General features: G+C 42.8%; 30 protein-coding genes across 46 annotated transcripts in view; 23 read left to right on the top strand and 7 right to left on the bottom strand.

The window, feature by feature from the left end:
* Positions 1-4,320: 4,320 nt before the first annotated feature.
* On the top strand, positions 4,321-47,608 carry actn1 (actinin, alpha 1). Of its 5 annotated transcripts, none has more exons than XM_079286350.1 (22): positions 4,321-4,751; positions 24,254-24,368; positions 25,146-25,265; positions 27,638-27,724; positions 27,996-28,083; positions 31,500-31,578; positions 31,799-31,880; positions 34,184-34,269; positions 37,626-37,718; positions 38,276-38,506; positions 38,750-38,897; positions 39,138-39,288; positions 39,783-39,891; positions 40,268-40,408; positions 40,865-41,047; positions 41,871-42,005; positions 42,388-42,567; positions 43,119-43,265; positions 45,603-45,683; positions 45,983-46,048; positions 46,356-46,514; positions 47,032-47,608. In XM_079286350.1, exons 1-22 carry the CDS (start codon positions 4,641-4,643, stop codon positions 47,188-47,190), a joined length of 2,751 nt encoding a protein of 916 aa, XP_079142476.1. In that variant the 5' UTR covers positions 4,321-4,640; the 3' UTR covers positions 47,191-47,608. The 5 variants fall into 5 exon arrangements, with proteins under 5 accessions (XP_079142476.1, XP_079142475.1, XP_079142473.1 ...); XM_079286349.1 differs by lacking the exon at positions 34,184-34,269 and adding an exon at positions 32,691-32,776; XM_079286347.1 differs by lacking the exons at positions 34,184-34,269; positions 45,603-45,683 and adding an exon at positions 32,691-32,776.
* A 1,104-nt stretch (positions 47,609-48,712) lies between these two features.
* Positions 48,713-53,043, top strand: cox16 (cytochrome c oxidase assembly factor COX16). The gene is made up of 4 exons (XM_079286364.1): positions 48,713-48,848; positions 50,408-50,485; positions 52,082-52,150; positions 52,567-53,043. Exons 1-4 carry the CDS (start codon positions 48,789-48,791, stop codon positions 52,678-52,680), a joined length of 321 nt encoding a protein of 106 aa, XP_079142490.1. The 5' UTR covers positions 48,713-48,788; the 3' UTR covers positions 52,681-53,043.
* Positions 53,044-61,465: 8,422 nt separating this feature from the next.
* Positions 61,466-152,040, top strand: slc8a3 (solute carrier family 8 member 3). Of its 2 annotated transcripts, XM_079286718.1 has the most exons (9): positions 61,466-61,555; positions 67,246-69,113; positions 120,972-121,078; positions 139,237-139,350; positions 145,442-145,459; positions 147,227-147,351; positions 147,727-147,826; positions 149,730-149,999; positions 150,836-152,040. In XM_079286718.1, the coding sequence occupies exons 2-9, from the start codon at positions 67,333-67,335 to the stop codon at positions 151,210-151,212; spliced, it is 2,892 nt and encodes a 963-aa protein (XP_079142844.1). In that variant the 5' UTR covers positions 61,466-61,555; positions 67,246-67,332; the 3' UTR covers positions 151,213-152,040. The 2 variants fall into 2 exon arrangements, with proteins under 2 accessions (XP_079142844.1, XP_079142845.1); XM_079286719.1 differs by lacking the exon at positions 139,237-139,350.
* A 5,061-nt stretch (positions 152,041-157,101) lies between these two features.
* Positions 157,102-169,773, top strand: map3k9 (mitogen-activated protein kinase kinase kinase 9; the record flags this gene model as incomplete). The annotated part of the gene is made up of 11 exons (XM_079286391.1): positions 157,102-157,492; positions 158,732-159,145; positions 162,547-162,727; positions 164,733-164,881; positions 165,222-165,397; positions 165,515-165,755; positions 167,200-167,322; positions 167,507-167,651; positions 167,860-167,972; positions 168,375-169,133; positions 169,322-169,773. 11 exons carry the CDS (start codon positions 157,102-157,104, stop codon positions 169,771-169,773), a joined length of 3,144 nt encoding a protein of 1,047 aa, XP_079142517.1.
* Positions 169,774-172,916: 3,143 nt separating this feature from the next.
* ttc9 (tetratricopeptide repeat domain 9) lies at positions 172,917-177,072 on the bottom strand. Its single transcript, XM_079286310.1, has 3 exons — positions 176,511-177,072; positions 175,951-176,133; positions 172,917-173,845 (listed from the first exon to the last, which is right to left on the bottom strand). Exons 1-3 carry the CDS (start codon positions 176,989-176,991, stop codon positions 173,763-173,765), a joined length of 747 nt encoding a protein of 248 aa, XP_079142436.1. The 5' UTR covers positions 176,992-177,072; the 3' UTR covers positions 172,917-173,762.
* A 1,656-nt stretch (positions 177,073-178,728) lies between these two features.
* med6 (mediator complex subunit 6) lies at positions 178,729-181,988 on the top strand. Its single transcript, XM_079286492.1, has 8 exons — positions 178,729-178,757; positions 179,383-179,542; positions 179,797-179,888; positions 180,211-180,293; positions 180,405-180,513; positions 180,714-180,829; positions 180,966-180,993; positions 181,313-181,988. The coding sequence occupies exons 1-8, from the start codon at positions 178,736-178,738 to the stop codon at positions 181,441-181,443; spliced, it is 741 nt and encodes a 246-aa protein (XP_079142618.1). The 5' UTR covers positions 178,729-178,735; the 3' UTR covers positions 181,444-181,988.
* A 996-nt stretch (positions 181,989-182,984) lies between these two features.
* Positions 182,985-211,671, top strand: pcnx1 (pecanex 1). 2 transcript variants are annotated; one of them, XM_079286573.1, is made up of 36 exons: positions 182,985-183,247; positions 184,652-184,866; positions 186,890-186,995; positions 188,267-188,303; positions 189,142-189,207; positions 189,313-191,043; positions 192,819-192,948; positions 194,523-194,716; positions 196,448-196,541; positions 197,129-197,186; positions 197,665-197,882; positions 198,204-198,357; positions 198,552-198,584; positions 199,585-199,756; positions 200,693-200,803; positions 201,017-201,108; positions 202,304-202,413; positions 202,766-202,871; positions 203,037-203,129; positions 203,442-203,592; positions 203,830-203,971; positions 204,567-204,744; positions 204,857-204,965; positions 205,330-205,459; positions 205,556-205,614; positions 205,842-206,057; positions 207,130-207,383; positions 207,470-207,700; positions 207,915-208,015; positions 208,301-208,451; positions 208,551-208,781; positions 208,873-209,147; positions 209,311-209,489; positions 209,896-210,317; positions 210,933-211,073; positions 211,331-211,671. In XM_079286573.1, the coding sequence occupies exons 1-36, from the start codon at positions 183,095-183,097 to the stop codon at positions 211,469-211,471; spliced, it is 6,984 nt and encodes a 2,327-aa protein (XP_079142699.1). In that variant the 5' UTR covers positions 182,985-183,094; the 3' UTR covers positions 211,472-211,671. The 2 variants fall into 2 exon arrangements, with proteins under 2 accessions (XP_079142699.1, XP_079142698.1); XM_079286572.1 differs by having other exon boundaries at positions 197,650-197,882.
* Positions 211,672-213,770: 2,099 nt separating this feature from the next.
* lgmn (legumain) lies at positions 213,771-222,170 on the top strand. Its single transcript, XM_079286257.1, has 14 exons — positions 213,771-213,901; positions 214,223-214,374; positions 214,508-214,605; positions 217,487-217,568; positions 217,687-217,769; positions 217,875-217,950; positions 218,353-218,415; positions 218,648-218,714; positions 219,258-219,376; positions 220,329-220,418; positions 220,546-220,755; positions 220,870-221,040; positions 221,407-221,474; positions 221,660-222,170. Exons 2-14 carry the CDS (start codon positions 214,234-214,236, stop codon positions 221,700-221,702), a joined length of 1,311 nt encoding a protein of 436 aa, XP_079142383.1. The 5' UTR covers positions 213,771-213,901; positions 214,223-214,233; the 3' UTR covers positions 221,703-222,170.
* Positions 222,171-223,799: 1,629 nt separating this feature from the next.
* On the top strand, positions 223,800-228,585 carry chp1 (calcineurin-like EF-hand protein 1). Its single transcript, XM_079286689.1, has 7 exons — positions 223,800-224,172; positions 224,499-224,571; positions 225,439-225,519; positions 226,090-226,217; positions 226,350-226,411; positions 227,062-227,184; positions 227,709-228,585. Exons 1-7 carry the CDS (start codon positions 224,106-224,108, stop codon positions 227,760-227,762), a joined length of 588 nt encoding a protein of 195 aa, XP_079142815.1. The 5' UTR covers positions 223,800-224,105; the 3' UTR covers positions 227,763-228,585.
* A 5,971-nt stretch (positions 228,586-234,556) lies between these two features.
* On the bottom strand, positions 234,557-236,830 carry oip5 (opa interacting protein 5). Its single transcript, XM_079286447.1, has 5 exons — positions 236,581-236,830; positions 236,279-236,345; positions 235,788-235,910; positions 235,491-235,572; positions 234,557-235,012 (listed from the first exon to the last, which is right to left on the bottom strand). The coding sequence occupies exons 1-5, from the start codon at positions 236,741-236,743 to the stop codon at positions 234,920-234,922; spliced, it is 528 nt and encodes a 175-aa protein (XP_079142573.1). The 5' UTR covers positions 236,744-236,830; the 3' UTR covers positions 234,557-234,919.
* Positions 236,831-237,176: 346 nt separating this feature from the next.
* Positions 237,177-240,773, top strand: nusap1 (nucleolar and spindle associated protein 1). Its single transcript, XM_079286898.1, has 12 exons — positions 237,177-237,364; positions 237,548-237,616; positions 237,730-237,945; positions 238,147-238,327; positions 238,476-238,559; positions 238,702-238,814; positions 238,924-238,974; positions 239,050-239,222; positions 239,466-239,629; positions 239,726-239,842; positions 239,922-240,027; positions 240,118-240,773. Exons 1-12 carry the CDS (start codon positions 237,245-237,247, stop codon positions 240,203-240,205), a joined length of 1,482 nt encoding a protein of 493 aa, XP_079143024.1. The 5' UTR covers positions 237,177-237,244; the 3' UTR covers positions 240,206-240,773.
* Positions 240,774-240,888: 115 nt separating this feature from the next.
* On the bottom strand, positions 240,889-243,602 carry ndufaf1 (NADH:ubiquinone oxidoreductase complex assembly factor 1). The gene is made up of 5 exons (XM_079286899.1): positions 243,382-243,602; positions 242,218-242,757; positions 241,493-241,678; positions 241,223-241,297; positions 240,889-241,066 (listed from the first exon to the last, which is right to left on the bottom strand). The coding sequence occupies exons 2-5, from the start codon at positions 242,728-242,730 to the stop codon at positions 240,926-240,928; spliced, it is 915 nt and encodes a 304-aa protein (XP_079143025.1). The 5' UTR covers positions 242,731-242,757; positions 243,382-243,602; the 3' UTR covers positions 240,889-240,925.
* A 280-nt stretch (positions 243,603-243,882) lies between these two features.
* Positions 243,883-252,175, top strand: rtf1 (RTF1 homolog, Paf1/RNA polymerase II complex component). The gene is made up of 18 exons (XM_079286676.1): positions 243,883-244,023; positions 245,665-245,775; positions 245,877-246,027; positions 246,726-246,927; positions 247,086-247,203; positions 247,470-247,581; positions 247,666-247,804; positions 247,897-248,074; positions 248,227-248,309; positions 248,408-248,495; positions 248,649-248,756; positions 248,849-248,926; positions 249,044-249,165; positions 249,456-249,513; positions 250,031-250,111; positions 250,226-250,327; positions 250,562-250,676; positions 251,168-252,175. The coding sequence occupies exons 1-18, from the start codon at positions 243,940-243,942 to the stop codon at positions 251,272-251,274; spliced, it is 2,037 nt and encodes a 678-aa protein (XP_079142802.1). The 5' UTR covers positions 243,883-243,939; the 3' UTR covers positions 251,275-252,175.
* A 1,427-nt stretch (positions 252,176-253,602) lies between these two features.
* On the top strand, positions 253,603-258,647 carry golga5 (golgin A5). Of its 3 annotated transcripts, none has more exons than XR_013772718.1 (13): positions 253,603-253,745; positions 254,330-254,992; positions 255,270-255,536; positions 255,625-255,844; positions 255,935-256,058; positions 256,158-256,361; positions 256,492-256,662; positions 256,896-257,024; positions 257,186-257,284; positions 257,425-257,624; positions 257,900-257,999; positions 258,120-258,183; positions 258,254-258,322. XR_013772718.1 is itself a non-coding variant. In XM_079287155.1 (13 exons), the coding sequence occupies exons 2-13, from the start codon at positions 254,338-254,340 to the stop codon at positions 258,332-258,334; spliced, it is 2,283 nt and encodes a 760-aa protein (XP_079143281.1). In that variant the 5' UTR covers positions 253,603-253,745; positions 254,330-254,337; the 3' UTR covers positions 258,335-258,647. The 3 variants fall into 3 exon arrangements, 2 of the variants coding, with proteins under 2 accessions (XP_079143281.1, XP_079143280.1); XM_079287155.1 differs by having other exon boundaries at positions 255,324-255,536; positions 257,402-257,624; positions 258,254-258,647; XM_079287154.1 differs by having other exon boundaries at positions 257,402-257,624; positions 258,254-258,647.
* A 743-nt stretch (positions 258,648-259,390) lies between these two features.
* trip11 (thyroid hormone receptor interactor 11) lies at positions 259,391-277,297 on the top strand. Of its 3 annotated transcripts, XM_079286515.1 has the most exons (22): positions 259,391-259,515; positions 259,781-259,930; positions 262,291-262,367; positions 262,600-262,710; positions 263,339-263,641; positions 264,145-264,213; positions 264,438-264,603; positions 264,809-265,135; positions 265,314-265,354; positions 265,449-265,547; positions 265,817-266,020; positions 266,585-269,614; positions 270,073-270,213; positions 270,474-270,667; positions 271,237-271,400; positions 271,542-271,645; positions 271,812-271,911; positions 273,093-273,174; positions 273,439-273,553; positions 274,376-274,498; positions 275,634-275,778; positions 275,872-277,297. In XM_079286515.1, the coding sequence occupies exons 2-22, from the start codon at positions 259,792-259,794 to the stop codon at positions 276,084-276,086; spliced, it is 5,949 nt and encodes a 1,982-aa protein (XP_079142641.1). In that variant the 5' UTR covers positions 259,391-259,515; positions 259,781-259,791; the 3' UTR covers positions 276,087-277,297. The 3 variants fall into 3 exon arrangements, with proteins under 3 accessions (XP_079142641.1, XP_079142640.1, XP_079142642.1); XM_079286514.1 differs by having other exon boundaries at positions 275,634-277,297; XM_079286516.1 differs by lacking the exons at positions 259,391-259,515; positions 259,781-259,930; positions 262,291-262,367; ... (1 more) ...; positions 263,339-263,641; positions 264,145-264,213 and having other exon boundaries at positions 264,480-264,559; positions 275,634-277,297.
* Positions 277,298-277,672: 375 nt separating this feature from the next.
* On the top strand, positions 277,673-288,306 carry fbln5 (fibulin 5). Its single transcript, XM_079286211.1, has 11 exons — positions 277,673-277,944; positions 278,100-278,154; positions 278,356-278,404; positions 278,583-278,852; positions 282,859-282,981; positions 284,106-284,222; positions 284,346-284,462; positions 284,980-285,102; positions 285,597-285,723; positions 285,825-286,020; positions 287,617-288,306. Exons 1-11 carry the CDS (start codon positions 277,901-277,903, stop codon positions 287,776-287,778), a joined length of 1,383 nt encoding a protein of 460 aa, XP_079142337.1. The 5' UTR covers positions 277,673-277,900; the 3' UTR covers positions 287,779-288,306.
* Positions 288,307-290,297: 1,991 nt separating this feature from the next.
* tc2n (tandem C2 domains, nuclear) lies at positions 290,298-301,147 on the top strand (the record flags this gene model as incomplete). The annotated part of the gene is made up of 11 exons (XM_079286958.1): positions 290,298-290,364; positions 290,455-290,649; positions 291,682-291,852; positions 292,465-292,544; positions 294,193-294,262; positions 294,951-295,051; positions 295,787-295,903; positions 296,140-296,331; positions 298,776-298,890; positions 299,714-299,913; positions 300,113-301,147. The coding sequence occupies 11 exons, from the start codon at positions 290,298-290,300 to the stop codon at positions 300,221-300,223; spliced, it is 1,419 nt and encodes a 472-aa protein (XP_079143084.1). The 3' UTR covers positions 300,224-301,147.
* Positions 301,148-303,945: 2,798 nt separating this feature from the next.
* On the top strand, positions 303,946-308,744 carry plek2 (pleckstrin 2). Its single transcript, XM_079286303.1, has 9 exons — positions 303,946-304,000; positions 304,089-304,253; positions 304,951-305,135; positions 305,254-305,345; positions 306,244-306,431; positions 306,597-306,698; positions 307,195-307,278; positions 307,518-307,596; positions 308,212-308,744. The coding sequence occupies exons 1-9, from the start codon at positions 303,947-303,949 to the stop codon at positions 308,337-308,339; spliced, it is 1,077 nt and encodes a 358-aa protein (XP_079142429.1). The 5' UTR covers position 303,946; the 3' UTR covers positions 308,340-308,744.
* Positions 308,745-309,785: 1,041 nt separating this feature from the next.
* Positions 309,786-313,781, bottom strand: LOC306790786 (galectin-related protein B). The gene is made up of 4 exons (XM_079287281.1): positions 313,703-313,781; positions 313,306-313,391; positions 311,480-311,660; positions 309,786-310,422 (listed from the first exon to the last, which is right to left on the bottom strand). Exons 1-4 carry the CDS (start codon positions 313,727-313,729, stop codon positions 310,279-310,281), a joined length of 438 nt encoding a protein of 145 aa, XP_079143407.1. The 5' UTR covers positions 313,730-313,781; the 3' UTR covers positions 309,786-310,278.
* Positions 313,782-314,223: 442 nt separating this feature from the next.
* On the top strand, positions 314,224-337,052 carry zfyve26 (zinc finger, FYVE domain containing 26). Its single transcript, XM_079287016.1, has 43 exons — positions 314,224-314,300; positions 315,221-315,508; positions 315,649-315,724; positions 315,990-316,076; positions 316,271-316,420; positions 316,632-316,971; positions 318,509-318,633; positions 318,829-318,993; positions 319,079-319,167; positions 319,255-319,406; positions 319,502-319,708; positions 320,515-321,123; positions 321,325-321,489; positions 321,625-321,770; positions 321,989-322,229; positions 322,442-322,705; positions 322,890-323,009; positions 323,177-323,347; positions 323,468-323,701; positions 324,003-324,108; positions 324,461-325,305; positions 325,758-325,957; positions 326,275-326,379; positions 326,492-326,614; positions 326,879-327,055; positions 327,838-328,087; positions 328,428-328,529; positions 328,716-328,903; positions 329,090-329,229; positions 329,407-329,435; positions 329,637-329,773; positions 330,029-330,249; positions 330,928-331,075; positions 331,419-331,628; positions 331,785-332,000; positions 332,376-332,573; positions 332,982-333,062; positions 333,143-333,270; positions 333,422-333,587; positions 334,096-334,155; positions 334,337-334,519; positions 334,687-334,737; positions 334,922-337,052. Exons 2-43 carry the CDS (start codon positions 315,318-315,320, stop codon positions 335,132-335,134), a joined length of 7,809 nt encoding a protein of 2,602 aa, XP_079143142.1. The 5' UTR covers positions 314,224-314,300; positions 315,221-315,317; the 3' UTR covers positions 335,135-337,052.
* A 600-nt stretch (positions 337,053-337,652) lies between these two features.
* Positions 337,653-343,820, bottom strand: rdh12 (retinol dehydrogenase 12). Its single transcript, XM_079287250.1, has 7 exons — positions 343,699-343,820; positions 342,948-343,066; positions 341,704-341,859; positions 341,491-341,595; positions 341,160-341,369; positions 339,908-340,097; positions 337,653-338,542 (listed from the first exon to the last, which is right to left on the bottom strand). The coding sequence occupies exons 1-7, from the start codon at positions 343,773-343,775 to the stop codon at positions 338,440-338,442; spliced, it is 960 nt and encodes a 319-aa protein (XP_079143376.1). The 5' UTR covers positions 343,776-343,820; the 3' UTR covers positions 337,653-338,439.
* Positions 343,821-344,565: 745 nt separating this feature from the next.
* vti1b (vesicle transport through interaction with t-SNAREs 1B) lies at positions 344,566-349,730 on the top strand. The gene is made up of 6 exons (XM_079287270.1): positions 344,566-344,781; positions 344,883-344,941; positions 346,861-347,058; positions 347,457-347,630; positions 347,910-347,971; positions 348,627-349,730. Exons 1-6 carry the CDS (start codon positions 344,685-344,687, stop codon positions 348,718-348,720), a joined length of 684 nt encoding a protein of 227 aa, XP_079143396.1. The 5' UTR covers positions 344,566-344,684; the 3' UTR covers positions 348,721-349,730.
* A 719-nt stretch (positions 349,731-350,449) lies between these two features.
* arg2 (arginase 2) lies at positions 350,450-356,957 on the bottom strand. Its single transcript, XM_079286530.1, has 8 exons — positions 356,735-356,957; positions 356,565-356,637; positions 353,107-353,281; positions 352,616-352,775; positions 351,961-352,055; positions 351,749-351,853; positions 351,456-351,592; positions 350,450-351,336 (listed from the first exon to the last, which is right to left on the bottom strand). Exons 1-8 carry the CDS (start codon positions 356,846-356,848, stop codon positions 351,146-351,148), a joined length of 1,050 nt encoding a protein of 349 aa, XP_079142656.1. The 5' UTR covers positions 356,849-356,957; the 3' UTR covers positions 350,450-351,145.
* A 2,639-nt stretch (positions 356,958-359,596) lies between these two features.
* On the top strand, positions 359,597-369,837 carry rbm25a (RNA binding motif protein 25a). Of its 2 annotated transcripts, none has more exons than XM_079286643.1 (18): positions 359,597-359,915; positions 360,025-360,148; positions 360,631-360,680; positions 360,936-361,103; positions 361,492-361,549; positions 361,772-361,932; positions 362,028-362,222; positions 362,327-362,407; positions 365,711-365,979; positions 366,415-366,526; positions 366,658-366,747; positions 366,879-366,952; positions 367,030-367,180; positions 367,502-367,913; positions 368,004-368,308; positions 368,481-368,579; positions 368,739-368,786; positions 369,376-369,837. In XM_079286643.1, the coding sequence occupies exons 1-18, from the start codon at positions 359,913-359,915 to the stop codon at positions 369,466-369,468; spliced, it is 2,493 nt and encodes an 830-aa protein (XP_079142769.1). In that variant the 5' UTR covers positions 359,597-359,912; the 3' UTR covers positions 369,469-369,837. The 2 variants fall into 2 exon arrangements, with proteins under 2 accessions (XP_079142769.1, XP_079142768.1); XM_079286642.1 differs by having other exon boundaries at positions 362,324-362,407.
* Positions 369,838-370,723: 886 nt separating this feature from the next.
* slc39a9 (solute carrier family 39 member 9) lies at positions 370,724-377,088 on the top strand. Its single transcript, XM_079286247.1, has 7 exons — positions 370,724-371,261; positions 371,479-371,587; positions 372,791-372,994; positions 373,269-373,343; positions 373,702-373,787; positions 374,072-374,206; positions 374,403-377,088. The coding sequence occupies exons 1-7, from the start codon at positions 371,166-371,168 to the stop codon at positions 374,625-374,627; spliced, it is 930 nt and encodes a 309-aa protein (XP_079142373.1). The 5' UTR covers positions 370,724-371,165; the 3' UTR covers positions 374,628-377,088.
* A 982-nt stretch (positions 377,089-378,070) lies between these two features.
* Positions 378,071-391,487, top strand: plekhd1 (pleckstrin homology domain containing, family D (with coiled-coil domains) member 1; the record flags this gene model as incomplete). The annotated part of the gene is given in 14 exon segments (XM_079286033.1): positions 378,071-378,225; positions 379,092-379,185; positions 379,393-379,482; positions 379,874-379,950; positions 380,522-380,613; positions 380,697-380,749; positions 381,337-381,431; positions 381,532-381,625; positions 382,136-382,338; positions 384,569-384,701; positions 385,501-385,645; positions 386,791-386,934; positions 390,816-390,919; positions 390,921-391,487. Coding segments are annotated over 14 exon segments (1,566 nt in total). The 3' UTR covers positions 391,008-391,487.
* Positions 391,488-404,119: 12,632 nt separating this feature from the next.
* ccdc177 (coiled-coil domain containing 177) lies at positions 404,120-433,076 on the bottom strand. 2 transcript variants are annotated; one of them, XM_079286655.1, is made up of 2 exons: positions 433,046-433,076; positions 404,120-406,733 (listed from the first exon to the last, which is right to left on the bottom strand). In XM_079286655.1, the coding sequence occupies exon 2, from the start codon at positions 406,719-406,721 to the stop codon at positions 404,193-404,195; it is 2,529 nt and encodes an 842-aa protein (XP_079142781.1). In that variant the 5' UTR covers positions 406,722-406,733; positions 433,046-433,076; the 3' UTR covers positions 404,120-404,192. The 2 variants fall into 2 exon arrangements, with proteins under 2 accessions (XP_079142781.1, XP_079142782.1); XM_079286656.1 differs by lacking the exon at positions 433,046-433,076 and adding an exon at positions 407,491-407,545.
* Positions 417,929-455,987, top strand: smoc1 (SPARC related modular calcium binding 1; the record flags this gene model as incomplete). Of its 4 annotated transcripts, none has more annotated exons than XM_079286659.1 (15): positions 417,929-418,030; positions 430,154-430,319; positions 430,885-430,968; positions 432,748-432,860; positions 433,062-433,161; positions 435,052-435,102; positions 435,622-435,669; positions 438,641-438,697; positions 439,126-439,206; positions 444,017-444,209; positions 446,045-446,127; positions 448,768-448,873; positions 449,498-449,742; positions 450,601-450,654; positions 454,630-455,987. In XM_079286659.1, the coding sequence occupies 15 exons, from the start codon at positions 417,929-417,931 to the stop codon at positions 454,644-454,646; spliced, it is 1,500 nt and encodes a 499-aa protein (XP_079142785.1). In that variant the 3' UTR covers positions 454,647-455,987. The 4 variants fall into 4 exon arrangements, with proteins under 4 accessions (XP_079142785.1, XP_079142784.1, XP_079142787.1 ...); XM_079286658.1 differs by having other exon boundaries at positions 438,608-438,697; XM_079286661.1 differs by lacking the exon at positions 435,052-435,102.
* Positions 455,988-462,357: 6,370 nt separating this feature from the next.
* Positions 462,358-467,033, top strand: slc2a1c (solute carrier family 2 member 1c; the record flags this gene model as incomplete). The annotated part of the gene is made up of 10 exons (XM_079286446.1): positions 462,358-462,460; positions 462,816-462,914; positions 463,694-463,854; positions 463,932-464,172; positions 464,624-464,786; positions 465,023-465,207; positions 465,501-465,602; positions 465,793-465,894; positions 466,180-466,383; positions 466,854-467,033. The coding sequence occupies exons 1-10, from the start codon at positions 462,446-462,448 to the stop codon at positions 467,031-467,033; spliced, it is 1,452 nt and encodes a 483-aa protein (XP_079142572.1). The 5' UTR covers positions 462,358-462,445.
* Positions 467,034-512,619: 45,586 nt separating this feature from the next.
* tmem39b (transmembrane protein 39B) overlaps positions 512,620-513,140 on the top strand; it is a 5,052-nt gene continuing 4,531 nt past the window's right edge. For both annotated transcript variants that reach the window (XM_079286701.1, XM_079286700.1), the window contains exon 1: positions 512,620-512,777. The gene's annotated coding sequence lies outside the window, so the exon portion shown is untranslated. The remainder of the gene's footprint in view (positions 512,778-513,140) is intronic.

Raw genomic sequence — 513,140 nt, 5'->3', positions numbered from 1 at the left:
ACCCAGCGCCTACATTACCCATAATGCCTTTAAACTTGTAGTTTTCAGCGCCAAGCCATGCTGACTCAAGTGACATCACTTGAGGCCATTTTTAAGATTTCAATCAGCTTCCTCCGTGGCCACAAAAGGCTTTCTATGCCTTTTTTTTTTTTACATATTCAATAGCACTGTAGAGGCTGCTAACTGACTTTTAATACTTAAAATCTGTGGAGGTTCCCTTAAAGTTTTGAACTCCAGATTTCAGGGGCTTGAGGTCAGATCCTGTGTTTGACTCCAGCCCTCCCCCACTGCTGCATCATATTCAAAAAAAGGAGCAAAACTCTCCTTTTAGACTGAGTCCTCACATTCTTTATCCCGTGCCTACAGTATGCTCCCTTTGGCCCCAGATGGTGTTTGACCACAAACCCAAACACACGTACGACTCAATGGGATTATCCTGTTTGTTCTGCAGTATCCCATACATGGTTTAGCTTCAACAGCAATTCCCCACCCTACATGACTGGAATACCTTGGGAACTTGCCAGAGACCAGACAGAGCCCAGTGTACCGGCTCTTCACATGACCTGTGTGCCTCAGAACGAAGGCCCAGAAGTTTCTTTGCACCACTGACTCTTCACAAGACAGTCTGGGATTCTGCTGAATAGTATCGTGTTGACGTCAACGAGCTGGACCGGGGAGAAATTACTCCGGTCTCCCCAAACCAAACTGCAGCTCTGGAGTGTGCCACCGGAATAATTATACACATTTCAGTGGCTAATTATAATGAGTTAATTGATGCGTTACATCAGCCACCATTTGCAGTGTTGCGAGGAAGAGACTCTTATCAGCTGGCCAAGTAGAACTCATGTTGCTGCTCCGTGGGTTGGACCTCTTTTTAGATTTCAGTGCGGTGTGCTGGCTGCGTTTAACTGACAGAATGGAAAAAACTCATTAGCAATTTAAATCCCAAAGTAACAATTAAAAGCTTTTTTTTAGCCACGCTAGAGGCATGGCTCGATATGGCAATCGGTTACTGACGTATCTCAACAACTATTTCATGAATCGACACGACATGGTGTCCACATTGACTTTGGAGATCCTCTGAGTTTTCATCCGGTGCAGCCAGCAGCAGGTTGACATTTGTGGTTTTCAGTGAAATGTCTGAGCTGTTGTATGTATCGCTTACTTTCACGTTCCCCTCTGGATGAATTGTAATAACTTGTGATCTCTTAAGTACTCCAACATTTTAGTGTTGTGCTGTGGTTGGGAACTCGCAGACGGATTTAAAAGATTGAAGCAGCAGGGGCCGAGATATCCTGACTTTTAGTCCCTTATATGGTCAAGCCCCCAAAACACTGAATCCTACATGTAAATAAACTCAATGGTGTCTTTTATTGGCTCCTAAATGCCCCATTCTTTCAAACCCCACACCTCCAGCTTTCAGTTACAAATGTCAAATCTCGAGTTCAAGCCCAGTTTTAAACTTGTTGATGTCATCGAGGTTATTTTAAAAATAAAAATCGATTGAAAGCTTCATCAGAGCAACAAGTATTAACCTTATTCTTTCACCTGAACTAAGGCGATTTACCACAACAACTGTTTTTCAGCTTTTAAAGAAACTGTTATTAAGTTTTAGGCGAGAAAGTAACCATTTAGAATATCCGATCAGTTTATCGAAAATAAAGCCTGGAAATTGACGCGGATATTTTTGGAGCTGTGAGTAGCTGGCTGTGTGAAGAAGAAAGGGTCAGGTCACACAGGTCAGCGCTGCATGTTTAATACCCTAAAACCCCGTAAAGCTTCCGCATTCAGAAGTGGGATATTCACTGTCGTATTTCATGTCGTAGAACAAAATGTTGAAATCTCCTAAGCTTGTGTTAAGCCACAGAAATGCTGACTCATTTATGTGTTTCAGGACTCATTCCTGCAGCACTATTTTATGAGCAAACACCTAAACTAATGACATTCCCATAAACCTCAGTTGTGCTCGGTTTAGTGCTAATTAGCCAATGTTAGCATGCTGTCATACCAAACTGAGATGGTTAACATGGTGACCATTGCTATTGAACTCAAAGCACGGCTGTGCCTGAGTGCAGCAGGAGAGTATCTAGTATTTGCTCCCCGGCTCAATATCCTCTCAGTATGACGCATTCAGGAGACCTTTCAAAGTGTTTTATGTTCTCAGCATGTTGCTCCTTCCCCCGGGCAAATGTTCAATATGTTGAAATCACACTCAGCTTATAACCTACTGACATACTTCTCAATATGCCCTCAAATTTGCAGGCAAGACTTTTCTTGACTTCAGCGATATCTCCACAGTGATTCAACAGATATTTACCTTTCAAAATGCATTTCAATCGACCGTCTCCCTTCGGTCTTTTGTGATTTGAACCCTCACTGATCACTTCCATTGTTATTTATATCGAGAGACACACATGCCCTGGGAGGATGATCCTATACAGCTGCTAACATGGCTTTAGACTCATGGTTCCAATGTTTTTTGCAAATCCATTTATAAGCTAATTAAATCATTCATTATTTAAAGACACAATAATGAAATGGAACTACTAATTGGCACATATAATGAACATTGTATAATCTTTGAGCTAATAGTTTAATTTAAATGTAAAGTTGAATCACTTTGTTTTTCAAACGACTGTAGCTTAATTAGCGAATGGAGAGAAAAAAAATAAAGTGTATAATTACCTCCAGACTCCATTACGAACCCGCTGCAGTCAGCTCCTTTTGGTTTTCTTCTGTGCCTGACTTTCATCACCACCACCAGGCTGCCGTTGGGACCTGGGGTGGGTGATGAGCTGGCAGTCGGCTCCCGGTCCGTGACATCACTTTCCCAAACATTCACCCTTGGAAGTTTGTCCATATATGGAAGAGCGCTCCACTTTCTCCGGACTGCCGGGGCTATCCCGTGTGTCTTTCCTGCTCTGTGTGAGTGTGTGTCAGACTGTGAATATGTGTGTGTGACAGACAGAGAGGGAGAGAGTCGGTTTACCTTACAAGGCAGACAGACCTGGCATTCCCTTCACATGTTTGCAGGAGCCTCGTTGACTTACCTTTCTTTTCTGAATGACTGGGAGTGTGTTGTGTGCAGTGCAAATGCTGTATTTCACAAAGGATGTGAAGAGCTCAATAATGGCCTGTATACATATAGAAATCAGTGGTGGAGGAAGTACTTCCATCATTGACTGAAGTACAAAAAGCAATGCCACTCAGGAAAAATAATCTGTTAGAAGTAGTTCAATATTTCAAAGTATTTACAGAAATATACTTAAAGGTACAGTGTGTAGCATTTTCGGGGATCTACAGGCAGAAATGTAATATAATCACCTGAAAATAAGAATCGTGTTTTCGTTAAAATGAGCCATTTATACCGACATATGGAACTGTTCCTCTTCACAGCACGGCCAAACCAAACACTGGCCTTTTGTGTTTTTCGTGTTTTCGTGTGGGCCACCGTAGTTCTCCTACTCGTTTGAAACTTGGAAGAAGTTTCAGTTGGTTGCAATCTGCAACCTCACCACTAGATGCTGCCGAATCCTACACCTCCTCCTACTGCACCTTTAAAGTACAAGTATTGGTTCGGCAGAATGGTCCTTTCTAAAGAGTTTTATTATGACATATAGCATATCTGTGAAATGTTATTCCTGATTCTTCAACCCGTAAGTATAATATTGATGTTGTTTAACTATGTAGTGCTGGATAGTTTCATCACAGTATTTATGTAAAGTACTTGTACTTTACTTGAATACATTTTCTGCAACTTCTACTCCACTACATTTCAGATTACTCCAGTACCTTTATTTTATAGCTGTAGTTACTTGCAATATGTTTCGATTAATGGTACAAAATACAACAATATAACAAATGTATGATGTAATATTTTAGATTCAGACAAAACTTCACTTCACGCAGCAGATGAAGGTATATCGGCTTAAGCAAAGTACACATTGATGCGTCAATAATTGTAATCCATAAATATAGCCTGGTATACGTTACTCTCAACAGTAACCTACAGTACCTGAGTAAATGTCATTTTTACTAAAGTAAAGAACAACTCCTCAACTTAAAAAAACACCAAACATGAACATTATTTTTCTTTTAGTTTGTTCTTAAAAACTTTAAGAGATTTACTTACACCGCGTAAGTAACGCGTTACAGTATCCGCAAACAGTCGGATCAACCTAAGAGGCAACCTTGGATATTAAGCCTGCGCACTGACAGCCGAACCAGCCAATCCACGCACGGGAGGCGGTTCATGTGCGCCCGCGCGGCGTCCAATCAGATCCCTCGGTCGGTTATCGATTCAATTTGTCTGAAGCAAAGTTGTTGCGTCCGTCGCTCCTCTCCGCTAGAACCTGCTTACCCACCGCGGAGCACTGCTGCTGGGCGAGAACGAGAGCAGATAGAGAGAGAAAAGAGGCCGAGTTGGAGGGTGAGAGAGCGAGAAAGAGAGCGAGAAAGAGAGCGAGAGGCCGGGGGTGGACCGTTAATTTCATCCACACCGTCTTGAATGCGTGGCGGAGAGTAGACCGAGCTGATATACCGCTGCAGAACATCTCCGCGCCGAGGACCGGGTGGACACAGCTTAAAACAGAAGCAGAGAGCGTCTATATATATATATTATATTAAAGCTTTAGAGATACATGTATAACATGGAGCAGTATGATGATGACGAAATAGATTACATGCACCAGGAAGATGCCTGGGATCGGGATCTCCTCCTGGATCCTGCATGGGAGAAGCAGCAGAGAAAGGTGAGACTGACTTCCTTCTACCTCCGGTGTAAAGGTGCGGAAGTGCGGCTGTTGCTTGCGATGCTGATATCAACGATGGAGCTGATTCATATTATTATCACACATTGATAACGAGTGATCACTTTGGCCGCAGATTGATGAGTTCAGAGGCAGCAAACCGACTGGTTCTTTGCTTTAATTATTAAGCTCATTATCGCTTTGGTGATCACCTGTTGGGGTTTCTCCGCTACTTTTTATCTGGTGAGCTCAAAAACTTTTTCTCGCACTCATATCCTGTGTTGCGTTATGAAATATCATGCAGCAGGAGGGACAGAGGAGAATAAAGGGGGGTGTAAAAAAAAAAAAAAAGAGGGGGTCAGAAAAACGATTAGAAACTGGACTGGACGCCCACCTTTTCCAGCGCAACAGATGTCAGCCATGCGCTTGACTGCATATGGTGTGGGACTGGCCCCTCCTGTCATCTGGCTCATGATGCGACGTGGATTAGGCCATGCTTCGCAACCGGGGGATTGGTGTGTGTGAGGAGGGAGGGAGGAGGGGGTTAAACCCACAATAACTCATTTTAAGTCTGCTTTATTTGGCTGTTTTGGCGCATTTACGCACGGAGTCTGCATGAATGTTTAATGTGTGTTTTTAATTTGGGAGGTTGTTTGATGTATCATGGCCACAGTCTGGAAGTTAGTTGATTGTTCTTTAATCTCTGAACATATTGCCGCGTTCATTTCCCCCACTGGATGAATACCAGCTCCATAACCCGGCGCGCCAACGGGTCATCTTTACAACAAAGCGCTGAAGGACATCCATACATTGTCTTTAACGAGCCCAGATCACCTACACGCGCCCAACAGCTGCTGCTCTTTTTGTGTGTTCCCAGACAGAGTATGAATGGTCTGTTTCGAGAAAGGGGTGTTGCTTTTTCCCCTCCCTTGCTCCCCAAACGTCTGTCCTGCGCTTTTGAAAAAGAAAAAAAAACGGTGAAGAAAAGCGCTGTGGAATCTGAGTATGCGCTGCGGTTTGGGCTGGGCTTTCATGGGAGCAAGCGTGCCCAAAAATGGTAATAATCGGCCCCTCTCGCTGCCGTTGGAAAACTCCCCCCACAAGTTTCTCCCTTTGCTCTGCAAGCTCTCAGCTCCTAGTTTCCTGGATTATGTCATCGGCAGGCTGCTACCGGTCGAAGGCGAACTGAAAGGAAATAGAGGGAAAGGTATGCAGCGCTGATGTCAGGTGTGGACAGCAGGCAGGGCTGGGCAGTGCCTTCAACTCTTCATGCTGTGAAGAGAAAAGTGTGCACGTGACACCTGATAGTTTAGCTCACACTTCCCCTCCACAGACCTTCCGCCATGAGTGAAATACTTTCCTCTGATGACCCCCATTGATCTCACCATCCTGCAGAGAGCGGGGGATGTTTTATTCATCCGTTTCTCTCCACAGAGAGCAGCGATAAGTGTTTATGTTGAGATCTGACTCGACAACACATTCAGAGTCTGAGAGGGAAGACACACACACACACACACACACACACAGGGCCAGTGGAGCTGCACACACACACTCGTCCATATTCCTCCAAGCGTCAGCAATCAGCTTCTTGCTGCTGATGAGCAGATAACCTCGAAGCTTTTTCATGTTTGCTGATTGTTTCCAATCGAGAAACGAATAATTATGTCGATATTTCAAATTCTGACGTGTTTAAATGAATCAACCAGCTTCTTTGAGGCGCTTCCTTCGAGTCTGTTGGCTCAGTCATCTTCTGTGTGTGTGTTGCTTTACTTGTAGCCTTCAGACTATTAGTTTGTTTGTCAAGAAGCAACGGCAAATATTTGATGACCAAAGCAAACCTGTTTTAACCAAGACATGAACTAGACTGTCAAAGAATGAAAATAACGGGGAAAAAAGAAACTAACCGAGAAGTACAAATTGCACAGGTGAGGACTTTTTGCTTGGCTCCATTTTGCAATTCACTTTGACGCCCGCAAACCCGGCATGTCAGAGGGTGTTTAAAATATTTAGAGTCTTGTGCAAGTCTTAACCTGACCCCCAGGCATAAAGGCGCTGGCATCCTCTTATCTTGGAATCTGAATGTCTTTGCAGATCCAGGTGTCTCGGGTACACGCCGCCAGATGTTACTTCAAGCTGCAGCTCACACATAGTTCCACCGAAAAACAAACGGGATTTTGTTTCTGTATTAGTCACATCACACCTCTGTTAAACAAGCACACATGTCGTCGCTATACATTTCTTTCTGTTTTCATCGCTGGAAGGTGGAGTTCAGGTGTTAGCTGCTGTGGCTAATTTGTCCAGGTTTGTCCTTATAAGGATAAAAGCTGCAGTACCTTCGATCAGGCCCTGCCTGTAAACCTCCCACTTCCCAACACACACCCACATTCCCCTGCTCAGACTGTGCGAGTCAGGTCACAGATAACATCTACTTGCTCCTCATCAGCCTGATCATTTGTTTTTGTCCGCCTTTTCGTGCCTTTGAGTCTCAAATGACTCAGTTGTGACAGACGTGGACCAGACCTCTTTTCTGAGTAGAGAGAAAAAGAAAAAAAAAGAAGCAATGTTGTGAAATAACGGAGTCAATTAAGGTCTGGCCGTTGAGCAGAAGTGTGTTGATCAATACATTCCAAGGAATCGTGGCGCAAGACTAGAGAGGGCTGTACAGGAACTTGTCTTTTTGTGTGACTGATGAGCAGCCTTGTCAACGCTTGACACTCCCCACTTTGACTAATCAGCGCTCCCTTTGGGCGAGGCCGTCTCTGGCCGCATGCGTCCAAACTGAGCATCCCGAGTGACCGACATCTAAAGTGAGAAAATACCACTTACTGCGTCTGCGTACATATTCATATCCAGGAAGGAAGACAAACTGTTCAGAACCTTTTAACGACTCAACGCGTGAACGAGTGTGTGACTGCAGCTGTTCACTGAATTGCATAATAGGATGTGTAATGTCAGCCCTGGCCACCTCACAAAATGCTTCCCGTCATCAGATTCCTCTGTTCCCATGATGCACCTTGTGCAGCTCTCTCTTAACAAAAGAAGAAGAGCGTCAGAGCGGCTTTGACAAAGCAGAGAATGTGGAAAGAGTGAATCTCCCCTCTGTCTGTCTGTCTGTCTGTCTGTCTCTGTGGCAGGTGGCTCTGCTCTCCACACTGATGAAGGCGTTATGTGCTGAAATGTTGCTTCTTTTCACTACATAAAACACGAGCGTGTGGAAGAGTGTCACCCCCCCCCCCCCCCCCCCTCCGCCCCATTTTCAATGAACTGTCTGGCTGTTTGTCATGTGATGTTTTCCATTATTATCTTGAGCCTCACTTTATTGAATTTAAGTCACTAAAATTGAATCTTGGACATGTATTTATGATAAAAGCAGTTTAGTGATCTGCAGGTCATCAGTTCAGATCTCCTGGGCAGAAAACACTTCCTCTTCCCTAATTTGCTGAAAACCCCCCTGACAATATTCAGAGATGTTTCTGTTCAATATTAGTTACAGTTTTGAAAAGACATCCTCAGTTTTAAGAGTTTAAACGGTGAAAACTTGGTGGTTCTAAAAACCCAAGACTTTCACCCAGGAGACAGCTGTACGTGTCCCGTGTGAAACATCAAAGTCAATGTTGATTTAATTGTAACACGTAACTTAGACAATCTTTTCCGAAACCTAACCAAGTAGTTTGTTGCCTACTGATCGCCCGTGTTGCTGGACATTTGTAGGAAAACGTATTTCGGAATAACAAAATAATTTTTGGTGCGATATCGTAGAAACCTTTAGTACGAGCATACGTTGCTGGCTGTGACCTTTATAGTCAACGTACAATGTCTAACTCTCGACAGGAGAGGCAATGAGCGTATTTAAAAAAAAAAAAAGTCAACTTATTCCTTTAAGGAAAAGCGAGAAGGTGAAGCAGCCTTGTGTCTCAGATGCCTCCTCTGTCTGAGCAAAAGACGCTTCAGGGAAATGGGAAACTTTCTGTCGGTGTCTCGGCCGGAGACGACTCGGTATTCATTTCTCACTCTTAGTCATCTGTCAGGGCGGCTGATGTCTGTGAAATAGTAAGAAGTAAGCAAACTGAAATATCTTAATAGAAGTCTCGAGTGCTGATAATCCGGTGTCCGCTCGCTGTCGTGGTTAACACAGCCGGGCTATAAATCCCAACAGGAGCTCCCTGGCGAAGCGATCATCCTGCCCCGGTCACGCTGTCAGGGCCCCGTCTCCTTTGTCCTGATTGATGGGGTCACGGGCTGACACCACAGCTGAGAGGGCCCAGGAGCATCCAGCCATCCACTCGTCCCATCGGAGGAAGTTTTATGCTTTTACTCACAGCTCAGCCAGGGGGGATTAGAGTTGGAGTCCAACGATTTCAAATTCAGCAATCGCACAATCAAGATGCAGATTGTCTTAAATCAGCATTTAGTTCACGCCGTTGTGGACTTACACTGGCTTATGAAAGTTTGTAATCGCCGATAAATGTTCATGTTTTGGATGGAAATGTATTATGTTGTTAAACATGGAAGCCAAGTAAACTTTAAGACTAAATAACACCAATCAGCACTGAGCATTTTAACATGATGAATGAAGGATAAGCCCATCATCAAGACTCACATTTAATGGCTGATGAAAATGGGGTGACCGGAGCACTTGAACGGGTTTTCCTTGCTACATTGGTCCCAGTTGGGATTCGAACCTGAGTCCAGCTCACTTTTCTAACCACTTCTTCCCTCATCCTATCCCTTCTTCGTTTTCTGTCGGTCAATAATTCAACCCTGCCTGAACACGACCGGGGTTCCGATGGCGCACGTTTCATTACTAACCGAAACATCTTGTTATGCGCGGCTCGTGAGAAGCTTTCAATCGGGAGGAAACCGCCTGCTCTTTGTAGCCTGAAGCTCCTGGCTTGATGTATGGAGTGTCAGAAGATACTGACCTGCGTCGAATGACTCTTACCTTACACGACTCCACGTCTCAGAGAGGGATAATGTCCTCCGCTGAGGTTTTCTAGTTTGAGAGCTGGTGGCAGCGTTTACTCAAGAAAAGTCAATGGGAAGGCAGCTTAGGATTTCCCAAAACACTTATCCTACAGGTTGTTTTTCATCTTGAGCAATTCAATAGTCGAGTGCAACAAGTTTCACATCCATGACACAAGTTTTCATTCTTGTTCTCTTTGAGTATTGGTAAACTGCATCTCCTCAGAGTTTTGCGCCACAACTCTTTTTTTGGGTTTAAATACTTGTTTCAGTGCCAATGACTGAGGAAGCAAGTCGCAGCTGTAACCTTATTAATGTCCGGAGAGCGAAGGTTGAACTCCTCCGCATTTTCCTGCTGAAGTTGCAGTTCTGAACAGCTTCCCCTTCTATTTGTTTGGGGAAGGTGAAAGCTAATTCTTCCTCGTCAAGCTGCACAAAGCATCTGTTTTTTTCTTTTTTAGAATTCACGGTTTGAAAAGTCATTTACCAGGCTCTTATCTGAACAGCTCCCAAATGCCAGGGCCCCGATGCAAATTCTTGCATAGCTTATTTTCTCAGGCTCGAGCTCCAAATTTAGAAACGTATACAGAAATCAGCCCCCAGTTATAGGTCATTAAAGCAGGCCAATAGTGCGACGCAATTTACAGCATTTTTGTCCGGGGTTTGGATACGTTTGACTGCGTTGCATCATCATCTCATAATGAACAATTAATCCTGCACACGCTGGAGCTTTAAAGTTGCTTGGTGGCAGATTTGAGACTCCAGAAGGGGAGTTGTTTTTGGATTCCACATCCACAATGGGATTTGGGGTCAAGGTGCATTTCCTGTGGAGCAGCAAAAAAAACAACCTGCTTAATAATGCTCGAACATGTCTGGAACCGCTACACACTTATGGTCACATGTCTTCAATCGCATACGACCCAGAGGGGGTTTATAGACTGATCTGTCTGCATGTTCCCAAGGAACTTTCCTGCACCACATGGGAAGGATGTAGCCGGGTCTTTCCTCCGCTAATGCTATGAATCAAGCCACATGCATGCTCGAGTGCATGCTCGAGTGCATGCGCTCGCTGCGAAGCCCGGAGGGGGGGCTCGCTCTGTAGTCGGAGGGTCTATGAACATGCGAGTGTATTAGCTCTAAGCCTGCTCACAGGAGCAGCTGCGGCGCGTCTCATGTAGGTTTGAGTAAAAGGATACGGGCAGGCAACAGGCACAGCTTTCCATTCAGTAGCTGTGTGGGTGGAGCTCTGAGGAGAGGGAGAGGAGGCAGCGAGTGGAAGAAGAGGTTCAGAAAGAGGAGCGTTCAGGTCTCTGCACAAAGAGAGCGTGTTCAGGAGGCCATCCTTTGTCACGTTGTCAACCGGGAGTCAATAATTCATCATCGCCGAGCTATCAAATGACTCTTTACTCTAAAGTTGCTTCAGGGTGTTTCCCTCCTGCAACATACCTGCTCTGGTAACAATGTAATCCATTACTCTAGCATGTTAAAAGTAATGACATCACTTTACTAATAGCCCAGTCAACAGAAACCTAAGGCATCCATACCAGTCTGTATTTCATTCTTTATGCTAAGCTAACCTGCTGCTGGCTGCGGCTTCATATTCAACGAACAGATATGAGTGTTGTTTTTATGATCTAAATCTCTGCGAGAAAGCAATTAAGCCCATTTCCCAAACATCAAAGGAAAAAGAAAACAAGACGTTATGTTTGAACAAGAAGTGATGCCAACGTTTGGACGTATTTATTTAGTGTCCGTCAGCGAGCGAGGACTTTTTAAAAGTGGAAACCTGTGAGATCAGAATCCAAACTGTTTCTTGTATTTTCTCTTGATGAAGTTTGTCTTCTCTTTGCCGTGGTGGTCGTCACCGCCCACACTAATTGCCCAGCTCTTCTTCTGCTGTTTATCCAAAATCAGCCGCTGCTTATGCCGGAAACTTATCAACGCATCACTTCCCATGCGGCACAGGAGTCCCGTCCCCTCCGGACAAGTTAAGTCGACTCTTGGAGAGTGGAACTGTGAGAGCTTTCATGACACGTGGACTAAGTGGAGGTTAAAACGCTGTCATGTAAATTAGTGAAAAACATTAAGACCTGTAAAAACAAAAGTACTAAAAATGTTTCCTATGCCAGAGATAGTTCCTCTCTCATCAGTTTCCCCCACTCTTCCCTTTCTTTTTGCTCTTTCTCTCCATCTCTCTGCCCCCCCGTCTGCACAATGTGACTGAGTGGGCGGCGATGGATGCAAGGGGAAAAGTGTTTTCCTTGCTTCAGCGTTGAAATCTCCCTCCAGCCTTATCAGGAAGCCGCCTGTCTTCCACTGCGCAGTGTGGTGCGTCACTATTATTTGCTCAGTGTGCAATAAATAGGCAATTGCAGCCTTTGAACAATGAAGACAGGATGGTTCTTGGGGGGCTTTATTTACACTGCAGGCAATTAAGTCAAATTCAGAGGGAGTTGCATTCAATGTGGTGAATCAGCCTTCCTAGGTGGCCAATGTTGCCGGCAAGGAGTGAGTAGAAGGACGATTATCTGTGTTGGCGAGTCCTTGAGTCCTTGTGTTCGGATGGACTCCGAGGCCAGAGGCCATTTGTTCTGCTGCGCTCTTCCACTTTTCTAAAGTGGGACAAGTATTGAACGTCTGACTTTCAATCAGAGGCTGTTATCGATCGCCCGATTCCGTCTGCGCTCATGATCAGTTGGAGTTTGACTCCCTGAAGGCAAGTTGCATCGCGTGCCAATGGCTCCGTGCTGTTTGTGAGACGGCCCGCACAGTTCAACTCTGCAGAAGATGCTGACCTACATCTCTTTTCCTTTGCACTACTTTGTTTCATAGCTGCAGGATTAGTCTGCACGCTCCCGACGTCACTTGATTTGCGACGGTAAAGGACAGCGTGAAGTGCTCGTGGCAGATCTCGTTACAAGTTGTAACAGACACCTCCCCCCTCGGTCCGCCCCCGGCCCTGGTGACCCGGCACAAGGTGCAGAGCCGGCCTGCTGCTTGTTGTGGTGGAGAGCCCTTGGCAGAGCGGCGGGGTGGCCGAGTGGTTTGAGCTGTGTGAAGTGCTGGCAGGTGCTGCAGCTGGTGGACGGACACAAACTGAAGGGGTAAAAACTGCAGCAATGCCAAAGCAGCCAGTTTAGCCGCTCGTTTGTAGCTGTGGTTCACTCAGAAAGGCTGCGATGAGCTCGACAGAGAGATCTTCTTCATGACTTTTCCCAAGAGCTTCCTTCTCGCAAGTTTTTTTTTTTCTAGCAGGAAGTAGGAACACCATGATGATTCTGTGAAACAAATTTCGCGTTGAGGTCAGAGGAAGTAAAGTGGCCACGGTACCTCGTGATGACGGTTTCAGTTGATGTGACACCTGGACGCTCGTCTCGCCTGAAAACCGACTTTCATGTGACGTTTATTTGCTGAACTGAAAATGTTACCGCTTCTCTCTTTGACTCGCATGTGGAACTGATGATCGGGAAGATGAATATTTTTTTGGGTGTTTGGATCCCCACGTATAAGCGATTCTGAGGCCAAAGCAACAATCCCCAAAAGGTGCTCAGCTCACATGGGCTTACAAGGCACGGCAGACATGACGAGCTGGAGCAACAACATAATGATGGAGAGAGAGAACGAATACAATACACCTCCTCAGACAAAGTCCAACAATGTCACCGCAAATATGAAAAACAATCCATTTTCTACATTTGAGCTACAAAACATAACTTAGGCCGTCAACACATCAAACATAAAACGCCCTCCTACGCTGTTGGTAACCATTTCACACAAACTGATGTGAAACACTTTGTCTGTAAACAGACTGCCAGAGACGAGATGCCACGACCGGAGTACTTTGATATAGAAAACGTAGAATATCTTTTCAGTTATTTTATGGACGCCATCAGAATTAATTATCTTTTTCCATAATACAGGAAGTGTATTTGTTTTTTATTGCTTCTGTGCTCCTGATAATATCTATCCTGGTGGCTGGACATGTAGCACATGCGCTAACAGTTGGTACACTCGGTGTGTAAATGTGTTGAAAGCGTGCTTTGTTCCAGGGCAGCGTCGCTCCTCCCAGCTCGGCATTTCTCTCGAGTCAGGTGACGGTCAGCAGTGAAAAAATGCATCACACAACCACTGCGGGCAAACCGAGCTGGAGCTGACTCATGACTACTGTGTTATGACTCCGGTGAATATGCCACTGTACTTCCCGTCATACTGTTTAGATTGGCATCTGACTGTTGCATGACTCAGGAGTTACGGCTGTGCTGAGTCGCTTTATTCCAGTTAAGGGAAAAAATAAATCCTCTCTCTTTGTTTTATGCAGATCCATCTGTCCATCTTTTTAAATAAGGTTCTGTTGTCAAGTTTCATTTATTATTACATCTAATAAACAACTTTCTAATCGACATGCTGTCTTTAGAATTTACTTTACTTCATTTCCCTTGCTGCCAACAATCTACATTGGGTGGATAATATTGAAGTAGAACTTCAGGTCTATATAGTGCGCCATGTTTGTTCAGGACCATAAAGCTGAGCTGGAGTGTCGGTTTGGACAGAGAACAGGGCTCTCTACAGACTGGCCTTTGTGCAGCGGGACACTCGCGCTTTAAGCCGGTGAAGCGAGGAGATGCATGCTCACACTGGACTTTTAGATGACTTGTTCCTTGATGCCTGGGCTCCATTTGAATAATATCTGCACATGGATTTGCATCCAATTTGTGTGGCGTAAGATCAGCAAAAGTGCTTCATCTTCTTATCAACCTGTGTCATGTTCAGTTCGACATTTGCCACCAAATAAGGAAGCTTAACGGAGGAGATAAAACGTCGCTGAAGCTCGAAAATCCTCAGATGTGAGAAAAATAAAATGAAGAGTGCTTTGTTTTCAGTGGTGGTGGATTCCTTGAAATGAAGTAATACTACAATGTAAAAAGTATTATCAAAATGTACTCGCAGCTAACAGCGCTAACAGTGCAAACGGTGCTGACAGAGCTAACAGTGGTTTCCTGAGGGGGAACTGGAGGTTTGTGCTACCGTGTCGTCGGCGCTGCCGCCGTGAGCGGAGACGGCGTTATTTGCGCGTAACCGCTGTTTGAGAGCTGTTACATACAAAACAAACAGTATGATCAGTTTAAAATATATGATTCATTGTAATAGATTTAGGATAGTAAAGTAATATTTGCTTCAGTTAACGCATCAATAATGTAATCTATAATAATATAACACTCTAAAAGGGGATATTATGCATAACATGTACTTTAAATATTTAAGTAAATGTATTTAGTTACACACACACCTGGAAATACCACCATCACATCCTATTGAAAACCCAAACACGGTGGATATTTGAGTCAGCGGCCGTTTCAGAATGCTTTTAGTCAGATTACTTGAACTACAGATCCTTGAGTTCCACCAAACACTCCCTTGAAAGTCGTTGAATTTAAGCTCCGTGCGAGCTCTCACCGTCACAGACGTTTTCGTGGTAGTAAACTTGTGATGCGTGGTGTGTGTGTGTGTGTGTGTGAGAGCGCTTGGGGAGCCGTGTTCGTGGGTTTTTAAGAGCCAAGCTGTTTGTTTGCGGGTCTCCGGGCTTGTGTTGGTTGTCATAGCAACCGCCCAGTGTTGGGTGCTCTGCGGCATTTTCACAGACGAGCCTCTCTTTGTCAAATGAACTCTGCTGAGGAAAGAGCTACTACCACGCTTTGACTTCTCATTGCAACACACACACACACACACACATGAACATGCATCAAGGCCACGAGAGAGTAAATATCAGTGCACTGGTAACAATGGCTGCTATTCTTTGTCAATCTGCACTTTTTGGCCGTCTCGCATGCTCCGTCAGCACGAGCTCCAACTGTGGAGAGTGTGTCTGCGCGCACGTGTGCAGGTGCACGTGATGGAAGTGCATTTGCTGCATGCAGACAAGCTATACGTGTGTGTCTGTTAGCATATTTTATTCTCTGTGTTCACACTCCGGGGTGTGTGTGTGTGTGTGTGTGTGTGTGTGTGTGTGTGTGTGTGTGTGTGTGTGTGTGTGTGTGTGTGTGTGTGTGTGTGTGCGTGTGCGTGTGCGTGCGTGCGCTGAAGCAGCAGCCAAGGCGATAGATAAGTGTAATGGGATGGCTGTGCTGAGTCGGCAGTTTGCAGTAACAGCCTGTTTGAGTGCCTAGTTGGGTGGATGCTGCACCTGAGAGACTGTCTCACTCCATCATGACTGCAAGCTGGAGGAAAGAACGCTTCCACGTCTCTGGTGGGACTGTGGGTGTGTGTGGGTCCACGTCTCTGGTGGGTATGAGGCGTCTGGTCTGAACTGAGATGAGGGCAACAACAATGCAAGAAAGAAAACAATGTCAACAGCGTCATCAATTCAGCCATTTTTTTGTGAATGAAATTGAAAATTCTAGATATTTTGTTTCCAATTTGGTTAATATTAAATGTCGAGTCGGTGTGACATATTTGCTGTAGTTGGAAACCTTGAGATCAAATGAAAGTCCTACGGGTTTGAAAAGTCCTCGAGTTGTTTACAGGGCCGCCAAAACGTTCTGCGAGGTTCAGTAATTAATGAAGCATCTTACGACACTGATGATGAAGTCGCCACCCATAAATACTCTAGAAAAGCTTGGCCACCTCTTTAGGCTTGTGTTGTTTTTTCTTTTTCTTTTTTACAGTTCCTGTTTTTTTTTTATAGCTGATGCTTTGAGCAGTTTTTCAGAATTAGAAACTCTCTAATATAAACTACAGTTTAAAAAAGAAAAAGGTATATTTTTGTTTCATATCGACTCGAATATCTAGAAAGTTCATCCAAATTCGTGGTGGACACTGAGAGAAACATAAAAGCGAGCGAGACGTCCAGCTGAGCAACTCTGAATAAGGTGAGCCATAATTATACTGATGGTGTCAGTTCAACAAACCCGACCAGCTGCAGTGAGCCAGTACAACGGTCTGTCCTACACACACACACACACTCTAACACATTGGCCTGGCAGCCTCTTCTACTGTTTTTGGAGCCAGAGAAGTAAGTGTGTGTGTAGTCAGGCTGTACTCTCCAGTGAGCTTTAGAGGAAGGAGACGGAGGGGGATGAACAATGACCTTTGACTCTTTCAGCGCACTCTCCTTGCTAGTTGGCAGGTCCTCAGACTCCTGTCCTTCCTGTGAGAGAGAGAGACACACACACACAGAGAGATGGAGAGACAGAGAGAGAGAGAGAGACATTTCCCCTTCATCCCTCCAGCAGGTTGAGGAGGCAGAAAGGTCACATTGTTGTGTCCATGACTCACTCTGAGCAGGGTGGATGGAGCGGTGGTGTTTTTAGTGCAGCGGCGTCGTGCTGTTCGGGCTCGAGGTGTAAACCGCTACATGTTGGGTTGTCTCCGTGGACGTCGGTCGATCTCCTTGCGTTTGCCTGTCTCAGGGCCACACGTTTATTCCCCCAAAAATACCATTGAAAGATATAGAATATTCTGGTTTATTGCAACATCGGCCATCATTTTTCATCGCTTACGAAAATATTGAATGACGACAAACTCCATCAGGGCAAGAAACATGAGCGGCGAAACGATCGGGCCGGTTGTAAACAAGCCGGCTGCGTAGGCAGATTATCTAAACCACTTTATTATGAGGAAAACTGAAAGCAAAAAGCATATTTATTACAGCTGGTGATGTGGTGGGTTTAATCTTAGTATGACTGATAGGAGTGATGGATGAAAATACAAAAACTGGGTATACAATGCATTATTTCTGTCCGCTGTGAGCCACCGTAGGAGGTGATTCGTAGAAGCCTCATTCCATTGTTTCAGCAATGCATCAGTTTGTGGTCGGAAAAGAAAAAGCGTGCACAGCCAAATGGCAGTTTTGCGCCCGGTTGTTACCCGTTTTATGTGATGCTATATTATGATTTAGTCTCTGTCAGAAAATTGCACGACAAAACTCATTTGCGTCCTCACGAAACAGGCGATGGATGGAAACGTGGTGATGCAGTGACGACTTTGGCTGTCTTTCGCTGAACCAGACTAGAAGACTACATTGTTAATGCAAGAAGCATATTTGTACCATCTCTCTTCAACTCCTGCACAACAGAGTTTCATGAAATCGGCTGGTTCTCCGAAAGTCAGTTCTGTTGAGACGGTTTGCAGTCGATTGCTCAGATTCACATGTCAGAGTTCACAGAAATAAGTGCTTATTTGCAAATAAAAAGTGTAAATATATGATATATAAGCTTAATAATGCTGGGAAAACACTGCCTCAGAAATATCTATTATGTACAGTAGTTGTTATACCCTCTCAGACTTTGCATCATGCCTCATGCTCTCTCGCCTCCCACTCAACTGCTGCGGTGGAATTTGCTTTTGGAGTCTCTGCTTGCCAGATGCACGGAGCCTGAGCACAGCGGTCTGCAGAGCATCCAGACAGCAGCTCACGTCCGCCCCGTCCACCGAGCGTCGTCTCTCTGAACTGAAGGAAGCAGAATCCTCTCCTCTTCAGTCCGCCAGACTTTCAGTTTCAATTCTGATTCCCCCTCTCGGTTCTTTTTATGGATGACAGTTCATATTTATTTTAGGATGTTACACATCTCTATATCAGCCGACACAGCTGTCAGAAATGCGAGCATCATCCCATCTTTTTTTTTTCCAACACCTGCACTTCTCTATCTTGTTTTGGAAGTTTTTGTTTATGTACCAAGTTGAGGCGTCACAAATCAAGTTATTCTGGCTCAGTCACGTTGCGGTAGGCGAATTTTAAGATTTACTTATTGTCATGGCAACACTGACAAACTCCAGATGACGAGTGGTATGTAGGTTGGACGCGTTGGATAACAAATGTGTATTCTGTGCTGCTTGGTTACAATTCTTCATATTCATATATTAGCTCCCCCCTCCCTCCAGGAGGGCCATTCTATATCATGAACGCGATCCATCATACATCAGGAAATCATCTGGGAGTCTGAGAGGGAGGAAGGTGCCGTAGCTGTTAGCTGCTCTGTTTTCCTGGCACCACGAAACTCTTTCCACCGGCACTTTTTCTGGCCCCCACGATCCCGAGTGAGACGAAGGCAGCCGAAATAGACCTAACAGCCGAGGAACGGCAATCTCAGAGGTCCGTTTCCCTCCTCAACTCATCCAGACAAGTTTTCGATCTTGCTCGAGCTGTGGGCGTCGTTAGGATTTAACGTTAGGATTTTATTTTCCGAGCTGAGGTTGATTAATGGAGTGGGGTGGAGGAGGAGGAGGAGGAGGAGGCTGGGAGCTGAGTGAGAGGTGGGGGAAAGGAACAGGAGTTTTAACAGAAGAAAACTATGTGATTGGTTTAAGGCTCCTTCTATGTGTCAGGAAGCTGTTTTCATTGTCATTTATTCAGATTAGGTGGTTCAGTACATGCAGAGGAAGTTTACTTTACCTATTTTTAATCTGTGTAATAACTTGTGCCGACAGTCTATGTTTAATTTCACGATTAGTTCACTTTCTAGCTATATCTTGGGTTCTTAAACGTGTCACATGTCATGGTGGTAAATCTGTTTATTTAATCTCTATCAGAACCACAGCAATACAAAAACAAGCTGCTTTCCATTTAAAACAGAAAATCTAGAATATATGATACAAAATAACATAAATATTAAGTATACAGTGTATAAAAGATGTCACTGACGTATAAGCTTATCCACAGCACTATTAGCACTTCTGGTCTGTGCAAAGCTGACAATCAAAGCAACCTAGCAGCATCTCTAAATATCACCAATGCACATTTCATAAGTTGTTTGTTCAATATGTACAAAAACAACGTGTTTGTGTGCAGTTTTTAAGCTCAGCTAACTGACTGCTGGCTCTAACTTCATATTCGGCACGCAGACATGGGTGGCGATGGGCGGTATCTCATCGAACTCTGCAAGAAAATGAATAAGTGTATTTCCCCAGAAATGTTGAACTATTCCTTTAACTATATTGATCATTAAATAATACCAAACAACTACAAGTTTCAGCTTCTCAAATGTTAAGACTTCTTGTGTTTTCTATTATTGCATATTAAATATTTGGGTTTTGGATCCATCACCGTGGCCTCGAGAACATTGTGATGGGAATTTAATAAACTAAATGGTATAATGACGATGTGTTAATAAATACGTTATGGCAGTCTGAAAAACCTGTCCATAGAAATGCAGGGAAATCCACTCGTTGTCTCTTCAGGTAGTTTGTTTGCTGAGCTTTGCGTCCGGTAGTTGCCATGGGAGAAATGCCGCCATAATGACTCTGACTGGCAACTTTCCCTAAACTTGAAGCAGAGCAGATTCCTCTGCCTCTTGACCCCCCCCTCGTTTTTACAGCCCGCCTCGGCTCTGGGAGGCTGAGGCGAGTGAAGGAGGAGGCAGACGAGAGCAGAGGGGCTCTCAACATTTACGACCCTCCGGCTCCTCCCGCAGACAGTCAGTCAGTCGTGCTTTCACTTTGCGCCGTGAGGAGACGTGTTGTCCTGAAGCCCAAACAGACTGTGTTTACGTCACAGCTATGAGAATGACTCTCACTGGCACGTTGTTGACGAGCAGGAACTGGTCTCCGGGACTCTGGAGCAGACATTTTAACAGCTTACAGAGATTCACAGCACATACGGCTCAGACACAAATTGTACGCGGAGAACACGATCACATAGAGCTCACAGGGATCGTACGGCACACACAGTAAAGTACTGTATTTATACAACAAAGAGTCTGTAAGCTGCTCTGATGCTTTCGAAAACACCTGCACACAATCGAACAGCTGTTCGTGATGTGCATCACATCCTGGTGTCTGTTTTGCCGTTTTAAAACTGGGTTCCGTTCTTTTATAGTTGATCCAAGACGATATGTAGACGTTTAGTGGCAGTCCCCTTAAGAGCAGTTACGAAACTGCCATTTTTCACCCACCTCTGAACACTTCTACAGACAGAAATCTATTGGAAAAGAGGCAGAGAGATGGATTTCTCCACCAACGGCGGCAATGCAGCTTCGAGACAACTTGGAAAAACACTCACTTGTGCTCTTAATAGGAGAGTCCTTTTATATCGCTAATACAAACCCACAATACTCACTTAATGCTGATTTAAATATCAACATCTGCATCTGACACATTGAACAGCTGTAGACTTTTTAATCCGACACACCTTCTTCATCCAAATAGAGGAGGAGGTCCTGGTTCCAAGAGTTTATAAACTTAAATTATTGATGTGATATGAATGGGAGTTTAATTGGGAGGTTCGAGAGAAGACGTTTCACTCTGTTGGAGTTATTGGAACTCCAAACACACTGATTGTAGTCTTCAGTCTTTAGAATACAGTAACGAAAGAAATTAAAATACGACCCCGATGTGATCTTTCGGGTCATCATCTCTAGGTGTAGATGTTGATATTGTGTTAAATACGTTTACATCATTTGTTTTAAATCTGAAGTTTGTCAAAAGTCATTCCTGGAAGTTGAGGAAATTCCGAAATTGTACAGAAGTAGATAATCTGTCCGATTTTAAAATAATAAACATCTTAAATGCAATAATCCTCACAGGTGATCGTTGCTTACACTTTATCTGATGATACTGTCAGCGTACATGATGACGAAGCGTCACTACATGTTTGTGATGATGCTACACATCTTGCCACCTTTGGCTGTAAATACTTTGGCCCTACACACACGGCACGGCAGCAGCTTAATTGGAGCGATGGCAACCGATGACGACACAACTCTCAGGGGGTCGTTTTTCTCTGGTAGCTCCTTCAGCCGTTCATCACAACAATTATGTTGTGCTGAGTTAGAAAGGGAAACTAGAGTCATGTGTAAAAGACTTGCCCAGTGGTCCTGTCGTCACTGTCCTTGTCCATCCCAAGCTAGTCATTAGCGAATGCTAAAAATATATTGCAAGTCTGTATTCCAGGCTTCTGGTTTAAGTGTGTCCCAGTGCATCTGCTCGGGAAAGCAGCAAGAAGACCAAACTATCTTTAAACTAACAATCCTGTGGGACCATATTTCTCATGCGAGTAGGCATCGCCTCAAAATGTAACACCTACCATGATTAACAATAAGAGTTTTTAAAGTCATGTTATGATCTTGAATTCAAAAAAATCAAATATAAGACATTTTGGCATATTTAACTCTACTTGGGGTAACTTTGCTGGCAGGAAAGTTAACTTCCCCAAATCAGATAAAAGAACCAAAACTCTTCTTCTTTTATTTTTATATATTCACACTTTTTTGCACAAAATGTGTAGATTTCTAGATTTAGTGAGATTAGACTGATCATGCATTAATCTGCCGCTGCAACCAGTGGACCGGTGTCTCAGCGTTGTGACCTGCCAAGAGCCCCAGAACACCTGAAGGGCCTGTGGGTGTTGACCAAAACACAGCCAGTGGGTCATGTGACGGTGCAGGTGGCTGCCAGCCTGCACTGTGAGCTGCTGCCAAACTCCACAGTGACCCAGAGAGTCAGAGGAACTCGCAGGAGGGCCGGCTAATTCTTGTCAGGAGGAGGCCTGTCGCCCAGCCCCAGAGCAGCCAAACTTGCCCTCCTTCCAGCACATTTAACAAGCTAACATTCCTTCTGTGAACTTTTAGTCGTTTTCACAACTGTGCTCTTTCTGGGTTGACTCAAAGCCTTGCTCATTTTATCTACTTAAGACACTATTGTATAACAGCGTCTCTTTGGCTGTGTGCGTCTTACTGATTACGTGGGAACAGGATATCAGTATATTAAAGGTCAGTTACCCCTTGCTGCCATTTGCAAAACTCCCGTCCAGCACTTTGAGTTCCCCTTCTGTCATTCCTTGCAGGTGTTTGTGTGAAGTTACGTGGTGGGAAAGTGAACCATAAAAGGGAAGGGAAAGAAAAGGGTGCTGACACTTGTCAAAAAATGACATCCTGGATAACAAAAAAAAAAAGCTTCAACAATGTGAGAACGTGAACCTGCAGAGCCAGCAAACATCCTTAACGTAACACTTTGACTAAATTATAGAGTATCCACGTTAGCTGCTGACACCACAGACCTGCCTCAACAGTTTAAAATGGTTGGCAAGCCTCTCGTCTATTGATTAGGATTAATTGAAATATCTTAGTGCTTGTTGGAGCTTGACTTATATCATGACTGAACTCGGAGGAATACAGTGTCTTATAGTCTGGGGGCGTGTGTCTGCCCGTTGCACATAAATCCTCAGAGCTGGTCTTTTTCTGTCAGTTCTACCCTTGGAGATAAAACACCATATAATCTGCCCTTCTCCCTCCACTTCTTTCACAGTATCCTTTGGCTTTTTCATTGGCTGAAACTCCCACCGCATGCCAGCAAACTCGCACACATCTGAAAAACCGGCTCTCGAGTTTATTGATAGCCGTGTAAACCTCACGCCACTCCGTTCTCAGAGTGATCTCATCGCGGAAGTTCCACGAGTGCTCCAAACCAGCTCACCAGTGACTTTTAAGTGGCTTTTGTTCCCTCGTCCGTAGAAGGCAGGCCAGCGAAGGACAGTGCAGGCTTTCATAAACGCCTGGCTCTGCTCCTGCAGGTCCTCCTTCAGCTCTCTGGTGGAAACATGGTGGTTGCCATTTAGGGCCCTGGGTGTAATTAACCCAGGGAACTCATAAAGAAGTGTTCACAGCGGGGTGCATGGCGGGCCCACTCCTCATTTCCAGCTCCTGTTGGGCGGCTGAGATCCTGCTCCAGATGTTTTCCGTTAGCGTGTTTGCATGCCAGCGATGCCAGAGAGTCCAAGGCCTGCTACACCTACTGTATACAGTACACAATGCTCCAGTGTGCCGCGCCTGTGCAGTACGTAAGCTTGTTAGCATCACAGGGAAAGGTTCTCATGAAGGGGTGGTAGTGTGTGAAGGAAACTCATTTATCAGTCAGCAGGTCTGGTTCAGCTACAAAAAACACACGTATGGAGATTACAGACCGCTTAAACACAGATTTATTAGCAGCATTTTGGATGGATTATTATGAAATCTTCTACAGACATTCATGGTTCTCAGAGGATAGACCTTACCGACATTGGTGATCCACTCACTCTTCATCTATCAAGATGTAGACATTTGTAGTTTTGATTGAAATATCTGAGGTTGGATTGCAATTAAATGTGGTTCAGACGTTCATGTCTCCCTCACAATGAGTTGCAATAACTTTAATCGCTTCACTTTTCCTCGAGCGCCATCGTCAGAGTTTTACTTTGTACAATGCTTTGGTTTGGTTTACGGCTAATTAGCAATGCTATCATGCTAGCACGCTAAACTAAGATGGTGAACATGGTAAACGTTAGACCTGATAAACATTAGCATTGACAATGTGAGCATGTTGCTATGCTAGCATTAGCATTTAGCCTACAGCCTCACAGAGCCAGGGGGAGCGTTTCGTGAAACAAGTGACACGTCGCTAAGCATGTTCGCTGACGCACAGAGCAGGTTAGCACGACTTCATTGGGAAAAAGTAAAACAATCTGATGTTGGCTTGTTTGCATCGCGTCCAGTTAGGAAGAAGAGGTGTTAGAGCATGTGATTATGTGTGTAGAAGTGTGACTGATGATGTTGTTCTCGCTCTCTTCCATCTTCCAGACGTTTACAGCTTGGTGTAACTCTCACCTGAGGAAAGCAGGAACACAGATCGATAACATCGAGGAGGACTTCCGGGATGGACTGAAACTCATGCTGCTGCTCGAGGTCATCTCAGGTAAACAGCGGTTTACTGAACAGGATTACCTGACTGCAGACAGTTTGGACCGACCGCACTGTCGCATGTTGAGTTTAGATGTAAGGATCAGACTTAAAGGAAGAGTTTGACATTTTTAGGGACACATGCTTACTTGCTTTCTTGCTGAAAGTAAAAAAACAAGATTGATACGACTCTCAGTAAAAAGTTAGAAGATCTTTATATATTCATACGTGTGCAATCTTTACAGTCAAGAGTGATTTTATATGACGGGCAGAGTTAGATAGTTTCCCTAAATCACAAATGATTGGAGAAATGAAAATACACGCGTCAGATTTAAAGATGTGTGCTCACATTTTTTACAACCAACAGCCGGTTAGCTTAGCTTAGCACAAAGACTGGAAACGGGGGTAAACACCTAGCATGGCTCTCCAAAGGTAAAAGAGATATGCCTTCCAGCACCTTTAAAACTCACCAACATGTTATATCTAATCCACAAATGAGACAAATTTAAGAGTGGCTTCTCAGCTTACTCTCGGCAAGAAAGCGAGTAAGAGTATTACCCAAAACGTCACGCAATTGATTTAAAACAATAAGTAAAGTCACGGAATGTTGAAACACTTTTAGTTGTTGTGAGGAAACCTGTGCTCCAGAAGAGCTTTCAACCCCATGCGTATGGCCCTGGCACGATTTCTCTTCAATTCTATGTTTTGTTCATTCCAGGACAAATAATAATTTATTTCAAATGAGAAACCAAACATTTCCGTCTTCCTCGATCTGTCGTGTTTTCCCGTCTAGGCGAACGCTTGGCCAAACCAGAGAGAGGCAAGATGAGAGTCCACAAGATCTCCAACGTGAACAAAGCACTCGACTTCATCATCAGCAAAGGAGTGAAGCTGGTGTCGATCGGAGCCGAGGGTGAGTGATGCCGCATCTCCGTCTTATAACGACGTTTAAGCCAGAGCATGAAGGTCGGGTATTTCTCACAAAGTCCCCTGACCTTCTCCAAATCTGTTTACCTCTCAGATTGTCACCTATTGGTTTTAATTAGACCATCAGCCAAATCAATGGCTACTATTCTGCCTGTTATGGCTAATGTAGTCTGTCTCCCTCTCTCTCTCTCTCTCTCGTTACCATGGCAGTGCCGCTGGCTGCTGTGCAGTTTAATGAGATCCTTATTCCAGAGTGTTCCGGCGGAGGTTGTGCTTCGCACTGCATTTTCTGAGTGGATCTCAGGATCAGCAATCCCCTCAGGGGCTGAGGCTGCTCATTGTTTGGCCCGAATAACTTGGGGATGTCCTCCCGTCGGAGAGTAAACAACTCTTTAGCAGAGTAAACGCTCACTCTCTCACTATCCATCTCCCTCTTTCACAACCACACACACCCCTCTGGCGTTTTCTGGAATTGACGGAGTTTGCACACGTGTGTTGTGAACTTAAACTTCAAAATGTGTCCACTAAAAACAAACAATATTTAAAGGCTCTTAAAAGGTCACATCAGTCAATATACATATTCTTCTACTTACCCCTCGTTGTATTATGCCGTTCAGATATTGTAGGTTTTGAGATATTCTTCTCGAGAAGAAACAATATCCCGGTTGCTCTGGATCATACATAAACCTTACTGTCGACGGTTCCTGCTGGAACTACTTTTTACAGAAAGAATAGTCCTCATTCAAACTGTTGACAAATGTAATTTCCCCCCCTGTGAACGCCCGTTGTATTGGGATGGCAACAGAGATTTCATAAAACCCAAACTCTCTGCATGGCCAGACTCCACTAGGGGTAATTGCGAAAAATACGTTATGTTGAAATTTTTGGTGAACTAACCCTTTAAAGAATATGATCCCCTTGTAAATGAATCAAATCCATGTTAAACACACCTAAAAGGTTCACCTCTGACCTCTGTAACCCCAATGTTCAACCCTTTCTCCTCTCCATCAGAAGCTTTCTCTGTGTCTTTCACTGTCTCACACAAACATGTTGAAATAAGTACATTTTTCATGAACAAACCCTAAACTGTAACTGCAAAAACAATCTGCTGACTAGTGCTTAATCCTGCTACATCTTCATGAAACGTGGATCGATAAAATAACGATTTCACATATTTTACCTCACGGTTCTCCCCCTGTTTGAACGCCCACACGCCACAAATATCTATCGATCAAGTCAATGTTGTCTGTTATTAAAGGTACTACGAGGAAGTGTTAACTGGTTGTAAAACGGTCTCAATTTAATGCCGACGCCTCAATACGATGTACGTAAGTGAAAGAGCCCATCAGCGAGAAGATCCGGCTGCGCTGCCGCCCTCGACCTGCACTCGGATGCTCCAGCAAGAGGAGGAGAGCTCGGGAGCAGCAGCGTCTCCTCCTCCAACCAGAGCTTTGCCTCATTGCTCCGCAATTTAAAACGATATTATTTACTTTGATCATTTGATCATCAAACCATTTGCCCATTTTAGACATTTAATTGAGGCAAAGTTCTTATAAGATAATCCTTTTATTAGTCTTGTTTTCAGAAAACAAAACTATTTTGGCTCCAAAAAGGACAAAACGTTTTCGATAAGATGGAGATTTGTTTTGCAGTGCACAGAGGCCGGTATAAAAGCTCCTAAACCAGACCGGCATTCCAGTCCCAGTTTGTCCGTCACAGTCGGGCGGCGGTGGAGCTCGTGCCCTGCTCCTTATTGGATTACAGGGAGAAACAAATGATTATTCAAGGAGGTCAAACAGGGTAACCTGTTGAGAGGGGTTTTCATTGTCGACAAAAAGGGCTGGACAGAGGCACTTCATTCACAGCCACCAACTGATTGACAGCCCCACAAGCCCAGGCTGTAATTATTGAACTAAATCGTCACAAGTTTCCTTCATTAGAGCTTCAGTGTTTCAGCTTTAAGAAGTACTGTGAGCTAATCTGAGCCTGTATGGGAAATAATATGATTGCAGGATATCATGTTGGGTTTCCTGACCTGAAAGGCCTGGGAAAGGTGTTCAAAAAAACACAGCATACCGTTTTAAAATGCATAGCAGTCATTTAAAAAAGATGCCCGACAGTCATTTGCTCTCCAAAGGTTGTTCCGTGGCCATTTTCGAGCATCGGCACGGACAAAATTCTTTCAACTTTCAACCATACTTGGCCCAGTTTTAACACATCTAGACAGCTTTTTACCTTGAAATGACCAAATCAATGCTTCTAGACATGTCGAGAAAGATGTGAAAAATATAGCTTATGAGTGGATGCTAAATATGTAAATCCTGAAATATAATTGTTATTGCTTTGCCCTTCTTTCAGAGATCGTAGATGGCAACGCTAAGATGACCCTGGGAATGATCTGGACCATAATCCTCCGCTTCGCCATTCAAGACATTTCTGTGGAAGGTGTGTGTGTGTGTGTGTGTGGGGGAACATTTCCACACGCTTCTTGTCCATTCACTTTATTGAAAAGAACTGCTCGCTGTCGTAATTTGCCAGACACCTCTCGGTATCCACTGGAAACAAGAGAGCACGAAACACCCGAGCAATCGCACATGCTTCCCATTCACCTCACCTCCACTTAATCCACCGCTAAACAGGGATTAGTCGAGAGTTGGACAAGTAAAAGCCTGAGAGTTTCTTGAACTTCACAATGATCCCTTCTCCCCAACCGCAGAGACATCTGCCAAAGAGGGCCTCCTGTTGTGGTGCCAGAGGAAGACTGCGCCCTACAAGAATGTCAACGTCCAAAACTTTCACATCAGGTGAGGAACACGCCGTAAAAAAAGGTGTTTTACTCAAATACCGAGATGTAGTTACAGGAAATCAGATGACGCAGAGTCCCGGTGTCAAGCAGGGAAAATTAGGCCGAAATAATGTGAAAGAGCAGTGGTGCTATCATCTCGCCTAAAGACAGGTTTGGTGTAAATTTGGTTCTTCACTTTGGTTAATTTTTTTTATTTGGCTCTTAAAAGATTAACACTGCCAAATTGTATCCGAGCCAGGGCTTCTAAACAAAAGTAAACCGGCCACAAGAGTTTTTGGTTCCTTGTCGTCCCTCAAGTTTAGAGATTTTGCTGAAATCCAGTTATACTGTAACTTAAGCTAAGCAGTTAGTAAGAGTTGGGACGTTGCCCACGCAATCTTTGCAGCAGTGTTCTCTCGCCGGTGTTCATGAAGAAGACGCGAGGAAAGAGTTGAATGAGAGCTCGACTGTGGTTTGTCCTCAGGTCATTGTTGTTCTCGGTTCAGGTCACTTCACATGTGAAGTTTGCAAAAGGTCAGAGGTCATAAACAATGGCATTAAAATACATTGACATAGGGTGTAAAAAAAAAATAGAAAGTCGGTCATAAAATCTGCTTGTAAAGCAGTAGTGAGTAAATAACACAGTTATAACCAGGCGGCAACCTCCGGGTCTGAAAATGAAGCCAATGCCTTAAACTTGCATTCTCTCTAATGGCCGTCGGGGGGAAATGACTCTACTTCTCACTTGATTTATTCCCTCAGTAAACATTGTAAACACGGGTTTATGGTCTCAATCTCTCGTTTGAAGTCTTCTTCAATACAGCATGATGTTCATTTAGTAAATGATGTTCCTATTTAGAGTACAATAGAGCATAAAGCAGAGTATGTTTTAGGGCGGGGCTACCTTGTGATTGACAGGTCGCTACTACAGCGTTATCAGGTCTGGGAGTTGTGTTTTTGTCTCAGAACTTTAACTTTTTCACAGCGTGTTTTCAGTTCATGCAAGTTAGTTGTAACCTTTCGGGCGCCTAAAGAAGTGTTATTTAACGATCTGTACTTGGCTCCACCCTCTCGTGTCAAAAAACAAGATGGCGACGACGAAAATACCAAACCCAAGGTTTTAAAGGCGGAGTCCACAAACCGATAGGTGACGTCACAGTGACCACGTTCACTTCTTATATAGTGGACTCGGATGAGTATTCTAACAATTTGATCAACTCAGCGCTTCTCCCTTCTGTATGTGGAGTTTTGTGAAATCTGTGTAAATTCACTGAAACATTTTTACCATCTGGTTTTGGTTTGATTCCAGAACCTGCATTTTCTAGCATCTTGCTGCAGTTACTTGGTGTCACCTGAGTTTAAATGGTTTGTTTTCATCCAGCCAAAGAAAACAGACTTAAAAAGAGAGCCTACAGAGCTTGAATAAGAAAGTGCTTCAAGACCACTATTCTGCACTGGGGCACTAGGAGCGCTCTCTCAACACTGCAGTAGTATGTAGGTTTGGAGTATGAATCCTGCAACTATCTCTTCAGCACACTGCTTTGTAAATTCAATAACATTGTTCTAAGAAATACATTTTAAGCACACCAGGATCACATAAACATATCTGATGCTGAACAGATGGGAACTAAAAGCAGACAGATTTAACAGAGAACAGACCGGCAGACATGCTCTCATAAACCAAACCGACGGAGAGGGAGAGGATGTGCCAGGAATCAACCAATGTGTTTGAAATTATATCAAACTGCAGAAAGAGTTAGCGTCCTCTCCTAGCATCCTGGTTCCATCCGTCTGTCCCTGACACGAGTGGGTTCGTTTAGGTCCACGTCACAGGATGCCTTCGCGCGTGTTGAATTAGTGAACGCAGACCACTGTGATCCTCAGATGTGGATGAAAGGCGAATAGAAAGGTGGAGGGAGGTTATTCCAGGAGAAGGTAAAGGGAGAGGCCCGATGATCCCGGAGCAGGGCCCTTTGATGTGGTTTCTCTGTGAGAGACGATAGCTGAACATGAGATGAGAGGCAGACGAGAGAGTACTGCTGCTTCAGGTACGCGACGAGTCGCCTTGTAAAAGCCGCTCTGGTACGTTACGGGCACTTAGTATCGCAGGTAATACATAAAATTACCCATCTCGCTAATTTGTTACCCTGCGAGCAGAGAGCAGCAGTAAATCATCCAGAAGTCTTCTAGTGGGATTGCACTGCACCATCCCATCATACTGCATTCATACAGCGTGGCAACGTTCAATGCACCTCAGAGGGCCAAACTAAAGATGCGTCTTCCAGCCAAGTGAACACATGATCATTGATTACAGGATGAAGATGTGATTCAACTCTAGCAATTTAGCCGCTTTGCACTTTTAAGTACTTTATTTATTGCGTCAGTGCATCTTTTTAAGCTGCATGTCCGCAGATGGAAATCTTAAAGCTGCTCGAACAACAGTTTTTATATTAACAACAGATTAAATCACTGTGTGTGATGTGAAAGTTGTCCCGACTCTGCAGTTCCTCTTAACTCAAACTAGTTTAGCTCTTTTGGTTTCGATGGTGCAAAACTTCAGTGTTTGGGTTCAGTCTCACCGCTCACAATGGGGCTTTTGTATGATTCCTTGTGGAGAAACTCAAGTTTGTCGATTAAATCAACGAATCGATTCAATGACAAAATCGTCTGAGTGTTCGTCGAGGACAGCCTGAGCACAAATGCTTCACTGAACACTACCTGCTAGCACCAAACGGGCAGGTTTCGGCAGCTAGTTCCCTCAGGAATTGGTAGAGGCTGAAACAGAGCTCAGACGAGAGTGAAATATAACGCTAATGGAACGCCAACGCTGTTTGTTTTGTCATATCAACTTCATAAGCTTTGGTTATCAGTGTTGTGGCCACAAAAAAAAGCACTTTTGGCAAAATAGAGCTCATGATAGCGAATGAAAGCCTTCATGTCGAACACGTACATGGTAAAAACATAAATAAATGAATAAACTTGAAAGGCTTGGTGAAAATGCTGCAGCATTCTGTAGAACTTCATCTTTAAGTCAAAGTGAGACCGCTTGCCGAGAAAATTATTCTGTAAAAGTAAAGCAGAACCAAAAGTGCCATGTCTGTTCAGTGTATCAGAGTAACCGAGCAGGGATTTATTGTTCTCTGAACTTGTTCCAGAATCTGTCCCTCTGATGCTAAATATAATGACTACTATTAACAATTATGTCCTTGAAAGTCACCCGATGGGTCCCCACTTTCTGTTTTCTTCACAGAGGCTTCGACGACAGAGGCTGCTGGGAGGATGAGGGTGTGTTACATGAAGCGAATTAGGGAGTCCGATGGAGGGGAATGGTCTCCATCAAAGATTAAAGTCAAATTCCAGGTTTTTTTTTTCTTCAGCTTGTTATGTTTCACCTCACTTTCACCCTCATCTCTCAACTGCTTCTCTCTGTTTCAGCTGGAAAGATGGTTTGGGTTTCTGTGCACTCATTCATCGACACCGTCCGGAGCTCATTGACTATGGAAAACTGCGCAAGGTGAGCGAGCGTTGTCTGACATTAATGTGACGAGAGAAGAACATGAACCTCACACATTAAAGTTCAACATATTTCAAATGTTTCTGTGCAAAATAGACATAAGCACAGAGTGAAAGGAGACGAGAAAAATGAAATTCTCATGATCAAAGCACATGAAGCATTCGTTGTACGTTCTCAAAAAAAATAAATTGTCACGGTCTTGATGGTCTGCTGTTGTTAGGACGACCCCATGACCAACCTGAACACGGCCTTCGACGTGGCAGAGAAGTACCTGGACATCCCCAAGATGTTGGACGCAGAAGGTGAGCAGGCGGGGAGGGAAATAGTGAAATGATGATGAGGAGGACCGACTTTTTCCTGTGTTCGAAGACCAAAATATTCTCTCTCGGAAGTCTGAAAGTGACATAGACGGCGTCTGCACCACCCCTGTTTTTATAACTTCCTGATTAACCGGCGATTAACCGTCTGCAGAGGTGTGGAAAAACTCCAACTGTTTTCTTCACATTCCTTTACAAGGATACTGCTGAATCGCAGCCAGTTGCCTCTGTGCTGGCAGCGTTGAGAGTCAAAGCGCTTTTAGAAAAGAGACGATGGGAGAACCAAAAAGGACCAAAACCAGGGTGAAGTTCTGAACAGCGAGATGGACTCGTCCTTTTCCATCTCCTGTTTTTTTGCAGCCGGCTTATTGATCTCCAGGGACCAATGTCTCTGAGAGAATTTATTTTGGCCTTAACGCTCAGACGCGCAGCTGTGCACACAGGAGGAGTCACGGATCCTCTTTTCTATTGAAAGTGAAATATGCTCTACGCTCTACAAATACGTCAGACATCCGTCGTGAATCCTCAGATGTGGTTTCTGTTTACTTATTTCTGCACCTGTAGACGTCTAAAATCTGTGTGTGTTGCTGTTTTTAAGACTGCCGTTTAAATCAAATCCTCCCTGTTCAGCACATCTGGACAGTGACACCACATGTTTTTCTTTCCACTCTGGATGTTGTCCATGTGGAGAGCTGAACCCCAGCTCTGCTTCCTGTTTCTTCATCATTCTGTGCTCTGTTTAACAACCTCACCTCCACCCTCCGTCCCCTCCCTGACCTCCTCTCTTCCCCGCAGACATCGTGGGCACTGCCCGTCCGGACGAGAAGGCCATCATGACCTACGTCTCTAGCTTCTACCACGCCTTCTCAGGCGCCCAGAAGGTATCCTGGATGCAGCGTCTCCTTCCTCTTCCTCCCTCCTTTCTACGTCCGCGTGTTTCTCCTAACAGTGCCCCTCTCTCTCTGCAGTGCACAGCGCCCCTCCCCCCCTGCAGGGGTCACTCGCCTTCACTTTCCGCATGGTTCACGCCACCAAAATGCATGATGGGAAGACAACTCTGTTCTCAGAGGCAATGAGCATCTCCAGTCTACCTCGTTGGTTGCGGCGCCGCAGGTCGGCAAATTCGCCCCTAATTAGGGATTTGGTTCCGCTTAATAGAAGCCGAGCGGGGGCGGGAGGCGCGGCGAAGTTGGTCTGATAAATGATGATTGCCGGTGATAAAAGCCACAGTTGCTGACGGAGAGAAACAAATTAGCCTGAAGTGTTGCATGGTGGGGGGAGACATAACCGTTTAGAAGGATGCTTATGTTCAGGCGTGAGAGTGACTGCTTAAATGGAGGGTGGAGGAATGAATGAAATTTAAACTGGCACTTCAAAAGCGAGCAGCAAGCTGTCTTTTGATTTGAATGGATACGCGCTGTCTGTTTCCTCGTTTCTCCGGGAGATGGAGTTGTCGTATGGGACTTTTCCCTGTTGGGTAATGAATGATTGTCCGTGAGTTTGATCGCTACCTTGAGGCACAACGGGGTCTGTGGGATTGTGCTGCGCCTCCTCTCAGACAGTCGGGGAGGAGCAGAGCATCAAAATGCTCAAGTTACATCAGAGTCGGGTTCATTTGAGAGGCCCGGCAGCAGAGAGGGCGCTTCAACACAGCTGTGTTTAAGCAACTCTGGATCGAAAAAAAAGAAAATGTCTGTGTTTATAAGTGGAGAGCGTGGGGTGGCGGAGTCTGCCTCACTGAGAGCAGTGAGACCACAGCTGGACTCTGAGAGGTGACCAGGCTGCTTCTTTAAATAAAACTTGACCCAGAAAGATAAAGTTGAGAAGGTTCCTCCCTCCATGCAAAGTTAACGTCTCAAACTTTAACTTTGCTCTCTGTTTGACTGCCTTTATCCTCCATATTTTACAGTTATCGGCAGATATTTGATACCAGATCTCTGGCTGTATTTCTGGATGATCAGCTCGAGGCATTCTGCTTCAATGTGTTGATTCATTTAAACTGCATGTTGAGCTGAGCCAGAGCTTTCCAGACACTTTATTTTCACTTCGTCCGCTCGCTTCCCACATCAAATTCAGTCATTTTCAGGTAGAAGTGAGATTTCCCTACAAACAAACCAACTTGAAGACAACCTTCTAGGTGGACTTGAGATGACTTAAGCTCCGGCTGTTGCCTCCTCTAGTGATTGCGCCCCCTGCTGGCCCTTTTTTGTCTCAGCACTCTTTTACTCTTGTGCATTTTTCTCTCTTCTCTGTCCTCTCTCCCCTTCCTCCCTCTGTTCCCTGGGCAGATATCATTAGCACCTTGAGGCCAGATGAGAAAGCCGTCATGACTTATGTGTCGTGTTACTACCACGCGTTCTCAGGCAAGCAGAAGGTGAGAAATGAAATGGAAAAGGACTTCTCCAAACAATAACTGGATACCTGCCAAAGTGCCTGGCAGAGAATTAAGTCATTTTTGCCGACGTTCGTTTGTTGGCAGCTTACGCGTGACTCTAAAACACCGAATGACACCAAAAAAACCGACAATATGAGCAATTGCAATACCTTTTTAAGAAAGTCAAAAATGTTGGACCAACATTTATCAGGTGCACACAAACACGACTCCATATGAATGATGATGTTCCTCCGTATGTTCACATAGGTAACACATTATATTGTGTGCCTTGAGTTGCTATGATTTCATACATTTTTGTTACAGTGGGCGGGAAACCAAACCCTCAGTTATTCAGCGCCTCCTTATCTGCCCTCTCTCAGCAGCGTATTGATCCTCTAACCTTTCCGCGCTGCCAGCATGAAGTTCTTACGTTCCCGGTGGAATACATCCTGCCAAAGACGAGCCAAATCCGCTAGAGATCTCTGCGGAGAATAATAGAGACGTATCACACACACACAGGATATCCGCTACGCCTTCTGTACTTAAAATCTTTATTAGGATCCACTTCTTAATGGAGCTGTTGAACCTCCCGAGGAGCAGGAGTCCGGAAACCACTGCAGGCTGGCACAGAGTTTCACAGCGCTGGCATGGATCTCGCATAGAAACAGCGACTCCTCTTCCGTCTAACACCTCACATTTTCCCCTCCAGGGCAGAATTTACCCACAAACACCTTCACTCTTACGTTTCCTTGTTGGCCAGACTTGGACATGAAAATCCTAACTTTGCCTTCTAAAAAAAAAAATGAAGTGTTTTAGTTGCATTACATTAAAAGTAACCTTAAAGCTGCTCTCTGATAGGATTTGTTTTGCCCATGTTGTCTTTACAGTTTGTCTAAGCTGCCCCCAGGTGGCAAACAAATCTGTTATTGCAGGTTTTAGTGCATAAATAAAACGTAAGAGAAATTACTTTTTAACTTTATCTGTGACACACAGATCAAGTCAGGAGATGTGTCACTTCTGTCGTCCGTCTTGGTTTGGATTGTAGAGTCAAAATTTGCGAAAGAAGTACATTTTACTGTGCAGTTGACAGAACTGAAAGTAATTTGAAAATAGATTTTAAAAAACGAAACATATTGATGATGCATGAGAGAATCAGACGAGCGCTGCCGTCGGTCCACTTCGTCTTCACCGATCAACTGTCATGGTTTTTTTTCCCCCTTGATCAATCCGTCCACTGTCCTCTGTCCTCCACCTCTGATGTCAGGACAAAGTTATTTCTTGAAGGAGGTCGTGGCTGTCTGTGAACAGAACCAGCGTGCAAACATTTGCTCACAGAAGCACGACCTGCACATCCCGGCTCTCCTTTTAAGGCAGCTCGCCCGCCGCTCCTGTTGGAGGCCCCCGCAGCATTTCTCCCGCCGAGCCAAGTTTCCCCCGTGATCCTTCGACAAAAGCAGACTGGAAGCAGTCCTCTGTGGGGAAAGCCAGTCTCTGAGTTATGAGATGGGGTGGGTGGGGGGGGGGGGGGATTCAAGCCCGTACGCTCTAAAAGGACACCACCGTGAGGTTATACCCCCTTTTTAGTCAATTAAACTCCTTGTCAAGCTTTCTTCTTTTAGAGGGAAATCGATAATGGTGCAGTCTGGGTTGATTCATGACAAGTTGCTCGTGGATTTAATTGGATTTTAACTTCAGCGCTTTGAAATACTGCAGGAAAGTTTTACATCGAGCTGAATATGCAACTTTTCCCGAGCTCAAATCCTCCAGACTTTGTGCATGTTTTGCTTAAATTTCTCTATTTTTCTTTCCTCTGCTGCTGTTCTCAATGAACCTTCCTGACCACATCTACTCGTCTTGAACCCAACGGGTTAACGGGCTACATGTTGTCATGGAAACTCTGCCTCGCTCATGCATTGCCAGGCCAGTGATGAGGACCGACAGGCCAATGTTAAGGAGGTGTTGTGTCATGGATGAGTCCGTCCTTATCCCCACGGGGAAGCATTTTTATTCTCGGAGGAGCCTCGCTCTCCTGCTGTATGCCCACCGGCTCTCTGTACGTAGGCTGAGAGGCTGAAGCAACACACTGCACTCTATGAAAAGACTGCGGCGCCCCTTCACCTGACAACAGGTACAACGTGACACGATCAGTCCTTGTCATCGGATGATTCACCTTAAGACATTTAGGTGACGTTCACACAGTCCCAGACAGGTTTACAGAGATAACAGAGTTTTTACTTGCTTGCAGCGTCGTTGCTGAACCATTGCGTCATTTACAAAATGACTCCTGTGGGAAATCTCTTGCGCTTGTGCAGGCAGTGCAGATGGATGGATGCAGTTATAATTACGGAACTGAATGTAAATGTAAAAACAATGTCCTGCGTTGAATGTTTAGTGAAAGTACAGAAGTACGAGCAGCAAAATGTACATGAAGTACCAGAAATAAAAGTCCTGTTACTGATATATGTTTTATTTGATATGACATTTTTAGATCCTTTATTCTGATGGATAAATGGATGAATAGCATTTTGCTGTAGCAGGTCAAAGGAGCTGCTGCTTCATATACAGCTGGTTCGGTCAAGCTGGCGGTCGAATCCCCTCACAGGGTCTCAAGTAAAATCACACGAGTTGTGAGATGATTGAATCAGTAGGAAAGAAGTTTTACACTTCTGTAGTTCTTTGGAAATGTCAGCTTTAGCGTTTTACTTCTTTGAGCGATACAATGTAAATTAAATCGAAGTATCTAAGAAGATAGACTTCTGAAACCTGACAATCAGCCCGAACTAGACGGTAATATATTTATATTTTTGCCGTCACAAGCCATAAAGTTTGGGAGGCTGTCGTGGCAATTTTGTAATCCCACTCTGACGACAAGGAACGCGACAAAAGTCTCTTCCAGTGTTATTAATGCTCAGAACATGTTCGGGTTCTAATATGTACACCGATGAGAAGCCGTTCTCTCTCTTTATGCTGTGGCTTGGTCCTCTCCCTCTGATGATCGAGGCTGCTTCTTTAAGTTCGTATCCTTCATGCCTTTTGTTCTCGTGGGCTCATTGTAACTCAAAGGTCAGGATCTTCTGGTGACATCCAGGTGGGCAACCGGGCCAAGATTCAGTCAAAGGTTTCATAGCACAGGATTCAGCACGTTTAAGCACAAGGGACGTAATCTCCCTCACAAGCTGTTCTAATCATTAGATTATGTGTTTTAAACATAAAAGATCTAAAAAGTAAATACAGCCGTCATATAAAACTAAAAACGACAATATTTAAATCTGAAGTAGAAGTATAAAGTGGAAAGCCCAGAACAGAAAGTGCCTTCACTCAGCTCTGCGTCTCACACCGTTTCCCTCGTCTTCCAGGCAGAGACGGCGGCCAACAGGATCTGCAAGGTGCTGGCGGTCAACCAAGAGAATGAGCAGCTGATGGAGGACTATGAGAAGCTGGCCAGTGATGTGAGCTGATGTCTGCAAACATGAGACTGTTTGTGTGATGTGTTTATCCAAAATAAATTAGCTGATATATCTTTATCGGATTTTTAAAAACGCCTCAAAACCTCATATTGGTCAGGCTTTATTATTCTGACGGTAGTTTTGTGATTCTAAAAAGTTTAAGATGGAAAATGGTCAGCAGCATTAAAAATAACATATTTTAAATGAGATACAACTTGCAAAAACACAAGTATGATCCTTTTTTGATTCAGACATAAAATGTTACATTTGGTTGCGAGAAATGAACAGCAAACCAATTCTCTCAATCTGTCTTCTTTTTCCCCTCGTTTCACACATTGATTACATCCACTACACATCATACACACATCACTACACATCATACACACATCACTACACATCATACACACATCATATATTTCCCCTTTTCCTTTTATCTGCACGGTTCTCCTTTGCATCTACCTCTTCTTTCCCTTGACTGGTACATGTTTTTCCTCCATCCCCGCTCTCTTATTCTCACCCTTCAACACACACACACACACACACCACCATCAACACCCCAGCTGTTGGAGTGGATCCGTCGCACCATCCCCTGGCTGGAGAACCGCATGCCCGAGAACACCATGCAGGCCATGCAGCAGAAGCTGGAGGACTTCAGAGATTACCGCCGCCTCCACAAGCCGCCCAAAGTGCAGGAGAAGTGCCAGCTGGAGATCAACTTCAACACCCTGCAGACCAAGCTGAGGCTCAGCAACAGGCCCGCCTTCATGCCCTCTGAGGGGAAGATGGTCTCGGTAGGTTCCATCCAATTTAAAGCTACCTTAATCAATATGTTGATGTGTATACAAGCAGCTGTTTCCTGCTGCTCCCAAGTGGCCAAAAAATCTGTTGAAGCAGGTTGAACAGCGATCGTATGACGTATTAAAATGCACAGCATGAACTTGCACAACAAAAAGTGAGAGAACAGATAAAAACACCAACAGGAAGGTTGATTTTTGGGTTCCGCTCATGATTGTTTCTCCTTTGCCTGGTTGCAGGACATTAACAATGGGTGGGGAAATCTAGAGGGAGCCGAGAAGGGCTATGAAGAGTGGCTCCTCAATGAGATTCGCAGGCTGGAAAGACTCGACCACCTGGCGGAGAAATTCCGGCAGAAAGCAGCCATCCATGAAGCTTGGACTGAAGGTACTGAGAGGAGAAATACTCACTGTCTGGATATAAAGATCCGGCTCCTGTGTTTTAGCCTCATGTGCCTCAACCTGGCTGCTAAACGCCACAACAAAGTCAAATGGAAATAAAAGCCTTTATGTAATTGTCCTTTTTGTTTTAGTGTCACGAAACCAGCATTATAAACGGGTAAATGTCATTGATGATTGGATTGAGATGCATCTTTTTAGCTTTACTTTTTGATGTCTCCCCCTGCAGGTAAAGAGGAAATGCTGCAAAAGCACGACTACGAGACGGCCTCTCTGTCGGACATTAAGGCGCTGCTGAAGAAACACGAGGCCTTCGAGAGCGACCTGGCTGCCCATCAGGACCGAGTGGAGCAGATCGCTGCCATCGCTCAGGAGTTAAAGTAAGCTGTGATAAACAGGAGCCGGCTTTATGGTGAAAAGATTGCGCCGCTGCCTTCTGTTGATAAATACAAGATGAAATAGAGTGAGTTAGGTTGAGGTCTGTTCTTCCGTGGTTGATTGGTTGTGTCGATCTTAAATGGTTTTCAGTCAATTATTATCTTTAGAATTTTCCTCGTAAACATCAAAAGTCACTCTTGATCTCCGGTTCACTTGATTTGCAGATGTAAATGATGAAACACTGCAAAAGTGAAACACACACCTGATGAGTGACTCAAATAAATCCTTTAGGGGCTTATGGAAATGTTTAACACCATAAAAACAAAAGGCAAACAAAGACACAGCGGCATCATAAAGGCATTCAAGTGCATCGAAGAAAGACACCGGCAGAAAACAAGCAACGCTGAAGTAAATGAAGTGAATGATGTGAATGGAAGCCGAGGTGATGCAGGTAATGATTATGAATCTTTTGTTCCCTCGTCTGTTTGTGCTCCAGTGAGCTGGACTACTACGACTCCCCCAGTGTAAACGCTCGCTGCCAGCGGATCTGTGACCAGTGGGACGCACTGGGAGCTATGACCCAGAAACGCAGCGAGGCTTTGCAGGTGGGAATAAATTAGCTGCTGAGTTTCTAACATCTAAAATCACTTTGTTATCCCTGTTTTTAAGTTCCTTCTTGGTGCTGGTTAGAGCAGAAATAACAACACATTCTGAGATGAACGTGTTCTCCCTCACAGGGAGAGGCTGCGAGGAGATTTGAATTTCAGGATTTGCTTTTGCCTTGAAAATCCTTTTTAAGTTTGGAGATTTGCGATTTTCTTTTATTTGTGAAAATGCAGTGTGACGCTAAATCCATCCGTTTGTGCCCCAGCTCTCTGGAAGATCATGAATAAAAATGAATTTCACCCACAAACACTTTTGAAGGTCCTCTTTTAAAGCCTGTGAGTTTGTGTGGTAACCTTGTGTTTTTACGCTCGACAGAGAACTGAGAAGCTGCTTGAAACCATTGACCAACTGTACCTTGAGTTTGCCAAAAGAGCGGCTCCATTCAACAACTGGATGGAGGGCGCCATGGAGGACCTGCAGGATACCTTTATCGTCCACACCATCGAGGAAATCCAGGTGATAACAGAAAGGACTCGCAGGGACCCCAAGCCGGCCAGCCGTTTCTCCCCGTTTCCAGTTTATGCTAAGCTAAGCTAACAAATGACCATAAAGAAAAGCTCCAGTAAATGTTTGAACAGCACCAAACTGAAGATTTAAATGATACATGAGCTTAGTCTCTATTCCAAAACGTCCAGAAAATCGCTGTAATTATTATCTGGGCACAATATCCATACTGTACCATATAACCCGTTCCGGTGTCCTTGTGATCTCTGGCACCGGATGTTGCAATAAGAGCAGAAACTAGACTCTCCCTCCCTCATGTTCCAGTTAATGTTTTCAAAAAGCACTCGTACGTTAAAGTTCGGAAGACGGAGGAAGTAAATTGCTCTTTTAGAGAGAGAAAAAAAGCCTTTATTGTTGATTTTGTGGTTTAAATTTTCATTTCCTGTGTTTGTGTGCGTTGTGCCTCAGGGGCTAAGCACAGCCCACGAGCAGTTCAAAGCCACGCTGCCAGAGGCCGACAAAGAGCGCCAGGCCATCCTGGGCATCCACAATGAGATTGCCAAAATTGTGCAAACCTATCATGTGAATATGGCTGGCACCAACCCCTACACCACCATCGACCCACAGGAGGTGAACGCCAAATGGGACAAGGTAATTACAATCAGTCATGAGCAAGGAAAGACTCACTTCACGATGGTTTTTAATCTTAATTTATCCGAAGAAGATCTAATGCAGCAGTTTCGAGTCTGCATGTTGCAGACAGTTCTTTGGTTTGTTTGCCAAAAACATGACTGATATTGATTTTCTCATCGAACTCTCGGCAACAATAAGCGTATTTCACTAATATGCTTTACCGTAAGATCTTACAGCCTTTAAAGGGGACACATCATGAAAAAAACAAACATCTGCGTATTTCCACTCAAAGCTTGAGATCTACTTTTGCAAAGGTGCACGGTATGTTTTTTGCAAGCCAATCGGAGCAGACGGGGCTTTTTTTTTAAGGAGGGTGCCTTAAAGAGACAGGCGGTAAAACAGAGAGTGAATACAGGTATATTCAGACACAGTCTGAGAAAAAGAGCGTTTTTGAATATCAAAGCATATAAACATGTTCTAGTAGAAACCCGAAATACAGGTGGGAACATAAAAATGTCCCCTTTAATAATTTTTCACCGACCTATTGTATTATTAAAGGCAGCTGTCTCTGTCGTGAGTTGAAGCCACTCTGGTCTATGTCCGGTCTTACAGTTACATTAAACGAGGCTCGCTGCTCCAATCACACCTGTTTCTGCCAGCCCAAACCTGGCTACAATAACGGCACAAGAGTTTTGTTTTCATTTTTAAAACTTTAGCAACATCCTGTTTTACTGTGGAGAGAATTTCAGTGAATGCATCGTCCTAGTTTCAGTCCGCCCTCTTCATTAAAAGTCACATTGATAACACGTTTGGGTTTTTTCATGACTCTGCCTTGCTGTAGGTCCGGCAGCTGGTGCCTCAGCGCGACCAGGCTCTGATTGAGGAACACGCACGGCAGCAGAACAACGAGCGTCTGCGCCGACAGTTTGCCAACCAGGCCAATGCCATCGGGCCGTGGATCCAGGCCAAGATGGAGGTCAGTGTGAGCGGAGCCGACGGTCAAATGACCAGGTTAAGAGGTCACAGTGAGTCAGTGCAGCCTGTGTGTGACTTAGTTAGTTTGGAAGTATCAGTGCATTTTTGTGCTGACTTATCTAAGTTTAAAGTAATGTGCTCACCGATCAAAATATAATATTTACGTGAATGCAATTCTTTTAAACACATGCGAAAACAAGGCTGTTAATAGTCAAAGTGGCATCACAGGATTTGCACTCCATGTAACATGCAGCATACAAGTCAAACACCGTCATTAGATATGATAAGAATATGTCTCTGACAGGTAAAGAGGTCAATCTTATCGTGTCCTCCACTTTGCAATGACTCATTCTTACTAAATAATCTGTATTCGTCTCTTGCAGGAAATCGGCCGCATCTCAATGGTGATGCACGGCACCCTGGAGGACCAGCTGACACACCTACGCCAGTACGAGAAGAGCATCGTCGACTACAAGCCAAAGATCGACCAGCTGGAGGGAGACCACCAGCTCATTCAGGAAGCCCTCATCTTTGACAACAAGCACACCAACTACACCATGGAGGTAAAGAGCTGGAGCCAAGCTTTAAATATATCGCCGGACATTTGAGATTGTTGTTGGTCTGTTTGACCTCCCATAAGGTACTTCTTAAATATGAATACATTTACATTGAACTGTTTGTGTGAATGTGAGCCCATTCAAGGGACATTAGTAGAAGTTTTAACCATTTAGCCTCCACTGTAGCTGCCCATTTTTTGCTCGGAGTTTCATGTCAGGTGTTACATCTGAATAATTGTTAATTTTCTCCCGAAACAAGATGAAAATGCACTTAATATCAAATGATCATTTCTAATTTTTACGAATGATCTGAGCTTCTGAGCACAATGTTTCCAGGTCCATCCTTGTAGCTGCATTAGTACCAGGATTGTTATTGTTGACTAAAACCAAAATGTTATTAGTTAATTGAAACAAAATAAGAATTATATTCTTTAAGAAAGTCTAAACTGAAAAACATTTTATTTCCAGCCTGTGTTTGACCCAGAACCAATGCCTCTGAGACTCTTTCACTATCCGTCTCTTCCTTGAACTTCCTGTTGCCTCTCACTCCTCTGCAGCACATCCGCGTGGGCTGGGAGCAGCTACTCACCACCATCGCCCGCACCATCAACGAAATCGAGAACCAGGTCTTGACGCGAGACGCCAAGGGCATCACCCAGGAGCAGCTGAACGAGTACCGGGCTTCCTTCAACCACTTCGACAGGGTCAGTACTCGTCACGGTGCAGACACAAAGCAGCAGGCGGGTGAGAGGTGCTGCAGGTCCTATGCTGCTCATTTACACAAAAAAGGTTTCGTGTTATCATAAGAATAGTTGGACATTTGGGAAATACGTTTATTTGCGTTCTTGCTGGGAGTTGGATAAGCAGATCGATCACATCTGTCTGGTACATATAAAGTTAAAGCCAGCAGGTTGTTGGCTTAGCTTAACTTTAAACAGCCAGCCTGGCTCCGTCTGTCCAAAGGTATCAAAGCCGACTTATCAGCACCTCCAAAACTCAGTAATTAACACGTTGTATTTTGTTTCTTTAGTCGTACAAAAACCAACGTGTAAAAACATACATTTTCCATGTTACGGGGGTTTTGTGCCAAAACTATTTCCTGGTCGTGAGCAGTGACTTCCTGGAGTCTGCTGATTTATCAGTGAGCCCTTTGAGTGCCAAGTGTTAAGCTGAACTGACCGTCTGCTGGCTCTGGCTTCATATTTTAGCGCACAGGTATGAGAGTGGCGTCAATCTTCTCATCTAACTCTCAGCACGTAAGTTTATTTCCCAAAATATTGGACTTAAATGGGTTTGTCTCTTATGTATTTAGACTGCATCAACAAAGCAAAAGACGTTCAGGTGAGAATACATCAGTTTGTCGTGTCGTGCTGCCAGACCAATCCTTTAACGACCCTTCAACCGGAAAACATGGAGTGTACAGTTTGAGTGTGTGATGCATCAGGCTGTGTATCGACCTTACTGCTTGGTTGAAAAGGGACTTTCAGTTCGGTGACACAACATTCATCTTTAAAAGCTCGGGGGGGCTTTCAGGCAGATCAAGGAAAGTGGCAGCCAGAATCAGCCTCGTGCACCAGAGAAAATCTTTTTATTGTGTAATACAAGAAGGTTGGCATTAAATGAAATGAAAACAGAGCAGGTAAAATAGGAATGGAGAATCTGTCCATTGAAGGCTGTCTCGATACAACCTGCTTTCTTTACCCCCCCCGCCTCCAGAACATAGTGTTTACACTGGGGCTCACCGTGTCAGAAACAGCACCAATTATGGTGGAGTTTTTATTTAGCTCCTCCTCCTCCTCCTCCTCCTCACCCCAGCTCCCCTGCTGACTCCACCATTACCTCATGCATTTTTCCAGAGCTGGCCTATTGTTAATCAATACCTGAGGTTGCGGATCGGAGCCCACAGGAAGCCGACCGTGGACCTGAACTTGTGCCTTTGTTTCATATTTCATGAGGCTTAATGCTTCCCTCTCCAAGGCTTTCAGCGTGACATGTGATGGTTGGTTGGCGTGAGGGGGAAGGTGTGTCGAGCTGCAGCACCAGACTAATCCGATGCATTGATTAGAAAAAGGAGTGATTTTTTACTTTAGCTTGATGGGGAAAACATTTAGTCTGTGCTATATTGGTTTATAGTCAGTGGCTGTGCTGAAACAATGGTTCAATTCATCAGTTGGTCCATCAATTAGAAAACAAATCAATTTTGAGTTTGTCAAGCAAATGAATCAAACATTTGTTTATTTTAGCTTCTCAAATTCTAGGATTGGCTGTTTGTCACCTTAGTGCAGCTTGAATACCTCTGGGTTTTGCGCAAAGCAAGTTATTTGAACACGTCTCAGCTTCCAGGGAGCTGGGACTGTTTTCTCACATTTTATAGATTAAACAATGAGTCGAATAATCAGGAAGATAATCAACAGATGTATCCACAGTGAGAATAAAACGCACAAAATAACGCCTTAACTTTTACTATTTGCTGACATCTTATAGGCCGTACAATTAAGAAATAAACTGAGAAAACAATCGGTCGATCAAATGATGAGGAAAATAATAACTGTCTGTGTCTTTATATTTCCGTGATAAGAGTATGTGGTGAAATGAATTGTACATGTTAAATGAAGCATTTTGCATTGATGCTGTACACAAAAAGGTAAAGAGATGTGATGTTCAGTGCGCGTACCATCGGCGGTATGAATCACCTCACCACGGGGCCCCGTAGTCTGCCTGCCACACTGCACATTAACTCCTCTGAATGCCCTCGCCCAGCATGGCAGCACTGCTGCCACCGTGTGTTAACCTGCCACATCCTAATGAATATGCACTGTGTTCTCTGTCTTCTATCTTCATGCATGGCCCTCTCCCTTCACCCCCCTCACCCTTCATCCCCCTCACCTCCTTTTACCCTCACGTGCATGGTGCACTCCCTCCCCAAACACCACCTCACCTACCTCCCCCGTCACTGACACCGCTGTATGTGTTGCTGCATGGCCTGTGGCCCCCCCCCCCCGACACCTCTCCTCGCCTGGCACTGGCCTCCCACACCCCAGGACCACTCGGGCACTCTGGGTGCGGAGGAGTTCAAGGCCTGCCTGATCAGCCTGGGCTTCGATATCGCCAACGATGCACAGGTACTTCATCGTAGCCACGACCCCGCTGTCAGAGATTTAACTGGTTTCTTTCTTTTTTTTTTGTACTGTCCCCCCCTGTACTTCCTATTCTCCCTCTCTTCCCACCTTTACTCTTCATCCCTCCTGTCGAAATTTCCATTTTGATTTCCCACACATTGCGACGTCCACGTTGTGGATTATCGCGGCTTTCCTCCTTAATTCTACTCTTTGTTCATCCTATTCTCTTCCGCTCATTTCCCTCCGCTATCCCTGCCACTCTACATCTTCCTCTTCCTCTTTGTCCATCGCTGACCTTGTAGAAGAGATCAGGAATCATGGACGCCGAAGACTTCAAAACCTGCCTTATCTCCGTTGGTTACAACCTGGTAAAGCCATGAGCGCTCCTCGAGTATGAAAGTTTGTTTGTGTGTGATTAAAGAGAGCAGTTGGAAACGGTAATGGATAGACGGAACCTTGATTGTTTTTAGATTTTATTTTAGATTTTGATGGATGTTTTTTTTTCCCATAGAGCTCCATAATAAATGGAATATGTTACAGAATAAATTATGGATAATTTAAATGAATTTAAAACTCACTTGTGTGATATGTATGTTTTACTCTGTATGTAGGATATATGCCCTTTGCTGTGTGTTGTTGTGACTGAGCGTCACAGTTCCTCTCTGTTGCCACCAGGGTGAGAACGAGTTCTCCCGCATCATGAGCATAGTGGATCCCAACCGGATGGGCATGGTCACCTTCCAGGCCTTCATCGACTTCATGTCCCGCGAGACGGCCGACACGGACACTGCCGACCAAGTCATGGCCTCCTTCAAAGTCCTGGCGGGGGACAAGGTACAGCCGTGTGTTGTAGTGGAAATTCCTAGATTCAGCTCCATGACCACCAGAAAAAAATGAGATCTTAAAGCCAGTGAACTCTTCAGCTACCAAATTATTCATTAAGTCATTGATATCCTACAAAAATGTATTTCCGACCACTAGAAAGAAATAAGAACCCAATTATACATTCTTGATGTTACACATCCATCAGAAATGGAGCCGCGTGGACATCTCATTGCACTCGTTTCCTTGTTACCTTGAAATATCGAAGTCTCTTTGGCTTGCTAGATGTTTGAAATATGTTGAAAGTGGCTGAAAGCTGCAGACACATAACAGAGTCTTTTGAATTCCATGTCCACGTATAAATATTCACGTATCAAAAGGAATTCTAAATCCAGACACTTGCTTTTTATATTAAACTCATTTTATTTCCCTACGTTCTCACCATCTGCTCCATCTGCATATAGAATGTATTGATTGCATAAAGCTGCTATTCTAACGTGACAATTTAATTTTTCTCATCCTTTGACAGAACTACATTTTAGCCGACGAGCTGCTCCGGGAGCTGCCTCCAGACCAGGCGGAGTACTGCATGGCCCGCATGGCCCCCTACACCGGCCCCGACGCTGTGCCCGGAGCCCTCGACTACATGTCGTTCTCTACCGCTCTGTACGGAGAGAGCGACCTCTGAACACTGTCAGTCGTCCTGACTCGGGACCACCAGCCTACCTGCTCTGATCACCGCCTGCCCCTTCACCAAACTCCTGTCCTACTACGCTCATTTTTTGTATGTCTCTGGCCTTATCTTTTTGTCATTGTCCTCTGTCTCCTCCTCCTCTTCCTCCTCCCCCCACCTCTCCAGCCTCCTCACTGCTCCCTCACACTCTGTCTCCGTTGTATTTGCTTCCCACGCAATGCAGCAGCTCTCCAGGTTTACAAAGAGGGAGAGAGAAAAAAAATGTTTTCTGTTTTTATTTTCTTGTCATTGTTTTACTTCATAAAATGAATAAAGTTAACATATTTTATTATACTGAACAAAAAAAAAGGTATTTTTCTTCACCCGATTGAAAATAAGATACAAAAATTGTAATAAAGAAAAAATTGCTCTACTTTCTTTTCTTATTCTCTGTATACTACAGGGATCACTTGTGGTTTTAATGGATGTGCTTTGACAGTTTGTGCATTTAGCTGACTCTGAAAAGTAAATGCCTATATCATAAAACTGTAGGCAGTATGTGTATATCCCTATGTCCCTGGAGAAGCAAGCAAGCAAGAACAGAACCCACACATTAAAATGATTATGGTGGCCAAAATACTCCCACATGAAGTTAGTTATAACCTGCGTGATGTGGACTTGAGGAAACTAGAACCCGGAGTATCGCGGTGGTGGTGTGTTTTATTCCTTCCGAGTTAAATCTGTGGGGACATTTTCTTCAGTCCGGGACTTAATTCTGTTCAGGAGTTTATGATTATGTGAGTCAGGATTTGGTATGTGGTAACATACCACTGTCTTTTTCATTTTCTGCAGTCCAGATACGCAACATTACTTTACACTTTTTACCTTTTTCTTTTTTCTTTTCTTTTTTTAAACTTTGGACTGTAGAAAATGTCTCATAGAAAAACAAGACTAACTTTGGGCCCCTCAAACAAATCTGAAATTAATTAAGTACAAAAAACTAATTGTCACATTAAGAGCCTGTGGTATGGGGGTCTCCTCACCAGAGGCAGTTTCCTACTTTGCTCAGTTGGTTATCCAGCCTTGGTTCCGCCCTTAAAGGTAGTTCACGCACACACAAGTGCTGCAAGGCTCTACTCGGACAAATTAAGTGGAAACACCTGACTCGGTCAGCAGGAGTGTGGACTGAAACCTGCGGCTGCAGAGATGGTAGGGACATATTAAAAATGTTGTATGTCATGTGAAATAGTCGGCAGAGGTTTACAGTGTATGTGCTCGCAGAAAAACGTTAATGTATAAAGTTGAAGATGCAATTGTTCAAGAGACACGGCAAGTAACGAGGAGAAGACACAACGAACCGTGTGAAAAGAAAGCATCACAAGGAGAAATCCAACAATGAGAGGAGTTTTGATATTTATTAATATTTTCTGGTATTTCTTTCTTTAAAAAAACAAAATGCATTTCCCATCACTGAGACCGACACACGCACGGGAACCTTCGATCGCGTCTTCACAACTCTACGGACAATTTAGTGCGTCGGACCGATTCAGGAAGCGCGTCCTGGCGTTGACCTGCTCATCTGTAAAATGGACTTCTAGCTGGAAAGAAGAGTCATGTTTAGCCTAAAGGCGTTGCAGAAAAACAAAACAGTCAAATATGGAGTCCCTATGCTTGTAAGTATCTTATATTCTACGTTTCAGCATCTCTACTAGCGTTTTATAAGCTTGTTAGCTGACACTTGCTAGCAATGTAACAGTTTCGTAATATATAACGCGCTGTCAAACGTCAAGGCGGCTTATTTTGTCCTTTTCCTGTTATTGAAGTAAAAATGATCCGTACAGTTAATTTATTTTGTACTTTTTAAATCCTTGTTTCAAAGCACAATGTGTCACTAGCTAAGTTAACTGTTAGTGCTGTTCCTCACCTCATCATAACCAGCTTTTAGTATTGCAAATATTGATTGTCTTGTTTTAATGGAAGTTTAAGAGTATGTGCTAAAGGGTAACGTTAAAGTAGAGGTTACCCAAACTGATAAGCACCAGGATTTATTTGTTGTGGCAACCTGTGCATGTTTAATAGCTTCAAAGCAATAGGAAGTTGTCCATACACACGTTCAACTCCAACGGTTGCTGTCAAATATTCATAACAATCCTCCACGACGCTGAAGTTGACAATTTTGAGCGACCGATTCTCTGTGTTTTGGCACAACTTATTGTTAGGAAAGGGTTGTAGACACCCTAGGTAAAAAAAACACTTTTAGATTTGTGAAAGGAATACAATTTCACAGCGTTTTCTCCTCCCTGACAACAATAGATGAGGTCTATCCTACGAACCTAAACATGTGCACTGGTCAAACCTGAACTTTATAATCAAGTAGACTCAAATAAAAAGAAGAAACATTCCTTTATTAGTCCCACGGTGGGGAAATTCTTCTCTGCATTTGACCCATCCATGTATATATAGGGAGCAGTGGGCTGCCAATGACAGGCGCCCGGGGAGCAGTTAGGGGTACGGTGTCTTGCTCAGGGACACTTCGACACAGGACACGGTGCAGCCGAGGATCGAGCCGGTGACCTTTCGGTTGGCGGACAACCCTCTCTACGCAGTAAGCCACGGTCGCCCCCCCCCCCCCCCCCCTAACTCATTAAAACACAGTTTCTGATTTCTAAAACCTTTATTCCACTCGTGAAAACCCTCCAAACCTTTACCGCGTCAGACCAGGTGTTTGTCAGACCTTGACTAGATTAACGAACAGAAGCTAAAAACTGATTAAATCAAAGTCTCAGAATTGAGATTGCACTTGTTATCTTCGGTAAAATAAAGGTTTCACAAATCTGAAAGTGTTCTTTAAACAGCATGAAGGCTTTATCAAAGACGTCGAACACTCCTTTATAACAAGTGGTGCAAAAGGAATCGGTTGCTCAAACTAGCCAATAAAACAACCGTCATTTTTGTAGATTTTGTTTTTTTTGATGGGTAATTTTTTTTTCTGTACGGTAAATTGTGCTGCTGTTAAATTGTGCTGCATATATTTGAGCTAAATAATCTTTTTCTTGGATAAATAATGCTTGAATGACAATTTAGTAAAAAGTTCTCATGTTTAACTGGGCACTAGTGTTACTGTGTCTCCTTACAAACGTCTTTGAATCAAGTGCTCTGCAATGCCCAAACATCAGTCACCGAAGTATTTTGGATTAAATGAACTCACCATATGTGCTCAATCTTTTTTCAGTTGCTCGTAGTTGGAGGTTCCTTCGGCCTGCGGGAGTTTACACAAATCCGATATGATGCCCAGAGGATCAGAAAAAGGGTTTGTAGTAAATTAACTCTTACGTTACACATATTTGATGGAGAGTTTCTGTTGACTAATGTGACGGTAGATTAAGTTTCTCCCATTTCCACCATCACAAGAAACCAGTGGACACTCACTACTTCAGTGGTCAAAGGACACGGACTCTGTCCAGCCGGTGTGCAATGACTCCTCCCAGTGGTTACACACATAGTTGCACGTGAGGATCACGATTTTATCCGAGAGGAAAATGTAAAAATAGCACTCATAGAGATGTTTGGGACTGCTGGGATTTCAAAGAGCTATGTGGTTTATTTTGGGTTATCCATCATCAGAATTAGATGCATTGTCTATCCATCATTTAACACACTGCAGGCACACAGCACTGACGGGCTTTTCTAATGCATTTAGTGAGAACAAGCTCAAATAATTCATGAAATGACAGACACAATGCATTAGAATGACAGAAGACCAGCCCTTGATGAGAAGGCATCGCAATCTGATGAGCTGGCTGCGAGGGGAAGTGGCTGTTTTGTGCTATTTCACTCTGACAAACGCCGATGCACGTCATGTGGGTGGGAGCATCTTTTCTTATTACTGTCCATGTGAGGCAGCACTAGACTGTGGCTGACGGCGGTGGAGGGAGGCAGCGTGCCGCTGGCAGCGTGCCTGTGCGGCTGCCCCCACACGGCACGCTCTCTTGTGACGGGCGGCCTGCGGCGGACCGAGCCTCTCTCCTCTCAGACCCCGTGGAGCAAAGATTCAACTCGGCCCAGCGTGTGTGTGTGTGCACATGCAATTGAATGCATGCAATATCTAAACAGTTGTCAGAATGCACATGATTAAAACCACTCTTGCGCGTCTTACTTGGAGCTGTTGTCAGACGATTCCATTATTTTGTTCTCAAATATATTCACCCGTTTAAATCATTAAAAGCGCTGTCTAAGGGTTAAGTCACTGTATGATCCAATTAGTATATTCTCTTCAACGATGTAATTTAGCCTGGAGGAAGAGATGAACTTCAAGGCCTTTTGTCCTCCCTGTCCAGGTTTGGATGCTCCCAGTTTGTTTTTGAGGTTCAGTCTTGTGGCAGTTGAAGAAAAGCTAATAACGCCTCCATAGCCGGTATCGCACTAATGACTAAGCTATAAATTCCCCCGTCTGAAGGCTGCAAAGTATTCTATATATTATTTATTTGCTGTAGTAATGTAGGTCTAATTAAAAATCAATCATGGAATTATGAAACTCATCAGTTACCCGAGTAACTGCGGCATTATTGCTGTGAAATATTAGAACTCATTAAAAGTAATGATTCAGAATGGGATTCATTTCAGTCCTATTCTCGGGCAAAATCAATTTGAATTGCAAAACCCAGATAGCACCATCGGACTCTCTCCCCCAAAACCCTTTGACACATCATTTCTTCAATTCAACTCAATTTATACATTAAAGAAATGATACATGAAGAAGAGGAGGGGGAGAAGATGCTTCAGTCGAAAGCTGCAACGACACAAACCCCTCAAACAGTTTTATTATTCTTTAATTCACACAGTGAATGCGTGACTTTCTATCAGAAAGCTCTGTATCGTAACAGTTCTTCTCCTCGCTCTCTCTCAGCTGGATCCTTCACTGGAGGCCAAAGTGGACGTCCAGAAGCAGTCAGTCATGCTGGAGGAGGAGTACGAGGTAAGGAGACAGAAGGCCGGACGCCCTGAGGGAGAGTAGGTGAAGAAGACACCCGATCGTTTAAAGACAGGGGAACTGCACACAGTCTCTGCTGGATGTTGGAGTGTCTGTTTCAGAAAGTTCTACTCCGACTCAGTTCTACTAATCCAACGTCAGAAAGATTAAGATGTTCCTCAATCTGAGGAGGCGTACTGGCTGCTTAATGCTTACCTCCTTTCCCTGTGTGACCACACAGATGGTCCGAGTTCTCTACATCTGGACATTTCAGAGCATGTCTTGTGTTCATGTTTTCAGAGTTGGGGGAGGGAAACAAAACCTCCTGTAGAGTTTAATCTTTGTCTGGTCCAACATTGAATTGTTGCCATCCTGACGTGTAAAGCTCATCTCCTGCTGTTGCATTTCTGTCCTTTCTGCAGAAGATGAAGCAGGTGAATATGGAGGAGTGGAAGAACATCCGTGGTCCTCGTCCCTGGGAGGACTCCAAGGAGTACCAGGAGCAGCAGCGCACCAGGCAGAATAAACAGGACTGAGGACCAGGCCCGGCAGGTGGAGCGGACTGAACGCACACCGCAGCAGGGCGGAGCAGAAAATAAAGGGGCGGAGTCTCGTGGCGATGCCGCCGCTGAGACCCAATAAGCCCCGTCGCTGCAGCTTCATGGGCACGGATCCTCGACTCGCGTGGTCTTGGTTTGCGTTGAACTTTGCTCATTGTTCGTAACAAGTTGCGGGCCCTTCTGGTTCTAACGCATTCAGAACTACAAGTGGTTAAAATGACAGCACATTGAGCCCAAAACCTTCATATAGGTTCAAGGATGCATTGATCTCTATTGTGTTGTACACGGAAAATATGTCTGTGTATGATCTCCATGTCTCAATAAATTATGTTCCATTGATCCAAATTGTTACTTTTACCTTTTTTATTGAGTTTCTGAGAAAAGCTCGTAGTCTTTGTTTACACCAGTGTTGCATTGATTTACCAGTTGAGAGTATAAAAGAATAAATAACACAACAGTCCAGCCTCTCCTCAGGCTTTATAGGCCTCGACAGTAATCTGTTTCTCTGACAGTTATTATTTTGCAACGCGGTGGATTTATTACGTTTATAATGGAAATGGTATTACCTTTTTGCTTTGCTTTTTTTTTTTTTGGTTCGACAAAGCAAAAGAACATGATTTTTGCTGCAAGTCTTGTACGTGTAAGTAATGTGTGTGTGACTGACAGATAATGTATGTGCTGCCTCGCCTCGTTCACATTGGGAAATAGGACGTGATGAATATTCTTCAGGTGGAGCGGTCTGTATGAAAGTGTCCTGGGATACATTTTCCGTAATCACATTTTGTTTTATGTTTTTTGAGTCACTTTAATACCCGCTGTTTCTCAGGAATTGACGGGACACAAACAGCTCGTATGTGAGGATTATTCTATTTTTGTGGTGATGGAAATGTTCCTGCTTTGTCGTCGTGGTTAAAGAGTTTCAGGCCGAGCTGCCATGAAGCAGCCTCTAATCCACCAAACAAAGTTAATCAAGTAATTTGTCGCAGAATCGGCTGATCACGTCTAACCTTTTGTCGTTCTGTGTTGATAGAAACGTGTGGTGTGTGTGCTGTTTATGAAGAGGCCACTCTAAAGTTAGTCGTCACATGTTGGTGCATCTGTACTCTTAGAGGTCAATCACACACTGATCCACAGGCCTGCCCCCGGGCTGTTTGTGATTAGATTGGTACTGTCTGAAAATCAAAACTGCAGCCAAGACACTGCTGTTTGTAACTGGGGGAAGTAGAAATCCTGAAGCTGCATTCCAAATGGCATACTTTTTACTTTGAGTAAGTGCTGCAGCTGCCCTCACAAAGTACATACTGTAGCATGCAGTATGCATTCAACAAACTACCTCCTCAGAACATGGTACCTTGAACTTTGACTCTCTTCCTCGTATATCTGCTGCAGCCGTAGTAGAACATCTTGGTATTTTTGACATACTATGTGTTGTGCAGGCTGGTCCAACAAACAGCCAGGAGAGAGGATGTGGCTTCTGTCAGCTGCAGTGGTTGGACTTCTAGATAATACCCAAACACTCATCTGCTCTCAAAGGGACTATTTCTTTGGTATAAAGTAGTTCCAATGAAAACGGTTGACAAGGTGGATGTTTATTTCTCTTTTGATGATTTGAGTGAACTGACCATTACGCTAGTTTTTCCATATTCTGCAGAGGATTAGGTGTGTAGAATTAGCTTATATGATAGCTGTGTATTAAACTATCAACTAGCGTAACCTCCCTAGTTGTGCAAAGCAATACCGCCTCACGGCTTCCCCATGGAGCCTGCTTCAAATCAAGCATGTGGAGGAGACTTTAGAGCGCTGAAGCAGATATGTTGCAGCGCACTGCGGTTCTTTTATGGCGATGCAGCACGGGTGTAGTCGTCGGAGGCCAAAATGGGTCAGTCCGGGGGGCTTCGCTATCGTAAGAGAGCTGTCGGGATGCACGATGAGCTCTAATTTGAGGAAGGTCCAACCCCTTCACGTGCTGCTAAATCTTTAATTTGAAAATGCAAGAAAACGCCATAAAATATTCATTGGACACGGCTAAGAAAAGATGAAATAAAATTCAATATTTACTACTGCGTTCTACGAACGGGAGAGCTAATGAGCTCTTGGAAACAAGAACCATGTAGCCGGTTGAAACGCTGACTCACGACAATAATCCCTTGCATTTTTTTCCAGGGCCCCCTTCTAGCTCGGGGGCCCCTGAATCAGTCCGATTTTCACTTCTATTTTGCGGCCCTGCGGTCGGTTTTACATATGCCGCCAGATCATCACAGCTCTGATGTGGAAACACTCGGCAGAAGAACCAGTCAGCTCTCAGTCTTTTTGGCCGTTGATGAATGAAAAGTTCTTCCTCCCGAACAAACTCTCTCACACACTCCAGATGAAGATGAATTACCACTGATGAGGAAGATTACAGACATGATTCCATGAGAGAAATACAAAATCTTTAATTCTGTGAATGGACGGAGGATCCCCCAGTGAACCCTGACATTTATTTCCTGAATTGTTCCTTTTGTAAACCTCTGGTTTGAGTGTTGCAGTTGGTTGTCAACTCCCACTGTACAAGTGTTCCCTGTTTGTAGTAGCTCTCTTGGTCCGTACACAGTGTGAGGCACAACATGATCGAGTAACTTGTGTGTTGTCAGTTATTTAGCACTGTACACCAATTAGTTGATTAACTTCACCGTCAAGTTTGATACTACACCCAATCTGTTTGATCATTTGGAATAATGTATTAATTGCTGCTTCCAGCTCCACATATCTGCTGCTCTCTTCTGTTTAGATCATTGTAAATGGAATATCTTTGGTTTTTAAACTCTTAGTGAAGTTGAAGACATTGGAATTTGGGGAGTTGTGATGGTCATTTTTCGACATTATCTAAAATGTTATAGACTATAATGATTCATTGGGTAAACTAATTGAGATAGATGATAAAGAAAGAATCCTTCGGTGCAGGTCTGATGTACAGTAGGTGTGTATTTCCTGTGTCAGTCCGCTGTCAGATGAAGCTGTGGTCACTGACGCTTTAACCTTCACGACATCTACTGACTCACAAAGAGCTGCACAAAGAAACAACAAAAAATAGAAATTCTTCTGCATGGAGGGAGGGAGGTGAGCGGGGAAATGGCCTCTGTGCTTTTTTTCTCTCTCTCTCTCTCTCGCTCTCTCTCTCTCTCTCTCTCTCTCTCTCTCTCTCTCTTTCATTTAATGTCTATAAATAGACAGACGCTTGGCAGCTGAGGGGTAGTCCACGCAGAACAAACGCACCCCCTGGCTGTTTCACTTCATTCCCCACATAATGAGCCATACGGAACGCGCACAGATCGCCGCCGTCACTTCCACTTTCCCCAGGACCGAGGCAGGGGCCACACGTTGCCATGGAGACGTGGCTGTTGGGCAGTGCCCCCCCCCCCCCCCCTTCGAGCTGACCCCTCCGCCTCGATCCCTGTCTCATCCACGTCTTCCCCTACTTTCTGACTCTCTCCCCTCCTTCCTCTCGTTCATTCAGCACCATAAGGCACGGGGGAGATGAGGTGATGAGCGCGGAGTCCAGTGTGCTACACTCGTCTTCTGCGTGCCTCTGATGTAATGGAGTCAGTGCGGGTATCCCTCTCTCGCGCATCTTCCTCGGCGAATATATTCCGGCCCAGTGAACCACTGAATGCTCAGCTCCAATGGCTGCAGCTGCAGAAGGGGCACTCTCCATCGACGGGCGATGCTATATGTGTGCAAACACTGGTCTCTATGGATCTCATTTGAGCTGCAGTGTGAAAGCCTCGCACCTATCTGCATTGCACTCTGGATATCTGTAGCGTGTCAGGGTTTTATTTGAGGGGAGGATTTATGAGTGCAGGGTAGTCGAGGTTATTTGGCGTTATATGAAGAGCACCCAGCTCTTCTTCTCACATGATTATGCCTGTATGTCTATGATGGGATGACAGTGTTTGGCTGGATACAACAAGTATTGTTTTCACCTCGTGAGTCTGTTTGAGTGTTTTTATATGTCGGTCTGTGTGTGACAGTGTAGCAACCGCGCAATCCCGACACTTTACAGGTGTGTTGTTGAGATCACAATGAAGTTGGAAGATGTGTGTGGTCGGAAGGAGCGCGCTTGGCCTGGATTTGGCGCGTTGGTTGGTCTGATCCCATCTCCAGATTGTCTGTAGTTATTAATGCAGCGGCTCCCGGCCTTTCTGGCTTGTGGTCCTGTAAAGTGAAGCAACTACTTGCTTGACTTGTCTTGCTCGGGCTATTTGATCTTAAGGAGTGATGAGGTAAACATGGTCAATATTACAAAAGAAGTCAGAAAAAGTGCGTGTGAAGTTGCCGGGTTGGAAGTGTGGATTTTGCTCCCTTTGCCCGATGGTGTGATCGCATCGCAAGATGGTCCGTTTGTTTACGAGATAAAAGGAATCTCCTCTAATGCGATGCATGTTTTTCCAGAAACAATGTCCTAGTTTACACTAAAGAAATTGTCCCTCTGAAATCTGTTGACGGCGTGTCATGGGGATTACTCAGAGCATTGTTGCTCCCCAACTCATCCAAGCTGTGCCGAGGGGTCGTAAGTCGACATGGATTTGTATAAACGGGTTTACAGACACAAGACTATTGCTCCAGAGTAACGGGGGGCACCTTTTGAAAAGACTTTTTGCTTTTGAGAATTGTGAGCTTCACAAATGAAATGCCATTCACCTGCATCACAATGTCTCCAAACTTGGGCAAATAAAACCAAAACCCATGTGCATGACCAGACAGCATTGAACTTGCTGTGTCCCTACACACTCCATGCGTCGTTTAAAGTGAGTCCTCAAGGGGCGGTTGGTGCGTTGCTCTGTGTCTGACCCCCACCAACACACCGCCCTCTAAACACACGCACTCAGCGGTGATAGGAAGTGGCCCTCCGGCTTTGAGGTCTTTAGATCCTGATGCGAGGTGACGCTTTACCGTTCTCATTTCACAGCTTCACTGTTCATCACTGACCGTCATCAGCGGACGTCGCCCAGGGTTGGTGTCAGTGTTAAGTCCCCCGATGACCCCCCCCCCCCCTCTCCCCTCTTTCTCTCACCAGCCGGGCCCAATGTGTCACCGCCTTGCCTTTACTCCACTGAAGTTGTTGCAACTCCAGCCTACAAATTATCAGCATGTGCAGAGTGCCGAGCGCAGCGGTGAGAGACAAAATGCAAATCACAAAGTGCAAGAGCAGCACTATTCTCTTGCGCTGTGCTGCATCGTTCCCTGCTCCAGATTCACTGCCGCATGCCAGACGTTTTGATGAAACGGATCTAGAGAGGCCGCCGTCATGTGAGCTGTGGCGAGAACAGGAAAGGAGGGAAATACAGGAAGGAGAGGTGACGTTGCTCTGCTCCCAGAGGTTCAATGCAACCAGTCTGTTCCAGGGCTACGGCCATCAAGCCGCCCGCCCTTGTAAGTGCCGCTGCTCTCAGTGGGAAGCACAAGCAGGCCTGGTGTGTTGATTACGAGTATAATCCATTAATCATCACTGAACGCTTGGAGGACTTTGATGAGAGAGGCCAGAGCAGGCATTGAATTCCAATCATGTGATGCATGCCGGCTGCAGGTAGACTGCAAGAGCTGGCGTGCACCAGTCTGTCCTGTGTGTTTCACCGCCTCCACCCTTTCTGCTGCAGATAAGAAAACTTCATTAAAACATCCAACCATATTCTCCATTCTAATTCCAGCATCACATCGAGAGGGAGTGGAGGACGGAGGACCGGGGTGGTGGGGGCCGCCTGACCAGATCGGTCCGTCTCCTCCCTCCCGTCCATTTTGGGAAGCATTTTGTTTTTGAATTTCATATTTGAATTTAACAAGCATGGAAATCTGAACACGCTAATACGATTCTGTACCACAGTGCCGGACTATGTAATTAAAATGGGATCCAATTGATTTTTTCTCTCTCCTGCTTTGCATACAGGCTCCATCCTTAAAGGGAAGGGACTCTGCGTACTGCAATAAGATGTCTGCTCCGAGTCTATCCATGTTGTTTCTGCGTGGATTCATGATGATTCATTATTGATGAATCGCTAATCAGTTTTAAATATTTTACATATTTGACTTACAGTTTGGTTTGCCCTGTGACTTTTAGGACTTACTTCCACGAAGCGTCAGGCTTGTATGATCCTGTAATCGGAGGTGGAGCAGTGTCAACATCCTCCCGTCTCTGGGGCTTTGTGTGTCTGGTCAGCAGCGGTTATGGGTGATGGTGCTGCATCAAGGACTGTGAGCCCAGTGAAGCTTATTATCTACTGGCTAGTAATGCATCTAACTGGGGAAGGAAGATCATTGGGTTGTGCAATGCAACTGCAAGAAGAGAGATGATAGCTGTGTATCAAATCTCACGCTAGTTTTAATTAATTTTTGCTTTTAGGACGTACTGCAGCTGCCCCTTACAAGTACGTACTGTTGCATAGGTGGTGTCTGTCAATGAGCTGCCATCAGGCTGTCTGTCAGTCTGTGTTCACTCTGCTCAGTCAATGAGATGTATCTTCTGCTGCACTGAGGATTGTGGGTCAGAACAGCTAGAAAAGCTGACTTTCATACTGCAAAGTGCGACCGGATGCAGTATTCTTTCATCCTGGTGGTTATACTGCATTTGACATACTACGTATTGGGACAGTAAATACTTACTCATGCATACAAATTATACTAAATAGTATGGTAGTATGGGTTTGGGAACACACCCAAAGAAAGACGGGAGGGGAAGTGTGTTCAGTGACTCTGACTCTGGGGTTTAAAGGAATAGTTTGACATTTTGGGAAATACTAATTTGCTTACAGTTAGCTTAGCTTAGCACAAAAACTGGAAACTGGAGACAGGGCATTTTTGCACATTAAACAAACAAGATATAACGCGTCACTAAGTACATTTAGAGGTGCTAAAGGGTGTGTTTTGGACAGAGCCATGCTAGCTGTTACCCCATGTTTTAAGTCTTTGTGCTAAGCTAAGCTAACTGGCGACTGGCTCAGTTATTTAATGGACAAACTAGAGAGTGGTATCTTCTCATAACTCTGAGCCAGAAAACAAATGAGTGCATTTCTCAAAAATTGTCTTTTAAGTTTAGAGTGTGTGGCATTGAGGGGGAACAATTGGTAGAAATTGAATATTATAGTCGTATCTTTTTTTAAGTGTATAATCACAAAATAAGAACCCTTGTGTTTCCATTACCTAATGAGATGTTTAGACCTACGTACGATGTGGGTCCCCTTCATGGAGCATGCCGCCGTGTTTCTTCGGAGCTCATCCTACATGCTTGGCACTCGGGAGAAGTTTCAGTTGGTTGCAATGTGCAATCTCACCGCTAGATGCCGCCAAATCCTACACACTGCACCTTTTTTGACGATGAATTGCAACGCTCAGCCTTCTACTTCTCATCTTTGTAGCATGATCAAGTTTTGCACCACAGCTTAGCTTCATGTGTCACATTTCTAACACTTGAAAGAGAGCTAACGTGGTGAATTGACACTCGTGTCAGTGTTACGTTGATATTATATTGGTGTTGTAAAATATGTCATAACTTCTTGAATGCATGCTCATAGATTCCTGAGCTTGTGACTTTGCAGATGGTTGTGTGTCTGTGCATACACATATACATTTAATACAAATGTAATACAATATCATGCTTCTTCAAGCTGCAAACATGTTTTTTCTGCTGCCATTTTATATAAAGCCATTTTTCTCATCTATTGTGTGTTTGGTATTTGTGGCTTGTGGCCAGAATAAAGGTCAGCTGTCGCTCGATTTTGTGTCATATATTAGCAGCACGTGACCAAAAGGGCAGACTCACTCACTCAGTTTGTAGAGGTAAATAAGTGGCTGATACTTCAACAAGAAGCTTTTCCTGCTTCCTCCTCCGTACTTCTCCCTCCCGTTGTGAGCCCTCGGCATGGTGGGCTGTGGACCTGGGTGATAATCATGCTTTGTGGTGCAGGTTTCTTCTCTCAGCCTGTGGTGACGTAGATGCGCGCCGGTCGGTGTGACTTTTAAAGAGGGATGGGGGGGCGCGCAACCATTTCACGCATCCACCGCGTGAGAATTAGCCCCTACAAATATGAATAATTATCTGCGAGGATGACAATGTGTGGATAAAGCTCGTCTCCAGCAATCAGCTCCAGAAACGGACTCGGCGCAGAGGAGAGACGCGCCGTGCTCATTCCGATGGTGCGCAAAGTCCAGATGACAGCCTGGGTAACTTAAACGCACAGCCTGAGTGCGTTTCTAATGTAAGACGGTGGTTAATACTAATCGCAGCGGTCCGTTTCTGTAGAGAAGACAGCCGGGAATAAGGAGCTTCACGGCGGTGCCGATCTACAAGAGCGACATCATCACAGATTTCCTACGCTGTCGCAGCGGAGCGAGGGAGAGGAGGAGAGCGCTGATTCACGGCTTGCAGGAGGAGGGAGAGCCGTGCGGGACGGGCTCGGAAGATCCTTCTAAGATCTTAAAATACCGACATCCCCCCCCCCCCCCCCCCTCCTCCGCCTCCTCCTCCCTCGTCATTGACAGCTCTGCGACCCGGTCAATCCGTCAGACAGGGAGGATCTGGGGAGGAGGGCGCCAAGGCAGGAGAGGACGAAAGGCGATCACCTCTGGCCGGTTTGATCCAATCCCCAAAACTGAGCGAGGCTGGGGACCTGCCTCTCCGTGCATGAGGACGACACAGTGGCTCCACCGGGGTTTTTTTTTTTTTTGGTCCGAGGAGCACGTTTGACTCAAGAGATCCAAACAGCGATGTTACGCTGATACTGTTGAGAGAGGGCGATCTGAACGGCGAAACAGCCATAAAGGGGGCAGACAGGAGCTATTTCGCAGTTTCTACATAAAAGTCCCCGGAATACAAATCCAGGTAGGTTACAATGGATAACGCATGATGCAAACTCAGTGATGTTTCAATGACCAGTGTGCTACTGAGTGATTAAACCATCGTTGATAAACAGCAAGGCACAGACGGGCACCTCTAGTTTCATACATGACAGCTTGTAGAAACCACGTTAGATGCAACGCTGCACATTCACTCGATAAGTGATGTGGTGTGATGCGGTCCGGCACTCCGGAGCGCTTCATCTTGCCCGGGTTTTTAACCCGCCGATATGCTCCTCAGCACCGCGCAGAGATGATCCATTGCACCGGGGCTGCGATGGATTCGTGATGCCGTCTAATGGGTGTGCCAGTAGATTAATTGGCGTCTGTCAAAGCAAGTATCGGACAGCGGTTGTTACAGTCCTGCTGCTGTTTGGCTGAACACCTGGATATCCAGGTTTTTTTTTAAATGTATGACTCTTTAGCTTGTGTTGTATTGTTGGCTTCTTCTACACGACCCACCTCTGTTATGAGTTGATGGTGTTTCCTGAGGTCAGCAATGGGCATTAGTTTCAGAGAGGAGGGAATAAAGCCTTTCATATCATCTGTGCATCGTGCCACGTATAGGCCTGCGCGCACCCTATAAGTTCGGGCCTCTGGGTGCTCCAGCAGGGGATTCCCCCCTCAGGTACCGACATAGGTGTAGTGCAGCGAGCCTGCCTTCTGATGATTCATCAGCAACAGCTGAGGCTCTCCGTGTGTCTGCTGAGTCCATGTTTACGCACGTCTCAAATAGCCTCCTTAAACAAGACCCTCTTCCCAAAATAGGGAAAGCGACCTGAGAGCAGAGCAGCAGCTCTCTCCTCTCAGCAAATTGTCTCACCCACAATGCATGTGTGCATCAGTCAGGGGATTTAAACAGGGTAATCACTTAAAGATGCACGAAATCAAATATAAATATTGAATCTATTTAAATCCACTATTTTTGAGGTCAAGTATTATTTCATCAATTAGTTCATCGTTTGATCCATGACATTTCAGGAAATCATGAAAAATGCACACACACACAGAAAGGAAAAAAAAATCACAATGCTAAATTAATAGTATCATAGAGTCAGCACATACAATATGTTATTCTTTTTAATACTTTTTGGCGGCAGCTGAACAGTCTTGATTCGACGTCAGTCCTCCTCTACATTCACAATGTGAAATACAATCCGTAAAACGGTAATTAGTATGCAAATTGTTTTGTGTGGCTCCTAATTTCGGGGTCACAGCTGTAATGTTGGTACACAAAGAGAAATGGAATCGTTCACTCTGCAGCAGACAATACACTTTGTGCTGACAGAAAATCAATATTGAAAATGCAAAATCCTTGCGGGGTCATACACCTGAACCGTCTGAGAGCTTGAATGTAATCATTTTAATGAGCTCTACATTATTGCCTCAGACCATGTAGCTGTGTGTCTTAAATGGGTTCTCAAACTAACCAATCAAATCAATGCATCCATATTGCCAGCATTTGTTTTGCAAGATTAAGATTTTGTTAAAGGGACACTTGTGAAGTCCAGTTTCCTCGTCAAAGAGACTGTACGTCCTGTGACAACAGTAGATGTCGTCTGTGCTTCTGGAGATGTGTCGTGGACATTTACCGGTCAGAGATAGACCAATGCACCACATTATGGAGGTGCGTTATGGGAATTGTTTCCAGCACTTTCAGAGCGTCGATGGAATAAGACCCCATTTACAACTGACATTGACATGCGCTCTGTGTGTCTGCAGAAGGAAAAAACACGGTAATTTAAGGTCTAAATGCACGCAGGACACATTGTGGTCAGAATGTGATCGATTGGCCACATCACATCTGGACATCTCTGGTGTTACTGCAACATAACCTCATCCTTAAAAGAAAATCCACCCAGTAGGTTCAAAGGTCACCAAACTCCACCTCTTCCAGCTAGCTTAAGCTACCTGGCAAAAGCTACATGTAGTAGCAGTACCTGGGAGAGGACACTTACTAAAGGAATACTTCTGCCCCAAAAAGACCATATTTACATCAATTATTCATTCCGTGTCACCTTGTACACAAACAAAAGACAACGTACTACTTAGAATAGCGCAAATATCTTGCGTGTGTTTTGGGAGATGGGCAAAATATGGTTTCCAATAATCTTTCTGAGCGTGACGTCATTCAGCTGGTGAAGTGCATACGTCTGATAGTAAAAGGCAGGCGGTAGTTAGCAGCAGCCGTCCGCTGTCACTGTGACTTTTATGTCTAATTCTCTGTGTCGCTCTGCTAGTTTGCTCTTGGATTTATGGCCATTTTGTTGCGCCTCTGTTTATCCAGGGTGGGCTGACTGAGCACATTCACTCTGTTTCATCACTTTCCTCCTTCCATACTCTTATAACACACATTCACACATACAGTAGAGACACCAGAGTCTCCGGCTGTCTGCATAAAAGCTACCGTGAAGCATTGAAAGGACGACACATTTCAGCTCATTTGAAGCTGCTGCAATCAGTATTTTTGTCTTTACAATGGATCTCATCACGATACCTGTTTGGGAAAGAGGTTGTTTTTGTCGTGATGAAACCACAGACAATTCATGTTTTAGATTTCTGGTCTGCAGCTTTGCTGTTTTGGTTCACTCTCCCGGCTCTCATAGCGTTGTCTTCCACTGCAGCAGACACCTGTTTTTCAAGCCAACAAAACGACACTACACTACATTCCCAGCACCAACCCAAAGGCCAAAGTTAGCCAGCTCGCTAGCCGGTGAACATAATGTAGCATTTAGCAGCTAAAGAGGCGGATATTTCCCTCAGTAGATGGCGGAGACCAAAACAGAGTTAATAATGGATTTACAGTCAATCATGTTGACAGAAACACGACTCCAAATGAATGCTGATGTTGCTTTGTGCTGGATGTGTAAACATAGATGCTTGTTTGCCATTACAGTAAGATTGTCATATCAACAATGGAGTAATCTTGAATCATGTTGCTTTTTTAAACGATTAGTTTGAAATCGTGAGACTGATCCAGATTACAAATGATGATATAATCGTTGTAAGTGTAAAATGTGTGAGTTGATTTTGACTCGACGCTTTGGATTTAGGATGCTCTTCCTCTTGTATATCACCTTATAATTAAATGGACAGTCATTCAATCATTGCCGTCCCTGCGTTGTAACATACTGAGAGTCTCTCTAGCCTTTAAATTCTGGATGCTCCGTCTGTTTCTGCCTCATTGCAGTTTCTGCCCATCCACCCCGGCGAGCCACCATGCAATAAAAAAGACAGGGCGAAGCCAGCAGGTCAGCAGTGCTGCTCTGATTCTAAAACAGGAAGAGGCCTTTCCTTCAGCCTCCTTTAAAAACGTATCCCTGCTTTCACTTTTCCAGTGCAGGTCATTGTCAGCACAGTTGAAAGAGGTGAATGACTGTAATCTGAGCATTGCACGCATTTTCTCTCCTCCTAAAAGTTCTCTCTTGTAGGTGAGTTTCTGTGTTCAACTTTAAGACCGATACAAAAGTCCGAACAACTGCAAAATCCATAGTTTTCAGAATCAACTTTTCTCTCATTGAAGTTATAACTTTGCCACTCAATTATTTCCCCGTTGTTTGTGTTTGTGCTCAGCGCTGTCGGTTCTCACAGGGATTGCATTGCTGGCTCCTGTCCATAGAAATGGCTCTGCTGATTCAGTGAAATTTAAAGTTCCTTGTCTCCCGCTTCTGCTGCCGTTTGCTGTCAACCCTCTTTCCCTCCTCCAGATCAGCGTGCTGCTCTGCAATCAACATCTTTTTTTTTTTACATCTGAGAAATTTCATTTCAGGCTGAGATATCCTGCATTTATAAGTTTTATAACCCTTAAAAAAGCACTTCTGGAAAGCCATATCTTTCTGAATGTTATTGAGGTTATGATCCCTTATTAAAAGACATTATAATAATACTGATAGTGGTGCAATTATTTCTATCTACGAACCATTACATTTGAAATATCTGGAATAATTTATTCCAGACTGTATTAATAGGTTTTGCTAAAGCCGGAGTTTGAACTTAAGATGTTGATAGAAACTGACAGTTTTTTTTGCAGACATTATGTGTGTTGTCACTGCTCAGGTTCCAGAGAGAATATTTGGCTTTTAAATTGGTGTGAGTGCTTCAAATATGCCAGCTCCTGTTTGAGTATCCGCACTTCCATTGAAAGATTTGTCAGCTGTCCAAACTGGCCAGTGGTCCGTCTGGAAGATGGATATGACTTCCAAAAGTATCACCTCGGAGTTCAAGTTGGAGTTATTTTAAAAGTGTTCAGATCCAGTGTACTGCACACGACTTAAATCAAATAAGAAATCTGCATTTCACAGCATAACATATGCCATTTAATGGATGTTTTTATCCAAAGTGCCTTTAAGTGCCATGAGTTCAAACTGTACACGTTTTAGTGTGGGCGGCCCCAGAGGTAATCAGCCCTTTAACCAGGAATCAGAACACAAAAATGCACTTTAAGGTAGAAAATGTAGAAACATTCAAACTACATTTAGCTCAACAAAAGCAAAGGGAAACAAGTGTGACTGAAGAGCTAATTGTGATTCAGACGAGACTCAGGCTTTCTCAGGGGCCCTAAAGGTGTGGTGAAGGCTGCAGAAGGGCCCCACCCGTCCTTCTCAACCGCAGAATAAGCACTGAGAAAAGAGCCTTTATCATGAATCCCATGTGTTATGTCTTCAAACTAGCTCACATCTTCTAAGTTTTGGCTGGTTCACTTTTCTTCTTGCTCTCATTGCCTGTGGCCTCAGCATCAAAATCATTTTCATATCCTATCTCATAAGAGCTGAAGAGGTGCACAAGATGCTTAGCGCGAGCTTTTATGAATTCGGACAAAGTCTGCATTGTTATTGTAACGCTGCTCTCTCTTGCGGAAGTGGTAAGTGTGCATTCGGAGCTCAGTATATAATGAATTTGGACGGGACATCTGTACCCTTTGTTTCGGTTTGCCTCTTGACGGTCTCCTGCCTCCCCTCTGCTGTTTTTTTGCCAATGCGACATTTCGGACAGTGCTTAGTTTGGCAACATTGCACGCTTGCTGAGCGAGCTGTTTGGTTCAGAGCTGTGTATTACCCCCGAGATCTCAGACAATCACGCTCAAATCCACATTATCGAGCGCACATATCCACATCAAAAACTGACTTTATGATTAGAAATGAGTCCACAGGCTATGATTTCATTCAACTAATGCTATCTACATTGTTCACATAGAGGGTTACAGATCTAAAAATCTCATGAATTCCTAAGCATGGAGAAGTATTTTCCAGCCTGCCTCTCATAAATAACATAAGGGTCTCATGACTGCTGTTTGTAAAGAAAGAGGGAGAAACTCATTGAAGTTGTACAGAGGCATAGTGGGATCGTTTGAATTCTTGCTTCAAAATCGGTGTGTTTTTCCACGTGAAATGCAAGCACACACTCTTGTATTAATACTGCACCTCAAACTTGGGATTTAAAACAATGTGAAAGTAGGTTTGATAACTCGTCCATTATGTGATACAGTAATTACTGAGTTATTATGATTAATACATAAGTAAAAAGATGCAAACCAACATGAAGCAATTGTGTTACCATCGTTCTCCCTGTCTGAAAGTTGTGTCTATCATCTGAGAGTAAACTCTTTGTGTCTTTTAAAAAGTAAATATAAACAGTATAACATCAATACCATCTCTGTTGTTTCTCTGTTGTGTTCAGGTGGTGGGTGGAGAAAAAGCACAGCCCAGTGCTGGATCCCAGGGGGACTGTCAGTGTGGTAAGGACCCTTGAGACGAAGGAGGGTGCATGGAGGGTTCAAGGCCTGTAAAGCCGGGGTCGTCAGTCTGCCTCTGGTTGGGGCTGGTCTCTGTGGCTGTAGCCTTCCTTTGTACAGAGGCCCGGACCACTCCGAGCCCTCTGCTAACCCCCAGCAATGGCACCTGCCCGGGAAACTCCAAGTGTAAACCGGGGATCATCCTGCCCATCTGGTATCCCGAGGATCCCTCCATGGGAGACAAGATCGCACGGGTCATTGTGTATTTTGTTGCCATGATCTACATGTTTCTCGGAGTGTCCATCATTGCCGACCGCTTCATGGCGGCCATTGAGGTCATCACCTCCCAAGAGAGGGAACTTGTCATCAAAAGGCCCAATGGGGAAACAATCACCACCACGATTCGGGTGTGGAATGAAACGGTCTCGAACCTCACCCTCATGGCCTTGGGGTCGTCCGCCCCTGAGATTCTGCTCTCTTTGATTGAGGTTTGTGGACATGGATTCAAATCTGGCGTCCTCGGGCCCGCCACAATCGTCGGCAGTGCAGCCTTCAATATGTTTGTCATCATTGGCCTCTGTGTGTCTGTCATTCCCCAAGGAGAGGTACGCAAGATCAAACACCTCAGAGTGTTCTTTGTCACTGCGGGCTGGAGCATCTTTGCTTACATCTGGCTCTACATGATTCTGGCTGTGTTTTCTCCCAACGTAGTCCAGGTCTGGGAGGGTCTAGTCACACTGGCCTTCTTCCCCATATGTGTATTCCTTGCGTGGATAGCAGACAGACGACTGCTCTTCTACAAGTTCATGCACAAGAAGTATCGCACCGACAAACACAGAGGCGTCATCATCGAGACGGAGGGAGAACGCTCCAAGGGGATTGAGATGGACGGCAAGATGGTCAACTCTCACTTCATGGACGGAGGAGCGACAAGCAATCTTATTGGTCTGATCGAGAGCAAAGAGGTGGACGAGTCCCGGCGCGACATGATCCGCATCTTGAAAGACCTGAAGCAGAAGCACCCTGAGAAAGAGTTGGATCAGCTGGTCGAGATGGCCAACTACTACGCTCTCTCGCACCAGCAAAAGAGCCGTGCCTTCTACCGCATCCAAGCTACACGCATGATGACAGGCGCTGGAAACATCCTGAAGAAACACGTCGCAGAGCAGGCGAAGAGGAGCGTCAGCGTGCAGGAGGTGCACGTGGAGGAGCCAGACGAGTACGTGTCTCGAATTGCATTTGAGCCTGCCGTCTACCAGTGCCTCGAGAACTGTGGCGCCGCCATTCTGAGCATCACCAGAAAGGGTGGCGACATCAACAAGACGATCTACGTGGATTATAAGACGGAGGACGGCTCGGCTAACGCCGGGGCAGACTACGAGTTCTCAGAGGGTACAGTCGTGTTCAAACCGGGAGAGATGATCAGGGAGATAAACATTGGCATCATAGACGACGACATCTTTGAAGAGGACGAGCACTTTTTCGTGCGGCTCAGTAATCTGCGTGTCCTGGAGACGGAGGACGAGGTGCTGTCCCCCAACAGTCTCCCGTACCCAAATGCCATGCTGGGCTTCCCCACTGTGGCCACCGTGACCATTCTGGACGACGATCATTCGGGCATCTTCACCTTTGAGAGCAACTCGGTGCACGTCAGTGAGAGCATGGGTATTATGGAAGTGAAGGTGCTGAGGACTTCTGGAGCAAGGGGGACGGTCATTGTGCCTTATCGCAGCTTGGAAGGACTCGCCAAAGGAGGAGGGGAGGACTTTGAAGACACCTACGGAGAGCTTGAATTCAAAAACGACGAGACTTGGTAAGACAGCTTCTCTTTTCTTTTTTTCTTCCTCACGTGTCGATTTTTAATCAACCAAGGTTATTGCATAAGTAATACGTTATTTTCTTTGCATGATTGTTTTTGCATCCCATTGATTGTATTTCATTTTTTAATTGCACTTTGATGGTAATAAACCTGTCGAGAAACGATCGCTACAGTATATAAGATATGAACGCTAGCGTCAAGGCTATTCAGCAATCTGACAGACTTGCTCCTTATGCAGGGTTTTGCTTTTGATACAAAGATCTCGTCTTCTTTGGCTCTTGACATCATTTAATTTAGAACATACTTTGGTAACCTATTCATGTGCTATTTGCACTCATCACTGTGAATTTTAAACGCTTCTTTCCTTCACATGGTTAGACGGCGTACCCTCTCATCCCCTTGTTTTCCTGTCGAGAGATTTTGCTCTCATCAGAGCGCTTTGGTAGCAGCTCTGTGTGCGTCGCATGCAATAGGGATTCAACTTTGGGATTTGTCACACAACTGTGGAAACAGGAAGTCCTTAAGTAACACCTCCTTGCATCTGTAATCCCTGCCGCTTTTGTTTTGTGGGACTCTGAATTTTTGCTCTTTTTCTTGTCGTTGTTTCTGTGTCGTGTCTGCTCCAATTGAAAGAAAGCAGCATGGAAGAATAGGAGCAGCGTAGCAAAGAGAGCGAGAACATTACAACAACACAGGTCAAAGGCCAGGCTCAGTCCCATGTAATAATCAGTACATGGCAGTCTTTTACTGGAGATTTGATTCCTTGTGGGTGCAGTCGTGTTGACACAGCTTTGGTAGTAAGCGTCTATGAGAGTAATAGGGATGTTTCATGTGCATTGCGCTTGTTATGCAGCCTTGCCAGCTGTACCATCTGTGTACAAAACCGCACTACAAAACACAGGCTTACAACGGAGTGGGCATATTTGGCACAGTTGCAAAAACAGCTTCATACTGTATTGTAGCACCAAATAGCAACGGGGCCGTGTATTGAATGACACTACAGCTTTTTGTCCCGTGCATGTAAGGCAGTGCTCTGGGATACTGGAATGTGTGCCTGAGAAATATTGATTTGTTTATTTCACAGCTTGCATCCGCTTGCATCTCACACATTGGTCTGCAGGCACTGAATCAAAGTGACATGCCTCTGTGACATTCTCTTCCCCCACCAATCGGACCCTCTCAGCCGTGCTGTGGCTCACTGGCGGGGTCCGTGCTCCGGGGGGGTGCGGGTTCCTGAGGCAGCCCAGGAGACCGGCGGCAGGGAGAATGAGTGTCGGGGTGATCAGCATGCTCTTGGGGTCCGCTGAGCTCTCAGGGTTTTGCTTGATTTATGTGAGGGATTCTTTATGGGCCAGGCCTGAAGGCTGCCAGGGGAGTAGAGGGGAGAGATGTGGAGACGGACTGTTATTGTGAGACTGCGGTGATGTTGTTGGCATTGTGAGGGAACGCTGGTCTATCGATCTGCTCATTGTGTTGCGCATCGTGCTGCGAGTTCGATGTTCTTACAGTGCAGCACCGCTCACATGCTGTGAGCTGACGCATGCTCGCGGTGATCTGGGAGAAGAATCTGACTTCATGGTCAAATAGTTATCGCTTCAGAAAGTCTCAATAAAACCGGAAGAACTGCAGTTAAAGAGATCTGGGAGACGAATGTGACTTCATGTGGCAATTAATAATTCAATAATTGCCTCAGAACATTCAATGGAAATGTTTTGAAAAATGTTAAAGCTGAATTGATAACATCAGCAATCAATCAATCAGAATGCATGTCGAAATAATAAGTGCTCTAAAAGGAAACTCCTCGTCAAACTCTCTGCAAGAAAGCAAATCTGTGTATTTCCCAAAATATCAAACGACTCCTTTAAACCAACTCAAACCAGCAGCAGTATGGGGTAGACTTAGGCTGGGTATCATCTATATCCTTCTATAAACAAACCTCTCTCATGCATAACGGAGGTTAAAGGCCGATGGTCGTACTGTGTGCTCTTTGCTCCTTTTTAAGCAAAAGAACTGAACTCATGTTGTCTTTAAATCAGTTGTAAATGTAAACACTGACATTTTCAGAGGCCGTCTGAAGAAGAGGCCGTCTGCTTACAAATAATATGATGACTGAATAATAAGTGTCAGAATCACCGCTTGTAGAATAAATGTCAAGGAGATGGTCTCGTTGACGTACGGTGTATGCACACTGACACGCAGGGGGCACCAACGAGCAAGATGTGGAGGGAACCGCAGAGAGAAGACGTATTGTGGATATTAAGCTAAACTCACACCGTCAGCTCTGATTAATGCACTAACTACAGAGTAATGATAGATATTTCTAAACATACAGGACATTATTCAGCAGTAAGCAGTTCAAACAATGGAAATTGTTCATATGCATGAACACGCTCGGGTAGTAATATGAAAATCTTTCCATCCCCCTTCAGAGGCTTCTGGATCTTTTTGTAGAAACGGCAGACTGCTGTTACAGAACTCCCAACAAATCTCCAGAAATTTCCATAATTACACTCTGATAGTGATGAATTTGATTCTGTGTGCATCCATAAAGAAGACAAAGAGGAGCGGTGGCAGTGACAGCTTCATCCAGAAGCACACTAGAAGATTCATGAGAACATTTCCACACACAAAACAAAAGGGATGAATGTTTAGAATATTCGCTAAAAGGCATAATTACAATGATGTTTCTTCCGCTGCCTTGAAAGCTCTCCTCAGGGTCGTTTTCCTGCTCGCGACATGAAAAAATACAGAATTTATTTGCCTCCATTGTTTTCACATTCATATTCCAACTGAACTTGACAATGGAAATGTTGTGTTTATTTCCATTTTGCATAAATGTTGAAGTAACAGAAGGATTCCCTCCTTGGCACACGGTTGAAGCAGTTCTGCTTCCTGCTGCTAATTCAGCGATAATTGTGACGGCTAAATGAGAGCAGGGTGTCTAAAGGGCAAGGCTTCTCTCTCATTAGACCACGTAATGCTTCAGCTCTCATGCTCTTCCTTTTCTCTCGCCATGTTTTACGAGGCATTGACTCTCAATCTCCTTTGACACACTTTGGGCCCATTGTTATCAACCAGAGTGGACATTTATTACAGTTTTAATCTGGAGCTCTGGAATACATCACTCCAATACTTGGCCAGACAATAGTTCTCAGCACGAAGCATGACGTTTAATAGTTTCCTTGGTGGCACTGCCTCTGCTCTGAGCTAACGGATATGAACCTCATCCCGCTTCTTAAATCGACACTCAGTGCCGGTCAAAACTATGCAGGGACACAAGTTGCAGAGTACTTACTTGTGCTGGTTTGGACCGCTATTTCTCTGTGGTCGTTTTTTTTTTCTGGGGACAATTACTTGATTTCTATCGCTTAATGTGTCAATTATTCTTTTGGTTAACTTATTGTTTTAGAACATCAAAATGTCAGAAAACAGTGAAAAATGCTCCTAATAATTTCCCACAGCTCAAGGTGATGTATTCAAATAGCTATAACATATTTAATTTACAATAAAACTGTCAAAAACGGCAAATTCCTACATCTGAGAGGCTGAATTAAATGATGAATTGATGATCAAAATCGTTGCTGTTTATTTTTCGGTCAATCAACTAATTGATTGATCGACTTGTGCTATCAGCGCAACATGAGTGATTGATTTGAAGACATTTTTTAAGGTTTCAGGTTTTGCAAATATCCAGTATTTGGTTTGTGTGAAAGAGTACTGAGGCTACAATTATGACTTATGAACAGCTATTCTGACAATTGTTTTGGGTTATTAAAAAAAAGAAGGCAAGACTATCTGGTTGCAGCTTGCTGGTTTCCTTGGTCCACTGTGGTTGTAAACTGAATGTCCCGGGGACTGTTGTTTGGACAAAATGAGACACATTAAGTCGTCATCGTGGACATTTCTAACATTTTACAGAAAAAAAAGATGAATCTAGAAAATAGTCAACAGATTAATCAGTAACAGAAATTATTGTTAGTCGCAGCCTAAAACGTCACCACTAAATAAACATTTTTAACCCTTCTTTGACCTTTTATAGAGAGACCCTTTGAAGGGGTCCCGACCCCCCACGTTGGTAACCACAGATATAGAGCCAGTTTGCTTCTGAGAATATTAAACGGCTTGAGGTTGCCGGCTGCTGTTTCCTTTGACCCGGAGAAGATAACACAGCTGCTAGGTGGAGAAGCTCCATCCCTGGAGACGCGGGTGTTTAACTAGGCGCTGATGGATTCATAAACAAATGAGTGGTGTGCAGCGGACAGACCGGAATCTGCTAAAGTAATTGCCACTGTGGTCACGCCTGTACGAGCATGACTCTCCTGTGCTTGTAAACCTGCCTTGTGTTTTTATAAATAGCATCACGCAGGGGGTTGCATTCTGCTCATGATGCACGGATTTACCCTTTCCTCTGCTATCTGTGCCTCCTCCAGCTCACACAGCCCTCATCCCGACCTTTTGCCTGAATATCTCTTGAATGTATAGCTGTCACCCCTCTGGACGTCATGACTGACGGAGCACATGACCACACTGGTCCTCATCCTGCTGACCGCTCAGCTTTTCCCCCCGCCAGCACTTACCCCCCCCCCCCCCCCCACACCCCTGCAGCCAGGACCATCTCAAGCTCAGCTAATCCTATTCAACGCTGCACTTGTTTTATTCATGCGAGCCTCGTACTTTCTGTTCTCTCAATAATTGGAACGCGTGTCTGTTATTTTTTACTGTGCCTCAGGGTGCTTTTGTTTTCTTTTTTTGTTTTGTCGTATTTCTGTATTTGCTTAATTACAGTTTACGTCAAGTTAAAAGTAAACCAGGGCTTGTAAACAAAAGTCAAACGGACTCACATGTGGCTCTTTTTTTGGACAGTTTTGTGATGCGATCAGGTCTGAGGTTTTGAGAGACAATTTAATTAAAAACCAAATTATTCCAGTTGTCTCAACTTAAGAAAAGCGTGACGTAATGATTTGGTGACTTGTAGACGTCTTTGTTAAAACCTGGCAAAATATGGTCTACAAGTGAACACTTTGCTGACGTCTATGTTAGATATTAACACAGTACACAGGCACAGCGGTGCACTTCGATTAATGCTGACATCAGCGTGCAAATTAGCATTAAACACAAAGTACAGCTCAACAAATCCATGAGATGGTGCACAATAAAGCCACAATTGTGGAGACTCTTCAGCGATTAGACCACATTGTGATGTAGTCATATTTGGGGGGGGGGGGGGGGTAGTAATGGTTACCACGGTTACTACAGGAATCCGATGGAGAGGAAAAGAGTTAAAGCGCATTAGCTAAACATCTGGATGATGGGATGTGGAGCGGGACTTCGGATCAGCGGAACCTTGAGCACTGAACAGTTTTTATTTTAAGTTTGACAGCCACGATATGATTGGCCCCTGGAGATTGTGGCAAAATCTGATTGGTTTAAGTTCGTAAAAGCATCCTTAGTAGGAATTACTGGCTGTAAAATGGCATGAAATAGCTTTCCGTACCACGAACGTCTTTCACGTCAGACCAGTCTGATATCACACTGAAAAACACAGGTCCTAACACACTCATTGTGGCTTTTGCACTTTAGCTCCATGCTTACAAATATTGTACAGAAATACATCCACCTCCACACACACACACACACACACACACACACACACACTAACTCACACACCTGGGTTGAGTGGCAATAAAAATGCTGGCCCTGCGTTTGTTCCTCCCAGTCGGGGGAATGCAATTAAGTGAAAGCTTATTTATAGCAGGATTCAGTGCAGGGCGTGTCGCCAGCTCCGAGCCTCCCCCCCGAGTGTTTGTGTGTAAATCTGACTGAGGATCGTATTTTCAGGCTTCCCAAACTTTTGACAGTGTCTCCAGCCTAATAGAGTTAAGGTGGAGGTAAGTGCATCAGTTTGACCCACTGGACTGTCAAAGTGTTTTGCAACAATGTTTTAACAAATAAACACGTCAGAGTTTTATCATTCAGTTTTATTCTGAAGAACAGATGGCGTGGGGCCTGTTCCTACACGATGAGTGATCGAGCAAACTGTAAACACTTTTGTTTGTTAACTGAGTTATTTTAAGTGAATTATTTAAAATGGTTATACTTTCACAGACTGGATCCTCCAGAGACACTGAATGTTGCATTTTAGGGATTTTTTCCCCAAAATACATATGCATCAGCATTTAAAACATTCAAAACTGTATTCAGCTCCAGAGGATACTTCTGTTCATTTTCTGAAGATTTGAACCCTATTTTCTTCATTTTGACCTGCTGATTGATTATTAGCTCTAATGCGAAACACAAACAAAACCCGGATCCTCCCAGAATTCATATTGAACACTGAACCAACTGCAGGGTAAAGGGAGCTGCTTCCAGCCTGGAACCCCGAGTGGTATTCGATGCGTTTCTTTAATTAGTGTGAGCTGGTTTGTGAGTAGACGGCTCAAGTACTCTGATGCCGCCTTCAGTCATATCAGATGTGCTGTAAATAGGAACTGCCCGCTGGGAAAAAGCTTTCATGTTGTCCTCCTGGAGGTGACGAGTAGGATAATGTGGGAACTTTTTATTGGCTGCGATGTCGACGGCTTGACGTCACGAGTTGTGGAAGTGTGTCAACAAAAAGAGTGAACCAAGAAAAGGAAGTCAGGGTCATCACATTTTTAAACAGAAGGCTTGTAGTACAAACTGGAGGTGTGGTGTTTGGAGGACACGGGTGCTTATCAGGCAGCAGATGCTTTCGAGTTGCATTGTGGGAAATGTAGGATTTAGCATTGTGGGAGCTCTTCCATACAAGGGAACTAACACCGAAAAACACACCAGAGCAGCGACGAAGTGCTCGTCCCCCAACACTTCTTCTTCAAGTCGCTTGTTTTATCTGATCAACAGTCCAAAACCTAAAGCTTCTGTTTGTTTTTGCTTTGTTTCACTCAGTGAATTTCATTTTGTTTTCAGTTGACTTTTTTTTACATTTGGCAAAAAGGAGCAGATCTTTTAGTATTTTTTCCAATAAATAACCTAAACCATCAAATCGACTATCAAAATAGTTGCAGATTATTTGTCTGTCAATAACCTCAACCTAATAATCAACTAATAGTCTCTAGGGGTGGGGGGAAACAATCGATACAGCATAGTATCGCGATATTTTGCGTGGCGATATTATATCGATACACAGATGCCAAGTATCGATATTTTATTATATAAACTATTAAAAAAAAAAAAAAAATCAAGTGCTTTTTCAGTCCACTAGATGGCGCTGAGTTGTTTTCTGGTGAGGTTAGCAGAGGTGCCGGGTCTGCGTGCGTGATTGGTAGGAAGTTGGTCGAAACAAAGATGGAGACATCAGAGAAAGAACTCAGATAAAACATGTTGTTGACACAGTTTTCCTTTGGGGACATAATTTGAAGTTGAAAAAAGTAATAAATCGCAATATATGTTATCACAATTCTCAGAATATCGCAGTATCGCAAAAGTATCGCGATAATATCGAAGTATCGCGATAATATCGTATCGCGAGATCTCTGGCGATTCCCACCCCTAATAGTCTCCGCTCTAATCGGGCATCTCTCTACGACCTGCGTCTCCGCGCAGCAGTTCGCTCTGTTTGCACGTAGTTTTGGATGCACATGAAAGAGATGAAGAGCGGTGCGTTCAATACAGGTCGCCGCTCTCATTTCATCTCTGCCTGCCGAGGGGTGGACGGTCTGGGGTGCCGGTGGAGGCGCCCCTCGCTGCCCCTGCACCTACAGCCAGCATCTGCATACTTTGATGAAGGTCAGTGCCGCTCCACAGCACCTTCCACCATGCACAGTGCAGCAGCATCCAGACTAGAAATCAATACAGCTCACAGCGAGAGGAGCTAAGGTTGCACCGAAATGCACAGCGAGTGGGGTTTTAAAGGAGACGAGAGAAGCTGTCGGCTTTATTTATTTATTTTTAAACCTGCCGTCGTCTTATTTTTCATGCCTGAAACAATACTAGAAAAGCATATGAGATTGTGTTTGCTAATGTTCAAATGTAGAACGTGGGAATTCGGCCAACAGCACTTGATGTCTGACCGATATACAAAATGCTCCACTGAGCAACCCTGAAGGCTGAGAGTCAGTAAAGCTGAATGTATGAATTCGAATGAGGATCTTTAAAAAAATTGAATAAAAAATGAAAGTCTGCTTACTTTTCTATGAAATGATAATCTTCATCCTCCCCTATGGTGGTGCACTCTGGTGCTCACTGCCTGTCATTCAAACAGCATGATGGCACTGTGCCACCTTCTCCGTATGGTTACTGGTTGTGACACGCTTCTCTTTTTCTTTGTTGACAGAAATTGCATCTGCAACAGTTTTGAAGAATGATCGTCCGCGTAGCTCATTTATCAAGCAACAATGTGAAATATTTGCCGGTTCCAGCTTCTCAAATGTGAGGATTTCCAGCCTTTCTTGCCGATTTGATGTCATTGAATTAGAAATGAATGATCTAGTATCACGTGCGATTCAACGATCTTCATAATCAATTGACCATTTAAGTCATTTATCAATCACAAATGTTTTGTAGTTCCAGCAAATGTGGAGATTTTCTGCTTTTCATGAAGAAAAAGCATTTTCAACCTTTTATGTTTTGAGAACCTTTGTTTGAGAATTCTTTTCCATTTTTTTGTGCACCCAACAATTACATATATTCAATTAATTCAATTCAAAGTCATACAAGACCAAGAGAATAAGTAAATCATTTCATTTAAGAAGCTGCAACAATTGACTAATTGGTTAATCAAGTTCATTCAGCTGATTCAGCTCTGGATTAATCGATGATGAAAGTGGTTGTTAGTCGCAGCACTGATTTGTTACCTTGAACTCATTGTTTTCTGAATCGGTAACAAAGTAATCATTAGCATGTGCCTTCATTTGTGATTATTGTATGTTCCTTCATATGACTGAAAGGCTAAGAAAAGGAGGGATGGAAGAGATGTTCTTCTAACCTTTGTCCATCCTCTAGATAGAAAATACTTCTCTGTTTTTGTCAGTCCTGTCTAGTCCATCACTGTTCTCATCTGGTCCAGTCAGTCAGTCGGTCAGTGACACACACATTAGTGCTGTGAACCCCTGACAGAGCTTCAGCTGACACCCTCCTCTATTTGCCATTTGACTCCAGACAAGTGCTGTCCCGTCATCAGTTGGTGCATCCGTGCAGATTTCTAGCATTTAAGGATTTCTTTTTTGTGGAATTGACAAAACCGTGTGTTTCCAAGTCCAAGAAGACAGCGGCTCCTCGCGTAGTTCAGCTGTATATCACAAAGGTTTTTTTCTTCTTTTTTTCCTCCCGTCTTTGATTCCCAGGCTTGTAGCAGCCTCCTCTCTCCAGCTCTGCAGTGGGGGGTGTTCTTTCTGTCGAAACAGCCTGAACCGATTCTCGCTGTCGTTTCATTCCAGTTTTACTCTGTACACTCTCCAAAGTCCCAGGGCCGCTCCTCTCCTCTCCGTGTGTCAGGCCAGACCAGCAGCTCAGGGGACCTCCTTTAGGGGGGGGGGGGGGGGGGGGCTCACTTCTCCATGTTTTTCCCAGGGTGCTGCAGCAAAAATGCGCCAGAATGCATCAGTAGTTCCTCACTACTCTTCTCTATCCTCTTCCTGCACGTCACCCCCACCCTTCATCCCTTTTCCCATGCCTCCTCCTCCTCCTCCTCCTCCTCCTCCTCCTCCTTTGTTTCTCAGTATTTTCCTGTTGGGGCAGCAGCTCTGTGGTGCAAAAGCAGGCATGGATCTTAACGTTCATGTATCAGCTGTTTTCAAAAATCGCTTGATTTGTGTTTCAGAGCTAAATTAACTGAGGCAGCGGCTCTGGCTTTGCAAGGACTTTTACAGAGCCAGCAACATTTCTGAGATGATCTTACTTTTATTTGCAATGTGGCTTTCTATATTTAGATGCGATGTCTGGTTTCAGATATCCATATCATGGATTCTTTGTATTTGCTGAGCAACATCTCCCGTCCTAGAAGCCGGTTGCTGATTAGTGGCGTTCATGGCGCTTTGGTGAGATTGTGTGATGGTTGGTGTGTCTTAGAGAGATAGAAGATGAATCTCAGTGCAGAAAGACTCGTAATCAGTCGATGGAAATCCTTATTTTGCATCCCTCGACTTCTTCTTTTTCTCAGTCTGTCTCGACTTTGCTTCCCCCAGCGGAAATTCCGATCTCCGAGGCACAAGCTAGACAAAGTCTCTCCCCGGTGCCGCGAGGACACAGTTGAAGACAGGCTGCATGCTTGACACATATCGGATGCTTATGTGTATATATGTGTGTGTGTGTGTGTGTGTGTGTGTGTGTTATTTCTCCCTGATGCATCTGTGCCGGTGGGAGAAAAGGTTTCACCCAGGAGAGGAAATGGATCTTTTGTGTTCCTGCTAATCCTCCCTGTTGATACTCGAGTGGCAGATTTATTAGGCGACTTAGTGTACTCTCTCTGCAGCAGCGCGAGAGTCACTCTCCGGGCATTCCGTGCTCTCATATTTACATCAAACTGGAAATGCTGGGTGCATAAGGAGGGGTCCTTTCATGCAGAGTGTGCCACATCCCTTAAGAGGTTGAGAAATGAATGTGGTAATAGCGCAGCAATCCCTCCCCATTTGCACTCACAGCGGGGGGAGTGCTGTCTGATAACTTCCAGCCCTGAGGGGTTTTTGGCAGACAGCACAATACAAATAGTGGCAGGAGACGTTGAGCACGGGATGATGTTCATGGCATCTTGACAGGAAGACGTAAGCAGAAGCCACAGGGCGGCGTAAACAAGCTGAGGTTAAAGGTCAGCCGAGAGCTCTGCAGAACAGGAGGAGGATGCCCAAATCCCGGAAACTATTCTTGTCTTATGCTGCGTTCACACCGGTCGCGTTGATTTTTTGACGCGCGTCGAGATTACATACAAAGTCTATGCACAGACGCGATGAGACTGGCGCGCCTCGATTTTGTGATCCCGCGGCGCGTTGGACGCGTTATTGCAGTGTGGTGGACGCGGTGGACGCGTTGGACGCCGCAAAATCGCCAACGCGCGAGTTGAAATTTTTCAACTTCAGCGACATAATCGCGTGACGCTGTGGCGCGATAGCCTATCAGCGTTGAGTTGCTCCCCCTGTCGTCACTGGCTTCCTGCCGTTGTTGAATCAGGAAATAAATCCTGTCGCCGTCTGTGTTCACCCAGAGCGCTACGATACCTCATATCAACAGAGACCGGACCAAACTATGTGTATGCATGTGTGTGTGTAAACCATACGGTACAAACAATAAATAGACGCTGCCGTATTTACGTCTACGTGACGTTATTGAGTGCTGGTGGAGCTGCTACGATGTTAGCATAGCCTAGCACCGATCCATCAGAGCTCCATTGATAAGACCAGTAACCTACAAATCGGTATCATTACGTAGTTATTTCGGAGTCCCTTTTTGTCGGAGAAGACAAGTACAAATCGGCATCATTACGTAGTTATTTCGGAGTCCCTTTTTGTCGGAGAAGACAAGTACAAATCGGCATCATTACGTAGTTATTTCGGAGTCCCTTTTTGTCGGTTTATTGCCGTTGAATCACAGCCAAATCAGTTTATTTTGTGTTCCTACAGCTGTAGTAAACAGCGACCGGTGGCTTGCTAGACACAGTGAATACAGCTCGATACAATCCACGGAGCTCCTCTGAACAATATTATGAACCAGACATGACGGCGTTTGGCATTCCGACGTTTGAGGGACTTCCACAACACGTACAGAGCAGAAATTGTCCTTATTCCTCCGGTTGACGGCGGAAAACAATGGCGGCCAGATCGAGGCTTCCAGGACGATAAACCACGCCCCCTCTCCGGCGCTTCGAGATTTTGCGGCGTCTGGTGTGAACACGACCGGCGGCGCGTTGGACGCTTTTTTGCAGTGCGTTGGACGCTTTTTTGCAGTGCGTCAAAAAATCAACGCGACCGGTGTGAACGCAGCATTATGCTGCGTTCACACCGGTCGCGTTGATTTTTTGACGCGCGTCGAGATTAGATACAAAGTCTATGCACAGACGCGATGAGACTGGCCCGCCTCGATTTTGCGATCCCGCGGCGCGTTGGACGCGTTATTGCAGTGCGGTGGACGCGGTGGACGCGGTGGACGCGTTGGACGCCGCAAAATCGCCAACGCGCGAGTTGAAATTTTTCAACTTCAGCGACATAATCGCGTGACGCTGTGGCGCGATAGCCTATCAGCGTTGAGTTGCTCCCCCTGTCGTCACTGGCTTCCTGCCGTTGTTGAATCAGGAAATAAATCCTGTCGCCGTCTGTGTTCACCCAGAGCGCTACGATACCTCATATCAATAGAGACCGGACCAAACTATGTGTATGCATGTGTGTGTGTAAACCATACGGTACAAACAATAAATAGACGCTGCCGTATTTACGTCTACGTGACGTTATTGAGTGCTGGTGGAGCTGCTACGATGTTAGCATAGCCTAGCACCGATCCATCAGAGCTCCATTGAGAAGACCAGTAACCTACAAATCGGTATCATTACGTAGTTATTTCGGAGTCCCTTTTTGTCGGAGAAGACAAGTACAAATCGGCATCATTACGTAGTTATTTCGGAGTCCCTTTTTGTCGGAGAAGACAAGTACAAATCGGCATCATTATGTAGTTATTTCGGAGTCCCTTTTTGTCGGTTTATTGCTGTTGAATCACAGCCAAATCAGTTTATTTTGTGTTCCTACAGCTGTAGTAAACAGCGACCGGTGGCTTGCTAGACAGTGAATACAGCTCGATACAATCCACGGAGCTCCTCTGAACAATATTATGAACCAGACATGACGGCGTTTGGCATTCCGATGTTTGAGGGACTTCCACAACACGTACAAAGCAGCAATTGTCCTTATTCCTGTCATGGTTGACGGCGGAAAACAATGGCGGCCAGATCGAGGCTTCCAGGACGATAAACCACGCCCCCTCTCCGCGCTACGAGATTTTGCAGCGACCGGTGTGAACACGACCGGCGGCGCGTTGGACGCTTTTTTGCAGTGCGTTGGACGCTTTTTTGCAGTGCGTCTAAAAATCAACGCGACCGGTGTGAACGCAGCATTAGCCTTCGCTTTGATCAATATATTTAGTTGGATTTCTATTCTTGTCCTTGCAGAGTTCTGACGTCTCCTTTGTCTCTTGGGATGGGAGGCTTTTTGAAATTCCCTCTGGGTTTCTTGTCTCACCTGTGGAGTTTATATTTATGCACCTCTCTTGTTTTATGTATTTTTAGCCTTCGTTCCCAAAATCTAAACTCTGAAGTTTTTATCTGCTTCACCTGCCCCAGGTGGAAGACATCTCCGTTTGTATGTGTTCGGGTTTGAAGGTTTTTTATGTTCAATGCAGGGATCAGGTCCACATTCAACAGCGCTTGAATCTTCAGTGTATATCTCTGGAGATAAAATGTCTCTTTGTTCCCCCGTCTGTTGTGCTTCTTATTGACTTCTTATGGTTTTGTCATTTTGTTTTCCACCTTCCATCTTTAAGTCTATTCTCTCTTTCCTTTTGTTTTTTGTTTTATTTTATTTAGTCTCGGGATCCTTATTGTGTTAAAACAAATAAATATAATAATGCAAGTTTATCAACCTTTTTCCAATTGAAATCAATGTGTTTCAAGAATTTTCTAGAAAGTTTTGTATCTTTTATAAAAGAAAAAAGTCTATGGCAAACAAACCATTGATTTGCAGCCCTTCAAAATAGTTTGACTTCTTTCATAAACAAAGGGTTTTTATTAAGCTGCACTGATCAATATTTATGGGTCAATGGACTTCGTGCAAAGTGAAAGTGTGCACTCATAGTTATGACCGCACAGAGAATAATCACCCGACTCTGCAGTTCTCCACAGCTCCATGAAGAGTTTTAGCATTTTTCGGCAGACAGCTTTTTCAGTGAAACATCTCAAAAATTCCACTATATGCTACCAGTTCAGCACCAAACAACAGACAGACAAAGTAAGTAGCTCGCTGGTGAACACAGTGGGGTGATTGGCAACGAACAGATATTTTTCTCAGGAGTTGGTGGAGACCAAAACAGAGACATTGGACTCGTGTGTCCAGATGTGTGCGTCCAAGTGGCCAAAACAATCATCTAATGCAGCTAAGGACTCAAGAAGCCTTTAGTGTGAATATCACATCTGTATATGTGGGTTGGTGGTTGTGACTTTAGCTGTCAATAACTATTAAGTGACAGATTCTGGTACATTTATTGCACATTGTCAATGCAGTGGTTTTGATCTGGACCCATGCTAGCTGTCGGCCAACCTCGGCCCCGCGTGGATGTGAGAAGGCCAGATATGCCAGAGGCCTGGTGATGGAGGTGGAGGGTGGGTAGGGGGGCCATGTAGGGTCAGTTTGGCAAAGAAATGTGCCCATGCTGCCCCTCTGGGGTCCTAGAGATGGGTAGAGCTGTCATGTTGAGGGAGCTGGCGAAAGATGAAGAGGTTGCGCTGCTTGGATCACAGCTCTGCCAAGGCCTCCGGGACCTCTTTCTCTTTACAACACTCAACCTAATCTCCACCGCTATCGCCCCTTTCATTTCCCTCTCCTTTTCTTCTTTTCATGTTCTTCTGCCTCTTATCGTGTCGGGGGCCCTTGTTCCTGGCTCGCTTTCGCTCTTTCACGTTTCTTTCCTCTTGGTTTTATCTCTCCCAGCCTATTTTCAAGCAACCTTTCTCCGATATTTTTCCATTCGTTCTCTTTTCTCTCCATCCTCCTTCCCTTAATCTCAGTCTTTTCATTTGAATGGTTCTAATATCATTTCATTTCTTTTCACCCCACCACTGTTCATATTTATTATTTAAACCCTCTGCAGTGCATCCGTATGTGCCTTCCCCTCTTTGTAGATGTTGGCCTACTTCTGTCTCAACCTGTAATTGTGATTTGGATTGAGAACTCTGAACTGACGTCCCTCAGAGTGCCACAGCGGCGGAGGCGTCAAACCTGTTCCAACTGGTTATGTTCACGTAACGGAGTGCATCGTGATCACAGTAACATGCATATTCTGCTGAATATTGTATGGTTGACACTGATGTATCTGGAGTATTTTCAAGTTGCAGCTGTGTATGGATTAATATTCATTACGGAGTAATCTGTGTTTATATTTTTTCCAATTCATTCTTTGATTGTTTGTCTTTGAAATGTCAGAAAAAAACGTTTCCATAGCCCAAGGTGACGTCTTAAAATGAGTTTCTCAATGATATACTGGATAACAGAGCAAGCAGCACATTTTAAAAACAGGAATTGCTTAAATGATTAATCACAGGGCTATTTAATTCTATTTAATTGCAATTTGTCTGAAATAATAACAAGTTTGTACTTGTAGTAGTTATAAACAAGATAAGATTCAACCAAAGCTGTCAGTCAGAGAAAAGTGAACTGCAAAGTAAACTTGGCTGGTATTACATCGATTTTTTACGTCTCGTATTTTCTGTCTTCTCATAAAATGTAAAAAAGGAAATTAAGCTGCTGACGCGTGACGTGCCAGGACAAAGCCCAGGTAGTGCAGGCTGTTCCCATCATGCATTCTTTTTTAGCCGCATATATTTATATAGGATAAAACCGTTCTACCCGTCAGACCAATGTCAAAGGAAATGAGAGGGTGTCCTCAAGATGTGAACTCCCGAAAAAACATTTGCCTCCCTGCCGCAGTTGTGGAACCTGTCATGTTAGATTTCATCCAACTCCGTGTAGCAGCGCTCTTCAGCGTTCCGCCGACCGAGGCTGCAACAGGACAGCGGGGGGGAGGAGGAGGAGGAGGAGGAGGAGGAGGAGGAGGAGGAGGAGGCGAAATGAAACATGCGGGGAGCGAGAGGAGATGGGAGACGGATAAAGAAGGAGGGAGACAGCTGAAGAGGGAGAGGAGACGGAGATGGTGAGGCAGAGAGGAACAGACAGCATCAGAGGGAAGAAGGTGCAAAAAGATAATGATGGAGACGCAACGTGAGTCTGAAAAAAACAGACGGAGAGAAAAGAAATGAATGTGGAAAGTGTGTTGAAAGAGAGGAAAACGTAGACCGGGACAGACGGGAGAAAATGAGAGGAAAAGAGCGAGTGAGACGGATAAAGAAAGGTAGAAACAAGTGGAAGCGAATCGGTGAATAAAGTATCAGAAAGAAAATGAGAACCGAGCCCCCCAGGCTTCTGTGCAGCTATCGTTGGCAGATTTGATGAGGCTTAACCAGGTGTGGAGAAGAGGAGGAAGGAAGGAAGGAAGGGATGGCTAGATGGGATTCAATTTCCTCACGACAAGCATTGATTATAGGAGCCAAGGCTGTGAAAACCTCCAGTCGTAGAGATAAGAGAAGGAAGTCAGGCCAGATCTATGAGAAATCACAAAGATAATGTGTGGGAGATTGTTTGAAACAAACTGAAAACAGATAAACAACACTGAACACCAGACTGATGCGTGTTTATTCTGTACCTTCTGTCAAACAGACTATAATAATATATCCTCTCTTCACCGACTCTAATATCTTGACTCGTGGAACTTTAAAACAAATTTGAGCACTTTATATGACATCAGTATCTTAATAAAGCCTTCGGTAACATTACAACACATATTTACGGTGGCCCTGAGACACGTGCAAATAGACAAAACTCAAACAAAGCAAAGCTAACATGACGCAACACGTCCACAGCATTTAGGAAAAGAAACGCTGCAAGTAGCGGCGACGACGACGGAAGCTAAAAAGTGATGAATTTCCATCCATCCACCACCTAAACTCCATGGCTTCATCTCCCATCACCCTAAACTGCATGCTGGCCGTGTCTCCTCCTCTCAATATATCCTTGCTGATTACACGCTTGCACAAAGAAACAGCTGTTTTTAAGGTTGACATTTTTATCCACAACACGTCGCTGCAGCGTCGCAACACGTCGCTTTTTACCAGTTTGACGAAGACCCCTGGGGATACGTGCAACATCAAAGGGCCATTCACACTGTAGATCTGTTAGCATTAGCTTAGCATTTTTTTCTAACAAACTTTGTTCGTTTGAGAGCCTGTGACTTCAGGCATTAGTTCGGCAATTTTGAAAATTGCTTATTCGCTTTCTGGCAGTCAGTTGGATGAGAAGATCGGCATCGCTCTCATGTGTGTCTGTTAAATTTGAAGCTACAGAGCCAGCAGACGTTAGCTTAGCTTAGCTTAGCTTGACACAAAGACTGGAAACAGGGAAAGATGACATAATCCTCCAGCACCTTGGTTATTGTATGGATGAAACAACCAAGATATAACATGTTAATAAATATTGAGGTTTTTTGGTGCTGGTGGATTTTGTTACCCTTGGACTGAGCCAGGCTAGCTGTTTCCCCCTGTTTCCTTTCTTTATGCTAAGCTAAGTTAACCAGCTGCTGGCTGTAGCTTCATATTCAATCGACCGATGTTACCAAACGTCTCATCGAACTCTGCAGCAGAAAGCAAAGCAGAGTATTTCCAAAAGTGATCTATTGCTTTTAAAGTAAAAATCTATTTTGAAGTTGTCAACGCCTTCGTTCTCAATAATGTCTTTATAGATTAACTATAACAAATACAACTTCAGGACTTTATGAGTAGATGGTCATTCACTTTCTAAACAGCAAACTGAACCGAGTCCTATCCTGCTTTATTGTAATGATGCTTATTTTATTCTGTGCAAAATGGACATTTTAAACTCACGATGCAAATAGACTTCAAACTCGATATGTAATAAGTCTGAATACAAAATAGTTTTTGAAATAAATCTGAGAGATATTTGAATGGCTATTATTCAGGGATCCAATTTCTGCTTTATGATCGTGAGAGAGACGGACAGGAAAGAGAGGAGCCGACATGCAGCAAGGAGCTGGACTCAAACCGGCGCCGTTGCGGCGAGCGCTCGGCCTAATTGATACGAGCTCTAGTGAGCTACCGCGGCGCCCTGTCGGGGATCATATTTGAGAAAAACAAATTGTTATTTCACTTCTAGATAAAAACTGCAATTTCTCTTCTGACTTATAGATGTTGAAGATGAAAGTGAGCAGAAACGCAGGCATCTCTCGCTTCCAACATGTTGAGGAGGGGGGGGGCACGTCCCCCGCCCCTCCTTCATCCTTCATGTTCCCCCCCCGCTCTGGTTTGCGAGTTTCAATCCTCTGAGATGTTTAAAAGAGCTTGTTTTGAAGCCTGCGTTGTTTTTCATCTATCCTCTTGTGAAACTCCGTCCTTTGATGTTTCCACATCCTCAAAATTGCTCTAATTCCCTTTGCCACTATTTATGAAACTGTTAATTGAACAATTACTCCAGTGTCGACCTGTCAAAATTAGCAGTTGTGACGCTGTACTGTTTATTTTTTCCGACCCTAAGTTTAAAGGGATCTGGAACCTCATTTGAGCAAACAACCAAGCGGACTCTGACGCGGTAATTTGGCCTCAAGATGAAGGCAGAAGCAGACACTTTTAATCTTATGAAGTTTGAAGTTTGGCCTGTTTCTGAGTCAGCCCTGATTAAAGATGGAGTGCAAGTCTTTGTGTGTGTGTGTGTGTGTGTGTGTGTGTGTGTGTGTGTGTGTGTGTGTGTGTGTGTGTGTGTGTGTGTGTGTGTGTGTGTGTGTGTGTGTGTGTGTGTGTGTGAGAGGAGACAGCTGAAGGTGGAGGTGCTCCTCCGTTGATGGGTCCTGGTTAAACATGGAATATCTTGTCTTCAGGAAGCAGCACACTGCAGCCCCGGCTAATGGGAATCTGCTGCCTGTCATCTATGGCCGGGCCATTTCATCAGAATGTCAATAAGGGGGGGGGGGGGGGGAGTAGTATAGAATTTCTGTTGCCTACTGATGAATGCAGCAATGGAGGAAGCAAAAAGGAGAACAGAACAAATGTGGTGCCCGAAGGGGAGGGAAGGCCAGCTCCGACTTGGGGGAGATATAGATTGATGAAGGATTGTTCGCCGGGAATGAGATTTCATAAGAAGCTGTAGATTTTCTCCCTCCAGCTGCAGATATGAAACAGAATTGTGTCACAAGAGCAGTAATACAACCCCCCCGCACACACACACACACACACACACCTGATGTTTACCATTCAGCCGCACCGCCGGGGCTCGGCCACGGAGGAGACTCAGACGTTTACTGGGTGTGTGCGTGTAGCTGATGGGGCTTATGACTAATAGATGAAAGCCTGAAAGAACTGCAGCTGAATAATTGTGGTCTTATGTAATGATAATTGCGGCCCATGAATAGGGATTCACCTTTGGCAGAGCGCAGACTCCATTTCCACGCCGTGTCCTCCCGATGTAAAGCTGAACAAACGGTTTCCGAAAGAGATCTTTCTGGCTAGACTCTCCGAGTCTCCTTCAACTCCTCTTCATGTCTCTCTCTGGCCGTCTTCATGTCTTTCAGAGGTTTTTTTCTTTTGGTCTGTCTCGGTCTTTGTCACAGACAGACACACACACACACACACACACAGTAGTGACAGTTTCAAAGCAGCGTCTTGTGGAGGAGCCGGTATTGAACAGGAGCCTCGGTGAGATTGGTTGCTTTAATTGCTGTCGGAGGAAAGATGGGAGTGGCAGTGAGCTGGAACAGCTGAAAGGTTTCCTTCCAAAACATCGTTTTGTAAAAAAAAAAAAAAGTCTCGCCAACCTGAAACTCACATGCAAAGCTTGAAAGCACAGGAGGAACGACTCCAAACTTCAGCATTAAATGGTTGATTCACCCAGAATATGATATATTTTCTCACATTTGAGAGAAATCTAAAGGCCTTTACACACAAATCAGCATCATCGTGCTTTTTGTAATCATTTTGCAGCAGGAGATTTCACGTCTTGTTTTTTGGCCTCTCTTCAGCCGCAGCAGGGCGGTCGTGTGTGACCGGACGCCTGACGGGTCACTGGGTCTTTACCCATCATGCCCCACTTTCTGGAGCTGCTTGGCTGTGTGGCAGGGATGCTCCTCCCAGCACTCACTTTCTCGCCAAAACAATAGCAGAGACGGGGCCTTGATGAATGTCTGGTTCATAACATTGATGTGACTGAGGGACGGGGGCCGGGGGGGGGGGGGGGGGGGTAATGATTTAATCATCATATAATGGATGGAGGACATCGTTCAGGCCTGGATTAGTGCAGGTGTTTGCCACCCCAAGAATACTCGGGCTGATGAATCTCATTGTCAGCGCTGAAAGTGATGGTGTGGTTTAATCCTCTCTCTGAACTGCAAACACAAGCTATTTTTGAAGTGTCAACGATTCATTTCCAGCAGCAGATGCATGAGAATTAGCTCAAGTATTCATTTGTGGAAGCGTTTTGCTTTTGATTTTTGCTCGTATACACTCGACTCAAGATTTTTATTTGTTTCTTTCTGTGGCTGCTGCGAGTAGCGATTCTTTTCATCATTGATTCATCTGCCCGGTATTTTCTCATTTACCGGTAATTGATTGATTGTTTCGGAAATGTCAAGCAGTAGTGGAAAAATGCCCATCACAGATTCAGAGAGCAGGAGGTGATGTCTCTAAAGGTCTTGTTTTGTCTGATCGACAGTCTCAAACACAAATACATTCAATGATATGCAACAGAGAAAACGTCCCTTTTGAGATGCTGAAACCTGAAAATACTTGACACATTTGCTTGAAAAATGATAAACAAACACATACCCGATTAATGGACTCATCATTTTTACTGTCTCAGTTGGGATGGAGTTGGGTAAGCTAAGCTAATCTAAGAAGGGCTGTTAAAAAGAAAGCAAAGAAAGGATCCACATGAAAACTAACTGTGTTGAATTTCAATCAATTTATTAAAGGTTGAGATTAAAGATCGTATCTCTTTTCCAATAGTGCATCTGAAACCAAAACACAAACACCTTATGAGGCCAAACGTGCAGAAAGAGTTCGTTGCAGCCCTGTTAAACATACTAATTCAAGTCCCAAATGAATGAATGCAGTCTGCATTTGCGAGCAGGTATAATATAAACAACATAAACTCATCATTATTTTTGACATTCACACTTTTCAAAGATATTATACCATCCACAAATCGGGATGATTTCCTTCTCATTTGAGGCATCCTGCAAAAAAAATAAACAGTACAGTATAACATGCACTCTTTCTTTCTCTGAACACCCACTCGCTCTCCATCTCACGCAGAAAAAAAGAAGAAGAAAATAAACATGTGAGACTCCCAGTCAATTCTCACGGGCCTCAGAGTCGTTTTGGATAAGAAATGAAGGGAAAATTAAAGTGCTCTTTGTCTGAGAGTCCGGTCTTTGAGCGAGGCTATTATTGGAGAGCTCAACAAAAGGGAAGGAACGACAGGGAAGCGCTCGCGGGACTCTCGAGCCTCTTGATTTGGTTTGGAGACGGGCTTGTGTGACAGAGTGGGAAACACTGGGAGAGACGGAGAGATAAAGATAAATACGTGATGTGATAGATGCACACAGAGAGAAAAAACATGCTGGTTTGGTACGAGCTTCTCAGCTTGAGGTTTCCATGCCAAATCAGGTATTTTTAGACCGTCTGCGCATAAAATCTAAGCATCTATTTTCTTTCTTTTTGTCAGTCTGTCACGATGTCAGCCAAGCTGCCTGCGCCGTTCGCAGGCTGTGAAACAGTCTGAATGAACAGCTTTATTCTTTAGGAGGAGACGAGCTGTGTCCTACAAGTACCGAGATGGCCTGAGAGTGTCCATGTCCGCGCCTACTGCCGTGGCAGCGTTTTACAGACGGGAGAAGTCACTTTGGGATGAGTAGTAAAATGTGTAGACGGGTGGCCATGTGAGAACGCCTTTGGGAGGCCGTCCTAAGCCTTTGCTGGCCACAGGTTGGTGATGGGGATTTTGTTCATATACTGCAGGCAAGGCTACATCACAGAACACAGTGTTTTTCTTTGTACAGTCGGGGGGGATTTCATATTCTGATGTAATGTCCCCTCTGGGGGCCACGATGGAGGGGTCCTGAGGTCTCGGGCAACTATGACTGCGCTTGTCAGATTGTGTTTCTGAGCTGAAGATGTGTTTGACGTGGTTCATTTCTGTGCTGATTCAGCCGGAAGCTGATCATTTAGCTGCTCACACGACTGATCAGTGTTGATTTGATCATCTCACCCTGTTAGCCTTGTTAGCTAACTACCTAAGATCAACATTTATATTTTCTCCTCATCACCTGATTCACTAATATATCTAGATATTTGCAGTACCAAATACTCACCACCTGTGTGGCGAAAGGTGGCTTCTAAAACTTTGTATTTGGCTCTTTAACAGAAAACAGCAACTTGGACTAACAGCAGTTAGAACGGATCCTAAAAGTGAACTGAAGTTACTGCACAACAAAAGGTATCCAAGCACAAAGAAACGCCTGCAGCATGATCCTATTCTTTGCCATTGATCTGAATGTTCAGTGTATTCTGTAAACACATGAATTCCTTGTCGCTTATTAGGAAAGTCCAGATTGTTTTCAACAAACTGAACGTACAGATCAACAGCAGAGAAGTGGATTTACGCTGCAGAAGTGGTTTCTATGGACGTTTCAACGCTTTATTTGCTGCAGAACTTGGTCTCCTTTTGAAATCGGTTGCACCGACTGTGAACCTATAAGACTACAGTTGCCGAACTCCCATAAAAAACAAGCTACGAACTTTTCAAGCCTAAAATGGGTGAATGTCCGACGCACAAGAGATTGTTGTGAGCAAGTCATGAAAAGACCAAAACCAGCAATGTGTTGGTCCGTCTCACAATAGCTTTAAGTCTGCTCAGTGGTTCTTTCTTCATGGCTCACAAATATAAAGTTTATTTTGTTTAAATAGGCTTGGTTCTTTCTCAAAACAGCTGAGCACTGTAGTTTTGAGAAACTTTCACTCAAACAGGAGTCAATTGTGCATTTCTCGGGGACTAGTCTCTGCTTGCTATTGAGTTTTTACTGCAGCAGGATGGTGTATGAGGGATGGAGTCAGCAAACAGTGAAGGAACATGTCAAAAGTGTGGTTCATTGATGTGCTTCTCATAATTTTTCGACGATGAAACTGTACATTTTATCATATCTGTGTTGTTGTTTTTTGTTTGACAGTAAAACAAAATAAGTAGAATATCGCTAGACGTTTCCTTTAATGGGTTTCTTTCCCATTAAATGATCTGACAAAGCCACAAAATGGTAAACAAAGCATGACTCAAACCACATCACAACAGTTATTTCGAGGCTTTTTATATTTAGGCAGTGGACCTCCAGGATGGCAGCGGCACAGCAGCTGTTGCGAGGGAATCTGTGATGAAACTGCCAACTTTCTATAAAGCGAGTGTGTGTAAATATAGGCTGTGTGTGAGGGAAAAAAAAAAGTGTGTACAGTAGACACTGTTATTATTTTGGGGAATGCACATGCAGAACAGCACCTGTAGTGAATGTTAGCGTTTGTATGAAAGCCCTCGCTTTTGTTTTTTATATTACTTGAGCCCCGGCGAGTGTTTTGGTGGCTGCTCTTTCACCACAGCTCCAAATGTCAGCGGGATGGATCGCATGATTTCAGTAACAGTACCCTTCCCGCGCAGCCTTTCCCTCCACGCGCCCTCGCGGCCCCCAGGCGGCGTCCTGATGGAAGTCGATGTGATGTGGTCCCTGGCCGCGAGGAGTGGCGCTGCTAAAACGGATGAAACCGGCTCTAAGAGGCCCTTGTTTCCTGCCTGCCAGGCGCTTATAGAGATGGATGGAGGGCAGCACATCACGAGCAGCACATGAGGAGATTACTGATGAAGTTGTGGAGGGGAAGAGCAGCAGCCTCAGCACCCTCATCCTCAGCAGAGCCAGCAAGGCCTCTTTGGAGGGCTGACGATGGGATTTATTAATAAGCGTTGGAAGAAAATAAGACGAACAAAACGCAGGTGAGGGCTGGGAGGAGGGAATTAGACCACAATGAGAAGAGAGGAGCAGAAAGAGGAGGATAGTGTGATGCATGCTGGTTGTGGGGAGCGCCTCTGCTCTGCCCCTCCAGGAAGTCGTACCGCTTCTCCTCTCCCATCTGAAGGAGGCTACGTCGCCATGGCAACCACGGAGAAACCCGCGCCCGTCTGCCGGCCTGCCGGGCTGTACGTGTGCGTGCATGAATGTGTTCGGCTGATCGCCGTTGCGTGTGTGCGCCTCGGCCTAATGCGTCACTGTCATTCGGTCGGCGTGTGGGTAAATGTGTGTTTTTATTTGGGTTTTGCTGTATGAGCGCCAAGTGCAGTCATGCGTGTGCGAGAGTGTGTACACACACACACACACAGAGCCTCACATTCACAGTTTGTACTGCAGGCTTTATTTTTAGCACGTGGCACTTTTATAATCAGGGTGACACTGGGGGGAAATAAAAGGAAGGAAAAAAAACATCTCCTGCATTTTCTTTACTCTATCTGCTGCTTTCACGCTCTGTTTTTCCTCCTCTACATTTTCCTTCTCTTGCTTTCTATCTCTCCTCTGTTATGTTTTCTTGTTTCCACACCTGTCTTTTATCCTCTCCGGTCTCTGCCTCTTCTCCCCGTTGCTCCCTGCCTCATTATATATTTGACTCCACATCCTCTCTTCCCTTTCGCTGCTCCTCTCCTCGTGCATTTCTGTCCGTTCCCTCACCAGTCATCTGTCTTCCTCTTTTCTATTTTTTTCTAGCCTCACCTCTATCTCCCTCTTCGCTGTGACGCTCTGCAGCCATGGCAGCGAAAGAAAGAGACGGAAAGAGGGAGGGCAGAAATACAGAGGAGGGAAATATGTAAAAGAATGGTGGGAGAAAGAATGAGAAGGAACATTCGGAGCAGAGAAAAGGCAGAGAGAGATAAGGGATAAGAGGTTGAAACACAGGAAGGGAAAGCGGGATGTGAAGAGTGCACAAGAGACCGAAACCCACAGCTCCTCTCTCCTGAAGAGGACACCAGGGATCCTCTCAGACAGGCTTCCTTGCTGCTTTTAAAGACCCAGATCCCCAAGTGGGCTGTGCTCCACGCTCTCGCTCAGCCCCTCGTTTTCTTCTTCTTCTTCTTCTGTCTTGGCCCATTCTTCAAGGCAATTTGAGAACAGATGACATGTCAGGATTACTGAGTGGTATCAGTGCAGAGTGGGCTCTTGGAATCCCCGCAGCCAAGGCGGTGGGAACAACCCACTCGGCCTTTCTCCCTTTTACATTCAGCAAAATCACAGCTTCGCTTGTAAAAGGCCCCTCCGCGGATTAACGTCAGGCTTCGCTCTGGAAACAGCCGACACTTGCTGCGCAGTGTAGCCGAGGTGTGTTTGATGTGATCGAGTGCTACACAGGCTGAATGCCACATCTGAGGAGTCATCAGAAAGGAAATGGTTTCTACTGTATGTACAGCATCCTTCGTACCTTCTGTGGAAAATCGCTTGCACTATCAGCTCCAATTACTTTAGCTTGACACACAGTGGTGCCAGTATCTCGCATGAAGTAACTCACACACTGTAGCTGGGGAAACACTGTAAGCAGCTGCTGATGTGCAGCATAACAGCTAAACTGCATACCAGTTGCATTTGGTAATGAAAGATCTCTTCACAAGCGATGGGGAGAGAGGTCTGCGCTGCTTGGACAGAGTTGCTGTGGGTCTAGTCTGTCTGTGATCTCAAGTGTCTGCGTTTTGATCCTTGAGTTGAAGAATCGAGCTGGCAATATTCTACATACCGGTAGTTGTTACAGTCAGCATATCCCATAAAAAGACCACAACCAGCCATGCGGAAATCCACCACTTGATTCTTTCTGACTTCCCCAGCCGGTCTGTGTTTCCACTGAAGATGTACTGAGTCACAAATGTATAATGTCATCTTTTAAAAAGGCTCAGTCATTTTTAAAAACAGCCGGGCACTGTAGTTTTCAGTGAACGTTACCCAAACAGGAGTAAATGCTGAATTTGTTGGGGACAATTTCCATCCGCGGATTAACATTGAATTAATTACCGGTAGTTCTCTCACAGTATTTATTATCAGCAGGACGGTGAACTGTATGTGGAATTGTTTCAAAATAAAGAGCGGTGTACCAGATATTGTTTGCTAAATAGTTTCCCACTTCTCATAAAATGTGACTTACTGTTCTTTCTAAAGTCTTTCACTTGATTTTAAAGTAACTACATTGAATGAAATTTATTCTGTAATTTCTAGAAATTCTTGAACAATGTTGTGCTGCATGTGCACCTTGCAACCACAACTGATGACCGGCTTCCTACAGGCTGGACATACCTGGGAAAACAGACATTAAATATCCTCCTGTGTCTGCGTGTGCTTTGTCCAGCACCTCACAGTTCTCAGACAGAAATGTGTCGGTGCCTCAGGGAGCACGTTTCACTTCACTTCTTCAAAGGCTGTGAGGTCAAACGCTGCCAGGCGCAGAGGGAATCCTCCGCTGTGCCTGCCGACCCCCACACAGCACAGTATCTGCAAGATGAGCAGTATGATGGACCTGAGAAAACAACCTTTACCCAATTCATAAATACGGTTCTCAACACAGCGGCCTCGACTTTTAGAGCGGTTAAAGGTTATCGGCAATGGAAACAATGGTTGACACAGAACACAGCTCGAGATATTTAATATATAAAAATATGAATAGGCAATGACACCAGCCATACAACCTGCTTATATCATACACTTTCATAACAGTTTAACATGTTATTTACACATGTTTGTGTCCATATCTAATACACGGGGCACAACGTGTTAATTACTAGACGTTAAGCTACAAGCTAAGCTCACCGCCTCCTGCCTGCAGCTCCATGATGTACTTAACTCGCAGACATGAGAGAGGTATCAATCCTCTCATCGCACTCCGGGCAAGAAAGCAAATATTATTATTATTATAAACCAAAATGTATTACGTGGAACTACACACTTCCACATTTGATGTATTATCTAAATTAGTGAAATTATAAAAATAGAACATACAGCCATTGCATATGAATGAATCTAAGTTTGAAGCAAGTTTAGCTCATCGTAGCAATGCTGTTGAGATACAAACATACCTTTTTCAATCGTAGTTTGGTCCACATTTATCTTCGCCGTCTTCTTACATATCAAGTCATTTCAGTTGTGCCTCATGAAGCGCAGGAACACTTTGAATGTAGATCCTGCAGAGAGTCCTGTTGTGCACTGGGCCTTTAGGGAGGTAAATAACATGTGTTCTGCTCCTTTGAACATGAATTCATTTTTCTGTTTTTGAGTAAATTCAGTTAAGCTGGTTTAAAACCGCAGCCGGTGTTGTAATTGCCAAACTTCAGCATCGCTGCCTCGGAAACCTGCCTCTTTCAATGTACTTGGATACAATGTACAAACCTTGCATGCATGTCCCAAGCTCTCCAATCTGATACGATGGAAAACGATCTCAGGTCAATCAGGAAATTACATCTGGCACCCATCCAGGGATCACCATGGCAGGCGTGGACAAAGCAGTGTGGGTGGTATCGTTGATCTTGGATGACAGAGCGAGGCAGCAGAGCGACGACCTATCGTGCTGTTGTTGATACAGCTTTCTTTGGTAACGCCGGTCCTGCTCTGGCTTCTGTTGTACACAGTTATTTCATCGGGCTCAGTCATTGTGTGAAGCCGGGTTTGATGTTCGAGGGAAACCGCCAGTGAGCGAGCGTCATGGTGGGACCGCTCTGCTGCTCCACAGCGACGTTTGGTCACAGCAGACGGGGGGTTGTGTTTGTTTACATGCACAGGAGATTGAAACATTACTCATATGTGAGTTGAGTTTGCATTGTGAAAAGCCACGTGAAATGCATCAATGTGTGTGTGTGTGTGTGTGCAGGTGTTGTGCAGCTCAGCCGTGTCTTTTTGGGGGGGACTGACAGCCACAGCGAGGGTTTTCCAGTGGTTGTAGTTTGGAGCCTGACAGCTCAGTGACACATCATTACATATTGCTCAAGGCAATGCAAGCTGCAGTGACCTTTTATGCTGCTGCTGAGTTCCCTGCACATGTGTTCTTGTGTTCATGTGTGTGTGTGTGTGTGTGGGATATTGCTGTATGTGCTTATGTGCATCATGTGTTATGTACTATCTACTCTTTAATTAACTTTCTAGGTTCATGCCTCCTCTGACATTCACCACTGTTTTGGTGGTGTGTATTATGAATGGTTTGTGCACACACACCTACACACACACACACACACACACACTGTATATTTCCGAAGCAACTAAATCCTGAAGCCTTCTTGCCCTCCTTCACTTCCTTTACTTCTGTTTCTCTTCGTACTGCAATTCAAAGATGCACATGTGGCTTTACGAGGTGTAACATACAGTATCACTCGATTATTATGTTAATAACTGACAGATTCTTACCACAGTAGGCTGTCTGTCTTCTCTTTAACACAAAACTACACGACTAGCTCGACTAAAGATGGGTGACAAATTAAAATGTCTTGAGCTACCACGAGAACAGCTTCAGTGCTCTTTGTCAGAGATTTGACACCAATGTTCCAAAAGATATTCCCTGTTTTGATGATGGTGGTGGAAAGCGGTGTCTAACATATTAGTACAAAATCTTCAAGGTATCCCAAAAATAAAATGTTTTCAAAGTAATTTACAGTTCATACTTTCCTCTTGATCCCAAATCCAGGTCAGTTTAGCCTGCTCAGCTTTTTTTACACATGTCACGTGATGCTCATAGCTGTTTGTCATCCTGTGTCACTCTTTTTTCTCACTGTATACTGTCGAATAAGAGAAAAAAGGCAGACAACATTTACATTTTTAATTACAAAGGTGGGTCATGACAGGCAGTGGAGGAAGAGGAGAAATGAGACGGTGAACAAGTCCCTTGATGAGGTGAGAGGGAAGGAAGGGATTAAGGGAGAGAGGCAGGTGTGTTAGAGCTGCAACCAGTGATCATTTCCATTATTGATTAATCTGTCTGAAAGAATCCAAAATCATTCACTACAGTTCTTAAGTACAAATTCCAGGTACACATACTTGATTTGAGTACTTCCATTTTCAGCCCAGTCGCCAGGGAAGAAACGTTTTGCATTGTACATTTCTGCAAACCACGGATACGTTGAATGGATGCGTTTTTGTAGCGAGCGACATAGTATATAAAGTAACCTTTATTGAAAGTTATGTTGTATAATAACGAATATAACAAGCAATAAAGCCCCCTCGAGGCCGGTGTGAAGGGTGGTGGAAACAAACTTCTGTTTGTGTCCCGTGAGAAAACGAAAGTAGACGTTGACTTTACGCTTGGTATAGAACATTACACACAACAGTCTGCTAAGGCCGGTTATTTATTTACGCTAGTTACGTTACATTACTACGTTGTTATTTGAACACAAACCATGTCATATTTTACTAACCTTAACCAATTTGTTTTGTTGCCGAGACCTAACCAGTTGTTTCACAACGTGAACCACGAGGCTGATATGAAACATATGAAACGTATTCCTGTGGATTACAAGAACGTTAAATGCCAACTTTTTTTCTGGCGACCGGGTTGTGATTCTACAGTAAACTACATTTCACAGAGAAATAATGGACTTTATAATCCACTACATTATCTGACAGATAATACTTAGTAGTTACTTTGAAGGTCACGATTTATACAGAAAAATCTGGTCAATTTATAAAATATGATGTAAAAAAAGCTTAAACTATTGAACAGAATAGTCTGAATAGAATAATCCAGATGGCCTTTTTTATTCTAGTGGAGTATTTCTTGGTGTTGCTACTTTTACATGAGTAAAAACTTTCAATATGAATACATGAATAAAAACTATCAGTATTTTAATCGATGTAATATTGAAAAAAAACATTCGGAAATATGGAAAATCTCCATCACAAGTTCCAAAGCAAGGTGACATCTCTGAATTGCATGTTTTGTCCAACCAAACATCAAAAATCCAAAATTATTAATTGTACAATGATGTAAGAAATTACTCACATTGAATAAACTGGAACAGTGGAATATTTGGCTTGATAAATTACTTATTATTATTATCATTCATAAATGATTTATTGTCCTTCAATCAATCAGCCAATCAACTAATCATTTCAGCAGGATGGATAGAATGAATGTACAGAATAGAAGGACAGAGGGAGCGGAAGACATGAAGAAGATGGAGGAAGAGGAAATACAACAGCAAAGATGGGAGGGGGAGGGATACTCTATCAGACTAAAAGGATACTGGGTGTGTGTGTGTGTGTGTGTGTGTGTGAGCATGTGTGTGAGGTTGAGGGGGTTTGAGGAGGGACTATGTGACACATACCATCAGCCAGGATCCAGCAAAAGCAAATGAAGTACATGTCATCCCTCCCGCTTCCTGCGTTATGCTAATGAGCCTTCTGATGCTGCTGCTCCTCTCTGACTTCATGTAGTGAATGAGAGCACACACACACACACACAAGAGTAAAAAGGTGTGCGAGTACATGCACGTGTATACTGGCAAAGATATATGTGTGCGCACACACATGTTGGCCTAAGCGGACAGTCTTATATAATCCTGCATGCACACGTTTCGCATGGTTGCACAGAGTTTGGGCAAAAGCAACAGCAGCCCACCTCCACCCCCACCGCTTCAGTCAGTTTTTATTTGGAAATGTCTCCACGTCCGATGATCAGATACGCACTCCATTACTCATGTTTGTTCATAGAAAAGTCAGTGGCGGTGACATTATCCACCTCCTCCTCTTCCTTCTCCTGCTCTTTACCATTTTGCTGTTGGTCACATGACATTGTGTCACTCTCTGAGTCAGGATGTGCAGTCCAGAGCCAGATTTGTTGCTGGTCGGAGGCCAAAAAAAAGAAGAAAGAAACGATGCTGTTGCTTACTGTGATGCGTAACTTTAGCAGCAGGAAAAAGTAAAAAAACACAATATATTTACACTGTACAATATGATTAATCTATAATATGTACATGCTTTCCCTGAATTCACCTTGCCCACTGTACTTCTTCAATTAGTTTCCAATGATTTGTTACATTTTCCAGGGTGATCTTCAACAGCTTTCTGTGAAAACGGTATGTGACATGTTAGTGGAGTGAGCAGTAGTAAGGGAAATAGCAGACGAGAGTGGAGAATTCATTTTGCCGATTGATTCGGTGCTATCAGTGGTTATCGCTACCGTTCTTGTGCCTCGGATGGGCCGATGTAAATTTGAAGCACTCAACTTTAGGTTTAGCCATCAAAACTGCTTTGTTTGGGTTTAGATTTGGGTTTGGGTTGAAATAATGACTCTGCGTTTGTTACATCACTTAAGTATGTGGCGTTTGTTAAGTGTGTCGGTTTTTGAACAAAACTACGGTAAAATAAGTCAATGTTGACTTTTGGGTTTCACATGAGACACGAACAGTGAACTCCTGGGTGAATGTCCAGCTGACTCACTTCTCTGCTCCCGTCATAATTACTACAGCCACGACAGGCCGGCATCAGTGTTTCTCCATGTATTCGTGGGCAGGAAACTCGGTGCATTGGCCGTACTTGTTGACTCTTAGGTGGGTGGGAGGCCAGTGAGCCTGTACTATAACTCTTCCTGGTTGGTCGCGTCGCCTCCACAGAGGCTGGTTGGGGAGCATGAGCCTCTGCAGCCCGTTACATCCTCCTGGTCAAAGCTCCCCACTGTTGCGTGAAGAGAAGCAGCTGGTACACACGACTCTGCCTAACCTCCTCAGGACAATGTGGAGAGTTAGCGGTGACGAGGACTGAGGCGAATTGGCCGAACCAGATAGGGAGAAAAACGGGGGTAAAAATAAAGGTTTTAAGGTTGATTTTCCTTTGAAAGTAGAGCAATCACTCCTTTTATAAAGTGCATGGATAGACTTGAGGAGTCATAAAGTGGGTGAGCCAGATAGCAATAAAAGATGAAATGTTGGACAATTTGCAACATGAACTGTGGCATTTAGAAAGTTAAGACAGTCACAAGGAAGTTACTTCAGAATACTGACGATGTGTACTGTGCGCACACCCAGAATTACTTGTAAAGCGCTTTCACATACATTCACGCCCGACATTTGATCCAGACTTCATGAAGGCGCTACTGTGCGTGAGATGCCGTTCTGTTGGTGGTTTCATGGAGGCCAGCGATTAGAGTGCTGGTGTGGTCATGGGGGTTTGCTCAGATCTTGGTCGTGTGGGCAGTAGCGTTTGTTCAGCTGTCAGAGGGAAGCTCCCAGTGAACGTTCATTCATATCTCGTCGGTCATATTAACAATTTATGCCAGGGCATTTTTATTTTTATTTTGCTTTCTCAGGCAGAAAAAGGTTGACATGAATATTGACGATAGGAAATGTGCTGTGTGTCTGTGTGCACTAGAGAGAGAGAGAGAGAGAGAATTACCAGGCTTGTTTGAATGAACGAGTGGAGTCGTCCTGCTGAAACGTGTGTGGATGTGCAGCGTTGTGTGAATGGAGCCGGCTGAACCTGCATCGCAGCGGGAAGTAGAGAGAGCGGAGACCAGGCCCGGCCAATCGCTGTGTCTTACAGCCAACATATGGACGCTTTGGACAGCTCGTCAATCACAACCAGGGCTGTACTTAAAGGTTTACCTCAATATCTAAAATACTATTAACCCACAAAAAGAGTGATGCAAAGGATAGATTTGGCTTCACAAATGTTGTCATTGTTCCTCTATTTTATATTTAAAAAATGGGGCTTGTATGTCAGCAAGATTTTACAAAAAATAAATTTAAAATGAGCCTCTCTGATACCTTAACTCAAATATGAGCTTTCGATATTGTTTATAAAGATATATGTGTATAAATGACAATAACATGATGCAAAATAACTTGATCTACCGTTTCAAAACAAACCACATTCATGACTTGACCCCATGTAATTGTCATTAATTGTCATATATTTACCTCATGCTAATTCCTCAGATGTTGCTAAGCTATTTCTTCGGTGTGTAGTTTGGGTAGAAGGTTTGAGTAAACAGACTGATTATAGTGTTACAATCATAGACGATGTAAGAAGTCTATGATTCTATGAAATCTATGTCTCGCGGCCTTCCTGTGCGGGAGACAGACAGACAACTCGAATGGTGAACTAACTAATGACGCCTGGCTGGAATTGAATGAACGAGGGTCCGTGACGTGTGCGACGAGTAGAAAATCCAAGCGGCCGCTGCATGCCAGACTGATATAACAGGCAGGCAGTCTGTGTACCTCCCCGGCAGATTGGAAGAGGAGGAGGAGGTTTGGATGTGTGAACAGCTGGTGACTGAACAAAGAGGGGCTTTGGGATGATGGGAAGGAAACCGTGTAGAGAGGAAGAGATGAGAATTCAGGAGCACAACGCAGTAGCCTCGAGACCAAAGTCTAACATTCTTATGTCGTCCCTTTTAAGTTTATTTTCATGAGAACCGCTGGTCGGATTCAGAGAAAAGGTGCATTCTTTCCCACACTCTTTCTCCAGGCTCCTGCATATTTCATGGCAGTATTGTTATTGAGTTGATACCAGTTAGTAAAGCAAAAAAAACAAAAAATCCTCACTTCTTTCTCTGACGTTTGCGCGGGTCAGGACGGGTTGGGACTCTAAATTGCAAATGCCTGCCTGTGTTAGTTCTGTGCTGCACAATCTATCTGAAATTCCCACCTGCTTCTTAGTCTATGAAAAGGATCAAGCGTGCAAAGAATTGCATTTGTACTTGTGACGTGCTGTTGGGTTTTTCATATCTAATATGACATTGTTTTAGTTGCCTGACGCATATACTTTAACCGTGATGCAACTGTAATGTCTGAGTATTGTAGGAATGATTCATTAACATCCAGTTTGTGGTTCTGTACTGTGTAGTGGTGCTACGTCAGCATGCTGACATCGTCACAATGACGATAGAAACATGCAGATCTTTAATGTTTCCCACGTTCACCATCTTAAGGCCTTCACATACTAAGTCTGTGTCTTTCGTATGCAGTTTTAAAATCCGTCGTCCAATAAAAAAAAACGCTCTGCACAGAAACTTACACGCTGAGTCTGATGCGTTTAATTATTCTATTTGTTGCCAAAATGTGCTAATTTGACCGCAAGCTGCTCTGCAATCACCTGCCACAATCTATCTTTGAATTCTGACGGAGGTAAGTGCTCTCGGCCCTGCTCAAGAGCACTTCAACAGCGACTCCTCGGGTTGCAAAAATGATGCTTATGTAGAAGTCGCTGAGAAAACCTCCAAGAGTATTACTTCAAGAATAATTGCCTTTTAAATGTAGTCAATGGTTGTTTACATTCTGAATAGAAAAATGTAATGGGTGTGACGGGTGTCATACATAATAGCAGCTTTAAATAGTCTGTTCAAGAATTCTAGTCAAGTCTAGGTTTGTCTTACGATTTCAGTGACAAAACCCAAATACCCCCCCCCCCCCCCCCCACCGTTCCACCTCTGTGTTCGGCCCAGTCGGTACACCTAGGGGGGGGCTGTGAACAGGTGTTGTTGCCCCTGTCAGGGGCCGCACTTGAAGGAGATAACGGGAATGAAATTGGCATGGAAATGACTGGGAAATCAGGTCAGCATCATCAACTCACACACACAAGCATAGCTGCACACCTCCAAGAGTGTCTAAATATAGCGATGTCACCGACGGGGGGGGGGGGGGGGGGGTGGACAGGAAAATAAAGTAAATGCAAGCAGAAGCATTTGCTGAAGTAGAGGATGTGATGAGCGCAAGGGTGGCCTGGAGAGAGACAGATATGGAGGTAGAAGATACACATAAAATGAGAGAGTGGAGGATGAGGAGTTGATGGGGAAAATGAGGCAGGGGATGAGGACGGAAAAGGAGAAGCTAACTGGACGAGGCAAACCATATCCCCCATGATTGTTCCTGCCACACCTTGTTAAGGCGTCCCGCTGTGATCTCCCCACCCCGCCTCTTTCCTCGGGTGCTGACACACTGTGTTCCTGACAACCGCAGTAGGGGGGACATGGGGAAAAGCAGAGGAACAATCGGCTGCAGGAGGCTGCGCCGCATTGTTCTGGCTGAATTACACGGTCACGCAGGGTGGGCAAAGAAAGGAACTCGGTGAACAAGAGAGGAAGGAAGACGACACATACTGTAAAGACGGATTAGCTCAAACAGTAGGGGGGGGGGTGAATATGAAACAGAGTCAGACGGTATTTGCGAAAACTTCTTAGAGTTTGCTTTAACTTGCCCAATGTGTGGGAGGACGCTCAAATATTATGAGAATACATTTATGCAGAAAAGAGAAACATGAAGCTGTAACTGAAAGAAAAAGAGGCTGACAACATTACGTTCCCATACAACTAAACTGCATTCTCAATTCGGTTTCGAGGGAAACTCTCTCCCAGATCTCGGTTGTGGGTTTAAACACAGGATTAATGTCATGAATTGAATCAAAACCACCAAAATCAGCATTTAAAAACTTCTATACAATCTGACCTTTTTCTTTTGCCTCCGGAGAAGTCGCCCCCTGACGGCCACTAGAAAGAATGTAAATTTAAGGCAATACAATGATGCGGTTTTTATTTTGTATTTCACCGTATCCTCACAGTTCCCTCCGATGTAGCCTTGTAGAAACGCAAACAGCTATGTACAAATGTGACTGTTAGATAGACATGGGTCATGGGAAAGATGCGGGGATAGTGAGATGGAGATGGGGAAACGGAGGCGAATGAAAGCAAAAGATCAGCCAGGCATCTTCATTGAATAGGCATGTACAGCTGTAGAGCCTGTCCTCAGGAGGTTTTCAACAAATGTCACAGTGAATGAGGAGAGTGATGGAGGACGGGATCGATCGTTTTACCTCCCACTGGTTCTTCCACCTCTCCTGCCATCCGTGCATTCCCTTTCTGTACCAGAGGACTTAAATGCTCCTCGACTGTGAAGCCAAAACGCCATCTGACTGACTGACTGACTGGCCAGATGATCTCGGTCTCCCCTCTTTCCCTCAGGCAGGGAGAGCAGCATGAGACCTCTCCCGGAACATAATATTGAGAGCGAGAAAGTGTAACGTTTGTAGCTTAAGTTGCATAACAGACGTGCTTATTTTAACCCAAACCATGATCTACGTTAACCAAAACCTTCTGCGCCAAGATACTATGCAAAGCTTCTGCAAAAGCAGCAAAATATGACGAGTAGATATAAGGTCACGTTGCTTATTACTTACAAATTGCTAAACTTCTGGCTGAAGTTATTTCTAGTCTAGTATAAAAATGATAAAAATGCAGAAATGTGCATGTTTTTGATGAAATAAACCACTACTAAATAGACCTATTTGAGTGTATCGGACGCACGTTTTCTTATTTAAAGATTATAATGCACCCTTTGCTCAGAGGAGACAATGCTCATGTGATTTATTTTGTCCAGAGGCCGATGGATCTCAATGGTGAAGTGAATTATTACTAATTTGACATGGCGTCATGATAAGCCGTGATGATATCGGTAGCTTTATCAGCCCACGCAGCTCATTATTATTTTAATCAGCCGGTAACGCTGATGTCTGTCAACCGCTCACACCTGCTGATAATGTTAAGCTACGAGGCCCCAGCCTTCCCTAAAGAGGTAAAATCCCACAAAATCTCCTCCGCGCGGTCTGTGCTTAGTGGAGGGATTGTATTGCACCAGCGTCCAATCCGACATCCTGCACCGTTAGCTAACGGTAATGAGGATTCGGGAGGTCGGATGATGGCAACGCGCTCCATGGGATGGAATTAGCGCTGAGCATTTCAACTTTCCCTGTGAGGCAGTGGCCCTTTTATCCCGTCGTTATTGGCGCAGACAATGATGTGGTTCATCTTAAAACAACACAGCGGAGGGCCAGGAGGGAGGGCGGAGCCGTCCAATAATCTCATCAGAGACCAGAGGACATACACTGTGATGGAGGAGAGTTCCTCCCTTACATGTCGAATCATCACTGTGTGTGTGTGTGTGTGTGTGTGTGTGTGTGTGTGTGTGTGTGTGTGTGTGTGTGTGAGCAAGCTGGGAATACACCATGCAGCCATGTTTCCTCTGCCTGTGTGTGTGTGTGTGTGTCAGATAGCATCCTGTGTAATGTGTCGGGGGAGCTGTCAGATGTGCAGTGTACATGTAAGGTGGAAGTGTGAAGGGAATTGAAGATGTGTTGGCGCACAAACTTTTGGCCGTGATGCCCTGAAGGGAAGCCGGAGATCAGGATTGGGGCAAATATACAGACGAAATAACCAGGAGACATATTCTCGATTCCAGAACAGTGTTCATGTGTGTACAGGTCCATTCACATCTTTACCTTTGTTATGGGTGTACACTATGAATAGCTGGGAGGTTTTCATGCCTCCGAGCTGGCAGCCGTTGTGGCCGGAGGCGTTATGTTTTCGGGTTGTTCGTGCGTCTGTCCGTCCGTCCCATTCCCGTTAACGCGATATCTCAGGAACGCCTTGAGGGAAATTTCTGCAACTTTGGCACAAACATCCACTTAGACTCAAGGATGCACTTGGTCGATTTTGGTGGTCATAAGTCACTGTGACCTCACAAAACACATTTTTGGCCAGAACTCAATATTTAATTTGCTAATTGTGACAATTTCACACTAATGTCTAATAGGATAAAATGATGAGGGACATTTTGGATAGAAATGGATAAAAATGACAACTTAACTAGTTGTCAGAGGCATACCTATCCTAGTTTGTTAATGGTACCTACAACAACGTTTTCTGACTACAGAGGCCTTTATAACTCTATAAAAACCTTCTGCTTCTTCATAGAAATGGCAAAAAACATGACCCTGACGTTCAAATTCTTTAGCTTTGCACCTCACAAGTCAAAAGTCAAAGTTTAAGAATAATGTTCAGAGTTGGAACAAACTCATACAACATACATTATATATGTGACACTAGCACACTGTGGATATTGTAAGATAATGAGTAAATGTATGGGAAAGGTTTAAGAGGTTAAACTGCACAACCTCTCATGCACTCTCCCTCTTGGAAAATAGTCTTTGCTGCCTTTTTCGCTTAGCTTCCAACATCATTTCTTTTCTTCCTGCGGGTTCATGTATCAGCACCTACTGGGACAAGAATATATATAATATGGAGGAAGATTGATTCAGAGAAGGTGAACCTTGTTGTTAACACCCCATTCCTCCACCCAATCCTCTACCCTGCCGACCCAACAGTCAATCTTGCACCTGCTCGCCACACTGGACTACAGTTGAAGGAGTGGACAGCAGGGCCGTAAATTAATGATAAGCAGGAGTTCACAACCTTTGTTTTTGGCAAGCAGCCCTGTGTGGAGGCCAGAACATTCCTCTGACCCCAATAACTACAGAGGAGATGTTTAGGTTGAGCCTTTACTCTACATGCAGCGTTTTAATCCTCCATAGGGCAGATAGGAAGCCGCTCTCATAAGCCGGTCAGTGGGAATTCATTGGCAAGCCGTGTGACGTTTATAGCGCTTCTATGCAGCCCAAAGGCCATCGGAAGATGCTCCACAGTCATTTCTGTGTAATTAGGAATGAATCAAGGGACCCATTTTAACATCAGAAGACACTACATCGGTTGCCAGCCCGCAGGTTGGGCAACTGGGATGTACTGTAGAGAAGTGCAGGGTAAAACCCAGCCGGAGGCGTGATATGTTTGTGTGTCGCGGAGCATTGTGTCGGAATTTCATGGTGTGTTTTCCAGTGTCTGTGTCAGTGTGTGCTAATGTGTGTGGCTGTATTATGTGTGTATATATGTAGCCATTAAATGTCAGAGAAGTCGAGGTCTCTGGCTGACACACACACACACAGCCCCCTCCAGAGAAAATCCATGTCCCTGACTATTTTTAGAGCTGCCTCTTCCTTATGCCACCACTTCTCTCTATCAGTGATGCCTTTCTGTCTCTGCAGCAAATCAAATGCACCCCCCATCGCCAACCAATCACGGACACAAATACACACACATTGACCCACACTTCCTATACAGTTCTTGTAAGGACCCTGACTGACATGATGCATTTCCCAAATGTGGTTCCCAACCTTTTTTCCCTGTGATTTGATACAAAACAATGTTCTGCATGATTTATGTCGTGATTTTCTCCTGCCAGATCGTTTTTATCATTATTTGAGGCCTGCAGAGGTAAAACTATACAATATTTCACAAGATTAGAAAAATATGTCTGTAAAATGAGCACAATTTTCCATATCAGAATTTTTGTTTCTCATCATGTCCGACCATTGGAATCATATTGAGAAAACGCATTCAGAATCATATTCATCCCTCAACCCTTGTGATGGTCCTGAACCCCAAGAGGGAAACCACTGACCTTTCGCTATCATTATATAACGTCTGTAATAATACCACGTTGAATCGGAAAATTGGGTCTGAACATTATGTTGCCAAGCGAATGGTGCACATATTTGATTTTTGGCGAACAATTCGCCAACATTACATTTGACTATAAGCAAGAAAATGTAGGTTTAGTTACCTTATACAATGGACTTTGGCAGAAGTGAGGCAACCATGTTTGTTTGGTTTTCAGGCATTGGGTTGGCATTGAGAGTCAGATATTTCAGAACTTAAAATTAGTTTGTTGTTGACATTAATGCTAATTAGTCGGCAGCCGGTAATTAACGAGGACCTGTCGCAGGCCTTTGAACAATCACCAACCCAAAATATACTCACTCGAAATCCTCGCTTTCCAAAATGTCCTCAGTCTCAAGGTCTAAAACCCAAATGGTCCTCACAGAGATGGCAGTGTAATGGCTCACATGCGTACAGTGACACACTCCGACCCCTCCCCCACACCCGCTCCTTCCACTGTAACCGCTAAATGTGGTGACATCCACAGAATGCACAAAAAGACATAACGCACAGGAACATTTGCACCAACTCACACATACTCGCGCTCATGAATGTGCTCTCTGTTGCTTAATTAGAGACTCGCTGAGGCGTGACACAGGGTTGTTGTTTTTTTCCCCCGTATTCGTTTCCCTCCTACGCTCCTGTCTGCAAATGCAGAACTAATCAAAGCATGTGTAGTAACACTAATGTGCATAGCAGAAGAAGGGCTGCCTAATGCGTGGAACATGGTCTGTGGGTGGGTCAGCTGCCTGCATCCACTGCAGAGCAAAGAAAAAAAGCCTCAGAGAGCCAAACGGTACAGACGGATGAAGAGATGAAGTGATAGTAAGCTCTAAATTAGACAGAATAGGTAGTAAATATGCATTTTATTACAATGACAGGGAGACCAAGTCATCACAGAGAAGAATTTGAGGTTTTAAACTCATTGTTTTTATCTTTAATTTTTTTTAAATCCTGAATTATAGACCCGGTCACACCATGAAGGGGCACAGCGAAGTTCATCGGAGAGTCCTCGCGAAATAGGTGGTGCTAGCAGCTTTGTGACATATGGACCACTTTCATGGCTAGTCGGTGACTTGCTGTAGCAAGCGACCTAAGAGCTAACATGCTAGCAAGCCCGTATCGTGCTTGTCAGCTCACGGTTTACTCCTGCCTGGTATTTTCATTCAATTTAATTCAACCCAGTGGCCCAGAAAGAAATGTTGGCATTGTACGTTTCTGCAAACCACATTAACACGTTGAATGTTCCAAATGACCAAACATACATTTAAAAAAAATACGTTTCATATCAGCTACGTATCACACTTGAAATGATTGATTAGGTTTCGGCAACAAAACTACTTTAGGTTTAGATTTGAGAAAAAAACATCATGATTTGTGTTTAATAAACAATAACTTAACAATGTAACGTAACCAGCTGAACTTGCATAAATAGACAACAACCGCCTTTAGCGGAATGTTATACGTAAGTGTAACAACGTTACGTAACAAGCGTTACGTCAACGATTTCTTTTGGTTTCACACGGGACATGAACAGCAAAGTCCTGGGTGAAAGTCCTGTCTTTGTTTGACCCGTCCATCCAACCTGATACCATGCCACTTGCTCTGCACGTCACTCGTTGTATTACATCCGTGGTTTGCAGAAACCTACAAGGCCAACAGCTCTTCCTGGTGACTGGGCTGTTTCATTCACACTGTGAATTGTCATCAGTGTCTTCTTGCAGCAGGAGGCACAACCTTGTGTGGACAGACAATCTGGGTGAAAATGTGAACCTCTTTGGCAAAATCTGTCTATGTTTTGTGATAAAGTCGCAATAAAGTGTTTATCTGTAGCCGACCCTGCGCTGCGCTGTGACCTCCCTGGAGAGGAGGTGAAAAGAGTATTTCTGCACAGGCATCAATAATGTATCACATATGGCCCCCGTGGACTGTAACATGACCTTTTATGTTTGCTTTGTAAACTGTGGTTTGTGCAGTGGAGGTCAAACATCTTGGTCCAGTGCTGTTTTATGGACATTTATGGTCCATTTCAATGAAGAATTGTGGTCCAGAATGAAGAATGAGACAATATTTTACTTTTTATCCGGTCCGACAATTTTAATGCTAACCGCAACAGTGTGGTGACGTGATTCTCAATCGAGTGGAATTGAGGCTCAATGGCCTTCAAGTCTGTATTCCAACAAAACAAAACGGCAGCTCATTGAACTGATTACGACACCTTCAACCAGAAAAAAAGTAATTCATTTGTGAAACCAGCCACCGTACCGTTTCGGTGGAGTGAACCTCTTCAGCCATGGTGGAACATGATGTTTGAGCATTTCTATATCTTAATATGTATATATATATATATATATATATATATATATATATATATATATATACGGGGGGTGTGTGATTTAGGAGCAGAAGGCTGTAGACTTTAGACCTGCAGCCACATAAACAAAGAAATAAAGTTCTGAAGAAAATTAGCCGCCGCCATGTTGAGAGCCGTGTGGAGGCAATCCCTAAATCATAGATATACCCTGAAGTTTTTAAAAAGTAAATTCCCACCCAATAAAGAATTAAAAAGGTTGTCCTAACAGAACCTCCAACTGTCCGTGTCGAACACGACACCCAGAGCCAGCTTTCTATTTCTGGAGCTTCAACAGTTTGCTTGTTTCTATGCAAGACAAGAAGGCTGATGCTTTTTTATTATTTCAGAGCACGTAATATCTCTGATGTACTGTTCCCTGATGCAAAGGGGAGCTTGTCGTTCTCCCCAGTCATTCATATGTGATGGTGTTTGTCATTTGGCTGCAGGCGGTTTGACTTGGCCGGCTCCGGCTCTCTAAGCTGTCACAGACCCACGTCCGACATCCAGAATAGCCCTCGTGCATTTCTTGCCCTCGGCCCAACCATACCCCCCCCCCCCCCCCCCCCCGACTGCATCCTCTATCCTCCATTACTTCCCTTCTCTTCTTCCTTTCCCTCTCTTGTCGCCCCCTATCAGACACTTTCATCTCTGAGTGTTTTATTGCATTGTGTCCTTGTAGAGGAGGACCTTTGGGCCCGCTCCAGACATCCAAAAAAATATAGCTCACTTCCCCCCCCCCCTCGCTTCCTGCTCGCCTTGCTCTTGGCTCAGAAAATATGGAGCATGGCTGTCTGTTTTTTCAATTGCTCCCACGTCCTCTCCCTTACCTTTGACTGTCCTCTCCATTTTTTTCGTCTTTAGCTTTTGTCTTTTTCTCCTTCAGCACTGGCAGTCAGTATGTTTTTAAGGAGACAGTGTTGCAAGGGTGCATGACAAGTGAAACCGACCAACTCCACTGCTCCTCCCCCCCAAAGCCAGGCCTCTGTTTAGATCACTGACAGTCTCCTGTCTCTCCAGAAAGTACATTTTATTCTGTAAAACCTCTGTTTTTGGGGTTCGAAAACGCCGCTTAAATCATGAAAAATGAAATCTCATGTCTTGTAGCAAATACGTCCCATCTGATATGAAATACGTTGATTCACACAACAACAATTCAAGAAGGTCACAGTAAGAATTTTGGGCATAAAGTAGAGAATCACAGAGCCCAGAGAAACCAGGAATCCAGAGGACATGGGGGACACGGCTGAAAACGCTGCTGACACTTACAAAGCTAACTGCTGGTCATTTACATCATTGATTAATCATTCAAGTTTGACTTACTCAATTGTTTGATCTATAAAAGGACATCAAATAACAATAAAAAGAAAAATTACAAACAAACTGCTTGTTTTGTCCAGAAAAGATTCAATCATGCTATAAAGAAGAGAAAAGCAGTAAATCCTCATATTTAACAAGCTCGAATGAATGAAATGTTGCTCGATAAATTACTTAAAAGATTACTTTATAGTTCACACAAAACACAGCATGCCAATTGGGGGCTTGTGATCACTGCTCAACATGGTTTTTCTGTCCAAATGAAGTCATGAAGACATCCTCAGCCTCCCTTTGTGGTTCACTGTGTTCTCCGCCTTTGGGGTGAAAGGGATGTCCCTGCTGTAAAAGGAGAGAGTTACAGTTGCAGCACAAAGCCCTTTCTCTCCTGTTATTGGTGTGTTTGGACATTGGGTTTAAGGGCTGGAGCAGCAGCGTGTTATCTGAAGGGACACAGGAAGCGAGCTGCCGCTGTGTGATCTCCTGCATGCTCGTCCCTTCCTCCGCCTGCATCAGCTGCTGTGGTTGATGTGTGTGCGTGGCTTTGTCGGGGGAAGTGTGCAGATGGAGTAATATACTGTGTGTCAGCAGACACAGTTAAACCTGTTGGGTCTCTTTACTCCCTCCAGGGACAGTTTCATTGCCCTGTTCAGCTCTGTGCAGCCGAATAGAAAAGAAATTAATGGAAATGGTTAAAGTGTTTTTTTTGTGTTTTTTTTTTTACCAAAAGTGGTCGCGTGTCATCATGTTGTCGCATTTAGAGAGGCAGCCCGGCTGGTGGAAGGGTTTTTTGTGTCCATGGCAACGACTAGGAGAGAGCGAGAGCAGCCAATGGGAGCGGGCCCCTTCGATATTCGAGTCCTGAGAATGTGAGGGATCAGGGAGGTGTCTTGTCACCGAGGGGCACATTCGATCACGCTCCTCCTCCCCTTAACGCGCTGTAACCCGACCCAGCTGAACCACTAGGTGAGCTCAATGAGGGATTTTGCAGGTTGGGTATAGGCCCGCGAGGCTGTACCTCGAAGAAGGTGAGAGGGCTGAGGAGGGACAGCTGCAGTCCTACCTTGGAATTGGGACAATGTGCCGCCTTGTCCAGCTCCCCATGATTCCTCTCAGCAGCAGTATTAATAAACCTGGCCGGATCCTCATCATGAGTTACACGTCCGTCAGTCGCAGGAGCGTGCACCTCACCGCGAGGCTTCACCTTTCCATCTGGTTTGTGTGTGTGTGTGTCTTGTTATAACCCTGATGAGACATCCACCGCCTGTGTCCTCTACCTGATATTGTAGAGTCATATAATATTCTATTGATCATTCTGCTGCCGTGACCCCTCACCCTTCCTCCAGAGTCAAATACGGCTCTGTGTCCCCTTGAGCTCTCGTGATTTAAGGGTCGATTGCTCCGAAGCCGCTGACAGTAAATAATGGTGGACGAGGTGAATGGGACTTCAACCACTGGTTTCCAACTGGTTGTTTTGAAGCCAGCAGACAGCACAGTAGATATAGTGAACCCAGAGTGGACCTCAATGAAGGGCTAATGATTATTTTCATTGTCAGTTGTCAGAAATGGCAAGTCCAGAATATGTTTTATGTAAAGCTCTTTGAGTTGTCCTGTAAGAATAAACTTAGGAATTAGATCTATATATTGGACGGTTCTGCACCTCATGATTATATACTATACTTATACACAATACTAAATGTGTTTTAATTCTAATCTTACCATAACCATATTATATTTGGGACAACGTGTCAGCGTACACTCGTAACATGCACAGTGTCTTTTCAAAATAAATGTCTGTGTTCACAGGAAGCTTACAGTGTCTGCTCGGTACATGCATACGGTCTCTTTTCAAAAGAAACTTCCAATGTGGCTTTACTTAGTTTAGGTTTACGCGCACGACAAAAATACTTGTTTAGGCAACAACAGCACTTAGTTAGAAAAAGATTTTGGTTTGGGTTAAAATGAGTCCATTTGTAAATGCAAAATAACGTTACTTTGTGTCAAGTCTGTGTTTGTTTGACGCATCCATCCAACGTGGACTTTCTCGCTGTTAATGTCAGCTGCTCTGACGGTCTATTGTTGATGCGTTTTTTTCATTAATGATTTATATATTTCAAAATGATTGGTAATTCATTTTAAACGACCTGATTGTTTCAGCATTAGGTCAATGGATGAATGTCAGTCAGGAAATGAATGTGTCTTTCTATGTCAGTGATAATAATGTCCAGTAGAAAATCACGTAATACCTCCATACATATTTAATGAAAGTTTGGATGGTTTGGTTATGTAACTCTCTGAATGCACAGACTTACAGAGAGTGAGATAATCCAAAATATGAAGATTAAAACACTCGATTTTACGGTAATCGCTAACATTTTTGATGAACTTGATCTTGCTTGCAAAGCAGCTCCACGCCTGCTGTTTTATTAATTTCAACTTCACTTTTTGCCACCATCAAGTGAATGTTTGCTATTTAGTTAAGTTAATGTTAATGTCACCAATGAATCATCATTAACAGCAACTCAAAGTCTGTCTTCCATTTGTATTATTCCTAAATCACCATGACTCCCATCTGTCGCCTGCTCCGATTGGACAGCAGATATAAAACAAGAGTGATTGTGAATTTATTAATTTCTTCAAAGTCTGGGCGCAGAAACGTCCCACAAATCAATCGATCTCGATCTCTCTCTCTCTCTAAAAAAACCCCCCTGCTTCCAAAAATTGCTTCCGATGTGATCGCACTCTTCATGAGCTGCTCAAGGACACTTCAGCAGGGAGGACGTTTGCCAAAACGAGGCCTTGAATTTGGGTGCTCTGGATGAAGGACGGTCTCTTTCGGCACAAGGCCACCCCGCCGCTTCAGCGAGATTGAACATAACAAGGTGTACTTCCATCAGGGCTTGTATGTTGGTACATTTAGGAATGCAGTGCGTGTATATCTCTTATTTGATCTTTCTGGGTTGAGTGTCCAAACTGGGACTCACTTTGGCAGACATGTACAATTCAAGCTAAATCTGGCACCGCTGCACTTACTCTCATGCTTTTGCCTCAAACGACTCGCAATCACAGCTATTGCATCTGGCTCAAGCTTAAAATGTGCAAGTGGCCAAGTGGAGAGTTTTTGTGTGATTGCGTGACTCATTTTGGTTTGGTTTATGTAATATTGATGCCTGACTTCAGCGGGCCGGTCGCCATTTGGAAGGGGATTTTACTTCCTTGTTTATAAAAGTTTTAGCTCTTTGTCAGCTGGTCAAGTATGCTTTGATTGGTTTGCCTCGCTGGGTGAAAAGAAATATCGGAGACGAGGATGAGGGGAGGACGGGACATGTACCCTTGTGGGTATTAAATCTGATGTGACTTTGTCTTCGGATTGGCAAGAAATCATTGACAAATGTGTTTACTGGCTTTTTTCTGTGATTGCTGGGGAAAAGCAATAATCAGGACGATAATGAGCGAGGCCCATAATCCCTGCGCTTGGTGACAGAAACCAGGCCTGCTTAATTAAGGCACTGATTTCCCATGAGGCACTGGGGCCTTTTTCCCCCTTGTCCTCTTCCCGTCTTCATTGGCTTGACGTTATTCAGGATTTTGAGTGGAGGCGTTGCGATGATCTGTCTAGGCTGAAATAGTGGTTTCAAACCTTGGTTTTTGATGATTTTCACTCGCGTTTCGCGTCACGTTTTCTCGTCTGTGATTCATTTGCTTGCCTCTGTGCCTCTGTCTTCCTAAATTTTCCTGAAAAAGAAGACTTTGCAGAGTGAAAGCTGAGCGGTTCGAGGGTCAGTCCGCACTGACGGAGAAGGGGAGATTGGATATCACACACATCGCATATCACTTTCTGTTGATGTGGTACTCCACCACAGCGGTTTCACACTTCTAGTGGTTACACAGTATTATTTAGTGTTTGTGGAATGAGAGCCAGAGCGGAGAGCAGAAACAGTAAATCTGCTGTCGAAGAAGAGGCATTGGAGAGTGGAGAGGAGGCGGGCAGCGAGAGCAAATACCAGCCGCAGTGTGGTTTTTGGCCGCAGAACTGAGGGAGAAAGAAACACTCTGCATCTGCCTCTCCATCTCTCTCGGGCTCCCTGCACCGCCTCCACTTTCATGTCTCACTCCCTTCACAGTGTTCACCTCTTCTTTCCCCTCCTCCATCTGCTTTGGACTCGGGGAAGGCAGAGGCCGCTGCCTGCAGGCGGCCCAGTGCGGCGGAGGTGTGAACCCTCTAATCGCCTGTCATTACCCAGTGGCACTTCCCACACTAATACTCAACTTAAGGGTGCTATATCTAGCATGTTGGCATCAATAAATCATTATCACATTAAGTTTGACACATTAGTGTAATTCAATTTCACAAATGAGATCACTGGTGAGAAGATTGACATACTTCATTGGTTTTTTTCCTGCAGGCCGGGTTCTGTGGGATTTTTCTAGTATTGGATTTTTCCACATCAGAAAGGGAGATTGCTTTTTGCCACAAAATATTGTAGTTTCATCAATATGTCCGCTTAATGTGTTGAATTTCATATTCTTATCATTTACCCTTCAAAGCAAGTACATTTACCAGAAAGGAAGAGACGAGAAGGAATGAATCGAGAAGTAATAATTAAAGCTTCTCAAAAAATGCAACACACAGCATCCACACAGGAGCAGTTTGGGAAATACGCTATATTGACTTTCTTGCAGCGAGTCGACTGAGACGATGGGTACCACTCTGGTGTCTCAGTGTTAAGTACGGAGCTGATCCAAAGGGATGATTTGGTTAGCATAGCTTAGCATAAAGACTGGAAGCAGGGGGAAAGAGTTAGCCTGGCTCTGTCCATGTACTGTAATGCCTGCATTGTCGCCTGCGCGTCAAGGGAAACCTATTTTCTCCTGGATTATGTTTGTTTCAGACATTTTACAAGTGAGTTTCCAATCAATGCCCACGTAGGGACGAGATCTGAGTGATCGGGGGGGGGGGGGTCAAACTAACACAGAACTTTCACCCAGGAGACCGCTGTTTGTGTCTCCTGTTAAACGAAAAGTCAATGTTGACTCTTATAATTCTGGTCCATAACATACCCTTTTTTGAGCCAAGCCTCGATGTTTTGACTAAAACATAACAGAGTCATTTTGTTGCCTAAAAACGACGTCATTTTCTTACATTTTTGTTATGTTTAGTTTCAATTTACAACATTGACCATGTGTATAAAACTGACAATACAAAATTACACGTTTACAGTTTAGTTGTATGTGATGGTGATTTTTTTAGTCGACAGGGTTGCTCATCCACAGTTCCCTCTTTACTCCAGAGCGGTCATGTTTGGCCCGGCTCCTGAAAGCGTTACACCTGTGAACCAATGTCACAGCAGCTCAGGGACAAAGTTACCGTAAACATATCAGAACACTGTGAATAAAAACAGCGGAGACGTGTAAGCATGCAAACATATACCTGTGAGTCAGTGTGTGTGTGTGTGTGTGTGTGTACACGAGAACGCCATCTGTAACGCACTGTCACACCCTCTGTGTCTTTCCTGCCAACACACCACAGTGTGACCATTTAAATGACGCCACCATCCACTGCACCAGCAGCAGGACAATCCCTGTAAACACTGCACTGTGATTTGTGTGCACAGCAGGTGTTTGATTGTATCACTTTCATTCTATACACACACACACACACACACATGCACACACACGCTCCTGTTTCGTTCAGAGTGGCTTTTTGCAGCTTCCACAGCGGCTGATGCCAGATGTTTGAGATAAATGGATGAATTATTGATTGCCATGAACAAATGTAAATGCTGCTGAATGTTCCCCTCACGTGTGTGGCAGTAATTGGTGTGTGTGTGTGTGTGTCTCTTTGTAAGAGGTTATGTGTATGAACAGTATTTCTTTAGCGGTCGCGTGTGTGTTTGGGTCGTCATTTTTGTCCGCTGTGAATCTGGGAAAAAAGGGTCAACTTTGTAAAATATGGATGTATTAAAAGCATACAGAACATACCATTCGAGTGAGGATGTGGTGGATTTTCTGTTGGTCACATTTGACCACAGAAACAATCAAAATCACGATGAAGACTGATCATCTCTTACTTATCTTTTCTCCCTTCCTGTTCCGCTAACTATTACATTAGCAGTGGCATAAGGTACGGCGGGCCCCAGTGCACGCTATTATGAGGGGCCCCTTAATCACTTACTGCCTCTTGGGTGGTTGAAAGGCACGACTGCTTGCTCGGTTTGCAGGTGTGCTCAGCTTGTCAGTCTCGACAGATTTTACGCCAAAACATACTGTTAGCCCGAACTAGTTGACTTTACTAGAAAACCGCGTGGAAACCCGTTGCCTCAAACCATTTGACTTTTTACAAACGGAGGAACTAAACAGATCTAGTTGTGTTAACATAGAACCTTAATGAATGCAGTAGACAAATTTAAGATTAGTAATCTTTACTAAAAAATCATTAGTTCACTTGAATTATTTATTTTCTTTAGTGTAAGTTTAATGAAATAACTATTTTAAGTTCAACATACATAAGCATATATAAACAAATCACTAATATAACATTATTTATTGCTACTTAAGACCATTAGTTTATTTAAGTAATGTCTTTAATTTTAATTAAATTAATTATACTATTTGATTTTGAGATTTAATGTATTGTTTCAAGAAAATTGTACAGAAGGAAAGAAATTAAACAACACATTTGAATGTTCCAATGTGTTTTATTTTTTCAAAACTGCATTGTAACAAGAAATTGCAACTTGTCGAGAGAAGAAACCCATTGGTCGTCAGACGCCACCGCTTTATATCATTGATGCTGAAGGGTGCCTCGGTATCGGATGCGTGACAGTCGCGACTTGGGATGGGAACGGGCTACACACCCTGTGCTCTTCACACCCTGTGGGGCCCAAAAGCTCTTTGCAGTCCAAAAACATCCCAACCACAGCAAAATAATAAGAAAAGAGAGAATACAGGCAGAGGGCAGAGTCTCTGCAAATACAGACACAACGACACACAATACTGCAAACAATACCTTAAGTAGCATACAATAAGGTGATTATATTTTGTTTTTATGGTTTGCTGTGCTGCCCTAAATTGGCCAAATACATTCCATGATTGCAGGTTTAAAGAGGGTGTGCAACAAAATGGTAGGCCGTCAGTTTTAATCAAATTAGCACACAGCAAAAACAAAACTGCACACTGCACAAAAAGGGAAAAGGGCAGCTTTATTTCCCCCTCAGGTTAATCGGCCATGTTGGTAAGCACGTGGCTGCTTGGTGGTGCAGTCATTTACAAGGAGACGTGTGTTGTCTCCGTGCCTGCATGCATGTCAAGCCTTCGCGCTGTACCCAACCACAGCCAGGCGGCGTGTCTTTGCCAGATCCCACTTGTCCATTAGACTCCAGTGCTTCCTCCTCTCTCATTTCTGGTGAAAAAAAACAAGGCGCCCTTCCAGCACTGCAGATATCTCGCCCAGCAATCTGAGGAAAGCCCTGCCGGTGGGATATGAAGAGAGAGAAAGAGAGACAGATTGTTCTGCTGTCTGTAGTGTGCTAACAGGATCTTATAGTCGCATGATTCACATCCACAACTACATGTACTCCGGCCATGAAAAGGGATTTAACTATGCATTACTGCAGCGAAAGAAATGCGTTTTAATTCCTCTAGAGATGCTCGGATTAAATGTTTTATACACATGGTGTGTGCAGTGTTTGTGCATGACAGTGTATGACAGCAGACAGTTTGTGATGTGTGTGTGTGTGTGTGTGTGTGTGTGTGTGTGTGTGTGTGTGTGTGTCAGGGCTTTGACTGGCACAAGCCGCGCTATATGTCACGGTGCTGGAAGCACATCAGCGGGACGTCAGAGAACGAGCTGCCTTTTGACTCGATACGTGATACACGACCAGCTATCCATTATGAATGCTGCAGTGCCACTTATTTTATGAGCTGAACCCCTGCTTTCCAAATACTCTCCCTAAATAACATGCGTAGAAATTGGGTTTTTGCTTGGATGAGGAGGAAAAGAGTCCTCCCATGAGATGTCAGACACGTAACAAAGTATGTCATCCCTATTTCAGGGCTAGCTGCGCCGCTGTCGACTATTGTTGACTCGTCTGCTGCTTGCAGGGAATGCTTTCTGAGGCCTAAGCGAGCGGGTGCAGCGAGTGTCATGGCTTGTCTTGAGCATTGTCGGTTTGTTGTCCTTTGCACGAGTCCAATTGAATTCAACGCGGCTATTCCTCGAGGAGTTCCCCCTGCGATATGGCGAGGCGCGGAGACATATGGGTACCTACTGACCACTTAACTGCCTGCACTCGGTCAATAACTCTTTAAAAAGATCAATTAGGGCGATCAGTGGCGAGAGCGCCGCCGGGGCTGAGGTGCCATATTGAGCTGTTTCTGTGAGATGATGTCACACGCAGCTCTTTCCCAGAGAAAATGCCTCACCCCTCCAGACATTTGACTTCATTAAAGGGGTGTTCTCCTCAAACCGGAGCAATAAACTCAGCAATAAGCTGCTTCTCTCTTATCTGCCTCGTCTGTGCCTCGAGAGGCGGGGAGTCCTCGCAGTGTCCAGCCAGCCGTCTCATTGAAAGTGTTCTCACTGAAACATCGAGCCATAAAAATCGATTTAGACAGCGACAGTTTCTTTCATTTATCGTCCGCTCACCTTTTTGCCCTTGTGAAATGTCCGTTTACACATTTTACAACCTGATTGATTACATGCTGCTGTTTTCAGTCCATTGTGTTCTTTTATCCTCACTGCCATCGAGTGCTTTTTCGCCCTCCGTGATAAATGCGGTTGTCATGATGCCCGCGGCAGCCAGTGAGCTCAGGCGGTGACGGACAGGCCCGGTCCACGGCAAGCTGACCTTTCACCTCCTAACCTTTCTTCCATGCTGATTATTAATCCTACTTACAGTGCACTTCCTGTGTCCCTCCATCGCAAATTAACCTTTCTCTTATTGTCTCTCCCTTTCCCCCCTTCCTGTCCTTCTCTGTCCCTCTCCTTTCAACACCCCCTTCCTGCCCCCCCCCCCCCCTCCTGTTATTCCTCCTGCAGCAAACTCATTCACGTGAAAATTATTGACGATGAGGAGTATGAGAAAAACAAGAACTTCTTCCTGGAGCTGGCCGAGCCTCGCATGGTAGACATGAGTCTGCAGAAAGGTGCGGTAACTGAACCCGTTTCTTCTTCTCTGATCACTTTCTCTGTCTCTCGCTCTCACACGTCAGTGTCTTTCCTCTCGCTGTTAGTAGCCTCCGTCCCTCCCCAGGCCTCTTTGTCTCATCTCTCTCCACTTCTTTTACCTGAACTTTCACTCTGCTGTATCCACCACCGCCTCCCTCTACTTCCACACACACCGCCGTGCGCCCGAGGACTCTCCGTCTCACCGCCACGCTTTCGCATTACACCGAAAACGTAAACCACAAACGCTCCATCACCATCACGATGACAGTCTCCCCAGACGACGTCTTCATCTGCATAAAAAGAGAACAGGGAGTCTAGGAGCTGCTATCATTTACCATCTCCACGGAGCAAGCACAGCCATTATTATGTGAAGACACGTTTTACCTAAATGCAGAGTCTAGGAGCTATTTTTAAGTATGCGCCTGCTTGGGTGGAAAATACAAGCAGATTGCTGTTGGTGAAATGAGATTATTGATTTACTTTTCCGTGTAGCTCACAGGACTGTTTGAAAGTCTAACTTTCTGAACAAGCTCCTTTTCCTGATGGTATCTTGCGCGGCTCACATTGAGGTCATGTATTGTTACGGTTGTATTCCACTGCACACCGAGCTTGTCTTTAGGCGTCTTTTTTTGCTGCAAGGTGGATATAGAAATAAAAAAGTAGGACGCGGAGGTATTCAAATCAGAGTAAGTTTTCATCATAAGTTTTGTTTGTTTTCTTGTTGTTGCTAATGTCTGCTGAAAGACGCCAACAGGCTTTTTGCGCACCGTTATCTAATGCGGTGTTATCTAATGCGGTGTTATCTAACCGTGCTCAAGGCCGGGGGACGGGAGAGGCTCACGGGCTGGTGCGGAGGGTGCAGAATGTTATTGGGTCTGGCAACGCTGTCTGAGTCGCGCCCTGTGTTCTCAGAGTAAGAGTCATGATGAAGAGGAGTTACTATGCAGGTGTTTATGAGTGACAGCTGCATCACTCCAAACACCCCTCTGCTGCTCTATGATGCTTCTCGGTTTTCTTTTTTTTTAAATTTTCTTCCTGCTTCGGTGCAGATTTTTCCCACACACACACACACTGGTAAACACACACGAAGGCTATTTTTAGCTGTTTGTAATATCAGTGAACTCGGATGTCAAACTGAGTTGTTCTCTGAACAGGAGCTAAACTAAATGTCTACAACGTAACATTGAATGTCAACGAATGCATATGTACTCAGACAAATGCACAATTGCATTCAAAATGTCTTATGATGTTGGTTGCCATCTTCATGAACTATTTATTTCAAACAACAACACGTAACCTTAAAGCAAAGGCTGTTCCTCTTGTTTTCAGTGTTTGTGCTAAACTCAAAGACTGTGGTGGACGTACTCACCGTGACGTCAGCCATTGGTTTTTTGGCCTTTTGTCATCTTGGCCGTCGCCATCTTGTTCATTTGCAACCAGAAGTGATACACAGGGTGGAGCTACGTACAACGCTTTAGGTGACCTAAAATCTTTCATGAACTGAAAACACGCTGTGAAAGGATTAAAGTTGTAAGACGAGAACCAGGACAACTCCCAGACCGGACAACATCGTTATAGTGACCTGTCAATCAGAAGGTAGCCCCGCCCTAAAGCACACCCTGCTTTATCTATTTTACTCTTAATGGGAATATAATTTACGAAATGAACATCATTCTGTTTTGAAGGAGACTTGAAACTGGCGATTGAGAACATAAACTCATGTTTACAATGTTTACTGAGGGAATAAATCAAATGAGACGTATGGTGATTTTCTCATAGACTTCTATACAATCAGACTTCTTTTTGCAATTAGAGGAGTCGCCCCCTGCTGGTCAACAGAAAGAATGCTAGTTTAAGGCTCTTCCAAATTGGCTTCGCCTTTCAGACCCCCGGTGGCTGCTGCCTTGACAAACTAAGCTACATAAGCTGTCTGCTAGCTGGAGCCTCATATTTAACATTCAGATTTGAGAATGTAAGTGTGTTCTGGATTCTTCCAGGAGGAGATTTTCCTGCCCTTGTGAGAACATATATCCAGTGGTTACTGGTTGATTAGGCCTGCAGTCTCACCCGAGTAACCCCGAAAATCCTCCAGAAATATTTTTCAGTCCACATTTAACGAGTGAAACAGTCACTCACAAAAAAAAGAAAAAGAAAAAAAGAACCATACAATGAAAACACACATGCCATTCTTCATTCCAGGCAGCCGTCGCAGGTTTCTGCAGCGGGATTGTTGAGTTCAGTGCACCGAACACGAGTCAGGATTGTTACAGACAGAATAGGTGTAGAGGAAGCGTAGGAAGAGAGCGGTATCTGCTCCGACGGAGGGAGAGATGGAGATAGGTAACGACGGCTGGAGCTAAGGATGACACATGCCAATGGCCAGGTTTAGTCTGAAGAGATCAAAAACAAAGCTTCTTTGTTGAGGTCATACCCTGACCGGGAAAAGAAAGTGAAGCCTTGTGTGTGTGTGTGTGTGTGTGTGTGTTATTTCTGGCTCCAGGAGCTCAGAGCATCCTGGGATTCCTGCATATGTAGACGTAACAAACATACGGAACACTGGATTTCAAACTACATCCAGTTGAGGTTGTTTTTCTCTGTCATCATGGAGCGGGACACAGTGAAGCACCTTTGCACCCGTTTCCTTGTCGGCGTATTTGTGCATATTTATTGCACAATCTGATCAGAATGTTTCTCATTCTGATACCAGAAAGATGACAACAGAACTGTGCCGCTAATGAAAGTGCAGACAGTGTTGACGATGAGTAATATGTGGACTTTCTTCTTTTAATGCAGGAGGTAATGAATGTTTGATCAAGGGTAATAAATGTGTGATCCATACTTGATGAGGAGGTAATGAAAAAGCTTTTCTGCATTATTTCACAAGCAGGATCATCTTTTATGAATGTGCTCGTGCTGATGAAATTGCTTGAATTCAAAATGATAGAAAAGGCAAGCCGGTGTTTAGCAGAGGGGTTAAATATATTCTCCTGTTGCCACAGTAGGTGCTGCTGGATCGCAGCGATGTGAATGATATGATCATTTCTCACTTTTCATATATAATGTGGCGATTATATTGTTGTTCATAACCGCTGATGGGGGGCTGATTGGGTTTGTTTTTCTCCTTATTAAAGCCGGAGTGGAGGAGCAGAATTGATGAATATTCGATGAGTCTTTGTTTTATTTGGCTTTTCTTTTCTTATTCAACAGCCTTGCTCCGTTTTCCGTCGCAGCCTTTCGCAGCAAAAGACTTGTTTTTTTTTACAGATTATTTCTCTATTATAGATGACCGAAATAGAAGCACCAAAATAATTCTCAGATCTCACTTTAACTCTCTGATGTTTTTTTTATGTATTACAAGCAGTTGCATCACTTTTTGTAACTTTTTACAGATTTGTTGGGATGCTGATAGCAGAAGCTGGCAGATGTGAGCGGGTCCTAAGGCGACAGGTCTGACTTTGGACAGTGTGTGAGTAATGAAAGCAATCAAGCCAACAGTCACCCCGACCTGTCAGTCTGGAGTTGTTTACTGCCGGCTCCAGCTATGCCCTTCTCTAACATACTGAAGTGGTCAATACCATTAGCACCTCTGGTGAGGTGGCCACTCAACTACTGCTGCTGCTGCTGCTGCTGCAACACATCACTGCAGAGCCAGAGTGAGAGGCACTTCCAAGTCTGCACATGGCAGTACAGGACTTTATTCTGTCCCTGCCATGATGAGTTTGAAGAGTTGTATTCAAGCGGTGAGACATTTCTTTGATTATTTTGGTTCATTTGGGCAGGTGCCCACATTTCCACTCTCACTTGACATCAGTCAGCTAAACGAAGACCCGCTTTCCACCAAAATGAACACGTATACACATTTTTCTTTTCAAACAACGAAAAGACAGACACAAATAATCGATAGACTCCTTTCTCAGTATGCCATTCGCTGGTGGGTCACGTTCGTCGTCACAAATGACCCCAGAGAACAGAATGTTGCAGTGGTTACTTCTTTTTTTTTTATCTCATTCAGTTTGTCTTTCAAACTCTCAAACTAGAGTTGGTGGTTGTTGGAACAGTATAGAGGCCAGCAAAAAACGATTTTGATGAGTTATATTTTGTTTCTGTTGAGTTTGAGTCGTGTGTTTTACTCTCAGCGGAGTCTGTGAGGAGCACATATAACGGCGGTTTCTTTTCATATCTAACTCGGTGACTAAAAGGGTTTATTTAAACTAAACCAGAGTCATTCTTAGAAAAGCGGAAAGACTTCCGACGTGCGTCACATAGCATCACGACGGAAAAGGGGTGAAAATTAGCGTGTCCTCCCGGGTGTCATGTTTCCGTCACTGCAGATGGAGGTGATAAATACCTGTGACCACTGCAGAGTCATTTGACCCCTCGCTAAGCCCCGCCCCGAGCTGTCAGAGCTACCGAGGAGCCCACACTATCACCAACTGCACTCCCTGAAGAAATATTATAATATACACGACAATATGTCTTTGACCCTGATTGGACAACTATCATAAAAAGATTCACAAAACCCAAAAGGATTCACTTGATAACAGTGTAATAGTATAATAGTATGTCAGGACAAACCACAAATCCTCACATCTGAGAAGCTGAACGAAGTGAACGTTTGGCATTTCTGCTCGGTGCTGAATGACCCGGTACTTATTTTTGTAGTTTGTTCTGAGTAAGGGATATTAAGCAGAATAGGATGCAGTAAATAAATGATGAGTCTTCTTCCTGAGGCTGAATATTCTCATGGCAAGGTCTGAAGTACACACACTTGTGCTGAAAACGTGTCAAGAATGGACAGAATGCGGAAAAAAAAGAGGAGAGGGAGGAACGAGTGTCTAAAGCAAAAAGTGTGCTACAAAGCAGTCGTTGGCAGCATCACCATTCTTGTACGGCGGTGCGTTAACATCGCGTTGCGAGGCCTCGTGCACCGCAGTGTGTTTCTATCCGCGCGTGCATATGAAACTGAACGAGAAGCAACGTGACAGTGAGAATTCTGGAAGTGTTTTATTAACACGTGCGCGTGTCCACATGTGTCAGTGTGTTAGCGCATGCGTGCGTGGCTGTAGGATTAATGCCCCCCCCCCCGCGGTAATCCGTCCCCCACCCTGCCACTTTCCATTCAAATCATGCCTAGCGTGGGGAAATGTGCCACCCGTCAGCCTCCTTGCTCAGAGTGAGCTTTCGTGGCATCTAAGGGCACTTCACATGCTGTTGTTTGAGCTTGACTGGGTCCTCACAGTCCTCATCTCTCTCTCTCTCTCACACACACACACACACACACACACACACACACACACACACACACACACACACACACATATATCCATTACCTCCAAATGAGCTGTGAGTCATATTGTGGAGGGATGGTGAGCCAAAGCAACTCTGAACTCCAGTAGATGAAGTTTGTATGGATCACTTCAGACTTCATTGAAAACAAACTCTAAAGGCCTTTACACGGCGGGGGTGTTTTTTACTTTTCTTTGTGTGATTAATTCGCACGTCAATATATCTTTTCAAATTGTAGTTTCTGGCATGTATACTTCCACATGGAATGCAAATTCAGGACTGTTCTGAAGAAGGTTGATTTTTCTGAGATTTTGCGCCAGGAGGCATCAACCAATCACATCGCGCAGAAGGGATTGAGTTGCGTCGAAGAGCGCTGCAGGATTGAGTCCTAAATCCTGAAATGAGTCAGCATTTTTGCAGTTCTGTTTCCCTCATCTCGAAGAAAATGGGTTTTTATGAATGGGTTTTTTTTGTTAGAAGCCTGAAATAAGGTCTGTGGTTAACAAGCTTAAAAGATTTTAATGAGTAAATGCCCCACGCAAATTTTGTAAGCTTCTACATGTCTTAAGAAAGGCGGTTGCTAACAAGTGGCTAAATGAGATTTCTAAACTTGACCACGCCGACGAGTCCAGCTCACTGTGTTTATACTCGCGCTCATGTGACCGTGGTGTAGGTCATTACATTACAGTTATTTAGCAGTCGCTTTTATCCAAAGCGACTTACAGTTCAGATTCTATCATACCGTAGGCTCAGCTACGGGAGCAATTTATATAGTTCATATATAGCCTAATGTTAGCTTTTTACTTCTGGCGATTGCCTTCATGATTCAAAAAACATAAAAGTGGTGTTCATTTGTGAAGATTATCTTGCTGAACAAAATGTAACGGAATCATAAATGTTTATCTGCCACAAAGCTTATTTTCTGCAATGACCCAAAACCCAGATCAACTCCTTCTGTTCTTACCTTTCACAATAAAAGCCCAGACATATGATATTTACAAGCGACTATTTCTTCGAATTGTATATTCGTAGCGTTCCCGGTGTGTAAAGGCCTTTGATCTGAAATGCTCCTGTAGAAATAGAACAGGTATTGGACCAGGTTTGTAACATTGTAAATGATTTTAGACCAAAATGACTTTCAATCATTTAGAGACACAACTGCAGACCTAAAATTTCAAAACACAACAATCTAAAAACTTCTTCTTAGACACCTTTCCGTACTCTCAGATCCTCTTGTGCTCTTCAACTCACCTCCTGAACGCCTGACTACCATCATGGGGAACCTTTAGCTGCTCTGCTCCCTGTCTTCACCTTCACATCCCTTCTTAAAATATGTCTCCAGTGGCTACGACTACACCGAGCATTGATAAAGATATCATAGTCATTAATATATTATTGTAAATTACCGTTTTGTTTGATTTTATGATGTCTTGATACATTGCTGCTTCATTTGAACTGTGCCTGTAAGGCGTCCTTGAGTGCCTTGAAAGGCACCTATAAATAAAACACATTATTATGAATAGAAGTAGCTGCTGCTATTGTTGGAATAAAGCAGAAGTCGTAGTTGTAGAGCAGCGGTAGCGGTGTTGGCAGCTATTCAGCCCCGTGATAATTATCCAAATGGAAAAGTTATTTCTCACAGCTCATAAACATATGCAACCTGTGACTATGGGGGTTTTAAATAACGGTTGACAACCTGTTGCTACTGTTGAGATTAAATTATTTCTGCACTGCGTCTAGGTGTGATTTTATGAAGCGTCTCTTCTTGTTTATGTTATGTTGCATGAGTACGTGTGTCTTTGTGTAGAGCAGGAGCTTCGCATGTAACACCATTATTAAATATTGATTACATTTTAAAGCAGCAGCGTCCCTCTGAGGTTCAGTTTACAATCACATGAAACCTGAAGTAACCACTTGAGGATTCACGCGAGCCTCCGCACCAACCTCTTTTAACTCTTTAGCTTGTGAATAAAGTCGGTCTTCTGCGTCGTGACGGAACCAGGCGAACACAGTACCACGGCTGAACTTAGAGTTTCCCAGCATGAACTTAGAGTTCAGTCCATTGCCTTTCACCGAGGTCACGGGCTGCATATATCGCTCTGACTCAGTGAGTTTCGTGAACCTGCCTTTTGTGTTAAAAGTCAAGCTTATCATCCCTTTGTTAGCAGTCAACCCGGATTTGACCTCAAATGAATCTCTTCCTTTCGGCGTTGTCTCCGTGTTTAAGGGGAAAGTGTGATTTGCTTCCTCAGAACAGTGAAACGGAGAGCTAGAGGCGGCGCAGGATTAGCTCCATGAGAAATGAAAGGCAGCGTCCACCACTGTTCATAGTACGACTCTGAAAATAAAGCTTTCGTGCTTCATCGTAAAACCTAAAATGTGCGATAAAGTGTTTAAAATGAATTTGTTGGTTTTGTCGACAAATTTGCTGTCTGGAACTTTGTCTTTATTTTTAAATCACACGATATCAAAATTACAAAAACAATGTCACATGGGTGTGTAGAGCAGGTCGTCCTGTTGCCACAAGTTTGGCAGCTCAATCCCCGGCTCCTCGAACCATAACTCTCCTGGAGATCCACTTGATGGGAATGTCTGTTTTAGCTAATCTTGTGATTTAAACATAAGAAAAATCAGGAACATCATCATATTGATACGAACATCCTGTAAATCCAATATGGCTGATTGTTTTTGGCCAACAGGATGATTAGAGCTGCAAAGATCAGTCAGAAAATAGGTTACCTGATTAACAAAAAACGAATCAGAAACTATTTTGATAATTATTTATAATTTTTTTAAATGCAAAATCAAATATTCTCAGTGTGTGTCCACATTGTAATGGGCATTTTTTAGACATTTTATGAGAATAGCCACTTTAACCGCTCTGAAAATGATACCTCAGTGTACACCTTATCATATTGCCTACAGTACACCAATAGGTTTGCTCGTTAATTTAAATCTGTCGTCCGGCAACAAAACTCTGTGACCATCAATAAATTTAAGATTTTTGGTCAGATTTATCCCTGATGTAATCTTTTACCTCGTTAAGATTCTTTCCATCCAGATTATAATCTACAGGCTTTGTGGGGTCGAACACACTCCCCTCGCCTCTGGGGATCTCACGTCTGTTCAAAAGGCTCAAGTGCTCAATCCCGAGGCTGGAGGAACTCTAAATGACTGGTATTGAATCAATTAGCTGCCTAATTGGGCTGAGATAAAGAGCCCATTTTCTTATCGCCAGCCCACCAGTCATTACAGATGGCACTGGGGATCTCCCAGTGGGTCATAGTGAAGCCGCCGATGGTTTTGGCAATCTCACTGTAATCCAAGTAGGAGGTCGTGTGTACTGTATGTGAAGTATACAGAAGTATACACTGGAAAACATCAACAACAACAGTGGAATCAATCGTTTGTCACTAACTTCAATTTTTTACAAATTTCAAGAAAGTTACATTTAAAAATTCTAGTTTTTGTTGTCAGATCACTTCAGAAGTTATGAACATAAATTGACTGAATGAGTTGAATGAATGCTGTAATTTTAATCAACTGATCGAATTGAGTTTCTAAAGGCACATGACCAGCCATCGGCAGACTTCCCAGCATGCATTGTTTGAGTGTAAAAACTCTGAAGCCACAATTCTTTATTGATTGAAACTTGCTGATTAATACATAACACACATAGGTTAAGAAGTGTCATGGTTGTTTCTTTTAACAATAATAAAAACAACCATGATGACGGTTAGTATTTAGCTCGTTTTGTATTTGCTGATAACTGATAACTGCATTCAATACATCAAATGCGCCGATAAAAATAAAGTTAAAAAGAATGAAGTCCGGTATCTGTGGCTGTCGCAGGACTTTAACAAGCACCGGCTCATTGATGTTGGTTATGATTAAGATTTTCTGGCTTGATTAAGCTGCTTATGAATGCTACTTTCATTGTTAAAGAGTTGCCAAAACTGGGCTGATTTTATTTGGTTCGATCCTTTTTGTAAATCTTGCCAACTCGTGCTGGTTACTCCAATGTTACCGACCCCAGCTTTAAGGCAGCAGGAAAAAACATACTGCTTTCAGCTTCAAACATTTACAGTGCAGAAATGTCGAGGCAGCAAAGGACAACACAACAGACCGTGAATTAGATTGTTCAGCATCATTTTGACCTCAGTCAGTTTGTCTGGAGGACAGGACGGGCGGTCTGGAGGACAATGTCTACTTTAGCTTTTGCAGAAACGCTATCCCTCCTTTTTTGTGTTTTTATGTTCTGACTCTGATTAAAAACCGAAACCTCGACTGTAGCAGCCGTTGTGCTGTATAAGGGTGGGTGGGGTTGGATTACACTGCCGTTTGCTTGATTGTACAGTGGAACCTCCCACAGCAATACCGGCATGTAAGGACACATCTGTTACCCTGAGTCCCCTGGGAAAGGTATGCAGAGTGAGTATTTGTACCATTTGAACAGACAGGCAGAGAAGGAGCTGCTGCAATCTTCTCAAGGACAGATAGGAAGCGATAATCTGAAAATATGTGGATTAAAAGCCATTTGCAGATCGAACGACACATTCTACGTGGGTCTGAATTCAATTGAATTCAGTCGGGCTTGTTTAATGAGGGCTTATACCTTCGTATGCATCGTTGGCACAATGGAACCTCCCACAAAGCAGTTCATTATTACCTAAACTAATGACACACAGGAGCCAGTAATCTGCTAATACCTGCCGTTTTAACTATCTCCTGGTGCTTGTACCATCGGGTTTTCCAGAGGCTCGCCGAGCTTTGCCCTCGTTTGGGCAACAGAAGCGGTGAAAGCTCGGTGAGTGAGCGATGGGGAACAGCTGTTGCTCCCTGCAGGAGCCGCAACCCCGCCGCCTGTTGGCAGACGATTCAGGGACGTGACCCTGAAGACCTCGCTCTCGTTTTGTAAGCATGGCTCAGTTTAGGAAGAGCAGAAGAAGAGGATGGTGGATGGATGGTGACAGTGGGTTGACTTTGAAAACTTCAGAAGATATCGAGATAGTTAAGCAACATTTTACGCTGCAGCCAAAAGTGTCCATGTTCATTTTCCCCCTCACATGACACAGATATCATGCTTTCCTACATGCCGTCATGTTTTCAGTTTGCTGTGGACCAAGTAGATATGAAACCGATCCTAGAGGTGAGCAATAGTTTGACATTTTGGGACAAACAAAAAACGCAAGTCTCTGAGCTTCACAAGCATCTACATCGGAGCTACCACAGCGGCATTAGCCAAAAATACGACTTTTGAAGACATTTAATGACATTTCAAATTCTGAAATTTTAATTGAAGTATCCGCAGTAAGCCTGTTAGAAGAGACGGGAGGAGCAGGCTCGTAGCCTATCACATGCTCGCAAAGACACAAATTGATGAAAAGCCAACTGTGCTAACTGTACTTACTGTGTACCGCCGTGTTGCTGTGACGTCGGCTTTGTTTATGGCGGTGACTCCAATGCGCTTTCCGTGTTGGAGGATGTTGTTTATCATAGTTTCAGAGTACAATGGGTTGCAGCACATTTCTGTCACGTCCTGGAGTCTGCTGGTTGCTTGTTTTCCAGTCTTTATGCTATGCTAAGCTAAGTTAGCTGGTTGCTTTCAGCCATTTATTGCCACATTCGTTAGCAGGGAGAACAACGGATAAAACAATGTACCAGAGCAAAAGCAAGATAACACACAGAATTTTAGGTGGACATCTAAATTTAGTCAAAACAGAAGAACATACCATGAAATTAAGTTTAAAACAAGCTGCAGGTGGGGAAAAATGCCTCATTGTGGCTTCGTCTGCGTGTTTGTCTTTTGATCGTTGACTTGGTTCAAATTGGTGTCAGATTTGACTTGAGATATGAATGAACATAAACAGTGCGTTCATTTCATGATTGTGAACCACAATTTGGAGTTAGCATATAAACACACTGATGCTATTCCCTATGCAAGAACTGGATTTAAGCAAAGATTATTATGTAACCGTAAAATGTGCCCCGAGGACTCTGAGTCACAGGTGACCTGCGGGATTCAGTCAGTGAGCCTGAGATGTGGTTACAGGTTTGTTTGCGTATGTGAGTCTGTGTTTGAGAATTGCAAAATCTAACAGGGGACATGTGTAAATGTCTGCAGACAAACACATCTGACTTTCACTGTATGCTTTTCTTTGACCTCTTATCTTTCTCAGTCCAGTCAAAGCCTACGTGTTGCACTGGGTTTGGAATTGGTGGTAAGGGATATCGGCAGACGGGTGTTCACCTTCCCGCCTGCTCCGCCAGCCGTGGCACAAATGTCACGACTCAGAGGGCCTTCGGTTGCCTCAGTACCACGGAGAAATCACACTGGCACGGATGAATGGATTTAATTCAAATGGGAGCCCGGCGCTATTCATGCATTCGCAGACCCCGACTTCATTAAAGCTCCACTTCTTTCTGAGGTCACGAGGAGGAATGTCAGAGGCAGGGTGGGACATGATAATGAAGGTTATGAAGTGTTAATGCACTTTCTACATTACTGGACTTCCTTTGATTGAAAGAAATAGTCATTTAAAAGTTGGGAAGTTGAGTTATTAAAGTTGTGAGAGTAGAAGAAGACACCGGCATGTCTTTACAGCGCAGGCAAACAAACTCCATCCACTTTAATAAAGATGTCCGTCAACAATTGTCCCGTTTCCCGTCTGCTGTGGCCTGCTATCAGGTGGTTTTCTCCACGATGGCAGGAGAGAGTTGGTTAGCTTGCTGAGGATTTGGAGGTGTGAAGCTCACAGCTCAACTCTTGTTTCATTACTCCCTCCAATATTCAAAATGGATTCGCTTTACGAGATATATGCTGAAAATGACCTTTTTTTGTGGATACATTCCTGATGAACGATTGCAGTTAGCACTAACCCCGCGGTCATAAGTGCATTGCGTTTCCTGTAGCGTCTTCACAATAAAAGTCACTTTTGTTGTGTTTTGCCACAGCAGCAGTAAGATGTTCCGTTGTTGGCATTTGCAAGGAATTATTACAGCTCTGTTGTGGTGTAAAGAAAAGTGCACTTTAAGACCGATGTCTGACATCAATAAGATAAAGTTTTGCTGGATTACATGCTTACTTTCCTGTGGAGGCTATTTGAATCCAACACAAGAATGGCAATAAATAATGCATTTACATTAAATGGCTATTGCAGAAAGAATATCCTGAAAAATTGTTTCAAAAACTGGTTTTGATTTCATAAATATATCATGAATTTTGTGTTTAACCTTCAAAAAAGTTTTTTTTACTATAACTTATAACCTCAACTATATTATGTGTGTTGGGCAGCACTAGTTTTGCAGTATCATTCCATACAGAGAAGATATCGAGGATGCTTTTCCCCCTTTGCTGGCGCTGAGCTTCCTGTCAGAGCAGCATTGATTGTATCAACATGCAATTAAATGGTAATTCAGTGATGCGGTGTTATTGTGGGAAGCAGTGCATGAGCGGCCCCTTTCATTATCCCTGATTGTGATTATAACGTCGACGTGCGTCTTTATCTTTATGTGCATTGTTTGCCCAACTTTCCATGAATCAAGCCTGCGGTGTGTACGTACAGCACCGCCTGCTAAGTGTGGAGGTCAGAGCTGACTTTCTCTGCTGTGATTGCTGTGGCGTTGTACAGTAGTTAGTGTGGGATGTGCGACGACGTGTTGGTGATTTACTGTGTGTGTAGTCTTTCTTCAAGGACAGAGCCTTAAGGCAGGGCTACTTCAGCCGCCTCTGCTGCTGCATTCTTATCCACATCTTGCTGGTGTTGTCGGCTGATAGGAGGGCTTACAGGGGCAGCTGTGCACAGGGAATGGCATTAGAAAGGTTGCCGTGTTGTTGTTAAATTAGAGTCATCCCTCTGCCACGGTGATGCTGCTTTTAAACAAATACGTTTCATTCCTTCCGCCTCTTTCCGTCCCAGATTGGGGTCACAGTTGAGGGACGGGCACCGTTGCTCAGCAAGTGACACAGGCGTTGACGCCTTCGGCGCATCTCCCCGCCACCGGCGGCCTCGTCGTGGCTGCGGAGTCACAGATTGTTGTCTGGTAACGGTTACCATGGATGCCACGCTCTTGTCAGGGGCTTAAGTGTGATGGATTTAAATTGAACTGTTGAATTTGGAGCCGTGAGAGGCCGAGAGGGAAAGTGGGGGAGGCGGGAGCGACAGAAATAGTCTGAGCATAAAAAAAAAAGAAAAAGACGGAGAGGTGGAGAGAGAGACAGACACAGTCAACCAAAGAGACAATGAGCCACAGATAGAGAAGAGGAGGGAGATGGGGGAGGGGGAGGGAGTCGCTCTTAAAGCCCTCGTCATCTGTGACGAGGAGCTGGAAGAGCGGTAATTGTTCCTGAGAGGTGTGTGGGGGCTGCTCTCAGCACGGAGATATGGATGAGCTGCGCTGCTGCCTGCCGTGCCGGTGGCACGCCACAGTGTCAGGAGCGTCTTAACGCACGGGTGAGGGCCAGCCTTCTATGTGGGCTCTCATTAATGTCGATGTCGGTAATGACCTTCTCAAATTCCCCGAGTCTAACTTTGCTCCACAATGACACACCTCATGCTCTAAAGAGGTGCAAGTCAGGTGCTTTGCATTTTTCTCACAGCGGTGAAAGTCCATCTCTTTGATGCCGAACAGCTCCCTGTGATGATCTGATTTATTTGGACCAGAATAGATTGTTGCTGGGTGGCTCAGCAGTCGCCTCAGATGTGTGAATGGGAGTGTTTGTCCATGTTGCTGTGAACAGCCATGGATGGATAACTGAATGGGAGGCCAGAGCCTCAGTTTGACGTGACTGTTAGCATTTCACAGAGCTCAGTTAAAATGAGTGATGTCCTGATCACATTTGTCAAACAAAACAGGATTCCATGCAAGCCTCATATCCCACAAATCCTTTGTTCGTGAAGACACTTTTAATCCTGGATAGGAGTGGCGGACTCCAATGAAACTAATGTATCGAGAGGTAATGTGGAGCTGTTCTTCTATAAATGGGTCGCCATTTTCTTCATCCATATGCCCAAATAGTGCACAACTAACATTCCCATCAGCCTTAGCTGTACTTTGTGTTTAGTGCTAACATGCTAAATTACAATGGTAAACAAACATTATCCTGCTTCCATCAACACGTTAGCATTGTCCGTGTGAGCATGTTTGCATGCTGATGTTAGCATTTAGCTCTGTTTGGGTGTGTTGCTCCTTTGTAGGAGGGGCGAAGGGCATTCGTCTGTGCCAGGAGCTTGTTGCCTCATAATCCGTCCATATGACAGCACTAAGTGGGTAAAAGGATGAATGAATGAGTTGATTGCCCTTTTTTTTTTAGAGAACAGTCACATGAAGGTCATTGTTCAATATTTCCAGAATAAACCGCAGATGGTTACGTTTTGGTTATTATTGTGTCAACAAAAGACTTGCATGACTGAATCATTTGTTTTAATTTTGTGTTAATTCTGGAGGATGTCCCATTTAGGAACAAGATTCTTTAAATACACATGATTAAATATTCATACGCAGGCTGTCTCATACCCACAGGGCCAGACATGAAAGTATTAACAAAAAAAAGTTACTTCCACTGCTGCTCTCTGTGGAAAATGGATAATATTGTTGAAGTTATTAATGTTGCGTATGATAAGTGGATATTGAGGGCTTCAGAAGGATCCTTGGGGCTCCGCCTCTGTGAGAAGCCAGTGAGACGGCTCGGCTGAGCGGGGCAGTTAATCAGGGCTCAGGGTTACATCAGTGATGTCAGCACGGTGGGCAACGGCCGAGAGACGCTTCCCTCCTTTGTGAACTCAGCACAGCGTCTCCAGAGAGCCAACCTGCATGTTTACTTGCGTGTCTGTGCGTGTCTGTATTCACAAATATAAGAAGATATATGAGAAAAATAAAACTGTAAGACAAGTGTAAAAAAAAGCTTCTACAATAAGGACATTCTTACTCGTGAAGCGTTGAAGAACTTTGGGGGAACAATTTCTTTCTGTCAAACAGTTAGACATTGGATTAAAGTTCGTGGAAGTCCTCACAAGTATAGTGATGCTAATAGTCAGTGGAGGATGTAGTATTCAGATCCTTCACTTAAAGGGAACATTTGACACTTTTTATGTTGATGTCTAATCAGTGTTGATGGTAAATGTAGTCAATTGAAGCAATACATTCTGCAGTGCGTGCTATATTGACAGAGAAAGCTGAGTTCTCCTGCTTGGGAGCTGGGCCGACAGTACCTTCATGTACCAGGATGCATTGCTGCACACAGGCCTCCCAGACTCCCCCACCAGCCACATCCTCCTGCTCATCCTGCCTCGCCCTCTCTCCCAACACACTGTAGAATATATCCTCGTCCATAACGTCCTCTGCCCTCATATGTTGGGATGCCATTTTCGCAGCTGTGATAGTTTGCAACACAAGCAAAAAGAACACAGAAGTTCTGGGGTTTTTTAGCGGCATCTAGAGCATGCACCCCCAGAGGCAGAGACCAGAAATGCAAGCTGAAAAAGCACCTGTACTTCTTCCTTGCGTCCAACTACGTCACTGTCACGTCAAATGACGACGCTGGATTCAGGTTTGGACATCCACATAAAAGGTGGCGAATGTTCCCTTGAAGTAAAAGAACCACGACAAAAATACATGCCGGGGCTGCATTTATGTACAAGTTTAAAATAATGTTTCACTCTCGTCCCTGTCTTCATATTTAACGTTTGAAATCATTAACATTCAATAAAAGTTGGATGTGACTCTGTCAAACTGTGGTAATGATGTAATGAAAGTCAGTATGTAGTCAATTTTAGGGGAAATCAAGAAAATGTAGATGTAAATCTAGAATATTGCCTCATCTTTTATGAACCGCTCATGTGTTTTGAATGAAAAATCTCAATATGCAAACTAACCGCAGCAGTATTTAAGATTAGTTCCTAATTTCTTTCCACCACTGCTAAATGAGGTGAGTAAGCAGTGAACTTGCGAACTGTGTAAATACGTGTCTTTATTTTGTTTGTGTGTGTTCACTGAGTTGTGCGTTTGTGTGTGAGGCTCGGTCTGATGACATTATCAGGGTTGGTAATCTGCTTTGTAATTGCCTGCTGCTGACACGGCAGTGAGGCTGATATGGCTGCAGAATAAACAGACCGTTAACAAGTAGAGGGAGCTCGTCTCCGCTTGATCCGCACGGCACAGCGTGACATCTGGACTGGACGAATCACAGAGAGAGGAGGAGAGAGATGCATAAAAAACAGCAATGTGGAGGCAGAGAGAAGAGGGGAGTACCGGTAACGCTTGTGAAAGATGGAGAGAGATGTGGGAAAAGGAAACTAGGGCCGGTGGAGAGATCTAGAAAGTTTTTGTGTGAAGTTTCCCTCATTTGTTTTTTTACTCCATGTCAAAATATAATCATTCCACCAACTGCTGCTGTAAATGTATTTTTTTAATCACTCTGCTTTCTACAACCCTTTGTCAAATTACACAAATTAAACCAATTGCTTTGAAACAGGAGCGAATTCGCAAAATAACAAGCAACCACCGACGCGCATGCATCCACACGTTCATGCATTCCCACAGACACAACCTCACAAACACTTGACGTCCGTGACAAATTTCAGCCTCCTCGGGCGAAAAACTGTGGCCGCCAAAGGGTGGGGACATTTTTGGTGGACGGACCAACCGACAGAGCGAGACCGCAGCTAAAACAACAAACACATTGCATGCCTTTCTATTCGTTCATTGTGTATCTGCGTGTGCTGTGAAGGAAGTCTCTTTCCTGAAGATTCCATGTAAAACATGGAACAAATACATACAGTACAGAGAAGGAATGCCACTAGCCAGTCTGACAGATTTTCCAGTGTAAAATATTGCCAAAATGATGACATTTTGCTAACTCTGGCTCATGTTTCACTCTCTGCTCGCACCAGAGATGAGAAATGTGCAACTCTCGTCTCTGTTGAGAGATGGGTTGCACATGCCCACTACCTATCTGGCAGAATGTACGGATCGGGGAGCGAGTGACATATTTTGTTGTTGTTGTTCCAGTGTAGCATTAATGAGCTGATAAATGAGTCGACCACCCAGTCAACCAAAGATGATGAACTTACTGAAATGTTCACACGTCAGTAATTGATTTGGGAATAACTAGTTCTTCTTCTACTTCTGAAATTTGATCGACCAAACAACTCATTGATTAATCCAGAAATAAATCTGCAGATTAATTAAAACAATTGTTAATTGCAGTATTAGCTGACAAGCAGAACATTCATCTGACATATCTTGGAGGTAATTCTTTTGGGACAATTTGAGGACAATAAATTGCCATAAAACAGAAGTGAACAGCACAGGAAAGTTTCAGGTATTGTTTAATGCTGATATTTTTGGTGCATTTTATGTTATTAATAATTTGACAGCAGATAGATGACAGGGGAGAGAGACACACACATTCGGGAATGAAACAGGAAACAACACAAAATAGAGGAATGAGTGGAGAAGTGGAAGGATATGTGAGAGATAGTGGCAAACAGAGACGGGGAGAGATAAAAGAAATGAGACAGAGGCTGGGAGAGGATAAAGGGAGAGATTCAGAGTGAAACAAAAGGCCGTGGAGGGAGAACCACCAGAGATTCAGGGAGACACAGCGAGAGGAACGAGACTCTGGTTAATAGGAGAACTGTCCCATGTGAAATGAAGCATATGGGCCGATTAGGAGCGTCTCTTGTGAGTCCAGAGGCCGGCTGTCTGGGGTTTCTATGCTTTCCTAAACCAGCCGTCATCAGAGATACAGATTACACCAAATATGGAACCTCATGGTGAAATGATTTGTTTTGGTCTTTCTTAAAGTAACAGTTTATTTTGGGAAATATGCGTCATTACTTTCTTACAGAGACTTTGATGAGAAGAACAATAACAAGCTCACGTCTGCACTGTAAATATGGAACGACAGGCAGCGTCCAAAGACCGAAATTGGGGGAAACGGCCAGCTTGGCTTCTTCCAAAGGTAACAAAACGTACACTTTTCACTATGTTACATCTTGTTTGTTTAATCCGGAATAAAAAGTGGTGCTTTCACAAGGGGTTATGTGGGGAAATTGGCCAGCGCAGGGTCATTCTTGCTCGCTGTTTCCCTGTTTTCAGTGTTTGTGCTAAGGTAAGCGAACTGACTGTAGCTTCATATATAACGGAGAGACATATAAAGGGTATCAATCTTTTCATTGGACTCTTAGCACAGCAGAAAGTAAGTTTTCCCAAAAATAACAAATTATTCCTTTAACTTAGAGGCCAAAAACAGAGAGAACAGCAGCAGAAAAGGCCTGAAAGAGAGGAGATGCACCGTGTGATCGTATTAGGAAACAAGTATTTAAAAGATCTGTCTGTCGTGTTCTGAAACATCACAAAGTCATTTTTAAAGGTACTTTACTGAGAATAAGAAAGGCTAGAAGGGATCCAGCTTTAGCTCCGTTTGTTCTGAAAGAAACAGATCTTATCCTGCTTTGTGCTGTAAACGTAGCACTCAGTCACATTATATAAAAATAAAGTGTTGTGACTGGTAGGAGCTGCCAATTTTCTTGGCAATGGTTGTATTTGTTTACAGTAATCACCCTAATATCTCAAGACGAATGTGTCAGAGATTTATTGATGTCAAAGTGCTACACGTAGTGACTTTAATTAGCTCAGCAAGATTAAAAACATGACTTTTCATCCGTGAAAGACGTCCATCAGGATGCTCGAGCGAAATCATCCAGCGTTCAGTTAAATCATCAGTTCATTCAGTCTGGCAGCGCTGCCTCGGAAGATAAAGTATGGCGTGTACTTAGCATTTTGACTCCTTCCGATTCCATGCCGTCAGAAACATGGATAGAGCATAACAAGATGATGGACGTGTTACACAGCCTGCATATTGAAAGATAATAAAGGCAGCTGAAGCATTCGTCTTTGTCATCTCGTTTCTCTCCGACGTGTGTGTGTGTGTGTGTGTGTGTGTGTGTGTGCGTGTGTGTTTGGTGCGAGTTGAGTCGCGGTGCAGACCGGCGACGCCTGAACCGTTATTGTTTAACACATCACTCTGAGCTGCAGGAAACACTCTGATTGGACACAGTCTGGGTGCCAATATGTCTGTAGGTGGATGTAGAGCCTGTGTATAAATATCCTCATGCATTTATGTGTGTGTGCACATTGTGGACAGTGATGACTTGTCATTGGTACAGTAGATTATGTCTTTGTAATGAAGCTCCATGATTGGACAGTTGAAGGAAACCGAGAGACATCAGCCGTCCCTCCACGTCTACATGTCTGTACCTCTCCCATCCATTCAGTACTACATGCATAAGTCAGTTCTTCCCTTTCCTCATTTAAAAATCTACAATTCCTTTCATCCCCCTCACAATCCATCTGTCCATCCTTTCATCCCTCTATCCTCCTATCCATTAATTCATGAATTCCTCTACTCCTCTACACCTTTTCTGTCATATTCCTTGCTTTGGTTGTGGCCATAGACTGTATATAAGAAGTGGACGTAGTCACCGTGACATCACCTATTGGTTTGTGGACAGCCATTTTGAAGCCTTGAGTTCGGCATTTTGGGCATCGCCATCTTGACTTTTTGCATACCCTGCTTTATGGTCTATATGACTCTGAATGAGACCATACTTTACTAAATGAACATCATTTTGTATTAGAGAAGACTTGAAACGAGCGATTGAGACCATAAACTCATGTCTACGATGTTTATTATGGTAATAAATCAAGAGAGAAGTAGGGTTTTCTCATACACTTCCATACAATCAGACTTCGTTTTGCAACTATGGACGTCACCCCCTGCTGGTCAACAGAAACAATGCAGGTTTAAGGCACTTCCGACTTGGCTTCACTTTTCAGACCTGGAGATCCTTGAGCAAAAAACTGAACCAAAACTCTTAGAAATAAAGGTGCTAACTAGAACCATACAGGGTTCTTTTAACACCTATGCTTTTAACAATCATTAAAGAACTCTTTCTTCCAAAAGGGTTCTTTGGATTTAAAGGGTTCTTATTAATGGAACCCGCAGTCTTACAAAGAACCCTTTCTTCAGAAGCAAATGGTTCTGGATAGAACCCCAGCCCTTCAGGAGGAACCCTTTTGGAACCCTTATTCCTAAGAGTGTACTGTCCACTGTAGCTCTGCTGCCAAACATGTGTGAAGCTCTTGTCCAGAGCTCTATGACAGACGCCATTCCTCCATAACTCAGATTCCTTCTTTACCTCATGACGTTATTACTCCATCCCCTTCGATTCATCCTCTCCTTCCTCCACCAATATCTGCATCCTCCCCTCTCTCAATCAATCATCCATCCATGTTGCTATTCTTCTTTCCCTCCATAAATCCATTTATCATCGCGCCACTCTCCATCCCTCCACATCCCATCCCGTCTTCAATATTCCTCCTGTATTCTTGCTTCCTCTATATCTCTTCTGCTCTCATGTTTCCGACAATTCCCCCCTGTCAGTCCATTCCTCTATCAATCCATAAATCCATTCACAAATTCATCATTCATCTTTCCTGCATCCCTCCATTACTTTTGCCATCCTTTCCATCCATTCCTTTTCTGCTTTGTCCACCAATCCATCCATCAGCCCGTTGCTCCATCTCTCCAGAAATCCATTCTTCAATTTATGCCTTCACATTTCCTGCATCCACCAGATTCTCCATTCTTCTGCACCTCTTACACCCATCTTTCCATCAATTCCTCCTTTCAAAATGTCACTCATCAATACCTGCATCTCTGTCCTTCCTTAACTCCTCACATCTACCGTTCTTTTCCGCCCTCTTTCCCTTGTTGCAATCTCCACAATCTCATCCTTTCATATACCGTCCATATTCCTCCTCTCCTTCCCCCACCAATCCCTCCATCCCCATATATTTCTATCCCTCTATCGCTCCATAAATCCATGAAGCCATCTCCTCATTCCTTCCTTCCTGCATCCACCAGATTCTCCCTTCTTCTGTACCTCTCTCCTCGCGTCACGAACACATGCAGCTCCAGGCGTAGGCCCAGATCCACCTCCGGGCCTCTCCAAAAACCAGAATAGCCCTGAAAAGTCAAATGATGCTTCTGTCTTAATGAGCTGTGGAGAGAGAAGGCGTACATTAGCGGCTGTATTGACGCTGTGACTCAGAGCCCGGCTGTGTGTGTGTGTGTGTGTGTGTGTGTGTGTGTGTGTGTGTGTGTGTGTGTGTGTGTGTGTGTGTGTGTGTGTGTGTGTGTGTGTGTGTGTGTGTGTGTGTGTGTGTGTGTGTGTGTGTGTGTGTGTGTGTGTGTGGTGAGAGAGCCAGCAAAGGACTCGCTCTTTCGTAACGAGACAGATCTGATTTGGCCGAGTGCGCAGGAGAACACGCTGATGATGACAACGGTTAAACACAGACACCCCCCCCCCCCCACACACACACTCTCACACACACATGCGGGCTTCCACCCCTCCAATTACATCCCTTTGGTTAATCTTCCCTATCGCAATTGTACTGCTGGCAAAATGACAACCTTCTGGGCTGTGAGCGTGATCGGTATTATGAGTCTGCTTTTGAAAACACCTCTGTTTGTGCGTTTCTTTATCAGCATCTTATGTGTTGTGTGTGTGTGTGTGTGTGCAACTGTTGTTTTTCTGTTGCGCTGTTATTAGTTCATTAATCGTTTCGTGATTTGATTCAAATTCAAGATTAACGGTACCCTGTGGAGTTGACTTGTACTCGGTTATGTTTACGTTCTACATTCGGTCCCCTTGAGGCTCAACAAACATGTCAAATGCGTTTCCTTCCTCTTAATTTAGCAAAGACTGACTTTTGGAGGCACACTGCTACATGTCTTAGCGTATAATGCTGCATACAGACAGACAACAGCACTGCACACAGTATTTGTGAGTATAAACCAGTATATCTTGTAGGTGCTTGTGGGGTTTGACTTTGTCTGCTGCTGTTTTTTGCGTTTCATATGTATTTATCTGAATGCGTGTGTGTTTGCCGCCCCCTCACCGGCCTTTACTAAATGACACACTGTTATCACTGACTGGGGTACGGCCACTCAGACTCACCACAGCTGGGTTTTACGCCACACTTGGCTCCAGATCAGCACGGCTCGGCTAGTACTAATGATAATGAAGCAAGTCGCCCACCGCAATTAATGCACTTAGCTACTTATGATGATTAACTGTGGACTGCATTGGATTGAGGAAGTTGATAAGCTGCCTCCGAACACAAACAGGTTAATTAGTATCTTCTCTCGGGTTGAAAGAGGTTTCAGAAGGAGTTCGTGGAAGAAGTGAACAGCTTCATTTTGCCCTTCAAAGCCTCTGATCCCTTCAAGAGTGTGAACATTTGTCCTGGTTCTATGCATGTAAGGAGACATTATGATGAAGACGTCAAAAGGAAGAGTTGTCAATGTGACTCTCTGGAGGCTGAAACGCACAGGAAGGCTTTCTCCTCTCTCTTCATCCACTTATGACGCATCCTGTCATGTAATTATCTGCCTCGCTGGATGACTTGTTGAGCCTCCTTTTATTCTTAATCATGTCATTTCGTTACGGTTTACACTTTGCCGAAGGCGTCTGAGCACGATGTGCTGTGTCACTGATCGGCTCTGCAGCTACAGCATGCAGATGAACAATCAGGCAGAGCCGTAAGCAAAGTGCTGAGAAAGGGGGCGAGTGCTGAGAAAGGGGGCGTGGTAATCCTGAGCATCTGCATGAGGCACCTTCATCATCAGCGTAGTTTGTGATACATGCTCTGGCTGTTTGTGGTTGGTTGTAACTGGATGATTAGCTGCCTCGTCCCTGAAGGATTCTACCAGAATACCAGATCTGACTGAGTGAGGGAATAGAAATGTGTTTCCTCGCTGAAGTGCATCTTTTATTCACAACCTCAGACTGTGTAGCTCAATACCACATGCAATGTCTTAACATGCTTCTAATCTCTAAGATGACAAGAAGATCTTCTTAAAACCCCTGAGGACATGAGAAAAACTGTTAGAAACCTCACAGGGGGAATTCAAAATGAAAGTGAAGAAACCCTAAACTCAACAGTGGGACGATAAGAAAGAATGGAATTTTAAAAAGTCCAATAATAATGTAGCAAGTCTAATATCAGAAATAGGATAAAAACAGAAAATAATTGGGGAATGGTTGAATATACAACAGCATGAAATCTCCCCAGATACTAAATACATAAAATAAAATAAACTCTTCATCATCCTCAGCCCCGCCATACTGGCTCACCATTTATATCCCACCAACTTTTATATTTCAATGTTTGTAAAGAAGAATAAGAATATTTGTTTCATGCACAGCAGCAATCTGGAGGACATGCAGACAAATCTTACCATTTACACAGGCGTTAAAAATATTTCATTTTATAGAAGCAGGAACCAGAAAACAGCAACTGTAAATGTCAGTTCACTAATTCTCGTCAGATAATTTCATCTTCTAAATCTCTCAAATCTTTTCAATTATTCATTGTTGAGTTTGGAAATTATTTATCTATTTATTTATTGCTTCTGACTTTTAGGGTTAACTTTATTCAAATACAAGCATTATGTCTTTTTTTCTTTTTGTATTATGATAAGGATGCAATGCATGGGAATTCTAAGTTTTATATTATTATTGATAAAAGAGCTCAACACTATATCATGCTAGTTAAATTAGGGTTAATTAGGGTGTCATCTGACAGCAGCTGGGAGTAATAAAGTTGTGAGTTAATGTGCTCATCGCTGGAGATCATGATGCAAAATATCCTGCCATTTTTTTAAAATTAGTATTTCTAACGCACATTTTTCCCCTGAATAAACCTCGATTGTGCCTTTGTGGTCATAAAAAGATAGAAAATACCACATTCCTTCCGCTCCCTCAGCCAAGTGAATAATCAGTGCTGTATATATTACACCTCAGGGTCAATACCCAGCCATTCTCTGAGGTCATTACATTTCTCTCCGCCTTTCGTCCTTATGCAAGTTTCTTCCATTTCCGCTGCTCATCCTCTTTCTGTTTTCTCCATGCCTTCCTCCCTCCTCCTCCTCCTCCCTCCTCCTCCTCCTCCTCCTCCTCCTCCCTCTCTTCTCTCCCCCACAGCCCTGTTGTTAGCGGACGGTAAGCTGCCCATAAGCATCTCCACTAACCATCTTCTCTCTGTGTGTGTGCTGTGGTTTAAACATCAGCCCTGAATTTCAGGGTCTCGGTTGCATGACGTGAAATCTCAGAGGACGACAGTTTAGATGGTTTATTTTGCTGCCGATTAAGATTTTGAGTCATTCCTTAGAGAGGTTTGATATACCGGTAAATAAACTGCATGCCGGCGCTGTTATCCTCCTCTACTGTCACCGTAACAAACAACGCGCTCTTTTGCTGCTCTCTCCCGCACTTAATGATGGATTTTCACGCTAATCAGCAGATTTAATTAATCATGAATCCATAAATCATGTTCTCCAGTCAAGAGGAAGGTACAAACACCTGATAACCGTCAAGATAAAAAACCTGCAGGTCCAAAATTAGAAATTTAATTACCTTTGTGAGATTGTGTTATTATAATTTTTTCTCCTTCCTTGTCAAGGAATTTGTGTCACGTAGATGGCGCAGCGCGGAGCAGGGGAATGGCTGGATAATACATTTTTAAACAAAAGAAGTCCTGTCAGGACTTGAGCGTGAACACTGTGTTGGGTGTGTAATTGATTTAGCTTGCTCATGCACTGGTATATTATGCATGCCTCTGCATGTGTGTGTGTGTGCTTGGGGACACTCCCTCCTATCAAGGGGACCGGTCTGTGATCTTTAATGGCAACGTTAATATTTGATGGTAAGCGTGTTGTCAGCAAAGAGCAGCAGGCTGGGACTCTGGGCTCGTATAAGAGATGACAAGGTCTCTGCACCAGGTGGCTCAGTGGGGGTGTCACACACACGGAGCGGGACGAGAGGCCCTTTGGATGCACAGACGCTGCTTCTTGATAGAGTTTGACAGCACAGAATTGATGTTGTGGCGCTCTTTGTAGTGTGCGGTGCACTCAGTAGCTCTGTGAACCATTGTGGCTTCCTTCTACAGCAGAGCCACCCAGGACACGTCCGAGAGGCAGATAGAGGGACTGATCAGGTCTTAAAGAGGACTGACGTTGAATGGAAGGCCTTGAAAGTACTTGATTTGTAACTGTTGCTTCAGCTCCGTCCTACAGTCGGCACTTTACATCCTTGTTGTGAAACCTTATGATGAAGATTTTGTGTTGATATAGCATTTTTAAAGTGTCATTTCACCCAAATCACAAGAAGTAGTGGCACAAAAGTGCATTCGTGACCTTTGAAATAGTCCACTTACTGTTTCTTTTCCTGGAGCGTGTAACCACAGTTTGCTCAGTTGTCCTGGAGATGGATCGGTTGACATGAAAGCTCAACAGCTGCTCAGATTTTATGGATGATTCCCGTCAGCAGAGCCAATGCTCATGACAACGGAGCAAACTCCACTCGCTGATGAAGACAGTGTGATAGAGTAGAAGGCTCCCGGGGAAAAAACTCGCAAGTGGACCTTGAGTTGGGATTGTTTTATCGTACTGCAAAAAAATATTTTCTGACTCACACCCAGTAGTAGTCATGCAGACATATCAGAACATAACAGAACAAGGCAACCGACAGACATGACTGCAGATAATACTCCGTGTAAAACAAATCTTGTCTCTCCGTTAAAGCCTGAAGTTTATAAAGGCTGAATACATTGAAATTGATACCAGTGAGGCAACCCTCTGATGTTTTGTTTGTATGCTGCGAAGTGCAACGCAACATGCTAATCAGCTGAGCGTCCTCTTATTTTCATTGCCATCTTTCCCGCTGTGATTCCTTTTTTCATTTTTGCTCCCTCTTGCCCTCTGCGCTCAGATGTGACAGACAGGAAGATGACATCAGACGAGGAGGAAGCCAGGCGGATCGCAGAGATGGGAAAACCGGTGCTGGGGGAACACTCCAAGCTGGAAGTCATTATTGAGGAATCATACGAGTTTAAGGTGGGAAGGGTTGCTCGTCAAACGCAGCTCGATATGCCTGATTATTGCTGCTTGCACGAGTGTGTTCTATACAGTCCAAACAGATAACAGATACATATTTCTAATTTTAGCAGTTGCTCTTTAGAGGCCTACCAGACCACAGTGATGCGTTTCTGGAGATGTGGTTCATATGCATCCTCTAACCTCCCCAACCAAACGATATACCCACCATACTTGTTTCTGGCGTGTGGTTTAATCATGCATCAAACGGAGGTTTCTGCTGCCTGGGACTTGATGCCACTGCCATCATGTGGCGAAGCTCACGTATTCCTTTTGTTGAAGCAGCTTCTGAACATAGATTACAGATGGATTTCATTCTTGTATTGTTTCACACAGAGCACAGTGGACAAGCTGATCAAGAAGACCAACCTGGCACTGGTGGTGGGAACCAACTCCTGGAGAGACCAGTTCATGGAGGCCATTACAGTCAGTGCAGGTACTGTAGACGCGCCGTGTTTCCTGGAGGGCTGCACACAAATACACTGGACATCATGGTCCCTCACTGCTCCCTCACATAAACAGCTTGTTGGTTTTAGTCATCGCTCATTTTTTAACATTTGAATACAAGTCAGATGATCATCTAAAAGGGCTCCCTGGTTGGATAGTTTTACGGCACATGGTCAGAGTGTCCTGTCAGATTATTTACACGTTTTCAAATAATGTTTATATTTTTGTGAATATTGCCAACATGAGGATTGGCCACTGTTACCGTGTGCAACATGTGAAAATTATTCTATTTCATTTATTTATTCGATTTATTCTACATTTTTGTAGACTGCATTTATTCATCATTGAATTCAGTGTTTAACCTTTGCCTGATATTTAATATAGGTGATGTGTATTTTTGCTTTTAATATCCCACAGTCTAATTTGGAGACTCCTTAAAGGGGACGTGTTATGCAAAACTTGTGCACATATATCTGGGTATCTAAAGTACCAACGAACAATCATTCAACAAGCCATTCAGATTCCTCTCCCCTTCTTATGTCACGAGTAGGTTCATTAGAATATACCACTCACGGCTTGAGAAATTATTACATATTTTTCTGGCAAACCAGTCAGAGCAAACTGGGCTTTTTCATGGGTGGGTCTTAAAGAGACAGGCGCTAAAATTGAGCTTTTCAGACAGAGGGAGAATACAGGTGTATTCAGATAGACAGTATGGAAAAATACTGGGGGTTTTTTACATTAAAGTACGTGAACATGTTCACCCAAAATACAAGTATGTCTGAAATATTAAATCCAGCGGTGCTCTTTATTTTTTCATGATCCACCCGTGGCTGAAAAATGCATGCGGCTCACATGGCCTGACACTTTGAATCAGCACCGTGTCCCTCCTGTCCGACTGAGTGTCCTGTGAGCTGCTGGGACACAGAGGACGCCCTGAAATAGGTCCCAAATCTATGCTACATGCTAATTCTATACAGTAAACTATTATCATAGATACTGTTTTAGCAGTCAGTGTATACATACGTGCAGCGTCACACATTAATCACACTGCAACTGTGACTGCCAATTATGTTTTCCTGAGATTTAATACTTCTTTCCCGGTGCTTAGTCATCACTTCCCACTTTTTACCATCTGTAAGCAGCTCTTCCATTTCCTTTGTGCAGTGCATTGTGGGACTATTGTGTCCATCGACAGCGCTCTCTTAAATCAACCTTATTTATTATAGAATGCTGTCGGCCTTGAGTACACTTCATTGTGTCACTTCTCCAGTGTGAACACACGACAAACTGAACAATGTATCTTGGATTTTGTTTTACCCATAAAGTCGGTTAACAGAGCGATGTTTGGGAAATCATCTCATGGACTCTGCATTATTAAATGAGGTAGAAATATTATGTACGGGGTAAACTGCAGTCTGCAACCTACTAACTGAAGCAAAAGTAAAGCATATGTACAGGCCGTGTACATTGTTTTTGTCCTTTCTTTTCTTATTATATACACAACAGTAACCTCAGGCTGAAATGACGTGGCGTCAAAAATAAGTCAATGTGCCATTTTAAGAGAATGTTGTTCTCTCCCCTCCCCCTCTCTGTCACCCCTTATCTCCTTTATCCATCCTTATTCTCGCCAACGTTGTCCAACTCTGGCTCTTTATCCTCCTCCTCTTTGTGCTTCATCATCTGTCTTTATTGTTTCTTTCCCTGTCCTATTCTCATCTTCTATCTCGTTTCTTCTTCTTCTTTTTTTGCTCTCTCCCTCGTCTCTTAATATTGACTTCCCCTCTTTCACCCCTCTCCCAAATATTCTGCTATGTCTTCATCCTTTCTGCTGCTTCACTCTCTCCTGTCCTCCCATTACACTTCAATCTATCTCGCCTTCCCCCAAGCAGATGAGGATGAAGAGGACACAGGGGAAGAAAGGCTGCCGTCCTGTTTCGACTACGTCATGCACTTCCTCACCGTCTTCTGGAAGGTGTTGTTCGCCTGCGTTCCTCCCACAGACTACCTGAACGGCTGGGCCTGTTTCATCGTCTCCATCACCATCACCGGCCTGCTCACGGCCGTCATCGGCGACCTGGCGTCTCACTTCGGCTGCACCATTGGCCTCAAGGACTCAGTCACTGCTGTGGTGTTTGTGGCACTTGGTACATCTGTCCCAGGTGAACAAATGATGACTTCTCTTTGTCAATATACAGTTTGTAATGTGAACATCTGTCCTCTGAAGTTTTGTATATTTATGTCAGTTGATGGATTGTAAGATTCTTTCATAGTTTGAGGGAAATCTGTGGCTTCGTGAGCTTTTGAGAATCTTTTCAAACATGCTTTGTCATCAAGATGGCTGATATTCTTATTGCCTCCAAACTGACATTTTCACCCGACAGAAACAATATGTCGCCAAAAACTTTGACTCTGTCAGCATATTTGTTATTAAAGGTCCTGTGTGCAGCATTCATAAATCATCACTGCGTCACTTCATTTTAAAAATAGAAAATATATATATGAACATTATAAACAAACAAAACCAATACAGAGAAGATTGCCAGCCTCCACTGGCCTCAATTTATATTTTGAGTGACAGGCAAGAGGATTTGGCAAGAAATTGAAGATTTGCTTCCAGCATGTTTATCTTATTCAGGAAACTGAAAGGTCTCGGGGGAATGAGGTGAAAGGTCACAAGGAATTGTGGGAGCTGTAGTCTTCATTTCTTTAAACACTGACAGACAGAACTAGACAGCACTAACGATAACATTTGTCTTGATGGAATTCTACAATGAATTAGACAAGACCATTGTGGTGTTTAACGGCCTTGAAACACTGTTTTTGAATCAGCTGTGAACGATGTATATTCAGATATATGAAGTTTCATCATATGGTTATTTTAGATGAGACATTTCTGGGCTTTTTTTTAGTTTTGTTTATACTTCCCTCTGTGGTTCAAAGTAGGCAGGACAACGTTTGATTCAAAATATGATGACATCTCGCTCTCTCTCTGCAGACACCTTTGCCAGTAAGGTATCAGCAGTCCAGGACACCTACGCAGACGCCTCCATCGGGAATGTGACCGGCAGCAACGTCGTCAACGTCTTCCTGGGAATCGGCTTGGCATGGTCGGTGGCGGCCATCTACTGGCACATGAAGGGGAAGCCGTTCGTGGTGGAAGCCGGCTCTCTGGCCTTCTCTGTCACTCTCTTCACCATCTTCGCCTTCCTGGCCATCTCGGTGCTGCTTTACCGGCGCCGGGCCCACATCGGAGGAGAGCTGGGCGGGCCCCGGGGACACAGACTGGCCACGTCCGCCTTCCTTTTCGGCCTCTGGTTCCTTTACATCCTCTTCTCCAGTCTGGAGGCCTACTGTCATATAGAGGGCTTCTAAACAGAAAAAGACAAACATACAGGGGTTCAAAGTACAACTTCAGAGGTAAAAGAGTGAATTCTCACTGGAATTTGGGTCAGTCTTGTATGGTATAAAAGGACAGGAGAGGTAGACCCAGGGTTTTCCCAGACGCCTCCCTTCCTTCCTCTCTCTCTGTCTCTCTCTCTCTCTCTCTCTCTCTCTCTCACAACCCCTTCTGTAAGGATGCTTGGAGGTGAGTATCCTGCCCTCTAGTGCCGACAGCTAAAGAAGAGCCGTCCTGAGCCTGTGCGAGTGTGCTTACAGTTGGGATTGGGTTTCCACCGAGTCCAGAAGATGCCGATGTCGGAGTGGTCCTGCGTTCCACTGGAAGAGACTGCAGTCTAATACCCGGAGAGAGCTGAGTTAATCAGAGGCCTATATTTTTCTCAACATCTGACGAGAAACGACTTTTTAAAAAAAGTATTTTGGGGATAAAACAAAAAAATAATAAACACACACACACACACACAAAGAGGGAATAAAATAACTATTTTCTGATCTACGTTAAGGAACAGCAAAGTATTATATCGTAAATGGGAATATGTTGTTGAGTGACAGTGGGATGGAGTCATCGTATTTATTTTTATTTGCATACTTTCCTAAGGAGCACTGTAGAGTTATCAGAAATCACACAAAGAGGAAGAAGAAGAGGAGGAGGAGCGACGGTATACTGGCAGACGCATCACACTTCAAACAGGCGAGGTGGACACGGTCAAACTGCCCTGGACATCACCTCCGTACTCTATACGTATCTATATATAATATATTTCCATGTTTTCTGTATATTTTGAATATTTGTTTAAATGTTGTCACCTTCTGCTCTAACAGAGGATTGCTGTGGGGGGGGGGGGGGGGGGGTAAAACTGTATACTGGAACGATGTCTTCACATTTCTAAGAGTTATGTATCTTGCCTAGGTAAAAGTATGACATTGTATTTTATTTATTTACTGATATCTTGCGCTCACTCGAGTTTTCACCTTTTCAATCAGAAAAAAAAGAAGAAAAAAAAACCCTGTGTTGCTGCAGAGGTAAATTCAGAGGTATTTTTGTACTCTTCCTTCCATGCACTTTGCTGTATAGTTCTATTTATGGAGACTTCTACTTGTACACGTGCAAAAGGCCAATATTAAAGGTGTCACTATGGACTGAACAGAGTGCCTGTGGAGGGAGAGGCGTTGGCTGCAGCCGCCCACACTGACGAGCTCTTCGCTCAACTCAAGAGTTTCTTCCTAAAATGGTGCATCACCATAAAGCTGCATTAATAGATGTTTGGCCGCTTGGGGGCAGCTGAAACCTTATGGACCGGCATCACATCAATGTGTCAGGCGCCTTGATGTTTTGTGCCGGTGAGGTCCATAGAAACCTGAAGTCCTGATGCTGCTAGCTGTTGTTTCGCTAGCCTCTGTATCTCAGCACAAAATGTAGGGTTTCTCTCATCTGTATGTCTGAAAAAGGTTAATCATGTTCCTGGGTTCCACTTCTTGAAAATACATAGATGAGTGTCTACAAAGACACTTCACGATACCTTCAAACTAAACAATTCATTCGTTACAGAAGGCTATTGCCCCGACAAACATTTTCCTAACTTTCTGCCATAACCATGACAACCAACACTATCTTATAATGTCGTTTTTCCGACTATTTAGCTGTAATTTCTGCCGTCAAAAATCTGCTAACTTTAACCATTCGAGGTCAATGCTCAACCTCAACCATCTCGCGAGAGTTTCGCAAATCAAGGGTTATCTCGACAAAGCCGTTGGGTGCTTTCTGACGACTATTGTTACAGCTAGCCGTTGGTCTCGCCTGCGGACGACAGCCTCATTCTGTCGACCTGGTGACATTTAACCTGCAATGGTCCGAGGTTTACGGAAGCATGTTAAATGCCACTGAAAACTGATTTATACTTTTTATTGTTATTATTGTTTACCATAATTTCCTTGTGCTTATTTACACAGCCAGTAGACACACGTCAGCGTTAGCATTTATTTGGAGTCGTGTTTTTTAAAACCTGATGAATGTTCGTCCAAATATCTGTCTCTTCAGCTGCTAAATGCTCCACTTTGGTCACAAGCTGGACGCTATCTTTGATTGATGTTTGGTGCTGTGAAGGTAGCGTAAACTGATAAAAAAAAATACTTTTTGGAACTGAGGGGAACTGCAGACTTTGGGGTTTTTCAATTAGTGCAGCTTTAACAAAGAAAAATCTTAATTTTCTTGACATTACATAAAATCAAGGATGGTTCCTATTTCAGATGTGTAGGTGTTTTGTTGGCAGCACTTCAAAGAAAATGACTCAAATTTGGCTTCACGATTTTCCGTAACAACTTGCTCATTGTGTAAAGAGTGGGTGTCAGTGCTGCTCATTTTGGATTGAAACTCTTCAGTGAAGAAGCAGGTGTGGGTGTCAGAGCAGCAGATAGCTCCAGGATGAATATGAAAGTAGCCTGACACTGAATGCTGTTTAACACACGACTGGTGCTTTTTTTTTTAACAACAAGAGTAAAAAAACAAAACACAAATTACACTTTTAAAACTCCCAAGAAGCAGCAGAAAAATATGTTTATAACGTAATTTGAATAAAAGTGTATGTTAGTATATAGTAAATCGATTCTTGGCTGATTTAAAAATCACCCAAGAGATTACCAAAGAGGTGTGATGAAACATCTGTTTAAAAAAATGAAATAAAATCAAAAGTAAACAACAACAAAAAAGAGTGACAGTAAGTGGCAGTAACACTGTATTTCCACGAGGGGGATGTCAATCTCCAGTCCCTGTGGTCATCCCGTCTTCTATTTCTCTACAGCACTCTTCCTCCTCCTCTTCCTCCTCAGTGTTCTTCCTTTGTGGTGGGCAGTGTTGTAAATACGTCTCGTGGCTGAATCGGATGCCCTTTTCCTGGCCGTGGACCACACCTGCTCACCCCACTCCGTCTCTATCTCTCTACCATAAACACACACACACACACACACACATTAAGAGTGGAGTGAGGGGTCTACTGCTGCACAAGAGGGAGGACACGAGGCTGACTGTCCCATTCAGAGGCAACACAAAACCCACATTATGTACATCATGTTCAGTGTTTTCATAGACACAGCATAGGTGTACGGGGGGGGGGGGGGGGCATGTCAACACGACTCACATCTCATCCACAGAACAGGATATCTGCAGTCGCTTCATCTGAGCCAGTGTCAGTGGAAGTGTGACGTTTTTATTCTCTTCTTTTTGGGGCTCACTGTATGTTTGCCCTTTCCCTTGTTCAAATCCTAAAATATTTTCAATCTCGAGTTCAGCAGGTATTCATGATGTCAAGGAATTGCCAGTGTTCTTAGTTTTATCTTCGCCTTTAGCGGCTATTTGTATATTTCATTTGGTTGTATTTTTTTTATCTGTCGGGGATTTGTTGAGCTGAACGTCAACCAGTGTGTGATTGTGTGCTGTGCAGGTCGCCAGGCTGTGCGTCCTCTTCGCACTCGTGTGTGTGTCTGTGGATGTGTGTGTGTGTGTGTATGTGTGTGTGTGTGCATGCACAGGTGGGGTTGTTTTTCACAGGGGCTCTAAATTGGTTCTGTCATTGTGTCTTAAAAATACATGTCTTAATTCCGTAAAAGATGAAAAATATTTATCATTCACGTCATCTCTCGAGGCACCAGTCTACCTTTTCCTTTTGTTTCTCAGCCTGCGGGGTAGAAGTGAAATATCACCGTGTAGGAATTGGACTAATGAAGTTGTGAAACAGTGATGAAAGCTTAATTGATCGGGTGAATACTGTTCTTTTTAACTTCTTTGTTTTTTATGTCCTACAATGAGATGTCAAAATTTTGAAAAAGCAAATTTCCAAAGCTGACGGTGTTTTGAGATCAACCCGTTCTGTTTCTTCTGGAATAAAAGCAGCTTTCTGGTTCACCAGCAAACTCTAGTTGCACTCACTAAAATCTAAAAACTATTAATCGTATCGTCACTGTCCACAAATTATCTTTTCAGGAATGAATAATAGTTTTTTTTTGAGATTATATGTTTCAAAAGGTTTCCACAAACAAACCAAAATCCTCAAAACTCACGATAAAAGTAAAACAAATCTCCAAAAAAGGATGTTATTTGGAGTTTCACAAAACAATGGGTTGCATCAGTGCATGCTGTTATTTAATTATGTGACAGTGAAAAAGCACAAGCCTGTCATCCCAAACTGGTCACATGGAGGTGTGGATTTCTTTTTGTGATACACGGTTCCTGGCATGGATTAAATGAAATATGTTTATTTGGAAATGGCACGTTTAATTTAGCTTTTCCCATCCAATCCAGACACTAAGTGAAACAAGTATTTTGTCCCATTAAAAACACATTGTTCTCGTTTTGTAGATGCTCTTAGTTAATTTCTGTGAAACCACTTCTCTGTCTTTTATCTCATAACTTTATATCAATGCTCTCCATATCTGTTGGTTGCACTTCACTGCATATCTTAAATAAATTGAATTGAATATCTGCATCAAAATCCATGGTCCTGTAAGCTGCAGAAAAGTAACAGCGAGGTTTTTGTTCAAATCTGAAGTTTATTCTGGGATTTCCACATAAAAGCTCAAATAATTATCAAAGGGTCCTGTCTATCTCACTTTAATACACTCTGTCTTTCTCTCACCCTCACAAGATATAGCCTTAAAAATGCCCTCCATTGTGCCCGATATCTAACAAAAAAGCTTGATCTTAGAAGAAAAAAATCAAAATGCAGAAAAAAGCTGTCACATGTATGGAAGAACATCTCCATACAGAAGAACATTTTCCCAAATACATCCTTTTTTTATTTGCCACCTCTGTGTGACTACTCTGATGATATCCCGTATCTATAAATACAAACCCTAAAAGTGCAAAATCCTCATGAAATGTGTCAGGAAGTGGACTGCAGTTGAGTCTCGGTTGTATTCGTCACTCGTGCTCTTTGGCTCATTGATCCCTTTTTGCAGACCAAACACTGAAACACTGTTATTGCATCTCCACTGTTCGTACAGGACAGGCTTACCTGGACTGTCCTCAAAGCTCAAAGTATATTCCTGATGTCTCACATCACATTTAGGGTTTATTTCCTTGTGTTGTTTCTCACGGACAGGATGGAATTTAATCAAGTCAAAAAAAGAAATTTGAGAATCTCTGAATCCTTTTTAAGAATCTGTTTCTAACAGGAGGCACACACACACCTGAATCTGTCATCACATCACTGAAGTAGTTGGGATTGTTCATTTGACTGTTTGTTATGTTGACTGTTTTTTACTCCTTTCTATGGATTCTGTTTTTATTTCAGGGAATTATGCATGGAATTTAACATTAGTTGAGTATTTTGTTATGTTTTGGTCATTTTTGGTTTTTGAGGGGGGGGGGGGGGGTGTCAATAACTAAATAAAGGAGACAATTTGAAGAAAAGAAAACGCTTCCTTGTGTGTGTTTAATTGGCGTGCAGCCGGCTCGCGCTGTGAGGAGAAAGGGGCACCAGCGTTTGACGCTGGAGAGGGCGGGAGCTAAACTGTTGCTGACGTGTCCGTGCACCAATAGGAAGCCGGGGATGACTCGCACGTTGGTACAATTGGCTTAAAAATAAAGACGACTGCGTCCGATGGGTTGCAGCGATGATTGGGTGAAGGATTGTGCATTGGAAATCATCAAGCTGGAGCTGCGTGTTTGTTAGCAGCCAGCGGCGACTGAAAGACAGACAATGCTGCAGAATGGTGCCTCTAGTTTCCTGCAGTGTTTGGGTGCGGGATTAGCCGCTACTTAGCTTTGTGTGTGTGTGCGTGTGTGCAGACGCTGGGCGCCCCAGAGCTGCCAGCCGCGTCAGGTGGATGCGCCTGCAGTGATCCAGGTCGCCCCTATGGATCGCGTCCATGGATGTCTTCAAACCCGCTTTGGACAACAGTTTGAGTCCCAAGGCGTGCGTTTCCTCGTCGGAAGAAGCAGAGGCAGATGTTTTTCGCTGGCCGAGACCGGATGATGGCATCAGCGCCGAGCCGGATGCGGCACCCGCAGCGCCGGGCTTCTGGACGGCCGTGTTCGACTACGAGGCGACTGCGGACGACGAGCTCAGCCTGCGGACGGGGGACCTGGTGGAGGTCCTGTCCAAAGACTCCCTGGTGTCCGGAGACGAGGGCTGGTGGACCGGTATGATAGCAGACCGGGTTGGCATTTTCCCATCCAATTATGTGAGCAACGGGAACGGGATACCGGAGGAAATACGGGACACCTCGGAGCAGCAGTACTCACTGCCTCCTCTGCACCGTGAGTATCCCATTGTGCTAAACTAACACCGAGCACAGGGCTGCTGCTGCTGCTGCTGCTGCTGTGTGTCTCCCCCCCCTTGTCTTCTGTCAGAGGGCCAGAGACGCAAACCCACGTTGAGAGTGCTGTGTCATGGTCGGCGCAGTGCACTCTGGTTGGCCTAGAAACAGGCTGGCCCGGGCATCCTCACAGCTTCTGGGCCGTTATTCATCACACTGCCTGTCAAACCCAACAGCCAGCTGTGATGCACCCCACCTCAAATTGCAAAGCACAATGTTGGCTCCATCCTCAGCAGAAGGATCATCTAACTGGACATGCAAGTCCCGTGCGTGCAATATTACCATTAGATGTTGTATAAAGCTATTATTAGGCTCTCTAAGGAAATACACTGGCGTGGTATGCATGCAATGTCACGGTGACTGGTGGTGTTTGCACCAAGATTGTGCTGCAAGAGAGAAAACGCTCCTGCAGCTAAATGTGCAGCCAACGCTTCAGACAGATCCAGTAAGCAGAATCCAAAGCAAATAAAACGCACTGCACTGTGGGATCGAAAGTGAGAACACTTTGGTGCCAGCTGTGTGCAAAAGGATGCTCTTCAGCAACAAAACCCAGCCACAGATGATTACAAATCTCATGTCGGCTTGAACAGGCAAATAAAAGTTGCATTTTCAGGTTGAACGCCATTTGTTTTGTCGGACCACACACCGCCTCAGCTGTCTTTGTTGGCTTTCATCTCCTCGTACTCTGCAGCAGCTGGCCTCTTTTCACATCCCGTCCCACCTGAAATATTCATCAAGGTCAGTCTGCTTAGTCGACTGTTAGGAATCCACAATATTGGAGTTTAAAGCCGCATACAGGCTGCTGTTCACAGCATCACACACACCTTTTCATTTAAACTCTTTCTTTCTTCCATCCTTCTCCGTCCCAGCCAGACTTTAAGGACCGATGCTGTAATGCTCCTGTAATAGCAGGAGGGGTAGTTCCACCACATCCTGTATTTGGGGCAGCGGGGTGGCTGAGTGAACGCATCCTTAAGCTGAATGACCTGGTTTTGAGGTCCTTGTTGGCAAACATTTGCCTTCCTCAAGAGTAAAACCGTGACCGACACTGACTATTTAATGTCATTGGAAAGGCGTGTGCAAAAAAAAATGTAACTGCCTTATGAAGACCAATGTTGAGTGATGAGATTGTAGTTGTTTTGTCTCTAAATCTTTGTCTTATTCCTGCATCCCTCCTCAGTCCTGGAGATTGATTTCTCGGAGCTGACCCTGGAGGAAATCATCGGCGTGGGCGGTTTTGGGAAAGTCTACCGCGCAGTGTGGCAGGGCTCAGAGGTGGCGGTGAAGGCGGCACGGCGGGACCCCGACGAGGACCCGGAGCAGACTCTGGAGAGCGTGCGTCAGGAGGCCAAACTCTTCGCCATGCTCAACCATCCCAACATCATGGGTCTGCTGGGGGTGTGTCTGCTGGAGCCCAACCTGTGTCTGGTCATGGAGTACGCCCGGGGCGGCCCCCTCAACCGGGCCCTCGCTGGGAAACGCATCCCTCCGTGCACGCTGGTGGACTGGGCAGTGCAGATCGCCCGGGGCATACTGTACCTCCACAGCCAGGCCATCGTCCCCATTATTCACCGGGACCTCAAGTCTAGCAACAGTAAGATTCCCTCTCTCTTGCCATCCCATGGTTGTTTCTGCTTTCTTTTGAGAATTTCTCCCAAAATTACGCATGATTTTAGAGCCAACAGAACATAAATGAGCTCCAATTTTGATTATTTTAATAAGAATTGTTTGTAAGGTTTGGTGATTTAGTGACGTCTTCACGTTGCTTATTTTGTCTGACCAACAGTCCAAAACTCAAATATTTAAAGTTTACAATTATATAAAACAGGCAAGAGTGATATTCCCTCACATTTGAGAAGCTGGAACGAGAGAATGTTTCACATTTGTTTTTCTTTAGAATTGGCTTAAAATAATAAATCACTGCTCATAACAGTTCTTACAAATTATGACATCTTTTTTTTATTATTATAGGTTTTTAGTCGGAACCATCTTTGAAACACCACTGTGGGTTCTAGCAGCTTCTGTAACAACCAATGTTTTTGTCAAATGATAGGCTCCACTAACGACTGATCAATATGAATGAGACTTGTTATTTACAGCACTAGTCCTTTGTGTCCTTCGTGTGTTTTTTGCATAGTTTCAGGGTGAAACTTTCATCAACTTGATGGGGAATCAAGACATTGCAGTATCATCAGGCTTGTGGTAAAACCGACAGTATCCTGTAATATAATTATGGATACTCGTGTTTCATCCATGCTTTCTGGTACACGCTGTGATTTGGAAAAGAGAGCAGAAAAGCAAAAGGAGTTTGCATGTATGTTTGTGGAGCAGTTGTAATCTTGCATTTTACCCAACTGGATCCCCTAAATCCCAAGCCTATTACTGAGGATTTGTCCAGCGCTCGGCCCCAGCCTCCTCCCTATTGGTGGCTCCGACTGTACACACAACCAGCTTCTTGACTGCCATTGGCCCTTTCTCTGACCATCAGCTCAGGCGCTTCATTTCCAATAGGCTGCTTTAAAGTGTTAAGTCAGGCTAACCAGTTGCCATCCTGGGCTCTCAGGGGAAAACCCATGCCCTCTTCACCGCACAGGGCAGTGCATCATGCCAGTCCACTCTTTTACTTTTAATCCTTGCAAGGGTCTAATCCAGAGTTTTTCTTACCTATGCGATCACATTTAGGTTCTAAGAAGCAGTTTTTATGTGACTAAAACCAGTCTGTTGTTCTTTTCGAGGGGTTTTCTAGAGCAAAGAAATCATGAGGTTCCCTTCGAGGTCCCCTTTTGTAAAGATATATTTAACAGTGTTGAGACAAAGTCTGGAAATGGGGAGAACCATTAAATGTGGTACACTTGTCCCCCACAAAATAACTTCTAATAACGTTGGTGATCCACTGATTTTTCAGCTGTCATTTATCAGGTCCAACACTTTGTTCCATCAACAAATATCTGCAAAACTATTTTTCATGTAGTTTTTAAACATTCCAGTCAGCCTGAGATATATTTAGTGCTAATTAGCAAATGTTAGCATGCTAACTAAGATGAAAACCATCATCAACATCAGCATGTTGGCTTAGTCATTGGAAGCATGTTGGCGTGCCATCATAAGCTTTCATCTCAAAGCATCCCGGTGCTGAAGTACAGCATCATGGTGCAGCTAGCACGGCTGTAGACTGTATTGATTTCACTGTTTATGCAATACACCGAATATAAAAGCCTGCTTGTACACCACATCTTAGTGTTTAATTTTCCACTCCTCCTGGTGAACCAGCGGCGGTGGAGGTGCACCAGAGACCGCTCAGACAGGAGACTGAGAGTCGGCTTCTTGTTTCTGTATCGCATGGCTTTTATCAATTAACTCCAATGGTAGAGGTGAATATGTCCGATTCTGTTGCTCCATAGCCACCAAATAACAAATTTGACCCATTTAGTACAAGCTACATATCTTCAGAACAGTCTGACACTGAAACAGGATTTTTCAGACAGACATGTCCGGGGGAAATTGACTGTTCGAGACCTTTCTCTGTCTCAGCAACACAATCTCGTGTGATCTGGCAACTAACGTTTGCGAACGCCCAAGCTAACTCATTTTGGTCATGCTAAATATGGCTGTTGGCTGTGTAAATATCTAATGTTAGCAAAAGAAAATCTGAATACATTATGCAAATATAACCCGATCTGCTTTTATCCATCCACACGACGTTCACAACTTTCCAAAGGAGGTGTGGGGGGATGAGGAGGCGAGGTGAACACGCCATGACCACGCCCACTTAGGAGACAGGAAGTGTAAATACCAATTCAAACCATTGGCGGAGCTTGTAAAGCGTTTGTATATAGAGCATCTGTGGGTGTACTCTCTACACCTTTCCCTGACTTTAATTAATGTGACCGATATGTGACACCAGAGCATGGACATTATTCTTTCCATGAAAAAATCTTTTGGCAGCATCCAACAAACTCTACTTTTGCTGACGTGAACGTGTAAAACGCTAAATCTTGCAGCAAACCGAATTGTAATTAATGCTTCAAAAACAAAAGGTGTGATGGCACCGAAACACTTCTTTTATTTTTATTTGTAAAAATGTATCAGTAATTTGTCATTTAGCAGTCTTAATCACTTAATCCACAACAGTTTAGTTTGGTTTGTACCTTCAACCTTTCAACTATCTCTGCTGCCGCCCTCTCACACAACATGCCCTGTCGTAGACGCTCTTATCTAAAGCACTGTGCATTACAGTGAGTGCATATGTTTTGCCTCGGGGGGGAATCAGCCGTGTTTGTCTCATGTTCTGCCTCCTGAGCTGCACAGGAGCAGGATTTACTTAAGCCACACGTCTGGGTTTGGGTTTCTTTAGAAAGTGCCTCTGTAGCATCGGAGCAGCAGATGAAGGGGCGCTTGATGTGCACCGCAGCCTGCAGACACACCCTCGCCACTGGGCACAGCCACAGCAGATGGCCTGGCATTGTGGATCTGAATGGGGGAGAGAGAGAGAGAGCGAGAGAGCATGTGGTTAGGAGGAGCGCTGGTTTGTGCACAGTGGGTTGTTTTTTAGAGCCTATCAGAGCAGATGGGTGTGTCACAACAAGCTATTCCTGTAGTTTAACTGTCGTATTGGTGTTTGTTTGAAATGTCCTGTTACTCAGCAAGATCATTAGCATTGATCAAGGCCTGTTTTTTTCTTCTTTCTGCTGTTGTAGTGGCTCACTCTCTTCATTTCTCTTTTTCTCTACTCTGCTTTCATCCTTCCAATCCTTTCATCGTGGCCTCCCACCAACCGCACCCTGTTTTTGTTCATCCACCATGTTTTTGCGTTCCCCCATGCGTTGTGTTTTACCTTCCCCAACGTTACAATCCTTGTGATGGTGACCTGAAACCTTTTTACTTTACCGTCAACCCACCTGCCAACCTGCATCCCCCCCCACCACCACATCCTCCCAACCCTCCAAACAACATCCCCACATCATCCTCCCGCTCCACCGTCCCCGACCACCTCAGTCCTGATCCTTGAGAGGGTTGAGATGGAAGACCTCAGCAACAAGACTCTGAAGATCACAGACTTTGGGCTGGCCCGGGAGTGGCACCGCACCACCAAGATGAGCGCCGCCGGCACCTACGCCTGGATGGCTCCCGAAGTCATCCGCTCATCTACGTTCTCCAAGGGTAGCGACGTTTGGAGGTGGGCAGAGGAAGAGAAACAAACTGCACCAGGTGGTAGAACTGGTCTGAGAAATGTCAGACCACAGAGAGAAGCAGTTTATTCACCCGGCACAGGGAAAAGTTCAGCAGTTGCTGTAGTAACAAAGCACAGATGAGGCTAAAGAGTACATGTAACTATAAATATGCATTCAACATTGACTTTATCCGTGCAGCACGAAAGTTCATCTTGTGTAGATTTATGTCAACACAGTCTGATATAGCGCTGCATGTTTCAATTCATCTTTTTCTTTTCTATTTGAAGATTTAAAGATTTTTATTTACATTAAAAGCAGTGAAATGCAGGTTGGCATACTCTTGAGTCTGCTAAACGGGCTAGTATGCAATAAAGAAATCAAGAGTAAAGATGAGAATGAGGAAAATAAATATAAAGGAAAATTTCAAGATGTCACAATGTAACATCTAACGGTTGAGCTGTATGTTGGCTACGTAAAGGTGCTCTTTGAGTTGATCCAAAAGAGCAATTATCGAAATAGTTTGATTCATTTCATAATAATAAAAGTCATCTTTTGAGCAAAAATGCCAAAACATTTAATGCCTTTAGCTTCTCAAATGTGAGACTTTCTCTAACATTGTATAAATCTTTGGGGTTTGGACTGCTGGGAGTCCTAAACAATCAATTTAACGACCTCACCCTGGACTCTGAGAAACTGTGACCTTTCTATGGAACCAACGATTCATTGATTCGATTGAGAATACCAGCAGGTTAATAGATAACGTCAATAATAATGTCTCGGCTCGAGCTGCAGGTTGAACCTGCTTTAGAACACTGGAGCTAATTGGCTTTTGCGCTGTATGTGAACCTCATGATGTTTGGCAACTTTTGAAATACGTGTTTGGTGTTTGGTGTTATGAGACAGTTTGCTTCAATCCCATGTGTCATTACTCTCACTTTTCCTCTCTGACAATCTGTTGTCTTCACACATGCGGTGGCATTAACCGGCCAGCTCAGCTCCTCCTGGCTGAATGTGGGGTTTCCCTCGTGAACGGGATCAAAGTGTGATCAGTGAGGGAGAGAAGAAAGGCAGCATTCATTACAACAGGAATGATAAGAAGACTGATGTCTTTGGTAGTTACTCCGTCTCCCTGATCAATGCTTTTACCAAGGATGAATTTCATAGCGGTTTTGTTATTTCGGTTATAAAACTGTAATTAATGGCGCTGTTAGATTGCTGCTAGCTTAGTACAGGGGCCTCCCTTTGTGCGCTGCGAGCAGTTTTTTGACCGCAGTGAAAATGTTGTTTTTGAAAGGCTTAACGCCATTAAATATGGATTGAACCAGAATATTTCACGAGATAAAAACATTTTGGAAATGATGAAATCTATCTTTTTTTTTTTTTTTTCCAATACATTTTGAGTTTTGGACTTTACAACGCTCTGGAGTTATTGGAAATGTCTGGAACAAAAATCCAGAATTAACAAAGTGAATAGACGGTCTGAAAGGTTAATTTCTTCAAATGCTCCCACTTACAGTATTTCCAGGTATTATTTGATCCCTGTCTGATGGTCAGTTGGGTTTATTGATTGATAACAGGACCAGTGACTCACTAGGTAACTAACAACAAATCCATAACTCTTATCTTAACACACTTCTTTCTGGTCTGTTTGATTTGTTACAGGTCTTTGTCTCACAGTGCATCAGTGTGTGGTTTTGGCAATAGTCTCACGGATCTGTTAGCCGCTGCGCTACTCCGTTGAGATTTTCTTATTTTGACCTTTTCTGTCTCGCCTTGGTATTTACATGAGTGAAAATAGTGCCCTTCTAATCCCCTTTTGACATTTCTTTTCAAACGCCGTGCTTCGCTGTAGACTCGCACGATATTTCATCAAACATCCTGCTTGACATTCATATATTCACCCACGCATTTATTTTCAGAACCAGATGTTAAAATAGTATTTCTAAGTATTTACAGATTAATTCAGCACCTATATTTATGTTTTTCTCCCTTTTTTTTTTAACGGTAAAGTTTTGGCGTGCTGTTGTGGGAGCTGCTGACGGGAGAAGTTCCCTTCCGTGGTATCGATAGTCTTGCAGTGGCTTATGGCGTGGCAATGAACAAGCTGGCTTTGCCCATTCCCTTGACCTGTCCTGAGCCCTTCGCACGTCTTCTGGGAGGTAAGAGACACGAAGTACTTTTATGCTCAAAGCCAAGAATCCTCCTCCAAATAAGATGAAATTATTTGAACTGTGTCCAAACATTTTGTACCGGAGAGCCACGGGCAAACATAAGTGTCTGTTTATGTGCCAGAAAGATACCGTTGAACATTTATTATTAAAGTAGTAAAGAAAAGTTTGTTAAACAACTGCAGCTAGAAAAGCCTCTGAATTCTAGCCGAGTAGCATCGTATAAACAGAATATTCGATCACTTTCTGGAGCCATTTGAAGGTCCAAAATACATTTTTGCTGAGGCAAATTTGGCTCAAGGTTTAGAGACTGTTTCATCATGTGCCACAGAATGCTGGAGCTCAGACCCTCACTCCCGGCCGCAGTTCCCTTTAATTCTGGACCAGCTGACGGCCATCGAGGAGTCCGGCTTTTTTGAGATGCCAGCAGAGTCCTTCCACTCTCTGCAGGATGACTGGAAACTGGAGATCCAGGAGATGTTTGATCAGCTTAGGACCAAGGAGAAGGTAAAGATGAAACATTCTCCACTGACATACATGGTGGAATATATTTGAATTGGGACATTTAAGGTTGGGAGTTCATTGCAGCGGTTTCACAGGTTCCATCGATTTTTGTTCCCTCAGGAGCTGCGATCGTGGGAGGAGGAGCTGACCCAAGCCGCGCTGCAGCAGAAATGCCAGGAGGAGGCGTTGAGGAGGCGCGAGCAGGAACTGGCCGAGCGGGAGATCCACATCCTGGAGCGAGAGCTCAACATCATCATTCACCAGCTCTACCAGGAGAAGCCCCACGTGGAGAGCCGGCAGGGCAAGTTCCGCCGCAACCGCCTTAAACTCAAGGATGGGAACAGGATCAGCTTACCTTCAGGTACTGCAGACAAACTGCAGTGTATGTCAACAGTGTGCACAACATATCATCTGGAATATTGGTCATCATAATTATCAAGAGTTTTTGAATTGTATAGACGTAAGCTATAGAGGCCATTACCTACTTGTACATCATCTTCAAATTAATACTTTTTATCTCATAAACATGTCACACCCACCTCCAGCTTGAGTTGAACTTCTTTTATCGGCACCCATACCTCAAATAGTGTGATGTCATCAATATCAAGGAAACTGTCAATCAAACATTGTGATATTTGAGCTTGTTGGTGTTGCCAAGCCTCATCCCAACAGCTCACTTAATTTGATGAGCTTTCTGTCCAGCGTGTAGGCTGATCAGGTGACTGTCAATTGTAAAATACACAAAACAATGTAGATACTGTGAATGCAGGCAATTTGTCATTGTAGATGGGAAATTGACCTTTAGCTAAGCCCCGCCCCCCTGCTGCTACTCCTTCAAGCTGTCAGAGCTGCCATGGAGCCCATACGGTCAATAACTTCACTCCCTGAATAAATGTTGTCTAATATTTGGCAAAACTGAAAAAAACGATTTCAGAGAGAAGCAGATAGAAGGGTCTACAATAAACATATGACGGATATGTCCAGGATATCAAACTGATGTAGCAAAAACAGGTTAAAAAGACAACGCTAGAAGCTAAAGCCTAGTATAGATCAGTTAACCACCACATCACCTGGCAATCAGGACGGAAGACAATACAGTTAAAGAACAAACTGTTCCAGTAAAGTGAGGTCTTTATTCACTGTTTCACCACCATGTCTATACATTCAGGAGCTAGCATAGCATGCAAGTGTTTTCGCTAGTTTCTGACGTGCTAACATACTCGGCTAATGTTAGCTCCACAGCTTCTTTGTTTTAGAACAGCGTGACAGTTGAGGAGGATCTGACTGCACCAATAACATGGCACTGCCTCCAGTCTCCTTCCAACCTCTCCGGTCAACGAGTATCTCTCGAACACAACGTTTAACCGTGACTGTCTTCAAACTATGCCATTGCTTGAGTCTATGGAGCAGATCCGGATCCGATGCTACGCTATGATTGGCCAGTCTGAGTTCGAGGGGCGGGTCAATGGGAAATTGGATAGCAGATTAAAAAAGGCTGGTTAGCCAACACTAGAGCACAACAGAAATGTTGATGAACGTGTTTAACGTCAGTACTGTATTTAGGCGTGTGATTAATGTTTAGCTCTGCTGTACCATCATTGCTTTGGTGTGGTGTTGCTGTGACTTCCCTGCGTTGAGGATATCTGCCAAAATTTGAACGAATATAATAATATAATATATGCAATTTGCTTATTGTTATTTAACTAGAAAGTTAAATACAGCATCTTTAGATATTGTTGTTGTTCGATTTTCATTGCATCATATTCCTTATTTAATGTGTTGTGTTTTTTTTAATCCTTATTTAGATTTTCAGCACAAAATCACAGTGCAGGCGTCTCCCTCACACGATCGGCAGAGGAGTTTGCTCAGCAGCGGCTCCAGTCCACCGAGCAGCCCGCCGATGCTGTCCCGCCTGAGAGCCATCCAACGTAAGCACCGTCACTGTCCTGTGTTTCAAATTGTATTTGATTTAATTGATAGTTATTTCCGTGGAGCACAGAATTTGTGTATTCTCCAATGATGTCTCAATTAACGTGGTTTTCTCCATTCAGTTATTCGTTACATTTAATGTTTGCCCTTGATATCCGTTCTCATAATGTTTTATTATTCCAGTCACTCCAAGGGAGGGATACACAGCCCGGGGTCGCAACACAGGTTTCCATCAGGATGAGGAAGACGAGGGTGAGAGGAAGGGCTCCAGGGAAAAGGGCAGAACCCGCGGGTGTGGCCTGTACAGGGAGCACAGCGCTGATGCCACGTGAGTCCAGAAATAGTCCCACTTTCTCCAGATAACCGTAATGTTTTCAGTTCATGTTTTTATGCCTCTGCGTCGATGACAGCTGTAGCAGGAGGCATCGTGTTTTCAGGTTGTCCGTCTGTCTGTTTGTCTGTACGTCATCCCGTCAGGCTGTATGTTTATTTGTAAACTACAAAAACATCTGTTTTCCATCCTTTTAACCTGACAGTGTGAAGCCTCCCCATGAAGGCAGCAGGCAGCGGTCCTGCAGCGCCCCAAACCTTCGCAGATCCCCGAGACACAGTCCAGCAGTGCCCGGAGTGCCGAGCCTTGTGGAGATGGGTAAGCAGGGCCGTCTCCCTCTGTCTGACATACAGTTTGCACACTCCACCTGATGACACAGCTGCAGTCCAAAGGTTAACGCAGTGGCTGACTGGCTGGGAAAACATGGAAGGAGGAAGCGAGAGATAGATAGTTCGCTCACACACGCCTCTTAGTGGTTGACCAAAGCTCACAGATGTGCATGTTTGTGGCTGTGTAAACAGGCTGATCCCGAAAAAGCATCATGCACACTCGGCAAAACAAACTTGGATACGGAATTCAGGCCTTAAGATTTTCGTGGCTTGTCCACTGTGTAATATTAACAACATTCTCTCTGTGAATATATCTACAAATACTGGTTTCCTATGTATCGGCTTCAGTTTCCATGCTTTTATAAGACAATATGAATGATCCTGTTGACAGAAAATGAAGACTGCTGCTTCACGACTGAGCCAGGAGCAGCACCTGATCAGTCCTACCTCTGCATCCCCTTCCACAAGGAGGGCCACACGGCGGCGGCGGCGGCTGCTGCTGCTGACGGTGATGGAGATGAGTACTGCCCCAGCGGCCAGGTTCCAGGAACACCACCATGCAGGAAGAGTCCCGGTGGGGGCCGGCGGTCTGAGCTTGTCCTGCTGGGCTGTGGCGCTCTGCTGGCAGCCGTCGGACTGGGCTGCAACCTGCTGACTCTGGCCCAACCGGAGGAGAGCATCAAATCAAGATGGGAAGGTTTCTTCCACAGAACAGGGGGCCAGAGGCGGAGCACCAGCCCCCCGACTCGCAGACTGTTCCGGCGGGAAAGCCCGCTGAAACCTTCGGCGCCCTCGCTGCCCGAGCGAGGCTTGCCCTCCTCTTATACCCTGCTGTCCTTATCATCGGTGTCCGACTGCAACTCCACCCGCTCACTGCTGCGCTCTGACAGCGAGGAGCTGTTGGTCTGCCGCCCTGCCTCACCGCTCAGACGGCATCCGGCCGTCCGAACCCCGATCAACCCGCTGGTCAACATCCACCTCGAGAGCTTCAAGCGTAACCCCCGCCAGTCTCTCACGCCCACACATGTACCGTCTGTCCCCAGTTCCGCACGCAGCCTGCGTCGAACACCATCAGACGGCGCCATCAAGAAGAGCTGCCCTTCTTATAATCTGGAACCATTGCCAGAAAGAACAGCATTAGAGAACGCAGGTAAAGTCTGGCGTCTTTTATTAAATTCTAACATGTGCAGTCATAGGAGTGTTTATGTGACATTCAGTTCCCTCATAGGACAACCTCAATCATACAGTTGATAATAACCAAACTAAATATTGGTCTAACCCAAAAATGTTCTGTCTGGAAATATTGTGATTCTTCTCTCTTCCTCTTCACAACAACAGGCTTCAGAGGTTTAAAAGAAGACTGTCCAGAGGTCCCCCGGCTCCCCGATCCGAATCTTGTGTTCCCTCCGACTCCCCGTCGTCGCTGTGCTCCCGAACGCCCCAAAACCCTTGACTTTGTGGCCCGGCCTCGGCCGTCACCACGGGCGCACTGCGATAGGTTTTGGGCGGACGCGAGGCCCAGGGGAAACGGACAAAACCTGGGTAACGGCGAGTCCCCCGCCCACACCTCCAGCACAGAGACTCCTCCGACTGTGGAGTTTGGTAGGGACCCGGCGGTCCTGCCCACCCCCATGGAGGCCCCGACGCCCTACTCCCCCCGAAAGAAGGAAAACCTGTTGGATCGGCTGGATGAGGTACAGTGCCGGGATGGAACCGTACCACTCTGCAGACCGGAGATCAGCTTTCCCAAAGACTCCCCTTACCGCTGCAGACCTGGATTCTGGTCCTAACTCTGCCCCATACAGCCCTTCACCGGTCCAACACAAGGAGGGGACTGTCCCTGCTGTTGGCCTTTGGATTCTCACAGCTCTGGGTCAATTAGCAGTGACGGAATGAATCTGTTCTAGCTTTCATCAGGACTCAGTGGGGGTGGCTCACCTGTCCACATCTACAGTAGTGCTGTTAAATTACAGAAAGTAATTTACTGTGAATATTTTATCTCACACTTATTGCAATTTGTGATAATAATTCTCAAATTTGGCCTCTAAGAGAAGTATTTTAACCAGGTTTTGCAGGTGACAGAATGTTCTTGATTTCTCTCACTTACACAGAAACCGTTCAAAATGATTTATTTAGGAATAAGCTAACGACTGGCTTCATGGCAGAACGGCATCGACAGTTTCACAAAGCTTTGCATACTTTTATTTTTTATTTCAAGCTTCAGTTCCTGATTGTGCATTCAATGAAGTGCACTTTTGGAAAGCGTCACGAATGTAAAGCTTCAGGTTTCTTCCGTCGTCAAAAGAACTCCGTCTCTGATTATCCGTAACTTCTCGGTAAAACGCATCTTGTTATTTGAACTCTTATGTATAGTTCGCTCTCCTGTGCCGGCGGCTGATGGATTTCGAGTACCTGTCATCACCAGTCACTTGTACACAGCAATATCCCAGGAGATGGAGACGGGGGATGTTGTTGTATAATATGAGCGCCTCCTTTAACCCGCCATGTCAGTACAATAATGTCTGACACCGTGAACTTTACTATAAAGAAGAATGTCACTTGCTGCATCGAGTTTGAACTGGGACAGGAAGTTACAACCAAATCTATGAGAGCGTTAAATTCCCCGTTGAGTCCGTTCTTTGTTTGTGACCCTGTCGGAGCAGCGTGTTTGGATCCCGAGCCACCAGTTGAGAAACATTTCTCCCAAACTAAAAAGGGAAGGTTGTGTTTGTAACTCTGTCAATGGTCTGCCTCATAAGTTGTGGATGAAGATAGAATGAGGGATGTAACGTATGAAAGCAACAAACTGTTGAATGGCACACAGGTGACGCAGGCCCTGGTGGCTTGTGGAAGTTCATTCCTGATTATTTATATTTATTTAATTGTATTTATTGATTCATTATTTTGTATTTATTATTGGATTGATCTTATTTATTTTTATAATTCATTGCATTTGCCTTGATTTTTGACACTTGTTCATGTCTATGAATGTTCTGAGCGTTAAATGTGGCTTCAAACGAGATGGAGCCACATTTGACTTGCTTCATGTTGATTTGTCAGTTTCACGCATTTAAAATAAACAGGTTGTTGTTTAACATCTTTAACAAGGGTGCGACTAGTTTCAGTTCTACTAGAGAACTAAAGCTGACACGATGAGTTGCTGAATCAATATTATGAAGCGAAAATATCAAACATTCCCGATTTCCACTGTTTTTGTTCATGTTTTCTCTATTTTTCAGACCGTTATCCTGAGAAAACAAGCAATTTGATGACGACACAAGCTTACGTGAATTGTGACGGGCAATTTTTAATTGAGAAAATAATCAACAGATTAGTTAATAATTAAAATAATCATTAGTTGTCGCTCCAAATACAAAAAAAACATCAATCAAATCAAAAAAGTGATTTAACTGAGCCGAATGCATTAAAACTGGTCTCCGCTCATTTTTGGTTTCTGCATTTGACTTGTTTGTCTGGACTAGACTGGGATTGTTTGAAGGGAATTCACAATACTGGAGGAATTTCCGGAAGTGCCAACTTACTGATGCAGTCACCGGTGGGAAATCCCACCTGTCCACTGTCAAATATGTCAGGAGCGAATTAATGATCAATTATTAGAAAATACAAACATGACTCGTCTTCATGCCTGTTTCTCTCTTTTCATTTTCAAGTGTTAAGTGGCCTCTCAGCCTGGCGGACGGCATCCTCTGAGATTTGATCCGTCCTTATTCCCGAGAGTGACCCGATGTACGTGTAAACGCGAATGCTTTTTTTATTTTATTTTTCTCCTCTGAGGACTGTGCAGAATGTGAACATGCTCGATGTACAAACCCAGTATTTCAACCGAGCGTGCTAGTTGAAACAAAGCTTTCTTGTCCGAGGTGTAGCCAAGGTGTCGTTATCTGTCTGAAATGTTACCACGAATAAGCTGATCTTACTGTTGCTGATGGACATTGTTCAAGTTGGGAATAATACTGTTCTTGACTGACTTGTATTTGCACTGGAACACACTGATTTGAGTAAAATCATAGTAAACAATCCAACTGGGTCACCTTTACTTTTATAAAGCTCTGTTTCCTCGTTGAATTAATGTGTATGAAACCTATATTTTTATAACATCAATGAATCACAAGAGAGAGCGACGTCTCCTATGAAAGAGGTCTTTCCCAGCGACGAACCAATCACCTGACTCCCGTGTTAAAGCATCTTTCAGCTCATTGTTTTGCTTTACCGGCCCGAAACTTTCCTGTTTTGGTTCGCGCTCACTGCTCTCATTGAGTTGTTTGTCACAGGCAGCAGTTTTCAGAAGAAAAGAAAGCTACAAATGTCTCTGTACGCTACTTTCCCAGCACAGTGTAGCATTTATCAGCTAAGGAGCGGCATAATTAACCTCAGGCGTTAGTGGAGACCAGCAACAGTTTGTTTTTATTATGCGTTCGCGTGAGATTTCAGTCACGGGGCCAAGCAGAAAGATAGTTACCCGGCGTTTTGAAGAACCGTGTCGGTTGTTTAACAAGACTTACTGCTGTCCTGGTGGTACTTCCAGAATCCTCAAAGACTCTTCTAACCATCTGGATGGATTTTTATATCTGTTCTGTTTCCTATCCAGGGAACTAACGCACATTGGAGAAGTTTCCCTTATGGGCTTTCTGACATAAAGGGTTTATTTTAACCCAAACCGCAATCTTTTCCAAAACCTAACCAAGGAGGTTTGATGGCTAAAATGAAGGAGATTTCTGGAAAAACAAGCAGATGGTCCTGTTTTCATACCTGCTCTAGACACAGTTACTTCTGCATTGTGCCGCCACGCTTCATTGTGTCATTTTCTTGTAACTCGAGCCTCACCATGGCAGCTACCGAAGGTGAAAGGGCACAAAAATCATTTCAGTCGCTTTTGGTTCACTTATTTATTTACACATGTCGCCTTTCGGGAACATAGGAAATCCACTGCTTCATCACAACAACAAAAAGTACGTCAATCAATAAAGACATTTATTACACGCAGACCTTTACAATAAACATACAGTATTTATTGATACAGTAATGCTGTGAATGAAGTGCTTTGTTTTGGCATCAATAAACACAAATCGCTTGTCTCTCCATTATATTTTTCATGATTTATAGAAAGTAGCCTATTTACATGTTGTGATATGTCTCTTACGTTCATACTGCAATTAGCACCCATGTGCTCTTGATGTTCTTGCCCACAGCTAGAAACCTACTTCATGAAAGCACCTTTACTTCAGATATAATCGAGAGTATTAAAAAAAAAAGTCTCTTTTGTTGTACTTTCAAAGTCAAAGTGTGTAGGTGGTTGTTACTCATTTACTCTGTGCCATTCAAGAGACATCTTGTGCGAGGGCACGCGCTAATTGGCAGTTACACTCGCCTGCAGACATGCTGGACTCACTCTGTGGAACTTGTTGCTCCTGTCTCTATCACAAGTGTTGGCCTGTATGTGCAATGTTTGGACTGGCAGTGCATCAGTTTGTAATGGTTTAAAAAAAAATGCTTGGGATGGATTCATACTCGATCAATTTGGCGGTTCGGAGACAGACACTCAGCATCAGGTGCGCAAAAAAAAAGAAAAAAGAAAATGCTTCAAGCACACAACAATGAAGTTCAATCACAAAACTGGCAAACTGGATGTTGTGCAAGGCAAAAGCAAACAAATATCTTTTCACACCAAGACCTCTGACTCATGGTGTGTAAGGTCTGGGTGGCACAGAATTGGGCTGAAATTAGTGACGGGTGAGAAGTCATCAGACAGCCAGAGTCCTTATGTCGCCTCTTTCTTTTCCCTTTGGGCATTCCGGCGAATCTTCATCTCTGTCAACTGGATGTAGCGGATGGCGTTGGTGTCTGGAAAAACAAAGACAGGAAAAGGCTGATTTATTTCCCGCTCCGACAGGAAATGGCGCATCAATTTGCACATAAATCCTCCATAAAGTGGACTCAGTGTGACATAGTAAAGTGGATGCAGGAAATAACATTTGGAAATGTTTTTTCAGGAACTACGACTAAACATGTTTTTGTTTCCAGATACAAGGCCATGCTTTTTCTTCTAATTTATCCGGCGTGTTTTACATGGCAATATGTATTTAAAATAACCAACATGCAGTGACTGTCATGGGACTTAATCAGGGTTTCTTTGATCATTTAAAAAACACATACATGTAATAGAGACCAAATCACAACGATATTTATTTTATAATAATCGAATGGGACACTGTGAGGGAGACCAGCAAGAAGCTAAGTTTGCTTTGTTGTGTTTCTCATAGCTAAGGTTCCTGAAATGAGGCCTTGGGACCGCTGCAGGTCCCCGACAGGTTTCCAGGAGGTTCCCAGAATATTATAACTTCTTTAATTTCTCTCCCTCGATGTTACAGTAGAAGAAGAGCATAATAAGTAACCCTGGGGAGTTTTTGGCCGCTTGTAGTGATATATGGTTACAAGCACGCAGATGACGCAATGTGCATACCTGCCAATGGTCTCACTTCATTCCACTGTTGTTCGGGTGGCAGTGACATGCAAAGAAGCGTAGCAATGTACAAAGAAAGGCAGGGAAGAAGCAGACTGCAAGCTACACAAGAACGTAAACAGTGCAGATGGATCAGCTCCGTAAATGATCTTTGAAGAGAGAAATGCATTCAACACCGTTTTTTCAGACCTCAAAGATTCACACAATGTGTTTTGGTGAGTAAGACTGAAAGCAAACATGCATTTTGTTTGTTGACAACAAAACTCCACAGGGCGTCTTTAATAAGAGGTTCCAGTGTCACGGCTGCAAACAGCTCTTAATATTCTCTGAACATCATTTTTCCTGCCAGTCACCAGCTTTGCGATTCCTCTCCTGTCCTGCAGTGGTGCCAAGTGTTTCCCACCGTCAGTCGTCACCTGACTTCCACACCCACCTGCACACCTGTTTCCAATCCCCTAATTAGCTCTCCAGCATATTTGGGCACAAAACCAATGTCCCCCCATTGGCCTTAAACCCTGAACCCTCAGGGACCTAACTGACGTCACCTGTTAAATGTTTGAGTGTGTGGCTTGAAATGGTATAAATACGAATGGGTCTGCACTTTGCTGCGACAAATCCTGTTACCATACCACCATCATAAAATGTCATGTATAATTTATTTCATATTTTTTACTTCCTTATTTGAACGTCTTCCAGGCTTTTGCTTTATGAGATGAGCGGTAACTGTTAAATAATCGATTTGTTTTTGTCAAAACAGCTTGAATGACAAAATGAAATGGTTGATGAATAAATCAGTGTATTATCGTCTCTGCTTTAATGTGTTTTTATGTTCCATCTTTAACTCTTGATGTTTCTAAGTAAATGTAATATGCCAGGCTTACCACCCATGTGCCGTCTTCTTTGTTTATCTTTTTATCTTACATTTCCGGCTTCCATGCTTCCACTGGTAACCCTGTGTTTAAGGTCATATTGCTATGAATTGTGGGTAATTCCCTGAGGCAAAGTGTTCATAAATAATGGCTGAATTCCATTTATCTGCTTCAGTTTCATGGTTCTGGTATTAGGCATGCCGGCTCACTGACATCTCTTCTTTTCCTACTACGACAAATTAAAATGTCTACTGTGAAAAGGGCCTGTGCATTATATTGAAGCTTCATTTGTATTATGACATTGCTGGATTGTTGTCCCTTAAGCGGCATTTTAATGTTGTCGTCAGGTTGTGCTAATTCGAACAACTTGATATACTGTTTGGGAGTTTAATCTACAACAATGCATGTTTTTTTTGTTGATCCTATATTTTTGTGTAAAATCCTAATATATAAAGTGACCAGTAACTATAGCTGTAAATAAATTCAGTGGAGTAAGAGGTACAGTATTCCACTCTGAAATGTAATGAAGGAGAAGGTGGCCGCAAACCAAATCAAATCCCCAGGTATGCACGTTTGTTATTAAGAACACCACCATTGAGACGGCACTCAGTCCTGACCTGATGGTTCCTGTTTGTGTGACTCCTTCAGGTAGTGCAGGGCCTTCTGGAACTCTCCTAGGTGGTAGTAGGCCACACCGGATCGGTACAGAGCCTTGAAGTTCTTCCCTTCCTTGTAAAGCACCTTCAGACAGTATTCCTTCACTCGCTCGTAGTTCACCAGCTCCATTTGCAGCAGGCAGGCTGGCGTGGGGACAGAAGAAAAGACGGGAGGAGTGAAACAGTTACTGATAATAATGCACGAGCCAATGTTTGCATTTCATACAACAGAAGTGCTGCTGTGTGTTCTGTCAGGCAGCAAGCAAAGAAGGGTTCTTTGGTTAATTCTTGAATGTATAACAAATATAACAACTGAATTTGCTGAGGGGTGAATAAATATACCATCAATATCAAGTGGATATCAAAGGAAAGTGAGGCGGATAGTGGGGTAAGCCTGAGAATGACTCATACTCATCATGAATCATTCATGAGCAGGACTATTCCCAGACTCTTTCTCTGTTGAAAATACAGCAGATACGAGTGTGTGTGTGTGTCTGCGTGCGTGTGTGCGTGCGTCTTACCGGCCAAGCTGTTGTAACACTCCAGCTCTGCGTTCTCCATGTCTCCCTTCTGCTCATCCGTCAGCGTGGTGGACTTGCTCATGGTTGGCAGGAGGGGGGACGGGGGCTTGGAGCCGGTGTCCGGATCCCCCAGCACCCTGCACAGCCCCTTGATCTCCAGCAGAGCGCGGTGATACTTGCCGATCGCCTCTCGGTACTTCTTATCCTTGTAGCACTGGGTGCCTTGGCACTTGAAGTCCAGCGCCCGTCTCACGACGTCGGCTGGCTCGTTGAGCGACGGTTGTTTGAGCATGGACCCACCATGATGCCGCTGCTGCTGGAGCTGCTGCTGGTACCTGGCATCTTTGGTCCGGCTGCTGCTGCTGCTGCTGCTGCTGCTGCTGCTGCTGGGAGGCTGAGCGCAGTGCTGCAGCCTCGGGGAGCCGCCGCTGTTGTCGGTGCGGCCGCCTCTGCCGTCGTGCCCGGCCTGGATCACGCTCATTGTCGTCGATTTTATTTTAAAGCTGCCCTGGCGCCCGGCCGTTAAATTAGCTGAGGACTCTGGAAGCTCTTCTTCACTGCATCCTCTCGGCCGCGGCTACGTCTTCTCTGTGCTCAACCCTTGCGCGATGCGCGCTCCTCCGTTGCAGCCTGTCCTCGTATTTTTTTTTCTCCCCTCCGACGAGCCGATTGGTCGATAAATCTAAGCCAGTGGTCCTATGAGGGTCCTCCAGCAGGAAGAGGAGAGGGATTGATTTCATTATCAGTTTATTTGGAGATAATTCCATCATCAGTTTGTTTGCAACTGGACCCAATATCTCATTATTCTAAACAAGATTGACACTGTTTTCTTTGTGGATAATTGGAAATTCCAATCAGCCTTATTTGTTCTGAATTGACAGAAATCACATTTTTATCACAGAGTTATTATTTTTTAATTCATAATTATTTTCAGTGAAATAAGATTTGCTTAATATAACTTAATATATTTTATGTTCCTTATCTTGTGTTTTGTATCGGTTTGTATTCATTATAGCCAAACAAAGGCCAAATAAAACCTTTTTTTTATCGGATAATGTAATTATGAACAATGGCTAATTTTATCAGATTTCTCTGAGCCATCTATGGAGTTCCTTTTGAAATGACAATATTTCATCCCCCTCAAACTAAATACGATCTACAGTAAGAGGGGGACCGTGAATAACAACCCCCCTCCTTCCTTACACTTAAATATCCCTTTCAGTCTCTCGCCCTTATCGCAAATCGGAGGAATGCAGTCATCTCCACAAGATGAATCAGATCATCCAGCCTGTCGTCTCTCGCTCGAGCAGCCCGCAGCCCGCAGCCCGCCTCACCCAGACTGCTCGCATTCTGCGCACCCGCTTTGAACACACTCGTGACAGACTCCAGCCCTAACAACAGGCTATGATGTCATTCAAACCGGGGTTTATTCGGGGTAATGTCGTTATGGGTCTATATTATGAAGAGGGGAGCAAGGTGATGAGTACGGCCGTCCCTTTTGCCCTGACAAAAGAGCTTTTCATGTCGACTGCCATTTGATCAACAACACTCTGTCTGTGTGTGTGTGTGTGTGTGTGTGTGTGTGTGTGTGTGTCTGTGTGTGTGTGTGTGTGTGTAGTTCGTGTATTCACCATGCTTAAATCCATCTGTCCTGTCACAGTCACAGGGCAGTAAACTCAGCTGTCTGGGTGTGTCTCTGGAATTTCAGCTCTCTGGAGCAAATGCTGCTGATCAGAAATAAAGACCACGAACCATGAAAGCTGTTACATTTGACTGATTGCGTAATGCTCAAACTGATGCTTGTTGTTGCAATATCACACGCCTTTAATTGGAATATATGCAGTTGTTGTCGTGTATGCACTCATGCACAAATCCTTTTCTACGTCTCTGACACAATTTAATTTAAGGGTGTTTTTTTTAAATAAAAGTTCAAATACAATATTGCTAAATTAGGCAAAAAAACTACAAATCATTCAGATTAATGATGAGATGTTTGCGTGTAGCCCATGGGGGTATACAATAATAATATAATAATAAACAAATAATAATAACAACAGTAGTGTTTCTTTCTAAATCATGTTCTTGTTCATTGAAATTAATTAAGGACGCTTTATTCGTGCCCTTTTATTCCAATTTAACCAATTAAAACGTTGAGACGACGTCATCAAACTACGACCGGAAGCATAACAGAAGACGTCTTTTTTGTGAGACAGTTTGTTTACATCATGGCGGCGTTGGATTTCAAAGGTAGCTAAAATCAGCGGTTTATTATTTGTCAGTTATCTTTGCAGTAGTGATATTTAATATAGAAGCAATATTCTGTTGAGATATGCTGCTGCGTAGATCTACTGATGGCAGGTTCCAACTATATGTGTTCGTGCTAGAAGCTAACTTTAGCAACCATTAGCATCTCCTCCGCTTTTATTAGCATGTCGGCTAACTTAGCTAATGTTGACTGTCAACAATAACTGTCACTACAGCTTTTTAGTTCAGATAACTGGGAACGTTACTCGAGGGTTCAGCCGTTATTAGATATCATAAGCAACATAAAGATAACACAAAAATTCACAAAACAAAATATTTTATATCCTGAAGATCCACCTAAAGAAATGTGTTGGTGATTAAGCTCTTCTGAGATGCTTACTCAGGTCTTACAGTCCTGATGGCAAGTTCCTGATCGAAGCTGTGATTCATTATCCTCTTTATGTACACATGATGATGTGTATAACATTAGTGCCTGCTCCGTCCATGCCTTAAAAGTGCTCCGCAAAATCCTGATATCATTTTGAACCTCACATATAACCAATGTAAAAAGATTGGACTGCCCTCAGCTGAGGACGTTAGTTAAATTTTTTTTTGGTTCAATTTGCAGACAACCTTCTTGGGATTTCCTGGGTGGACAGCGGCTGGGTCCCGATTCTTAACCCTGGAAATGTACTGGACTACTTCTCTGAGAGAAGTAACCCCTTCTATGACCGAACCTGTAATAATGAGGTCGTGAAGATGCAGCGGCTTACTCTGGAGCATCTGAAGTAAGTTTATATCACACACAGTGCAATTTGGTGCTATAAATACATTTGAATTAAAGGAATAAAGTGTCACATTGATCTAGAGTGTTGATACTGAATGCATTGTAAGAGTCATGCAAATAGACAACACCAACACAGATATTGCAGTTATTAACACTTGATCTGTTTTAACGGTCAGAGAAATATTCACTACAGAGCTGCTAGTTGTCGTGATGAGTGTCAATAAAAAAAGCTAACATTGTTTGTCTTATTGTCAGTCAGATGGTGGGAGTGGAGTACATTCTTCTTCACGCTCAGGAGCCAATTCTTTATATAATCCGGAAACAACAGAGACAGTCGGCAACACAAGGTGAGCACTGCTCACTGAGCAGTGTAGCGTCTGATTGCTACTGATGCTCTACAAAGTGCATGTATATTACTGTTTGATAATGATACATTTACTCATAAGCAGCCTGATGAATTGGAGTATCGATGATGCAGTTGACCACACGTGTCCTCCCTATCATTATTATCCAGCAGCAGAGTTCATATGTTTTTAATTGAAATGCCAGATTTGTGATTATATGAGTTAATACTCATGGCTGTCACACAAAAAATACACACAATTGTTTATTTTAGGCTCTTTTTTTAGGATATTATTGCCACTTCCACTTTATGTTTTCATCTTCCAGTGATTCCTTTGGCTGACTACTACATCATAGCAGGAGTGGTGTATCAGGCACCAGATCTGGGAACAGTAATCAGCTCCAGAGCGGTGAGACTTTATAGTTTGATCCTCTTAAATACACTTGGAGCAGAGTATTATAAATGTTGTTTCTGGTAGATTTATATAACACAAAAATCCTGTCACATGAATCTGTTTTAGCTGTCTGCTTCCCATGGAATCCAGTCTGCTTTTGACGAGGCCATGTCATATTGTCGCTATCACCCATCCAAAGGATACTGGTGGCACTTCAAGGACCAGGAGGAGACAGGTTCAGTTTTTTGCAGTTCATTTAAATGTACATTTGACACATTGTTGTGGTAGTGTTATTCAAAGTGAGATAGTTCCTGGAAAGCAACAGGTAGTGAAGACTACAAGAGCCAAAGTTGTGGTGTCCTGCAATCCCACGGTCTTAATAGTAGTTTAAGCTGAGCAAAAGCTGATTAACTTCTTTTTTAAATTTTTTTTTAGAAAAAAACAAACCCAAGTCGAAGAAGAAAGAGGAACCGAGTTCCCTGTTTCAGAGGCACCGTGTTGACACGCTCCTTTTAGACCTCAGGTCAAAGTTTCCACCAACATTCTACCAGGTACATGTTACATCGACACACAACACTTATTCATGTCAAACGTTCGCCATCTTTTCTTTAGAAGCATCCGGTCATACAAGTCTTTTTCACATTATTGTGATTGCCTCTAATAATGTTTTTCTTTCTGTGATTTCAGCCCAAGCCTGGTGAGAAGCCAATTCCAGGTAAGACCTTAAAATAGTTTAATTATATTCACATCCTGAAGTTACTTAAAAAATAAACGCTGATAGAGCTGTAAATTAGGTTATATTATATGGTTTTCCATTTTTATTTAGTGGCATTTTGTGGCATTTTCGCTTGTGGTGGTATTATTATTAACCTTAAGTTTATGTATAACCATCAGTTTAACATTGTCTCAACATTCAGAAATTTCAACATGTGACATCTAAATTTCAAAGTCGAGATTCAGATTTTGATGATGTTGTGAAGATATATCCACAAACTCCACAACTTTTCCTGTGATCGTGTGCTCTTGTATCGCAGTTGAGGTGAAGAAAGAGCCCGAACCCCCCGCAGAAGCTGTTAAACAAGAGGAAAGGGAACCAGCCACAAAGTCCTCCGCCCCAGCTCCGCCAAGCAAACCGCCTCCTGAGAAGAGAGCAAGGCTGCAGTGAGAAGAACAGTTATGCTTCTCACACTCTTGGAAGATGGAGCAAGGAAACGTAGGGTCCTACAGCACTAACCAGCTTGGGAGTATTTCTGTTCCCTTGTCAAATTTGAAGATCGTCTGCCCCTCTGCTCATTCGATCAGTTTACAGGAGGCTAAGAATGAACTGGCACAAAATAATGCCAGTTGCTTGTCTCCGTGCCAGTACTACTTTTACATCGTAACCTAAGTCTTGTGCACGTGATCAGTTTGGCATCATGGACATTTTCGGCAGCTGTGCTACAAACAGGGCTTAACTGCTTGATGTCAGCAGACATTTAGCAGTATTCACAGAGGATGAGGGTTTTTTGATGATGAGCCGACATCAGCATCAGTGTCGGTTTACTGTCGACGTCAGCATAATATTTGTGTTGTAATCATTTCAGAGGACAGTTTAGTTCCCAGTGTGCTTTACAGGGTGATGTGTCAGAATGCGTCATCTCATCTGTAAAGCACAAAGCTTCTTGACTTCAGCACCTCTCTCTAGTTACAAATACTTTCATCTGTTTTTTTGTAAGGACTATTTTGTCTGTGTTTTTGTATTAAAATGTATCAGCTACTGTATGGTTTGGGTTTTGATTGTTGACAAGAAATAATCTTGGGTCTCGCTTGATCAGTGTTCTGAACAGTATCTATTTCTCTCTCTGTCTTTATCTATCTATATGTACACATTTCAGAGGCAAATATTGTACCTTTTACACCACTACATGTGTCTGACAGCTGGAGTTACTGGTTAATTTACAGATAAAGATTTTACATTAAAAGCATATAAAACACAATGCATTGTAAATAATTAATGCAGTGATTACCAACCTTTTAAACTGGTGACCCCTTTAAGAGAAGATCAGTGTCCAGTTGAGACCCTTGGCACTTTTTTTTAGATGTCTGAGTTGTTTGCAGGTCCACAAATTACGCTCAGATGGTTTCTTTCAAGGTCCAAAGACACAATTATCAGTATTTCACAAAAAGGTAAAGATTAGGGAATAAAACAAACAAAAACAAATGTGTGACTTTATTTTGCCTTTTAGGACCTTTCAGTATCAAACTACCAACCCGTGTTATGTTTATTTAGCTGTATTTGTAATTCCTGAGTGCTTCCATTACGGGTGGTTTTGGTTTATCACAAAAATTAGCAGCAAGTGAGAGAAAATGTGAGAATGTGTCCAGCAGGTGTTGCCATTTGGTCCGAGCTCCTAATTGCCCGATGATGCATTTGATTTCATGCATTTGTCTTTCTAGTCACTCAGGACATACTATTATTTCACCAATGGGAAAGAAAGAGGGCAACAAAAGATTTAAAGCACAAATCAAGGTGTATTATTTTATTTAGCTCCCATGCGTACTACCCGTAGGCTGTTGCGACTATCGCTACTACGTATTACGGAGGCCACGAAGAAGAAGTTTCTCGCAGGGCGTGGTGGGATAGCAGTCTCCTCACAGTGGAGGACTGAGAACAGTGCCCCAGCTGGCTGGCTAGCAGCAGAAGAAGAAGATGGCTGCAGAGGGGATTCTCAGGCCAGTGTCTGAAAACAACAGAGCACCGTTTGTCATGTTCAGCGACGACTAGCCAGCGTGTCACCCGGTTCCGCCCGTATATTCGTCGGAGGGGACAAGACAACATGGGGTCGCAGACTCTACAGATCCTGAGGCAGGGGGTCTGGGCTTCAGTCACAGGCGGATGGTACTACGACCCCGATCAAAACACATTCGTCAACGCTTTGCATCTCTACATCTGGCTGTTTCTGCTATGTTTCCCCTTCACACTTTACATGGTGAGCCGTGCTGCGTTTGTTTGTTTTAACCCCTTTATAATCCCGTTGTTTATGTTTTTTTTGTCTTGACTGTTGACACCGTTAAGGTTAGCTGCCACGGGGATACTAACGGGTCGGTCCCTGTCTATTATCTGGAGCGGAGACAATGTAACGTCTCACAGAACTTAACGAAACGCCACGGAAAATGTCCACGACACTCAAAAACGTTTCGTAAAACTAAAGAACGTTGACGTAGTTACACGCAGATAAAACCTTATTTTGCATGACACAAATAATAATAATCTGTAAATGGCTGCCCCCCCCCCCCCCTGAAGTGAACCACCACATAGATGGGACCAGAATGCGCTTTTGTGTTTATTTCTGTGGTGCAGTTCAGATCCGTGAGGATATGATTAGTGGATTCCACTGTGTCGGGCTGTAATCAGTGAATTTAATTCCCCCCCCCCCCTCTTGTATCTCGTTGTTTTCCTCCTGTCGGTGGTGATTTGCGGTATCACCAGTTTGTAGGAGCTCCCAGCTGTGAACTGCGAAGAGCACCAGCTGACCAGGATGTAACAGTAATCTGGCAACTTCAATGTCCAAGAAGCAGACTCCATTGACTGGCTGCTGTTTGCTCACTTCATTTGTCACAAGGTGTCTTTGTTTTTGTTTTAAAGGCACTGCTTTGTGTTTACTTTTGCACAGCAGTAGCTCGCCCTCTAAACTGTTTCAGGACCTGACACCTCCACATACGTTATACTCTACTTGTGCCTGTTATTTATGGGCTGTTTGTCCAAATAGTTCAGACTCCAGTACAAGTTGTAATGGCAGTAAAATCATTGTGTTTTTAACACAGCTTTTTTTATTTTATTTACTCAGGTCAGGAAGTGGTTGTTTGCTACGCCTGCTAACTTCTATATTGAGAAGCTAGTGTTTCAAAAAAGGTTTGTGGTTTCCGTTCTATTCCTGGAGTGGAAATGTGCTGGTCAGCTCTGTGGTTTATGTCGAGCCACAGATCTGAGTGGTGCTTCACAGATGCAAGCGGTGGGATGTCTCAAGGACAGCAGAGCTGCAGCTCAGGCACCTTGCGGTAAACACACAGGTGTCTCCTTCCTGGGCAGCTTCACAACTCGAAAGAGACATTTCAAAGATGATTGAATGCTGTAGTTTTTTTCTTAACATGCTGGCGTCATAAATAATTGGCTTAATGGTCGCGATAATGCATTCAATCATTCTCTCAGCTGTGGTTCGGGGAGCTAACCTGGATGCAGTAGTTGGTTACAGTTCCAAGATTATGAATCCTGTCCGCGCTTGATCTGTCTGCTGAGAGGAATCATTTAAGAGTAATATACAGTCAGTGTCATCCTATTCTTTCTACATTATCAGATACCTTAAATTAACTTCTACTTATTTTTCTAATGCCAGGCACTGCAACCAAGCATGGCGATAGTGGGAATCTACTGTGGCGTTATTGCTGCCATGTTCCTGCTGCTGAAGACGGTGAATTTCCGCCTCCACCATGCCCTGGATGAGGGGGAGGTGGTGGAGCACCAGGCCAAGGAGAGTCGGGGCAGCAGAGGTGGCACCGAGGGGGCGAACGATGTCGGCGTCACCCGTCGGCAGGACAGCAACGGCCCGGGGTAAGTTCATGTCTCGCTCGGCCCCAATGGGGGACGCGATCTCTGGCGACGTCGGACAAAGATGCTCCAGGAGTGTGACTAAGCTGCTCGGATGATGAGGCAGAAACAATTAAGGCTGTGTAGGAGTTTTGTGAATTAGCTGGAAGATGTCATGCTTCCTGACCAATGATGGCGAGGAGTCACATGGAGTTATTTAAAGGCGATGTCATCTGGAGCTGAGGTGAAAGGTCTGGTGCTCCAGTGGTGAAAAGACACCGGTTAAATAAATCACTTCAGAGGCTTCCAGATAGAGCCAATCGAGCTCAGCTGTAACGGCAGAAAGGATTGCTACTGTTCCCCGTTATTTAGTAGAATCACCTGCAGAAAGGGAGAGAGAGGTATTAAAGACAACATGCATGCTTAATCACCAGTGCATCCTGTGGGGAGTTTACTTCCAAAGGATTCAGTTATTCCCTTGTTCAGTTACTTTTAGATTTTAAAGAATGTGTGCTTTTTAGTGTGTTGTTGATGAAGCATACTTGAAGGTGCCCTGTGGAGTTTTCTTGGAAACAGTATTTCTTTTAACATTCAGTGTTAATGTTGCATTGTGGGATGTTTACGTGTGTTTCCAAAATGCAGTATTTCACTAGAAATAGTAAGCAGTTTCAGGTATTGTTGGTTTCGTACTACGGTTTCAAACATACTAAAAAAACATCTTGAAAACTGGATAAGATGTTAGATTGTTGAATTCCAGACGCAGCCATTGTTTGTGTCTTTAAGGCCTAACAAACATGTCGATGCGAATGCATTTCCTCCTCGATAAAACACTTTCAAAGCCAATTTTTTTTGTTTTTAAGATGTTTAAAACCTGCATGGTTTACATTCAGGTTTACTCATCACGTCACCCACATTTATGTCTGGGCCCACTCACAGAGCATCCCTCCATTTAACTTCATTTCAGTTGTAACCCAGGATGCAGCTGGCTTTTCATATATTCTCACTTTTTTTTATGCTCCGCTCCGATGCTATGGCACATCCGTTGTTGGAGTGCTATTCATGTGTCGTATGTATAGACGCATGAATACCGGCTCATAAAGTATCATGATAGAACTTGTCATACCTCTTATGCCACCGCTTCTTTTGGAGAGCAAATGATCCGACTCGATTTTGGATCATCTTACTGCTTACATTGATATCTCTAAAAACACTGAGTATCCTCAAAGCACAAACATTTCCATGAGTAACCCATGTGTTTTTAGAGTGTGTTGACAGTGAAATATGTGCTAAATGATGCTGTGATTGGGGACATTAATGAGCTCATAAGTATGAGGGTTATTAGAAAAGCCAGTGAGGTTCCGGCGTTTTACTGCCGGAGATGTGACTCATGTTCACATTCCAGAGGGAGTGCTTAGCGGGACGCTGAGAGAAGGGAAAGGCAGCGAGAAGAGTGAGACCTCCCGACCACAGGGGCAGTTCCAGCTTTGCCCACACAGCTGGAGTTACATTCCGGGTTGCTTGAGTTTACAGTAGAGCAGCCGAGCTGAAGTTGATTAAGGTGTTTCTTTTGCACCACCGCCCACCCGTGTTCCCCTCACTGGTCCCTTTTAGTCTCCGCTCATCCGCTCTGTGCGCTGTCGTTCATCACTTGTTTGTGTTGTGGTTTGACCCGTTATGAAATGTTTTTGGCAAATAGAAATGATTTATAGACCATCGCTGGCAAGTTGCTTGTTTCGACATACCGAACGGTTATACAAGCACGGCCGGGACAAAAATAGGCCGGGACAAAAAATCTACATGGATGCTTTCGTCTGTTTTTGCTCCTTCAGTTGATTTTCAAAACCATAACAGATGTAAAATACAGGCCTGTTTAATAAAGTTACATGATAGGTTCAGCTCTAAATTGAGTCAGGTGTGAGCCAACTGTACGTCATCCGAACAAGATGAATTGCACTCTTCAGTCTGTGCCGTCCATTCAGATTTAAGGGAGGGGGTCCGCTGTGCCTGTACTGGTAATACCAATGTATACGTGTGTGTGTGTGTACAGGGACCCTGGTGGGGGTATTGAGATGTCAGACTTCATCAGGCAAGAGACTCCACCAGTGGACTGCAGCTCCAGGAACTCCTATATTGGGTTGGAGTCTAACCAGCAGGTAAGCGGAGCACTGATCTGCTGCGTACCGAATACTGGGCTGAATATAAGATGATTGTGATTACAAGACCCACTGCTCTGCTCCTTCTTTTTACGGAAGAGGAGATAAATATACATGCATTGGTGACTAAATGGACAATCAATACTCTTCAAACATAATCAACGGATGAATACATATTTAAAAAATAATAACTACTATATAGTACACTATGTTTACTGTCCACCATTTTATTTGAGTGTCCAAATTCAGAGTATGCACTTTACTGCCCTCAAAAAAGTCCCTCAGTGAAATGAAGAAGTATCCTTGGCGTGTAGCGATCCTGCAATGCTTTGAATTGTGGGGTTGTTGATGTACAAATTGCAGTTGTACGACACCGCAGCACGCTGTCGTAGAGGGAGTTAATGACTGTCAACAAGGGAGACGAACCGTCTTTTGGAATACGATGTCGGCCCCAATTAAGCAGAACAAACATATACTTTGTGATTGAAACACACGGAATTTAGAGTCCTAAAGTAGTAATTTAGTGTCAGACGTACATACATACTATTGTGTTTGCATTTAACGACAATTGTGTGTTCGTGTCAAACTGAACTACGTCTGACTCGTATGAAGCCAAAAGGAGCAGTTTATTCACAAAATGTGATTAAATAATCAGTAAACGACTGCGACACGCTACAGGGAACAAACTTTAATCTTCCCACAAACAAGCGTCATCTGCTGAGTCCTGACTGCTTTCAAACCTCCTCCTGTTGTACTGTGTTTACTGTAACCCATCCAAGATGCACAAAAACAGGCCAACGCAAGGAGTCCAAGTGCAAGTTTAAGATTGGCTTTTGTTATTGCTGGACAAGAGGAAGTAGCTGCTTGTGTGTGTGTGTGTGTGTGTAGAGGGACCTTTTCATTAGGTATGATCCTCACGTAGCTTGCCGTCAGCTGATATCTCCATAAATATTCAAAGTTATTTTGCCGTTTTGTTCTGTGAGATATATTTAACCTCTGAATCCCCGCGGGTGCTGTGCTCTACGTCCTTGAGTCGCCAATCAGCCCGCATGTTCTGCTCAGCTGCTGTGTACCGACTGTGGAGGGGACGCCAAAACGTTTCTTTGCGATGTCAGCGAAGAAGCGCCGGCTGTTTGCATTACATAGGCTGCGTCTTCTTTTGGATGTTGTGTTCTCGAATGATCACACGTCTCTGATGGACATTTAACTCCAGAAAGTAGCTTTTGATATCCTGACAAAAGGCTTGACTTATCTTCTTACGCACATTTCAGATTGCATCCACCCATGGAAGAGCAACAGGAGCTAAAGGTGACTATGATTATCTTCTCATGTTTACTAAAATCACTGTCCTTTCTGTCCGTGTAAGAACTTGTTACAAACATGTTACTTTGGTTCTACGGTCTTCTTTGTGACCCTGTGATGCATCTTCGTTTCTGCGGGATCACCACATCCCTGACCACGATCACCTCGGCTGCACGGGAGATGTGGTCTGACTCAGCGTTACTGTGACAGTCACACTTATATGAGGCAGCGTCAGACAGCAACTGTAATAACCAGCATGGGAGTCATTTTTCAGGAACTCCTTATTGGAAAGCTGAGAAGAAGACAATAAATCCACCTGCAGCTTTGCTATTGGGTCCAATGTACTGTGTTTGAGTGAGGCGGCTGTGTGTCGTCTGAATAATTCAGCGAGTCTGTTCGATGGCATTCTAATTAGCCGGCCGTTTGGGATGACAGGAAGCGGTTGTGAAGTGGGGACAATGGCTCTGCTGGGGTTTTGCTTTTTAATCTTCTTCCCTTGAAGGATTCCGTCCGCTCAGACTGTCCATCACAAACTCCCAGGAGGTATCGCCGAAGAAAGACTCGCAGGATTTAAGGAGCAGTGATTGCAAAAAACAGTTACATCTTTCTTCAAACGTTATCTTCAGGGAATCTATTCAGACGAGGTCGTGATATTTGGGTGTTCCAGGTATACAACTTGTAGCACCTCCCAGAAGAAGTGATTGTGAGAATAATGCAGGGCTTTCTATTTCTTTATCCTCCTTTGACGCCAGTTATGTGTGGCTGCCCAGGGTTAGTGGTTGTGAATGTATAAATAATTGATTCAACTTGTCATCTCTTAATTGCTTTCTTCCCATCTTCGCAGGAGATGTGGGAAAGACTTCAGATGACATCAGTTTGACTCTTGTCGAGAGCTGCAGCCACGATCATGGTAAACACGCATGGCATTCGCATACAAACAAAAACCTTTCTCGTGGTACTGGCTGTGGCATTTCAACATCGTCCTCGAATGTTTCTGTTCTTTGTGTCCGTTCAGATCTGCTGTCAGACACAAAGATGTACTGCCTTGTTCCCAATGACTCCTTCGCGTCCATGCAGCCGTCAACCTCCTTGTGTCCTTCGGAGCTGTCCAGGGAGCCTGCTGATCTCTGTAATTCTGCTGCTTATCACTTCAGCCTGTCGCACTCCTCCTGTGACACAGAGGTGACCACTCATGCGTCAATGCAATCTCAGAGCTATAGGAAGGAGCTCCGTTCTCGGGGCCTGCCCCGGACCTCTAGCTCGGCGGGTTCTGCTTTCCCTGACCCGTGTCTACCAGACTTCACTCTGTACCCTCCACCCAGGAGAGGTGGCCTTGACCCTGTGTGTGAGCTGGAGGCCGCCAGACCTCACAGGCCAGGGGTGTGTGGCAGAGACGGGGCGGAGCGGCTGTACCAGCAGGACCAAGCTGTGGCCTCCGCCTCGGGAATCGAGTGTTATAGGCACAAAGAACCACGCAGAGTAGCCCGCTCAGCCTCCAGGGAGGCCGGGGAGGGTAGCTCAGGACTCTACCAGGTGGAGGTGGGTGGTGGTGGGAAAGGTTCTGTTGGAGGAGGAAAGTCCCAGGGAGGGGAGCGCAGTGCTGATAGCCTGAGGAGTTTGAGTACTCGCAGTAGTGGCTCCACTGAGAGCTACTGCAGTGGCACAGACAGGGACACCAACAGCACGATCAGCAGTTTTCACAGTGAACAGACCAGCTCGACCCATGTGGAGAGTCTGCTCTCACTTTCAGGGGATGAGCGCGTACGGGACAGAGGAGATGCCGCATCTGCACCCGCAGACGGTAGGACTTCAAGCCTCGGCAGCAGTAGCTCTCGAGGTCTGAGCAACCTCCCCTCGAGGGAGGCCAATAAAAACCCTCACGCCAACGAGCTGACCGCTAAACAACCTGCTGACACGCCGTCGTCTGCAACCCAGGAGCTGGCGGAACCTGGCAGGTGCCAGGAAGAACCTGGCATCAGGACCAATGCTGACGGCTCGACAGGTATAGCTGCCCCCGAGCAGGAGCAGGTGAAAGGCGACGGTCAGCCAGAGTCAGCCACCATTGTTCAGAGGACTTCCTCCCTGTCAACAGGGCGCAGTGGACGCCGGCGGACTGGCAAGAAAAGGGCCAGCAGCTTTGATGCCAGCCGTCACCGGGACTATATGTCCTTGCGTGGCATGGCCAAGCCTTGTAGTGCTGTGTTTACTGGGGGTGGAGAGGAGGACTCCAGTGACCAGAGTGAACTCAGTTGTGCCTCCAGTCTCCACTCTACCCAGCACCTAAGCACAGACAGCTCGTCGAGCGCCACTTCCCGCTCCTGCCACTCATCAGAGGGCTGCTACAGGGCCCTGAAAGCCAAGCACACTGCAGCCAATGCAGCCGCGTCCTCCTCCAAAGGAAAAGCCGCGGCAGCGTCCGAGGCAGGGGTGCGAACCGAAGGGAAGCGGCGCAACTCCCGCCGTACCCCCAGCACGGGCAATGCCAGAACGCATGCCAGAGTGTTGAGCTTGGACAGTGGCACGGCCGCCTGCCTTAATGATCCCAGCCGCCTCGGAGCTCCGGCGGGGCCCCGGCCCCTTACCACCTCCAAGTCGGACCTGGAAGCCAAAGAAGGGGAAGTCCTAGATGCGGCATCCCTGCTGGGTCGGGCCTCCCAGCTGGAGTCAGTGACCCGCTCCAGAAACAGTCTGCCCAATCAGGCAGCTTTCACTGAGCCTCAGGATGCCGCTGCTGCTTCCCTGCGGGGTACGTACCACACACAGCGCTCTGACATACTGTACACATTGCATTCTGTCTGCTTTACTAGTAGCGTTTGATGACAAGTCCACATTACAGGTCTTCTCTGAAATGTATCACAAGAAATGTTTAACCCAAATCCACATTTAAAAGGCCCGATTACTACACTTGACATGCACTCTATTTTGTGAATTATCAGCAGAACTGCATCGTACTGAAATGGCTCCAGACAGAATACAGTCACTATTAGCCTACGTTTGATATTTGTGCTTGCTTTGCAGATTCAGATTGTTTAAAGTGGTAACTGGATGATGCTTGTGTATGGAACATACTTAAACTTGAAACCATATATCCTGCTCACTTTACTGGAAAGCTGCTTTCTGACCTATCACCAGGAGCATATGCAGAGAACTGCCGAAATTGAGTGTTTTGGGTGTAGTCCCCCAGACATTAGGCTTGCTTTATTATTGTGTGTGAGAGATGTTGTCTGCCTCTCTCATTCAATGTAACCATGGTGAGTTTCCATGGAGTGACAATTCTGACCTAAGTGTAGTCTTCCTTTGTGTAGATCACTATTAGCATGACGGCACAGTGTGCTCTTTGTGCTGAGGTTAGACAAACGGCAGCTCTCTTATTAGTGTCATACACACCGAGTCACACATCGACACTTCTTCCCCCACATTCTTCGTTTCTTGGGTCTTGTTCTTTGGCTCCTGTGTATTGTGGACATTTTACACGACGTTGGTTGTTTCTTAGCTTTCTAGAGTTTGCACCTCCTGGGATATACAGTGTGAGAGGCAGGATATGCCCGGGCATGCCAACTGTTGGTCGGAAAGATTTCATAATTAGTGATTCTTGCTGTCTGGATGTGTGGTTTATAGAGACAGGTGGTAAAACGGAGCGTTGATTAACGCTATATTCACATAGACGGTATGAGAAAGATCATTTCTATTTTGTACATTGAAGCATTTTGTTTTCTTTGTTTGTGCTACTGTTAGCATGTGTTTTAGCATGTCACAGACAGACCTTTAAATTGCTAAATGAAATTAGAACTTCTTCTGCATTCGCTCCCGTTCCCACGAGCTCTCGTCCAGTTTGCCCAATGGTCATGTCATTAAAACAAGACGATGCAACTTTTGATGAAGACCTTCCACTGTGGCTGCAAGTCGGCATGATGGTCAGTGCTAAAATGTCTGAAAGTAACATAGTTATTAGGTCAGCAGACTGACTCAGCAGTTATTGAGCAATATCTCTTTAATGGTTGCTAACATTAGGCACCATGAGCTACTGGTCATACCAGACCATGTACAGCGTTAGCAGCAAAACCCCCAGTGTGCAATGAATTGAGTGAGGCTGTGTTTTATCACGTTGTGAATTCAACGTTTGATTTGAAAGAGGAATGTGTTATTTCATCATTCAGAAGTTACATTGTCTTGCTGTGAAGCAACTGACTCAAGAGGATCTTTGGGAAATGAAGTGTTTCATTGTCGTTTATTCACCACTTGTGGCCTCAGCACGTCCCGTGCCAGCGTTGTTCTGTCTACCGTGTTGTAGTGGATGTCTTGTTCTTAAATGGTTGCTCTCATTCCGGAAGACAACTCTTCCATTGGTCATCCAAAGTTCAAGCAGCAGGTTTTGTAATTGTTGTTGCTTTGTTTTTTTAAATGTACCTGAAATCCAGCATAAACTATGCAAGTATCACCTCATACTAGTGTCCACATTAAGCTCTCAAAAAAGGAAACGCATCCAAGCTGATTGGCCAATGATGTCTCTCACCATGACAGCCCCGGGGAGCGAGGAGACGGTCATATTTCGCCGTGAACGTAGCACATTTCGTCGGCAGGCTGTGCGGCGGCGACACAACGCAGGGAGTAACCCCACCCCACCCGCCTCTCTCATTGGATCTCCTCTCAGGTAGGCCGCGCATGGAGCAGCGACTCGTTGCTGTCGCTGTGTTGCCTGGTACGAGCATGCTACCAGGTGGCCGCTCTCTCTCCCGTCCCACATCAACACCAATGTGCGTCTGCTGCAGTGCATGCCATCAAGCAAGATGACATCTGTCATGGGATGGGTGTCTCCGCTCTGCATGCGATGTCTCTCGTCCTCTTTTTCTCAAGACTCTTGTCATCCTGTTATAATGTGCTCTCTAATCTTTTAAGTTCCACATTTTGAGCATGGATCAAAAAAAATAAAAAATGAAGTCCTTTTAAAGCCTGACTAATCTACTTGACTGACGTGCCGTCTCTCTCGGTGGATGAGACACGTAGACGTCCCAACGGTATCGCATTGCTTTGCCCTTTTGAGAGACTTCTCCAAGGAGAGAGTTGAAGATGTCAATCCATTTTAAAACTCGAGGGTTTAAGTCTGTCCCCACCAACTGTTTATCTTGTTTTTAACTTGCTCATAGCCCTACTTATAACACCTTCTAAACCAGTTTTGCATACGGAGAATTTGAAAGGAGAGTTTGACTAAATTAGACTTTTTGTTTTGTGCATCTGCCTCACTGCACTGTGTTAGTGTTGGGCGTGTGTCCCTTCCTGTCCAATTAGCAAAGAATAAAACCCGTCAGAGATGCATCTCAAATAACCGACTGCATTACCGTTTCTAAAGCAGCGGTTTCGGCGCTGTTAACGTTACAACGAACGCGTAAAAGCTGAATGTTCATGTTCCACGTGTGCTGTGGATATACTGTACATCAGCTCCTGGGGTCCGTAGAAGTCTTTAAGTTCTGTTGTACAACTGCCAACAGCTGTTCCCCTCTAGCCAAGACGCTGTATTTTCCTGCAGCTATCTCGCATGGTCACATTTAGAAATGCAGAGCCGAGAAAAATGTTAAGCAAGGAAAACAAGTGTGCAGCCGGCCAGCAGTCAATAAACCTCCAAATTTAAGATCGTTCCCGCCTCCACCTTCCTCTGTCCCTTCACTCCAAAACACTCTTTTGACTTTCTTAATGTTGCACCGGACATCTTAGGCTTTGTCAAATAGTTTTGTCACTTTATGATTCATTGCGATATTATTAATTTGAATAATCATACAACTAAATCATCTACAAGTGGTGTAGTTAATCAGCATTGCTGAGGATTGTCTACAGCTTTATAGCTTTTAGAAGTCTTAGAAAAGGCTTTTGAAAACATCAAATATACACGCTTTTATCACAAAGACGTCCATAGCTGGTGCCATGATGGAGGTCCACCTGCAGTGTGAATGTGGAACATGAAAAAGAAAAATAAGCTTGTGTTGTGACCACTAACTGATCAAATCAGGTGTAAAATATTCTATATTTGTGGTTAAACATTCTTTCGACCCCAAACTCAACACCTGGTGAAGGCCATTTTTGCCCTTGACTTGGGGACCTCCACTATGACGAGCAGCATCTGCATCACATCACCTGAAATCCCTCTGTTCCCGATACCGCTGTATATCAACAGAACCCCTCTGGCCTCCATCACTTCTCATTTCCTCCCCTTCTCCCTTCTCCTCCCAACAGTCTTCAGGAGGCTCTCAGCCAGGCCTCCCAGCCTTCTGCTTCCCAGGTGAAAAGTCAGCCATCCAGAACCCCGTCCCAGGTGACCGTGCTGAGCGCAAGCGCCTCCCTGCTGGCCAGGAATGGAAGCACACACCTGGAGGGTTCTCAGGACAAGGCCTCAACGGTTGGCGCTACCAGCTTGCAGGATGACTTGGGTAGGGAGCGCACAAGGACAGCCGGGATGTTAAGATAAAGGAATTTCTGATGGAAGAGAGTTGGATTGGTGGTTTGTGGGGAGGTGGATCTGGATGACAGATTTTTCGGGGGGGTTTCTGCTGTATTGTCCTGGTTTAATTGAAAGTGGCAGCGAGCACGGCTCCAAATATTCGACAATATCGGGTCCACAGAAGTGGCAAGGACCGAAGAAACAAAGGTCTTTTCTGTTTATTGGGTTTTGCCCTCAATAAACCAAAAAAAGACTCTTTATTTGTGAGTGTCGGTGGTTTGTTTCTTCTTTTATTGTTCTGGTTTTCGGTGCTTTGGTTAGAAAGGTTGGCTTGGATGGTTTGGGATTGCTTGAAGAAAGCTGGTCACGGATGTGACTGTTGCAGTCAGTCACAGCAGAGCACCATTATCCTCGGCCGTTGGATTGACGCAATCGGTGAAAGCCGGGGCGCAATTATCCGTGCTCCATTTATCACGGTCTGTGATATTGTCTGTCGCCAATACTTGACCTCACTTGGATGTTACCCACATGGCTGACAACGGAGTGTTATGGACTGCTGTCGCTGCCTATACATTAACATGTTTCAATGATTGTTTAAAAAGGAAAGATGGTTTTGTAAGGGCTGTTTTCCGTCCGTCCTCTGAAACGGTGGTCAATCAATTCCTGCTCCTTCTCATAATTTGACCCGGAGCAGATGGCTGTTATGAGAAACTCGGTGGTCTGAGTGTCTGTGCTTGTGATATCGGAGCAATAATAATTCTTGTCTAATTTCATATGAGGTCACTACTTTGACAATATCTGAATATATGTTACAAACCTGATGTCAGACGTGAACACACGTGTTCAGTAGCATAAAGAAAATGATGTAGACGTTGATGATTTGATGAGGAAAAAAATGCATTGCACAAATTTAACTGTCCTCATCAGATTTCCTTGAACAAATATATTTTTGATCCCGAAGCACATTTCAAAGCTTCAATCGATTCGTCGTAGTTAATTTTCAGTTGCGCGGTCGTCATTCAAAATAAGAATGTGCTTGATTTCTACTTGCGCTCTTGTCATATGTGTTGATTCACACTGAATTAATTTGGTTCATACTTCATGTATCAGCCTCATTCCAGCTCATCTTTCCTCTCATTATCATTCAGCATCGTTAACAAGCAAACTATTAAAAACAGGAACGGCACACAGAGTTGGGATTTGCAATTGAGTTTTCATTAACCTGAGCAGGAGCCGCGTTACCAAGGCAACTTTTCTATACTCCTCCTGGACTGGTGGGTGTTAATCATGCAGTATTTTAGGAATGTATTTAAGGTATTTCTTGCAATACCCATAAGATGAATAGATTGGAAATAACATTGCAAGATAAGCTCTATTCAACCCGGCAAAGGCTGTTAAAGTATGTTTGTTGTCATGGTTGTATGAGCTATAGAGGTACTACATCTATATCCTGCTTTCATTCCTCATCGCAGGATAAAGTACATAAAGCTCCACTGAAGCAACAGGAGAACATCGGGAACAACCCGACTGCTGTGAAGGAAATGACAGACTTGCTTAAAGCCCCTTTGGGAGGAAACACATTCGCTCAATGATCCCATCAGCTCAGATGAACACGGAAATGACCAAAGTCCCGGGAACAAGGGGCCGTGTAGTGCAATGAAATTATTCCCACAGACAAAGTCACTCTTTGCTTCTCTCTTGTTGTCGTCTCGTTTTCCAGGAAAGCTCACGCCCTCCTTGTATGAGGCCGGCGGGTGTGACATGTCCCTGGTCAATTTTGAACCTGCAACCAGACGAGCCTCCAATAACATATGGTGAGTGTCGAATTGATAATTCATCGAATTGTTTTCGTGGGATTTCAAATGAAATTTTTCTTACAATTTAGCTGTCTCCACAAAATGTAATCTGACTTCTGTATTGACTGGGAACAGATGACTGAATTGCTGATGCATGGCATTTTGTGTGGAGATAGTGACCAAGCATTCTCGGACTTCTGCCTTTTTAATTTGAGAAATGTCTTGTTTTTTTAAAATTATACAAGTGCAACATGAGTCATTTGTGGATTTGGAGACCATAGTTCATGTTTAAATGATGCTTGGTCAACGTGTTTTTAAATGTGCTCTATAAAAAGATATTTCATCATATCTTGTGCAGTAGTCGACCTGCTCTTTGGTGTTGCATATTTTGCCATTCTTTGTGCAGTCACTCCTCCACTGGCTCCTTTGGTGTCAACATGGCTCTAGCTTTTAAAAACAACATAACCGTACAGTACAAAAGCCAAGCAAATAGCCCATTGGCTATTTAGTTTGAGGTCACCGGGAAATGACTCATGATTTAATACAGTAAGTGCAGCAGATGCTTTTCTCTCATCGCCGTGCTCATTTTGTCTAATGCCCTGCAGGGACACCGACTCCCACCTCTCCAGTTCTACCTCAGTTCGCTTCTACCCTCATGACCTGGTGAGTACCCAACAGTTTTCCTGCTGTGCTGGCTGTTACTCCCCTCTCCCTCTTTCGGCCCTTTTCTTGTTACCTCAGTCCCAAGACATCATCTCATTACACCAATTTTGAAATCGCTGCCAGTTGGCTCCTGAACAAGATTTTGAAAATGTTTTATTGGATTTCAAAACCCTTTACAGTCTGGCACGTCCCTACTTCTTTGATGTGCTTGTTCTATATGAGCAAGAAAGGTGTCTTGCTCATCTGTTGCTGGCTTTTTAACCGTTCTGTAACAAGAATCCAGATGGCTGGGAGTGGGTGTGGTGGTGTTGTCAAACACTCTCAGTGGTATTTAGAGAAAACTGTTAACTGTATTAACTATCTTTTGAGACATCTGTGTAATGTTCTTATTTAAAATCACATTTGCAAAATACGTTGAGTTGTATCAACGCAGCATGAATAGGTTTTACTGACCGTGAGACAGATCTCCCTCCCTCAGATCCGTCTGAACCGTCTGCTGACGATGGACCCAGAGCTGCTGGAGCAGCAGGATGGAGATCTGAGCCCAGAGCTCCAGGACGCACCGCTGGGACAAGAGGACCCCGCAGCAACAGCTGCCGCCGGCAAAGCCAGGCAGTACTACCGCTTGTGGCTTCTGCCCTTCCTGTGGGTCGGCCTGCACTTTGACCGGCTCACCCTGCTGGCACTATTTGACAGGTAAGAAAAGTCATCGAATCGAACCTGAGACACTATAACCAACAAAAATCCTAAAGTCTAAAGATGTCACAATACAACCAAAATGTTTTTGTTGTGGAATACCACAAGGTTCCACCCTGGGCCCTATTTGTATATATTATTCATATATGTGTGTCGATATATACATTTATGTATATATATTTTTTACGTTCATGTATCTTTTTTTATTTCTCTTGATGTTTATTAAACCTGGTTTGGGTATTACGCATTAGAGCAGTTGAGTCTTCTATGCAGGAGCTGTTGAATGCACTCTTTGGCTGACTTCTCCCCGTTGCGCTCCAGGAACCGTGAGGTTTTAGAGAACGTGCTGGCCGTACTGCTGGCTGTTCTGGTGGCCTTCCTGGGTTCAGTGCTGCTGGTCCATGGCTTCTTCACTGACATCTGGGTCTTTCAGTTCTGCCTCGTCATTGCAAGTTGCCAGTATTCCTTACTGAAGGTGAATACTTGAGTTAACAGCGCGTTGTGGTTGGACTTGACCTGAAAAAGTGAAACAAAGAACCATTGTTACAATTGATGCTCCAAAATGATTTGATGCTTAACTTACCGGTACTCTGAACTATTCGTAATAAAGTAGTAATACTTGTAATACTTAAGCAGAGAATTCACGTCTTTCTCTTTCTTTATTGACAGAGTGTTCAACCAGACTCCTCTTCCCCTCGACATGTAAGTAATTATAACTCATAAATCATCCATGTATCCACATTTTGGGGAGTTTTGGGCTTAAAGGTGATGCTTATATATTCTGAGTGATGGTTATTGAAGTCCTGGATAGGGTTCACACAGTGAACAACCAAAGGTCAGAAGTTTAATGTAAATAAATAAATAAATGGCTCTTAGACAACAGAAAATGGTTTAATGGTGGAAGACAAATAGAGAATCAATTTCCTTTCATCTATAATATGACCTGTGGTTGTTATTCAGTATTTTTTCTGTTTCTGGTTCTTGAAAACGACGTTGTTTTCCCCCTGCGAGTCTGTGTGTTCCTCCCTCCCTTGCGTCAGTAGCCTGCTCTGAAACGGCGTCTTTTATTAATGCAGCTCCTTCTGCTGCAGGCACACGCTTTAAATAGCCGGCCAGAGTTTAGACCACACTCTCTCGCTCTTTGTCTGTACCTCCCTTCCTCTCCCTCTCTCCCCCCCCCCCCCCCTTCACCTTTTCTTTTCACCTCATCTCACCTCGTGGACTTCTGCCCTTCCGTTTTTCGCGACATCGTCGACACATTTTGATCAAACACGGCCTATTCAATCTGATTGTTGGTGCGTTGACTCCCTTCGGTGAAGAAGCAGGACAACTCGTAGCCTCTCGGGTTGAAACCTGCTCACTGCAGACGCACATTCTCTCTCTTGTGAAACCTAACACTTGATGCTATTTCTGTTTATACCTGTGTCACTGTCCCCATGGCTCATATGACACAGATACTAACTGAATTCTTTCTCGTTGGAATGATTATTTATTTCAGTTTTGAAATTAGTTTTATTTGTTCTACGCTTTTATCCACAATTTTATCACAATAGCTCAAGTTTTCAATATTGTTTAGGGCATGGCTTCCTATTTAAAATGTACAAGGCTGCCTGTTCTGAATACTGTAGCTGTGCGGGACTGTAATGGGAAAGCCCGGCTCCTATAATGAAACATTTGTATCATCATACCCATGTCCCTGCAGGGCCATAATCGTATCATCGCATACAGCCGGCCTGTCTACTTCTGCCTGTGCTGTGGCCTCATTTGGTTGCTCCACCATGGCAGTCTGCGGACCACTTCATCCCGCTTCACCCTGTACGGAGTCGCACTCACCAACTCCCTGGTGCTCGCGTCTGCCAGGGACCTTGTCATTGGTAAGTACACACCCCTGTGGCATTAATCGACAGTAATATTACTAATAACAACAACCTTCGTTGGTATGGCTTTATTTCAGAAAAGCCATACATAACAGAATAAATAACATAAAATAACACAAATGTTTAGGACGATACAAGAAGTTAAAAGTGAGTTGGGGCTGCTGGCAGAGTTTAAGGTTTGGGTTCATATGCGCACAAATGTATGCTAGAGCGAGACTGTGACGTGCCTTAGAAGTGATGAGGAAAAACTTCAAATCAATTCTAAAATAAAACATGCAGCCAATGCAAACAGGTAGGTGAACAGAGAGTTACAATAATTCATTCTGGAAAAGATAAAAGCATGACTAATTTCATAGATGATATGGAATTATTATTTAAAAATGTAAACGATACGAAGTAGCTGTAGTACATCAACACGACAATCAATCATCGTTATCAGAATAAAAATAACTCGTACATTTCTGGTATTTGGCCGAATCACAGTTTAAACATGGCTGGAGATTTGTTGTTCCATATTTTCTGGCTATCAGTAAAAAGTAGGAAATGTTTTAAAAACACACAGAAATAAAATGATACAGGAGAGAATTCACTGCTGCACTTTCATTGATTCCCCGACACCGGAGACAGATTGAGCTGTACCGAGATGAGGCACGCATCCACCAAAACGCCTCAATCTCTCTTCTGGAAGCAATGTTTATTTGTTTCGAGAGTAATAAAGCCACCTTTCATCAAACAACAATCAACATTAATTGCTGCGGGTTGCCTTGGAGAAATGCCAATGTGCACCAATATGAACAAGTGATATCTGTAGCTGACAGTCAGAGATGCAGAACAATAAACGTCATTGTCAGCTGCGTTGTCGAAAGGAAAACTGCAATTTTAAGATGGAAAACGTGTAAACGAATCGGTGTTTAATTCTCTGTCTCCCTGCAGTCTTCACTCTGTGTTTTCCCATCATCTTCTTCGTGGGGCTGCTGCCACAAGTCAACACGTTCGTCATGTATATCTTTGAGCAGCTGGACATCCATGTGTTCGGGGGCAATGGTGAGCGACTTGTAGATGCACAACTTCATTGCAGGGGTGACTTTAACCTCTGCAGAATGAGACAACAGACACTCACACACCCTTGCCTTCATATATTATGATATGGAAAGCTTCATTAGAGGCTGGAGTGCTGATTTGCATTCTGCCTGGCCTGGTGCCTGTCTGGTTGAGTGGCCTCATTGCTGACATCCTTCTCTGTGCTCTCTGCTGCAGCCTCCACAAGCCTTCTGTCAGCGCTGTACAGCATCCTGCGCAGCATCGTCACCATCGCTCTTCTCTATGGCTTCTGCTACGGAGCTCTGAAGGTGAGAGCAAAGCCAACCAAGCATCTAAATCTAATCTAGATGCAATGAAATCAGCTGGAGAGCATCTAACTCTCATCTAAAATGAGAAATGAGAACTCCAGTCTGAATGTACTTTAAAACGATGTCCTCTACAGCTAGTAAAAAGTACTGTATTTTAACCACCACTTTCAAATGAGACCTCAAATTATAGCAGCAAAAAAACTGTTGGTGTTTAAAGACTGTGATAGAGATGTGTCTCAGTATTACTGCTTTATTGATGCAGTAGAAACCTAATATTCTTGGCAAAGAATATATATTATAATATAACTTTGCTTGCTGTTTTGGAGCGCTTCCAACTGTTTGTTACTAAACACATTGCAGAGCCCTTATCTAAAACCAGCGGCATCTGCCAACCAGCAACAGCTGAATTAATTCAAATGTCTGTATTGCTCAGCTGTTCAAACTGTAATATATTAAAAGGCATTTTAAACTCACTCTTTCAGTGCTTGTGCACATACATTTGGGTATCTGGAGTGCTGACCAACCCACAATATGAAATAAGAAAACCCAGTCAGTTTTTTGTGGGCTGTCTAGATCACAAAACATGTGATTCAACAATATATTCAGATCTGGCTCATGAGAATATACAGATCCCCTTATCTGAGTATGTCCACCCACGGCTGGAGAACTACCTTTGCAAAGGTGCGCCATATTTTTCTCACAAGCCAATCAGAGCAGACTGGGCTTTTTCGACACGGGAGCTTAAAGAGACAGGCGCTAAAACAGAGCGTTTCAGACAAAGAGAGAATACAGATTCATTCTGACAGACCGTACGAGATAAATATTGTGGTTTTTTTAAACATCAAACGTAAGCAAGTTCCAGTAGAAACACAAAATACAAGTATGAACTTCAAAATGAGCATAGCATGCCCCCTTTAATGTTCACTGTTTCCCAACAAATAATAAATAAGAACAAGAGTCGACGTCATGCTATCAGATCTGTGAGGCTGTATTTAGGCACAGTGGTGCGTTAAGCTAAATGCAAACATCAGCATGCTAACATGCTCACAATGCTAACATGCTGATGTGTATCAGTTAATGTTTACCATGTTCACCATTTTAGTTTAAACTCCTACATCTATTGGAGTTTGTGGAAAAATAGACAATATTGATATTTTTTAAATATATTAAAAGGTTGTGGTTTTCTGTGTTTTAGGAGACCTGGGAGCCTCACCACATGCCTGTGTTGTTCTCTGTGTTCTGCGGCCTCTTGGTGGCAGTGTCTTACCACCTGAGCCGGCAGAGCGGCGACCCTTCGGTCCTCATGTAAGTCCAAGTTCAAATATTTGCCTGTGTGTTAAAATTCTGGCACTGATGGCCATGGGTGGTGAACTCACCCATCTGGCACAAAAGCAGGCAAAAACAGATCATCAAAAGTATTTTCCATGAACCACTTGACCGACATCTGCTCAAAAGAAATCTGTGACTTTTCTACGCACACATATGCTGTGGATTATCTCAGACGAGGCTTTTCTAATCATTTCAAAAAGCTTGAAACTGCTTCACACAATGGTTGTAGTGCATGTGACAGTGAATGATTATGTATTCCCTCTGAGATGAATCCCCCTTGATTCATGGTGTGCGAACCAGCTAATATTTTTTATTTTTTGCGTCATAGCTCGCTGATCCAGTCCAAGATTGTGCCCAATTTAAAAGATAAGAACCCAGAGGACCCTTTGTCAGAAGTACAGGACCCTCTCCCCGAGAAGCTCAGGGCCTCAGTGGTGAGTTGGCTTTCATCATTTATCTGATTAAAGACAGGACTGAAGCTAGGATTGTTGTTTGAAAATATCAGACATGCAATTCAATTTGTTCAAGCTGCTACGGCCTTTTAAAGGGTGATTTTATTCTTTATTTCTAATCCACATTGTTTGTTATTGAATGCACAGAATGAGCGTCTGCAGTCTGACCTGATCGTCTGTGTGGTCATTGCTGTCCTTTACTTCGCCATCCATGTCAGCACAGTCTTTATTGCACTGCAGGTACAGTAAACATTTCCTTATCAATGAAAGGCTGACGCCAGTCTCATTCTTGATGATACTGAGGATTAGTAGTGGTGTAACGGTACACAAACGTCACGGTTCGGTTCACGATCCCAGTTTAGAATTCACGGTTCGGTGCGAAAACCAGTACAGTGGGATTAAAAAAAACCAACAACAATGCAACAGGTCACAAAAGACTATAAAACTGAAAAACATCTCTCATGTAATGAAACTGAAAATACAATATACATAGAATAATAAATTGAACTCGAAGCACCCAAACGTTTGTCATCTGTCTCTGTGCTCCCTCAGCCTTTCCTCAGTTATGTCCTGTATGCACTGCTGGGGACGGTGGGGTTGCTCACCCACTACCTGCTGCCTCAAGTCCGCAAGCAGCTGCCCTGGTACTGCTTCTCCCACCCTCTGCTCAAAACGAAGGAGTACTATCAGTTTGAAGTCAGGGGTAAGTACGCTGAAGCACATGTAGCGACCAAAAACTGTTTCCAAATCATACCCTTTAGTAGTCATAGTGATTGTCAACATATCACTATAATCCATTCATTTGATGTCGTATGTCAGTTGATAATATCAACAAAGAAGATAGAAAACAACGTTTTTCTTTTGTTTTTTTGATTCCTCCAGAGTTTGTCCTCTCAACTATGCTGTTGACTAAAAAAACCTCCCCTGTCTCTTTCCTCAGATGCGGCTCATGTGATGTGGTTTGAAAAGCTTCACGTGTGGCTGCTCTTCGTGGAGAAGAATGTTCTCTATCCACTCGTCATCCTCAATGAGCTCAGTGGCAGCGCCAGAGAGCTCGCCAGTCCGAAGAGACTTGACACAGAGTGAGACTTCTTTCTATTTTACAACATCTTTGTCTCTCTCTCTCCTTTTTCTCTTTGATTGTCGTATTCTCTCTTGTTTTATAACTTAATATAACCCTGAGTGGCGGATCATGTTCTCCACTAGCGTACTGCACTATACTTGTGCACGATTGATACATTAGCTTGACAATCCAGAACCTGTAAAGCAAATTCATTTAATAACCTTTTAAAGATAAGAATCGGTTCACTTTGCAAACTTTTAAACGATAATTTGACATTTTGACAAACACTCTTATTTGCTTTCTTGTAAAGAGTTGGCTGAGAGGAATGATGCCACTCTCATGACCGTACAGTAACTATGGATGCAGACAGTAACCCATTAGCTTAGCTTAGCACAAAGAATGGAAACGGGGGGGAGGGGCTAGCCTGGCTATGTGAAGGCTATAACCTGATGCTTACTGATAAACACTCATTTTTCCATACAAAAAACAAATTGGTTGCATGGTTTTGCTGTTGTTAACTTTGTTCCTTTATTCTCTCGTGTTTTTTTAAAGCATGCTGGTTTCATCATGATTGAAGTGTCTACCATGTTTGGCTTGTTTAAAATGTCCTCCAGGGTGGGCGCTCTGATGATCACAGTAGCTGGCCTGAAGCTGCTCCGTTCCTCCTACAGCTGTCCCACCTACCAGTATGTGACCATCCTCTTCACCGTCCTCTTCTTCACCTTTGACTACCGTCATCTGTCAGAGACGCTGCTGCTCGACCTCTTCCTCATGTCCATCGTTTTCAGCAAGGTGAGAGGAATACATATGAGTTGTACGTCTTGCACCGTTCTGATTCGGCACAAGAGACAGTATTTGCATTATTAAATATTTTATTATAATGGGCCGCTTGTTTTTTTTACAGATGTGGGAGCTGTTTTACAAGCTGCACTTTGTCTACACCTACATCGCTCCCTGGCAGATCACATGGGGCTCAGCATTCCACGCCTTTGCTCAGCCCTTTGCTGTGCCTCGTATCCTTTCGCTGCTGTCGTTTATCACAACCTATACTGCGACACCGGTTTCTTAGGTAGCAACTGATAATAGATGGTAGCATTGATGGTGTTTCAGAGAGGTATTTGACTCAAATTTGTTGTCTTTTTTTGAGGCCGTAGTTGTTGATGTTGAGATGTGTTTGTAATGTTGTGTTATTGTTCCCCTGATGTTTGGAAATGAAGGTGGGCAAAGCACTAGAAAGCCTTTTTTTGGCATATATTATCAGTGTATGTAACTGTATGGTATTTTATCCAGCTCATTGTCATCACAGGGACAGCAGATGTTACGTACAGCGAAGCTTACATATTTCTTTTGAGTGATCCTTGACCCGAGCCCCTCCAGACTCGGCCATGCTGTTTGTCCAGGCTTTGGTGTCAACGGTCTTCTCCACTCCCCTCAACCCCTTCCTGGGCAGCGCCATCTTCATCACATCCTACGTCCGTCCCATCAAGTTCTGGGAGAGAGACTACAAGTAGGGAAAACATATCTAAAATACTATTCCATGTTAAGATAAGATATTATTTCTGTGAATATGCGTCTGAAATGTGTGATTTTCAACCTTTTGCAGCACCAAGAGAGTGGATCACTCCAACACTCGGCTGGCCTCTCAGCTGGACAGAAATCCAGGTGAGGGCATAGCAATATAAAAAAGAAAAGTTTGTTTTCCCTTAAAAGCTTTATCACAACAGTTCTCCGCTCTGTTTAAGTTTAAATTCCCAGCAAGACATCCTCTTATCGAAGCTGTATTTTGAGATTTAGAATGATAGAACAAGTGTATTTTTTATTCTCAGTCTATTCCAGTGATGTCAGCGAGCAAACGTAAAATGCAATAATGTTTTTTTTTCCCTCCTCAGGCTCCGATGACAACAATTTAAACTCCATCTTCTACGAGCACCTTACCCGCTCCCTGCAGCACAGCCTGTGTGGAGACCTCCTCCTGGGCCGATGGGGCAACTTCAGCACCGGCGATTGCTTCATCCTGGCCTCCGACTACCTGAACGCTCTGGTGCATCTCATCGAGATCGGCAACGGCCTGGTCACCTTCCAGCTCCGAGGGCTGGAGTTCAGAGGTGAGAAGGTCCACCTGTGGCACAGAAGGAAGAACGCGGTACCAAATGAGACACGAGTTGTGATTATCTTACACTGTACTGTAGCTAATGCGATTAGTGTCACTAGGTATTTGCAAGTAATTCTAAGGATTGATTTGCACCAGCTATTTGTAAATCCATCTCTAAGTTTGTGTCTTTCCTACTCTCTTAGTACCAGCTATCCAGTTTCAAACGACTCGCTTTAAGGTTTAGTAGAGACATAAGTAACATCTGTAGCACCTTCCAATCAAAAAGCAGCCAACTCTATAAACAGGAAGTCACTGTTGCATCCCAAGCTGCGACATAACTTCCAGAAATAACAGTTTTACAGCAAAATGAAACATTAAATCATATATTACCCGCTAATCCCTTTTTAAATGAACATATGAGATTTGTATATGTGCATACATGGACAGATATGTGTGTTTTAGATTTGTTAGTGTTAGCTTGTAACTTAGCAAGCTAACGTTAGCTTTGTCTGTTGTAGCTAGCTACGTAACAGCAGTTACTGGGTGTGAATATTTAGTTACAATTTTTGTTTGAACTTGTCGGTCCAACCGGCTTCTGATGTTTGTGGTTTTATTTGGCAACTTAAAAGTATTTGAAAATCAAGTCAGCATAATATTTTCTCAGTGACTTCCTCCTTCAACCGGTTGCTCAGTATTTCCATTTGTGACGGGAACTTTCCAGCATATTAGTCCAGCTGTGCGTTATCTTCCTGTGAAACACACCTGTGCACTCGTTACCAGCATGACTCAGCAAACAGTGCTCAGAGCATGTGACATGCTGTAAACCTTTTACAGAATTGGAGGCACTCCTCAGAGCATGACGCTCATCACCTGTCTGTCAGCACTTTTTTTTACTGTCACAACACTTTTTGTGTGTCAAAAGTGGTATTTAACCAGTTTACATATGTGTGATTCAGACTTTCTCTCAATGTGCCAGTTGTCATAGTTCCAGTTCCACATTAGTGGTCTCCACATTAGTTTTCATCTGACTTTTGTTGTGTATACAGTAGTATTCTGTGTCTATTAATCTGTTTTTCCCGCCACAGGAACTTACTGCCAGCAGAGGGAAGTGGAGGCCATCACTGAGGGGGTGGAGGAAGACGAGGGCTGCTGTTGCTGCGAGCCGGGCCACCTCCCTCACATCCTGTCCTTTAATGCTGCCTTTGGACAGCGCTGGCTGGCCTGGGAGGTGCTGGTCACCAAATACGTGCTGGAGGGCTACAGCATCACTGATAACAGCGCCGCCTCCATGCTGCAGGTGTTCGATCTACGACGCATCCTGACCACCTACTATGTCAAGGTTAGTGGGATGTAGCAGTTAAAAAAAGGTGTCACTATTATATTATTTACATGTGATCTAAATGCATCATCCCTTCCTGGTCTCAGGGTATCATCTACTATGTGATCGCTTCCACCAAGTTGGAGGAGTGGCTGGCTAACGAGACCATGAAAGACGGCCTGCGGGGATGCGGAGAGAGGAACTACGTCGACCTGGATCCCACCTTCAATCCCAACATCGACGAGGACTATGACCATCGACTCGCAGGCATCTCCAGGGACAGTTTCTGTGGAGTCTACCTGGGCTGGATCCAGTACTGCAACTCTCGGAGGGCCATGGTAATAATGGACAACGGACAACACTCGGTTGTTGCAGTTTGATTTTAATCAAATGTTAAGGAATGATGTCTTAATAAGTGAAGAAATGCAACGAAGAGTTTCCACCCATACGAAACATAATTGTTCATAATACAGATTTCTATGTCCTATGTAGTTTAGCACCAGTTGGGATTGTGAGTTTGATGAATCTTCCTTGTCTCCACTGTGTTTGTAGCCACTTGACAGCGAGAAAGACTCTGCTCTGGTGCTGCTCTGCTTCGGCCTGTGTGTGCTGGGGAGGAGAGCTCTGGGAACAGCTGCCCATCATATGTCCAGGTTATTTAGTAATCCTCATTATAATAAGTTAACCTTTTATAATGCTTTGAGTGCAGAGAGAGAGTTCACCTATGGAGGCCAGACAGTGTAACACATGTAACGGCACAACCAGAATTATCTGGGACGTTCATGTCTTTGATGTTTCCTCTGTAACTTTTAAAAGCATAAAGAAGCATATTTTATTAGATAAGTCATGTGATGTAGTGTCTGTGCTCTGGATAAACGTATTTGTAAACCTTTTGAGTGAGAACAAAACTATATGTTCTCGATATCTTTCCATCACAGCAATCTGGAGTCTTTCCTTTACGGACTTCATGCACTTTTTAAGGGAGATTTCCGCATCTCCTCCGTGCGGGACGAGTGGATCTTTGCAGACATGGAACTCCTCAGGAAAGTTGTGGTGCCTGGAATCCGAATGTCTCTCAAATTACACCAGGTGAGACGCTGCAGGTGTCATGTTGTCGATACCACATATCTTTGACCTCATCCTCTGTCAGACGTGATCTGTAACACAATGTTGCACTTGTTCTTTTAGGACCACTTCACGTCCCCAGATGAGTACGACGAGCCGGCGGTTCTTTTCGAGGCCATCTCCTCCCACCAGCAGAACCTGGTCATCGCTCACGAGGGCGACCCAGCCTGGAGGAGCGCTGTGCTGTCCAACTCGCCGTCGCTGCTCGCCCTGCGCCACGTCCTCGACGAGGGAACCAACGAGTACAAAATCATTATGCTAAATCGACGATACCTCAGCTTTCGCGTCATCAAGGTGAGAACTGCGGCAGATGAAGAATTAGCCTTTGATTCCTTGATTATTGCTGACACAAGTACTTATGAGACCGTAACCTCTTGTGCTGCAGGTGAATAAAGAATGTGTCCGAGGCCTTTGGGCAGGGCAGCAGCAGGAGTTGGTGTTCCTGAGAAACAGAAACCCAGAGCGCGGGAGCATTCAGAACGCCAAGCAGGCTCTGCGAAACATGATCAATTCCTCTTGTGACCAGCCCATCGGATATCCCATCTATGTATCGCCGCTGACCACCTCCTACTGCAACTCGCACCCCCAGCTCGGACACATTCTCGGAGGCCCTATCAGCATCGGGAACATCCGAAACTTTGTTGTCAGCACCTGGCACAGGTCTGTTGGCGCTCTCAAAAACACAAACTAAGTGGTTGATGTTGTTAAATAAGATTTTCACGCTAGAGCCGATTTGTGATCTGTTCCTGTTTTCTTTTTCTGTGTTTTTTTAATCTGACTGTAGTTTATCAACGGATGATATTCAAATGATCTTTGTTTTTAGGTTACGGAAAGGCTGTGGTGCTGGCTGTAACAGTGGCGGGAACATCGAGGATTCCGACGCAGGGGGGATGTCCTGTGGCAGTGGGAATGGGACGGGGGGTGACTCTCAGCAGAGCTCTGTGTCGCAGGGTGGCACCTCCGGACCCGCCCCCTCTCATACTTACCAGCCGCACACACTGGGTGAGGACTAGCGAACCTGACAACCACTAATATTATGAATACTATGACGAATTCATATTTTTGAGTTTGGTTTTGAATTTCACCGGAGCTGCCTTTTTAAAAGAAGAATTTAGATATACAGTAGTTATTTTAGTTTCTGATATGCACTTGGATGTGTAGTTTAGAAGATGAAGGTATGACAGGGAGGGTCTCGTATAGGGCACTATTGAGTTGCATTATGGGATATGTAGGATCCAGTGTTTTTGGAGCTTGACCCATACTAGTGGATCCAGGATATCTCGTCCACCTTACCATTTACAAAATGTGTCTCTCGTAAGTCCCCACATTTTATGAGATTGCAACACTAAATCAATCTGAGTTCTCCTTTAATTATGGTCTGCGTCTGACTTCACCACCATGTGTCCAGGCACCAGTCAAAGTTCCCAGTCTGTCCAGTCGGGTTTGGTACGCCACTCTCCTGCTCGAGCCTCTGTTGCCAGCCAGTCATCCTCCTACCGCTACAGCAGCAGCCGTCACTCCTCCCTGCGCACCTCCACCACCGGCCTGGAGCCCTGCCGACGTTCCTCCACCAGCCAGCTGTCTCTGCGCACGCTCCCCACCTCCCTGCAACTCCGGCTGGGCTCCACCTCTGACCCCTCCGCCTCCCTCTCCAGCCACAGCATCCCTCTCTGCAAACGCCACACGCTGGTGGGCCTCTTGGGCAACGACGGCATGTGCAGCACCGTGACCGATCCCCTCAGCCAGCATCATCACCATCATCACTACCCGCAACAACACAACCCCATGATCTCCACCGTGCGCAGAGATGACATCTCCTACAGAGTGCAGGTTGGTAGACATTATGTACTAAACTGACACAATGAACATGGTAAAAATTACATTTGCGAATCAACATGCTTCCATCCTCATTGAGAGCATGTTAGCATGCTGATCTTAGCATTTAGCTGAAGTACAGCCTCACCGAGCCACTGGCATGGCTGCAGACTCCTAATCTTGTTATGCATGTCATTTAAATATCGACCATTTATTGACTTTTAGAGCAAATCATCTTCTTCTTAAAACACTGTAATTACATTAATACCGGTACTCTACTGAAATGAGAATTTGTTACAAAAGGTAGAACTTTTACTCTTTACTGCTGATCTGGTTGCATGCCATGTCTTTCATGTCACTCAATTTTCATTATTTTGATGGCATGTTGCCTTTTTTTTTTTTTTTTTAATGTGGAGATAAATATCTGGGGGGAGAGAGTGATATGACATGCAACAGGGGTCCTAAAATTAGGGTCACATCTTGACCACCAGGCTACCAGGACACCTTAAAACAAAGTTTTAAAAGACATCAAAGCTAATGTGTGAAGCATCTGCATGTCAGTCATTTCTTTGACTGACGACCCTCAGTCCTGCTGTGACGTAAATATAATTCTTCCGTGGTGTCGCTCAGGTTGCGGATGTCGGTCAGGTGCTGGAGAACATCAACTTATCGAAGCAGAAGGAGCTGCAGTGGCCTGACGAGACGATGAGACTGAGGGCAGGACGGACCTGCTGGAGGGACTGGAGCCCCTTAGAGGGCATGGAAGGACATGTAAGTCTTCATCAGCAGCCTCATAATGCAAGTTAGATTCATTAACAAGCTAATATTGCTGTGTTTTGTCACATCCTGTCAGCTCACACTCTCACACTCTCTGACCTCTTATGCAATGACTGTGATTTTGCTTGTACTTGTGTCCTATTTGTTGGCGTGTAACACCCTCTGTGACCTACTTGCTCTGTAATAAACGCCTCATAAATTTGATTGGAGGATTCTTCTCACAAAGCCGCCTCCTCTGTTGCCCTCTGCAGGTGATTCACCGGTGGGTGCCTTGTAGCCGAGACCCAGCCAATCGCTCCCATATCGACAAGACCATCCTGCTGGTACAGGTGGAAGATAAGCTCGTGCCCATTATTGAGACTGGGGTCATTGAGTTGGGTGCAGAGGTTTGAGACAAGCAAGCACACGCATCACACAAGCACACAAACACACACGCCTGTGTGTGAAGACGAAGCCAGACCTCCCTGGCTTTCAGCAGGACGCAGGAGCCTGCAGACAAACAGGAAATGGGAGCTCTCCCCCGTCCCCCGTTCCTTATCGCTGAGGGGGAAAGGAAGCCAGGGAAAAGTGCAAGCCGAGGCAGAGCATACGTTCATCCAACATCCTTTACTGCATCGACACACATTAATAATATCTGCCTTGCTTTGCGTCTCAGAAATGCTGCATGACAGTAAACAACCCTTAAGTTAAGTTAGTTCTTGCTACTGGTAATTCATTTCTATGCATTTCAGACAATATTTTGTTGGCAATTCTGACAGTGCTGAGTGTAAAGAGCGTGTGGAGATTTTTTTGTGTTCTGTTTGTCTTTTGAGTAATTTGCCAAAAAATAAGCCTGGTATTGAATATCTGCCATGGTTTCACACATGTGAAAGCTGTTTTTTTGTTTTTTTTTCGCTGCCAAGACTACAGAGGAAGTTGTGATGCAGAACAGATTGAAGTCAGAGACTTTATGTTGATGCGCTCAACAAACTCCTCTGTTGTTGTTTTTTGTTGTCATTCCGTTTGGATTAGTTCGAGATTTGCAAGATTACTTTTGCGCTAAAAAAAACTTGCACTATCATTTTTTTTTTTTTTTAATTTACAGTGATGCACTACACTCTTTAGACAATGTCACATTTTATTTATTACAGACTCTGAATGGCCATGGTTACCGATGCCTTGGGAATGAAAAAAAATGCAATCATTCTGTTTTCAGCCATTTTTATTTTACTATTTTATGTTTGATAAACTTGAAAATAACTTTTTACTGTATATGATTACATATCTATATAAATATATATATATTTACTCAAATATATATAAATATATAATGTCAATGTATAAAAGATTTTCTTTTCAATATTTATAACTGTGAACATGGTATTTACACTTTGTTACATCTTTTTTTTTCATTTTGAGACAGGTTAATGTATTAAGGACCATTGGTTGAAAACAAGATGCCGAATTTTTGATGGACTGTTTCACTATTTAACTTGATTCTTTTCTATATGGAGAAATAAAAGTTAGATTTATTGCTGACATCTTTAATGCGCCTCTTCTGATTGTTTGTATTTTTATTTAATTCTCTGAATATTTTTTGGAGTCTAACACACTAAATGAAAGAATACACAACCAGTGCACATGTAGCACCGTGTAAATATTTGGTAAATATACAAAATGTTGCAGGAGAGACTAAGTTTAAAGGTGCTGAATCTGAAATGTACGGCATTAGAATAGCAGCAAACCACTATTTGCGAAGTAAAAATGTAATGGAGTAATGTCTACCTGAGCAGAGAATGAAATCACTCTCCCTCTGTGTGTGTCGTCAACCGAGCTTTTCTGTGCTTTGTTTATGTGGCCGGTCTGGCTGCACGGTGCATGTGAGTGCATGCGAGTCCCTTTTTATGTGCCCTACTGGCTAGCTTTTCGCTGCTGCTCTGCATTGCGCTCAAACGGCGGTTACAGCTGATGATGCCGACGGCGGTGTCATGGAGGCGTAACGCCGACCCTCTGTTGCCTCCTCAGGTCAACACTGTTAACTCTGTCAACATTGTTGCTGTTGTTTGCACCGTTTGTGCTGCTAGCCACCGGCTCAGCCATCGGAGGCAATCCCTCAATCATACATATGCTCAGAATCTGTAATTCAGCACCTTTTTAAAATGAAACTTGTGATTTGCAGGTGCAAGTGGTTTGGGATTTTATGGGTTACTTGCTGTAAAAGGTTATGGCAGAGTGAATCATATGACATGTCCTAACTGCCTGCTTAAACAGGTTTGAAAGAATTGTGTAACATGCTGCAAATTGTGTGTCACACGCTGTTTGTGCGAATAATCTTTAGGAAAAATGACATTCATATACAGTATGTACTCTAGTCCTATCTGTAAGATATTAAATAAATGTAGTGGAAGTATAAAGTAGCAAAAGATGAGAATACTCAAGAACAAGTAACTCAAAGTTGTACTTTAGTAAATGTACTTCCATACCATACTGCATCAGACTAATGTTAGTAAGGGCAAAATACATTAGTTTATTTCATAAGTAAACTTTGTTTGTTTAAAGAATGGATTGTTTTTCTTAGAAATTATAATCCACAGGAACCTAGTCAATCTATGTTTCACTTGAACCAGGAAACGGAGGAGCTCATACATGTTTTGTTGCTCTTCAACCACATGACTGTTTACAGTGACGCCCCGCCCCCCGAGCCCTCGGATTGGCTGCTGCGCGAGAATTCCTATCGACCGTTTTTCCCGACGTCATATATAAATGTCCCACTGACCCATGCTGAGGACTTTCACGTTTGTTCGTTGGCTGCTTTCTCCTTCGCACACTACAACAAAGGAAAGGTAAACATGTCTTTCTCTGTTTGTAATTTACCCAGGATTCGTTCTGCGTATTATAACAATATTATTATATAATAATAGCTAGAACAGCTCCTTAAAATACATATATTTGTAGGTTGTTGTGCTACCAGCTAAGCTAGCTCTGGTCCGAGAATAGATCACGTGACATCCAGGCAATCGGGTGGTGTGTTTGTATTATTTCGTGCTTACCTTTCGTTGATTTGTTGCCGCCGAACAGTCCAAAACAAACCGCTTTATTCTAACAGTGAATTTGACTTTGAGATATTTGAATCATCCCTTTCGTTCACTTGGGTACTTCCACAGAAGGCGAGGACATGTTGAATCAGGTCTTCTTCTCCCTGCTCGGCCTGAGCCTCGGGCTGGTAAACGCGTTCCCCTCCCAGGACCCAGACGGCGGCAAGAACTGGGTGGTTATCGTAGCTGGCTCCAATGGCTGGTACAACTACAGACACCAGGTGAGAGAGTGAAACTGCTCCCACAATGTCGATGCATGATTTGACGTTGCTATTTTTTATCAACTTTCCTCTTAGATACTCCCAGAGTTTTTCCAGCAACTGACTTCTCCATATTGCTCTTTCTCGCTCTCAGGCTGATGCTTGCCATGCCTACCAGATTGTGCACAAGAATGGCATCCCGGATGAGCAGATAGTGGTCATGATGTACGACGACCTGGCACAAAATGAGGAGTGAGTTGACATTTTTTCGTTCTTTGTCATACAGAGACTTCTTCTTTCCCCCGAAGTGTTCAAAACCACCATTGTATCGCAGTTCTGTAATTTGTTGACCTTCATTCTCCCCTGTTTGCAAGTTGGTAGACTGTGCAAAGAAACGTTAGAGACTATACTGTACACCGTTCCTAAATGTGATACAGCACACACAACATTCATGTTTATGTTTATGTGTGGCGCACGTTTCAGTTTAAAGTCCAATTACAGGATTTGAATCTCTAACTTTGCCATCAACATATTACTGTATATAGCTGTTAAAGAGTTCCACACTGTCTTAGTGTTGTATCGAGCTAAGCATTAAAGGTGATGAATAATGATGTCAGCTATGTATATTTCATTTTACGTCTGCTCATCTTCATGAGCTGCACGATCCAAATACTGGAGTTCCTGGTTCAAAACTACTCCGCGTATCGTCTTAAATTAGTGACATGAAGTGACCGTTTAGTCGGGAGAACGGGCCTCCTGAACTTGAGGTGTAATCTGCTAGAGAAAAGAGGTCTCGTTCTGTCGGCGCTGTTGGAACAACAGGAACATTACGATTGTACAGAAATATAACAGAGTGGAGGTGTGTAGCTGTAAGCCACACAATAATCGCACGCTCGTGTTGATGTTTCTCGTGTCTCTGTGGCGTGTCGGCCCGGTGTGGTTCATCGTCGAGAGCGGCAGCAGCACTCATAGCAGGCAGCACTAACGGGCCGAGTTAAAGAGGTCCACCGAGAGGAGTCGCAAGGAACTCATTTTAGAGCTCCTCTCAGTGGATTGGAGTTAAATTACTGCCATGGTGACTGGGTGAAGGAGCAGTGGTGAAAGCAGACAGTCAGTTTCGGTCAGAAATAGGAACTCTGTTACACAACGTGACATGCAGCAGTGTTAGGCGGCAATGATTGTCTACTTGCTCAGGAGCAATGTTGACGGCTTTCTTGTATTGTATAAAGTTGCTGGAATGTATGAAAAAGGTCATTCTATGTGTAGACCAGAGCTTAAGAAGGGAAACAACGTAAACTCTGCATGTTAACTATCTCAAATGGTTAAATAGAGCTGCAACTAAAAATATTCTTATCAATGTTATTTAGTTACTTTCTGTCCATATGCTGTTTGTACAGTACTAACATCTTATATGTGTGTGTGTGTGCAGAGAAGTTGCAGATAATGGATTATTTCCACTGCATGTTAATTTAATAGTAATAACCAATGAAAGCCAGTATCCACTATTATCAGCCGTCTACACACTTTAGCGGTGTCCCATGAGTCTTTGCGTGAAACTCTCTTGTCATTATGTAGTCGGGTTGTAGAGAGAAGTCGTACAACATTTACTGTTGAATATCCGTATGGTGCTCTCGCATGGCTTACAGCAGCGGTTCCCAAACTTTTTAGGCCGCGCACCCCCTTCTACATCCCGACTGGTTTCGCGCACCCCCCCCCCCCCTCCTTAATAATAAAAAAAAAAAAGAAGCAACAGATCCTTTTAAGCTTCATAGCCGCATAAGAATCGGACCAATGAGTGAACAGTTTGCTCGCGCGTGGCATTTGTTTACAAGATTTAGTCCGCTGTTAAATGTTGCAGTGTGAACACAAACCGAACAAAGGAGCAACTGCAACAAAGCAAACGAACTGAAGGTGTGAAAACGCCCTGAAACACTGCAACAAAGTTTCAATAACTTTCAGTGACACAAGGCGTCACTTTTAAAGAGCAATACGGATGCGAGCACACACGCACAGGCTCAGAGGCAGATTATCACATTTAATTTACAATTAATGAGCGACTAATGCAGCCAGGATGTCTTCGGACAAAGCATCGATGCGGCGCGACACAGTGTTGTTGGACACCGGGATCATGCACAACTTTTTTGCTTCTTTCTCCCCAATCATACATTCCACCATCTCTCTGGCAGCTGGCAAGCTCACGTCTTCGGCGATTGTGTGCGGTAGCCCCTTTCTCACTATTCTGTAACCAGATATGAAGCCCGTAGTGCGTCATTTATAGACCCAACACATGAATGAGACTCCAGTTGTTTTTGGCTGTTTTGTAACTCCTCCAATTTCGATATAAACAATGTAAGGGGCTTTTGACTTGCACTGGCATGCTTGGTGTTCAGGTGGCGACGTAAATAAGAGCTTCAGACTGTTAGCCAGAACCTCACTGCACACCACGCACTGTGGCTTTGGGGAATCTGCGTTGCCAATCCAAGTGAAGCCCAGACACAGATACTTTTCATCATATTTCCTCTTTTTTTCCCAGTCTGATGCTCACTCTCGTTTCCTCTTCTTTCACCTTGACTCCGCGATGGGCCGATGTGCTCCCGATTTGTCTGTGCTATCCCTTCCTCCTTTTGGTCTCCTCCGTCTCATCTTCCTCTGACTCGATTTCTTCTCCCGGTCTCTCCCCAACGCACCTCTCCGTTCCCCTCGCCTCCGATTCCTCTCTCTCTCTCTGTCCCTCTCCTCTTTTACGACTGATAGCTTCAGATGTCCCACCTGACAGTTTTTAAATTAAAAGTACATTTTTTTTTAAATATTTAATATTATTACACCATCAGACCGCCATTACACTTTTCCTCTCGCGCACCCCCTAGAGGCAGCTCGCGCACCCCCAGGGGTGCGCGCACCCCACTTTGGAAATCCCTGGCTTACAGGATTATCACGTGTTGGATTTGTGGTTAATAACTAACGTGTATTAGCAACGTGACATTGTGAGTAACGTGAGTAGCAGAAAACCTGAAGTGATTCTGACATAATACCAGATGAATGATTCACCGATCAAGTGACACTGTGTTCTGTCAGCCGTTTTTTTTTTTTTTTACTTCCTTCTGCTTATCTGACTCATATTCTCTGTTCCCAGGAACCCCACCCCTGGGATAGTGATCAACAGGCCGAATGGCACAGATGTGTACAAAGGGGTTCCTAAAGACTACATCGGAGACGTGAGTGCTTCAGTGCAAATAATTGTACAAATCAAAGCTCTGAAATACATGTGTTTGATGGTCGAACTGATTTGTTTGGAGAGACTTTTTAAATTTGTGTCGGCGTGTTCTCCTGCAGGATGTGACCCCACAAAACTTCCTGGCAGTGCTGAAGGGAGACTCCTCAAACGTCAAAGGTGGCTCTGGAAAGGTTTTGAAGAGGTGAAGTGATGGAATGAAACCGGTAGAGGCGTAGTGGGATCAGAGCAGCACAACACCTGCTTCATCAAGAAGCCGTTTCTAACTTTGCTCTGTTTGTTTTGGCAGCGGCCCCAACGACCACGTGTTTGTGTACTTTACCGACCACGGGGCGCCTGGTATTCTGGCCTTTCCCAATGATGACGTGAGCACTTTTTCGGCTTCCTGCTCTTGCTAATGTTCCCTCCTGAGCTTACTGCACCAAACCAAAATGTTGTTGAGTTTGTTTCGTTTGATAGTTGTCTCTTTGTTTTGTTTGCTTATGTATTTGAGCACGAATTTAACTTCTGAGCAGTATTGTGACATTAAAAAAAACAATAAACTGATCAAGCATAGCCTTTTAAACTTTATGAGTATAATTTAAACATGGTGTCCTGCAAATTTTATATTTTATGTCGACTAAGAAATGAAGACTACAAAACCGAACAAACTGGTATGTGCACAAGTTTAACACGTCTGTTTACCAATGCTCTCTCTCTCTCTCTCGCTCGCTCTCGCTCTCTCTCTCGCTCTCGCTCTCGCTCTCGCTCTCTCTCTCTCTCTGCAGCTCAACGTGGACGATCTCCAAAGCACCATTACATACATGCACGAAAATAAGAAATACAAAAAGGTACGCAGCAACATTCTGTTGATTCTTTTTGGCTGACATTGCCATTTTCAATGAAAAACACATGAACCAGATTGTGGTGTGAATGGATCTGTAACAAACAAAGATGTTTTTTTTTTTTTTAAACCTGTAGAATATCTACCTGTAGAGTATCTAGGTCAGTGATAAAAGGTGCATCAGGTGGTTGTGTGTCTGAGCTGTGAGAGCAGATCATATGACTGGTTTTTGTCCACAGATGGTGTTGTACATCGAGGCGTGCGAGTCCGGCTCAATGATGGAACACCTGCCTGCTGACATTGACGGTGAGTTGAACTTTACCTCTTGAGACTCGCGTTCCAGTAAAACCACATAACATAACATAACACGTGACTTTTCCTCGTGACCATTTCACTTTATCTACATTTGCTGAACTTCAAAAAAAAAAAGAAGTAAAACTGCCAACAATCAAGAGTAAAAGCTCATGTGATTTATTGGTTTTAGCTTTCACCTGCTGAGCCCAGCACTGCGGTCTGGTTTGGGGACTTCAGTTTTTGACTCTTAGTCCTTTGGTGTTTCAAACAGTGCAGTCAGCATTATTGCCTGTGGTAATTTGTCATGTGCTTGGTTGGCCTCATGTGATGAATCACGGTGCTGGTGTTGTCACATCCCTTTGTTTTTACCGGACTTACATCTGGAGTCTAAATCAGATATCTTTATATTTCTGGAACATAATCACTCTTCAACTTGCATTTACCTCTGAGTGAGTTCACAAACTGCCCTTCAGTTTCAGCAGACATGCGAGTCGTGTTTAGGTCTCTACAAACTACTACACAGCATAACATGAGAGTTTATATCTTTTTTTTTAGTGTACGCCACCACAGCCTCCAACTCGCACGAGTCCTCTTACGCCTGCTACTATGACGAGAAGAGGGACACGTACCTGGGAGACTGGTACAGTGTCAACTGGATGGAGGACTCCGATGTGGTGGGTGATGTGTCCCCCTGTTTTATGTCATACAAGTTATTACAGTCTGGTTTAGATTATGAAAATTGAGATGGAAAATCGTGCGTACACCGTGATGAATACAGGGCTTTTCCCGTGTCGGCTTCACAATAAGCTACCCCATCGTATGCTTTTTAATGTTGCCGAGCAGCAGAGGAAAGTGTTTGGTTGTTTAGCAGTAACTTCTACAGCTTTGATACGAAATAAAGGGTGAGGCTGATATCAATTAGATACAATTACAAAAGGTAATGCTGAGTACAATCCCTGAGCATGTGAAGGTAATTTGAATCCCCGACACATAAACTATCAAAAACGTGGTTTTATTCCATGAACATCTTACAGATGTTAACTTTCACACATGGAGTGACATTTCATCTGCTTTCAGCTCTTACTTTTCAAGTGTTGGTTCAACTACCTTCAGTGCTCACATACAAACATCAAACTACATATTTAAATGCCTTCAGCAATTTACAGTTCAGCTGCTTTTCAGCACCTAACACCTCAATAATTTGCATGCAAAGATATATGACATTTTAACTTGTTTGACTTTTATCAAAAGTAAGCAAGCAAAACTTTTGCCTTTTCTCGCTAACTTTTAATTCCTACATTTTTAATTGTAAGTTTACAACTTTGTTGTCGACTTATTTTAAAGAGTACAATAGAAACTCAGACTCTATAAAGTCCATTAAAGGTTTGTTTACTTACTGTTCCAAACACCTGGTCTTAATGGAACAGGAACAGGAAGTGGTGAACGTTTCCAACAGCAGCTACAGTAGTGTAGTAACACCTGTGAGCCCTCAAGATACAAGCATCCCAAAACAGAAAGTAAAAAATAAGACAATCAAGTAACAGCCGCTCTGTTTAGTCTGTGATTTTCTGAAAAATCTGAAAACCTGTTGATGGTAATAATGTTTTTGTCACATTGTGCTTCCAGGAGGACCTGACAAAGGAAACTTTGATGAAGCAGTTCAAGGTTGTAAAGAGCCACACAAACACCAGCCACGTCCAGCAGTTTGGAAACAAGGTGAGAGAAAGAATGAACACTGCTGAGGAGGGAACATGTCCACTTAGCTGTGATTTTATGCCTCTTGCTGTGGGGGTTTCCTGCTCATATTTAGATACTTATTTTGAGTTTCTTACTCTCTATACAGACGATGGCCCACATGAAGGTCATGGCGTTTCAGGGTAACCCCAAGGCCGGCGGCCAGACCGCTCCTCCGATGACCCTGCAGCCAGTTAAGAATCTGGATCTGACCCCGAGCCCTGACGTTCCTCTGGCCATCCTCAAGCGGAAGATGATGGCCTCCAATGACATCAGAGTTGCAAGAGGGCTGCTGATGGAGATAAACTCCCACCTCAAGGTGACGATCGACAGAGCGCTGTGGTGTTTCAGGTCCTCTGTGGAGGACTGTTCACGTCATGTAAATCTCATCTATCGTTTGTGTGTGTGTGTGTGTGTGTGTGTGTGTGTTCAGGTCAGGGAGGTGCTGGCTGAGACTATGCGCCGGGTGGTTGAGAGGGTGACCGGCAACAAGCTCAAGGCCGACGAGGTTCTCAACGAGCGAGCCGAACTCTCCCAGCATCAGTGCTACAAAGCTGCAGTCAACCACTACAAGAACAACTGCTTCAACTGGCACAGAACTGAGGTAGAGCTGCACAGAAGGGTCACATGTAGAAAGTGTTTGTGGTTAACGTAACGGTGGACTGGTAGGGTATTTTATTCTTTTTTTGTTTTTTTATATCCTACCCATTCGCCCACAGCTAATACTCGTCAGCCTCATGAATGAGAAACTCTGGGTCGTAACTTGATTACAAAATGTTCCCGTGCACCTTCACACAGCTGTATGTGTTTATTCAGATAAAAGGTTTCCTTTCCCTTTTCTCTGTAACTGTTTGACATTCGGAGCGCCACAAATACGACAGCGGGGGAATAAACTTTGGTCATTTGCATTTCATTATCACCGACTGTGGGGGCGTTTCTTTGACACGTGTGATGCCCTCTTGTGTTTCAGTATGAATACGCTCTGAGACATCTGTACACTCTGGTGAACCTGTGTGAGAGAGGATACTCTGCAGACCGGTAAGTGCCACTTCCCACTGAACAAACTAGTTTATTAACCTGCCTAGTTTAGGCAAGGAGTAATGTGATAGTGGTTCAATCTGTATAAAACTACATGCAATTCTAAGACGCAAAGGAATACTTAGTTATATGTCCTTAATATGTGAATATTTGATACTGAAAGCCATTGTGTTGTTGGTCTGCAGCATCCAGCTCGCCATGGACTCAGTGTGTCATTACAGCAAGTAAAAATCCATGAACATCTCCCATCAAACTGCTTCTTCCACATGTGATGATGCGGGAAGGCGGAGCTTCTCTTTGCACTGCTAAAGAATCAATCTGTCGTGGAGTTGACGTTATTGTTTTATCAACACACTAACACGTTTCTTTTTTTACTCATGATGTTTTTTTGATTTTACTGAGAACTTTTAAACTTGTTTTATGATGAGTTTGCACTATCACTGTGAAAGACTTGTGGATGATATTTTACTGCTTTTGATTATTTTTAGAACGTAGGATTGACAATTATAACATGAAATTCATGTTAATTGTTTTGCTCACAGCTGTATTTGTGGTATGGACCACATGGCACGAATGGTTGATTGACATGTAAAGGACGTCCCACTGATGTTGAATGTTTGTTGAACTTCAAGAGACTTTGTAACACAGGAATCTTGAAATAAATCGGAAAGACCAAAACTGCTATAAAAATAAAAAGACTTGTGAAACTTTTTTCTCTCTGTGACCATTCAGCACGTTTTTAATATTTGTTAATATCACGTTTTTGGGATAATATTACACTTGGTGAGATACTTGCTGTTATTAAAAGACTGTGTGGACTCCTGTCTGACGGACAGTTAGACCCACACGGACCTCCTTTAGAATAAACCACTGTCAGCTTTATCAGAGCATGTTTTAACACCTGCTACGTTTTACAGAATATTTCTCTGAGAAAAGATTTTAAGAATATTTAGCGTCTCATTAGACTGTATGATGCCTTGATTACCTCCTAGCTAATTACATGTAACTATACCTAAAATAAAATACACACAGGGCCTCCTGTGATTGGCTGGTATTAATATTAAGGTTGACACTGCAAATTCTTGATGTAAATGCCGAAAGTGCTTTGACTTTAATTGTGTTCGAGTGATGTGCATAACCACCAGAATTAACAAGATGCATATTTAATGAATCTGAAAATGGTTTATCCTGTGAAGTATCTCATCTACTGGATTAATTGTCTCATGCACAGACATTCATGGTTCACAGACAATAAATCCTATTGACTTTGATGATCCCCTGACTTCTCCTCTAGCGCCACCATGAGGTGCACATGACCAGTTACTTGCAAACCCAATTACATTATCTACTGTCATTAGTCCCTGTGCCACAGTTTGTCTGACTGGCTTAAATAGATTTTTAGTTGTTATCGAATGAATTGACCGATAGTACAGCATCACAGAAGTCAAAAAATAAATGCTGCGTTAAATAATACAACTCCACGTGAAGTAATGAAATTGCGCTATCTAGTGGATAGTTTCTGAATCTTAAAATAAATAAAAAAAAGTATGATGAAGCTGAATTGGATTTGTGTGGAGGTTCTTTATTTGGATTTTCTCTTTTATTGATGTCCGGCTGTATTCGTCTGCCCCTTTGTTAATTATTACGGCCTTTCATTATTTTACTATTTATTATATTTGCCTTTTAATTACCTACAATGTGTATTTGTTCATTTGTATTTGACTTCACATAAAGTCCCTCAATTCACTCAAAATATGTTTTGCACTTTGACGTTTGAGCCTAGTTAAAAAATGCACATTCATAGGTTTCTGTGATTATTTTTTAATTAAGAAAAGGGAGTATTTTAAAGATTTTTGTGTGGAAAAGAAACGCACAATATACAGATCATATTATTCATTAAAATATGTCTAGAGGCGATGTTAATATCATTTGTTAGTTTTTATCATTACATTTATCATTTAGCATAGCTAGCCAATACCCTCAACAGTATTTCCACCGCTGACTAACTGTTACGGTTGAGATGGTCACCCTCGCAGGACGGGATTGGCCGCCCTCCTGTAGCTAGCTGTTCTTTGCCTGACGGTAATATATCTACTTTCAAACTTTCAAATATCCACTGTTTTCTTTTGAAATTTGATTGTTAACTTTATTTGATCAAGAGAGTGGATAATGTGGTATTTGAAATTTAAATGGGATTATATACAAGACATTAGCTTCGAATTTTAGGAAGGCAAGAAACTGTGATACCCAATTCCGTGGAAGCCGTCCTGGTAGGGAGGTGGCCTCGTCTAAGACCCGCCCTCTACTTCCCACCCACGTCATAAAACAGGAATATAACTTGGCCGTAACCCGTCCTGGTAGAATGAAAACACGACAGACTGTAGAAAAGCGTAACTAGCAGACAGACTATAGCGATACATCACTCAAAGAACATTAAACGGCTGGTCGTGTTTAACGGCTTTGTTAGTTTCCAACTGCTTTCACGAGTGAAACAGGCTTTTTAGCTCGCTAAATTAGCTTGTTTGCTAACTTTAACATAAATCCGGATTGAGATTCTCCCACAGCTGGGCTAGGTTGCGCAAGACGTCTATCAAGTCCTCTCGTTTATTTAACACCGTTTAACACTTCAACATGGGATCCAGAGCGTCCACGTTACTCCGAGAAGAGGAAATTGAAGAAATTAAGAAGGAGACTGGCTGTAAGTTGAACTCTGATTAATGGTGGTGGAGATCATTCTTGTGCGAGGCATGTTGCCTTTCACTGTAACGTTACTAAACCAGCTACTTGTTAAGCCTAATATTTCTTCAGTGAAACCCATAAACCACGTACTTAAAGGAACTTAATCTAATAGCATATATAGCAGGACTGTCTAACAGGGAAAGAGTGCACACACACAAGCTCTGAATGTGACTCCTGGAAGTGTAATGAGGGCTAGTATTTGGGTGAAAAGAGTTATTTTTGACTGACGCAATGAATGCCTGTTATCTTCTGGTGATCTGGACTTGTTTGGTGTCCTCCCCGCAGTCTCTCACAGTCAGATCACTCGCCTGTACAGCCGCTTCACCAGTCTGGATAAAGGAGAAAACGGCACCCTCAGGTAAGCAGTAACACAACCTCCACTGTGAGAATAAAGACGTTAAACAGCAGCCAGATGCTGTGGCTGATTGGTTATGGTTACACTTGACAGGTAGCCAGACAAGACATTGTATTTATATAATCTATTCTGGTGGACAGATCGGGTAGTTACATGTCTGAAGTGATTGGCCTTTCTTGTGTAGGTTGTGATCCAAAGCAGTTCAGTGGTAGATTTTGGTTGAGCTTTTGAAGTTGAGACCTCAGTGTGACATTTCAATAGTTTGTGATTAACCTCTGGCTCTTGCATTAGTCTGGACAAAACAAACAATGGGTAAAGAAAAAGGTAATCATTAAAGCTGCTCAGACATTTGTTTCAAACTTTGTGTAGCACAGCCCTCTGATTTGGCCTCGGGGGTTTATTTGCATATCCGTCTACAGGGTAAAACAGAAATACACCCCTCTCTGGATTCAGGGAAGTCGTTCTTTTGAAAGACGTTGTGTTTACACATCACACATTCTTGGTTCTGCTTGTTCTTACTCCGGTGTTTTCATTCACAGCACACGGTCAGGTGACCTTCTTATCCTCCATTAGTTGCCACAATAGTGATATTTTACAGATATCCTCGCTGACCAACTTCTGTTTTCCCCAGCCAAAACTATTTTCAAGAATGTTTATGTGTCATCCTGTTTTCTGTTCTTCTTCTCCTGTTTTCATATTTCAAATCAAGTCAGGTTTTAAAGAATAACGAGGACATTGCTGCATGAGCGTTGTACCGTATTGTCTCTTTTTAAAGTTGACCACAGTGTGAAATCTGTATTAATTTGTAGTATTGTCCTGAATTTACAACATCTAAATGTGTTGTAATCTCATATCTCCTCATGTCTGCAGTCGAGAAGATTTCCAGAGGATCCCGGAGTTGGCCATCAATCCGCTGGGAGACCGGATCATCAACGCGTTCTTTCCTGAGGCGTGAGTCGTCCCTGTTGTTGCTCTGCTGTCTTTGACGATCTTGTTTTTTTCGCAGGAGTTCGCATTATAGGTTTGAGTCACAACCACCACAAATCTGAGCGAGGCCACCGGGCTTTTCAGTTGTGGCTGTCTGACTGCAGACTTTTCTGCCAATCCTGTGTTTATGGGGGGAAAATTCAACTTTATTTTGACCACCGCAGGTTCCTTCTCTATATTCTGCAGTTTGTTTTTGCTGTTTTATCATTCTGAAAGTTGAAAACCAGATGTTTCCAAACGTATCATTAAAATCCCCAAAAGTCAGATGTGTAGACGTCTTATTTGAACCGTGGCTTATAGATGCGTTCTTGTTGCTCTGGTTTTGGGTTGTTTGCTTCAGAACAACTTGAGAATATAGGTGGAGAGTGTCTAACTATCTAATATGCTGTTCAGGTTCCGACCAGTTTGAGCTTTCATTGTGTTTCCACCGCAGCTAGAATGAAAAGGCAATCTGAGCCGCAACAAACTTTGTAGCAGATCCTTTTTTTCCTCTGCTTTAATGCTGTTATAATATTCTGTGGCTCTGGTCTTTAGAGAGGACCAGGTGAACTTCAGGGGCTTCATGCGGACCTTGGCTCACTTCAGACCAATCGAGGACAACGACAAGAGCAAGAACGTGGCTGTCAGCGAGCCACTCAACAGCAGGACAAACAAGCTGCTGTGTGAGTGTTGAGCTCTCTCACACGCGGGCGTGTCCGGGCTGAGCCGGTGACCAGTACCATGAACATTCACTGGATTTAATAGTGAGATTAACGCTGTCTGACATGGCTTGTACATTTCTTCTATTCTTCCAGTTGCTTTCCGTCTGTATGACCTGGACAGAGATGACAAAATCTCTCGGGATGAGCTGCTGCAGGTGAGTGGTTTGGTTTGTCACGTAAATAAGACGCTGAGTCACGGTACGGTTTGTGGAAACAACGTGTTCACGCAATAGGAAAATCAGCCAGATACCTCTGAAAATACTTGCTATTCAGTCTTATTTTTAACAAAGGAACCAATGCTATTGTGCGGCATGTCAGAATGCTCCATAGAGAGAGGGATTTGTGCCGATAATGACGTGATATCTCTCCTTAACTACAGGTTGATTCTTCCCAGACAGACTAATATCCTGTATTTGGTCTCCGTCCGTGTTATTTGTTGTCCCTTTGTGAAGCCATCTCGGTTTCGGTGACATTGTGCGACCTGTAATTGCTCTGAGCTCGGCGTTAAATGACTCAGACTGATCTCTTGTTTTGCACAAAACACCTCAGTGTGTCGCCTGCTTCATGTGATGCACGAGCCTCTTAACGCTCTGAACGTGCAGCTCGCAGTACTGCTGCCTGTTCTTCAGTAAATATGTGTTCGCTGTGTTTATGGTCGTGTAATTCATACAGTCGTGTGTGGCTCCTGTTTTACTATAACTACAAATTATCTTGCACCATATTGTTTGTGCAAACGTCACGACTGTTGTTTAATCTTTGCCAGCGTTCATTAACCATGAAGGGACTTGTTGTTCGTGCCTTCCAGGTCTTGCGGATGATGGTTGGTGTAAACATTTCAGACGAGCAGCTCGGCAGCATTGCCGATAGGACCATACAGGAGGCTGACACCAACGGAGACAACTCCATTTCCTTCAGTGAATTCATCAAGGCAAGTCGTGTGGTCAGAGGGCATGTGTCCCCTTACTTAAACTCTTGTGTACTTATTTATGTTTAAGTGTTTCTACAAAACTAGTAACTACTTGATAAATGAAAAGCTTTCACCATGTTGTACAATTTAAACATTTTAGGCTCCAGTGGAACACAAACGAGCCAGAGAAAATAAAATAAATGTATTCAAGGACACATTTTTACAGAGAACGGGGCAGAACTTTTCTGCGTAGTTACAATACACGGGATGAATTCTTTGAGGTTCATCTAAGTGTTGGTTTTCATTATTTTGAGCACACGTTTTTCTTAATTTGTGAGTCAAATGGATTTAAATATTGAAACTGATTCCACATCCTGATACTGTTATTCCCCCCCAAAGTGCATGCTTAATGTTTTGTGTGTATGAGTTAATACTTAGCAAAATGTTTTTCACCCGATGTTTGAACCTGACTGTGTCTATTACACATTACAGATCATGGAAATATGTTTAGCATCTAAACTTACTCTTTTTGATTGTTTCCTCAGGTCTTGGAGAAGGTGGACGTGGAACAGAAAATGAGCATCCGGTTCCTACATTAAATAAACTTTATTATTATTTTGGTTAGAGCTTCAACATATCTGTTGATTTCAGAACACGGCCTCATGCAGCTTGTCATAGCCCACACTACGAGAACACACCGTCAGACCGAGCGTTGGGTAGATCATGTTACAGATCAGGAGGTTCTGCCTCTGCACTGCTCTGTCAACAAAGGGGAACGTTTCGTGCCTTGGGTTGTTCTATGCAATATGAATCTTCTTTTCCTCAATCATGGAGCATTATTTATTAGAAAACGTTTAGAGGGTCCCAGTTAGTACCACTGCTGTTCCACTTTTCACATGGATTTGACAGTTCGGTACATTAAAGCTTTTCGCTATTGCAGTGAGTACGTTATTTTAGGCTTAATCATGCAGTTTAATGGATAGATGGCACAGGATGTGTCCTCCGTATGAATATGCAATGGCTCAAAGTGAAACTTGTTAGCATTGAAAACACTGTCTGTTTAGAAGTGGAATTTTTTTGACTTGTGTCAGACCAGAGCAAGTAGAGATCTGCTCCACAGATGTTTGTGTAACTCACTGAAGTGCCATGGCTTTGGTTCCCCTTTTATAAGTTGTTATCTCAACCGTAAACCAGAACCTATCGCCGTGTTTGTGTATTTTAATTTTTCATAGGGGTTAACGTAGCGACTGCCAATAGATTGCAATTACCGGTTTCAATTGTTGGACTCGAACCAAAGTGAGTTTGACCCTCTTTCAAAGCCAGTGACCACCACTGATTCATCATGTGTGTGTGTGTGGTGATGATTAAAGAACTCTGTATTCAGTTCAAAACTGGCATAAAGAAGATTTCACAAAAACTGCAGCTATCTCTTTGGCTAGTGTGTTTCTTCCCGAGCACCTGTTCTTGCTCATTTGCTGAATGGTCTCGCTAGGATTCAGCTGCCACCGTGTCCTGCTTTCCAGATTGAGTCTTAAAGCCCTGGCTAACAGTGTCGGGCCCTGTGAGGGAGTTTGTGCTGTGGATTAGTTAGTTTGTAGACTTAGCACAGGCAACCCCATGATAACGTGCTATGGTTCTATATATCTGATCAGTTTTCCTGTAGCGAAGGAAAGTGTGTGATGTATGCACTGCTTCAATATTTGTCTGGCTATTTCTTTTCCCATCGACCAGTTCCAGAGATTAAAAAATATATATATATATAATCGAATGCTTTACAATATATATTTTCTGTACAGGCTAGCGTACATGAACTGTGCAAATGGCTGACCCTTTAATCTTCAATGTGAGTTTGTTAAATCATTAGAACACCTTCCAGCAGCTGAGTGCAGGAAATACAACGTGACCATTTTATTAATCATTATCTGATTATCAATCAGATATGATTCACACGTTATGTGACGTTGGTCTAGGTATTATCAAAGTGATTCATGAATTTGACTTGAATAAATGATGTGCCATGCTTAATTTGTGCCAATTCATTGAAGTGGTTGTTTTCATTTAGTCCTTGGTCGCTATGAACACTTATCTTAGGCCCAGGTCAAAGTAAACCAGGGCTATGATGACAAGCTGACTTGGGCTACAATGTGTGCTTTCCTTTGTTACCGCACCTATTCTCATAAGAGATGATGTACTTAATACTCTAGCAGTCTAGCTAGTTCACTTTGCGAAGTTTAATTTTACATGAAGGAAAAAAAATAATAATTAGAACAGGGTTGCAACTGGCAGATATTTGCCTTAAGTGTTTTGTCAGTAAACATCAGAAAGGTTTATACAGTTTAGCTTTATGAATAATAAAAGCTACATAAATATACAAAATATATTTATTCTGTCGGTTGATGCTAATCAATCAAAACAAGCTAACTTAGTTAATTGTTTCAGTGTTAACGCAACTAGCCCAGTTAGCTAGACCACCTAGCATAGTATTAACAGACCTCTAACTATACATTAATAATTTACTATTTAAAAGGGCTGTATTTCAGAATTTGTGTTTTTAATGCTGATGTACATTCTGCGTTTGATACCCACACACTAACCTACAGTTAAAATAATTAAATCATGCCTTTCTTGATTATTCTGGTCATACTTGTGCTGTCAGTTGACGGAAGTAAACGCACCACAAAGCTGATTGGTAAATGTCAGACGTAATGAAGTACATCCGGGGCGGGCTTTTCAGTTTGATTGACAGGTCATCTGCACAATCGTAACGCTCTTTCGTTGGCTGGTAGTAACACAGCGAAAATGGCGTAGGGTGGAGGGTGTGCGGAGACTGAGGGGACGAGGGAAACCTTCTCCTCTCCGGGACGCAGGGAGGGAGAAAAAGAGAGACCTTCTCCGTGGTTTATCGGTTTATTCTTCTCTAAATGTGTCCTCACCCGGCGCGGCCCCGGAACCCGGCGTACGTCCAGTTTGGGAGAGCTGAATGTGTCACCGTAGAAGAAGAAACCCCTCTGGCTTTTGTTTACCGTTGTGAGCTGCAGCAGCTCGAACCCCAGTGGAAATACCTCTGCATCATTCCGGACCAAGGTCAGTGCTCTTCAGTCATAGCCGGACCCTTTCTACACATTTTCCTTGTTTTGGGAATTGGCAATGTGTTTTAAAAAAAAGAAAGGAAAATTCACTCCTATATTAAATATACATTTTGCTAATCGAATGATTACTACGGTAGTCACAACAATCAGTATCTACAAAAATTAGACAACATGGTTTCTATAAATTAGAGCTGTTTATTGAGAAATAAGCAGATTTCTAGATGATATTATTAATATAATCTTGTCTTTCAGCTGCTCATCTTTATAAGCGACTGATTCAAATTAACTACATTCTATTATGATGAAATTACGTGTACATTTTTATTCTAGGATGGCTTTTTCCAGGCAATGCAGTTGTAAAACCAGCCGAAGCCCCGATTGGAAGATCGTCTCCCTTCAAATTAGCACCATCGACGGATCACTTCCATGACCACCCAGACCTCTGGAGGTAAAGGACGAGGAGTCATTGTGAAGATGAGCTCTTCTGGGCTTTTGGGACACGGGTGCCCTCCTTCCTGCTGTTGCTGGGACATTGGCCCCGTCTCCTCCACAGCATCCCCCCCCCCCCCCCCTGTCCTGACCTGTTTCTGCCATGCGATCAGGCCATCTGCCAAAATCCAGTCTGACCTCCATCTGCACACTCTGACTACGTCTACATGCAGCAAAAGGCTCAGTTCTCAGTGTGATAGACTGAAAGTCTCCATTGTTTTGGGCATTTTCAGTCAGATCTGCTTTCGACTGTAATCTGGCTGTATGTAAACGTAGTCACTGATGCTTCCTAAATACCGTAGTAAAAAAAAAAGATCCCCAGCCGCTCTGTAATTAGATCAAAGCCGTTTGATAATGAACAAACTGCTGGGAAGAGAGTAAAGACACAAGATACTGTAGCAAAGATCAAGGCCGGTGATGAAATTAGACTCATAGGATGTGTTTTTTTTGGGGTTGCACTACCTCATCGCCATCAGTACAAGTAACTTAATGGTTGTCAAGCGCCACAGCAGTTAAATGTATATATTTCGTTTTAGAGGGTTAATAAGTGAGGTTGTTGACCGATGAATAGACGGCCGAGCAGCCCAGAAGCACATGATGCGTACTGTCATGTACTGTAACTACAAGCATTATGAAGACTCACTCAGACTGAGCTGTCCTATGCATCTGTTCTAAAGGAAAGTCACAATGTAGTATTTCTACTCCACGTTCCCATTTTTGCATTTCGGTGTTCTCCTTTTGTCAAGTCCGCAGGTTTATTCACAAATTTAAGGTCGAGACAGAATTACAAATATTCCCCTTGTGATTTTATCCTTGATGTCACTAAACTTTGGCATTTTACAGGGTTTAAAGTTAGTCTTTTATTCTGAAAGTCCAGTTTTCTTCCCTAAATGTTATCTTCAATTTTGTCTTTCCTTCCCATGACTTAATTTTATTTAGTCTCTCTCAGTGGATTTGTTCTTTTCCTTTTTAACATGAGCTCTCATATCAGACACGGATGAACATTATTTAAACGCTGCAGGTAGAGACAGACTTCACCGTTTGATTCCTCTTGTGTAGAGCCGGGCGATAATTCAATATGTCTACCGGTATTTATCGTCTTTCAATGGAATCATTTGGTGATGAAATAAGTTGTCGTGAAACACAATTACGTCATCTAAATTGATAATAACAAGCACGTACTGACTCAAATTTCTAAGAAAATCGGATTATTTTGCACGACAGTTCTTAATTAGACGAGAAATAGTCTTTGAAAATATTCAATGTGTGACATACTCTCCATATATTGTTATTGAGATATGAAATAAGACAAAATAATGTGTCGTCTCAAACATGCGGCTTGGTCTCTGCCTGCCAGTAAGACGAGAGACACCAGAGCTGGAATAGCAGCTCCTCTGATTCATGCTTACCGTGGATTTGTCCTTACTCAGACGAAACCCTGCTCTCATTTCTTCAACTTTTACTTTCCTTCTTTTTATATATATATAAAAAAAATCACATTGACCGGGATTTGTGCAATATTTGATCTTAACTGTCATGTTGTTGACCAAACTGTATATTGTATAAACAAGTGACAAGTTGTTTGAAAGCAACAAAATCACCAATGTCTTCCATTAAGATATGTATAGACTCATGTGCATTAGCTTGTTTAGCGGGACTGTGGTGCTAGCACTACAGTAGCCATGCATGACCAGTAGTGACGCTTGCTTCATGAAGAATAGTGAAATCCAATTCTAGACGAAACTGGAGCTCAAAACTGTGGAAACCACTTCTGTAAAGTAGATGACGGTAGATTTACGTACTCAACCTTTTTGATCAAACTACATTTAGATACAGCTTCGCTCTACAATCTTAAACGAATGCAAGGTCTCCTTTTTATTCCACGTTTAGGCTGTGGAATAAGGAGCGTAATGAAACATATAAAGTATGACACAATCAGGATATGCAGTTAATAAGTGTGAATTCAAGTTTGTATCGGCGGATATGCTCAATATGAGTACGTTATTTCTAACAGGACTGCTGTAGGATTCTTAGTAGGACAAAAGCTTGAGAGATGTCCTAAATTATATTTATGAACTCTCAAGCACCAAAATAATTCGAGAGTAATCGTGCGACAGTTAAATAGCTCCCAAAAAAATCCCAAGTCTCAGCTGTGACATTGATAGAAACCTTGAGAGGAATGTTCGATAAGAATCGATCTTTAATCTTAGATTTGGATATAATTGGTTGGGGTCCGACGTTACGTTTCAGTCTTAGAATTAAGATCTCATCATGATATTGTATTGTACATAATACCTCACAGTTTTGAGATTCAGAGCGAGATATTTTAATCCATAAAATTGTATTTGATTATAGTTTTAGAAGCAATAACCTACAATAATGCATGAGTTTAGTGCCAGGGTGTACGTGTTAAAAGGAGTCTCTCTCTTTTTTACGCCTCCGGGTGGTAGCTATCTTTTAATCACTTTCTTTGGGAGCCGTATAATATTTGGCTTTAGAATACAGTATCGCTTGTGAAGGTCTGGGATACTTCCTGCAGAACAAAGTGTGTGTGTGTGTGAGGACAGCTGTAGCATCGTGTTTTACACACTTACATGTTTCTCCGCCTTGTATTCTTTCAACACCAAAACTATAATGTAAACCGATCGGTACATGAGAGATGCTTTGAATTTAAAATCCTTTGTAGCATTTTTACATCCACCCCCCCCCCCCCAATCACTCTTCCTTTAGAAATGTAGACTTTCAGTAACTCTGTGGCTGCAAAGGACTTACTGAATGAACTTGACACTTGTTTGAAAAGCACTTTCTCTCTATGTACTAACTTGCACTGTCATCACCACCATCCTGTCTTGAATACTGTGTTCTAAAAACCCCGTAATGCTCTTTGTGGGGATTTATAATCGCAATTTATAAACAAGTAGCCGTCTAGCAACATGAATATATGGGGGTTTAAAAACAACAATATGCATGATTTAGCGGAATAATGAATGATTTGTATTGCATGCAATAATCCAACTTTGTAATGTGAATGAGTAATTAATTATGTTCATATCAGATGTTCTGTGACAAGGTGACAGCCTGGGGACGGTTGTTTGACACAACAGCAAGCGTGTTGAAGTAGCTTTGACCACCACTCGTGGTTTTTACAGAGTAAATTGCACCGAAAAAAGAAGAGTAGTTTCAAGTGTTTCTGCTCTCTCTCTGTTGTGTCGAACATGACCATGGCAGTACAGCCACAGTGCAGCTGAAATACACTGATCAGCCTTCGTTCCCATGAAGAAAACAACTATACAAAAGCGTATAGGTTCAATGATTAATGACTTTGTTGGTGAACTTGTCCACCGAGGTGGACTGTGTAGAAACTATGCACTCCAGAGGGAGGACATGGGCATGCTTATTACGTGCCTCTTGTCTGGTTTTGTATGAACAAAAAAAAAAGAATATCAGAAATTCAGCAATAAAATGCAGCATGGTGCCAATTGGAGGGCTGGGTGTTGATGTTTACTTACAGTTTGAGTGCTGTTGTGGAATGAATGACATAATGTACAACATCAGCAGTAGAGTAGAAATGGTAATGAAAAAAAGCTCGTTACCACTCTCAGGCTGTATGGCGCTATGGACCTGGAGGCAACTGGCCTAGCTTAGCATAAAGACTAGCAGCAGGGCCAAACCGCTAGCCTGGCTATTATAAAGTATAACATCTTGGCTACCTGCACCTACAAAGCTCTCGAATAACAGATTGTGTGTTTATTAAATCCCCTCAAAAGAAGAAATGGGAAATCAACAATTTGCAACAAAAATACAGAAAAGGGGAGACAGCGAAATACAAGTGATACAATAGTTCTTGGGAGTTCAGTTTACAAGACAGTTTTTCATATCCTGTCTATAGTAGATAGTGTTAATGGCCTAGTGGTTCTGACTACGTTTCAGGGTAGCTAAAAACACGAGATACTAATGGTGGCCGATACATTTACGTTCGTTTTAGAGTGTTTAAACTGCAACACAATACATCTGCAGACATTGATCCAAACTAATGAATGAGACCAAAATAGCATTTATGTGCATCATCGAAAATGTTTAACGGAAACACGGAGAAGAAAAAAACGACAATTTACAACCCAAACTGGTCTACAAGAGGGACAGAGTAGAGGACACATGGACGAGGTTGTGTGTGCACACTACTTGACGGATTCACTGCTAACACTCCGGTCAGCCAATCTGCTCTTCATGTGTGACAGCTGATCCAACTGTGCTTCAAACTGCTGCCTCACCTGCCACGACAAAAAGACAAATCTTCTTACATACAGTCGATATAAAATATTGGTTTTTGGCCCAAATCATCGATCATTCCTGCCTGGATTTACTTTACACAGTAGTCCTTTGACCCACTACAACATGTAGGAAAATTCATAAGTACAAATTCAAAGGGAACTGGATTTGATGAAATGCTGAGTGCCACTTAATTAATCAAGAGGCTTCCTCAGAACAGCTGGGGCTGATCGGTAATAGCGCAACATTACAGCTCATTCTCTTCAAGGGGACAAAATGTGTCTTTTAAAAGGACTCGTCGTTTACAGGCATCTCATTAAAATGCATAAAAATGTCTGAATCAGACCAAGAACATTAACCATCATAGAACAAGTTAGTGCTTATCGTACGTGAGGATGAGATTATTATGAGTATTAGATTGACGTGAAGCACTGCAGTTGTAGGTACAGGTATAAACAGTATGAGATGCGGTTGTGTCACCTTATTCATGCGTTCTCTGAGAGGCTTCAGATCAAATGTCAGTGAGGATGCCGTCACCATCGAGCTGCAGTTGAGGATGTAACTGCGGATAGAAAAAATACATTCATACCAACAATGTCCATAAAATGAATCAGTGGAAAAAAAAACACGAATTGGCTGTTTTGATCCCTAACATGAGCTTTAAAAAAAAAGCAATTCATGGGATGAGCAACACTCACAAAGCACCGGTTTACTTTAGCCATCTAGACACTGAAGAAGTCAATATGCTCGTGTGCTCACGGAGGCAGCGGAGCTTACCAACTGATGTCTGCTTTGTGGAGGAGAAACATGGAGCGAACCGTGGCCAGACACCACGGGGCGGAGTGAATGACTTTCCCCACAGCACAGCGGCAGCCGCGACATTTTAGAGAACTGTAGATGCTGAAAGGAAAACCAGTAGGACACAGACAGAAACCTTTAACCTGTAATCACAACAGTCAACAGCATGAAGAGGTTTTATGTGGGACTACCTAAATCTGATATTCCATTATCGTGTATAGGGATGTTGTGTTATATGCATTACTTGATTGTTTATATATGTGTATGTGTCCTTCGAAAGGTTGAAGACAACAATGCTCTAAATATGTAGATGCAAATTTATTTAAATCACTTTATAGCGAGTAAGGTTCAGGCAGGAAACGTATAATAGTAACAAATAGTATTTTTTTAACATTATTTAACTTTCCCCACGTGAGTTGGCTACTGACACTGTTTTTAAGTATATTTTGGAGCTTGTTTTTCTCACTCACCAACTAGCCATTTCCCCTTTGTGTCCTGACTCCATGGCATCACTGATGACCACATTGTTGGTCACTCCTGAGGGGAGGCAAGCAGGAAAGTATTGATTAGTATCGTATTGGGATGAAGCATGTGATTATCAGCGATGTGGGGAGGGTACAGGAGCACATATTAGAAGTCTCACCAGGAAACAAAGTGGCAGAGATAAAGACAAAACTACATTTCTGCAGAATGCAATATGTTTTTGCATCTAAAAAATAAAACAATCATAAAAACCAGGCCAACCTAGTTCATTCAACTGAAGCAAACTTACTTATACACACGATGGAGTCCATACATTCAATCTCCCCACAGATGCCGAGGGAGTCCCCCAACACAGCGTGGCATTGCTGACAGTGGAGAGTCATCCGCTGTTTGTGTTCAGCCATCTTTGCTGCGCGTGTACGTTGGATCATAAGGGTCTCGTCAAATTCCATGTCAAAGGAGATTTACAGAGCAAAAGCTAGCTGGCTCGTTGTCCCGCTTGAGGATTTGAACTCGGCTGCAGAAAGCAGGACGTCTCTTCCTCGTATTTTACCCCCTTTGACGTGCTGCAACGTCAGTGTGATCGATGTAAACACCGCCACCACGTGGAGTAATGTGTAAATGCCGATATACTGGCAAAGAAAATCTGTTTCAACAAAATCAAGTGATTCAAAAAAAGCACAATAAAAAGTAAAAATAATATCTGACTTATCTTACGCGTCAAAATTCAAGCGAGAACGCTAACGTACTAAGATAAATGGCTCAAATGTTACATTACGTTAACAATGGGCTGAACGCAAAAAAAAAAGTATTGTCGCTCTGATTGGCTGCGAGGTACATCCGGTCACACGCAGGAGCCAATCACATGGCTCCCGCTGCTGTGTTTTGAATCGGAGTACTTTTGAACCGTTAGACAACCACAGCTCGCGGTGCGTGACAAAGTAAACGCGTGTATGCTGATTTCTTCCTCACAAAACGGAATAAACTACCACACCGAGATGGATTTGGACTCCATGAAATATTCAGAGTTGAGGAGCCTCGCTAAGGAGCTCGGGCTCAAAGCGAATATGAAGGTAACGTTAACGTAGGTTTACTTATTTTTAAATTAACTCAGAAATACGTGCAGGTTATTTTCCAACTGTGCTAAGCTACGCTAACGGTTACTCGAATTATTCTAACTAACTAACGTTAGGTAACTAACGTTTGCATTTGGCGAAATCTACTCAACTAGCTAACATTGTTTTCTTCGAAAACAGGCCGATAAACTCCTGAAAGCGATCAAGCAGCATTATAAACGAGAAAATGACCAGCAGGAGGAAGGACAGGTAACTTAATCATGGCTACTGGTTCTGTTTCACTGCTAAAATCAATTTTCAATCGTGTCCTTTTTAAATGAATACCTGTACATGTACCGGTGTATTATTATGGTGTTCTCCAGGTACAAGAGACCGATGTTACGACCGTTCAGGAAGACGAAAGTGTGACACAAGACGGTGCTCAGGAAAATAAAGACTCATCTGGCAATGAAGACGTTTTCAGTCGCGCTGTGTTTGTGAACACACGCAGAGGCAAAAGAAACGGTACCAAGAGAAAGATCTGTGATACTGCAGCAGTGACTGAGAGTGATGCCAGGTCACCTCCAAGTGCTACAGAGGTAGAGATCATCATAACATACTCACGTTTATATATATCGAAAACAATGTCTGCATCCTGGCACGTGTTATTGTGCATGTGTATTCCTCGTTGGCACCATATTCCAAGCTTGGTACTAAGATCCCTATGCACAGGGTTGCTTTGCTGCTGTGTCAATTTGCATTCAGGATGTTTAAAGACTGAACATCTGTTCCTTTTTAAGGGTGACACTGAAGTGGCTGCATCTAGTCCACCCCGTGGTGCTCAGAAGAGAAAAGTGTCCTCTACCAAGGATTCTGACAAAAGTGAAGCTGAGCCTCCCCAGGAGCCCCCGGCCACAGGCATTGAGCAGCAGCAGTCGCCGCCTGACATTCAGGATGAAGCACCTGTGCAGAGTGACACAGGTCAGTTGTACAAATGTGTAACTATTGATTTCTTCTGCTTTGAATAGCCTGTTCCTTCTGGAGCCTAATGTGTCGCTGCAGCCGTCTTTCTTCAGATGTGATCAAGTGCTCATCTTTAATTTGACATGCATTCTGAATGTCTGTCCAGAAAAAGTGGCCAGAGCCTGTAAAATCCCTTGCTTCCAAGGACGCCAGCAGAAGAACAAGCCGTTGTTGAATCCTGTCACCCCGAGTAAGTTCTTTATTGTTGTTTTTTGTTGCGCTCTCCCAATCTTCTTTTAAACCAACGATTCAGAGACCACATTACAGTAAGGCAGTGGTTCTCCCACACTAACGAATCAAAATATTTTTTGTAAATTACGTCTCTTTTATAGACTTTAAAAAACTCCACGAGGCACAGTTTAACAAGATGGAGTCGATTGACACCTATGTCCAGCGAAAGACCAAGCAGATGGAGACTTCCAGAAGTTCAATTAAAAAACTGAAGGTACTCAAAAGCTTCAAAACCGTTTAGGTTGATTTAATCCAAACATATTTAAGTTCTGTTTGTGTTTTGATTTGTTTTTTTAATTTGTGTTTCATTTGATCTTTTTTAGAGGCTTTCAGCCAAAACTAAACCGCAGCAAGTTGAGGGCAAAACTCAAGTGGTAGGTATCCTCACCAGCTCATCATCACATCCAGAGTGCAGTGAAGGTGATGGACTGAATTCATGTGTTCTACAGAAGGCAAATCAGAGTCGTGCTTCCATGTTCAGCCCTGTCTCTGTGACCAAGAGACCAGCTGAGGACAGGCGCACGTTGCTTTCGGCCATTAAAGCTCCTCCAAATAAACCTGCAGGGAAGGAAGACGCTCCGTTCAGACCGTCTGTCATTTCCACTCGCAGGATCAATGTTCGGTGAGTCGCTTTCCTTCTCTGCCACTCTCTTGTGGACAAATTGTTTCATAACATTCTTACAAGGAACTTTTCAGGATGCATTGTTTTACAGCATTGCGTCAAATGGCCTTTTTACACCCTAATCAACAGAAACATACCCTGTAATTTAGATTACTTTGTCGAGAACTATTCCACTGACATGAAATGCATCTCTTTAATATGTGGTGTTCAATGCAACGCTTTAACAGCCACATGTGTTTGCAGGTTCTCAGAAGCCACTCGTAACAACAAGAACAACGGGTCCTCTGTGAAGACGCTGGCACGCAAGACGCTCTGTGTGACCTCCAGCACCCCACAAAAACAGCCCGCTGATGGAGGAAAGCCCAGAAATGCCAATATTTCAACTTTCCCTGCCCCAAAATCTCCAGGTACCTTTGTCTTTTTAATCCTTGGAAATAGATCTTCATTTGCCTAAATATGTGCGTAAAGTGTGATTTTAATTTCTCCCTCGCTTAATTCCAAAGGAGCGTTTGTTTTCATCGGCAACACAAGTACTTCAACAACCCCCGGAGCACAAAACAAGTCAGGCTTTGATCTGAAAGCCAGTCTTTCTCGTGCGCTCACCTACAAGCCTCATTCAGGTACAACGCCACGTATTATTTCTGTTTCTCTGAAATATAGTTTCAGTCGACGGCCAAATCACAGTTTTTATGTTTCTAGGTAAACTCAAGCCGTTTGCAGACAACCAAGAAAACGCAGCAGCAAACAAGTCACTGATTGGCAACTCTCATCAGAATAATTACAAACAGCCCAAAGTCCAGACACGGTATGTTTAAACTGAAAGCACACTGGCTGATATAGATTCATCTCCCATTAGAAATGACTCGTAAAACATCAGTCTCTTATCTTATTTTAGGGGGGACAGGAGAGCAAAACAAGCCGAAGACCGGAAGCAGAAGAAAGCGAGTATGCTTGGGGCAAGGAGAGGCCTTGTCATGATGTAAAAATATCGTGCTTGTCTGTAGACGTTTTGTACAGCGTGTTTCTCCACTGTAAATATTTTGACACTTTCATTCCTGCAGTCTCTTTTAGTCTGTCAGGAAGCTCTCGTTTTCTGCTTCTATCTAACCTACCAAACCGGTTCTTTCAGATTTGACTCATGGTGTAGTGTTTACACCTTACAGCTCTTACTGATGCTTTTTTTGTTTTTAATCAATATCCTGTTTTGCTGCATTTAAAATTGTAATTTTGTTCTTATAATTTGATGTGCTTTGTTTTTATCGTTCTGGACGGACCGATAAAATGAGTCCCTTGTCTGCAAGTTGAAGTTTCTTTTGCGGTTTAGGCTTCATGATGTAAGGAAATCTGTTCCACAAAAAATGTTTCAAAGTCACATGAGATGTATTTTTTATTGTTCATGGTTCTGGCTTTAGATCTGGTTGTTTAACATCTGTTCGAGGAAAATGTGTCTCATACAAGTCTTGGAACAAGATAACCAACTTTTTTTATTTGTTTTTAAAGCAGCAAGATGTCTCAGTTAATGTCTTGTAATAAAATATCATTTTATAACCAGTAACTTCCTCGGGGCTTTTACTTCTGCAGGAATGATGGATGGGATGTGACTGATTGTCCCCAAGAAGGTGGTGGACTTGTTTATTGGTAGTTTCAGTATAACCTGGCCATTATTGAATAACCGTTCATCTGCAGTGTTTCAGCAGTTGCTCTCAAATTTCCGGATTTCTCTTGTACACCTCGTAGGCAAACTCCTCAGTGTGAGCATAATCTTTGCAGACCCCAACAAAATCAATCTCCAGCTGGAACGGACCGTCTGCTTTATCCCCCAAGGTAAATCCAATGGTGTTAACCTGCAAATACAAAAAGATGTGGTAAATATAAACTAATAAGCACATGAGGTGAACTAAATGTATTAGAATGATAGTCAAAGGTTGAAAGATATATTCAGGCAATTGTTACTTTGCCTCTCTGTATTTGATGCCACGTTAGTTTGACTTTAACTCTACCTTGTCCAGCCAGAGAGGATGCTGGTCGTCTTGTATCCTCCCACGACTTGTAAGGAAGAACTTGGAGAAAGGTATCTGTAGATGAGTAACACACTAGTGTTAGGACTGCTTACATTTCATAATAGACAAAAGAAAAAACATCAAACTGCTTTAACTAAAAGCATAATTGTGGCAACACCATCTCCAAATTCTGTGCGATTTCTTCTGGTACACAAACATATATCATGGCACTAGAACCCTCACGAAGTGTTTTATTTAGCTTTTGCGTACCTTGACATCTTGCCAGTAGGGGCCTCCCCTGGTGTACAGGAAATAATTGTATATGTCATCTTTCTGGTGTGAGAAGTATGTTTCTGTGGCAATGTTGATCATCCACGGACGTCCGTCACCGCGTACTCTCAAATGCAGGGTGTTGAAACTGGACAAATCATTGTGCTTTTTTCTATCGAATGAAGCCTAGGAGAGACAAAACGTTTTGGGGTTAAGTGCAGGTCCAGAGCAGCTGTATCTGCCAAATAACTGCCACTTCCAGACCTTGGGTGTGGACAGGTTTTCATTGCAATACAAAAGCCAAGAAATGATCAATATAGGAGGAGAGATTCCCGTATTGGGAATCAATAATGATGGCAGTTGGTAAACAGATATCCGGCTCCCTGCCAAAGTGGCTAGATCGAGGCGCATGTGACATAAAAGATCCACAATTATCAATAAATGTCTAAATATCTGTTTACTTGGAGAACATTACCTATTAATATAAACATCATGATCCATAATGGTTGGGAAATACTTATGCTTATATTTATGTATTTATTGGGCTAAAGTAGGCATATTTAAATGTATTGAGTTGTGAAATCAGCCTCTGACGGAGACATTTCCAGAGAACATGTTCAGTATCTTCAATGGTGCAGGATTCTACAGTAACTCTCCAACCTCATTAGAAGTGAGTGTATGATTTCTAAACCTTCTGGAAGAAAAAAAAACAGCAAGGCACTAACCAGTGATTGCTTTGAGCGCATGGTGCAGTAGCCACTGTAGCGTGTTTCTCCATCCCTTGGAGGAGTAGCGCTCAGAGTCCCGTACAGGAAACAGGTATTCATGTTTTTGCCGAGCTTCAAGTAAGCTTCACTTTGGCCTCCTATCTCACGGTCTGAGGACACCGTCCACTGGTCCAGGCTCTCTGGGCCTCTGAACTCCCATACCACTCGGTTCTGCTCCAACATGTGCTCAAGGAGGGGTTTGCCCTGTGGACCAACCCAGCGGTCAGAGAACTCCTTCTTCAGCAGTGTGAAATGCTTCTTTATCCCCTCAAAACCCTTTGAGAAGCCAAAGTTAATCGGCTGCCCTGGGAACTTGTCCTCTCTGGGCTGGCCGGGTCGTCTGTACTCGCCCTGACTCACAGCTCTTCTGGGCGCAGTGGGAGGAGTGATGGAGGGGAGCAGCAGCTGGTGGTGCTGGATGGAGCTCAACAGCTTCACTGAGGGGAGACGTGTGAGCTTTGGCAGAGACATTTCAGCAGTGATATGGATGGTTCACTCCTGGGATACATCACACAGAAAAATAGTGTCATTACCCCCCGAGGTTTCAAAGTGGTTATGGATTATCAACGTTAAGTGTCTTGAAATTACAAAAGAATAAAATGTAATCAATTATGATTTGAACTAATAAATTGCACTTGTCGTTTCACTTAGACTTTCTACACTAATTCATACACTGATGTCCTCTTGGCATATGTGCTGTATTAGTAGCCTATGTCTTCACATACAGCGCAAACCAGTTTCTGGTGATGATTAAAAATATCTATATATATTTACTGAAGCTCTGATGACACTTTAAATCTTTTGCAGTTTTTACTTAATTGTTACATTTACATACAGTATATAAATAAATACAAAGCATTTGCTGGTCTGAGCTTCACACATGGCAAAGAGTTTGAGTTAAGATTTGCTCTTATTTCACGATGGTAACTGAGAGGAATATAGCAGTTTTTGCATTCTTCATAATGTTGAAACCTCTAGTTAGTACATGAATGAGTGAGACCACATTTTGAGAGCATTTAAAAACATAGCTAACGTTGCAATGAATACGGTCTACATAAACGTTACTCTGCAGAATGGAATGGGATATTGAATACATATTTAGTAGAATCTGTTTCTACTTACTGTGAGCAACAAAGGGTGACGGATGGATATTTCCCCGACTTCGGTTCTTGGATTAGTCTGACAAAACCATTAAGTTATCTCCTTAAAACACTGTTATGGATTGAAAACATTTATAAACTGGTCGTGTGCTGATCTCATTTACAAATACAAGAACTCAACTCACGGAGCTACAGATTTAAGCTTCAACAGTAAAAGGTTGATTTATCGGTGGACCTTGAAGATCGCAGTAGTGCACCCAAGATGTATCTCCTGACTGACACACTCACAATCAGTATGTAGTTCCATTCTTAGCTAACCGTCAATGTCCTCGTGTTCTTCATATCAACTCTATCAATAAAGTAATATGATAAGTGTGCAAGCATACACATTTTTTTTATTTCTCTGGAAGAGCCATAAACCCCAATTGTAACTGTGATATCAGTGCGAGCGCGCATGCTCAGTACTGCCTTTGTGTGACGGACTGCAGAGCCAACTAGCTCCAGACTAGCAAGCAAAAGGCTAGCCTCAAACATTTAGACGCCACAGAGGTAGCTAGCAGGTTAGCTAGTGCAGCTAATCATGGTGAATGTAAAGAAGCGGAAAGGTCGAGTCGTGATTGACTCTGACTCCGAGGACAGTGCTAGTGATGATAATTTAGATCAGGTAGGTGCGCGTTTTTTCCTCAGATTTTGTTACAACAGTTCGCTAATTATCTAAGTTGTGAGCACTTTGAGGCGAAGCTAATGTGTGCTAACGGACTGTGGTTTGCCTTGCTTGAACCAGCTGAGAGTTGGGCCTGTGTTATTTACAGTCCTCGCTTCCTTTCTTTCTCAGTAAACACCCCTTCCCAATGACATAAGTGTCTCTCTAAGGTTTGCAGGACGGCGGAACGTTTGCAGTTGTTTAAAACGCAGTGTCTTTGCATTAGCCTGCTAAGTTATGCTAACGTTAAAGGTTACACTCCGAGAGATGCCCCAAACGCAAGCGATCATCATCAACCACCAAAATGCCGCGCCATGGGGCCTTTCACTGATAATCTGCTTGACAACTGCCCGTGCACCGTTTGGGGGGGATTTGTTTGTTCGTGTTCAGATTGTGAACGAGAGCGGTAACGTTTGCACACACTGAAGTCGTAAATGGAGACTGAGTCGCGCTTGAATTAGCGAGACGAAGAATCCAACAACCTTATCTGCCGAATGACGTCATGGGCGCAGAGCTTGTAGGTCTATTTCGGTGTTGTTGTCAAACAAGCTCTTGGCTGAGCGGCGGGAAGGAGCTCTCTGCAGTCTAAAGTGTCAGTCTGAGGAGCTGTAATGCACGTACAGCTTCATTATAACTCACCATTAAACCCCACATGTGCATTGTACCTGACAGTACACTACCAAAGAGTTCAGCTCACAGACACAGGTAGTGATAAACAGAAGAGTGTTTCCCTTGGTTGCCCAAATCATCAGTAGGATTTTATTTGTGTGTGTGTATATGGGCTGGTTAATGTTCTACGATTGTGTTTTGAGATTACCTTGATGAAGACAGCTAATGCAGAGCAAATGTTTGCAGTATTTAAAACACTGTCTCTCCCAGTGTTGATTCTGATACTTCGACTTTGCCGATACAAAGAACTGATCCAATACGAGACGAGCTGCAAACCTCTATGCGTTTTTATGTAATATATCATGAGGCCAGGGGTGTATTTGCAGCTATAAACAGAGTGTTTCTGTCATCAGCCCGCTGCGACTGATAGTAGAAACACTGTATTCTATAATGACATCGACATGTGAATCGGCCACCGATGCGGTCCACTGGATCAGTGCATCCCTACTTTGGGACCATCTCTACGGACTGCAGCGTTTCCACAATCGTACAGCAGAGAAGGAATTCAGCTTTTAGCACATACACTTTTGTTATTTAGCTTCACATTCTTGCTTCGGTGTAGGATCTGTCTCAGGGATGAATTCATATTCCGGTATTCATTCTTGTTTGCTCACATGTTGTTTGTTACCGGAGGTTTGTCCCTCTATATGCGTATTACAAGCTAGACTAGTCGGCCCTTAAATATAACCAAGGGCCGTGTGCGTCTAAGCTCTGCATGTGGCTTGAAAAATTAGATCCCAATGCACCTTCCATGCGGTTTGGGTTTATTTTCACCTGTATTTAAGATGTTCACTCAGGATTGGATCCAAGACACATTTTATTAAGTATGAGCAGGGCTTTACTCGCAGGAGGCATTTTCCTCCTTTTTCCACGGGTGATTATGAGTTTACTGGGTGCTCTTTCTGAACCACATCGCTGCATTCTCATTTTCAGGAGCTCCTGTCTTTGGCAAAGAGGAAGAGGGTTGATTCTGGTGATCATGAAGAGCCAGTCAGCAAACCTGCAGCTTCTACAGACTCCGAGACATCCGATAGTGACGATGAGGTATGACAGTCGTATTCACTTTTCTGTTTGGGACAGAACAACCTGTTGGACAGCTACAGCTATTTGAAGAATCAAACTGAATTTTTCACCCCTTTGTCTAGTGGACCGTGGGTGGCACCAAAGGCAAGAAGAAGGTTAAACCAGGGAAAGGGTCTGACAAGAAGAATGTGACAAAGAAGAAGGTTAATAAAGCAACGGCGTCTGGCAGCTCAAATGGAGACAGCTCAGCTGAGAGCTCTGCACCAGAGGAGGGTACGTCTTCAGCTTTTAATGGGGGGAAAAACTCTTGAGTCAAGGAACTCGCTGTCAACAAATTGACACACACGTCCTCGGGTTAATGGCGTCTTACATAAAGTGCAAAGCAGAGTGGCGAAACATATTCTGAACTTTAGATTACACACATCACCAGGGTGCCATGTCCACGGGTATCAGGTGGCCTGGATTAGGTGACTCACTCACTCATCCCTTTTATCCGAGCTGGCACGCAATGTAACATCTAAGCTGTTAATAGTATATTTGTTTACATTGTCAAGCTATATCGTGGGTCCACGTGTTTATGAACTCTGTCACAAAAAAACGGGGAAAGTCTTTGAGAAATAGTTCTGGAAACGTGGTCAAAATCCAGAGCAAATATCCAAGATGATTTAAAAATGACAAGAAAAAAAAGATCTTTTATTGCTTCCATTCGATTTAATAAAACAACAAAGTAAACAAATACAAATATTTCTTCTAGATCTAGCAGTTAGATTTCAGCTGCTTAGTATCCACCTTTTAAAATGCACGTCTCACGGCTGAGAGTTGTACACAAAGTCTTTTAGGAGACATGTGAAATTGGTGTACGAGGAGCACATTGGGTTAAAATACATCGGTAGAATTCGGTCTGCACTCTGGATAGGAACTGAACTCCGCTGATTGATTTGTATTTGTGCCGATGAATCGCTCTTTATCAGGCGAGGTGTCTGATTCCGAGAGCAACAGCTCGTCCTCCAGCTCCGACTCGGACTCCTCTGAGGACGAGGTGTTCCGGGACGGTTACGACGACGACTTGATGGGAGACGCGGAGGACAGAGCTCGCCTGGAGCAGATGACGGAGAAAGAGAGAGAGCAAGAGCTGTTCAACAGAATCGAAAAGAGAGAGGTGCTAAAGAGACGGTGAGTGGGAAAGAATATTACATTTATCTAAAAACAGCATTGGTTCTGCTTTTACTCAAATGTTCCTAAATGAATAAACATGCATGCAATAAGATTAAGGCAGAGTCTGGCACGTTAACATTGATCGCATTATTGAAGAAGATGTTTGTTTTTGACAGTTTTGAAATCAAGAAAAAGCTGAAGACGGCAAAGAAGAAGGACAAAGAGGAGAAGAAAAAGAAGCAGGAGGAAGAGCAAGAAAAGAGGAAGCTATCTCAGATTCCAGACACACAAGTGGTGAGTCCAGTTTCAGGGACATTTATAACAATATTAGACAAAAATGTGTTTTACTGTGCTCCACTTCTAAGAATCATGCACAGTAAAGGTGCTTGGATATTAAAATAGTGCTCAACAACCTCTGCATTTTGTCAGTATTTTTTTTTATAGATTCTATTTTGTGTTGATTTTGTTGTTCTTTAGATGAGGTTAAGCCAATGCAGTGGTGGTATTACACCCTTTCTTTATGCTGAGTGTGTCTGATTGCAATATCCTCCCGTCTCTAGGTTATGTCACACAACAAGGAGAGACGATCCAAACGCGACGAAAAACTCGACAAAAAGTCTCAGGCCATGGAAGAGCTCAAAGCTGAGCGCGAGAAGAAGAAAAACAAAACAGGTTGGTGTGAGTTTTACTTCTTTGTGATTTTTGTGACAGTTGAGTCTGTATCAAAAGATGACATTTCATCTCTTTGGTGAGCAGCGGAACTGTTGGCCAAACGGCAGCCCCTGAAGACCAGCGAGGTTTACTCTGACGATGAGGAGGAAGAGGAGGAAGACGATGACAAGTCCTCCGTCAAAAGTGACCGGAGTTCCCGTTCATCGTCATACGATGACGACGAGTGAGTTTTCTTCTGCTCTTATTGACAATAACACGCAACACTTTTCTCTGGATTTTCAAGTAACGTCTTGACGTCTTGTGTTCCGCTAACAGTAAAGAAGAAACTCCACCCAAGTCGCAGCCTGTTTCACTACCCGATGAGCTCAACAGGGTCCGCCTGTCCCGACACAAGCTGGAGCGCTGGTGCCACATGCCCTTCTTTACTAAGACCGTGACCGGCTGCTTTGTGAGGATAGGGATCGGGAACAGCAGCAGCAAACCAGTTTATAGGGTAAGCCTGGGCTCTAGGGAACGTGTTCAATATCAGATGATGTGCTCGCTTATAATGGTGATAGTGAAGAGCCGCGACTCTTGAGAAATGGATTAAATGAGGTCTGATTTGTGACGTTTGATTTAATTTGAGTCCTCCCTTGTTGTTGAAAGGTTGCTGAAATTGTGGACGTGGTAGAGACGGCGAAGGTTTACCAACTTGGAACAACGCGAACAAACAAGGGATTACAGTTAAGGTGGGTATAGTTAATACATATTAAAGTAGGTCATCGAGTATCTTTTCCATCGTCCCTGCTGACCAAAAACGTGACCTTTTGGTGTCCGTCTTCTTCAGGCATGGCGGTGACACGCGGGTGTTCCGGCTCGAGTTTGTATCAAATCAGGAGTTCATGGAAAACGAGTTCATGAAGTGGAAAGAGGCGGTGAGTGTGTTTTTGAAAAAGCAAAACTATGAGATGTTGCATCAGTTTAAGTAGGATCTTGAATTTCTTCCAGAGACACACGATGAGCCGTCTGCTCAGCCTGTGAAGAAGGATTTCACGTTTGGGGGTTTTGATTTTTGTTTTGTTTTCCAGATGATTGTTGCTGGAATGCAAGTACCGACTCTCGACGAGATCACCAAAAAGGAGCAGTCCATCAAAGAAGCTCTGAACCACAAGTTCAATGACAAAGACATAGAGGATGTAAGTCTTCTTCTCCAGGTGTTAATGGCTTTTGTCTGGTCTCATGCATCATGCGGTGGAACACAAGTATGTTTTGTCTTTACTCGCTGCAGATTGTAAAAGAGAAGGACCGATTCCGAAAAGCGCCACCGAATTATGCCATGAAGAAAACGCAGTTACTCAAAGACAAGGTAAAGGACGGTTTGCTGAAAGCAACTGTCAAAGATTTGTCCGGGAATCTGTAGTGACCCTAACTCTTATCTATCAGACTCTTTCTTACTCATGTTTACCCTCATTTTGATTTGAAGGCCATGGCAGAAGAGATCGGAGATGGTGACAGAGTGAAAGCGATCCAGGATGAGCTGAACGAGCTTGAGGAAAGGGCCGAGGCTCTGGACAGACAAAGGACCAAGAGCATCTCTGCCATCAGGTACACAAGCCACGGTTATAGCTGTTGTTATGTCTCTTTTTAATAAAACAAGGGCTTCAGGATTCAGACACATGGTTGTAAACTATTAAAAAAAATGTTTTTATAGCTGCAAAAGCTTACCTAAAATATTTCATCCTGGGAAAGAAAAAATGGAAATTTCACAACATCAACATTCAAACCATACAATGCGTGATTATTGTTTGTGTCATATTTCTATACACGGTTCTTAACATTATGGAGCCGATTGTGTTTTAACACGGAATCATTTTTTGGTTGTATTTATCATCCAGCTACATCAATCAGAGGAACAGAAGCTGGAACATCGTTGAATCTGAGAAAGCTCTTGTGGTAAGTGTCCTTCATCGATATGCTGCTTTGACTGATGATTTCTGATGTTCAGGCTGGGACGGTGAAAGATGTTCAGGAATTGATGAAGGGAAAACTGTGCTTCAAAATACAAAAATGTGAAGTGCATGAAAATGTATTTGCTTGAAACATCAATATCGCATCCTGTTGACATCCCGTAGTTTCTGTTTGCACTGAAGGAGTGCGACACAAGCACAACGACAATGTTCCTGAAGGATTGGAGGGGACGGTTCCTTTCTTATTTACGACCCACCAAGATCTGGAAACATTATGCAGATGTTTTTCTAACGTGACTGCTGTTCACTTAAGCCCACTAACAGCAGTGTGTGTGGGGAGACAGGAGTCCTGTGTGCCCCATGCTGAAGTAACATAAAGCACCCAAATGTCAAACAATAACATTGTGTCGATTTTACTGCAGTTGTTATCATTACAGGTCAGTCAGTGTACCAACTGCTGTTCAGATAACCTCATTTGTATTTACTTCTTTATTTTCTCGCAGCTTGAAGGACAAAAAAATGCCAAAAACCAACAAATGGACCCTTTCACACGAAGACAGTGCAAACCCACCATGGTGTCTAATGTAAGATTCCTATGATTATTTCATGTAACATGTCCACTATGTACAAACTCAAAAGCACTGCTGAATCTAATCTTGTTCATCTCTTTTGTTCACCGGCTCGTTTCGGTTCTGCAGGCCAGAGACCCTTCAGTCCACGCAGCTATTCTTGCTCACCTGAACCAGAAGTACGGCTCTGGGTCGGCAACGGACGATTCTGGCGCTGACATAAACCAACTGGTAAGCAGGAGAAGCAATAAGAGACACTCCCAGTGCGTTCACATAGAAGATGCTTGTGTCCACGTTGTTCTTTTGACGGGAAGCTGCGTGCTTGTTGCACCAGTTCCGTGGTGATGCTCCGGCTGTGGGGCGTTTCATTTTTTTTGTCAGATTTTGATTTGTTAATTGCAGGAAGATACTGTTTTATTCAAAGTATCTAAATGTCTAATCTTTCCTCTGTTTGGCACATTACAGGGTCAACTAAACTCAAAAGACAAAGATGGCCCCAAGCCGGACACTGACCTCTCAGAGGACTTGTTTAAAGTTCATGATTTTGACGTTAAGATTGACCTACAGGTTCCCAATGCAGGTGAGATTATCTTTTACCAATGCTTTTAAAAAAATGTTTTACTGGCTCAGCTTGTGTATATATTTTACCAGGGCTGGTAAATATGGAGAATATTACAATATTTTTCACCGTACACCTTGATATTGTGACGACACCGTAGGGTTGACTATTGGTGCTTTCACAAAATATTCACACAATGAGATGTTTGATAAATAATCATCAGTAATGTGGATACATTGACGAAGTGGGTAAAGGCAAATCAATTTAAAAAACAGCTTTAACAGTCTGGTAAGTTAAGGAAATTGCGTCATTTTACTGTAATGCATCCTTTAACACCAGGAAAAGAACTTGTGCAATATTCAAAATCGAAGCCGATATCTAGCCTCGTATCATGACATCGATATATTGCCCGGCCCTATGCTTTACTTGGCTGCAGCACAATGTTGGTTGTGGTATGTTAACCACAGCACTCTAGAAACGAGACGTATCAACATCACCTTTGTGCTCTGCAGAGGCGAAGTCTTTGTCCGTGAGCTCCAACGCGCTGCCGGTGAAGGACGGAGCTCCTCGCAGGTCCCTCAACCTGGAAGACTACAAGAAGAGGAGGGGCCTGATCTGATGTGGTAGTCCGTCATTCAGTGACCACATTGCATGTGTAATTGACTGTGCGAGAGAGAGAGTGTGTGTGTGTTTGTGTATATGTGTGCGGTTGAGAGAGTGAGTGACTCCCAGAGGACGTATGTTTGAATGTTGATACAGACTGTTTATCTGAACACAGAGGAAATACTGATTGAGCAAAGATAACATTTTTCTCAAAGGATCTCTCGGAGGAAACTTGTCCAGATATTTGTTGTTTTATTTTTTTTGCATTATCACACACAAACTTGTTTATTGAGTTGTGTTTTTTTTATGTATTTAACTTCTTCCCCCCCCCTTTTTTTGGGATCTTCTGGCGCCCACTCCATTTTTTTATTTTCCTGAAAGGACAAAGTGCTTCATTACCTTGAACAAGGAGACGATGCTCGAAGACTTAGATTGTTGAGGTATTTTGAAATGACTTGACTGGATATCTATTGGCGCTGACCAGCTTGACCTCAACAATAGATTTACTGTCCAAAATCTTTTCCCTGCTATATGTGTGATCATCTGTTCTGCCCCTTCCATCCTGATTTTTTTAACAGCCTTGTGAGTTTTGTTTTGCGGAGTGTAGTTGATCACTATCTCTGACGCGACCGTGGCTCTGGCCCTCCATGACAAATGTGAAAAGTTCTGGACATTTATCACTTTTTAAGTCTTTGAAACAACTCAATTTCAGAGGAACCCTTTTCTATGACTGGTTATAAAAGTGTTGCTTCCTTTCTGTTCTCTCTTTGTTGGTTGTTCATTGGACAACTCTTCCTGCCCTAAACTCCCAGAGCAGATTCTACGTGTTATCGATTGTGTCCATAGTCAGTTCCTGTGTTGATGTGGCATGCCATGTAAATATACATTTTGGAGTGAGTGCGGGAAAAAAATAAAGAGGCACTGTTTCATAACGTCTGTGTCAGTTTGTCTATTTTCCAATCTAAATGTGAGACACGAGCCACCAGCTGAGGTTATTATTTAATCAGATTTAATTAAACAGACTGAAATGACATTTAATTTACTATTGTTAGTGCAATTAAGTACCTTGAGTTTAAATTGCTTACCTACATTTTTTACATATATATATTATATATATATTTATATATTTATATATTTATATATATATTTATTTTTATATATATTTATTTATATATATATTTATTTATATATATATATATATAATGTGTAGATTACCATATATAACTAGTTTGAATATGCGTGTGTGAGAATCTGTTTATGGGCGGATCAGTATGTGTATTATTCATAATCAGACATTCAATCAATTGAAGCAGTGAAAAGAAATTGTGTGATTATCTCTATTCTCATCATGAGTCCACCTTCATCATGTTCTACAATAATGATGTGCTGGTGTACTAATAACACTGTCATATCATTATGAGTGCTTTAACCTCATGTATGCAACCAGCCATCAAGAGGACATGGGAGCAAGTAAACACTCACACACAATTCAGAATGGTGTGTCAATACAATGTGCCATAATGTAATGAACACATCCATAAGTTTATTAAGCGCCAAATGAACTTTACGAACAGCACGGCATGCAGCGGCTTTCCCCATGTTCTCCGCATCGCCGACACTGTACAACAACGTAGCACTCGCACAACAGCGCAAGGCTGCATCCAGTCTGTGAGACAGTCAGTGCTCGGCTGGGCGTGTGGTGTTCAATGTATGGCTCGAGAAGGTCTTATAAATACATGATTTCTTGTCGGCAGAATCGATAGTCATCATGAAGTCATGAAGTCATCATGATGTGATAACGGATCTTGGCGATGTGGAAGAACTCTCTCCCTATAAAACGCTAATCCAACTAATATCCTCCTTCATCAGTGGATCTATGAGGAAGGGAGCTGCACATGAATGCAATAGAGGCTGCTTAGTTTGCTCAGCTGGTTTTAATGGATCACCGTGTGTCTCACTTTACATGCATTTCATGAACTCCCGTATAACCCCCAGTATATGCGCAAGCGCATTAGACTACCGTATATGACAGGAGCTGCCATTTTTTCCGGGGGAGTGACCAGTTTATCCAGCTACCTTCACTTAGCCTGCGCTGGAGCAGGTTCAAGCTTTTGGATGTGTTGCCATGGTGATTTTGCCGAACTTGCTTCGTGGAACCGAAAAGCCTGATCTACGTCATCTTATCCTGAAAAGTATCCGGCTAACTAAGTTAGACACGTACGTGGAACGGGGCCCAGGAGGTGGCTGATGTGTTTTGTAAAACTCATTTTTGATCAGGCGTCTCTGAAGGCGCTCTGTTGTGGGGTCCTTCGTTGCAGCGCTTCCTGCTCCACGTATTGAGAAGATCACCAATATCCTCTTTGACAGATATTATGACATTTGAGCGTGTTTATCCAAACGGCATTTCTCCTCCATGTTCACCAGTTGAACCCCGGCGGTAGCCACGTGACCCGAGACATTTGGACATTTGGGACGCCGTGTCTGACGGTACGTGAGAAGCTTTCCTCTTTAGTAGCCAGCTAGCACGTTAGCTTTAGCACTGATGGAGCTCATCCTGCACCAACTGTGTTTACTTTATGATAACGTAATCCTAGTTGCTGACGACTCCTGTAATAACTCTAAATCTCAACATTAACTGTCCATCAGAGATAACGTTGCACTCCCAGGTTTGGATTATTTAGCTCTTGCTCCTAGAGTACGTGTTATAAATGCACCTGCTGCAAGTTGCATTGGACTGCATCTACCAAATTAATGCAATGGCATATTAGATGCAGGGAGTATATATATATATATATATATATATATATATATATATATATATATGATGGAGGATATAAATGACAGATTTGGAAATGTCATTTAATAAGGCTCAGACACGATCAATACAAATGGTTATTTCACACCTGTAATGAACATGTTTCCTGGGTTTCCATAAAACTTACTTGTGTTTTAAGACATAGATGGAAAAAGGGCTCGAACTCAAACCACAGCATGTTGGTACCTGTTGGGACACAGTCAGCAAAAAGGCCCATTTCATCCTCAAACTGTGCTGTTAACGTTTCTGTCATCAGGATACAAAATGTCCTGGTTTACTGACTTTGCTGGGAAAGCCGAAGACTTCCTGAATAAAGTGGACCAGGGAGCTGCCACTGCCCTGACTAAAAACGAGAGGACATCTTCCTTTTCGTTGTCCTATGAAGAGGAATCCGTTATCAAACCCGAATATAACACTGCAGAGTACAAGACCCATGCGGCTGTGACGCATCATGCCTATGCATCCTCTGATGATGCACCAAGCTTTGTCGCTGCAGCTGCTGCCAACATCAAGAGATCCAGTGGTCCCCTGCTGGCTGGTACTGCCAACACGGCCAATGTTCCCTCTGGTTCTCTCAGCAGTGCCCCCAACTCTGCCAAGACCTCATCTGGCTTTGTGAGGCCCAAAAAAGCGACCGAGCAGGATGTGGACGACGACATGCTCTTTGACTTTCTGAACAGCTCGGACCCTCCAGACAGCAACAGGAGGGATTCAAGAAGAGAACTCGTGAAAGTGGCAGTTCCGGTTACTGAGGCCCAAAACCCAACACCTCCTCCTTCCAGCACTCCTCATACCGTCCCCTCGGCCCCGTCGACGCCCCCCTCAACCCGGGGTGTATCCAGAGCCTCCAGCATGAGCTCACTGTCTGCTCACAGCTTTAAAACATCGGAGGAGAGCTCTGCTAAAGAACAAAGCCACGGTATGATTAATACCTTACATATTACAGTTAATACCAATATGAATATTACTCTGGTAATAATAACAACTATATGTTTGATGTCTGTGATTTCATTTAGTTTGTAATACACTAGATCTAAAGTGCTCGTTGCTCATGAAAGATTGTGAAATGAGAGAAGAAGTTGATGATCTGGTTATAATGCCACCCTATTGTGATATCAATATCAAAATATTATTTTATAGGACATCTAGACATTATGAATGTGTTATTAGTAATCTTTATTGTTGTCCACCTGTAGATGGACAGCTGCTCAGCACAATGTTTTCTCTTCACCCCCACCTGGCCACCACAGACACACCTGAGAGTTCAGACTCGGGCTTGGCTGTCCTGCTAGAGTCCAGCAGGCAGGAGCCTCCCCCCCTTCCTCCTCCTCCCCCCATAGAGGAGCCACAGAGCCACATCCTGTCCAGTTTGCGTCTGGAGAACCAGCTGCTGCGCAGTGAGGTGTCCTCCCTCAACCAGGAGATGGCTTCGGTCATCCAGAGGGCAAAAGACTTACAAGATGGTGAGAAATGAGACACAACAGGAACAAAGATGACCTGCATTTCTGCACCCGTCCCTCTGAATGATTAAGTGGTTTTCTACTCGTGCAGAATTGAACCAGGCTCGTCTACGTGCAGACAGATGGAACTCGGATCAGTCTCAGACCGACCGGATGGTACGGGAACTTCGGTCAAAGGTTGATGACCTAACGCAAACCCTCGCTGCCAAAGACGGTCAACTTGCAGTCCTGAAAATCCGGCTTGATGAAGCCGATCAGATGCTGAAGTCCCGCTGTGCTGCGTTAGAAGACGCACAGATGGAACGGTCAAGGTGCACTTTAATAACCACCTTTTTGAAATAGAGATCAGATTCTGCTTTTTAGGAATTGGTTAAGATATAATTTTCCTCGTCTGGTTTTAGAATAGTGCAAGACAACACAGAGGGGAGCAGCATGCATTCCCAAGCTCTTGAAACGATACAGGAGAGGCTGCGAGAGGCTGAACTGGCCCTCAGGAGGGAGCAAGACAGCTACCGGCAGATGCAGGTGCACATGATGCTTTTCATCTTCATTTATACGTGACAGTTAAGTCTAGACTGAACACGTGGAAATGATTAGACTTCCTGAATCCGTGTTCTTGTGTAGAATGAGTTTGCCGGCCGCCTGTCCAAAGTGGAGGCTGAGAGGCAGATCCTCGCAGAGACGGTGACTGCAGCAGAGCGGCGAGCCGCAGAGGAGAAGCTCTGGGTCGACGACAGCCAGCTGCAACTGAAAAGTGCCAAAGCTGCAGCTGAGACTGCCAGACAGGAGTTACAGGACTACAAGCACAAAGCTTCACGCATCCTACAGGTAACACTCGCTGTCTTTTTAGTGTCAGCACTTATTTTCCGTGTCCTTTTACGATTCCGTTTTTTTGTGTTATAAGGCTTTTTTTTGCGAAACTTAAAGGTTGTTGATAATGTTTTAAATGGTCCTCTAGTCCAAAGAGAAGCTGATCAGCAGTCTGAAGGAGGGATCTGGTCTGGACACCCTGGAAGGCAGCGGGGCCACGGCTCTGGAGCTGGAGGACCTGCGTCACGAGAAGGAACTGCATAGGGAGGACATCCAAAAACTACAGGGGCAAGTGCACGCACTTCGGATAGAAATACAGGTGAGATACTTTAAATGGCAGAAGAAGTGGTAATTCAAATGAGTGTGATGCTGTATTGGTCCCTGTGTGGTTGATGGCTACGCTGGGAGGTCTGTCAATGTATTTGACTGTATGACGTGAGGAGCGTTTATGTTTTCTTTCTGACTTTGGTTTGAGGTTATTGTTTGTATCACATCTGCAGTTGAGACGTTGCTGTCGCAGTTGTACAAGTGAGACATGTTTTGATCTGGTAGGATTTGGAGAATCAGGCCCTGACGGAGGCAGAGACGTGGCGGGAGCAGCAGATGCAGTTGGAGGAGCAACAGGCCTTACAGAACAGGGCTAAACAGGAGGTGGAGGTTGAGGTTGAGCGCTACAAACAGGTACGGGGGGGGGGCGGTGATGATTTCTTAAAATGGCAGATATAGCAAATTACAAACTGTCACAGATATATATTTTTCCTGAAACTTCATTCATAATTTGAACATATCTGATCCAACTCCTAATTTGCGTGGGATGTTTCTGTATTCTTCTTAAATCACAGGAGCTTCAGTACCTAGAGGAAGAGCAGCATCGAGCTAAAACCACTCTGCAGAGCAGAGTCAAGGACAGAGAAGATGAAATCCAAAAACTCAGGAACCAGGTCAGTCCCTTCATAACTATACGATGTGTGTGATGGGTCAGGGATGGGCCAACATCTGTTTTATGACAGACAGAAGCTGGGTAAATTTGACAAACGGTATTGATGATGTACTTCCAGTTGACCAACAAGACTCTCAGCAGCAGCAGCCAGACAGAGCTGGAGAATCGTCTCCACCAGTTGACGGAGACGCTGATCCAGAAGCAGACGATGCTGGAGGCTCTGGGCACAGAGAAAAGCTCCCTGGTCTTTCAGCTGGAGCGTCTGGAGCAGCAGCTGAAGAACACTCAGGGAGGACAAAGTGGAGGGCCGTCCATCAACATGAGCGGTCTGGAGGGACCAGGTATGAGGTTTAGATGACGGTCAAAGTGTTTCTTATTTTAAAGTTACTGTGGGGGACTTTTAGCTGGTTATGAAACAGCCTCTATATGGCCTACATAAGTAAACGAGACCATCAGCGAGAAGATTAGCTGGTTCTGTATATTTATTTTAAGGCTTGTCATCGGTGCTATCGGGGCCTCCTGTACTGTAATGTACTGCTGTGGATGGAGGCAACAGCAACCTGTATCTATGCCCCTGCTTTATACTGTGTGTGTGTGTGTGTGTGTGTGTTTTCAGTCGCACGACAAAGAAACACACCCGTGCTGTTCAGTGATCAGGACAGTCCAGGAGTGTATGGCAAAGTACGCAAGGCAGCTAGCACCATTGACCATTTCAGGTAACATTTCCCAGTCGTGTTATTGTTTCTTTTTGTCCTCACCATCACTGCATTGTAATTCCACTGTTTCCTGTGTAAGATATGATCCCCAGTAATAGATGGAATGTGTTGTCATTTCAGCATCAGACTGGGTATCTTCTTGAGGCGCTACCCTGCGGCCAGAGTTTTCGTTATCCTGTACATCGTGAGTATTTATAAAATGCCGTTTTTCCATCTTGATGAACCGTGGTTTTAATTTCAACTTCTGTTCACAGGCCCTACTGCACCTGTGGGTCATGGTTGTTCTCCTGACTTACACACCAGAAATGCACCATGGTCAGCCTGATGGAAGATAGAAGGCTTGAATTTTAGAGTTGGGTGTTTTAAAATGTGTTTGTTCTACAGCCTTCGATGTAAGGATGGTACAAGCTGCTGGAATGTGGGCTCTGGGTCCCGACGCTCCCTGTTTTGCACAGAAATGCTATAAATTAAAGACATTTCCTCTGATTTCTTCTTTATTTTTTACAACTAAAGATCAATATCTGACAGCTGCTTTGAGTTTTAAAATAATTACAGAGTGATATATTATGTATGATGTATTGGTGGTCTGCTGAAAGGAAATTAAATCTAACATGGTCGCACATCTGTTCTTCTCATCATCTGCTTGACCTCTGGTCTCTTGGGAGATTGTATTTAACACTATGTAAAAAAAAGAATCTTTTAATAAACGAGTTAGAAGAACCAACACAGCCTGGCACTTTTCTAATATTGGAGCAATCACTAAGCATTCATCTGAGGACTGCTGGTACTGTTATTGCTCATACTTCTCTACTTTTACTTATTTAAAACCCTTGTCACCCGTATGAAACAAATACTCTTTATAATATTCTCTTCATACAATATATAATACATTGTATTTGTAAAGCACATTTCAAGACAAACAGAATCCAATAATGTGACAATAAAATAATAGCATTATAAAAAGAAATACATACAAACATAAGTATCAAATAAAATGAAGTGTACAATAAGATGTTAAAATAATAAAACAATAGACTTTGGTACATTGGTATATTTGTCCAAATCTGTAATATAAAGGTTATAGCTCAAAAATGTACACTGTAAATATTACATTTAGCTTTAACTATTTTTTCAAAAAAAAGTTTAATTTACAAATATTTCCCATTTGTCGTCTTACTAACCTTCCAAGAATAAAAACGGAAAACGCAATATAAGTATGAACACACTGTAATATTTACCTGCGGAAGACTGCGCCTGACTTTCAGTCGGTGTTCTCTTTGGTTCCTGAACGCACCTTGAATCTGTTGGTCCTCCAGTATCCCACAATGCACCGCTGCCTTGTTCCGTGTCCACGTCAAACCTGACAGCCATCGCCGCAGCCGAGCAGATATGGCTGCAGTTGAGGTGGCACTTTCTGGACGCTGTGTTGTATAGACCGGCGAGAAACTGCTAAAAAAAAGCACCCCTCACACTCACCGTAGACGACACAGACCTCACCGTAAGGACGTAAGCTGAGGTATTAGCTTGTTTGACTGTGATACAACGTCGCTTAGCTTAGCTTTAGCTTGACACATTCCTGAAGGCAAAATGATCAGCTGTTATTAGCCGAACCGGGGTCTTTGCTAAATGAACGTCTGTCAGCCTGAAAAGCGACTTTGCTTCGGAAGATTAAAGTGGATTTTGAAGTTAACGAAGTCCCCGTGGTGTAGAGTTTACAGTTCAGCTTGAAAGACGCTGAACCCCCCCGGTCCTCTTCGGCCCTGCTTTGTTTTGGTTTGTAGTCCTCCTCGAGATGTCATCCTGGCTGGGTGGAATCAGCTCCGGCCTCGGTCAGTCTCTGGGCCAGGTCGGCGGGAGCCTGTCGTCTTTCACCGGGCAGATATCAAACTTCACCAAAGACATGCTGCTGGAAGGAGTGGAAGAAGTAGGAGGTAAGTTTGTGGTCCTCTTTTTGTTTGTATCCCTTTGTTAGGAAACCACATCATCAGACTCAATGTTTTCAGTTAAACAGCTGTAGGAAAGAGTGTTTTGTACACATATGCATGAGCTGGTTGATAGTTCCAGTGTATCAACCTTAAATTCAGGGTGCCTTTAGGTTCCGAGGTCCTGACATGTCAACAATTTCATTCTTTAGTAAGATTGTAAACATATATTTGTTGTCTTGGGAAGCAACAGAGAAAAACATTGAGAAGTTGAAGATTTCTTTAACTGAAAAATATCTAAAAGATTTATTGCTTACGTCATCAAAAAGTACCCAGTAACTGGAAAACAACCAACAAGGTTTGGCCGACTTACTGTAAGTGATGTGAGAAACCAGTAGACGCGTGTGTGTATTGGCTTGTTGGTGTTTCAGTGTATTAGCAAAGCCCTGAAATATAAATATCTTGGTCTTAAGGAACACTGTGACACACTCAGCTGTCATAATCAAAAGCAAACGTCAGCTCACACGAGAGAAACATAAACATATTGTAATAATTAGATGGTGCTAGAAACAAATGCACGTATACACTCAGTTGGCAGTTTACCAGGTACGACCAGCAAGAACTAATCCATAAATCAATAAGACGTCTCTGCAACACAACAATATCACAGCCTTCCAATAAGTTCAATGTTCTGTTTTTGTTGAAACTGTTTTTAGGTGCGAGTGGTTATATCCAGAGGTGTTGTTAATAGGATGGACAAAAGTCCATCCTATTTCTATCAATGAGTGTAGACTAAATATCAGAAACACCTCTCAGTAAAACACAACGCAACTCAACAGCTCCACAAACTACATTCTCCAAAATGGCCGTTAAGTTAAATCAACACTTCTTTGAAACAGTTTCAACAAAAATAACTTTCTTGAACCCGGTGCAGCACTCCTTTATTTTTATACATTGTCTTATGTTTTCAAGGTAATCGTGTTCTCATGTGGAAAAGTGGATACATGTAAACAAAACTCCCCAGAACTTTCTGTCGCTGCTCTGTTGACACTGAATGAGAGTTGGACTACTTGAAAGACAATAGAGAGCTGCAGCGATGACGATTGTCAACGCAGGAAGCCAACAGGATTGTTCCGTTGGATTCCATCCTGACAAGAAGCTCTGTGGCGATCAACGTCAACGTTCTTCAGTCTCATTCAGACACTTGTTTGCAACCGCCTTCTTTAAAAAGCTTCAAAACTCTTGAGAGGAGTATTTACTGACGTATTTTATATCGTAGAACAAGACGTTAAAACCTCTGAAGCTTGTGTTAACCACCGATCTTATTTCAGGCATCAAACCAAAAACCCATAGACTTCGAGACAAGGGAACCGGAAGTGCAAAAATGCTGACTCATTTTCTGGTTTTAGGACTCATTCCTGCAGAACTCCATGACGCTTGTGTATAATTTAAAGTGTGTGGTGCGTTTTAAATACTCTGCCTTTCCACATCACTACTGCACTGCATTTCGGTGTCAGTCTTCAATGTACCGTGCAGATGTGTAGAAAGAGACCGCTACTAGTTCACAGTTAATTCCACTTCTGTGCTTCAAGCTAACTGAATAAACAGGATTGTAAATAGTTCTTTGTTAAACACAGAGGAGAGTCCGGCTAATACCAAGTCTGTGACACCTCACCGTGGTCTAACTCTTTCCAGTCAGGATCACATTATGGAATATTATGGATAATTATGGCGTTTCTATCAAAGAAGGTCTCCATCTCAGTTGGCCAGTTAAACCCCAAAGTACCATCACTCTGAAGCGAACGGACAACGAGTGATAAAGTATTGACTCGACGAGAACTTTGACCGCAGACCTCCAACTCACAGCTCTACTCAAACACCAGGAGTATGAATTCTTATCACTGAGTTCGGAGCACAACGGTGACGCTCTGTGCATGTCGGGCCTTCTGTCGTTTAAGTTCATTTTATCAAAAAGAAAATGACCTTTGTAGGCGTCAGTTTAGTTTGTGTAGTAGTGGTACGTGTTTGCTGATTTTCTTCCAGCTGTTGAGGTCACATGACTCCGATATGATCTGCAGAAAGGTTTGGCCTGCTCAGCGTGTTTGTTTGTCATCTGAGCCGGATAGAGCAGATCTGTGTGTGAGACCAAGATGGAGAAGAGAAGTCAGCAGTTAGTATCTCTTGAATGTGCTTGCAAGATAAACATGAAGATAAGTTCTCATTTTGAAAATCATGTTATCAGGAAACTGATAAAAAATCTCCTGTTTCTCTTTCTGTGTACATGAGACAAACACGAAGCTATGTTTGTGGGTTATACTTTAACTGTGAACTGACTCGTGTATATTTTGATATTTTTCATGTAACTGCAGATGCTGCCACAGAACTGCAGGTGTCCAATACCAAGTTGGTCGACATCGAGGCTGCATTTGCCTCTCAGAAATCTGAGGTGAGATTCTTTTGTGCGTTTATTCAGAGTCGAGGAGTAAAACTATAAAACCTCTCTCACCGTAGACGTGTAGACTTGTCGTAGCAGGAAAAGCACAGCTATAACTGCTGTACTTCACCATAACCTCTGACCCCTTCATGTAAAGTGGACAAGAAAAATGTTAATGTCCTGCGTATTTATTTATTTTTGTGACCGACTCACCCGCTTCTCTCTCTCTCTCTCTTTGTTGCAGTATGACAGATTAAGAAAGCTCCACGCAGAGCTCGAGGAGAAGCTGGAGGCCTCAGAGATCCAGATTAAAGGACAGTCCGCCGAGTACAGAACCCTCCTGCAACAGAGAGATGTGTGTACAGTTGTGTTTATAATAAAGCATCTACATAGGATTGTGTTAAACATATATCCTCATAAACTAAATGACAGACACATGATCCATTGTGTCAAATTGTGTTATTAAATGTGAGCATGCCCCTCATATATATATATATATATATATATACATATATATATACATATACATACATACATACACACACATATATACAACATACTGTAGCGCCAGACATCATGCACACACATGGCGAATACAATTTTTATTTGATGAAATGCTTAATTGCTCTTATTAAACACATATTTTGTATGAGTGTATATGGGGAGATGAATATCAGATTTCCATTTTCCCCGATTTGTTTCCAAAGGCATTTGCCCACATTTAGTTTTTCAAATCCTCATGTAAAACCTACATTCATTAAATGATCTGAATCATAAAAAGTCTGTCAGAAATCAGCCAAAGTCTAATAAGAAAATTTAAAAAAGGCAAAAAAAGAAAATGCTTTTAAAAGACTTTTGGTTTTGACAAAAAACAGACCAGTATCACTTTTGGTACTGTAACATACAGCTCAGCCTTGTCAAGACAGAACATGGATGTGGAGCTCGTGGTATTAAAGAGTTTAATGTTTGTTTGTGTCTTCCAGGTGGAGATCAGTCACCTGAAAGCTCAGCAGAGTGGACTCCAGGAGGAATTCCACAATCTGCAGCACTCGGCTCAGTCTGCCTCCGTCGGTCCGGCCATGCTGCCCGTCACCACTTCTTCCTCGACCACTACCTCCTCTTCTGTTTCCTCCTACATGTCTCGGCCCTCAGCCTCCCACCAGGGATTCCACGGCGACGAAATGGACCTCAGCGACGTGATCTGGTCGCAGCAGGAGATCAACCGGCTGTCGACAGAAGTCGTGCGTCTGGAGGCAGAGGCGGCACACTGGAGGCGAATGTCTCAGGTAATGATGATGATGATGATGATGATAGAGCAGGACAGATGGTTTCTGGTACAGGGAATAACTGGTTCATCCAGTGAAAGGAATAGTTCCACATTCCCATAGTAGATAATCCCTTTTTACACTTTTATAGATTCACAATTTTATATGGATTTGCTCGGATTAAACAAACAATATATCATGTTTCATTTATGCCCTGAAATCATGGCTTTCAACAAATGCTTTTGTTTTATTTCAGCAGTTTTTGGTACCACATACACAAAGGTGTGCTACATTGAACAATGTGCCAGATACTAAAAAGAAGATTTGATTTGAGTTCATTTGTTTTCATCGTAATTGTTTTGATTTGTTAAACACATTTCTGGCACACCAAAAAACAAATGATATTTAAAGAAATGCTAATGCACAGCCATGCAGTTTCCATAAAAATATATACATCAGTAAATAAACTAAACTTTATTCTGTGTTTGTTTCTGAGGAGATCTGATTTATTATCTTTATTTCAGGCATCAACAGCAGGAGCAGCTGGTAATGGCGACCAGGGAGAAGTTCTCAAACTTCAAAGAACTGTTACGGTGAGTTTTTCATTTCTGCTAGAATATTTTATGGGAATCTACATCTTAAAACTGTTATAATGAATATTTTATATCTTGACATGGTTTAAATGACAAAGTGAAAGTGGTTGTTCGTATTACCCAACTCTGAAGTTCTGCAGAATTTAATCATTTGTAACAACACCTTGCACAGAGCGTCGTGACACTGAGACTCTAACCTTGATGTTCTTGCTGCTTTGGACCAGGAGCTGCGGGAGGAGATGAGCCGTGAGGTGGATGAACACCAGCATGAACTGGCAGCTCTGCAGGACGCTCAGCGGCAGAAGATGGCCGACATCACACGGCGACATCGAGAGGACTTGGCAGAGTACGAGGAGCGGATAGAGGAGCTGGAGGAACAGATGCATAGTGGTTAGCCTAACTTTGGTATTGTTGTAACTTGTGGAAGCGATAGCAAATCAGAGATGTTCCCGAGGAAATTATGGTTTAACACCAGAAATTCTTGGCACCTTTGCCGAATGCAGTACGGTAGTTGTGACAAATCTCTTCAACTCGGTGTTTCTACTCGACACACAACACACCAAATGAACTCCCTCCTCTGAATCCTTCTCTCCAGGTGGTGGTCCTGTCACTTCCCCGTCGGATGCCTCCAAACTGCCTGAACTCCAGAAAGCCATAAGCTCCCTGCAGGAAGCGGCAGATCAGCGGGAGAAGCAGCTGGCCGAGCTTTCTGCCAATCTGGAGGAGGCGCGGACGAAGCAGGCGTCGCTGCAGCTGGAGAAGGACGAGGTCCAGGAAGAAAACACTGGGCTGCTGCAGAACTACACGCGGCTGCAGGCCTCCGTCACCGAGCTTCAGACACGAGTACAAGAGCAGGAGGGGAAGTCTCTGCAAAAAGCCCAGCTGGACCACGAGATCCAAGTGTTGAGAAAAAACCTTGCAGGTATATCGTTATTCATGCTGAATACAGCTAATTAATGCTGTTAAATTAAATATTGAGCTCAGACTTGGAAAAATAATCACCAGATTTGTTTTCTCATTGCCCTCTCAGGGCTTCCGTATACATTGGCTGTTTTCCTTCATTATTAACCTTCATATTAACTAAAGTTTCTGCTCTTCAGCTGCAGAAAAAGAAATAGAAGGACTGAAAAGCATGGCTGGGGTTAGTGTGATTATAAATCATTACCCAAACATCATGTTGAATATTTATAATGTATGTAGTTTAATGACCTCTCTAACTCTTTTTTTAACGTCAGGCTGAACCAAAGGAAGAAGTTGAGCACGCAGATATCTTGGAACTGAACACCATTATTGGGACGTTGAGACAAGAGAAGGAAGTCCTAGAACAAGAAAAGGTTTGTTTATCTGGTGCGATCTGAATATTTTAACCACAGGCTGCTTACATTATTTAGTATATCTTTATTGATACATGTATTGTAAGTGTCTGTGTGTAACGTGTGACATAGATAGCAGCAACATAGAACCTGGTGGTGCATTCACACTTCCATGTGTTAAGGTGTCAGTGAGACAGAAACGGTCAGAACTCAGATGGAGTAACTGAGGTCTATTGGATTATATAAACAATCCTGAAGTGTTGTTTTTGTTTTTATGTGTCTTTTCACAGCTCAGTCTCCAAGAAAGACTAGAAATGTCAGAGGAACAAATAGTTAGCAACAATGAAGCTGAGTCTGGTGACACGGAGTCACTGGAGGATCTGAAGGCAGCGCTGGAGAGGAGAGAAAAGGCTCTGAGAAACACCGAGGAGGAACGAGACACCCTGGTGTCTGAGCTGGAGGAACTAGACCAGCAGAACCAGGAAGCAACACAGGTCTGAGTGACCGCGTGGCCAGCTTTCCTTGTTATCATATAATAATAATAATGCTAAAGTGTATTTTGTAGACCTCATCAAAATCAGCCAACGTGCTTTACAAAGGGCCGGCTTAAAGCAACAGTGTGTAGCATTTAGAGGGATCTACTGGCACACATGGAATATACTATTAATAGCTATGTTTTCTTTCGTGTTTAATATACTGAAAATAAGAATTTATATATACATAAGGAGCGGGTCCTCTTCACGGAGCCGGCCGCCATGTTTCTTCAGTAAAACAGAACGGTCAAACCTAACACTGACTCCGCTGTAGTGTGTTGTTTGTGGTAATATTAAACTGTGAAGTACACAATGCACTAATTACTTATTTAACCAACTGTGTTTTAATCATCTTCAGATATTGTGAGGGTGTCATGCTGAGCAATAAACAAAGCTAAGATATGGATATGTATAACATTTCAAAAGGAAAACATGGAGAAACGCTAGACAACAATAAAAACAAAACAATGAGAATAAATTTGTACCGTTTACTGATTTTTGTTTTTCTACTTTTTCTGTCTCTAGCACATGATCTCAGTGAAGGAGCAGCTCTCTGGACAGCTGAGGGAGGCTGAGGCGGAGCTTACTGGACTGACTGCAGAGCTGAACACAACCAAAGACCAGAAGAGGGCACTGGAGCAAGAGCTGGAGACCCAAAAAGAGAAAGTGAGCCAGAGCGCTTTCACCCTCAACGACCTGCATATGGGCAAACAGGAGCTGGAACGGACAGTGAAGGAGTTGAAAGACAAACTGGGACATGCACAGAAGCAGAGCAGGGAGGCACGAGGGGAAATCACAGAGCTGAAGAAGACTTTTCAGGAGCGAGAGGAGCAATTATCTGTTGCCAAAGCAGAGCTGGATCAGGCAGGGGATAGAGGAACTGAGGCGCAGGGATCTGAAGAGAAGGAGAGGGAGTTGTCAGAGCTCAGGAGAGAATTGGATGAGATGAGGAGCTCCCAGGAGAAGGTGCTGTCTGAGGACTATGAGTTGAAGATGGAGAACAGGAGGTTGAAGGGGGAGAGTGAGCAGGCTGTGGGTGAAGCTGAGGAACTAACCAAGCAGATACAGGAAAGCCAGGCGGCTGTGAACAGGACAGTACGGGAGAAGGACACTCGTATCGAAGCTCTGAAGCTGGAGAAAAGTCAACTGGAGGGTGAACTGGAGCAGGCTGAGAGGACGCTAACAGAACAGGGAAAACAGTTCCAGCAGACCCTCGAGGAGTTGACCCGAGCCCGCTCCATGGACGCCTCCGCTTTACAGATGGAGCACGAGCGAGCCGTCAAACTCAACCAGGAGAAAGACATGGAGATAGGTCAGCTGAAGAGAGACGCGGAGCAGCTGGCGTCCGACCACAGAGACACCAACGAGATGCTTTCCATCACAGTCGCAGGGCAGAAGCAGCTGACAGATTTGCTGCAGGAGAAGGATGTCTTCATGGACACGTTGAAACAAAACGCGTCAGATTTGCAGAAGGAGATGGAGAACAGTATTTTAGTCGTGACAAAGGAAGCGGATGCTCTCAAACACACACTAGAGGAGAAGGATAAACAGTTGGGGGGTATGAAGGAGAAGAACAGTCATTTGAAAGAAGAGATCGACCGACTCAGAGATCAGACCAGCAGACCTCAACCTCTGTCTGAGCCCAGGACCTTAGACATCATCACGGAGCTGGAGACGGAGATCACCCAGCTCAAGTCCTCCAGGAACGGTCTGGAAGAGGAGGTCCAGTCTCTGAGGAGAACCATGGAGGAGCTGCAGGCCTCTCTCCTTCTGTCGCAGCAGTCCGTCCAGGCTCAGCAGACTGAGCTGGAGCAGTCTCATGCTCGCCTTCAGCAGACCACACTGAACTATGACAGACTCATCCATGCCAGAGATGGAGAGATCTCCGGCCTCCAGCAGGCTGTAGATCAGCTCAGCGGGAGTCGAGTGCGTGACTCCCCACCTGTGCAGGGAGAGGTCATCCTGCAGGAGGAGAAGACCCAGACTCTAAATCAGGAGAACGGCAACGAGAAACACGACCTGTCTAAGGTAGAAATAGACCGACTGGTGAGAGGCATCAAGGAGAAAGAGACTGAGATCAGCCTGCTGAACGAGAAGAACCTCTCACTGACCAGACAGCTGGACCAGCTGGTGGTGTCCCGTGATGAGGTGGGCAAACTGTCACAGATGATCCTGCAGAAGGATCTTGAGATCCAGGCGCTTCATGCCAGAATGTCCATGGTCGGAGGCGGTGGACACAGCCAGGATGTCATGTTCCTGCAGCAGCAGCTGCAGGCGTACGCCGTGGAGAGAGAGCAAGTGCTGGCCGTGCTCAACGAGAAGACCAGAGAGAACAGCCAGCTTCGCTCCGACTATCACCGTCTCATGGATATCATGGCAGGGAAGGAGGCGGCCCTGTTGAAGCTTCAGCAGGAGAACCAACGCCTCTCCAACATGAGCGATCCCTCAGGAAGCCAAGAGATGTTCAAGGAGACCATCCAGAACCTGTCCCGCATCATCAGGGAGAAGGACATAGAGATCGATGCTTTGACCCAGAAGTGCCAGACCCTGGTGACCGTCCTGCAGTCCTCAGCAGGGGAGTCTGGAAGCGGCTCCGGAGGCGTCAGCAGCAACCAGTTCGAGGAGCTGCTGCAGGAGAGGGACACACTGAAACAGCAGGTGAAGAAGATGGAGGAGTGGAAGCAGCAGGTGATCACCACGGTCAAGAACATGCAGCACGAGTCTGCTCAGCTGCAGGAGGAGCTGATCAAACTGCAGGGCCAGGTCTCCGCCGACAGCGACTGCAGCTCCAAGCTGTCTGTGGACTACACCGGACTGATCCACAGCTACGAGCAGAAGGAAAGGAGGCTGGGAAGTCTGAGTCAGGAACTCGCCCATGTCCAGCAGACCATCACCCAGCTCAGCACCACCAAGGAAGTCCTGCTGGGTAAGCTGGACAGCGTTGCACAGACTCCTGAAGTCGTAGCTGCTCAGGCTAGTGGAGCTTCTCTCACAGCGGATGCTCCAAGCCACCAGACGTCTCCAACGGCAAACTATGAGAAACTCCAGGAAGAAATTGTCCAATTGCGAATTCAGTTGGCTGAGAAGGAAAACATAATCAAGACCCTTCAGGAGAACAACCACCGGCTCTCCAACTCGGCATCCGCCACCGAGAGCGAGCAGAGGAGTCAGGCTGATGAGGTTCGGCTGGTCCGGGGGAGGCTGGAGGCCCTGCAGAGGTCCGTGAGGGAGAAAGACCTGCTCATCAAAAGCAAAGGCGACCAGCTGAGTCACGTCAGCGAGTCACTACGGAACCGCGAGAATGACAACGAGGTGCTGAAGCAGGCCGTGACCAACCTGAAAGAGCGCGCTCTCATTCTGGAGATGGACGGGAGGACGCTGAAGGAGGAGAACGAGCTGGTAGCGTCACGCTCTCGAGAGAAAGAGTCCGAGTTCAGAGCGCTGCAGGAAACCAACATGCAGGTTTCCCTCCTGCTGAGAGAGAAGGAGTTTAAACTGAGTGCTGTGAGCGAGAAGTCTGCAACAGTGGAGAGGATGCTCAAAGACAAAGAGCAGGTCAGTGGGCAGCTAAGACTTCTGAATCATGGCTTTTATTCCTCTTTAATGTAATTGTTGCTGTTGAAAGACATTCTGATACTTTCAGTTGGGAGAGGATTTTTCAATGAAATACATTTTTTTATAATTTACCTGTCTTGTATATTTCTCAACCAGTGTTACTTTAATTCTTGATGAAAACGTAGTTTTTCTCACATGCCTCCACATGTTAAAGAACAATCGGAGCGGCGGAAAGTCTTGATGAATTGAAAGCCACATTAACAGCAAAACTAATATATTCCTCAAATGCAAGATACCAACTTTTTAGTGTTATTGGTTGTATTAGAACACATGCTTCCTGTTGAAAATAAAAATGTATGCACTGAAGTCATTTTAGAGAGGAAACAGGCTTTTTCTTTTCTCTTTTATTCTTCAAATCTGTCTCATTTCTGATTCACTCTTCCGTCGATGTGATGCAGGGTAAGTCTGGTGAGCTGAATCAACTCCTGAATGAGCTGAAGTCCATGCAGGAGAAAGCTTTTGCGTTCCAGCAGGAGAGGGATCAGGTGATGATGGCACTCAAGCAAAAACAAATGGCGACCACTGCAGTACAAACTGAGGTAGGACGGGTACTAGTCAGTCCCCAGCCTTTCATTTGAAGTGTTTGTCTGTGTTTGCTCACTGCTGGGTTTTCTGCACAAGTATTGGAACAATATTGATGATTACAATACATATAATAGATATTTCATACTGTTAAACTTCCTTAACTGTAGAAACATGCTGTTAAATACGTCGAAACGGTTACAGTTGAGGATCCAGAGTTACTGTGGTATGTTCTCGTAGCTCTACGCGTGTAACGATGTTTCTGTTTCCTCCACAGCTTCAGCATATGAGGGACAAAGAACAGCGTCTCAACTTGGAGCTGGAAAGGTTACGTAATCACCTCTTGGAGATTGAGGACTCGTACACGAGAGAAGCCCTCGCTGCAGAGGACAGGGAGACCGAGCTACGCAGGAGGGTGGCACTGCTGGACAACAAACTGGCCACATCCTCGAGTGCGGTGGAGAATGCCAGGTCAGCATGAACTAAAACTGCAGCGCTTTAGACAAAAACAAATACTATGATCAGGGATATCACTGCTCATTTTCACCAGGGTTTAGGTATTGAACAGGAAAAGCATGCCACATCAAATTGAGAATAGGTGTCGGCAAAGGAATAAAGGGTGCAAATTGAACAAAAAAGAATGATCTGAAATGTATTTCAGCTTTGTAGATTTTGACCACTAGTGGGAAATCATCTCTGCTCAACTGGGAAGTTGTGTGATAGAGGAAGATCTTTTTTCTCTCTCTTAGGTTTTCTTTTGCCTCCAACTTAGCTCAACCTTTGACCAAGTCGACCATAATATTCATCAGTGATTTAGTTCTGCATTGGTTTTGTTCTTACCTCTCAACTAGGGTTTGCTTTGGTGTCCCACTCTCTAGTGGGGTCCCTCAAGGCTTTATCTTAGGTCCCCGATCGATTTACAGTTATATGCTCCAGCTGGGGCATATCAAGTCAAAATTGAATTCCTATGTTGGATACCATATAGCTGCATGCCCTGATATAGACGTGTAGTTTCGGCTCACCTGGCCCTCTGCCTCCAGCCAACAGGCCAGCATGCAGGTGGAGTCTCTGCAGGAGCAGCTGACTGGAGTGGTGAAGCAGAGGGACGAGGCTCTCATCCGTCTCAGGACCTCCCAGGAGCAGGTCAACCAGTACGCAGTGTCGCTCTCCAACCTGCAGATGGTGCTAGAGCAGTTTCAGCAAGGCAAGTCATCTGCTTCTACTTGAAGACTCAGGTCGTAGTAGTATCTACCCTGGTGGTACTGATAAGGCAGTTTATGCCTGCAGTTGTGCAATAAAACATCCATATTATACCTGTAGTAATTGTCTCTTCTTCCCCCATCAGAAGAGAAAGCCATGTACTCACAAGAGCTTGATAGGCACAAGAAGGAGAAGGACGAGTGGAAAAGAAAAGCAGTGAGGCTGGAGGACCAAGCATCCTCCCTTCAGGTAAACCAGCAATCAATAACTGATCAGAATATCCATTCACTTTATTTATATACGACATGTGGCACCAACAACAAGGCCACAGAGCGAACACATATGACATATTTCTTGATGCCGGTTACATTGACATGAAAGCTTTATTAACCGAGGGTGTTGCGCTCTCTGTCAGATTAACCTCGATGAAGCCAACGCTGCTCTGGAATCAGCGGCTCGCCTCACGGATCAGCTCGATCTAAAGGAGGAGCAACTGGACGAGCTGAAAAAACAAGGTGAGCCGCAGCAGAGCGCCGTCACCTGCCGACTTCTAACTCGTCTTCTGAGGGAATGATGAGAATGTCAAATTATAAATGAAGGTATCTTCACAAGGTTGCAATAAAAAAAAAAAGAAGCCTTTTAAACCATCAAAGACCATTAATGTTTATTTAAGATGTTGTGGAATGCAACCGCCATCCTCTGCTGTCTTTTTCTAGCCCAGGCAGCATTCAGACATCAACTTCTTTTTTTAAATTTCTCCCAGGCTCATGTTTTTTGTGTGTGTGTGTGTGTATGTATATATGTGTGTGTGTGTGTGTGTGTGTGTGTGTATATGTATGTATATATATATATATATATATATATATATATCCTTTATAGTTTTGAATAACGGAGCACGTGGAACTCTGGTCGCCCCCTGGGTGAGGTTCTCCTGTGCACACTCGGCAGATTTCACTCTTATCTCGCCAGCAAATTCTCAGACGGCTTCTTTTTTTCACCCCTCTCTGGCTGTTCAGACATTGTATTCGTTCAGACCTGATATGAAGCCAGATATTTACTTTACCAATCAGTCACCGATGGAAAAATGTACATTGGGTCTATTAATAGTTGGTTAGCGTGAGAATGTCTCACCAATGAGAGGATGGCATTGGTATGCGCATACATCTCAAGCCACAGCACAAAGAATCTGATATTTTTGATTAATAAATACCCGACGATGAAACACAGAACAAAACTTATTGCTGTTCTGAAAGTATTTCCAGATTCTTCAAAGACTCTTCAAACCATCTGGATGAAAATAACATTCTGTCCGCTGCACAGGATTTTAGCATATTGTATTATCATTGTTTGTATTGGTTTATACTGACGTTACTTTCTATTATTTCATATTTCCATTTGAAGTGGAGCGTTCATAGTTTGCTTGTGTTTTACATTAAGAGCAAAGTTATTTCCACAACTTGAAACAGGTTAAAGTTCTTCTTTATCATATTTGTTATATTAGCATCCAGATGGCTCAGAAGTCTTTGATGCTTCTTAGATACCTTCAGGGCTTTTTCTGATTGATTGAAGATTGTCGGGTATTTCTTTTTCGTGTGATCGCCTGCGTAGCTTTGTGACATGAAAGGCACACACTGGGGTTATGTGCAACAGGGACTTTTAAATTATTAAAATGTGTGTGTGTGTGTGTGTGTTACAGTGGAAATTAGACAGGACATGTTGGAGGAGGCGCAGAAGAAAGTGATGATCCTTCTAAACAGCACAGAGGGGAAGATAGACAAGTAAGTTTGGTCCTGTCTGGGTTAAATATTACATTTTGTATTCATCTAAATGAGATTATGATAAGAAACACATATGGTTTTCATTATTACTCTCCCACAGTTGCAAGGGATTGTAGAAAGTAATTGTACAACTATACAATTAAGAAGTGTTTGAATTCCTGCTGAAATGCATTGTCTCAAAACTGACAAGAGAGCTGTTTTAGCTCAACACGAGTTAGAGATGCAGGGTTTTAACAGGGCAGCTACAATGATGTCTGTTTCCAGAGTGCTGATGCGTAACCTGTTCGTGGGATACTTCCACACACCTAAAACCAAGCGGGCCGACGTGCTGAGGCTCATGGGAAGTGTTCTGGGACTGAGCAGAGAAGATGTTGATAAGGTGAGAGAGTCCTTGACTCATATTCAAGGAATGTTTGACTATGTTGAAGCGTTTACTTCAGCAATCACGTTTCTAGGAGAGACTTTGTATTAATACAACATTAATACAGCAGTTTCACTTAAAAGTGAATCACAACTGGAGATCTTACTTTAATTTTCGAAGAAGAGCTTCATCGTCTGTGTACGAATTACAGATACTTTAGTTTGTTTTGAGAAAGAGAGCAGCATGGAGATGCCCGGAGGAGAAGGACTAACAGTTAACGTGACCAGTATGTCCGGTATTTAGACGCTGTCACTGTTGTCCTTGAGAGAGTCGGTCCTAAAACTCGCTATTCAACTGTGACTTTTAACTCCAGCAGCTCTTGGAAATCCTCTCTGTGCTCAGCCCAGAAAAATAAAGCATTTCCTTACACAGATCTTCTGGCAGGAGTCCTGTGGGACTCCGTCCAACGATTCCAAAGTATATTACGCAATACTCCTACAGTAAAACAGACAGGGGGGGGGGGCAAATGCTAGCTAAACTAGTGATTGGGTCCACGAAAAAAATTTTTTACAGAAAGTGATGGCAGGTGGAAAGAAAGCCGAGAACAATTAAAACCAAAATAATCTGACCGCTTCTTTGAAATAGGAAAAAAATAACTTTTCCAAAATAGAACTGTAAAAGACTGTAACATCAACTGTACCTGCACTCTTCATCCGATGTTTAATAACTTATTTCACGTACTTGATCATAAAATGTTAGGTTTCTGTGATGATTTGAAGCCATTGTTCCTTGTAAGAGTCCAACAGTATTTGTCTGCACTTCCACACCGCCCATCTGCAGATGTTGGGGGAGGACGGACGGCACGGTGTTACTGGATGGATGTCGAACTGGCTGGGAGGCAAAGGAGCACAGAGCATCCCAAACACTCCCCCGAGGCCCACCAGTGGCCAAGGGCTGAACTCGGTAAGAAACCCCACATTGAGTTCCTTTCACACAGACTCACACAGTTTATGTTTTTTACAGTGTGCTGTAGAGGCAGAGCGCAACTTGTCAACCCTGAAAACCACGCCCACAGGAAGGGAAAACAATCACCACCACGATATACAACCAAGGGCTGAAACGCCAACAAAATGCCTTTCGCTAGAGTAACAAAAGCCAAAGGATTATGTCAGCGCCCTTTGTCGACCTTTGCTCGCTCCAGACCTTTGAATCCGCAATCAGGCAAATGTCTACCCGGGGTGCAGTTGACGACTAAAATGATGCCGGGAAAAGTTAGCTGTTAGCGAGCTAATGTTAGCTATGTGTTAGCAAGCTACTGTAGTTAGCTACGGCACTTGCAAACATAATACTACGAAGCGTTCTGATTCATTCACATTCCACTATAACACGTTGCATACTGTCGTAATGCTTAAACCGGACTAAGAGGAATATGTTGAGCCTAAAACTGACATCTGGTCAACGTGTGTCTAGATCCCACAGGTTTCCTATTCTTCCTGCGTCTTTTTGAGTGTGTCCTCTGTTTTTAGGGTCACTTGAATAGTTTCCCCCTCCGTCTCTGTATCCTAGTCTCCCATAACCAGAACTATCACCTTTAATTCAGTGCTAAAGAAAGGTCTGCCTCCACACATTATTATTCTGTGATAGGGAAAAAACACTCCTTTCAAACAATCACGATCATCTCGGGTGGCGCTAAGCACAGGATGGAGAGAATTGGAAGATAGACAGCAGAAGGGGAGGAGAATGACGGCTGGAATAAGCGGCCATTCAAAGACTTTTAGTCTACATCGGGCGAGTCAGACTAACTACACCCCAACGGTAGACCATGCAGGAGAGTGTGCATGTAATAGTTCTAACTCTGCTCTGTGTGGTGTAACGGGCAACGACTACACTTCCCAGGACTGTCTTTCAGCAAGTTATCACAAGGCACCAGACATGGCATCAGCGTAACCTCCCTGCAATCACAGAGCAGCAAAGCAGTCACTGACTCTCAAGCTCACTCTTCCCCATGTTTAGGGTGTAAAGCAGACGTTCCGTGCTAAAATACATCAGTAATTCAGCAGTAATGCACGCTGTTATCGTGTCCTTTTTGTTGTTGCAGTCCTTCTCGGCGATGTTTGTGAAGTTCCTGGAGATCGAGTCGACCCCTTCGCTGCCCGCAGCAAAGCTTCCAGCCCATGACATCAAGGCTCTGGGTGTTCCGCCTCCGAGACGAACCAACAGTGCTGCTTCCAGCGGCGCTGCAGGTAAACCACCTGTCAGACGGGAGGCGTCGTTCTCCCCCTTGCGTCCCCAAACACATGGAACCTTATTTAAAGTTGACGCCTCTCTCTTCACAGGAGCTGCGGCGCTCGGCATGCGACTCGGCGAGTCCAACCCTTTCCTGGCCGCTCGCTCTGCCGCGGTTCCCCTGCTGGCCGGTTCCAGCTCCGGCGGCTCATTAGGTCACCTGCTGATGAAGCCCATCTCCGATGCCCTGCCCACCTTCACACCTGTGCCGGTCTCCGCTGAGGCCAGTGCCGGAGCTGTGCTCAAGGACTTGTTGAAGCAGTGATCGGCCCCATGAAGAGTGCCACACAGCCATATTAATTCATTCAATATGAGGTTTACACTACACAGACTGAGATACTTATTGCTGCTCTTTTTTAAGATATCTTGCAAAAATAAATATCAGAAGTCATTCCTTTTTTTTGGTGAGGGGACGGAGACTAAATTTATTTTATGCGATCACTGTTCTATGCAACAGAGTTTCCCTTTACACATCAGTCTCAACACCATTGTTACGTTTTGATGCACAAGCTGAAGACGATCAAGAAGTGACGCCACATGCAAAAAGGTCGCAGGATGAGAACATTTTCAGCAACATCGTGGATTTTCATAGAACGCGTCTTATGAGTTACGGCTTACATTTCGATTTTTCTTCATCGCACTAGTTCTGAACACAAATGACCTTGTTAACTCGCTGTGTGCAGTTCAATCCATGCGGGTTGAGTCTAATCATCTCATGTCCTTCAGTTTTCATCCTTTGACTTGCAGGACAACTATTATTTTCTTGCCTTCTGGGTCTTTTTTTCTTCTTTTTTTTCAACGATGCAGTTTGTTTCTGATCCAGGACTTGTCTAAAAACTCTGGCAGCAGTAGTCTGTGTAGAGATTTATGTGGTTCAGTACATCTGTTCAAACCATAAAGACATTTTTTGCGAAATCTTGTCTTTTCCAGACGGCAAGACTGTGATATGCAACAAGCGTAGTAATTATGGCTGTAACTACGGACTGTGGTTGATCAGTGGCTTGAGGCTGCTCATATGTTAAAGTACACTACTATTATATAGTTATATGTATGTGAATGGGTGGTGTTGTTTCCTATTTATCGGCACTATGGAAGATTTTGAAGTTAAGTGCCTGCATTTTTGCTAATTAGATAGTTGTATAATCAGGATTGTAAATGGTTAATATAAATATATATATTTACAGAATGTAAAAACTGCACATTTAAGAAGTTTTACCTGACCAGAGCTGGCCAGCGCATAACTGAGCTGCTGTACATTTTTGTACAGAAGTCAGTCAGCCGCTGCAGAGTATTACAGGGTTTCTCCAGGTGTATTGTTAGTGTAAAAACTGTAAATCCTCGCTGTAAAATACATTTTGGAGATGTAAAATCTGAAACTAGGACGTCTCAAAAGGGAGTTGGGTTACCTTGAACTTGGATGATCTTTACTCGATGTAAGTACCTGTGATTTAATTGGAATTTAAAATCAAATAAAGATACTGCTGTGCTGGCCCTTTACTGCTGTGCGTTTCTTTCTCTCGCTAACGCGCATTCATGCAAACCAGATGTGGCTACTACAGCGTGGATGGCCTGCGTTGCCTTCGCCAGATGTGCAGTGTCATTCAGCTGTAGTCGTGTGTGTGTGTGTGTGGGGGGGGGGGCTGTTTATAACTTTGGAAAACAGACACCCACTGTGTATGCTTTGGGCCTTTGTGCCCCCCACAGCACAGGAGTCGCAGCTTGTTGGCGTGAACGCGCCGCTGTCTCTGGCCGGAGGGGGCTGGCTCTCCCTGATTGAATCCAGCTGTTGTGTGTGTGTGCGCTCGGAGGAGGCCAGACAATTTGCATTGCTAAATAATCTGTGGAGCCTGACAGAGCGGAGCAGAACGGTCCATTTTGAAAAAGGCATTCATGCAACACTTGGTCAATGCGCCGAAGCTTCAGCTCGACCAGAAGACGGCGGTTAATGAAAACCTAGTGTCTGTTTTTGCGTAAAGGCGCATAGTTGGAGGAGTGGCGCGAGCACTGCTGGGTAGTGGTGAGGGAATTTGGGGAGAATTTACGGGTCGTATAAGTCTTTCCTTTGAGAAACCATCAACCATGCTTTTTGGAGTGCGTGGCTTCAGGTTCTGCTCTTCTGCAAAGTCAGCAATCTTACTTTTTTTTCTTTGCGTAACTGAGTTATTTGTGCTTTACTTGTGTGTTTGAATGGATATGTAACGGGATGCTCGTACAGATTTCTTTCTCTCAGCGACACTTTATGACAAAAGTTTAAAATGTTGACATTCCCTCTTTGCAGGATGTTGGCAGCTCTGGTATTTATTCTGCTCTGTATCCAGCCTGGACACGGACAGGTAACACAGCAGCACCGTCCTGTGTTTTCATTCATTTTAAAACCAAGATCATGGTCAAGAGTGATTGAACTGTCACGATGTAAAGATTGAATAATGCATGGCAAATTGTAACGGATACAACTTCTCATTAAAATCGCATTTCAGGAATAGTTTTGTAGTTTGTCAGAATTTTCAAACAGCCTCTTGGTCATCTCTCCACAGACCTGCACAGAAGGTTTTGCTTATGACCGCATGTCGAGACAGTGTATCGGTGAGTGACATGACATCTGCTCAAATAATGTAGAAGTTAAATTGTGGGCATGTCATTAAGACCCGTATGTAGAGTGTGAAGTAGAATAAGTTCCCAAATTCCCATTTGTTGAGAAGTAAATGAATCACAAGCCCACAGATGTCCTGGATGCAGGAATGATCGTATCATTGTCTTCCAGATGAGGATGAGTGCCGTACCCAGCCAGGTGTTTGCAGAGGAGACATGCGCTGTGTGAACCAGAACGGAGGCTACCTGTGCCTCCCGAGGAACTTGTACAATCAGCCGTACAGACCGGAGATCCCGGCCCTACCCGAGCCTGTTTACCCGGACGCATCGGACTCCTTCCTCCCAGCTCCACCGAGATCTGTGGAGCCCAGCTACCCCAGAGTGAGGACTACTGCGCATTGCATCCTGGGATATAGTCCTGCAGAGGATGGCACCTGTAATGGTGAGTAACTGACCAACTGTAAGTAAAAGTACTATTACAACAATGTACAAATACTCTACTATAAGTAAGTCATGCATTCAAAAAGTAAAGTATCATAACAATGTACTAAAGAATTAACAGTAAAAGTTGTTGTGAATTTTATATTATAATATGGCATTATTTGATTGTCAATACTGATGAATATGTGTAATCAGTACTTTTAAATACTTTATTTAGTTTGGTAGTTTAGTCCAGGGGTTCTCAACCTGGGGGTTGTGGCCCCTCCAGTAGGTCACATGACAAATGTAATGGGTCCTGAGATAGTTAACGGGCAGCAAAGAAGAAAAAGAAAAGTTCTGAATCTGTCTCCGCCCACCCCATCGAGTTTGAGTTGACGATTCTGTCTGATAACCAGGCAAGGTTAACGTCAACTGAAGCGAAACAAAACAAAAAACACTGCAAAATTAATTGGTTTGATTTAGGAAAAAAACATTGTGCTTTGGCTTAAAATGACACATGAAACAAAACTAAAAAGTTAAACGCAAGTACTAGCAGCTGCATGAGTTGTGTTTAGGTAAGTAAACTACTTTGGTTATATTTTGGTAACAAATGGTTCGCCCGGGACACAAACGCCACCAAGAAAGGATGGTGTCTGTCTCTTACTGCAGCTGTTTGCAGTTTCTCCTCCCTTTGCTGAATCTCTGCGCGACAGATGTACAGGCCCGACATCTGCCGCCTCCTGCTGTGTATCAGATGTTAGAGTGAAACTATAGACGAGTGGACACGCGATAGAGGCCAGAAATGCAGTGCAAGTTCGAGCAGAGATTCCGGTTGAACTCCAGGGGGAACGCATGAATCCGGTCAGATCACCGGGACAGATGTCGCTTGATGCCCGGGTGCAGCGACATTCCTGCCGTCACCCAGCCGAAGCAGAGGGGCGTTCAACTCCTCTCAGTGAAGACATCTCTGCTTTCTGATTGATTCTGTTGAATTTCACAACCGCAAGAATTCCCAGCTGTTGGATAAACATGAAATGTCTGATGCTGAATTTCCCCAGTGCGTCCAGCCGGGACAAGCTGTTGAAAATGGCCTCCTTAAAGTACAGTGACCCTGTAATGAGTGGAAAATGTGCACGTATGGAAGAGTTTTTCTCTGAAGAGAGCTTTCGAGTTTAGCTCATGCACAAATACGGACTGTTTGTCTTTGTAGGGGAGAGGACCTGTCAGGGAATCGGCTCACAACCTTGTTTGGGTAAACTACACCATCACAGTGCCAAAGATGTGGTCATGTGTTGCCAAATCTGTTTCATGGAGAACAGGCATGCCTCTGTTGAGGCCATTCGTAACCAGTCCTCAGGCCCTGGTGGGTGGATGTTTGTGTGTGGTGACGTAGTCGGTTATTGAGTGATGCTGCTGTGGGGCAGAAATGAAACAGACTGTGACTTCCTGTCTGAACCTGCAACAAACATTGCTTTGTCTTTAAGTTAAGGCACTACACTCCAACAATGCCACTAATGGCACCAGTGTGGGAGACGAATGGAACAAATTAGGCCTTGCGTTTATGCATTTGTGGGTTTTGTTTTTTAGGTCAGACAGTACTACGAAGGCCATTTACAAGCAGCGTTATGGCGTGTAGAAGTCTTATCTGTCTCTGAGCTGGTTTCTTGCTGCACCAGGTTACACACTTTACAAATAGACTGTTATTAATCTTCCCTAGTGGTATCTAGCTCAGCAGATCCACCATGTGAACACCTGATTGTTGAACATCTTATTGCAAAACCTTAAGCATTAACAGCCGCCATGCGTCTGTGAAGAAACTCCACCGGATTTCAGACCCTGGCCGCAGGAATTTGCTTCCAATCACCCGCAAGATTAATGGAGAACGTTTGCCGTGTCGAAACAGGAAAGGGCCTTATCCAAACTGTTAACTCAAAGTTGGAAGCAGCATTATACTCGAGAGAGTCATTGTGTGCATTAAGATTTTCCTAAGAGGAGTGGTGTCGCTTTCTTGAAAAGCATTAGATGAGAAGAATGACTTGAAACTACAGCCAGAAGCCAATTAGCTGAGCATAAAGACCGGAAACAGCTAGCCATAACACGTTCTATCTCGTTTGTTTGATCCAAACGAAAGTATTAAAAGCCAAGAAACGGTCTGGCACAACTTGCGACCACAACAGTTTTGTTGTATGGACTAAGCCAACAAGATGAAGTGGTGATGGTATGTGGATTTGTTATCTTTAGATAGAACCAGACAAGCTGGCTGCCCTCAGATTGCAGCTCAGAGAATCGTCTCCTGGCTCCAGCTTCACATTGAACGGATCAATCTTCTCATCAAGAAAGCGAATAAGTGTGTTTGACAAAAAAGTTGAACTATTCTTTTAACGAGAATACGAAAGGGCATCGCCCGAACCGGACACGAGACTTCACCGGGAACAGTTTTCACTTTGAGAACTACTTTCTCACAAAAAAATATAAACTAATTACAGCCAGATTTTAATTAAAATGACCCCGAATAAAGAGGAAAGACATGTTGCTGTTGGGTTTTTTATTTTTCATCTTTCATGGATTGCTCAAGGACACTTTCACACACACACGTGGACGTCATATGACCCAGCAAGCCGAGAGTATTGTAGGTCAAATGATGACACTTCACTTGGGACTGTGCTGTTCATTTCCACTCGTAACGCCGGTTTTGGGGATTTTCATGTTTTTACTCGAGTTGAAGGATTGCATGCTCCTCTGTGGCTTGAGAAAAAACACGGCCAATCTTTGTAGGCTTTCGAAAACCACGAATGCACAACAGCTGATCTGAAAACAAGACAGTTTGTGGCATTTCACAGTTACAACTTGCTGATGATCACATTCAGTGTATTTTCCATTTGATTTGACAGCAGATGATGAACAAGAGGACGTGGCATCAACAGCCACTGGGGGTTATTTTGAAACAGCTTGTGTACAAATTTGAGGTCAACTGGTTCAAGTTTTCTCAGTTTTCCGACATGTTCAAACAAACTCCATCGGTCTCGTCTTCCCTGAAGCTGCTCAGGGTTGTCAGCGGTGACCTCAAAGCTCGTGGGCAGCTCATGAAACGGTCTATATAAGGAGCTGAACCGAAATGATCCTGCAGCTCGTGCATGTACGTTGGAGATCTGCAGTAATGCTACACATGGGGTGCAGTTGACGATCATTCAGAGCGGTTTTGACTGGTAACTGCAAGCAGGTGTCAGGGGGGGGGGGGGGGGGGGGCCTTGTAGCTGTTGGCCGGTGGCCTCCTCCACCCCCGTGAAGGGCCAGCGATCAGTTGCCACAAAGGGCGACGGTCCCACCGACAGACGTTATCGCTTATCACAGCTGCCTGTCCAAACAGAACGCTGGGCTCCCACCCACTTCCCCCAACGCTTTTCTCGAGATCGGTGACTTCATGGTCTGAGAACCAGAAGCAGAGGTTGGAATTTGTGATTTGTCACATCCTCATAAGGAAATATGGCTGCTATGATGTAGTGTGTGAGCTGCTCCAAGGAATTCGGATTGTAATCTGAGAAATCTTTCATTCTTGTGCAAAAACAACTGTAAGTTGATGCTGTATTGAAATGTTAGCTGTTGTGTTGAGATGGTTTTTTTTAACACAGGGTGGTGAAAACCTGAGCGTTGGAGAAACAGACTTTTGGGCAATCTGTCAGCCAGCAGTCTAGTGGACAGGCTTTCGATCAAGGCCTTTAACGTTACCATCAGTCGACTGTGTAGCTTTTATGACCTGCAATTTCTATTTTTGAAATATAGCATCACTAGTGTGAATCAGAAAAAAGGACTTTTTTTCCCAAATTTGACTTTTTAAAATGTTTTTATCGCACGTTAAAGTTCTTGTCTCTCTCCATATATCCATCCATCTATTTATCTTGTTCCTTTCATTCTCCACTCGGGCTTGAACTTTTCTTTTTTGTTTGTTTTTAACCACAAGAAAAAGGGGAAAAAAACAATTGTCATGAATAACACCCCTCTCTCTCCTCTGCTGCTTCTCTCTGTTCCAGACATTGACGAATGTGAGACAAACTCTCATCACTGTAACCCCACCCAGGTCTGCATCAACACAGCAGGCGGCTACACCTGCTCCTGCACTGAAGGATACTGGCTCATTGGAGGACAGTGCCAGGGTGAGTGGACATCTGCATAGCATAAGACTACAGAGTGGCTTTACGTGTATGAACATTGCATGAACTTCGCATTAGTGCTTAATGTTTTCAGAAGTATACCAATCGGTTCATTCAAGTTTTGGAAAATCAATGAGCAGAGATGTGTTTCAGAAAGCTAAACCATTGGTGATCCGACATCAGACGTTTAAGTCCAGTCATTGAGATGGTTTATTTCAAGCCAAGCAGGTTTCTAGTTTCTGCATTTGAAAAAGATACTGTCATGAATGTGATGGCGGCCGTGAAGGTACACAATTGATCTGGCTGTGAAGTAGATTGCACATGATTTGATGTTAATGGCCTAAACCGCTCAAAACCAGCAAATATTCCATTCGGTATAAACATGGTGTGTTATGAGACGCTGGGCACAGACATGCAAAAGGTCACCACATCTTCCACATAGAGGCAAAACACACAGCATTTATAGTTGTTTCGTCTCTATTTATTGTCGTTCTGTGTCGCTTTGTAGTTGTTATGCATCTCTGTAGTTTTGTGTGTCTTTGTGGTTGTTGTGTATCATTTCGTAGTTTTATTGTGTCTCTTTGTAGTTCATTTTTGTCTCTTTGTGGTTGTTTTGCACCTTTTCATAGTCGTTGTGGGTCTCTTTGTGCCTCTTTGCAACTACTTTGCATCTCTTTGTAGTTGTGTTAATCATTAGTAGTCTTTTGTGTCTTTGTAGTCATTCCTTGAGTTCATTTTGAGTCACTTCCTGTTTTATATGTGTCTCAAATGACTCAGGGCAATGGTCAAGTAGGAATATCAGTGCAAGTATTTCCTAAACTTAAGACCATATTACTTGTCAGACTGTTGGATAATGTAGAAAAGACATTTCTGCTTCCTGTCTTCATTTACAAAATGTTATTACGTCTAAAAGCTTTCACCCTCCTCATGGAGAACAGCGCCCTCTTCATGTTATGTGCAGCAGAGCAGCTCAGCAGACTTTTTGCCAAATCAAATCAATAAATCATGAAGAAGCAGTGTCTTATTAAGCTGGGTTTTTTATTTATTTGTAATTTAACACAGTAGACAGACCTACAGTGTGTCTATATTCTGATTCATAACCAGTTTGTCTTTTTCTTTCTCAACAGATATTGATGAATGCCGCTATGGTTACTGCCAACAGCTGTGTGCCAACGTCGCCGGCTCTTATTCCTGCTCCTGTAACCCCGGCTTCATCCTCAACCCAGACAGCAGGACCTGTCAAGGTACACACACACACACACACACACACACACAGGGGCATAACACTTGCCCTGTGCAAATAATCACACGCACATACACACATGCACACTGTTTCTTTTCCTTCTTTTACTGTGTTGTTCCTCCAGATGTGGATGAGTGTGAAGATGAACCGTGCAGTCACGGCTGCTTCAACACCTACGGCTCCTTCATGTGCAACTGTGACGAGGGATTCGAGTTGGCGTCCGACGGAGCTACTTGCATTGGTGAGACGAGCTGGTTCTGGTTTTTATATTTTTTGATGTCTCGAAAACGACATTTTTTGACTTTGAAGCCAGTCTGTAGCGCATTAAACAGTAAATCCTATGGAGTAAAACTGATACTAGACTTTTCCCAACTGATAAACGTGGAATGTTATCATTCTAAATGAGCCAAACTATATATTAATCAACTAGATATACTTTAGATTTAATCTTGACTTTCTGAGATAATGTAATGTAATGTATCCTTAACACCTGTCTTTCCATTCATCTATTTTCTATAACTGCTTATCCAGTGCAGCATCACAGGAAGATGGAGCCTGTTCCAGTTGGGTATCACAGGCTGGCTTCTATACTGTTGACAGACAAACATATTCACACTTAAAGCCTCTTTGATCCACAGAACTGGTTGAATTTGAACCCAAGACTTTGTCGTTAGGCATTAGTTCTGACCGCTGAGCCAGTGAGCGGCCCTCACAACCGTCATTCGATCGTCATTAATTCTTTCTTTTATTCCCTGTAGACTTGGATGAGTGCAGCTTCTCTGAGTTTCTGTGTCAGCACAGATGTGTGAACACCCCCGGCTCTTTCTCCTGCGTCTGTCCGCCGGGATATTATGTATTTGAGGACAGCAGGACTTGTGAAGGTAAACTTCAGGACAGAGGACACCTGAATAAATGTCTTTCTGGCAGTTTAGATGCAGTGTCAAAGAGGGGAAATATTCGGGCAACTTTGAATCAAAGCACAACTCACAAAGCTGCTGTGAATTGTCTTGTTGTGTGTTGTCATATTTATTTCATCAGGAAAGTTTTAAATGTTATTTCATCCTGCTTTCTTTGATCACATTTTGCTTGGAATATTTTTTTTCATCCGTCGCCTAAAATGTGTCTTCTTTGAGATTTGTTTGTGTGGTTACAACGCACCCGCAATGCTACACTAAAGACATTCAAGCCAGCATTTGGAAAAGTTGCACATGTGTATCAGCTAATGTTTAAAACAAGTGTCCCCTTATTAAGTGTTATTATGTGCTCTCTTTGCCATTCTCAAATACCGTATTGTTGATGCTCTCTAAATGTTGTTTCTCTGATGATGATGATGATGATTTAACTGACTTTGATTGTTGTGTGTTTGATTTTAAAGATATCAATGAATGTGACACTGGTAACAACACCTGTACAACAGCACAAGTATGTTTCAATTTCCAGGGAGGCTATACATGCCTGGATGCTTTACAGTGTCACTCGCCTTACGTCGAAGTTGGTGACAAGTGAGTACTTCTACCGGTGCATTTATGTATTCATTAGCGCACAGAAGTGAAATGTTATGTGTTGCATTATATCTTAAACTGCCCCTGTGTGTCCTCTGCAGTCAGTGTATGTGTTCTGCTGAGAACCCTGCCTGCAGGGACAAACCCTTCACTATTCTGTTCCGACACATGGATTTGTCGTCGGGGCGCACTGTGCCTGCAGACATCTTCCAGATGCAGGCCACCACGCGCTACCCCGGCGCCTTCTACATATTCCAGATAAAGTCGGGCAATGACGGGCGAGAGTTTTACATGAGGGTGAGTACATCAGAGACCCATAACACTGGAGACACCAAGTATCACATTTTTAACACTTTGAAGGGGCAGATTTTCATTGAAATAAATGCCTGTTAAGTCACCATCGCTGAAGGAGGTAACGCGATGGTGATGGAGCCTATGGTCCACTGATGTGGTGTCTGTGGCGAAATTGTTTTTAGCAGATCCTCTCGCGAACAAAAAACAAGTTTAACAGGTTTTATGTTGCTGACATATCGTCAGTCATATAATAGTTTATTTACAAAAATAAAGAAACAGCGCCACCTACAGAAACTCAAACTCTATCACCAGACAATCCAATGAAATCGCAGAATTGAGCAGGAGAGGAGATGGCAGTACTGTTTTGCTTGAAACACCACAGCTGTGATTGTTTAGTTACCAGACATGTTGCTAAAATAACAATTTAAAAAGTCTTCGATTGATCTGATGTGACCGTGGTGCTCCTTAGTGAGGTGAACAGTGAGTCAGAATCAATTCAAAAATAGGATTATTCTGCATCAGCATCAGACTGAATTGGCAATACATTGTGTATTGGGCTCTGAAATCTCTAAATATCCCCCCAGCTAATAACAATCATTTGTGGACTTTAAAGCAATGCGACAAATTTGGGGAATAAAACAAGCAATTTGGTCATTTTCTGATTTAGAATAACTTCAACAAACTGTAATAACTAATACATTTCTGAGTCTTTACACCAAATGTGTTTTGTGATTTGGAAGCTCCATCCAGTGATTCATGTCGGGCACTAGAGGAGACTGCGATTTTATCAAATGATAAGCTGTGATTTGGGAATAACAACACATTGTTTCACTCCTACAGTGTGCCACACTGTGAATAAAACTGGGTTTGCATGAAAAAACAAATGGGGGTGCAATGCCAAATGTGAGGGTTATGGGGCTTGTACTTTGTATTTAGTTTAAGGTCATAGGTTTGATCCCATTCTCACTTCCTTCTAAATAAACGTGTTGGTTTGCATATAAAAAACCAAGAAAAAGTTTTGAGCATTTTGTTAAAGATGTTATTCTGAATACAAACCATGAAAACATAAATTATTCAACTCTAATGTCATTTGTTGACGTGTCGCAGTCGGGGAAAAAAGTCAAAATGTCTCCTGTGAAAAGGGGCTGTGCACCAAGTAAACACATGCAGTGTGTCGGGCACAATGCCTGTAAAGAAAAGGGAGGGTGAAGCACCTGACCTCGTCCAGTAGATGGAGCAATCACTTCGTGTAATGTTTTTGTGAGGGTGATTTTTCTTTTTTTAAGATATACAGTCTGAACAGAGACTTTTAAGGAGGATATATAAAGATTACCTGCAGCATGAATACGTGACCACATGAGCTTTTACAATGCCTTTCTAAAGTTACCTTCTGCTGTCCTTGTTTAAACAAACCCTAGTCAGGTCCTGTGTGCTCTACTGAAATGACCTTCCTTGACTCTGTGCTCTGTGTTTGCTGGTTGTAAATGATACGACAAAGCCCCGAGACGTAGATTTCCTCCGTCGTGTGCGGCTGTCACATTCGAAGCGTTTCCTGCACTTCATTCCTCACATTCCTCTCCCGTCTTCTGCATCTTTCAGCAAACCAGTAACGTGAGTGCCACACTGGTCTTGTCGCGGCCCATCAAGGGGCCCAGAGAGATGGTGCTGGACTTGGAGATGGTCACGGTCAACAACGTCATCAACTTCAGAGGCAGCTCCATCATTCGTCTGACGGTCTTTGTCTCAGAGCACCCATTCTGAGCGCCCCAAAATGAACTTTGACGCCCCCCCCCCCCCTCCCCCTCTCAAAGAATCGAGCTGCACTCATCTGCAGCTGATGTCATGGTTTGTTTGAGACAGTTCATCACCTTTTTTTTTATACCATTATGTCATCCTCAAGAAAGACACGTCCGATAAAGACTCCAAAATCAACTGATGGGAAAAGCATCCCTGTGCTGGAATCCCCACCCTGGTTTAATGGACGCTGGGCTTTTATGGCTGTGATATGGACTTTCGACACATAGGGGTGTTTATGGTGTACAATTTCTGACATCCTCTATTTAGAAAATGATGGGAATTACCTTCACTGAATACCAGCACATACACAATACAGTTTCCCCCCAAGTTGTCTGTGAATTTTCACCCCTTCAGATGAACTGTGAAACTTTTATATGCCGGAATCATTTTTATTATGAGGCGGTTATCTGAGCTGAAGTGTAATTGAGCCAGTCATGAACTGAATTATTGATCGCAGTTTCTTTTACACCAATAAATGCCTTCACCACACAACTGTCTCTGGCATGATCTGGCCCTGACAGCACACTTTATTTTAGGATTATGAGGTAATGTTTTCAGGAGGACTTTAACAAACTGTGTGATTATGAATATCAAATGTAGGGACACAAATTGGGGGTGCCGTCACAAATTTGTGGATTACATAAAATGTTGATAAAAATTTAAAAATATCACCACATTTTTCAACACTTTACCAATTTTTGGCAGCGGGTTTAATTTGGGATGATTTTGGAGAAGCAGGCTCTGGAACTCCTGACACTCGAAACATGTGGACTTATAATGTAATGTTGTGGGGAGACTATAACAAAGAGAGGGATCAAAACGAATAACAAAATCAGGAATTATATTGGATATTACATTTTACTGTCATATTTTTGGGGAGCGATTCCAAATATGGGGGATTTGGGGCTACATTTTGGAGCACCATGCCGGTGTTGGCAATGTTTAACAAAATTTGGGATTATATTATGCCCGTTAACACAATTTGGTGGTGCTATACCAAATATGGAGGATTTAGGGACCATAACAAAACGACAATCTTTGGGGACATTACATCAAATGATGGGGGATTTGGGTGCACAATAAGACTTTGTATAACAACGAATCAACTCAATTAGGAGGATCATGACAATCTTTGGCAATGGGGGACATTTGACATTAAAAATAACTATAGTCCGTGTTGATAGTTGGGAGTAGAAAACTAAAATGACATCGAGCAGAACAATCAAAACAGAAAGCGAGGCTGTTCGGGGAAGGAAGCGCAAACAGGCAGGAGCCATCCGGGAAGAGAGAGAGAGAGAGAGAGAGAGAGAGAGAGAGGAGAAGGGTGAGGGAGAGAGAGAGACCTGTTACTATAGTGCTCCATAAACCTGCAGAGCTCACTGGCATTTCTCTCCAGTCGGCGCGTGAGAGAACTGCACCGCCGGATGTGCAAACTTTATCCTCTTCAAGTGGAAACATCGCTCGGGTAAGTTCCCTTTATGACTGCTTTTGTTGCGTGAAGTTGTTGTTGATTAACTGCAATTTGATGTGTTCAGTAAAGTCAAAGCGACGCACATTCCCTCATATGTCCGCGACACAAAGCGGTGTTTGTTGACTGTTTGTTGAGGAAATAAAATAATTCAAACTCAATTCAAATGTTATTTTTTTGGTCACAATTTAGCTTTTTAAGGAAAACGTGTTATTATAACACAAAAATATCCTCCCAGCCATGACAGAGAAGTAAAGGATTTGAGAACACTGTGACACATATACAGCTAAACTGTGATTGGGAGGATTTTATTTAATCAAATCACTAACGTTGGGGTTTATGAGTACAATAACGCTTTTTAAGATTATGCAAGGGGTTCAAAACAGTGTTACAACTAATCATTTAATGAGTCCTCAATAGCTGTTTTATGAGGAACTACTATAGAGGATTATATCGATATTTAGAACAAATTTGGGGAATATATGAATACATTTTGGGGCGCCACAAAAATGTTTGGTTGGCGCTATACCATATTTTGGTGGTTTTGATAACCTCTAAAATACTTTGGGATCATAAAAATTCATAAATAGGGGGAGGGAAGTAGGAGCATTTTACCACATTTGTGGGTTTTATCAAATTCTATATTATTGGCGTGCAATGCTACTTTTTTTGTGTAAACTAGATTACATTTTGGGATCATGAAACCACATTTTTGGTACACTGTGCTAAATTTGGCGATAGGTCAACTCTACAACAATTTATGAAATTGTTTGGCAAATTTGGGTGATATGGGGGCTTAGTGACCAAATTAGTAATTAAACAAAATAACAAAGAGTGAATTCCATGGACTTTTCCCAAATTTTGGGGCACCATAACTCATTTTAGTATTTTGAGTGTTATCAACTCCTGATTAGATCCAGAAAGGTTTGCTCCAGCCCTACTGGTATCACTGTTTACTGTGTAAACTCTAACCTCCACTTACTCTTTCATCATTGAAATATTTCCAGTTGCAGCCATGGAGTGCCTCAAAGACTGCTGCAAGAAGTTCATGAAGAAGAAGGGGAGGGAGCAGGAGGCCCAAGGTAAACATGGCATCCTGCACAGCTGCATGTCAGACAGCTCTGACAGCGTGTTTTTGTTTCTGATTCTGTGATTTCCCACTTGCTTTCAAGTGATCGCGCTGACGATGCCTCCTAAGGCATCAGGATGGGAGCCGGAAGGCGGGACAAGGGAAGTCACAGAAGACTACCTCCTGTCCAAGCTGCCTCCGGACGGCAAAGAGGTGCCGTTCGTCCTGCCAACCTTCAAGGCCTCCTACATCCAACCCAAAAACTCCCGCTACCCCAATTTACAGTCTGGCCCGCAGAGTACGTACTACCCACTGAAAGATAACATCAGCTGGTTGTTCTCCGTTTGTTTGCTTTCAAGAATCTTAAAGGATTACATTTGTTAATCTCACCATCATATACAAATGAACTGCAATGAGCAATGATGTCGAAACCTGTCTTAGATCTTTGTGTTGACGTAAAGGTTGGGCTGGCAAGTTATTACAATGTCTCTAATCACATTGACCACACAGCATGAAAGAAATGATTTGGCCAATGAAATGGCTGTTATTGTTGTGCGTTTCTTTTCTGTTTCTCTGGTCATTTAGAAAAAAGAAATCATGGAAATATTTAAATGTAAACATGTCTGTCTGCTTTTGTAGAATTCAAAGCTGACAGCTTTTCTTGAACTGTTGAAGACCTGAGCTAGCTAGCATTTGGTCCTCCGCTGCCAGAACAAAGCTGAAACTGTAGATACTCATGTGCAATCGGTTGGTTCTCTGTAGCTTCATTTCTGTCTATTTCCTGAAGATTTTTTCAACCTGAATTCCTCCAGATGTCCGTTGGCTTGACGAGACAAAGATCGTATTCAGGAAAATTACGCTTGTGCGATATATTTTCACTTCAACAGCGCCCCCATCAGGCCACTCATCAGCAGGAAGTGTGTAGAAAGTTCCCCATTCCAACATATGGTATCGGTGTTTTTACAACATTGAATTCCTGTTCAACAGGTCAGTGGGCAAGTATCCCCCATGCTGCAGCCTGAAACACAAAGGCAAAGGGTGAAATAACGTGCAGTCTTTCCTCGACATAGGGTTAGTTTAAGGTCAAGATTATGCTGACTGACACATTTTACTCCACCCACTCCACAGAGCCAAGGTGCCATAATGCCTCATGTGTCAGGGTTTCATTAAAATCAGCTCAGAGGCTGCTGCTGTATGACCTGACGTTTGATTACACAACTACCAGGATGTCCTGTTTCTAAATCAATGGCTGCAGTCATTCAGTTTACTGAAACAAATCATTTGGTGAAAAGGCAGCTTGTTGACCTCCAGCCCTGTTGTCTGTCTGCAGGTTCAGCCCGGTGCACGTATGCAGAAAGGAAAGCAGAGCTTCTGGGCTCCAGTCACTTCACCTACAGCCCCGAGTCCAGCTTCCATCAGGGCCAGGTGGCCGAGTACCTCTCCCCAAGATCAACCCGCCGCGGCACACTGAAGAACAGAGACTCCTGTCCCCAAAGTCCAGGTACAAACCTCATCCACGCTTCGCTTACGTTGTAAATCAAAATGATTTCAGAAATCAATCTGTGTACATCTATCGCTCATAATTCTGCTTTCCGTCTTTTCGTGTTTCAAAGAGCTTATGCCAGATATGAAATCAGGAAGTTTGTGTCTTGCTATCAACGTGCATGTTCATCATTATATACCTATTCCTGAACATAAAATAGACACCTATTTGTGTTATAGTACAGGAAATATTTGTGATGGAAAAAAGGACTTCTTCTTTAAGAATGAAAGAAGAAGAGTTTTACAGAAAATGGGAAAAATGGATTAAGTTTAGGAATAAAGACATAGACACTGTTTACTTCTATTGACAGTAATGTAAATTGTTGTATAAAAGTTTTAATAAACAAATCATACTGTATACTGCATCAGTAGTTATATTTTTGTTTTACTTGTGTACATTTTAAGCAATAACGACTAAAGTGATAACAAAAGATTAGACATCCATTCAACAGTTAGTCCTGATTTACACTTGGCCTGCTGTTCAGAAAGCATTTATCGCTGATTTAATGAGAGATACCTGTAGACAAACTGAATGAAACCACCTTATTGCGGGCTGATGTTTTGCTTCCAGGTAGGACGCTGAATGTGGGCAACGAGCAGCGACTGAGCGGCTCAATGTTTGATCTGTCCAGCCCTCAGATTCACATGCAGGTGAGACTGTTCGCTATCTAATCTGTATTCAGTCAGCGTTTCTCACCCTGTGTCAACCAAGACTAAATATAGTTTTATAGTTTCCACTGTCCTCAGCAGCAGAGAAGAACATCTGGCAAACACGCCTCACAGGCTGGCATTTTGATTTCAGGTACAAAGTTAGAAGGTCATTCCTTTCTGAAGAGTTGAAAAAGGGAGACAACCTAAAGGGAAAGTTCACCCCAAAATTCCAAATTGTCATTACATACAAATCTTGTTGGAGCCAGTGTTTGGTTTGTCCGTTGTGGGCTACCGTAGAAACATGGCGGTGCAGCGTGGTGGTGATTATACTCAAATCAAAACACAGTTATGAATATTTTATTCCATTTCTGCTCGTAGATCCCACGAAATCCTAAAACACTGGTCCTCTAAAGAGACCACTAGATAAGTGAAATAAATCCAGTTTTAATTTTGTTCATCAGCTGATTAATGGTAATTAATCTTAGTAAAGTCATGTATAATGCCATTATATGTCTTTTTACATTCCAATTTATTGTTTATAACTTTATTAAACCAGGATTAGTGCCTCACTGAAATCAAAATCTCTTTGTGTATGTTATTGATTGTGTCTCATTTGGGCCTCCAAGTCTTTAAAATAACAAAAGCACCTCAAGAGATCGTCTATGTATTACAGGAAGTGAATGGAGGTCAGCTTGTGAGTCATTCTGGAAATGATCTTACAGGTATTTGAAATCTGAAAGTGATGATTCATTTCAGCTTCAGCACTCATTCCTCCAGCTGACCCTGAATGTGTCTCTGTTTGCTGCATATGATTCATCCATTGATTGTCTTGGACGAAGTGCTATTTAATCAGTAATCCAATGAGGAAAACAAAGAGTAAGTTGGGGCGTGTTACAAACAATCAATCTAACATCTCGCCCCAAAACCGTGATAACCATTATAATGGCTCATTCTGGGCACGCACTTTGCAAAGAGCAACGTTAAAGCAATACACTCTTTGCCCTGCTCATTGTGAACCGACACAGAAACATTTTCTGTTCACGTTTCATGTCTGTTGATGACTTTAATATCCAGAGCAACATGCAGTGGGTGCAGGATGACAGTTCAATTCGTCCAAATGTTTAGCTTGGCAGCATTATGGGGAAACAGCATTTATTAATTTAACAATTTGGTACAGACATTCATGAACCCCGAGCAGGCGAACCTGATGACGTTGGTGACTTGCAGGCTTTTCCTCTAGCAACACAAGGAGGTTGCCATTTTTGGTTATGAGGGAAAAAATGTCAACAACTACTGGATTGGATTGGCATGAAATCTGGTTCAGACATTCATGTTCCCCAGAGGATGAATTGCAATCACTCTGATCCCCTAACTTCGCATCCAGCGCCAATTTAAACTTGTCCAATACTTTAACAAATTACTTTTTCATCAGCCTCATCTATACTTTGGTTTCATTACCAAAGATAAACATAATTAACACTACACCGACTTAACATCATTAGCATTTAGCTCATTTAGCTACAGCCTCACAAAGTCAAAAGCGTGTCTGTACTCTTGTAAAAGATAACGTCTTGTGATTCAGTGGAAACAGTAATGACTCCGTCATGCAATGCTGACCATCTTTCTGTGTGTTTGTTTGCACCTTCAGCGCCTCGACTCCGTCTCCAGCGTCCTCAGCAGCACGTCCTCCATGATTGGCTCCATTGAAAGCAGCCTTGGTAACTGAAATACACATTTGTTTTTGTCTACAAACAATTTCCCCTTTTCATGCTTTCTAGTAAATCTGATGAAGATCACTCTGCATGGTGCAGTCGTGAAAGGGAAGACAGTAATCACTTGCAAATGTTTTCACTAAGGTCCACCTTAGCTTCAGAGATAAGCCTCGTTACATAAAGATTGTATTATTATTTCATAAGGAGAGACGGCTTAGTCATAATAAGAGACAAATCATTTATATGAAGTTGTGGTTTTTTTCTTTTACCGGTAATTGCAAGCTATGTCACAAATATGTTTACGCTCCTTCTATGCACTTCTGTTTTGTTTGTCATGTTTTTGTTGTCTAGCAAAAAGGGCTACACTGCATTTTGTTGTGCAACCCTGTGTTGGATAAGGACAATAAATTGCCCTTGAATCGTTGCATTATATTCTTTGCAACAATAAAACGGTGTTGCTTTTCATGGATTAATAAGCAGCATCACATGTAGCGCTGCATATTTGATGCATGCAATGGACAGAAAGCATCAATGAAGTAGATGTAATGGATAACAAGAGTAGAACATTTGATGTACTTTGTAATGTCTCTGCGTATACATTTCCTTCTATGTCTGCTTTGAACACTCGTATAGCTCCACCATTGCATCCCATAACATCCAGTAATGTGTTCCTGTTGTGCTGCTGATGTTACAGACTCCGTCACCCTGTCTGGGGACGAGCGTGATTTGGGGAAGGTGTGCGTCCGAGTGTGCTACCAGGAGGCTCTGGAGCAGGTGTGGATCACCGTGGTTCAGGTAAGGTTACGTGCTGCGAGAGGAGGAGAGCCCGAGAACACAAGCGGCTCCATTGTGCTCTGCTGCAGCATTTCTCAATGAAACCTTTGTGTGTCAGGAACACAGGTCTCTGTTGGCTTGTCTCAGCGCTCTATTAACTTTGGCTCAGACACTCGGGAGAAAAGGGTTGTTTTCTTCAAGACACAGAACTTTCCTCATTGATGCTGGAACACAGTGATCAGTGTGTGTATTGGACAATCAATCTTTTTGTGTTATTTTTTGTTTTTATTTTACAGTTTTCAGGCTTTAATGCAGAGATGTGCACTAATTCGTCAATGAACAGGAGCAAACTTTAAAAAATTGGGCGCCTCTTTCCCACCAAATTCTTTATTTGGTCAGCGCTGCACTTGAACAATCCTTTGGGACATTTGGATCAGCGGCAGGGTCGCACAAATATTACAAAAATACAAAAATTTAGTCTTTCCTGGAGCATAAATTAAGCATATCATGGTTAAATAGAGTTTCCAAAGAAAAGAAAACAGTACTTTGAGTATTAAAACATTCTCTACAAGTCTTTAAAAAATGCTAAAAATGAATACATGTACTCACACAGGATTGATTTATCTGAGGTTTATCTTGTTTTTGTATTTATGTCCTTTTTTTGCTAAGTAGAGCAGTTTGTTTAAGACCACTGTGGCGTATAAATAGATTCGACCTGCCTCAACTCAAACATTATTTTCCTTCTTTCGTTATCAGTGTTCAGACCTCAACCTTGTTCCAGATGGAGTGGAACAGCAGAAGATTGGATTTAAAGGGATCATCACCCTCCCCAAACCCATACAGTTCAAGAGCTCGATCAAGGACTACTGTCAGGTACTGACTGCTGCCTAAAACCTGATATTTTACATTCATGGTTACAAATTGAATCGCAGCTCAGATTTTATTCTGCTACATTTTAAGTGAAGGATTATCAATAAAACAACTTTTGTACGCAAAGTTGAACGATTCTTTGCAGGGTTTTATTCCAGTTGAATAGTTTGCATCAGATGGATTTATTATTTCTGATTGAGTTGTGGAAAAACATCACATTTCACTGTCTACTCTTTTAGGACGTGTCCTTCATGGAGACCTTCGTGTTTGCGCTGCATCTCCAGCAGTTGCGCTGCAGTGCTTTGGTGTTGCGACTGCAGACGCACAACCCCAAGAAACGCACGGTGGCCGAGTGCGTCCTCTCCCTACGACAGCTCGGCCCTCAGGAGACGGAGCACTGGCTCGAGCTCAACTCTCCGTCCAAATCCTCTGTGAGTGTTCACTTCACGTCAGGCCTCTGGCACTGAAGTCTATGATGGGTCTTAAGGCTGGTGTCCGGTTTTTGTTTCCATTACATTGTTTGTCACTGGTCGCACAGTTTGAGAACATTTACAAGATGATCAGGAATTGAAGAATTATTGTGTCAAACCAGAAGCAACTCGTAGAATAGATTTTCTTTGTACATTAGTTTAATCATCAGCACGGTTTAGCAGTTGCAAAATATCCTCCAAGTCACATATGATTTCCATTTTTTCAACTCCTCATATATTATCTATCATTAAAGACAAAAGTACATTGTTCATTTTGATATTGATGATATTTGAGCTAATATTAGCATGCTAATGTTATGTGCTTAAAGACAATGCAATATAAGTAAATGGGTTTTTTTTCAGTGGGTTTTTGGTTAGATGACTGAAATACAGGATAAGAGATTTTAACATTTTGTTCTACATTACAAAATTTTCAGAAAATATCCCCCTCGTGAATTTTGAAGCTTTTACATGTCTTAAACATAGGCGGTTGCTAAACAAGTGTCTAAATAAGACGACCGAACATCATCACAGACGAGTCCTCATAGCCACATAGCTTATTTTCCGCAGTAATCCAAATCAAGTGAAAACAAATCCCATTGGCTTTTTGTTTGTGGAACCAGTGCGATGCTCACTTCCTGGTTGGCCTCCAAAAATATGTCATCCCTACGGCACTCTCTGGACATACGCCAAAGAACAGAAATTTTGACCGAACGATGTCGCTTGGGGAAGAGTCAGAGAATCAGCAAAGTGATTTCAAGTCATCCTGAAGGGAACATGAATGTCTATACCAAATGTTTGACCCCAAATATCTCAAAGTCCCCAAATGTCAACCCTAATGGTGGCACTGGAGGAAAAAGTCAGTGGATCATCAAAGTCAGCAGTGTTAGCTGAGCGTGTCTAACCTGCTGTCCAGCTGTTGTGGCCAAGAGGATAAACTTGCAGTGTGGGAATATTCAGACTTTTATTATTTATTCTCCACCGTTTCCTATGTTGGCTGCTGTCTTTTATCACCCCTTTGTACGAGCACAGTCAGGACAAAGCGCTGTGTGCCTCATAAAACTGTCCCCATGATGCATTGTGGCTCACTGGCATGTACCGTACTCTTGGCCCCAACAAGGGAAACGTTGAGGCGGACTTTATGCTGTTGTATAATCACAGGAAATAGAGAAATGGGATTCATTATCAAGGGAAATTGAGAAACATGCGTCTATTGGAGAGAAAAAACCAGAGCGTGGATTCTGGAGATGTAGGACATGGAAAGTAGGTCGAACCTCAAACCATTTCAATGGCGAAGAGTGGTTTTGTTGATAAATGGATGCAAGCTTGGCCAGTGACAGTAAATATGAAGTGGTTCTGCACTTAGTGGTTCGGACGGTGAATCATCTTTCAGAGGGCCGATTTGATTCAGTGGATTTTACCCATCTTGTGGACACAAAAGACAGAAATTGTCCAAATCACTGTCAGTCAGTCGAGGCTCTTAAGGTTCAAGACAGCTGAACTCGTCAAAGTCTTGAACAGGAAAAATATCAGCAGCATTTTGAGAAAAAGCAGAGCAGCTGGTGGTCCAAGATGAATCAAACGTGCAACAACAGCAGCTCTGTGAGGCGGGGAGCTAAATGCTAACATCAGCATGCTCACAATGCTACGACGCATGGCTAAAATCAGTATTAGAAGGATTAACACCGTGTTTATCGGCTCTGTATTATGTCTGTGAGTCACGACAAAGTTTTTAAAAGTGAAATTCACAAGGGAAATTTCTAAGAATGTACCTGAACAAAGTACTGTAAATTCTCAACCTTTTCAAGTCAAATGTAATATCTCTGACTTGTTGAAGGAACACATTTCTCCACTTACAATAATTGTCCTGGTGGCCCTATCTAAAGGTCAAAATATTAAACGCCTCAAACTACTGGTTCCATGTCACAACCCGGACGGTTGATGCACTTTGTACGTTCTTATGACCTTTTTAAAAAAATGATTATTACATCTTTTTAACCAATAATTGAAGGCCAAACTGTTGTAAGCTTTGAAGACACAAAGTTATTCTGGAGAAATAACATGCAGAGAGCACTGCCCTGCTTGCTATGTGCCAAAGGGAAATGCAAGTAATAAATGACACATATGTTCATACCTCGTATAGTTTCCTTGTACAATTACTGGATGCTTGGGGTCACAAAAATGTTGCCTTCATTCATGTCGTCTTCATTCGTTGACAGCCTACTTACCTTTAAGATCTTGTTAAAATCCCTCACTATAACAAACATCCATTGAAGATTTAATATTTTGTAATTTTCACAATGAACACTTAAAGGAAATGAGGACACGGAAACTGATTCAGAGTTTATACATATCTGAATATACGATTATAATTATTAAGATATAACTGAATGTTTTTCTTTCAGGTGTGCCACTCTGAGTTGCATCTCACCACCTGTTTTCAACCAGTCAACGGACGCATCCAGCTCCAGGTCCTCGCCGCCCAAAACCTCCCAACATCCTCCTCACCGCTCACCCAAGGTACTGCAGGTGTGACTGGAAAAAGTCTAAAGTGAAATGCTTTACAACAGGGGTCTTCAACTAAAATTCCAAAATCTCCTCGGGCACAGGTCCGAAACATTACAATAACATCTAACTCACGCTATTTAGTGCCATATATATATATATATATATATATATATATATATATATATATATATATATATATATATATATATATATATATATATATATATATATATATACACATATATATATATATATATGTATATATATGTATATATATATATATATACACATGTGTATATATATATATATATACACATGTGTATATATATATATATATATATATATATATGTATATATATGTATATATATATATATGTATATATATGTATATATATATATATATGTATATATATGTATATATATATATATGTATATGTATATATATATATATATGTATATGTGTATATATATATATGTATATATATATATATGTATGTATGTATGTATGTATGTATGTATGTATGTATGTATGTATGTATGTATGTATGTATGTATGTATGTATGTATATATGTATATATATACATATATGTATATATATACGTATACGTATATATATACGTATATATATATGTATATATATATATATATATATGTATATATATATAGTTATATATATATATTCCGAAATATCGATTTTAGGTCCTGGGTCCGGATGCAACTGCGTCTGGGTCCGGATCCGGACCGCGGTCCGCCAGTTAGAGACCCCTGCTTTACAACAAGAAGAAAAAGAGTGATTCCTGCGTGGCTAACATGCTGTTGTTTCCACCTCTGAAGCCTTTTTTGTCAAAGTGGAGATGCACCAGTTGGGGCGGGTGGTGATCAAGAAGAAGACTCGCGTCCTGAAGGCCTCGGGGGGGCAGTGTAAGTGGGCGGAGACTTTTCACTTCCTCTTGGCCTCGTTTGACCAAGCCTGCTCACTGTCAGTCAAACTCTACAGCCGGAGCTCGGTCAGGAGGAAACACTGCCTCGGACAGGTGAGTTGTTCTGACACCAGGTTTTCTGTTCGACTTTTCCTTGAATTGTTAATTCCCCAAGCTCTTTTTCTTTTACGGTGGCATAAGTTCTCGTTTGAAAAGAACACTCCAGGCCTCACCTCAATACACACACATGTTGTGAAGAAAAGATGAAATGCAACAAGCTGAGGACTTATTTCTTTCCCAATGTTTCTGGCAGGTTCAGCTGGGATTCGACAGCCCCGTCCCAGCAGCAGTGGAGCGGTGGAAGGACACGATGGCTAACCCAGAGAAAGTGGTGTCTGCGTGGCACCGGCTGAGCGCTGCCTGAACCTCCTCTCCTTGCGTCTTCTTTACGCTCTACGGACGTGACGCCCTCGTGCTGCAGGTCCAGCTGTGCCGGATGGCTTCTCCACAGATGGACGCAGTCTTGTACACTAGCTGAGTCGTCCCTGACGGACGGGACTGTAAACTACTGAACGTGCTCGGAACGCCCTGAGACACCAGATTCCCACTGTTCAGGTGCTCGGTTGTAAATAGGGGTTTCGAACAAAGTTGAACCGCTGGAAGTTGGGGTTGTTTTTGTTCAGACACAATTTAACAAAGTCAGCTTCATAGCATTTAGCCGTATATAACACGGAATTTTGTAACTCACATGCCTTTTTAGGGAAAAACGTGTCACTCTGTTTAAATTAGATAGAAAGTTTACAAGCAGAGAAAGTCACCATGAAGCCAAACTCACTTTATCAGTCTGTACTTAAGACCCATCGTAAAGGATAAGGCTGACAGTATTCTATACTTTTCTTATTGTCAACAAACCAAACGTCGATCGAAACTAACCATTTCTGGGTTCTTTTTTCAGCCCCATCGGTTCCACTGAAGACGCAAATCTTTAAATACTACTCATGACCACAGTTTGTTTTAAGTCTCTATCATTTCCTAAAACAGCCAGGCACTATAGTGTTCAGCAAACATCACTTAAACATGCAACAGCTGAATGTTTTGGCCACTTGTTTGCTGCAGAAACAAGTTGCGAACACAATATCCTCATCTTTTAAGTTGATACGGCAAACAGTTATGAACATAAGTCCAAATATTGAATCTTTTTTCTAGCTTTGTTTTAGGTCTCGGTCAACTCCTGAGGGGTAAATCGGACTCTTAACCTGTTAAATGCTCCACTATGTTCATCAGCTAGTTGCTAACTGCATCTGTCTGCCGTTTAGTGCTGAGAAGGTTGTGTACAGTGGCTTTTCACTTGATTTATCTTTCATTTCCCATCATGTTACTGTAGAATACCAGAGTATCAAACCTTAGCTCTAACGCTTCTGATGAAAGCACTTTATTTATGATGTATTTAATGTATTAATGTTGAAAGTTTAGTGATTAAAAGTAGATGTCGTTGAAGTTATTTTGTGTGTTTATTAAAAGAAAGAAGTAAAGAGAGAGTTTATGAAAAAATTAAACGCTTTAAGTATTGGTCTGTAGGTGACATTTCGTCTCAGCAGAATCCGAAATAAGACGAGGATCTCTTTAAGTTTGCACAAGAATTCTGGGATTATTGTGCAAATGATGGGTAGTCACTTGAAAGGAAAACAGGCCGTGGCCTTCAGCATGTACATTACACTCGTTACACTGAGTGCGGAGCCTGTTAAAATAGGTCAACAGCCATAAACCACAGTGTCACCCTGTCACTTTTTATTGAAGAGGCCACTGGTTGAGAAATCTCAAGGCAAACCGCAGGAGAATCTGCCACGGTGCTTCTCCTCCTGGCTCTGGAACATCCTGTTTTTCCCATTTCACCCTTTATCATAAAGGCAATTTAATATCACTACTGTATGTGGGGAATCACAACCGCAGCATTTGTGGAGTGCCTGTAGAAAAGTTTGTCATTTGTGTAGAGAAATCAAAACAATTTCCTTTCAGCTGCAGCACTTTGAAAAGTTCCAGTGCCAACACTTAAAAATAAATACAAATCTTACTTGCCAGTGTTAAAGGGAATGTGTGAACGTTTTGGGGTTGTAAACATAACTATTCAAATTATCATTTGGAACATAAAGTAACATTTTCGTCAGGCAAAATGATACTTTTTGGGGAATGAAAGCTGTGGTTTATCATCCCAGATGGAATCCTGTCTCCATTTCAGCCTCATAAAGCATGAGATTGACTGGCGATGTGGTCTGTGTAACCAGCTGTAGACGTGGACACGCAAACACACACCCAGTGAACAATAAGGCTGTGGACCAAGAAAACAGACTCCGGCGGGTGTTTGTGTTTAAAGTGTGTGTGTGACCAGGACAACCGGCGACCCATGTGACCTGGCCTGCGTCAGAGCCCTTCATATCCTGGCGTGCCAAAACACCGTCTTTATTTTACGTAATTAATGTTTGATTTATGGTTAATATTATACAGAGGGCATTCCAGACACACCTTAAACCTGTGACTTGACTTAACACTCAGGTCAGCTTGTTGGACTTAGACTCAGGGAAGGAGCTTGAGTCTCACAAGCAGGATTTGGAGTTCATTGTTCCTCTTTGTGCTCAACAGATTATTTTCCCGACTCTCATTTGGTCGGTTACCACAGTGAGTCTGCTGCACATTCCAGTTGTCTTATAACCTCATTGTGTGTGCAGGCTCCTTCACCTGCCACAATGGAGGGTTTACATGGGTCCTGTAGCAGAGAGGAGAGCTGGAAGAGTCATGCTTCTCTCCTCATATATGAAGGCACTTCCTCTGGTTTTCATTCAAAATAAAGGGTTGTGTAACATTACACCCTGAACTTATTAAAACTTGCTGACAACCTGTTGAACAGAACTCAGATGTCCTTGAAGGAACATAAACAAATAGTTGTACTTACTCCTGCCAGATAAACAGAAACAAATAAAAGTGAATGTTGCTTTGTGACTGCTGGAAGTGGAAATTGGTAGCTGTACGCTAACATGTCACTTTTTACATAAGCTGAAAGAATTAATTAGAGAGTGAGAGCAGTGGAGAGGTTTATTTTGAAGGCAGCTATCCACTCATTCATGTTCTTTCAGGAGGAAGACGGAGCAGAGTAATGTCCAGCAGGGCCTCATGTGGTCGCAGAAGCAGGAGTCTCAGTAACAATGGTGCACCGACCACATGACTCACATTAACCAGTAATATGTGCACTTTGTCCTGCTGCTGGGCACAGCTGCTACAAAGCTGATGAGCTGTGGTCGACCACCAGCTGCTGGTTTTTCATCAAAATGGGATAAAAAATAACGTTCATGCGTCAGCAGGATGTTTCCTGCAGCTTTATCTCCTGGATTTGAATTCTTCACATCATGAATTTGATACAGAATCTAAACTTCTTTTGAGCTTTGGGTTCAGAAAGATTTTTCCTTTTTCTCTCTCTCACACGCGCACACACACACACACACACACTGCGCAGGTAAACTGTAATTACATTGAGCTGAAAGCCTAACTGTTCCTTTGGATAGAACATTGTGGATATTCCTAATTCAAACAAGATTCATGCATCATCACTTTTGTCACTTTACCTTTATATACTTTGATTCACTGTTTTACTTGCTGATTTACGGCCTACAGTTATACTTCTCATTATGCATAGCCCAAATATTTGTTCGATCCCTGTTAGTGTTTGTGTATTAATTTTGCAATAACTGTCTAACTCTTAATTTAACTTCTGCATTGTTTTTTTACTTGCATGTTTTTCTTTTTATGAGCATTGTTAGAGGTGGTCTGAGGTCTCATATCGTCATTACCAACGACCAGTTTCCTGTAATTGTTGTGTCCATGACAATAACTTGAAACTTGAGTCTAGAGTCATCGCCTGTGCTGAGCCTCTGAAGGAGTCACAGCGCCCTCCTGTGGCAGTTGGCAGAAAGCGCAGGATTGGATTGGCCTCTCGGTGTTGAGCAAAGTGTGCGCGTGTATTGAAGTGTGTACGCGTGTGAGAGAGTGTGTGTGTGTGTGTGTGGGTGTGAACAGAGTGACGCACTCTCCTCTACATTTAAAAACGTGAGCAGGCAGGAACAGCTCACGTTCAATTGCCAAGATCACACTGAACAGAATGGATACAGACAAGAAAAACACGACTCTGAGAGAAGGATTCCTGGTGAAAAGGGTAAGAGATTTTACTGAAATACATATAATGAAAGATATATAACAGCAAGAGAGAAGAGTATGTTGATTTTCTGAGAATGTGATTTCAGGGTCATCTTGTTCACAACTGGAAGGCGCGCTGGTTCGTGTTGATGCCAGACAAGCTGCTGTATTACAAGTACGAAGGAGGCAAGAGGGACTCGTGTCAGCGAGGGAAAATCCTTCTGGAGGACTGTGTGATAACTTGTCCTTTTCTGGAGTACGAAAATCGACCGGTGAGTTGCAGACTCCAGTGTTACTTTTATACTTTTCAAGAAGGTCCAAAAGTTGGACTGTAACAACATCAGATTTTCACTGCACGATTATCGAGGCCACAATAACTCACGATAACGATATTATCGCGATATCTAGAGAACATTTTTTAAATATTGCGGTTACCGGTACATTGTGCCACCCCTCGTTCAAACCTTGAAGAAATGATTCTTATTCTTAGTTTAAGTGAAGCTTGTCCTGTTTAACTGATGGCGTCTTTCTCCTTGTGAATTAAGTGGATTAAAATGAAAGTGTTATGTTTTTGTTTTTTAATTTAAAGTTTTCTGTCTGATGTCCCCATTTATGAAAGAAAGACCCTACAGAAGGGTATAAAGTCATAAAAAAGCAATTCATTCATTTGGTTTGACATAAACATAAATATATTTGCAGAATTATACACAAGACCGAGTAAGATTAAACATGTAGACGGCTGTTCTTTGTACCATGTCTGCTGTCGGTCACACGGATGGACTACGCTTTCTATTCAGTGTTTGCCTTTGTTGATGTTTTTATTGCTGGAAACCAGATTGAAGGTGTGTCTTTAGCTGAGGCTGAATGTTGCCTCAGGCTACTGTTTCGGCAGAATCTGTTTGTTGTTTTATTTTTGTCTGAATTTGTCATCAGAATTGAACACCAATCGCCTCTCTTTATGTTTCCTAGTTGGTGTTAAAGCTCCAGACAAAGAATGGGGTCGATCATTTTTTGGAGGCTTGTTCCCGGCAGGAGAGAGATGACTGGGCCGGTGACATCACCGCTGCGGTCGGCAAGCTGCAGGCGCCTGAAGGTGTGAAGGTGACAAAGCAGCAGGACCCTGCTGGATCCCACTTACACAACATCAATCTGCGGTAAGTCTCCATGTTACCCACACAGGCTGTTACCACATGTTAACGGTGTGTTCACTGCCTCACCCTGCAGACATCTCACTTCTGCCTCTGCTTCTTCATCTCTTTGTCTCTTTTAAAGCAAGGTGTTGGACTCCATGTACGACGTCCACAGTGGCATCAACATGAGCAACCACGTGGAGCAGGGCAACACTTACAGCAACTGTTTCTCAGGTGAGCCTTCAACAACAGCTTTAGTCTTCTGCATCATCTCAGGTGATGTTTGCTTTGAAACGTTTTTAAAGGCATCCACCTTTATCACATTTCAGTTTGGTTGTGATCCCTGCATGATGCTCGTGAAACCAATGGGGATGAAATAACAATAACAAACGATCTTCTGTAATTTAGGCTGTAACTTTAGCTGTCACTATTAATGAAATGATGTTTTGAATTGTGTACTCCTGTTTTTAGTCGACAAATCGGTTGTTTTGGTCTCAGTCAACTAAAACAAGTCATTTTATAATGTTCTTTTCATGCCGTGTGACTTATTTCAAAGAAACTGAAACATAAGATTTAAAGTTGTGCTTTTGTGTGATTTTTTTTGTGGAGAAACTAAGTTTTACAGATCTGTTGATGAAATCAACTAATCGCTGAGTCGACAAAATCCTATGAGTGTCAGGTCGTCGAAGAATTTCTTTGACCGAGGACCGTTTTTGGGCATTAATATGTACACCTCTTAGACATGAATTAAAATACCTTACATGTACATAGTAATGCATTTAAAGACACAATGAAGAGGAAAATACATGATGAATGAAATGAAATAGAAATGGAATGCAGTTTTAGTGCACTGATATTATATATATATATTTATTTATAGAATTAGTTATCTCTACATGTCTTTATCTTGCTGTCTACATGAAAATTGGTTTTATATTTGCATGTTTATATGCAATAACCCGTTTAAACCTCTGTCAATACCTGGCAATACTTTGATGTACATTCAGCTATTTTCTCTCTATGCAGATATCCGTTTCTGTACAAGTACAGTCATTGAAATGTTTCCCTCTGTCTACTGTATCAATGTATTTATGGATCCAGTGTCTCATACAGACCTGTGATGTCCCTGCAGGTTCAGCGGTGGTGGACTGGCTGGTGTTCATGCAGCTGACTCTGACCCGTGTGGATGCCATGACGCTGGCCTCGGCCCTGCTGGAGGAGGGTTTCCTGCGGACCGTCGGCCTGAAGAGTGTGGAGGCTCTCCGCACCGCCGGCCTCAGTGAGCAGTTCATGGACGACTCCACCGCGCTGTACAGCTTTGTGAGTACCAGGAAGTCTCTGCCTGCTGACCTCCAGCACTTTATTGCTTCATGACGCCACACTGAGAATATCCACATGCATTATAAACAGATTTTCAATGTTGATCCGTTTATTAAGCAGGACGGAGTAGTATTTAATCCATAGCACGTTTGTGTTTTATCACAGTCTGACGTCTTAAAGAAGAGAGGAAGTGTGAAGGCAGAGTCTTCGCTGTCTGCAGTGGAGCTGAGTGGAAAAGTGGTCAAGAGAGGATTCCTACTGAAACAGGTAAGCACACCTTAAAATAACTGAGTTATTATTATTATTAATAATAAATAAAGCAAAAGCCCTGACAATAAACACAATAAGTAAGTAATTCAATTAATAATAGTAAGTACCAATCAGGCAATGTTATGTCTAATTCCTAATTGTATTAAATCAACCATTGATAAAGTCCACTAATGGTTGATCTGGACCAAAATCGTTTTATGAACAGCTTATGAACATTTATAACTGCAGGCTTGAGGGCTTATTGCAAAGTGAGGACCGCATCTGTAAATGGATTACCAACATTTATAAAAGCATGATAAACACCAGCCAAAGAGGGTGTTCACAACCTGGTAACGCCAAAAGTGCTCTTACTAGTAACTTAGAAGCCTTTTTTACATATTGTCTTTTATGAAGTGGTACTATTTATGTCTTGTGACTTTGACAAATTCCTTCATGCGCGATGTGATCAAATAGAGACTCCTCAAACTAACCCGTGGCCTTCTTTCAAACACAGGGACACAGAAGGAAGAACTGGAAGGTGCGACTGTTTGTGCTGCGTTCAGAGCCTGCTTACCTTCACTATTATGATCCCACCAAGGTGAGTGTACATTCAACGATATGATACTAAATTACCTGATAGAATCTAAAAGAAATCAGATCAGTGTAATTTACTTACAAACACTAAATACAAGAGGAGACGCAAAAACAAAGCAGTTGTTGTGCTTTCCTGAGCCTCAGGCCAGTTATGACTCTGAACCAGTCGTTACTTTAAAGTCCCTGTAATTCACTTCCACAAATCGGACTCTTCCTTCCTGTCTTTCGCCACTCACTCATCAGGATGACATCAGCCCCGCTGGCGGCTTCTCTCTGCGCTCCTGTCTGGTCTCGTCTCTGCACGATAACGGAGTTCCCTCGGGTGAGTCGCTGTCTGCAACTGCAGTGACCTCAGAAGAACACTTCCAAACAAAGTTATTCAAGCAAATAATTGCAAGACAGGACGAGTAATGGGAAGCAATGGTTCTGTTTTCCACTTTTTTGTCTGGCTACTTTATTTTCTTATTTCATGAATTGATGTCAACAACTATTGTCTGTCCATTCAAAACCTTATATTTCTGCTCCCTCGTCAAGATGAACATCACTGTACTAGTTTAATTTGAGTTAATCCCACATACAAAGTCCTGCTGCTATTTCTATTCCCAACTAATGCCTCATTTACTCCTGTTTGAGTAATGTTTGCTAAAAACTACAGTGGACAGCAGGCTTAGGAAATGATTTGCCTTTTATTTGCAAAAGGAAAGAAACATTCTTAACCCTGAGTCACAAAGTACTGAAAAATACAGAATAAGGCCAGAATTATACTTGTATTTTGTGCTCCTGATGAAATGTGGTGTATTTAACACTAAAGTTATTTATGCGTCATCACACATCTTCCTTCAACAATTGGCTTTCCATATTGAATCGTGACTGCACTGATTCTGCGTTGTCTGTTAGTAGTTCTAGTTGACGAACTCTGATTTCTCCTCCCACACAGGTGTGAAAGGCAACATTCAAGGCAACTTGTTCAAAATCATCACCCAGTCAGACACACATTACTTCATGCAGGCTCCGACTCACCAGCAGAAGATGGACTGGATAGATGCGATCAGGAAGCTGACGTAGAGCGGTGAACACTCTTTAAGATATTAACTCGTTCAGTTATTCAGCTACGAAGAAAGAATTTCACATTCCATGAATGTACACTGTAGCAGCCAACTGGGATCATGCAATTTAAATTCATTTCAATGAAAGTGTTCGTGGTCACAAAACATTTCTCTAACATATCAGTGTCTTCAGTCTGATTCTTCTGTACTTTTAGGTTTGTGCTCAGAGGACTTAAAGGCGTTTAAAAGCCCAACGAGCTCAAAGTTTTGCATGTGTTTTACGAGATTTTTTCATTATTAAAGCATAAATCATCTTGACTTTATTCTCCACATTCATAACTCCAGACACTAGTGGTGAAAGTACATTTACTCAAGTATACTTCAGTACAATGTTTGATACTTGTACTTTCCTTGACTATTTTAATATTCTGCTACTTTATACTTCTACTACATTTCAGAGATGAATATTTCACTTTTTGCTCCATTACTTTTCTGACAGCTGTAGTCACAAATATCCAGCTGGATATTTGATCTAAACCAACACATTGCAGGCTCGTAGAATATATAAATGAATTGTTAGACATATTCCAAACCAATTAGACGATCTGTATGTCCCCTCACAAAAATAACAGTGTGGCCTTTGTCGTCTTTCAGATGTCTGTGAGATACATTTTCCTCTAAACAGCTGATAATACTTATCTTTAATCTTTAATTTAATTCACGAAGCTCTTTTTCTTTTGCATGCCATTGGCAGTCGTATTAGTTGTGAAATGTTTCTGTATTGGACTGCGGGATTGTCGGGAGACTGGGATTGTCTGGGGGTAGACTGTTCACGCAGGAGGCTGTGTAAATGTAACCTAGGTGGTATTAAAAGGTCTTAAACTGTCTTTAACTTGGTGATTGCTGCAGAAACCCTGAGTGGAATATTGTTTTATGGTTTTATATGATTCTTTAACTTCAGTAAAATGATCTGACACCAGGAAGAAGTACAAGGAGAGACAAGAAAAAGGCCTCAGAAAGTATTTGTCCCAATCATCCAGTTCAGACCTGCTGCTCCCAGAAATGACAGATGGGCACTCCCAAGCTGAGTCGAGCCTTTATCAGCTGAATGACTCAAGCTGAGCTGGTGTTGGTTTACGGGCTTGTTCCAGTGAAATCATAAATGACACAACACCTTCGTGATGTGAGACGCTGTACAAGTTAACGCTGTACAATCCAAGTACAAGTTACTCGACCACAACGCGGAAAACAGCAAAACAGTTAACAACAGAAGGGATTTATTGCAGTGAAGTTAAGTCAATATGAAACATTCACACAAAAAGTGCTCGGGGTAAAAGAAAAGTACATGAACCAGTGGGTGTTGGTGGCTTTTCATAGTTGATAATGGTACAAGAACAAAGTGTGACGTAAACCTCTGCAGCTTTGTGTTTAATCTGGAGGCAAACTGAGAGGAATGAAACAAACAGTGTGTGTGTTACTGGCATGCACTAACGTAGGCTCCGCAAAGCGCTTTACATTATTATATATGCTGAGTCGGGCACAGAATGACAATCAGTTGATTTCAGAAACATTCATCTTCATGCAGGCGCTCGTAAACGTAAGTGCTTTCAAAGGTTAACTCCAGAGGTCTGAGATTCGAATGCACACAGACGGATGCAGCACTCCTTTTAGCAGCGACGCATCACATCTGTGCAAATGTTCATCAGGAAGGGAAAATAGTATCGTTTAGACCACAAATTGCTTCAGTTCTAATCACATTCCTCAGTTGATTTAAGACACAGACGTCTGTTCAGTCTAACTTCAAGTCCCCAAACAGGTAATCTAGTGAAGGCACTTTACACGTGATTACGAGGCAGGCGTCACTTTGTTCCCCCACATCCCCATCATGGATTACTTCATTCAAAGAAGCTCTATTCTAACCGTTTGTACTGTTGTCCCCACAACGTGAGGCGCTGGTGCTAGGCCACCTTGGTGAGCTGAAAGTCTCCAAAGACCCGTAAGGCAGTGAGGGAAGCGAGCCGGGTGAGCCGGTGGGTGAATCCGCACAGAGGCTGTCCGTCCACCAAGATGCGAAACTGCTGGTGCTCACAAACTATCTCCATCTGACGGTCAGAGAAGAGAAGTAGAGGAGGAGACAGTCAGGGTTTGTGTTTCGTGCTAAAAACACACATATTGTACTGGCCTAAATCGTGAACAGAGAAGTCACAGATTTGCCTGCAGGGTATGAAAAGTTTCATATTTATCCATTAGAAGTTGGTCCATATTTTCTCAATCTGTTTCTATGAAAAGTTTTGGTTATTTTACTTGAGAGATTTCTGTATTTGGGATTCCCCCCCCCTCCTGAACTATGTGCTTGTAGAAAAATAGAAAAAGATATATAAAAAAAGAAATGCTTAAGCGTTGAAACCATGTTTTTAGTGTCTTTGAGGGCGAATCTGAAAGCGTCTTGAACAGAGCAGCGAGGTCATGCTGCCCTCAGGGTCAGATGAACTCGATCCTAATGGATACTCTTCCTGTTATTCTCTGCAGCATGAATTAAATTCACAGTAGGTCTTGTTTTTTTTTATATCAGGTGATTTCTGGATTTTGAAGCATCAAAAATTCAATCAATGGCTGATTATTACTTCCTGCTGTTTGGAGCAGATTTGCCTTTCGAGCGTGTTTAAAGATGGTTTTGTAATTCAGAGTGCGTCTGCAGAAATATTAGCTTACAGTAACTCCTGTATCACAGACATTACAATCAATAGAAAGATGTGCAGTAAGTGCAGCTTTTTTGTCTTTTTCTTTATTCCTGATTATGTATTGTCATTTTCATGTTTGTTTGCATTCGTCCTGCTTGATCTTTCAGCAATGTTTAATACGTCTTTACTGCATTGCTGACCAGGATAGGAGGGGAAGGGTTGATGGTGATTGTTCAAACTATAACATGAGGACATTTCTATTTTTGCATTTGTCTTCCATTAAATATAGCTTGCTCTGAACTACAGGAAGATCTCCAGCAACTCTCCAGGAAATCTACTTTTTACAATCTAAGATCATGCAGAGATCAGAGAGGTGAAAAATAAAGACAGGACAGATATTTTCCTTTTGACCATAATGGAAATCTCATGTTCAAGTTTATTAAACTGTGGCCCTCGCCGTCAGACACTCTAAACATACCTTGAAGGATTCTCCAGGTGCAAACGGAAAGTAGGCGAGAGTAGTTTCAGGTCTTCCCCACTTTCCAGCCAGGCGAGCGTTGCGTTCGACGGCCTTGTCCATGAAGTTCACATTTAACTGAAGTCCCACATCACCGTCTGCGTCCTCCTCCTGAGGCTCACTGGACAGAATCACCTCGATGCTGACATCAAGGACGGGACAAAAGTCAAGACATGACGCTTACTCCACTACATTTCAGAGGCAAATGTTGTATTTCTTTTACTCCACTACATTTATTTGGAAGCTTTAGTTGTACTCTGGGCTCTGGGTAATCGTGGAGGCATTTATAAACATTTTACAACATTTACAAACCAAACTTTAAACAAAATTTATAACAATAAGTATTAGTTGAGTAATAATATTAATAGGGATATTCATAGTGATATAGTGATCAGCAGTCACTTTAATGCATTGAATACTTTTCTGAATATATACCGTAATACATTATTTTACTGAAGCAACATTTTCAATGCAGGACTTTTACTTGTAACAGAGTATTTTTACAGTGTGGTACTAGTACTCTAGTAAAGGCTCTGAATACTTCCTCCACCACTGCTGATATCGTGTAGCTTTTCTGTTTGTCTGCCTCATATTTTTCATTATTTTGTATTCTTTACTTCTGGTGGAATCAACTGAATTTTAAATCGATGTCGTTTTCTTTGGAGAACAGTGACATCTTCTGGTCTTTATCACAACTGTGCTGTTGTAATAAGACATTGAATGAAGAATAGTTGATTGTGAGTTTAAGAACACAACTTAATTATAAATGTGTTAAAAGGCACGTTTGTTTATTCCTGGAAGAGAATTTATAAAACTCCTAATTTTTGCACACTATTTTCAGTGGTTGAAGGTACATTTACTCAAATACTTCAGTACAACTTTGAGGTACTTTATTTGAGAATACAAAAACTGACAGGGCCATTCTGCATAAGTATTACTTTTGATACTTTAAGTATTATGTTGCAGTACTTCAGTGCTTTTACTTAACTTTACTTGTATTAGAGCATTCTGGATATTGCTACTTGTGAATGATTTGAACATTTATTTTTACAGTCATCATATACACTGCCTTTGGCCCTGATTACACGGATACAACAATATGCTGTAACAATCTGGCATTTTGCAAGGAATTTTGTATTACTGGCTGCTGGCATTGCATTATTACACACGTTTATTGTATTATACTATACGTTTTATAGTTATATTATATTATATGTTTGATTTGACCTCATCTGACTGCCAAAATGACAAATGGCAGCACATTTTAAGCTCTGAAACTCTGTCACGTTACATGCAGTATTTAGGAAAATGGTCCTTTGAGAACATTTGTCCTTAAAACCTCCCTGATATTTCTTTAAAAAGATCTGCGTCACAGTTTATTTTTGCACAGAATATGTTTTTTTTGTAAGCAGCCTAATTGTCATCTTTTACTGGAACTTAACTGATGTCTGAATGAGTAAATAGCCAATTGATGTTATCAACCCCAAAACAATTCCAGTGTGACTCAGATTTTCAGATTTCATGGGATTTTGCAGCTTTACCACGCACGTTCACATATCAACCTATAATTAGGAAATGCACTGGCATTACACACATATTTTCCCAAAACAGGGACTCGCTGGGTGGTTATGCACTCAAACACAGACTCTATCTGAAATCCTGTTTTATAACCAGCCACAGCATGTTTTTCCCTCATAACCTTAACTGGCTGCCACGTCATGTGTGCAACAGTAGGCTATATCAATAATTTATAATCCGCTTTTTATTGCAAAAAGGTGTGCACTTACCTCTTGGGTTTTTTGTTAATAATTCCCATGACAACCAGCTTCATTGAAGGCCGCAGTCCACCCTTTATCTCTCCGGTGTACTCCTCCTGTGAAACAATAGAGATGTTTCACGTACAGATGAGCGGTCACACAGGATGAGGCCTGTAGCTAAACACACTAGATCATTACTGCATGATGCTCTGTGATCATGCAGCCATGCTGATGTCGGAATCTGCGGTGAGCTGCAACCTATATGGCACCGCTGGGAACAATAGCGTTATTGATCCACATTCTAAACAATCAGTGACTCGAGCTGCACAAACTATATTTCTGTATATTCCTTTCAGTCAGCCAATGCCGGAGTGAGATATTATACATTATCAGAATTTCAAATCGTCATTTTCACAGCTATACATACATTTTCTTTCTTGTCCTTTTCTTCCATTCCACTCAGGGCGTGATGCAGTGTGGAGGTTTCGAGCGGTGATGCCAACTGAGGACTGATCGACTCTGCCTCCATTAGTTGTCATAGAGACAGCCTCCCAGGGGGGGGGGGGGGGGGGGGGAGATATTACAAGCTGAATATTTCAGTTCAATACAAATGATTTGGATAAAAAGTCGGTAGAAGAGGGTTGTTTTGGGGGACTGATGTGAACGTGTGGGTTCATTCATTCACATTTATCTCAATGATTTTCTGTCGCTGGTTTGCAGCGGACCTGCTACATATTTCTATAATAAAGATATATAAATATATATATATATTATATATATATGTGTGGGGTAAATAATAATCAGGCTGTATGTAGATACTGTTTCCGATAGCACCTGAAGGCACCAGTAAAAGGAACGCCCACCTCGTGCCAACCTTTGACCAACCAGCTTTGGAGAATCAGCTGGTTTTGTCACATGACCGTCGTTAACACGCACCTAGCCTCCTAATGTAACAGCTCAAGAGAAAACAGTAGCTGGGAGTGTAAATAGTCCCCATTTTCGGGGGAAACATCATAAAGAAATGAGTAAGTAACTTCATTAAATACTCTCTAACTTGTTATTGATTTATGTGTGTGCTTGCCAGCTGTTACGGAAGTTAGCTAACTTAATGTTTCAGCTACAGCCAGTCAGCAAGATTTTGTAGCTAAAGCTAAAGCTAGCTAACTGGAGACATTAAGGTAAGTTAGCTGTCAAATCTGAGAAGAGACGATAGAAACATTGACGTATTTAAAGGCTTATTTAGTCCCGCTGACTGAGCAGCTCACTGCACAGCTGTTTTGATTTCTTTCTCAACTTTCGTGGTTTGTTTTGAAAGACAACTAAAAGTAACGTTAGACTTGCTGTAAAACATCCCACATCTATGATTCAGATATTGCTTCTGAGTGACGTGAAGAAAATATGTAAAATATTGTTAACAAGCAAGTTCAGTTAACTATTTTTAGTTTACAAAACAAACAAACAATAGATTATGATATTGACAGTGTCAGAAATCTATTTTAGGGAGTGATCACATAAAATAAATGATGCTGCAAACCATATAGCATGTGTCAATGCCAATTAAAATACATAGCAATCCTGTATAAAATGAATGAAATATTAAATCAAACTCCATTATACATGTTGTTCACTGATACTGCCATACATGACTTACTGTGTGGAAACAAATCCAATGTGTATAGTTCAGTAGAGAGCTGCTTATCCAGAACCAACAAAGCCCATTGTTTAATAAATGAATGGCTCTAAAAGACAAAGACTTTGTAGATTATCATACTACACTAATCATCTGTAAAGTAAACAACAAATTAGCACCTGCATGTTTCCAAAAGTTGTGAATGTATGATTGTTTCCAGATTATATTTAGTTTAAACAATTATCCTTCTGTATATATTGACTTTATAATCACAGAATATCTGCATTTCTTTGTTTTGTCAAACTTCCGTTTCAGGTGAGGAAAGCTTGAGCGTCCTCCTTGGCTATATGGAAGTAACGTTGCTGTTCCAGTTGTGACAGCTGATCAGAGGAGTGTCCCAGTGAAAGTGGCCATGCATCCCTTCGGCCGTGAGGCTGAGACCTCTCTTCGGGACCTGTTTGAGTACTTCAAGAGGTGCCTGCAGCATGGAGAGTGGGAGTTGGCCAATGCCTGTGTGCCACAGCTGGTTAACTCAACGGGGGGACTTTCAGAAAACCTACGAGACATAATCAAAGCTATTGTCTGCCATCCTTACAATTTAAAGTGAGTCGCGCAGCTGCATGCTCACGAGACATTGTGAATTCTTAGATAAATCAAATGTAAGGCAGTACTGTTATAAGTCTGCAAAAGTCCCAAAACCAAACCCTTGTGCTGTGAATTTAATGACACTGTTTATTTTGCAGATGGGAGTCTGTGGGCAGTCCACACAAACTGGCTTGGTTTTGGCTTCAGGTTTTGGAGAAATGGACAGAAGAGCAGGTAACACCATGAAGAATCCGGTATCGCAGCTCGCTCTATTGTGCTTATTTGAGTTACTCTTAAACGACATGTTTAGTTACTTCATCCTCCAGCTGTATGTTGGTATCTGAGAGCATCTCTGTTTGTGTTAACTTACAAAATATGTCTTGGTCAAATCTTTTGTTGCGACCCGAAAGACAAGCTCGATAATTGCGCTGTGTTCTTTTACATTTCATTGTGTTATGAAATGATGTGACAAAATAACTCGACTCTTGTTCCACTTCAGGTCCCTCTCGACGTCAGGAGAGAGCTGGAGTTCCTTCTCCTCCTGGAGGAGTTGGGCTCAGAGAGCATACCAGACACTGTTCTCAAGGTTCTTATCATTTCATCTCATTTTGTCTGCTGTTGATAATGAAGTTGTAAAAACTAGATAGCAAAGCGTTGACCTTTTTTAATTAGATTGAGACAAAACGTTCTGTTCACACAGGCTAAGTGTACTGAGATTAACTTGATGTGTTCTGTTTTACATGTTGTGACTATAGACTGAGATCAGTTATCTTTCAGCAGGAGTTGCACACGGCCTTCTTGGACACACAGTCTGAGAAAAGAGCTCCAGAGGGTTCCAGCTCAACAGATGCGGCTGTTGAGTCTTGCCTGCGGACCTTATTGGAGAAAAAGAAGCCCAGACTCGCCCAGTCTTTAACGCACTTCTTACAGGTAGAGTCACGACAAAGCAAAATTATTAAAATCTCTATATATTGCTCGACATAAATGTAAAAATAGAAAGAAAGAACCTCTTTTATGGACCATTCAATTTATAAAAGTGATTGCTATGGATGTCAGAAGAGACAGAACAATACATTCCCATTACTTGTATAAGTTGAGATCAAACTTTTGAGTCTACGTATATATTTTTCTCCTCCGACAGGACGAGTCATGCACAGAGGACCACACTCTGCAGCACACTTTCATCCAACACCTGATGAAGGTACTGGGAAAACCGGAGAGAAGGCCGGAGAAGGTGGCGGAGTGGGTGGAGGAGGTCTACGCCGTGTTGTCTGTGATGCCATGGAGCTCCGGTCGGAGCGGCGGGCAGCTGGAGGCGCTGTGTGAGGTGCTGTGGGCCGCCAGAGACAAGCCCCTGAAGGAGGAGAGGATCCTGAGCTCGCTGCTCCGCCCCCGGAGCGATGCCCTCGTCTCCGTTTACTGCGCCGTCTCTTTGAGACTTCAGAGGGATCATCTGCTGAGGAGCGCGCCCGATACACGAGGTAGTCCGATTGTGTTCAGCTCCGATAATAACAGAAGCCCGTGGAAGGTTTGCTCATTCTGATAGAAACGGGTTGTGGTGCCGCGTAAACGTCTCTCTCCTTCGACTCTTGAATTCATCAATAGAAGTTGAGCATTATTTGATGTTAACATGCTTTTTGCATCATCAGGATTTGCTTTAAGTAAAACACATATTTCAGTCTAAACGTCTGACGTGTCCCTTTAAGTTATCTCCAAGTTGATTAGTTAGAACAGGCTGCTTTGTAAAATAGCCGTATATGTTGCAACTTCCTATAAATCACTTCCTCCTCTGAGCTGTTTTAGCAGTCAGGTTGTCTCTTTTTTATTTTATAGTACCAATACGAATATAATATATTTCAATCACCTGTTTTTTTGCCGTCTGAGCTTCCAGTTTTAAAGGGCAAACGTTGGCATCACTTCTTTTTCTCTTTTAATCACACTTCTGCTTCTGTGGCTGCGAACGCTCAACAGATTTTACTTAGTGTCTCAAACTTCACACGTGACAGCTTTTCTTACTCCTCTGCAGTTTTGTTAGCGTCTACATAGATTTTCTTTCATTTAAGGATCTGTTTGCTTACAATGTGGCATTAAACCAACAGTGGAGATCGATGGGTGCTTGATGGTAGCTTGTATGTAATGATGACATTTATTCTTCATATTTGACTAATGACACAAACCAAACTGATATCAAGGAAAACCGTAAAAAAAAGAAGACACGCAATGCAATGTTGAGCAATTGTTTACCCCTAAATGCCTCCCAGAATATCTTATTTACAGAGTCTGTGTAAATATGACGATGGTGAAACTAAGTAAACGTTGTTTGAACCACCAAAACACAACTTTATTGACACAAAACTCACAATTCAGTCCAGACAATTCAGGATCGGTTTTCAATCCTTTTGAAATAGCAATTCTCTCCATTTGTTGACCACGGTTGACTCTTGTTTTCGCTCGTGCTCCATCACCGTCTCTTTTAGGTTCGTGTGCCTCTCTGTTGGCTAGAGTCGTGACCGTGGACTTTATGTTTTGGGTTGTTTGTACTTCCACACCTCCTTGCATCCTATTCTCGTGAACGTAATGTTTAGGGGAACGCCGGGATGGAATTTCTTTAAATTTGGCACAAACATCCACTTGGACTCAAGGATGAACTGATTAGAATGTGGTGGTCAATGGGTCAAAGGTCAAGGTCCCTGTGACATTTTGATCACATGGCTGTAAGGTGCAACTTGAACAAAGACATGTGACCGCAAGGTGGTAATTCAAGTTTTTGTTCTACAGTCAATTATTTTCTTGTTCTCTTTGTTGATCTTTCCTCATTTTCAGCCAGAACCACAAAATATAACGTCTGTAAATCTCTACCTCCCTGGTAAACATACTACTCGCTGCCAAACGTTGCCTGTGAAAATGTAAACATCATTCTTTAATTGAGACTGTTTCATAGCCATTTGAAAACCCGTTGTTGTAACTGTTCTGGATCGTAGTGCTCAACTTGTTTCCACTCTTATATCGCCCTCTTAGTGGACCTTCCTGAAGCCAAGAAGTTGGCCCTCAGTTTATGTTGCCACAAGGATCGTCCATCCATCTGGAAGACCATTTATTTTGAGTGCCTTAGTAGTGGAAAGCACTTCCTTGAGCAGGTCCTGGTAAGTAAACCGCTGGAAAAATAGTCAAACTAGTTTTGTAATCAGATTTAAATTAGAGTGTACACAGTCCTCTTTCAGTAGCATCACGACTCTGTTTTTCATGATAAGCACTGGATCGTGATCGTCAAGTGCAGTTGGTTGGCGATCACATGCGATGAAATGCAGTAATGTAATAAGATTGGTTGCTTCCTGTAGGTTACTGCACTTGACCTGATTAAACAGGAGGACTTCTCTCCGCTAAAAGACTTACTGAGGTTGGAGTTCCAGCCTTTATCTCGTCTGCTGTTGCTCCTCGGGTGGACTCAGTGTCGCCGTCTGAGCTCGGCTCAAACGCTGCTCAGCATCCTTCACCGAGAGCAGGTCAGACGTCATCTCGTACCGCCACCTCTACAGCTATTTTACAGCTATTAAGTGTCATTTGCTGATACACACGCTTTCTTTTTAGGCCCCAGCCAATGACTCTGTTCTGCAGGAGTTTTCTGATCTTCTGTCCTCTCAGCTTGGAGTACTTGAATGGTGTAAAAACAACAATCCGTAAGCATTTGTTTGACCGGCATTTAACTCCATCTCAATCATTCTTTATTGTGAATGTTTACATCTTTTATAATTGTGTCTGTGCAGAGGGATTTCCATGGAGGCATTGCTGGCACAGCTGCACACTCTGGACAATCACTCCGCCCTCTATATTCTGCATTCTCTGACTCCTTTGGCTCAGTTTGAGGAGCGCAAGATACTGGATCTGCTGCAGCAACTGCCAAATTCACCAAGAACAGGTCAGCGTCGTCGTCGTCCCCTCTCTTGTTGAATGTCACATGAATGCTTTTGGGTCGACTGCCAAAAGAATAATGTAATTTTCTTTTCCCTGCAGAAGAAACCGAGGTGGCCGGTAATCTTGGCTCTGGTGTGCAGAGGAACATAGTTTTGTTCCAGGGCTTCTGTGCCATGAAGTATGCCATCTATGCTCTTTGTGTAAATGCACATAAGTACTCAAATTGCACCGAGTGTGAGCCTATGCAGCAGCAGCAGCTCTCTGACGCAGAAGTGGACCAAACCAAAACCCCAACGTCCTCAGAAGGTACGGAAGCTTTTCTTTTCTGCGGTGAAGTTTCAGTTTATTGACTGATGATAAAAAAGTTTATGGTCTGATAATTGAAGCTGATTATGATCTTGTTGCAAAATAAGTAGACAGTGCTGTCCTCATGGATAACCTGACAAAACATTTAAAGACATTTGGTAGAGCTGCATATAAGAGCCATTGTATGTTTAAAAAAAGAAAGAAAAACAGAGCTGGGGGTGAGGGGGTAATATTCAGAGGTACAATTCTAAATCTCCAAGATTAAATTTAGAAATTCACAGAAAAATAAAAACAAATTTGTGAGAAAATAATGCAAATATTATCTGAGATTATAAAGTCACAGCATTGCAAGAAAAAAAATCTCAACAAAAAAAAGGAACCACATACTATCACTTTGTGAGGTTGGATTAATCTCGTCGCACCACAGACGATGCCAGTAAACAGGAAATGCCACATGCACACGCTGGTGTGACAGTGCACCGTCATGAAATATGGTGATATCTTTGCATCTGTCCATTGCGTTGATGCACCAAAGCTATCGCGGCATCCAGATCATTATTTTGTTTTCGTCTGATCAGAGTAAAGTCTGGATACTTACTGATATTATGGTGACTCTCGGTTAAAATCACGAGTATTTCCTTTCATTTTAAATCCCATTGCAAAGTCTAGTTTGATGAGGTCATCCACTGCAGGGATAACACACAGCAAGCGTCGCGTCTGTAGTGGGAATACGATAAATAGAATCTTGTTGTTTAAAGCTGACAAGGTTGTCTTTGTTTATCTTCTCCGTTTGCTGTGTTTTCCAGGTTACCATGTGCTGTTCCAGCACTACCTGTCAGAGTGTCAGCTCTATCTGCAGGCCGTTCCTGCCATGTTCCGCCTGGAGCTCCTGGAGAACATCTTCTCCCTTCTCTTCCTGTCCACCACTGACTTTTCCCAGCAGATCCAAAAAGAAACAAACTGGAACCAGAACACAGGGAATGTCACTCAGTCAGAACTTTTAGCGGATACAAGAAACACAAATGTAGAATCGGGAACCGACGCAAAGACGGATGAGACCGAGTACAGCAGGAAAGAGAACCAGAAGCTACGTTCAAGTTCACCATCAGCAGCCCACCGTAGTCACCTGGAGCTGGGGCACTTTATCCAGGGCTGCAGGGGGTTTCTGTCCGACGTGACGGCCATGACGGGTTTCCTGAAGCTGCTGAAAGAAGGGTTGGAGGGCATGCGTGTGCTGGGCCAGGAGGGCCAGGAGGCGGGAGGAGCACTTCTTCGAGAGGCCGAGGCGGCGGAGAACCTCGGCTGCTCGGTGACGGCTGAGACGTTCGAGCCTCGTCTGCAGAAGTTGTCCAAACGCACTGCAGAGGCTCAGTGGAGGCTGCAGATCATCACCAGCAATTGGGGCAGTGGAAGTGGTGAGATGGACAAGATAGTTCTTTAGTTCTCTCTGCATGCAAGACATAGCAAAGGAAAATCAACAACTAAAATTCACAAACATTTGACTGGTGTCTCATCGTAATTTGTGCGGTCTTTCTTATCGTTGCGTCAGTGCTGGATGAGTTCAGATAGAATTGCGGCGTTAATTCTCTCAGTCTTGACGGTAAATTGACTTGCAGGTTCAGTAAGTCCTCTCCAGATGTCAGCGGTCAGCTCTCCCGTCACTTCTCTGGGACGCAGCATGAGCTCGAGCCTGAGGAGAAGGAAGAGACCAGGGAGACGCGCTACAGAGAGACAAGCCTCAGTGGAGAAACAGAATGGAGAAGTTAGCACGAGTGCATCAGGTAACGCACACACAACAGCCTGTCATTTACGTGACTTAAATCCAGGCTTTTGTCCCCCGAAGTTTTTTTCTTTTTTTTTTGAAAGCCTTTTGTTTTTTGTGTGGATTTATGAAGTGTCTATTTGTCCTTTGTCAGATGGTGGAGGAGGGACAGGTTGTGTGGAGTTGGAGGTTTGTCCATGCGGAGGGCCACACAGCTGGCTTGTCCCCGCCATGTTGTCCCCTCCAGAGTCTCTACTCATGTCCTGCATCCACCGAGGAAACTTCATGGAGGCTCATCAGGTCTGTGCGGCAAGCTTGACCTTTTACTTTTTAGCAGCTTAAAAGTCAATGTTCCTCATTTTGACACACAAAGTACATTTTATACTGTTGCTACTACTAATATAGTATTACTACCACTAATAACTAATAACACCTCTCACAACTCGTCTGCTTACTGCCTGATTATGCTTTAGGTAAACCTTTGTATTTCCATGGTGTATTTCGTGGCTTCTCTGCAGGTGTCTCTGGTGTTTGATCTGGAGGCGTCTGCCTGTTGTGGTGAGCTGGTGTTCATGGAACACTACCATGAAGTGCTGGTGGAGCTGGGACGGGTGGAGCAGAAGATGGAGAGCCAGTCCAGGTCTTCATCCTCATCCTCAGAGGGTTTGGGGACAGCAGCTGTGTCGGTGGCAGGAAGGAGTCGGCTGGGCAGCAGTGGGCTGTCAACCCTGCAGGCCATCGGAAGTGCTGCTGCTGCAGGTTAGACATATTTTTTCCTACTTAAGATTTTATGTTTCTATTAGTTCAAGCAGAATTAAATAGTCACTGACACTGACCAATGAAATTATTGGTCGGGCTTATGACAGTTCTGCGCAGCCAGATATACCAGGTTTACATTTGAATGGTTTTATTACCTTTTGTCTTGCACAGTAGATAACTCAGGATCTGACTTGTGTGTTTCTTCCCCACAGGAGTGGCTTTCTACTCAATCTCTGACATAGCAGACCGTCTCCTCAGCACCCCTGCTCACCCAATGCACTCACTGGAGGACGGCTACTGGCTGAGCCGCTGCACCTCAGACCCCTCTGGCCTCCTTTACACACTGCTGGAGGAGCTCAGCCCGGCAGCCATGGCGGCCTTCGACCTGGCCTGCTGCCACTGTCAGCTCTGGAAGACGTCCCGACAGCTGCTGGACACCGCGGAGCGCAGACTCAGCAGCAGCCTGGAGGCTCGAGGTCTGCAGTTTTTAGAGTATTTGGGTCTTTCTTGGAATAATTTTTAGCGATCATGATGATTTATATAGATGGTGCAGAGCAGATTTACTTGAACATGGAAATTGAAACAAGACCAACTACAGCGTCATGTGTTTATTAGCAGCTTTGCACATGTAGTAATTCTAATCCCTGTCTGCCTCCCCAGGAGTGAGAGTTGACCCCAAGGTTCCACATTCTGAGGGGATCTGTGGATTTCCTGTTGTGTTACAGCAGATCAACAAGATCCTGACTCATTCTGCCACGAACAAGAGCTCTGTCAAAACAGGTGAATACAAATACTCAAACATTTTCATGATGGGGAAAAAGAAAATGTGTAATTACATCTTAAAATGACCTGCAGACAAAATGACTTTCTTGACCAGAGATTTAATATGAAAAATGAATGAAATGTGCATAATTGTTTCTTTGTTACGGATCCTCTCTTGTTCATAGAAGCTGTTGGGGAAGACCAAGTGTTCACCAGCCCATTTGGTTGCTGCATCCAGGAAGTGCTCCTGTGTTGCTACCCAGCCCTGAGTGAAGAGTCCATCGCTGCTCGGCTCGGTCTCGCTCAACGTTTGGAGACCACCCTGCACATCTTGAGCACCGCTACAGATGGCACAGGTCGGCTCTTTGATTGTTTGTCATGCCTTGTCAGATACAATTAGGTACAATCTGAGCTGTACCACGTTGGCATTCTGTGGGAAAGTCTGTATGATTGATGATTGCCGCTCGTTTGAACAGAGGGCAGCGTGGGCAGCGCTCTGCTGGCACAATTGGTTGAACAGGCCAGTCTGAAGCAGTCGGAGCTCGACGCCCACCCAGTGCGCTCCAGCATGAAGCAGCTGCTTCGTTCTCTGGATCAGCTTTGCCCCTTCGAGCCAGGCGGAGATCTCGCCAGACCAGATTACGTGCGCAGCTTCCTCGACTACGCCAACACACTGGCGTCTGTGTTAGTGCGCAGCCTTGGTTCAGAAGGTGATTTCTCTTCGAGGAGTTGATGTGTTTTGGGAAGATGCTGATCTTAACATGCAACCTCTAACAACAGCTCTTTAAAAGTTTCAGTAGTTTAAGAGCATAGTGCTCAGACGGCACTATCTCAGTGTCACAACACTCATTATCCCAGTTGGTACTGGAGGTGCTTAGTAATACGCTCACTTTTTATACCAAACTACTGCAATTCTAACCTAAATACCGACTTTACCGTGAGCCAGCAGGGACTCTTCTGCTTGTTACACCTGGTTTTATTCTGGTTTGCCTCTCTTACTGTGTCTCTTAGATCAGAGCAGCGAAGTGAAGCTCGGGAATCCACTGCTGGTGTTGCTTCAAGCCCCGTTTCAGCTCCTCTCCTACCTGCTGTTCGACAGACAGGTGTCTCCTGACAGGTAATGCACAGTCAATGTGAACACGCTTGCATAAGGCTGCAGTTCTTGTAAGACAAGTTTACCTGAGCTGCAGCTACGATGTGAGCCTCAACAGCTGGTTTGCTGTAGGAATGGTCATACACGGTGCAATTCTAGTTTCCCTGAATAAAACTGTGACACAATGGAGGCTTTGTTATCTTTAAGAGCCGCAAAATGAGGAAAAATGATTTAATATTACTCTGTGGTCGCTGCTAAAGCATCCATTAATGATGGCGTGAAAGAGGAGATCTACAACAAAGGTGAAATGAGATAAAAAGGAGTGGTGTGAAGGCAACAGCTTAGTTAACTATTTCATGTCCTGTTAACTCCCCAGAGTGCTGTCCTTGCTGCAGCAGGAAGGTCTGCGACTGAGCGTCCAGCAGGTGATTGTCCAGCGATGCTGTGAGACTCTGCCTGTGTGGATCTCCTGTCCAGCTGATGACGGCGACTCCAATCGGGCCAAGAAAGATGACGGCGTGTTCGGTGTGGCCAGTTTGTCCGTCCTGCTCCAACAGCATGCTCAGGAGCACGTGTCGACTCTGGGAATCACAGAGCCTCAGTCCGAGCCGAGCTCGGAGTCTGAGGACTCGGTGGAGGACCACTCCCCTACAGCCACCAACCTCTCCACCTCGCCACCATCCTCTTCCTCCTCCTCCCTCTCTTCCTCAAGCTCATTCCTCCTCACACCGTCAGCTCTGTCTTTCCTCAAGTCTCGCTCCCCTTTACTGGCCACACTGGCGTGTCTGAGTGCCTGCAAAGGAGAAACCGCCCGGATACAAACCTCCGGATGGTCTGGCTATTTCCGTAGCAGCCGTAAAGAGGTTGCCCTAGATGGAGAGCAGATTTCTCGTGAAGCAGATAACCTCCTGAAGGAGTTCCCTATTCTCCGGTCCTACCTTCACACCATGGCGGAGCCGCTGCTGGGCGCCCTCCTGTTAAGTGAGGGCGAGGAGGGTTCTGCCGGACTAGGGGCGGTTGTTTGTGGGAAACCCGTCGTCGGTCTCCTGCTGTCTGGGCCTCAAGATGAAGTTGCCCAGGCCGTGGCTGCTGATGCCTTCCAGCAGGCTCTGTCCTCCGGAGACCTCAGCAGAGCCCTCAGTCTGTTGGAGCTGTACGGGCAAGGCTGCAGCCAGGAGGGGGCGCTAAGAGACCGCCTACTGGCCTGTGCTGCCTTAGAAGGTGAGGCATGATGAGAAATGATGCATTTTAACAGAAGGCAGCATATTGAAGCTCATCTAATGCTTTGGTGACACTTGATGTGCTTTTTAATATGAGCTTCCACCTAACTTCCATCTGTAACAAACACATTGTTGTTGCCCAGCTACATGTATATGCAGCACGTACATGTCGCTTTACGTTGATCAACAGTACATTTTATATTGACAACAATTAACGTAATTTATTAGGCAAAAATGCCAATCATCCACTGGTTCCATATGTGCAGATTTACTTCTTTTCTGTGTTTTACATCACTGTAAATATATATGTACAGTACATTTAAACACATTTAAGACATTACCTTCCAATTTTGTGTCTTCCTTAAAACAACATATGTTGAGTGCAGCAGTCACTTTACAACTGTTATCAATGCAACTAAGATGTTTGTTGTTCTTCTTCCTGTTTATCTTCAGACGGAGATAAAGGTATCGGTCAGCTGTTCCGCGTTCGGGATGCTAACCTTCGAGCGCGCGTTGCCCTCCAGGCTCTGGAGCGCTGGCCTCTGTCCGCCTGCCTGGAGCTGCTCGAGTTCTGCCTCAACGACCCGAGCACAGACACCTCGCTGAGGACGGACTTGGAGCTCAAGAAGAAAGAACTGGACATCTATCACTCGGTAATTAATAGAGCTCAACTGAGACGAAGTGACCTAGTTTTAATCTCCAGAGGGATCTATACAGCAAAGTGGTCATACATGCATTCAAACCAAGTAGATACATGTAGAAGCTGTCAAAACAACAGAAAGGAGAGTGATAATTGTTGATAGAATGATAAAAATACACCTGTCCTTGCACCTGTGTGACCTTTTTATCCAAGTTTGGCATTCGCTACATATTGTTTTTGTCTGGTGTTGACATAGTTTGTCATGAGTAGACTGTCATGTGACATATTTTGACTTTACATTGTGATTGTTTTCTTCTTCTCTTGTCGCAGATGCTGAATTTACAGCCTCCGTTTCCTTGGGCTACGTGGCAGGAGCTGAGGACGGAGTCGAAGACTAACTCTGAGTCCCTGTTATCTATGATGGTGGAGGCAAAAGTAAGTACAACGCACCTGCAGCAGTTTGCTCATTGCTCCTGGGAACAACTTAATCTCTAAAACACATATTTGTTTCTACATGTGATGCAAATCATCTATTTATTTTTTGCAGGAGTTTGCTCTTTGTGCACAGTGGGTTGAGCTCTATCCTGTATCCGACCAGCTGAGGCTGCAGCTACAGACTGAGCAATTGCTTCATCTGCTGGAGAAGGGACAGACAGACGAGGCTTTCCAGGTCAACTCCACTGAACATCCGGTTAACTTTAGACTGAAATCCATTTTGGGCTTTAAAATAATATTGTTCCCTTTGTCAGGGATCACTAATCTGATCCTGACTTCAGGCAGATGCGTACAACATACTCCCATCGTTGTAAATGTGTACTCCTGTATGTAGAGGAGAGAAAGCCTTGTAGGTGTTTAACTAACGCGTTTAGTTACTACTGTGACAGTTCCTCTCTCCCTTTGTTAATGTGCTTCGTATCATACTTATTTTCTTTAGTTACTGGAGGGCCTCTCGGACTTTGTGGTCGGCCTAGACGTTTGTGAGCGCGCTCTGGACCGCCGCCCCGGTTTGGCTGCCTGTCACTTCCTGGCTGACTACCTCACTCTGCATTTCCAGAGGCAGGTGTCTCCAGCACGCCGCCGTCACATCCACGCCCTCCACCTGGGCTCTAAGGTCTGTCAATGCTGCACCAATGTAATTCTTTATAGTATTTAGTGGTGATTATCTGACAGAGGATTTAATTCATGCTGTCTGTCGCAGACAGCCATTTTCCTTTGAGAGGTCAAAAGAAATCCTCAGTTACACGCCTAATACTTGGTGATTTTAACATGTGTGATTGTTGCCCATCACATGCGCTTGTCACTGATTTCATGCAGCTTATTGCGTCTTTTAACTTCATTCAATCTGTGAATGAGCCCACTTATGTAAAGGCTCATACTCATGACCTCGTTTTCTCATTTAGCTTGACAATCGTGTGTGTGTTTGTGTGTGTGTCTGACCACAAGGCAATTATATTTGAGGCTCTGCTTATTCCTTTTCCCTCAAAGCCATCTTCTCTCTGCTGCCAAATTCTGAGGCTTTTTCTTTTGGCAGCTCACAGTGATATATTCATAATTCATGCTGTTATTTCCTCTCATTTAAACTACTGCAACTCTCTCGAAACCTGCCTCAGTCAAAAAGCAATCTCACGTCTCCAGCTTGTTCAATATGAGTAGCTAGAAGTTTTAGTATAATTGTGCAGAACAGGATGAGCTCTTCCAATTCACCTGCTGGGAAATGTTTTGTTATCGAGTATAATCTTCTGCCACAGAATGATACGGCCAATTTTAAAGTCCTGTACTCTTCAAGTGTTCAGCAAATGACAAGATGAGTCCGAGTCAAACATGTGTGTTTTTGCTGAATTGCTCCATATCTTCAGGTTGTGTTAATATCAGCGGATGTGTTTCATCCTCCAGGTGTTGCTGACTTTGCCTCCAGCGGCCAGGCAGGAGTACTTCCCCCTGCTGTCGGAGCCCCTGCTGATGCTCGAGCAGCTGTTGATGAACCTGAAGGTGGACTGGGCAGAGGTGGCGGTGCGAACCCTGCGGAGCCTCCTGGTTGGTCAGGAGGCCGGCTTCGGCGCCGAGGACATCGATAAGCTTCTGGCAGACTATGCCGGCAAGGCCCTCGACTTCCCCTGCGCCCCGAGAGAGAGGTCTCGATCTGGTCAGTGCTCAGTGAGCTTTGTGTGGTGACGGTCACCGACACATGCAGATATGTGTTTACAAAGAGTGGGTACGACTGGCTGCAGTGTGTTATGTGTGTAACATATACATAACTGAGACAAACTCATACAAATGAACACACACTGACGAGGCCTTTGTTGCCCTCAGGTGCCATCTTGAAAAAAGATCTTTTTAAAAATTGTTCTTGGCTTGGAATCAAAGTTTAAAACACAAAATGTCCTTGTGCGCCTAAAGATATTGTTGTTGGGACAAGTTCATGTTTTAGCAGAGCCAGTTAGTACAGCAACTCGTGCCAAAATATTTGACTGCTTGTTTTCCAGACTCTGTAATCAGCCTCCAGGATGCGCTGATGCAATGTCCTGCTGCTGGAGACAGCTGCTCCTTACCTTCAGGTCGACTCGAATCTCCAGCAAACTCGGCAGGTGAGACCGTTGCACTTGTTCAACAGTAATAATATGATACACATATTGATCCTCCACAGAGATGGTAATTGTAATTGAGTTATTTGTTTGATGGCGTTTCTTATGTGAGTGTTAAACTATTGATTGAAGTTCTTGGTTTAAAACTTGCGATTTTCTAAATGGTTCCTTTCTTGTGTTTAATTCCAGGCAGCACGCCAACACACACCTCCTCCTCAAACAGCACGGACAGGGAGAATGATCGAAGCTCCGCAGGGAGAAAACGGCGCTCGTCTGCCAAGTTCCTGCCTCCGGACCAACCCCCGGCCCGCAAAGACTGGGTCCCTGACACCAAGCGGGACGTGTGCATGGTCTGCCAGCGTGAGAGGTTCACCATGGTGAGTGGGCAACACACTGGGTGGCACACCGATGTTGTCATGAGTTAAAAATAAATACTTGCCGGCATATAAACAAATTTCCCAGTTTGGAGAAATAAAGGAAATCCAACCTTGCCTCAGATTAAATTACCTCACCTCTGTCCCTTAATATTTCACAACCAAATGAGCGGTCTGTTGCTTTTTCAGTTCAACAGGCGGCATCATTGTCGGAGATGTGGCCGTCTGGTTTGTCACTCGTGTTCAGAACATAAGATGTCTGTCGATGGCTGCCCAGGAGATGAAGAAGTCAGAGTCTGTGACCAGTGTTACGCATTCTTTCACCCAGAGTAAGACTCTCTAGATCATTTAAGTGATGCAAACCTCAAATTCAAACTCTTTCTTCAGCAATGGCAATATCTAGAAAGAACACAAAAATGTGAAGGTTTTAATTTACAATTTACAAAAGAAATCAGACATGTTACTGTGTTTATTTCATTTATTTCTTTTTTTTTCCCCATGTTCAGTTCTGATGATGAGCTGGAACCAGCTGAAGGTAAATTAAATAAAATCAGAAATGGCATGTGAACTATTTACTCTGATTGAGAATAAAATGTGTCAAGAAAGGATGTAGGATTGAAGAAGCACACCGGCCACTTGGAATATCCAAAATGAAGCCATTCTGAAATCAGTGGTGTATGGAGGCCATGATGATGATGATGATGTCGTCTCTCGCTGCTCTTCTGTCTTCGTGCAGTGGCTGGAAGCCCCGCGGTCACAGAGGAAGCTCTCGACGGGATGCTGCATCTGCCTGAAGTGGTCCAACGACGGATCCAACTCAGCACAAACCCTGCAGAGAACCAGCTGCTGCGGAGCGAGTTCTACTACGAACAGGTCAGTCATTTTCATCTCATTGCAGGCGACTTGCATTAAGTGCACCAACCTGTAATAATATCCTTGAATGCTACTCTACTGAACAATATGGATTATTTTACGTAGAATTTCTGATTAAGTGCAGTATAACAAGCCTAAAGTTGAGTTTATTTCTAGCATTTTACATAGTTGACAGACCACTATACTGTTATTCAGTTGTCTTACGGTTGAATTAACCTATTGAGACTAATTATTGTCTTTCCCTAAAACTCCAAGGCTCCCAGTGCGTACCTCTGCGTGGCAATCTTGTCTCTGCACAATGACCAAACGGCATGTGGTCATCAACTCATCAGCCACTGCCGATCTCTGTCTCGTAAGCTGACCAATCCAGAGGTGGACGCCTGCCTCCTCACCGACATCATGCGGCAGCTGCTCTTCAGCGCTAAGATGATGTTTGTTAAGGTTGGCCGCAGCCAGGATCTCGCCTTATGCGACAGGTAAGATGTTACCCATTTCTTTCTGTTGTTGAGGACACTGCCATCAGTTATATGGTGGGGAAAGTGAGCGTGAGACGGGTCAAAGGAGATTCACTTCTAATAGGTAGGAGTGCGACGCTATCTCTGGCTGTGGAGGAAGGGTGAGGCTTCAAAGCCTGGGAGTTAAACACTTAACTATTTCCTGTCATTCTCTTAAAGGCCCTGCAGAGCCACACAGGGGTTTTCATTAACTCTGCTCACCTCAAATTACACCTTTAGTCGGGTTGGAATTGGCTGCAGGTATTCTAGGAATACCACGGAACCCTGTTAACAGAAGTCTTGCCAGAAAGAAGGAGTGTGCTGTCAATCAAGTGCACTCTGTACATGCCCAGACAGTGTCAGAGGTACAGGTTTTAAATCAGCATTAACCCTCAGGCCTTTTTCCACAGAATGTTTTGAACAGAGACAAAGAACATTAACCTCATATAAAACAAGGAGAGAAGTAATGTACTGGGTCTCAGCAGATTTGCTGGGCAAGTAGGCAGAATAATTAAATAGTAAGATTCGACATTAAATAAGCACACTCCCAACACACACAAGATTACATTTCAAATTATGGATATGATTGATTTTACACAAATATACTTCAAGACCCACACAGTTTTGCTTCCTCTCTTACTGTGTTCTCTGTTTTCACAGTTACATCAGCAAAGTAGACGTGCTCAAAATTCTAGTAACGGCCAATTACAAGTATATCCCGTCTCTGGATGACATTCTGGAGACGTCGGCTGTCACACGTCTCCGTAACCAGCTGTTGGAAGCAGAGCACTACCAGCTAGCAGTGGAGGTGAGGCAGTTGAGGTTCATTTGTTTTTTTAAATTCATCTTATTTCACAGTTATTGTCACACTTCAACCATACACCCATCTCTCTCCAGGGCTCCGTTTTAATATGTTTGCCTGTTGTAAGATTTTTTGTTTGGCTTATGAAACCTTGAATTTGTATATCCCCGTGGTTCTTCTGTTATAAAAATCTCATTTTATTAACAAGTAGAGCACCTTGAGGTTAACATTCAGGTAGTTAGGCAGCTTATTAACCATCCCAATCAATTGAATGATTCAATGAGATAAATGCAGACATTAAATTCCATAGCTGTTCTTACTGAGACTGGTTGTTTGGCTGCTATGCCAGGTGTCTACCAAGAGTGGCCTGGAACCTGGCGGCGTGTGGCAGGCCTGGGGGATGGCATCGCTCAAGGCAGGTAACCTTTCTGGAGCGAGGGAGAAGTTTGCCCGCTTCCTGAAGGCTCCAGTGGATCGCAACCAGCTCAACCTGGGTCCCTTACTGCTGCAGGAGGTTGTCCAGCACCTGGAGACCACTGTGCAACCCGGTCTGGCCACGGTAGGAAAATGGTGGCAGTGTTTTTCTTTTGTTTTTCTTTCCTTTTAAAATGTAACTGTGAAGCACAGAAATCCTTGGTGAATCTGCTCGCTTATGCGCACATATAAATCCTTGACCCGTCGTGCGATGTTCGTGTTGTCTGTGTGTCTCCGGCAGTCTCTTGGTGAGGACATCTTGGCGTCCCTGCGGGAGCTGGAGGACGCCCTGGGCGAAGCCGGTCCTGTGGATCGACCAGAGGGTCCGACACGGAGAAGCAACCTCCACCAGGAGTGTCTCTACTACCTGAACACATACGGCACTCACATGGCACTCATCAGCTTCTACATGCGTCATGACTGCATGACGGAGGCTCTGACATACCTGCTCAACAAGGTGAGGCGTAGTTGTTGTGAAGAGCATTCAGGCATGCTTTGAAGTTTTAATTAAACCAGCGATGCGTTTCATTTAGGAAATCTTAATCCTCTTTTGTTGTTTGTTTGAAGTCGGAAGATAATCCGACCCCACTTCTGACTTTTGACACATCTCAAATCTGGCCGATGTCAGCCGAAACACTGTCTGGTCAACATCAATGCAATAAAATTACATTTTAGTACCCCTGTTTGCACCAAAGTAAGGTTTAACAAGTAGCAGAGTACCGAGTGTATCGCTACAGTACAGAAATTGAATAAGTACGACTGCATCTTCTTCTTCCAGGAAGAAAATTGTACTGAAGTTCGACGCATGTTTTTCTGCTTTCTCGTGGCTCAGGAGTGCCCAGACGAGATTTTTCTAGAGGGTGTGTTGCAGCCCAGTCTGGAGCGGGGCCGTCTGGGCATGCTGCAGGGCACACTGGAAAAACTTGACCCTGGCCTGGAAACGTGCAGCCGCTACCTCATGGCCTCCTGTCAGTTCCTGCAGCGGCGGGGATACTTCAACACGCTCTACCAGCTCCAGCAGTTCATGATGGTTCAACTCTTTGATGTTCTTTTGTCTCTTGAATTGTCATTTTTAGATTTTAGAGAAGAAAAAGAAAGAGAAATGTTCCTCTGTGCCTTAACACCAACTGACTAAAAACAGGCCTCTAGATTATATTATGTATTTTTCTTGTGATCCCTTAATACGAAGCCTAAAGAGGTACAACTCTAAAATATCTTGTAAATCAAAGCAAAGATGAGTTTGATAAATGTACAATTTTGTGAGTTTTTTTTTTTTTTTCATTTCGCACTCCAACAGTCAATCTGATAAAGGCAAAAAGTCCCCAAAAAGAATGTACATTTGTTTTAAGTTTATAATTTTACATCGGAGAATGATGTTGTGGTGATGTTACATTTTTTATACTTATTGTAATTCGTAAAATGCTGTTTACCTGGACAGGATCAGGTGCGGGCGGCTATGACCTGTATCCGATTCTTCACTCATGGAGCCAGTTCGTACCTACAGCTGGGAGAAAATCAGGTATGTCACTTTTTATGACTTAAGTTTTGTAGTTTGCAAAACTAAAAAAAAAAAAGTACCTTGAACGTGACGTTGTACAGCGCTGGCTGGTCAAAGCCAAAGAGCACCTGAGGACGTACCTGCAGGAGCAGCAAGGTCGGGGAGCTGTCAGGAAAAGATCTTCGGTCAACTCATTCAGGAAGATGATGTCGTCCAGCGACGTGTCCAGGTTATTCAATACATCTTTATTTCAATTTTACATGATAGAAATAAATCGACACGTTTGCCTTTTTATTTATTATATTTGATTCACGCGTTTGCTACCTGTCAAATAGACTCTTTATTTTAAAGTACGGACGTCTTCTGTCTTATTTTGTCAGGCATATGAACACAATTGAGCTTCAGCTGGAGGTGACCCGCTTCCTCCAACGCTGTGAGACGGCGGCCTCCTCCAAGGCGCCAAAGACCAGTTTACCGTCCCCCGGATCCACTTCACCACCGACACTGTTTGGAGGAAGCCCCGTGAAAGTTGAGGTTGCCTGCAAGGTGAGGTTCCAGTTGTATATATCGCAGGACTTAAAAAGCTATAATCTACTTTAGAAAGATTAAGTTTGTTAAAATGGCACACTGCCTAACTGCTGATGTCATTCATAAGTTAAACCTCTGGATCAGAGATCTGGGAGTTATGTGAAAAGTATAAATATATATCAAGGCACTATTAGATATTTGTTTAAAGGGTATTAACTCCCAGTCATGGATATTTAATCCAAAGTATTTGAATGCACTTAGTTTCAGTCTCTTTGAATGAAAGCATTTGCAAAGTGAATGTATTATAAACCTCAGTTTTAAGGTCAGGTGCTTTTACTGGAATGGTTTTTAAAAACCTAAACATGTTTGAATATGTTTAACTTAAACTCATTGAGAACAATTGTGTGAATAATGTAACATATTAAATGCCTGATTGTTTTCTGTGTTTCATGTATATTATAGATATAAGAACATCCTCTCAATCATTTATCGTAAAATGCGTAATATGTCTTTTGTGTCATTGCAGGTGATGCTTGGAGGAAAAAACATAGAAGAAGGTTTTGGCATTGCATATAGAGTCATACAGGTATGTTGTGTGTGAGGAGATCTTTGCCAAATATTTGCTCTCATTTAGTATTTAAGAAAGCAAACCTCTGCCAACATGTCACGGTTGTCCCCATATGTCCTTTACTCTTCATTTGTCCTGGTGACAAATTTCCCCCAATTGTTTGCTGAACTCATTCATTCTCGCTCTCTTCCTGCCTCAGGACTTCCAGCTGGAGGCCCAGGCGGTCTACGTGCGGGCCGGCCAAAGGCTCGTCCGCCAGAGGCAGTATGGAGCCGTACGGCAGCTGCTCAAATGTGTCGGTGAATCGGGCACCGCCACCAAGAACGACTGCGACGCCCTCATCCTCAGCTGTGTCTCCATTGCCGATAAGGGACCAGCTGATGTGAGTACGGACAAGGAAGAGACACGGGGTGTACTTGGACAACTAATCATGACCGTGACTTGGCTCTATGATGTCTGTGTCTGTGTGTTTATTTGTGCCAAGTGCTTGCAGGCAATTTCCAGCACATTAGTCATGAAGACTTTTTGCTGTCCTTTTATCTGATTTAGGCCAAGGAGCTGGAAAGTCTCATTCTGGAGACCAAGAGCACAGAGAGCAAGGTAGTGTGTCTAATGTTATTATCCCCTGCTTGACACTATCATGGTTTTTCTTTCCTGAGGCTGTTCTTTTTAATAGACATAGAAATCACAATTACCTCGTTCTCGGGTCACTTTGCTATTCCTGTTGTTATACTTAACTCTTAAAAATACTCAGGGGTCTAACTCTCATCCCATCCGTCTGCAGATCAAAGCCTACCTGGTGTGCAGTAAACTGAGACCAGCGTACCTGCTGGCGGTGAAGCTGGAGCCGAGCCGAGCTGGCCCGTTGGTCCAGGAAGTCCTCCAGGCCGCCGAGGGGGCGCAGGACTCCGTGATGCAAAACATCTGTGGCCAGTGGCTGTCTGAACACCACGGCAAGTCCTCTCAGCAGCGCCAGGGCCGACCCAATGCCAGGTAAAGGCATGACGAGGGATTACACCAACAGCACTTGAAAACAATTGAGCCCCAAATAAGAGGATCCAGGGTTTCTAATGTTACACAGTTATAGAAACGCAGCGGGAGGTTGGAGGATTCGTAAACCTTCAGATAGATATGACTGCACATTGGGTGTATCAGGAGAGCAGCTGTTGCACATGTTACATTACATGCAGATTATTATAATGATCGATATACAGCACACTTTACACTCGGTGTGTGCTGAGGAGTGGATGTGGGCCACAGGAGTCAAAATGATTTTGGTGTCGCTGCTCAAATGTAGTTGTTTGGAAATACGTTTTTCAAACCTCCAAGAGTTCAAATTCTCCTCTTGCTACAGTTACACCTGTACTCCCTGAACCTGTGATGTAGCTTTTAGGTGTGGCGATGCACCATTGATACCTGGTGTGGTCAGAGGTGACGCAGACAAGAAGCTTTCAACGGGGGACAGGTTAGTGAAACGCTGTTTCTGTTTCAGTGGAAACATCTAGAAATCCTGACGATTACTTTCTCTTAATGTTTGTGCAGCCTTCCTGTCCGTAAAACTGACAAATCACCACCGTGCTTTATTTCCATTCTGGAGATAGTTTGCTGTACACTTTTTGAGAGGGAACAATGTCACTGGACCGGAGTGACAACAAATATTGTAAACTGCAATGTAAACTGATACGTTGTTACACAATATAAACTCATCTAAGAACTCGGTATTTGACTCAGATTCATCTCCTACCTCAGCCAAAAGGGAAAAAATCTTAACTGACTGGAGGGCCTTTGATACATGTGTTGCCTGTCTTTTGTTTCTTTGTATTATTTATGTGTCCTTACTGTTTCAGAGTGTGAATTTAGACGTCAATGCAATTAGATGTCCTCCGCCAAGACCGGTACATGTTTAAACCTTGTAAAAACTGGAAAAAATGAAGTATCTTGTTTTTGTAATCCTGATGAAGCTGTTTACCTGTTTTACCTGATATTGTATAGCATATTTTAAGGCCAGCTTTCAGCGTATATTCCCTTTTGGTCAGGGAAATTAATATCAAACAGGATTTGAGGTATTTTAGGGCATTGAAGATGATGTTGAGAAACTTAGACGAAAGTAAAGGTTTTAGGTTGGATACAGAAAGGGACCCGCTTATAGATCATGTTATTGATTAAGTTTGATTTGATCCAGAATATCAACTCATTAGTTTTCTCTGGATATCTAGTTTTATGTCTCATCTTGTGTCTCCTGTTTTGGAAATAATTTCCCAGAGTGTTGCTAATTTTAAATCATGCTTTTCACTCTGTTCTGGTGGGAGACCTGACAAATATCTGTTTGAATGATATAAATCCACAATGATTAACTTATACAGATAATCAATCAAATAATGTTGGAAATGGGATTTCACTTTTGCCATATTTTTCTGTTTCATTTTGTTTTTGCATATTTTGTTCACTAAGAAACACCCTGGCCAACTCAAGATAACTGTGCAAAAACATAGCCACCACAAAACATGTTTTCAGTTAATTTACGGGACAATCAACTATGTTTCTGAAGCTGCCTTGTCAAGGATACGACTCTTGATACATGGTCAAAGTCTTCTTTATTTAGAGCAGATACTGTGTTGTTCCTTTGTCTTGCTGCACTAGTCTGAGGACTGAGACTGACGGGTCTTCCTGTTACTGGAAGTGTTGATCAGCAAGAGATGAAAAGAAGCCAGTGTTGACATTCTTGCACTCTAATCCTCCTTAACTTCGACTGTTGTCTCATCACTGCCGCACTTTATACTTAGTGAGTTTAACAAAAATAAACCTCTTTTGGTCAAATATGTAATTCTTGCTTTCATGATGCAGGGACTAATGATTTTGAAATGTACTGGTAATTGATTTCTCTATCCCCTGTAAAATTAAATTAAATAAAAACAATGAACAATGATTTAGAAAATTGAGCTTAATGCTGCCAAGTTTGTTGAAATGAAAGGGAAAGTTTGACATACACTTATTAATTTACTTGTCATTAGTTTGCTAGCAGCGGGCTAACTTAGCTTAGCATAAAGACTGGAAGCAGTTAGCCTGGCTAACTACAACTTTTGTTCACTGTGGACAGAGCCAAGCTAGCTGTTTCAGTGTTTATGCTAAGCTAAGGTAGCCGGCTGCTAGCGGTAGCTTCATATATATTTAGCAGACAGACATGAAAGTGGTATAATTATTGTATGTCTCCGCAAGAAAATAAATAAGCCCATTTCCCAAAATGTCAACCCTTTCCCTCCAAAGTAACACTGTGATAGAATCTGACTCATTTGTTCTGGGCACTAATTCAACTTTATCCGACGGTTTCACGGCTTGAGATGAACCATTTCTCTGTTTCTGTCTATTAATCCAGTTCACAATTTACTGATGGCATTTTGTTGATCTCAAACTGTAATTTGAAAGGACTGATGCAAGCACCCTTACAGTAATATCTGTTTATTTACATCAAATGTAAACATTCAACTCAACATGAATGTAAGTGTAGTAAAAGGCATGTTTCACTTGTATAAAACACAGAATGTAAACTCTTGGCAACCTTGCATGTGAATGCTGAGAAGGAAACATGACGAGGGAGATCCTTAAAAATGTAAAACCGTAGTTCCTCTAGGAATGTGCAATTTTTGGCAATGCAAATGGGGAAAAACTCTGCCAATATTGCAACGACATGATTCTAAGTCGGATTTGGTTAATATAGAAAAACCTCCTTATAACCTACATTGACTACGATTATGACAAAATACATTGATGCAATTCAAGCGGTAATCGTGGCTCAGACAGGCGCTGATATTCGATAAGTTACTCATTTTTTTTTGTCAACCTGGAAACACCATAAAGAACCCCTGCAATTGTTTAGAAATGCTGGCACAAAAGTCGAGCAATTAAAATGCAAATTCTAGAGAAATCAAAAGAACACGATATTCGATAAAGATGCTGGTCGTTTACCCTGGCTAGACCCTTCACAGTTTCCTACAGCATTACAATACATCAAGTTGCTTTTTTGCCTACACTGTATTCACATTGTGTCACAAAGAGTCAAAAAATCATTTGTGGTAACATGATAATACAGTGGAGTTTGGTTTGAGGAGCACCAAATACTCACGTTATTATAATGTAATTACTGCATTATTACACAAAAAAGCAACTTCACCTTATAGTACCTCAGTATTACCTGACTGCTTAGTAGGTAAACGCTCAAAGTACAGAACATCAAAACCATATTGAAATGAATGATCAAAGAAAGACTAAGGACTCCTTTGAGAACTGAGATGGTTAAAAGTTGAATCAGTCCCACTCGACACCAAGAAGCTCACAGCTGATGTCCCACAGTCTCCGAGCTGTCTCCTCGCTTCTTCCCTGTGGGGCTACAAAGGCAGGGGCGCAGTCACTGAAATGAAAGAAGGGGTTATGATTACATAACGGCTAATGACGCTGTGAGTCATCACTCTGGGTGCAGTGATCTCATTTCTCTTTGACCTTGAGCATGTTAATGTTTAGCATCAAAGTATTTTACGTGTCTGGAAGGGCTGGACCCACGCAGACGCAAGGAACTTATCGCCGTCTTTTCTTTTCCTCTACAGTAAATTAAACGTCCTGAATCTTCACTTTGATGGCTCTTTTCACGGCAGCCATTTTAACAAGTCATTGCAGGGCAAACCCAGGTGTAATGAATGCAAGTATACTATAGTCCTGTCAAAATGGCCAATTCAAAAGGAAAACTAAGAGAATCCGACTGCACTTACACTAGCTTATGTAATTACGCAATGCCGGATGTTATTGATGTGCGTCCCTTTTAAATGTAGCTGCCGCAAGGAATTGTGGGACGGCATTATCTCCTTTTCTTTCGTACAGGATGGTCCAGTGTTCCCTATGCTAAAGGAGATAAGAAAGGAAACATTTAGGCACCTTTCCCAGGTCTTATCATGGCTGCCACTTAGATACTTCTGGGTCATTTCACTCAGTAAAAACTCTCTCACACACGTCAAACGTCCTTTTATAATGAACACTTACAACACAGTTTACTAGATTATGGGTCAATACATGTGGTCAGTACAAGTCTGTCACTCGTTTCGTTGTCTGTCTTTTACACTCGTAGCTCTGCCGGGTGGCAGAAGTCCCTGTCGTACTGGAGAGCATTTATGCTTTTGTTCATTTACAGTTTCTGTGTGGACTTCACAAAAATATGCATTAATAAGAAAAGGAAAGTGGTCCGTTTTGTGTCCATCGCCCTCCTCAGAGCCGCTAACCGTGACTTCAAGCGTCCGCTTCGTACGCCGCTCGCCAATCGCTCCATTAGCAGCTCGCTTCCGCCGCATGTCGGCAGTAGTAGAATTATAAAATGCAGAATTTAACTGCACAACAGCTGCTAGTATTGACAAGGTCAGCGACGCCTGTCATCCGTTATCCATGTTGAATTCATATACCAGTCTAACTAATACTAGCCGTGGCATTCCTTTACCTTCCCCCCATTCTCAAGAGTAATCGTGCATCATAAAATTATATAACAAAACAAATGACAAACTGTCTAATTGGAAAACCATAATGCAGCCAAGTTTTGAAGCAGGAAGCGTCCTCATGGTGACACTAAAGCTTGTGGGTTGTGTCGTTGGGGAGCGAAACATTAATAAAGAAGATGAGATCAGGATATCGCATGGCTTCTACGGGAACCCGTGTGTTGCACATTTTAATATATCACGGCACATTCCTTTTCTTTGAAAGGAACACAATCAATGTCGAGCTTGTTGTCACCTACCTGAAGTGTTTCCCAGAGATTGAGTGCAGTTCGTCTGCCACAGCGCAGTAGAGGCTGGTCTGCGCTCCTTCCCGTGGAGTTTTTAAGAACGTGGCGAAGACGGTGAAAAATATCATCATGAGAGTCGAGTGTCTGGTCAGGTCAGAGTTCACCGTCCCCGGGTGGACTGAGTTCACCGTCACATCGGTACCTGTGAGGACAGCAAACAAACATCACGACGTGTGACATCTTTCTTTTATTAATCCCACAATATTTGTATTTAAAATGAAATACAGCCTTTAACGTTCATATCATATATAACACATCATTAAATTGCTGAATAAAACAAAGAGACACAAAAATACTCACAATAATGCTCCTCCCGTTTTAATCAATTATAATCTTTACAAAATGGAGTATATTAATTGCAATAGATGCTAAATTGATCAAATATTAAGAAACAAATGTCTTTAATCTCATAAACTGCATCACTTGATCATTAAATCTAAATCATTAACATCATTAATGAAGAGCCTCTAACTTCTCAAATGTCTGCTGTTTGTCCATTGAGTAGTGCTCGGTCTGTGAATCTTTTCCATACATTTTTTGGCGTAAAGCAAGCTTGGGTCTATAACTGATTTTTACTATAATTATGTATAATTATATGGATATAAGCCCAACAGCAAAACCATAAGATTTGCTTTGAAATAATCCGGAATAACCTCTTCGCAGAATGTTTTAGTCTTCCTTCATTGCCACATACGATGAAACAATGTTCCTCTAGTTTACATACATTTTGTGCAAATGTCTGGTATGTTTTTGTTATATCGATTCAATTACTCTTTTTCCTCTTTCTAATCGGCGGTATCAGGCTGATTATTACGAAACACTTATAAATTGCCTGAAAAAGAGCTCAAGTTCTTTCTTTTATTTTTCATTACCTGACATTTTAGGCAAAAATATTTATTCTTTTGTGGAATTTAAAATTGTACTATCTTCTAAAAAAGACTTTTCATTACAAAATGCAGAAAGTCGAGGACACACCATCTGTGTGTTTTTAAAAAAGACTAAGCAAACATAAAGGGGTGTCACATTTAGAACTGAGCTCTTTGTGCACTGAGGTCTTGAAGCACCAACATTACCCCCCACCTTAAGACGAGTTGTTTGTCTCCGATTCTAACCACTAACCCTCCCTGTTACTACTCTGTTTGCCAGCGCGGAGCAGGTCACCTGTTTATTCTCCCACGTGTTGGTGTGTTTGGTGTCCGTGTACCTTTGAGTCTACGCGCCAACTCTCTGGTAAAGAGCACGTTAGCCAGTTTGCTCTGGCAGTATGCTAATCCACTGTTGTAGCTCCCCTGGCTGTGCAGGTCATGGAAACGGATCCAGCCGAAGTTGTGAGCCAGAGACGAGACCACCACGATCCGGGCCGGCGCACTGCGCTTCAGCAGCCCGATCAGGAGGGACGTCAACAGGAAGTGCCCTGCCGGACGTAAGACAGGCATACAGTCAGTGCTGAACTCACGCGGCATTCCATCAAGTTTTCAATCCAGTTTAAGGTTTGATTTATTTATTCATTAAAATACATTGAAGCGCGGCCTCACCCAAGTGATTGACTCCGATATGCATCTCAAAGCCGTCGATCGTTTTTGTGTAGGGGCACATCATCACGCCGGCGTTGTTGATGAGGATATGAATATGGTTGACCTCTGAAGAAGAGAACATCACAAGAATAAAAAGAAGGAACATGGCCGCCGTGATAACTGCTAAGCAACAACAAAGCCGGGCTCTGTGGGTAGATGCGACTCTGTGCTCACCTCCGAGGAATTGCTGAGCGAAGGCTCGTATCGAGCAGGTGTCTGCCAAGTCCAGCTCTCGAACCTCCACTTGCGCATTAGGACACGCAGCTCGTATACTGTCCGCGGCCTCCTCTCCTTTGGCCACATCTCGGCACGCCATGATCACCCGCGCCCCTGTCGTGTGGATAAACAAGCGGCAGCTAAGCTATGGACAAAACTGCATGAATTCATGGAAGGGAGGAGAGAGGGGGCTTCTGTTGGAGGTCTCGGGTTTTAAGCTTGTTGCTCAGTGATGCAGGACAGTGTTTGACAAAGTTAACCCACATCTTATGTCACTCCTCAAGCCAAGCATTACCGTAATAACACGGTCAACCAAAGATCATAATCTACAATATTTGTGTTAAGGTCTTTTGGTTGACATGGAGTTCTTTTAAATCTCTTTAAAATTCACATCTAAGTTCAAAACAAATAAAAGCTTGAAAAGAGCCTTTTTACACTTTATATTATACAGTACATCTTAGCAGGGTGTTTAAACCAAAATGAAGGCAAAAATATTAAAAGTCGTCCAGCAGGTCACCAACAACATTAGCCAACCAGCATCATCTCTAACTGACAAAGGCAACAGATGTTTTAATGTGACATACACAAATATAAAATTACTTTAGTCAGATCCATCTAAACTTTTTCACAGAAGACATTTTGACCCGTAGTAGCAGGAAAATCCCAGCTGTCACAACAACACCACTGATGTCTCTGTTCTATTCAAGTGTCCCCAGTAAGTCGAGGCAGTGAGCCAGAGTGCACAATACCAGGACCCTGAAACTGAAGCAGCTAAATGGAATTCAGCCATTTTATTACTTAGAACTCTGATTGTCCTGACCTACAGCCAAGAGCTTAGAGCTGGGCAACAATTAAGAATCATCATTTATTGTGTTGTGAAGATGTGATGATACCATGACGTCATTTTATTCTGTTGCACAAATTAGTTTTCTCCAGCCAATTGTGATTTAAAATGAAAGAAACGTGATGAAGGTTAATTTGCACTTAACATCTGTGTGATTGTCATTGTATGAATTTCCCATATTATATATAAATATATTAATGTATAGGGATATGGGATATGAAATACTCCTGAAATATATTGATTTCAATCTTATTGCGTAGCCCTACAGAGACACCTGTTTTCTCTTATTGTCCGGGGTACATTATGGATGTAAAGAGTCGCTGTGCTGTGTGTTTGAACGTAAAAAACAAAAAGTCACCTCGCACTGCCAGGTCCAGGGCCGTCTCCTTCCCGATCCCTGTGTTGGCCCCTGTGATGAGGACCGTCTTGCCTTCCACACTAGCTGAGGGCCTGCACACTCCTCCTGCTGCATATTTCCTGTTAATACACAATGACCACAGATTAATACTGGGGACATTGAATCACAGCAGACAGCTCACATTTGCATGAGGAGTAGCCTCCGTTCTGCAGGCAGTTATAGTCATGTCCTCGTGAGGGAGGATTGGACATACGGACAGCCTGGCTTAATTATTCACAGAGAAACTTGGAAAACGGACAGTTTCTGAGCGTCAAGTCAGACGACCCACGCCACTGAGCAGGACGGCCCCATAACCAATCGCTCTGTTGGAGTAATGCATACAAATGTTACTCCTCCTACGCTCAGCCTGCTGATAGGCCCGAGCACGCTCAGACGGACTCCCGGTTCAACTCTGTGCAAAGACTCCCACAGCTCCATCATTCTGTTTCATAGATTTTTTTCTGCTTGAAATGTCAGTCAGCGTCGCGTGAACTAATACGTGATGAAAAAAAAACCCCAACAACCTTTAAAATAACGACAAGTTGAGTTCAGTGGACGGACAGTATTTTATATGATGTAAATGAACCCTCATCGCAATGATTACATCAGTGCAATGTGATGCCCTGTCAGCCAAGTAACAATATACGCGATGTGTTAGACGCTGGATTTAAATATGAGAATACCATAAACGAGTGCGTTGATCGCTACTTACCTTATGTGTGGTGCAAATAAAATCACCAGTAGCGTCACCACTCCGAGGCCCGCGACAATTAATAAAAGCAACATCATACCACGGATGTGCGCCTTTCCTGTCTCCTCCTGCAGGGTGCTACTGCTCTGTAGGCAGAACAGCTGATGTCAAAGCATAAAGGGGTGCAGAGCTTAGCAGGGGTGAAAGCTACACCGCGAACGGCATCATGGGAAATGTAGTTTTTACAGCCTGGCAAACAAAATAAAATAAAAAATAGTGAAGGTTATCTTTATTATTTTTACATTAAAATCATATCCATGTTATGAAAACGTAAACTGTTATTTGAATTATTTAAATGTGTTAATTTATATCATATCAACTATTTCAGGCAATTCAATTACCTTATCGTATCGGACTGAATAAGTCAAGTATATTTCGAATTGATAACTTTAACTGACGATACAACTGCTTTTAGGAAAAATAGCTATTCACTACTATCAAGAAGAATACAAACACACAATCAAAATGAAAGAATTACATCAATATAGAAATTGGAAAATAAAATAAAATAATACAATTCCCCAAAAAATAAATGACGTTGAAAGTTGTTGTTTTTATCCGCTCAAAATTGAATAAATCATAGAAATAAATTGTTGTAATGTACAAGAAGAAGTAGTGTCTCAAAACGTAATTCCCCAGAAGGCGCAGTGAAAGCTGTCTGCGTAGTGCCTGAATACAATTGTTTAAATAATCTTTTACCATTATTTGGCTTTTTTTTGCATGTCGTATTTTTTATCTACAATGTTACTTTCAACCTGTTATTGATTTTTGTGTTTGATTTTTGATCTGGAGTTTTAGGCACTGGATCACGAGGTCCATCATCACGAGGTCCATCATGCGGAAGTTCCGGGAATCTGATTAACATGAAAGCAAAAACAGAAGATTAATTTAAAGTTGACGTGACTGTGATTAGTGTTGAGTAGTTGCTCCAGAAAAAGGCATCAAAAATGTCGTCGGAGGAATTCGAGAAATTGCACGAAATCTACAAATCACTGTGTGAGGAGCTCAAGCTGATGCCAGAGAGAGCTCTGAAATGCCACGGAGGTAAACAGTTCATGTTGTTTTACCAGCTTATGTTAGCTAACTGTATTACAAAGTCATCAGAGCATATGTTCTGAGCTGTGAAACTCTCTTTGTATCTACAGAGGAAAGGAAGAGGCTGGTGAGGACCTTCGATGAGAGGCATGGGGAGGCTGAGGAAGTGGTGAGTCCTGTTTGTTTGTTGTGGAAGTGATATGTGCCAGCTAACAATAAGCAATTAAAGCTTAAATGTTTGAAGTTGTTCTCAATGTACTTCCACACAGTTCCAGGAACAATTAGCAGGAAGACATCAATAGACATGTAGCTAAAAACAGGGACAACAAAGATAAACGCATGCATTACTGTTCAAAAGTTTGTAATCTGAGACCTGCCACAAAATCACTTCACAGTCATTTGACAGGACGGCTCTATATGTTTGAATTGTCTTTCATGCTTTTAGGTAGCTGTTATTTGGGATTTAAGGCTTGCAAAAAAATAAAAAATACTAATGTTTTGTATGTGTGGAGATCAAAACACTGTAGAATGGTTCACCTAGACCAGCGGTTCCCAAACTTTTTAGGCCGCGCACCCCCTTCTACATCCCGACCGGGTTCGCGCACCCCCCCCCCCCCCCCCCTTAATAAAAAAAAAAAAAAAAGAAGCAACAGAGCCTTTTAAGCCTTCATAGCCGCATAAGAATCGGACCAATGAGATGGTTGCGCGTGGCATTTGTTTACAAGATTTAGTCCGCTGTTAAATGTTGCAGTGTGAACACAAACCGAACAAAGGAGCAACTGCAACAAAGCAAACGAACTGAAGGTGTGAAAACGCCCTGAAACACTGCAACAAAGTTTCAATAACTTTCAGTGACACAAGGCGTCACTTTTAAAGAGCAATACGGATGCGAGGACACACGCACTGGCTCAGAGGCAGATTATCACATTTAACTTACAATTAATGAGCGACTAATGAAGCCAGGATGTCTTCGGACAAAGCATCGATGCGGCGCGACACAGTGTTGTTGGACACCGGGATCATGTCCAACTTTTTTGCTTCTTTCTCCCCTAGCATACATTCCACCATCTCTCTGGCAGCTGGCAAGCTCACGTCTTCAGTGATTGTGTGCGGTAGCCCCTTTCTCGCCATTCTGTAACCAGATATGAAGCCCGTAGTGCGTCATTTATAGACCCAACACATGAATGAGACTCCAGTTGTTTTTGGCTGTTTTGTAACTCCTCCAATTTCAATATAAACAATGTAAGGGGCTTTTGACTTGCACTGGCATGCTTGGTGTTCAGGTGGCGACGTAAATAAGAGCTTCAGACTGTTAGCCAGAACCTCACTGCACACCACGCACTGTGGCTTTGGGGAATCTGCGTTGCCAATCCAAGTGAAGCCCAGACACAGATACTTTTCATCATATTTCCTCTTTTTTTCCCAGTCTGATGCTCACTCTCGTTTCCTCTTTTTTCACCTTGACTCCGCGATGGGCCGATGTGCTCCCGATTTGTCTGTGCTATCCCTTCCTCCTTTTCGGTCTCCTCCGTCTCATCTTCCTCTGACTCTGGCTCGATTTCTTCTCCCGGTCTCTCCCCAACGCACCTCTCCGTTCCCCTCGCCTCCGATTCCTCTCTCTCTCTCTGTCCCTCTCCTCTTTTACGACTGATAGCTTCAGATGTCCCACCTGACAGTTTTTAAATTAAAATTACATTTTTTTTTTATATTTAATATTATTACACCATCACACTTTTCCTCTCGCGCACCCCCTAGAGGCAGCTCGCGCACCCCCACTTTGGGAATCCCTGACCTAGACGGACAATTTAAAGGGCAGAAAGAGCCAACAGTTGAAGAAACTGGAAGCTTTGTATCCAAATGTGTGCAGATTTAAAAAGGACGAGGTTTCAGTGTCAAGTGCACAGTAACGCCTCTAACATGCTGCAATGTGAACAGGTGGGTTGAGCTGGGTCAGGGAATATTAGCTGACCATACTATGGACTGACAAATCACAGTTTAACACGAGTCAATCAAACCAGTGAGTCGACTGCAGAGGGCCCAAAGAAACACCGGTTCCCAAAATTACACTCTTTTCTTTTCTGTGTCCAGTTACAAGGAATGGAAGAAGAGCTGCGTGCTGCACCTTCCTCCTACCGAAATGCAATGAGTACCAAGCTGCGCATGTACCGCCGGGATCTGGGCAAGCTGCAGAGAGACATGAAGAACTCTCCTCCTGGCTTTGGTTCGCCTTCCCAGACGTTGGAGGGAAGTCATCATGGCATCTATTCATCACAGAACCAACAAAGTGTGAGTGTGTGGCTGTCGACTCTGACATTTTGTAAATATCTCATCTCATTATGATCAAACTTTAAAGAAAAGGAAACATTTCAGCTGTCCAAAGTATCAGTAGAAAATGTATGTTTTGGTTTTCAGTCTCACGGATTGAAAGCATGAAGTGCACATCTCCTTTCAGATTTTTGTAAAAACAAATTCTGTGGAAGTGCAGGAAATCAATAAATTGATTTTGTAGAAGTTTGAAGAAAGTTTGGCACACTAACATGAATTTTACTGCCAAATAACCCCAAATGGTTCTCTAAGGAAGTAAAAAATATCTGACAATGGATTTTCTTCTTGCTCCTCGGTCACAATAAGGGATATTTACTCTGGTTGGTTTGTTGTTTTTGCCCCCCCCCCCCCCTATGCAGACACACATGCAGTCCCAGAGAGCGGTGCTCCTCCAGGGCTCAGACTGTCTGAACAATGCCAGCCAGAGTATTGAACGGAGTCAGCGCATCGCTGCTGAGACGGATCAGATCGGCACAGATATCATCGAGGAGCTGGGAGAGCAGAGGGAACAGCTGGACCGCAGCAGAAACCGAGTGAGCCGTCAATTGTTACTCTGCTACTGAACGGGATGAGATTGTGACGCTCCATTAGTTTTAATCCGTTGGGGATAGATCCTGTATGGTTTATATTTAGTTTCTTATATTTGATCAAATGTTTAGGGGCAAAAGCAGGTGGTACAGCTCAGATTTGGGTCAGTATGATCTATATTTGTTAGGTTTATTTTATTACTTTACTATAAGGAGAAGTAAAAAGACTGTTGTTTTCAGGCCATGATGTTGTTAAATCTAATCCGTCTTTTGTTTATTTTGAAGTTGGTGGATACCGGAGAGAACCTCAGTCGAAGTAGGAAAATTCTTCGTGCCATGTCACGGCGGTAAGTTCTATCCCTGAGGAAGTCGTACGTTTAAGTTATCTTGTTTTGATTAATGCACTAAATGATTGAACACTAAAAGTCACTTTCCTGACTTAGAAGAGTTGTTCGCTGTCCTTTTGAATTCCTTCCTCCGGATGTGAGGTCTCTCTGTCTTTGTAGCGAGCTCTTATTATATTATACTGTATTAATTAGCCAAAATGCTGCACATTGATTATACTGAAACATGGATTTGGTGAAAAATAAATATTCTGATTGGCTGATTAATGTGTTTCTGAATAACATGCTGGTGATTAGGGCTGCAACTAATGATTATTTTATTTTTTTATTATCGATGCGATTAACCTAATTATTCTCAATTAACCAAATAAGTGTTTCATCCATACAAATGTCAGAATATAATCCTAAATACCTCGTAGAGTTTTGTCGTCAGACAGTCTTAACCTAAAGATATTCAATTTACGATCACGAATGACAAAGCAAATCATCAAATCCTCACTTAGGAGAAGCTGGAACCAGCAAATTGTTGGCATTTTTGTTTGAAAATGTTCTGTCGATCGACTTCTCGATTAATCATTAAGTTGAAATTTCATGAAATGCGTTTGTGGAACAATGACCCTCTGTTTATTGTTGGTTTTCATCTTGTGTTGTCTTGTAGGCTGGTGACCAACAAGTTGCTGTTAGGTGTCATCATTTTAATGGAGTTGGCCATTCTGGGTGCTGTGATTTATCTGAAGTTCTTCCGACGATGAGCAAACTCAACAAAAACAATCTCAAGCTCTCGATTCAGAGCAAACCCAGACTCTCTTCACCCGTCTCCACTGACCCTCCAGCAGCAATAATGCTCCTCTGCTGTCTTCAGCCAAATGTTTCTGTGAGTCAATAAGGACATTGAGATGGTTCAGTCTGAATGAACCTTTACTGACAGAGGATTCTGTCCATGAGCAGGTGAAGTAATCAAGAATGACTAATGATGATTGTTGAACCTGCTAATGGACCTAACCTACAGAAACTTCACGCTCAAACCTTTCTCTGAGATTTGCATGGTTTTATCAGACTGTTCACACCAGTGATGCCCTGCAGGGTGATGTTGTGGACTTGTGTGCTGCAGACCTCAGTGTGGGTTCGACTTTCTCCCGCATGTGTAGATTCACTGTCCCTGTGAAATGTTACTGATAGACATTAGCTTTGATGAAGTGGCACTAGTTGAATCTTTTTGTTGTTGTGTCATCATGCCCCGTATCCAAATACTTGTATTTAGATCATTTTTCCAATTCTGAGTACTGAGACCTTTGGCCAAATATTGTCAGTCAGAGATGCGAATTAAAAATGGGTGGAAACTCTTAATACATGCAACTTAACTTAACAGTAAATAACGTTGTGTAATACAAAAAACAATCTTAGACAAAGCTTCAGCATTCCTGATTTGATTGTCTCCACATCATTAAAGCTAATCTTTAACCTCGGTCTACATTCTATCTGGTATTTTCACGGTCGGCCGCTGTGGAACCGATGGCACCAAAATGTGTTACAACCAGACCAGGGTAGTGCTGGGTGAGCAGCACCTGTTACTATAATGATAAGGTTATTTTTAGTGCCATGTACTTGTAATGTCGCCTCAATATTGTTCTTCCGCATAGATACCAAGTGGTGCCAAGTACAAAAACATGTTTGGTGACCTGCTGTTGTGGCTCAGGTCGGGGGGGAGGGGTCGAAAGAAATGTGTGAATCTTTTCTGTTTTTGTCTGAAGTATTGCTTTCACGTCCCCTTAAAAAACAACAATTAAAGTACAACTTGTGCTGTGTCTAACAGTACATACTATGGTTGTATAACTGCATGTACATTATGTTATATTTAATGTGATATAAGTGCAACTAATCGTTAATCTAACGATGATGCCAGCGACACTCATAACAATTTATACCAGTCCAAACATTGGCCATTATTTCTTTAATGTATCTGCATCATGTTTCAGCTATATGCTCTACAGATAGCAGTGATGGTCGACCACTTTGGTCCACTATTGGATGGACTGCCGTGACATTTCGTAAAGCCATTCATTGGTCCCTGAGGATGAATCCTACTGACTTGGGTGATCCTCCTACTTAAATGCGTGCACAACTCTGAGGTTCTTATTTGTGTTTTTTAGTGAAATATCTCAACTATTGGTGTCTCGATTCAGGGCACAAGTCTAACTTTGTTTGCCATTTTATTGATTCCCATCCCAACATGTTTGTTTTGTGGTGCATTGTTGACTGTTGGCTGCAGTTGAAGGAAATCAAGGCAGCTCTTTCTGTCGAGCCCTAAATTTGCAATAACTTTGGCGATAGTCTAGTTTTTCATCAGGTCAACGATACTTTGTCAAACTTTCTGGTTTATGACCATTTACTTGCAGAAGCAATGGCATTCCCATCAGCCTCGGTTTATTCTGTACTTAGTTGTATGCCTTGAAAATCAAATGAAACACATTTACACAAATACAAAATGCCATCACATTTATGGAAGCCCAAAATCTTGTATAAACTCTTTGTTACATAGACAATAGTCGTTCAGTGGCCACAGCAACTCAAACATTAGTTCAGATCAAACCTAAATCCATTTTGAATCAAAGCTGGATGCCAATACATGTACTGCTAGGTTCATAGTGAAAATACAAAAGTAAACTCTAAAGAAAATACATGAACCACAGCTGGTCCAAAGTGCAAACACATCATTTCTAACTTTTAGCAACGGACACAGCCACAAAACAGCCCACGTTAGACCGAGGCCTTGAAAATAAGTCAAACTTGGTTTATCACACCTCTGAGGCAGGTTCAGTCTCTTTTAAACCAAACGCATAACAAATATGTGGCAGCTGTGTCTAACACTTAACTTATTACACATACAGGAGCCAAATAAGTTGGCATTGCTGTTGCAATTAACAGTATTTCCATCAATAACTTTTGTCTGAGCATTATTCATGTGAACTTTTTACCTCAAATATGTAAAGCCCTTTTTATAGATGAAAGAATTCAGACATCTTAGTTTTCTTCATGGAAATAACACTGAACAGCGAAGCGATTAGAACAAAACCGTTAGCTACTATTAGATTCTGTCTTTACAGTCTTGTATTCAGGATTGTAAAGTGGAATGCTCAGGGATGATGTCGGTAAAGTTCAAAGCTTTGCTTCGTGCTCTCAGAGGCGAAGCTGCTCCGTGTCGTCCTTCACAGAGGGAATCTCATCGATGGACGCGTGAGCGCCTTCTCTCGTCTGTCCCAGACACGACGCGATGACGTCCACCGCTAGAGAGGCGGTGGCCTCCACCGCTTCAGGGCTGGCCCCCAGCATGGGATTTACCTCCACCAGGTCCATGACTGACAGCAGACCTGAACACATTCACAAGTTAGATACTAATACGTGACGATAAAAGAGGAAAATAGACAAGATAAGGTTATGTGACGCTGCCTACATAGGATGCTGCGGCCATGTTTGTAGTCGTCTGTACCTGTGTTATGGATTTCCTCTGTGATGTAGATTCCTTCCCGGTAGGTCAAACCGCCGTTCACTGGTGTTCCTGTGGCCGGAGCCAGAGACGGGTCGAACGCATCCACGTCAAAGCTCAAGTGGATCGGTCGCTGTTTTCTGTCCAAGGTGAGACAATTCAAGTGTGAATTTGAGGATCACTTCAACTCAGACGTGAGGAATAATTTGGTTTTCATCATATATGAAAAAACTAAAACTTTCAGTCGAAGTTAAACATTTAAAAATGTTTAACGGTAAGGGAATATAATCAGTTACCTCGACAAAAGATGGTCATGAGTGACTTCCATGACCCTTTGGATGCCGAGTCTGTCGATATCCCTCATGGTGAAGTACTGGATACCCAGGTCCTTCAGGATGTGGCTGTAATAAACAGGATCAGAAACATCAAGAACTATTTCCACAGTGCATTCAGGGAGAGTTGAGTTCATTGCAGCCACATATGTTCACGGTTGATGTTGTGTACGTACTGCTCTCCGGGGTCAACATCCCGCAGTCCGATGTAGACCAGGTCCCTCGAGGAGAGGAACGGCTTTGTCCAGGAGAACCCTGGGATAGCTGGCATCTGTGGTGGACAGATAGATATAATATAATTTGGAATATATATACGGTATGTATATATGTATCGGGCAATGTTTTTCTTTCAGTCTGACTCTCTTGCTCCTATGTAGTAGGGCTGGGCTGCCTTTACATCTCTGTGCACAGAGGTCCAGTATTTCATAATCAGGCCATGTTTGCACAAGAGGACGTTACGTCAGTGCTGCAGGCTATGTTGTGGTTATATCACAGCTAAAGGGCGTGGTTTCTGACGCAGGTTTCTATTGTTACATCACGTGGTACATTCGATATGCTGCACCTTCATCAAATCAAGTCAAATTTAAAGCTCATAAAATACACTTTTTCCAAGTCTGCTTCTAACCGTTTTACTTGTCTGTCGTAATTGCCTTATCGTCTATTTCTGTGATGTATGTTTTTAAGTATTTCTCTCTATTTTACCCCCCATGTAAAGTGTCTGAGTTTTTTTTAAAAGCTCTTCCTAAATAAAATGTATTACCATGAAAAGATGTGATTTTGAAGAAACAGTGCACGCTCAAATGTTAGCTGCTTGTGTTAATTAGTGTTCACCTTTTCTTGCAGCTCTTTGAGCATGAATGCGACAGGCTGGCCGTGAAGGTTTCCGGACGGAGAAGACATCGGCGTGTTTATATCGGCGTGAGCATCGACCCAGATGAGACACAGGTCAGGACACTGCTGGGCGTGGCCTGCCACCGATCCAATAGCAAGGCTTTGAAGGCAAGGCAAGGCAAGGCAAGTTTATTTGTATAGCACATTTCAACAACAAGGTAATTCAAAGTGCTTCACATAAAACCATTAAAAGCATCAAAACATAAGGCAAAAGAAAAGGAGATTTAAAAACAATTGAAGTGAGAAGGACAGTCTTATAAATATCTGGCGTTTGTATCAGTTCAATTCAGAGGACGAGAGTATCTTTAAACAAGACTCTTACCGTAGAAACATATGGTAAAATGACATTCAGTAAGTAGCCTTTGGACACCTAAATACCGTACAAGCTCTATACAGGTCTTGTTCACAAGCGGCACATTCTTAATAATTACCTGTGATCACCTCCGAGCAGGACAAGGGTGTGTCCTGCACCAACGGCTCTGCTCACTGCGGCAGCCAACATTTTATTTGCTGCACCCACGGTGCGAGGGAACTTGACGTTCATGTAGGGTTCGTCCTTCTCAAGGTGGTGGAAGGTGAGGTCGCCGAAGTCGTGGACAGAGTAGTCTAAACACAGTGACAGAAAGCGGCCGTCGATGAAAACACTGCGCTATCGTTACATTACAGTTTAGTTCAAAAGTACAACCTATTTGATGCAGATGCACACTGAATCCGTTCATCGTGGGGAAGGCTTTTAAGGCATTTAGCTGAGTCAAGTTTACGAGTGACGGAGAAAGAGTTCAGAGTTTTCACACCAGAACATATGACTGTTGGTGGACACACTGGCTGTTGCATTGAACCTGCAAACTGTTGCTTTAGGACAATCTGTCTAATTGTTAGGACACTGCCCTGTTGTCTGTTTTGCCGAAACCTCCGTGCTTTATTTAAATACTGCAGGTGCCAGTTTCAGTTGAAAAGCCTCCATAAATCCGTAGCTCCTGACGTCTGTCTACCTTGCAGTCTGGGGAGGCCGGCTCATTCACCGCCAGTGGAACGTTGGTGACTGAGCCCTTTCAACTTGTCCCATTTCCCACGTCAGCTCAGGTTCCAGCCGCTCAGTCGCCCTGCGCTAAGCAGTCCCAGCAGTAAAAATTTCCATTTGGGTTTGGATACGGACGGCAAAGTAAACGAGTGATGTGATCTACCACATTGGGGGTTCATCTGGCAATGTGATCCTTTATGGCAGTGTAGTGTTACTCTGCTGATCTAAGGGGAACCGAGGTGGTTCATTACCATTCCTAGCCAGGACAGGAATAGCCCTCGTCTTGGTGCAACAGGGAGCCTCTATTGCATGACAATTCAGAAAAAGTCTGTCATAGCAGCGACAGGCTGCTTCAACTTTCTGTGAAATGCAAGATTGTGCAAGAATAAGGTGTTTATTTCAGTTACGGTTCGGTTTCCTACGCTGGACTACGGCAGCTGTATATTTCTTCACCACTGCCAAGTTGACACCACTTTACCAGAGAGATGATTCCTCGCCAACTCATTGCTTTCAACTTCAGCAGACTCAGGACATTTCTCAAACCTCTCATTTTAGTTTTTTAAATATGAACATTCTACGGTATATGAAATCCTATGTTTGCATGCTGCAGTAATGTTACAAATCTTATTTGTAACCTAATTTTTAATCATTTGTCTCCACTTGTTGCCTCAATACATTAACATATGTGCCGTATACCAGTACTGTACATACATATATTGTATATTAGATACTACAGAGCAGACTAAAATGACCCCTGGCTGAGATTTAGTACTTTCCTATAATGAAAAGGGTTTGAAATCAAGGAGACAAGATCAAGGAGGCAAAATTAGTGACAAGATGAATTCTTCCCCATGCTAAAGGACAGTTTGCATAGATCTTAGTGTCTGAATAGTTCTTAAGTTACTTTCAAAATATACCAGGAATCCAAAATGTCCTTTAATAAATGATTCATTGGATTTGAATCACCAGAAACACATTTTCAATCTGTGCTGTTTACTGTATTCTGAATCAAGTTTAATACATGGGACAGAACTGTAAATACATATTTTAACACATTAGGTGCCGTTATCTTCATGCAGAATATTTTTATTCTAGTTCACTGGCATACACTGCAGGAAAATATATACATTTCTAAATAATAGATGCATGCATTAATAACGCTGTGGCTTCTGCCAGCAGGATAAAAGACTGTCAGTTGCGTAAAATAAAACCCCAGACGTGAAAATATCCTGTGTGAGGAAGAGAACGGAGGGAGGGAGGGGGGGGGGGGGGGGGGGGCTGTTGCTCAACATCTGATGCTGACGGCTGATGATCTCGACATGCCAGTAGAAATGCTGTAACGCTCCTGGCCTGTTTATTTGGCTGCAACACGGAAACAGGTCCCGATGTGCTGTCACGCACGTAGATGATCTACTGTATTAAGAGTTGCATAACGCTGCTATTATTACTTCTTTCATTTTCGATATGTCTCATGGAAGGTGCAGCAGTGAGTTGAAAGTGACCGTGTGTCCACTGTAGTGTAGTGATATGTATACATAGACTGTGGTAAACTACATAGTGAGTGTATTTATTGTAACGGTATCATACATATGGTAGCCTATAGTTTAAATCCTCTGTGGAGTCAACAGTGACTTCACCTCCCCATAGCTCATGGTATTTGTCCTTTTCTTGTGGTATAATTATACTATTTTGTTGGATAATCCTGCCTGCTAGTAGATTAGTTGTATGATGACAGTTTTTATTGTGTTTTATTAAAGAGAGATGTAGATAAACTACTTGGTCTCACTTAAAATGGGCATTTGTCAGCATTATAAATGTATATAAAATAAATATTTTTGTTAATGAATTACTATAAATCATAATATGAGTAGTCAGTTAAATACCTTATTACTTTATTGTACACAATGCCTATTTCTTTATGATATTTTGTACCATATCAATCTTGAAGTATCCTTGGCAGGCTGACTTTTCTTTTGTTTACAGTATTCGTGTCGTGACTCATCACCAGTCTCTTAAATCTCCTTTTTTTTTGTCATGTGCGTGTGAGCGTGACATTTCAATCACAATGCAACCTCAATGACCTGCCGAGCCAACATGAATAGCAGATTCTTTCCGTCTGAGGTGTCCTCTTTCAGATTCAAAGCAGCTCTCTCTCTCTGTCTCGGTATCTCTCTGTGTTCCCGCACGAGGCTGTCTACGTATCGGTTGAAACGGAAGATTTTAAAAAGAAAAAAGTTGTTATTTGGCAACATGTTGTGGGGGAAAGTCTGTGGTGAGGACGGAGTGGAAATACATCCGCAGCGTGTCCTCTTCCTGCGCCTTTCAGACCATGTGCCGGAGGCAAGAATGACTAAGCCAGACGATCTCCCAGACTGAATAAAGGAATGTAATGGCCTCTCACGTGTATCAACGCACAGAGTGACCCTGCGGATGGTCTACTTTATGCTATTTTTGCCCTTTTTAGTCTCGTTTTAGATGTTCCCGCGGGGACTGAATGAAACGAATCGCCATTGTTTCATCGTTCTACTTCTTGCAAAAATATACACAAAACAACAAAAGCACTGTTACTAAATGGAGATGTATAGTCAATTTAAATACTTAAATGTCCTGTTGTCTCATAATATTCCCCCACAAAAAAATAAAAAGGGATCACTTTGTTCTCTGCAGCACGTGCGCCTCTCACCGGCTACATGTCGGATGTTTATATTTACAGCTTCCGGGTGATGTAACGGACAAGCTCAGAGAACAGCTAGACGGTAAATCTGTCTAAACGCTGCCCAGGCGAACCTGCGTGTTACACCCGTCCACTGTTACATAACGCCGCTGCACCGGCTGCTGCTTTTTATTATCCCCGCGTTTGGCACCTACCTAAACCGGAGAGCCTCTCGATGAGTCCCGCATCTCTGATGACTTTAGGGCCGTGCTCCACGCCTCCTCTTTTCTGTGTTGAAATAAACAGAAAGGAGTTGATTCAGTTATTTGAAAATGAAGATTAATTATATATATATATATATAAAGTGGACAAAATATTTTCTTACCTGTCCTCTTGAAAACGGAGCTCCCAGCACAGCCACGGACTGAGCTCTGCTTTGTTGGCACGCGTGGCCGAGTTGAGATCTGAGAAGACGGGATAGAGGTCCTCTCAAAGGCATTTTTATTTTCTTTAAAAAAAAAGAAAGATCCGAATCGTCCCAGTGCAAATCAGTGCGATCCTAGACGCTGCCCCAAAAAGTCTGACGAAAGCGCTGTAGATGTTGCGCTGGTGGATGCTGAATGTGACCTGGTTGGTGCAGGAGGCTGGTCTTATTGCTCCTAAAGCTACTTAATATTCATGAGCGGGCGAAGAGGAGGACTTGGAAGAATAGTCGAGGTGATCTAACCTTATTTTTTTTGTTAGAAACATTGTATTCGGAATTATCAGTGAACTTGTATTTCTTTGATTTTTACATGTTCGTCTATTTGTTAAAAATCCCATTTTCACGAACAAGTTTCGATGGCATGCTGTGTGATTTTGACACCTTATATTTATAGTTTGTCACGTGGCAGGGTGTCCTGTTTCATGTACACCATGTACACCGACTGACACACCTTCAGAGTAACCAATGGGAAACGGCGAAATATGTGGGTTCGCTCTGTTTGTCAACAGCCTATCTATACATCTGTACATTTAGCCTAATGTATGTTACTCTAAGGTGTCTTTTCTAGTATCCCGCTATCATTGGCGAAAGAACAACGACTATTTAAACCTGTTACATAAAATGTACACTACACTATACAAACTCCATTAATCCCTTAAATTAAAGGTATTGTCAGCTAAATGTAGGCTACTTGTCAAAATTACAACTAGGCTACTCATCATGCAGAATATATGTTACATGTTTATACATTATTACTACTGATGCACTAATGTGTACGTTGGGTTTAATGGTTATCTGTTGGAGGCACAGCTAATTTGAAATAGACAGTGCAATTCATTTTCTAAAATCCTGTAAATTATCTTAATCTACCATTTATTCAAGTCAGATAAATTGAGTGGAAAATGCCTAAATGGCATTAATATGTAATACCTCATATATACAGATTAAAAGTGTGTACAGTACTGCTACGCACACGTCCGGGAAAGTAAAGCCCTATGGGTCTCGCGCTTTAACAATAAAGAAATGAAAGTCAGTTCCCGATCAATTCTAGCTGCTGGATCCGCTCTGCGCATGTGCGGGACTGCCCACCCAGAATCCTTGCGAGAAGACCCGCCCCTACTCTGCCTCTAATTGGCTACTTGCTGCTAAACGCTAACGTCAGCCTAGCTATGATGCTAACCGGCGCTTCGAACTAGATACGCCGGGTAAGAGCGACTCAGCCACGGCAGCTTACGTTTTTGTTCCCGTAGCAGGCTAAGACTCAAGCTAGGGCCCCACAGAGCATGTTGGAGAACCAGAGGGAGGGTGGTAGTTGTGCACATGCGCGGAACGGATCGGGTACTGACGATGCCTTTGGCGCCACCAAGCGTTGGAAATGGAGAATTCCGAGAATGTCCTAATTTAAATGCCCTGAGTGAGGCCTGTCAGGCAAAATTTCCTTCAGGATGTATACAAATCTCCCCCTGCGACTCCAATTTAGTCCAATCTAGGTCCTAGACATTACTATTTGATTTACAAAGTATGTCAGGGGTTGCAGTCTGGGTTATTGTGATTTAGCATATGGACCCTTTTTCTTTGAATTACACCTCATAGATTGTGTATAGCCTGCAACAACATCTACTCATTCAAATATTTAGATGGTTAAAGGGTCATTACAGCGTTGTTGTTGTATTTCTTTGATTTTTACATGTTAAGTCTATTCATTAAAAATCCCATTTTCACGAACAAATTTCGATGGCATGCTGTGTGTTTTTGATACCTTCTATTTATAGTTTGTCACTTTGAATAAAAACATCTGCCAAATACATTTTTAAGGCAAATTAAGGAAATATAATCAGCCATCTTTCGTCCTTAGACCATTTGTTTTGACTTGAATTAATCATTAACACTTTATTGCAAGTATTTTTCAATAGTATATTTCACTCTGTTAATAGATTTTTTTTGAAGGATACAAAAAAGCTGATTCGACTTTAGAAGTCCCTCAGGAAATCTTGTTCAGCTCAAGTGCTACAGGGGTAGCACTTATGAACTAACCAACAGGCCAAAGACATGCCAAACCTGTGAGGGGGGCTACATTACGAGGATGTAATGGAAGGTCTACCTTGTGAGCGAACTGATAGCAAAGAGATGGCTGAGACTGGAAAAATATTGCCATGGAGCTTTGCTTATCCACATAATAGTAAAGAACAAGGCTTGTTTCTCCTGAATATACATACAGGACAGTTCTCTTTATTTCAAGGGACAGCTGACTTTTATGGGTATACCTATGCTTCTAGCAAGGTGATGCATTATGTTCAAGTGGATCAAGTAGAGAAAGCTCCCTCAGTCACATAGTGTTACAGAGAGGTTTCATGATATTTGGCAGCCCTTCCTTGATTTTTTTTACTGGTGGTCTTGTTGGCCTGCTGCAGAAGTCATAGACGCTATTTTTTCTTTCCTTTGACATTGTACTAATGTATACAAAAATGTATCCAATGTAATTCATATGTATGTTTTGTAACCCATTTATTAATTTTCTTATTTTTGTTCTGTAATTTGTTACTTATAAAAATATCTGTGCTGTCTGGTTCTTTGTTTGACTGTGTGAAAAATAATACATAACAATATAATACATTATTATATAAAAAAGTGCCTGTGATCATGCGTAAGTGACTGCCTGACAGACCTGATTTAGGGCAACAAAACCCAAACATATTTCCATGGTATCCCATGATTCATTGCGAAAAGAATAGGTCCCAGTTATTTGTATCCATAGGTGTTCTTACTGCGCGCCGGTGGCAGTTATTACGCTAATCTTTAGTGTAACGTTTTTCTGTTAACCGTATTTAATGGGCTTTTACTCGGATACACCATAGTATTATCAGACGCTGGGCTTTATTTTACACTTGATAACAGGTGAGTAAATTCTCACATGACCGCTGCAGCTGACGTGAACTAGCAAGGCCACACAGTGAACGTGCTAAGCTAGCTTGAGGTAATTTAGCTAGTTAACGTCAAACGTGGAGGAAAGCCCACTTTTCGACTAAGCAAGGATCACACCTAGTTAGGGTGTAACTTTAGCCAGTCAGCTGCGCCATCCATGGTAAACATGTTATACTATGATGAACTTGACATTACCCAATTTAACCCTGAAAAGCGCCAACAGTGTTTTTCCTGTGGTCTTTTGGTTGAACATCCTTTCTTCGTTGTAGGTTCCTGTATATTTCAGGATGTCTTACCCTCCTCCGCTCAACCGCCAGCAGATCGGAATCCCGCAGTTACCTCCCAGGATCCCACCGCCTCAGTATGCGGGATTTGCCCCGGGTGTCCCGCCAGGTAAGAATCCCTCACATCAGCAGAAACAGCTGTTTGTGTGTGTTTGTAAATCAGCCTGTGGATACGTGACCCGAGGTGTAAGGAGTTCCTGTTTGTTGTCTTGCACTTCAACAGTTCAGACTAGCTCTGTGAGAGTAGAAGAACAGAAGCAAGGTGACATTATTTCTGTAACAAAAGCTGTGGCTACTGGGCTTCCAATTGAATTGAAAAACTAAATGGACCAATAAACTTATAAAGGCTAGTGAACCGTACCTGTAAATGGTAAGGGAACGATATAGATACATACCTATAGGTTAAATATAATACCTAGAATCACAAATTATACTTATTACAAGAACAAATAGCAAGACAGCTGCCAGCATTTGTTTGGTAAACCTAGTTGGTTGTTACCTTGGGTAATTACACACAAAAGAATGTATGATTTTCTGTAGTGGTATGCTTCAATACATGGTTCAGTTATTGTATTTTGTTTCTATTTTCAGGTACTCCCATGATCCCGGTTCATATGGGTGTCGTGACCCCTACAACCGCAGTGAGTCAGAAACAGGACTTCCTACTAAATGCCAATTTAAGCATCAGCTGTTGTGCATGACCTGCTAGAGAATACATAATCCTTACACATTATCAGTTTAGCTCCGTTAATGCAGTTTGTTCTGGGCAACTGTGCTGCTCAGCCGAGGCAGTTTAACTGACCCTTAAAAGTATGATCCGATTATTGTAATGGTTGCACTGTTTCTTTTGTTGCTTCAAACTACTTCAATACCTAAAATGTAATTTCATGTTGCAGGTTCTTGTCCCGACCACAGTCGCTGTCACACATAAACCGATGCTTCTAAAGAAGGAGCCTAACATCAGAGCGAAGGACATAGACGACAACAGCGGCCCCACCACCACGGTTTTTGTAGGAAACATCTCTGAAAAAGCATCGGACATGTTAGTCAGGCAGCTTCTAGCAGTGAGTTGACAGTGTGTGTTCCCACTCTGCCTGTTTGTTAATCAGAAAATGTTCAAATGCAGTTCAAGGTATAGATATTGTGAGAGTGGAATGGCAGCAACAGTTTGTACAATTCAACCCTCCAACACATCATCGAGGTATGCACCACCGTGTATCATGAAAGTCTTATATAGTGACAGCCCTTTTTCATACAAACTCTTTTTAAAGCAGAACACTTGCCGACATTTTGATTATAGCTGCTCATGACTCATCTCACATACCCAGTGACAAATCCCAGGGAACATATGCCTCAGAGATGAACAAATACTGTTGTGTCAACTTCTGTATCAGCGATTCATTGATCATTAATTAAATATATAAAAATAACTCCTGATTTCTTTCAAAACAGAAATGTGGTATCGTTTTAAGCTGGAAAAGGGTCCAAGGTGCCTCTGGGAAACTTCAAGGTAAAAAGGGCTCAACACATTTAAACCTTCTTATGGTGTGAATACATGTTACTGTACCAGATATTACATTATAGAGACACTGTAATGCCACTTAAGATGACTCACCCCACCACGTTTTACAGTTGATATAGCCGATATGTTTTCCCTGTAGATAAAGTTATCTGTTTGTTATTTGTTATCATCTGTCGAACTAACTTTCTGTCCACTCTCCTCTCCTGGAAGCCTTTGGGTTCTGTGAGTATAAGGAGCCTGAATCAACACTACGAGCCCTCAGACTTCTGCACGAGTTGCTCTTGGGCGATAAGAAGCTGTTGGTGAAGGTAGATGCCAAGACCAAGGCCCAGCTCGATGAGTGGAAGGCCAAGAAGCGGAGTGCCAATGGGGTATGCTGTTCACCTGCTGAGTGAAAGACAAACATTTCTGATACTTTTGTTATATTTGGGTTCATAAGCCTAATTCTTCTGGCTGTAACATATAGGGAGCCGGTGGTGGGTCAAAGAACGGGGACGACGATGAGGACGAGGTCATCGATGAAGAAACACTGCGCCGAGACCAGGTTGTGAAGGGGGCAATAGAAGTCCTCATCCGAGAGTATGCGAGTGAGCTCAATGCTCCCTCGCAGGACCCTGACAGTCAACCTCGCAACAAGAAGCGTAAAGAGAAGAAAGAGGAGGTATTGTTGTCCTAATGAAGATGTTGTGTGATTTGTAGCTTTTCATAGTAGCTGTTGAGTTCTTAGTGTGTGTTTTCTTGTCGTTCTTTCCTTCGTGTAAGGAGGATATCAATGCCATGGAGATGGAGGATGACAAGAGAGACTTGATTTCCAGAGAGATCAGTAAATTCCGGGACACGCACAAGGTAATGTATCAACCTGCTGTTATTACGCTGTAATTTAGGTTTTCCGAGAAGAAATCCTCCACATTTGTAATTAGAAATTCCTCAACAGCAAATGGAGCTGCAATTTATATAACTTCTGGTAATTCCTCCATAAGACTGTTCTGTTACTGTCAACTATAGTAAGGAGGTAGTGTGTTAATATATAGATCAGTTAGTCAAATACAAACATTAAAGGAATTGAGAATCGTAGATGTTGATACAAATATTTTATAGTATCTATTTAAAGTGTTCAAATACTACATCAACCACTCATAGATGGTTTCATAGTATCTGTCAGTGTTTCCAAATTGGACAAGTTATTCTTATTCATAATACTGATTTGAGACTAAAGGATTTAGCTCCGCACAAGCGAAAGTCATCACACAGAGTGCATGGACACAATGTTAAATTCCATCCAAAGCTAATCTATTGATTAAACCCCACCAATGTGGTAGAGTTCATTTGGTGACTAGAGCAAGATGAATCTCAGAATCTCAGCTTTGGAAAAAGTTGCGAGGATAGGATGTAAGTATGACCTTTCACTTCTTCTTTACTCTTGTTGGGCGCTCCCTTCTGGAGGGTTTGCAGAGGGGCAACTGGCTCTCAGTGCACTTGCAGTATTTCTATTTACATGTAGACTCGGGGAAACAAAGTGGTGGAGTTGGAACGCACACATTGCCAGTGATGTCCGACTGTAGCATGTTGCACTTGCCCTCAGTCAGGTCTCAGAAGGCGGGGCAGCTCAGTGAACCTCTGCAGGTCCTCGGGTGATAAATTATGTGTTTGAAGAACACACACACAGACTGAATGAGCCTAACCACTGCAGTGTTTTGAACTGCAGCCTGTAGTATTACTAAAGCAGGGAGCGCCCCTCCACAGCACTCTGTGGTCTGAAGACATTCAAGGTAAGTGCTTTTATTTCTTATTTCTCTTCTTTTGTTTGCAAACTTTTTTTTCGTCTTTTCTGTGTCTTAGTTCCCCCCCACCCCACCCCACCCCATTAGGTAAACAATAAAAGAAAAATACATTGAATGTATGAATCACATTAAATTATTAGTGTTTACGTGAGGTTCAAAAGAGGCCAAAACACATAAGCCAAAACTGCAGGTGCCCAAAAATGAATTGAAAATCGTCTTAAAAATACACGATGCATATCACATGCCAAACACACTGCCATCAACAAAGAGAAACCTGGAACTTGAAACCATACGACAGGGATATCTCGGACATGCAGTATGGTGGTTACCAACACCTGTTAGTTAATGTAGTCCACCTCTGTAACAGTGTTTGAATCTTTGATTTAGTTTCTTAAGTGGTTTCAAACTAGCCTCAAAATCTGCATTTTTCCATAAATGGAATTGTAGAACAAGAGGTAAGTTGTAGGATGGAAAAAAGATGGAAAACAATCCAATTAGAGCCAGATAGTTAAATGACAACTTGTAAGTTACTGTGTATTTGCTTATGCGTGTCAAAGCTCTCCCTCCAAATCAGACAAAAAGCTAAATAATGTAGAACATAAAGCTCACATACAACAGGCAGGTCAGACCTCTCCCTTTCTTTTTCACTAAACTGTCAGACCCACATTTCCAACAGCTCGAAACACTAACGGCTCGTAGACATTTGTTAAATCCGACTGTGTGAAATGTGGGCCTAACTCGGCTGAGGTTTTTATATGACTGACTGGGTTGGAGAGGCCAAATAGACACTCGAAGACAACCTGCAGGTAAGACTGTTTCACTCATTTCTTTGTGGCATAATGAAATATCTGACTTGTTTCAGACATGACTTTAAAGTTGTTGTTGATGTTGTTTATGTGGATGAACATTAGGTAAACTGCTTCACAGGTATCGTTTGGAGCTTTTCTTTCGTTCTGATTATTTTGACTTTACACATGACCTGCTTTTCCTCCCACACGTAGCCTGTAGGATGTGTAGGGGCAGAGAAGTGCTGCAACCGTAGTTCATCACCTGTGAGTTGCACACCAATAGCTCCAAAACGGTCTGTAGAAAATCCCATGATTTCTATGTCAACCAGTTAGAAACGATAATACGATACAAACATTATGGTCCGTTCACACAAAAATTCATTAAGCATCTTTTGGCAGTTCAAATACATCCAGGTTAAACATCCAGTCACACATATGACACCTTCAAACATCTGGACCCAGGTCTCATTTAGCATGAAAAACAACGAACACAATGTGCTCCCAGTTCCCGTCACTCTGCTGCACACAGGACTCCCTCACTGGGGGAGCACTTGAACTGCAGTCTGGAGCTCCTCCCTTGCATCTTGTATGGCCATGTAGAAAACACATGGGAGTAGATTATGTAATTCACTCAGTTGGGCCATTTGCCATGTTAAGCCTGGGCTTGTTTTAATCCACTTGGCCCCTAAAGGTAAGACCAAACCAGGGCTTTATATAGTGGTGATCTTAAGTGTACCGTTAGAACTTGTTGACCTAATGGTTCAAAGCTGACTCAGCACTTGGTAAATACTTTCATCTTAAGTGTGGTATTAGTAGCCCCACTTTGAATGAAACTCATAAACTTATGGCGCTGACTGCATAAAGCATTACGTTAATGTGAACCATTAGACCTCTACGTGTCAGACATGATGCTTTTAACCGACAGCATCTCTTGCATCAGGTCAAATCTATTACAGTATGTTACATTGATTTTGAAAGTGGGCGGATATGGGTTTCACCAGTATGTATAGTTTTTTAACAGAGCGTGATCTCAGATCACCATAGAGCGCAGAGGAACTGCAGAAGTCAAGTTGACCTGTTGCATATGGGAAAAACAAATCAATTTGTGATAAAGGGGACGGCTGCCAGGACAGGAAATAATCTATGCACCACGAAATACAATCATGTAAATGTTTAGAGCTAAAAGAAAGGTGTAGAAAAGTTTAACTGGTAGATGGTTTAACTTCCTCTCTTGCCGTAACTCGGATAACCTTAAGTTTATCGGTGTTTTTCAAGATTGACCTGTAATTTATGGGTTGAAGTAAGTGTGTCCTGACTTGAGCAGCATCTGTATTAAACCTGCTCAAACAGCGGACCACTCTTCCTGGAGGAAACACCAGAGCTAGGAGGACTTCCTCACTTGCAGCAGCCTGCCTCCAAGGCAATGAGTCATGGCAGTATGTGAGCATGTCTGGCCAAGGGAGTCAAAATCATTTACAGTGCTGACAACACGTGTACTCATGTATTCTAGGATGATGTTGTCGGTATTGACGATCTGTTAACGCGTTCTTTTCCTTTTTCTTCCTGTTGGGCTCCTGCAGAAACTTGAGGAGGAAAAAGGAAAGAAAGAAAAGGAGCGACTGGAGGGCGAGAGGGATAGGAGAGAGAGGGACAAAGAGCGGGAGCGCGAGAGGGAGCGCCGCGACCGCGAGAAAGAGAAGGAAAGGGAGAGAGAGAGGGACAAGGAGCGTGAAAGAGATCGTGACCGCGAACGGGAGAGGGATCGCGAACGGGAGAGGACGAAGGAGCGAGAGAGGGAGCGGGAGAGGGAGAGGAGTCGAGACGTCAGTGAAGGTCGCAGCAGATCACGGTCAGTAGGAGAGAAACTTCCCCGAAAACTCCTCAATGTATTTGTACTGCGATAGAAACTGCATCAAAAGGAAACTAATAATGAACTAATCCACATGATAATAAACGGATAATTATCCTCTTTCCTAGCATTTAGCCTCTATCTGCACTAAAAGCAGACAAGTTTTAGTGCTAAGTTCTGGAACTTCTTGGTTTAGGTATCTTAAAAAGTGCTGAAGTTTTACTCTTGCAGCTGTACGAACCCTGAAGAAATCAAGTGTGCTGGCTCATGCAAATATCAAATCATTAAACCAGTGCAGTAAAAATGCAGCTTTGGCTAAGACCAGATCAGTAAGACTGTCTACGAGTGAAATAAGTGCTTGACCCCTTGTGTTACATTTTGATACTTTAACATAAAAGTGTTCCTGTGTTCGACTCATTTAATTGTCGTTTGCAGAGAGAGGACTAGAGAAGACAAAAAACGAGACCGCGAAGAAGACGAGGAGGACGTGTACGAACGGAGGAGACTCGAGAGGAGGCTTAGAGACAAGGAGGCGGCCTACCAAGAAGTACATATGACATCTCCTCTGTCATTTAGATTTTCATCAATTAAACAAAAGTTCAAATAATTGCACATCAAGAAAATTGATTTGATGTCTGATGGTTGATGGTGATGGTTGAATTGTTTTTCTTCTTAAAGCGCCTGAAAAACTGGGAAATCCGGGAGAGGAAGAAGGCTCGTGACTACAGCAAAGAAACGGAGAGGGAGGATGAGCGGCGTCGTGAAATGGTGAACGCACACCACACCATATCAAATAATGAATCCTATTGGTTGTTACACAATTTCTATCACCAGATATGTGAGGATGAGTGGCTGGATTTATGCAGAGACACTGATTGTTAAACTGTGTTTCCATTCAGATGAAAGAAGCCAAAAGGCTGAAAGAATTCCTTGAAGATTATGACGACGACAGAGACGACCCAAAATACTACAGGTGATTATCCTGCTGCACATTTAGAAGTGTGAGGTGCACACTTGTTCTGTCACTTGACTTCTCATTCTCATCCTCAGGGGCAGCGCTTTGCAGAAGCGACTCCGTGACCGAGAAAAGGAGACGGAGTTGGACGAGCGAGACCGGAAGAGGGAGAAAGAGGAGCTGGAGGAGATCAGACAGAGGCTTCTGGCTTCTGGCCACCCTGACCCCGATGCTGAGCTGCAGAGGGTGAGTCAGTCATTCCGTTCAGTAACTGCGTTATACTCGGCCTTCTGCAGCAAGTTGATGTCTTGGCTGTGAACCAGAAACAATGCGTGTCCAGACTAAAACAAAACATCGGAAGTGAAGGAGCAGCTGGATGAAACCATAGATCATTACACTGAGGGATTCGTCCTTGTATTTAAAATAATGGAGTCTAAAGACTAAAACCGAAACAAACACAAAGTAGCTTCTACCTAGTAGTCTTCTTAAAATGCTACCAAATATTGATTCCTGACACAGGATGAAAAGCAGGATGTCATCGTTAGTGTGTCGTGTATGTTTGTGCAGATGGAGGAGGAGGCAGAGCGCAGACGGCAGCCTCCTCTGAAGCTTGAACCCGAGGAGGACGTGATCCAGGAGAAGGCTCACAAGGATCGGGATCGGGAGAAGAGAAGTTCGGGGAGGCCCGCGGAGCCGATGCCCCGAGTCCCCCAGCAGCATTTGGATGATGACGAAGAGGAAGTAGGCGAGGAGGATGACTACCACGATGGAGAGGACTCACAGGAGGCCATGCTGCAGCTCAAACCCATCATGCGACCAATCACCACCGCTCCCTCAGTGTCCTCTGCCAGTGGGAACGCGACTCCAAACACACCCGGCAACGAATCTCCCTGCGGCATCATCATTCCTGGCGAAAACACCCCTGAGGTCCAACCTCCGGAGGAACTTCGGCCCAAGATCGGTCTCAGTCTCAAACTGGGTACGTACACAGTAGCAAACTGAGGACACAGAGGAATCTACTTCTTCAGCTGCTTTGTGCAATAAATAACAGTTTTTTTCTCTTCTCCAGGTGCCACCAACAGTCCCAGCCAGCTCAGCGTCGGAAAGCGAAAGAAGCTGGCGACTGTGGAAAGTGTTTTCAACAAGTTTGATGAGGAGGAGGCCGACGAGCAGCCTCGCAAAAGGAAACTGGTTCCGCTGGACTATGGCGATGACGACAAGAGTCTGGGTCTGGATGGGGCTGAAATTCCAGGGGCCAAAGGCAGCGTCAACACAGAGGAGAAACGCAAGCACATAAAGAGCCTTATTGAGAAGATCCCCACAGCCAGGCCCGAGCTCTTCACCTACCCTCTGGACTGGACCATGGTCGACTCGGTAGGGAGCCTCTGGCATTCACTTTGCAACAATTTCATTCACTTTAAAATGTAACAATATTAAAAAGGTCAAATAAAGTGTAGTAATCTGATATTCTGCCCTGTTTGTTTGCTGCCATAACATGATCAATAATAGAAAATGAGGCCGTGTGTTGTGAATTTTCTTTCTTTAGACTCTGATGGATCGTCGCATTAAACCGTGGATCAATAAGAAGATTATCGAATACATCGGCGAGGAGGAAGCCACGCTGGTTGATTTTGTCTGTTCAAAGGTTTGTGATTATTTCATTTACAACGCTGGTTCCCGTTGAAAAATATGAAAGCTACTGAATATATTCGTTAGTAATAGTCATTGGTATTTTTGCGTCTTGAAACTTGTTGCGTTGCTTGGCTGCTTATTTTAACCGTGTGTTTTTTTCTTTTCTTCCCAGGTGATGGCACACAGCACCCCTCAGGGTATTCTTGATGACGTTGCGATGGTAAGTTGAAGCACAAAGACAAAGTGTTTTTGAATGGATCTTTTATGGGAGTTGCTCATTATTTTAATCAGAATATCAGTCACTAAAAAACACACTGGTGTAACATGTTAACACACATCAAATGTGTTCCGATAAATGAGTTTATAAAAATGAGATAAAAGTGAAGCCAATGCAGAAGAGCCTTAAACTTGTATTCTCTCTACTGACCAGCAGGGGGCGACTCCTCCAATTGCCAAAAAAGGTCTGGTTGTAAATAAGTCTATGAGAAAATGACTCTACTTGTCTCTCGATTTATTACCTCAATACAGCATGATGTTCATTTAGCAAATTATGATCCATTTAGAGAAAACTTGACAAACAATTGAATTGGGTGACGTCACAACGACTACATCCACTTCAGTAGCACGGCTGCAGAATGTTGGTCTTAGTCAGTTATTATTTAAGGTGAAGCAGTTTCAGCCTGCTACATTGTTACACAGTTGGTTTTAAGTAATCCATGTAACTTTCATGTAACAAGTCAGATTCATTGCGTATATTAATCGAGCTGTTTTGATTTAAAGTTTGTCTAACCAACCTGTTTGTGTTTTAGGTTCTTGACGAAGAAGCAGAAGTCTTCATAGTAAAAATGTGGAGGCTGTTGATATATGAAACAGAAGCAAAGAAGATCGGTCTGGTGAAATAAAGAACACGTGTCTCTCCGTCTGACTTCCTAAGATCACAGTTCTGCTGGCGACAGTTTTCTGGTCCAGCAGACTGTAAACAACGTGCCCATACGCCCTCCATTCCATCAACAAGGAGCTGCTGCCTTGAGTGTGTGTGTGTGTGTTTGGAAGGGAAAGTCTGAGCACAAACATATTGCATGATGAGATTTTGGTTGTATTTTTTTCCTTTGTTGAAGCTGTTCAGGCAAAAGACGGTTGCTATCCCCCCACCTGTTCTCCAAACTGTTGGACTCGGTCTGCTTTGATTTACTGTTGTCATGTCGAGGCACTGCTCCATTGTGTGAACTAATAAATATGCTTTTTTTTAATAAAATATTGTTTGTCTGTCATTCTTTAATGTATTTCTAACTATTTAGTTTATCTTAATTTTGGTGGATTTTTTTTATGCATTTATGCTTGAGAAAGTTTATTTTTTCTTCGTTATATTCCCCCTCACTTTTTTTAGTATTTATTCTCCAAAATAGGTTCTTTACAAAATGGTAACTACAATATCGAGTAACTTCTGAAGTTGTAAAACCTCCATAAATAGATTTGATGAGCATAATCTCTAATTTTACAAACTATTGTTCTCCCTGTAAGGCACCTTAATTGAAAATGTACCAAAATAAAAGTTTAGATTTTGTAATATTCGTCACTAAACTGGTCTTATTTCTTTTATATACAAAATTCCTTCAAGGAAGTTGGTTTACAATTTTTTGTATACGTGACAAATAACACATTCATGCATAATTTACAAAATAGAAGCATTTGTTTGATGTATTTAAAATTAACACATTAGATATTCTATTATGACCTCATAAATATACTGAAAGTTTATTCCTTTTCTTTGTTGAATATTTCCTAAAATGTTCTTCCAGTTGTGGATTTAATTATACTTATACATTTAAACAGCTGTTACTGATGTTTTTCAGATTTTAATCTTAATGTTTAGTCCACGAAAAATGATATATATTATATACATTAATTAATATAAAATAAAAACAAACTATAGAAAAGCTAACAAAGGCCATGCTTGTATCTTGTTTATTTTGATGTTTGCGTCTGTCTCTGTTTATTATATTTTAAGCAACAAAAACAAATATTATTTGTCATTCTTCCGACTTCCTACTGTCACGCGGATACGTGGCAGGTTTGCGTCGACAGGTTGAGGGTTCAGGAGATGAGTTGTGACCCGGAAGCACTTTTTTGCAACACCAAACAAGCGGATGTACCGTTTGTTAGCTAGCCGAAAAAAACAAGTCTGTTACAAGTTGCATTATTGTCATTATTATTGAGTGACAGTTGAATCTGGAATAGACAGTGCGCGGTGACGGATGTTTGCAATCATACGTTAACTTATCAGGATTCATCATTTGTGAATTTTGAGAGCCGGACAGTTACCGAAGCTAGTTAGCTTAGCATTGCTAACGAGGCCAGAGGCTGTAGCGTATCAGTTTAGCGTTGGTTGGTTAACGTGGATGTTTTGCAGCGAGCTGAACTGATACCAGATACAGAGAGACGTGTATTTATGTATTTATTCAACAACTGTGCTTAACCAACAGCTACAGGTTGAAGGCATGTTATTAAACGTGTCGAGCAAAATACCGTGTTAAAGGTACAGGTGCAGGTTTGTTTTTGATGGTTTAGAAAATTAAGCTGAAGATAAAAAAGTGCAGTCATGGACGATTTTAGCTCGATCAGCCTGCTGTCTCTTGCGATGTTAGTGGGATGTTATGTGGCCGGGACGATACCTTTAGCAGTCAACTTTTCAGAGGTAAGTCTAAGACACAATAAGCTTAAAAAATGTGCTTCCTGGAAGCTTGCAGTAACTTTGACCACGTTTCAAAACTTACAGGGAGGTAGAAGTTAATCTCTGTCGTTGCCTGTTAATCTAAAGAAGCTGTGATTGCATCATGCTGTTACCAGATCATCCATTGCTTAAAAACAATGAGACTTGTGCTGATGGTTCCTCTGTGCTTGTGTTTCTCCAGGAGAAGCTGAAGCTGATCACTGTGCTGGGAGCAGGGCTGCTGTGTGGGACTGCTCTGGCTGTTATTATTCCTGAGGGGGTCCACGCACTTTATGCAGAAATACTGGAAGGTAGACGTCACCAAGACACTGATTCACAAATATATTAAAGGACGACCTAGTCCTCCCTCTCTCTTGGATGAAGATGTTGTTCCATTCCATTATGTTTGGACCAGTAATTTGGCGTAATTAGGCTACAATTTCATTGTTTTAGTCAATAAATTGTTAGAAAAACATGAATAATGTCTGGCACAATATAACAAAGTCCAAAGGAACCTTCCTCAAATTGCTTTTTTTATCCAAAATACAAAAATACCATGTAGACCAAATGTATAGTGATATATCAAAGGCAAATCCTCACGTCATAGAAACTAAAATTTGCTTGATAGTTAACTTAAACAATGAATTGATAAACAAATATTTTGCTGATGAATTTCTGAAGTTGATTAATTGACAAATCTTTTCAGCTGTCAATCAGATCTCAATCATCTTTATTGAGGATAATTCACTCAGCGTCAGTGCTGCTCTCCAGTTATTCCCGGGTACATGTAATAAAAACAAACAATGAGGCAACTAAGGTATGTCAGTGGGAGCAGGAGTCTGTCCACATTTAAGTTTGAAAGCCTGAAAACTAGCTTGTCATCTTGTAGATCTGCTCCGCTGCGTCCAGATGGTGTCACAGTAATACTGAAGGCTACTTTTAAACACAGTCGGTTCAGTTATTCCAAAAAATACGTGGAATTGTTTGCTGGCTTAACATCAGTTAAAATCAGTAAAGCTCAGTGCTTGAAACGTATTGGACAGCACTTTGTACGTCGTCTTTCAAAAGGCGCTTTAAAGATAAAGTTGACTTATTTACTAAAACTATTTCCGGCCGGGCCTCCATTTCCTGTCAGTTTTCTACTGTGTACTGTCTAATTAAAGAAACTTTAATGTCTTTGCCTCTTTTCCAGCATTTTAGACTCATTCAGCAGAAATAGAAAATATATAATATGAAGACATTCGTCTGAGTAGACTAACAGTTTGAGTCTTTTTCAAACAGAACAAAGTTCAACAAGCTGTAAAGAACTAGTGGACATCTGTTCTTGCACAACAAACTTAGTCAAACATGGATGTTTGTTTTGTGATCATTTGTATTGATACGTTCCTCTGTGTCTCAAGAGAATGCTCTGTGGATTAGTGATGGCTTCTGACTGTTCAGCAGAGTAATCAGGTCTTTTTTAACAGCCCATGTGCCTGCCTCCTCCTGCTCTCTCCTGTCCCGTGTTTCTGCAGGTGCACACGAGAACCACGGCCAGGCTGGAGCCGTGGAAGTGTCCGAGGCGAAGGGTGAAGCGGACGCAGCCCTGAGTGTCGGCGGGAAACACGAGCACAGTCACGAGCAGCTTCACGCCTGCATCGGAGTGTCTCTGGTTCTGGGCTTCGTCTTCATGCTGCTGGTGGACCAGATAGGCAGCTCTCATGTGCACAGCACAGAAGGTCAGTGTTACAAGAGACAGCAAGCACAACTGTTAGGGCACCCAAAGCCCTCGTATATGTGGAGAATTAGTTTGTGAGGATGGTGCTTGGTGACAGCAGCTTTGTCATTCGACTCATCAAGTGGTAATCTTCTCCGGACCAAACGCCCAGATGCGCCCAACATGTGACGCTACACAGTTCTTACTCAGCGTGGAGACTTTGTTCTCTCATTATTACTTGGTTCTACTTTTATATATTTGTTAAACCTAATATACATTTATTTTTATTTTTTTAGGTTTAGATCCAGAGTCGGCAAGAGTCGCCTCCTCAAAAATCACAACCACCCTAGGTCTGGTGGTCCACGCTGCAGGTAGGTCTGCTCTTGAATATTTATTGTCTCATAAAGATGCTTTATAAGACTTTTTATGTTCAAATCGTCCTTATTAGTCTAAATCACAAATTGGTGCTGTGATAGAGAATGGCCTTCTTAATATACATGGATGTGATCAGACAGATCTTGTGTAGTTACATTTAATGCACACTTAACAGCTTTATTCTCTGCTACACCTGAGTTTATTTTGAACTGATCTTAAGAATTACTGCTTTATGGAAAATTAAAAAACATTATTTTTTATTTCATTTATTATTTTTTTGCGGTTTTCACAATATTAGAACCTGGTAGATGTGCAGATATGAAAGATGTCTCGTTAACTGTCTGTTGTCTCCAGCTGATGGAGTGGCGCTGGGAGCTGCTGCCTCCACCTCTCAGACCAGCGTTCAGCTCATTGTCTTTGTAGCCATCATGCTGCACAAGGTAATAACGGCTCATATCTCGTACAGTAGATCAACGCTTTTCAAGATCCTTTTTAAATATCTAGTTTTATTGGATACGCATTGATGTACTTTACCGTGTAGCAGCAGTAGAGCTGAAACAAGGTTTTTGTGATCGGCACTTTAACCTGTTATTTCGACTTCGTATCGACTAAATGATGAATCGAGAATTTATTGGCAGATCAAAAGATAATAGAAATAGAATTGTTAGTTGCCGCTCTAAGCGCATGTGAGCCTGTGTGAACTCTACTGCTCTGTCGTCTACAGGCCCCGGCAGCGTTCGGCCTGGTGTCGTTCCTGATGCATGCTGGTCTTGAGAGGAACCGGATCCGCAAACATCTCCTGGTCTTTGCCCTGGCAGCGCCCGTCCTGGCCATGCTCACCTTTTTAGGCCTCAGTCAGGTAAAGAAATGATGCAACCCTCTCCTGGAGGCAGTAAGTGTATTTGTTGTTTCCTCTGAAATTGAAAACCAGTTTGACCGGTGAGACTTCAGGACTCTACAAGAGACGGAGGGAAAACGTTTCTCGGTGGAACACATTTTTAACAATTCCTTTGACATTTTCCCCTCACACTGTCTTTGTGTGTTCCCGTCCTCAGAGCAGCAAGGAGGCCCTGTCAGACGTCAACGCCACCGGCGTCGCCATGCTCTTCTCTGCTGGCACCTTCCTCTACGTGGCCACCGTCCACGTCCTCCCTGAGGTCGGGGGCGGCGGCCACAGCCACGGAGGGAACGGAGGGAAAGGACTGAGCAAGGTGGAGGTGGGAGCTCTGGTGCTGGGCTGCCTCATTCCTCTGGTGCTCTCTGTCGGTCACCACCATTAGACCCAGACTGCAGGACGGATTTAAGACAGGTGTACAGGGGGGGGGGGGGGGGGAGTGGAGACAGAGACTTCAAACATTGTGGATCTAAATGTCTTGTTGCTTGTTGTCTGCTGATGGACCTCGCGGACCAGACTGGTGCTCGTTGCGGGGACATCTCATGACTTAAACAGGGACTGAATGACGGTAGGGCAATCAAGAGTTGCCGCAGAGACAACGGAGGATCACGGCAATGTTTTATCTGACGGCGAACCATCTCACAGCTGCTGTATGTGTCCATTTATTCCACCAGAAAGCCCTTTTTAAGAGACACCAGCAGCTGTTTGTTTCGATCGACGTGGAGTTTTCAGAGTTGCATTATCGCGCTCGTTCAAAGTCAAAGAACCAACCCGGATTCATCACAGGGATGTTTTACTAGGTTGCTCAGTGAGATTTAGATTTGAAGAAGCCGCTGATATCAAGAAAGCAAACTCTCTTTTTTTAAATAACTGTACAAAGTGTAAATCTCTTTGCAACAACTCAGATAGATGTGAGCTGATTTTCAAGTGCCATAGTAGGAAGATGAGAGCGATACCCGAAGAGACGGCGCCATGAGGACGTCACCACAGAAGTAGAATAGGAACGCTACACATAAACATGGCCGCCCCTCTGACCACCCTGCTACGTTGATTTGAATGTCCCTTCTACCCCTTCTATTTCTATTGACATTACAGTTCGTCGTCAACCTTCCCGACGTATCTTTCTGACCGACGGAGATCTTTTCCTGGCAGCCGACTATGAAGCGGGATGAGGGATCAGCTCGAATAAACACCCAGATGTTCGTCACACACGTTTCTTTGTCTCTTGAGTTTGCCTTTTGTTTCTTGGCCTGACGGGAAGCTTTTCTACGATGCGGATACTGATGATGTGTTTCTAGTCGGTTCAAACCCGAGTCCTGAACGAGGAGAAGACACGACCAGCGGCGCAACAGTCACTTTCATTTTTAGTTTCTGTGATTGCTTATCTTTTGTTCTGTTTTACTTTGGGAGTAATTATAAATAGAAGTCGGAGGGGAAACAAATGTGTATAGAATTGTCTTAATTGATTGTATAGAGTTACTAAGATTATCTGGAGGCGGAGGGATACTTCAGCAGCTCTGAATGAATGGTTTGGATGAAACCGTTTAGGGACCATCGGCTCAGGAGAACAAACATATTACAGAGCCAGGCAGGAGGATTTTCAACTTTTTTCTTTTTGGTTTTTGGTTTACTCCTCATTAGTTAATCGTACCTGAGCAATAATCATACGCATGTAGTCGGGGCAATGTTGCAGCAGAGTCTGAAATGGCTTCATAGGGTTTGCCTTCATCCTCAAAGCGCTGGTCATGTGATTCAGATCGACTCTCTGGAACGCAGCCCCCCCCCCTTCTCTGCCTCGGTACAACTAAAACAGTAACCGGTTGATGCATTAAAGCCTAAGCAGGGACAGGACGGGTGGATATTGTGAGTGTTACTGTATCACTGTGCCTGCTCATGTATATGTATGTATGTACGTACGTGTGCTGTAGAGAGTAACTGCTTCTTTCCACAATCATCACCATCATGATCTCGTGTGAGACGGAACTGCTGACTCACAAACACATGGGTTCTTTTAAAGCTTACATTTTTTGGACATGGATGGACGGCTCTGACACGAGGCGTCGGACGGTCTGAGGAGTCTCTGGTTTATGTACAAATAGAACGTTTTCTACAAACGCAACTCTTCAATTAATTCCAAGTTTATACGATGAGAAGACGAAGAAGAAACCTGCCGCGGTGTTTTAGAGAGGAAGGGTCGGGTCGCATGCAGACCAGCAGCTGCATGACTGTTTTATTTGTTGTGGGATGCTGTGTGTGTGTGTGTGTGTGTGTGTACAAAAGGGAAAGAACTCCACTGTGTTGCTTCACACACAGCCCCATCATGTGCCAGTTCATCTACACGTTGCATCAGGATCCCTGCTGAGATTTGGCTTTTACGTCTTCCCATGTCTTTATGATGTGATTCCAGTGTAACTAACTGGAGCATCGTGGTTATGATCGTTGGTTCAAACTTTTTAATGAATGAATATGAAGCTTCATCATGAACAGTTAAAATACTGGACCATCACATTTTGAGTGTCGGCACTCAACATCTTTGATCAAACATGCGTATAAAATGAGAAGATGTAACTGTAGAAACTGGTTAAACTGCCCGATATCTGCAGGACATTTGATGCTTCGTCTCCCACACAAACAGGAAGAGATGATGGCACATGTTGGGGCTGAGTGGAGGTTTTGGATCAAGTCAATATTTGTAATGGTTTCAGTGGGGGTGTATCTTTATTTCCTTTCTTTTTCTGTCATTCCAGAATGAGTCTGCCTTATTTCCATACTTTTGGTTGTGAAAATCTGTTTTAAAGCGATGTGTTTTATGACGACTAAATTAAAGTTTTTTTAACTGGTGAAAATGTTCTCCTATTTTTGATTATTTAAGCAACAAATGTTGCAGTAACATGTCAGCTACCTGTTGATTTTAACAGGAAGAATTCATCAGTTTTTTATATATATTTGATGCCAGTTTATAGAAAGCAGTTTTCCCATGTATGAAGATTTATTGTATTCATCGAGGTAAGAATTTATGAATTCCTATCATTCCGTTCGGTCACATTTTTAACAAATTGTGTGATTTCCCTTAAATTAAATGTTGATTCGGAGTAATTTCTATCCTGACGGGATGTTGTTCTCATGCAGGCTCATCTTCTTTGTTGAGGCTGAGCTGTCAACATCTTTATAATCTGCTGTCCATCCACTCCGCCACATGCTGTGTAAATTAATCTGATACTCAACAAAGCTGAGCTGCATGGCAACCGCTCTGACTCTCCATCCTCTTTAGCAGGAAGTCGTGCAGCCCCGCCTCTGCCCCAGATGGTCTACTAATGCTGGAACAACGGATGGAGTGAGTGATGGAGTGATGGATGGATGGACGGAGAGTTCATACCTGCCAAGAGCTGGAGACCGCGGCGACTCCAGTAATCTGAATAACAGCTTTTACCGGCTTCAGATTTAGCAACTCACTCCTAAAGCTGCCCTCCCTCGCCCCTCCCTCGCCCCCCCCCCTCCCCCATCACCCATCTCCTCCCAGTACTGCTCCACTTCCTCCCTCTTTCTCCCTGTCATCCCTGGTTTCATCTCGCCGTTGCTGTGCGGTCAGTCTGCCTCCGGCGTGGTGAGCGTATTGACGGCCGCATCATTCCACCCTGCTGAGTTATTGGAACAGTTACTTTTCTGTGTATTGAAGCTGTCCCTGCAGCTGTCCGTGCACCTCAGTGCCTGTGCACTGGGTGTTATCCAGCAAATTTTTATTGACTGACTGTATTATCAATTTTTTCTATTTTATTGATAGCTTTTTTGTTTTTGCCCAACCTCCCAGGGCGTGGAAATCCAGAGAGGATGTTCTCATCTTCGTCCAGAAACTCTCTCTCCTCTCCCTGGCTGTCCATGGAGCAGTCGGACTCTGAAGCGTTGGACATCAGCACCAAGGTGCAGCTGCACGGGGTGCTGTGGAAGAGGCCCTTCGGACGGCCATCGGCCAAGTGGTCCCGCAGGTGAGGGAGGGGTGTGAGTCACCTGGTGGTCTTTATCTTTCAGCCTCAGACTGAGCACTTTACACTGCAGTTCTGGGGAGAACTTCTGCCTCGCTGCTGCGTATAAAACCTCGTCAAAAGCTACATTAACTTTAAAAACAATGGAAATCTGCTTTTTCTTTAATATTTAAAGAGTTGACATTCATGGAGAACATTGTTCTCGTTACGGACATAAAATGCTGAATATTCTTAGAGAACGGTCATATTTTCCTTCCAAGGAGTGTCACACACACGATACTAAAAAGTGAATCTTTGCTATTTAGAATAGATTGATAGATAGAATATTGACGATTGATTTGACACCACAGGTATAAAATATTGTTTTTTCTACTTTTCTGAAGGCAAAAACTATTTTATTTGCTTTACAGCTGCAGTGGAAAATATCTGTAGTGACTTTTCCTTTTAGAAAAACATCACAAATTACAGAAAATTATGATTTTTGTGACAGAAGTTTAGATTCCACACAGTTCTTTTCACATCCCAGTGTCAGTGTGTCCTGTTACGAGTGTAGCTTTGGATGTTAAAATGCCGGGGTTGGTACCTTATGTCATGATAATGCTCTTAGTTTACGTAACAGTTAAAACGACAGTACACGGTGGATCCAGAGAGTCCATTTGCTGTCATAAAGGTCAGAAGAATTTGGTAAACGCTCATTTGGTTTCTCGTGCCAAAGAGAGATTTCAGGGTATTTACTTTTGTCACCAGCTTTATTTATCAGGGAATCAAACAAGTCACCTGCTTTTGTTGAGAACATGGGCAGACGTTGGTTCCTTTCAGCCCCTCAGGATTCACTCACTGCTGCTTTCATTGTCTTCCTCGGTACAAAGATTCTTCATCATCAAAGACAGCTTCCTGCTCTACTATGCGGAGAGCGAGAGGAAAAACTTTGAGACCAACCGGTACTTGAACATCCACCCCAAGGTGAGCCGCTGCATCCTCTCTGAACGCCTGTAAGATGGTGGAACATGTGTGGCTGTTGTTTTATTGGATGACTACGTGCACATAAAGATTTAGGAGGATTTAGATTAATAACTGTGTGTTTCAGTCACTTTGTTCTTTTAGGAACAGAAGGCTTTGACCTGTATTATCCAGAAACATTATAAATAATGTGCTGTGTTTCTGTCACAGGGAGTCATTCCTTTGGGAGGATGTGTGGTGTCAGCGAATGAAAACATGGGCATGCCGTTCGCCATCGTGGTCGACCTGGAAGACTTCACTGTGAGACCCTGATCCTGTCACACATTCACTCCATTACTTCATCAGCCTCACAGAGGTTTAAAGTATCATTATTAAGACGGACCAAGGCATAACGGCGCAGACAGAGAACCAGTTTATGCAAACATAGCAACACACAGTGTCACAATTGATTGCATGACAAAGCAGCTTGCAGAGCCGAGCGGAGTTCGCTCTTTCTGAACTGTACTTCTACAACTGTAATGGCGTGAGACGTCAGCTTAATCCTGCATCAAATGGGACACATAATGGAGTGAACTTAACTGCACACAGTGTTGCATACATTTTTACTATGTCAGCAGCCTAAAGATATTTTACAGCCTACGATCTTTATTGACAATCTGCTGATGTATAATGCTGTGTATCCGTCCCACAGGGCACCATCGTCCTGGCCGCTGAGTCTGGGGAGGAGCAGGTCCAGTGGATGGAGATGCTGCAGGAGTCAGGGAAAGTGTGAGTATTCCACTGATGCAGAACATGACTCTAAAAGCTGCTTTCTTTGAATTGTTATTGGTTTATAGAATTACTTTGACAGCAGAAGTTTTAGTTTGTCGAAAAATCTGACGATCCCAAAGTTGTCGGCAATTTTCAGCTCAAACTCGAGACTTTTAAGTTGTAAACTCGAGACTTTTAATTCCCGTCAGCTGGGGCTGACGGGAATGTCATTAGTTTGCCAGGTAATTGGTCATAAATCAAAGTATTGGGACAGATTGAAACTTTCGAATCATAATTCATCCTCTGGGGAACATTCTAGTGTGTATCAAATTTCACCAGAATCCGACCAAGACTCAACATGTTTTTCAATGGAAACCAAAAACGTCCGATGGCCACCGAAATGTTTCGGATTCCTCCTCAGTGAACCGTGAATGTCTGGACTTATGTTCGTGGCAAACCATCCAGTAACTGTTGAGCTAGTTCACTGACTACGTGAAGACTTTGACCTGCTGGTGGAGCTTGAGAAGAAGTCAGAGGATGGCTAAAGTCATCCCTTAGTTTTGTTTAAATCTCTGCGTTCACCCAACAGCACGTGGAAGAGCGCCCAGCTGGGGGAGGCCATGATCGAGAGTCTGGCGGCTCAGGGGCTGCAGCTGGCCAAGGAGAAGCAGGTGTATCTGGGTAAACATGGACGGAAGTCACCGCAGCTTTTTAAAGTCTCAACCAGCTCAGACCGTTTACAAGACGTCGTTTTCTTTCTCCAGATAAACTGATGGAAGAGACTGAGGAGCTCGGTCATCAGAGAGCACAGAGAGAGGTGAGACCTTTTCATTTACTCCACTGGTGTCATCACACCAACAGTATGTTAGGTGGAAAGAGTTAAGTTGTAAATTTACGAGGAAATAACTTGAATATTCTCTGAGATTAAAGTCCAATTTATCAGAAAAAGTGTTGTTTGACTTTGCACGATTTGATTCCCCTCACCACAGCTTGCTGTAAGTAATGCCTGCAGTGGATGATCCCAATGAAATGACACTTTGCAATCAGATAAAGCAATAAGGAAATGCTCAAACTCCAGAATCTCCAAATAATCATGAGCATCCATGAATTCAATTAATTAAAGTCATTATTTCCCAGAAACCAAGATGACTTCTTCAAAAACCTTCTTTAATCCAACCAGCAACCAACCAAAAGCCAAAGATATTCAGTTGACTTTGATATAGAACACAGGAACACACAAAGCAAATCAAAGGTTTTAATAAATGATCAGAACTGTTGTAGAATCATTTTCTGTCGAACAACTACTTGATTCATTCTTTCACGTTGTACGTTGTTGCTGAGTCTTTTTCTTGTTAAAGATTTGTCCCACTGCTCTTGTTTGGTTGATCATTAACCTCCACGCAGGAGCTGGAGCGTCTGAACCAGGTTCTGGAGGAGGAGAAGATGAAGTTTGAGGAGGTGGTGGTGGAGCTGAAGGCGGAGCAGGAGCATATCAAACTGTAAGGAAATATGTTCCAGTTAATGTGAACTGCTACCGATTTACAATTCACAGGTCTGTACATGAATGTGATTTATTTTCTGCCGTGTGATTGGCGGCAGAGACCTGGACGGCACGGCTCAGTCCCTGAAAGGTGTTGAGAGTGAAAAAGAAGAGCTGAGCAGTTTAACCGTCATGCTGCAGAAATCCATCGAGGTATGATAAAAGAAAAAGAAAAAGGAGCTGTTTATCTGTCGGTGTTGTTTATCTAATCTAACTCCCGGCCACAAAGCAAAGACGCACATTTACTAAAATATCAAACGATTCCCTTGACATAAAAATATCATGACCTATTCTCTCAGAATAACAAAACCTATTGAATTGTTTAATGTGGCTTTTACTCTCCTTTTACTCACTGTTAACCTCGAAACATTGTCTTTCACGAAGTTGATAACTGATCTTAAAATGTAACCATGTTGCTCGTTTAGAAATGTAAGCAGAGGGGAGAAATAATTCAAAAGATAATTTGTGATCATCGATAATAAAAAGCAAGTCATGAGTGAGATACAAGATTGTTTTTGTTCAAATGGACAGGAAGGTTATTTATTTATTCATTATTATTGGACATTTTTCCAGCGTAAGGAAGGAGTGAATGCTCAACTTCCTGTGAATTATTTTCGACTGAGTCGACTTGGTGGGATCTGAATCTGCTGTTTTGCCCTTCAGGAGCTCTCTCAGGAGAAACGGAGAACTCTGGAGCTGCTGGGGGTGAAGGAGCAGAAGGAGACCGATAAGGCGGGGGGGAGCTCAGCCTGCAGGGAGCCCGAGGTCGGAGAGGATCCCGGAGAAGTGGACCTGCTGCAGGACCTGAAACACATCGAGGAGCAAATGAAGATCCTGCTGAAGGAGAAGGAGCAAGCTGTCGTCAAGTGAGTGACGATTTAGAGACAGAATCAAGCATCAACACTGGTCATCAAAACCTGCAGAAGTCCTTTGTGTCGATTTAAAGTTAAAGGCTTCAAATTCTCGGAGTCGTTCAGGCTGAAAGCTTCTTATTAAGAAGTGTTTTTCTCACAAAAATGACTATATTTTAAGCGTCAAAACTGAAAAGAATTGAAGGCGATATCGGCTGACAAGAGCGCTGCGGTTAAGTTTTGGCACCCAAAGGGTCAAACACTGTGTGCTAATGGCACAGAGGATGTTACTGCGAGTGGAAATGTGTATTGATCCCTAAACAACCAGCCACATTGATTATAGTGAGTGGGATATTACAGGCAGCTGCTATCGACTGTGCAGCTCTAATGTTCTGGTGCGAACACTGAAGTATCCGAGCCATTACGTTGTGTTTCCATGAGCTCTGCCTTCACCCTCCTCCCTCTCCCTCTCACTCACTCTCCTCCCTCTCCCTCTGCCTTCACTCTCCTCCCTCTCCCTCTCACTCACTCTTCTCCCTCTCCCTCTTACTCACTCTCCTCCCTCTCCCTCTCACTCACTCTCCTCCCTCTCCCTCTCACTCACTCTCCTCCCTCTCACTCTCACTCACTCTCCTCCCTCTCACTCACTCTCCTCCCTCTCACTCACTCTCCTCCCTCTCCCTCTCACTCCCTCTCCTCCCTCTCACTCACTCTCCTCCCTCTCACTCACTCTCCTCCCTCTCACTCTCACTCACTCTCCTCCCTCTCACTCTCACTCACTCTGCTCCCTCTCACTCTCGCTCACTCTCCTCCCTCTCACTCTCACTCCCTCTCCTCCCTCTCACTCTCACTCACTCTCCTCCCTCTCACTCTCACTCACTCTCCTCCCTCTCACTCACTCTCCTCCCTCTCCCTCTCACTCACTCTCCTCCCTCTCACTCACTCTCCTCCCTCTCCCTCTCACTCACTCTCCTCCCTCTCCCTCTCACTCACTCTCCTCCCTCTCCCTCTCACTCACTCTCCTCCCTCTCCCGCTCACTCACTCTCCTCCCTCTCTCTCTCACTCACTCTGCTCCTCTGACTGACACGTACAGCTGCAGCTGCATGGAAAAATACAAACATCAAACCATACAATATTTTTCTTATCAAACTGATGCTCACTTGATTTGCAAAACAAAAGTCCTGCAACAAATATCAGTTTGTGTTGAGACGATGACTTTAGTTTGCATTTTGACTCAAATCTATGAGATGTTTTTGAGGCAGTTAAATTAGATTTGTATGGGAAACGCATAAATCCACTGATGCAATATATTTAGTGTAAAAAAACATCTTTTCCTGCATTTGTTTGTCCTTGAAAGGTGTTTTTTTATATATATTTTGTTCAGTTATTTACATTATTGAGCAGCAGAAAGACCAGAAACTGGAGTTTAAAAAATGATGGTAAAGAATTTATCACAGGACCTTTTTATGGGTTTGTTATATTATAACTGACATTTCTTTATTTTCATTGATTTATTGCTTTCTTTTTCTTTCTTTATTATCGTTTTTTACATATTTTAACACATGTATGAGATCTGAATTTGTCTTGAATTTTCATGATCAAAGAATATATACATTTTAAAAACTATATATATATATATATATATATATATATATATATATACACACACACACAGAAGCATAGCTTAGCATAAAGACTGGAAACAGGGGGAAATAGCTAGCCTGGCTGTTTTTAAGGCAAGAAGCAGCTCCTCTAAAGCTCACTAACTAACACGTTATGTCTTGTTTGTTAAATTATTTCAAAAAGTGGCGTCTCAAATGACTCTTAGTTGTAATACCATGTTCACAGGACGCAAGTAAGTTTCCAAAGTGTCAAACTATTCCTTGAAGTGTCTCACAGAAAGCTCTGTGCTTCCTGTTGTAACCTTGAAATCAAATGCCAGGTGTGTGTTTGTGTGCATTCCTCTGTGCATTCCTCCGTAGAGCTCAGTGAGCACAGCATGGCACCCAGCTCTGCAGTCCTGACGGCGAAGGCCACCAGAAGCACCATTTACAGCTTTTTAACGGCTTTACGGCTAAAGCTTTGAGCTTTGAAATGGGTTTAAATAATGCCAAAATCATTTACAATTGCCAAATCTGAGTTATGAACATGTTGTCATTAGGATAAAGATATGCACAACGTGTCTCTATGTTGTTACGTTGTGTGTGATGATGATGATGATGATGTTGTGTGTTTGTCGCCCAGGCTCAGGGACAACGATGAGCGGGCTCATGTCCTGCAGCAGGAGAGGGAGTACTACTCTTCTCAGGCTCAGACGCTGCAGCAGTCGCTCTCTCAGCTCACTGTGGACAAACAGCAGACCGAGGCCGAGCTCAAGGTAACGAAGCATGACTCGGCAACAAATCACTGCTCACAGTCAGTTTGAAGGTGACCGTATTAATCTGTTTTCATATATTTTATTTATTCAGCTTTCTGGTCAATCATATGTTCTGTAAAGTGTGTTTCCCAACATGAAGGTGTGAAGGTGGTTTAACATTTTTCGATGGATTATTTATTAAAAACGTAGGACAATTTTCCAAACCCAAAAAGGAACATTTAATCCTTTGGTTTGTCTGAAATTGTCTGAAATACTTTGAGCCTTTAAAATAATGACTTACAGAATGTGTCAGTTTTTAATAAATAGAAGCAATACAGAGGACATGACCTCAGTATTTGTAGCAAATAACTAAAAAGGATTTTTGAACAAACCAGTTGGATGTAACTTTGACATTCAGGGTGCTTCATCCCGTCAGATTTTTCACTGGCACCCAGTCCGACGTGCTCATCTCGCATTACATTTACTGGAACAAAAGAAGCTCATTGTCCACTCTGCTTCCTGGTTTCTCTGTATGAAATTACTTTTGTTTCCTCTTGAAATTCATGTTTTACATAACTATAAAGATGGACAAGCCTGTAGTGCTGCTTGGTATTCATTTTGAGGTGCTGTGTCCTTTAAACGTCACGAGACAGTTTGAATTTTAATAAACAGACTTCTTCAGCTGAGGAAAACCTTTCCTCCATCACATCAGCTCAGTTTATCATTAAAAGCCCAATATTTCCACATCCAGATTCAGTATATCGCTGTAACCCACTCAGTTTTAAATCAACATCCTGTGTGTTTTCCCTGTGTGTGTTAGGCGGAGATAGAGTCTCGGGTGGAGCTGGAGAAGAGACTGAATCTGGCTGAACAGGCTCTGCAGGACCTGGAGAAAGGCCTGGACTCACTGGAGCGGACCAAAGAGACCGACGAGAAGATGAAGGGCGGTGTGACTCAGCTGAGGAGTGAGTGCATCCACCGGGACCTTCATGTCTCATGTTATGTGCCCCAACATTGCATTTAGTTCACATGAGGACGGCAGCCAGAATATAATCAGTATGTCCCAGTAAAATAGGTAAATGAATCTGCATTTTAGCAGGTTTATGCATATTATGCTCTTTAACGGGTTTAGATACAGCTTTTAAACACACACAAGGTGCATCATCTGATCTGAGACTTGCACCTGCGTGACTGCCCTCCTCTGGATGGAGTTTGTATCACATGTTGATCATATTTAGCATATATCAGTCAAAGATAATGAAATATGTTTCATGTTCTTAAGTCCACAGAACATTTTGACTTTTATTTGATGTAATTTAATCACTAGAAATTACCACGCATAACCAATGCAACTAATAATTATCGAGAGTCTGAAATGTCACAAAATGCCTGCTCATTCCTCAAGGTGATCTCTTCATATCGTTTCTTTTATTTTGAACAAATGTCCAAAGACAGCTGCAACAAGGTATTTTAGCTGAAGAAAATATGACTAAACTTATTGATTGAATTGATTGTCAAAAACGTTGCTAATCTTTGCAGCTCTAAAATGATAAATTATGAAAATGAAAATGCTACACTCTGAGTTTACTCTGGGCTGAGTAATAATTCAATATACCTGTTTTCATGTCTCCATATAAACTTATAGTAAAGTTTTAATATTGAGCTAATGGTTCATAGTTCTAATGTCAAAATAAAATAAAAGTCACACAGACTGACTCTGACTTTTGGCAATATTTAGGATTTTGTTCCAGTAAAAGCAACAAACAATTTCAATCAATGGGATGAACACAAATGTAACTGTTTTTCCATTATTTTTAACACTTTAGTAACATATTTATATCTGTGTCACATACTCTAAACGCAAAATCTTACAGAGAGCTTACATTACTTTTCTGTTCCCATACTTAAGTCGCACAATGACACAAAAGTACACAAAAAGTAAGTGGACTTTGCCTTTAGAGTATGTTTATATTTTACATCAAATTATTTTTGTCCTTCTGAAAATTACACATTTAGGTTTTGCCACTAATAATAGACTAAATATCAGGATGTGGCCTGCTAATGTGTGTATGTTTACGTGTGTTTTTAATGTGTGTGTGTGTTTGACCAGGATTCTTTGAGGAGTGCATCTGTGCAGCGGAGATCGAGGCGAAGCTTCCATCGATAATGAAGAACGCCGTGTATCTGCACAAAGCTGCCGCACGCAGGATCAAGAGCTGCCGCATCCAGAGGAGAGCCTCCAGACGCCACTGGTGTAAGTCTGGTCATCACACATGCTACACGATGACTTTTTTCGACATGCTATACTATGACTTTTCGACATGCTATACTATGACTTTTCGACATGCTATACTATGACTTTTCGACATGCTATATATGACTTTTTTCGACATGCTATATATGACTTTTTTCGACATGCTATATATGACTTTTTTCGACATGCTATATATGACTTTTTTCGACATGCTATATATGACTTTTTTCGACATGCTATATATGACTTTTTTCGACATGCTATACGATGACTTTTTTCGACATGCTATACTATGACGTTTTTCGACATGCTACACTATGACTTTTTTCGACATGCTATACTATGACTTTTTTCGACATGCTATATATGACTTTTTTCGACATGCTATATATGACTTTTTTCGACATGCTATATATGACTTTTTTCGACATGCTATATATGACTTTTTTCGACATGCTATACTATGACGTTTTTCGACATGCTACACTATGACATTTTTCGACATGCTATACTATGACTTTTTAATGACTTTTTTCGACATGCTATACTATGACTTTTTTCGACATGCTATACTATGACTTTTTAATGACTTTTTTCGACATGCTATACTATGACGTTTTTCGACATGCTACACTATGACTTTTTAATGACTTTTTTCGACATGCTATACTATGACTTTTTTCGACATGCTATACTATGACTTTTTAATGACTTTTTTCGACATGCTATATACTATGACGTTTTTCGACATGCTACACTATGACTTTTTAATGACTTTTTTCGACATGCTATACTATGACTTTTTTCGACATGCTATACTATGACTTTTTTCGACATGCTATACTATGACTTTTTTCGACATGCTATACTATGACGTTTTTCGACATGCTACACTATGACTTTTTAATGACTTTTTTCGACATGCTATCCGATGACTTTTTTCGACATGCTATACTATGACTTTTTAATGATTTTTTCGACATGCTATACTATGACTTTTTTCGACATGCTATACTATGACTTTTTAATGACTTTTTTCGACATGCTATACTATGACGTTTTTCGACATGCTATACTATGACTTTTTAATGACTTTTTTCGACATGCTATACTATGACTTTTTTCGACATGCTATACTATGACTTTTTTCGACATGCTATCCAATGACTTTTTTCGACATGCTATACTATGACTTTTTTCGACATGCTATACTATGACTTTTTTCGACATGCTATACTATGACTTTTTAATGACTTTTTTCGACATGCTATACTATGACTTTTTTCGACATGCTATACTATGACTTTTTAATGACTTTTTTCGACATGCTATACTATGACGTTTTTCGACATGCTATACTATGACTTTTTAATGACTTTTTTCGACATGCTATACTATGACTTTTTAATGACTTTTTTCGACATGCTATACTATGACGTTTTTCGACATGCTACACTATGACTTTTTTCGACATGCTATACTATGACTTTTTAATGACTTTTTTCGACATGCTATATATGACTTTTTTCGACATGCTATACGATGACTTTTTTCGACATGCTATACCATGACTTTTTTCGACATGCTATACCATGACTTTTTTCGACATGCTATACCATGACTTTTTTCGACATGCTATACGATGACTTTTTTCGACATGCTATACGATGACTTTTTTCGACATGCTATACGATGACTTTTTTCGACATGCTATACGATGACTTTTTCCGACATGCTATACGATGACTTTTTTCGACATGCTATATGACTTTTTTCGACATGCTATACTATGACTTTTTAATGACTTTTTTCGACATGTTATATATGACTTTTTTCGACATGCTACATATGACTTTTTTAGACATGCTATACGATGACTTTTTTCGACATGCTACACTATGACTTTTTTCGACATGCTACACTATGACTTTTTTCGACATGCTACACTGACTTTTTCAGACATGCTATATATGACTCTTTTAGACATGCTGTACGACTTTTTTAGACATGCTAAATGACTTTTTTAGACATGCTATATATGACTTTTTTCGACATGCTACACTGACATTTTTAGAAATGCTATATATGACTTTTTAATGACTTTTTTCGACATGCTATACTATGACTTTTTAATGACTTTTTTCGACATGCTATACTATGACTTTTTTCGACATGCTATACTATGACTTTTTAATGACTTTTTTCGACATGCTATACTATGACGTTTTTCGACATGCTACACTATGACTTTTTAATGACTTTTTTCGACATGCTATACTATGACTTTTTTCGACATGCTATACTATGACTTTTTAATGACTTTTTTCGACATGCTATACTATGACGTTTTTCGACATGCTACACTATGACTTTTTAATGACTTTTTTCGACATGCTATACTATGACTTTTTTCGACATGCTATACTATGACTTTTTTCGACATGCTATACTATGACTTTTTTCGACATGCTATACTATGACGTTTTTCGACATGCTACACTATGACTTTTTAATGACTTTTTTCGACATGCTATCCGATGACTTTTTTCGACATGCTATACTATGACTTTTTACGACATGCTATACTATGACTTTTTTCGACATGCTATACTATGACTTTTTAATGACTTTTTTCGACATGCTATACTATGACGTTTTTCGACATGCTATACTATGACTTTTTAATGACTTTTTTCGACATGCTATACTATGACTTTTTTCGACATGCTATACTATGACTTTTTTCGACATGCTATCCGATGACTTTTTTCGACATGCTATACTATGACTTTTTTCGACATGCTATACTATGACTTTTTTCGACATGCTATACTATGACTTTTTAATGACTTTTTTCGACATGCTATACTATGACGTTTTTCGACATGCTATACTATGACTTTTTAATGACTTTTTTCGACATGCTATACTATGACTTTTTTCGACATGCTATACTATGACTTTTTAATGACTTTTTTCGACATGCTATATATGACTTTTTTCGACATGCTATACGATGACTTTTTTCGACATGCTATACGATGACTTTTTTCGACATGCTATACGATGACTTTTTTCGACATGCTATACGATGACTTTTTTCGACATGCTATACCATGACTTTTTTCGACATGCTATACGATGACTTTTTTCGACATGCTATACGATGACTTTTTTCGACATGCTATACGATGACTTTTTCCGACATGCTATACGATGACTTTTTTCGACATGCTATATGACTTTTTTCGACATGCTATACTATGACTTTTTAATGACTTTTTTCGACATGTTATATATGACTTTTTTCGACATGCTACATATGACTTTTTTAGACATGCTATACGATGACTTTTTTCGACATGCTACACTATGACTTTTTTCGACATGCTACACTATGACTTTTTTCGACATGCTATACGATGACTTTTTTCTACATGCTATACGATGACTTTTTTCGACATTCTATACTTTGACTTTTTTCGACATGCTACACTGACTTTTTCAGACATGCTATATATGACTCTTTTAGACATGCTGTACGACTTTTTTAGACATGCTAAATGACTTTTTTAGACATGCTATATATGACTTTTTTCGACATGCTACACTGACATTTTTAGAAATGCTATATATGACTTTTTTCGACATGCTACACTGACTTTTTTAGAAATGCTACACTATGACTTTTTTCGACATGCTACACTGACTTTTTTCGACATGCCACACTATGATTTTCGACAGTGGATTTTTTCCTGGCACGTTATTACTTTGTTTTACATTTTTCCACGACATACTACGATTTTAAAAAAGCATGCTATACTAGGCATCTATTAATAGCTATGAGTATCTAATTGTTTTTTTTCTCTCTGCTGTTACAGTAAAGCACTCAAAGTCTTTTGCTGCAGCCAGTCCTGATGATGACAGCATGGAGGAGCTGCGGGAGACGGCCCGACGACTGACCTCTGACAGTGACTTGAGAGTGAGAGAGTGTGTACAAGATCATTGCTCTTAAGGACGCTACGAACAAAACAGGACTGAGAGGAGAGACGGCATTGTTAAGGGGGGAGTGAGTGATTTAGAGATCCTGATCCGAATCCCCCTAAGATACTGTAGATGATTGTACACAGAAATCTATTAAATGTCATCAGCCCATTTCCACCGTACAGTTCCAGAAACTATGGAGCCAAAAGAGGAACTGTTTTTGCACATTACTGTTTGTGGTCCTGTCGAACCTGATAGATAGATAGAAGACCAGATTTGATTTAGCAAAAGAGTAATTATGATAAGTGTAAACTACATGAAAGTTCGGACCATTGCACTACAGTAGTGGGACTCTAGACTCCACCTGATAAGATAAGTTGTGATGATACTATTACGATTGAACAGATAGCACACACAATGCAAATCCATCTTGTAAAATTGTTTTTATTCTCCTGGTTTTGTCTGTATGCACATATTGTATCATTTACATTCACAGAGACTTTTTGAAAACTACTCACATATTTGTGTTAAATTGACCATTTCATTATTGCTACAACTGAAAATCTGTCCTTGACGCAGCAACTCAATGTAAATCACTGACATAAGCATTTTGGGATAATGTACAAATTATAACTGAACACCTGAAATGATACAGAAAAGAAGCCCACATGTTAGGGTGTTAGGGTAAGGTGAGAGGGTTCATAGGGACCGAACAACATGCCTTGATGCGAATAAAGCTGTTTTTGAACCTTGTACATGTCATGTCATTTATGCATCTAAATAGATACTGTTACTAGTTTCAAATGAAAAAAAACTCTTGATATGGATGTATTTCCATGAGAGGAAAGGTTTGGTGTTTTCAACTTGATAAAGTTCAGTGTGGTAAGAGGAGGATTGTAGGTTACATCACCAGCACCTGAAGGAAATAAAATGAGAATGTGATCAATACAAGTAACAATACAGTGTCGAAAGACAGATAATGAACAAACCTAGTATAGCATGTCGAAAAGTCATGAGATACTGTCGAAAAGAAAACGTCATAAAAGTCAGTATAGCATGACAAATAATACAAAGGTTCATAACACAATATACCATAAAGTCATAGGATAGCATGTCGAAAAAAGTCATCGTATAGCATGTCGAAAATAGTCATGAAAAAGTCATAGTATAGCATGTCGAAAAAAGTCATCGTATAGCATGTCGAAAAAAGTCATAGTATAGCATGTCGAAAAAAGTCATTTAAAAAGTCATAGTATAGCATGTCGAAAAAAGTCATCGTATAGCATGTCGAAAAAAGTCATAGTATAGCATGTCGAAAAAAGTCATTTAAAAAGTCATAGTATAGCATGTCGAAAAAAGTCATAGTATAGCATGTCGAAAAAAGTCATATTATAGCATGTCGAAAAAAGTCATCGGCTAGCATGTCGAAAAAAGTCATAGTATAGCATGTCGAAAAAAGTCATAGTATAGCATGTCGAAAATAGTCATCGGCTAGCATGTCGAAAAAAGTCATAGTATAGCATGTCGAAAAAAGTCATAGTATAGCATGTCGAAAATAGTCATTAAAAAGTCATAATATAGCATGTCGAAAAAAGTCATCGGATAGCATGTCGAAAAAGTCATGAAAAAGTCATAGTATAGCATGTCGAAAATAGTCATTAAAAAGTCATAATATAGCATGTCGAAAAAAGTCATCGGATAGCATGTCGAAAAAGTCATGAAAAAGTCATAGTATAGCATGTCGAAAAAAGTCATAGTGTAGCATGTCGAAAAACGTCATAGTATAGCATGTCGAAAATAGTCATTAAAAAGTCATAATATAGCATGTCGAAAAAAGTCATCGGATAGCATGTCGAAAAAGTCATGAAAAAGTCATAGTATAGCATGTCGAAAATAGTCATTAAAAAGTCATAGTATAGCATGTCGAAAAAAGTCATAGTATAGCATGTCGAAAAAAGTCATATTATAGCATGTCGAAAAAAGTCATCGGCTAGCATGTCGAAAAAAGTCATAGTATAGCATGTCGAAAAAAGTCATCGTATAGCATGTCGAAAAAAGTCATAATATAGCATGTCGAAAAAAGTCATCGTATAGCATGTCGAAAAAAGTCATAGTATAGCATGTCGAAAAAAGTCATTTAAAAAGTCATAGTATAGCATGTCGAAAAAAGTCATAGTATAGCATGTCGAAAAAAGTCATATTATAGCATGTCGAAAAAAGTCATCGGCTAGCATGTCGAAAAAAGTCATAGTATAGCATGTCGAAAAAAGTCATAGTATAGCATGTCGAAAATAGTCATCGGCTAGCATGTCGAAAAAAGTCATAGTATAGCATGTCGAAAAAAGTCATAGTATAGCATGTCGAAAATAGTCATTAAAAAGTCATAATATAGCATGTCGAAAAAAGTCATCGGATAGCATGTCGAAAAAGTCATGAAAAAGTCATAGTATAGCATGTCGAAAATAGTCATTAAAAAGTCATAATATAGCATGTCGAAAAAAGTCATCGGATAGCATGTCGAAAAAGTCATGAAAAAGTCATAGTATAGCATGTCGAAAAAAGTCATAGTGTAGCATGTCGAAAAACGTCATAGTATAGCATGTCGAAAATAGTCATTAAAAAGTCATAATATAGCATGTCGAAAAAAGTCATCGGATAGCATGTCGAAAAAGTCATGAAAAAGTCATAGTATAGCATGTCGAAAATAGTCATTAAAAAGTCATAGTATAGCATGTCGAAAAAAGTCATAGTATAGCATGTCGAAAAAAGTCATATTATAGCATGTCGAAAAAAGTCATCGGCTAGCATGTCGAAAAAAGTCATAGTATAGCATGTCGAAAAAAGTCATCGTATAGCATGTCGAAAAAAGTCATAATATAGCATGTCGAAAAAAGTCATCGTATAGCATGTCGAAAAAAGTCATAGTATAGCATGTCGAAAAAAGTCATTTAAAAAGTCATAGTATAGCATGTCGAAAAAAGTCATAGTATAGCATGTCGAAAAAAGTCATATTATAGCATGTCGAAAAAAGTCATCGGCTAGCATGTCGAAAAAAGTCATAGTATAGCATGTCGAAAAAAGTCATAGTATAGCATGTCGAAAATAGTCATCGGCTAGCATGTCGAAAAAAGTCATAGTATAGCATGTCGAAAAAAGTCATAGTATAGCATGTCGAAAATAGTCATTAAAAAGTCATAATATAGCATGTCGAAAAAAGTCATCGGATAGCATGTCGAAAAAGTCATGAAAAAGTCATAGTATAGCATGTCGAAAATAGTCATTAAAAAGTCATAATATAGCATGTCGAAAAAAGTCATCGGATAGCATGTCGAAAAAGTCATGAAAAAGTCATAGTATAGCATGTCGAAAAAAGTCATAGTGTAGCATGTCGAAAAACGTCATAGTATAGCATGTCGAAAATAGTCATTAAAAAGTCATAATATAGCATGTCGAAAAAAGTCATCGGATAGCATGTCGAAAAAGTCATGAAAAAGTCATAGTATAGCATGTCGAAAATAGTCATTAAAAAGTCATAGTATAGCATGTCGAAAAAAGTCATAGTATAGCATGTCGAAAAAAGTCATATTATAGCATGTCGAAAAAAGTCATCGGCTAGCATGTCGAAAAAAGTCATAGTATAGCATGTCGAAAAAAGTCATAGTATAGCATGTCGAAAATAGTCATCGGCTAGCATGTCGAAAAAAGTCATAGTATAGCATGTCGAAAAAAGTCATAGTATAGCATGTCGAAAATAGTCATTAAAAAGTCATAGTATAGCATGTCGAAAAAAGTCATAGTATAGCATGTCGAAAAAAGTCATAGTATAGCATGTCGAAAACAGTCAGTGTAGCATGTCGAAAAAAGTCATTTAAAAAGTCATAGTATAGCATGTCGAAAATAGTCATTAAAAAGTCATAGTATAGCATGTCGAAAAAAGTCATAGTATAGCATGTCGAAAAAAGTCATAGTATAGCATGTCGAAAAAAGTCAGTGTAGCATGTCGAAAAAAGTCATTTAAAAAGTCATAGTATAGCATGTCGAAAATAGTCATAGTATAGCATGTCGAAAAAAGTCATGAAAAAGTCAGAGTATAGCATGTCGAAAAAAGTCATAGTATAGCATGTCGAAAAAAGTCATCGGATAGCATGTCGAAAAAAGTCATTAAAAAGTCATAGTATAGCTGCATGTCGAAAAAAGTCATAGTATAGCATGTTCTAAAAAGTCAAAGTATAGCATGTTGAAAATCAAAGAATAGCATGTGGAAAATAGTCATTAAAATGTCATAGTATAGTAATTTGAAAAAAGTCATTAGAAAGTCATAGTATAGCATGTCGAAAAAAGTCATCGGATAGCATGTCGAAAAAAGTCATTTAAAAAGTCATAGTATAGCATGTCGAAAAAAGTCATAGTATAGCATGTCGAAAAAAGTCATAGTATAGCATGTCGAAAAAAGTCATAGTATAGCATGTCGAAAAAAGTCATAGTATAGCATTTCGAAAAAAGTCATTTAAAAAGTCATAGTATAGCATGTCGAAAAAAGTCATCGGATAGCATGTCGAAAAAAGTCATAGTATAGCATGTCGAAAAAAGTCATAGTATAGCATGTCGAAAAAAGTCATAGTGTAGCATGTCGAAAAAAGTCATTTAAAAAGTCATAGTATAGCATGTCGAAAAAAGTCATAATATAGCATGTCGCAAAAAGTCATAGAAAAAGTCATAGTATAGCATGTCGAAAAAAGTCATAATATAGCATGTCGAAAAAAGTCTTTTAAAAAGTCATAGTATAGCATGTCGAAAAAAGTCATAGTATAGCATGTCGAAAAAAGTAATAGTATAGCATGTTCTAAAAAGTCAAAGTATAGCATGTTGAAAATCAAAGAATAGCATGTGGAAAATAGTCATCGTATAGCATGTCAAAAATAGTCATTAAAAAGTCATTTAAAAAGTCATAGTGTAGCCTGTCGAAAAAAGTAATTAAAAAAGTCATAGTGTAGCCTGTCGAAAAAAGTCATAGTGTAGCATGTCGAAAAAAAGTCATTTAAAAAGTCATAGTATAGCATGTCGAAAAAAGTCATTTAAAAAGTCATAGTATAGCATGTCGAAAATAGTCATCGGCTAGCATGTCGAAAAAAGTCATAGTATAGCATGTCGAAAAAAGTCATAGTATAGCATGTCGAAAATAGTCATTAAAAAGTCATAGTATAGCATGTCGAAAAAAGTCATAGTATAGCATGTCGAAAAAAGTCATAGTATAGCATGTCGAAAACAGTCAGTGTAGCATGTCGAAAAAAGTCATTTAAAAAGTCATAGTATAGCATGTCGAAAATAGTCATTAAAAAGTCATAGTATAGCATGTCGAAAAAAGTCATAGTATAGCATGTCGAAAAAAGTCATATTATAGCATGTCGAAAAAAGTCATCGGCTAGCATGTCGAAAAAAGTCATAGTATAGCATGTCGAAAAAAGTCATCGTATAGCATGTCGAAAAAAGTCATAATATAGCATGTCGAAAAAAGTCATCGTATAGCATGTCGAAAAAAGTCATAGTATAGCATGTCGAAAAAAGTCATTTAAAAAGTCATAGTATAGCATGTCGAAAAAAGTCATAGTATAGCATGTCGAAAAAAGTCATATTATAGCATGTCGAAAAAAGTCATCGGCTAGCATGTCGAAAAAAGTCATAGTATAGCATGTCGAAAAAAGTCATAGTATAGCATGTCGAAAATAGTCATCGGCTAGCATGTCGAAAAAAGTCATAGTATAGCATGTCGAAAAAAGTCATAGTATAGCATGTCGAAAATAGTCATTAAAAAGTCATAATATAGCATGTCGAAAAAAGTCATCGGATAGCATGTCGAAAAAGTCATGAAAAAGTCATAGTATAGCATGTCGAAAATAGTCATTAAAAAGTCATAATATAGCATGTCGAAAAAAGTCATCGGATAGCATGTCGAAAAAGTCATGAAAAAGTCATAGTATAGCATGTCGAAAAAAGTCATAGTGTAGCATGTCGAAAAACGTCATAGTATAGCATGTCGAAAATAGTCATTAAAAAGTCATAATATAGCATGTCGAAAAAAGTCATCGGATAGCATGTCGAAAAAGTCATGAAAAAGTCATAGTATAGCATGTCGAAAATAGTCATTAAAAAGTCATAGTATAGCATGTCGAAAAAAGTCATAGTATAGCATGTCGAAAAAAGTCATATTATAGCATGTCGAAAAAAGTCATCGGCTAGCATGTCGAAAAAAGTCATAGTATAGCATGTCGAAAAAAGTCATAGTATAGCATGTCGAAAATAGTCATCGGCTAGCATGTCGAAAAAAGTCATAGTATAGCATGTCGAAAAAAGTCATAGTATAGCATGTCGAAAATAGTCATTAAAAAGTCATAGTATAGCATGTCGAAAAAAGTCATAGTATAGCATGTCGAAAAAAGTCATAGTATAGCATGTCGAAAACAGTCAGTGTAGCATGTCGAAAAAAGTCATTTAAAAAGTCATAGTATAGCATGTCGAAAATAGTCATTAAAAAGTCATAGTATAGCATGTCGAAAAAAGTCATAGTATAGCATGTCGAAAAAAGTCATAGTATAGCATGTCGAAAAAAGTCAGTGTAGCATGTCGAAAAAAGTCATTTAAAAAGTCATAGTATAGCATGTCGAAAATAGTCATAGTATAGCATGTCGAAAAAAGTCATGAAAAAGTCAGAGTATAGCATGTCGAAAAAAGTCATAGTATAGCATGTCGAAAAAAGTCATCGGATAGCATGTCGAAAAAAGTCATTAAAAAGTCATAGTATAGCTGCATGTCGAAAAAAGTCATAGTATAGCATGTTCTAAAAAGTCAAAGTATAGCATGTTGAAAATCAAAGAATAGCATGTGGAAAATAGTCATTAAAATGTCATAGTATAGTAATTTGAAAAAAGTCATTAGAAAGTCATAGTATAGCATGTCGAAAAAAGTCATCGGATAGCATGTCGAAAAAAGTCATTTAAAAAGTCATAGTATAGCATGTCGAAAAAAGTCATAGTATAGCATGTCGAAAAAAGTCATAGTATAGCATGTCGAAAAAAGTCATAGTATAGCATGTCGAAAAAAGTCATAGTATAGCATTTCGAAAAAAGTCATTTAAAAAGTCATAGTATAGCATGTCGAAAAAAGTCATCGGATAGCATGTCGAAAAAAGTCATAGTATAGCATGTCGAAAAAAGTCATAGTATAGCATGTCGAAAAAAGTCATAGTGTAGCATGTCGAAAAAAGTCATTTAAAAAGTCATAGTATAGCATGTCGAAAAAAGTCATAATATAGCATGTCGCAAAAAGTCATAGAAAAAGTCATAGTATAGCATGTCGAAAAAAGTCATAATATAGCATGTCGAAAAAAGTCTTTTAAAAAGTCATAGTATAGCATGTCGAAAAAAGTCATAGTATAGCATGTCGAAAAAAGTAATAGTATAGCATGTTCTAAAAAGTCAAAGTATAGCATGTTGAAAATCAAAGAATAGCATGTGGAAAATAGTCATCGTATAGCATGTCAAAAATAGTCATTAAAAAGTCATTTAAAAAGTCATAGTGTAGCCTGTCGAAAAAAGTAATTAAAAAAGTCATAGTGTAGCCTGTCGAAAAAAGTCATAGTGTAGCATGTCGAAAAAAAGTCATTTAAAAAGTCATAGTATAGCATGTCGAAAAAAGTCATTTAAAAAGTCATAGTATAGCATGTCGAAAATAGTCATCGGCTAGCATGTCGAAAAAAGTCATAGTATAGCATGTCGAAAAAAGTCATAGTATAGCATGTCGAAAATAGTCATTAAAAAGTCATAGTATAGCATGTCGAAAAAAGTCATAGTATAGCATGTCGAAAAAAGTCATAGTATAGCATGTCGAAAACAGTCAGTGTAGCATGTCGAAAAAAGTCATTTAAAAAGTCATAGTATAGCATGTCGAAAATAGTCATTAAAAAGTCATAGTATAGCATGTCGAAAAAAGTCATAGTATAGCATGTCGAAAAAAGTCATAGTATAGCATGTCGAAAAAAGTCAGTGTAGCATGTCGAAAAAAGTCATTTAAAAAGTCATAGTATAGCATGTCGAAAATAGTCATAGTATAGCATGTCGAAAAAAGTCATGAAAAAGTCAGAGTATAGCATGTCGAAAAAAGTCATAGTATAGCATGTCGAAAAAAGTCATCGGATAGCATGTCGAAAAAAGTCATTAAAAAGTCATAGTATAGCTGCATGTCGAAAAAAGTCATAGTATAGCATGTTCTAAAAAGTCAAAGTATAGCATGTTGAAAATCAAAGAATAGCATGTGGAAAATAGTCATTAAAATGTCATAGTATAGTAATTTGAAAAAAGTCATTAGAAAGTCATAGTATAGCATGTCGAAAAAAGTCATCGGATAGCATGTCGAAAAAAGTCATTTAAAAAGTCATAGTATAGCATGTCGAAAAAAGTCATAGTATAGCATGTCGAAAAAAGTCATAGTATAGCATGTCGAAAAAAGTCATAGTATAGCATTTCGAAAAAAGTCATTTAAAAAGTCATAGTATAGCATGTCGAAAAAAGTCATCGGATAGCATGTCGAAAAAAGTCATAGTATAGCATGTCGAAAAAAGTCATAGTATAGCATGTCGAAAAAAGTCATAGTGTAGCATGTCGAAAAAAGTCATTTAAAAAGTCATAGTATAGCATGTCGAAAAAAGTCATAATATAGCATGTCGCAAAAAGTCATAGAAAAAGTCATAGTATAGCATGTCGAAAAAAGTCATAATATAGCATGTCGAAAAAAGTCTTTTAAAAAGTCATAGTATAGCATGTCGAAAAAAGTCATAGTATAGCATGTCGAAAAAAGTAATAGTATAGCATGTTCTAAAAAGTCAAAGTATAGCATGTTGAAAATCAAAGAATAGCATGTGGAAAATAGTCATCGTATAGCATGTCAAAAATAGTCATTAAAAAGTCATTTAAAAAGTCATAGTGTAGCCTGTCGAAAAAAGTAATTAAAAAAGTCATAGTGTAGCCTGTCGAAAAAAGTCATAGTGTAGCATGTCGAAAAAAAGTCATTTAAAAAGTCATAGTATAGCATGTCGAAAAAAGTCATTTAAAAAGTCATAGTATAGCATGTCGAAAAAAGTCATAGTGTAGCATGTCGAAAAAAGTCATTTAAAAAGTCATAGTATAGCATGTCGAAAAAAGTCATCGGCTAGCATGTCGAAAAATGTCATGAAAAAGTCATCGCATAGCATGTCGAAAAAAGTCATAGTATAGCATGTCGAAAAAAGTCATAGTATAGCATGTCGAAAATAGTCATTAAAAAGTCATAGTATAGCATGTCGAAAAAAGTCATCGGATAGCATGTCGAAAAAAGTCATGAAAAAGTCATAGTATAGCATGTCGAAAAAAGTCATAGTATAGCATGTCGAAAATAGTCATTAAAAAGTCATAGTATAGCATGTCGAAAAAAGTCATAGTATAGCATGTCGAAAAAAGTCATAGTATAGCATGTCGAAAAAAGTCATCTGCTAGCATGTCGAAAAAAGTCATAGTATAGCATGTCGAAAAAAGTCATAGTATAGCATGTCGAAAATAGTCATCGGCTAGCATGTCGAAAAAAGTCATAGTATAGCATGTCGAAAATAGTCATTAAAAAGTCATAGTATAGCATGTCGAAAAAAGTCATCGGCTAGCATGTCGAAAAATGTCATGAAAAAGTCATCGCATAGCATGTCGAAAAAAGTCATAGTATAGCATGTCGAAAAAAGTCATAGTATAGCATGTCGAAAAAAGTCATCGGATAGCATGTCGAAAAAAGTCATGAAAAAGTCATAGTATAGCATGTCGAAAAAAGTCATAGTATAGCATGTCGAAAATAGTCATTAAAAAGTCATAGTATAGCATGTCGAAAAAAGTCATAGTATAGCATGTCGAAAAAAGTCATAGTATAGCATGTCGAAAAAAGTCATCTGCTAGCATGTCGAAAAAAGTCATAGTATAGCATGTCGAAAAAAGTCATAGTATAGCATGTCGAAAATAGTCATCGGCTAGCATGTCGAAAAAAGTCATAGTATAGCATGTCGAAAATAGTCATTAAAAAGTCATAGTATAGCATGTCGAAAAAAGTCATCGGCTAGCATGTCGAAAAATGTCATGAAAAAGTCATCGCATAGCATGTCGAAAAAAGTCATAGTATAGCATGTCGAAAAAAGTCATAGTATAGCATGTCGAAAAAAGTCATCGGATAGCATGTCGAAAAAAGTCATGAAAAAGTCATAGTATAGCATGTCGAAAAAAGTCATAGTATAGCATGTCGAAAATAGTCATTAAAAAGTCATAGTATAGCATGTCGAAAAAAGTCATAGTATAGCATGTCGAAAAAAGTCATAGTATAGCATGTCGAAAAAAGTCATCTGCTAGCATGTCGAAAAAAGTCATAGTATAGCATGTCGAAAAAAGTCATAGTATAGCATGTCGAAAATAGTCATCGGCTAGCATGTCGAAAAAAGTCATAGTATAGCATGTCGAAAAAAGTCATAGTATAGCATGTCGAAAATAGTCATTAAAAAGTCATAGTATAGCATGTCGAAAAAAGTCATAGTATAGCATGTCGAAAATAGTCATCGGCTAGCATGTCGAAAAAAGTCATAGTATAGCATGTCGAAAAAAGTCATAGTATAGCATGTCGAAAAAAGTCAGTGTAGCATGTCGAAAAAAGTCATTTAAAAAGTCATAGTATAGCATGTCGAAAATAGTCATAGTATAGCATGTCGAAAAAAGTCATGAAAAAGTCAGAGTATAGCATGTCGAAAAAAGTCATAGTATAGCATGTCGAAAAAAGTCATAGTATAGCATGTTCTAAAAAGTCAAAGTATAGCATGTTGAAAATCAAAGAATAGCATGTGGAAAATAGTCATTAAAATGTCATAGTATAGTAATTTGAAAAAAGTCATTAGAAAGTCATAGTATAGCATGTCGAAAAAAGTCATCGGATAGCATGTCGAAAAAAGTCATCGGATAGCATGTCGAAAAAAGTCATCGGCTAGCATGTCGAAAAAAGTCATGAAAAAGTCATCGTATAGCATGTCGAAAAAAGTCATGAAAAAGTCATAGTATAGCATGTCGAAAAAAGTCATCGGCTAGCATGTCGAAAAAAGTCATGAAAAGTCATAGTGTAGCATGTCGAAAAAAGTCATTTAAAAAGTCATAGTATAGCATGTCGAAAAAAGTCATCGTATAGCATGTCGAAAAAAGTCATGAAAAAGTCATCGTATAGCATGTCGAAAAAAGTCATCGGCTAGCATGTCGAAAAAAGTCATGAAAAAGTCATAGTGTAGCATGTCGAAAAAAGTCATTTAAAAAGTCATAGTATAGCATGTCGAAAATAGTCATAGTATAGCATGTCGAAAAAAGTCATCGTATAGCATGTCGAAAAAAGTCATTAACAAGTCATAGTATAGCTGCATGTCGAAAAAAGTCATAGTATAGCATGTTCTAAAAAGTCAAAGTATAGCATGTTGAAAATCATAGAACAGCATGTGGAAAATAGTCATTAAAAAGTCATAGCATAGCATGTCGAAAAAAGTCAGTGTAGCACTACATGAAAGTTCGGAACATTGCACGACACTCGTGGGACTCTAGACTCCACCTGATAAGATACATTGTGATGATACTATTACTATTGAACAGATAGCACACCCAATGCAAATCCATCTTGTAAAATTGTTTTTATTCTCCTGGTTTTGACGGTATGCACAGATTGTATCATTTACATGAACAGAGGCTTTTTGAAAACTACTCACATATTTGTGTTAAATTGACCATTTCATTGTTGCTACAACTGAAAATCTGTCCTTGACGCAGCAACTCAATGTAAATCACTGACACAAGCATTTTGGGATAATGTACAAATTATAACTGAACACCTGAAATGATACAGAAAAGAAGCCCACATGTTAGGGTGTTAGGGTAAGGTGAGAGGGTTCATAGGGACCGAACAACATGCCTTGATGCGAATAAAGCTGTTTTTGAACCTTGTACATGTCATGTCATTTATGCATCTAAATAGATACTGTTACTAGTTTCAAATGAAAAAAAACTCTTGATATGGATGTATTTCCATGAGAGGAAAGGTTTGGTGTTTTCCACTTGATAAAGTTCAGTGTGGGAAGAGAAGGAGGATTGTAGGTTACATCACCAGCTCTTGTTCATCACCAGCACCTGAAGGAAATAAAATGAGAATGTGATCAATACGAGTAACAATAGTGTCGAAAGACAGATAATGAACAAACCTAGTATAGCATGTCGAAAAAACGTCATAACATTCATAGTATAGCATGTCGAAAAGTCATGAGATACTGTCGAAAAGAAAACGTCATAAAAGTCAGTATAGCATGTCGAAGAAAAGCTCATAAACAAATCATAGTATAGCATGACGTGTCATACAAAAGTTCATAACACAGTATACCATAATTTCATAGTATAGCATGTCAAAAAAACAATTAAAAAGTGATAGTGTATGATGTCGGAAAAAAGACATTGTACAGCATGTAATTATTTTTATTTTTTTACTTCAAGCGCTGAAAGAAAACAGTGTGTAACAAAACAGAAGGGATTGCATCACATGTGAAAGCAATAAAAACTCGTACCTGTAGACCTCGACTCGGTCACCAGGCGGTTGTGTTGGGAGCAGATCGACTGCGGTGGGGGAGGGGGGAGTCAAAAGGTGGCGGCCTCTCAGAGCGCGTTACTGTTTATTGTAATCTGACATGAAGGCTAGAAGCATTTGCGCTTGATTTCCCCCCCCCGCAGGAGCGCTCCCTTAAAAGCCTCTGCAGTTGTCATGGAGTTGTGCTTCCTGGTAAACAATGAGTCTTTTCATGACTGCACAGCTTTCAGTCCAGTAGCTGAGATAGACGGCACAGAGGGCAGAGAGAAAGAGCAGGGAGGGGTTGTGTGGCTGCACAGGGCAGCTCTCTTCCTCTCATCTAATATGAAGTCCACTGTACGTCCCATACGGGCTCGACTGCTCATTTATGTCAGCTGATTACGTTTGCAGTCTCATTACATCCATGATGGAAAAATTTGGTTCTATTTGGTTCTATTTGGATCTATGATAAAAAAAATCGAAAAGGTCATCGAACATCGATAGGGTGACGATATGTAAGGAAACAATCACACTTTATGGGAAGAAGGGTAAAGCTGTTGGGTGATGAGGGCCATGATGAAGGCAGGAGTCAAGCACATGACCACAAGTAAGGGGTCCACAGCAGAGCCGTGGGTTTATTTCTCATCCAGGCTGGCGTTGAGTAGAGCTTCCAGGGCCATTTTATCAAAGGTACGCATGTTGGTCTCCTCGCGCACCTTGTCTCGCACATGAAAGGAGGCCCGGGCCACAGAGCGAGCGCTCTCCAGCACCGCCCTCTTCTCCTTGAAGATCTGCTCGCTCTTCTCCAGCTTCCTCTCGATGGACTGCAGCAGCTCCAGACGCCTCTGCTTCTCCTCCTCCTCCACTCGCTGCCTGTTGAGCCTCTGGAGTTTTTCCTTCTCCTGCCGGGTGTGGACGGCCCGCTGAGCTTTCTCTCGGGCCCTCTCCTCGGCCAGCAAAGATGCCTGCTGGGCCCGTTTCCCCGCCTCCTTCACGCGAGCCTCCAGGAGCTGCTGCTGCTGCTTCTCGCGCTTCTCCGCTGCCTTGCGTGCTTTCTGAATCTGCTTCTCCTCGCGCTTGGCCTTTTCCTTCAGCTCCTGCCCTCGACGCTCCACTATCTGTTCATAGTTCTCCAGGGAGCGGCTGAGCTTCTCCTCTGCTGCCCTCCTGGCCTCCTCCCTCTCCTCCTGCTCTCTGCGGGCAATCTCCTGTATCAGGGCGGCGTGGCGTCTCTTCTCCGCTTTGTTCAGGCCTCGTCTGTCCTCGTGGCTCTGGTGCTCCTTCTCTTGCCTCTTCAGCTCGGCCATGGTGAGCTTCTCTTTCAGCAGCAGCCTCTCCTGCTCCAGCATGGCCGCCCTCTCCTCCTCCAGGGCCTTCAGGTTCTGCTCCTGAAGCGCTTTCTTATGCTTCTCCTCTCGTGCCGCCTGCTGCAACCTCAGCAAGCGATTGCGATCTTGCTGCTCTGCAAGCTCCCGCCATCGCTCCTCACTCTCCTCGACCTGCCGCATCTTGGCAGCCGTCGACAGCCGCTCCTGCTGGCTGAGTCGTCGCTGCCGTATCGACACCTGGGTCTGCCACACCCGCTGGCACTGGAGCACGGCGCGCTGCTTCTCCCTGTCCTCCTGCTCTCGCCGTAGCTCGTCCATTCGGCGCTCACTGTCCCACTGAAGGTGAGCCACGTAGCGGGTCTGGCTCATGATGTCCTCCTCCTGGTATCTGGCGAGCATCAGAGCTGCGATCTTGCGGTCGCGCTCGGACACGGCCTTCAGGCCTCGGCGCCTCACCTCCCTCACTATGCGCTCCACCTTCTGCGTCGTCTGCAGGGAGTGGCTCAGGTCGCCGAGGCTGAGGCTGCGGCCCATCAGGGAGTTGAAGGTGGCCATGGTGCGAGCCCGGGGACTGGAGACTTTAGCCCAGTAATCTCGAGCGCCGTCCCAGCTGTAAGAAGAGGAAGCGCCCGACTCTGATGAGGTGCACGCAGTAGTGGTTGTGGTGGTGGAGGTGGAAGAGCAGACCGGATCCATCCTCCGCTGTAAGGACTCCAGCGAATGGCTTTTTCCCGGCAACTTGGAGTCAAGGCCAAGGTGTCCATTGTGCTGAGAGAACGGCGCTCCTGTTACGCCGTTCAGAGGCGTCCCAGAGCTCTGAACTGCCGGCTTCTTCACCGATGATGATAATGTGGAGTTGGCTCTAGGGAAGAAGGGGGTTTTCGGTGTCGATCTGGGGAAAGTGTTAGAAGATTTACCGCCTGAGGACTTCATGACTACTGGTGGAGGGCCGGACGAGAGCGGCCGTGTGGTTTTGACTTGTTCGGGTGAATGCTTGGCAGATCCTTGGAAACCACCTTTGAAGGATGGTGTAGAGGTTGTGGAAGCAGTTTTTGAGGACTGAGATTTAGGGGATGTACTTGAGTTGGGAGCTTTAGATAACAGAGCCGAAGCTGCTTTAGATGTTGGACCTGATGCTGTGGCTCTAGAGGCTCTATCAGGGGTTGAGCTGGAGGTCACCGGCCCAGATTTATTTGGCTGAGAGGAGCCAGCGGAGGCTTTGCGCTGCTGCTCCACAGCAGAGGGTGACGCAGTGCTGTCGGTATTGACTGTCGCCTGCAGAATCCTTCTTTTTTCCTCCCTATCAATCCTCTCCCTCTCCTCCCTGCACTGCCTCAGTTTGCCGTGCCGGTCTCTCTCGTAGACTTCGAACAGGCCCGTAGCAACGCGCATGGAGCGGCCGGGAGCCTCCCGGGCGAAGTCAGCCAGCGGGCGGGGCAGGAGCTCCACGGGTTTGACCCCACATCGCGCACACGCCTCCAGAGAGTGAGGGCTTGTCAACACGTAACGGCTGCCCTCGGCGACTGGCGAGTCAAAGTTGTACAGGTCCAGGTGCAACTTTGGCGACGGATCTCTTTCAGTCGGAGTCTGTGGTTGCTCAGGTGAGGGCGGCCCCTGAGAGGCGCCGTCTGGCTCCGCCGGGGACGCAGTGTGGCAGGGGCTCGGCTCGGAACTGCCGGAGGGCGGCGTCTCGAAACCGGCATCCCCGTCGTCCTCTGTTGTCGTACCATCGGCCTCTTCTGGCAGACGAAGGTCTTCAGTGGCCACGGCTGGCGTGTCGAGCTGTGGGCCTTTGCACTTGTTGTTGCACTCCTCAGCCTCCGAGGGGTCGACCATAGTTGGCTGATACTGCAGGTAGAGAAGAGGGAAGGGGTCGATGGAGGGGGGTTGTATGATATTGGAGGGGATGTGAATAAAATAGTGGAAAGAGGTTTCAATTAGAGGATTATAGCATTCAGTCCAGAGCGTAAGAGAGATGCAGTCTGTGGGGGAGGGTCGCTACGCATGTTCAGAGGTGCATGCATGCATGAACACACTGATTTTTACACCAGATGAGACATTTCCCCTTCAGGGAAGTGACATAAGACACGAAAAAACACCAGAGTCCTTTAATAGAGAGTCTATTTTTGGCAGAGTTACTAGGCTGTGAAGAATTCGATTACTCACAGTCATATATTTCACTCTACATCACACAATCGACCTCAGACTACCTTTGAAATCAAACCAGGTCCTGCAAGATATATATATATATATATATATATATATATATATATATATATATATATATATATATATATATATATATATTATTCATCAGTATATAAAAAAGCTGGATTTAAGATCTACTTTGCTGTGCATCATGGACTCACACCTCACAAACAGTAAAGGCCTCGACTTTTCTGTATCAGCAGCACAGAGGCAGAACATCTGAATTAGATATCACAAACAACTCAGGGTCAAATTCTAAAGACAGATTATATTAGACATGTTTTGCTGCAGTTTGCTGCTGTGTATCAAAACAATATTCACTGTATTTTACTGTGGTTTCTTCCCGTGGTTTGGGTGCATTTCATGCTGCGTCGCGCCACAGAAAACACCCACTGACCTGCCAGTTTGTAAAACGTTTTCTGAACCGGTGCTTTGTTCCCCTTTAATCCGTGCAGTGCCCCTTGTTCCCCGCATACTATCAGGTTTCAGGGAAAAGGCTGCGGCCGTCGACCCAACGATGGAGCTTCACATCGCCGCGACCTGCAGCGACTCGACGGACAGACGGAGCGTTTCACAGCCGGTCGGTCTGCTGCGCGGCGGGGAGTGAATCTGCGCTCTGCAAGATTAAAAATGGCAAAAACGAAACACAAATACCGTCCGGGGAGAAATGTTCACGACACGTCGACAATAATCTGCTATCCAGCTTCCTCTGATCCTCCCTCAGCAGAGCGCATCGCGTAAACATCAGCGGTCTCCACCTGCGATTCAGCAGCATCCCTCCATCTCAGCCTCCTTAGCTCCGCCTGCTTCTCGCAAATATGCTGTAAAAAAATAAAATACGGTGTGCACGCTGTAATTAACCGAGCGCTCATACACTCGAATGACTAACATGTGACAAAACATTGGCCTAATGAATGCGTTAGCCTCGAGCACAGATCCTCCGACAGGCCTGTGTTTCAACCCGAGATGTATACATCTATAGAAGGGACGTGTCTTAATAATATTGTAATTCAGTTTCCTGTGTTATTCACCGCTTTAATGTTTGCATTTCAAGCAATATACAAATACAAATGAAATATATTATATGAAAGTCGAATCCATCTATAAATAGATGTTTAATCTGTGCAGGATGGTCTATCAAAAGTCACATCACCGCATGTAACAGCTGCCATCTGCCACCCTGCTTTAAGTAAATAAAATATACTGCAATTACTCGTACCAGCCACGAGAGGGCACTATAATATAATAGATACATGCCTTCACTTTCTCTGCAGACAAAGGAGGTTTAGCAGCCAATCAGCATCATCACAGTTGATCTGTTTTTCAGATCCTTTAATTAAGGAAAAGCATCAACACCAAAAAAGAGTTACAAGTATGTATTATCATACTTATATGTAAGTACTATCACCTAAATTTACTTAAAATATCAAAAGTAAAAAAATCCCCCGATGAGTGTTTTACAGTTATTCATAGTGTTGTTAGATACTTATTACTGATGCATTCATGTGTAGTTTGTAGCTGATTTGAACTAGACTTGGGTCATTTTGTACATTTTTTCCGAAACAAAAAATACAATCTAATTTTAAAACATGATGCATTGTTATGTTTTCTACACATAACCTCATAATCTCAGTCTGCAAAGTAACTAGTAACTACAGCTGTCAGACAAATGCAGAGTAGAAAGATAGAAAAAATATTTACCTCTATAATGTAGTGGAGTAAAACTTTGAAACAGCAGTAAATGGTAATACTCGAGTAAATTACAAGTGCCTAAAATGTGTATTTATGTACAATACTTGAGTAAATGTACTGAGTTACATTTCGCCGCTGGAGCTCATAAGGATGGAACAATAGATTTGTATGAAATGTGACCTGCTGTGTGGAGGCCATCAATAACTTCACTCCAGGCTGCTGACTATTTACCTTCTTTTCTTTTTCTTTTTTTGCTAAACCCCTTTACATTAAATATCAACATTTATTATTAAAGACAAGCTACATATCTATTAACTTTCAAACTCTTGTGATGGATATTATATTGAAGACTAAAAAACATCACAGCAGTTATAGTATTAAACATGTAAATAGTGTGCGTTATTATTACCATGTATGTATTAATGAATTATGTATGCATTTAATTCTCTCTCCTCGACATACCTGCACATTACTCTAGTCACAGTGGTTCATGAATACGACCCACTAACACAAACTTGACATGTTTGTATGTCACGCTGACAAAATAAAAAAGAACTGTGTTTTATGTTTCATTTTCTGTTTATACAGCCGTCTCCACACATGGGTTTCCACGAGCCCATTTTTTGAAAGTCTAAATACTGTTTCTACTTCCTATTGAACCACTCAGATTCTCTAAATCACTAAAAGTCACGAACGTCAATGGTTTCTACAGAGAGCAACAAACATTCAGAATCAAAAAGCGATGTTAAAAAAGACACAGTTTTTCGTTACTGCTACTTTTGCAACTGCTACTTCATTGGTAGTTCGTTGGTAGTAGCAGTACTTATACAATTCTTGTTCTAGCCGGTACTACAAGTGGTAGAAGGAGTAAAACATAATGGTAATTGTCTCTGTGTAGTTGTGTGACCATTTTCTTCCACCACTACGACATGAATGACTGCAGTGTAGTTATTGAGGCAGACTGGTCTGGTTCGGTCCAGTTGGAGCAGTTGAATCAGGATCAGATAACTGAGTGAAAATCACAGTGATGACGATGACCCACTAAACTCCTGACCCGGTGTGGGGAACAGTGCGAGTTTAATTGGCCCCGCCCGTGAGCCGTATCAGGAGGAGAGCGGGTAACAAGTGACAACAGGGAACGTGCTGGCTGGCTTGTTAACCGGGGGCCTGGAGTCTGGGATGGGGGCCAAAGGGGAGCGGGGCATGGTGTGGTCGCTGCACAGTTCACTGGTGCGGGGGTATGCTCGACAGAATTTTTTGTTTTTGGTAGGGCATGCTCCCCACCACCAAAGCTGGACTGGGGGGTTCATCGAGAGGTGAGCTGCTCTGTGCAGTCATGGAGACCACTGCAATGCCCGGCTGGTGGTGAGGGTCTTTGAGGATGCCCTTGTATACTGGTTGTAGTGGGAACCAGTCTAGAGGTGCCAACACCTTCTGAGGAGCCGTACATTCTAAAGTATAACATGTGAACAGGGGTTTGATACGTGGCACTCAGGACTCTAAGTACATTTTAATAGTTGTACTTCAATATTTTACAAATTAAACCTAAACCATACTCTCACCCTAAAATCAATTTTTAGTTGAATTATGAATGCTTTAAATGACAAAAATCACACATATTGTCAACCCTGATGGTGCAGCAAACAACATATTACAGAGTAAACTGTCATCGAACTAATAAGATAACAGTTTACTTTACTTTTACTTTACTATGTAATAAACAGGACTGTGACTGTAATGATTTATATTTTCTCTAAAATATAAACTCAAAATGGAAAATGACTGCAATGAATCAATAAATCAATCAAGGAGTCAGTCAACCAGTAAATACTTAAGAAATCAAATGAACCGGATATGTTTTTACTCTTCTTTTTGTGTTTTGTTAATAATGTCTTTGGAAAAACCTGGAAACTTAATAAATATATTCATCAAAGAAATCAGTCAATTCAATTCATCAACATTTCCTTTTTCATGCTTTTTTGTTTGGCTCTTCAAAATTGGGTTCCTGTCACGTCGGTCAACTTTGAATATCTGATTATTTGCTGAGAGACGGGTTGAAACTGAGTACATTTACTCAAATACTATACGGTACTTGTACTCATATTCTCATTTTGTGATACTTCTACTCCATTACATGAAAGATATTGATTATTAATGCAAAATATAACAAACTAATACAGTATGATGCAATGCTGTGGATAAAGACAGTACTTAAACGCTGAAATTCAAAAGTTCCCCGAGATATGTAGTAAAAAAAAAAAATAAAAAAAATTGTAAGTCAATAATATATCATACATTATTCTGGAATAGGCCATTCTGCAGGAGTATTTCTACATTGTGGTCATGCTACTTTTACTTCATGAAAGGATTTGAGTATTTCCTCTACCACCGACTAAATACATGTACCGTTAAAAAACAAAAACACGATGACCAAAGGCAGCAAAATAGACTATTCAAATGTAATAAAGTTGAGTTTTGAGTCAACAAGTCTGTCTGCTAATGCACGTGAACATTGTGTACAAGTACAAACTGATTCTATATCAGCTCTCCTCGTTTGGAAACTCTGCTGGAGTTCTGGGAGATGATTGATTAACAGGTCTTGCGTTAGAATAACAAAGTGAAGGCAGAATCTGTGCAGTTAAGAGGATCTATGTGCCGTTCACTCCCATGAACGAGGCCTATTTTCCACACAGAGGCAACAAATGAATCCAGCCAAGAGATTACAGACAGACAGACACTCTGGCTATAACCACCTTTGGCTCCCTGACTCAACAGCCTCAGCTGAGATGAATTCACACATTTCATTTCCCTCCAAGAGGCCGATCTGATTGTCAGCTCTACATGTGTGCTGAACTTTGACAAGTGCGGATAAAGACAAACTCTCTTACAGACCTGGAAATAAAGAGGATACAGTCGGTCTACGTGCACTTCCACCTCTCCGGAGGGCTACTGATTTTCCACATTATTATGTTTTACTACTATTGCAGTGGCTCGTGCCAAGAGGACACTATCGAGGTGCTCGCCCAGAGAGAGACACTCTTAAAGTGTGAGTGATGCTGTTCTGATACGGTTCGTGATGATACCCCGGTAAGACGACTACATGTCACTTTTTACATCACCAAACTGTTCTGCTATTTTTCTGCAAAGACAGAAACATGTGAATAATATATTATAATCTACAGGCTAAGATATTGGTCATTCACTGCTAATATGTGTGTATTTGGTTTCTGCCGATCCAGAGCCAACGACAGCTGCAAGTTTTCTTCTACTATTCTACAATTTTTTGAATTAATTCTCCGTTTATTATTTTTTATATATCCTCAGAGTTGATTGGTCTTTTAAAATTGTTGCAGCAAATTACTGGGTTAAAATCATCATATAAATTAAGTTTTCTCAAATTGTTTTCATGTAACGGCTTTCCCGTCCTGTCAAGAAACAAATTCAATCATCATTCTTAATTCTTTGGTCATGTGTAAATATGTTGATTATTGGAACAAAATAGAATATTGTATTATCAGTAAAGCTTTATTGTACAGGTTTTTAATTTCCCAATTTTTTAAATTATGAATGTTCAACTGTCCCACGGAGAAAGGACTCTAGGTTACGCAAGCAGTTAATTGATGTTAATTAATTGGAAGGTCAACTTTTTTCTGTATAACTGCTACAAAATTAGAAAAACTCCTTCCAGGAAGCGATGGACCTGTCAGATTAGGTGTTACTGTATTATACAGAACAGCAGAAGTCTAACCCTAATAATTCATCTGCGCTGCAAACCAGAACAAAAGAAGAACAAAGCAGCAAAGAAAAACAGACCAGAGTGTGAGAAGGTTAGAGGTACCAGATGATCATTTCAATGCAGTGCTGTAGAACTGTAGGCTGACGTTGTGTATGTTCTCAACAATGCCCTGAACACTCGCTGCCCTGCAGGAACTCACTGGTCCTGTGAAGACCGAGACCTCTGGTTGCCCCCAGTTCACATTTCCAGCATCGGTTTGCAAACAGAAAAGGACACGTTTTCTGGACAGTTTCAACAACTCCACCCTTTGACCCTTCGCTTTCTCCAGCTACGAAGCCCCCCCCCCCCGCTCTGCCCTCTGTGGGTACAGGGGTCCCATGCGGGTGTGGAATAGTCCCCTCCTCGGTGGAAGGGGAAAAGGTCCCAGAGACGGAGCTGTTAATTCAATCAGAAGAGCGGTATGCTCAATTAAGCATCCATAAGGGCTCTGGATGGGTCTGGGGGCCCCGGAGAGGGCAGGCAGCCCAGGCCCCATGAGGTATTAATTGTGGATGACAGTGTGTAAACAGTGGGGTGAATAGACAGCGCAGGTGCGGGACACCCAAGTCCAGACTCAATAGCCCTTTTCACACCCTTTGCACTCTGTTGCCATTTTCTCTTTCATTCTCTCACTCTGTAAAAATCCCTTGAATCTCTGATTAATGTCACAGTTAATTTGGCTTTGTGGGGCTTATTTATTTGTTGCCGTGCGTTTCCGTCACTAGGCATGCTGCTACATCAGCCTCAGTGTGTGTGTGTGTGTGCGTTTACGTGCGAGTGTGTGTTTGAAGAGGGTAATAAGAGGCCAGGTAGCTGCTGTCCAGACCTGTTGGCCAGCCGAGGGCTATCTGCAGCTCCTCGTCTTCAGGAGCTAATGAAAATTGCGGCCAGTACATGTAAAATATGTGGAATTTATTAAATGAAATCCAGATGACCCTTTAAAAGGAGTGGGCTTTCTATCTGACCTCCGGTTTTTCCACAGCGCACCACCAACCCCCGTCCCCGTCTTTCATTCAGCGCTCATGTTTGACAACATTAACTTCACTAGAGCCGTCATACGCACAGACCGTTAACAGGGAACTGTAGAGGAAGACGTGTGCACATCAGTACTTTGGTAACAAGAAATAAACATTTACTAAAGGTAAAAGTATAGAAGCATCATCAGAGAAAATGTTCAAAATTCAAAGTACTCATTATGCAAAATGGCCCCTTTCAGAGTGTTATTATTGATATTATATTCCTGGATCATTGATGCAGTAATTGAGTTGCATTAACGTAAAGGCTGGTGACAGTGGAGATATACTTTAGGTAGTTCAATGAACAACATATTTTATAAACTTATGTTTTGCATGTAAAAAAATATATTTAAAAAAGCAGCAGAAAGTCTCAGAAAATTGATTGGAGAAAATCGACAATATTTCGCTCTGAAATGTAAAGGAGTAGAAGTACAAAGTCTCATAACATGGAGTGCAAGTACTTCAATACTGAACGACTCCGGTGGTCGAAGTATTAACGGAAGTATTAGTATGCTGAAAAACTATGTTTTATGCAAAGTGGGTCTTTTCAGATATTGTTATCTTGTAGAAAACTGTTAAGTTATTATTCTTTAAAAATATTAAGAGATAAGGTAATAGTTGCTTTTAAATGTTGAATATTAATAATTCAATATTTAATCTGACGTGTCAAATTAAGGTAGTCCGGTCAAAATTAAAACAAAATGTATGTTCATGTATTTGTTACTTTCCATCATGGTTTAATGCAAAGTTTCATTTCAAAGAGTTTATTATACCGTGTGTGTATGTCAGACATTTCGTGAAGTAACTCATACATACAGATGTAAAATAAATGTAGTGAAAAGTAAAAAGTACAATATTTCCCAGTAAAACATGTGGTTGAAGTATAAAGTTGCACAAAATATAAATACTCATAAAAATAAAAATGATGAAATGATCAACAACGAGAAGCGACTAAAACACCGGAAAAATGTAAAAAGGAGCTTTTACTTTGAAAAGTGTTTGTTTCACAGTATGAAACTGTGAATACCTGTAAAATCTAATGGGACAACTAACTCGTTAAATGTTGCAACTTTTACCCACGACATTAAGCATACCGCGTCTGAACTCTGTGTGTGCGTGTGTGTGTGTGTGTGTGTGTCTAACTTTTCGTACATGTGACATCATGGTTGAACATCTGTGCCCCCCCCCCCCCCCCCCCCCCCGTCAGATCTCTGGGTGGCCTCTGTCCTGCTCCGTCTGTTTCTGTGTCTCCAGACACCTGCTAATTTTCGGCCGTATGTAGTTGGTGTAAGCTGGCGGGGGGACAGCGGCTGGGGGGGGCTGCAGTAATTGGGAAATGCATTTCATTTCAGCATGCCCATTCATTCCTTTTTTGTTTTTGTTGTGAGAGGTTTTCATTCATGCTCGGCCAAATGACAACAGAATCAAAGTGTAGAGCCATGCTTTCCCTACAACAGCTTTACACCCCAGAAAACTCTGTCTTCTTTGTTAGGGGGGCTGAAGCGAGAGGGAAGAGCAGATATAAACTGATCTCGTTAACATTCCAAGAGACACTCCTGTCCCCCCCCCCCCCCCCTCTACTCCTCCTCTTCACCTCCCACAGCATTTCTACACTCACACCAGGTTACGAGTGGACCGGCTGGCACAGAGCAGAGAGGAAGGGAGGGGAAGACGATGCCCCCGGGGTGAGAAACAGCACCCGAGTGAGGCGTGTCCAACCTCTCACAGCTCTGATGATGATACTACTCGGGCGCTTTGCTGAGTCTCTGCGGTGGTCCGATAAAGAAGAATCCAGACTTTTCACTGTCTCCAGTTCGTTGAGGCCTCTATTTTTCCTCTCCTTTATGTCCAACTTCCTTTTTCAGAGGCCTGACCCTCTTCACAAATTCTCTCCATCCTCCCTGAGAAAATAGTCCTCCTGAAACCGCCCGGTGCTCACAGAAATCGTTAATGCTGACCCTAATTGTGCCAATTCCAGCAGCTCAATAGCTCTAATTACAAGGTTCTTCACTGAGGCACTCAAAAAGCCGCTGAACTGTCATCGCCAACAATTAAAAAATATCTATAGGGACAAAGACTGAGGGAAGGGGATTTGAGGGGGGGTCACCCATTCCAGCAAAGGGTGACCGGATGGCCCTTTTCAGCTCTTAAAAGCCCAGTTTCTGAAGCCGGCCACCTGCACTCAACACTCGGCTTCCCTCGCTCACCCTCTTCGGTCTCTCATCCTCCTTTTTTAGCTCGCTCTCAATGGGCCACACAATTTATCTGAAAGAGAAAAGATGGAGAAAGAGAGCACGCAGAGAGAAAGAAGACGTGGGAGCAACGACTACAGTGTGGAGCCAGTTTTATGAGTCCATTTAAGGTTGTTTATGTTCCAGTCAGGATGGACATCAGTGCAATAAGATCAGTGTTGGAGACGTATTCAGATACTTTACTGATGTAAAAGTACCAATACTGCAATATGAAAATACTCAATTACAAGTAAAAGTCTGAAATCGAAAAGGTCACTTCAGTAAAAGTTGAAAGTGTTATCAGAAAATAGAACTTGAAGTAACACAAGTCAAATAACCCATAATAGAGAGAAATGTTCATTTATTATTGTCGATTATAACTATTTTGCATTATATTGGTTGGTTTAATTCTTAAAAGTGAGTCATATTTTAAAAGATCATCATGTGATTGACGTGTAAAATCTTAAACTGGAATCCAATTGGAAAGTAAATTCAGTGAGTGGAGTAAAAAGTGCAATAGTTCTCCCCAAAAATTAAAAATATTAAATTGCATGAAATGCAAATACAGAGTTATATACAAATACACCATATTTGTCAGTATAGTAAAAATAAAAATGCATTTATTACACATTTGAATATTTTAGATGTACTTACATCTGTTTTATTGAAATATACACTCAGAGGCCACTTTATTAGGTACACCTGTCAATTATAATGCAATCCAATACACCAGCTAAGCCATAAACGATATGTTCACTTTTGATTGACATTGTCAGAGGTCTTAATTGAACTATATGTTTCGAGGGTGTTGTTAAACTGGACAGCATTATATTGAGAAGGGTTGCTGATGTTTTCTCAATATAGGCCAATAAAACACCAGCACCAAGTACAATCTCAGAGGTTTGAAGATAATCGAGTTAACTCTCGGAAAGTTTCACAGAAAGTGAATACTTTAAAGCTTTGTAAAAGGTATTTGTGGCGGAGAGGTTGTAGGTTGCATTCGATTGTCTAGCTGTCGCTAATAAAAGGGCAGGAAGTGTATCATTACTTTGGTATTTTTCAACTGCAAACATATTTATTATGTACGGTTGTATTTTGCATGAATTTAGGCAATTATTATTATTAATATATATTACTGCTGCTTTCTTTACAGTGATCAGCCACCAACCTCTTCAAAATAATAAGGTTTCCTCTTAAAAACAAGTTAAACCACGAACAATAACTTGGGATTAAGTGTCACAAACAGACGTTTTTGCCCAACCAACCTCTGAATCCCCATCCTTTCAACACACACACACACACACACACACACACACACACACACACACACACACACACACACACACACACACACACACACACACACACACACACACACACACACACACACACACACACACACACACACACACACACACACACACCCCACCCTGCGGTGCTTGTGACAGCTATTGACTTTCCTCAATAGATGTTTTCTATTGTAACCCAAGTACACAGGCTAAATGTCACGGCAGCAGGATACTCGGCTATTATAGAGCATTATATCTCTCTGAGCATTATATGTCTCTGAATGGGGATGAGAACCTAAAATTTGACTTCACAATTGCTCGGCCATTGTTCCTGCTCTCAAAGACCGATGATAATACACTGAGTGTCCCTGCAGCTGCTGCTTCTCCTGACTGACTGACCACAGCAGCGCCTTTCTCCTCCGTGGAGAGTTAATCTTGGACCAGCGTAAAGGTGGGCGTGGCTTTCGGACGCCGTCCCTCGCTGCTATTGGACGGTTGTGGGTGTCAGTCAGCGCTGCTTCTCCCTCCTTTGCGTTTTAAATGAAGCCGCAATGGATACAAGCGCGACTCAACCTGCGGAAGCCGCCCGTGATGAACAGCTGATCCTCCCGCAGTGGATAAAAAAACAAAACAAACCCGATGACCATGATCACCGCCGAGTCATGATTTCTCATCCCACGCGCGGCACTATGTGATCAGTTATTGGAGAAGTAGACAAAACGGAAATAACTAGAAGGAAAGTAGATTGGAGTGCGTGAAGGAGTGTTGTGTTTTTTGGACCTGTTGATCATCAGTGTGACGGAGACTACCTGCAGCTCACCGACCATCAACGATGTTATTGTCAAGTTTGCTTCTCTTCACCTTTTCTCGCTTTTGGGCGCCTCTGCTCCTCTGCTACCTGCCTCAAGTCTCCGCACAGAAGCCGGGCTCGCGGGTGAGTGCATACCTGAGTGTCTCTTTTGAAGACATACTGTCGGACAGTACTCCGGTTAAAAGTGACGTGACGAAACACACTGTGTGCCAAATGTCATACTGTGCGACTATAAGCCGTAGTTTATCAGAATACACATAAATGTTTCACCTTCAACAGAATATTTAAAAAGTGTCATCGTGCTTTTTACGGAATGATTAATCGCTTTGTTCAATTTACTGGAATTCAGGCAATCCGCAGATGTTTAAAATGCAATCTATAGACGTATGTATGAATATTATCGGAAATCTAGTGCAGAGGTGTATTGTGCAGTTCACGTGAGACTGTTCATAACAGCGTTTCCTTTTAGAAAGGAGCCCACAAAGTAATCAATAAAGTCAACAGAATCAAGGACTTTCAAAACAGACTCGAAATAACATGTTTTGGAAGGTGAAACATAAATAAATTCAGCCAAAATACGAATTAAATAATGTTTATTACTGATTATCTTGTCAAGTAAATAAAGCCTGCTGCTGCAATAAATGATAAGTAATGTTTACAATGCAGCTTTTTCATCAACATTCAAGACTTTTCAAGGCCTATGTTGTATTTATTTTTGGAATAAATTCTTTATTATTCTTAAGTGTAGTCTATTCACTGGGTTACATGGTTATAAGCTGCCTTACTCCTCCAGAAAAAGACATTTTGGCTGCTGATGGCTGCAATTTTGAGACTTATTCTCTCTTTTAGTCACCAGAGGAAGAACTGAGTCCTGATCTCTGTTTAAAGTACTGCAATCAGAGTGTAAGACATGAAAAAAAAACAGTTTTTAAAGATATGGACCACAGCATCTCTGCTCGTATCCCTTCTACTTTTCTAGGACAGATCTTTGTCACCGTCATGTCCCTCCATCTCTTTTTTAAAACTCTCTCCCCTTTCTGTCTCTCTCTCTCTCACACACTGCTTTATTTGTTCCCCCTTTTGTTGCAGTTTCTTTTAAACAAATACCTGTGGCACTGGCCAAGCGGAGAGGGAAAGAAGTGATGGAGAACAGCATTGTTTCAGCTCACAGATGCAGAGTAATATTTGTGGTTCGAGGGGTGGGTGAATATGTAACAGTCACATATTGGACCTATTTCACAATGTCTTTGAACCCCTCCCTCCCTCCCTACACGGGACACAGTGGTCAATGCGGCTCTGTGGAAAGAGTCGTAGTGAATTATACTTTCCGTAATCACTTCTTTGCTACCCACCAGATCATTGTTTTCCTACTGCCCAAATAATGTAAAACATGAGAGTGGAGTGACTGGTTTTACGGTCACACGAGTGAGTTCGGAGTTTGCTGTATATATATTGCATCTGATTCAGCTGACAGATCTTTGGTTAGCCACAGGGGATACTACAACAAGTGCTCGGTGTTTAGGAAATCAGAAGAAAGGTGATATATCTGAACTGAAATTTTCCAAAACCGCTTCTACTTTCTGTTCAAACTTTAGTGAAGAGGATTTCAGGCTCCTCTGCAGGCCGGGAAACTTTCAAAGTCCAAAATAGAGGGTGATGTCAATTTGAAAAGCTGACGCTTTAGAGACAAAAACTTTTCGGCAGAATAAAACGCTGAAAACTTCACAGCGGTTCGGTGAGCAATCGTAGCATCTCCATCTCCCCCCCCAAAAAAATGAAACTCTCTCTCCACATCATCCTCCTCCTGGGCCAATCCAGTCCCACTCGGCCTGCTGCACACCCCCACTCACACCACAGCAGATACTTTCAACATTGCTCACAGCTGCCGTAATACCATAATTCACACCCCCACTTTCCACGTTGATATCAGGGGCGAAAGCCTGCGCTAACTTCACCGCGTAGCACTGCTCTTTCCTCATGTCCCCGGAGGCTCCATGATGCAATAAGTGCAAACGTCCAACATTTCAATAGGAGTGATTGGGACACCAACAACGCATTTGACAATTTGAACTTTTCACCGCTCAGATGATAAGGATGTGTGATGATGGTTCAGGGTGGGGATCACACATCTTCCTATGGTGATATAGGAACACAGTCTCTGCATAAGGCAAAGTCTTGTTTCCTCTAAATGGTTTTCACTTCAGGGAATCGGTTTCCCAAGGGGGGGGGGGGGGGGTAATCAGGAATTAGGCCTAACAAATGGGGCCGGCGTCCACTCTTACCCATCTTTCAATCTCCCTCATCAAATCAACCTGTTAGCGCCGGGGATGGGATGCGATGAGCCGTCGACCTGCATCCTTTGGTGACGGCATCAGTGAAGAATCATAAACTCATTAAAAAACAAACAAAGAGCTCGAGCGGCGACGCAGCCAAGAGTACATACCTCCAGCTTGGGAAAGCAGGAAAGCCTTTTTATTGGTGTGAGGTAGATCACAGCACAGGTGTGAGTGGTCTGCATGTGTGTGTGTGTGTGTGTGTGTGTTGATGCATGCAGCGTATGGGTGCAGGTGTCTGTGTGTGATTGTTGCATGTTCAGCCAATGACTTAATTATGCTGACAGTGCTCAAAGGAATGGAAGTCAGGAACTAGACTCTTTAAGTGAGAAAAAATGATTTGAAAACATCAGATATATTAACAGGCATTTTCATATTTAAAGGTGGAATGATGTGGAGAAACCATACAAGAGAAAAGAATTGCAGAAAAGCACTGCTGAGTACAATGCATTTACGCAACTGGAAAAGCTCATAGAACTTGTGTTTTCTCTGACACTTAAAAGAAAAGAGCACAGAGTTCACATCTCTGTCAATGCGCATTTTGGGAAAAGAAGAAATCTGGAACTGAAGATGGAAAAAAGACAGAAAAAAGTGTAGAATAAAAAAAATAAATAAACAGAATGTGTTGACATTTTTTCATCTGAGATGCAATGAAGTTGTGTTGGACGCTGGATGTAACAGATTGGAGATGTCTTTATTTATACGAAGTACGCATGACCATAGAAGGTGAATATAAAACTTTATATTGCATTGGAGCATATGCGTGTCTTATTAAGTGGGTAGTGTCCAAATCGTCCAATGGGGAGAGACCGTTTCAAGGGGGCAGAGTGAGACGGTTGTATCCTAACAATCAAACCACTGAGATGCACAGAAGAAGAGCTGTCGGCCATAATCACGCTGACGTGCTGTGCACATTTCACCATTTAGCCTTTATGGGGAAAAACATTCTTGGCAAAGCGATAAGGTCATAGTTTGGCATCGTCGTCTTCTGTGAGGAGTCATGAAATACAAACCTTTCAGATTAAACTTCGTCCTGACTTTCTGTTCAGCAGCAGTTTCTGATTAGGCGCTTAAAGGGAAAATCCCGTAACAACTGTTACTGGTGACGAAGCTTGTGGTTTTGGCTTCTTTTGTTGTTTAGTGGTGTGATTTTGAAAACGGACACAACAGCAGACATATTTTTCGGTTCTCAGAACCTTGCTGTTCTCACTTAAAACTTGTGTTTTTGAATAGATGATGGATTCTTCCTCTGGGGAGCTTGTGGGGATTCTTGTGCATAGCTTTGGCTTGAAGGGACAGCGTGTAGGAACATCTAGCGGTGTGGTTACAGATTGCAAGCAACTGAATACCCCTCAGCTCACTCCTCCCTCTCAAAGACTGAGGTAACGCCGCTTGCCTCGCTCAGAAGGGTTGGGGTTAGAATAAATCCTTGTTGGATTAAGAATATCTACAGCAAATTATGTGAATATGGCAATTGATATTTAAAATCTTGTGTAAAACAAATGACATTTCGGTCTGAGGTTGGTGCTTTAGCGACGCAAATGTAGTGTGCAAAATCAAAATGGTTTATCCTCCAGATGTCAGTGCTGCGCTCAGCCTCACTCGACTGCCAATCGCACAGTTGAATCGTGCTGGTGACGGGAAAATGTGGTTAAGGATAATTTATCATACATAACTAACAACATGGCTATTTCAGAGTCAATGATTAGACCTATACATTTATCACCCAGAGCACTCACATAGGAGCTAACACTATCAGAGGCTAGCTTTTCTACAGTCCGCACATGTAACAGCTGTTTGCAGCTTGCTTCTCCCCTTGACTGACCTGTAGCTTCTCATGGGTTGCGGAAAATGGAATTAGGACCAAAAGTTCTATTTACTATATTTCTACAGATAAATAGAGCTTAAACAGAAGGGTATCAATGAGTACAAAAAAAGATTCCACTATGTCAATTCTTAGTCGGGGACGCCCCTAAAGCTCACTGTCTTTGGATATTTCCTCACTTTTCATCTGCTCAACCAGCGACCAATCAAATTGCTTACATATGTCGATTCCCTCTGACAACTGCATAATCAGGGAACGCATTTCATGCTCAATTTCGGGTCTTTCTAATCAGTGCAGTGAAATGCAGTCAACGTCCTGCTCTTTGATTTCAGTCCAGTGAGCTTCATGCACAGATCATCACAACTTCCCTCAGCATTTCCCCCTGCAGATCCTCCTGATAGTTGTGGTTTATGAGTTTGCTTTTACAGAATTGTCTAGTCCACTATGGGAACTTGCTCGATGTAAATTTGCTCTGTTGGTGACATGCTCCAGTTTTAGTTTGAGGGGAAGGCTGCCTGTTAAAAGAGTTACAGCTCTCTGTAATCCTTCAGATTATCAGGACGGCAGAAACACTTCCTTTTTCCTCTCAAAGTAGCTCAGCAGATTAGCCTCTTATCCCACACACATTTAATCGTTTCCTTTGATACGAGCGAGTGTGTGGTCTCGGTCAAAGTACGCAATGATGGCAAAATCTATTGAAATGTGTGACGGACACACACACACACACCCTGGGAACTGCAGAGACAGCCGACTGTTCTGTAGCCAGGATGTAGCATTAGTGACAAACAAGGAATGCTGTTAATCAGATTTAGTGTAATTTCCGAAAAGGAGGAACACCTCCCTCTGCCCCTTCACTCACACTTTCATTTTGATTGCTTTACACCACCTCAAAAAGAAAAATAAGGAAGTCATGCTTCTCATTTATGTCATATTTAATCTTCTGAACATCATCTAAAAAGGAAATCTGATTTAATAACCATAGGAAGACATTAAAGCTGATAAAATGAAAACAATAAATCAAATCACTGTGTGAACAAGAGCCGTTCCAAGTGATAAAGCCACAGATAACTATCACCCAACTCTGCAAATCCCTTGCGCTTTACGCAGTGTTTTAGTGTCTTTCAGCTTATGGTTTTGGTTTTCAGACCCACAACTTTACTGTTTTGGTTCACTGATCTCATCAGCGTTGTTTCCAGATGCAACAGCTGGATGCTATCAGCTCAGCAAACGGACACATTCGGCAACTAGCTGGTGAACATAGTGGAGCATTTACCAGTTTAAGAGTCAGATATTTCCTTTAGGAGTTGGTGGAGACCAAAAACGGAGCTAAAAGAGAGTAAAACTGTGTAGGACTGCATTTGACCATGTTAATGTGGTAGAAATCATCAATGCAGATGGATTTTCGCATTGCCAGATAGACTAAATGACAAACAAGGAATGAATAGTATTTAATAGTATTAAAAAGCCAAATCCGATTTCTTTGCATCCTACATTTATTTGTCGATTCAGTCCGGTGGGAGAGATGAAAGAAAACAAAACTTTAGAACTACGTAACCTGCTAAAACATGACAGTAATTACATAAATATCGAATTAAAAGAAATAGGGGACGACACTTTAATGTCTTCAGCACAAGTCCCACACACTTTGCACCTCCGATGTCAACGTTGTTCAGCTCCGTTAGCGCTCACGACATGCTACAACTTGGTTTTAAGGGTTTTAAAGGGTTACTTTGAACATTGTTTTTCAAGACAAAACCCAATTAGAATTTTAAAAGGAAAAAGAGGATGGAGAAGAAGTGAGCAACTTTCCATAGATTCCTTTTTTATTTTCTCGACTTTGTTTTTTCAAGTAAAGTGTGTTAATGAAAACAGCATGAAAACAAAAACAAAATGCTAATTATCGGACAAAAGTGTTTACCGTGGCCCGTTAAAAGCACAGTATACAATTAGCCCAGACTTTGGTGGACAACTTTCATTGGCTTCTTTCCTCTGTGGTTGACTCACTTTTATTCTCCTTTTCTGCCATTTCAGTAATCCACTTGTTGGCTCGTGAGGGAATGCCAAAACGCCTGTTGATTGATGACACAGAGATGCATTAGATGACCAGTTATGTATGTATGAGTTGGTGTTGTTGCATTGTTTGTAGCCGATCTCCGTCTGTGCATGCAAACCCTTTTCCGTGGATATAAATCAGGTAACATGTTGCTCAACTAAATTACAGCAAGCTTATTCCCGACTAAAAAAAAGGTTGACACGTGTAATAAAGGCGAAAAAGGGACCTACTGGTTATATTGTGTTATATGTGTGTTTTTATAATAAAAAAAATCAGTCCAAAGAAATTCGCTCGACCCTACACACAATGAGCCAGTTGGAAAGTTTTACTTTGTTGCATTTACTGTAGGAGACGTAATCCACAGATTTGTTTATTGACTGCCTTTGTTCCGGCCTGCTTTTTCCCCTGTCAGCCCTTTAAGCATGCATGTATAAAAAGAATCATTTTATAATCATATTCTTTGTTCTTGTTCCACTGCTGACGCTCAGGCTGGAGTAGATTCGCTGCCAGCGACGGTAAAAAAAAGAAGAAAAAAAAAGACCACTTTGTTTATGCTGTAACTGTTGCACAATGGGGGTTGCATTTCACTTATTTTATGAGTGGTGCAGAGAAAGCTCAGGGCTCAGTGTGCTTCTGGCTGAGATGTGTGTGTGAGATTGTGTGTGTGTGTGTGTGTAGGGGGAGTTTGGCTTGTTAAATGTGAGAATCTCAGTGCTCATTGTTTCCTGGTCAAGATATTGGTACTAAACTAGTAACTTCCCTGGTGTTTTAGGTTTAGGGTCAGCTCATCTTTGACTTCATCTCTTTGGTTCCTGGGTGTCCAGGATGTCATGTACTCACAATGTTTGGGGATTTCTAGTTAAGCTGTCTCTCTAAAAAATACATTTCTTCTTTTTCTACTTGTGAATTAAAGAAAGGGTCTCTGAGCAGCTGTTAAAGTGAGATTAATCTACGGCGGTCCTCCGTAAATCTTTGATGTGCTGCCTGTTGCGTAACGATCTGCAGGAAGGGAGCATGAGCGAACTTCTCCCCACAGCTTTAGGTAATTAATGTTATTTCGAGCAGCGCGTGTTCCTCAACAGATCCAGCAAAAGCTCCTGTTACATGTTAGTCTGTTTAATTTAGATGTGTTTGTTTGGTTTTGATTATGGGACGCCGGGCGGGTCTCAACCCCAGCCATTATTGGCCTAACATGAGGGGCTGTTTTGCCTCAGGAGATTATGCCAGGTCCCATAATCCGAGCTAACACTGTAGCAGCTGATTGCCGTCAAACAGACCCAGTAACTGAAAATAACTCGTATTTGTTTTAACCTCCTTAAGCCACCAGATGGGTGGGGTTTACCACATCAGGACAATTCAGATAGTATTTGGTAAAGTAGGAACCACAGAAAGCGTATGAATGCTGTCAAATGCTTTGCTGATTGCCTACGAACGTCTTTGCGTGGTACTAAAAGACAAACCGCACTCCTCTGGTTGATCCTCGCGGGTTAACAGTTGTTTTTCAGATACCATGTGATCCAGGCTCAGTGTCATTCACCGCTGGTATGGGTGAACTTTATTTTGGCAGGATTGAAATGTGAACCACGTGCACATTTATTGTAGTGAGGAAGTCATGTAAAGCTGTGGCGTCGTAGAGACTGTTGTGAGACTTCATCCGACCTGAGCAGTGGCAGGGATACAGTGCAGAGTCTGAGTCAGAAGATCAGATTCTCTCATTCATTTAGAGGTTTTTGCCTCGGCTGTTATAATCTGAAACAGTTCTTTGGCAAGTAGGGTTACGCACAAGCAATTAAGGGTTACAGAGAGTGCATTACACAGCAGCTTGTATGAATTTCATCAGTAACTGAACAGTTGTCATTAGCAGGAATAGTTCCACTGACAAACACGCTTATCCACTTTCCCGACGATAGCTTGATGTGATGATCAACACCTCTCCCTGTCTGTTAGATATGAAGCTACAACCTGTTAGCTTAGCATAAAGACTGGAAAGCGGGGGAAACTGCTAGCTTGGCTCTGTCCAAAGGTAAAAGCATTACCGAGCGCCTCTAAAGCTCACTAATTAACTCTTTATGTCCAGTTTGTTTAATCCATAGGAAAGAAAGACTGTAAAAACGATTTGTGTTTTTACCCCAAGAAATAGTTTTTATTTCAACCTAACTTTCAGCAAAGTTACTTGTCTTTAAATAATTAACAACTCAATAAATTCCAATGGTCTAATGTGCACATATCGGAGTAAACGAGACTTCGAACGACAGCCACCAGCTTCACCTTAAAAGCTGAATAAAGAAGTCAAAATGGTCCTATCAGTATTCATGTACCCTCAAGCATGCATTCATTGTTTGTTTTAAATCTTCGACTCAAGTAACAGAACCTCCAACTGTAAATTGGGAAACCTTTTCTGAGTTTCGGGTTTCACCTTTACGGGAGACGAGTCTGTGGGTGGGACAGTATGACTAAGAAATGACTACGTGTGGGAGACTTGGTGGGAGTGTTTATTTCCACTTACTGGACAATGTCGTCTCAAAATCTTTGATTTAATGTTTTATTATGACAGAGGAGGTAGAGTGGTTGAATCCATTAAGGCTGTGAGTCAGGGATGGGGAGGACGGGTCAGTCCGTGGGCAGGGGCCAGTCGCTGCGGCTCTTAACCTGGATGAGTGGCCGGATAAATCACTTTTTTAAGAACAGCTTGCTTTGTATACTGATACACATTTTGAAAGTTCATCACGCAGACAAACTGCTTTCCATACACACTGCTGTGAGGGGAACGTGTGACTGCTTGCTTCTAGCCACATGCTACTTTATTCTAGGGAGGAAAAAACTGATGCACGTTTTTTTTCCGACTACTGAATTGTTCCCGTCCTTCACCAAAGCCAAGAGGAGGATGCGCAAGTTAAAAATGAAACGATGTGCTATGTTTTCCTCTCTGTCTGCACTTTCTCATAAAGAGGCACATCATGATTTACTGTTACTCTGAGCTGTCAGACGAGAGATTTTCTACTGCGCTTCAATGCCAAAACTGAAATCTCATTTAACTGTCTGGCTTGTTCTGGAGAGGCGAGTTGGATTTGTGTCATCTGAAGTATTATTCTCGTTTGTTTAAATATCCTTTCACCTTGTTATACAAGTTTTTTCATGTTTCAATTTATGAGAAGCATTTCAATGGAGGAGTTAAAGCAGCCGAACGAGTCGCTCTCTGCTCAGAACTTGGATATTCTAACAGACATATTGTTTTATGTGGAGATAAAAACCTGTAATCCTCTACAGTATTTTCAGGACACTTTTTATTTTAACTCTGGACCACCCGGTTACCTCATCTCCTGATTTTATCTGGAAGATACTGAAGCTCCAGTGTCTTTTTCTATTTCAGGAAAAGTCGAATCTCTTTCTTTGCTCTTTGCAGATAAAGTACCTGCCTGAGCTGACAGACACAATACTAATTTCTCTACGGCAAAAACACTTCCCAACCAGTCTATCTAATGTCATATTTAATTGTAAAAACATGGCCTATGGGGTGAAATGATTCGACATTCTTTCCGATAGGTCTTCATCTGTTTCAGGACTAAAACAAGCTTGAAAAAGTGCCAAAATCTTCACTAATATGAAACATGATCCAAACCAATTAATTTGCATTGAACACAGGTGATATTAGCTCACCAGTTGGCAGATTTTTCACCTCATGAATTTTGGACTTTGCTGGGATTTAGAAAAGAATGTCCATGACCGTCACAGCCGTCAGCGCTGGCAGATACTCTCTGGTAACCGTAAAGTAAAAAAAAACACAAATGATTATTTTCTGACCTGCGTCTCGTCTACTTCCACCACATTTTGGATTTGTAATTTGTGCTCAAACAAGTTTAAACTCCTGTGACACTTCCAGGTCATCATAGAGAGACATTTTAGCCAGAATGTGACAAAGAATATAAAATTCAAGTGGTAAGAGTGTGCTGCCACTGTGGCTGAGGGAGTCTGCATCATTTGTTAGCCATACCAGAGGTTTAAGGGTTGAACTAAAATATCTCAACAGATGTTCATGTTCCCCAGAGGATGTATTAGAAGGACTCTGGTGATTGCCTGACGTTTCATGCCACAATGCGGTTCACATTTGTGGCTTTGAGAATATCTCAACAGTAAATGGATGAATTGCAAAAAGACAGACATTTATGTTCCTCTCAAGATGCGTTATAATGACTTTGGTTTTGCCCCGACTACAAATATAGCGTCACCAGCAAGTCAACATTTGAATTTGTCCAATACCAAATACCTGAAAAACTAACTTTGTGTTAAGTTTAATTACCAAATGTTAGCATGTCAGCGTTAGATGGTGGACATCATAGACATGATAGCTTAGCATTCAGTGTTGAGCATGGCTGTGGAGTCCTTTTACGTTGTTTCTTTTCTTAAAAATCGAAATTTAGTTTTGCTTATTTATAGTATGCAACATGCATTGTTTTATTTATTTTTTTTGTGTACGACACAGTGTTGAGCTGAACTCCTTCAGTAATGAGCAGATTATAGGTGATTAGTGCAAGTGTCCACTGATCTGTGACAGTCAAATTGTCCAGAAGAACAGAGTCACTGGCGGATACTTAAAAGTATGATGTTATTGGCAGTCGCTACGGAGCAGAATGGTTCGAGGAGCAAAGAATTCAGACAGGATGGCTGTGACGGCTTCTGGAGCCTTTTTATAATAACAATACCAACGCAAAGGCATAAATGGGCGCACAGTGCTGCATTGACAGAGTCAAAATACACCGGCATGCGGTTAATCCGTTTAGAGCAGCGAGATGAAGACTCCTGGTGATTCGTTTGTATATGAGATCCAGTTGTACACCAGCTCATTCATGACATCAGTGGTTGAGCTTCGTTACCATCTACACTTTGTTCAGGTCCGTCTGATTGCTCTTTATATGTTTGGAGAAAATCTGTCTCCAAGCAACAATTTTGATGTTATTCAAAATAAAGAGGGGCATTGGGATGAGGGGGGGGGGGGGAGAATTAAAGTTGTGCTTGTATACATGCAAGCTGCACACACGCATTTGTACTGTGGATCGCTTTGAAAAGATCGTCTGATAGGAGTTGGCAAGTGAAGGATAGAAACTGTGCCTTTTGTTCCGGGCTGCGTTTTATTTTCCATCATACCTGCCCCTAATGAGATCAGGAACCGACACCATGCTGATCGCTTTGAGAGACCTCGGGTCAAAGCTGCATTTGAGAACGGTTTTCACATGCACGTCCCTACTTGAGAATTGTTCAATTATTTTCTTTTTTGGTGTTTGAGCAGCCCACACAGTTGAATCATTACATGCGAGAAATGAAGAAGTAATCAAGAGCTCCTGGTGTTATTTCAAAGAGTTGGCTCAGGTACGCTGCTGGGACACATTTCACTGCAGAGGATTCTGGTTCTCCTCACGACACACCTACTCTCTCTCCTCGCTGACCCACAACTCCATCTTCCTGGTAAAGTTTGTGCTCCCCTGAAATCCTTTAGACCTGAAATATATTTAAGGGCAGCCGCAAAGCCAAGACCCATTGCTGCTGTCAGAGAGAAGGCCGACTTCCAACGGCAGAGTAGAGCCGACTCACGAATAGATCATGAGTAAAGACCCGGGGAGAGAGGGAGAAGGACGCCCATTGCTCTGAATGTGCTTTGGCTCCTTTGAAACTTAATCAAGGTTCAAACTGTCTTCAGCCAAAGATCAATTCGATAAACTAGCCTCCAGGCTGAGCTTCAGAGCAGAGCCACTCACACCCTTGTTACAGTAGCCGAAACAAAGAAAGGCAGCGGCCGTCAAGTGCTTGAGGAGGAAAGAAATGTTTTGAGCAAAATGGGCAAGTGACCCATGTGTCCAATTTGTACGTTAGTTTGGCATAATCTCAGATTCAGCTGAATGCAGCCTTTGTTCAAACACGGTGAAACTAGAAAGAACGTAACGGAGCCAAAAGGAAAGCAGTTCTGTTTGGAAACAGCTCAATATCTTTCAGACGCAACTGTTGTGTTATGTGAAAGCTGAAGTGAGTGTTTCTCATTGCAGTGGCTGATCGGAGACAGGGACAGTCACTGCGGGGTCATCTGCTCTCGGACGCAGGGGAAGCCGGTGTGCGGCTCGGACGGCCGGAGCTATGAGACCGGCTGTGAACTGCAGAGGGCGCGCTGCAAAGATAAAACACTGACACTGGCACACCGCGGCCGGTGTCGAGGTGAGGATTGAACTCTGGTTTTCACTCGATGCCGGCGCATCAAGACGATCTAGCCGCAGATGGAGTAATTTGTCAGGGTGCATTCAAGGAAACTCAGATTTGTGAGTCATCTGTGACTTTTTAATGCCAGAAACTATTAACATGACGTGCAAGTTTGCACATTGTCTTATTTCCACACAATTCATGTCAGCAGCTGGCACTGGAAGTCTTATTCACTGGAGTTTCCATGAATGCACTAACAAGGATTTTCTAAACACTCTGTGCCGACAACTGCATCACTACTCGACAGTAATATAACTTGGAAAGATAAAATATATAATTCAGTCTTTTACCAAACATACTGCGATGAATGGAAGAGAGGATTCCAATTAGGGGTGAATGATGGATAACTACTTATTATAACGCCATATTGCCTGCTCCTGCCTCTACGGCCAACGGAAAGGTTCCTAAGAAAAACTGCCGACAAATATTGGTTTGACGTACAACACAGTGGCCAGTTGCATGCTAGCATCCCTTAACCATGCCAAGACCCCACAAAGCTTCAAGTGACTTTTCTGTGTTTCAGGTAAAAATTGGGTGAAAATCGATCAGTTGCCGGCGGCTCCGGCACCAACTTCCACATCTGAGACAAGAGACCTGGAGCTCAAAGGTAAGGCCACTAAACACCTTTTGAATCTGGTCACCAGGACTACAAACGAGGAGATGGAGCTCCAATGGTAAGACTGTCCTCTGTAGCAAAGACTTGAAGCCAGCACTAAATCTGAGACTGTTGTAAACTTAGAAAGCGACGCACTGGTTTACTTGAGACGAAAGCTGCTGCAGCTTTGAGTGAACGCACCAAGACAGAAAAGTAGACCTGAAGAGGAGATGTCTAAAGTGGAACTGAACTGAAGATGTCTTTCATTTTCCGCCTCTCTGTAGGCGTGTAAGTCTTCACAGACCAGGATCACACACTTCCTCAGTTCCTGGATGCCAGCCACTCAACAGCAGCAGAGATTGATAGGTCTAGAGTCAAGGTTGGAACCTGGCATTTCCTCCCTTTTCTTTTTTTTTTTCAGCCCCACTGTCCATTAGGAAAACGGCATTCCCACCAAATCCATGTTTGGAGTGAATTTTGTTCTCTCTGTATGCTAATACATGGTTCTGTTTCATAATAACAGCGGTGTGCCAAGGAAAGGAGAGCTGGGCAAAGCTCACAGTCTTTGTAGCCGCGGCAGGCCTGTTTTGTTGTCGTGAAACTGTTGCTTTATTTAGGCAGGCAGCTCATGAACAAATGCCTGACGAACGCCTGCTGAGGTGTGCGTGAGATTCAGATTAAAAACACAACTGATCAATGTGACTACAAACACATAGCTACGCCTGTTACAACAGGCAGACCTGCTTGTTCATTATTTAGCTGTCAATCATCAAGAAACGGCTCATTATTCAAACACAAAGTGATTATAAAGTGAAGGTTTTCTTCACCCAGGTTATGTAGTATGTGATTGGCAGCCAATCAAGCTCTCCTTACAACAGAAATAAATAAAGAAACAAACCTTTAGATGTTCGGTTGTTTCTGTCTTGTCACAACTTAAAAGCACAGACTTATTTAAATGATTTATTGAGGTCTTCCGTAGGACATTGGACTGATTTAGCTTGTTCTCTAAACGACACAAGCGCCACAAAGTTTAACAAGCGTCTTTCTAAAGTAAGACTGAATGTACTCTCAGTCAAAGTCCACGCTTTTAAATTTGTGAAACCACGTCTGTCCTTTTCGGTGACTTCATCAGCCAGTTCTGGCTCTGTCAGTCTTTGACTCTGGAGGAGACAACATGTCTGTCTCCTTTCAGGTCCAGACACACATTTTTTTTTAAACATTTATTTATGCGGGGAGAATGTTTGCCAAAAGTGGAGGGCTGCGGTCGCAGCGGTCAGCTCCCCGGTGTGAGCGTGTACACACGAACAGTTGAACATGAAGCTCAACTCTACAGGAGCTGCGAGTGCAATATAAACAGTAGTTACTGACGGGATTTTGAACCAGCGACCAGCTGGCGTGGAGACCACTTCACAGTCTCTGACCTTTCAGCCACTTCCATCGGCGTCCCCTGAGAGCAGGAACACAGTCGGTCACTCAGTTTCCACTGACATTTCTGAATATCAGTGTGGAGTCCATGACGCACTCCTCAGCACGAACAATGCGGTTTGGACGGAGAATTTAAAATGAGTGAATAAATAATGCTCCTGTCACTTTATGTCTATCAAAAATGTGTCCTTGAGCAAGGCACTCAAACATCAGCCGGCGCGCAGTGGCCAACAGTAGTAAACTGTGGTCGCACTGGCCAGCTCCTCCCAAGGTGTGAACGGGGTGTTGTCGATTCAGTGAAAACACAACAGCAGTGGTGTTTGTATGCAGTGTGTGAGAGCGGGCTGTCCTGTTAATCTGTTACAGATGCAGGTCAGTCCAAGTGTCGCGTTGAGAGGAACCAGGCTTTGGAACAAGCCAGGAGACCTCAAGAGTCCATGTTTATCCCAGAATGCAACGAGGATGGAACATTTGCGCAGGTCTGTCTCGCTACCTCCACCGTTTTTCTTCCTCTTTATCCTTCACTTTACCAACAGTCTCCCCTTCACATCACCCAAGAGATCAGTTTCACTTCACTTAAATAGAAAATCTCTATTGTGCTCTTCACCTTCTGTTCAATACACCAACTACATCATGCATGTTACAAAGCTCTCGTGTGTTTTACCTTTTTGCATATGCAGGTCCAGTGCCATACTCTGACAGGTTACTGCTGGTGTGTCACCAGTGACGGCAAGCCAGTGAGTGGCTCCTCTGTGCATAACAGGACCCCGGTGTGTTCAGGTACTGGGGCAGGGGGGGGGGGGGGGGGGGTGTTTCCCGACAGTTCTTAATTAGGGTGGAGGGGCAGCACAACGAGCATTCAAAATGCTTCAATGGTGGCTGCCTTTGTAAGATGTTGGAGCCAGCAGTGCTTGGAAGCCAAGTCACCGAGGTTTGAGCCAATTATCTTTCAGTCACTTTAGGAATTGGAGTTTTTGTCACAATTCAAATACAAATGTTTTTCATAAATCAGAATGGATGCAGTGCATTCGAGGCAGAACTTACGTCTGGGCCTTCATTGGGTCTGTCATGCCATACTGTGGGCACATGTGTATTACATGTCATGTGGCATACAGCAGGTGCAGGGTCAATGAGAAGGCTAATGGCCATACATCCAGGGGCCTCCCGCTCTCCCCCCCCCCCCCCCCCCCTCGTCTAACTGCTCTCAGCAGGCCGGAGGAGAGGGAGCGGCGCTCTGAACACTCATCCTGGATGGGAACACTTTATGATAATCACCATCATTTTCCCTCAGAAGATAATACACAGGGGTCTTTGCCAGAATTGGATTGCACAGCCACAAGAGCATATGGTGCAAATTTTGTGTGGAGTGTGGTGAGAGCGGTCGCATGCCCCTCTGAAGCTGCTCAACAGACCGCCAGAGGCTTCCCGCTGCCTCCGTCTTATCCTCCCTCAATTTCCTCGTCTCCCTCGCTCTGCATTTCCCCACTTGTGCCACTAATCACCTGTCTGGTTTCTCTTGGCACCTGCTGAGTTGCAGTCTTTTCAATAGAATCAGTAAATGGAGCACGGTTGCGTATCCATTCATACAAAAAAAACAACAACTCCACGCTGCTTTTCCCATTTACTCTTCTGTGCACAACAGGACCCTAATGTCTATTTGGTATTGGTCGGAAAAAAACCAGGCTTGTTCACGACATGCTCACGGATTTTTCTAAATCTTAAAAAAGTATCCTGAAAGTGGCACTGCTGTTTCAGCTGTGTGTCCACATGAAGTAGGTGGAAGTGGAGGCTTCATGCAAGCTTTTTGCTAACTGAACAGCACGTTTACACAGTTCATTCATGCTTTTGTACCATCTTCTTCTGTCTTACAACTGACCACAAACAGAGCTGAATGAGCCGATTAGATCATGGTAGTTTCTTCCATTTTGTATTCTACAGCTCTCTGTAAACATGGCATGCGATAGGTCAATGGAAAACACCAGTCGGGACCAGATTTGAACTATATGTTAACACTCCACGCAGATTTACTTCTCTGAAAATGAATTAATCGATGAATCGTTTCAGTCATTTTTCAAGCAGAAACGGTAAACGTCTATTGGTTCAAGCTTCTTAAATGTAGGAATAATAGGCAGCTTTTCTCATATGTGATGGTGAATTGAATAACTTTCGGTTTTGGAACATTGCGTCAACAAATGAAGCACTCTTAAGATGTCACTTTGGGCTCTGCAAAGTTGTGATGGCCGTTTTTCACTCGTTTTGACAAAGACCATCCAAATTCTCAACAATCTGCAGATTAATAGATAAAGAAAAGCAGTCCTATTGTATAAAAAAACCCACATATTTCATGAAGAAATTGATAACGTCAGTGAATTTTTCCTGCCCTCCATCAGCACTATCAATTTCAGTTGTCCAGGCTGAAATAAAGTTGATGAAATTCTGAAATGTAGTTCATGGAACAACAATGTCTCCTTTCTGTCCTGCATAAGATCCAATATCTTCATTGTTTCTTGCAAAGGTATGATTGACACTGGGACCAGAATCTGGGCACAGTAAACCTGAACCTGAATACAGCTGCTACAGTCATACCTACCCAACAAATAGCCTTTACTGACATGCTCAGATGCCCCCGTAAACTATGACCCAAATCAATCATCTCACATACATTTGCAGGAAACTTCCATGAATTTATGGGAACTCATGCTGGGACAAGTGGATTGTCAGGTAGTACATTTCCTTCCAGTTGCCTTTACTCAAAATGTCTCCACTTTGCCCGTCCATTGTAATTGGTTGCACTGTCTAATCATCCCCCCCCCCCCCCCCGTGCATCCATGCATGCATGACTGCTTGCATGCGCCAAACCAGAATGATATTTGCAAATGTACTCCTTAATTTCACTGCATATCCACAGATGGTGCAGATCACACAGGTTTGCATTCGGCAGCAATAAAATAACGCAACGGGCCTAATGTTTCAATGTGTGCCTGCTGTCAAGTACTAACAGAATATAATCAGCAAACGTTGTCTAACTAAGTCAAGATGTCAGTGGGTTGGGTAAAGCGTGAGTTTTTCTGTTTAGTTGGAACAATCACATTTACATTTTAAGTGTTTCTTTTTGTTTCTAAAATGGATAAACAGCATTTTGGAATCAAACTCTTTAAATGTTCCACAGGAGTTGTTGCTGCTGTCTAGTCTTTGCTTTGTACATGTTATGTGTTTTTTCTTTTCTTTCTTTCTTTACAGGGTCAGTAACCGATAGACCACCCGGGCCATCGAACTCTGGTAGAAAAGGTGAGCTGAGACCTGCTGTAAGTCCGTGTGTGCATGCGTGTGCGTGTTTCCATTTGTATGACAGACACAGGAAGAGTTCAAAATATCTTTTGACCTGGTGTCGTTCCGTCTGATCCGTGCAAAGTCCATATTTGTGCAGAGCAGAAAGGTACATGCCTGATGTTTTACTTCGTGGATTTGGATTTAAATGCTCTTCATAACTAAATAACACATCTTAAAAGTAGCATTTTTTTCTTTGGCATGAAAGCCGTACCTTCATATTGGATCTGTTGCTGAAACTGTAAATTATGAAAATGATATAGAATGACTGTAGTTCTACAGCTTTCCTATGGTTTCATCAAAGTAATTCAATCAATTGAACAAAACTGAAGTGAAAACTAATGCAAAGATTATTTTTAAACCCAGAAGAGATGGACAGCCTCTCAGGGTTTACTCTTTATTATTAAGCACTTTAGTTGTTTCCAAACCCGGATGTTGTTCTACAGGAGAGAGTTCTTGTTGAGGTGACAGTCAACTTCAGGGTTTGCTGTCGATGCTTCCATTAACTGTTTTTTCCCCCTCTAGCAGTTTGTAGCTCACAGTCCAGACCTGGATCAAACAATAATTGACAAATACTGTAAGTTACAGAATTTGTTTTAACATGCAGCGCAGTCTACATCGAAATTAGAAATTTTAGGAAGTGTAAAAAACAAGATCAAACAAATACTGGTGCTTCTGTCTGACTGGTGTTTGACCCAGGTTTGCACTTGTCTGAGACCAACGCAGTAACCGCTGTATTTTGTTATTCACAGTTTGACCAGGTCAGGTCAGTTTGTCCATCTGATTTAAGGACTTTAGTGTTTGTAGAATGACTCCAGTTCTCTGTTGATCACATTACTTCCTAAGGAATTTTCCAGATGCTTCAACACTGCACATGGGTGAGTATTCTCGGTAGCTGAATTCACAGCATTATCTCAGATCCATTACAACTTATCGGTTTCTTAAATAGGACATTGACTCTTCTGTCCTGTGCTACACTGTCAAATGTAATGCATGGGCCATTTTTAAATCAAATTTGACTGAATATTTATTTTTGTCTGACAGCAAAACTCAACCTAGTTACTGAATATGAACAGTTTTCATTCATCCTACATGTGTGAGTGCCAAACACCACACATGTTTGTTCTTGTTACACTGGGATCAAAATATACAGTAGCAACTATCACACATTTAATTATTAGGATATTTCCTTTTTCTCATACAGTATGATAGCTGTGGAAAAATGTTAGAACAGTGAGAATATGCTGTCAACTGTTTTGTAAACACATTTTATCAATATGTAGTGACATATATGGAAACTAACAGATTAAGACCACGTCATAGTAACTTGTAAACAAGTTTTGGGTGCCAAAATGAGAATATTTATTGAGACAACACTATAATTTGAAAATTTTAAATACTTAATTTTATCAAAATCTGATGTTTTTCCCCCTAAGTCATAAAATTTACGATGAAAGTAGGGCTATCGCGGTGAAGTCATTTCCGCACCGTCATGATTGGCTCAACAGCTCTATATGCGATATTATTGCCTCATTTATATTTATTCTTATGCATTTATCCTGAGTTTAGAGCAATTTCAACAGGCATTATTGTTAGGCTATTATTAGATATATTGTTGCTTTTTAAATGACAAAGATGACACTTTTCCCAACAACTCAACGCTTGTTTTTTGTTAAATACAGAACGCAGAAGGGAAAGAAAGTTCAGAAGACGCTCTGCACCTCATCACGCTGCTGCCGTTTGTAGCATCGTGTAAACATGCGGCGCGTCCGATGCAAGAATTACAAAAATTAAAAACAGTGGTTGTGGCCGTTGCTCGTCATCTCCTGTGGTTGGCTTGTCAATAGCGCAGTATTGCAATATTGTGGTCATTGCGACGGCTCTAGATGAAAGAAAGAGAATGACAAATTATTCAGCCTGGGAGCAAAGACACTTGGGAGGGATTCATTCATTTTAATTGTGATGAATAGGCATAATTATGGTGATGCAGTGATCTTTAAAAATACTCCTGTTTTATACACTATGTGGTTAGCATGTGGCCAAATCTAACCGAGAAACTGTACTAAAGAGGTACTGCTAGAACGTTTGTTGGTGCTTTTTTTGAGAGTATATCATATTCATCTATTGCTGCATATGCTAGAAACACCTGAATCAGGATCAGGTTTATCCTGAGGGTGATGCTGAAGGAAAGACCATGAGGTAATCATGTGTTCATCCAGGGGAAAACCGGAAATAGCTTTATTTTGAATGACATGAATATCGGGAACAAATTTAGGCAAAATGCGGACACGTCAATACGAGACTTGCTTCTCGTGGACCATTGCGTGAGCCGAGGGTGATTTTTGGGGTGGAGCCAGAATAATGATCAGATCGTCACTCATTGGAAATCACCCTGAGAGGACCACCGAGTATCATTGCCAAATGTCACTTCATACACCGGATGAGCGTTTTTGTGCAGACCAACCAATCAGACGACGGACCGAATCAACATCCGCATCATCTTATTTTGAAACTCAAGAAAGAAGTTCACTCTTCTTCACACTCCATCCATTGTTCAGAGGTCCGTTCACCTCTGTGCTTGGATTGGTTGTGAGTGAGCTACACCCGCACTGCACTCATGCAGGTCCTGTGATGAGGAGGGCGGTCCCCTCATGTGTGTGTATGTGAGCGTGTGCTGAATGTGCAGCCTGATCATGTTGGTGTTGTGAGTGTGTCAGTGCGAGAAGTTGATTCATGTGTATGTGAGAGATGTGGAGCTACATGTGGATGATCGTTCTATTATTCTATCTGTCTCTCTCTCTCTCTGTCTGTTTTTCTATCTGACTTGGCCGGGCCATGTGCAAATCCCAACCATTCAACAGTTCTGGAGAGTAGATTGTATTAACCTCAATAATGGTAGTCTCTTTCCGTTTCTTTCTCACCCTCAACCCAGATGATGGCTCCAAGCCCACACCCACCATGGAGACTCAGGTCCCCCCTGAGGGTGACGGTAAGTCTGCTGTTGTTACTCCTCCTCCTGGAACTCGGTGCTGAGATCGTCCCTTAGTTCGCTGAGGTGCATAGGATGTTCTCCTTTATGTACTTTAAACCTGTTGATCCTTAGATTGTTCCGACACCTCAGCGAAGCTGCAGTGTGTCAAGATTTTAACATTCAAACTCAAGACGCCATCGCTTAAGAATGCCCCGTTATATTAAATGGAAAACTCCAGCTGTTGAAAATATCAGATGACATATTTGATATTTTTGAAAGAGCTGGGATCTTGACTGCAATTTAAATCGTGGTTTTGTGGGCAAAGCTTGGCTGTTCTAGTGAGCTACTGGCGGATCGTGGCTAAATAAAGCTTAGCTGCGGTACATTCTGTGACGATCATCGAAAAGTATGGAAGTTATTGATGCTCTGTCGTCCTGTCATTGCAGAGATAACTGCTCCAACGCTGTGGATAAAACAGCTGGTTTATAAGGAGAATAAGCAGAACAGCTCCACTTCCAGGAAGCAAGGTGAGACAAAGAAACTCATCCTTATTCTCAGACCTTCACGCATTCATTCTTCCTTGTTATGAATCTTTAATAACCCTTGAAAATGGTTTAGAACAATAGGGCATCAAGTCACTATCACCGCAGTACCCATAGATTGCCAAAAGAGAGAAATGCTCGTTTTAAGATGTGTATCAAACACAGGTGGAGGTTTAGCGTGTGGGAGGCCAGTGAGGGATCACATCCCTTAACATATCACTGATAAACCCACCTCTCCTTCCACCTACTCAAATATCACCCATGCACTGTTTTCAGGATGCAATTATTAGCCTCATATTGGTATCGAAGATGAAAACTACACCAAAAAAGTAGGCTAAACCCCAACTATAGTCAACACAGTGAAAGTATCAACTCGTCTCCGGTGTAAATGGTTTCAAAGCCACTAGTTTTAAGATCAAATGTAAAACAGTTTGAGGACAGCGCTGTGCTGCCGGTATTATGTTTCTTGTTTTCTTTCCTTCGGTGTAATTTGTTTAGCTCTCTATCTCCTTTTCAATTACGTCTCGGCATGCTCACTACCCTCTGGGCAGCTGGACGCCTTTCACGCTTCTGCAGCAAGTCAGTGAGTGAATGTGGGGGGGGGGGGGGGTGTGTGTGTGTGTGTGTATGGACATATTGGTTAGCCGTTATATCGATTGATGTTTGTCTTTTATTAAAAAGTCTGCAGAATGTGCATCTTTTTTGAAAGTGAGCAAACTAGTTTTAACTTATTCTTAATCAAATGTGTCACCAGCATCAATATGTTACAGTAAGATTAGTCTTCAAACACATTGGTCAAACTTCATGTTCATCAGCATCTGCACATATGACATATTTTGAAGAAACATATCCACCGTGTCTGCGCGTTATATATTATGATGCAAGTTGATCTCTCTACCACACAATAGGGTACACAAAAAGTTGATTGTGGTATGGGCCTTTAGAATGATGGCGCTGTGGCGGGGGGGGGGGGGGGAACTATCTTCAGGGCAGCATTAAAGATTGTATTTTCGATGAGAGATTCACTGTGACAGCTCTTTGAATCTGCTGTGGAAACACGAGTTTCCTGTTTCCAATTAGCTTCCGGTGTCCTCCGAGTACGAGCGACAAGGCCGACTGAGGGGGACATGTCATCACGTTTGAGCAATGTGTGTGTCTGCCACTGCATCTGTATGTGATTGCATACAGTGTGTGTGATTTTGGATGTGTGTATCAAAAGGAGATTCAACGCCTGTCTGTGAATATTTGTGTGTGAATGTCCGCGTGTTCCCGAGTGCGTTTCAGAGTTTGGCAGTAATAAACAACAGCTAAGTATTGCACTAAGTTAGGATGTTATTGTACTTAAGCATGATACATTTTGATAGACCTCTCTACTTTTTCTCCACTACATTTTCAGTCCAGTAATTTATGATAGCTGTAGTTACTACAGTAGCTACTTCAAAGATTCACATTTCCCATCCAACATCAGATACCCTGAACATATCACTAATATAATACATTCTTTCTTTTGTCCTTCCTTTCCTGCTCTCCCTACCCGGGTGCTTTCTTTGCATTCTCATCTGATTTGAAAACATTCTAATCACAAAAACTTTCCTCTGAAATATATTTTTACAGTATTTTTCTCCCTACACGCTGGAAAACCTGAGTACTGAGAAGGCCGCCCCCCTCTGTGCACACAAACTACCTTATTTCATTTACTGGCTTTCTGGACACCCCATAATTATGATTTAAAGCGATGCGGAGATTGTGTTAGTGAAACGTGTTTGCTTGGGCAAAGCGATGCAAAGATCACTTTTCAAAAGGATGCCTTGTTGCCAGACTTTGACATGCTGTTGTTCCAATGCTGTAAGGAGGGGGAAGCGCTTTGTCGTGCAGCTCATTTACCAGAAACTCGCTAACCCCCCCCCCCCCCGCGCGGCGAGTCAAAGAAAAGAAAAATTAAATGTTGAAGGGAAATAATCCGCTCATGATATCCGAGAGCATGATTTTGAATAAAATTCTGCAGTCTTAAAAAGGGATTTTTATCTCTATGTAAATACTATTCGGTTTAAGGCAGCTTGAACCGTTTTACTTTTCAGCACGATAAGCGATGACAGTAACACGTTGGTACCAAACACGCTAACGAATGATGTGTTGAAAAGTAAGACAACTGTGTTCAAAATGACGTAATCATTTCATGAGTGAACTCTCCATCATCTCTGGTTTTGTCTCCCTTTCGGTCATAAACACACATGCACCTACATACCTACTCACAGAGTTCCCCTGTTACTCATACTTCCACTGTTTTAACTGCAGAGAGGGTTTTGCTAGAGACAGTATTGCAGTGATTACCCCACAGCTGAAAGCCATTGGAGTGAAGTGAAGAGGAGAGAGCTCTGGGTGGGGTGGGGGTGGGTCCAGAGAGGGAGGTATTAGGATCGAGAGAAGCAGAGAGAAAGAAAAAGAAAAGGAAAGTGAAGGCAGGAGACACAAACGCTTGGAGAGGTGGGAGGAAGGGATTGGAAGAATGATAAAATGTGTATCATAAAGAATGACAAACAGAAATTTTAAAAAGAGAAGACGATTTTACAATAGTCTTGGTTTGGAGCCTGGATGACGAGGGCCAAAGTGAAAGACTTGAAATAAGTCTGAACTCATCAAAGATACTGCAGATGTTCATCTTTTGTCCATTATCAGTTTGCCCTGAAGAAAGGTTACCACAACAACGAGTTCCTGACATCCACTTGTGTGGGTTCCCTTTTGTTTTTCAGGACAATATTTGTTTTCTGAGGGTTTGTGTTTCTAATCATTCGTTTGCTGCCAAGGGAAGAGAAATACAATTGAAAAAGAAACAAAAATTAAAAAATTCATAGAACAGAAATGCGGATATTCAAGGCAGGCAAAGAAGTCGTAGATTCAATTTCAACTCCACACAAAACTGAGAGGACTACATTACCAGCGTCCAGCCACTTTCCATTTATATGTATGAAAACAATTTTCTTTTGGGATTCCTAGCGTCTGGCGCCAGCATAACCTCTGTATAATAAACACTGCTAAATAATTTGGATGTGAAGGAACCTTGGCGAGGACCAGAGCCACAGAGCACAGCGCTAAGAGCACTTGAGTGTGAGTCTTCGCAGGAGAAAAACGTCTTTGGTGTCTGCACACGTTTAGTTCTCTGTTGGCAGCCATGCTCAGGAAACATGAACACACACACACACATACTTCCCAACCTCCTCAGGTCTGCTGAACCTGCCACCACCATCATCTTCATCCTAATTCATTTATATATATATAGAAAATTATGTGTACTCTTAAAGTTACATTGATTGATTGTTCTCGGTCATTGGGGGCAGCACAAAAAGCTAAAAATTGCTTCTTACACAGAACCAACCCCTTTCACACACATGTAGTAATTTGATTCAGTGTTTAACAGACAATTAAACAATATGCAATAGACAAGTTTTAACTTTATCATTTTTCCGGCTTTCACCATGTAATTATGTCGGCCACAGGGTCTCGATCATCCGGGAAAATGAAGCCTCGAGAGCCGCCGATGCAAAATGTATAAAACTTCAAATTCTGACAGCTGTTTCTTGCTTCGGCCATTAACCAGGCTGCTAGCGGTAGCCAAGTTGCTACCGCTAGCAGCGTGAAAACAAGCTAGCATGATCAGTCAAACTTATCGCTATATAGAGAATATTTGACACAGCTTGGTAAGGTTTGCTTGTGTCCATGGTACACACACATGGTGGCGGATACCTTTCTGACATAACGCCAGGTGACTATTTTTGAAATCTTCAATTGAGATCCACTTAGTTGCTTTTTCTGGTGCTTTCACCACACGTCTTAGTCAGCAGATGGAGTTCTCTTAGTTGTCACAGAGATGGTTTAGTTGCCATCCCCTTACCATGGCATTTCTGTCATGTGATATGTTGTTGTACATAGTTGTATCTTTCTACTGAGCTACAAAAAGGTTTGTAAGAGGACCGTGAGTTAAGATTCTTTTCTCAAATTGCTACAGTATTCCCAAGGCCAATAATTAACGTGCATGCTCAAAATAGCCACATTTAACATTGTTTAACAATGCGGTGGATGATGCCTGACAGTCCGTTACATCATGGGCCAACAGAAAGCCCTAAATATGGTCAAGTTGCTCTATAAAGTGACCTGAAGTACGCCTTTTTACCAACGAGTAGCTGGCCAATCACAAACAAAGCTGGATTGAAATCGTGATGTTAGCTCCAAATAGTGACTTCCACCAAGTACAACGTACAGAAGCATACCACTATAAATGATTTGTTAGTTGTTAAAACTCATTTTTTTGCTGTGACATGATTATCCTGAATCAGGTTTACGTATAAACGCCTTGGTTGTCTACATTCTTTCATCTTATCCGACACAAACTGTCTATTTACATCCAGTCAAGTTGAATATGATAGCAGCATTAGAGAGTGACAAAGTATGTGTAGGAAGTAGGAAGTAGGTTGATGTAGATGAAGTGGTCAAACTCAGGGTTTTTAACCAGAAGCCTATTTACAGTTGACTTATTTTCTATTTCTCTATTGTTATTTTCAGTTGTCAGTTTGGTTAGGTTTAGGCAACAAAACTACTTGGTTAGGTTTAGGAAAAATATACATAGCCTACAGTAGGCTTCATATATGCATACAGTATCTCATGTGTGCCCGAGTTGGGCGCAAATAGCATTGTTGGATAGGGACACCTGGGTGCTTATAGCTTCTGCCTCATCTTGTTGTGTGTTTCTGGTTTCCCGAGTGTGGTGCCTCTGTATTGAGTGTGTTTCTCATGGTTTTAGAGAAAGTTCCCTCTTGTGACCAGGAGCGACAGAGTGCACTGGACGAGGCTCGGCAGAATCCTCGCGAGGCCATTTTCATTCCCGACTGCGGGCTCGGAGGCCTTTACAAACCGGTCCAGTGCCACCAGTCCACAGGCTACTGCTGGTGTGTTCTGGTGGACACGGGACGGCCCATTCCTGGAACCTCCACCAGGTAATATCCTTCATGATAAAAATCTCTTAACTTTAACTTAAATCAAGCAAGACTGAATACTTTCAATTAAAGTGTGGTTACTACATACAATAGACAGTATTTTGCTTTAAGGAGTCTCTCATTTTAAGTCTTTGAATTTTATTTTAACTACGACTAAGAGTCTACAACTATGGCAGCTCTATGAGGCTTTGCTGAAGTGCGTTTCTCAAAGCTAAATGCTAACATCAGAATGCTAACAATGCTCAATAGGTTGTGACCATCTTCATTTTGTGTGTTAGCATGCTAACATCATCTAATTAGCACTAAACAGATTACAGCTAAGGTAGATGGGAATTCTATTTTATTTTTTATTCCTGATGATTGTGCCACATGAAAAGTTAAGGGATCATCAAAGTTATTAGAATGAACCCTGAGGGGAACATGGATTTCGTGACTAATTTAATGGCAATCCACTTAAGAAACATTACACTCAAAACAACAATTGTGAATCTCTTGTTGGTACCAGATTAAAGTAAATTATTTCCCAAAGTCAGTAGGGTTCATCCACTGGGAACCATGAAAATCTCGTGCCAGTTCATTTCACAGGTATTGAGATATTTAAAATGGAAGAAAGTTTGACCTTCCGGTGGAGCTAGTGGAAAGATCAGGGAACAGCCAAAGTAACTAGGATTCATCCTCTTGGCATCATGGATACCTGTACCAAACTTCATAGCAATCCATAGAATAGTTGTTGATATATTTCAGTCTTGAAGCTTAGCTTCGCTAACGGCTAAAATGTATTTTCAATTGTTGTGACCTTACATTTAAGGAATTTTATGTCAGTTTTTGATGTAAGTTGCTGCTGCAAGTTTACTTGGCAAAATAATAAGCTCCAATCCCTGATGGGAAAATCCTTCAGTCGTTTGTTTTCAGTGCAGTTGCTGCTGTTTATATTGCTTTCAATGAAATGGCGGGGGCACAGTGACGTTTTTACAAGAGCTGTACGTCACAGGGATCGAGAAGAGGCAATGGTGAATAAATGATGCCCATTGCTCATGTTTTGGTTACTTACTATATTTTGAATACAGGACAATGCAGGTTTACTTCCAAATCAATAAATAAGTGTATTTATTATTGACAGCCCCCAAAAAACTCAAATATATCACCTACACAGACCAAATTCTCATCCACATTTGAGAGATATTGAATGACACCCTTGAGGCGATTATTTCTTCACATAAGAATTTTTTTTTTTTTTTGGTCTAGACCTCATGTCACTCTTCTGAATTTCTTTCCTCTGGACAGCAATGTGCATACTCATGCATCAGACATCCCTTCTTGGATCAGTGGCTCTGCAGACTGAAAAAAGAGACGACAACTTGCTTTTACTTTGAAAAAAAAAGAGAAAGGCAAATGAGACACACATGCTCAATTTTCCATCCTACATGTCCGCAAGGACCACTGATACAACGGCCAGGAGAAAACGAGTCATGCCACGCATAATGCCGAGCAGTTTGTTATGGCGCTGAAACAACTTTTTGTGCATGTCAAATCAAAATTTAGAGAAGCTAATCCCTGTCAATAATTCTTTGCAGATCAACAGTGAGAGCATGTTTTCATAATGAGGATGGACAAAGATATTTCTCCGTCATCAACAATGTCTCCTGGTTTTAAGCTTTAAAGGAAAATCTTTTGTTGCGTTTTTTGATCACAGGGAAAAAAAGTTTTTCAAAATCTTTTTTTCCCTGTGATCAAATTTGACATCATGGACGAGCCTCTGTTTTGCTTTTGCTGTTCACACATTGCTAAGAAAGGTTTATTCTGTCTCATGCAGCCATGTCCTCTCTGTGTAACAGGTACCAGACGCCAGAGTGTGACGACGCTGCGCGATCTCGCATCTCAGACGCTGAAGATCCCTTCCAAGGCAGAGAGCTGACAGGTTTTCTTTTTTTTCACTTTTTCACTGCAGTTCAATACATTTTGGGGCTTTGGGGACTGCAGAAATACTCTTGGATTCATTTTATTGTCTTATTTTTTAACAAATGAGGAAGCTTTAATATTCAATAGCAGTCCTTGTTATGATAATAACGAGACCTAGAGAAAAACAATCCAGTTCATTACTGATGTTTGCTAAGCCTAATGGCTCTTTTTACTGTTGCTATGCAGATTAACCTAAATTCTTAGTAGGTTTTTGGCAAAAGCAGCTTCTCATTTCTAGCTAACCCTGCTGGGCTTACATACGCTTGGACCAGAAACACAAAAGGTTCAATTTATGCTTTATCGTCCACATTTTCAAACTGTATGTTTCACATTTACCCCCCCCCAACAATAGACTTTTTTTAAGATGTGGATTTGGAGACGTGTTTGGAAAACCAAAAGCTATCTCGGATAACGATGTTGGCTGAAGTTGCTGGAGTGTAAACCTTTTCCAAATCCAATTAAGAGCGGGACAGAGCTGCCAACATTACCCTGAAACACTGATAGCATCAACATACAGCGGATGTGCTAGTTTTGAATGGCGGGGGAGGGGCACTTGGCTGTACAAGCTTATGTAGTATGAAATCTGGAATTAACACGACGGTGACTATTTTAGGTAGTGGGTTAGTTAGCTAGACATGTTAACTTTTGCAGCTGATGTTAGGTTCACACTGGTTAATCTACTTCATAACACTTTTTTTCCCCGTATTTTCTATTTTGGAAACGCTTTTTAAAAAGTGTATATACGGTACGTCCATCTCTTTTAGTACAGCTTCAGCATGCGGAGGAATCCAACGCTTGACCTGCTGTGTTTAGTTAAAAGATCAAGTGATAGGATCGTAGCTCAGAGACTTTGAAAAAATGTTTCACCTTCACACAAACTGACCAGATTGAGGGTTTGGATTAAGAATGGTCTAACGCACGCTTTGTGCTGTTGGATTCCCTGGCAGCAAAGATCAGAGACCAGAGGTCGAAACCTCGGCTCATACTCCTCTGCCCTCGTTACTGCCCACTTACTTTAGCCGCCCCTGTGTTTCCCCATTCTTTAAGGTTGCATTGTAACTCCATCTGCTGAGTTTACAGAGTCGAGCATGACTCCCGACTGTGCAGCAGATGTGCGACATGTTTTATGGAAGATGCGAGTGTTGCGGGGTGTGCTGGTGCGGCGTGGGGGGGGGGGGGGGGGGCTGGGAGACCACAGGGTGCTGAGTGGAGATATGTTTTATGTACTGGAGAGGGATGCTCTGAACCGCCACAACAAAGCAACGACACTTCATGGTCGTCACACGAAGGCAAGAAGAGAGGAAAACGTCTATTAACAGCGTGCAGCTACAGGTTCAATCCCACCTCTGTCAGGAGGGCAGAGAAGAGCTCCTCCCCCGGGACCAAAGGCTCGGATCTGATAACGTCTAGTTCAATCAGTTCAGGAACTGTTTTTTTGTTGAATGTCATCCAGTCCATCAACAAATAACTTAGTCAGATGTGACACACATCCACATTTGCAGACACCCAATGCAGAAGCAAATGTCGTGATCCCAACCCGACAAATGTTTGCTGTGTTTAGTTGATGATTGATTAATGTGCTAAAACAGCACACACGTACTTAATCATTTCAGGCGTTTCTCTACATTTGCTTTTGTTCTTGTGAAATGAATAGTTGTAACTCTTACAGGCGTTAAAGATAATTCAGAATAATCTCTGTACTTGAACCACCCACGTGTTATGAACATAATGCAACCTGTGAAGATGTGCAACAGTTAAACTTTGCTTTCTTTTAATGGTTTAAAAAACAAAACTAATTTGATGACCATGTCGGAGTTTAATGTGTTTGAAGATCAAATCCACGAGGCTCAGAGCCTGTCGGACGCTGCCAGACGTCCCGCACCACACTGTGCCCTCGACACCTTGCCACATAGGCGGCATACAACGTAACGGTTTGCGCTTCATAACACCCCAATTTAACACTTGGATTAAGGCACAGCAAGGCAGTGCTGCTCAGAGCTTGTCATGTCCTGGAAATGCTAATTGGATTCACCTGGTGGCAGCAGACCACCTCCCACAGAACCCCCTGAGCCGGCACAAAGGGAACAAAAAGACATGAACCGAGCAGAGAACAAGGAGGCCACGGACGCTCGGAGGGAGGGGAGGAGGGGATCGACTGGGAAAGCTTGAGCGAAAGACGGAGAGACTGGGGGAAAAAAAAGAATGAGAAGATTAGTTTACTATGCAGCTGCGTTTGAGGTTTCCCTTTAAGAGACACAATTAGGAGGGAAACATTTGCACTGGTTTAGCGTGCTATTAAAGGCATACATCTGGGCAATTAACAAAGGTTTTCAGAATTGTGTCATAAAAGTTAACAGGTCTGCACTGCTCAACACAACTCTCATCACCGCACACTTCTGTTCCGCCTCTTGACATGTGCCTCAGCTCTGTCATTAAGCTGTGGACAAGGTTTGCGTGCTTTATTTGACCGTGTAACGGTTTCTGTTGCTCTGGTTCACTGGTGTCGAGGCTTTAGTGGCACTTCAGCCTCACTGTGCCGTAACGACTCAAATTACTTGGAAGGTAAATTTGGTGTATTCTTGTCTTTGATTTGTGCCAGGCTGCCCAGAGGGGAAGAAAGTGGAATTCATTACAAGCTTGTTAGACGCCCTCACCACAGACATGGTGCAAGCCATAAATTCACCAGCCCCCTCCGGTGGTGGGAGGTAAGTAATGTCACACAGCGTTGAAGACCTGAGAGTATTGTGCCTGATCAGGATACCTCATGGCTGATCCTTCATGGAAAACTTCCCCCTCTTCTGGGTTTTCTCAAATCATCCCTTCCCTCTGGTTTTCTGAATTGAACACTTATATTTTATCTCTGACATGCAGGGTTTGTGCTCACTTTCCGTCAACGCTAGAACTTTACACACCAATGGGCCTGGAGGGCATTTGGGATTAATGCTGGTGTAATCTATAACGTGAAATACGTAATGCAATGTCCTCCTTGATGTATAACATACGCTGTCAGTTTCTGACATAAAACATGACCGCCTGAGGTATCCAGATTAACATTTTTATTGCACAAAAGACGTGATTTCATTACAAATCAACCAAATGGACCAATCATTTTAAAGTGAAGTGATGTCATACATGATTAAGAACTGCTTATCATTTTATATGCAAATTCAAAATTCTAATTTGTGTTAGTCTTTTGTATTTCCAGTTCATTTTTGTGGATATGTTGCTGTATTTGTGTGTCATTGCTGGGAATATTATTGCCTGTAAACCAAATTTTATTTTGAAACATGAATGTTTTCACTCCCATCTGTGCCTCTAATCCTAACCAGGTTTGTCGAGCCTGATCCCAGTCACACTTTAGAGGAGCGGGTGGTGCACTGGTACTTCGCCCAGCTGGACAACAACGGCAGCCATGACATCAACAAGAAGGAACTCAAGCCGTTTAAGAGGTACCTGAAGAAGAAAGCCAAACCCAAGAAATGCGCCCGCAAGTTCACCGACTACTGTGACCTGAATAAGGACAGAGCCATTTCCCTGCAGGAGCTGAAAGGCTGCCTGGGCGTCAGCAAGGAGGGTAAGAGGAAACGGACCCGAAGGTTGAGAGTCTGTTGGCGGAGGAGGGTCATGACCGCGGTATGAACCTCAGGCCAGCTGGGTCAAATCTGCATCGAGTCTGGTCTCCTTCAACGACGTATGGCCTTTGGCATGCCGTTTCATGGCTACTTCAATAAAAATAAAACTAACTCTCTTATAGACATGTCAAATTGAGGATTTATGACAAAAGAAGAGGTAGCTGGTTGTGTTGCCATTTTCTGTTCGTTTTTTTATTTCCCAAGTTACAAGCGTAAACTACAATAAACAACCATTTCCATTTGTTTCCATAATACATTTTTTACAAATGATTTCATCATGTCACAGTTTTAAAAAGAGTAAAGGATGAAGTAACTGCAGTGCATGTGACAAACAGATGTGGTGGCAGTCTGAATAAGGTGTAGTGCTCCACTTCATGACGCATATTTAAACCAGACTAACGCATTAGTGGATCCAGACGCAGTCTCATCACTACTATGACTCATCATCATGAGTGTAATAGAGGTCATTAAGTAAGCTGCTCCCAGTGAGAAGCTGCTTCTACAATCCAAATGAAAACGTATGAATGAATGTTAAAGTACAGTTACGAGATGCTCGGAGGTTGTGAAACACATTTAACACACAAATTACAATGTTTTCAATTTAAAAAAGGAAAACATACTTACAATGACAAATATGTTTCGCAGGTAGGTTTCGCTGATGCATATGAAAAATAATGAACAATATTCTGCTTTATTTAAAGTGTACTATAATTATTTCATCTCATGGCATATTAAAAGTTCCAGTAAGAACAAGACATCCACCAAGTTCAAAATGTGTTTTGTTTTGTTCTGTTTTGCAGGTAGCTCAACAACAAGTGGCAACCAAGGGCCAAGGCAAGGGACAAAATTGTTCAGTAAGTCAAACTAATACGCTTTCACTAACTGCCTCTGGCTTTGAGTGCTGTGCACTGTCGTAGGCTTATTGTGTAATCCACTAACAATCACACTGCTGACGTACATCAGTCTGGAGTAGATACAGCTGGTTGACACAGCAGCGTTTGATTTACATGCAAAGCTTTTGTGAGTAAATTAAGTTTGAGGTGTATGTTCGTTTTGTTGTGTGTGGATGTGCAGTAATGTGTGTGTGTGTGTGTGTGTGTGTGTGTGTGTGTGTGTGTGTGTGTCCATTGTTAAGATTGTGTATTGTCATCTGTATTTTGTGGTTCAATAAGAGTCAGATTTTGCCTCAATTGAGTCATCTCAAGATAGAAATCATTGAGTACCGGTAATTATTGGTCCCGGTAATGCTGTTGACTCTAGCCGGTTCAGCACCACATAGCACTGAGGTCATGTGTTTACCCTGGCGCTGCCCCGCCTCACCCGGAGAACAGTGGCTCTGAGCGGGCATAACGTCAGGCCTCTCGGACCCTCTGAGCACAGCCAGCCAGGATAAACAGCCCCGCGGCTGGAGCAGCAGAGACGGAGGCTCGGCCGCTTGTTTTCCCCGTGGTCAACAAATCTCTCACCTTCACGCTTAAGAGCTGGAGGCAAATAGCCTGACAGTTTTATACAGCTCCTCATGCAGCCACTCAGGCACTCTGAGCTGGTGATGATTGTGGAGAGACTGAGGTATGTTCAGAGAGGAGACAGAGTCTGTAAGAACATATGGCAGCATTCTGCCTTGACTAAGATAGATGGCCATTGTGTTCAGGTATGCCTAGCTGATCCTAAATGGCCTGGATCGCTTTAGGTCGAGTGGCCTTTGCCAAACATTAAATCTCATCATGCTTTGGGTCGTCACTGGAGTGTTGTTGGACATATTTACTGTTTGCAGGACGTGCTTTTTGGTGGAGGATTGTGAGCATGTGGGGCAGAGTGGAGCACATCTGTGTGAGGCTCCTCGCGCTCCACACGTTGAGAACGGCAAAAGAAAACATCTGAATACCTTGTGTGAGCTTGGAAGTGCTGCAGAGGGTGGCATCCATCCTCTGGAGGGACTGGAATCCTCATTATAGAGGAGATATGGAACAGAAGCACAGGGCAGCAGGTCTGGCAGCTCACACGGCCCAAGCATTGCGTCTCCTTCACTGTAATGAAGAAAACACAACAAGGTTTCACTGTTAAACTTGAGTTCACGATGTTCTTTTCAAAAAGCTTAATTCCATTTAGAAAGACATAAACATGCTTTTTGAGTAAGAGCAAACGCATGCGGGTGTGCATGTACTAATGCTTGCACGCACAAGGACACACCAAACATGGGCATACACCATTAGAAGATAAAAGAAATCTCGTCCCTTTCACTCGTAGTATATCTGGCCAATTTAGTTCCGCACCCCATTCACCAAAGTTGGCTCGCTGTATGTTCGGAAGAAGTGTGAGAATACAGGATATCCACCTTCTTCATGAGAAACAAGTCCTGATCCAGCTTCGATTATCGGGTTTCGAGAGAGGTATCCAACCTGAGTTTTGTCGGACCGCAAGAAGAGAGTTCGCAAAATTAGAAAAGAAAAATGTAGAATTTGCTTCTCGAAAATTTAAATCAAAACCAATTTTTCAGTTGTTTTGACGTCATTAAGCACTGATGACTAAGAACATGAGGAATATTGCCACCTGGCCACAGAAAGCTTTTAGGGGCTGATTTCACCTGACAAAGGACATTTTAAACTTCCTGCTTTGTTCAGTCGGTGAAGCTTGCATGGACATAAACGGTCAGGAGTGCAGATGGTGTTATTGTTAAGCTCCTCTCTTCCTTTCCTCCCCTGCTCTCTCGTCTCGTCCTCTCCCGTCCGTCATTAGGCGGGAATGAAAGGAGGGCATTATGAGGCAGGCCTGGCACCGAGGCTGCGGGACCATTAGAGAGCCCAGAGCCCCGTCCTCTCAGAGCCAACAGCACTTGCGCCACACACCACTTGTGTTTTAACTACTGTGACATCAGCCCGACACACTGAAGGTAACCGAGAGGACTGTGACAGTTTGATGAGCAGTGCTTTGCTCACCAGTTTGGAACCATAACCCTGAGCCGACAGTATACTCAGGCCTGCAGTGAATCCTTAGCCAAGTCGTTGTCCCCCGGTTTGCCACCATGTACAGGTGTACCATGATTCCCAGCTCGTGAGCCAAGTGTCTTTATTAGCTGGTCCCAGGTGAGGCGATTCACTGCTAGACGGGATCTGCTTTCAGCTCTTTATCACAAGTGGGGCCGAGGTTTCCAGGGAGAGGACGGGTGAGCTTTGTGTCGTTAATGGCACAGACAGTGTCCTCTGACCGGGAGGAGAGAGGAGGGAGAGGACCATTCGCTGCAGCATGACTTCACTGGAGAGAGGCATCAGGAAATAGTGCGGAGCTGCATAGTTTTAGAGTTGGAACATGTCACTGACGCTGCCAAGGTAAAGGGCTGATGACACTGAATGTACAAAAAATACTTCAGTTGTTGTTTTTGAGTTGCACGGTGTTTTATTTAAATGTTACTTTTAAAAGCCATTTACACCACAGAGGCCAAACCGCAGTCAAATAACAGCTGTTCTGAATCTTAGAGCTGAACTATCTTAACATTCAAGTATCGTTCCAGGATTTCTTTGTATCCCGTTTTCACCTAAATGAATGTTGCCAGACCTAAAGATGTGTCAACGTCAGCTGGTCATTCCTATCAAATGATGTATGATATGATGATATTCAAAGTTTCTGAAAGATAGTATTCTCTTTACATAGTGTTTGCCATAACTGCTTTAGTGGTGGCTGGTCGTGTAAGCCACACCCCTTCTTGTGCATTGAGGTTTCTGTCTGTGTTTAAAATAAAGGAAGAAAATATTTTATGAACTGGGTGAATACAAGTTGATTTATTGTTGTGTTTTTGTAACAGAAACCGACATTTAGTCCCATAAAAATGTCACAGCTAAGACTGCAACAGTCATCTGGATCCCACTCGTCATGGTAGAAATAGGTGGCCGTAACATTTAATTCATACACTTAAAGTAGAGGTGAGAGCACTGCAGGACTCGCATGGAAGATTATCTGTGATTGATGGAGCGCTGCAGGGATTGTGATGCTTTTGAATCTGAACAGAATATTTGAATGTGGAGCGAATGCATCGTCTGAGACCTGAAGCTGGACTAACATTACCAGCACTGACAGAGAGTGCACCTGCAACACACACACACACACACACCTGCAAACATAACACAGACAGATAGATGAGCTCTCACAGGGCTCTGGAGGACCTCTGCTCCCCTCTGACATCCATCTGTAAGCAATCTAAGCTCTTTACCCATCTCCTCCTCCCCCCCCTCCCACTCATCTGATTGATGAGAGAGCAGTCCATCCCTTGTGCAGAGCACTGACTGTCCCAAGCAGTTTCAGCAGGAATGCAACACAACACACACACAACTTCAGAGAATGTTCAGTTACAGCTCGGTTGTCACATAACGTCAGCACATGTGACGGTACGTTTGAGTGTCGTTGGGGCACAGCAGTCAAACTTCAGTTAGTAACCACTGACTTTGTCCTGTAAAAAAGAAAAGAAGATGGCAAAGAAAAAAGCGTACATGCTGCTGATGGAAATAAAAATAAAACCGATGCTGGGGAGATGTGAAGGAAAGGCGCTGGGTTTAAGAGGAAGTCAAACATCAGCGTTCCACATGGTCGCTTAGAGACACACCATGCATCAGTTCAGTGGTGATGTTTTTTTTAATCAAACTATATGAGATGTTACATATGTTATTTAAATTGTGTGTGTTAGTGTGTGTAAGTGTGTGTAAGTGAGCTTCTGCCTGTGGAGTGGAGAGGTCATTGTCTTGTCACGCAGCAGTGCATCTGGATGCCGGATGCTAAAACAGACGAGTGAATACATTTCTTCCCCCCTCTTTCTTGTCTGTCTGTCTTTCTGTTCCCAGTAGGTCGTCTGGTGTGAGAAGAGAAGGATCCAGAAGCTGAGACGAGCGCAGAGGGCACAGAGGGAAGGCATCTGTACGCTTGCTGACAGGAAAGAGAAAGATGGAGCAGAAAAATTAAGAAGTTCCTGAGTTTCAAAAAAAACAAACAAAAAAAAAAAAGAAAAGAAAAGTGAACAGAGAAAAGTGAAAAGAAAACAAAGCGGCGCCAAAATATTTGCACTTTCTCCTCCCTATGTTTGACATTTTATCCGTTTGTACGTGTTTTTTCTTCTTCTTTTGAATTGACTGCAACGGTCTCGGTAAGAATGAGAATATATGTGTAAAAAGATCACCACTGGAAGATGTGTTCCCCTTGTGTTTCAGTCTGCTGTTGTGATTCATTCTGTCCTCGCGGAACAGGCACTAACACACATTTTGTGGCCACTAAATTAAACTTACACTTCCCCTGTTAGCCCACAGGCCAGTGGTAAGTCACTAAAGAGGCGCTTACAGTCAAATTCAGCCCAAATTTTAATGCGGCTGGTTTTACTACCCTACATGGTTCACAATTCATTACTCAGTTTGTACACAGTCAAACAGCTAAAGACTACTTCCAGTGTGTTATTGGTGACGTTGGGTTCATAGGGTTCTACTGGCCACCTTTACAAATTGCAATAACATCAACAAATCTCTGATAAAGGTGGGGATTTTATTTTTCCAAAACAGATTACAGTGCAGAGACGTTTAAACATTGTCCCGGGGAAAAAGAGGTGGCACAGATGACTAAACCCAACCAGTAAACGGAGTAAAATGTTTAGACGGCTCAGTATCCCGTTAATATCAGCTCGTTTCACCCGCCACACTCACGTTTATTCCAGTTATTGTAAACAAGATGTGGCATTGACAAATGCCAGTTCCTAAAATAAACATTTGAGTCTCCACAGTAATTTCGGAGTTCATTTTGTGTATGTAAACACACGTATTGCCTGTCCTCCAACAGTTGATGTCAGTCCTGCTCTGTGAAACACTTACCACCACACATACTTGGAGCTTTGCCACCTAACGCAAGACAACGCAGCAAGTCTTTTTAAATACCCACAAGGGTATGAGATGAAGAAGAAAAACACCAGAGAAAAGACCAATACGAACAGGTTTTGAAATGAAAATAAAATTTCTTCCTCACATTTGGGATCAATTGAGTTGCAAAATTGGAGAATCCTGAATTTGCTATGGCGGTCTGAATGCATGTGCATTTGTTGTGGAGTTGTGTATTTCTTATATTCACAAGAGTCACTGCAGTGGCTCATGAACATGAGACAGAAAAGGCTCCCATTGTAAATATGTACAATAACCTTTGTTTGTTTGTTTGATTTACTAAATTTCACCATGGGGTTTATTGGTGTTCACTTATTCATTCTGCCATATATATATATATATATATACATACTTCTCTCTGTGTCATCATCATGTCAAACAATAGGCTATTACAGTAGCTAATTCACGTTGAAACGCTTGGACCAGACTGTATGCCATAAGCTCTGAGCACTGTTTATTGTATCTGTGGTGGGGTTATTTGACTCTTTCAGCTCGTGTTTTACGACTCCCGTCATCACTAAACGCCGTCAAGAATGTATACAAGTATCTATCTGGTGCTTAATCCACTACAATCACAAGTCCAGTCGCGTCTAATTTGAAGTGGGCAGTTGTGCCAAGAATGAGAAAAGAAACGTCTCAGACGGCTGTGCAGCCTCTCCTGCTGAGTGGCTGCTCCGGTCCAGGTTTGAACACTGGCCCTGTGTGTCTGCTGAAGTGCTTCCAGACGCCGCAGAGCAGCAGATCACATGAGAGATCTAAAAACCAACCGAACAGGCTGGTAATCACTGCTAATCACGATGGGGGACGTATAGCGAGGGAGGCCTGCAGACGACTGTCAGTCTGACGGGGAGAAGCCAAGATTGTCTCGTCGCTCGCCGGCAACTTTTCCACTGCAAAGCCCCAACAGGCTTGTCGGGACCATCTCGATGTGTTTTGACAATATTGCTTATTCATAGCTGAAGAAACTAGATCTGTTGGGAAACAGAACGCTGAGACGTGTTGTCTTTGGGTGAAATTGGTACATGATGTGGCTTGAGGTGCAGATCTTTGGCGAAGCAATTGAAAACAAAAATACTTGTTACACGGGCCTTATTTCTTGAGTTAGAGCACAATAGTCTCACATGAGACGAAACAATAGACGGGACCAAACAGAAAAAGATGTTTTTTGGAGGGGAACCCACACTGATAGAGTTTACGAAGAGCATCTTGGCACACAGCAGTGGCTGACACCTGGGTTCTACCACTTTTCTGGGTAGTTTGTGTTTTTCCCCACCTGAACTGAGACATAAATTTAAAGCGGCCATAATGAGAAAAAGGCCTGCAGATGCCCTATTCAGGACAGCTTAAACCCAAACATACCAGTTAATTCTTACTTAAAGCGGCTATAGTCGATATTTATCAAATGATAATATGAAGACAAATGTGAAAGGTGTCCCCTCAACTTTATGGAGCTTCTTAGTGAGTGTCAGCTCACCGTTTGGTTCATTCTTACCGCTCTCAAAACACCATTTTTGGACACAGCAGGCAGCTGTTCTGAGCAAAACAAAAAGCTCTAAAAACCCCCACTGTGCACTCGCACCAAACATCAGACAAAGTTATCAACGAGCTGGTTAACATGGTGGAGCGTTAAGCAGATAAAGAGACAGATATTTCCCTCTGGAGTTGGTAGAGACCAAACAGAGCTAAAATATAAAGAATGTCAACTCATATCATCACCCTTTCACCCGGCGAATGTGTCAGTGTTGTGATATCCTACAGAGCTAAACTTCGGGAAAAATATGATAGAAGAATCACTTATCTTTTGCAGGAGCGTATGAACGTGTATATATTATATTATGTAACTGTTTTGACTCAAGTTGAAGTAGTCGTAGAAGCCTGTTGATTATGAAATAAGAGCAACGTTCAGAAGGATTTTTCTTGTCCAGAATTTCAATGTTCCCTTTCTCTTTACCATCATCGTTGCACTACATTAGGTACAATCATGCCAGAAAAACAACAACAAAAGTAACGATAACATAGAACTGATCCAGATACAGCTTTATACCACATCTACTCAAACTATGCTCAGTTTACACTCAGTGTTGTGCAGCAGAAAGGCATTGAGAGCTGGAGCACAGGACAGGATCTCTGTGGGGGGGAGAAGGAGTTCAACACTGCCCCCTAACGGTGGAGATGGTTCACTGCAGACTGCAACTCCACATATTGAACCCTGTTAGCCAGGTATGCACACACACAGGTCTATTACACATTATCAGCCAAATTCAATTAAATAAACTGACAATACTTGGTTTTAAAGACAGGTCATGTCCTGCAACTTTCTAACTTTAATGGGGACTTATATGCCACTATTTGTTTAAAAGTTGGCAGGTGATATTGTAAAAATAGCTTACGGTGGACTCTCTTGTTGCTTCATAACTTTGTTGACTGATAAAACTTGACTACAAAGATGCACTCTGTTTGGCCTCGTGATTTGTGTGCGGCATGAGATTCTTTGATTTAGGGATGAGACTTCAAAGGTACGGATGTTGTCGGTGCATGATGGGAGGCGGAGGGCTTCGGGGTGAGGTCGCTGGTGATGGTTTGGAATCGGGGGGGGGGGGGGGGGGGGGGTTGTATCACAGATGAAATTGGAGCCAAGAGGCAGCTGCAGTACATCTGTCTTGTACTGACACATGTGGCATTTGACTTCCAGTGTGAAGTTCAAAAGAGTTTCGTAATGACGCAGCTGCTTGGGGATGTATGTGTGTTTTAGAGAGTGTGTGTTTCCTCCTTTGTTGATGGGGTGGAGGGGGGGGTTGCTAAAGGGGTTTCATAGGTGAAGACTGGAATTTGGGGTTTTAGAAGGGATGTGTGGGCAGCACAGGTGCTGCATGATGTTGTCTCCACTAAACATATACTAATCCAGCATGTCTAGATAGAGGGTCCAGTCTCTTTTCACTCAAGATCTTAATTAACAAAATGGAGAAATATAGGACATCTGTCCCCGTAGTAGTCTGTTAGAGCCCATAACCACATGTTTTAGTTGTGAGAAGTCACTTTTATTTTCTCTGTTGTGTGCATTGAAACACTTAAAAACAGATCAAACACCATTACAGGTAATTATAGAGGGCAATTAGTCTGTGTGATAGCCTAACTTTAGCGGTGGGGGGGTGACGGTGCACGCCGCTCACCATTTGTCCCTGATGCCCTGTTCCTGCAGCAGCACCTGCCCAGCAGGGTCAACGGGGTTGCCTGCAGGAGGCCAGGAGGCCAGGGGTCATGTTCCAGACAGGCGTATCCACACGCTGATTGAGAACTCAGCTGCAGGAACAAAGCTTGCAGGTGGACGACGCATTTTGCCCCCCAATGCGAATTATTCTTTCCTCTTTTTCTTTTTTTGTGCTCTGCTGTGCTGCAGGTTTGTGTTAAATACATTCCTGTGACATCGGGGTGGTTTTGTGGTTCGATTTCCGTCACAAATAAAGATCGAAAGTCAACAGCGTGCAAGCACGTTCAGTTCTAAATCCCAATTAGCTTTCAGTTAAATTCATTTTCTTGGATTTGATTTAAAAGCACAATGTGTTCTGTTCTCTGAGGTCTGAAAGTAAATCACAAAACGTTACACAAAGTACAGAACAGGAGATATCTAATATTTGAAATCGGTGACATTTATCAGCAGTGTGGAAAGTTGCTTTCCATAATTTACAGCGTTAATAAGAAATAAAGTTTTAAAATGTGAAACCAGCCCTGTTTTATAGCGTTTAATGGGAGGACTTCTGTTTTCCGTCTTCAACACAGCTCAAGTGTTTCACATACGAGTCAGTGCAGCACAGGTTTTTCTGTGGATTGGAATTATCTGCTTTTCATCACCTCCGGGGCCCTCAGGGCCACACTTTATATCTGTTTGGACATATTTTACTTCGGTTTTACGATAAAAGATAATTTTTATGCACAAATGATGTGGTTTGTGGGAAGAACGTGGGAATGTTTCCTCCCCCAGCTTTGTGATTACCGTAGGTTCATCCCTCTTCGTCATGCTTTTATTTACTTGGCTCGTGCAACTCGGCAGCGAAAAGCAGTTCCTGCCGATTTGGATTTATTCAAGAGGCAGGTATGTGTGCATCCATCATAATTTCATTTTCATTTCACTTGTAACCTGTATTTTACTCGTGGAAATGCCTCATGTGCACACATGCAGCCTTTACATGATGTGCTTTGCACATACCAGCATGCAAACAGAAAACAGCCACGCTAACAGTCATTGGATAAGACTTAGATTAAACCTCAATGATCCATGTGAGGAAATGAACGAAGAAACACCGGACGATGCAATTCATCAGCTGAAACTAAAGCAGGACAACCGTAAAACTGAGGTCATAAGATTTTCACGCAAGTACGATTTTAAGTTCTCCATTACATCATAGGTGGGAAACACAAGGATCATCACACATTACCCACATACAATATATGGATACGCCATTAAAATATAGCAAGCACGTAAAACACCCACAAGCACATGGACAAATCTGAACGCAAACACATGCAAGCGCCAATATAAATACAGATAATCCCCCTGACTATAATGAACATGAATTATAAGATTATCTAAAAACTACATCAGGCCTAGATGGCTTTAGCCCTCAAAGCTCCATCACGTCCTCTTGTGTGAGCTATTTGATCCGGATGAGTCCGGTTCAGGGATTAATCTCTAATACGTGCATGTTGCTGCGCTCACAGCTCCAGGATGGACTGACGGATGGAAACTGATACCTCCAGAGCTTCAGACTCACAGAGAGCAGGGAGCTTTTTCGAGCCAATAGCAGACTTGTTGTCGCAGGAGGAGGACTTTTACTTCTTCCTGGTACTGTCTGTTAAATCTTTCAGGCTCTAAATTGTCACAGCGTTGTGTGATGGGTGTTGCCCGTTAAGAGACTATCCTTGAAAGCAGCACACAGTGTCTCTGCCTCAGTCAGCTAATCTTGACCCACAACGTGCAATCACGTATGCTGCTGTTGACATTTATCTCAGTTGTTACCATTTAAAATCCCTAAAAAACGAGTCATATTCATTGTATTATAAAGCAAGCAGGCTTTTCCAATTCAATTCAGGAGTGAAACTGGGTGAAGATGTATTTGCTTTATTTTCTTCCTCAGAATGAAATTATTTTTTCTGTAATACTTCCTACCAGTTACAAGAACAAAGATGTATGTGTTGAACAGATTCCGTCATAACAACTATGCCCATGAACAGATTATCCATCGTGATTTACTCACATCAATGGTGTTTAAATATGTTTGTGTGAAGAGCACTAATGTAAAAACAAAGTTGGTTATTTAACCGAATTCAACAACAGCTTTTCTATGTTTACATGATCGTAAACTGTGACATGATATTCATCGTCTTTGAGTGAAAACATAGCTTTTCACATGTCATTGTCCGTTGTAAGGTTTCCTGCTCTTGTATGGGTTTAGAACATCTTATTAGGGCTTCCATCCATCCTTTATCCGCTTATCGGTAGACTATCGCAGGGCTGACACTGACTGACAGACATCCATTCATGCTCACATTCACACCAACGGGGAATTTAGAATCATCAAGTGTCATGTCTTGTCTCTGCCAGCCACTACACCACCATGCTGATAAAATAATCTCAGCTTTTATTTGGAGAAATAAAGAAATGGTTCAATCTTAAAACCATTTTTTCTTAGTTCCTAGAAAGACACATGGAGATGTGATTCATCGGACACTCGTGAGTTTTCCATTTCACTGAACATCATCGGGACAAAGTCACCCACAACACACACAGCTAAAGCACGTGGCTGTGTGATTGCCAAAATGACAACTCAGTGCTCCAACAAGGAAACAATTAGCATTTTGGTGCTGACCCGGGAACAGTTGCGCTTATTCCACCAGAGTTAATTTGAGGGTATGGGTGCAGAAGGTAAGCTGATCCTCAGTCAGTTAAAGCTCAGGACGTCGATCAGCTGGTCCATGAGAACCAGAGGAGGCCCGCGGCTGCCTTTCTGTCAGGCCTGCCCCACATTCACCAGCTGGGTGCGACTTCATCACTGGTGCACGTGTGTGTGTGTGTGTGTGTGTGTGTGTGTGTGTGGATGTGTGTGTGCAGTTTTTAGTAGTGGTGTGTTCACTTTACACAGTCATATCTGAAACTCCGGAATAAAGACGGGATCAACATACGACACCCAGGATCAGTGGTGAGTTTATATAGATGTTAATATATATATATGTGTTGATATAGACTCGCACACAACATGCAACATAGTCAATAAACTGCCTACAAAGGTGTAACTATGTATTCATGTCAGATTTAGCTAAAGCTGGATAGTGGTAATTATTCAATTAAATAATTTAATCACTTTTTTCATTTTATTTTTGAATTCAATATGTGAATTGCTAATGTCAGAGTCTGAAAGTTACATGAACATCATTTTCCTATGATTTAATTTCAGGCAGTATTTCTAGACATCCTGTCCTGTCTTCAGGTCCAGGACATCTCTGTTAGGATTTAATGCTAATGGGAGATCATCATAGGTACGTAGTTTGACTAAAAAATGATTTGTCTAGAAGTAAAATTATTCTATAAAACATTGAATGTAATGTATGTGATTTAGACTAATTTTCATTTTATCACATATAAAATCCCATGTCAGCACATAATTTGTGTTTCTCACAGCAGAGAGAGTCAGACGACGATACATGTACCCACATCTTGAGGGAGTGAAACCCCGTCTCACCTGAACAAATGGCACCGCAGGAGGTTTGTTTCTTTCAACCCTCTAATCTACAAATGAACAGACAGAAGGAGCACTGACACACACTTGTGGTCATTGCAATTCTGTACATCTTGCCAGTGTGTGAAAATACTGTGGTTGCTATCCTTGACCTTCACAAATAAGCCAGACAGCTGCTTTTATTTGTGGAACCATGTGGGGCCACTGAGCTCAGATCACACTTGTTTAAATATGTACAGCACACGTCTGTGTGTTGAGAGTAACAGTTTTGAGGTGCAAATAAAAAAACTCAACGCATTTTAATGTTCTATGAAAACCAGTTTCTGTTTAAGATAAGTTAAAAAGGTAAAGAAATAAAAGTCCCTAACTTCATTGTTGCAGAGCCATCTGACCGCCACCCTCCTGACCTCCGTCCTGGCAGCGGTGCTCGGCTCCCTGCAGATCGGCTACCACACGGGCAACGTCAACGCTCCAGCCAAGGTGAGCAGGAACACACGGGAGCTGGGGAGCTGGGGGGGGGGGGGGGGGGACACGAGGACGTGATGCTGACACCAATCATTAGGTTTTAACAGTCCCCCGACACGAAAAAACATCTTCATATTTTCCACTACTGTCACGTGTTTTAGCTTTAGAATTCTGCTTTGTAAATATACCGCTGATCAAGATCCATTGAGAAAAGAATATAGAAGAATATCTTTCTCAACAAAGACATGGAAAATACCTTCATTTGATATAATATCTTAAAAAATACACCGTCAGGATGTCCAAGCAAAGAAATAGTCTTACAACAACAACCAAGCTCAGAACTGCAACAAAACAACCATAATATAGACCGTGGACAACCACGCCCAACAGTATCATGCAATGGCAGATCCTGGAAAACCGTCTGACCGTCAAACAAATATCTCACAGCCTCAATAAAACACTAAATAAACCGAACAAGCGCCGAAACTCTGGCTCAGCTCCAGGTCTGGCAGGGTTTCGCTAGTTCACAGGTAGACTGGACTACATGTTTGCAAGTGATTGGACATTTAAATTCCTCGCAACACTTAACCCGCAAAATATTTTGTCTGGAATAGTAACAATACTGACAGTAAAGGGGACTTAAATTGTTGTGTTGTTTGATCGGTCCAGTCCATCCCAAGGAACTATTACGGTTTTAAATAAGTTGTACCCAGTTTAATGCTGAACAATCAAACCCACAGTTTGAATTTCTACCGAGTTCCCTGATCGTCTTTTGCCGTTTGCTCACTGTTTAGATCATTGAAGAGTTTTTCAACCACACCTGGCGAGTCAGGCACAACCAGACGATGCCAGATCACAGCCTGACTCTCCTGTGGTCGCTCTCCGTCAGCATTAAAGACTTCGGAGCCCTGCTGGGCTCGCTGGGAGTCAAATACCTCGCAGATTCTTACGGGAGGTAACAATAAAGGCCAGGGAAAAAACATTTTTCTCACAACTTCCATCGTGTCCATTTTAACGTCTCTCGTCTTCCAGACGAAACTCCATCCTCATAGTGAACTGCCTCTCGGTTGTGGGAGCGTGTCTGATGTCGGCCTCCAAAGCCAGCCAGTCGTTTGAGGTTCTCATCCTGGGACGGTTGGTGTTCGGCCTCTTCTGCGGCCTGGTGATGACTCTTAATCCGCTCTACATCCAGGAGGTGTCCCCCACAAACCTGAGAGGGGCCTTCGCTACACTCAACCAGGTGTCCTTCGCCTCGGGCATCCTGCTGGGAATGGTGAGGAAAGCCCTGGAAATCTTCAGTTTTGACTGGAAAAGTTAGATGAGATTGATGTTTACTTTCTTTATGCCTGCTGTTACGACCCCTCCTTTCCACTAGGGGCCAACCAGGATAAGATAGATAAAGTCCAAGGTTGGATTGTAGGAATTCTGTTACTTATTTTGTCCTAAATCTCTGACTCTGTTGCCCAAGTTACCTCCCATTTTATTTTCCTATCACACTAGTGTTTAGTCGTGCATCCTTAGGGCCGACATTTAATGTTGACGCTGATACCAATCGATTAGTTTCAGTTCCTGATCTCGAGTCAAGATCCATCCAGAGAAAAATATCCAACAATGTCTCTTTCAACGAAGAAATGTTTAGAACTTCAACAGTAAAACATTATCATAGAGATATTGGGCAAGAAAGATGCATCCATGACCGAGGTTCCTGTATCCGTCTGCTGCAGGTGGCTGGTCTGGAGACAGTGCTGGGTACGGAGCATAACTGGGCCTTGATGCTGTCCCTGTCTGTCATTCCGGCTCTGGCGCAGTACCTGGTCCTGCCTTTCTGTCCCGAGAGCCCTCGCTACCTGCTCATCAACCGGGGAGAGGAGATCCAAGCAGAGGCTGGTGGGTCCCACTTTTAGGTATTTTATTGTCGTCATTAAGCTGGAGTTACATCACAGAGACACATCCAACAGGGTAACAGTCCTGCAGTCACCGATTAGAGAGAGAGAGAGACGAGCTGAAGACCTTTTCTCATCAGCTTTTAGATTCAGGGCTGACCTGCTTTTAAAGCACTCTAGTCTCTCAACTCTGTGGATGCGTCACAAAAAAAAAAGAGAAATGTGCTTTTAACCCTGCAGCCCTGCTGAGGCTGAGAGGACGCGCAGACAAGGTGTTCGCTGAGCTGGAAGAGATGAAGGAGGAGGCCGCCCACACTCCGTCCGGAGTCACCATCCACGAGTTCTTCAAGAAGCGCCGATACAAGCAGCCCATCATCATCGTCCTCGTCATCAACCTGGGCAGCCAGCTGTCCGGATTCAACGCGGTCAGTCTTTTGAAATTCATCTGTGAAATGTTTTCTGGCAAAACATCATGAATTTGAAGGAACACTGCCTTTTAGAGTAGTTGATCATTTTGTATGGCTTACTCGTCGTCTTATGAATATTTCACTTGCAGCGTTGTAGTATTTCGTCAATGCATTATTCAGGGCTCAGCTCTTCTCTCTTGACTCTCAGATTCTGGGGCAGTGGGTCAGGACAATACCCCCGTCCCTAAAAACACACAGAGACGTCCCAGTAACCCAGTAATCTAAAAGCAGCGCCTGCTCTTTTCTTCCAGATCATTAATTATTCCACCAGAATGTTCCAGGCCAAGTTTGATCAGGCCAAATACCTGACGCTGGGCGTGGGGGCCGTCAACGTCACCTTCACTTTGGTGGCAGTGAGTACAAACTGTAGTGGGAACCTTTGATATTTTAACTCACTATTCCATTAACAGCATGATTCAACACATCGTCATGTCGACTGCTCAATACAAACCCAACAGTCAACACTTAGAATACGAGTGGTGTCATATTTTGTAGATTTTGCCACAAATTGCACCACTGAGATGTTCGTTTTTCTTTTTCAAGTTCTTCCTGATGGAAAGGGCAGGAAGGAGGAGATTGCTCCTGACTGGTTTCATCTCCATAGCAGTGTGTAACTTACTCATGACCACAGTGGACTCTGTCCAGGTAAGTTCTTCTTAGTGGGATTGTGCACAAAACGTATCTACTCCGATACTGGATTTGAACAAGATATCTTGTGTTTGACAAATCTGGATTCCACTAAAACAAACTACATTTTGAAAAGTATTTTAAACTTAAGTCTCCAGTGAACAAAACACAATCCTACATTTACATAATAGGCTAACCCTAATAACATACCCATTTTCGCGCACACAAATAAACCCTCAAACTAACAATGTCTCGACTGTACATCGACCCTTTCAACAACAAACGTGTCCATCCACCGTGCAGCACCTGGTCCCAGAGCTGCGGAGCCTGCAGGTCCTGCTGGTTTTCGGCCTGATTTCGGCCTACGAGCTGGGTCCCGGCCCCATCTCGTGGTTCATCGCTGCCGAGCTGTTCGACCAGCCCGGCAGACCCATCGCCATGGCCTTCACCAGCATGCTCAACTGGGGCGGGAAGTTTGTTCTGGCACTCCTCTTCCCTCCATTACTGGTGGGTGTGTATACTGTAGGCCTGCACGCTGTACCACCGAGATAAACTTTAGAGGTGGATGTCTTTGCTTGCTTCTGTAAGTTCCCTTACACCTTAGAGACATGACCGTTAAATACAAGCTATAAATCGGTTCAATCATACTGTAAAACAGACATAAATCAGAATCTTAAATATGTATAAATCTATCGCTAAGTCCGTCAACATCAGGTTGAAATAAGTACTGGCAATTAAATGAACAGTTAACAAGGGAAACATCTGTTGGTTATAGTGCTGCAGAGATGGCAGCCAACCTGAAACTGAGACCAAGGAACAAAACAATCTTTGTTTTTCTACCTTCTTGTGTAAATCAGTTTACTCTTCTGTGCGTGAGTGCGTTTGCTTGGTGGAATCATCTTAAGACACCACGCTTGGTAAAATACAGATCAAGTACCCAGGTGAAGATAACCCCCGTCTGTCTCTCCCACACACAGAAAGTGTGCGGTGCGTACGTCTACCTCCTCTTCATGACGGTGGCTCTGCTCGCCTTCACCTTCACCTGGACCCGCCTCCCGGAGACAAAAGGACGCACATTCGACGACATCGCAGAGGAGTTCAGAGGAGCGGAGGGCATCCCTTTGCACAACAAGACTGGGTTCAACACGTTCCCCTGAGCGACCTTTCAACCCTGACTGAAGCTGCTCATAGTCACTGTTAAAAAACTTCAGTTCACCAAAAAATGTTTTACCAAATATTAGCAGTACATAACCAAATAGTTTCGGTTTTATTTGCTTAAGTTTTGAACGGAAAAAGACACCAACACATGGTTCTTAAAAAATAAGTAAATAATGTCTCTTATTATTCTCAAGTCTCCCTGTGAGCGGTTTCCGTTCAGAAGAATCTACTTAAGGCAAAAATAATTTGAGAGTTATCCTGAGTAACACGATTGTTTCTGGAAAGACATCTGGAAAAACCAAAAGAGCACCAAAAATAAAATCCTGTTCAATAATCCGGGTGAACTGACACTTAAAGCTTCCTGTTGTTCATGACAAAGGACTGTTTCACTTGGAGTGCACCGCTGCGTCAAAGTGCAGACTGTGTGCGTCTAGAAGAAGCTCACTTATTTGGTTTTCCAACAAACAATTGTTCTGATGACAGTATGAGAATTGAAAGTGTAAACCGATTGATATTTATATGTTTTGAGGCATTTTGAAACCATTGTTTTGTTATTTTGTAGAGAGACGGAGCCTTTTGAGGGGCTGGTGGAGAACACTTAAACTGTAAAAACGTGAAGTCTGCAGGACCAAGGATTAAACTGTTGTTTGTCACAAAGAGCATTATGACGCACTGCAGACCATGAAGCCATGAAGTCATTGTGATGAAATCCTCGTGTTTGTTTGTTTGTGTAAATAAACATACTGATAAATCATGTTGGTCAAGATCTTCATTCTCTTAAATTAAAGTGGTTAACTTTATCAGATTACTTTTATGTTTTAACTGTCATTTTGTGATTGCTGTTTTAAGTGATCTCATCAGACGTAATAAGTTGAATGCCAGAGTGTATTTAAGATCGACTACATTAAACTGAATTATGCAGTCCCGCCATAGAACAACCTTTCCTTGAATGCGGGTTTACAGCAGCCTTCCAGTTTATTATTGGTCTGTGAAAACTCACATATCTCTGAAGTGTGTACATTAGTGTAGAGATGTCTGTGAAAACAAACCGCAGCTGTGTGAACAAATATTTCATCCCTGATGATCTACTGTGACCTGCAGGAACCCCAGAGGAAGAGGAGCAAGCGTTTGGGTTTGAAAACACCAGGGGGCACAATTCAATTTGCATGAAAACGACTGGACTGGTTCATTCAACGTCAGCATCTGATAACCAAGACACCGAGTCTGGGTCTGAACTCAGTTTGTCACGTGTTAAGATTTAAGTCTGTCTCTCTGTACGTATGAAAACAGTGCCATCTAGAGGACATGTTGTTAATCAATTAAACTGCGGTAGAAGAGTTACCACGAGCAGCTGAAGACAGTTCATTTATCAGTATATGGTGATGAAAGGAAGGTCCTTACTCGCAGAACTACTCATTACAGTTCAAAAAAAATAATGATCGAGATTACGGGTTATGTTTTATTTTGTTTTATAGATCAGTGATCTCATTGTCTTCAATATACTGACAGACAAAGACAATGCATCAGAATAATCAATATTTCTGTATCCTTTACTATTACACACACAGACAGGTTTGCGCCACTGTTTCCCAAACGAACTACTTCATGTACTGTAGGGGGACCTCGAGAACCACACATTCTCTCAGTAACACTTTGATCACACGCCACACAATACATACTGAACATGACACTCCCACCTGCAACTCTTTATCTCTGTAACCGTTAACACTGACAGTTGTGCGTTTGTCTCAGACTTTCTGAACATGGACATCATCAAACACGGTCTCCTCAGCTGGTTGATATTTCTCCTCTGGATCAAAGGTAAAGTACAACAAGACCAAAACACTGCATTTAGAGGGATAACAAGCAAGAAGTTCAAAATCACTATAAAGCTTCTGCTGTATGCACGGGAACATGTTCGCTTCTGGCAACGTTCACTGTTGTTTCACTCAGGTCTTACTGATGGGAGTGATGTCACCCAGACTGACATACTGTGGCAAGTCCAGGGTGGCAACGCAAGAATGAGCTGCAGCCACACCAAGGGTAGCGGCTACTTCCAGATGTACTGGTACAGACAGCTGCCAGGAGAAACAATGGAACTAGCAGTCTTCACTTTGACAAACACTCGACATACGTTTGAACCAGACTTCAGAGGGGACAGATTTTCAGCCACCAAGCCGGACACTCACTGGGGGACGTTCACAGTGAAGAACCTGCAGCCAGGAGACAAAGGCTTGTACTTCTGTGCTGTGAGTCAGCCCCACAGTGGCACAGTTAACTAGCAAGGCTGAACATAAACCTCTGTGCTGCTCTTTCTCCGAAATGTTGTGGAATTACCCGACAACACAGTATGGAAACTGTATTCTAACGAGATTAGATAGTTTCACATTGTAAAAACTCGGTTCTTTAGATATTTTCAAGCTCCGTGAAGATTTTCTGTTTACTATTTGGGTAGTTTTGCTCGTTATTGGACTACGGTTTTGAAGTCTTGAGTTTGCCATTTTGGCCATCGCTTTTTTGTATTTTGGCCGTCGCCATCTTGTGAACGGAAGTGACTATATTTGGACAGCGGTGGAGTGACGTTGTGGTAGAGAAGCTGTATACGGCTCTGGAAGCAAAATATCAATCACAAGGTAGCCACGCACGAAACCATACCCCGCTGTATTGTCTATTCTGCTCTAAGTTGGATCACAATGTTTCTAGAAGACTTGAACCTAGAGAGTGAGACCATGAACTCATGTTTACTGAGGTAATAAATCAAGTGAAAAGTAAGCTAATTTTCTCATAGACTTCTATACAATACAACTACCGGTATTACACATACTAGCAAAAGATATCTGTATGCGTGCTGTACGTATGATGTAAGGAGACCAAAATACAGAACCATGTGACACAATCTGCAGCACTGTTCTGAAATAACTATCAGCCGTAGTATTTGTAAATATCTGCAAAATGGAAGAACACCACAAAGCCATCACTGAGGCAGCTTCCCTTACTTTTGACACCAGCAGGGGGCAACAAACCTCAACAAATGAAATGAGGATATCTACTACCTCCATTGATGCTCAAGATAACGCTGCTCCCTCCCTGCTGAGTGCCGTGACGTCGACGTCTTTCTGACACCAGCAGTGTTCATTAAACTGTAACAGTGATGCGTTGTCGTCCACATGTCGGGTCAGGGAAGAAAAGCTGATCGCAGAGTTTCAGATCTAAAGTTCTGCACCATGATATTTACCGTCTTTATATTTTGTTTTCTTTATCTGCCGGGAAATAATGGTGAGAAGCGCAAGAATATTCCAGAAAGAGTAAGACGCTGCACGGCTACTAATGTCAGTGTTTCAAATCTTGACTGCTATTTTGTTTTCACAGGTAACCCTCTCACCAGAATGGTCTTCCAAACTCCTCCTTTCATCATTAAGAGAACTGGTGAATCTGTTGCCAGTGAGATCAGCTGTTCACACAACGTACCATATTATGATCTCGTTCTCTGGTACAAAAGAGAAGAAGAGCACAAAGCTCTGAAGCTCCTGGGATATATGAATACCATCTTCCCGTACCCAGAGGACGACATGAAAGAAAAGATCAGCCTCGATGGAGATGCCCGTAAACATGCACGCCTCAGCATTTCTGATCATGCATTAAATGACAGTGTAGTGTATTTCTGTGCTGCCAGTCAGCACAGTGCTGCAGGTTCCCCTCACTTCAATACAAAAACTCTCCTTTATCTGTCTGACAGACAAACATGTTGAGTATTGAACACCTGCAGACAGCCGACATCTAAACCAAGCCTTTGATGATTTTGATCAGCTGCTTTGACACAATGTTGGCCTCTTGCTCTGACTCTTTGTGATGTTCTGTATGAAATAAAGATTGTTTTAGCAACTAATATGGTTGTGAACTTTTCGGAATAATGATTACGTAACAACAAAGATACATACCTGTAACTTTAAAGTCTGACTTGGTCACGTTATAAATTTCCCTCACTGTTTAGGAAGGAAATACAGGATGATCGTCCATCTTCCATTTTAAAAATGTCTTTAAATGTGTATATCACAAATAGATCACATCATCAAATATTTGATGAGTCAGTGTTACTGATCTAAATACAGGTAATCTACGGTTGAGTGATGTACTATAGGGGGACCTCCAGCACTTCTTATCCTACACCTTGAGTGTAGATTTGTACAGTGACCCGGCCCACCTGCCTCTGGAACGGCACGAGACTGTTTGCGTCTAACAACATGGAGATCATGATGACACAACACCTCCTCTTCTTGCTGTGGACAACAGGTACTTCACAACAAAAGCAACTGGGAGCCTTAATATTCTTCGGTTTCTTTTTTTAAACAAATTCACATTTCAAGTTTGTCTCATTAGAATAGCTCATCATTTTGGAAGTGATGTCAAAGAATATCATAGGAATTCAAACGATTAGCCGTGATCCCCCGTGAGACATATCTTCTATTTTAAAGATCATCACAAAATATATGACATCATGAATCAGTCTTTCTTGCCTTGTCAATGTTGCTGATCTGACTTACAGGAACCATTCATGACAGTGATGAACTGTAGGAGGACCCTACCTCAGTACACTGATCCTCCCATCTGTACTTCTACTGTTACTAGACTACCAGCAGTGTGAATGCAGTGACACTCACACCTACAGCTCTTCATGTCTCTGTAGCTACATGAGACTCCGGTAGTTTGTGTCGAACAGAACATGGATATTATCGTCATCAAGCGAGACCTCCTCGTATTGTCAGTCTGTTTGCTGTGGACTTTAGGTAATTTTACAATAAAATCAACTGTTAATAATTACAACTTGACATTAAATTAAATCTCACTACAACTGTTGTTTTGTTAGAAGCGATTTCCGAGAACAGTGCGATACAAAAAGAGTGAAAGAGTATAATTGGTAACTATTATACACACAGGTCTTATTGATGGCAGTGATGTCACCCAGACTGCACTGCTGTGGAAACACGAGGGTGAAAATGCAACAATGAGCTGCAGTCACACAAAGGGTGCCGGCTACTATCAGATGTACTGGTACAGACAGCTGCCAGGAAAAACAATGGAACAAATCGTGTACACAACGGGCATCAATGATCATGACTTTGGAAATTTCAGCAAAGAGCAATTTTCAGCCACCAAGCCTGACGCTCAGAGTGGGACGTTCACAGTGAAGAACCTGCAGCCAGGAGATAAAGGCTTGTACTTCTGTGCCGTCAGTCAACACAGTGATACAGATGCACTCAATAGCTGAACAAAAACCCCAGTGCACTGTAGACATAACCGTTACAATGATCCCATGTGCTGTAGGGGGACCTCGAGGACCACAAATACTCCCAGTGACACTTTGATTCACCGTGTGGGTTTTTCATGAAGCAGCTAACGGGTTCAGAGAACGTCACAGGAGATATGGACACTCCCTCCTGCAACATGTGCTTGTGTCCACAGGTGCTGAGCTGAAAGGACCTGAAGATAAAGCCAATAGTGGAGTCTCACATTTAAACGTCTTTATGATGTATCTGGTCTTTATATTATGTTTCCTTCACCTGCCGGGGAATGAGTGTGAGTAATCCAAACAGAGTAGGACGCTGCCCCGTTAATAACTTCAGTATTTAACATAGCATCTGCTCTTTTTCCACAGGTGCCTCTAATACCAGCAGTGTCTCTCAAACACCTCCTTTCATCATTAAGAAAGCTGACGAATCGGTTGCCAGTGAGATCAGCTGTGTAAACAACTTAAATTACGAACGTGTTCTCTGGTACAAACAAGATGAACACAAAGCTCTGAAGTACCTTGGATATATGAATCTGAACTACCCGTACCCAGAGGACGACGTGAAGGAAAAGATCAGCTTCGATGGAGATGCCCGTAAACATGCACGCCTCAGCATTTCTGATCTTTCATTAAATGACAGTGGAGTGTATTTCTGTGCTGCCAGTCAGCACAGTGCTGCAGGTTCCCCTCACTTCAATACAAAAACTCTCCTTTATCTGTCTGACAGACAAACATGTTGAGTCTCTTGAACACCTGCAGACAGCCGACATCTAAACCAAGCCTTTGAACATTTGTTGTTTCGACACGATTTTGACGCCATCTGATTTCATGTTTTAGGCCCAAAGCTCAACAATATATATTTGTTGCAATCCTAGCATGTGCAGAACATAATGTTTGTGATGTCGTCATGTTATATTGTGACTGATGGGGCCTGAAACTACAGACAGCTGCAAAGCCACGCATCCAAACCATTGTGCTTCCGACAGTCGCCCTCAGTTCTACCTCTTGGTAAAAAACAAACATCCGGATCAAGAATGTCATCATCAGACTCAATAGTAAAATGTACTTTACTGCCATGCCAGTACAGACATATATTCTATTTTAAAGATCATCACAAAATATATGACATCATGAATCAGTCTTTCTTGCCTTGTCAGTGTTGCTGATCTGACTTACAGGAACCATTCATGACAGTGATGAACTGTAGGAGGACCCTACCTCAGTACACTGATCCTCCCATCTGTACTTCTACTGTTACTAGACTACCAGCAGTGTGAATGCAGTGACACTCACACCTACAGCTCTTCATGTCTCTGTAGCTACATGAGACTCCGGTAGTTTGTGTCGAACAGAACATGGATATTATCGTCATCAAGCGAGACCTCCTCGTATTGTCAGTCTGTTTGCTGTGGACTTTAGGTAATTTTACAATAAAATCAACTGTTAATAATTACAACTTGACATTAAATTAAATCTCACTACAACTGTTGTTTTGTTGGAAGCGATTTCCGAGAACAGTGCGATACAAAAAGAGTGAAAGAGTATAATTGTTAACTATTATACACACAGGTCTTATTGATGGCAGTGATGTCACCCAGACTGCACTGCTGTGGAAACACGAGGGTGGAAATGCAACAATGAGCTGCAGTCACACGAAGGGTGGCAGCTACTATCAGATGTACTGGTACAGACAGCTGCCAGGAAAAACAATGAAACAAATCGTGTACACAACAATAAGCACCAATGATCATGACTTTGGAAATTTCAGCAAAGAGCAATTTTCAGCCACCAAGCCTGACGCTACGAGTGGGACGTTCACAGTGAAGAACCTGCAGCCAGGAGATAAAGGCTTGTACTTCTGTGCCGTCAGTGAACACAGTGATACAGATGCACTCAATAGCTGAACAAAAACCCCAGTGCGCTGTAAACATAACCGTTACAATGATCCCATGTGCTGTAGGGGGACCTCGAGGACCACAAATACTCCCAGTGACACTTTGATTCACCGTGTGGGGTTTTATAAAGCAGCTATCAGAAGAAGTCACACACTGAAGAGAGACTCCCACCTGCAGCTCTTCATATCTCTGTAACCACACTGACAGACATACGAGACTCTGACTTCCACAACATGGACGTTAACACTCATCACATTTTTAATATCTCTAATCTGGATGAAAGGTGAATTATAAACTCATAGATTTACAATGTTGATCTATTATTTATAATAAAGGATTATTATAAAGGATTGCATTAGATGGTAGAAATGGTTTTAAACTGACATCCGGCTGAAAAACAAATGCGACAAACAATGACCTGCAGCCACACCAAGGGTGCTCAGTACTTCCAGATGTACTGGTACAGACATCTGCCAGGAGAAACAATTCAACTAGCAGTCTTCACTTTTACAAACACTGAACATACGTATGAACCAGACTTCAGAGGGCAGAAATCAGTGGCGGGCCGTGCAGTTAATACCTAGTCCTTCACTGTTGACCTGCAGCTGAAATACCACCTTATAACCACATGATGGCGCCACAGTTATCAGTTTCTAAGGCTGTAACTATGTACGTACCTATGTACATAACGTTCGGTACGAGACTTGCAATACGTTTGAATAGTACTAGAGCATCTGGAAAATGCAGAAGCTTATATTCAGGAAAATATAATGTTTTCTGCGCTCATGGAGGACAGTGGTTCTCAGCTGGTCTGGCTGTGGGACCCACCATCACTCCTTAATGACAAGCTGAAGCTCAAAGAGATTGTTTTAGGATTTTACTTTCACAACTTGAACATTGTACGTACTGCTCTGCAGTCTTTCCTCGTCTCAGTCTCATGTGTCATGGTGTGTGGTAATCTCACTCAGGCAGAATGCCCATATTTGATTGGCTGAGCTGCATCACGTGATGTGATTCACTGCCCGACAGCCTCTGCTGTTAAGTTTAGTTTCACGACAGTCACGCGCTCGCCCACTGACCAATCACAGCACAATCTGCACTCGCGGCAGAGCTGCATGGACACTGAGCTGTACGTAATGAGTCAGCATATATTCTACATATATTCTATTTTAAAGATCATAACAAAATATATGACATCATGAATCAGTCTTTCTTGCCTTGTCAGTGTTGCTGATCTGACTTACAGGAACCATTCATGACAGTGATGAACTGTAGGAGGACCCTACCTCAGTACACTGATCCTCCCATCTGTACTTCTACTGTTACTAGACTACCAGCAGTGTGAATGCAGCGACACTCACACCTACAGCTCTTCATGTCTCTGTAGCTACATGAGACTTCGGTAGTTTGTGTCGAACAGAACATGGATATTATCGTCATCAAGCGAGACCTCCTCGTATTGTCAGTCTGTTTGCTGTGGACTTTAGGTAATTTTACAATAAAATCAACTGTTAATAATTACAACTTGACATTAAATTAAATCTCACTACAACTGTTGTTTTGTTGGAAGCGATTTCCGAGAACAGTGCGATACAAAAAGAGTGAAAGAGTATAATTGGTAACTATTATACACACAGGTCTTATTGATGGCAGTGATGTCACCCAGACTGCACTGCTGTGGAAACACGAGGGTGGAAATGCAACAATGAGCTGCAGTCACACGAAGGGTGGCACCTACTTCCAGATGTACTGGTACAGACAGCTGCCAGGAAAAACAATGAAACAAATCGTGTACACAACAATAAGCACCAATGATCATGACTTTGGAAATTTCAGCAAAGAGCAATTTTCAGCCACCAGGCCTGACGCTCAGAGTGGGACGTTCACAGTGAAGAACCTGCAGCCAGGAGATAAAGGCTTGTACTTCTGTGCCGTCAGTGAACACAGTGATACAGATGCACTCAATAGCTGAACAAAAACCCCAGTGCACTGTAAACATAACCGTTACAATGATCCCATGTGCTGTAGGGGGACCTCGAGGACCACAAATACTCCCAGTGACACTTTGATTCACCGTGTGGGGTTTTATAAAGCAGCTATCAGAAGAAGTCACACACTGAAGAGAGACTCCCACCTGCAGCTCTTCATATCTCTGTAACCACACAGACATACGAGACTCTGACTTCCACAACATGGACGTTAACACTCATCACATTTTTAATATCTCTAATCTGGATGAAAGGTGAATTATAAACTCATAGATTTACAATGTTGATCTATTATTTATAAAAAAGGATTCTTATAAAGTGTTGCATCAGATGGTATAAATGGTTTTAAACTGACATCCTGCTGGAAAACAAAGGCGACAAACAATGACCTGCAGCCACACCAAGGGTGCTCAGTACTTCCAGATGTACTGGTACAGACAGCTGCCAGCAGAAACAATTCAACTAGCAGTCTTCACTTTTACAAAGACTGAACATACGTATGAACCAGACTTCAGAGGGCAGAAATCAGTGGCGGGCCATGCATTTTATACCTAGTCCTTCACTGTTGTCCTGCAACTGAAATACCACCTTATAACCACATGATGGCGCCACAGTTATCAGTTTCTAAGGCTGTAACTATGTACGTACCTATGTACGTACCTATGTACGTAACGTTCGGGACGAGACTTGCGATACGTTTGAATAGGACTAGAACATCTGGAGAATGCAGAAGCTTATATTCAGGAAAATATGATGTTTTCTGCGCTCATGGAGGACAGTGGTTCTCAGCTGGTCTGGCTGTGGGACCCACCATCACTCCTTAATGACAAGCTGAAGCTCAAAGAGATTGTTTTAGGATTTTACTTTCACAACTTGAACATTGTACGTACTGCTCTGCAGTCTTTCCTCGTCTCAGTCTCATGTGTCATGGTGTGTGGTAATCTCACTCAGTCAGAATGCCCATATTTGATTGGCTGAGCTGCATCACGTGATGTGATTCACTACCAGACAGCCTCTGCTGTTAAGTTTTGTTTCACGACAGTCACGCGCTCGCCCACTGACCCATCACAGCACACTCTGCACTCACGGCAGAGCTGCATGGACACTGAGCTGTACGTAATGCGTGAGCATATATTCTACATATGTTCTATTTTAAAGATCATCACAAAATATATGACATCATAAATCAGTCTTTCTTGCCTTGTCAGTGTTGCTGATCTGACCTACAGGTACCATTCATGACAGTGATGAACTGTAGGAGGACCCTACCTCAGTACACTGATCCTCCCATCTGTACTTCTACTGTTACTAGACTACCAGCAGTGTGAATGCAGTGACACTCACACCTACAGCTCTTCATGTCTCTGTAGCTACATGAGACTTCGGTAGTTTGTGTCGAACAGAACATGGATATTATCGTCATCAAGCGAGACCTCCTCGTATTGTCAGTCTGTTTGCTGTGGACTTTAGGTAATTTTACAATAAAATCAACTGTTAATAATTACAACTTCACATTAAATTAAATCTCACTATAACTGTTGTTTTGTTGGAAGCGATTTCCGAGAACTGTGCAATCCAAAAAGAGTGAAAGAGTATAATTGTTAACTATTATACACACAGGTCTTATTGACGGCAGTGATGTCACCCAGACTGCAGTGCTGTGGAAACACGAGGGTGAAAATGCAACAATGAGCTGCAGTCACACGAAGGGTGCCGGCTACTATCAGATGTACTGGTACAGACAGCTGCCAGGAGAAACAATGGAACTAGCAGTCTTCACTTTGGCAAACACTGAACATACGTTTGAACCAGACTTCAGAGGGGACAGATTTTCAGCCACCAAGCCTGACGCTCACAGTGGGACGTTCACAGTGAAGAACCTGCAGCCAGGAGATAAAGGCTTGTACTTCTGTGCCGTCAGTGAACACAGTGATACAGATGCACTCAATAGCTGAACAAAAACCCCAGTGCACTGTAAACATAACCGTTACAATGATCCCATGTGCTGTAGGGGGACCTCGAGGACCACAAGTACTCCCAGTGACACTTTGATTCACCGTGTGGGTTTTTATAAAGCAGCTATCAGAAGAAGTCACACACTGAAGAGAGACACTCCCACCTGCAGCTCTTCATATCTCTGTAACCACACTGACATACAGACGAGACTCTGACTTCCACAACATGGACGTTAACACTCATCACATTTTTAATATCTCTAATCTGGATGAAAGGTGAATTATGAACTCATAGATTTACAATGTTGATCTATTATTTATAATAAAGGATTATTATAAAGGATTGCATCAGATGGTAGAAATGGTTTTAAACTGACATCCTGCTGGAAAACAAAGGCGACAAACAATGACCTGCAGCCACACCAAGGGTGCTCAGTACTTCCAGATGTACTGGTACAGACAGCTGCCAGGAGAAACAATTCAACGAGCAGTCTTCACTTTTACAAACACTGAACATACGTATGAACCAGACTTCAGAGGGCAGAAATCAGTGGCGGGCCATGCATTTTATACCTAGGCCTTCACTGTTGTCCTGCAGCTGAAATACCACCTTATAACCACATGATGGCGCCACCGTCATCAGTTTCTAAGGCTGTAACTATGTACGTACCTATGTACGTAACGTTCGGTACGAGACTTGCAATACGTTTGAATAGTACTAGAGCATCTGGAAAATGCAGAAGCTTATATTCAGGAAAATATAATGTTTTCTGCGCTCATGGATAGTGTTTGGTATCGTTTGGGTTTTTTTCGATACCGGTGCTAAAACGATACTTTTAAAACGATACCGGTGCCTAAACGGTGCCTGAACCGATAATATATTGTTCAATTTGAAGAAAAAAGTAACTGTTTAAAGTATACTGTAAATATAAATAAATACAAAACACTTGGCTTCAAACTACAGCTTCAAACTTTTTAACTATGAACAATATGTTAACTGTTAACAGTTTACAGTCTACTTAAATAAATATGAATAAATACAAAACACACACACTGTACACACATTACAGCTTCAAACCTCAGCAATTATTTTTGCAGAAATATGAGCATATTTTCCTTCTCTGACAAAATACGACACGTCTCATGACTTATTTTATTTTACCAGTTGGTGGCGGTAATGCGCCAATTCGTCGTTTGCCAACCATCGTTGGTCGTCGTTGGTCTCAAAGAAGAAGAAGCTTTCGCGTGCCTGTGTTGTTGTGCTTATGAGCGGCAGCGCTAAGTACCCAGTTGTAATAATACTGTGAGTGAGGAGCGGAGAACCGAGTCCTGCTGCCAGGACGGCGTCATCAGAGTAGTGTCAAAAAAGTATTTCAATCGGCTCAGGCACCGAAAGGAAGCACCAAAATCTGCGTTGCGTTTCGGTCCGGTAGATACCGGACGTATAGGAACCGGTGCCATATTGGCACCGAGTTTCGGTACCCAACCCTACTCATGGAGGACAGTGGTTCTCAGCTGGTCTGGCTGTGGGACCCACAATCACTCCTTAATGACAAGCCGAAGCTCAAAGAGATAGTCTTAGGATTTTACTTTCACAGCTCGAACATTGTACGTACTGCTCTGCAGTCTTTCCTCGTCTCAGTCTCATGTGTCATGGTGTGTGGTAATCTCACTCAGTCAGAATGCCCATATTTGATTGGCTGAGCTGCCTCACGTGATGTGATTCACTACCCGACAGCCTCTGCTGTTAAGTTTCGTTTCACGACAGTCACGAGCTCGCCCACTGACCAATCACAGCACACTCTGCACTCACGGCAGAGCTGCATGGACACTGAGCTGTACGTAATGCGTCAGCATATATTCTACATATATTCTATTTTAAAGATCATAACAAAATATATGACATCATAAATCAGTCTTTCTTGCCTTGTCAGTGTTGCTGATCTGACTTACAGGAACCATTCATGACAGTGATGAACTGTAGGAGGACCCTACCTCAGTACACTGATCCTCCCATCTGTACTTCTACTGTTACTAGACTACCAGCAGTGTGAATGCAGTGACACTCACACCTACAGCTCTTCATGTCTCTGTAGCTACATGAGACTTCGGTAGTTTGTGTCGAACAGAACATGGATATTATCGTCATCAAGCGAGACCTCCTCGTATTGTCAGTCTGTTTGCTGTGGACTTTAGGTAATTTTACAATAAAATCAACTGTTAATAATTACAACTTGACATTAAATTAAATCTCACTATAACTGTTGTTTTGTTGGAAGCGATTTCCGAGAACAGTGAGATACAAAAAGAGTGAAAGAGTATAATTGGTAACTATTATACACACAGGTCTTATTGATGGCAGTGATGTCACCCAGACTGCACTGCTGTGGAAACACGAGGGTGGAAATGCAACAATGAGCTGCAGTCACACAAAGGGTGCCAGCTACTTCCAGATGTACTGGTACCGACAGCTGCCAGGAAAAACAATGAAACAAATCGTGTACACAACAACGGGTACCAATGATCACGATTTTGGAAATTTCAGCAAAGAGCAATTTTCAGCCACCAAGCCTGACGCTCACAGTGGGACGTTCACAGTGAAGAACCTGCAGCCAGGAGATAAAGGCTTGTACTTCTGTGCCGTCAGTGAACACAGTGATACAGATGCACTCAATAGCTGAACAAAAACCCCAGTGCACTGTAAACATAACCGTTACAATGATCCCATGTGCTGTAGGGGGACCTCGAGGACCACAAATACTCCCAGTGACACTTTGATTCACCGTGTGGGTTTTTATAAAGCAGCTATCAGAAGAAGTCACACACTGAAGAGAGACTCCCACCTGCAGCTCTTCATATCTCTGTAACCACACAGACAGACGAGACTCTGACTTCCACAACATGGACGTTAACACTCATCACATTTTTAATATCTCTAATCTGGATGAAAGGTGAATTATGAACTTATAAGATTTACAATGTTTATCTATTATTTATCATAAAGGATTATTATAAAGGTTGCATCAGATGGTAGAAATGGTTTTAAACTGACATCCGGCTGAAAAACAAATGCGACAAACAATGACCTGCAGCCACACCAAGGGTGCTCAGTACTTCCAGATGTACTGGTACAGACAGCTGCCAGCAGAAACAATTCAACTAGCAGTCTTCACTTTTACAAACACTGAACATACGTATGAACCAGACTTCAGAGGGCAGAAATCAGTGGCGGGCGTGCAGTTAATACCTAGTCCTTCACTGTTGTCCTGCAACTGAAATACCACCTTATAACCACATGATGGCGCCACAGTTATCAGTTTCTAAGGCTGTAACTATGTACGTACCTATGTACGTAACGTTCGGTACGAGACTTGCAATACGTTTGAATAGGACTAGAGCATCTGGAAAATGCAGAAGCTTATATTCAGGAAAATACGATATTTTCTGCGCTCATGGAGGACAGTGGTTCTCAGCTGGTCTGGCTGTGGGACCCACCATCACTCCTTAATGACAAGCTGAAGCTCAAAGAGATTGTTTTAGGATTTTACTTTCACAACTTGAACATTGTACGTACTGCTCTGCAGTCTTTCCTCGTCTCAGTCTCATGTGTCATGGTGTGTGGTAATCTCACTCAGGCAGAATGCCCATATTTGATTGGCTGAGCTGCCTCACGTGATGTGATTCACTACCCGACAGCCTCTGCTGTTAAGTTTCATTTCACGACAGTCACGCGCTCGCCCACTGACCAATCACAGCACACTCTGCACTCACGGCAGAGCTGCATGGACACTGAGCTGTACGTAATGCGTCAGCATATATTCTACATATATTCTATTTTAAAGATCATAACAAAATATATGACATCATAAATCAGTCTTTCTTGCCTTGTCAGTGTTGCTGATCTTACCTACAGGAACCATTCATGACAGTGATGAACTGTAGGAGGACCCTACCTCAGTACACTGATCCTCCCATCTGTACTTCTACTGTTACTAGACTACCAGCAGTGTGAATGCAGTGACACTCACACCTACAGCTCTTCATGTCTCTGTAGCTACATGAGACTCCGGTAGTTTGTGTCGAACAGAACATGGATATTATCGTCATCAAGCGAGACCTCCTCGTATTGTCAGTCTGTTTGCTGTGGACTTTAGGTAATTTTACAATAAAATCAACTGTTAATAATTACAACTTGACATTAAATTAAATCTCACTACAACTGTTGTTTTGTTGGAAGCGATTTCCGAGAACAGTGCGATACAAAAAGAGTGAAAGAGTATAATTGGTAACTATTATACACACAGGTCTTATTGATGGCAGTGATGTCACCCAGACTGCACTGCTGTGGAAACACGAGGGTGAAAATGCAACAATGAGCTGCAGTCACACGAAGGGTGCTCAGTACTTCCAGATGTACTGGTACAGACAGCTGCCAGGAAAAACAATGAAACAAATCGTGTACACAACGGGCATCAATGATCATGACTTTGGAAATTTCAGCAAAGAGCAATTTTCAGCCACCAAGCCTGACGCTCAGAGTGGGACGTTCACAGTGAAGAACCTGCAGCCAGGAGATAAAGGCTTGTACTTCTGTGCCGTCAGTCAACACAGTGATACAGATGCACTCAATAGCTGAACAAAAACCCCAGTGCACTGTAAACATAACCGTTACAATGATCCCATGTGCTGTAGGGGGACCTCGAGGACCACAAGTACTCCCAGTGACACTTTGATTCACCGTGTGGGTTTTTATAAAGCAGCTATCAGAAGAAGTCACACACTGGAGAGACACTCCCACCTGCAGCTCTTCATATCTCTGTAACCACACTGACAGACATACGAGACTCTGACTTCCACAACATGGACGTTAACACTCATCACATTTTTAATATCTCTAATCTGGATGAAAGGTGAATTATGAACTCATAGATTTACAATGTTTATCTATTATTTATCATAAAGGATTATTATAAAGGTTGCATCAGATGGTAGAAATGGTTTTAAACTGACATCCTGCTGGAAAACAAAGGCGACAAACAATGACCTGCAGCCACACCAAGGGTGCTCAGTACTTCCAGATGTACTGGTACAGACAGCTGCCAGGAGAAACAATTCAACTAGCAGTCTTCACTTTTACAAAGACTGAACATATGTATAAACCAGACTTCAGAGGGCAGAAATATTCAGCCACAAAGCCTGACGCTCACAGTGAAGAACCTGCAGCCAGAAGATAAAGGCTTGTTCTTCTGTGCTGTGAGTGAACACAGTGATACAGACACATGTGGAAGCTGAATAAACTGTTGGCACATCTGTTAGCGAGTCTATTTCTCAGCTGTACTGTAGGGGGACCTCAAGCACAATCACTGAACCTCGTACAGTACAGAGGCACTCCCTGCTGTAACCGTTCATATCTGTGAGGACGTGCAAGGAAAATTTAATTTGTCGTAACAAAAAATAGTGCACATCCCATGATGGACCCTGGCTTCTACAGCTTCTCATTGTTCAGTGGAGTTCTCACTGATCAGAATGAAAGTAAATATACTGTGATGTACTGCAGGGGGACCCCCAATACCACTAGTAGTACCATCTTTGTGCGATACTGAAGGCTCTGATGCAGCTGACAGGATGACGTCACACGACGCACTGACCCTCCTATCTGCAGCTCTTCACATCGAGTACCAGCTGGTTTCTGTCAGACAGAACATGGATATCATCATCAATAAACAAGGCCTCCTCAGATGGTTCATCTTTTTGCTGTGGACTACAGGTAAATTACAATAAAATCAACTGTGGACTGATTGATGAATATACATTGACATTACCGTATTTTCATATTTTTGCAGTTATTGTAATTGAAAATGATGTTGATGTGACGTCAGAGGATACAACTCTTTTATCACTAAACACTCAGGTCTAACTGATGGGAGTGATGTCATCCAGACTTTAATACTTTGGGAAAACAAGGGCGTCAACGCAACAATGAGCTGCAGCCACACCAAAGGTGCTCAGTACTACCATATGTACTGGTACAGACAGCTGCCAGGAGTTGCACTGGAACTAGTAGTGTACACATCACTCAGCAGAACCGAAAACCGCTGGTTTGGGAATTTCAGCGGAGAGAAATATCCAGCAACCAAGCCGGACCCTCACAGTGGGACGTTCACAGTGAAGAACCTGCAGCCAGAAGATGAAGGCTTGTACTTCTGTGCCGTCAGTGAACACAGTGATACAGATGCACTCAATAGCTGAACAAAAACCACACAGTGCACTGTAAACATAACCGTTACAATGATCCCATGTGCTGTAGGGGGACCTCGAGGACCACAAATACTCCCAGTGACACAACGTGGAGGACTGAACATCCCACATGTGACACTCCCACCACCTGCAGATGTTTAGATCTCAAACCCCACTGACAGTTACATTACACCTGTTGACATCATCAAACATGGCCTCCTGATCTTTTTCACACTTCTGCTCTAGAGAAAAGGTAACTACACTATAGCCTTTAACCGTTGCTGTTGAAAATCATGTTAAATCCGCTCGTTTCAAATGTTGACTTGCGGTGACTTAATGTGTTTTACACACAGGTGTAATTGCTGGTGATCATGTCACCCAGACTGACATGTGGAAGCTGAATAAACTGATGGCACATCTGTTAGCGAGTCTATTTATCAGCTGTACTGTAGGGGGACCTCAAGCACAATCACTGAACCTCGTACAGTACAGAGACACTCCCTGCTGTAAGCGTTCATATCTGTAGCGTCACACCTCCATCACACTGACTGACAGTGACTCTGGTCTCTCAGTTCATTTTGTTCAGAACACAATCATGATCACAGCTGGTCTGCTCGAACTCTCTGCAGCTCTGCTCTGCATTGTAGGTACTGTACATTATGAGGAGACGCTGGTACTTTATCTCTACATTCATACTCATGCCTGTATGTTGATCTGCAAACACAGGAGTTGTTGTTGGTGGTCCTGTAACATGTCATGTGATATTTCTTACCCTCACAGGTCTAACTGATGGGAGTGATGTCATCCAGACGCCTCTGCTGTGGGGGGTGGAGGGTCAGTCGGCCACAATGAACTGCAGTCACACTAAGGACATCTCATACCGACAGATGTACTGGTACAGACAGCTGCCAGGAGAGGGAATGAGGCAAATAGTTTTCACGACTCCAAGTCCTCCACATGCATATGAAAGTGACTTCAGTGAGGACAGATTTCCTGCAACAAAGACCGACGCTCAGACTGGATCTCTGACGGTGGAGAAGCTGCTGCCTAAGGACAGGGGAGTGTATTTCTGTGCTGTGAGTCAACACAGTGATGCAGGTGACTTAGACAGCTGCACAAATACCCGAATAGAAGACAACTGTTTCTTTGGTGCACTACAGAGGGAGCTCTGGACTAACACTGAGGCTAATAACTGTTAACTGCACTCAAAGACTTTGTTAGCATTGTATTTTCAGTAGCTAATTCAACATGTGGCTGCTAAATGTTTTTTACAGAATTGATAATGTCATCATAATGTATGTAACACTACAACCAAATTCCATTATCGTGAATATTGTCACGAGTGACTTGAAAAGCCGTCTAGCTCACCATCGTGGTTGAGAAGTGAAAAATAAAGCCTACTTCAGAAGAACAAACTTTCTTTGTTTATATTTATTCACCTTTTACGTATGTAGGGATACCTCATGATTGTTGTTATTATCTTAATTAAGATTGTTCAATTTTTTTTCCACAAAAAAAAAAAAAAAAGATGTGCTATCTGTGAAAAGAATAATGTTGAGTGATTCCGGTATGTTTGAGTGCCATTTTAAGTGTTTTTAAATCATATTTTGATGATTAAAAGAAATATCTTATTGTGATATTGTAATATTGACCTAGGCCTACTCTGTACTCTAACTGAACATGTTTCTTGTTGGTTTCACGCCGTGTTAAATTCGACATTAACTCTGTTGTAATTCCAATAAAACATTCAAACCTATATCTACATTTGGGCTGGAAATGGAGAGTGCTGGAAAAGCTCAATGTTAACAATATAAATAAAAAGTTGATTCTTGACAATGGAAACAGTTTTAACTCAAGGCCCACTAACTGGACCCTCGGTACATTACTAAAGACCATGAGATAAAAGCTCCAGAAACAGCTAGTAAGTGACATTGAGTTCAGAATATTATGTCAAACTTCCTTTCATCATTCCTGATTACTCAAATAATGAGTGTTCAAACATTGCCAAATGTATATGAAACTGTTTATAAGAATGCAACTGCTACAAGTCAACATCCAACAGAACAATACAACAATAATCAAAGATGTGGGATTCCAATGAACCATGTTAATGTATAACGAATGTATGAAGAGGCAAAAATCCAAATATGAAATGTCTTTGGCATACAGTTTGTCATACAGGCCAATATTTTGAATTATTACCAACATTTCTTAACTTCACACATACTATGTACTTATAGTATTTGTGCTTTGTTTATGTGATCAGACTGACTTTAATAAATTGATGAATGCATTATGAACAACAGATTGTAATTTGCATTACTGGTTTACTCACGTAATGTAATGTGTTATTTGCGAACCCTTCTATCTTCACACCCAGTCCAGCCTCTGGACATTAACTGTCCTAACCCTAACCGTCTCATATGATGAAATACATAAACATGTACTGCTTCCCGCCATTAAAACCAAACGTCTGCTGTACTTCCAGCACACAAACATAACTCTGTGTAATGATGATTTATTGTTACGCCTGACCGTCAGGGTTCATCTCAGGTCTTTGCCATCTTGTTTCCTGTCATGAGGTGGCACTACAGTACGTCTGTGGTGTGTAGCGGCAGTTGACGGAATATTATGCGATACAACACCACCCAACAAAAAACATGTTTCCTGATGGGAGGGCTTACAGCAATATACAGTGATAAAAACACAGTACCAATAACAAAGATGTCCAGTCATAAAACAAGATGATCACTGTCTTCTGCATAGCCCTTAATGTCATATTGGTGTCAGGTAATTCTCACAGGTTCATCGTCTAAAACGCCTGTTGAGCGTTCTTTTACATGTATTTACCGTGATTGTAAATTTTTTTTTTGTTGACGCTGTTTCCACAGGTTCCTCTCTCAGCGACCAGGTCTCCCAGACTCCAGCTGACATGTTCACCGAAACTAAAGGAACAGCCGAAATCTCCTGTTCTCACAGTATTCAGGGCTACAATCAGATCCTCTGGTACAAGCAACTCAACAATATGCAGCTCCAGCTCCTGGGCTACATGTATGCAAATTATGGAAACCCAGAGGCTGGACTGGGTGTGAAGATAGAAGGGAGCGCAAATAAAAATCAGGCCTGCACATTAAAAATCGAAGGACTCGCCCTCAACAGCAGTGCCGTGTACTTCTGTGCTGCTAGTTTGCACAGTGCTACAGATCACTGCTCCTCAGTACAAGAACCTCCTCACACATCGTTTCTTCTCCGTCAACAACTGGTAATATGCACAATGACACCGCCCACTAATGACTTGGGAGGGTTTACTCAACGGAGGAGGTTGGAACTTCTCTGTATAACTGCTTCAGTCATTGCAACAACAAATTGGGGATCTTATTTATTCAGATCTAATTTTCTGCAATATCACCAAACATCCAGAAGAAAAACACAAAATGTACATCGTCTTCCTTTGCATTACTATTAGATCTTTGCTGGTGTCAGGTAACGCACTAATAATTATTTAACGAACATTTAATTCAAGTTTTCTTTAAAATCTGTTTACATTCGCTTGTGTACGTCCAGTCTCATTTGCTGCTGCTATTTCAGCTGTTTTTGCACCGTTTCACATTGTATATTATTCCATTTTACCACAGGTTCCTCTCTCAGCGAGCAAGTCCACCAGACTCCAGCTGACATGTACAACAAACCCGAAGAAACCGCCACAATCAGCTGTTCACACAGTATTCAGAACTACGATCGAATCCTCTGGTACAAACAGTCGAGGGATAAAAAACTGCAGTTCCTGGGATACATTTTTAAAACCAATGGAAACCCAGAGGCTGGACTGGATGTGAAGATGGATGGGAGTGCCGATAAAGACCAAACCTGCACATTAACAGTTGAAGGACTCACCCTGAACAGCAGTGCCGTGTACTTCTGTGCTGCTAGGTTACACAGTGCTACAGACCACTGCTCCTCAGTACAAGAACCTCCTCGTCTTTTATCTCTGTATTAAAGCTCACAGCCCTGTGCACCTGCGTTGCTTCCTCTAATAAGGTGGCAGTATATCTGAGTGTTGTTGTAGTTGACGTGATGGTTATAATGGTAAGAGGATGATGACTTCTTGTCTATTTTCTGAGAGGAGGGTTTACTCAAAGAGGAGGTTGGAAAGACTCAGTGATGATCCCCATAAACAAGACGATGATTGTTTATTCTTCAGCATTATCACTAACACAATTCTGATTTCAGCATCATCAAATTATTTAAAATTTAGAGTTGTATTTTTCAAGTTCTCCGCAAAATCTGTTCATAAATGTGCTTGTGTAATGTGTACAGCCAGTCTCATCTGCTATTTCAGCTTTATTGGTATATTTTCGATGTATTTCGTGTTTCTGCTCATGTTGTATTTTGTCCAATGCTTTGTGGATCCTTGTGCCACAGGTTCCCCTCTCGGTGACAAATTCGACCAGACTCCAGCTGACATGTACAACAAACCGAGAAACATTAAGAATGAACTGTTCACACATTATCGACAACCACAACCAAATCGTGGCAGACAACTAAAACTAAAAATCCTCATCATTTCTATCTCTGTATTACAGCTCACAGCTCTGTGGCACCTGGAATACGCCTTCCTAACCAATGTTCTGATTAAGATCAGAGAACATAATGGGAGGTCCTTGCTGCAGAGCAATGTCTTTAACCTCCCACCCCCCACTATAAAAAGAGACTCATCGTGGCTGCCGTGGCTGCTTCTCGTGTTAACAGGATCACTACGATGACTCAAGCGCTCATCACATTTGTAGTCTCGTCTCTGTTGCTTCAAGGTACAACAACACAAACTGACATGTTTGTACGGTGTGTAATGGTGTATTGGTACCTGGTGTATTTACTACCATGGACACATGGGCTGATGGAGACCCACTGTGTTTATGCTGCTGAATATAAAACGGGGATGATTGTCTTTCAGTGGCAGTGGAACTAAGTCAAATATTTGTATGTTTTTAGCTGGTTTTGCGTACATGTGATTCATAAAGCAAACTACTGTTAGCATTGTAAAAAAATCCAGAAAAAAAGGAAATACTGACTTAAATGTTTCACCCTGTAAATTACTAAAACATTTAACTTTTTGAAATTTTGAATTTTTGTATTTTCTCCACACAGGTCAGTGCCAGGATGTGACCCAATACCCTGAAATCAATTGGAGTTATGTTTCCAAATCCGCAGAGATGAACTGCAGCCACAACAAAGACGCCGGTCACAGCCAGATGTACTGGTACAGACAGCGTCCAGGAGAGACCATGACCCTCGTGGTCTACACAGCTTTTGGTGGACAGCCAGACTATGGGGGGCTCCCTCAAACCAAATATTCAGCCGTCAAAGACAACATAGCGAGCGGGGCTCTTATTGTGAAAGACTTGCAGCTTGAGGACGGCGGTGTGTACTTTTGTGCCGTCAGCAAACACAGTGATGTGACAAGTATAAGCAGCTGAACAAAAACTGGTTGCCAATACAGTTGAGTGTATTGGAAACCAAATGTTGAATTTCATATCATTCCAGTAGGTGGCGCTGGAGCTGCAGAAATACTCATTCAACGCTGTGAGATTTAATGTAGCTGGTTCACAGAGGAGGGCATTGACAAAAGAGTCCAGAGTAAACTGTGCAAGTCAGGTTTCTAAAGCCATTCAGTGTTCTGTGTTCATTCAGACAGCAGGTCAACATGCCAACATTAATCCATTTATCTTGGATCATTGGTAGTCCCTTCATTCAACCAGAAATAATCATTGTATCCATAGTTCCCACACGGTTTACTCATTCTCTTTCTTTCTTTCTAGGTGTTTGTCTGAGTGTTAAAGTCGACCAGACTCCTCCAGAACTTCTCAGGAGACCCGGAGACAAAGTCCAGCTGGTCTGCAGCCATGAAAAGACAGACTACACACAGATGTACTGGTACCAGAAGTCCCCCGGAGACCGAGCTCTGAAGCGCATCGGACATGTGTATTACAGCACCATAGAACAGGAAGAGTCCTTCAAAGAACATTTCAACATCACCGGAGATATGAGTGGAGAAAGAGCAAAGAACGGTTCTCTGTTCATAGACAAGCTAAAGGCCCCTGCGCACAATGCACTTTATTACTGTGCAGCTAGCTACGCGCGCTGACTGCAGAGCCCCTCTACGCGATACAAAAACTCTGAACCAACTTTCATCAATATTTATGGCTTTGAATAAGACCCTGAACAGACCCCTCCCAGCCAGCTGCTCTTGGTCTGATGCCATCATCTCTGCCAGTGATGCCGTTTCATCTTCACTTCCCTTCCCACACCTCAGCAGAGGAATCAGTTAGATGTTGCTCACAGTAACAGTCAGCTTCATCTGAACGTCAGCAACTTAAACTTCTAAAACTCTAAGATAAATACTTTGGATGATCTATTTAAAGGCTTTTTAGTAACTGCTTTAATTTGAGGAAGTCAAAATGATCCGTTTTCTTTTTTTATGTTGCCTAACAGGTAAAAACTAGTTCAAATACAATTGGCTCTTATGAAGGTGAAAAAGGCTTCATCTTTTTAAAATGCATAACCTATCACGACGCACTATTTCCTGTCTTTGTCCAGGTGGTTGTCTGGGTCTAGATGTCCGTCAGTCTCCCTCTGATCTCATCACTAAACCTGGGGACAAGGTGCAGCTCTCCTGCAGCCATGATAAAACTGACTACAGGGTGATGCTCTGGTACCAGCGGTCACCTAGAAACACAGCTATGAAGCTCATCGGATATTTGAATTTCCAAGCTGTTCAAATGGAGGAGACATATAAAGTCGAACCTTTCAATATATCTGGAGATTTGGGGGGGAATACGGAAAAGAACGGCTTTCTAACCATCCAAGTCACTGGACTTGAGCACAGTGCAGTTTACTACTGTGCAGCGAGCCAAGCACACTGACAAAAAACCCCTCTGAACTTTACAAAAACTCCACACAACTTTATCAGAGAAGCTCCCAAACACCTGCTTTTGCGGTTGTATTTTCGTTTGATAAAATCACATCAACATTAATTACTGTCAGTCTGTTTCTATCGTATTGCTTCAGTTTAATTTAACTAGTTTTGTTATTTAGCCAAAAAACAGGAAAGAATGATATAATATCAACTTACTGAGAAACCACTAACATCAGAGGCTATCCTCCAGCCTTTACACAAGACAACATGTTCTCTCTCCTGCCACCAGGAGTCGCACACACACATTCGTATCAATACACAGTGCTGGTTAAGTAACCATAACCTGTTAAACACATGAGTTTATCTGTCACATTCTTTGTTTTGCAGCCCATCAATAAATCTATTTTGCGTCGCAGTGTGTAGACTGTTAATGCCGCTCCACAAGTCACAGAAATATACAGATTCTTTACTCAGAGGGAAAACTCCTCCCAGTAAGATGCTTTTACTTTGAAGTTCTCATCTTTGCCAACTAGTGCAGTCAGTGATGGTGTTTCTTCATCACTTCCTTCTCCTCTTTAAACCTCAGTCCTCTCAGAAGAGCCATCAGTAGATTCTCATCACAAACAGTAACAATCAGTGTGATCAGAAACCGACATCTACAAAGTCACATGTCCTAGATGTAATCTATAGACTTGATATCCTCTATAAGTCTATATTAATGAAGATACAATGATCTGCCTTCTAGTTCTCTGCTGTCTGTCAGGTAATAACTCATTATTTGGAAAATGGAAATGTTTTAACTTTAATTTTCTATCCATCCTAGTGTAAATAACATCTCTCTCTCTTCCCAGGTGGTTGTCTGGGTCTAGATGTCCGTCAGTCTGCTTCTGATCTCATCACTAAACCTGATGACAAAGTGCAGATCTTCTGCAGCCATGACAGAACTGACTACTATCTGATGCTCTGGTACCAGCGGTCACCTGGAGACACAGCTATGACGCTCATTGGATATTTGTACTACAAAGCGGTGACAATGGAGAAGCCATATAAAGATGATTTTAATATCTCTGGAGATTTGGGAGGAACTACAGCAAAGAATGGCTCTCTAATCATCACACTTAAACAAGAGCACAGTGCAGTTTACTACTGTGCAGCCAGTGAAGCACGCTGGCAAAAAACCCATCTGAACTTTACAAAAACTCTGCACCGTCTTCTCTCATCAGTGGTTTACAATAAGACAAGGACTAAACTGCTGCCAGACACCTGCTTCTGTGGTTGCACTTTGGTTTGATGCAATCACATCATGAACAGCTAATACAACTGTGTCTCTCTTTTACTGGTTTAATCGAATTTAACAAGGCGTTTTATTGCAGTTAAATATTTAAACATAATGAAATCTGTTAAAAGCATAACAAATTGTTTAAGGAGGAGCGTATACGTATTAGTTTGATATGAAACTTCATGAAGCCACGCCTCCTTTCTACCTCCTGTTTACTTCCTCATTAAATGTGACTCAGTTCAGTGACTCTGTCATAACTTCACTATTAATGCATTGTATGTCCTTTAGAGTAACTCACACTCCATGTCAGATCTCTACATGATAATTAGATTTCTCTTTTTTCCTCACAGGTAACAACTGACTCATTTTGAAGTAAGATGTCCTCTACTGTTTACCTGTGAAGGCTCTAAAAAACATGCCACTGGGGCTGGAAATAACTATTATTATCCAGATTAAATAGATTAATAAATAAAATGTCCAAAACCCAAAGATATTTGGTTTAATATGAATATAAAACAGAGAAAAGCAGGAAATCTCCATATTTGTCAGGCTGAAAACAGCATTTTCTGCCATTTTTTCGCATGTTAAATTACTTTCACAATTAATGGACTATCAAATCAGTCTGCGATCTTTTCCTCTGTCAATCGATTTATCGATTAGTCGACTAATCGTTGCAGCTCTAAATACTTCCCGTCCTATGCTTGAACTGAAGCACCCTCAAGTCAGCAGGCACCTTTTCTGGCCAGTCCTATGTATCAATATGTCACGTGTGTGTCAATATGTCACATGTATCAATATGTCATGTGTGTGTCAATATGTCACATGTATCAATATGTCATGTGTGTGTCAATATGTCACATGTATCAATATGTCACGTGTGTCAATATGTCACATGTATCAATATGTCATGTGTGTGTCAATATGTCACATGTATCAATATGTCACGTGTGTCAATATGTCACATGTATCAATATGTCATGTGTGTGTCAATATGTCACATGTATCAATGTCATGTGTGTGTCAATATGTCACATGTATCAATATGTCACGTGTGTCAATATGTCACATGTATCAATATGTCACATGTGTCAATATGTTGAGTTACTTTCACAGGTTCCTCCTCTTCCTGTTGTTCAGGGAACGCCAGAGAGGAAGATGTCTCCTCCTAAAACACAAACAGACTGAATGAAGTGTTGATCTATGCTCTGACTTCCTCTACATCACTTCCTGTCCCTCCTTCTGATCCACAAAGCTCTGCAGAGATCCCCGTTGGTGCTTCACATTCAACATGATGCCGTCTCATCTTTTTGTTACCGTCATCACTGTGTTCTGGATTAAAGGTATTGTACATTCATGAAGACACTTTTTCTACTTAATCTGGAATTAATTCTCAAAAAAAACTGAACACATCAAGGTTAAATATTTCAACGGTCTCATATGCTTTAATGTTTTTTTCCACTGTGTAATCAATTCCCAGTGCACAATGATTCAATACTGTCGTGATCTCTTTACAGGAGTTTATCTCAGTGAAGTGTTTCAGACTCCAACTGACCTGTTTTGGAAACCAAATAATGAGGTCACCCTGAGCCTCACGCATGACATCACAAACTACAACACTATTCTCTGGTATCAGCGCTCAGCAGCAGACACGTCCCTCAAGCTCATTGCCTACATGTATTATAAAAGTCGTACGGTTGAACGGTTTAAAAGCCGCTTCAACGCGAGTGGAGATGGAGCGAAAACGGCTCATCTTCACCTCCTGAACCTGAGTCACCCTGAAGACAGCGGAGAATATTTCGGAGCAGCCAGTATAGGCACAGTAATGAAGACAGTGACGCTCTCATACAAAAACCTCATAAAGATCCAGCAGATATCGTCACACCAACAGGAAACCAGTGAAACCACGTGACACTGTCTCAAACTGCTGAAAGAGGCCTGTGATGAAGGTTAATTCATTCGAATATTTTCGGGTTCCCTTTACTATGTGCAGTAAGAAGTAAAAGTTAAAGAGAGAAATATCCCAGTCGTTGATTAATGTCATCTTCCGCTGATCAGCTCTCTCTATTCTACAAATAAAGTCACAAGAATAGATTTTTCACCGTCGTAAGAGTGTTTGAACTTCATGTTTACCGGATTCCCTCAGGTCATCTCTGTATGAATGAGCAGTGACAACACTAGCTGTAAGCTCCTCCTTCCTCATTACAAACGTACAATAAAGGCAGATTTCACACTAATGTATTTTCATTGATGCCTCTGCATGTCTCTGCTGAAGTCACAGCTAAGATTTGAGTCACCACGGAGAGCATTACGTCTCCATGAGGATGTTCAAAATGCTCGTCGTTTGCTTTTGTTCTCTGTCTTTGCTCTCAGGTAAGAGTCATAAGAAGTTTGTAATTCCTCACGACACGAACAAAACTTTCTGTTCACCTTCACTTTCTTTCTTTTGGGTACTCCAGACATTGTGACATCGTCACTTTTAATCCAACAATCACCAGTAGAAATGTTGATGAAACCTGAACAAGAAGAAGCCCGTCTTGGCTGTTATCATGGCGACAACAACTACCCCTACATGCTCTGGTACCGGCACAGGTCAGCAGCCATGGAGCTGATCGGACTGCTTCATTATGAAAACTCAAACCTGGAGAAGAACTTCAAACCCCGTTTCAACATAACGGGCCACTCAAAGGGCCGAGCTCAGCTTGTCGTCTCCAACACGAACCCAGCAGACAGTGCGGAGTACTTCTGTGCAGCGAGTCAGCACAGTGGTGCAACTCCTCTGGCTCCTTTACAAAAAGCTGGTGAAGCAGAGTATCAGACATGCAGCTGCATCCCAACCTAAGCTGCTCCATAAAGACAGCGGCATATTTCATCCGTCGTTGGTTTCCATCTCTGAGAGGACGAAAGCATAAAAGTAATGCGTTTCACAAAAACAACCTTTGTGTTTTTATGAAACGCGACCACCTGCAGTTGTGCAAATGAACTGTCCTGAATAGACTCCACCAACAGGTGGAGGTACAGCACCTGGCATGAAGCTGATAGAGAACATGGTGACGCACGGACAGACGCAATGCCTTCCCTCATTACTCTGAGCCTTACTTCATTCTCAGAGAAGTGCTTTTACTCACAGTAGTGTCTGACGATGTTGTCACCTGTGCACACATTGGGTTTTCTCTTCATCTGGTTTTCATGTAAGATCTCAAATTGTATCAAGAATCTGACAGGGGACTACTTGTTTAAAATGCTAAAATCATGTTGCATACATAGTATAAATACTGTCGGGTCTTTTTCTGTGTTGCTTCAATTACAGTTCCGTCCAAAATCTGCTTTTCTCCACAGGTCAGGTGAGCGCTGTTACATTTCAACAATCTCCTCCCCAGATAGTGGAGGAGAGCACTGAGGTCCAGATGAAGTGCAGCCATGATGATATTAACCTTGGAGTAATGCTCTGGTACCAGCAAAGACAGGACACTATGTCCATGACCCTCATTGGGTACGGATACGTGAACAGCCAGAGCTATGAGGGTCAGTTCAAAGAACAATTCACGCTGACAAGAGAAGACACAAAGAAAGGAGCTCTGATCGTACACAAAGCAAACCTGTCAACCTCGGCTGTTTATTTCTGCGCTGCTAGTACACAGTGATGTGGTTTGATGCCACTCCCTCACTAAAAACCCTCTTCACATGAGGCGGCGTGTCTCTTTACAGACTCTCACTGAAGGACGGGAGGATGTCTCCAACTGTGGTCGGATTTCTTCTCATCTTGCTTCCATGTAATGTATTTAACTGCAAACGTAACAAACTAAATACGGCAGCTATGTGAATGTTTTTTTCACTGTGGCTTCTGTATCAACTGCTTTTTAAATCTGTGTTTATCCCCACAGATCATGCGGAGAGTGTGACGTTTGAGCCATCTCATCCCAGAATAGTCAACGACACAGCCAGGGTAGAAATTAAATGCAAACATAATGATAACGGCCTGCTAATAATGCTCTGGTACCAGCAAACAGAGAGCGGTCCGATTCATTTAATTGGATACAGCTACACTGGTAGTGACCCCACCTATGAGAAGCAGTTTGAAGATCGGTTCAAGATGACAAGACAAGACCTCCAAACAGGAGCTCTGATTGTTCCCAGTGTGAATATATCAGACTCGGCCGTGTATTTCTGCGCTGCCAGTACACAGTGATGTGGTTTGATGCCACTCCCTCACTAAAAACCCTCTTCTTGTTCCTGCATACACGAGAAGTGGCGTCTCTCTTGAAACACCATTGGAGGGAGCTGTGTTCCTCCTGCTACAGCATAAACCTGAAGGATGGCACCAGTTGTGATAGCATTTCTTCTCCTCTTGCTTCAATGTAAATACTTTAGCTGCAACACAACAACATATGAATGTTTTTTTCACTGTGGCTTCTGTATCAACAGCTTTTTAAATCTGTGTTTCTCCCCACAGATCATGCGGAGAGTGTGACTTTTGAGCAATCTCATCCCAGAATAGTCAACGACACAGCCAGGGTAGAAATTAAATGCAAACATAATGACAGCAGCCTGACTGTAATGCGCTGGTACCAGCAAACAGAGAGCGGTCTGATTCATTTAATTGGATACGGCTACATTGCCGGTGACCCCACCTATGAGAAGCAGTTTGAAGATCGGTTCAAGATGACAAGACAAGACATCCAAACAGGAGCTCTGATTGTTCCCAGTGTGAATCGATCAGACTCTGCCGTGTATTTCTGCGCTGCCAGTACACAGTGATGTGGTTTGATGCCACTCCCTCACTAAAAACCCTGCTCTCTTTCTTTCTCTGATGTTTTCATGATCCTGAGACTGAAAGTTGACTCAGTAGCTCTTCGTTATGCAGAAGAAGAGCAAATTTGCAGAAGAATACAAAACAAACAGAACTAAGCAATACTTATAAACTAAGCAAATAAGAAACTTAAACATATATGTAAACAGGCATAAGTAAGACAACAAACTATGACCTGTATAGGCCGATACAGGTCATTTATAATACACCTGCATTGCAAAAATGCATGCATGTAATAAGTACTGCGTGGATCCAATGTTCATCTATGCACAGAAGGGTTTATGTATACAGCCAACTGAGACTTGAGTTCTGACAATGAAAGGCTTGACTACTATTTACATATTGCACAGTGTGTGTTAAATTATTACATTCATTTATAGAGCGATCTAATATTTTCGTATTGCAGTGCTATTTATTTATTATTAAAATGGACACAAACAACTATTTTGTCACCTTTCAGAACAAAGTTACCCGAACCCAAAACAACTGCCTTCGATCCACAATCATTGTCAATTCCGATACAAATGTTGCACATAGGTCGACGTAAGATTTGCCACGTGTTAGTTAAGCCAAGACTACAAACACAGTAAACAAAGTAGAAACATCAACTCACATGTCAGTGACTGCCGTCATCTTTGAGAGGAGTAACGTCTGTGAGGGGAACTGACTCACACAAACTGTAGTAAATGTTTATGGCGTCTCTTTGGAGGTTTAATCCACTAAATTATTCCTGTATTAGTCCTGGTAAGAAGTGGACGGCCAGCGTGGCGGAACAGAGTGGGCGGGGCAAAATCCGTTTAAGAAGACGGCCTAATCAGGATTGACCAATCACGTTCCACCAACGCCCACAGGTGTGTTCACGGAACCTCATTCATTCCATACACCGGAAAGATGCACATTAAATCAATGTTAGGAAATAATGTTCACATTATCAATCAATGTACAATTTACAAAGAGATAACATAGTCGATCCTCGTGTTGAAGAAGCTGGAACTGAAAAATGTTTGGCATTTTTTCTTGAAAATGAACTTATACTAATTATCAAAAATGCTCCTTTTGATTAATTGTTTTAGCTGGAATTGTTAGATCAAAACTATTTGCTGTACAACAGTTAAGGGTCAAGCTGCAACTAACTATTAACGTAAGATAGAACTTAATTTATCCGGAGGGAAACTGTTATAAAGGAGTTGCTGTACAAAGTAGGAAAATATTTAAAAAAATTAAATATCCCCACGGTGCGAATTGAAATATGCACAATAAATAAAAAAATATTTTCATTGTCAAATAATCTGTAATCTTAATTAATTGTCAATTTCTTACCTACAGTCCAAAACACAAAGCTATTTAACTATGATACAGTTCTGAACATTTGTGAATATTAATCAATTATCAATATAGTTGTCAGTTAATTTTCTGTTGATCAATAAACAGAGTAGTTGACTGTTTCACCACAAATAAAATCATGTTCAAACATTCTATTACATGATTAAAAAACAGTGTATCAAATAGATTCCTGCGTCGTCATTGCATTCATTTACAAAAAGGACAACACAAGAGATTAGAGGACACAAGACAATAAATTATACTTTTAATCGATATGTTTTGTGATAAATTCATGATTTAAAATGTATTTATACATAGCATAGTAACATAGTAGCAGAGAAGCATCACCTTACCATAAATACTATCAAAAGAATGTCTCAGTTCTTAAGGTAGATTTTACATTGATGATGATGTTCTAAATACTGTTTCAGATGCTGACAAAACAAAGTACTGGCAACCTCAGTCTAAAAGCACAAGACAGACTCCAAAGTCTCATTTCATAATCAGTGATTGGGAATAACAGTCGGTCCCAATTATGTCATGTGATCACGTGACCTCGTGGTATATTTGTGCTGAACAGAGTGACGCGTGACTCATTTAGCTGGGAGGAGGCTCATCGCTGACATGTTTACCGCAGTCCTTTATCTGTCGCTTCTTTTACACTCAGGTGGGTTTTGTGTGTTAACTCATAATGGACGTGCTCACTAACACACAGTTGCTACACGTCACATATTTCTGTGAGTTTACAGTTCTGCACAGTAAAACGTCATCCTTCGTGTGCTGCAGGTCTCACGGTTGTAGTTCTTCAGTCTGGAGAACAGACGTCCCACCCGGGACTCGCAGTGAACTTGGTGTGCAGCATGGGTCCAGGGTTGTCCATGAGCAGCTACACCATGTTGTGGTACCGACAAACCCACTACGGAGGTCCACTGGAGTTCCTCACCAAAGAGTACGACCGAAACGCGGGGCACTTCCGGTCGTCTATCGAGACTTCCAAAAACAGCTTCTCTCTCCAAATCACCGAGCTGCTCCTGAATGACAGCAGCACCTACTACTGTGCTGCCGGTCACAGTGATGCACACGGAGCAGACAGTCATACACGTATCACGTCTGGGTGGGTGTCACAGGTGGCTCACAGGCAGGAAGGAGCTGTGGTTTTTTTTCCATTAAATTAGTGGAACAATAAAGAAAAAAATAGGAATTGATCCAGTAGGGTACGACACACTGGGGCTAAGGGCTGAATGATATGAGCAAAATATTGTTGAATATCGTGATAATGATATTGTTTGCGATAAATAAACAGATCTTAAAGTGTTCTCAGTTCTGCCTTCTTTAAACTTCTAAAAGGCAACAAATTGCTTGTTGAATTAAAAAATGAAAAAGGAAATTAATTTCCAGCATCTTATTAAACAAATTGAACTGAACACAAAAGGAACCAATAAATATACAAAAAATGACATTTTAAAGTGCAGTTGAGTGCAATCACTGAGTGCTTATTGGGAAAGTTGACATTGGATGCCTAACTAATGCATGACTCATCATTTCCTCATGTAAAAACTATGACACCAGTTTGTTTCTCTTTTATGCGTATTATGATAATAAGAGAGGAAAAAAAATGCTGAAAGTTGCAGTAATGACACGAGCGGAACAAATTCCCTTTCAGCCAGCTTAGCTTGCTGGTAAACAACTGAGTGCAACAATCTCAGAAGCTTTTCTCCATTTGTTGCAGCAATCTGATTGTTGTATGTGAAACAGTCAGGTCTGTTCGCAACAATTGCTATAAAGTCTCCTGTAAAGACCTCTGAGAACTGCCGTTACAGGAACTCTGAACCTGCAGTTGCTGCTCAGTGTCCACTAAGACTGAGGCTCTGTATAAACCTATGAAACACATGAATACCTTCCTGGTAAAAGGGGAGGATCAGAGCAGATTTCAGAAGTTTTGATTGTAGCAGCAGAGCGCGTTACACCTGCAGCTGGTCAGCCTGATAGAAGACAAAGAGTTTTATTTACTCTGAATAACTATAAAATCACTGCGACAATGACCGTCTTCTGGGTTGCAGTTCTAATCTTCTTAAGTAAGAACATTTCAATTCAGTTAAATGAAAGATGTTTTCTTTTGTTATGGTGTGTTCACTTTTTTTTTCTTGTTTCACAGATTTCACCTCCTGTGTAAAAATTCAGCAGCCTCTATTTGTAATCAGCCGCGAAGGAGACCCGGCTGTGACTTTGCAGTGTGAACAAGATGCCACGGATAATTACTACATGTTCTGGTACAGACAACGCAGCAGTGGGAGAATACAGCTGGTGACATATTCTCATGGTAAAGACACGGCGAGCACTGAAGCTCCTTTCAACAACACCAAGTACACCATGTCCCGGCCTGCGGTGCTCAGCTCCTCTCTGCAGATCCACCCTGTGGAGGCCGGAGACTCAGCTGTGTTTTACTGTGCCTCCAGTACAGCACAATGGTTGAGAAAGCCTCAGCAGCTAAACAAAAACCTCCAGAAGAAACCAGCAGGAGATGACAGGCAGGAGGGATGAACGAGGAGGGTGAATGTAGCAGCATGACAGGCGACTTACATTAATGTGACAAGAAAAGAATGATGGGCAACATCAGCTAGAAAGACAAACTCCTCTGATGAAAGGCAGAGGAACTGCCTCTCCACAGATCAGTGACGTTCCTGCAACACCACAAAGCTGATCAGCTCAGATAAATAAGCAGGTGTTCACATTTTAAGGCTTATACATCCCGTACAACATTACTTTCCTCTTCAGTGTCACTCTGTGCTCAAGTCTACGCTCTCATGTTCTTCTAATCTGTGTTATCACGCACTGACCTCTACAGGGTCCGCGTGGGATTGCACTTAGATGTGGTGGTTAAAAGTGAGGTCAACACTGTAGAAGGGGAGATCGGTGTTATTAGAGCGAGCTGCTCGTGATGTCTTTAAGCATGGTTACTTTCATTCTTTTTTATGTATCGGTTTATTTGATAAGGGACAGTTATTATTAATTCAAACATTGCTGTTAATGCGCCAGAGTTAAAGCCAAGAGGCTGTTTTTCATCTGTACTCCCAAAGCAGACGTTACAAAGTAAACCTAAAAACTGAATATTTACAAAGTTATATAATATTGACCCTTTACAATGCGTGCACAACCAATGAAAGAAGAGAGCGCATTAATATAAATAGTAGCATCATTCAGGAGACTCTTATATTGTCAAGTACTGACAAGACATGCAGCACAGAGGCTCTCACATTCACACAAAGCAAATAAAATGAGGGATAACTATGTGAAATAGAAACATGGACTAAAGATTATGCTGCATTGTTAGACACTAAAAAACATCCATGTTAAGTAGGATTAAAGGGACATAAACTATTATTGATATTCATGTAGTTTAATGATACTATTAATTCAACTTCAGCCACATGTAACGTTTTTCTCTTCTTTTTTTTTAGGGAGTTATACAACACAGTGAACAGATCCATGCTACATGTCACAGCATGTAAGCTAAATGTTATCTGCAAAGATTGTCAAGTAATAATTATCTGTAAGTTCATCATGACAAAATGACACTTTTCACATCACACAATGTTAACCAATGTGCGTCTCCCCAGTTCACTGGTTGCTGGGTGGATAAAGAGGTGTGACCAGCAGAGATGTCACTCCCTCTGAACATCTTCAAACAAACAAACAGCAGTTTCCCTTTTCCTTTCCACCGTTCTTGCTTCTTTTCTTAGCTGTCCCAGAAATAGCAGCAGTCGGGTCGGAGGCCGCTCAGCCGTCAGTCAGCCCGACCTGAACAGCTGCTCTCTCACACAGAGAGAGATGGAGGCTGAGATATGGAGGAGCCGGGTGGGGGAAGGAGAGGGGAGAGAACGAAAGAGACTCCAGGTTTTTGTGTGATGCTTTTTCACCGTGGGGACAGGGGGCCACGGTGATACAATCCAATAGAGCCGCTGTACAAAAACCTCCTCCCATTGACGCCCATTGTGTAGACTGCTACATGCTACCTGGGACACTTGGAAGAGCAGAAAATCAATAATCTGAAGGTGCGTAAAATGTCAGGCCGAACTGGAACTGGAAAGTCAACATTTATGGACAAATTGGCTGAAAATGAGTTTTTAAAAAATAAGTTTAAAATCATATGTGGAGCATTGGGATGCTTCTTTTATTCATCCTGACAAAAGCAACATATTTGGACATGATGAAGCTCATCCTGCATGTTGAAACCTTCTTCATCCTCTGGATTATTACACTGTGCTTCAACATGAGGGTCATGGAAAGTTTTGAGACTTTTTGGTAGAGGAGACATTCAGTGTGACTCTGGATCTGAAGCTTACTTTGGAAAGGGAACAAAACTCACTGTTGTGGGTAAGTAGCATCTCTCACTGCTGCAGTGCACTGGTACACACTTACAATCGTTGAAATGTTGGAATGAAAGTGAAGACAAAAAACTGTTGTTGTTAAAAGCTGAAATATTGAGCTGAAGTGAAAACACTGTGACCTACACTGAACCTGCTTACTTTGGCCAAGGAACCAAACTGACTGTTCTCGGTAAATATTTCAGTTTATTATTGAGTTTTGTTAAATGTCACATTGCTGTAGAGTCTTAGGATGAACAGAAGTATTGGAAAAACCTTCCAAAGATAATTGTGGTAGAAAGACTCAGGAGTTTCATGCTCAGTATTTCTGCACTGTGACAATGCAAACGAGGCTTACTTTGGAAAAGGAACCAAACTGACTGTTCTGGGTAAGTCGAGGATGGTTCAGATGAACTAGTGCAATAAGATGTGTCATCGGGGTGGTGCATTGAGAAACTTCGTGTACTTTTTAGTTCAAGTTCAGCTCAGTGGTTTTTGATGTTAAGCTTAAGCGCTGTGCCGATAACGAAGCCTACTTCGGTCAGGGAACTAAACTGACTGTTCTGGGTAAGTAAGACTTCAAACCTTCTTCTGATTCATTCTCTGGTATAAAGGTCTGGTGTCTGGGGGGAAGTTTTGTGTTACATTAAAGTTGTAAAAAAACAGACTGCAGTGCAGTAAATGTTGGTATTTCAATTTGAACAAACAAATACATTTAATACAATAAAGGAAATTTGAAAGCAACAAAATTCAAAGACGCAAAGTAAAAGCAGCATCTTGTGCTGTTTTGAGCACTGATCAAGTTCACTGTGACTCTGGTTATGAAGCCTTCTTCGGTGGAGGAACTAAGTTAACAGTTCTAGGTAAGAAATATATTTTCTACATCCAGTCGTTGATAAAGTCGATGGCAAGACATCGGAACAAATGTAACAGGCTTTGCAATCGGAGTCGTTCCAAAACAAACTTTATGTACCCGAACTTCTGTTTAGAGCTTTTTGCTCCTAAGCTTAAACACTGTGTCAGTACGAAGCCTACTTCGGTCAGGGAACTAAACTAACTGTTCTCGGTAAGTAAAACGTTTAAAGTTCATGAAATACTGCTCAGGTATGATATTGTGCATATGTCTCGGATACTGTGAAATGCTGGAAGAGTTTTTGTATCAGTGGAAAGTCTCTGTGCTCCTACTCCGAGGCTTTCTTTGGAGCTGGAACTAAACTCACTGTTTTAGGTAAGAAAACCTGCACAAAAACGTCTCAGAGAAGAAGATTATCAGCTTGTTTATATGTTAAAATTATGGTCAGTACTAAGAATTTGTTAAATAGATTATATTTAATAGTGAACAAAAGTGTATGAAGTTGAAAGAAGTTATTTTAGAAGTTAGTTTGTGCCAGTAAAAACCAGCGTAGTCTATGTTCTCCAGTAAAAGTACAGCAGCAATGAAACATTTGGCTCTACGCCCAGATTATTCCTCTAAAGCCGGTTCTTATCACCTCTGTGAGGCACTGTGAGCTCACAGTCTGAGGCTTACTTTGGAGCTGGAACTAGACTCACCGTTCTAGGTAAGACAGTTCAACTGATTTGATGTACACTGACATATTGAATCAAAAGATATCAGAGAGAATGATATCAAATTAAAACTACCAGTTATGTTTGTTTAATCTTATGCTCGACCTTAAATGAGCAGTTTAATGATATTGAGATTTAATTTGGTGTAAGCCTTTCTTGTTCAGTTTTGTGCGCACAGTTAGTTTTTAGTTAACCTGAAAAAAAGAGCACAAAGACAGTCGACAGCTCTCAGTGCTGGAAGCCGGAGCAGTCTTTCTTGTATAGCCTCGTATCAGCGTGAACAACTACGAGTCTGCTTACTTTGGCAGTGGCACCAGACTGACAGTGTTGGGTAAGAAAATGATGAAAATGATAAAAATGATAAAAAGTCATATGCATCAATTGTATTTTCCTGAGCTTCATTGATCCTAAATCTGCTGAATTATTGAGAAAATAATATGTTTCATATTTTATTCAGTGACTGCTGTGTAGGTTCTTTGTCAAAAGTGGCAAAGAAAATCTAAAATCTACGTAATACGATAAATCTCTCAGTTGTACAGCAAAAAAAGTTACATTCGCTCCAGACACCGACTTTGTTATGTTCATTCATTAGTGACGAAAACTTTTGCACTAAAAGTATTCACGACAGCCAACGTTGTGTCATATAACAGTGCTTCTTTACTTCCATCGGTCAAGAAGTAAACAGAAAAAGGTATTTTTTTATAACTGTGCCATAAATGGTGATGTACTGTATGTGTGGTTGGTAAAAGAAAACCACAAATTAAGTTTAAAAAACCAACCAAGCTCGGCTTAATCAGCTGTTGTAGTCAGTTATTTACACTCCAGTCAGCGGTGTGCTCCAGCAGCTTTCCTGCTTATTTTGGAGAGGGAACCAAACTGACAGTTCTTGGTAAGATAATAAAGAATTGTTGATTGCTTTCAATACGAGTACAAAAACAGCCATGTTGTTGTGGTTATTAGATGTAAAATGTTTCAGGTTTCTCTTTGGATCTGCAGGACTTTGACCGTGCAGCTTTAATTTAGTGATTCATGTCATTTTGTCGTTGCAGAACATGGACTTTATATCACCAAACCTACAGTCAACGTGCTTCCACCTTCTCCAAAGGAGTGTAAATACTCAAAAGACGAGAGGAAGAAGAAGACCATTGTTTGTGTGGCCAGTGGATTCTACCCAGACCATGTCGGTGTAACCTGGAAGATCGACGGGCAGGAGATCGTTGAGAAGGAGCTCAGCAAGGACGAGATCACCAGTGTGGCAACCGACAGCGTTGCCCTCCGGGACGGAGACTATTACAAAATCACCAGCAGGCTGAGGGTCTCTTACAACGACTGGTTCACACTCGACAAAGAGTTCACCTGCAACGTCAGCTTCTTCAATGGGAAGCATACTGAACATTATTCAGACTCAATTGATGGGGTAAAAGGTAGGTTTCATTTGAAAGTCAGAAATGACCTCAACATGTTCTCTTTGCAACTGCAAATACATCAACAGCCATCTGTCTAATGCTTTTCTTCTTCTTCCATCAGCTAAAGAAGCAGTCCTGACAAGAGGTAAACATTTTCTGTGTTTCCTGAACACCTCAATGCATCATCACTACTATTTAGAGTCCCGTTTGGTCGTTGAATCGTGTCACTAAATGTTTGAACTTTCTGCAGAGAAATACTTGAGGGTCACACAGGCTGCCAAATTCTCCTACGCTGTTTTCATCATCAAGAGCAGCGTCTATGGAGCCTTCGTGGCGTTCCTGGTGTGGAGGCTTCAGGTTTGTTCCACATGGTCTCCATGTTGTTTCCTGTCCCTTCACCTTCGATCAAACATGCACACACATTCTATTATTTGTCCTGTAAAAAAAACAGGCCTTGTACATTTTAACATGTGAATGAAGGAGTGATAAAAAAAAAAGAGCTTGTGACGTTGTGACATCGTGTCCTTTCTGTCTGTTGCAGAGTTCAGCCGGGAAGCAGAACGACTGAGAGCCGAGCTGAAGCCTGAACAGACGATCTTCATCTTTCTGTAAATAGACTTTATCGTTTGATTTGCACGGCTTTGTATGTCACAGCATATTTGCGTTCATGTAGAAATTAGCCAGTAAAAAGTTCCTCACATCAGAGGAACATATTCCTATTTGCAGTGTTAAAGCCATCACTGGCATGGAAGAATATTAGGTGTGCATTCTTTTACAAACACGTGTACTGTACGTTTGTGCTTGTGAATTATTTGATGCTTGATTTTCTTCTCAATAAAAGTACGTCAGATTGAATGACTTATTGATTTTGATCTATATTTGTCCTAAAAATGACAATGAAGTTTACATCAATCTAAATCAGAAAGGTTTATGCATTAACCTTCATTTCAGACTAAAGTTGAAACAAGCTAGGATTAAGCAGATCTATAGCGACATCAGTCAGTCGCTCCAAACCGTGCTGATATGCAGCTGTGATGCTCTCACAGCTCCTCAGACACTGATCATCACTTTTTCCACAAATGGTTTGAGATATTTTTAGCTGAACGCCTTTCTGCCTCTTTTCTGAGAAATCCGTTATTTCTTATCTCCATGATGTTGAAACATCTCAGCTCAGGGAAACTTCAAAAGCAGGTTCATTTGAGTCATAACATTTTCCAACCAGCAAACAGAGAGGTGACTCAAGTCTCCGATTACAATTACTTCATCAATTAAATCGACAAATTCATTTTCTAGAAATCATTTGACTTTATAAAAGTCGTACATCTAGTGCGAGAAGCTTATGAGGGTTTAAGTTCTCTTCATGAATAAAGAAGTTGTTCCTTTAGTTGAAACACGTTCAGCAGGAAAGTAAATGTAAGAGTGTGAGGCGACCACACGACAACAGGAAGTCAGCGTCCTCATCTGAGAACAGAAGGAGGTCAGAGCTGTTGTTGGTGAGGGAGACAAACCGGAGCTTGAAAGCCTGCAGAGGAGCAGAGAGCGACAGCAGAGGAGAGGATGTGGTCACAGAGCAGCCTGCACATCGCTCTCTGTGCTGAGAAACGACGAAGGTGCAAACCTCCACTTCACCACAACCTCCGGCTCTCAGAGCACAGCTGCACCCCCCCTCACTGCCAAGCAAGTCTCTGAGCAAACAGCTGGAAAAACCTCCATTTCTGTGTCAACTGAAGCTACAGAATGAACATACATGTGTGTTATATCTGTTACAACAGCTGTTTACTTCTGTTTACAACATCTGGTGCAGAAATATGCATTTGAACCTTTTTGCTTTGCAGTAGATTAGAGATGTGAAATACATTTTTCGGCCGTCGCAGACTGAATTATCAGAAAAAAAAACGAAATGATGAAAAAACTGAGGGTGTTTCAAAGTCAACTCCTCTACAAATCATCTTCATATGAATCACTACAAAAAGACACAACAGTACACTATATTTGAATGACTCTGAAAATGAGATCATATTGGTTTTAACGAACATAAGGTTTAGCACCACACACTACCAGTCCCAGCTGTGGCGACATTGGTACAGCTGTCTCTTTGTAAGGCATTGGCTTATGCACTTTTATTGTTTGTGTCTGTCTTTTTATGTATTTGTTCTTTTTTAAGACTCCAGTGGGACTCAAACTGAGGAAGAACACGTTCGACGTTCTCCAGTTGTCTCCTTGAAAAACATGTTTGTGCTTCATCGAGTGACATAAACAGGAAACGATGTGTGTGAAGATGCAACAGAAGCATGGTGTGTGTGTAACATCTGTGAGCTGGATAATTATATCTCCTCCTGCAAAGCCTGATCTTTACAAGTTGTTGCTTTCCATCCGTCAGTTACAAAATAGAATTTCACACTTTCTCTGCATTGTTTGTAAAGTGTCAGAAAAAAGCAAAACCACCAGTAAATTTAAAGACTCTCACCTCATAGGTTCATAATAAAAGATCATAATAAAAGCTGTAAACCATATTTTAATCTTCTGGGTATATTTAAAAATCATCATTATCACTATTGTGTTTATAGACAATATTAAAGAAACTTAAGTCGATCAAAACAAAAACGTTTGGAACGTTTGGAAGTATTTGTTTAGAAAAATATATAAAACCGCATAATCATAGTTGTCTGAAGTTTCCAAAGAAAGAAGGTGTGCACATATTTGCATGCGGGTTAAGTTCTGAAATATAGTATAGCAATACAATTATCTTAAAATGTATAATAGCTTGAATGAAATAATAACAAATGATGAAGATGAACAAACAAAGCCGAACTGATACTGATCGTCTGGCACACCTGGTATTATCAGCAGTAGATTAGAGCAAAAACAGAACTTTAAACAGCAACCGTGCCTCTGTCATTATTTAGAGTAACCACATCTGTATTTTAGGAAGTTTAAATACGAGGCAGGAAGGTCTCTCTTTAAGGTGGATATCAACTTCTTTGACTGGAAAGATGATGCGTAGTACAGTAGATTGAGACTTTATTAAACTGCAACAAGAAACAGGTGTTAGATCTTCACTGACACTTCAGCAACTAAACACAGCAGAATGACACATTCCATTTGTCGTGGTGAACAACCCTTTGTAGTGCAAACCGACGTGTAGGATTCATGCAGTTATTCAAGCAAAAACTGGTTTTGAATAAAGGTTTTTTAAATATAAAATAATAATATAAAACCTAAATAATACAGAGTTAAAATTAAAAAGAATTCTTCTACGTGACAGAATCAGCAACAACAACAACCCTGTATCAGTGAAACGTCAGCATATTGAGGTTGAGGTTGTACAGCAGATTATGGAGAATGATTTACATCATGTTTAGGAACCTGAACGATGAATCTTTATCATTCAACAGAAGACAGAACAGGTCCACAAGGTTCAGTGAATGACTTCATATAGCAGATGGCTGATGTTGATTTTATCACATTTAATAGACTTCAGAAGTTTACTCCAAAATCTCCTCAGCACCATCCCATCAGTTCACATTTCCCAATTATTCATTATTAATTAAATATTAAACACCAATATTCTGTATGTCCAGGAGGACGTGAACCTCTCACACAGTTTTATATTGAGATATGCAAAAATACAGGTAAATATTTAGTGATGCAGATATACAGAGAATGCATTCTCTCTTTATCCAACATGTGAGGCAACACACACACACACACACACACACACACACACACACACACACACACACACACACACACACACACACACACACACACACACACACACACACACACACAGTTTTAGAATAGAATGCAATAAAATTCCTTTATCGTCAATGCACAAAGTACAACAAAGTTAAGCAGCAATCGAACAGACACAACCAGTAATCAAAATAAAGAAGAATAAAAATGTATACGAAATACGTATTTGCTGATTTCTGATGAATTGAATAAAAGATAAATCAAGCGATGCATTTTAAGCTTCATGTGACACAAGTTACTATTAGCAATCGTTTCTGTAAATTTCGGTGAAATAAAACAAAAAAACACGAATTTCATGGTTAAACTTCACAAAGCTTTTACTCACTGAATGCACCAACAGTATTTTTCACAGCAGCAGGGGGAGACACACCTCAACAACCAAAACAAGGATAACAACTTACACTGGAATGGACAACACCCGCTTCAGTGTTCGTCCCTTGTGATAAAGTTATCTGTGATGTAGATTACTGATCACTGTTCACTATGATGTACCAGCGCTGCGCTGTCGTCTACAGGTAAAGCACTCACACGACCTGACAATGCCACATCATCTTTAACATGATGTTAATGCTTTTCTTATTCTGCTTCTGTCTTCTGCCATGATTCAAAAAAATACAGCAAACAAAGTAAGACGCCGCGGAGCTAAAGACTATCGCAGGGCCGTGTTAATACTAGGCAATCGAAATGCTCCCAATCTCGTATAATGCACCTTTAAGAGTGACTCTGTTGCCAGTGAGATCAACTCTTCACAAAACACAACTTATGATCACATTCTTTGGGTCAAACAAGATGAACACAGGCCTCCGAAGCTTTTATCGGAATGTAAATTGTGTAAATCTCGAGGACGTGCAAGGAAAATTGAATTTGTCGTAACAAAAAATAGTGCACATCCCATGATGGACCCTGGCTTCTACAGCTTCTCATTGTTCAGTGGAGTTCTCACTGATCAGAAAGTAAATATACTGTGATGTACTGCAGGGGGAGCCCCAATACCACTAGTAGTACCATCTTTGTGCGATACTGAAGGCTCTGATGCAGCTGACAGGATGACGTCACACGACGCACTGACCCTCCTATCTGCAGCTCTTCACATCGAGTACCAGCTGGTTTCTGTCAGACAGAACATGGATATCATCATCAATAAACAAGGCCTCCTCAGATGGTTCATATTTTTGCTGTGGACTACAGGTAAATTACAATAAAATCAACTGTGGACTGATTGATGAATATACATTGACATTACCTTATTTTCATATTTTTGCAGTTATTGTAATTGAAAATGATGTTGATGTGACGTCAGAGGATACAACTCTTTTATCACTCAGGTCTAACTGATGGGAGTGATGTCATCCAGACTTTAATACTTTGGGAAAACAAGGGCGTCAACGCAACAATGAGCTGCAGCCACACCAAGGGTGCTCAGTACTACCAGATGTACTGGTACAGACAGCTGCCAGGAGTTGCACTGGAACTAGTAGTGTACACATCACTCGGCAGAACCGAAAACCGCTGGTTTGGAAATTTCAGCGGAGAGAAATATCCAGCAACCAAGCCGGACCCTACGAGTGGGACGTTCACAGTGAAGAACCTGCAGCCAGAAGATGAAGGCTTGTACTTCTGTGCCGTCAGTGACCACAGTGATACAGATGCTCTCAATAGCTGAACAAAAACCACACAGTGCACTGTAAACATAACCGTTACAATGATCTCATGTGCTGTAGGGGGACCTCGAGGACCACAAATACTCACAGTGACACAACGTGGAGGACTGAACATCCCACATGTGACACTCCCACCACCTGCAGATGTTTAGATCTCGAACCCCACTGACAGTTACATTACACCTGTTGACGTCATCAAACATGGCCTCCTGATCTTTTTCACACTTCTGCTCTAGAGAAAAGGTAACTACACTATAGCCTTTAGCCGTTGCTGTTGAAAATCATGTTAAATCCGCTAGTTTCAAATGTTGACTTGCGGTGACTTAATGTGTTTTACACACAGGTGTAATTGCTGGTGATCATGTCACCCAGACTGACATGTGGAAGCTGAATAAACTGATGGCACATCTGTTTGTGAGTCTATTTCTCAGCTGTACTGTAGGGGGAAATAATTAATTAATAATTAATTTAGAAATAATTATTCTACATGTGCTTTACAAGTATTGTAACTCACTAACCTTTCACTGTCAATGTATGTTCGTTTAAATGTCTGTATTTTGCTGTGTTATTATTGACAATATGTCAAATTGTTATTGTTTGTTGTTCAATACATTTTTTTAAAAATAAACCATCGACCAAACAGCCGTGTCACCTTTCCCAAAACTTGTGACAACCCACACGTTATATGGGTTGCCATCATTCTAAACAGTACAATGCATATCATCCATATTTACAACCTGCATTCCTTTAGTCTGCAGTATGAAAGTGTTTATCGTTGCCATGGGCAACAAGTACCAATTGAAGTTAGCCCGCAATTAGCTTGTTGACAAAAACGAGTGGCCATACCATTATAATTCGGTCTTTTTTTAATAAACTAATTACAACTACCAACAGTCATGCCTTCAATGACCTTAATGTATTGTCATATAATGTCAAATAACGACAAATAAAGGCTAAACTACCGCGGAATCCGCTCCGAAATGCTGGCAGCTGCCACAAGATGCTAGTGGCAGCGGCAACATACAGTGGCAATCACTTCCTGTTGCAGGCCCAGCTGCCACGGAAAGTCGTGGCAGCTGAGCTTGCAACAGGAAGTGCCTGTACTAGCTGCCGCTGCCGCTGCCACGATTTGAGCCAGCTCCTACTGCCCATCTATCAGCGGCTAGTTTCACATCAACAATGACTGTCTTCGCTGATTTCAATGGAAAACACGCCAGTATTTCAATTAATATTTTGAAAATTTACTGCGTTTAACTTGTTTATGCCACAGAGCAGCTTCTAGCGCAGATAACGGAGCCTGCCACTGGTAAGCTTACCTTCACTTGTCTAGCCTGTTCGGTAGGTTGTTTAGGAGCTAGCTAGCTGCTCAGAGACTGCTAGCCTAGGCCTCAATCTTTGTATTTAGTCAAGCATGGTCTTGGCGGACAGATCGGAGTCCGTCGCTCTTTGAACGGGTCCACGTTGGTTTCGCCCTCTGCCTCATATGTCGCACCGAAGCGGCTCTCGTAAAATATATGCCCGGGGAGGGAGCACATTAAGTTGCTTCTTAGCTAGCTTGTAATGTCAGCTTCCGCAATAAAACAACTTGCAGCATATACAAATATGCTATGCAGCTATCTCAAACTTGTTCAACGCCAGCTAATCATGTGTGTTTGCGAGGGAGATTATT

Source organism: Melanostigma gelatinosum (genome assembly GCF_949748355.1).
Source record: "Melanostigma gelatinosum genome assembly, chromosome: 16".
In the NCBI taxonomy this organism is placed as follows: Eukaryota; Metazoa; Chordata; class Actinopteri; order Perciformes; family Zoarcidae; genus Melanostigma; species Melanostigma gelatinosum.
The sequence above is the reverse complement of the archived record's forward strand: the minus strand, read 5'-3'. Positions and strand labels throughout refer to the sequence as shown.

What these genes read in the sequence shown, in the direction of transcription:
- pcnx1 (XM_079286572.1), top strand. Translation starts at nt 183,095, where the DNA reads ATGGGGTCGCAGACTCTACAGATCCTGAGGCAGGGGGTCTGGGCTTCA. An exon ending in GCAACTCTCGGAGGGCCATG is followed by an intron (nt 207,701 to 207,914) that starts GTAATAATGGAC and finishes CTGTGTTTGTAG; the next exon opens with CCACTTGACAGCGAGAAAGA. An exon ending in ACATCTCCTACAGAGTGCAG is followed by an intron (nt 210,318 to 210,932) that starts GTTGGTAGACAT and finishes GGTGTCGCTCAG; the next exon opens with GTTGCGGATGTCGGTCAGGT.
- nusap1 (XM_079286898.1), top strand. Translation starts at nt 237,245, where the DNA reads ATGCTGATTTCTTCCTCACAAAACGGAATAAACTACCACACCGAGATG. An exon ending in ACCTGTGCAGAGTGACACAG is followed by an intron (nt 238,328 to 238,475) that starts GTCAGTTGTACA and finishes ATGTCTGTCCAG; the next exon opens with AAAAAGTGGCCAGAGCCTGT. An exon ending in CACCTACAAGCCTCATTCAG is followed by an intron (nt 239,843 to 239,921) that starts GTACAACGCCAC and finishes TTATGTTTCTAG; the next exon opens with GTAAACTCAAGCCGTTTGCA.
- ccdc177 (XM_079286655.1), bottom strand. Translation starts at nt 406,721, where the DNA reads ATGGTCGACCCCTCGGAGGCTGAGGAGTGCAACAACAAGTGCAAAGGC.
- rdh12 (XM_079287250.1), bottom strand. Translation starts at nt 343,775, where the DNA reads ATGATGTTGCTTTTATTAATTGTCGCGGGCCTCGGAGTGGTGACGCTA. An exon ending in CCTGGACCTGGCAGTGCGAG is followed by an intron (nt 341,860 to 342,947) that starts GTGACTTTTTGT and finishes TCCACACGACAG; the next exon opens with GGGCGCGGGTGATCATGGCG. An exon ending in ATCTCTGGGAAACACTTCAG is followed by an intron (nt 338,543 to 339,907) that starts GTAGGTGACAAC and finishes CTTTCATTTCAG; the next exon opens with TGACTGCGCCCCTGCCTTTG.
- golga5 (XM_079287154.1), top strand. Translation starts at nt 254,338, where the DNA reads ATGTCCTGGTTTACTGACTTTGCTGGGAAAGCCGAAGACTTCCTGAAT. An exon ending in GCACAGATGGAACGGTCAAG is followed by an intron (nt 255,845 to 255,934) that starts GTGCACTTTAAT and finishes GTCTGGTTTTAG; the next exon opens with AATAGTGCAAGACAACACAG. An exon ending in TCCAAAAACTCAGGAACCAG is followed by an intron (nt 257,285 to 257,401) that starts GTCAGTCCCTTC and finishes ATGTACTTCCAG; the next exon opens with TTGACCAACAAGACTCTCAG.
- rbm25a (XM_079286642.1), top strand. An exon ending in TGCCCCGGGTGTCCCGCCAG is followed by an intron (nt 360,149 to 360,630) that starts GTAAGAATCCCT and finishes TTCTATTTTCAG; the next exon opens with GTACTCCCATGATCCCGGTT. An exon ending in GACGACCCAAAATACTACAG is followed by an intron (nt 366,953 to 367,029) that starts GTGATTATCCTG and finishes TCTCATCCTCAG; the next exon opens with GGGCAGCGCTTTGCAGAAGC.
- fbln5 (XM_079286211.1), top strand. Translation starts at nt 277,901, where the DNA reads ATGCTTTTTGGAGTGCGTGGCTTCAGGTTCTGCTCTTCTGCAAA. An exon ending in TCCAGCCTGGACACGGACAG is followed by an intron (nt 278,155 to 278,355) that starts GTAACACAGCAG and finishes ATCTCTCCACAG; the next exon opens with ACCTGCACAGAAGGTTTTGC. An exon ending in CATGTCGAGACAGTGTATCG is followed by an intron (nt 278,405 to 278,582) that starts GTGAGTGACATG and finishes ATTGTCTTCCAG; the next exon opens with ATGAGGATGAGTGCCGTACC.
- oip5 (XM_079286447.1), bottom strand. Translation starts at nt 236,743, where the DNA reads ATGGAATTTGACGAGACCCTTATGATCCAACGTACACGCGCAGCAAAG. An exon ending in AAAGGGGAAATGGCTAGTTG is followed by an intron (nt 235,911 to 236,278) that starts GTGAGTGAGAAA and finishes TTTTCCTTTCAG; the next exon opens with CATCTACAGTTCTCTAAAAT. An exon ending in TCAGAGAACGCATGAATAAG is followed by an intron (nt 235,013 to 235,490) that starts GTGACACAACCG and finishes TTGTCGTGGCAG; the next exon opens with GTGAGGCAGCAGTTTGAAGC.
- chp1 (XM_079286689.1), top strand. Translation starts at nt 224,106, where the DNA reads ATGGGATCCAGAGCGTCCACGTTACTCCGAGAAGAGGAAATTGAAGAA. An exon ending in AACGCGTTCTTTCCTGAGGC is followed by an intron (nt 225,520 to 226,089) that starts GTGAGTCGTCCC and finishes TCTGGTCTTTAG; the next exon opens with AGAGGACCAGGTGAACTTCA. An exon ending in CTCGGGATGAGCTGCTGCAG is followed by an intron (nt 226,412 to 227,061) that starts GTGAGTGGTTTG and finishes CGTGCCTTCCAG; the next exon opens with GTCTTGCGGATGATGGTTGG.
- plek2 (XM_079286303.1), top strand. Translation starts at nt 303,947, where the DNA reads ATGGATACAGACAAGAAAAACACGACTCTGAGAGAAGGATTCCTGGTG. An exon ending in TTACAGCAACTGTTTCTCAG is followed by an intron (nt 305,346 to 306,243) that starts GTGAGCCTTCAA and finishes ATGTCCCTGCAG; the next exon opens with GTTCAGCGGTGGTGGACTGG. An exon ending in ACTATTATGATCCCACCAAG is followed by an intron (nt 307,279 to 307,517) that starts GTGAGTGTACAT and finishes CTCACTCATCAG; the next exon opens with GATGACATCAGCCCCGCTGG.
- slc8a3 (XM_079286718.1), top strand. Translation starts at nt 67,333, where the DNA reads ATGGAGGGTTCAAGGCCTGTAAAGCCGGGGTCGTCAGTCTGCCTCTGG. An exon ending in AGACATGAGTCTGCAGAAAG is followed by an intron (nt 121,079 to 139,236) that starts GTGCGGTAACTG and finishes ACTTTCTTACAG; the next exon opens with AGACTTTGATGAGAAGAACA. An exon ending in GGCCATTACAGTCAGTGCAG is followed by an intron (nt 147,827 to 149,729) that starts GTACTGTAGACG and finishes TCCCCCAAGCAG; the next exon opens with ATGAGGATGAAGAGGACACA.
- arg2 (XM_079286530.1), bottom strand. Translation starts at nt 356,848, where the DNA reads ATGCCTTTGAGAGGACCTCTATCCCGTCTTCTCAGATCTCAACTCGGC. An exon ending in CGAGAGGCTCTCCGGTTTAG is followed by an intron (nt 353,282 to 356,564) that starts GTAGGTGCCAAA and finishes CACTGTGTTTAG; the next exon opens with ACTACTCTGTCCACGACTTC. An exon ending in CTGCTCGGAGGTGATCACAG is followed by an intron (nt 352,776 to 353,106) that starts GTAATTATTAAG and finishes TTGCCTTCAAAG; the next exon opens with CCTTGCTATTGGATCGGTGG.
- actn1 (XM_079286350.1), top strand. Translation starts at nt 4,641, where the DNA reads ATGTATAACATGGAGCAGTATGATGATGACGAAATAGATTACATGCAC. An exon ending in ACACCATCGAGGAAATCCAG is followed by an intron (nt 40,409 to 40,864) that starts GTGATAACAGAA and finishes GTTGTGCCTCAG; the next exon opens with GGGCTAAGCACAGCCCACGA. An exon ending in TGAACGCCAAATGGGACAAG is followed by an intron (nt 41,048 to 41,870) that starts GTAATTACAATC and finishes GCCTTGCTGTAG; the next exon opens with GTCCGGCAGCTGGTGCCTCA.
- cox16 (XM_079286364.1), top strand. Translation starts at nt 48,789, where the DNA reads ATGTTTAGCCTAAAGGCGTTGCAGAAAAACAAAACAGTCAAATATGGA. An exon ending in CCCAGAGGATCAGAAAAAGG is followed by an intron (nt 50,486 to 52,081) that starts GTTTGTAGTAAA and finishes GCTCTCTCTCAG; the next exon opens with CTGGATCCTTCACTGGAGGC. An exon ending in TGCTGGAGGAGGAGTACGAG is followed by an intron (nt 52,151 to 52,566) that starts GTAAGGAGACAG and finishes TCCTTTCTGCAG; the next exon opens with AAGATGAAGCAGGTGAATAT.
- LOC306790786 (XM_079287281.1), bottom strand. Translation starts at nt 313,729, where the DNA reads ATGGAAGAAAAGGACAAGAAAGAAAAT. An exon ending in AAAAGGACAAGAAAGAAAAT is followed by an intron (nt 313,392 to 313,702) that starts GTATGTATAGCT and finishes ATTGTTTCACAG; the next exon opens with GAGGAGTACACCGGAGAGAT. An exon ending in ATTAACAAAAAACCCAAGAG is followed by an intron (nt 311,661 to 313,305) that starts GTAAGTGCACAC and finishes CCTTGATGTCAG; the next exon opens with CATCGAGGTGATTCTGTCCA.
- zfyve26 (XM_079287016.1), top strand. Translation starts at nt 315,318, where the DNA reads ATGCATCCCTTCGGCCGTGAGGCTGAGACCTCTCTTCGGGACCTGTTT. An exon ending in TACGCATTCTTTCACCCAGA is followed by an intron (nt 329,230 to 329,406) that starts GTAAGACTCTCT and finishes CCCCATGTTCAG; the next exon opens with TTCTGATGATGAGCTGGAAC. An exon ending in TACAGCTGGGAGAAAATCAG is followed by an intron (nt 333,063 to 333,142) that starts GTATGTCACTTT and finishes GACGTTGTACAG; the next exon opens with CGCTGGCTGGTCAAAGCCAA.
- slc39a9 (XM_079286247.1), top strand. Translation starts at nt 371,166, where the DNA reads ATGGACGATTTTAGCTCGATCAGCCTGCTGTCTCTTGCGATGTTAGTG. An exon ending in TCATGTGCACAGCACAGAAG is followed by an intron (nt 372,995 to 373,268) that starts GTCAGTGTTACA and finishes TTATTTTTTTAG; the next exon opens with GTTTAGATCCAGAGTCGGCA. An exon ending in CCTTTTTAGGCCTCAGTCAG is followed by an intron (nt 374,207 to 374,402) that starts GTAAAGAAATGA and finishes TCCCGTCCTCAG; the next exon opens with AGCAGCAAGGAGGCCCTGTC.
- ttc9 (XM_079286310.1), bottom strand. Translation starts at nt 176,991, where the DNA reads ATGAGCGTGATCCAGGCCGGGCACGACGGCAGAGGCGGCCGCACCGAC. An exon ending in GTGTTACAACAGCTTGGCCG is followed by an intron (nt 176,134 to 176,510) that starts GTAAGACGCACG and finishes TCCCCACGCCAG; the next exon opens with CCTGCCTGCTGCAAATGGAG. An exon ending in ACACAAACAGGAACCATCAG is followed by an intron (nt 173,846 to 175,950) that starts GTCAGGACTGAG and finishes TTGTTTTTCCAG; the next exon opens with ACACCAACGCCATCCGCTAC.
- rtf1 (XM_079286676.1), top strand. Translation starts at nt 243,940, where the DNA reads ATGGTGAATGTAAAGAAGCGGAAAGGTCGAGTCGTGATTGACTCTGAC. An exon ending in TCGTCATACGATGACGACGA is followed by an intron (nt 247,805 to 247,896) that starts GTGAGTTTTCTT and finishes TTCCGCTAACAG; the next exon opens with TAAAGAAGAAACTCCACCCA. An exon ending in AACCCACCATGGTGTCTAAT is followed by an intron (nt 250,112 to 250,225) that starts GTAAGATTCCTA and finishes TCGGTTCTGCAG; the next exon opens with GCCAGAGACCCTTCAGTCCA.
- trip11 (XM_079286514.1), top strand. Translation starts at nt 259,792, where the DNA reads ATGTCATCCTGGCTGGGTGGAATCAGCTCCGGCCTCGGTCAGTCTCTG. An exon ending in TTGCCTCTCAGAAATCTGAG is followed by an intron (nt 262,368 to 262,599) that starts GTGAGATTCTTT and finishes TCTTTGTTGCAG; the next exon opens with TATGACAGATTAAGAAAGCT. An exon ending in GGACGAGCTGAAAAAACAAG is followed by an intron (nt 271,912 to 273,092) that starts GTGAGCCGCAGC and finishes TGTGTGTTACAG; the next exon opens with TGGAAATTAGACAGGACATG.
- vti1b (XM_079287270.1), top strand. Translation starts at nt 344,685, where the DNA reads ATGTCGTCGGAGGAATTCGAGAAATTGCACGAAATCTACAAATCACTG. An exon ending in ATGGGGAGGCTGAGGAAGTG is followed by an intron (nt 344,942 to 346,860) that starts GTGAGTCCTGTT and finishes TTCTGTGTCCAG; the next exon opens with TTACAAGGAATGGAAGAAGA. An exon ending in CATCACAGAACCAACAAAGT is followed by an intron (nt 347,059 to 347,456) that starts GTGAGTGTGTGG and finishes CCCCCTATGCAG; the next exon opens with ACACACATGCAGTCCCAGAG.
- med6 (XM_079286492.1), top strand. Translation starts at nt 178,736, where the DNA reads ATGGCGGCGTTGGATTTCAAAG. An exon ending in GGCGGCGTTGGATTTCAAAG is followed by an intron (nt 178,758 to 179,382) that starts GTAGCTAAAATC and finishes TTCAATTTGCAG; the next exon opens with ACAACCTTCTTGGGATTTCC. An exon ending in TTCCACCAACATTCTACCAG is followed by an intron (nt 180,830 to 180,965) that starts GTACATGTTACA and finishes CTGTGATTTCAG; the next exon opens with CCCAAGCCTGGTGAGAAGCC.
- ndufaf1 (XM_079286899.1), bottom strand. Translation starts at nt 242,730, where the DNA reads ATGTCTCTGCCAAAGCTCACACGTCTCCCCTCAGTGAAGCTGTTGAGC. An exon ending in CCTACTGGCAAGATGTCAAG is followed by an intron (nt 241,298 to 241,492) that starts GTACGCAAAAGC and finishes ACTCATCTACAG; the next exon opens with ATACCTTTCTCCAAGTTCTT. An exon ending in ATCCTCTCTGGCTGGACAAG is followed by an intron (nt 241,067 to 241,222) that starts GTAGAGTTAAAG and finishes TTGTATTTGCAG; the next exon opens with GTTAACACCATTGGATTTAC.
- lgmn (XM_079286257.1), top strand. Translation starts at nt 214,234, where the DNA reads ATGTTGAATCAGGTCTTCTTCTCCCTGCTCGGCCTGAGCCTCGGGCTG. An exon ending in GACCTGGCACAAAATGAGGA is followed by an intron (nt 214,606 to 217,486) that starts GTGAGTTGACAT and finishes CTCTGTTCCCAG; the next exon opens with GAACCCCACCCCTGGGATAG. An exon ending in AGATAAACTCCCACCTCAAG is followed by an intron (nt 220,756 to 220,869) that starts GTGACGATCGAC and finishes GTGTGTGTTCAG; the next exon opens with GTCAGGGAGGTGCTGGCTGA.